Raw genomic sequence first — 576,716 nt, 5'->3', positions numbered from 1 at the left:
GAAAACACCTGAATGAAAGTGTGAGAATGTGTTCAATACAGTCATCTAGAATGCAGACAGAGTTGTTCAAAACATCACCTGTGGGGGAGGAGAGATTGGCTTGTTGGACTGTTGATTAATCTGGCGTTTCATTGTATTTCCTCATTTATTAAGGTTGGAATTCAATAACAACTGAATTGTTGGTATGTTTCACATTGAGGGTATAATGTGAGAATGCACAATGTGTTATGATTGAATTCCAGTCTAGTCTAAATTGTCAGTGTCAACTGTTGTTCCTTACAGCACAGAGGGTTCCTGCTATCCTGTAGAGTATTATCAAAGTACAATTTTCCCTGTTCAACCCTACCCCTGTGTGGAGCAGGGAGAGAGATTGTTACTGTCACCCGCTTTCAGAAACACCAGTCAAAGCTCCTGAAGGGAAGGCCTCTGCTAAGGGGCAGATCACAATTTACTGTGGGGGAGGGGTGGTCCAAAATGGGGGAGGGGTGGTCCAAAATAGGGGAGGGTTGTCCAAAAATGTTTTGCTTTGGGGAGGGTTGTTTGGTTTTTTACTGGGCACAGGGGAGGGCAGTGTGTTTTTTTGCCTGGTTAACGTTCGCTCTTTTGCAGGTTTTACTATATAATTTCTTCCATTCTAGCCAAATTTCCTTATCTGCTTGCATGCGCCTCCCCTATATCAAGGTGTTTTGGTACTTCCCTTATGCACTACGCTTTTCCATATGCTAACTTATACTATACCACAGGTCAGTATAGTCTACCAGTCTAACTGTCTACCCTGCCCAGGTCAGTATAGTCTACCAGTCTAACTGTCTACCCTGCCCAGGTCAGTATAGTCTAACAGTCTAACGGTCTATCCAGCCCTCTATCCACCATTCATAGTGACAATAGTGGCAGGTGGATTGTTTGTCCAGATCTGCAATAGTCTACCTAGCAATCATACCACACATAAAAACATTCAAAGCTGCATACATTTTTTATATGAATCGACAAGAACAACTAGGAATAGCTGATAGGCAGCAGAGAGGCCAGGTGCAGCATTACACATGAAAGAACACTGAAGACATGAGATACACAGCTCACACATCTCCCCTATTGATCTTGTTTAGGGACAAGACAATTGTCCTACCTAGACTAGCCTACAACACCACAATGCAATTAATAATTGCATTATTGTTTTTAAATGAGTACAACATTCTAGCCTACTCTAGACTGCAGTGGAAATGTCATTTGAATAATGACGCAAAAGCCCTCTGACTTGAATGTTTTATTTTATTTGGATCAGTTGTGGGTCTACGCTCAACAGTTTATAAGGTCTCGAAAGGCACAGTAGCAGGTCAGTCTGGCTGTATTTACTTCTGATACTGAATATGCTGTCTGTTTCAGATCATCATTCTCCCAAGTCGTCCTATAATAACTTAGCCACATACAGTGGGGAGAACAAGTATTTGATACACTGCCAATTTTGCAGGTTTTCCTGCTTACAAAGCATGTAGAGGTCTGTAATTTTTATCATAGGTACACTTCAACTGTGAGAGACGGAATCTAAAACAAAAATCCAGAAAATCACATTGTATGATTTTTAAGTAATTCATTTGCATTTTATTGCATGACATAAGTATTTGATACATCAGAAAAGCAGAAAATAAACTTTCGCCCATAATAATCTCATCATGTAGTAGGCTATACCTGCACTGTATCTGCAAGCTGTTGGCCAGCGTGCAAGTGCCAATACCAGAGTGGGCACATTCACTATACCTACGCAACATTTATTGTGACAAAACCATCAGTACGCCTAGAGCTGAAAATGCGATGGAAACCCATTTAAATGTTTTATTCGGAACATGGGAATTTAACCTAAAAATGTATTTTTAATGTGCACTACATATTTATGCACTGACTTTTATCTGCAACAATTCAATTTGATGGAAACACAACTCTGATGGGAAAATGCTCCAGGGTTACCTTAGCTGGTAATTGCCGTCATTTGGCCGATATATTTTTTAAAGCCGATAAATAATATTGTAGCACGCCAAATTGTCCAGGAGAAGCTGTCTATCATAGCCTACACCCCGAATGTGCATGTGCGCCTGCTGCTGAGGAGAGAGAGAGCAACAGAGGAGCCTTGGCCTTTTTCATTGCAGTAAAACAAAAGTTAGAGGAAAAAGAGTATGCCTATAGTGAAAAACCTACAAAAGGAATTTCATGTAAGTTTTAATATTGTAGTGGACTAAGATTAGAAGAATGCAGTCTACTGTGCAACTCCCTATTCAGGTAGGATGCAATTATTTATAATCATTTGTTTTATCATTATTATTATTATTATTATTATTGTATATCATTGTTATAATTGTAAGCCTATTTATTAATCAAAACCAGTTCTTTAAATATGCAAAACCTGTTTTAATTCGGTTGAGACATTTTCATTGGCTAAATCTTTTTAATTGTGTGCTCTATACTTAGTTTAAGATAAGTTATAAGTAGGTCTGTTGTAAAATAAATATAATTAGCCTATTTCTGTAATTTATTGGGTATAGTAGGCACTTGCTTTTTGTTGGTAATTTCTGCAATATAGCCTGTTCAAAACTTTTGTGAAGGTGTGAACCAGTTCGCAAGTTGGACTTGGTGAGGAAGAATGCTTCAGGCCTACCAGAGCTCCTCCTATAATCTAACAATATAATGCTTATCTTTATACAAAATATTCTGATAGAAAATTAACTAATTAGACTCCTTTTGTAAATCTATATATGTATAGCAGATGCAGTAGCGATCTGATATAAAGAATGGACGTCGGTGTTGTAGCATGCAGCTGGCATATCTCTATCTCTCTCTCTGGGGCTAAACCCTCTCTTCCTTTATATATCCTATATTTTTTAAATATATTAATATCATAGAGTGGACCCCTAAGCCTATAGGCCAATGCATGCAATGCCCTGATGCATTTAGTGCTCAAATCTCCAACAGCTGAACCCTGAGGTGGACAATTACTGTTTTAGGAAAGTAGCCTAAAAACCAATAAAGAAAATTGGCTATAAAGTTTTGCATATGCTACACGTCGAAACACAAGGAATAGTGTTTTTGTAATTTGTTATAGGCTGTTTTTAAAGACACGTAAATGTGGCTCATTTGGCCAATATACCTAATTTATTGTTTGCGCTGGCTGCGCCAAATTGGATCTGAATGTATACCAATGTCTAGTAAATTTCTCAAATGTAAATTAAAATGTTCCCATTCACGTTGTCTGGCACAACATTTTCCAAAAGGAAACCCTGAAATCTGCATATTGTTTTCATGCAGATTTTAGAATATTCGCATTAACATCTGTCGCCATTTGGATGGAAACCTATAGACACCCTAAAGACTCTGGCAAGTGCGCTAGTCCAGTGTCACTTTGATTATGCCTGCACATCATGGTTCACCAGCAGCCCCAAAGATCTAAAGAATAAGCTACAGACTAGGGTTGAATATTTTCCCAGTATTTTACAAATGTTCCATCCTGAGAATAATCACTTTTCTCCCGGGTAATCAGGTATTTCCCGCCCTTTTATATGAAGTGTCATATAAAGCATATTAATACTGTATGTCTAGATTTGATTAGAGCTTTGATCGTCATGTCATGACTGTTCACGAGAATCCAATAGGTCAGATCAGGTTTGCAATTAATAACTTCAATCAGACCCCCTCTCACCCGTATAGGGGGAAGGGAAGAACTAGAGGTGATTAACAGCTCACGTCCTGTTGTAAATCAAGGGAGAAGGCCCAGGCTCTCCCTCTGAAGGAATGTATTTGTTTCAACAGACTTCTTCCCACTGAAACTTGAACACGTTCAAAATCGAATGCTGGAACAATATTTCTAAAGTAGAATGTGGGGAATGGTCAGAGGCAATCTATAGAACACTAATATAATTTTGTTTGTTATTTTGTGACATCATTAAAAATGTTATAAAGGAAATACTGTAACTTGGAAAGTATACCCACTACATATTTGACATTGCCATACTATGCGTTGTGCATGTAATATGAAAAATCATGAAAGGGTTTTTGTTAAGAGAGGGATGTGATTTGAGAAGTTAAGAGATAATTGTTTTTCATAACTTTGCACAGTGAGTAATCACCGCCCAAAGTGAGGTCAGAAAGTGTGCCAGCCTGCCGGAACCGCCCCTTTCGACCAGAGTGTATAAAGGAGGGGTTACGAATTAACACATTAGATCAGAAAAACGTGATGCGGCAGGTACACATTTAAAATGGTTGGAACTTTGAATCTCAACACGAGGTGAAGAAAATACTCACCTCCCGAACAATCACTGGTTCGGTTGATTAGCTGTCCTAAGTAAGGTATCTTTGAAAATGAATTTAAGTAGGACCATCTGCTACTCTGCTCCAACTATCGTATTACGCTACTCTCATCACCCCACTGGGGAACCATCGATTCGGCTGGCTAGCCTATCTTCAAAGAAGCAACTTCAAGAGCGAATGGAAGGAAAATCAATTCTGTAGTTCTGTTCAGGACTACATGACAAGTTACCGGACAACTACGAAGAAGGACAACAAGACTGTTGGAACCATTTTGGGGAATCAAAGCCTTACCAGCGTGCCGCAAAAAGGCCCAACCCCCTTTCGAAGGCTGGCATTTTCAGCGAGAGATTCCCGGCAACTATTTAATTTATTAACGTAAATACATTCATGATTTCTTACTCAAAGCGGGCGGCAGTTCGTGTGCAAAGTATATGGATACTGTAGGTGAGCATAGTTTCCAATCTCTCTCTCTCTCTCTCTCAGTTGTTGTCATTCCGCTAGGGACCTGTTTTCTCCAGTCAATAACCGGTTCAGAGTGTGTATGTTTATCCTGTGTTCCCATTTAATTAGCTAGTAAATAAATAATTCAACCAATTTGTGTAGTACTGAATCATAATTAAGGCTCAGGTTTTTGCAGATACAAGGAGGTTACGACTGTTCAAAATGATGATATGATACGAGGTTATGATTAATAAGTTGACTGTTTATAGATGTGATAGGTAAAGTCATTTTAGAGTTTAATTCGGGTTATGGTAACTCTTTAAAGAACTGCTCTTGTGGTGCACCAGATCCTAATGAGTTAATTGTTACATGATAAATTTAAATCGGGTAACAATTAAACATAGTTAGGTAATTAGAGATAACAGTCTTCAGATTAATGTTAAAGTCACGTCACGACAGGCATGACAATTCTAGTCTGATGCTACCTGAGCCTGATGAGCCATACATTAAATATATTTTATGAGCCCTACATTAAAGACATTTTATGATCCCAAGCCCAAAAAAGCCCAAATGATTGTGCCTTTATCCAACACATAGGCTATGATATAGGCTACCGCACATTAAGCACGACAGAAAAAAATAAAAGCCCATAGATGTAGCTATGTTAAAAAAAATAAGGTGACCCCCAAAAGCCAGATGGAGATGTGTAAATTAGACATGCATTCATTACTGTAGCATATGCTGCAGCAAATGTAGGGACCACAATGGAAATAAGTCCCCGACTGTAATGTAATTTTTGTACTGACAAATAAAATCACTCAATCATTCAATCCAAACTGTGCAGAGGCAATTTGATGAATGGAAAGAGACATCTGTTACAAAATAACAAAAAGTTTAATGACATTCAGAGATTGTCAAGCCAAGACTTTGATACTGGGTAAGCCTACAAGGTAGGTAGGGATGTGTTTTCTGTTTGTGGTGTTGAAAACGTAAACCATGTCGGTATATTTTGTTTATTGGTTGTGTGGTGCATTGGTACAGAAGCCTGTTGGTAGAAAATTAATTGCATATATTTTATATAATTATAAATATGGCATCAAAATGTTGAAAATCTGATTCCCCCCTAGCTGATCATTGTCTGCAACCACAAAAGAAAAAGTAGATATCCACGTTAAAAAGACAGTTATTGTTATTTGTTGTCAAAACCATTAGTTTGAGTTAAAAGTAAAAGGGGATGGTCATGTTAAAATATTTTGTACGTTGGGGAGAGGGGTGCATATTTTTTTATGACACCTTGAGCTGGACCAGAGATCTGTCCCTAAACAGGAGTAAAAACAAATAGCTGAGAGAACAGAGCGTCCAATCCACAATCCAGCCCTGGAAGAGACACTGTCTCGCCAGCTTTGATGTTTTGAGGCAGAAGACATGTTGGTATGTCAGCACATAGATATTATGCACTAAGCCTTAGGAAATCCTTCAGTAAAAATCTCTCAGTTTTTTCAGCTGAGGAAATCTTTTCACCTGGGTGTTATCCATGTTTTGACAATACATTCATATCAATAGATCAATGAAATTAGAATAAACTCAACAAATATTACACTGCTCAAAAAAATTAAGGGAACACTTAAACAACACAATGTAACTCCAAGTCAATCACACTTCTGTGAAATCAAACTGTCCACTTAGGAAGCATTATAGGCAATTAGCAAGACACCCCCAATAAAGGACTGGTTTTGCAGGTGGTGACCACAGACCACTTCTCAGTTCCTATGCTTCCTGGCTGATGTTTTGGTCACTTTTGAATGCTGGCGGTGCTTTCACTCTAGTGGTAGCATGAGACGGAGTCTACAACCCACACAAGTGGCTCAGGTAGTGCAGCTCATCCAGGATGGCACATTAATGCGAGCTGTGGCAAGAAGGTTTGCTGTATCTGTCAGCGTAGTGTCCAGAGCATGGAGGCGCTACCAGGAGACAGGCCAGTACATCAGGAGACGTGGAGGAGGCCGTAGGAGGGCAACAACCCAGCAGCAGGACTGCTACCTCCGCCTTTGTGCAAGGAGGAGCACTGCCACAGCCCTGCAAAATGACCTCCAGCAGGCCACAAATGTGCATGTGTCTGCTCAAACGGTCAGAAACAGACTCCATGAGGGTGGTAATCAGGGCCCGACGTCCACAGGTGGGGGTTGTGCTTACAGCCCAACACCGTGCAGGACGTTTGGCATTTGCCAGAGAACACCAAGATTGGCAAATTCGCCACTGGCGCCCTGTGCTCTTCACAGATGAAAGCAGGTTCACACTGAGCACGTGACAGAGTCTGGAGACGCCGTGGAGAACGTTCTGCTGCCTGCAACATCCTCCAGCATGACCGGTTTGGCGGTGGGTCAGTCATGGTGTGGGGTGGCATTTCTTTGGGGGCCGCACAGCCCTCCATGTGCTCGCCAGAGTTTGCCTGACTGTCATTAGGTACCGAGATGAGATTCTCAGACCCCTTGTGAGACCATATGCTGGTGCGGTTGGCCCTGGGTTCCTCCTAATGCAAGACGATGCTAGACCTGGCTGGAGTGTGTCAGCAGTTCCTGCAAGAGGAAGGCATTGATGCTATGGACTGGCCCGCCCGTTCCCCAGACCTGAATCCAATTGAGCACATCTGGGACATCATGTCTCGCTCCATCCACCAATGCCACGTTGCACCACAGACTGTCCAGGAGTTGGCGGATGCTTTAGTCCAGGTCTGGGAGGAGATCCCTCAGGAGACCATCCGCCACCTCATCAGGAGCATGCCCAGGCGTTGTAGGGAGGTCATACAGGCACGTGGAGGCCACACACGCTACTGAGCCTCATTTTGACTTGTTTTAAGGACATTACATCAAAGTTGGATCAGCCTGTAGTGTGGTTTTCCACTTTAATTTTGAGGGTGACTCCAAATCCAGACCTCCATGGGTTGATACATTTGATTTCCATTGATAATTTTTGTGTGATTTTGTTGTCAGCACATTCAACTATGTAAAGAAAAAAGTATTTAATAAGATTATTTCATTCATTCAGATCTAGGATGTGTTATTTTAGTGTTCCCTTAATTTTTTTGAGCAGTGTATATTGTGTAAAGTAAAATGAGAAAACAGACAAACACACCTCAAAGATATCTTTCGGCAGCAGCGAGCGTCATGGTTTGTGAGCAAGAGATGAGAGGGAAAAGCAGTGGGATTGCTATCCAGTCGTCTCAGCACGCCACCAGAAGTTAACCAGGCCATTCCTCCAAACCTCATGTCACCAAAGAGATGAATTGGCTCTGCTATCCTCTGAGTATTACTGATTGGCTCTCACAAAACAGAAGCCTTTATTTATCTCATTGGCTCAGGCGCTGCCTTTGGTGGTTTCAAAGGCTGAGACCTCTGAAGTCCAACTTATTAACTGACAGCCTTTTCACAAGTGCACTTTATCTTTCGTCCCTTTGGTGTGCTTGCCCCTGCACACTGATAGATGCCCCTTGTTTAAAAAATAATAATAAAATAAATATGTTGTGAATCTCCATAATTAATGTCTGTACTATATATATAATATCCCCAGCTGGTACCCTCATATAGTTCTCCCCTTTAACCCATTCCATATTTTGTGTTAGAGAAACTATATTTTATATGTACAAATGGGTAAATCTGAGATCTGAGCGCACCACCATTTCAACGGGCATGCACTTCTGCAGAGCTGTTACAGTATGCTATATATAAATAGAAGTGACCACTGCACTAAGGACCATTAAGCAGTGTTTATTAGTCATGTACTGTATTATGGATAAATACCCTTCAAAGAGTATAATATTATTCTTGCTCTTACAAGAAATCTCATCAGATTAATGTAAAATTAAATTATGCAATTTGCTTTTTATAATTCTTGCACACTTTTTTTTTGCCCTGAAAAGTGAATTGTCCAATTATCCATGTCATCAGGCTGGTCTTTAACTTCAATTTGTGTAACAGTTTATTTACTACTTATGGCTGAAGTTTACTCACATTTGCTTGAGGAATCAAATGTATTTCCTTAATAAGAACAAAAGGCATCAACACATGGAATCTTTTTCTCATTGCTTCCATGCTATATTAAACAGCTTTCTCTACAAGCTAGTAAATAAGTTCAAGTGGATGCCTGTTGGTCCCTTAGATTGCAGGTATTAAGGTAAGGTCGCCTAAATTACAAATAGATTATATGAATCATCGTGTTCAGTCAGTGTCTAGAGTTAAACTAATACATACAGAAAAATACACTTTCTTCAGGAATCCTTCTAAAACCATCACTGTGAGAAGGTCCCTGTTGTCCATGCTTTATTCACAGGGCACATGACCGCCAGAGGCCATGATTATTTCAACCCATGGGGACTGGTAGGGCATATCATTACACGTTTAGATAAGCCTCTCCAACAAGACCTATCCCACTTGGCAGAGACGTCAATTCAATGTCTATTCCACGTTGGTTCAACATCATTTCAAGGTTTACGTACACGTACGCTACGGTCACAAGACGCATGCCTCTTTATTGTCCCTAGAATTTCTAAGGAAACAGCTGGAAGCAGGGCTTTCTCCTATAGAGCTCAATTATTACAGAATGGTCTGCCTATCCATGTGAGACGCAGACTCGGTCTCGACCTTTAAGTCTTCACTGAAGACTCATCTCCTCAGTAGGTCCTATGATTGAGTGTAGTCTGGCCCAGGGGTGCGAGGTTGAACGGCAAGGCACTGGAATGACGAACCGCCCTTGCTGTCTCTGCCTGGCCGGCTCCCCTCTCTCCACTGGGATTCTCTGCCTCTGACCCTATTAAAGGGGCTGAGTCACTGGTTTACTAGTGCTCTTCCATGCCGTCCCTAGGAGGGTGCGTCACTTGAATGGGTTGAGTCACTGATGTGATCTTCCTGTCCGGTTTTGCGCCCCCTCGGGCTCATGCAGTGGAGGACATCTTAATGGGCTATACTCAGCCTTGTCTCAGGGTAGTAAGTTGGTGGTCTGTTGATATCCCTCTAGTGGTGTGGGGGCTGTGCTTTGGCAAAGTGGATGGGGTTATATCCTGCCTGGTTGGCCCTGTCCGGAGGTATTGTCGGACGGTGCCACAGTGTTCGCCGACACCCCTGTCTCAGCCTCCAGTATCTATGCTGCAATAGTCTATGTGCCGGGGGGCTAAGGTCAGTCTGTTAAACAGTGCATTCGGAAAGTGTTCCCCTCATCAATCTACACACAATACCCCATAATGACAAAGCAAAAACAGGTTTTTAGACATTTTTGCAAACTTAAATTTTACATTTACATAAGTATTCAGACCCTTTACTCAGTACTTTGTTGAAGCACCTTTGGCAGTGATTACAGCCTCAAGTATTCTTGGGTATAACACTACAAGCTTGGCACACCTGTATTTGGGGAGTTTCTCCAATTCTTCTCTGCAGATCCTCTCAAACTCTGTCAGGTTGGATGGGGAGCGTCGCTGCACAGCTATTTTCAGGTCTCTCCAGAGATGTTCAATCGGGTTCAAGTTCGGGCTCTGCCTGGGCCACTCAAGGACATTCAGAGACTTGTCCTGAAGCCACTCCTGCGTTGTCTTGGCTGTGTGCTTAGGGTCGTTGTCCTGTTGGAAGGTGAACCATCGCCCCGTCTGAGATTCTGAGTGCTCTGGAGCAGGGTTTCATCAAGGATCTCTATGTACTTTGCTCCTTTCATCTTTCCCTCGATCCTGACTAGTCTCCCAGTCCCTGCCACTGAAAAACATCCCCACAACATGATGATGCCACCACCATGCTTCACGGTAGGGATGGTGCCAGGTTTCATCCAGACGTGACTCTTGGCATTCAGGCCAAAGAGTTCAATCTTGGTTTCATCAGACCAGATAACCTTGTTTCTCATGGTCTGAGAGTCCTTTAGGTGCCTTTTGGCAAACTCCAAGTGGGCTGTCATGTGCCTTTTACTGAGGAGTGGGTCCCGTTTGACAATTCTACCATAAAGGCCTGATTGGTGGAATGCTGCAGAGATGGTTGTCCTTCTAGAAGGTTCACCCATCTCCACAGAGGAACTCTGGAGCTCTGTCAGAGTGACCATCGGGTTCTTGGTCACCTCCCTGACCAAGGCCCATCTCCCCCGATTGCTCAGTTTGGCCGCACGGCCAGCTCTAAGAAGAGTCTTGGTGGTTCCAAACTTCTTCCATTTAAGAATGATGGAGGCCACTGTGTTCTTGGGGACCTTCAATGCTGCAGAAATGTTTTGGTACCCTTCCCCTGATCTGTGCCTCGACATAATCCTGTCTCGGAGCTCAACGGACAATTCCTTCAACCTCATGTCAAATCAAATCAAATTATATTTGCCACACGTGCCATATACAACAGGTGTAGAACTTACAGTGAAATGCTTACTTACAAGCCCTTAACCAACAATGCAGTTCAAGAAAGAGTTACGAAAATAAACTTAAGTAAAAAATTATAAAAAGTAACACAATAAAATAACAATAACGAGGCTATATACAGGGGGTACCGGTACCGAGTCAATGTACGGGGTTACAGGTTAGTCGAGGTCATTTGTACATGTACAGTACCAGTCAAAAGTTTGGACACACCTACTCATTCAAGGGTTTTTCTTTATTTTTACTATTTTCTACATTGTAGAATAATAGTGAAGACATAAAAATTATGAAATAACACATATGGAATCATGTGGTAACCAAATGTTTTTTAAACAAATTAAAAGATAGAGATTTTTCAAATAGCCACCCTTTGCCTTGATGACAGCTTTGCACACTCTTGGCATTCTCTCAACCAGCTTCACTTGGAATGATTTTACTTGTTGGATTCTTTTCCTTCACTCTGCGGTCCGACACGTCCCAAACCATCTCAATTTGGTTCCCACTAAGCCCTAACCAGATGGGATGGCGTATCGCTGCAGAATGCTGTGGTAGCCATGCTGGTTAAGTGTGCCTTGAATTCTAAATAAATCACAGACAGTGTCACCAGCAAAGCACCCCCACACTATAACACCACCTCCTCCACGCTTTACGGTGGGAAATACACATGGGGAGATCATTCGTTCACCCACACCGCATCTCACAAAGACATGGCGGCTGGAACCAAAATCTCAAATTTGGACACATTTCCACCGGTCTAATGTCCATTGCTCGTGTTTCTTGGCCAAAGCAGGTCTCTTCTTCTAATTGGAGTCCTTTAGTAGTGGTTTCATTGCAGCAATTCGACCATGAAGTCCTGATTCACATAGTCCCCTCTGAACAGTTGATGTTGAGATGTGTCTGTGACTTGAACTCTGTGAAGCATTTATTTGGGCTGCAATTTCTGAGGCTGGTAACTCGAATGAACTTATCCTCTGCATCAGAGGTACCTCTGGGTCTACCTTTCATGTGGCGGTCCTCATGAGAGCCAGTTTCATCATAGCGCTTGATGGTTTTTGCGACTGCACTTGAAGAAACTTTAAAGGTTCTTGACATTTTCCAGATTGACTGACCTTCATGTCTTAAAGTAATGATGGACTGTCGTTTCTCTATGCTTATTTGAGCTGTTCTTGCCATAATATGGACATGGTCTTTTACCAAATAGGGCTATCTTCTGTATACACCCTCTGCCTTGTTACAACACAACTGATTGGCTCAAATGCATTAAGAAGGAAATAAATTCCACAAATTAACTTTTAAGATGTTGAAATTGAAATGCATTCCAGGTGACTACCTCATTAAGCTGGTTGAGAGAATGCCAAGAGTGTGCAAATCTGTCATTAAAGCAAAGGGTGGCTATTTGAAGAATCTCAAATAGAAAATATATTTTCATATGTTTAACACATTTTTGGTTACTACGTGATTCCATGCGTTATTTCATAGTTTTGATGTCTTCACTATTATTTTACAATGTAAAAAATAGTAAAAAGAAAGAAAAACCCTAACTATACGTACAGTGGCTTGCGAAAGTATTCACCCCCCTTGGCATTTTTCCTATTTTGTTGCCTTACAACTTGATTTTTGGGGGGTTTGTATCATTTGATTTATACAACATGCCTACCACTTTGAAGATGCAAAATATGTTTCATTGTGAAACAAACAAGAAATAAGACAAAAAAAATGAAAACTTGAGCGTGCATAACTATTCACCCCCCCAAAGTCAATACTTTGTAGAGCCACCTTTTGCAGCAATTACAGCTGCAAGTCTCTTGGGTTATGTCTCTATAAGCTTGGCACGTCTAGCCACGTCTTGCTTCATAGCAAAGGGGGTGAATATATATGCACGCACCACTTTTCCATTATTTATTTTTTTGAATTCTTTGAAACAAGTTATTTATTTCATTTCACTTCACCAATTTGGACTATTTTGTGTATGTCCATTACATGAAATCCAAATAAAAATCAATTTAAATTACAGGTTATACTGCAACAAAATAGGAAAAACACCAAGGGGATGAATACTTTTGCAAGGCACTGTAGATAATAGACAGTGGGTAGTAGCAGTGTAAAAACAAATGGAGGGGGGGGGGGTCAAAGTAAATAGTCCGGGTGGTTAATTGTTCAGCAGTCTTATGGCTTGAGGGTAGAAGATGTTAAGGAGCCTTTTGGTCCTACACTAGGCGATACGGTACCGCTTGCCGTGCAGTAGCAGAAAGAACAGTCTGTGACTTGGGTGACTGAAGTCTTTGACCATTATTTGGGCTATCCTCTGACACCGCTTAGTATATAGGTCCTGGATGGCAGGAAGCTTGGCCCCAGTGATGTACTGGGCCGTACGCACTACCCTCTGTAGAGCCTTACCGTCAGATGCCGAGCAGTTGCCATACCAGTCAGGATGCACTCAATGGTGCAGCTGTAGACCTTTTTGAGGATCTGGGGACCCATGCCAAATCTTTAGAGGTCTATAATTTTTATCATAGGTACACTTCAACTGTGAGAGACGGAATCTAAAACAAAAATCCAGAAAATCACATTGTATGATTTTTAAGTAATTAATTTGCACTTTATTGCATGACATAAGTATTTGATACATCAGAAAAGCAGAACTTAATATTTGGTACAGAAACCTTTGTTTGCAATTACAGAGATCATACATTTCCTGTAGGTCTTGACCAGGTTTGCACACACTGCAGCAGGGATTTTGGCCCACTCCTCCATACAGACCTTCTCCAGATCCTTCAGGTTTCGGGGCTGTCGCTGGGCAATACAGACTTTCAGCTCCCTCCAAAGATTTTCTATTGGGTTCAGGTCTGGAGACTGGCTAGGCCACTCCAGGACCTTGAGATGCTTCTTACGGAGCCACTCCTTAGTTGCCCTGGCTGTGTGTTTTGGGTCGTTGTCATGCTGGAAGACTCAGCCACGACCCATCTTCAATGCTCTTACTGATGGAAGGAGGTTGTTGGCAAAGATCTCGCGATACATGGCCCCATCCATCCTCCCCTCAATACGGTGCAGTCGTCTTGTCCCCTTTGCAGAAAAGCATCCCCAAAGAATGATGTTTCCACCTCCATGCTTCACAGTTGGGATGGTGTTCTTGGGGTTGTACTCATCCTTCTTCTTCCTCCAAACACGGCGAGTGGAGTTTAGACCAAAAAGCTCTATTTTTGTCTCATCAGACCACATGACCTTCTCCCATTCCACCTCTGGATCATCCAGATGGTCATTGGCAAACTTTAGACGGGCCTGGACATGCGCTGGCTTGAGCAGGGGGACCTTGCGTGCGCTGCAGGATTTTAATCCATGACGGCGTAGTGTGTTACTAATGGTTTTCTTTGAGACTGTGGTCCCAGCTCTCTTCAGGTCATTGACCAGGTCCTGCCGTGTAGTTCTGGGCTGATCCCTCACCTTCCTCATGATCATTGATGCCCCACGAGGTGAGATCTTGCATGGAGCCCCAGACCGAGGATGATTGACCGTCATCTTGAACTTCTTCCATTTTCTAATAATTGCGCCAACAGTTGTTGCCTTCTCACCAAGCTGCTTGCCTATTGTCCTGTAGCCCATCCCAGCCTTTGCAGGTCTACAATTTTATCCCTGATGTCCTTACACAGCTCTCTGGTCTTGGCCATTGTGGAGATGTTGGAGTCTGTTTGATTAAGTGTGTGGACAGGTGTCTTGTATACAGGTAACGAGTTCAAACAGGTGCAGTTAATACAGGTAATGAGTGGAGAACAGGAGGGCTTCTTAAAGAAAAACTAACAGGTCTGTGAGAGCCGGAATTCTTACTGGTTGGTAGGTGATCAAATACTTATGTCATGCAATAAAATGCAAATTAATTACTTAAAAATCATACAATGTGATTTTCTTTGATTTTAGATTCCGTCTCTCACAGTTGAAGTGTACCTATGCTAAAAATTACAGACCTCTACATGCTTTGTAAGTAGGAAAACCTGCAAAATCGGCAGTGTATCAAATACTTGTTCTCCCCACTGTATATCCACAGTAAAACGAGTCCTATATCGACATAACCTGAAAGGCCGCTCAGCAAGGAAGAAGCCACTGCTACAAAACCGCCAGCCAGACTACGATTTGCAACTGCACATGGGGACAAAGATCGTACTTTTTGGAGAAATGTCCTCTGGTCTGACGAAACAAAAATATAACTGTTCGGCCATAATGACCATCGTTATGTTTGGAGGAAAAAGGGGGATGGCTTGCAAGCCGAAGAACACCATCCCAACCCGTGAAGACGGGGGTGGCAGCATCATGCTGTGGGGGTGCTTTGCTGCAGGAGGGACTGGTGCACTTCACAATATAGATGGCATCATGAGGAAGGAAAATGATGTGGATATATGGAAGCAACTCAAGACATCAGTCAGGAAGTTAAAGCTTGGTCGCAAATGGGTCTTCCAAATGGACAATGACCCCAAGCATACTTCCAAAGTCGTGGCAAAATGGCTTAAGGACAACAAAGTCAAGGTATTGGAGTGGCCATCACAAAGCCCTGACCTCAATCCTATAGAAAATGTGTGGGCAGAACTGAAAAAGCTCTGTCTGGAGGAATGGGCCAAAATTCACCCAACTTATTGTGGGAAGCTTGTGGAAGGCCAACCGAAACGTTTGACCCAAGTTAAACAATTTAAAGGCAATGCTACCAAATACTAATTGAGTGTATGTAAACTTCTGACCCACTGGGAATGTGATGAAAGAAATAAAAGCTGAAATAAATCACTCTCTACTATTATTCTGACATTTCACATTCTTAAAATAAAGTGGTCATCCTAACTGACCTAAGACAGGGAATTTTTACTAGGATTAAATGTCAGGAAGTGTGAAAACTGAGTTTAAATGTATTTGGCTAAGGTGTATGTAAACTTCCGACTTCAACTGTCCGTATGGTCACTGTGGGGGCGATGTCGTCGATGCACTTATTGATGAAGCCGATGACAGAGGTGGTATACTCCTCAATGCCATTGGATGAATCCTGGAACATATTCCAGTCTGTGCTAGCAAAACAGTCCTGTAGCGTAGCATCCGCATCATCTGACCACTTCCATATTGAGTGAGTCACTGGTACTCCCGAGGGGCGCAGTGGTGTAAGGCACTGCATCGCAGTGCTAGCTGTGCCACTAGAGATCCTGGTTCAAATCCAGGCTCTGTCATAGCCGGCCGCGACCGGGAGACCCATGGGGCGGCGCACAATTGGTCCAGGGTAGGGGAGGGAATGGCCGGCAGGGATGTAGAGCATGGCGTTTGCAACGCCAGGGTTGTGGGTTCGATTCCCACGGGGGGGCCAGTATGAAAAAATAAAAAATAATAATGTATGCACTCACTAACTGTAAGTCGCTCTGGATAAGAGCGTCTGCTAAATGACTAAAAATGTAAATGGTACTGCCTGCTTTAATTTTTGCTTGTTTTTTTGCTCTGACATGGAGTGTCAACTTTGGGACCTTATATAGACAGGTGTGTGCCTTTCCAAATCATGTCCAATCAATTCAATATTTAATCAATTTTAGAATAAGGCTGTAACATAACGTGCAAAAAGGGAAGGGGTCTGAATACTTGCCAAATGCACTGTATAGGGTGTATTTCTCCTGTCTTATCTGGTGTCCTGTGTGAATTTAAGTATGCTCCCTCAAATTCTCTATCTCTCCCGGAGGACCATGCCTCAGGACTACCTGGCCTGGCTGTCCCCAGTTCACCTGGTTGTGCTGCTGCTCAAGTTTCAATTGTTCTGCCTGTGGCTATGGAACCCTGACATCACTCTTACTCTCACACTCACTCTCACAAAGCCAACTGACATTTACTCCTGAGGTGCTGACCTGTTGCACCGTCTACAACCACTGTGGTTATTATTTCACCCTGCTGGTCATCTATGAACGTTTGAACATCTTGAAGAACAATCTGGCCTTAATGGCCATGTACTCTTATAATCTCCACCCGGCACAGCCAAACGAGGACTGGCAACCTCTTAGAGCCTGGTTCCTCTCTAGGTTTATTTTTAGGTTCCTGCCTTTCTAGTGAGTTTTTCCTATTACCGTGCTTCTACATCTGCATTGCTTGCTGTTTGGGGTTTTAGGCTGGGTTTCTGTATAAGCACTTTGTGACATATGCTGATGTAAAAAAACCTAGAAAGGAACCAGGCTCAATTTGATTGATTGATTGATTTAATTGAAATGACGTTGAAACAACGTTGATTCAACCAGCATGTGCCCAGTGGGATGGTGTTCTATTGTGGAATATTGTAGGGGTATTTGCTGCTGACATTCACACACACATCTGTGGTTTAGATAATTACATACAGATACATACAGACTTTTTAATAAACTCATATATTTATACATCATTAATGACAGACCATGGATGCATCTGATTGCATATGAAAAATCCTGCCGATCACACCTGAGACACAGGTGTTCAATATCAAAGATTAACACCAATGACAGTTTGTTATCTCTGATCACTTCTAACTTGCATCTCAAAGACTAAATCTGATACAATCTTACTTTGATTCCACAATGTCAGTTATTTTAAATTGACACCTGGTCATCATTGATAGTCAATCTGTGGAGACCTAAACAGTTGTGATCACCCTGGACTCCCAGGGAAGCCCATGTCACATCAAGCATCAATACCGCTAATGTGTTGCATTAGATTTTCTCTGTGTCTAATCATCTCATTAGAAAACAAGCTTTGACTGTCAACAAACAGGTGCTGTAGTATTTAAAATGTGTTGTGAAGTTTGGCAGGTGTTTGCACACAAAATCTGAAGAACATAGGCACATCCAGGTACTTTTTGCAGGTGCTGGAGTTATAGGTGAATTCATGAAAAATAAAAAGGAAAACGCACACTGCTGCTCATTCTCCCAGGTGATTTTATTATAATAACGTTTGCACACCACATGGCTTTTAATGTTTTCTCTTTGCTTTCCATAGCAACATATTTTGCCTCTTTAATGTCCACAGTGAGTATTAAAGTTAGTACATTTCAGCCAACTGTCTAAGAGGTGTTTTAAGACTGTTCGAAGATTCTCATAACATGTTTTAATTGATATTTGTTTTGGAGGTCACATAGGATGATGTTTGATTCAAAATCCTACACATTCTCTCACTGCTAGATAAGTATATTTGGAGGTTAAGAAATGTACAGTACATAATATGAAAATGCTCACAAAACTTGCTTTGAACTACGTCTTTTTTGAAGTTTATATGTATTCTTATCAATGTTTTATGAGTTTAACATTAACAGTTTTATGTGGTTGAGAAATCCATGAAAGAGGAATAATCATGACTGGAGAAATCTCCCTCCAAGCCTGATCATGACAAGCCAACTTTACATTTGACAGTTTTACAATAGTTCTGAATTTGAAATGACAGATGTAAATTGCCCATGTCTTAATCACTTGACATGTCTAATCTAATCTCTGGCTATGATGACTGTTCCCCTCTGGATTGGAGTTCTAATGTTGTAATTACAGCAGATAGCAGAGTCTGATATTGAGTTCCTCTCTAACCAGCTTGTCAGGCAGATGAGGAAGCAATAAATCAAAAGTGTTCTTATGCAGATTCCTGTGTCAAGAGTTAGTCCACCGTGACTGTCGGAGCCCACTGTCGCTATCCTGGCATCCTCCCTGAGTCCCATCCCAGCAAAACTCGCAACCTGGCCCAAACCTCCATGCTGCTCACTGAAATATCCCCACAAGCCACAACACAATATGGCTGACTGATTGTGAGATGATTTAATATTACGGGAGATGATAGATCTTACTTTGTCTTCTCTATCAGTCATTAAGCTGTTTGAATCTCTAGCTGTAAGAAAGATAAGGGGAAACTGCTATCATGGGAAGCAGCAGATATTCAGTAAGTAATATTTTCCCTGCCTGAGGCCACGGCTCGGCTCCGGGTGTCGACCTCCACATTGTGAATGTCATGATCTGCAGAGCAGGAGCGCGATAACAGTGTACTTTAAATTGAAATGTCAACCCTTGCCATCAGAGCTAGACAATAACCATAATGGAAACTTTGTAACTACAGCTATTAAATGTTCATTAAGTGCCAGAAGCCTGCTGAAATCCCCCAGCTCGCAGAGGAAGAGCTCTGATAAGAGCCTCTCTTTTACAGCCCATTATTGATGATCAGGCCTCTGGATGAGCCTCATCATCTTCACCATCTGACCAAGATCCTCCTCGGCAAGAGAGATGGAGAAACATACAGAGGACATGGGTTCAACTCCAGATTTGTTTTGATATAATTACACACTGCTGTCTTGGTATTATTGAAATGCTATTTTTGTGAAGATTGCACAATCAGTGTTTAGTAGGCCATGATTTCTGCATGCTTGCTCTTGTGATTAAATCTTACTCAATGATACTGTATGGAATGACCCAGTGTCCAACCTCCTCACTATAAGGTCCAGAGTTGATTCAGGGTTGAGAAAAACGTGAATAACTCAGACTTTTGTGTAAATCATTAATTGACGTAAATGGGAGACATACTGTAAGTGTGCAGATCCCAAGTGAGAATACAGCCCTAGTAGCGTTAATTATTGTAAAGTTCCATTAGTTTCCCTGTGGGATAAACCTGACTCGTTGTCATTCACATCAGAGGGAGAATTGGAGATTGCCCTCTACCCTTTTGTTACCGGGACTGGCTGTGTCTGAATGGAAGAAATCCTGCAGGAGCCAGCTAGTATTGATCCAACCAGCAATCTCACAGAAAGCTGTATACATTTACAATAAAAGGGTGACATAAATGGTGACACTGCTCTCATTTGGAGTGGAGGGGTTTATAGGGAGAAACAAGTGGTTGTCATTGGCTGCCTTGTTTCATATTCTGTCCACCCAATTTCCTAAATGCCTCTGTAGAGTATATGCAAAGAACAGTGGATAGATGCTCTGGTTGTTGTAAAATGCTGACATAAGGAGTTCCATATTCATCACTTTGTAGCTGATGGCGTCATGGTGCCACGGTTGGGCTACATCAACATTGGATTAACATTTCATCATGTTTCGAGAAGCAGAGTCAGATTTGAATTAGGATATGTGTCTGGAATAATAGGCCTAGACTGAGACTTTACCCAGTTTAACAGTAGATTGCACTGGATGTCTTGATAAGACAGTGACAGTTACAACCCAGCAGCAATTTTGCCTTCCGTTGGATCAGGTTGATTTAATCTCTGACTGCTGCTTGATTTTGTCTGACTGTTTCCTCAGGCAAAACGTAAGCAAATATAAGCATTTAAGTGAATTGAAAGTCATGTGGGATGTCTAAATTCGGTTTAGTGAGACAGAAACACATGACAGTTTACATTTCTGATACCTAATTTATCATCCTTCACAGACCTGTTGCCTTCAAGCGTCAGTCGGTCCTTAAAACAGTCAGTCAAATGCAATTTTCCCATTCAGTTCAGTTTTACTTTAATATGTCTCACGGTTGCCCCGGCAACAAAGGAATAGGCCCTACCCATGATGCTATTTTAAATTCAGAGATTTCATCAGACTAACCAATCAATCAAAACCCCTCAGGAAGAGTGTAACATTGAAAGGTATTATTTTACCTGACCTTGAGAATAAATCTAATCTACCATTCTTTGTTTTCTAGATGACATTACACAGCTCATAAATATGATTAAGTATTAACTTGCACCATGTGTCAATGATCCTAGGCACATAATACATGTGTGATGTTCTAAAATGATTTAGATCACCTTTGATTTCAATGTGAGGACAATAAAGTATAACTCCTACTCATCTAAGAACTGCCTGTCAGGCAATCATTACTCAGTCTCTCACTATAGGTAGCGTCCCCTTTTAGGGTCGGAATCTAGGAAGATCCAATCACACAACGTCTGTCATAGACAGACAGGAGCAATAAGGGGTCGTAGTCCAATCCCATCTTAAATTATTTCGTCTTCCTCACAGATTCGATTAAGATCCTCTAGTCTCCTCAGCTATCAACTTGGACTTCTGCTTTCCTGTTTACCAGTTCACAGGTGGGCCGTCAATGACTCCGCTGCCAAGAGTATGACAGCAGCTTCTCGTCGAGAGGATTGAGTTCCCACAAAAGCTATTTCTCAGTCTCTGGCTCAGCTAGCTCCACCGAGCTACAGTAGCTCTCGACGTACAAGCCCACCTAGCTCCCTGCTTCGTGCTGCTTATTCCCTCCAGTGTGGAAGAAAGAAATTACTTTTTGTTTGTATGTACTGACATGTACTGAATGTGTAACTGATATATGCACACACACAAACACACACACACACACACACACACACACACACACACACACACACACACACACACACACACACACACACACACACACACACACACACACACACACACACACACACACACACACACACACGTTAACCTCTACTGGATGGGTGTCCCGAAATCAGGACAGTTGTTGCTCAATACAGATAATGTGACTACAATGACATTGTAAACAAAAGCAAATTTTCACAGCCATATACATTTCTTATATGGGCAGAAAGCTTAAATTACTGCAGTGTCAAATTTACAGTAGGTATTACATTTACATCATTTAGCAGACGCTCTTATCCAGAGCGACTTACAAATTGGTGCGTTCAACTTAAGATAGCCAGTGGGACAACCACTTTTTTTTGTTTTTTTTGGGGGGTGGGGGAAGAAGGATTACTTTATACTATTCCAGGTATTCCTTAGAGGTAGGGTTTCAAGTGTCTCCGGAAGGTGGTCAATGACTCCGCTGTCCTGGCGTCGTGGGGGAGCTTGTTCCACCATTGGGGTGCCAGAGCAGTGAATAGCTTTGACTGGGCTGAGCGGGAACTGTGCTTCCGTAGAGGTAGGGGAGATCGCAGGCCAGAGATGGATGAACGTAGTGCCCTCGTTTGGGTGTAGGGTCTGATCAGAGCCTGAGGGTAAGGAGGTGCCGTTCCCCTCACAGCTCCGTAGGCAAGCACCATGGTCTTGTAGTAGATGCGAGCCTCAACTGGAAGCCAGTGGAGTGTGCGGAGGAGCGGGGTGACATGAGAGAACTTGGGAAGGTTGAACACCAGACGGGCTGCAGCGTTCTGGATCAGTTGAAGGGGTTTAATGGCACAGGCAGGGAGCCCGGCCAACAGCGAGTTGCAGTAATCCAGACGGGAGATGACAAGTGCCTGGATTAGGACCTGTGCCGCTTTCTGTGTAAGGTAAGGTCGTACTCTGCGAATGTTGTAGAGCATGAACCTGCAGGATCGGGTCACCGCTTTGATGTTAGCGGAGAACGACAGGGTATTGTCCAGGGTCACGCCAAGGTTCTTTGCACTCTGGGAGGAAGACACAATGGAGTTGTCAACCGTGATGGCGAGATCATGGAGCGGGCAGTCCTTCCCCGGGAGGAAGAGCAGCTCCGTCTTGCCGAGGTTCAGCTTGAGGTGGTGATCCGACATCCACACTGATATGTCTGCAAGACATGCAGAGATGCGATTCGCCACCTGGTTATCAGGAAAGGATACAATTAATTGTGTGTCGTCTGCGTAGCAATGATAGGAGAGACCATGTGAGGATATGACAAAGCCAAGTGACTTGGTGTATAGAGAGTGTTACGAACCCCGTGGCTCTAAACGTCTAGGGTGGATGGACATGAGACCCGTAACATAAATTATGCAAATTATAAGTGTGACATGGAACAGTGAGAACCAAAAATGACACAACAACCATGAACTACCGTCAAACTTAAATGGTTTATTGCTAAACACACGGTAAAGGTTTGGGAAAAGGGCTGAGCAGGACCCAAGAAATGAAACAATAGTGTAAAACCCCCTAAACTGATCTAGCCTGCCTAAAAAACCACTAGGCTACTGCTACCATACAAAAATACAGTGGGTGGTCCGCTCAGGTCTAACTGGTGTTTATAGACAGATTTCTTCCTACGGGTAATGTACGCCCAAGGGCAACTAGCTTAAACTCCCCTTTTCCCAAAAACACACAAAGCTACTAAACAGGGTAATCAGCAAATTAGTGCGTACACAACACACAGGACACCACCGTGTCCATACTCACATATGGCAAAAAGTCTCTCTCTCCTGCAACAAACACAAGTCTGGTTTTTATAAAATGGGATGTGTGATTTAACAAACGAATAACAGGTGGTGCAATTAACAGGAATGTTCACTGATTGGTCCAATCAGCAGACACCTCAACGACCACCAATCAGGAACATACAGGACACCTGTGATTAGGGCAGAAGGAGAGAAACACACAAAAACACAGGATACCTGTATCCGTAACACTCCCACCCTTAAAAGAGCAAACCAAAATGGTTTGCGACACACGTACTATCACAACACCCAAAATTCAATAATCATCCTGCCGGGATAACAAAAAAAAACCTAGATCATTACACACGAGACAAAGCATCTGCCAACACATTATCTAACCCCTTTTTGTGGCGGATCTCCAAATTATAATTTTGCACGACAAGTGCCCAACGCATAAGGCGTTGGTTCTGGTTGTACATCCGGTGGAGAAAAACTAAGGGATTATGGTCAGTATACACTACCACTGGAAATGCACTGGAACCAACATAAACTTCAAAGTACTGCAGAGCTAACAACAAAGCTAGAGCTTCTTGTTCAATGGTGGAATAGTTTGTCTGACATTTGTTAAATTTCCGTGAAAAATAACAGACAGGATGGTCCACTCCACTCTGGTCTTGCTGCAGTAGAACAGCACCAGCACCTCTGGCACTTGCATCTACCTCCAGTTTAAACGGCCGCTCAAAATCTGGCGCAGCAAGAACAGGAGTACTACACAAGAGTGCTTTAGCAGTGTTGAAAGCAGTACAACAATCTTCAGACCATACAAATTTTCTCGCCGGACTGAGCAAATCCGTTAATGGAGCAACTACCGCAGAGAAATTTTTTACAGAAACTACGGTAGTAGCCAACCATCCCTAAAAACGGCGTAGCTCTCTTCTGGTGGTAGGTGCGGGAAATGCGTTTATAGCTGAGACCTTGGCATCTACAGGGCGCACCTGACCATGGCCGACCTGTTTACCAAGATAAGTAACAGTGGCCTTCCCAAACTCGCACTTTGCTAAGTTCAGGGTTAGAGAAGCGGTTGCTAGACGTTCACACACTACCCTTAGAGTGTTAACATGATCAGACCACTCAGTTGAATAAATTACCAGATCATCAAGGTAAGCACTACAATTAGGAACTCCAGCCAATACTGTGTTAACCAGGCGTTGGAAAGTGGCTGGTGCGTTCCGCATCCCAAATGCCATGACAGCATATTGTAGGAAGTGATCTGGGGTCACAAAGGCAGAGATGTCGGAGGCACGTGGGGTTAACGGCACCTGCCAGTAACCTTTAGAAGATCTAATTTGGTTACATAAGTAGCAGCACCAACAGTATCAATACAGTCATCCAGTCTGGGTAACGGGAACGAGTCGGGCACTGTGACAGCATTGACTTTCCGATAGTCCGTACATAATCTGGATGTCCCATCAGGTTTAGGAACCAGAATGCACGGAGAACTCCAAGGACTTGAACTTGGCATAGCCAGGTTATTCTCCAGCAAATAACCGACCTCACCCCTCATTATCTTTCTCTTAGCGACGTTGACACGATAAGGATGTTGCTTGATAGGTGCAGCGTTTCCAACATTAATGTCATGTTCTAACATATTTGTACATGTAGGAACATCATTAAAAAGACATGGAAAGCTGTGTAACAGTCTCACAATATCATCTGACTGTCTGTCCGTTAAATGAATCAGGCTTGCCGGGAGAGACAACAGCATCTCTGAATTGGGCAATCTAGCACACTGCTGCTGAGTATTGCGCAACTCCAAACCATCTCCGTCCACATCATTAACATTACCTCCCACTACAGCCGTAGCAGCAACAGAGACAGCCGACTCGGCCAGTTTCTCTGGACTGTCTACCTGAGTGACGGGTCTGTTGTGGTATGTCTTCAACATGTTAACGTGGCACACACGAGATTGGCGTTTTCTATCAGGAGTCTGTATCACATAGTCAGTTTCAGTTAGTTTCTTTTCAATGACATAAGGACCAGAGAAACGTGCTGACAATGACGCTCCTGGCACAGGCAACAACACAAGAACTCGGTCACCTGGCTGCAGTGAACGAGAAACAGCCTGTGTGTCATAGTGTCGTTTCATCCGTTTCTGTGAGGAAGACAGCGCTTCCTTTGCTAGAGCACAGGCAGCATGTAGGCGCTCACGAAAGCGACTAACGTAGTCCAACACATTTTCTTTCACACACAACTCTTGTGACAAAAACTGATCCTTAAGGACTTTCATAGGTCCTCTCATGGTGTGTCCAAACACCAGTTCAGCTGGGCTGAACCCTAGGGATTCCTGTACTGTCTCACGGACAGCAAACAACACTAGAGGAACTCCCTCATCCCAATCTTTCTCAGATTCCAAGCAATATTTACGGAGCATAGACTTCAGGGTCTGATGCCAACGTTCAAGCGCACCCTGAGACTCTGGGTGATATGCGCTTGACACACGGTGTGTAACTGACAAGGATTTTAACACTTGTTTGAAAAGTTTAGAAAGGAAATTCGTACCCTGATCAGTTTGTATCACCCTAGGTAATCCAAAAGTTGAGAAGAATTTGATCAACGCTTTACTCACCACTGGAGCAGTAATCCTTCGCAGAGGAATGGCCTCTGGGTACCTGGTGGCCACACACATAATTGTCAACATAAACTGGTTACCAGATTTTGTTTTTGGTAATGGTCCAACACAATCAACCATCACATGTTCGAATGGTTCACCTATGGCCGGTATGGGACAAAGAGGCGCGGGGGAAATAACCTGGTTCGGTTTCCCAACTACTTGACAGGTGTGGCAAGTCCGACAGAACTGAGCCACATCTTGTTTTAAGCCAGGCCAAAAGAAATGTCGCAAAACTCGATCATAAGTCTTGGTGACTCCCAGATGTCCGGACCACTGGTGATCATGAGCGAGGATAAAACATTTTGTCGAAAGGCTGTAGGAATCACTATTTGGTAAACAGCATTCCAATCTCCGCCAGCGTCAACATGGGATGTCCATTTACGCATGAGGAGATTACCATCAATGAAGTATGCCATGTTTTTCTTCTTTAGCTCGTCCTCTGAGACAACACTAGAAAAACATTTAGCCAGACTAATGTCAACCTGTTGGTTAGCGATCAGCTGCTCACGAGTAACTGGTAACTGTATTGCTTCAGCAACAAGTTCCACATCCTTCTTCCTTTCTCTGGGCTGTTGGTCAGACTGCACCAGCTTACCAGAGGTAGCACCCGAACTATCCTCTGGGTCACACTCTCTGAATAGAATCGTGTTCGACAAATCTATCACTTCACCCACTTGTCGTGCTTGAGCACGTGTGACAGCACAAGCGGGGAACACATCTGGATAACCCTGTGCCAGCTCCTCGGAGAGAGACTGGTCACTTTTATCCAATACCTCCAATACGGGTATCACCTTTCCTCCGGCAATATCGTTGCCCATTATAAATGTCACACCTTTTACTGGCAACATAGGACGTACGCCCACTCTGAACAATCCACTGACTAACTCAGAGTGTACGTTCACAAAGTGCAATGGCACTGGGACAAATCCCATTTCAATTCCTTGTACTAACACACTGGAACCACAATATGTATTACTGGACAAGGGCAACACATCAGCGAGTATGAACGACTGCGCCGCACCAGTATCTCTGAGGATTCTAACTGGACGCTGAGACGCTTCGTCATTTGATATAGAAACAAACCCCTCAAAAATGAACGGTTCATAACTGTGATCTGGGACAGGGACTTTCAAACCACATTCACTATGAGGCTTCTGTCTTGATTCCGGCTTTACAACCGTACGAATCAGCCCAACACCCGTTGGCGGTCTGGCGTGCTGAGTCATCCCCGGCTTGCGTTTAAGCAAAAAGCAATCACTAACTATATGTCCCACCTTATGACAATAGAAACAGTGACGCACATCTTTTGGGCGTGCTGGATGTACTGCTGGTCGACTAGGACTAAAAGTTAGCAACTCTGCAGCCCTGCTCTCCGTACGAGGCGAAAACACGCTCTTATGCGTCAACACAAACTCGTCTGCCAATACAGACGCTTCCGACAGTGAGGATACTTTCTGTTCGTTCAGATAAACTACAATGCGTTCCGGTAAACAATTTTTAAACTCTTCTAACAAGATTAACTCCCGTAGAGAGTTAAAATCAGTTACCTTACTAGCACTGTGCCATTTGTCAAACAGATTTCCTTTGTCTCTAGCAAACTCCACATAAGTCTGAGTAGGAGACTTTTTATGAGACCTAAATCTCTGTCGATATGCCTCAGGAACAAGCTCATAGGCACGAAGAACAGTAGCTTTGACCACTTCATAATTCAAACTGTCTTCAAGAGGTAGCGCTGCCAGAACCTCTTGGGCTTTACCTGTTAGTTTACACTGAAGTAATAGGCACCATACCTCTTCGGGCCATTTCAATGCTACCGCTATCCGTTCAAACACACTGAAATAGGAATCAACCTCTGACTCCCTGAACACAGGTACCAAGGTGATCTGCCTACTAATATCAAACGTAGTAGACGACCCAGCTGGTGAGGATGGCTCACTAGCAGGCATAGTATGAGCAGAGACTAACCTCGCTGTTTCTGCCTCTAGTTCCATTTCACGCAACTCCAGTTCTTGATCAAGCCTACGCGTCTCCAGTTCCATCTTACGCGTCTCCAGTTCCTGATCAAGCCTACGCGTTTCCAGCTCTGCCTCTAGCTTACGCGTCTCCTGATCAAGCCTACGCGTTTCCAGTTTGTCTAGCCTGATTTGTGCCCGCTCTTCCGCCTCCATTTGGAGCCGTGTCGAGCGGACATCCATCCTGGCATCACTGTCAGTCAGTGGGGAGAGTGGGTCATAACGGGGCAATGTGGCTGGAGCCTTAGTCTCGTCCTCAGACACTGATGGGCTTACAGGAACAGCAACCACATCCCCTACAGGAGCAGCAGACTCAGGCGGCGGTAACTCAAGCACTCGCTCGTTCAACAATATCGCTAGCACTACTTCCCTAACTTCTGCTTTCACTAAACCCCTCGGTATGGGTGCAGAAAAGTGGTCAGCCAAAGCCTGTAGATCCACTCTACGACAATTCTCAAAAATCTCCCACGTAGGGTTTTCCAAGAATGCTTCCAAATCAAAAGTAGCCATCCTACTAGCAACACGAGCCGTCGACTACTGAACACACAAAAAAAACAGGTAGGACAGCTGCCAAGCTCAACACTGAACCAGACACTTACTAATTTGCATGAGTAGCATGGGATAGATCCCCGGACGAGCCGCCACTTCATGTTACGAACCCCGTGGCTCTAAACGTCTAGGGTGGATGGACATGAGACCCGTAACATAAATTATGCAAATTATAAGTGTGACATGGAACAGTGAGAACCAAAAATGACACAACAACCATGAACTACCGTCAAACTTAAATGGTTTATTGCTAAACACACGGTAAAGGTTTGGGAAAAGGGCTGAGCAGGACCCAAGAAATGAAACAATAGTGTAAAACCCCCTAAACTGATCTAGCCTGCCTAAAAAAACCACTAGGCTACTGCTACCATACAAAAATACAGTGGGTGGTCCGCTCAGGTCTAACTGGTGTTTATAGACAGATTTCTTCCCTACGGGTAATGTACGCCCAAGGGCAACTAGCTTAAACTCCCCTTTTTCCCAAAAACACACAAAGCTACTAAACAGGGTAATCAGCAAATTAGTGCGTACACAACACACAGGACACCACCGTGTCCATACTCACATATGGCAAAAAGTCTCTCTCTCCTGCAACAAACACAAGTCTGGTTTTTATAAAATGGGATGTGTGATTTAACAAACGAATAACAGGTGGTGCAATTAACAGGAATGTTCACTGATTGGTCCAATCAGCAGACACCTCAACGACCACCAATCAGGAACATACAGGACACCTGTGATTAGGGCAGAAGGAGAGAAACACACAAAAACACAGGATACCTGTATCCGTAACAGAGAGAATAGGAGAGGGCCTAGAACTGAGCCCTGGGGGACACCAGTGGTGAGAGCACGTGGTGCGGAGACAGATTCTCACCACGCCACCTGGTAGGAGCGACCTGTCAGGTAGGACGCAATCCAAGAGTGAGCAGTGCCAGAGATGCGCAACTCGGAGAGGGTGGAGAGGAGGATCTGATGGTTCACAGTATCAAAGGCAGTGGATAGGTCTAGAATGATAAGAGCAGAGGAGAGAGAGTTAGCTTTAGCAGTGCGGAGAGCCTCCGTGACACAGAGAAGAGCAGTCTTGAAACCTGACTGGTTTGGATCAAGAAGGTCATTCTGAGAGAGATAGCAGGAGAGTTGGCTAGAGACGGCACGCTCAAGAGTTTTGGAGAGAAAAGAAAGAAGGGATACTGGTCTGTAGTTGTTGACATCGGAGGGATCGAGTGTAGGTTTTTTGAGGAGGGGTGCAACTCTCGCTCTCTTGAAGACGGAAGGGACATGGCCAGCGGTCAAGGATGAGTTGATGAGCAAGGTGAGGTAAGGGAGAAGGTCTCCGGAAATGGTCTGGAGAAGAGAGGAGGGGATAGGGTCAAGCGGGCAGGTTGTTGGGCGGCCGGCCGTCACAAGTCGTAAGATTTCATCTGGAGAGAGAGGGGAGAAAGAAGTCAAAGCATAGGGTAGGGCAGTGTGAGCAGGACCAGCGGTGTCATTTGACTTAATAAATGAGGATCGGACGTCATCAACCTTTTCAAAATGGTTGACGAAGTCATCCACAGAGAGGGATGAGGGAGGGGGAGGAGGAGGGGGATTCAGCATGGAGGAGAAGGTGGCAAAGAGCTTCCTAGGGTTAGAGGCAGAGGCTTGATATTTAGAGTGGTAGAAAGTGGCTTTAGCAGCGGAAACAGAGGAAGAGAATATAGATAGGAGGGAGTGAAAAGATGACAGGTCCGCATGGAGTCTAGATTTCCTCCATTTCCGCTCGGCTGCCCGGAGCCCTCTTCTATGAGCTCGCAATGAGTCGTCAAGCCACGGAGCAGGAGGGGAGGACCGAGCCGGTCGAGAGGATAGGGGACATAGAGAGTCAAAAGATGCAGAAAAGGAGGAGAGGAGGGTTGAGGAGGCAGAATCAGGAGATCGGAGGGAGAAGGTTGGGGCAGAGGGAAGAGATGATAGGATGGAAGAGGAGAGAGTAGCGGGAGAGAGAGAGCGAAGGTTGCGACGGCACATTACCATCGGAGTAGGGGCAGAGTGAGTAGTGTTGGAGGAGAGTGAGAGAGAAAAGGATACAAAGTAGTGGTCGGAGACTTGGAGGGGAGTTGCAGTGAGATTAGTAGAAGAACAGCATCTAGTAAAGATGAGGTCAAGCATATTGCCTGCCTTGTGAGTAGGGGGGGACGGTGAGAGGGTGAGGTCAAAAGAGGAAAGGAGTGGAAAGAAGGAGGCAGAGAGAAATTAGTCAAAGGCAGACGTAGGGAGGTTAAAGTCACCCAGAACTGTGAGGGGTGAGCCATCCTCAGGAAAGGAACTTATCAAGGCATCAAGCTCATTGATGAACTCTCCAAGGGAACCTGGAAATGACAAGGATGTTAAGCTTGAATGGGCTAGTGACTGTGACAGCATGGAATTCAAATGAGGAGATAGACAGATGGGTCAGGGGAAAAAGAGAGAATGTCCACTTGGGAGAGATGACGCTGACCAGATGCTCTCGGGGTATGCGAGAACACATAGTCAGACGAGGAAAGAGCAGTAGGAGTAGCAGTGTTTTCTGTTGTAATCCATGTTTCTGTCAGCGCCAAGAAGTCGAGGGACTGGAGGGTAGCATAGGCTGAGATGAACTCTGCCTTGTTGGCCGCAGAACGGCAGTTCCAGAGGCTGCTGGAGACCTGGAACTCCACGTGGGTCGTGTGCGCAGGGACCACCAGATTAGAGTGCCAGCAGCCACGCAGTGTGAAGCATTTGTATGGCCTGTGCAGAGAGGAGAGAACAGGGATAGACAGACACATAGTTGACAGGCTACAGAAAAAGGCTACAATAATGCAAAGGAGATCGGAATGAAATGAACTAAACATCTGGGAAAGCAAGAGAGCGGGGCCTCCCTCACTTACGTTTCACTGAAACACTCAAATACAGTGAGGGAAAAAAGTATTTGATCCCCTGCTGATTTTGTACGTTTGCCCACTGACAAAGAAATGATCAGTCTATCATTTTAATGGTAGGTTTATTTGAACAGTGAGAGACAGAATAACAACAACAAAATCCAGAAAAACGCATGTCAAAAATGTTATAAATTGATTTGCATTTTAATTAGGGAAATAAGTATTTGACCCCCTCTCAATCAGAAAGATTTCTGGCTCCCAGGTGTCTTTTATACAGGTAACGAGCTGAGATTAGGAGCACATTCATAAAAGGAGTGCTCCTAATCTCAGTTTGTTACCTGTATAAAAGACACCTGTCCACAGAAGCAATCAATCAATCAGATTCCAAACTCTCCACCATGGCCAAGACCAAAGAGCTCTACAAGGATGTCAGGGACAAGACTGTAGACCTTCACAAGGCTGGAATGAGCTACAAGACCTCTGATTGAGAGGGGGTCAAATAGTTATTTCCCTAATTAAAATGCAAATCAAATTTATAACAGTTTTTCTGGATTTCTGGATTTTTTTGTTGTTATTCTATCTCTCACTGTTCAAATAAACCTACCATTAAAATGATAGACTGATCATTTCTTTGTCAGTGGGCAAACGTACAAAATCAGCAGGGGATCAAATACTTTTTTCCCTCACTGTACTAAATATGTGTGAAATTTGTTTTGATTTAGAATTGACCATTATCATGCACCTGTCTCGAAACGGGCAGCGGGAAAAAATACATGTCATCAATGCACTTAAATAGCGAATGTAGGATTATTTTCCCATGGTTCATTTTCATGCCAGCCAGGTAGGCTATACTCCTGTTGTAAAGATAAACAATGTGCTTAATATTAGGAAAGTTGAGAAATAAGTATAATAGGCCTAGCCTATAGAAAGCTGATGGGATCCTCCTCTTTTTAGTAGAGGCCATCACTCTGTTTTCTCACGCAATTGCATAGCCTATAGAAATGTTGAGCAACATGAGCTCATGGGCTCTCATGAAGTGCTTGATTAGAGTTTTGAACACATTTGTATTGATGTCAGAGTGATTAGAGGAACAATAGAGTGCTGAGTATCAGGCAGTTAGCAAGTTTGGTAGGCTACTAATGACCATCAGCCGCATCAGAGCTTGGAGAATCCTAATTACCGTGACTAAACGGTCACGTGGAATTTGACTGCCTTCATGACTCATAACCGCAGGTGTGGCGGTAATACGGTCACCGCAACAGCCCTAGACAAGAAGCAGTGCGGCTTAGCAGGGTCATGTTTCGGAGGACGCATGGCTCTCGACCTTCGCCTCTCCCGAGTCCGTAGGGGAGTTTCAGCGATGGGACAAGACCGTAACTACCAATTGGATATCATGAAATTGGGGATAAAAGTAGTTGGTCCTGCACTAAAATGCCCAGTGGGGGTGTTTGGAAGGGCAAAAACAGTCCTTAGCTGCCATGACAGTGAAATTCCCACCTCTCAAGCCCCCTGGTGGCCTGGAGGACCAGAAAGCCTAGGAGTCACTCCCTAGCCTATGAGAGAGGCAGCGCACACAGCACTCAGTGCTCCCTGCCCTACCCTCTCTCCAGTTCAGCGTAGACATCTCTCCCCACCCATTGATACTGAATAATTGCTCTGTCAGTTCTACCTATCCAATATACAGCAGCTCATATTTTTGACCTTGCTACACAGTGGTAGGGTTGGGAGTTGCCCTCCCGCTCATAGCTCTCCCAACGAATACCTTATTCCAGCCGGGGACGGAAGACGACATGTTCAATCTCCCTCCGTGTCGACTGAGGTCAGACGGGAGAGGACGGCAGAACATCAGTTGCCCTTGAAGCACTGCATCTCATAAAAACTTTTCCAGGCATCCCGCCAAGGGCACAGAGCACGTTATTACGTTTTAATAGACTCCTCTCTTCGCCATACAGGACATTCTTGCCTCAGGCATATGAGAGTCTCAGCACCTACACATCGCACCAGCTGGGGAAGATTTGCCGCGCATGCGCAGTCTCCCCATGGATGGTATACTTGCTTTCTTGGGGACCATAGGCTTCAGCCCGAGACCCTAATGGGCTTGTGCGTTTTCGGTTCTTGGGGACTTTCGGCAACCTGAAAGGTTCCATTGCTAAAGGATTGCGTTGCCTCTCTTATCATGTGGTTCTCAAACCTCTCATTGGGGACCCCTAGACGGTTCACAATTTTGCTTTAGTCCTTAACTAGCGCACTTGATCACCTAATCAAGGGCTTGATAATTAGTTGACAAGTTGAATCAGGTGTACTAGCTCCAAAATAGTTAAAATACATGGAAGGCTGGGGTTCCCTGAGGAGAGGTTTGAGAACACTGCCTAGCGAGATTTTAGAGAATTGCGTTCCACACGCGTAGATTCACAGGATTATGGGTCCTGTTGGTCTCTCTGTTACAAAGTACAGTATAGCAATTTTCTAAGAAAGGTGTATTCCGCCTACACCCTGGCATCTACCATTACACAGCGATCGGCCGACCTAAGCAAATGGAGAGATCTTCCGTCCCTGTCAAGGGCATGGTGGCTCTTTGGGCCTGACCCATGAGAGGATGAAGGTTATTGCAACAGATCTAGGCCCCATGTAGCTCAGCTGGCAGAGCATGGCGCTTGCAACGCCAGGGTTGTGGGTTCGATTCCCACGGGGGGCCAGTATGAAAAATGTATGCACTCACTAACTGTAAGTCGCTCTGGATAAGAGCGTCTGCTAAATGACTAAAATGTAAAAATGTTAATCTACCGCTAAAAGTTGTGCAGAGCGCTAGAGCCCCTGCCACAGTTCACTATATGGCAATAAATTGCGTGTGTTTGGGCTGCATGTCATATAGTTTTCAACAATGATACAGTGAGGAAACGGACCCGATCTGTTGTTTTATGCGTGGCACGTATTTGAACTACAATACATGGACAGCTAGTCCCTTCCTGGGATATGTCTGTTATGCTTGAGGCCTTTTTACAGCCACCGTTCGAGCCGCTGCAAAACATGGGAATAAGATTTCTCTCATTTAAAACCACTTTATACTCCATGGAGGAAGATCGTCTCCACCGCTTGTGTCCTAGGCGCGCTTTGTGCATCTACATGTACAGGATGAAAGCCCTACTAGAGCGATCAGATCTTTGTCTTTTTGGGCACCTCGCCACACAGGGTGGCCCTTCTCTCATCAGCGTTCATCCCAATGGATAGTGGAGGCTGTTATAATGGCATATTAGAGCAATGGTTTAACACCTCCGAAGGGCTTGAGGGCTCACTCCACCAGAGGTATGGCTACATCATGGGCATTGTTCAAGGCATGTTCAAGAGATTTGTACTGCGGTATTTTGTTGGGGTGTCCCCCATACCTTCATGAGGTTCTACCGACTGTCACAACGCCCTCGTTAGAGCATATGGTGCTTAGAGTCGGGGCTTCTGAGGGTTTATCCTGTCTAGACTTGGCTTCTTAGAGTATATGAGCACTACAGGAGTTGGCTACTGTATATCCCCATTGTGAGTGACCGAAAGAGTAATTGAATGTTTGCAACGCCAGGGTTGTGGGTTCGATAAAATAATGTATGCGCTAACTGTAAGTCGCTCTGGATAAGAGCGTCTGCTAAATGACTAAAATGTAAATGTAAATAGAACTTAAGGTTACCTAATGTAACCCAGGTTCTATGATATTATGAGTGAGGTCTCTCACCACGTTACCCTTCACACCTTGCTTAAGGAAGATGAACATGTACTTAGAAGTGGGACAATGATGGCAAACTTTGGCACTGGCAGGGATAGCTCAGGGTTTCATGCCCTCTTCCATCTCCTCGGTTTTCAGTTGAGGATTTGGGGTTGGTCAAGGGAAAAGGGTGGGGGGCATTGTACAAACTTTGTTTGGATAAAAAAATGTAAATAATAAAGAAGATAATTAAATAAAAGAGGGGGTAGGGTTGGGTTTAGAATACGAACCAGGTTTAGGGTAAGGGTTTACGTTTAGGGGTAGGGTTGGGAATGGGATTCGTACCCAGGGATCGAATCCCATTCCAAGGGGTTTGGGTTGGGGGAGGGGATAAACAACTTTATAAAAATCGAAAGAAGGGGTATAGAAAACTCTGCTCTTCTAGATTGGCCTCAGGGGAGTGCTTCGTGGCTATGAGTGAGTGATTGCATGAGTGGTTGTGTTTGTTGTTGTAATAAGCTTTGTTTTTCTTTGTTCAACAGGAGCGGGCACAGAAAATTACGCAAAGGTCAGGTCCTTTCCAGAACAGTTACAGTGCCTTCAGAACATATTCATGCCCCTTGACTATTTCCACATTTTGTTGCATTACAGCCTGATTTTTTTTTGTCACTGGCCTAGAGACAATACCCCATTAAGTCAAAGTGGAATTATGTTTTTCAAGAAAATATATACACTACCGGTCAAAGATTTTAGAACACCTACTCATTCAAGGGTTTTTCTTTATTTTTAATATTTTCTACATTGTAGAATAATAGTGAAGACCTCAAAACTATGAAATAACACATATGGAATAATGTAGTAACCAAAAACGTTTAAGATTCTTCAAATAGCCACCATTTGCTTTGATGACAGCTTTGCACTCTCTTGGGATTCTCTCAACCAGCTTTATGAGGTAGTCACCTGGAATGCATTTCAATTCACAGGTGTGCCTTCTTAAAAGTGAATTTGAGGAAATTTTTTCCTTCTTAATGCGTTTGAGCCACTCAGAATTGTTGTGACAAGGTAGGGGGGGGGGGGTATACAGAATATAGCCCTATTTGGTAAAAGACCAAGTCCATATTATGGCAAGAACAGCTCAAATAATCAAAGAGAAATGACAGTCCATCATTACTTTAAGCCATGAAGGTCAGTCAACACGGAACATTTCAACAACTTTGAACGTTTCTTTAAGTGCAGTCGCAAAAACCAAGCGCTATGATGAAACCGGCTCTCATGAGGACCGCCACAGAAATGGAAGAGTTACCTCTGCTGCAGAGGATAAATTCATTAGAGTTAACAGCCTCAGAAATTGCAACCCAAATAAATGCTACAGAGTTCAAGTCACAGACACATCTCAACATCAACTGTTCAGAGGAGACTTTGTGAATCAGGCCTTCATGGTCAAATTGCTGCAAATAAAACACTACTAAAGGACACCAGTAAGAAGAAGAGACTTGCTTGGGCCAAGAAACACAAGGAATAGATAATAGACCGGTGGAAATCTGTCCTTTGGTCTGATGAGTCCAAATTTGAGATTTTTGGTTCCAACCACTGAATCTTTGTGAGCCACAGAGTAGGTGAATGGATTATCCTCTCACGCTCTGTCAGGTTGGATAGGGAGCGTCGCTGCACAGCTATTTTCAGGTCTATCCAGAGATGTTTGATCGGGTTCAAGTCTGGGCTCTGGCTGGGCCACTCAAGGACATTCAGAGATTTGTCCCGAAGCCACTCCTGTGTTGTCTAGGCTGTGTGCTTAGGGTTGTTGTCCTGTTGGAAGGTGAACCTTCGCCCCAGTCTGAGGTCCTGAGCTCTGTGGAGCAGGTTTTCATCAAGGAGCTCTCCGTACTTTGCTCCGTTCATCTTTCCCTCAATCCTGACTAGTCTCCCAGTCCCTGCCGCTGAAAAACATCCCCACAGCATGATTCTGCCACCATCATGCTTCACCATAGGGATGGTGCCAGGTTTCCCCCAGACGTGACGCTTGACATTCAGGCCAAAGAGTTCAATCTTGGTTTTATCAGACCAGAGAATCTTGTTTCTCATGGTCTGAGAGTCCTTTAGGTGCCTTTTGGCAAACTCCAAGCGCCTTTTACTGAAGAGTGGGTTCCGTCTGGCCACCTTACCATAAAGGCCTGATTGGTTAAGTGCTGCACAGATGGTTGTCCTTCTGGAAGGTTCTCCCATCTCCACAAAGGAACTCTGGAGCTCTGTCAGAGTGACCATGGGGTTCTTGGTCACCTCCCTGACCAAGGCCCTTCTCCCTTGATTGCTCAGTTTGGCCAGGCGACCAGCTCTAGGAAGAGTCTTGGTGGTTCCAAACTTCTTCCATTTAAGAACTGTGTTCTTGGGGACCTTCAATGCTGCAGAAATGTTTTGGTAACCTTCCCCAAATCTTTGCCTCGACACAATCCTGTCTCGGAACCCTACGGACAATTTCTTAGACCTCATGGCTTGGTTTTTGCTCTAACATGCACTGTCAACTGTGTGTGCCTTTCCAAATCATGTCCAATCAATTGAACGTACCACAGGTGGACTCCAATGAAGTTGTAGAAACATCAAGGATGATCAATGGAAACAGGATGCACCTGAGTTAAATTTCGAGTCTCATAGCAAATGGTCTGAATACTTATGTAAACAAGGTATTTCAGTTTTTGTATTTTTAGTACATTTGCAAAATTTTTGAAAAAACTGTTTTCGCTTCGTCATAATGGGGTATTGTGTGTAGATTGATGAGGGATTTTAAGGCTGTTACGTAACAAAATGTGGAAAAAGGGAAGGGGTCTGAATACTTTCCGAATGTACTGTACATAAGAAACAGTAACTGAAGAGCTCCACAAGTGCTCCAAAAGGGGGCAGGGCAGTAGTGATGGGAATTTCGGCTCTTTTTACTGACTCTGAACTTTGACTAATTTCGTTCTTTGAGACAGTAATGTCCAGAGAACGCAGTACCCCCTACCGTTGAACGATGAACTGAAAACTCGAAATAGTCATGATTCTACAAACCTCTCGTTCACATGTCGTTCACAATAAGGGGCTTATTGGAGATGTCCTTTGTGATGGAGACTTGTAAAACCGTGCTTTAAACAATGTAAATTTTTTGATTGCTAGGCATAGGCCAACAAATACGTTTATTTCTTGGTACATTTGAAACAAGGTCTAGTTGTGGCCGCAACCGGACTAGATCGTGAATGACTGTTGTCGGATGCATTGCTTGACTGCCGTGGGGGTGGTAAGCACAATATCGTTTGCAAACTGCAGCACCCCAAACTATTCGTTCTCGAGTTCAAGTTTGTTGAGCAGAGGCTGTGTATGTGTTGGTTCTACAAGGCTGTGTTCATCATATTATTCAATAATCAATTAATTGCATTAATTCTAGCACCATGCGATCAATTATCAGTTCTAAACATGTCATTTTCTTCTCTGTTGCCTGCAGCATGATTGATTTTGCCTGCACGCATATATGACATACAGTTGTTGTTCAGATCATGTTTCTGGAGTCACCGGAGGAGTGCATATTAATCCTGCTATATAGAATTAATTCCGGCCAGCAGGTCAAACGAACGACTAAAATGAACCAGAGACTCAGAAAAATGAATCATGACTCTCGAGTCATTAAAAATAATAAATAGTTTGCAAACTGCACATCACTACAGGGCAGGGCAGAGCAGAGCCATGCTAAACAGGCCAAAATAATACACAGGCCATGGTCATGATTAGTCCAGGGCAGCTTCAAAGGATACAACACCAGCTAATATTTCTCTGAAGCCATTATACATTTTTTTACAGCTCTAATAGAAGAATGTAGCTAGCTACATAAACACAATTGAGTATAACGCCATAAAGGTTATGATATTAGTACCTTGCGTGTCCGCGGCTATAGAGGAATACACACCGAATACATTACGCTCCATATACAGTGGGGGAAAAAAGTATTTAGTCAGCCACCAATTGTGCAAGTTCTCCTACTTAAAAAGATGAGAGAGGCCTGTAATTTTCATCATAGGTACACGTCAACTATGACAGACAAAATGAGAAAAAATAATCCAGAAAATCACATTGTAGGATTTCTAATGAATTTATTTGCAAATTATGGTGGAAAATAAGTATTTGGTCAATAACAAAAGTTTTTCAATACTTTGTTATATACCCTTTGTTGGCAATGACACAGGTCAAACGTTTTCTGTAAGTCTTCACAAGGTTTTCACACACTGTTGCTGGTATTTTGGCCCATTCCTCCATGCAGATCTCCTCTAGAGTAGTGATGTTTTGGGGCTGTCGCTGGGCAACACAGACTTTCAACTCCCCTCCAAAGATTTTCTATGGGGTTGAGATCTGGAGACTGGCTAGGCCACTCCAGGACCTTGAAATGCTTCTTACGAAGCCACTCCTTCGTTGCCCGGGCGGTGTGTTTGGGATCATTGTCATGCTGAAAGACCCAGCCACGTTTCATCTTCAATGCCCTTGCTGATGGAAGGAGGTTTTCACTCAAAATCTCACGATACATGGCCCCATTCATTCTTTCCTTTACACGGATCAGTCGTCCTGGTCCCTTTGCAGAAAAACAGCCACAAAGCATTATGTTTCCACCCCCATGCTTCACAGTAGGTATGGTGTTCTTTGGATACAACTCAGTATTCTTTGTCCTCCAAACACGACGAGTTGAGTTTTTACCAAAAAGTTCTGTTTTGGTTTCATCTGACCATATGACATTCTCCCAATCCTCTTCTGGATCATCCAAATGCACTCTAGCAAACTTCAGACGGGCCTGGACATGTACTGGCTTAAGCAGGGGGACACGTCTGGCACTGCAGGATTTGAGTCCCTGGCGGCGTAGTGTGTTACTGATGGTAGGCTTTGTTACTTTGGACCCAGCTCTCTGCAGGTCATTCACTAGGCCCCCCGTGTGGTTCTGGGATTTTTCCTCACCGTTCTTGTGATCATTTTGACCCCACGGGGTGAGATCTTGCGTGGAGCCCCAGATCGAGGGAGATTATCAGTGGTCTTGTATGTCTTCCATTTCCTAATAACTGCTCCCACAGTTGATTTCTTCAAACCAAGCTGCTTACCTATTGCAGATTCAGTCTTCCCAGCCTGGTGCAGGTCTACAATTTTGTTTCTGGTGTCCTTTGACAGCTCTTTGGTCTTGGCCATAGTGGAGTTTGGAGTGTGACTGTTTGAGGTTGTGGACAGGTGTCTTTTATACTGATAACAAGTTCAAACAGGTGCCATTAATACAGGTAACGAGTGGAGGACAGAGGAGCCTCTTAAAGAAGAAGTTACAGGTCTGTGAGAGCCAGAAATCTTGCTTGTTTGTAGGTGACCAAATACTTACTTTCCACCATAATTTGCAAATAAATTCATAAAAAATCCTACAATGTGATTTTCTGGAAAAAAAATTCTCAATTTGTCTGTCATAGTTGACGTGTACCTATGATGAATATTACAGGCCTCTCTCATCTTTGTAAGTGGGAGAACTTGCACAATTGGTGGCTGACTAAATACTTTTTTCCCCCACTGTATATATGAGATGAGTAATGCAAGATATGTAAACATTAATAAATTAACTAGTTTTCCATTTCTTAAAAGTGGCCAGTGATTTCAATAGGCAGCAGCAGCTTCTAATGTGCTAGTGATGGCTATTTTACAGTCTAATGGCCTTGAGATAGATGCTGTTTTTCATTCTCTCGGTCCCAGCTTTGATGCACCTGTTCTGACCTTGCCTTCTGAATGATAGCGGGGTGAACAGGCAGTGGCTCGGGTGGTTCAAATCAAATCACATTTTATTTGCCACATGCGCCGAATACAACAGGTGTAGAGATTACCCTGAAATGCTTACTTACAGCCCTTAACCAACAATGCATTTATTTCTTAATAAAAAAGTAAAATAAAACAACAAAAAAGTGTTGAGAAAAAATAAAATAACAGAAGGGAGGCTATATACAGGGAGGGTACCGGTGCAGAGCCAATGTGTGGGGGCACCGGCTAGTTGAGGTAGTTGAGGTAATATGTACATGTGGGTAGAGTTAAAGTGACTATGCATAAATAATTAACAGAGTAGCAGCAGCGTAAAAAGATGGGGTGGGGGTGCAAATAGTCCGGGTAGCCATGATTAGCTGTTCAGTAGTCAAATGGCTTGGGGGTAGAAGCTGTTGAGAAGCCTTTTGGACCTACACTTGGCGCTCCGGTACCGCTTGCCGTGCGGTAGCAGAGAGAACAGTCTATGACTAGGGTAGCTGGAGTATTTGACAATTTTGAGGGCCTTCCTCTGAAACCGCCTAGTATAGTGGTTCTGGATGGCAGGAAGCTTGGCCCCAGTGATGTACTGGGCCGTACGCACTACCCTCTGTAGTGCCTTGCGGTTGGAGGCTGAGCAGTTGCCATACCAGGCGGTGATGCAACCAGTCAGGATGCTCTCGATGGTGCAGCTGTATAACTTTTTGAGGATCTGAGGACCCATGCCAAATCTTTTCAGTCTCCTGAGGGGGAATAGGCTTTGTCGTGCCCTCTTCACGACTGTCTTGGTTTGTTTGGACCATAATAGTTCATTGGTTGTGTCGTCGGCAAACGTAATGATGGTGTTGGAGTCGTGCATGGCCATGCAGTCATGGGTGAACAGGGAGTACAGGAGGGGACTGAGCACGCACCCCTGAGGGGCCCCCGTGTTGAGGATCAGCGTGGCAGATGTGTTGTTACCTACCGTTACCACCTGGGGGCGGCCCGTCAGGAAGTCCAGGATCCAGTTGCAGAGGGAGGTGTTTAGTCCCAGGATCCTTAGCTTAGTGATGAGCTTTGAGGGCACTATGGTTTTGAACGCTGAGCTGTAGTCAATGAATAGCATTCTCACGTAGGTGTTCCTCTTGTGCAGGTGGGAAAGGGCAGTGTGGAGTGCAATAGAGATTGCATCTGTGGATCTGTTGGGGCGGTATGCAAATTGGAGTGGGTCTAGGGTTTCTGAGATAATGGTGTTGATGTGAGCCATGACCAGCCTTTCAAAGCACTTCATGGCTACAGACGTCAGTGCTACGGGTCGGTAGTCATTTAGGCAGGTAATCTTAGTGTCTTTGGGCACGGGGACTATGGTGGTCTGCTTGAAACATGTTGGTATTACAGACTCAGTCAGGGACATGTTGAAAATGTCAGTGAAGACACTTGCCAGTTGGTCAGCACATGCTCGGAGTACACGTCCTGGTAATCCGTCTGGCCCTGCGGCATTGTGGATGTTGACCTGCTTAAAAAAAGTCTTACTCACATCGGCTACGGAGAGCGTGATCACATAGTCATCCGGAACAGCTGGTGCTCTCATTCATGCTTCAGTGTTGCTTGCCTCGAAGCGAGCATAGAAGTGGTTTAGCTCGTCTGGTAGGCTTGTGTCACTGGGCAGCTCGCGGCTGTGCTTCCCTTTGTAGTCTGTAATAGTTTTCAAGCCCTGCCACATCCGACGAGCGTCAGAGCCGGTGTAGTACGATTCAATCTTAGTCCTGTATTGACTCTTTGCCTGTTTGATTGTTCGTCGGAGGGTATAGCGGGATTTCTTATAAGCGTCCGGGTTAGAGTCCCGCTCCTTGAAAACGGCAGCTCTACCCTTTAGCTCAGTGCGGATGTTGCCTGTAATCCATGGCTTCTGGTTGGGGTATGTACGTACGGTCACTGTGAGGACGACGTCATCGATGCACTTATTGATAATAATAATAATAATAATAATAATAATAATAATAATAATATGCCATTTAGCAGATCCTTTTATCCAAAGCAACTTACAGTCATGCGTGCATGCATTTTTGTGTATGGGTGGTCCCGGGGATCGAACCCACTACCCTGGCGTTACAAGCGCCGTGCTCTACCAGCTGAGCTACAGAGGATAAAGCCAGACTGATGTGGTGTACTCCTCAATGCTATCTGAAGAATCCCGTAACATGTTCCAGTCTGTGCTAGCAAAACAGTCCTGTAGCTTAGCATCTTCATCATCTGACCACTTTTTTTATTAACCGAGTCACTGGTGCTTCCTGCTTTAGTTTTTGCTTATAAGCAGGAATCAGGAGGATAGAGTTATGGTCAGATTTTCCAAATGGAGGGCGAGGGAGAGCTTTGTATGCGTCTCTGTGTGTGGAGTAAAGGTGGTCTAGAGTTTTTTTTCATCTGGTTGAATATTTAACATGCTGGTAGAAATTAGGTAGAACGGATGTAAGTTTCCCTACATTAAAGTCCCCGGCCACTAGGAGCGCTGCCTCTGGATTAGTGTTTTCCTGGTTAGTTGTGGCCTTATACAGCTCATTGAGTGCAATCTTAATGCCAGCATTGGTTTGTGGTGGTAAATAGAGTACCTTATGATAAGCTGTAGACCACACTATCTCAAGCGAGCAAAACCTTGAGACTTCCTTAGTATTTGATTTTGTGCACCAGCTGTTTACAAATATAAACCGACCGCCACCCCTTGTCTTACCGGAGTCAGCCGCTCTATCCTGCCGATGTAGCGTATAGCCCGCTAGCTGTATGTTGTCCATGTCGTCGTTCAGCCACGACTTGGTGAAACATAAGATATTACAGTTTTTAATGTCCTGTTGGTAGGATAAGCGTAATCGTAGGTCATCTAATTTATTTTCCAATGATTGAAGATTGGCTAATAGGATTGATGGAAGAGGCAGTTTACTCACTCGCTGTCTGATCCTTACGAGGCACCTCGACCTACGTCCACGATATCTCAATCTCTTTTTACTGCGAATGACAGGGATTTGGCCCTTGTCGGGTGTCTGTAGGATATACTTCGCGGCCGCCCCGTTGAAGAAAAAATCTTCATCCAATACGAGGTGAGTAATCGCTATCCTGATATCCAGAAGCTATTTTTGGTTATAAGAGACGATGGCAGAAACAATATGTACAGAATAAATAACAAATAATGTGAAAAAACACACATAATAGTACAATTAGTTAGAGGGCTGTAAAACTGCAGCCATCTTCTCCGACCCCATCAAATCAAAAATGATATTTTTGGCCTTCCTGTGACATCGGGTGCTATAGGTGTCCTGGAGGGCGGGTAGTTTGCCCCCAGTAATGTGTTCTGGAGAGCCCTGCGGTTGCGGGCGGTGCAGTTGCCGTACCAGGCAGTGATACAGCCTGACAGGATGCGTTCAATTGCGCATCTGTAAAAGTTGGTGAGGGTTTTAGGTGCCAAGACAAATTTCTTCAGCCTCCTGAGGTTGAAGAGGCTCTGTCGCACCTTCTTCACCACACTGTCTGCGTGGGTGGACCATTTCAGTTTGTCAGTGATGTGTACGCCAAGGAACTTGAAGCTTTCCACCTTCTCCACTGCGGTCCCGTCGATGTGGATGGGGGGTGCACCCTCTGCTGTTTCCTGAAGTCCACGATCATCTCCTTTATTTTGTTGACGTTGAGTGAGAGGATATTTTCCTGGCACCACACTCCCAGAGCTCTCACCTCCTCCCTGTAGGCTGTCTCGTCATTGTTGGTAATCAAGCTTACTACTGTTGTGTCGTCTGCAAACTTCATGATTGAGTTGGAGGCGTGCTTGGCCACGCAGTCATGGGTGAACAGGGAGTACAGTAGGGGGCTGAGCACGCACACATGTGGGGCCCCAGTGTTGAGGATCAATGAAGTGGATATGTTGTTTCCTACCTTCACCACTTGGGGGCGGCCAGTCAGGAAGTCCAGGACCCAGTTGACAGGGCGGGGTTCAAACCCAGGGCCTCGAGTTTATTGATGAGCCTGGAGGGTACTATGGTGTTGAATGCTGAGCTATACTCAATGAACAGCATTCTTACATAGGTATTCCTCTTGTCCAGATGGGATAGGGCAGTGTGCAGTGTGATGGCGATTGCATCGTCTGTGGATCTATTGGGGCGGTAAGCAAATTGAAGTGGGTCTAGGGTGACAGGTAAGGTAGAGGTGATATGATCCTTGACTATTCTCTCAAAGTACTTCATGATGACAGAGGTGAGTGCTACGCAGCGATATAGTATAAAATCTTTGCACTGTAAAGAGTTAACATGGTTGATTATTGTATATATCCCTGCACTGATCAGAGTAACAACTTCATATTTCAATCATATATTTGCATTTTATCTCTTTATTATGGAAATATCTCTTGGCTTTCTTGGTAAAATTCATAAATATCCTCTGATATTCAGCATGTTGGATTCCATGTAAATACAGTGAAGGGAAAAATGTATTTGATCCCCTGCTGATTTTGTATGTTTGCCCACTGACAAAGACATGATCAGTTTATTTGAACAGTGAGACAGAATAACAACAAAAACATCCAGAAAAAAGCATGTCAAAAATGTTATAAATTGATTTCCATTGTAATGAGGGAAATAAGTATTTGACCCCTCTGCAAAACATGACTTAGTACTTGGTGGCAAAACCCGTGTTGGCAATCACAGAGGTCAGACGTTTCTTGTAGTTGGCCACCAGGTTTGCACACATCTCAGGAGGGATTTTGTTCCACTCCTCTTTGCAGATCTTCTCCAAGTCATTAAGGTTTCGAGGCTGACGTTTGGCAACTCGAACCTTCAGCTCCCTCCACAGAATTTCTATGGGATTAAAGTCCAGAGACTGGCTAGGCCACTCCAGGACCTTAATGTGCTTCTTCTTGAGCCACTCCTTTGTTGCCTTGCTCGTGTGTTTTGGGTCATTGTCATGCTGGAATACCCATCCACGACCCATTTTCAATGCCCTGGCTGAGGGAAGGAGGTTCTCACCCAAGATTTGACGGTACATGGCCCCGTCAATCGTCCCTTTAATGCGGTGAAGTTGTCCTGTCCCCTTAGCAGAAAAACACCCCCAATGCATAATGTTTCCACCTCCATGTTTGACGATGGGGATGGTGTTCTTGGGGTCATAGGCAGCATTCCTCCTCCTCCAAACACGGCGAGTTGAGTTGATGCCAAAGAACTCGATTTTGGTCTCATCTGATTACAACACTTTCACCCAGTTCTCCTCTGAATCATTCAGATGTTCATTGGCAAACTTCTCCATGAGGTGAGATCTTGCATGGAGCCCCAGGCCAAGGGAGATTGACAGTTATTTTGTGTTTCTTCCATTTGCGAATAATCGCACCAACTGTTGTCACCTTCTCACCAAGCTGCTTGGCGATGGTGTTGTAGCCCATTCCAGCCTTGTGTAGGTCTACAATCTTGTCCCTGACATCCTTGGAGAGCTCTTTGGTCTTGGCCATGGTGGAGAGTTTGGAATCTGATTGATTGATTGCTTCTGTGGACAGGTGTCTTTTATACAGGTAACAAACTGAGATTAGGAGCACTCCCTTTAAAGATGTGCTCCTAATCTCAGCTCGTTACCTGTATAAAAGACACCTGGGAGCCAGAAATCTTTCTGATTGAGAGGGGGTCAAATACTTATTTCCCTCATTAAAATGCAAATCAATTTATAACATTTTTGACATGCGTTTTTCTGGATTTTTTTGTTGTTATTCTGTCTCTCACTGTTCAAATAAACCTACCATTAAAATGATAGACTGATCATTTCTTTGTCAGTGGGCAAATGTACTAAATCAGCAGGGGATAAAATACTTTTTTCCCTCACTGTAATCAATCATGTATGAAAAAGTGCACATGCTACCTGTGTTAGTGTTAGTAACTAAAGCAAGGGGATGGTACTGTAATAAATAGTTTTTTAAAATATCCTTTCAAGATTTGGTTTTGAAAGTGAGAAATGCAATGGCAGCAGGTATGACCAATATCCTCAATATGCTGAGATCAAGACAGTGGAAAGATGGATCTGCTCTTGAGCTAACAATTTCCAACAGGGGTCATTCTATTTACAGACATACAGTAGAGGAAATGTGCAACAGCGGTTTCAGCACTTCTGTATGATTCATGCCACACATTATGGCCGGCCTCCCCTCTCTGTTATGTACAGTTTTTATTTGCCCCCTTTCTGATTTTCTCTATTTTTGCATATTTTTGATACTGAATGTTTTCAGATCTTCAACCAACACATAATATTAGACAAAAGGAACCTGAGTTTACAAAAAAATATATACTTATTTTGTTTCATTAACAAACACCCAATTTCCCCGTGTGAAAAAGTAATCGACCCTTTACACTCAATAACTGGTTGTACCACCTTGAGCTGCAATGACTGCAACCAAATGCTTCCTGTAGTTGTTGACAGTGTCTGACATCGCTGTGGAGGAATTTCGGCCCACTCTTGCATGCAGAACTGCTTTAACTCAGGCGACATTTGTGGGTTTTCAAGCATGAACTGCTCATCCTTCCACAACATCTCAATTGGGATTAGGTCTGGACTTTGACTAGGCCATTCCAAAACTTCAAAATGGTTTTTTAGCCATTTTCATGTAGACTTGATTGTGTGTTTTGGATCATTGTCTTGCTGTATGACCCAGCTGCGCTTCAGCTTCAGCTCACAGACAGACGGCCTGACATACTCCTGTAGAATTCTCTGATACAGAGCAGAATTCATGGTTCCTTCTATTAAGGCAAGTCGTCCAGATCCTGAGGCAGCAAAGCATCCCCAAAACCATCACACTACCACCACTATGCTTGACCGTTGGTATAAGGTTCTTACTGTGGAATGTAGTGTTTGGTTTTCAGCAGGCAAAATGGGACCCATGTCATCCAAAAAGTTATACTTTTGACTCATCTGTCCATAGATCATTCTTACAAGAGTATTGATGATCACCCAGGTGCTTCCAGGTTATTTTTGGATGAGATGGGTCCCATTATGTCTGGTGAAAACCAAACACTGCATTCATCAGTAAGAACCTCATACCAACGGTCAAGCATAGTGGTGGTAATGTGATGGTTTGGGGATGCTTTGCTGCCTCAGGACCTGGACGACTTGCCTTAATGGAAGGAACCATGAATTCTGCTCTGTATCAGAGAATTCTACAGGAGAATGTCAGGCCATCTGTCAGTGAGCTGAAGCTGAAGCGCAGCTGGGTAATGCAGCAAGACAATGACCCAAAACACACAATCTATATGAAAATGGTTAAAAAGCAACAATTTTGAAGTTTTGGAATGGCCTAGTCAAAGTCCAGACTAATCCCAATTGAAATGTTGTGGCAGGACTTGAAATGAGCAGTTCATGCTTGAAAACCCACCAATGTCACTGAGTTAAAGCAGTTCCTCCACAGTGACTTGAGAGACTGATCAACAACTACAGGAAGCATTTGGTTGGAGTCATTGCATCTTAATGTCAATCATCTGCTGCATGTTTGTTTAGGTGAGTATAGGCCTATCATGTATTGAATAGTACAATTACAGATTATGTTGGATTCTATTGTTATGCTGTAGTCTACAATTCCAAATCAGGCTTAGGAGCTCTTCTGATGGTTTTGATATATAGAACCTTGATTGTGTAGGATTGTGCCTCTGCCTGTCAAAACACAATAGATGACAGATAGACAGCCATTACAGGTAACCTTTATGTTGCCTTGGTAGGACCTATAGAATATAATCTGTATGATTATGTGATGATGGAGTACACCGTGTATCTCTCCACTAGAACATCTAATCAGCCCCTACCGATACTGTGTGTTGCTTTTAGCCATGTCTGCCCTATTCCCTATATAGTGCACTACTTTTGACCAGGGCCCATAGAGCTTTGGTCAAAAGTAGTGCACTACAGTACAGTATATAGGGAATAGGGCGCAATTTGAGACACAGCCCATACTTCACACAGACTCATAGGTAAGACAGGCTGGGTACTGATGTGTTCATTCATAATCAAATTACTTTAATTCACTCAGAAGACAAGGTTATTGATTTCATGGTCAGGCCCAGTGAGTGGGCATATTGATCAAATCAAGGACATTTCTCCCCAAAACACTATTTCATGGTGGCTAGTGAATAGATTATGTTCTGCAGCACGTTTGTCTCAACTGAGGCAAACCAATGTTTTCAGATTATTCTCTTCGATGTCAATGAGCTAAGAAATTACAGTATTATATTCATGAGAGAGAGAGAGAGAGAGAGAGAGAGAGAGAGAGAGAGAGAGAGAGAGAGAGAGAGAGAGAGAGAGAGAGAGAGAGAGAGAGAGAGAGAGAGAGAGAGAGAGAGAGAGAGAGAGAGAGAGAGAGAGAGAGAGAGAGAGAGAGAGAGAGAGAGAGAGAGAGAGAGAGAGAGAGAGAGAGAGAATGATGATAAGGCAATACAGAATACATAGTCAACCTCCTAGACTGCAAAACAGCGGTAGTCCTCCTTATTATCAGCGGTATTGAATACAACAGATAAAGACAACAATTTACTGTGATGTAGGGAAAACGTACAAGGCGATAGTACTAGAGGGATATGGCTTCTGGATGCTGTCAAATTGGGAAATACAACATTGGTTATCATACATCTCAGTAGTAGCCTACTGTGTCCTTGTATTTATGATGTTGATGTACCGTACATCTCAGAATTCCACAATGTTTTGAATTACCAATACATCTCCCTCCATTAGTGCTATACAGTAATCATAATTATGTCATTGTAGCTGCTCAAAGCAATGACTCCAATTCTAACCATGTTATAGTGGGTTAATACAGCTTCTTGTTCCTGCATCATCGGTTCATGACTGTTCTGCATTGATACACTATATATACAAAAGGTATGTGGACACCCCTTCAACTTAGTGGACTCGGCTATTTCAGCCACACCCGTTGCTGACAGCTGTGTAAAATCGAGCACACCGCCATGCAATCTCCATAGACAAACATCAGCAGTAGAATGGCCTTACTGAAGAGCTCAGTGACTTTCATCGTGGCACAGTCATAGGATGCCACCTTTCCAACAAGTCAGTTCGTCAAATTTCTGCCCTGCTAGAGCTATCCCAGTCAACTGTAATTGCTGTTATTGTGAAGTGGAAATATCTAGGAGCAACAACGGCTCAGCCACGAAGTGGTAGGCCACACAAGCTCACAAAACGGGATCGCCAAGTGCTGAACTGCGTAGCGCATTAAAATCACCATTGGACTCTGGAGCAGTGGAAATCCATTCTCTGGAGTGATGAGTCACGATTCATCTGGCAGTCCAACGGACAAATCTGTGTTTGGCGGATGCCAGGATAACAGTACCTGCCCCCATGCATAGTGCCTACTGTAAAAGTTTGGTGGAGGAGGAATAAGGATCAGGGGCTGTTTTTCATGGTTTGGGCTAGGCCCCTTTAGTTCCAGTGAAGGGAAATCTTAACGCTACAGTATACAGTGACATTCTAGACGATTCTGTGCTTCCAAGTTTGTGGCAACAGTTTGGGGAAGGCCCTTTCCTGTTTCAGCATGACAATGCCCCCGTGCACAAAGCGAGGTCCATACAGAAATGGTTGGTCAAGATCGGTGTGGATGAACTTAACTGGCCTGCACAGAGCCCTGACCTCAACCCCATCGAACACTTTTGGGATGAATTGGAACGCCGACTGCGAGCCAGGCCTAATCGCCCAACATCAGTGCCCGACCTCAATAATGCTCGTGGCTGAATGGATCAAGTACCCGCAGCAATGTTCCAACATCTAGTGGAAAGCCTTCCCAGAAGAGTGGAGGCTGTTATAGCATCAAAGGGGGGACCAACTCCATATTAATACCCATGATTTTGGAATGAGATGTTCGACGAGCAGGTGTCCACATACTTTTGGTCATGTAGTGTAAGTGTGAGCAAATTGAACTTCTAAAGAAGCCAGTAAATACATCTAATCCCATTTTAACGTGCCAGTGGGGGAAAGTTGGCTAATATCCACTTCATCCAGCCAGTCCAAAAGCATGGAGTTTTGGGCGCTCTCTGCTTGGCCCTGCAGATTTGGACCAGAGAGACAGAGGGAGGGAGGGAAGTCACAGGCCCTGCATATCTGGACCAGAGGTAGAGAGAGGGAGTGAATGAGGGAGGGAGAGTGATAGAGGGAGACCACAGGAGAGTTGTGGGGGGTACAGTACTTGTCTCTGGGGGTGCATACCACAATTAGGCTTTACTGGAGGCATCAACAGTCAGGTTGTAAATACATTACGTGTGGCTAACACCCTGCGGGCAAGGCTGGGATCAGGGATGGGTTATACTAGGGGAAAATTGCATGATGGAGAAAGAAAATGAGGGCAAAAAAAAAAAAGATCATACATGTCTCTTCGGTACAAATAAAGGACTGATATTTTCTAAATGGGTACTGCAAGTTTCTGAAACTACATCCAGAATGTGTTGCTGTGCGAATCAAACACACTTCTGGAAGCACAGTGCAGAAAATGGCTATCTGCAATGATTGCAACAATTACAGTGCCTTCAGATAGTATTCACATCACTTGACTTTTTTCGCATTTTGTTGTGTTACAGCCTAAATTTAAAATGGATTAAATTAAAATGTTGTGTCACTGGCCTACACACAATACCCCATAAAAAAATTATGAAAAGCTGAAATGTCTTGAGTCAATAAGTATTCAACCCCTTTGTTATCGCAAGCCTAAAAATGTTCAGGAGTAAAAATTTGCATAACAAGTCACATAAGTTTTATGGACTCTGTGTGCAATAATAGTGTTTAACATGATTTTTGAATGACTACCTCATCTCTGTACCCCACACATAAAATTATTTGTAAGGTCCCTCAGTCAAGCAGTGAATTGGTAGGTGGCAAAAAAAATATATATATATATACCGTTGAGCATGGTGACGTCATTAATTACACTTTGGATGGTGTATCAATACCCCCAGTCACAACAAAGATATAGTCGTCCTTCCTAACTCAGTTGCCGGAGAGCAAGGAAACCGCTCACGGATTTCACCATGAGGCCAATGGTGACTTTAAAACAGTTACCGAGTTGAATAGCTGTGATAGGAGAAAACTGAGGATAGATCAAGAACATTGTAGTCACAGAGTGAAAAGAAGGAAGCCTGTACAGAATAAAATATTCCAAAAGAGGATGAAAACAATTTAATTCTGGCTTGTAACAATGTGTACTTTCACTTTAATTACACTGTACCTGCCTACATCACTACCACACAAATACAAAGGTGGTAGGAGGGACAATAATTGTAAAGTGGAACACCACAGTATATCCATAGAACCTACTGCTGACAAAGAATTTCTGGATTGATAGAACACAGATACATTTAACCTACCTTGTCGTACTTTACCTGACACAAAGAATTCAATTTTTGCCCACTCTTATCTTGCAGTGAAGTGGAGCCATAACCAGTAATGATTGTAGATTGTTTGGTTTTAAATGGGGCCCTTATCCTACTGGCAGACTGAGTGGTCTTGATTTTGGAGGAAGATGATTGATTTTCCATCTTTTCTAATGCCTGCTAAAATGCCCCACCCATCGCTAAAGATAGTAGAGGGAAAGAAAGAAGCACTCACATTGAGAGATAACAGAGTGCTGCTCTGATTGCCCCAGCAGATAGTGGCAGGTAACTACATTGTGCATTTTGAACCATACACACAGTCAGCCATGCATAGATATTAGGTCCTTGATGAGCAGGGAAGAAAACTGAAAAAAAATAATGAGGGAAATGTTATTCAGTGTAATGACGGGTATTCACATGAAAGCAAATGTTTATACATTCTGACAACTATCAGAATATAAATATGATAATCAGAATATACGCATGAATAAGACTATCAAGTGGGTACTTAGTATTTCTCAGTTTCTGGAATCATTTTTATTTTCTAACTGTTCTTTAACACTGAGGCACAACGCTAGGACCGAAATGTGTATGATTCAAGGGGTGACAATTACATTTGCATAAATTTAATGAGCCTTTCTGAAAAATGTGGACACCTGCAGAAAAAAAGCTGACATTGTTCAAAGGCTTTTTTACGACTCACAATAATGGCCTTGGCTTCCAGACAAAGCCCAGTTACACAGCTAATCAGTGGATTTGACATCTCTGTCAGTGGGAGGTTGTTTTTTTTGGAGAGAAAATGTGCATGGGAGATGAGATTTCAACACTGCTAAATGGATGACATAGATAGTTAGGCTGATACAGGGCTGAAGACTTGTTTTGGAGGGGAAGCGGTGCACATTGAACTATAGGGCGGCTGTGCTGTGTTGCTGGTTGCTGTGGTGCTACGCCTGCCTCAGCCTGTGGTATGTTGATGAAAGCGGTTCAATTGTCAGCAGCCAAATGGGCAAACTAATTACCAGTGCAGGCTGATTTCCTGGTTCAAGCTCTCCACAGGAGTGCCTCTCCCCAAGCACAGGGGCTGATTGTTAAACTAAGAAAAGGTGCATGTTCTGGGTACATACACCAGAGACTGGCTAAATGAATAGGATTGGGTAGGACGGAATTGAAATAACTGTATGCTGGTGGTTGGTCGCATGGCTCCATGAATTCCAATGTGAAGAAAACCGTCTCGATATGGCATCGACAGACAGTAAAAGACAGACCGTAAAATAAGGATTTTAAAATATTTTCTCTCTTCAGCCTTTGAATGTAGATCTAAGTTACAGGAGACAACACCAGTTAGATCTACTGTCTTCTTGTTATTGGCAAATAAGAAAAACACCTAATGGTTTCATTGTGAGGTCTCTTCTTGCATTTAAAAGTTAGTCTTTGTGAGGATATCTTTTACATGTTTGATGGCTTATTTACTTATTTATGTATAACTTCACTTGGCAGCTTTTGTTATTATTTTTTGCATTGGATTCAGACCCTTAATATTCCAGCTGATGAACAGGTAGGCTAACCATTGCAATGCAAAATATCTATTTTGGTCGAGCTTTAACTTTATTAATGAGCCAACCATGTCTCAGGGCCAGGGGGTTGTAGGTTGTTGATTGAATCGCACCAAAGGCGTCATCCTGTCGTAAATTGAATGAGATCGAGATCTAACGTGTCTTTAACCTGGATCTCTCCATTTGCCCCCCCTTCCCCTCCCCCCACAAACCCGACAACCTGATGGGGAACATTGATGAAGGGATTTATCCAGAGGAGGCTGGAGGACATGTTATCTTTAGCCATGCCATCAGCTCCATTAGCCCCCATGCTGTCTGGGAGATAAAAATAACAGTGGCCTGGCATGACGCCTCAGTTATTCCTCAGAGAAAGAGATGAACAGCACATCAAAGTCTTCAATAATTCATTTCTTCCTGTAGATGTGTTGGTGTAAACAGCCCTATGATTGAGTCTCAAGTGCTCTTATGTTTGAATGTTGTATTGTCCTTTGTCACATTTGTCATAAGCTTCCATCCGTACCATTACCATCAAAAGACATGTCATATATTGATTGTCTTACTTCTATATAGCTTCCATTTGCTTTCAACCTCATCGTGCTAACAGTTTCTCATATAGATTGCAAAATAGTTGGGAAGAGATTTTTGACGTACCGATCCCATGGCATAGTGTTTATGAACTGATACGCAAAACGACACCGGATTCAAAACGTAGAATGTTTCAATTTAAATTATTATACAAAATTCTTGCTGCCAATAGAATGTTATTTATATGGGGGATACAATCTTCCCAGCTCTGCAGATTTTGCTGCGAAGAAACAGAATCATTAGATCATGTGTTTTGGTACTGTCCATTTGTAGCTTGTTTTTGGACACAGGTCCAGGAATGGCTAAAGGATTGCAATATTTACCTGGAGCTAACCTTGCAGATAGCATTACTGGGTGATCTGAAAAGTCATAGTCAATCGATCAATAATATAATAATACTTTAAGCAAAAATGTTTATTTTCAATTTACAATCTGTAGAACCAATGGGAATAGAAAGGTTCAGAACTTTTGTAAAACATCACAGTAAAGTTGAAAGATATATGGCAAATAGAAATCCTATATGGATGGTGTTAAGAGATAGATGGGGGGTGTTGAATGGAGTTTAAGGATGGGACTAATAAAAACTAACAACAACTAATAACAAGATAACTAAAAATGTAAGCATACTGTGTCCATAATAAGTATATAGGCTGTAGGTTGGGAGCTGTAGCATTAGGTTGAATCATTTCATTTTTAAAACTCATTCTCCTAAAACAATTTTAAGTAATTACAGTGGTCTGGAAATATTCCAACTAAGATCATGTTGTGGGTTGTCTATAATAATTCATTATTCCCTTAATGTTTTTAAATATGAGAAGAAAATAAAAACATTTCCCAGAATGCATTAGATCAAACACTGCAGTATAGGAAGGAAAAATCTAACATCTCATGACAAAGAAAAATACAGTTTGAGTTATAATCAAAACTTAGATTTGAAATGGATGTGTATTCTTTGCGTTAATAAGTGGCATATCCTTTTGATAAACGATTTCTAAAATGAATGAGACTTTCATGTCTCAGTTGAATTGGTTTAAATTTGCTTTATCTTGGCCAGGTCGCAGTGTAAATGAGAACTTGTTCTCAACTGGCTTACATGGTTAAATAAAAGGTTAAATAAATAAAATAAAAATTGAATTCAAATACAACTCAAATTCTGCTTCCTGTGGGGTGTGGTCAATTCAAATTCATGGTTCGAATTTAATTAAATTCAGCAATTCCAAATTGACCACAACCCTGCTTATTACAGAGATTATGATTAGACAGTCTGGCCTGGGGGAAAGTGTTCTGTGTCTACTGTAATATATGCATGGAGAGGAATAGCCTTTTGGGTATGACATAGCTTATTAGCATGCTTGAGACTGTTGTGAATTCATAATGTATGCACAAGATGACAGGGGAGGACTGTGCCTCTGTGAGTTGGATATATCATTGATGTTATGTACAATGGCCCTGTTTGTTTGAGATTAATCATCTGCCTTTTCCCATTTATTAGCCGAGTACACACCTACAGTAAGTGATGGACACTGTTAGAAAATACTGATGATGGTTTCCACTGTGATTATTTTAATGAGCGTGAATGCTTTAGCTGAATGTGTTTTTATCATATTATTGTACTCAATGTGTGCTTATTCTCCCATAGGTCCCCTGTTCTGTTCTCCAGCTGGGCTGTATAATCCTCAGCACCATCCTCCCCACAGAGATGCATCAAACTGAATGAGCCCTGATTAAAAAGCCTGCTTGAAACTTCACTGAATATTTTCAAGTGTTTAACCTGGGAGGAAGATGGCGCACAGATAAATTGTCAAACCTTTCCTTTCCTCTGCTGTAATTGTTCACACCAGGGGTAAATGACTTAAGGTAATGGTAACATGGGACACAAACCAAGGGGCCCATTCAATCAAAACTAGTCACCATGTTTCTGGGTATAAATAAATAATTTAGTCTACGACTACTGTTCTTTTACAGTATGAAAGCATGTTTTTAATTTGAGAATACAGTTGAAGTCGGAAGTTTACATACACTTAGGTTGGAGTCAATGAAACTCATTTTTCAACCAGTCCACAAATTTCTTGTTAACAAACTATAGTTTTGGCAAGTCGGTTAGGACATCTACTTTGTGCATGACATAAGTAATTTTTCCAACAATTGTTTACAGACAGATTATTTCACTTATAATTCACTGTATCACAATTCCAGTGGGTCAGAAGTTTACATACACTAAGCTGACTGTGCCTTTAAACAGCTTGAACAATTCCAGAAAATGATGTTATGGCTTTAGAAGCTTCTGATAGGCTAATTGACATAATTTTAGTCAACTGGAGGTGTACCTGTGGATGTATTTCAAGGCCTACCTTCAAACTCAGTGCCTCTTTGCTTGACATCATGGGAAAATCTAAAGAAATCAGCTAGACCTCCACAAGTCTAGTTCATCCTTCAAAGCAATTTCCAAACGCCTGAATGTACCACGTTCATCTGTACAAACAATAGTACAAACTCCATGGGACCACGCAGCCGTCATACCGCTCAGGAAGGAGACGCGTTCTGTCTCCTAGAGATGAACGTACTTTGGTGCGAAAAGTGCAAATCAATCCCAGAACAGCAAAGGACCTTGTGAAGATGCTGGAGGAAACAGGTACAAAAGTATCTATATCCACAGTAAACCGAGTCCTATATCGACATTAACTGAAAGGCCGCTCAGCAAGGAACAAGCCACTGCTCCAAAACCGCCATAAAAAAAGCCATACTACGGTTTGAAACTGCACATGGGGACAAAGATTGTACTTTTTGGAGAATTGTCCTCTGGTCTGATGAAACAAAAATAGAACGGTTTGGCCATAATGACCATCGTTATGTTTGGAGGAAAAAGGGGGTTGCTTGCAAGCCGAAGAACACCATCCCAAACGTGAAGGACGGAGGTGGCAACATCATGCTGTGGGGGTGCTTTGCTGCAGGAGGGACTGGTGCACTTCACAAAATAGATGGCATCATGAGGAAGGAAAATTATCTGGATATATTGAAGCAACATCTCAAGACATCAGTCAGGAAGTTAAAGCTTGTTCGCAAATGGGTCTTCCAAATGGACAATGACCCCAAGCATACTTCCAAAGTTGTGCCAAAATGGCTTAAGGACAACAAAGTGGCCATCACAAAGCCCTGACCTCAATCCTATAAAACATTTGTGGACAGAACTGAAAAAGTGTGTGCGAGCAAGGAGGCCTACAAACCTGACTCAGTTACACCAGATCTGTCAGGAGGAATGGGCCAAAATTCACCCAACTTATTGTGGGAAGCTTGTGGAAGGCTACCCGAAACGTTTGACCCAAGTTAAACAATTTAAAGGCAATGCTACAATAATACTAATTGAGTGTATGTAAACTTCTGACCCACTGGGAATGTGAAATAAATAATTCTCTACTATTATTCTGACATTTCACATTCTTAAAATAAAGTGGTGATCCTAACTGACATAAGACAGGGAATCTTTACTAGGATTAAATGTCAGGAATTGTGAAAATGTATTTGGCTAAAGTTCCGACTTCAACTGTATATGCGTGTTAGTTTCATTTCATTACTACACTCACCTAGCTCTACAAGCATGGAAGCTACATATATCGACATCTGAGGCAGATGAGAAATAGCTTACCAACACTTGTTAATCAACACCTCTAAAAATGTGTACTGACGGAGCATAGCATATATCTCCTTATAAAAGTCAGTGAGTGAGTGGTTAATTGACAGACGGACAGCACACCTCCTCTAAGTCCCCCTCTCTCTACCTCCCTCTCTACCTCCCTCTCTACCTCTCCTCTAAGTGTCATCCCCCCGTCCTTACATGATTCTCCCAGTGCTACAGTTCTCTCCTCTTGGCAACAGGTGAAGAGGCAACCTGAGCCACTGATTACACAAGCAGCAACATATACTGTCATTTCCATGTTTTTATGAGCGAGGCCAGCCGAGAATAAAGCAGATGAAAGCCTTCCAGCTGGATCCTGTCACATGTCAGAAAACTGTTAACATAGTGTGAATGCACACACTAACAAGTGGTGAATAAACACTGACACTCAAAACACGGAGGAACTGTACTGTATTTCAATGAGTACGTTCACATTTATATGTAACTTTTTGGGCGACCCGACCAAATTCACATAGAAATGTAAGCTACAGATCTGTCAGTCTAAGAAGTGTCACATCTGTTCTATGTGCGCTATTTATATGCTTCCCGTTCTTAAGTTTAGTTTCTGAGTCTTATTTTCGGTTTTGTACACCAACTTCAAACAGCTGAAAATACATTAATTTTGCTTATGGAAAATATATTTCACAGCGGTTTAGATGGTACAATGAGTACGGTTACATGCACACAAAAATGCGATTATTCTGGATAGTCAGATTAACATAGTTTGATAAAAAATATTAACATGCTTTGCAAGAAGAACAATTTCCCTAATAATCCTGTTTACATGGACACATCTGAAATCAGGCTACCTGATGGCACTCTGATAAACGTAGAAAAACGGCAATCAAAATAAACGTTCTACCACAACAACCATGTTAGTTTTGGGAAGCATATTTGATTCTGAGTTCGGACATATAAAGTTTGTATGTGAAAACTACTTCTAAGAATCATACATTCAGTTGTTCCGAACTCACTTCACTTGCGCTAAATAGGGAGGCTCGCTCGGCTGGTGCTAGCACATGTGTAGATCAAATAAGCTGTTTACATTTCCTAATAATTCGAAAGACTGCTCAGAAAACCAGATGTTTTAATTGTGTATGCTTACTTAGATTTGGACCTTTACGGGGATTAAGATAAGCAAAGTAAGGTGTTTACGTGAAACTGCCAAAATCAGTTAAATATAAAATTATTACACAATGACTGCTTGTTTTGTCACAAACTGAAATTAGGGTAACTATTCGAATTTTACTAGCCTGGAAATGGCGGAGGTTTTTCTGCATATTGCACCTTTAAACTGATTATGGTAGTAGGCAGAGTATGGAAATAGTCATGTAAACACTTTACTCTGCTTATCTTAATTGGCTAAGGTAAAAATTGAAGTAAGCATACAGTGAGGGTAAAAAGTATTTGATCCCCTGCTGATTTTGTACATTTGCCCACTGACAAAGAAATGATCAGTCTATAATTTTAATGGTAGGTTTATTGGAACAGTGAGAGACAGAATAACAACAAAAAAATCCAGTAAAACACATGTCAAAAATGTTATAAATTGATTTGCATTTTAAATGGGGGAAATAAGTATTTGACCCCTCTGCAAAACATGACTTAGTACTTGGTGGCAAAACCCTTGTTGGCAATCACAGAGGTCAGACGTTTCTTGTAGTTGGCCACCAGGTTTGCACACATCTCAGGAGGGATTTTGTCCCACTCCTCTTTGCAGATCTTCTCCAAGTCATTAAGGTTGAGGCTGACGTTTGGCAACTCAAACATTCAGCTCCCTCCACAGATGTTCTATGGGATTAAGGTCTGGAGACTGGCTAGGCCACTCCAGGACCTTAATGTGCTTCTTCTTGAGCCACTCCTTTGTTGCCTTGGCCGTGTGCTTTGGGTCATTGTCATGCTGGAATACCCATCCACGACCCATTTTCAATGCCCTGGCTGAGGGAAGGAGGTTCTCACCCTAGATTTGATGGTACATGGCCCCGTCCATCGTCCCTTTGATGCGGTGAAGTTGTCCTGTCCCCTTAGCAGAAAAACACCCCCAAAGCATAATGTCTCCACCTCCATGTTTGACGGTGGGGATGGTGTTCTTGGGGTCATAGGCAGCATTCCTCCTCCTCCAAACACGGCGAGTTGAGTTGATGCCAAAGAGCTCCATTTTGGTCTCATCTGACCACAACACTTTCACCCAGTTCTCCTCTGAATCATTCAGATGTTCATTGGCAAACTTCAGACTGGCATGTATATGTGGTTTCTTGAGCAGGGGGACCTTGCGGGCGCTGCAGGATTTCAGTCCTTCACGGCGTAGTGTGTTACCAATTGTTTTCTTGGTAACTATGGTCCCAGCTGCCTTGAGATCATTGACAAGATCCTCCCGTGTAGTTCTGGGCTGATTCCTCACTGTTCTCATGACCATTGCAACGCCATGAGGTGAGATCTTGCATGGAGCACCAGGCCGAGGGAGATTGACAGTTCTTTTGTGTTTCATCCATTTGCAAATATTCGCACCAACTGTTGTCACCTTCTCACCAAGCTGCTTGGCGATGGTCTTGTAGCCCATTCCAGCCTTGTGTACGTCTACAATCTTGTCCCTGACATCTTTGGAGAGCTCTTTGGTCTTGGCCATGGTGGAGAGTTTGGAATCTGATTGATTGCTTCTGTGGACAGGTGTCTTTTATACAGGTAACAAGCTGAGATTAGGAGCACTCCCTTTAAGAGTGTGCTCCTAATCTCAACTCGTTGCCTGTATAAAAGACACCTGGGAGCCAGAAATCTTTCTGATTGAGAGGGGGTCAAATACTTATTTCCCTCATTAAAATGCAAATCAATTTATAACATTTTTGACATGCGTGTTTCTGGATCTTTTTGTTGTTATTCTGTCTCTCACTGTTCAAATAAACCTACCATTAAAATTATGGACTGATCATTTCTTTGTCAGTGGGCAAACGTACAAAATCAGCAGGGGATCAAATACTTTTTTCCCCTCACTGTACACCGATTAAAACACCTGGTTTTCTGAGCAATCTTTCGAATTATTAGGAAATGTAAATAGCTTATTTGATCTGTGCATGTGCTAGCATCCTGTAGCACAAGCCTCACTTTATATGCACCGAAAAACTGAAAGTATGCTTCTTAGAAATAGTTCTCACATACAAACATTACATGTTCGAACTCAGAATCAAATAGGCTTCGCAAAAATTTAATTGTCACTGTGGTAGAACGTTTATTTTCATTGGTGATTTACCATCAGGTAGCCTGATTTCAGATGTGTCCACGTAAACAGGATTATTAGGGAAACCGTGTAAAGCATGTACAATGGGGAAAAAAAGTATTTAGTCAGCCACCAATTGTGCAAGTTCTCCCACTTAAAAAGATGCGAGAGGCCTATAATTTTCATCATAGGTACACGTCAACTATGACAGACAAAATGAGAAAAAAAATCCAGAACATCACATTGTAGGATTTTTTATGAATTTATTTGCAAATTATGGTGGAAAATAAGTATTTGGTCAATAACAAAAGTTTCTCAATACTTTGTTATATACCCTTTGTTGGCAATGACACAGGTCAAACGTTTTCTGTAAGTCTTCACAAGGTTTTCACACACTGTTACTGGTATTTTGGCCCATTCCTCCATGCAGATCTCCTCTAGAGCAGTGATGTTTTGGGGCTGTTGCTGGGCAACACGGACTTTCAACTCCCTCCAAAGATTTTCTATGGGGTTGAGATCTGGAGACTGGCTAGGCCACTCCAGGACCTTGAAATGCTTCTTACGAAGCCACTCCTTCGTTGCCCGGGCGGTGTGTTTGGGATCATTGTCATGCTGAAAGACCCAGCCACGTTTCATCTTCAGTGCCCTTGCTGATGGAAGGAGGTTTTCACTCAAAATCTCACGATACATGGCCCCATTCATTCTTTCCGTTACACGGATCAGTCGTCCTGGTCCCTTTGCAGAAAAACTGCCCCAAAGCATGATGTTTCCACCCCCATTCTTCACAGTAGGTATGGTGTTCTTTGGATGCAACTCAGCATTCTTTGTCCTCCAAACACGACGAGTTGAGTTTTTACCAAAAAGTTCTATTTTGGTTTCATCTGATCATATGACATTCTCCCAATCCTCTTCTGGATCATCCAAATGCACTCTAGCAAACTTCAGACAGGCCTGGACATGTACTGGCTTAAGCAGGGGGACACGTCTGGCACTGCAGGATTTGAGTCCCTGGCGGCGTAGTGTGTTACTGATGGTAGGCTTTGTTACTTTGGTCCCAGCTCTCTGCAGGTCATTCACTAGGTCCCCCCGTGTGGTTCTGGGATTTTTGCTCACCGTTCTAGTGATCATTTTGACCCCACGGGGTGAGATCTTGCGTGGAGCCCCAGATCGAGGGAGATTATCAGTGGTCTTGTAGGTCTTCCATTTCCTAATAATTGCTCCCACAGTTGATTTCTTCAAACCAAGCTGCTTACCTATTGCAGATTCAGTCTTCCCAGCCTGGTGCAGGTCTACAATGTTGTTTCTGGTGTCCTTTGACAGCTCTTTGGTCTTGGCCATAGTGGAGTTTGGAGTGTGACTGTTTGAGGTTGTGGACAGGTGTCTTTTATACTGATAACAAGTTCAAACAGGTGCCATTAATACAGGTAACGAGTGGAGGACAGAGGAGCCTCTTAAAGAAGAAGTTACAGGTCTGTGAGAGCCAGATATCTTGCTTGTTTGTAGGTGACCAAATACTTATTTTCCACCATAATTTGCAAATAAATTCATTAAAAATCCTACAATGTGATTTTCTGGATTCCTTTTTCTAATTTTTCTGTCATAGTTGACGTGTACCAATGATGAAAATTACAGGCCTCTCATCTTTTTAAGTGGGAGAACTTGCACAATTGGTGGGTGACTAAATACTTTTTTTCCCCACTGTAAATGTTTTAAACAAACTATCATATTAATCTGACTATTCATAATAATCATATTATTGTGTGCATGTAACCGTGCTCAATGAGGTGCTGTATGCCATAATTCGCACACATACGGTATAATTTACAGAACCTATACACGTCAGTATTTTCTTATTTGTTCTAGTCCTTACGCAAAATCACACAAACAACCCTTTCAGTCCCATATGAATTTGCGTCTTACTGAGTCTGAGAGAGAGCAAGTACATACTGTATAGAATTCAGTGCCTTTTGCCTTATTCTCATTTCACAAGATCCTTTCAATAAACAACAACAGTGGAGGGGCTCTAAGGTCTTTGATATATGGAGAAAAACATCAAATCAAGATGAAGACCTTTTGGCATGAGGCACAGGCTTGTTAGTGCATCTGAAAAGTTGTTTCATGTCAGTAATAGATCTGAAGCAACTTGTCTTCTGGAGAGGGGAGAATTTCTCTTTTCTCTTTTCAAACCCATCAATTAGTTTTCTATGTGTAAGAGTTTTGTGGGCTGCACTTAGAGATAATATGTGTGTAGGCCTACTCAAGATGAGGAGAGGACAAATAAGGTTAGGTTTGTTTTCAAAGGGTCATGGCACCAGTCTTCTTGCTGTATATAACATGTAACAGTATAGTAAAAACTAGTCTCAAAGTATTTAAAATATAACAATTAGTTCTGTTGTGACTAGGGTGCCAAGAGTGTGCAAAGCTGTCATCAAGGCAAAGGGTGGCTATTTGAAGAATCTCAAATTTAAAATATTTTGATTTGTTTAACACTTTTTTGGTTACTACATGATTCCATGTGTGTTATTTCATAGTTTTGATGTCTTCAGTATTATTCTACAATGTAGAAAATAGTAAAAAAATAAAGAAAAACCCTTGAATGAGTAGGTGTGTCCAAACTTTTGATTGGTGCTGTATATATACACTTTAGATAATCAAATAAGATGATTTTCAAATAAAAAATTGAATGACAAAGCTGTCAAACATTATCCTAAATATAACCCAACAACTTAGTGAATACCATTGGTATTTAATATGAGGGTTTCATCATGAAATATGCTTTATATATTTTTTTACACACTTCTATTTATTTTACTATGTCAATATGTGTTTTTGGTCAATTGTTTTCGTGTCAAACTGGTGGCTGTTGTGAAAAAAGACAATAGTTGTAAGAGTTGCAGAGCTAATTGAAAATAATGCCATTGTTGCTTAGATGCTTTTTTAATAAATTAGGCTATTTTCTCTTGAACCATATGGTCTATACACTAGAAACTCATGGACAATATGGACACAGATATAAAAAAGGAAAACCGTACATGAATACATTTTTTAACCCTCTAGAGTCTAAGCTAAGCTAACATATGGAATTGTTTTAAGATGGCCATACCAAGGATCATTTAGCTATTTGATTTAAAATTTTAAGGCTCCTTAAGAAAAATGATTGGATGAAACATTGAATTTGGCATTACTGCTATTAGCCAATCGAAACGCATTGGATAACAGATTCACTACATGGAACATAAGATAGTTTGTTCTGAGGTGTCTGTTCTATATCTGAGAGAGACAGTGCAATCTTAAAGTATTCAGACCCCTTGACTTTTTCCACATTTTGTTAAGTTACAGCCTTATTCTAAAATTGATTAAATAGTTTTTTTCCCCCTCATCAATCTACACACAATACCCCATAATGACAAAGCAAAAAACATGTTTTTAGATTTTTTTGCAAAGTTATAAAAATAAATAAATGAAATATCACATTTACGTAAGAATTCAGACCCTTTATTCAGTACTTTGTTAAAAGCATCTTTGGCAGCGATTACAGCCTCGAGTCTTCTTGGGTCCTGCCCATATGCCCATAGCTGGCAGCACCCAAGTAATCATCAATTCGGAGCGCAGCTACACGCGACCCGATCGTAATGCCCATTCCATGGTCAATTTGGTTTGACATTCGATATCCCTATGGGGCTAGTTAGGGACAATCAGGTAATTACACAATGTACACGAGACGTCAATAGTAGAGCCCGACAGATTTATCGGTGGACCGTTTACGGATGTATTTGCATCAGCGTTTAATCCACCAAAAAGGACCGATATACAGTGAATTCGGAAAGTATTCAGACCCCCAATCTACACACAATACACCATAATGACAAAGCAAAAACAGGTTTTTAGACCCTTTACTCAGTACTTTGTTGAAGCACCTTTGGCAGCGATTACAGCCTCGAGTCTTCTTGGGTATGACGCTACAAGCTTGGCACACCTGTATTTGGGGATTTTCTCCCATTCTTCTCTGCAGATCCTCTCAAGCTCTGTCAGGTTGGATGAGGAGCATCGCTGCACAGCTATTTTCATGTCTCTCCAGAGATGTTCGATCTTGTTCAAGTCCGGGCTCTGGCTGGGCCACTCAAGGACATTCAGAGACTTGTCCCGAAGCCACTCCTGCGTTGTCTTGGCTGTGTGCTTAGGGTTGTTGTCCTGTTGGAAGGTGAACCTTCACCCCAGTCTGAGGTCCTGAGCTCTCTGGAGCAGGTTTTCATCAAGGAGCTCTCTGTCCTTTGTTCCGTTCATGTTTTCCTCGATCCTGACTAGTCTCTCAGTCCCTGCCGCTGAAAAACATCCCCATAGCATGATACTGCTACCACCATGCTTCATCGTAGGGATAGTGCCAGGTTTCCTCCAGACGTGACGCTTGCCATTCAGGCAAAATAGTTCAATCTTGGTTTCATCAGACCAGAGAATCTTGTTTCTCATGGTCTGAGAGTCCTTTAGGTGACTTTTGGCAAAGTCCAAACGGGCTGTCATGTGCCTTTTACTGAGCAGTGGCTTCCGTCTGGCCACTACCATAAAGGCCTGATTGGTGGAGTGCTGCAGAGATGGTTGTCCTTCTGGAAGGTTATCCCATCTCCACAGAGGACCTCTGGAGCGCTGTCAGAGTGACAATTGGGTTCTTGGTTACCTCCCTGACCAAGGCCCTTCTCCCCCAATTGCTCAGTTTGGCCGGGCGGCCAGCTCTAGGAAGAGTCTTGGTGGTTCCAAACTTCTTCCATTTAAGAATGATGGAGGCCACTGTGTTCTTGGGGACCTTCAATGCTGCAGAAATGTTTTGGTACCCTTCCCCAGATTTGTGCCTCGACACAATCCTGTCTCGGAGCTATACAGACAATTCCTGCGACCCCATGGCTTGGTTTTTGCTCTAACATGCACTGTCAACTGTGGGACCTTATATAGTGTGTGCCTTTCCAAATCATGTCCAATCAAATGAATTTACCACAGGTCGACTCCAATCAAGTTGTATAAACATCTCAAGGATGATCAATGGAAACAGGATGCACCGGAGCCCAATTTTGAGTCTCACAGCAAAGGGTCTGACTACTTTTCTAAATAAGGTATTTCTGTTTGTGAGTTTTATTAAATTTGCAAAAATTTCAAAGAACCTGTTTTCTCTTTGTCATTATGGGGTATTGTGTGTAGATTGATGAAGAAAACAACAATTAATTTTATCCATTTTAGAATAAGGCTGTAACGTAACACAATGTGGAAAAAGTGAAGGGGTCTGAATACTTTCCGAATGCAATGTATACTTCCATTCATTGTTTAAACTGGTACTGGGGACCTTCAGATGAGTCTTGTGAGCATCCTAGAGCAACAAGGATGGTGTTCGTGAGAGTCTCATCTTTCAAAAGAGTGGTAACATTCATATTTTGTAGGCCAAGCCGTTTGGACGCTTGATAAGACCGATTTGCGGGATGTCTCATTGTCTGACAAGCATCGCTCTAGCTGTGCCACCTTTCGGCGGATGCGGTTCATTGAGATGCAGCCCTTGCAAAACAACAGATATCTCTATCTTAAACAGACTGAAATTGTAAACTGAGTTTAAAAAAAAAAGTTATTCAAGTATAAATTACCAAAATTAACACAGATTGCCATAGATTATCTATTAATTACCAAGATTACAGTAACTTTGTAAATTACCAGTAGCTTTGGAACCCTAGTTGTGACTAAGTTGTTGCATGGCCATAAAAAGAAAATAACTTTAACTTCTACTCCACTTTAAAAACATACATTTTCAGCAAGCATAGAGTGACAGTTTGGTGATGCATTACTACAGTAAGCTCCCTGCACATGGCAGTAAGTAAGAAAAGTATGTACATGTATTTTCTTTGCTACTAAATGGAACCGATTTGTCAGTCAAAAGGGAACACTTAAGATACTGTACCTTTTGAGTGAATTAAAATATACAGTGGGGAAAAAAAGTATTTAGTCAGTCACCAATTGTGCAAGTTCTCCCACTTAAAAAGATGAAAGGCCTGTAATTTTCATCATAGGTACACGTCAACTATGACAGACAAAATGAGGGAAAAAATCCAGAAAATCACATTGTAGGATTTTTAATGAATTTATTTGCAAATTATGGTGGAAAATAAGTATTTGGTCACCTACAAACAAGCAAGATCTCTGGCTCTCACAGACCTGTAACTTCTTCTTTAAGAGGCTCCTCTGTCCTCCACTCGTTACCTGTATTAATGGCACCTGTTTGAACTTGTTATCAGTATAAAAGACACCTGTCCACAACCTCAAACAGTCACACTCCAAACTCCACTATGGCCAAGACCAAAGAGCTGTCAAAGGACACCAGAAACAACATTGTAGACCTGCACCAGGCTGGGAAGACTGAATCTGCGATAGGTAAGCAGCTTGGTTTGAAGAAATCAACTGTGGGAGCAATTATTAGGAAATGGAAGACATACAAGACCACTGATAATCTCCCTCGATCTGGGGCTCCACGCAAGATCTCACCCCGTGGGGTCAAAATGATCACAAGAACGGTGAGCAAAAATCCCAGAACCACACGGGGGACCTAGTGAATGACCTGCAGAGAGCTGGGACCAAAGTAACAAAGCCTACCATCAGTAACACACTACGCCGCCAGGGACTCAAATCCTGCAGTGCCAGACGTGTCCCCCTGCTTAAGCCAGTACATGTCCAGGCCCGTCTGAAGTTTGCTAGAGTGCATTTGGATGATCCAGAAGAGGATTGGGAGAATGTCATATGGTCAGATGAAACCAAAATAGAACTTTTTTGGTAAAAACTCAACTCGTCGTGTTTGGAGGACAAAGAATGCTGAGTTGCATCCAAAGAACACCATACCTACTGTGAAGCATGGGGGTGGAAACATTATGCTTTGGGGCTGTTTTTCTGCAAAGGGACCAGGACGACTGATCCGTGTAACGGAAAGAATGAATGGGGCCATGTATCGTGAGATTTTGAGTGAAAACCTCCTTCCATCAGCAAGGGCATTGAAGATGAAACGTGGCTAGGTCTTTCAGCATGACAATGATCCCAAACACACCGCCCGGGCAACGAAGGAGTGGCTTCTTAAGAAGCATTTCAAGGTCCTGGAGTGGCCTAGCCAGTCTCCAGATCTCAACCCCATAGAAAATCTTTGGAGGGAGTTGAAAGTCCGTGTTGCCCAGCGACAGCCCCAAAACATCACTGCTCTAGAGGAGATCTGCATGGAGGAATGGGCCAAAATACCAGCAACAGTGTGTGAAAACCTTGTGAAGACTTACAGAAAACGTTTGACCTGTGTCATTGCCAACAAAGGGTATATAACAAAGTATTGAGAAACTTTTGTTATCGACCAAATACTTATTTTCCACCATAATTTGCAAATAAATTCATAAAAAATCCTACAATGTGATTTTCTGGAAAAAAAATTCTCATTTTGTCTGTCATAGTTGACGTGTACCTATGATGAATATTACAGGCCTCTCTCGTCTTTTTAAGTGGGAGAACTTGCACAATTGGTGGCTGACTAAATACTTTTTTTCCCCACTGTATCCTTTTCCACCCTATCGTCAACTCTTGTGAAAAATGGATAACAGTGCATTCTTACAAAAGTGCTGTCCTTTTCCCAGTTTGTCATAAAATGTATACCATTATATAGAAGTACACATGTATTTACAATAGGCTATCAAATTTCACCCAATGATAGTTATACTGCACTTGTATGTAACATTTCTGTGATTTTGTTTTAGCTGTGTCCGTATCACCTTAATAGGTATAAAAGGTACAAGAATGGGTTGAATTTTATTCAAGAAATGTGTATTTTTTCCCATCATTTATTTTTTATTTTTTTTACAAGTAAAACATTTAGGAGTTTAACATCTAGCGCCCTATCAGTAAAAATTGTATCACAAATTTTTTTTAAATGATCCTGCCACTTATTTGATTTAACATGAACTGAAGTCCTCAACGATCCTCTTCATTAGCAGCATTACGGACAGGGCATCTTGAGCCAACTCACAAGAAGTGTGATTAGCAGGAGGACTTGATATTCCGTAGAAGGGCTAACCTCAGGTTCAAGATTAAACAGACTCTTATTGGACTAAATTAAAACCTCCCACCCCTGAGAGTGTTTCCCAGGGCAGTAATTTGGAACATTTTCAAATTTGCGTCAGATGCCTTGAGTTAATAAATTTTTTACCAGAAATGATTAAATCGACATCCTTTATCAGAGTTACATTAACAGACTTCTATTAGCTTGACTAACAAATGGGCATTTGCTATCAAATTACTGTGGACAAAAAGTGGCATCAATCAAAAGGCAGAATGTAGTTTACTCTAACTTCTCTTTGTTCAAGGTTGACATTGTGGTTTGTACATGACTGCAGCATGTTGAGGCATAGCCTATCACCTTACAGTTTTGCCAACAGTATATTGTCAATGGATCATTTTTATACAAAAACTCTTCAAATTGTTTTAGTTACATTTGCAATTATTGAACACATTTCCTGCACATGCTGACAGAAACCAACATATCAGGTCAATAATGTATTTCATATTTGAACGGTTTAGAGAAGCCGATTGGACAGTGTTTCACAACACAAGCAGCAAATTAAGACAGTGATTGATTCACTTCCTTAGTGCTTCTAATAAGGATCCGTGCTATCAGGGATACTTGGGACGTCCATACCCAATTGAAGTTGACATTTAAAATGGTTAAGGTAGGGGTTAGGGTTAGGTAAGGGTTATGCTTATGATTAAGGTTAAGATAGGGGTTAAGGTTAGGGTTAAGGGTAGTGATGTCCCCAGGATCCCGGATAGCACTAACCTTAAGTCCTAATTTCTATGTCATTATTTTTCAAAAACATTAATTGTGCAGCTTAAATGCACTAATTGAAATTGTTTCAGAGGATACACATCAATGCCTACACCTGCCTTAGCCTTGGTTACTATCTTACTCACTAAGCAAATGAATAAACTGCAATGTCAAACCTTATTTAGGGAGCTTTATTCTCTGTTTTAGTTCAGTTCTTAAGTGGCCTAGCTACTCCTATGCATTCTAAAGGTTCCTACAGGAACTTTAAGTAACACTTTTTTAAACCTGCAGGTATTTTGCATGATGGGGTTGTCATGACATTGTAATACTGGTCATAAGCATTTTAACCCCATTTAATGTTTGATTATCATCTCAAAATGATCCTGCCAAATTACCAGCCATTTTAAGTCAGTTGAAATGTTTGTTCCTTAGAGAGACATAACATAGTATAGCCCTTATTATAATGCTTGTAAAGAGTTATAAAGCATTATACCTGCAAGATTTAAGTGTTACAGAATATTTATTTGAAAATACTGTTAAAGTACATAACAAGGTTTTGTCTCCTGTAGTAGCCTAAATCTTCAAAATATCTGTCAATTATTTCCGTTCAAAACCCATCTGGTGATCTTTCCGCTTCTCGTTCCTGTTGTTGCTGGCTGCACACGCTGGGCTCCTTCAATCAACACCTGTCCTATTAATCCCTGTATGGCAGCAGGGCTAATGTGATGATGGTTACAAACATGTCCCACTAATGGCTGAGACTAAAGAGCTGTAGGAAGGTCTGCCTGGTGGCCCCAATATAGAGTGAGAATCCCAAAAGGAGCCGTCTGTCTGATGTATTACTGCCTCCCTCTCCATGACACTGTCATTTATACAGCAACAACATCTGGAACGCTGGGTTTAATAGGCCACCATCAGTCCCATTTCGTTTGGTTTACTAATCAAACAACTGAATTAAAAACTATGACGAATAAGTATGCAAAGACAGAAACGTAGTTAAAAAGCAACGTTAGAATTCAATATGAATTTGATTCTTTGTCACTTCAGTGATTATGTTGGTTTTGCGGCAAAGGGGACAACTATAGGGCGACTGATTAAAATAAATTGTGAGGCAACTGTGGTGGACTATCTCACAGATATAAATATAAAAGGAAATGAAACAACTGAAACACCCAGGGGGAAGTAGTCTTGTTCAGTTTTCCTCATCCTGTCTGTCCTTCCTGATCCTCCCGTCCCTCTGTAAAAAGATGAGGCCAACTTGGACCTGGGGCTCTAGGAGCTCTTCCAGAGGCCTGCTGATTCATCCACACACACACACACACACACACACACACACACACACTCTGATGCCTGAATGAGGAGGGCATTTCTATACCTCAGCAGCTAGGGTTCATTTGTCATACTGTAATGTATGCTCACTCACATGGTGAAAGCTGCTGCTGCTTGGTGCATACCCTCCCTCTCCATCAACTGAGCCTTCTCTAAGAGGGAGGCGTAGACAGAACTCCAGTCTATACAGACTAGAGAAGAGTAAGCCTACTGCTGGACTGAATCCCCCAGGGACAGGTTTTTCGTAATGGTCTCCGTGCTCCGAGGCAGCCCTCTAGAGCCTATGAAGGCTTTCCATTATCACGAGTTGCACTGTTGCAGCAATCAGATTCCACGCGTCATCTGCCATTGTTCAGAGCAGCGTACTTTGACGTAGACACAACTTTAACTTACAGGCAGTCTCTGGGGATAGGTGTTTCATAATGGTATGTCAGTGCTACAGGGAAAGTCTTTACGTGCTGGGGAGGCTCTCCCATCCATAAACCTCAGTTGTACTGGTACAGTAATTACATTACCTGTCTCAGAGAAGCACCTGTTCTTTTCATCCAAGTACTACACCATTTACTTAACCTTCATTATTAATGCCAATTTACATTCATTTTACATTAATTTCACTATCATTAGGGCAAAGTTTCAGATTTCAGGTGCTTTACATGCAAAGAGAGAAGGCATCTCTTCTCGGCCTTTTGGCTAAGATCAAGTGTAGTATATGTTCTTATCAACAACACAAAAACTAAAACGAGATAGAGAAGGCACTGAACTGCTTTAATAACTTGTAGTAATTTCAAGGTCATATCAGAGTAAGATCCCTGTGGAAGGATGGCACCATCCGAAAATATTGAGTGCACACAATCATATGCAGCCTTTGCCCTGATTAATATTATCCCCCAGTCAGCATGTTCAGTACATGGGCCCAGATAGGTTCGTCAAATAAATTAAATCATTAAGTAGCAGGGGTCCTATAGATGTGGCCTTTCACAAATTATGCTGCACATGCTGTTCAGAGAAAAGCTTTCCAGCTGTGCAACACCACATGAATAACTCTGGAAATTCAGCCTCTGCTTAATTTAGCAGAACCATCCCACCTCTTTCATTTCTTTGTGCATGTGGGTTGTAAATGTAATTATAAAAATGCAATTTTCACCACTGCTTTACTTGATTATATCAACTTGCTGAGATTTTTCTATCTGAATTAATCAATAAATAAATACATACATAGTGTACCCTCTGTATTGTTACTCAGAACAACATAACAGGTAATCATTAGAGGCTTTCATATTTTACACAGTTATTCATATTTATTAGGTCTGTATGTAGTGACGCATCTATAGCGCCTTCAGAAAGTATTCACACCCCTTTTTCCACATTTTGTTTTGTTACAGCCTGGATTTCAAATGGATTAAATAGAGATTTTGTGTCACTGGCCTACACACAATTCACCATAATGTCGAAGTGGAATTTTGTTTTTCAAATGTTTTACAAATTAATAAACATTCAAAAGCTGAAATGTCTTGAGTCAACAAGTAATCAACCTCTTTGTTATGGCAAGCCTAAATAAGTTCAGAAGTAAACATTTGCTTAACAAGTTTAACATGATTTTTGAATGATTACCTCATCTCTGTAACCCACACATACAATTACAAACATAGATTCACCCACAAAGACCAGGGAGGTTTTCTAATGCCTTGCAAAGAAGGGCACCTATTTTTTAAAGCAGACATTGAATATCCCTTTGAGCACGGTGAAGATATGAATTACTCTTTGGATGGTGTATCAATACACCCAGCTCTTACAAAGATACAGTGAGGGAAAAAAGTATTTGATCCCCTGCTGATTTTGTACGTTTGCCCACTGACAAAGAAATGATCAGTCTCTTTAACGGTAGGTTTATTTGAACAGTGAGAGACAGAATCACAACAACAAAAATCCAGAAAAACGCATGTCAAAAATGTTATAAATTGATTTGCATTTTAATTAGGGAAATAAGTATTTGACCCCCTCTCAATCAGAAAGATTTCTGGCTCGCAGGTGTCTTTTATACAGGTAACGAGCTGAGATTAGGAGCACACTCTTAAAGGGAGTGCTCCTAATCTCAGTTTATTACCTGTATAAAAGACACCTGTCCACAGAAGCAATCAATCAATCAGATTCCAAACTCTCCACCATGGCCAAGACCAAAGAGCTCTACAAGGATGTCAGGGACAAGAATGTAGACCTACACAAGGCTGGAATGGGCTACAAGACCATCGCCAAGCAGCTTGGTGAGAAGGTGACAACAGTTGGTGCGATTATTCGCAAATGAAAGAAACACAAAATAACTGTCAATCTCCCTCGGCCTGGGGCTTCATTCAAGATCTCACCTCATGGAGTTGCAATGACCATGAGAACGGTGAGGAATCAGCCCAGAACTACACGGGAGGATCTTGTCAATGATCTCAAGGCAGCTAGGACCATAGTCACCAAGAAAACAATTGGTAACACACTATGCCGTGAAGGACTGAAATCCTGCAGCGCCCGCAAGGTCCCCCTGCTCAAGAAACCACATATACAGTGGGGGAAAAAGGTATTTAGTCAGCCACCAATTGTGCAAGTTCTCCCACTTAAAAAGATGAGAGAGGCCTGTAATTTTCATCATAGGTACACGTCAACTATGACAGACAAAATGAGAAAAAAAAATCCAGAAAATCACGTTGTAGGATTTTTAATGAATCTATTTGCAAATTATGGTGGAAAATAAGTATTTGGTCACCTACAAACAAGCAAGATTTCTGGCTCTCACAGACCTGTAACTTCTTCTTTAAGAGGCTCCTCTGTCCTCCACTCATTACCTGTATTAATGGCACCTGTTTGAACTTGTTATCAGTATAAAAGACACCTGTCCACAACCTCAAACAGTCACACTCCAAACTCCACTATGGCCAAGACCAAAGAGCTGTCAAAGGACACCAGAAACAAAATTGTAGACCTGCACCAGGCTGGGAAGACTGAATCTGCAATAGGTAAGCAGCTTGGTTTGAAGAAATCAACTGTGGGAGCAATTATTAGGAAATGGAAGACATACAAGACCACTGATAATCTCCCTCGATCTGGGGCTCCACGCAAGATCTCACCCCGTGGGGTCAAAATGATCACAAGAACGGTGAGCAAAAATCCCAGAACCACACGGGGGGACCTAGTGAATGACCTGCAGAGAGCTGGGACCAAAGTAACAAAGCCTACCATCAGTAACACACTACGCCGCCAGGGACTCAAATCCTGCACTGCGAGACGTGTCCCCCTGCTTAAGCCAGTACATGTCCAGGCCCGTCTGAAGTTTGCTAGAGTGCATTTGGATGATCCAGAAGAGGATTGGGAGGATGTCATATGGTCAGATGAAACCAAAATATAACTTTTTGGTAAAAACTCAACTCGTCTTGTTTGGAGGACAAAGAATGCTGAGTTGCATCCAAAGAACACCATACCTACTGTGAAGCATGGGGGTGGAAACATCATGCTTTGGGGCTGTTTTTCTGCAAAGGGACCAGGACGACTGATCCGTGTAAAGGAAAGAATGAATGGAGCCATGTATCGTGAGATTTTGAGTGAAAACCTCCTTCCATCAGCAAGGGCATTGAAGATGAAACGTGGCTGGGTCTTTCAGCATGACAATGATCCCAAACACACCGCCCGGGCAACGAAGGAGTGGCTTAGTAAGAAGCATTTCAAGGTCCTGGAGTGGCCTAGCCAGTCTCCAGATCTCAACCCCATAGAACATCTTTGGAGGGAGTTGAAAGTCTGTGTTGCCCAGCGACAGCCCCAAAACATCACTGCTCTAGAGGAGATCTGCATGGAGGAATGAGCCAAAATACCAGCAACAGTGTGTGAAAACCTTGTGAAGACTTACAGAAAACGTTTGACCTGTGTCATTGCCAACAAAGGGTATATAACAAAGTATTGAGAAACTTTTGTTATTGACCAAATACTTATTTTCCACCATAATTTGCAAATAAATTCATAAAAAATCCTACAATGTGATTTTCTGGATATTTTTTTCTCATTTTGTCTGTCATAGTTGACGTGTACCTATGATGAAAATTACAGGCCTCTCTCATCTTTTTAAGTGGGAGAACATGCACAATTGGTGGCTGACTAAATACTTTTTTTCCCCACTGTACATGGCCGTCTGAAGTTTGCCAATGAACATCTGAATGATTCAGAGGAGAACTGGGTGAAAGTGTTGTGGTCAGATGAGACCAAAATGGAGTTCTTTGGCATCAACTCAACTCGCCGTTTTTAAAGGAGGAGGAATGCTGCCTATGACCCCAAGAACACCATCCCCACCGTCAAACATGGAGGTGGAAACGTTATGCTTTGGAGGTGTTTTTCTGCTAAGGGGACAGGACAACTTCACCGCATCAAAGGGACGATGGACGGGGTATGTACCGTCAAATCTTGGGTGAGAACCTCCTTCCCTCAATCAGGGCATTGAAAATGGGTCGTGGATGGGTATTCCAGCATGACAATGACCCAAAACACACGGCCAAGGCAACAAAGAAGTGGCTCAAGAAGAAGCACATTAAGGGCCTGGAGTGGCCTAGCCAGTCTCCAGACCTTAATCCCATAGAAAATATGTAGAGGGAGCTGAATGTTCGAGTTGCCAAACGTCAGCCTCGAAACCTTAATGACTTGGAGAAGATCTGCAAAGAGGAGTGGGACAAAATCCCTCCGGAGATGTGTGCAAACCTGGTGGCCAACTACAAGAAACATCTGACCTCTGTGATTGCCAACAAGGGTTTTGCCACCAAGTACTAAGTCATGTTTTGCAGAGGGGTCAAATACTTATTTCCCTAATTAAAATGCAAATTAATTTATAACATTTTTGACATGCGTTTTTCTGGATTTTGTTGTTTTTATTCTGTCTCTCACTGTTCAAATAAACCTACCATTAAAATTATAGACTGATCATTTCTTTGTCAGTGGGCAAACGTACAAAATCAGCAGGGGATCAAATACTTTTTTCCCTCACTGTAGAAGTGTCCTTCCTCACTCAGTTGCCGGAGAGGAAGGAAACCGCTCAGGGATTTCACCATTAGGCCAATGGTGACTTTAAAACAGAGTTTAATAGCTTTACAGAGTTTGATAGCTGTGATAGGAGATAACTGAGGTTTGATCAACAACATTGTAGTTACTCCACAATACTAACCTAAATGACAGAGTGAAAATAAGTAAGCCTGTACAGAATAAAAATATTCCAAAACATGCATCCTGTTCGCAATAAGGCACTAAAGTAAACCTGCAATGAATGTGGCAAAGAAATTAACTTCATGTCCTAAATGCAAAGTGTTATGTTTGGGGCAAATCCAAGACAACACATCACAGAGTACCAAGCTTCATTTTCAAGCATGGTGGTGGCTGCATCATGTAATGGGTATGCTTGTCATCGGCAAGGACTAGGTCGTTTTTTATGATGAAAATAAACGGAATAGAGCTAAGCACAGGCAAAATCCTAGAGGAAAACTGTATTCAGTCTGCTTTCCAACAGACTCTGGGAGGCAAATTCACCATTCAGCAGGACAATAACCTACAACACAAGGCCAAATATGCACTGGAGTTGCTTATCAAGACGACATTGAATATTCCTGAGTTGCCTAGTAACAGTTTTGACTTAAATTGGCTTGAAAATCTATGGCAAGACTTGAAAATGGCTGTCTAGCAATGATCAACAACCACTTGACAGAAGTTGAAGAATTAAAAAAAGAATAATGTTCAAATATTGTACAAAGTCTTAGAGATTTACCCAGAAAGACTCACAGCTGTAATCCCTGTCGAAGGTGATTCTGACTATTGACTCAGAGGTGTGAATACTTATGTAAATTCAATATTTATGTATTTCATTGTCAATCATTTTGCAGAACTTTCTAAAATCATGTTTCACTTTGCCATTATGGGGTATTGTGTGTAGATGGGTGAAAAAATATATATATTTAATCAATTTTGAATTCAGGCTGTAACAAATGCAAAATAAGTCAAGGGGTATGACTCTTTTCTGAAGGCACTACATTTATAAAACAGGGAATTTACATTACCGTCTAACAAACCACTGTGTACGTAAACAATTGTGTAAAAACCTCTAGCATTTCAACTCAATACATAGGCCAACACTCTATAGCTACCCACTGTATACATGAACAATTTGAGATAAAAACCGCAAGCATTTCAATTCAATATATACTGTAGGCCTACACAATATGTCTCTCTCTATGGCCAAATTATCCCATTCCCAATCATTCGATGTAATCACCTTTTACTGTGTCTTTGTGTAGGTAACGGAACTAAACAACTATCGCCCGAAGCTGTCATCATTAAGTTATTTGAGAGACTAGTCAAGGATCATATCACCTCTACCTTACCTGCCACCCTAGACCCACTTCAATTTGCTTACCACCCCAATTGATCCACAGACAATGCAATCGCCATCACTCTGCACACTGCCTTATCCCAATCTGGACAAGAGGAATACCTATGTAAGAATGATGTTCATTGACTATAGCTCAGCCTTCAACACCATAGTACCCTCCAAGCTCATCATTAAGCTTGAGGCCCTGTGTCTGAATCCTGCCCTGTGCAACTGGGTCCTGGACTTCCTGACGGGCTGCCCCCAGGTGGTGAAGGTTGGAAACAACATATCCACTTCGCTGATCCTAAACACTGGGGCCCCACAAGGGTGCGTGCTCAGCCCACTCCTGTACTCTCTGTTCACCCATGACTGCGTGGCCAAGCATGCCTCCAACTCAATCATTAAGTTTGCAGACGACAACGGTAGTAGGCTTGATTACCAGCAATGACGAGACAGCCTACAGGGAGGAGGTAAGGGCTCTGGGAGTGTGGTGCCAGGAAAAAAAAAAAAAACTCACTCAACAAAACAAATGAGATGATCGTGGACTTCAGGAAACAGCAGAGGGTGCACCCCCCTATTGACGTCGACGGGACCGCAGTGGAGTAGGTGGAAAGCTTCAAGTTCCTTGGCGTACACATCACTGACAAACTGAAATGGACCACCCACGCAGACAGTGTGGTGAAGAAGTCGCAACAGAGCCTCTTCAACCTCAGGAGGCTGAAGAAATTTGGCTTGCACCTACAACCCTCAAACTTTTACAGATGCACAATTGAGAGCATCCTGTCGGGCTGTATCACCGCTTGGTACGGCAACTGCACAGCCCGTAACCGCAAGGCTCTCCAGAGGGTTGTGCGGTCTGCCCAACGCATTACCGGGGGCAAACTACCCGCCCTCCAGGACACTTACAGCACCCGATGTCACAGGAAGGCCAAAAGGATCATCAAGGACATCGACCGCCTGAGCCACTGCCTGTTCACCCAGTTATCATCCAGAAGGCGAGGTCAGTACAGGTGCATCAAAGCTGGGACCGAGAGACTGAAAAACAGCTTCTATCTCAAGGCCATCAGACTGTTAAACAGCCATCACTAGCACATTAGAGGCTGCTGCTGCTGCCTATAGACATAGACTAGAAATCACTGGCCACTTTTATAATGTTTACATATCTTGCATTACTCATCTCATATGTACACTACCGTTCAAAAGTTTGGGGTCACTTAGACATTTCCTTGTTTTCGAAAGAAAAGCAATTTTTTTGTCCATTAAAATAACATAAAATTGATCAGAAATACAGTGTAGACATTGTTAATGTTGTAAATGGCTATTGTAGCTGGAAACAGCTGATTTCTTTATGAAATATCTACAGAGGCCAATTATCAGTAACCATCAGTCCTATGTTCCAATGCCACGTTGTGTTTGCTAATCCAAGTTTATCATTTTAAAAAGGCTAATTGATCATTAGAAAACCCTTTTGCAATTATGTTAGCACAGCTGAAAACTGTTCTGCTGATTAAAGAAGCAATAAACTGGTCTTCTTCTCAATTGTGGGTTTGATTTCAGGCTCAAAATGGCCACAAACAAATAACTTTCTTCTGAAACGTGTCAGTCTATTCTTGTTCTGAGAAATGAAGGCTATTCCATGCGAGAAATTGCCAAGAAACTGAAGATCTCGTACAATGCTGTGTACTACTCCCTTCACAGAACAGCGCAAACTGCCTCTATCTAGAATAGAAAGAGGAGTGGGAGGCCCCGGTGCACAACTGAGCAAGAGGACAAATACATTAGTGTGTCTAGTTTGAGAAACAGACGCCTCACAGGTCTTCAACTGGCAGCTTCATTAAATAGTACCAGCAAAACACCAGTCTCAACGTCAACAGTGAAGAGGCGACTCTGGGATGCTGACCTTCAAGACAGAGTTGCAAAGAAAAAGCCATATCTCAGACTGGCCAATAAAAATAAAAGATTAAGATGGGCAGTCTGAGATATGGCTTTTCTTTGCAACTCTGCCTAGAAGGTCAGCATCCCGGAGTCCCTCTTCACTGTTGACGTTGAGACTGGTGTTTTGCGGGTACTATTTAATGAAGCTGCCAGTTGACCTGTGAGGCATCTGTTTCTCAAACTAGACACTCATGTATATTCCATTAAACATCAGCCGTTTCCAGCTACAATAGCCATTTACAACATTAACAATGTCTACACTGTATTTCTGATAAATTTGATGTTATTTTAATGGACAAAAAAATTGCTTTTCTTTCGAAAACAAGGAAATGTCTAAGTGACCCCAAACTTTTGAACGGTAGTGTATATGCTGTATTCTATACTATTCTTACTTAGATTTGTTTGTATTGGGTATATGTTGTGAAATTGTTAGATATTAATTGTTAGACATTACTGCACTGTCGGAGCTATGAGCACAAGCATTTCGATACACCCACAATAACATCTGCTAAACCCGTGTATGTGATCCTGAGTGGCGCAGTGGTCTAAGGCACTGCATCGCAGTGCTAACTGTGCCACTAGAGATCCTGGTTCGAATCCAGGCTCTGTCGATGTATTCACTAACTGTAAGTCGCTCTGGATAAGAGCGTCTGCTAAATGACTAAAAATGTAAAATGTAAATGTGACCAATAAAATTTGATATAGTGAAACAGTTTAGGAGACAGCTTGATTGGACTTCCCAGGTCTTCCCCTCAGGTGATAGTACAAACAGAACAGGTCCATGCTGTCCAGACCCACTGATGAGCCTGACTTTGCCCTGAGTGAGAGAGGAGTGGAGTCCCCATATACCCTTTAGCCTCGGTCTTTGAAGTCTTGGTGATCTAAACGAGGATGTCAAGCCTGGGTCCTGCTTTCATCTGTACAAAGCTATGGTAGCTTAATGAGAGTACTCTGCAGTGATTATCCACTGACTGGTTTGCTCCAAACACAGTGTGGTTTCACATGAGATGGTTGTTGAGGTAGGTCGCCCATGAGGTTGCTTGCTTTTAGCAAAATAAAATTGGTGGTCTTTGAAGTACTGCTTGTGGTATTGTTTGTTTTGTGAGAAATTACATTTATTGTAGATGGTACAAATTGATGTTTGCAAGTTGTCAAATGTTATCTTATTTCTGGTAAATGTTTCTATTACTAAAAGCATTTTCAGTTGCTTTCATGTCTTACTGAAGGGTCTTCAACTCTGCAAATATTTTTTCCATTTCTATTGTTGCTCAAACATTTTCCATTCTGCCGTTGTGATTGTTAGACTTACTCTCTCACTTCACCATTTAATACCATTCTCAAAAGCCTCTCTTCCCTCTATTGCTTCACCACAACTGACAAAAAAGGGTTTTACACTCAAACATGTTCTCTCTTTCTAATGTTTCCTTGAACTCTGTTGCCATGTCTCTCTTTTACGGTGCATTTTCACTGATACATAGATTTTATTTGCAAACAACAAAACACAGAATCTACTTATTTGCTGGTAGTATTATTTACCTTTCAGGGCACGATAAAGCATTACATACTCTTAAGGTAAGACTTAAGCAGGTGTGCTTGTAGCCTGGAAATTCGATTTAGCTGCATTGCCTGCTGGGGCGTCTTGCTCCCTGTCCTCCTTGTTAGAGGTCTATGCTCATCAGCACTGAGCTTCTGGATGGTGATAGTGGAGCTGGCTCAGCTTCACACATCCGTATTCACCTTCTACACACCCACGCACGCATGCAGGCACACACAGACACAGACACACAGACACAGACACACAGACACAGACACACAGACACAGACACACAGACACAGACACACAGACACACAGACACAGACACACAGACACAGACACACAGACACAGACACACAGACACACAGACACAGACACAGACACACAGACACAGACACACAGACACAGACACACAGACACAGACACACAGACACAGACACACAGACACAGACACACAGACACAGACACACAGACACAGACACACACACAGACACACACACACAGAGTGTTAGGTTCTGATTGACTTGTCAGGACCTAGGTGTGATCAAGTGCTAAGAGGGAAGGTGTACAACTATTACTTCCCATTGCAAAAAATACTTCACGTTTAGCACACAATGTTAGCACACAATGTAACCGGTGACCTAAAGTTTAAAGTGAAACTGACAGCGTTTTAATTACTTTGTAGCTATGAAACAAACAGACAATCATAATATCAGTCAAACATGTCAAATTCCCAGTTTATGCTACAAAAGCAACTTTATAAGAGGTTTTAAAAATAGGTTCTATTTGACTCAACGTTCCATGACATACAGTAAGACATTGTTGGCAGACTAGATGGATGCAGTTCAATGCATGATTAATATAATTCCAATTACATTTCTTGTCCAAAAAATATTGCTATCAGGTTGTAAATCACAGCTGGCCTGGTACATTGTTTGCTGCCTCCATTCGGGATGCACTGTTTCAGTTTCAATTACTTAATATTCTGGACAAAAACTGACAAATGTAACTAAGGCTGGGAATGTCAATACAATCAAACTAGCAAGGGCAATGATCACAATTCAGTCATAACGTGGCTAATAGGCTAGCGTATCTATTTATGTAGCAAGCTAAAAACACGGAGCCTAACGTTAGCTAGCTGCTAGGAGGGTATCATGTCATGCCATTGGAGGAGTGGGTGAGTGACTGACTTTTTCCCCTCATATCGTTTTTTGGTGGCTATACACAGCTAGAAATGCAGGTGTCATTTGGTTAGCTAGCAAGAACTTGAACGACTGTCATCCAGTTAACTCATCTTGCTCTGGCTAGCATTAGTTATTGATCTTGTTGTTGTTGATGTGCATAACTGAGGGAGAGAGAGCCTACCTTTTCAGAGTTGTTTGATCAATAGGACTGTAAAGTTCCCAAATGTAAGAGGACTCCTGTGATGTTTACATATTTGCAGAAATCCATTCAGGTGTATTTTGTGGCTTTTGGCGGATACGTTCTAATGATCCAAGTCGCGCTGTTGCAACTGCCTGTAAACACACAGTCCAGTTCAAAGTGAATGATGGCAGTGTGGCAAATTGCTTTTTTTGTATAAAGGCCTTCTGTAGCTCTGATTGGCTATAGCGCACCGGTCTGTGTAGACTCCGGTCCTGGACAAAACAGATGTTTTTATTCGGTTTTATTTACTGCAGTGTCAATTAATTAATTATCCAAACGCACGGCTGCTTTCCCACTCTATATTGCTATAGAATTTTCACAAATGCCTTAGAATACGTAATTACCAAACATTCTAAGAATTGAAGAAAACATGAAAATGACCATATCTAAGTGCTCGCTTGTCAGAAAATGTTTTTTAAGTGTCATATTCTTCCTAGGGGTGTTTATGAACCGATCTTAATAAGATTATGTTGCTAAAATGCTGTCTGTTCCACTTTAAATGCAACAATATTTCACACACATTAAGTTATTTTCAAAGAGATGGCCAACAACAGCAAGGGCGCTGCAATAAAAAAACACAGTTACACTCACCAGATGATGATCATGTGAAACTTAACTTCTTGTCGAAAGTTGTTCTTGAAAAAAGAGAAGCTCATAAATTAGCAACAATATCCTCTTTGATAACACGTGCTGCTGCAGCTGCTGCAAACTAGCCGACAACAAACTTTAGCTACCTAGACCGTGGGATAACTACTGCTTGCTATTGCGCAGTGACCTGTTGGCCTTCAAGAACGCAGAAGTTTCCATACGTTTTTGTAAAAACGGTCCCACCCATTAATTGAAAGTGTGATTGGTTGATTTCAATGTCACTCGAAAATGTTGCCCTAATACAGCTGAATGGGAGATGCCTTTATCTAGCTTCTGAGGGCCTTGCCAATGGCTGATTTAGCTAGCTAGATTTATCTCCCCAGAGACCAGCAAAGACAAATCCTGATTGGATCTTTTTTTCTCTTCAGTGTTAACCCTTTCCTTTCCAAAGAAAAACTGAAAAGATTAAATCAGAACATAATTGAAAATAATAATAATAATATAATAATAATTATTGTATAAATCCTTAGCCCTTCTCTGAAGACGTACTGTAGAAGGCCCATTGTTCCCCACTGTGTTTGGGTTAGTAATCATTTGTAGAGTGGCTCTATTTTCCCTCAGCATGCATTTTTTCACTATTCTGAATGTCTAAAGAATCCATATGTTGTTCTGAAATATGAACACTGAAATACTGGACATTTTGAACTCTTATTATGATGGTGATTTTACAAAGTTACAATCATGGTCTTTAATTGGACTCGCATTTTTCTGGTCTTGTTCTTGACTTGGTCTCGGACCTCTTGTCCCCCTCCCGGTCTCGGTCTTGACTAAGTCTCACCCCCCTCCAGTCTTGGTCTTGACCTTTGACTCGATTTGCTTCGGTCTTGGTCTTGAGTCGGTCTCGCTTTAGGTGGTCTCAAACCCAACACTGGCAATTATCATGCAATGCCAATCATCATATGTTGTAATGCGATGGAGGCGCAAGCTTCCATGAGGTTAAATCAATTTAATGATTAGTGCCAAATGCATATGAATGTGATTAATGTTGTAGATTATGTACAATAGTACCACCCTAAAAAACTCAAACAGTTTAGCAGCATACTCTGTACTCTGTGGAACATATTGAAACAAAATCCTGTTGTGGGAAGTTGAATGTGCAGCAGTAGCTCATTGCTATGCAGATATTCACACATTCTCTCCCAGCAACATTACTAATTGGTTTCATGTTGATTTAAGTGCAGCCAGCCAAAGGCTACACGACTATGAGGGATTTAAAGATTAATGTAGATGAGTATAGAAGCACAGGGTAGTAGGAGCTACCTCTCCTTCTCTGACACATTTTCAAACGTAGTAGAGGCCAACTGAGTATCACAAGGCACCCAAGGAGAGGAGTGGCATCTTATCGGAAAACACTGCTTGGCCAACACTTGTATGACAATCAGATTGGAGGCGATAGAACAACCACAACATAAATAATAAATGTTTACACAATTGTGTATTTTCACAGGGGTGGATTTTGCAATAGCTTGTTTTCATATCTCTTACAGGCACTCAGGACTACCTGCACTATCATTCATGAATATCTTTGTCAAACCAAATGGGGATGCACTGAAAAGCTTGGGAGTTGAAGGTTTGCATAGAATTTTTCTGGGTAAAATAATCTTTGTTAAATATAAAAAACATATTTCATTCAGAAGACTGATTAGCAAAGTAAATAATTAAAACCAAGCTCTGAGAGCCCAACTTTGAAAGAACATTTTTGAAAGCATTTTTACTGCACCCTCAAGTGTTTTCAAAGAGCAACAGAAAATGTCTCTGTAATAATGTTATGGATTTTTTTATGTACTGTACGTGTGGCAGGGTCTGGGCAGAGCCACTACAATGAACCACAATCTAAACAGGGGCACATCTACAGAGGCTCAGGATGTAAGGCTCAGGTCCACAATCAAGACTTGATTAGAAACGTCTCTGATTAGTATACATCACATTGATATACATTGCCATCGTACGCACAATGCATTAAAAAAGTTCAGAAGTCAGTTAAATACTCTAGCACATCTGAGCACATCAATGTACCGTGTCTAGTGTTTTCATTTCTGATGTGCTTTCAAAGATACAGTAGTTTAAACTGTTCACAGTTTTAGTTAGTTACATTATTTGCATTTCAGAAAATACTGTATATAGTATTAATCAAAGCTCAATATTTCCTGATTGTCTCTCTTTCATAGAGCAAGAAAACATTTGACCTTTGATGTTTTGTCTTTGATTATCTTTCATCTTTGCAGGTTGTCAGAGTAAAACCTTGTACGTTGTATTTCTACTGTAAAAGTATGAACTGCAATTCACTTCTATTTTTGCTCTTTCTCCAACACAGTAGAACTGTATTGAATTACATTAGCTGTGACTGTATATTGTGAAAATCAGTTGTGTATGCTCGTACTATTCAGAAATTGTATATTTTCTTCCATTACTCTTTATTTCCATCCCTGTAGTGCATGGCCTAGTTGTAGGTTGTATACCATTTCTCAAGTGACTCTCCAGGCTTTATAATCTTATCAGACATTTCCATGAGGCCCATGCTATCTGTCATTGAATAAAAAGTAGCCTTGAAATAGCGTCTATAGGTTTTTGGAACTGGGAGCATACATACAGTGGGGAAAAAAAGTATTTAGTCAGCCACCAATTGTGCAAGTTCTCCCACTTAAAAATATGAGAGAGGCCTGTAATTTTCATCATAGGTACACGTCAACTATGACAGACAAAATGAGAAAAAAAATCCAGAAAATCACATTGTAGGATTTTTTATTAACTAATTTGCAAATTATGGTGGAAAATAAGTATTTGGTCAATAACAAAAGTTTCTCAATACTTTGTTATATACCCTTTGTTGGCAATGACACAGGTCAAACGTTTTCTGTAAGTCTTCACAAGGTTTTCACACACTGTTGCTGGTATTTTGGCCCATTCCTCCATGCAGATCTCCTCTAGAGCAGTGATGTTTTGGGGCTGTCGCTGGGCAACACGGACTTTCAACTCCCTCCAAAGATTTTCTATGGGGTTGAGATCTGGAGACTGGCTAGGACTCCAGGACCTTGAAATGCTTCTTACGAAGCCACTCCTTCGTTGCCCGGGCGGTGTGTTTGGGATCATTGTCATGCTGAAAGACCCAGCCACGTTTCATCTTCAATGCCCTTGCTGATGGAAGGAGGTTTTCACTCAAATTCTCATGTTACATGGCCCCATTCATTCTTTCCTTTACACACGGATCAGTCGTCCTGGTCCCTTTGCAGAAAAACAGCCCCAAAGCATGATGTTTCCACCCCCATGCTTCACAGTAGGTATGGTGTTCTTTGGATGCAACCCAGCATTCTTTGTCCTCCAAACACGACGAGTTAAGTTTTTACCAAAAAGTTATATTTTGGTTTCATCTGACCATATGACATTCTCCCAATCCTCTTCTGGATCATCCAAATGCACTCTAGCAAACTTCAGACGGGCCTGGACATGTACTGGCTTAAGCAGGGGGACACGTCTGGCACTGCAGGATTTGAGTCCCTGGCGGCGTAGTGTGATACTGATGGTAGGCTTTGTTACTTTGGTCCCAGCTCTCTGCAGGTCATTCACTAGGTCCCCCCGTGTGGTTCTGGGATTTTTGCTCACCGTTCTTGTGATCATTTTGACCCCACGGGGTGAGATCTTGCGTGGAGCCCCAGATCGAGGGAGATTATCAGTGGTCTTGTATGTCTTCCATTTCCTAATAATTGCTCCCACAGTTGATTTCTTCAAACCAAGCTGCTTACCTATTGCAGATTCAGTCTTCCCAGCCTGGTGCAGGTCTACAATTTTGTTTCTGGTGTCCTTTGACAGCTCTTTGGTCTTGGCCATAGTGGAGTTTGGAGTGTGACTGTTTGAGGTTGTGGACAGGTGTCTTTTATACTGATAACAAGTTCAAACAGGTGCCATTAATACAGGTAACAAGTGGAGGACAGAGGAGCCTCTTAAAGAAGAAGTTACAGGTCTGTGAGAGCCAGAAATCTTGCTTGTTTGTAGGTGACCAAATACTTATTTTCCACCATAATTTGCAAATAAATTCATTAAAAATCCTACAATGTGATTTTCTGGATAATTTTTTCTCATTTTGTCTGTCATAGTTGACGTGTACCTATGATGAAAATTACAGGCCTCTCTCATCTTTTTAAGTGGGAGAACTTGCACAATTGGTGGCTGACTAAATACTTTTTTTCCCCACTGTAACAAGTAGCTCCATGACACATAGCCTAATAAACCTATCTTCCCATTGTCAAGGCATTTAAAAAAAAAAAATTCACCTTTATTTAACCAGGTAAGTCAGTTGAGAACAAGTTCTCATTTACAACTGCGACCTGGCCAAGATAAAGCAAAGCAGTGCGATAAAAACAACACAGAGTTACATATGGGGTAAAACAAAACATAAAGTCAAAAATACAACAGAAAATATATATACAGTGTGCAAAATAATTACAATTAGTATTAACACTGGAATGATAGATGTGCAAGAGACGATGTGCAAATAGAGATACTGGGGTGCAAATGAGCAAAATAAATAATAATATGGGGATGAGGTAGTTGGGTGGGCTAATTTCAGATGGGCTGTGTACAGGTGCAGTGATCGGTAAGGTGCTCTGACAACTGCATTGTGATTGACAGAGCCATCCCTCAAAAGGTGCACATACTCAAGACCTAATAGACTATAAAATAATCAGCCTGCTGTTGGACTGAATCCCCAGGGACAGGTGTTTCATGATGGGTTACTAATCAAGTGAACTCTGAACCTATTGAAGAACCTTTTGAAATAGACAGATCCCAGCCCAGGTGGAATGAAGGATTCAAACAGTAAAATAATGACTCTCTGCTCCATGGTGGGTATGCGTAGGATGATTTGAGGTAAAATCTAATTTTTCCTTCAATACCACTTACTTCTCAATAAATAATTTGTCTAAAAAAGAAGTTGGAAGCCATGAGTCTCAATTATATTAGTGCTTTTTACTACTGCCATACTGTGGATCTGCGAGGGAACCTTACAGGTAGGGTTGTGTATTATTAAGCCAAGTCTTTAGTTATTGATGTATTAAGGGAAGGGAGAGGGAAGTGTCTGAATCAACGCCTTTCCTTTTTTATGTGGAACATTGGACTCTCCACTCTAATCAAGGGCCATATTGATCTGATAAGAACATTTCCATTATTTTGGTTATCTGTCATGATAATTTCTATCTCTAATTCAACCTAAGCTTGAATCATTACCAGGGGTTGTAAGGTTCTGGTTATCATCATAAATGATTCAAGGTCCACAACCAGCAAGAATGATCTGTATTTTTAATCATGGAGAGCTCTGCCGCCAAAAAACATACATACAGCTTTATACCCCTTGACACACAAAGGCACTCTGCTCCGCCCACCTTTAGGAGGCTTTTTCTTAACCAGTTTTCTCAGTCCCCTTCACCCTGGAATGTTTAGTCCCGCCCCCCTCTGTTAGTGGGTTGCCACTACATTATAACTCTAACACCGTTCACACATTTATACTGTATTTGGGGTGAAATCCTTTAGTCATTATTCTTAAAATACAAATTAATCTATCATTATCCCATTTTTGATAATGGATGATGTTATTGCCTGGTCGGTCTGTGCAATCTGAAAGCTACAATGGGTTTTTCTGAATAACCATGGAATATTTGATAGCACTTTATTTGAAGGGGGTATACCTGGCCACCAATAATAATATAAGGACTAATACTATACAGAGCAGCTTACATGAATGTGTCATGACACTTCTTACAACTGAGTGTTTCGCTATCATCCATAACAACATTTGCAACACATTTATTCAACATCAGTGGAGAGATTGGCAAAATAAAAGTGTGTTTCTATCATAGTACAGCGTGTTACAGAGTAAGATATATATTATTGTGTTATTATGACTGCAATCAAATATAAAGTGCAAAGTGGAATAATAATACAAGGCTGGCACCGTCATAGGATTATTGTGTTATTCGAATCCAGGCTCTGTCGCAGCCGGCCGCGACCGGGAGACTCATGGGCGGCGCACAATTGGCCCAGCGTCGTCCAGGGTAGGGGAGGGAATGGCCGGCAGGGATGTAGCTCAGTTGATAGAGCATGGCGTTTGCAACGCCAGGGTTGTGGGTTCGTTTCCCACGGGGGGCCTTTATAAAAAATATATCTGCGAATGGGTGTTAAGAAGCGCGGCTTGTTGGGTCATGTTTCAGAGGACGCATGACTCGACCTTCGCCTCTCCCGATCCCGTTGGGGAGTTGCAGCGATTAAACAAGATTGTAATTGGATCACAATTGGATATCACGAAATTGGGGAGAAAAATAAATAAAATAAATAAATAAATGGTTTGTTGAGATCGGTGTGGAAGAACTTGACTGGCCTGCACAGAGCCCAGACCTCAACCCAATCGAACACCTTTGGGATGATTTGAAACACCGACTGCGAGCCAGGCCTAATCGCCCAACATCAGTGCCCGACCTCACTAATTCTCTTGTGGCTGAATGGAAGCAAGTCCCCCGCAGCAATGTTCCAACATCCAGTGGAAAGCCTTCCTAGAAGAGTGGTCTGCCCTATGTACATAGACATGGAATAACTGGTCACTTTAATAATGGAATACTGGTGACTTTAATAATGTTTACATACTGCTTTACTCATTTCATATGTATGTACTGTATTCTACAGTATTCTAGTCAATGCCACTCCGACATCGCTCATCCTAATATTTATATATTTCTTAATTCCATTCTTTTACTTTGAGATTTGTGTGTATTGCTGTGAATTGTTAGATACTACTGCACTGTTGGAGCTAGCAACACAAGCATTTCGCTACACCCGCAATAACATCTGCTATATATATGTGTATGTGACCAATACAATTTGATTTGATTTGATTTAGTGTGTACAGTTGAAGTCGGACATTTACATACACCTTAGCCAAATACATTTAAACTAAGTTAGGATCACCACTTTATTTTAAGAATGTTAAATGTCAGAATAATAGTAGAGAGAGTGATTTATTTAAGCTTTTATTTATTTCATCACATTGCCAGTGGGTCAGAAGTTTACATACACTCAATTAGTATTTGGTAGCATTGCCTTTCAATTGTTTAACTTGGGTCAAATGTTTCGGGTAGCCTTCCACAAGCTTCCCACAATAAGTTGGGTGAATTTTGGCCCATTCCTCCAGACAGAGCTGGTGTAACTGAGTCAGGTTTGTAGGCCTCCTTGCTCGCACACGCTTTTTCAGTTCTGCCCACACATTTTCTATAGGAATGAGGTCAGGGCTTTGTGATGGCCACTCCAATACCTTGACTTTGTTGTCCTTAAGCCATTTTGGCACAACTGTGGAAGTATGCTTGGGGTCATTGTCCATTTGGAAGACCCATTTGCGACCAAGCTTTAACTTCCTGACTGATGTCTTGAGATGTTGCTTCAATATATCCACATCATTTTCCTTCCTCATGATGCCATCTATTTTGTGAAGTGCACCAGTCCCTCGTGCAGCAAAGCACCCCCACAGCATGATGCTGCCACCCCCGTGCTTCACGGTTGGGATGGTATTCTTCGGCTTGCAAGCAACCCCCTTTTTCCTCCAAATATAACGATGGTCATTATGGCCAAACCGTTCTATTTTTGTTTTATCAGACCAGAGGACATTTCTCCAAAAAGTACAATCTTTGTCCCCATGTGCAGTTGCAAACCGTAGTCTGGCTTTTTCATGGCGGTTTTGGAGCAGTGGCTTCTTCATTGCTGAGCGGCCTTTCAGGTTATGTCGATATAGGACTCGGTTTACTGTGGATATAGATACTTTTGTACCTGTTTCCTTCAGCATCTTCACAAGGTCCTTTGCTGTTGTTCTGGGATTGATTTGCACTTTTCACACCAAAGTACGTTCATCTCTAGGAGACAAAACGCATCTCCTTCCTGAGCAGTATGACGGCTGCGTGGTCCCATGGTGTTTATACTTGCATACTATTGTTTGTACAGATGAACGTGGTACCTTCAGGCGTTTGGAAATTGCTCCCAAGGATGAACCAGACTTGTGGAGGTCTACAATGTTTTTTCTGAGGTCTTGGCTGATTTGTTTTGATTTTCCCATGATGTCAATCAAAGAGGCACTGAGTTTGAAGGTAGGCCTTGAAATACATCCACAGGTACACCTCCAATTGACTCAAATGATGTCAATAAGCCTATCAGAAGCTTCTAAAGCCATGACATAATTTTCTGGAATTTTCCAAGCTTTTTAAAGGCACAGTCAACTTAGTGTATGTAAACTTCTGACCCACTGGAATTGTGATACAGTGAATTATAAGTGAAATAATATGTCTGTAAACAATTATTGGAAAGATTACTTGTGTCATGCACAAAGTAGATGTCCTAACCGACTTGCCAAAACTATAGTTTCTTAACAAGAAATTTGTAGAGTGGTTGAAAAACAAGTTTTAATGACTCCAACCTAAGTGTATGTAAACTTCCGACTTCAACTGTATATATACACTACCGGTCAAAAGTTTTAGAACACCTACTCATTCAAGCATTTTTCTTTATTTTTTACTATTTTCTATATTGTAGAATAATCATGAAGACATCAAAACTATGAAATAACACATATGGAATCATGTAGTAACCAAAAAAGTCTAAAACAAATCAAAATATTTCTTATATTTGAGATTCTTCAAATAGCCAACCTTTGCCTTGATGACAGCTTTGAACACTCTTGACATTCTCTCAACCAACTTCACCTGGAATGCTTTTCCAACAGTCTTGAAGGAGTTCCCACATATGCTGAGCACTTGTTGGCTGCTTTTCCTTCACTCTGTGGTCCGACTCATCCCAAACCATCTCAATTCGGTTGAGGTCGGGGGATTCTGGAGGCCAGGTCATCTGATGCAGCTCTCCATCCCTCTCCTTCTTGGTAAAATAGCCCTTACACAGCCTGGAGGTGTGTTGGGTCATTGTCCTTTTGAAAAACAGATTATAGTCCCACTAAGCCCAAACCAGATGGGATGGCGTATCGCTGCAGAATGCTGTGTTAGCCATGCTGGTTAAGTGTGTTCTAAATAAAATTCTAAATAATAAATAAATAATAACCAGCAGGGCACCCCCACACCATAACACCTCCTCCTCCATGCTTTACGGTGGAAAATACACATGCTGAGATCATCCGTTCACCCACACTGCGTCTCACAAAGACACAGCGGTTAGAACCAAAAATCTCCAGTTTGGACTCCAGACCAAAGGACACATTTCCACCTCTCTAAAGTCCATTGCTCGTGTTTCTTGGCCCAAGCAAGTCTCTTCTTATTATTGGTGTCCTTTAGCAGTGTTTTCTTTGCAGCAATTCAACCATGAAGGCCTGCTTCACACAGTCTCCTCTGAACAGTTGATGTTGAGATGTGTCTGTTACTTCAGCTCTGTGAAGCATTTATTTCGGCTGAAATTTCTGAGGCTGGTAACTCTAATTAACTTATCCTCTGCAGCAGAGGTAACTCTGGGTCTTCCATTCCGTTGGCGGTCCTCATGAGAGCCAGTTTCATCATAGCGCTTGAAGGTTTTTGCGACTGCACTTAAATAAACTTTAAAAGTTCTTGAAATATTCCGTATTGACTGACCTTCATGTCTTAAAGTAATGATGGACTGTCGTTTCTCTTTGCTTATTAGAGCTGTTCTTGCCATAATATGGACTTGGTCTTTTACCAAATAGGGCTATCTTCTGTACACCACCCCTACCTTGTCACAACACAACTGATTGTCTCAAACATATTAAGAAGGAAAGAAATTCCATAAATTAACTTTTAAGAAGGCACACCTGTTAATTGAGACGCATTCCAGGTGACTACATCATGAAGCTGGTTGAGAGAATGCCAAGAGAGTGCAAAGCTGTCAAAGGGTGGCTATTTGAAGAATCTCAAATATAAAATATATTTTGATTTGTGTAATACTTTTTTGGTTACTACATGATTCCATTGTAGTGTCCGAGACAACGATGCTGATCATGCTGTGATGACAAGAAATCCGCTGATACTGTCCTTGATTATAATGGTTTATTACATCAAAGATCACAGTATCAATTTACAGACTCCTGCAGAAGTCCGGAGAACAACTGACCCAATCTCTAATATGTTGTTCCTCCCGTCCTTTGTTCAAAACATGGTATTTATATCCTATGTAACATAAGATGGGTGGTTTTTGATAGACCAATCCCTGGCCTCCCCATATCTCCAAATGTCCTCTATTCCAAGAAGCCTATGTAGTAATGCTTTCCAGATGTTTCAGCAAAGCAGAGTAAAGTTCATCTATTACACCATTTGCAAACATCAGTAAAATCATAGACTTTCAGACACTACACCATATGTGTTATTTCATCGTTTTGATGTCTTCACTATTATTCTACTATGTAGAAAATAGTACAAATTAATAAAAACCCTTGAATGAGTAGGTGTTCTAAAACTTTTGACCGGTAGTGTATATATTGCCATAAACAGCTTACAAGCTGATTTCAAAGCTTTAGAGAGCAAAAAAAGCTTTCTATCAAGGCGATCATTACACTTTTATTTAATTCAGGGTCATTATTTTAATTGCTGAGTGCTTTTATAATTGCAAAACTACTGCTTGCACATGATTTACACATACACGTTGATTACTGCAATTAAAGCTGCTATTTCTGACACATCTGACATATTTACTTCATTTGTTGTTTGATGAGTGAAACTACTGTAATGCTGATTGTTTAATGCAATTATTTTCCAAGGCCGAAAGCTCTCTCTTGAGTCTGCACTGCAGCGTCTTTGCATTTGTGAATGGAATGGAATAATATGTTTCTCAACACTTCTACATTAATGTGGATGCTAGAAGTATTTAGAAATATATTATATTCTTATTTACAATACAAATTACTTAAAAATGACACAATACATTATATTCCATTCATTTCTATTGGGCACAAAATAATCTGAAACACAACCAAAACAAACCGCAAATGCATCCAACAAATACTATACTTTGACTACTTTAATACACATATAAGGGTATTCGTCCCAATACTTTTGGTCCCTTAAAATGGGGGGGCTATGTACAAAAAGTGCTATCATTTCTAAGTGGTTCACCTGATATGGATGAAAATACCCTCATATCAAAGCTGACAGTCGGCACTTTAACCTCATAGTCATTGTATCATTTCAAATCCAAAGTGCTGGAGTACAGAGCCAAAACAACAAAACATTTGTTACTGTCCCAATCCTTTTGGAGCTCAATCAGATTGACATCCACATAGCGTTGTTTTGACGGTGTCGGAGGTCGAACTACATTAGAGCTGTCAAATCCACAAGCAGCTCGTTGCGTTACGTTATCGCGGAAACTACCATTGGTGACACCCAACTATAATCTGACAAATCCCATGCAGCCGCGTTAGAAGTTCATGCAGCCGCTTTACAAGTTCAAACACTCGAATTAGACTTATAGGCATAAATCCCCCATCCAAATTAACACAAAAACATGTGTTCACCTAACATAAATGGTTTGAGATTTGAGAGTCATTATTTCTAACATCGATAGAGCCTACACTTTCTATAGTCGTTTTGAACTTATTTTATTTTTTATTTTTAATTTTTTTATTTCACCTTTATTTAACCAGGTAAACCAGTTGAGAACAAGTTCTCATTTACAACTGCGACCTGGCCAAGATAAAGCAAAGCAGTGCGATAAAAAACAACAACACAGAGTTACATATGGGGTAAACAAAACATAAAGTCAAAAATACAAAAGAAAAATATATACAGTGTGTGCAAATGTAGCAAGTTATGGAGGTAAGGCATTAAATAGGCCATAGTGCAAAATAATTACAATTTAGTATTAACACTGGAATGATAGATGTGCAACAGATGATGTGCAAATATAGATACTGGGGTGCAAATTAGCAAAATAAATAACAATATGGGGATGAGGTAAATGGGTGGGCTAATTTCAGATGGGCTGTGTACAGGTGCAGTGATCGGTAAGGTGCTCTGACAACTGATGCTTAAAGTTAGTGAGGGAGACAAGAGTCTCCAGCTTCAGAGATTTTTGCAGTTCGTTCCAGTCATTGGCAGCAGAGAACTTGAAGGAATGGCGGCCAAAGGAGGTGTTGGCTTTGGGGATGACCAGTGAGATATACTGGAACGCATACTACGGGTGGGTGTTGCTATGGTGACCAATGAGCTAAGATAAGGTGGGGATATGCCTAGCAGTGATTTATAGATGACCTGGAGCCAGTGGGTAATGCAGTAAGGATAATAAGGAAGGGAGTGGTTTGTGACACACAGAGCAGCCGCGCTCACTGATATCAAATCAAATCAAATCAAATTGTATTTGTTACATGCGCCGAATACAACAGGTGTAGTAGACCTTAAAGTGAAATGCTTACTTACAAGCCCTTAACCAACAATGCAGTTTTAAGAAAAATAAGTGTTAAGTAAAAAATATTTAAAGAGCAGCAGTAAAATAACAGTAGCGAGGCTATATACAGGGAGTACCGGCAGAGGTTAGTCGAGGTAATTGAGGTAATATGTACAGTGAGGGAAAACAGTATTTGATCCCCTGCTGATTTTGTATGTTTGCCCACTGACAAAGACATGATCAGTCTATAATTTTAATGGTAGGTTTATTTGAACAGTGAGAGACAGAATAACAACAGAAAAATCCAGAAGAACGCATGTCAAAAATGTTATGAATTGATTTGCATTTTAATGAGGGGAAATAAGTATTTGACCACTCTGAAAAACATGACTTAGTACTTGGTGGCAAAACCCTTGTTGGCAATCACAGAGGTCAGACGTTTCTTGTAGTTGGCCACCAGGTTTGCACACATCTCAGGAGGGATTTTGTCCCACTCCTCTTTGCAGATCTTCTCCAAGTCATTAAGGTTTTGAGCCTGACGTTTGGCAACTCGAACCTTCAGCTCCCTCCACAGATTTTCTATGGGATTAAGGTCTGGAGACTGGCTAGGCCACTCCAGGACCATAATGTGCTTCTTCTTGAGCCACTCCTTTGTTGCCTTGGAAGTGTGTTTTGGGTCATTGTCATGCTGGAATACTCATCCACGACCCATTTTCAATGCCCTGGCTGAGGGAAGGAGGTTCTCACCCAAGATTTGACGGTACATGGCCCCGTCCATCGTCCCTTTGATGCAGTGAAGTTGTCCTGTTGCCTTAGCAGAAAAACACCCCCAAAGCATAATGTTTCCACCTCCATGTTTGACGGTGGGGATGGTGTTCTTGGGGTCATAGGCAGCATTCCTCCTCCTCCAAACACGGCGAGTTGAGTTGATGCCAAAGAGCTCGATTTTGGTCTCATCTGACCACAACACTTTCACCCAGTTCTCCTCTGAATCATTCAGATGTTCATTGGCAAACTTCAGACGGGCCTGTATATGTGCTTTCTTGAGCAGGGGGACCTTGCGGGTGCTGCAGGATTTTAGTCCTTCACGGCGTAGTGTGTTACCAATTGTTTTCTTAGTGACTATGGTCCCAGCTGCCTTGAGATCATTGACAAGATCCCCCTGTGTAGTTCTGGGCTGATTCCTCACCGTTCTCATGATCATTGCAACTCCACGAGGTGAGATCTTGCATGGAGCCCCAGGCCGAGGGAGATTGACAGTTATTTTAGTTTCTTCCATTTGCGAATAATCGCACCAACTGTTGTCACCTTCTCACCAAGCTGCTTGGCGATGGTCTTGTAGCCCATTCCAGCCTTGTGTAGGTCTACAATCTTGTCCTTGACATCCTTGGAGAGCTCTTTGGTCTTGGCCATGGTGGAGAGTTTGGAATCTGATTTATTGATTGCTTCTGTGGACAGGTGTCTTTTATACAGGTAACAAGCTGAGATTAGGAGCACTCCCTTTAAGAGTGTGCTCCTAATCTCAGCTCGTTATATGTATAAAAGACACCTGGGAGCCAGGTGTCTTTTTTTTTGTTATTCTGTGTCTCACTGTTCAAATAAACCTACCATTAAAATGATAGACTGATCATTTCTTTGTCAGTGGGCAAACGTACAAAATCAGCAGGGGATCAAATACTTTTTTCCCTCACTGTACATGTAGGTAGAAATCATCTGAGATCCGCTTTAGCCCTTCAGTATGTTCTCAAGCCTTCCTATAGATACTTTGTATAAGGTATAACACCAGCATAATGTCACATTGTCCTCAGTCATAATCTTGATTGCCATTATGTATAGCTATAGTTTGGTTCCAGCTCACCGTTACTCATTTTACACTATTTTCAGATGTCATATTATGGATAAAAATCAGCCAACTGTAATATTAAATAAATGACAGACATCCTTTGATGTCATCATTGCCGTAGCTTTTATCTCTTGAAAGATGTGTCGGAGTAAATTGTCATCATTTTTCCAACTCTTCTAATATGAGTGGGGATATGTAACTAGTGATCCTCAAAGGGTGCTGGGATAGGATGAGATTGATCTATTTTTACCTATAATTAAATGTTCAGAGTTATTGGCAGATAACATTATGATCCGACTGATTCACTTCAGTGTCTTCAGTTTGGTCTGCTCCATATCGCCTATTATCACCACCCATGCATGCGTACTCTGTGCTTCGTCCTCTGAGCTCTGTCCTTGATGGATAAGTTAGCCTCAGACTCCCATCTCCCAGTTCAAGGTGGGCACACCTGACTATTACCAAGGGATTTTGGGAGAGTGTGATAGCTCAGAAATGATCAACTGGGTTCACTGAGTATATGTGATGGATGGGTTATTTGGGAGGAAGACCTTGTTGTTTGTCGGCGGGCCTTTTTATGAATGTCCCTTTTGACACAAATATCTTTTTGATTTGCTTGATTTGCTAATTTGGGTAGATCCATTTTGCTCACATGGCCTGGGAACTTCTATTGAGGAGTTTTACTCTCTGCCACAATCTTGAATTTAAGACAAGGCAAGGCTTTCCACTTTCACCACTAATCTTCCTATTAGTTCAAACATCTGTACTCACTCTATAACCAAACTGTTTTCTAGTCTACATTGTGGTCTTAACAGTATGTTGAGATTTTCCAACTGAAGTTTGCTAAACCATTCCCCATAGACTCACTTAGGCAGACCTCTAGTGTTGAAATACCATGAAAAATCTGGCTTCAGCATATCCGTCCGGTGAGTTTTGATTTGACGTCTTCAGAAAACTGTTACAAAAAAAATCATTTTCTCCATTAACACTAAGCAGGTGATCCTCTAGCCCACACATGTTTCTGCCAAACTTGTATCATGGTCAGTTAAGCTCAATAGGAGTGTTTTTAGGTATAGTCCAGCCATGCATGCAGAAAGAGCAGGAAAATTGACTGCCAGAGAGATGGTAAAAGGGGAAGGATGCTGCTAAATGTGCTTATTGGCCTATCTATAGAGAGTATTATGTAATACACCTCACCTCACGGTTTAGTGCCTCTACATCAGCTTCCTAATTCCCCTGATCAAACTAGTGCATATTTTATAACCTGTCATCTCTATGACTTCATACTGTATATAGAAGTGGCATCATGATTTGGCTGTATTTATAGTGATACGTACAAAGCAAAACCCTCCATTATTCCTCACCTGCATTACAGAGAAAATATGCATGATATGCATTAATCAGTTTAAGGGAATTAGTTTAAGGTAATCCAAACCCTCGTTCCATTCACACAATTAGGCATGCACACACGCACACATCCCTTATTTTGACCCAGAGGAAATTAGGAGATGTGTGAGCTGAGCTTTATCCTGAAGATGGGATTGTCTCAGTCACCATTCATAATGCAACAATATCTCATTAACAGGATTAGTTTGAATGAACCATAGCAAAGATAATGTCATTCTGAGAGAGGATTTAACGTCTTAGATGCAATAACGCCCATCAGTGAGATACGGTTATTATTGTGCTGCTTTCTGGACCGCTTTTTGGTCATGTTTAAGGAAGTAGTAACATAAAACAGTACTGTAAAAGTAAACACATAGATAGATCAATGTTCAATGTTAAGACCCATCAATACATTTTGTCAAAATGTTTGGTTTAAATACAAATGTATGTATTTGGCACATTTGTGGATGTTTTTTCTTGCTCTCCTCACTAACATTTCCAGACTTCATGTACGTTGTAATTTCCAGACTTTATATTCTTTCTAAGAGGAGTTTTTTCTGACTTCATCACGCCTTAGATTCACCCTAGTTCCAGTTGGGTCAAAATCATCCTTCTCTTTATTTGTTTGGAAGAAAGAACATCAGGGTATCTAATACTAAATGTATTGACTTTCCAGCTTGGGTTTAGGTGTCAATGACCTGCACTGGTCAAGACAGAATTAATTGTACAGTTGAAGTCTGAAGTTTACATACACCTAGGTTGGAGTCATTAAAACTAGTTTTTCAACCACTCCACAAATGTCTTATTAACAAACTATAGTTTTGGCAAGTCGGTTAGGACATCTACTTTGTGCATGACACAAGTAATTTTTCCAACAATTGTTTACAGACAGATTATTTCACTTATAATTCACTGTATCACAATTCCAGTGGGTCAGAAGTTTACATACACTAAGTTGACTGTAACTTTAAAAAGCTTGGAAAATTCCAGAAAATGATGTCATGGCTTTAGAAGCTTCTGATAGGCTAATTGACATCATTTGAGTCAATTGGAGGTGTACCTGTGGATGTATTTCAAGGCCTACCTTCAAACTCAGTGCATCTTTGCTTGACATCATGGGAAAATGAAAAGAAATCAGCCAAGACCTCAAAAAAACATTGAAGACCTCCACAAGTCTGGTTCATCCTTGGGAGCAATTTCCAAACGCCTGAAGGTACAACGTTCATCTGTACAAACAATAGTATGCAAGTATAAACACCACGCAGCCGTCATACCGCTCAGGAAGGAGACGCGTTCTGTCTCCTAAAGATGAACGTACTTTGGTGTGAAAAGTGCAAATCAATCCCAGAACAACAGCAAAGGACCTTGTGAAGATGCTGGAGGAAACAGGTACAAAGTATCTATATCCATAGTAAAACGAGTCCTATATCGACATAACCTGAAAGGCCGCTCAGCACGGAAGAAGCCACTGCTCCAAAACCGGCATAAAAAAGCCAGACTACGGTTTGCAACTGCACATGGGGACAAAGATTGTACTTTTTGGAGAAATGTCCTCTGGTCTGATGAAACAAAAATAGAACTGTTTGGCCATAATGACCATCGTTATGTTTGGAGGAAAAAGGTAGAAGGCTTGCAAGCCGAAGAACACCATCCCAACTGTGAGGCATGGGGGTGGCAGCATCATGCTGTGGGGGTGCTTTGCTGCAGGAGGGACTGGTGCACTTCACAAAATAGATGGCATCATGAGGAAGGAAAATTATGTGGATATATTGAAGCAACATCTCAAGACATCAGTCAGGAAGTTAAAGCTTGGTCGCAAATGGGTCTTCCAAATGGACAATGACCCCAAGCATACTTCCAAAGTCGTGACAAAATGGCTTAAGGACAACAAAGTGAAGGTATTGGAGTGGCCATCACAAAGACCTGACCTCAAGCCTATAGAACATTTGTGGGCAGGACTGAAAAAGCGTGTGCGAGCAAGGAGGCCTACAAACCTGACTCAGTTACACCAGCTCTGTCAGGAGGAATGGGCCAAAATTCACCCAACTTATTGTGGGAAGCTTGTGGAAGGCTACCCGAAATCCTGACCCAAGTTAAACAATTTAAAGGCAACGCTACCAAATACTAATTGAGTGTATGGAAACTTCTGACCCACTTTGAATGTGATGAAAGAAATAAAAGCTGAAATAAATCACTCGCTCTACTATTATTCTGACATTTCACATTCTTAGAATAAAGTGGTGATCCTAACTGACCTAAGGCAGGGAATTATTACTAGGATTAAATGTCAGGAATTGTGAAAAACTGAGTCTAAATGTTTTTGGCTAAGGTGTATGTAAACTTCAGACTTCAACTGTATGTCGATTAGGCCTACCTGGTCCCTTTTCAAGAGGTTGACATACATAACGTGGCTCGCTCAATGGCTGCACCCTACGTGAAATGAATTAAAGACTAGCTGAAATGTACTCATTTGTTTATGTTTTTCCACTATAGAAAAACCCACAAGGGCACTCCTGGAAGAAGTCAAAGACAGTCACTCTGGCTTTATGTACATTGAGGCAAAATTAGCGTAACATTAACAAACACTGTGCCATGTCAGATGAACATGGAATAAATCTAAAAATGATGGTGGGTAACAATCAACTACTTATAAAATTGTCACGGTTTACTACGCCAGAACCCAGAAGCAGACCAGGACAAGGTACTTAGAGAAAAAGGTGAGTGTTTATTAATTGACTCCCGAGTGAGGCTGAATAATCCAGGGACAGAGCGGGTGGCGTGGATGGGTTGTTGAGGGTGCAGTGGTAGGTCCAGACATGGCTCGGCAGCCGCCACCATCAGGCAGAGGTTGGGTGAAGGTTCCGGGTGAGAGACTGCAGACAGAACAAAACGGAGGTGAGTACACAGCAAATCAACAAGGTGCAAAACAACAAAAACTAACGCTAGAACTCAAGGCTGATACGCTGACAAACATACTGTTCATGGCTAACGATCCGGCAGGAACTGGATGTTAGGCCAGAGCCTAAGAAGGGTGATGATCAGGACCAGGTGTGCAGATTGCTGATGGGATGCAGGTGCGGAAAACAAGAGCGCTCCCCGGAGCGTTCCCGAACCCTCGGGAAACTGGAGATTACGAACAGGAACACTAGTCACCAGCCAGGACCCGACTCAGACAGCCGGGATCGTTACAGTACCCCCCTCCGACGAACGCCACCGGGCGGACTCCCGGAGCGCCAGGATGGAGGCGGTAGAAGTCACTGATGAGATCCGCATCTAGGACCTGTCGCCGCGGAATCCAACTCCTCTCTTCAGGGCCATACCCCTCCCAGTCCACGAGATACTGGAAACCCCGGCCCCGCCGTCTGGAATCCATGATGCGACGCACCGTGTAGGCAGGACCACCTCCGATCATCCGAGGAGGAGGAGGAGGAGGCGGAGGAGGCAACAGAGGACTGAGGAAGACAGGCTTGAGGCAGGAGACATGAAAGGTGGGATGGACTCTGAGCGTCCTCGGTAGTTTGAGTCGAACTGCCACTGGATTGATCACCTTCTCCACCACAAACGGACCAATGAACTTCGGTAACAACTTCCTAGACTCAGTCCGTAACGGAAGATCCCGTGTGGCCAACCAAACCCTATCTCCGATGGTATAGGTGGGAGCGGGGATCCGGCGACGATTCGCCTGGAGCTGATACCGGTCCGAAACTCTAAGGAGTGCCTTTCTGGCCCGATGCCAGGTCCGGTGGCAACGACGAATATGGGCCTGAACAGAAGGCACTGAGAGCTCCTTCTCCTGAGAAGGAAACAGGGGAGGTTGGTAGCCATACAGGCACTGGAAGGGAGACATCCCAGTGGCAGATGTAGGAAGAGTATTGTGGGCATACTCAACCCAAGGCAACTGAGAGACCCAGGAGGTGGGGTTGGAAGAGACCAGACAGCGTAGCGTGGATTCCATCTTCTGGTTGGCTCTCTCCGCCTGACCATTGGATTGGGGGTGAAAACCAGATGTGAGACTGACTGTAGCTCCAATGGCCAAACAGAAGGACTTCCAGACAGCAGAGGTAAACTGAGGGCCACGGTCGGAAACGATATCACTGGGCAAACCGTGGACCCTGAAAACCTCCCTAACCAGGATCTCGGACGTCTCCGAGGCAGAGGGAAGCTTGGCAATAGGCACAAAGTGGGCGAACTTGCTGAATCTGTCCACGATCGTCAGAACGACCGTGTTCCCCTCAGAAGCGGGCAACCCAGTGACGAAGTCCAGGGCCAGATGCGACCATGGTCGCCGGGGAATAGGAAGGGGGTGAAGTAGTCCAGAGCTGGGCCGATTGGTACTCTTATTCTGCGCACACACTGGACAGGCAGCAACAAAACCCCGAGTATCCTCGGCCATGGCAGGCCACCAAAAACGTCTGCGAAGAAACGCCATTGTCCGAGCCACGCCAGGGTGACAAGCCATCTTGCTGGCGTGGGACCATTTGAGGACAGCAGGACGAACCGACTCAGGCACAAACAACCGACCGGGTGGACCGTTACCGGGACCGGGCTGAGTCCGAAGGGCCGCCAGCACCTCCTCCTCAATCTTCCACATAACTGCTCCCCACGACGCAGTTCCGGGGGAGGATTGTCTCGGTCTTGGACCCACTCTCCTCCGTCTTGGAGAACATCCGGGACAAGGCGTCCGCCTTGCCGTTCTTAGATCCAGGTCGGAACGTCAGGGGCAAACTTGAATCGTCCGAAAAACAACGCCCACCTGGCCTGACGGGAGTTGAGACGTTTAGCCGATTGCACGTAAGCAAGATTCTTGTGGTCAGTCCAGACAATAAACGGTTGCTCCGCCCCTCCAACCAGTGGCGCCACTCCTCCAAGGCAAGTTTCACCGCGAGAAGCTCCCGGTTACCCACATCGTAATTCCTCTCCGCAGGCGAAAGGCGACGAGAGTAGTAGGCGCAGGGATGGAGTTTACTGTCCGTGGAGCATCGCTGCGACAGGATGGCGCCAACTCCCACATCAGACGCGTCCACTTCAACGACGAACTGACGGGCCGTGTCCGGTTGAGAGAGAATCGGTGCGTTGGTGAATCGCCTCTTCAAATCCAGAAACGCTCGATCCGCCTCCAGATTCCACTTGAAGGTCCTGATACTGGAAGTCAAGGCAGTTAACGGAGCGGCCACACGGCTGTAATCCCGGATGAATCTGCGGTAGAAATTCGCAAACCCCAAAAATCTCTGGAGCTGCAATCTCGTACCGGGCTGGACCCATTCCAGAACCGCTCTAACCTTCTCCTGGTCCATCCTAATCTCTCCCCTGGAGATGATGTACCCGAGAAAGGATGTCGTGTGGGCGTGAAACTCGCACTTCTCGGCCTTCACGAACAGGCGATTCTCCAACAATCGCTGCAGAACCTGCCGGACATGCTGGACGTGGTCGGAAGGTTCCTTCGAGAAGATCAGAATGTCATCCAGGTAAACAAACACAAAGAGACCGATCATATCTCTCAGGACGTCGTTCACCATACTCTGGAATACCGCTGGAGCATTGGTCAGTCCAAACGGCATCACCTGATACTCGAAGTGACCCATCGGTGTATTGAAACCCGTCAACCACTCGTCCCCCTCTCTGATCCGGACCAGGTGATACGCATTGCGTAGGTCTAGCTTGGTGAACACCGTAGCACCCTGTAAGGAGTCGAAGGCAGAACTCATCAAGGGCAGGGGATACTTGTTCTTGACCGTGATGTCATTCAACCCCCGATAATCAATACACGGTCGAAGAGAGCCATCCTTCTTACCCACAAAGAAGAATCCTGCCCCCAGGGGTGATGACGAGGGGCGAACGAGACCAGCAGCTAGGGACTCCTTGATGTAGGTCTCCAACGCCTCACGTTCAGGTCGGGAGATACTGTATAACCTTCCCTTGGGGTAGACAGCTCCAGGGACCAGGTTGATGGCACAATCATATGGTCGGTGGGAGGGAGTGACAGAGCCTTCTGCTTACTGAAAACTTCCCCCAAATCGTGATATGTCTCGGGAACCAGGGACAAATCTGGGGGGTTTAGCCTCAATCACCTGACTGGGAACCGAATGGGGGCAGGCAGTCTTGAGACAGTTAGCATGACAATCAAGGCTCCAACTCGTTACCTTGCCCGTCACCCAATCGAACGTGGGATTGTGTTCCTTCAGCCAGGGGTATCCAAGGACCAGAGGAACATGGGAAGACGGCAGAATGAAGAATGAAATCATCTCAGAATGATTCCCCGACAACCGCATCTTAACCGGTTCAGTCCTCATCGTGATACGTGCCAGACTACTGCCGTTCAGAGTGGTCGCTTCAATGGCTTCCGGCAATTGCTCCTTGGAAAGCCCCAGCTGTTCCACCAACTCGGCATCAAGAAAGCTTCCATCGGCACCTGAATCGATAAAAGCGTTAAGCGCTAAGCTCTGATTCCTGTTCACAAGGGTAGCCGGGAAACGGGGTCTGACAGAGGTACTGAGAGGTTGAAACTGGCTCGCTAAAAGTCCTCCCAACTTTAGCGAGCCGGGCAGTTTGCGACCGCCGGGAACAGGTGGAGATGTAATGTCCCGAGCTACCACAGTAGAGGCAGCAGTTGGTCTGACGTCTATGTTGACGCTCCTCCTTGGTTAACCCGTGCCGCCCCACTTGCATGGGTTCAGAATCGGGAGAGAGGACCTCTCCACTAATCCATTGTGGTGGAGAATGATCGACGTGTTCTGGTCCACCACCCGACCCGACTGGGAACTGAGAAGCTGATCGATTGGACGGACCCCATTGCTTCTCCCTCCTTCGCTCTCGGACTCGATTATCCACCCGAATAGACAAGGCTACCAAGCTGTCCAGGTCACTAGGCTCCGGATAGGAGATCAACTCATCCTTGAGCTGCTCCGACAGACCCTGGTAAAAGGCCGCTTGCAGAGACTCCTCGTTCCACCCACTCTCCACAGCCAACGTCTTGAACTCGATCACGAAGTCGGCCACGCTGCGAGTTCCTTGGTGAAGCGAAAACAGGCGCCTAGCTGCGTCCCTCCCTCGGACGGAATGGTCGAAGAGCTTCCTCATCTCGGCCGTGAACCCCTGGTATGAAGCCATGCAGGGGTCTTGTCGTTCCCAAACGGCTGAAGCCCACTCCAGCGCTCGACCACGCAGCAACGCAATCACAAAGGCTATCCTAGCCTTGTCTGTGGCATAAGAGTAGGGCTGTAGATCGAACACTAATCCACACTGCATAAGGAAGGAACGGCATCTTCCCAGCTCCCCCTCATATCTATCCGGCGTCGGAACCTCGGGCTCACGGAAGGACACAGCTCCCGAAGCGGCAGGCGAGATGGGTGAAACCGGTAGTGGATCCTCCACCGGAAACTTGCGTTGGTTCTGGACCTCCGTCAGACCGGTAGAAAGGTTCCCGAACTGACAACGCGATCTCCTGTAGTACCGTGCTATGATGGCCCAACATCTTCTCCTGATGGGTAATGGCATGGCGAACAGAGTCCAGGTCCGCTGGGTTCATTACTGGCCGGATCGTTCTGTCACGGTTTACTACGCCAGAACCCAGAAGCAGACCAGGACAAGGTACTTAGAGAAAAAGGTGAGTGTTTATTAATTGACTCCCGAGTGAGGCTGAATAATCCAGGGACAGAGCGGGTGGCGTGGATGGGTTGTTGAGGGTGCAGTGGTAGGTCCAGACATGGCTCGGCAGCCGCCGACCATCAGGCAGAGGTTGGGTGAAGGTTCCGGGTGAGAGACTGCAGACAGAACAAAACGGAGGTGAGTACACAGCAAATCAACAAGGTGCAAAACAACAAAAACTAACGCTAGAACTCAAGGCTGATACGCTGACAAACATACTGTTCATGGCTAACGATCCGGCAGGAACTGGATGTTAGGCCAGAGCCTAAGAAGGGTGATGATCAGGACCAGGTGTGCAGATTGCTGATGGGATGCAGGTGCGGAAAACAAGAGCGCTCCCCGGAGCGTTCCCGAACCCTCGGGAAACTGGAGATTACGAACAGGAACACTAGTCACCAGCCAGGACCCGACTCAGACAGCCGGGATCGTTACAAAAATGGGATGTGGGTATTCACACTCACATGCCTGTGTAAGCAGTTATACATGTCATATGCCTACAATGTTACATGATGTGATTAAAATACAATCTACTAGACAGGCAAATCTGCTGCAGCTATAGATGCAGTATTTCCAGACCTGGTGATTATGCTGCTTTGCAGCGAGTGGGAAATGAGCAGTAAAAGGCTTTTGTTTGATTTATTTATGTCCCTGCAGCATTTTATGTTTCATATTTCACAGCTAAATAGAAGCGGGGTTAGATGTGGGTCCAATCCCTTGATGCTTCTAACCAAAATGAGACAGTAAAAGGAAAAGTAGCATACTGAAAACGTCCAAACGCAAAACTTAAATATTTAAAAGACTGATCCATCCTGGGTTTTTTTCTTCTCTCAAGGCGCATAAGAAAGAAGAAGAACATCTGAGAGTCCATATGGTACACGCAGATGTTATGCTTGTGTCAAAAACCCCAAATGAGGAGATTCTTTTTTTTTGCCAGCCACATTCCTTAGTTGATTCTATGACAGTACTGCCACAAATGTCATCATCTGTTTAAGTCTCTGATATGGTCCCATGGGTGGTCTCATGGTATTGATACATGGCCTTAAAATGAATGGAAGTCAGCCGTAATGGTGGGAGAGGAGGGGGGAGAGAACACAACATTAGTTTCAATAAAAGTATTGGACGCATGTCAATCTGGTGGTGTGTGTAGAGTGTGTCAGTCCGCTGTGTTTAAGGTGGTGGTAAATTAGCTTTCATCCTGATTGATTACAGAGCAGAGGGCTAGGTTCAGTAGGAAATCCTCTCTAGGAAAAACATACTTGTCTCCCAACAGGATGTGTTAGGATCACTAAATGCACTACACCCCGTCAACATACATTTCACCCAACATATGTGTTTGGTACGGTGGCACTAAGGGACAAAGTAGCTAGGTTCAATAACTGTGCAACATAGTCAACCGATGTGTTAGGGTCACTGAAAGCACCATCCTCCATCACACCTTCAGATCAGTGTCTCTCTCTCCACACCCGGCTCAACGATGCTAGACTAATAGACTGATCCACAGGTTATATAGCTCAGAGGCGAATGTGTACAATGCAAAAGTATACACTGTACAGCAAAGATCCCATGATTTGACATCAGCTCTAATGTTTCCTAATGCATCTCTATTTTAATATGCATTTAAATAACAGGCACCAAGAACAATAGCTGAAGACAAGGCATATGTATCTTCAATTATCCTTTCTCTCAGTGGTGCTTGCTTCTCATCTCAACCTGTATTTTATAACTCTCTGTGACAGCATCATAGTTTGCTTCTGTGGACAGTGGGTTCCATGACCCTCTGTACCTATTCGTTTTTCTTCCTGGACACAATAAATGGGTTGTGAAAGGGAAAATGACAGCTGAGGCTCTGAGTGTTGTGGCAAGCTTTTAGCCTCTCTCTGCCCAGACCAGAGCCCCACAGTCTATGAGTGCTTTATAACCTGCCCTCCTCTCCTCCCCCTCCCCCCTCTCTGCAGGTCCCTCCAATCCTCGCTCTCATAACAATTTTGCTGCTTCAAAGTGGAAAGAGAGAGAGAGAGAGAGAGAGAGAGAGAGAGAGAGAGAGAGAGAGAGAGAGAGAGAGAGAGAGAGAGAGAGAGAGAGAGAGAGAGAGAGAGAGAGAGAGAGAGAGAGAGAGAGAGAGAGAGAGAGAGAGAGAGAGAGAGAGAGAGAGATTCTGCAGTGGAGTGACTGGCTCATATTGCAGAGGTTCCTGATTACTGAGCAAGGACATAGAAAGCCTCAGGCTGGAGTATAATGTTCCATTGAACATCGAGGAACAAGAAAACAAGTGATTTTTGTGTACTTTCTGATATTAGACTAAATGATTGATATACTATATGTGGACAATAAACATAAAGACAGGAAGAATACATATTGTAACAGCTGTATTCAAGTTAATTTCAAAACAACATTTCCTGATATTATTTTTTCTCCCCGGTAAGGTTTGATAAATATTTCCTTTTTAATTTTTTTAGCGATATCATACCTGTCTTAATATGTCTAATATAATTTATATTTCAACAGGGCTGAGAGCAATGCCACAGGACTCCAAGTAAAGCAATTATTCTACATTCAACAGTCTAATTTAGACCAAAATGTATTGATATTTTGATCTGTGGTTACATCAATAACAATAAGTAGTGCAGATCTTCATTGTAAAGGGTTTAAACACTGTTTCCCATGCTTGTTCAATAAACGCACAATCCCTCCATCAGTGCTCAGACTGTCCGCAGTAGGCTGAGAGAGGCTGGACTGAGGGCTCGTAGGCCTGTTGTGAGGCAGGTCCTCACCAGACATCACAGGCAACAACGTCGCCTTTGGGCACAAACCCACCGTCGCTGGACCAGACAGGACTGGCAAAAAGTGCTCTTCACTGACGAGTCGCGGTTTTGTCTCACCAGGGGTGATGGTCGGTTTCGCGTTTATCGTCGAAGGAATGAGCGTTACACCGAGGCCTATACTCTGGAGCGGGATCGATTTGGAGGTGGAGGGTCCGTCGTGGTCTGGGACGGTGTGTCACAGCATCATCGGACTGAGCTTGTTGTCATTGCAGGCAATCTCAACGCTGTGAGTTACAGGGAAGACATCCTCCTCATCCTGACATGACCCTCCAGCATGACAATGCCATCAGCCATACTGCTCGTTCTGTGCTTGATTTCCTACAAGACAGGAATGTCAGTGTTCTGCCATGGCCAGCGAAGAGCCCGGATCTCAATCCCATTGAGCATGTCTGGGACCTGTTGGATCGGAGGGTGAGTGCTAGGGCCATTCCCCCCAGAAATGTCCAGGAACTTGCAGGTGCCTTGGTGGAAGAGTGGGGTAACATCTCACAGCAAGAACGGGCAAATCTGGTGCAGTCCATGAGGAGGAGATAATAATATAATATAATATGCCATTTAGCAGACGCTTTTATCCAAAGCGACTTACAGTCATGCGTGCATATTTTTTTTTTGGGTGTATGGGTGGTCCCGGGGATCGAACCCACTACCTTGGCGTGCACTGCAGTACTTAATGCAGCTGGTGGCCACACCAGATACTGACTGTTAGTTTTGATTTCGACCCCCCCTTTGTTCAGGGACACATTATTCCATTTATTTTAGTCACATGTCTGTGGAACCTGTTCAGTTTATATCTCAGTTGTTGAATCTTGAGTGGCGCAGCGGTCTAAGGCACTGCATCTCAGTGCTTGAGGCATCACTACAGACCCCCTGGTTCGATTCCAGGCTTTATCACAACCGGCCGTGATTGGGAGTCCCATAGGGTGGCGCACAATTGGCCCAGCGTCGTCTGGTTTTGGCCGGTGTAGGGCGTCATTGTAAATAAGAATTTGTTCTTAACTGACTTGCCTAGTTAAATAAAAAAATAAAAAAATGTTCATACAAATATTTACACATGTTAAGTTTGCTGAAAATAAACGCAGTTGACAGTGAGAGGAAATTTCTTTTTTTGCTGAGTTTATGTATCAATCTGATATGTCACTTCTTTTCCAATCTGACATTGCAAATTGTAGATATCAAGTTTCAAGTTTTAATGTCATGTGCACAAGTACAGTGAAATGCCTTTCTTGCAAGCTCCAAACCCAACAATGTAGTAATCAATATCAATGTAGCACTAAAAATAACATTATAAAATAAGAAATAAGAAGAACACGAGAAAGTAAGAAGCTATATACAGGGTCAGTTCCAATACCATATTTACAATGTGCAGGGATATTGGAGTGTGTAGAGTCCTGTGAGTGTACATAGATAATAATAAATAATAAAATACAAGGGTCAACTCAGATAGTCCATGTAGCCATTCTGTTAGCTTTTTAGCAGTCTTATGGCTAGGGGATAGAAGCTGTTTAGGAGCCTGTTGGTGTCATACTTGATGCACTGGTACCGCTTGCCGTGCTGAAGCAGAGAGAACAGTCAATGACTTGGGTGACTGGATTCTTTAACAATTTTCCGGGCCTTCCTTTCACACCGCCTGATATAGAGGTCCTGGATGGCAGGGAGCTCTGCGTCAGTAATGTACTGGGCTGTCTGCACCACCCTCTGTAGAACCCTGCGATCGATGGTGGTGCTGTTGCCATACCAAGCAGAGATGCAGCCTGTCAAGATTCTTTCAATGGTGCAGCTATATAATTTTTGTAGGATTTGAGGGCCCATGCCAAACCTTTTCAACTTCCTGAGGGGGAAGAGAGGCGCTGTCTGTGAGCGTGTGAGTGGACCATTTTAAGTCCTTAGTGATTTGAACACCAAGGAACTTGAAGCTCTCGATCCGCTCCACTGCAGCCCCATCAATGTGGATGGGGTGTGCTCGTCCCCCCCCCTCCATTTCCTGTAGTCCACAATCAGCTCCTTGGTCTTACTGATGTTGAGGGAGAGGTTGTTGGCACCACACTGCCAGATCACTGACTTCCTCCCTGTAGGCTGTCTCATCGTTGCTGGTAATCAATTGATGATGGTGTTGGAGTTGTGCATGGCAGTCAGTTGTGTGTGAACAGGGAATACAGGAGGGGACTAAGCACAGACCCCTGTGTGGCCCCCTTGTTGAGGGTCAGTGTGGAGGAGGTCATGCTGCCTACCCTCACCACCTGGGGTTGTTCAGTCCCAGGGTCCTAAGCTTAATGACGAGCTTGGAGGGGACAATGGTGTTGAATGCTGAGCTATAGTAAATGAACAGCACTCTCACATATGTATTCCTCTTATCTAGGTGGGTGAGCGCAGTGTGGAGTGCAATTGAGATTGCATTGTCTATGGATCTGTTGGGGCGGTATGCAAATTAGAGTGGGTCTAGGGTGTTTGAGATGATGGAGTTGATTACAGATGATTACAGATGTGACCGCCACAGGGCGGTAGTCATTGTGGCATGAAGCCTTAGAGTTCTTGGGAACAGGAATGATGGTAGTCATCTTAAGACATGTGGGGATTACAGACTGGGACAAGGAGAGGTTGAAAATTACTGCGATTATGCCTGCCAGCTGATCTGCGCATGCTCTGAGAATACGCCCTGGAATACTGTCCAACCCCACGGCCTTGCGAGTGTTGACCTGATTAAAGCGTGATCACCCAGTCCTCTGGGTCGGCGGGGGCCCTCACATGCAGTGCAGTGCAGTGTTGTTATTGTCTAAGCATGCATAAAATGCATTGAGTTCGTCTGGAAGAGAGGCATCGTTGGGCAGATCACGTCTGGGTCTTCCTTTGTAATCCGTAATGGACTGTAGCCCCTGCCACATGCGGCGGGTGTCGGAGCCTGTGTAGATATAATCTATTTTATACTGCTGGGCTGCACACAACTAGCTGCGTTTTAATGAACCAAACAATTATTATAAACCATGCTAGCTAGCTATGGTGGCTAGATCTCTGTCAGGTGTAAAGCAACCAGGATTGTGGCATCTGTCAGAAACAATGCATGTTAGCTAGCTAGCTCATGTTAGATAGAGATCACATTAGCTAGCTAGTGCTAGCTAATGCCTATAGATGTATCTTGGAGGTGATGCCCACTTTCTTAAGTAAGCAATAGACTTCATACTTCTAGAATCATGCCTTTTACCCAACAAATAATGTACACATATTAAAGAGACAATTACATTCAAGCAGATCATTGTGGTTTTATTCTAGTACTTCAGGCCGAGGAGTAATAGCTACAGTACTTGTTTGTAGAAATTGCTTTTTCTCCAGATGATGTCTCCAGTCAGCTCCAGAGTCTTCACCTGGTGCAACGTCAAAGGCAAAATCATGGCCTCCGTCACGCACTTGAGGGGGAGTTGCTTTTTGTGGGGAGAATAAACTTTATTTTGGGGGTATTGCCATCTACAGTGGGGAAAAAAAGTATTTAGTCAGCCACCAATTGTGCAAGTTCTCCCACTTAAAAAGATGAGAGAGGCCTGTAATTTTCATCATAGGTACACGTCAACTATGACAGACAAAATGAGAAAAAAAAATCCTGAAAATCACATTGTAGGATTTCTAATGAATGTATTTGCAAATGATGGAGGAAAATAAGTATTTGGTCAATAACAAAAGTTTCTCAATACTCTGTTAGATACCCTTTGTTGGCAATGACACAGGTCAAACGTTTTCTGTAAGTCTTCACAAGGTTTTCACACACTGTTGCTGTTATTTTGGCCCATTCCTCCATGCAGATCTCCTCTAGAGCAGTGATGTTTTGGGGCTGTCGCTGGGCAACACAGACTTTCAACTCCCTCCAAAGATTTTCTATGGGGTTGAGATCTGGAGACTGGCTAGGCCACTCCAGGACCTTGAAATGCTTCTTACGAAGCCACTCCTTCGTTGCCCGGGCGGTGTGTTTGGGATCATTGTCATGCTGAAAGACCCAGCCACGTTTCATCTTCAATGCCCTTGCTGATGGAAGGAGGTTTTCACTCAAAATCTCACGATACATGGCCCCATTCATTCTTTCCTTTACACGGATCAGTCGTCCTGGTCCCTTTACAGAAAAACAGCCCCAAAGCATGATGTTTCCACCCCCATGCTTCACAGTAGGTATGGTGTTCTTTGGATGCAACTCAGCATTCTTTGTCCTCCAAACACGACGAGTTGAGTTTTTACCAAAAAGTTATATTTTGGTTTCATCTGACCATATGACATTCTCCCCAATCCTCTTCTGGATCATCCAAATGCACTCTAGCAAACTTCAGACGAGCCTGGACATGTACTGGCTTAAGCAGGGGGACACGTCTGGCACTGCAGGATTTGAGTCCCTGGCGGCGTAGTGTGTTACTGATGGTAGGCTTTGTTACTTTGGTCCCAGCTCTCTGCAGGTCATTCACTAGGTCCCCCCGTGTGGTTCTGGGATTTTTGCTCAACGTTCTTGTGATCATTTTGACCCCACGGGGTGAGATCTTGCGTGGAGCCCCAGATCGAGGGAGATTATCAGTGGTCTTGTATGTCTTCCATTTCCAAATAATTGCTCCAACAGTTGATTTCTTCAAACCAAGCTGCTTACCTATTGCAGATTCAGTCTTCCCAGCCTGGTGCAGGTCTACAATTTTGTTTCTGGTGTCCTTTGACAGCTCTTTGGTCTTGGCCATAGTGGAGTTTGGAGTGTGACTGTTTGAGGTTGTGGACAGGTGTCTTTTACACTGCTAACAAGTTCAAACAGGTGCCATTAATACAGGTAACGAGTGGAGGACAGAGGAGCCTCTTAAAGAAGAAGTTACAGGTCTGTGAGAGCCAGAAATCTTGCTTGTTTGTAGGTGACCAAATACTTATTTTCCACCATAATTTGCAAATAAATTCATAAAAAATCCTACAATGTGATTTTCTGGATTTTTTTCTTCTCAATTTGTCTGTCATAGTTGACGTGTATCTATGATGAAAATTACAGGCCTCTCTCATCTTTTTAAGTGGGAGAACTTGCACAATTGGTGGCTGACTAAATACTTTTTTTCCCCACTGTATATTCTATTTTTATTGGAAAATGTAACTTGCAAGATTGGCTTTAAGTACTTCTAGTGTATCCTCTCTCTCATATACACCACTGCTTGAAGATAATAACCCATATTAACACAGCATGTGTTGTCCCCTACGCATGTAAAACAATATTTTACAGGCATCAGAGTGCCCATGTCCAATGGGGATAATAGGTTTGTTTATATGATGTTTTCAGTGATATATTGACAAAGTTAAAAACAACAGTCCACATCAGATATTTGACCAGTGAGAGTAAGAATAAGCAATGTAATTCAATCCATTAACCAGGACGCAGGCAGCTAGCAGCTCAGTTAATGTTCTCTTTCACAAGAGAGCTTGCCAACAGTTCACAAGCCCAAACTATAGGAGAAATAAAATCAATGGTATGGACAAATCCTTTTCAGCCAATCTAGCCTCTGACACAGTGGCCAAGCACAGTCACATAACCATTTACCAGCTGTGTCCCCTAAAACAATGTCGCCAGATAGATACAACTCAGCAATTAGATAATGGCACAAACATGTAGGGATGATTTAAATCAATTAGCTGTGCTTTGACATAGCACTTACATAGATCTGGTACGGTAGGTGTTATTGTGGGATGAGATGCATCTCTGCCTATTGAATATCCGATGTTAGACACCATTTTATAAATAGGGATATGCTCAGTGTATTTTTATATCAGATTCATTATAAAGTCATAGGAAAAAAGGAAACATGCACCTGACAGGATGGACCTGAAGAGTGAAGAGTGGAAAAGATCCACAAGAATTCAAATGTACTTCTCTGTCCATCAAATCGTTCACCCCTCACATCCTTGTTGGCCAGGCAGGTGCAGAGCGTCAGTAATACACAACAAGGATGGGAAAGAGTCTACAGAAACCTCACTTATCATTTCTTCAACATCTGCTGCCGCAGCAGGTCACTGCCTCCATCGGAGCAGGAAGCTGGCAGGAGCCTCCATGTCTGACGGAAGATTTAGACCAACAGTGTGATTATAGCTGCAGCCAGCACCCAGCATGCCAGCAGTGGCAAGGCCACACAGAGCTATGTACTGCAGACTTTCTGTCACACCCTGGCTCTGGGACTCTATATGTTGAGCCAGGGTGTGTGCATTCTATGTGTTCATTTTCTATGTTGGGTGTTCTAGGTTGTCTATGTCTATGTTTGCATGTGTGACTCCCAATCAGAGGCAACGAGTGTCAGCTGTCGGCTGGTTGTCTCTGATTGGGAGCCATATTTAAACTGTGTGTTTTCTCTTGGGTGTTGTGGGTTTTTGTTCCTTTACGGTCAGTGTTAACCGTTGGACTTCACGAGTCGTGTTTTGTTTTGTTTGTTAGTACTTTAATATAATAAAGTCATGTTTCTTTCACACGCTGCGCCTTGGTCTACTTCGCTACTAGACGATCGTGACAGAAAAACCCACCATACAACGACCAAGCAGCGTGTCCAGGAGCAGGCAGACTGGACATGGGAGGAAGCGCCGGGAAAGGAGATGGAGAGGCTGGCGATGGCCCAGGTGGGCAAAGTGTGGTCCTGGGAGGACATGCTCGGGGGCAAGGGACCTTGGGGTAGGATCAAGGCCCTGGCGAGAGAGGAGCAGCGGCGTCAGCAGTGCCATCGTCGGACGGACGAGAGGCACCCCCAATAATTTTTTAGGGGGGGGCACAGGGCATGGACGACGGGGCTGACGGAGGCAGAGAAGGGGCGTATTCAAAAGGCCACCAGGTTACGGGGGCCACTGGTCAAAGTAGGGAAAGGAGGTTTAGAGGCACGGCGAGAGGTACTGGGGTGTGTTACCAGTCCGGTCCGGCCCGTTCCAGTTCCCGGAGTAGAGCCAGTGGTGTGTGTCCCCAGTACGGTCCGGCCTGTTACGGCCCCTTGCACCAAATGGACGGTGCGCGTCTCCAGCCCGGTCCGGCCTGTTCCTGCCTCTCGCACCAAGCCTACGGTGTGCGTCGCCAGTCCTGCCCGGCCTGTTCCTGCTCCACGCACCAAACCTACGGTGTGCGTCGACAGCCCTGCCCGGCCTGTTCCTGCTCCACGCACCAAGTCTACGGTGTGCGTCGACTGTCCTGCCCGGCCTGTTCCTGCTCCACGCACCAAACCTACGGTGTGCGTCGCCAGCCCTGCCCGGCCTGTTCCTGCTCCACGCACCAAACCTACGGTGTGCGTCGACAGCCCTGCCCGGCCTGTTCCTGCTCCACGCACCAAGTCTACGGTGTGCGTCGACTGTCCTGCCCGGCCTGTTCCTGCTCCACGCACCAAACCTACGGTGTGCGTCGCCAGCCCTGCCCGGCCTGTCCCTGCTCCACGCACTAAGCCTACGGGGTGCGTCGCCAGCCCAGCCCGGCCTGTCCCTGCTCCACGCACCAAGCCTACGGGGTGCGTCGCCAGCCCAGCCCGGCCTGTCCCTGCTCCACGCACTAAGCCTACGGGGTGCGTCGCCAGCCCAGCCCGGCCTGTCCCTGCTCCACGCACCAAACCTACGGTGTGCGTCGCCAGCCCAGCCCGGCCTGTCCCTGCTCCACGCACTAAGCCTACGGGGTGCGTCGCCAGCCCAGCCCGGCCTGTCCCTGCTCCACGCACCAAACCTACGGTGTGCGTCGCCAGCCCAGCCCGGCCTGTCCCTGCTCCACGCACCAAACCTACGGTGTGCGTCGCCAGCCCAGCCCGGCCTGTCCCTGCTCCACGCACTAAGCCTACGGGGTGCGTCGCCAGCCCAGCCCGGCCTGTCCCTGCTCCACGCACCAAACCTACGGTGTGCGTCGCCAGCCCAGCCCGGCCTGTCCCTGCTCCACGCACCAAACCTACGGTGTGCGTCGCCAGCCCAGCCCGGCCTGTCCCTGCTCCACGCACTAAGCCTACGGGGTGCGTCGCCAGCCCAGCCCGGCCTGTCCCTGCTCCACGCACCAAGCCAGGGGTGCGAGTCGTCAGCCTGGTCCAGCCCGTTCCTACCACTCGCACCAAGCCAGGGGTGCGAGTCGTCAGCCTGGTTCAGCCCGTTCCTGCTACTCGCACCAAGCCCGGGGTGCGAGTCGTCAGCCTGGTAAGACCGGTCAGCTGCTCCACAACGGAGCGTAAGCAATCCGCTCCGTCAATGTCCAGTCCAGATCCAGCCAGCGGGGTCAGACCGGACCAGGGGCGCTACGGGGGTATTATGGAGGGGTGGTGGTCAAGGCCGGAGCCGGAGCCGCCTCCGAGGAGGAATGCCCACCCAGCCCTCCCCTGTTTGGGGTTTTGTTAAGACGCGGTCGCAGTCCACGCCTTTAGGGGGGGGTACTGTCACACCCTGGCTCTGGGACTCTATATGTTGAGCCAGGGTGTGTGCATTCTATGTGTTCATTTTCTATGTTGGGTGTTCTAGGTTGTCTATGTCTATGTTTGCATGTGTGACTCCCCAATCAGAGGCAACGAGTGTCAGCTGTCGGCTGGTTGTCTCTGATTGGGAGCCATATTTAAACTGTGTGTTTTCTCTTGGGTGTTGTGGGTTTTTGTTCCTTTACGGTCAGTGTTAACCGTTGGACTTCACGAGTCGTGTTTTGTTTTGTTTGTTAGTACTTTAATATAATAAAGTCATGTTTCTTTCACACGCTGCGCCTTGGTCTACTTCGCTACTAGACGATCGTGACACTTTCTCTATCACCCAGAGACTGCAGCAGCAGAGGGAGGAATCCACATGTCCTCCCAGTCTCTCATTTTTACAGGGAGAAATGCCATTCAACAAGCCCCTAGAAGGCCTGGACGATGGACCAACAACGCTGTAAATGGCAGATTCAGATTGGCATGGAGAAGCAGAGAGATAATACTGAGCTCGGGTGGAACTGCTGTCAAGTAGAAAGAGCTTTTGGATTGTGGGATGGATGGAGGATTATGTTAACAGAGAACACAAGCGAACCTGTCCGTCTGGCGCGTGCTGCACAGGCTGTGTATGTACCATGACTAATGGTGCATGGAAATGGCCAGTGCATGACTGATGAGTCAGATGTGTCCACAGATTCCATTGCAGGCACAGTCAGTGCCCCTCCAACCATGCATGCATGAGCACATCTGAACAAACAAGTTACATCAACCTCTCTCACCTCTCCCTGGGTGGCTATCAGATGGAATATTGTTGACAAGGGCCTGTTTTTCATTGGGCTGGGGATTCATTTGGTTAGAATTTATTGACCGGAACTGTTACCCACTCTGCTCAGGATCAGAACAACAAGGCTAGAGACAGCCTTTCTGTGGTGATCAAGGACAGGGATTGAGGGACAAACATATCTAATGAGAGAAGGACCACTGATAAGTGAATCCTCCAGGACTCATTTTTATCAAGCGTTGTAGGGCCCAGCTTTTATCCTGCTGGATTACCATTCAGTCTCTCACATCTGCTCTGTCACTTCAGTAGTTAAGATATGTGCTAGAACTGCACCACATAGCAACCGCTACTGCCTTGAGCCAGATTCTGCATGTCAATGTGATATGTTACAAATAAAGTTTTAATCAAAGGAGATCTGGCTATACAGGGAAGAAGACGTTTAATTCATTGGATTCTTATGGCTTTTTCATGTGTAGTGCATTACAGCTCTTTCTAGGGACAGAGCCCAGGCTTTACAAAGTGCTTATAATAAAACAGATTGATGAACCTTGTCAATGCTGTAATTTGTTAGCCATGATTTCCAGGTCAGTTTAAAACCCATCTGACAATAGCCATATATATGACTGGAGCTGAATAGCAAATAATTCACACCCATGGTTTCCACTAAATATGATAAAACGTGATCCACATTGGATTATAAGATAAGTGCCGATGGCCATGTGTCATGAATCAGTTTGAATACTTTTTTGAGTATTAATGAAGACAGACCATATAGTTCCCATCCTTTCATATTTCATTTTCATCTTGTCCATATCTATCCTGTCCATCTCATCATTTCACTGGGACAATGCCACAAAATCCTAGTTTCATCCATAACATCTATTGGCACCGATTTACACTTCAATAGACTGTCACGATCGTCGATAGAAGTGGACCAATGCGCAGCGTGATGAGTGAACATACTTTAATTATTATTCACCACGAAACAAAACAACAAAACGATACGTTAAGTCCTTGGTTTACAGACACAAACCATACACGGAACAAGATCCCACAAAACACTGTGGAAAACAGGCTGCCTAAGTATGGTTCCCAATTAGAGACAACAAGCTACAGCTGATACTCGTTGCCTCTGATTGAGAACCACCCCGGCCAACACAGAAACACATGAGCTAGATAATCAACCTAGAACACAAAACACATAGAAACAACACACCCTGGCTCAACATAACAGAGTCCCAGAGCCAGGGCGTGACAGTACCCCCCCCCCAAAGGCGCGGACTGCGACCGCGCCAAACATAAACCGAACAGGGGAGGGCCGGGTGGGCATTCCTCCTCGGAGGCGGATCCGGCTCCGGGCGTGACCACCCCTCTCTCTCTCGCCCTCGTGGTCTGGCCCTGCTGACCGGAGCTGGACTGAACACCGGTGGAGCAGATTGCTCTGGCTCTGGCGTGGAGCAGCTGACCGGTGCCGGACCAGGCACAGGTGGAACAGGCACAGACCGTGCCGGACTGACGACGCGCACCACTGGCTTGGTGCGGGGAGCAGGAACGGGCCAGACCGGGCTGACGACGCGCACCACTGGCTTGGTGCGGGGAGCAGGAACGGGCCGGACCGGGCTGGCGACGCGCACCACAGGCTTGGTGCGAGGGACAGGAACAGGCCGGACCGTACTGGGAACACACACCACTGGTCTTGTGCGGGGATCAGGAACGGGCCGGACCGGACTGGTAACACACCCCAGTACCTCTCGCCGTGCCTCTACACTCTCCTTCCCCCTCATGACCAATGGCCCCCGTAACCTGGTGGCCTCCTCTCCTAGTCCGCAAACTCGCCCTGTAGCTGCCTCCAGCAGCCCCGTCGTCCATGCCGTGTGCCCCCCCAAAAAAATTACTTGGGGTTGCCTCTCGCCTGTCCGACGACGGCACGGTTGGCGCCGAACCTCCTCTCTCGCCAGGGCCTTAACTTTTGCCCATGGCCCTCTGCCCGCGAACATGTCCTCCCAAGAACACGCTGCTTGGTCCTTCTTTGGTGGGATCTTCTGTCACGATCGTCGATAGAAGTGGACCAATGCGCAGCGTGATGAGTGAACATACTTTAATTATTATTCACCACGAAACAAAACAACAAAACGATACGTGAAGTCCTTGGTTTACAGACACAAACCATACACGGAACAAGATCCCACAAAACACTGTGGAAAACAGGCTGCCTAAGTATGGTTCCCAATCAGAGACAACAAGCAACAGCTGATACTCGTTGCCTCTGATTGAGAACCACCCCGGCCAACACAGAAAAACATGAGCTAGATAATCAACCTAGAACACAAAACACATAGAAACAACACACCCTGGCTCAACATAACAGAGTCCCAGAGCCAGGGCGTGACATAGACCAATGCACTATAATATTATTCTACATACAGTACATGTGTAGTTGCCATATGGCCAAAACAAAAGTCACAAAATTAAAGGAAAAAACATATAGTTACAATAAACTATGTCTAAACAACTCAAAATGTTATATGGCCAGCTTCAATTTTGAGTTTATATCCAATTTAATGAAGCATTTCCTGCATTAGTGCCTTGAATTTGTCCTTTGGTGTGACATTACAATGAATGTTAATGTAAAGGTTTAATGATTCCCAAATAGACAAGAAAAATATTTTTACTCATTATTTAGTTACTTCTGTCGTTAAATCAGTAATCATATTCTTGCATTTAAAATGAAAAACACATCATTTCCTTGAATAATGATAATAACCAGGTGTCTCGCTATTACATTTGTCACGATCATTATAGGAAGCGGACCAAGGCGCAGCGTGGTAAGCGTACATACTTTATTGTACTGAATACACGATCAAAAACAAAACAACAAACGATACGTGAAGTCCTAGGTTAATACACCAAAACAAACCTTACGGAACAAGATCCCACAACCAACTGTGCAAAACAGGCTGGCTATGTATGGTTCCCAATCAGAGACAACGAGCAACAGCTGCCTCTGATCGGGAACCACCCTGGCCAACATAGATCTAAACGATCTAGACAGAAAACAAGGAACAACTAAACATAGGAACTAACACCCTGGCTCAACATTAAAGAGTCGCCAGAGCCAGGGCGTGACAGTACCCCCCCCCCCCCAAAGGCGCGGACTGCGACCGCGCCAACCAAACACCACAGGGGAGGGGCCGGGTGGGCATTCCGCCTCGGAGGCGGATCCGGCTCCGGGCGTGACCACCACTCTCTCTCTCGCCCTCGTGGTCTGGCCCTGCTGGCCGGAGCTGGACTGAACACCGGTGGAGCGGATTGCTCTGGCTCCGGCGTGGAGCAGCTGACCGGTGCCGGACCAAGCACAGGTGGAACAGGCACGGACCGTGCCGGACTGACGACGCGCACCACTGGCTTGGTGCGGGGAGCGGGAACGGGCCGGACCGGGCTGACGACGCGCACCACTGGCTTGGTGCGGGGAGCTGGAACGGCCCGGACCGGGCTGACGACGCGCACCACTGGCTTGGTGCGGGGAGCAGGAACAGGCCGAACCGGGCTGGAGACGCGCACCACTGGCTTGGTGCGGGGAGCAGGAACGGGCCGGACCGGGCTGGCGACGCGCACCACAGGCTTGGTGCGGGGAGCAGGAACGGGCCGGACCGGGCTGACGACACGCACCACTGGCTTGGTGCGGGAGCAGGAACGGGCCGGACCGGGCTGACGACGCGCACCACTGGCTTGGTGCGGGGAGCAGGAACAGGCCGATCCGGGCTGGCGACGCGCACCACTGGCTTGGTGCGGGGAGCAGGAACAGGCCGGACCGGGCTGTGGAGACGGACTGGAGGTCTGGAGCGAAGAGCTGACACAACCCGTCCTGGCTGAATGCCTATTTCTACACACTCTGTGTGAGGCATCAGCACAGGACGTACAGGGCTGTGCACTCGTACTGGCACTACAGCACGTGGCACTGGCGCAGGATATCCGAGACCGAGGAGGGGTACTGGAGGCCACGAGCCTTGAGCCGGCACACTCCGTCCTGGCTGCATGCCCACCTTAGCACGACACGTGCGTGGTGCTAGCACAGGACGTACAGGACTGTGCCGGACCACTCGCGGCACAGTACGCAGCTCCGCATAACTCGGAACCTGCCCAGTCTCACGCTGCCTAGCCTGATTACGGGGAGTTGGCTCTGCTCTACCTCTAGGCTCCGCCAACCTTTCCAGCCCCCCAAACCTGGTGGCCTCCTCTCCTAATCCGCCGATACGTCCTGTAGCTGCCTCCAGCATCCCCGTCCTCCATGCCGTGTGCCCCCCCCAAAAAAATGTATTGGGGTTGCCTCTCGCCTGTCCGACGACGACCCGGTTGGCACCGCTTCTCCTCTCCTGCCTGGGCATCCTCCCTCATCGCCCTCCGGTAGCGGACGGCCTCCTCCTCTGTGATTCTCCCCCAACCGAGGAGGACATCTACCAGAGTAACCTCCTGTTCCATAACCGGCGTTTGCTCCTGCACACGCTGCTTGGTCCTATTTTGGTGGGATCTTCTGTCACGATCGTTACAGGATGAAGCGGACCAAGGCGCAGCGTGATATGCGTACATTCTTTATTTCTAGTACACACACGAACAAACGGGCCGGACCGGACTGGTGACACACACCACTTGCTTGGTGCGAGGAGCGGGACTGGATTTCCTCATAAACCTCCACTCCCTCTGCTGCCTACTCAGTTCCTCTCGCCGTGCCTCCACACTATCCTTCTCCCTCGTGACCAGTGGCCCCCGTAACCTGGCTGCCTCCTCTGCCAACCTGCTGAACCGCTCTATCGCGGCCTCCCGCTGCCTCGTCGTCCACGGCGTGAGTCCCCCCCTAAGATTTTTTGGGGCTTGTCTCTCCCCAGTGCTCATGGCCTCCATCCCTCTTGCCAGACTCTCACTCATCTCCTCCCAGGTCCATCCTCTCTCCTCGTCATGCTGCTTGATCCAGTCGAGGTGGGATCTTCTGTCACGATCGTTACTGGAAGCGGACCAAGGCGCAGCGTGGTAAGCGTACATACTATTATTGTACTGAATACACGATCAAAAACAAAACAACAAACGATACGTGAAGTCCTAGGTTAATACACCAAAACAAACCTTACGGAACAAGATCCCACAATCAAATGTGCAAAACAGGCTGCCTAAGTATGGTTCCCAATCAGAGACAACGAGCAACAGCTGCCTCTGATTGGGACGAATACTTAGGCAGCCTGTTATCACTAGTCATTGTGGGATCTTGTTCCGTAAGGTTTGTTTTGGTGTTAACCTAGGACTTCACGTATCGTTTGGTTTGTTGTTTTTTGTTCGTGTGTGTACTTAAATAAAATGTACGCATATCACGCTGCGCCTTGGTCCGCTTCATCGTGCAACGATCGTGACAACATTTCGGGTAAGATTCACAGTAATTTCACTAAACCTAGATAAAAAGCAATTATCTTACTTGTGTATTATTATAATATAACTTGCCTCATGCTTCAAATCAAATCAAATCAAAATGTATTTGCCACATGCGCCGAATACAACAAGTGTAGACATTACCGTGAAATGCTTACTTACAGCCCTTAACCAACAATGCATTTATTTCTTAATAAAAAAGTAAAATAAAACAACAACAACAAAAAAGTGTTGAGAAAAAAAGAGCAGAAGTAAAATAAAATAACAGTAGGGAGGCTATATACAGGGGGGTACCGGTGCAGAGTCAATGTGCGGGGGCACCGGCTAGTTGAGGTATTTGAGGTAATATGTACATGTGGGTAGAGTTAAAGTGAGTTAACCATTACTGTTACATTTTGTCCAAAACATTTTGTCCTTTCATTTATTGGCGTCACACCATAAGACATTATGTCACACCGATGGACAATACACAACAGGCAGTCACATTTTGCAGTTAAAACATAATTAATGACACTTTCAGAAGTTTCTGACCACTGTAAAAATGCTTCTTAACATCAGTTCTAAACAACATTAATGGATCATTAAAGAATTTGAAGTGTACTCATTCCAATTACAGGGACTCAAAAGAGTCCTGTATTGTTATTTTGAATCGGAAGTTTGTGTGCCTGCTACCTTTCTTGGATGTGGTAGCTGTTTCTCAGAATCTAACCCTGATTCCCCATTACCCGTGTTTACCATGGTAGGCACAGAAACTACCATTGAAAGTTGATAGGTCAGACATTCGAATGAGACGCCAGTGCCATGAAGGGTCACCAAAAGCAGATGGGGCACCGACAGCACCCCGTATGGGTTTTGGGTCTGACAAATGCACGTTTCCCCGAAGGTCAGCACTTGTTGGCATATCTTAGCACTAGTATTGCCACAGTTATCCAAGTAACATTGGAGCGATAAATTGAACCATAACTGATTTAATGAGCCATTCACAGTTTCACTGTACCGACCATTTGTACTAAGACTTGCATGGCTTAATCTTTGGGACAAGAATATGGCAGGATCAACCAGGCAGAGCAGGGGGGAACAGTATCCAAAAGAGGCACATTTGATGGGGGCCCTCCCAGGGTGTCAAGGGGTGCTGAAGGTGGGTGTGGTGCATGAATCAAGCGCAGGACGCAGAAGCTCAGTCCAAAAGACAAAAGACGAAGCCTGCCCGAACCAGGAGGAGGAGCAGCCTCGGCCGAAACCGTGACACAGGGTGGATCATGTATGCCAATCGGTCAGGAGGAGTAAAACTGTTAGGATAGACAGAAAGGGACCAAGGGGATGGATGGTTTAATGCAGGGAGCGAGAACCAGAAATGGGAGCATCACAGACAGCCCCCAACATCTGCCTAGGGATAGGTAAAAGAACTAGACCCTCCCCAGAGGGCAGAGACAGCTGAAGCAATTTTCACCTGTCGAGAGTGAGAAACCAGGCATGGGAGAATTAATACATACATTTTAGTCATTCAGCAGACGCTCTTATCCAGAGCCACTTACAGTTAGTGAGTGCATACATTTTTCATACTGGCCCCCCGTGGGAATCGAACCCACAACCCTGGCGTTGCAAACGCCACGCTCTACCAACTGAGCTACACGGGGCCTATACTACTACACTCAGAATCACTTAGAAGGATACAAATTGCAGCAGGATACAAATAGGCAGTGGTGTGTCATGGATGCCAAGGGAAGCCTGGCTTCCCCAAAAAAGTGTTGCCGCCCGTAGCATTGAAGGCAAGGGAAGCCAGTGAGCATCTGGCCTCTCTTGACAAAAAAAAGTATAATAAATTAGCCAATCAGCGTTGAGCTAAACTGAGCGAGCTCTTGGTCCTGGCGAAACCAAATAAAAAGTGTCAAGGGAAGCCAGCTTGGTTTTGGCGTCACTCCTATCAAATCCCATTGAGAGCATACATCATTGACAGAACAACTTGAATTGTTGCATCTCGTTGTGTTGTTGTCCTCCAGTGGCTAGCTAGACAGCTAGCTAAAATTGTCCCTTTCCTAAATTAGCCATGGATGGAGATAGGGATTTGGACTGGTGGTTTTACTTAAATCTCCGAACTGGACAATGCTTATAATGGCGATTCTGATCCAACCATTAATTCATTCATTGTGCCCCTGGCTTGAGAGGATGGAAGTTAAATATGTAGCTAGATGTAGAAGGCTAATGTTAACTAGCTAACATTGCCCATGAATGGAAGTTAGGCTAGTGGGGAAGCATTTTAGTCAGGTAGCCTATAACAACAAAAAATAAAAGCGTGTACTGTATGACAGAGTGATAGACCATTTCATCTACTCAGCAAATTGGATGTAGTCTATCACAGTGCCATCCGTTTTGTCTCCAAAGCCCCATACACTACCCACCACTGTGACCTGTACGCTCTTGTTGGCTGGTCCTCACTACATGTTCGTCGTCAAACCCACTGGCTCCAGGCCATCTATAAATCACTGCTAGGCAAATCCCCGCCTTATCTTAGCTCATTGGTCACCATAGCAGCACCCACCCGTAGTCTGCGCTCCAGCAGGTATATCTCACTGGTCATTCCCAAAGCCAACACCTCCTTTGGCCGCCATTCCTTCCAGTTCTCTGCTGCCAATGACTGGAACGAATTGCAAAAATATCTGAAGCTGGAGACTCTTATCTCCCTCACTAACTTTAAGCATCAGTTGTCAGAGCACCTTACCGATCACTGCACCTGTACACAGCCCATCTGAAATTAGCCCACCCAACTACCTCCTCCCTATATTGTTATTTATTTTGCTCTTTTGCACCCCAGTATCTCTATTTGCACATAATCTCTTGCACATCTAGCATTCCAGTGTTAATACTATTGTAATTATTTTGCACTATAGCCTATTTATTGCCTTACCTCCATAACTTGCTACATTTGCACACACTGTATATATATTTTCTGTTGTATTTTTGACTTTATGTTTTTTTACCCCATATGTAACTCTGTGTTGTTTTTATCGCACTGCTTTGCTTTATCTTGGCCAGGTCGCAGTTGTAAATGAGAACCTGTTCTCAACTGGCTTACCTGGTTAAATAAAGGTGAAATGAATGAAAAAAAATAAAAAATCAACAGGAAAGAGAGGAGGTTGGCATTGGCGTTTCTCTACAATTAGGGTGAGTCAACATGTTTTTGTACTTGCACAAAATAATGCACAACTCTTCGTACGTTGACACGAATGGGGTATGGCAGTCGCCAACCTTACAGAGTTCCACTTCTTTCAGCAAAAAACAAGAAACTGTGATTGCAGTGGGCTAAGGAATCAAAACACTGGACACTGGATAATTGGATAAACATTACCTGGTCTGATGAATCCCGGTTCCTGCTGTTTCATGCTGATGGGAGGACTAGGGTATGGAGAAAACCACATGAGTAAATGCATTCATCATGCCGCGTGTCAACATTGCAGGCTGGTGGTGGTGGTGTGATGGTGTGGGGTGTATTTTCATGGCACACATTGGGCCCCTTGATAAAAGTGGAGCAACGTTCGAATGCCACAAGATATCTGAACATCATTGCCAATAAGGTGCATCCCATCATGGCAGCAGTGTATCCATCTGCAAATTGATTGTTTCAGCAGGATAATGCCCCATGCCACAAGGCTAGGATTATCCAGGAATGGTTCCACGAACATGACAGAGAATTCAGCTTATTGCAGTGGCCTGCCAAGTTAATCCAATTGAGGATCTGTGGGATGAGATGGAACAAGCTATTCGGAGTACAGATCCACTACCAGCCAACTTGACACAACTATGGGAAGCATTGGAGTCAACATGGGTCTGCATCCCTGTGGAACGCTTTTGACACCTTGTAGAGTCCATGCCCTGACGAATTGAGGCTGTTCTGTGGGCAAAAGGGGGTGCAACTCAATATTAGGAAGGTGTTCCTAATGTTTTGTGCACTCAGTGTACATCTGCAATGTCAGAAATATAGTATAGTAATGTTTTGACAGTTTGCAGTATTTTGTAGTTACACATTCAGAAACAATTTTCTTATCATGGTTAGTGTCTTGACGGATTTGTCCAAAATCGTATGACATAAAACATTACTTTTCGGTCCTTATATTGATGGCCGTGTAAGTTGTCGTTATATCATATATTAAGCATTAATCAATTAAATTAGACATTGAACTTTGATACTATCATTAACGTGGTTCTTCAATAATTATGCATAATACTTGTTGGATGCGCATTTGGTTTCCAGCTTATTAGTTACAGTGAGGGAAAAAGTATTTGATCCCCTGCTGATTTTGTATGTTTGCCCACTGACAAATAAATGATCAGTCTATAATTTTAATGGTAGGTTTATTTGAACAGTGAGAGACAGAATAACAACAAAAAAATCCAGAAAAACTTATGTCAAAAATGTTATAAATTGATTTGCATTTTAATGAGGGAAATAAGTATTTGACCCCTCTGCAAAACATGACTTAGTACTTGGTGGCAAAACCCCTGTTGGCAATCACAGAGGTCAGACATTTCTTGTAGTTGGCCACCAGGTTTGCACACATCTCAGGAGGGATTTTGTTCCACTCCTCTTTGCAGATCTTCTCCAAGTCATTAAGGTTTCGAGGCTGACGTTTGGCAACTCGAACCTTCAGCTCCCTCCACAGATTTTCTATGGGATTAAGGTCTGGAGACTGGCTAGGCCACTCCAGGACCTTAATGTGCTTCTTCTTGAGCCACTCCTTTGTTGCCTTGGCCGTGTTTTTTGGGTCATTGTCATGCTGCAATACAAATCCATGACCCATTTTCAATGCCCTGGCTGAGGGAAGGAGGTTCTCACCCAAGATTTGACGGTACATGGCCCCGTCCATCGTCCCTTTGATGCTGTGAAGTTGTCTTGTCCCCTTAGCAGAAAAACACCCCCAAAGCATAATGTTTCCACCTCCATGTTTGATGGTGGGGATGGTGTTCTTGGGGTCATAGGCAGCATTCCTCCTCCTCTGTCACACCCTGGCTCTGGGACTGGGACACGCTGCGCCTTGGTCTACTCGATACGACGATCGTGACAGAAGATCCCACCATACAAGGACCAAGCAGCGTGTCCAGGAGCAGGCAGACTGGACATGGGAGGAAGCGCCGGGAAAGGAGATGGAGAGGTTGGCGATGGCCCAGGTGGGCAAAGTGTGGTCCTGGGAGGACATGCTCGGGGGAAAAGGGCCATGGGCTAGGATTAAGGCCCTGGCGAGAGAGGAGCAACGGCGTCAACAGTGTCGTCGTCGGACGGACGAGAGGCAACCCCAAAAAAATTTTTTTGGGGGGGGCACACGGCATGGGCGACTGGGCAGCAGGAGGCTGCCACAGGGAGTTTTGGAGAGGAGGCCACCGGGTTTGGGGGGCCAGAAGGCAGGTTGGCGGAGCCTGGATGGAGAGCGGAACCAACTTCCCGTACTCAAGCATGGCAGCATGGGACGGGGCAGGTTCCGCGGTATGCGGAGCGGCGTACTGTGCCACGAGTGGTCCGGCATAGTCCGGTACGTCCTGTGCGAGCACCCCGCACGTGTCGTGCGAAGGTGGGTATGCAGCCAGGACGGAGTGTGCCGGCTCAACGCTCGTGGTCTCCAATGCCTCTCCGCGGTCCCGGATATCCTGCGCCAGTGTCACGTGCTGTTATGCCAGTACGGGTACACAGCCCTGTGCGTCCTGTGCGGATGCCTCACACCGAGTGTGTGAGGGTAGGCATTCAGCCAGGACGGGTTGTGGCCGCTCTTCACTCCAGGTCTCCTATCCGTCTCCACAGCCCGGTCCGGCCTGTTCCTGCTCCTCGCACCAAGCCTACGGTGTGCGTCGCCAGCCCAGCCCGGGCCTGTTCCTGCCCCTCGCACCAAGCCTACGGTGCGCGTCGCCAGCCCGGCCCGGCCTGTTCCTGCCACTCGCACCAAGCCAGAGGTGCGAGTCGTCAGCCTGGTCCAGCCCGTTCCTGCTACTCGCACCAAGCCAGGGGTGCGAGTCGTCAGCCTGGTAAAGCCTGTTGCTGCTCCACGCACCAAGCCAGGGGTGCGAGTCGTCAGCCTGGTCCAGCCCGTTCCTGCTACTCGCACCAAGCCAGGGGTGCGAGTCGTCCAGCCTGGTCCAGCCCGTTCCTGCTACTCGCACCAAGCCAGGGGTGCGAGTCGTCAGCCTGGTAAAGCCCGTTGCTGCTCCACGCACCAAGCCAGGGGTGCGCATCGTCAGCCCGGTCCGCCCGTTCCGGCTCCACGCACCAAGCCAGGGTGCGCATCGTCAGCCCGGTCCGGCCCGTTGCTGCTCCACGCACCAAGCCAGGGGTGCGATCGTCCAGTCCGGTGAGGCCGTTCGGCTCCACGCACCAAGCCAGGGGTGCGCATCGTCAGCCCGGTCCGGCCCGTTACTGCTCCACGCACCAAGCCAGGGGTGCGCATCGTCAGCCCGGTCCGGTCCTTTCCTGCCTCACGCACTCAAGCCAGGGTTGCGCGTGCGTCAGTCCGGCACAACCCGTGCCTGGGTCACCGGTGCCTAATCAGGTACCGGTCAACTGCTCCACAACGGAGCTGAAGCTAACCGCTCCTGCTACGTCCAGTTCAGCTCCAGCCAGCGGGGCCAGACCGGACCAGGGGCGCTATGGGGGGTTTATTGGAGGGTGGTGGGCAAGCCCGGAGCCAGAACCGCCGCCGAGGAGGAATGCCCACCCAGCCCTCCCCCTGTTTTGTTCTAGTTGAGGCGCGGTCGCAGTCCGCCTTTAGGGGGTACTGTCACACCCTGGCTCTGGGACTCTATATGTTGAGCCAGGGTGTGTTCATTCTATGTGTTGTATTTCTTTGTTGGGAGTTCTAGTTTGTTTATTTCTATGTTGGCCTGAGTGACTCCCGATCAGAGGCAACGAGTGTCAGCTGTGGCTGGTTGTCTCAGATTGGGAGCCATATTTAAACTGTCGGTTTTCCCTTAGTGTTTGTGGGATCTTGTTCCAGTTGGTTGTGTTTAGACTTAGGACGTCACGGTATCGTTTGTTGTTTTGTTATTCGTGTGTGCACTTTAATTAAATAAAGTATGTTCGCTCAACACGCTGCGCCTTGGTCTACTCGATACGACGATCGTGACATCCTCCAAACACGGCGAGTTGAGTTGATGCCAAAGAGCTCCATTTTGGTCTCATCTGACCACAACACTTTCACCCAGTTCTCCTCTGAATCATTCAGATGTTCATTGGCAAACTTCAGACGGCCCTGTATATGTGCTTTCTTGAGCAGGGGGACCTTGCGGGCGTTGCAGGATTTCAGTCCTTCACGGCATAGTGTGTTACCAATTGTTTTCTTGGTGACTATGGTCCCACCTGTCTTGAGATCATTGACAAGATCCTCCTGTGTAGTTCTGGGCTGATTCCTCACCGTTCTCATGATCATTGCAACTCCACGAGGTGAGTTCTTGCATGGAGCCCCAGGCCGAGGGAGACTGACAGTTCTTTTGTGTTTCTTCCATTTGCGAATAATCGCACCAACTGTTGTCACCTTCTCACCAAGCTGCTTGGCGATAGTCTTGTAGCCCATTCCAGCCTTGTGTAGGTCTACAATCTTGTCCCTGACATCCTTGGAGAGCTCTTTGGTCTTGGCCATGGTGGAGAGTTTGGAATCTGATTGATTGATTGCTTCTGTGGACAGGTGACTTTTATACAGGTAACAAACTGAGATTAGGAGCACTCCCTTTAAGAGTGTGCTCCTAATCTCAGCTCGTTACCTGTATAAAAGATACCTGGGAGCCAGAAATCTTTCTGATTGAGAGGGGGTCAAATACTTATTTCCCTCATTAAAATGCAAATCAATTTATAACATTTTTTACATGTGTTTTTCTGGATTTTGTTGTTGTTATTCTGTCTCTCACTGTTCAAATAAACCTACCATTAAAATTACAGACTGATCATTTCTTTGTCAGTGGGCAAACGTACAAAATCAGCAGGGGATCAAATACTTTTTTCCCTCACTGTACACTGTGATATTTTCACACATCATCATCTGATCCAGGAAGGAATTTTCTGAACCACAGTCAAGTGACAAACAGCTGTTGTGATAGCGCATTTGATGCAACAACAGCCCAAGTGCTCGAAAAAAGGTGTTCGCAAGGAATGTCCAGAATATTCTGGTGTCTCATTTGATATGCTGGTGAAGACAGTTGTGCCTGGATCCACGTTGGATCTAATATCCCTAGCGAACTGATGTTGATCATCTGTTGTTGTCTGCCTCAATTTACAGCGGGGTCTCGTTAGATTTAACAGAGAAAGCGTCAATGTTATGAGTTGATGTTTTCATATGTTTTTGTGCCATGAATCAGACACCGAGTCTACCGTGCGCATTTGTGTAGGATAGACTATTGCGCAACACCCAATGCTATTCCTATTAATTATTCTGGATATAAAGACAACAAATTACATAGCCTAGTGGGCTTATTCACAATATGTTCCGGTAATGAAATAAAATGACAAATACATTTTGTTTTCCATGTTAGACCTGCAATTTTCAACAATACAAGGGGCTTGAAGTAGCCTACTTGAACTTCCGTACTGGAATAGGCCTACCTTGCAAATCAGACATTTCCCCAATTTGGTTTTTGAAAAGTTATTGTAATTAATGTAGCCAATTTATAAGTTATCCTGCTCTCTTATAATTATGCATGATTTCATTTTTGATCAGTTTTAGTGAGAGATGTGGCCACTTTCGTATGTTTCCCACCGCTCCAATTGAACGATGTTGCGCTACTCTGTTGCGGTAAAACAACGTGTGGTTATTATGAGGATGACAAATTGGCTTTCCATACAAATCCTTCCATTAAAAAAGGAACCTGGTTTTTGGTCACTTTCTCGTTATAAAAACAGCGATGCTGAGATTCAAATAGTGAGGTTAATGCTATCGCTATTCATGGATTTATTATATGTGCCTGCCAAAAAAGTGTTAAACAAATCAAAATATATTTTATATTTAAGATTCTTCAAATAGCCATCCTTTGCCTTGATGGCAGCTTTGCACACTCTTGGCATTCTCTCAACCAGCTTCACCTGGAATGCTTTTCCAACAGTCTTGAAGGAGTTCTCACATATGCTGAGCACTTGTTGGCTGCTTTTCCTTCACTCTGCGGTCCGACTCATACCAAACCATCTCAATTTGGTTGTGGTCGGGGGATTGTGGAGGCCAGGTCATCTGATGCAGCACTCCATCACTCTCCTTCTTTGTAAAATAGCCCTTACGCAGCCTGGAGGTGTGTTGGGTCATTGTCCTGTTGAAAAACAAATGATAGTCCCACTAAGCCCAAACCAGATGGGATGGCGTATCGCTGTAGAATGATGTGGTAGCCATGCCTTGAATTCTAAATAAATCACAGACAATGTCACCAGCAAAGCACCCCCACACCATAACACGTCCTCCTCCATGCTTTACGGTGGGAAATACACATGCAGAGATAATCCGTTCACCCACACCGCGTCTCACAAAGACATGGCGATTGGAACCAAAAATCTCCAATTTGGACTCCAGACCAAAGGACACATTTCCACCTGTCTAATGTCCATTGCTCGTGTTTCTTGGCCCAAGCAAGTCTCTTCTTCTTATTGGTGTCCTTTAGTAGTGGTTTCTTTGCAGCAATTCGACCGTGAAGGCCTGATTCACACAGTCTCCTCTGAACAGTTGATGTTGAGATGTGTCTGTTACTTGAACACTGTGAAGCATTTATTTGGGCTGCAATTTCTGAGGCTGGTAACTCTAATGAACTTATCCTCTGCAGCAGAGGTAACTCTGGGTCTTCCATTCCTGTGGCAGTCCTCATGAGAGCCAGTTTCATCATAGCGCTTGATGGTTTTTGTGTCTGCACTTTAAGAAAATGTTCCGTATTGACTGACCTTCATGTCTTAAAGTAATGATGGACTGTCGTTCCTCTTATTTGAGCTGTTCTTGCCATAATATGGACTTGGTCTTTTACCAAATAGGGCTATCTTCTGTATACCCCCCTACCTTGTCACTACACAAATGATTGGCTCAAACGCATTAAGAAGGAAAGACATTTCACAAATTAACTTTTAAGAAGGCACACTTGGGAATTGAAATCATTCACCTCATGAAGCTGGTTGAGAGAATGCCAAGAGTGTGCAAAGCTGTCATCAAGGCAAAGGGTGGCTATTTGAAGTATATTTTGATTTGTTTAACACTTTTTTGGTTACTACATGATTCCATATGAGTTATTTCATAGTTTTGATGTCGTCACTATTATTCTACAATGTAGAAAATAGTACAAATAAAGAAAAACCCTTGAATGAGTAGGTGTGTCCAAACTTTTGACTGGTACTGTATAGATATACGTATATATACACTACTGTTCAAAAGTTTGAGGTCACTTAGAAATGTCCTTGTTTTCAGAAGAAAAGCTATTTTTTTGTCCATTAAAATAACATCAAATTGATCAGAAATACAGTGTAGACATTGTTAATATTGTAAATGGCTATTGTAGCTGGAAACGACTGATTTTTAATGGAATATCTACAGAGGCCCATTATCAGCAACCATCAGTCCTGTGTTCCAATGGCACGTTGTGTTTGCTAATCCAAGTTTATCATTTTAAAAGGCTAATTGATCATTAGAAAACCCTTTTGCAATTATGTTAGCACAGCTGAAAACTGTTGTGCTGATTAAAGAAGCAATAAAACTGGCCTTCTTGAGACTAGTTGAGTATCTGGAGCATCAGCAATTATGGGTTCGATTACAGGCTCAAAATGGCCAGAAACAAATAACTTTCTTCTGAAACTCGTCAGTCTATTATTGTTCTGAGAAATGAAGGCTATTCCATGCGAGAAATTGCCAAGAAACTGAAGATCTCGTACAACGCTGTTTTCTACTCCCTTCACAGAACAGCGCAAACTGGTTCTAACTAGAATAGAAAGAGGAGTGGGAGGCCCCGGTGCACAACTGAGCAAGAGGACAAATACATTAGAGTGTCTAGTTTGAGAAACAGACGCCTCACAGGTCTTCTGACCTTCAAGACAGAGTTGCAAAGAAAAAGCCATATCTGAGACTGGCCAATAAAAAGAAAAGATTAAGATGGGCAGTCTGAGATATGGCTTTTTCTTTGCAACTCTGCCTAGAAGGTCAGCATCCCGGAGTCGCCTCTTCACTGTTGACATTGAGACTGGTGTTTTGTGGGTACTATTTAATGAAGCTGCCATCTGCCAGTGAAGGGAGTAGTACACAGTATTGTACGAGATCTTCCGCTTCTTGGCAATTTCTCGCATGGAATAGCTAGCTATAATAGCTGGATATAGCAGATATTCCATACAAAAGCAGCTGTTTCCAGCTACAATAGCCATTTATAACATTAACAATGTCTACACTGTATTTCTGATCAATTTGATGTTATTTTAATGGACAAAAAAATTGCTTTTCTTTCGAAAGAAATTACATTTCTAAGTGAACCCAAACTTTTGAACGGTAGTGTAAGTGATGGGATGTTTAGACATTATGGACAGTATATGAATAGAATATATAGTATATCTGTAGAATACGTAGGATAGAATAGTATATGTACAGCAATAGTTGAATAGGATGGCCTTGACTAAAATACGGTATTATACATATGAAATGAGTAAAACATTATGTAAACATTATTAAAGTGACCAGTGTTCCATTATTAAAGTGACCAGTGTTCCATGTACAGTGAGGGAAAAAAGTATTTGATCCTCTGCTGATTTTGTACGTTTGCCCACTGACAAAGAAATGATCAGTCTATACTTTTAATGGTAGGTTTATTTGAACAGTGAGAGACAGAATAACAAAACAAAAATCCAGATAAAGATTATAAAATGTTATAAATTGATTTGCATTTTAATGAGGGAAATAAGTATTTGACCCCCTCTCAATCAGAAAGATTTCTGGCTCCCAGGTGTCCTTTATACAGGTAACAAGCTGAGATTAGGAGCACACTCTTAAAGGGTGTGCTCCTAATCTCAGCTTGTTACCTGTATAAAAGACACCTGTCCACAGAAGCAATCAATCAATCAGATTCCAAACTCTCCACCATGGCCAAGACCAAAGAGCGCTCCACGGATGTCAGGGACAAGATTGTAGACCTACACAAGGCTGGAATGGGCTACAAGACCATCGCCAAGCAGCTTGGTGAGAAGGTGACAACAGTTGGTGCGATTATTCGCAAATGGAAGAAACACAAAAGAACTGTCAATCTCCCTCGGCCTGGGGCTCCATGCAAGACCTCACCTCGTGGAGTTGCAATGATCATGAGAACGGTGAGGAATCAGCCCAGAGGATCTTGTCAATGATCTCAAGGCAGCTGGGACCATAGTCACCAAGAAAACAATTGGTAACACACTACCCGTGAAGGACTGAACTCCTGCAGCGCCCGCAAGGTCCCCCTGCTCAAGAAAGCACATATACAGGCCCATCTGAAGTTTGCCAATGAACATCTGAATGATTCAGAGGAGAACTTGGTGAAAGTGTTGTGGTCAGATGAGACCAAAATCAAGCTCTTTGGCATTAACTCAACTCGCCGTGTTTGGAGGAGGAGGAATGCTGCCTATGACCCCAAGAACACCATCCCCACCGTCAAACATGGAGGTGGAAACATTATGCTTTGGGGGTGTTTTTCTGCTAAGGGGACAGGACAACTTCACCGCATCAAAGGGACGATGGACAGGGCCATGTACCGTCAAATCTTGGGTGAGAACCTCCTTCCCTCAGCCAGGGCATTGAAAATGGGTCGTGGATGAGTATTCCAGCATGACAATGACCCAAAACACACGGCCAAAGCAAAGGAGTGGCTCAAGAAGAAGCACATTAAAGTTCTGGAGTGGCCTAGCCAGTCTCCAGACCTTAATCCCATAGAAAATCTGTGGAGGGAGCTGAAGGTTCGAGTTGCCAAACGTCAGCCTCGAAACCTTAATGACTTGGAGAAGATCTGCAAAGAGGAGTGGGACAAAATCCTTCCTGAGATGTGTGCAAACCTGGTGGCCAATTACAAGAAACGTCTGACCTCTGTGATTGCCAACAAGGGTTTTGCCACCAAGTACTAAGTCATGTTTTGCAGAGGGGTCAAATATACATTTATTTGCATTTTAATGAGGGAAATAAGTAACATTTTTGACATGTGTTTTTTTTTTTTTTTTTTTGTTATTCTGTCTCTCACTGTTCAAATAAACCTACCATTAAAATTATAGACTGATCATGTCTTTGTCAGTGGGCAAACGTACAAAATCAGCAGGGGATCAAATACTTTTTTCCCTCACTGTATATATACATAGGGCAGCAGCCTCTAAGGTGCAGGGTTGAGTAACCAGGTGGTAGCCAGCTAGTGACTAAGTTCAGGGCAGGGTACTGGGTGGAGGCCGGCTAGTGATGGCTTTTTAACTGTCTGATGGCCTTGAGAAGAAGCTGTTTTTCAGTCTCTCGGCCCCAGCTTTGATGCACCTGTACTGACGTCACCTTCTGGATGATAGCGGAGTGCACAGGCCGTGGCTCGGGTGGCTGATGTCCTTGATTATCTGTTTGGCCTTCCTGTGACATCGGGTGCTGTAGATGTCCTAGAGGGCTGGCAGTGTTCCCCCGTTGATGTGTTGGTGAGACCGCACCACCCTCTGGAGAGCCCTTCGGTTGCCGTACTAGGCGGTGATACAGCTCGACAGGATGCTCTCAATGGTGCATCTGTAAAGGTTTGTGAGGGTCTTACCAAATTTCTTCAGCCTCCTGAGGTTGAAGAGGTGCTGTTGTGCATTCTTCACCACACTGTCTGTGTGGGTGGACCATTTAAGATTGTCAGTGTACTCCGAGGAACTTTAAGCTTTTCACCTTCTCCACTGCTGCCCCGTCGATGTGGATGGAAGCGTGCTTCCTCTGCTGTCTCCTGAAGTCCACGATCAGCTCCTTCATTTTGTTGACGTTCAGAGAGAGGTTATTTTCCTGGCACCACTCCTCCAGGGACCTCCCTGCATTCTGTCTCGTCGTTGTTGGTAATCAGGCCTACCACTGTTGTGTCGTCTGCAAACTTCATGATTGAGTTGGAGGCGTGCGTGGCCACGCAGTCATGGGTGAACAGGGAGTACAGGAGGGGGCTGAGCATCCCCCCTTGTGGGGCCCCTGTGTTGAGGATCAGCGTAGTGGAGGTGTTTTTTCCTACCTTCACCACCTGGGGGCAGCCCGTCAGGACATCCAGGACACAGGGCCCCGAGCTTAATGATGAGCTTGGATGGTACTATGGTGTTGAAGGTTGAGCTGAAGTCAATGAACAGCATTCGTACATAGGTATTCCTCTTGTCCAGATGGGATAGGGCAGTGTGCAGTGCGGTGGCGATTGCATCATCCGTGGATCTATTGGGGCATCCTAGGCCTATGTTGTTGTATTGGTGGAGTTATGGGCCAATTTGCATATATTCACTTTTATTCCTCTAAGTACACGTGTGGAAGTGCATGAAAATCCTTTTAGAAAATGTTATCCCAATTTCACAAATTGGGCCCATTATGTATAGAAATACCCATTTGCATTCAATGTATAGTTCAACATAAATAACATATTGCTGCAGTCCCCTGTCAAGTGGCAACATCATGGTTATTATACACAGGGTTTATGCTTCCTATAGGGAGATGAATCTGATTCTATCCCATGCCTAAAACATTTCCCTATGAAGAGATGAGCAGCCTTCAATGAGACTGATGTAGACAGGCTGTGCTTGCCTACAGTATGTGTATGCAGGTCCTGTTGTTTATAATGTGAATACGACTCCTGCTCTTATTGATTCTGTCCAAGAGATGACTCCTCTGGGTTTATCTGATGTTTATGCAGGTGTATGAGGATGCTTGCTAAATGGAAAAGAGACAACAAATCGATATCCAAGGTGAGGGGAGGGGGATACGATCCTGTGAGCTCGGGGTTTGTTGTTCTGTCTTTCCCTCTTTCCTTTGATGCACTTTATAGACCAACCGAGTAGGACTGTGAGAGATTTCTCCTCAGATTTATAGTACATCATACTCCTGCTGAGTTCGGTATAATTGTAGACAGTAGACCTCTGTTCATACCGCATCTCTGTCTTTCTTTCAGTAACACGGGAGATAGGCCTGCAAATCACTTCAGATGGAGTGTTCCAAGCGGTGTTAAACTACTCTCCTATATTCTCATCACAAATCTGATAGAGAGTAGCCAGACGTGTGGTGGACTATCCACTGTCCAAGTAAATAACTCTAATAAGTAGCACTACTTTTCATCAACTCTATTTCCTTCTCCAGGAGTGTCCAATTCCACAATGAGGATTAGACATGAATGAGATATAGTGAAGGTAATTGCTCATCAGACTGAGCTAGATAAGATGGCTAGATTCACAGTAGTATAATCAGTTTGGTTTCATCAAACACCCTGCTGCATAAATTAATGGATCACTCAGATCCACTCATCACCATCACACCATCATTAAGGATATCACCATTCACTCCTCAAGGTCACAAATACAGACATGTTTTAACAGTTTGTTGCTAAACATTCAACAGTTGTCTTCCTTCTCAGTGGATGTCATGTAATTTAACCCACTTCAGCTACATACAATTGATGTACTTACACTGAGTGTACAAAACACTCTTTCCATGGCATAGACTTACCAGATGAATCCAGGTGAACGCTATGATCCCTTATTGATGTCACTTGTTAAATCCACTTCAATTAGTGTAGATGAAGGGGAGGAGACAGGTTAAATAAGGATTTTTAAGCCTTGAGACAACTGAGACATGGATTGTGTGCCATTCAGAAGGTGAATGGGCAAGACAAACGATTTAAATGCCTTTGAACGGGGAATGGTAGTAGGTGCCAGGTGCACCGGTTTGAGTGCTGTTGGGTTTTTCACACTCAACAGTTTCCCGTGTGTATCCAGAATTGCTCACCACCCAAAGGACATTCTGCCAACTTGACACAACTCTGGGAAGCATTGTAGTCAACATGGGCCAGAATCCCTGTGGAATGCTTTCGACACCTTGTAGAATCCATGCCCCGCCGAATTGAGGCTGTTCTGTGGGAAAAAGGGGGTGCAACTCAATATTGAGAAGGTGTTCCTAATGTTTTATACACTCAGTGTACATCTGCAATGTCAGAAATATAGTAATGTTTTGACAGTTTGCAGTGGTTAAACACTCAGAAACCATTTTCTTTCCTCTTAAAGTAGGTACATGTAATGCAACCCACTTCACCAACATACAATCTAATCGACAGGTAACTTAATCCTCAAGGTAAACACAAAATATTGTCATGTTTGACAGTTTTGTAGCTAAACATTCAACAGTTGGTTTCTCAAGGTGTGACATGAAGACCTCACCACCAATACACAATTGACAGGTAATCAAATCCTCAAGGGCAAAAATATACTAAATGTATTAAAGTATTGACAGTTCTCTAAAGCATTCAACTGTTGTCAACAGACGCTCTCAGTGCATGTAATTTAAACCACATCACAAACATACTGTTGGGGGTGGCAGCATAATGCTGTGGGGATGTTTTCAGCGGCAGGGACTGGGAGACTAGTCAGGATCGAGAGAAAGATGAACGGAGCAAAGTACAGAGAGATCCTTGATGAAAACCTGCTCCAGAGCGCTCAGGACCTCAGACTGGGGTGAAGGTTCATCTTCCAACAGTACAACGACCCTTAGCACACAGCCAAGATAACGCAGGAGTGGCCTCGGGACAAATCTCTGAATGTCCTTGAGTGGCCCAGCCAGAGCCCGGACTTGAACCCAATCGAACATCTCTGGAGAGACCTGGAAATAGCTGTGCAGCTCCCCATCCAACCTGACAGAGCTTGAGAGGATCTGCAGAGAAGAATGGGAGAAACTCCACAAATACAGGTGTGCCAAGCTTGTAGCGTCATACCCAAGAAGACTCGAGGCAGTAATCGCTGCCAAAGCTGCTTCAACAAAGTACTGAGTAAAGGGTCTCAATACTTATGTAAATGTAATATTTCTGTTTTTTTATTTTAATACATTTGCAAAAATTTCTAAAAACCTGTTTTTGCTTTGTTATTATGGAGTATTATGTGTAGATTGATGAGGGAAAAATACAATTTAATCCATTTTAGAATAAGGCTGTAACGTAACAAAATGTGGAAAAAGTCAAAGGGTCTGAATACTTTCCGAATACACTGTATAATTAGTGTACACATACTCAGGGAGACTCAAAACCTGGTACGAATTTGAGATCATATCAGAGCTACGCCACATCAAAGAGCAGCACTTCAGCTGCTCAGATTTATGTTGATGCCAGGGGATGGAGCTGGGAGCAGCACTCTGGACAAAGTGCAATCAGTCAGTCTGTCCTCCCTCGCCATCATACGGTTGCCATGGTGACAGAGCAGGTGAAACACTGAGGGGTGCAGATGATCGCCATTGTGTTGTACAACTCTCAGGGACTGAATTACCATTTAGTGTGCTGTGTGGCGGGCGTTGATGGCGTGTTCATCGTCGGAGGTAATTCATGCACTTGGCCTTCACACACACACACCCTGGTAACCCTCTTGTCCTCTTAGCCTGTTCCATACCACTGATAAGATGTCTCAGCTGTTGATTGACTTGTTAGGTCAGGGACCACGCAAACCCTGGAAATATGACAGGTATGTCACTTAAAGCTAGAATCCTTAGTTGCTACATCCATTTTTGGACTTATAAATGAATGATATATACCCATTGATTCTTGATAAATATAACTTATAAATGCCTCATGAGCTTAGTTCAACTGTCTTACCCCATCAGAACCCAAAATATACAATTTTTTTAAGCCAATGTTTGTAAACAACGTAAATGTAATCGAACACTGTATATCCTCAAAAACTATAATTTTGATATTGTCGATGGTTTGTCCTTGCATCCTTAGCTCTGTCTGTGAATTTGAGAGTAGTTACATTTCTCCAAAACAGAGACTGCTTCGTTATTGTTTCAACTGTGGATTCTAGCTTTAAATCCCTTCATGTGAGGTATTGTTCCAACAGGTGTCTTGCTGGAAAAAATGCCACATGCTCATCTTACCACTTGCATGGGGTAACATTTTATGTGAAATAACTTGCGATGTTGTATCATGTTGAAGTCTGATGTTAGCGCCATTATCAAGCAGAGATCTGAGAAACCCAAATATTTATTTTGAAATGGAAATAAGCCCCCTTTATTTTATATTGATTTACATTTTATATAAAAGTACTTACATTTAATACATTTCTTCAAAATACAAGCAGCCAAACAACATACAAATCAAATACAAAATTATAAAATGTGTTATATCTATCATCTTTCCTTTTCTGAAAGTAACAGAAAGTATTTTTATAATTCTCTAAAGTCACTTTGTAGCCGTAAAGTTGTGTTAAATCCTTTTCTGTGTTTAAATCATTTTGCCATAACGTAGATAGATGTTGGGACAAGAGACCTAAAAAAATATGGACGTCTATGTCTGTGTATATCTGTGACTATTCTCAGAACATTCTTGTTAAGCTTCAATCATCTCTGTGATCCAAACATAATTTCTTAGATGGAGTATACATTTCAGACCCCTCAGTAAAATATCTTCCATTTGTAGCAGAGCAAATATATGTTTGAAATTATTACATGAACATGATGCTATAACACTGTAGAGTATTGAATTAGAAGGTAAACGGAAAAGGACTATCTTAAAACTAACCTTGGCCATTGCTGGATTGTATCCATCATGGCTGAATCAAACGATACAAACACAGACCGAAAACAAGCTTCACTGCTCATGTATGAAGCCATGAAATGATAACATGTTTTTGTGAAGAACAGTTTTTGTTCTGAGGAAAGTAATGACATTGGAAATCATAGCAATCATAACTTGACCAACCTCAAACTATTGTTTTTAAAAGATGAGATATTTGTTCAGAAAGGAAAAATCGAGACCTGCTTTAGTACTGTATACTGCACCAGAATAACAAGTTGTTGGTTCCACTTTAACAAGAGAAAGACATGTACAGGTACAGAAATAAGTAATGTATCGATCTTAACGTTTCTTTACAACAGAAGAGTTCTGGTGTTAATAAGGTATTTTGCAAGTCAGCAGCTTTACTTCAGTGTCATACAGTATATACTATATAGTGCTGTATAACAATTGTTCAAGAAACAAAGTAAACAACGGAAACTAAAAAAATGGAAATAAAAGTGTTCAGCACACAAATGAGGAGGTAATGCTGATGCTAAAAACCAACAAACCTAACCGTCAGGATCGGAGCCTGATAGGAAATAGAAAAATCTTATTTTCCTCTTGTTTTTATACATTTGTACACTGTCTTATAAAAGGAGTAGAAAGTGTAAAGTTAGGCTATGCAGCGGTTTCGCGAATTGTCCCCTCTAGTTTCTTTGGGAGTAGCTCTCTCCTCTCGTCTATGTTGATGACCGGTTTCCGACAGTTCTGTCCGTCAAGGTAGATCTTTGCATACACTGGGTTGGAGTAGTTAATGGGCTGCATTAAGGAAGTAAAAATGCTGTTACATATATGACAAAGACATATCACATCAGCACAGCTGTCAACAATGCATAAGAATATACCTTATGTAATTTGGTGCCCCGTATGAACACGCCCTTAAACATCAGTGCTTTGATTTCTCTTGATACAGAGGAAACAGACAACCTTGATTTTTCTATGTTAAATGTCTCTCATGTTGCACTGCAATAAACACAGTACTAATAGTCAGCTTAGAGGAAACAGTGCTTTGTTATCTCTTGTTACAGAGGCAACAGACAACTTTTTTATGTTAAAGTTAATCAAGAAGGGTAAAGATAAACATATCAGCTAAAACTGTTATTGCAAGGTAACAGGAAAGAAAGAAGATAGCTCATGCACATTAGTCAAAGATACGGTATTAAACATGCATTGTTTACTCCTAATATGCATATAAAATTAGCAAGACTGAGCTTTTCCAATGGGATGTTTGTTCCCAAATTGGTGGTAGCATACATTCAGAAGTGGTCGTCTTTACTAGTGCAACAATACTTTTCATTTTTAAATACTTCAAGATTAATTGAATTATACCTAAAATCACTAAAATGCACTACATCTGTCTGCAGGCTTCCTGCCAAAAGGAGATGTACAAACATTCTACAGCTCACATCTGTTCCTTTTATAGTGAATGGGAAGACATTATGGCTCCCTCTGTATGAGATTGGTTGTCTAAACCAGTGGTTCTCAACTGGTTTTGCCTCGAGACCCAAATTGAAACAGGTTGTCTCATTAGTGATCCAATATTCGCATCAACATTTTTTTGTTGTTGCCATAATGCGATCTGGAAAACTATTTGTAATGCTATATTGATAGTAAATGTACCAATTATATGACAAGGGAACCACAGTCCCACCTTTTTCATTGTCAATTATTTAAATTCTGCCCATATTCCTGACACAACAGTTGAGAATGGCTGGTCTAAACTAAGAGGAAGGACAGGAGAAATCACCTGTCCAGGTATCACCTCCTTGGGCACAGTATGTATGCCCAGGGTGCCAGGGTCACTGGACTTCACACACCAGCCCTGCAACACACAAGTTCTGCCGATGTTCACCATGCCAAGCTGTTGTCAACCAACAAACGCTTTACCACAAGTGTATATGGATAAAATCCAATTGAAAATCCATCATATATCAACATCAGTGAGGAACTCAAAATGATGTGATGACTAGAAAATGAGATTGTCAATCCATTTTTGGTTTTGGAACTTAGATTTTGGTTGCAAACTCAACAAAAAACCATGGCAACTTTCACCTACAGCATCCACTGATAGAGTGGAGGAGTGCGCTAGTTGTGATTCAGTCTGCCTTTACCTTTCTAATGAAAAGGGATCCAGGTGGGACTGACAATAGCAGATGTCAAAGTTGTCATGGCGAGAACTAAACGCATTAAGCTTGAAGTGGTAGCAGGCAAGTTAGATAACAAGATAGATCAGTAAAGCTGTTATGATTTATTTGATATTCGGAGCGTTAGTGCAGTGCTGAGACCTATGAAGAAAATTAATCAACAGCAGATACAATGTTCCCATGGTACAGAGCACCTTAATGTTTCTCTCCATATACCTGAGGTTTATGCGCCATCTGCCAATATAACTACACATCTATTTTAAAACAAACCGTGGATAGACAGTCTGGTGTGCCACAAGAGGAGATTCTTAAGCCTCATTTTGCTATCACACTACTGATTACATGACTAGGATGGATGATGGTTGCATACTGATGTATTAACAGGTGAGACTACAATGTTATGTCTCTGTAAATTATATTATCCCAAATAAATATTGAAACATCAATAACAGTTTTCCTCAACAATACACACTTACAATATTCTACCAATCTGTGTGTTTTTGCATTTACACGACATGTTATTACGCACAAAACAAATGGCTGATTTTGTACATAGTCTGCCAATACAAACCTTATGAGGGTCCAGTGTAAAGTTTGGTCGCAGAAGACTGCCAGCATCTGCATGGTTGTCGTGGTCGACCTCATACATGTTGTAGGAAGGGTTTCCTATCTCCACGTTTATCCCTCCATTCGTCATGGGCTGCCTTGTCACCCGCTTCCCCCTGGGATAAGGAGGACAACCAGCACTCATTATCAAGAGATAATACATGGTATGTTTTACCGGAGATCACCAGCCACACCACAATTTAAATTGAAGTGAATACTTAATTGTCCCATATGGAAATATGTCTGGCAATAATACAGGCATTCCTGGCATACACATAAAACTACAAGACATACAACACATATCACAGGACATACCAGCCAGCATGGTTACTTATTAGGCTTAACCTATTGTACCTCTGCCTTCGTTTGCAGATGAAAACGCCCGCCACCACCGTTGTGATCAAGATCACCAGCAGGACCAGAGGCACGATGATGGCTATGCTCCCTGAAACACAGATAAGATAAAGGATGGAATTGCATTCCTGTTACTGTTATCACAAGCTATGTTTCCATTAACTTGTTCAGTGATTTTTTGTCGACATTTAGAAAGTTTGCATAGAAAATAGATGCCACAATTGCCTGTGACGGTGTTTCCATTTAACCATCGTCTCAATAAAAACAGCTGGACGTAAAGACATCAAACATAAAAAAAAAAAGTGTTTCCATTACCCATTAAGGCAAATTGCGCATTAATACATTGGCGACAGCCTGTATCCCCTTCCTGTTTGTCTCAGGTAGCTCGCCAAAGCCAGCATGGATAGAATGTAATAATTGACTAATATTTGCCATATTCTAATAATTTTCATGTGCCAACGTATCACCACGGTTCGTGCTATGATGAAACTTGTACTCCTGTAGATAATTGGATGGTGAAACTTCCATCCAGCCAACCAGAAAAGCAAAGCGAAGCAATTCAGGCATTATTGAAAGTACAGGAAAAGGAGGGCCGAGCACACCCCCATTCTCACCGACAGAGCTGTAGTGGAGCAGGTTGAGAGCTTCAAGTGCCTTGGCTTCCACATCACCAACAAACTATCATGGTCCAAACACACCAAGAAAGTCGTGAAGAGGGCACGACAACACCTATTCCCCCTCAGGAGACTGAAAAGACTTGGCATGGGTCCTCAGATCCTCAAAAAATTCTACAGTTTCACCATTGAGAGCAAACTGACTGGTTGCATCAACGCCTGGTATGGCAACTGCTTGGCCTCTGACCGCAAGGCGATACAGAGGGTAGTGCGTACGGCCCAGTACATCACTGGGGCCAAGCTTCCTGCCATCCAGGACCTCTATACCAGGCGGTGTCAGAGGAAGGCCCTAAGAATTGACAAAGACTCCAGCCACTCTAGTCATAGCCTGTTCTCTCTGCTACCGCACAGCAAGCAGTACCGGAGCGCCAAGTCTAGGTCCAAAAGGCTTCTTAACAGCTTCTACCCCCAAGCCATAAGACTGCTGAACAGCTAATCAACTGGCTACCCGGACTATTTGAATTGACCCCCCCCTTTTTTAAACGCTGCTGCTACTCGCTGTTTATTATCTATGCATAGTGACTTTACCCATACCTACATGTACATATTACCTCGACTAACCTGCACCCCCGCACATTGACTCGGTACCGGTAGCCCCTGTAAATAGCCTTGTTATTGTTATTTTATTGTTACTTACGTTTTTTATTTTAGTTATTTAGGAAATATTTTCTCAACTCTTATTTTTCTTGAGACTGCATTGTTGGTTAAGGGCTTGTAAGTAAGCATTTCACGGTAAGGTCTACACCGGTTGTATTCGGCGCATGTGACAAATAAAAATGTATTTGAAGTCATGACAATCCTTGTCCTGCAAAGAAACATACGTTTTATAGTTGAAAAAATTGATTTTGCAAGCAGTAGGCATTTAGAATGAAATGTGGAGTGGAGCTTTATAGCAGAGATACTGTATATAAGACGAGATGGTCTCCGCCTAAAAATGGAAGTCGTTGTCCCAATGTTGGGAAGGCAGGCGGTCTGCTTATTGGTCTGCTTTTATTGGCGTATTCCCGCTTGGACAGATTGACGGGAGTGGACCCTCTCACTTCGCCTCTTGCTCTCTGTTTATAGTTAGGCCTACGTGTTGACCATCCACCTAACCATAACCAAAAGACTAACCAGAGGATGGCTATGTATGACACTGGGTGAGTGGTGACTCCTGAACTCACTTCCACTGGTGTTGTCCAATCTGCTGCTTTTGGGGGCGGGCCTTTCACACTGTGTCCCTGCCCAATTGGCTGAGCACCTAGAACAGACCAATCAGAGAGGAGAAAATCAACCATAGTCCTTAGCGCTCTCTACCTTAATCCCCGCATAGGAGGATCACTATGGGAGCAAAGGAGACACTAAACCATGGATTAAAATATTACAGATTTAGTCCAGTAGATTTGATATAAAGCACACAGAAGACATCTACATATAGTGAGGAGTAGATAACATACTGATTAACATGATGAATATTCAGCAAAAAACAGTAAGAAAACAAGGAGTCATCTGGTTTGCTGTTTGGATGGTATCCAATGGGAGTGATGACCCTAGTTAGAGGAGGTGATTTCCGATTGGACTTGATTGACGCTGATGTGTCTGTAAAGCATGAGTGATCTGACGGCTGCAACTGGATGGTGATGGAAGGTATGGAATTACACTAAGTTACATGCACTCCAAGAATCACAACACCAAACAATCAGGAATAAGAATGAGAATAGCATCTCACACATACAAACAATGAATCATTCCCCCATAGAAAGAATGTCACAGCATGGACAATCATTAATTTGAATGGGAAAAATATCAAATACAATGTTGTTAGGGAAAATACTAGGTAAGATCTGATGAACAGAAAATGGTTTGTAATCTAATCTAAAACATAACCATTGACATGCTTTGAATGTACTTATTTCATATCTAGATACTATGCAACTCCTCAAAGTTCCAGGTCCACATTTTCTTGTCTCCCAATTTGCATTGCAAAATGAGTCACCATACATGCAGGTCACAACAGGTCCCCTATAGTCACGTCACATCACAACATCACTTGAATGTTACTCGAAGGGCATGTCAGCTCGGGCTGAATGAGATGCGGATGGTTAGCAGTGAGTTAAAGAGGGAGTAGGTACTGTATTAGAGGGGGAAAAGTGTTATATTGACCATCACACTGACTGAAATGGAGCTGAATGACGAGAGGGCAGAGGGGGGGAGGGTGAGACCTGGAACAGCCACAGGAAGTGAGGTAGGGACCTACTTGCAGCGTGGTTTGTTAAGGGCAGTGATAGTGCACATCCCCTCATTCTGACAGAAGTAATCACATGGGTTGGCCAGCTCATCACAACGTTGGTTCTTGAACCCTGACGTGCAGCTGTAAAACAGTGTAGTGGAGTGGTATTGATCAAAACAACCAGGGTAGGTATTGTATAGGCAAATGGAAACCCTTCAGCATGGCAACAAACAAAATACTTTAATAGATTTGTCCCTTGGTAAACTTTCATGTTTTTATAATTAATGCAAAAGCCTAAAGACAACCACATCCATTGAGGCAAAAAATAAGTTTTCAGTAGTTATGTATTCGCACTATGCTTATTTACAGAACATTTTAAAAGCAGATTATTTATGAACATGTTGATCTTGATAAACAGTCTGTGCCCAGTGAATTCATCAAAACAATTATTATGCCCACTTTATGTTTATATACACTGATTATATTTACTGGCGGAACACATTGATGAGTTTTGAAAATCCCTTAGACCTTTAAGACAGTTATCAGAAAATTACCATCTCAATGAGGATTTTTCTGCCTGTGGAGTTTCTCGGGTGGCTCGGATAAGATATTAATTTACTCTGTTATAGTTTAAGGTCAAACATTATGATTTCTTGACACAGACGTATCCATCATCTAACCTAATCTCTATGCCTCGCAGCCAATGAATAAACCACATTATCAAGATCTGTTAACCTCGTAGAAAACGAGATGGGATCATTTGCATAGAAATTGATTCTATCCCTTGAATCTTGCCAGTCATGGCCACAAATTTCATTTTAACTACAATGGACAATGGGGCAGTAAAAAAGATTGTTCGAGCAACAAGGTTTCCCTTTTCAGAGGGATTTCCAATCATCTCCGTGGGGAGGTCTTTAACATTGATTATAACGGAGCTGAAATTAATCTTTGTGGACCACCAGAACCGCAGAGCATTCTTTCTCCTGGATGACTCCCACAGGTCTCTGGAGCCAACCTATTGTCCTCTACCAGTCATTGCCATGGAGTTGCTGCCACTCATAACTTGTATAACACACTCCTTATCACTGAAGATCAAAATAGTGTATACGCTTTCTCCTGAAACCTACCACAGAGTGGAGACAATGACAAACGAACAGTGTGATACGTTCAGAACAGTAACGTTTCAGTAGTTTGAGTTAATGGTTACTTCCTGTAACTGTACCCCATACAGAGCTTATTTTCTTCTACACTGCCCCAGATGGTTAGCTTTCTAAAGATCTATAGCCACATCAAAGCCCCTCATGTAGAGGCAGGTGTGACTCATCTTATTGAGCCATAACATCCTGTATCTTACTGTGACATGGCCTGCGCCCACTGGTGTCAAACTCTCTCTACTTAGGATCTTAGCCCTGTGTAATTTCTTTTTTTTTACTCCCCTATGCCACCACCACTTTCAAAAATCAATCATTAGAATAAAAGCCCAAGGAGATTTGGTTCCACTTTAGGCTGTTTGGCACAACTGAATGGCAATGAAGAATAAAGTAAGAAAAGAGAAGATAACTTTCCTAGGCTATTGTTATTCCAGGCTATTGCTAATAGCTAATTACTGTACTTACTGACAGAAGGGCAGGTTGGTGTCAGGGTCCAGGTGACAGGTACCTCCGTTGTAACAGTAGCCGTCACATAGCTGACAACTGGGTGCCATCCTGCCATTAGTACAGCTGAAGGAACAAATAGGAAAGCTGCTGTCACTGAGTTGTGTCCCACAATTTCTGTCATTCTTTCATTGTTTGTTTGAGAGTGCAAGAATACTGATTGATAACCTTGTGATTATGACCTATTTGCTGTGTCAACAGCCTTGAAAAATGTGAAGCTATGAAATGTTAATGCATTAGAACCATAGAAAATACTTTGGTAAAACATTACATGGAAGACTGTTCAACTACAGCACATCAAGCATTAGCTCTAAGGCGTTAACCCAACACAGAATATAAAGTAATGTTGTGAGATGCTAACAACTTACTTGCAGACCACATCTCCTGTGTCATCGTTGACGAGGCAAGGTGCTCCGTGGCACCTCAGGCACTTGTCCACCTCACACTTGTTGCCCTCGTATTTGGCCGGACACACACACTCTACATGGCCACTACTGGACAACGTACAGGCCTTGGAGTTCACACAGTAGTGATGGCAGATGTCTGTCAGAGGAGAGAAAGACCAGAAGAGAGAGAAAGAAAGAGCGAGAGAGCGAGAAAGAGAGAGCGAGATAGAGACCAAGTGACAGGAAAAGAAAGACAGAAAGAGAGAATAGACAGAAGGAGAGAAAGAGGTGCATTTCATATTGAGGAAATGGGAGCATAGTTTTAGTTGGTTTGATTACAATTTAACAGGCCTTTAATGAGAATTAATTATCCGCATCAAATGGCATCTTGTCCACAGATGAAAACGTATCACCCCTTGGGCAAGTTACAGTAGAAACGCAGTAATGGCGTCAGTTGAAATTGTTTTCCCCACAATTTATAATGACAAAGCCAACATAAGGGAAGGAAATATTTTATCAGTGAAGCACAGAAACCCCCAAAGGTTGTTTAGAGTGGCATTTACAATGACTCTCTCACCCACACATGGTATTTGTAGCTATGAAATGCCCTTTCTGGTATTTTTTTATATAATATTTTTCATTGTTTGATTTTGTATTTATCGTTGGAGCCTTAAATATGCAAAACTAAAAAGATATATTTCTAGAGAGTGTGACTGAATATAAATGGTCAGCTATTGTTGTTTATTCTTGTTCTTTAGTGATCTTGGGAATGCTACAGGGTAGGTTGATACTGATTGTGTTAAGGTCAAATGTTTATGTGGAGTTTGTTGTTATTGCTGGTGGATTGGCCTATGGTTGGAAATACATGACATGATTTTAAGGGAGGGTTGTGCTCCTCATAACAAATCAGTGGCTCTCCATGGGACTTGAAATATACATTTGGGCCACCCAAAAAATATATTTTGACCACAGGCACCCCCAAGACTCCATATGTAATTGAATCCCTTTACTCACGGTACAGACAGCGGTCTCCAGTATACTCTGCCATGCAGCGGCACACCGGCTGGTTCCCTAGGCTGACATCACAGGTACCACCATTCAGACAGTAGTAATCACACACCCGCTTCTCACAGAACGGACCTGTAAACCCTACAGGGCACCGACATGTCGGCTTCCCTGGAGGGATGGAGGGATGGAGGAGAGGAAAGGAGAGGAGAGATTGAGAGTTTGGCTGACAATTCTGGGCATGTCCCATTTACATTGTTTATTACAAAGACACTATAACTCAAGTGTTTTTGAGGATGTGTGTGTTTGTTCCCAAAGTTGAGTATCAAGTATATGAAAAACCCAAGATAAAAGTTCCTTGATAACACAAGGTCCCTGGAAGTCAGAGAAATAACTGAAATATTTCCTTTAATTGATTACAGTGGGTGTCTCCAGTGAGACCTGTTTTCTTCCATCACTAAACTGGGGTACTTGAGGAAACACATTTGACAATAAGCTCTCCCAAGCTCTGCTTTCATCGCTCATTTTGAACAATACTCCCCAAGCCTGGGGATGTGTGCTCAACACAGCGAAACCTCTTACTTTATGAAACAACTCTCAGTCTTCTAGCATGGATGAACAGCACACAGAACAGTCAGTGACTGTATGCCCAGCAGCGGAACAAATAGGCCATCACTTTGTTTCACTCCTCTTCGACTGCATTGGACATAAATGAGGGTACCATTCATCATATAATACTGACTGGGCTGGTGAACCAAACAAGATTGAGAAACCAAATGAGAAACCCTGCCTCCAAATCTCCAACTAATTTAAAATCCCACTGTGATACTCACTTCTCTTCAATCAAATATTATCTTTGTCTCTTAAAAACAGAATGTTATTACATATCACTGACACAAATATCAGGCATCTGTCTAGCTCATTAACCAAATGCTGCTGTCATAATACAAAGGCAGCCAGCTTGAACTCAATTGACTGAGGACACCAACATGTTCAACATATTATTCCCAAACTATCAAATACCTGGTCTTCATTCCCCCGGGCAAGAGTCTTAGATATTGTGAATAAAATGGCCAGGGAGTGTAGCAAGTTAAAGTATTTTATGGTAGATTACACATTTATTACGAGAGGAGATAGAGAAAATCTGTTTTAAGGGCAAACATTTCACTTCCCAGACTAAACGATTCAAATCAAAAGTTGTAGACCAGTCTCTAAATACTTTATCTATCCCCAGTAATGACTGGAGCATTAAAACTACTCCGACTGTTCAATTACAGTTTTTATGTATGTGTTAGCATTCAACACTCAGCTACTATATTTAGCACACTCTCTAAAATGGACTTTCATCATTTTCAAGGTTTACAAATCCATGAAGCGATTTCACATTTTCACGAATCTTCAAAACAAAAATGTTTTATTTGAGTAACAGTCAGGAAAACCACAGCAATCCAAATGCATCTATCGCTAGGGGTAATTGCTCGTGAGACCACACAGCATCAGTTCTAAGAGACTGATGTTGTGAATAATTGCCCTCTTGCATGCATTATGTAATCGGTTGACTGGTTTTTAGCACGGCGACGTGAAGTAAAACTGAAGTGCTCTGCACTATTCTAGTTTATCCATATTAGTCAGGATGAGTGGCAAACTAACAATTTGAGACAAATTGTCAAGTGTGTGTAGAATGTACATGTAACAAAAAAAGAAAAAGCTGTAAAAACAAAGTTTAGTTTTGTCCTCCGAAGAGCGGGAATAATGGGCCAATAATAATAATAAGACATGATCGGTTCCGTTATTAACATGTCGTCTCTATTATGCTTCATGCTTATTCTACCTATATCAATCAATCAATGTTGTAAGACCGTTGTAGCACATGCGCCTTTAGATACTGACCACTCCCAACAACCCAGAGAGTCCTTAACGACTTAACTACTTATGAGTAAAGACAGCTGAGCACATAATGCCTTATGTCAATCACCCTCTGATCAATCCATCCATCCATTTATCTACCGATCAATATATGGATTTTAACAGCAGACTCACCCAGGGGTGAGCCCATGCAGGTGCCTCCGTTGAGGCAGTAGTCGGTGCAGTGGTTGACCTCACAGCGTTCTCCAGAGAAGTCAGGCCAGCAGTAGCAGCGCCAGTCGCCCTTCTCATTGGCCAGGCAGCGCCCGCCGTTCTCACACGGTGGCCGGCACAGCTCGCCTACAACACAACAATAATGCACAGCATGTTCATTATGCTGAACTAGTGGACAGGTTTTCTGAAGTACCTTCTAAACTATGAATCATCATCAGTGTCATTTAGCTGGGCCAGGAGAAAGAGCATGATACTGTACAAGCATGTAATCTTATGTTATCATTTCAAAACATGCACCTCCACTTTCAAGTCTTATTTTGAAGTACACAAAATCCTGAGCGATTCAGAAAGATTTTACTTCATTAATTTGCATTGGCCAAGTGCCACCTCAGCTGGATTGCCTACTGTAGCAGTTTTAGAGGTGACATTACGTTGGCAGGCAGTAAGTGAAGTTTAGGCAGCGGTCTTGAAGAGCTTACCTGAGATGTTGACATCACTGCAGGAGCCGTTGACCAGTACCTTCCCTTCTGGACAGGTGCAGGTGGCACCCTTTGGGTTCAGTAGACACATGAAGTCACAGTTCATTCTCAGGCATGGGTTCACCGCTGAAAGACAAGAGGCAAACGCCAAGAGGATTCATTATTCCAGCCGAAGCTTCAATACAGCCATCAACAAACAAACACATTCATGCCTTTATTATTATTCTTCAATTAAACTTTATTTTTTATTTTTATTTGAGGCAAAACATGTTATTCTTTGACAACATAGAGAGGGAAGAGGCTAAACCTTATGATTTAGTTCATACTATTCACAAATGTATTGCTATTCAGAATCAACAAGAGACATGATCCACATTCCACTCAATGCCTTGTCCTAGAGGATTACTATGCCCTGTTAGTGAACACTACTTCAATATGCACAACATCAGCAGCATGCTGCCATTTTGCTCCAATAAGTCAATTGAAGTGTTGGGTTTTCAACGAAAAAGAACAAAAACAGTTCTCGAATTACACAGATGTGTTGTGTTCGGGGTTATAGGGATCATTGTGGATCAAAGCTAGCGAAAGAAGAGGGTGTCAGTGTGTTTTGCTGAAGACATCAAACCAACACTCAGGGTCTTTCTGTTCTGCTAGATGTGCAGTAACTTTTGCTGCCCAAAGAGTATGCTACATGGTTGGACTAATGAGTCTTTGGAGAACGGTACAGCTGCCCTTTACTGAAGAAGATATGTCCGACGCTCCATAAATACTAACAATACACAGATAATAAATAGCAACCGAGTAGAGGCTAAGAATGTGAAATATATTGGTCCTATCATGGGAAATGAGATGACTCGCTCATGTCCCACACTTGAGAAAATGAAAAACTAGCTCAAGAAGACTATAAGCTATTCCATTCAGGAGTTAGACCCACATAACCAGCTAGAATATCAATGCTACATTGGTGCATTGTCGTCTTGTTTGTTACTGTAATATCATGGTGCACTGTCGTCTTGTTTGTTACTGTAATATCATGGTGCATTGTCGTCTTATTTGTTACTGTAATATCATGTTAGTTGCCCTTGTTATGCTTGCATTTACACTAGAATGCCGTTCAGCTGGTACTTTCAATATCCACATTACACAACCCTGATCATTTCCATGTATTACCCTTGACCCTCATTAACACTTGTATTCATTAAAATACCCACTGAAACAAAGCAGTAGATTTTTTTTATTTACCATCTTGCTGCTTGTATCGGTGGGAGATCATGACATTGGTCGTTTTCTCGAGACCCAAGTGGAGAAACTCTACAGGCTGTTTGCCATACTTGTGAACTTTGAAGACCTCGTGTTTCAGCCCAGTCCCGTAGATGTAGTCTTCAAATATGTCAATCCTGTATGGCTGGGATATTCCTGGAAACACAGCAGTGGAAACAGAATAAAGGTAGGGTGGAAAGAAGCATATGACCATGAACACTGTTGTAGTTTTAATGAGGGTTTGTAAATCCCAGGACAGTAGTAGTAGCTAGTAGGAAACCTCATATGTGTGGTTAGATAGTAGTACTATACTACACTGGTTAACAGCTTGCTATAGCCACACATGCATGCACGCACACACACTATTATTGTAGCAATCTGTTGATCAAATGTAGAGGAAATTAAACAAATGATCACATCAGTAGCTAGTATGTGCTTGGATAGTCAATCTTTGTTTTGTTCTCAGTGGTGGTGTTACCGTGTCTGTCCCTGATTGCCACCAGAGGGTCCGACCCATCCAATCTCACACTGCCTATCTCGGAGAGCTCAGGATCAGCCCAATACAAACGTTGGTTAAAGTAATCGATGGCCAGACCTGGGGAGGATGAGAGGAAGATATTTATTTTCCTTATGAATTGTGTAAAGATCAATATGGACGCCTTCATTCCGACAGCCCTCAGGTTCTAAACAGCGTTAGGCTGTGGATAGACTGCATAAACAGACAGTTATTTTATTTATCTCCTTTAGATATCTCACTTTCTATGCAGTCGAGAGTCATTAACGTTGAATCATACTACAGGACATATACAGTATATTTGTATTTTCTTTTGATGACAGACATTTTAAGTTATGTCCTACATTTCCCTTTTTATAAAATGTTTTTCTATCATGTGTTTGACTGGATAAATGACTCAAGTTGTCATGGCGATTAAATGGGTGTGTGTTTTTCCACAAATTATAAATTCCCCCTACCTTGGCAGACAGTGCATGTGTCCCTTGCATTAAAGGAGGCCAAACCATATTTTAAAAAGTAGATCAGCACTAAGTGTCTCCCCCAGGACCATCACAGCAGGTTTGGTATGTCAGACACATTCATTTACTTTTTTTCCATGGCCTTATTTTCAAACATATCTATCCTCTAGTCTACAACTAGCCTGGTCCCAGATCGGTTTGTACTGTCTTGCCAACTCCTATGGTTGTTCTCATTGCCAAGACTGCACAAACAGATCTGGGACCAGGCTAGTCTACAACATCACATCTCAATGAAAATATAAAAATGGACTTGGAAAATACAAGCAGATTAATATGATAGTGTACTGTAGATACCTGTAGGTCTCCTGAGGTTCTTCTCCAAGAGGATCCTACGCATGGACCCATCCATAGCCGACTCCTCAATATGAGAATGATCACCTATTACTGTCCAATACATCATCCTGTAGAAGATGCAAAGATAAGCATTTCCTGCTAGGTGTCCATAACATCTGTGGCCTCATTTATCAACCAGCGTACATTTCTTACTAAATTCTGGCATACGTGGAGTTTCAAGGATTTGTGTGCGGCACAAATGATTGGGATTTATCAAAACTGTCGCACGCAACATATACATATTTCATTGATAAATCAGAGCCATATTAAATTTGTGCGGCCATGAACGAGTGTTAAAACCCTGCCTGGAAAATGCCCTCCATTCACCTTTTATGGTAACAAAAATGCCCTCCCTCATTTGCTGTAAGATTTGGAGATGTTGGAACTGGGCCATGATAATTCCTAAAAGAAAGTGCAATTATCACATTTCTGTAGAGGTTTGGGCAGAATGCTGCAGTGACTTTTCCAAACTTAAAATACATGCTGCCTAGCGAGTGCCAAACACTAGCTGCACATTCTGGAAGATTGATTGTCCTTTTGAACAATTTAAGAGTAAACGCTACAGCCCACACTTCTATGCAAAAGACAAATTGTTGTTCAATATTTTGTTTATCAATACATGATTGTGTTTCTATCTCCTGCCTTGGTATAGGCTCTGAGATTAAATAGGTTAGGGTATGATGTCGCACTCCTAATATCGCACAGCAATACTGTTGCCTACCCATCCTGTAAAGGCTACCGGTCTATTTACTTTCGAGCCAAAAGGTCTATTTACTTTCGAGCATGCTTAGCAATTGAATGAGCGATTGATAAATGGTGGCCTACGATTTGTTGTGTAGTGTGAATAATTTAAACCAGTTATGTAAGAAAAGGAGAGATGTCCTGCAATATGATTATGATTTAGGCCTATTTAATAAAAAAAGTTAAATAAACATATTAGACAACATGCTGCTATGCAATCTCCTTACCAATGGCAAATGAATTGGTTTTATCATTAGGCCTATGATTTTTTATTTATTAGCCTACCATTATTATAATTCCTGTGCATCAAACACCTCCCATTTCCCCCAAACGAACAATAAGCCCATTTGCTTGCAATACAGTTGATCAACCTTTTAGAAGTTGTGCGCACGCATGGTCAGAGTTGGGGAAGCTACTCTGAAAATATAACCAAGCTACCAATTACTTCACACTGGAAGCAACCCTTAAGAAAAACATAGTTTACTTAACTAAAGTATCTCACTACATCCAAACTACTACGTGAAAAAATATATCTAAATCTGAAATGTCAGACTACAAATTGCAAGAACAGATCACTCTGGAGTCAAGTGTTAACAGAATGTGTAATATAGCCTATTTTTTACAAGTGAGAATTAGGTGGGTCTGCTGCTGGAAAAATTATTATTATTATTTTATTTTTGCAAAAATAAATAGTGTGTAGGCTTAGTTCAAGTAGTTAGCTACACCGCTACATGGCAAAAAAAAAAAACTTTTGATAACACTACATAAAATGTAGTTAAATTACTAGTTGCACTACATGTAGTTCACTACCCCAACACTGAGCATGGTTTGAGATTTGCGTGGAGACATGCACACTTTCCCATCAAGCTAAAAATGTATAAATACCAACCTTTGCGGGAAAACTGGCACATGCAAGGTTGAGTCTTTCTTGTGCAAAAACACCTTTAATAATGAGACCCCTGGTCTTCATGGATAACAGGGGATTAAACAAATCCCTGTCTATACTTAGAGAATCCCTAGAATCTCTGTCTATACTTATATCTTAAACTCAGTAAGAAAACAAATCTTGGATACAATCTTGGATGAATCTTTAAAAATTGCACAGCTGTCTTTCTCCGGGAGACTGGCAAAATAACGACAAAACAAAACGGTATAAAGTGAAAACATAATGATGAAATTTGACATGGTCTGAAAAGAATGCTCTTACCCTCGGGCTGGGTTGACAGCAATGGCGTACGGCTCTCCTGCAATGTCAGTTATCAGACGGGTGCAATTTGGCCCTCTGAGCTGGCCCACGTTTATAGAGTATCTGAGCTTAGTCCAGTGGGCTGTGTAATAGCTGAACCAGTGCATCCGAGAGTGGTCTGTCCAATAGATATTTCCTGTAATCCAGTCAGCAGACACATCTCTCGGTCTACGGAAGTCTGAACACTGCAAGGAAAATGAGAGCTTATAAACATGACATCGTGAACATGACGAAGACTTCCAAGGTATTTGTATTACACATGGCAAATAAACTTGAAACTTTTAACATTCAGATGTGAAGAATTTTCTTCTATCAAACCTGATAAAAGGTCTGTTTAATGCAATACTTTACGCTAGTAAAGGTTTAGTAGCCTATGCTAAATGTGTAAGAAGTCTTACGTGTGATCCCATAATACTTTATGCAATGTTTCCAACGTGACAACGGCTCAAACTTTAGATCAATGTACATCATGGTCTTAGAATAAGAGTATCTACAAATGACATTGAAAGATGTGTAATTATCTTAAAACATTGTGCTAGCTTTCTCTCCGACTGTCAGCAGGCAAGACATTCATTACGTCCGAGACATTCATTACTTTAGGTCAAACAATAACTGGAAAAAGCGTGGCACCTTGCTAATGTTCTGTTCTCTCGCTCACAGACATTAATAAGATATGTGACTATATGAGTTATACATTTAATCTTCAAACGCTCACTGCTGTATTCAAGCTCTCATTGCTATAATCATTCTATAATTCATTGTCCTCAAATGCAACAACAATGTAGCTTCAATGGCTTTAGAAAAGAAAGAAACATGCATATATTGTAATAGGGCTACTTAATACTGTAGATACCCTGTTGATATTAGCATATGGATATTAAATGTACAAATCATACATTCAATTATACATTGAAAAGTAAAGTACACTTTCCAACCACACCTTTGGAGATACTTACTATGTTTCCGACATGAGTTTTACTTTGACTCTTGTCTAGGATTTCTTTGTAAAAAAGCCCACCAGGGTTAAACTGTGTAGCCCAGATAAACTTTTGTTGGTGTAACAGAGCATCCATCCCAATAATGCGGGCATTGTCCTCGATGCGAGTGAGGAATTTGTGTCCATGGCTCTGGTTAAATGGATACACAAAACTTCGGATTTCAGTGTCATTAGCTATGTAGAGCACTCGATCTTCTGGTCCTGCCCGTTGTTGAGTTATTAATATGCAAAAAAAATGAAAAGTGGCTCAATTCCATTTGGGGTTTTAAACAACAATTTGACAGCATAATTTCATTTACAGAAGCAAAGTATTCTCTAATGTATGTAATCAAGTCATCATTTATAAACATTCTGGGGTAGTTTCCTGGACACAGATTAAGCCTAGTCCTGGACTAAAAGGCAAGTCCAATAGAGAATCTCCATTGAAAGTGCTTTTTATTCCAGAACTAGGCTTAATCTGTGTCCAGGAAACCACCCTATATCACGTTCCTTTATGATCAGGATAATAATAATACATAATCACATAGCAACAAGACCAGTCATTTATTATTACTACTACCCACGGTGCCAATCAGTAGGAATTGTGGGATAGATTAATATGTATCACAGTGAGGTATACACCCGTAATATATCATCCTTATTGGTCACATCAGAAACAGATGCAGACTCAAGTATTATACTCTTTAAAATGGTTAAATGGCTGGTTTTGTATACATTCAGTGTTACTTATACAATCCTGTCATCTTAATGTAAAGTTAATCTGATGACTATGACAGTATATTTACAAGAGTGCTAAGGATACAGTACAGTCTATGAGTACAGTGTTATCTTAATAGCTATTGAATAAAACTCTTCAATTCAAATAAAGGGTATACAATATTCAAGAAAAAGTTGCAGTTTATAGAAATACATACTATACTTAGTTTATACTAAAGTTTTAATTCATTTAGCAAAACATGACATATCTATTGAAACTACAACAGTTAACAATCGTAGTTCAAGATACACAGCAAGGTCTTTGATAGTTCAATGTACTTCAGTTAGCACATACAGTACAGTAATAAAATGGTCCATACCTTTTACTATACAGTTTCCATTGATTTCCTTAAAATTCCTGTCACAAGTACACTTGAAGGATCCTTTAGTGTTTGTACAATAGTGAGCACACATGTCAAACCCAAGACACTCATTGATTTCTGAGGAGAAAAGAAAAAAAAAGAAATCAGTCAGTTACTAAGCTGCCATACCTCTCAAATAAAAATGGAAACAAGCATTTCAGTTCATGTTGACATCGTACCAACCTATCGGATGTGAGGATATCTATTGTATAGTCTAATTGGGTAAAAACAATATATACTGAACAAAAATATAAACGCAACATGCAACAATTTCAAAGACTTCCAGTTCAGATACGGGAATAAGTCAATTTAAATAAATAAATTAGGCCCTAATCTATGGATTTCACATGACTGGGAATACAGATATGCATCTGTTGGTCACATATACCTTTAAAACAGGTAGGGGGGTGGATCAGAAAACGAGTCAGTATCTGGTGTGACCACCATGCCTCATGCCCATACCATAACCCCACCATGAAACACTCTGTTCACAACGTTGACATCAGCAAACCGCTCGACAACACGATGTCATACACTTGGTCTGCGGTTGTGAGGCCGGTTGGACGTACTGCCCAATTATTTAAAACGACGTTGGAGGTGGCTTATGGTAGAGAAATTAACATTCAATTATCTGGCAACAGCTCTGATGGACATTCCTGCAGTCAGCTACTATAAGCACGTACTCAGAGCTATTGATGGAATCTGGGCGTCTTGAAGAAAAACTAGAAAGCCATGTTATGTACAGTTGAAGTCGGAAGTTTACATACACCTTAGCCAAATACATTTAAACTCAGTTTTTCACAATTCCTGACATTTAATCCTAGTAACAAAATCCCTGTCTTAGGTCAGTTAGGATCACCACTTTATTTTTAGAATGTGAAATATTAGAATAATAGTAGAGAGAATGATTTATTTCAGCTTTTATTTCTTTCATTACATTCCCAGTGGGTCAGAAGTTTACATACACTCAATTAGTATTTGGTAGCACTGCCTTTAAATTGTTTCACTTGGGTCAAACGTTTCGGGTAGCCTTCCACAAGCTTCCCACAATAAGTTGGGTGAATTTTGGCCCATTCCTCCTGACAGAGCTGGTGTAACTGAGTCAGGTTTGTAGGCCTCCTTGCTCACACGCTTTTTCAGTTCTGCCCACATATTTTCTATAGGATTGAGGTCAGGCCTTGTGATGGCTACTCCAATACCTTGACTTTGTTGTCCTTAAGCCATTTTGCCACAACTTAGGAAGTATGCTTGGGGTCATTGTCCATTTGGAAGACCCATTTGCGACCAAGCTTTAACTTCCTGACTGATGTCTTGAGATGTTGCTTCAATATATCCACATAATTTTCCTTCCTCATGATGCCATCTATTTTGTGAAGTGCACCAGTCCCTCCTGCAGCAAAGCACCCCCACAGCATGATTCTGCCACCCCCGTGCTTCACGGTTGGGATGGTGTTCTTCGGCTTGCAAGCCCCCCCTTTTTCCTCCAAACATAACGATGGTCATTATGGCCAAACAGTTCTATTTTTGTTTCATCAGACCAGAGGACATTTCTCCAAAAAGTACGACCTTTGTCCCCATGTGCAGTTACAAACCGTAGTCTGGCTTTTTTATGGCGGTTTTGGAGCAGTGGCTTCTTCCTTGCTGAGCGGCTTTTCAGGTTATGTCGATATAGGACTCGTTTTACTGTGGATATAGATACTTTCGTACCGGTTTCCTCCAGCATCTTCACAAGGTCCTTTGCTGTTGTTCTGGGATTGATTTGAACTTTTCGAACCAAAGTACGTTCATCTCTAGGAGACAGAACGCGTCTCCTTCCTGAGCGGTATGACGGCTGCATGGTCCCATGGTGTTTATACTTGCATACTATTGTTTGTACAGATGAACGTGGTACCTTCAGGTGTTTGGAAATTGCTCCCAAGCATGAACCAGACTTGTGGAGGTCTACAATTCTTTTTCTGAGGTCTTGACTGATTTCTTTTGATTTTCCCATGATGTCAAGCAAAGAGGCACTGAGTTTGAAGGTAGGCCTTGAAATACATCCACAGGTACACCTCCAATTGACTAAAATGATGTCAATTAGCTTATCAGAAGCTTCTAAAGCCATGACATCATTTTCTGGAATTTTCCAAGCTGTTTAAAAGGCACAGTCAACTTAGTGTATGTAAACTTCTGACCCACTGGAACTGTGATACAGTGAATTATAAGTGAAATAATCTGTCTGTAAACAATTGTTGGAAAAATTACTTGTGTCATGCACAAAGTAGATGTCCTAACCAACTTACCAAAACTATAGTTTGTTAAGAATAAAATTGTGGAGTTGTTGAAAAACTAATTTTAATGACTCAAATCAAATTGTATAATAATAATAATAATAATAATAATAATAATGCCATTTAGCAGACGCTTTTATCCAAAGCGACTTACAGTCATGCGTGCATACATTTTTGTGTATGGGTGGTCCCGGGGATCGAACCCACTACCTTGGCGTTACAAGCGCCGTGCTCTACCAGCTGAGCTACAGAGGACCACATTGGCCACATGCGCCAAATACAACAGTTGCAGACATTACAGTGAAATGCTTACTTACAGCCCTTAACCAACAGTGCATTTATTTTTAATAAAAAAAGTAAAATAAAACAACAAAAAAGTGTTGAGAAAAAAAAGAGCAGAAGTAAAATAAAATAACAGTAGGGAGGCTATATATACAGGGGGGTACCGGGGCAGAGTCAATGTGTGGGGGCACCGGCTAATTGAGGTAGTTGAAGTAATATGTACATGTGGGTAGAGTTAAAGTGACTATGCATAAATAATTAACAGAGTAGCAGCAGCGTAAAAAGATGGGGTGGGGGGGGGCAGTGCAAATAGTCCGGGTAGCCATGATTAGCTGTTCAGGAGTCTTATGGCTTGGGGGTAGAAGCTGTTGAGAAGTATTTTGGACCTAGACTTGGCACTCCGGTACCGCTTGCCGTGCGGTAGCAGAGAGAACAGTCTATGACTAGGGTGGCTGGAGTCTTTGACAATTTTGAGGGCCTTCCTCTGACACCGCCTGGTATAGAGGACCTGGATGGCAGGAAGCTTGGCCCCAGAGTGATGTACTGGGCCGTACGCACTACCCTCTGTAGTGCCTTGCGGTCGGAGGCCAAGCAATTGCCATACCAGGCGGTGATGCAACCAGTCAGGATGCTCTCGATGGTGCAGCTGTAGAATTTTTTGAGGATCTGAGGACCCATGCCGAATCTTTTCAGTCTCCTGAGGGGGAATAGGCTTTGTCGTGCCCTCTTCACAACTGTCTTGGTGTGTTTGGACCATGATAGTTTGTTGGTGATGTGGACACCAAGGAACTTGAAGCTCTCAACCTGTTCCACTACAGCCCCGTTGATGAGAATGGGGGCGTGCTCAGTCCTAATTTTTTTCCTGTAGTCCACAATCATCTCCTTTGTCTTGGTCACGTTGAGGGAGAGGTTGTTATCCTGGCACCACACGGCCAGGTCTCTGACCTCCTCCCTATAGGCTGTCTCATCGTTGTCGGTGATCAGGCCTACCACTGTTGTGTCGTCGGCAAACTTAATGATGGTGTTGGAGTCGTGCATGGCCATGCAGTCATGGGTGAACAGGGAGTACAGGAGGGGACTGAGCACGCACCCCTGAGGGGCCCCCCGTGTTGAGGATCAGTGTGGCAGATGTGTTGTTACCTACCCTTACCACCTGGGGGCGGCCCGTCAGGAAGTCCAGGATCCAGTTGCAGAGGGAGGTGTTTAGTCCCAGGATCCTTAGCTTAGTGATGAGCTTTGAGGGCACTATGGTGTTGAATGCTGAATGCTGTAGTCAATGAATAGCATTTTCACGTAGGTGTTCCTCTTGTCCAGGTGGGAAAGGGCAGTGTGGAGTGCAATAGAGATTGCATCATCTGTGGATCTGTTGGGGCGGTATGCAAATTGGAGTGGGTCTAGGGTTTCTGGGATAATGGTGTTGATGTGAGCCATGACCAGCCTTTCAAAGCACTTCATGGCTACAGACGTCAGTGCTACGGGTCGGTAGTCATTTAGGCAGGTTCTCTTAGTGTCCATGGGCACGGGGACTATGGTGGTCTGCTTGAAACATGTTGGTATTACAGACTCAGTCAGGGACATGTTGAAAATGTCAGTGAAGACACTTGCCAGTTGGTCAGCACATGCTCGGAGTACACGTCCTGGTAATCTGTCTGGCCCTGCGGTCTTGTAAATATTGACCTGTTTAAAAGTCTTAGTCATATCGGCTACGGAGAGCGTGATCACATAGTCATCCAGGAACAGCTGGTGCTCTCATGCATGCTTCAGTGTTGCTTGCCTCGAAGCGAGCATAGAAGTGGTTTAGCTCGTCTGGTAGGCTTGTGTCACTGGGAAGCTCGCGGCTGTGCTTCCCTTTGTAGTCTGTAATAGTTTTCAAGCCCTGCCACATCCGACGAGCGTCAGAGTCGGTGTAGTACGATTGTCCTGTATTGACTCTTTGCCTGTTTGATGGTTCGTCGGAGGGCATAGCGGGATTTCTTATAAGCGTCCGGGTTAGAGTCCCACTCCTTGAAAGCGGCAGCTCTACCCTTTAGCTCAGTGCGGATGTTTCCTGTAATCCATTGCTTCTGGTTGGGGTATGTATAAAATAATATATAAATAATATGCCATTTAGCAGATGCTTTTTATCCAAAGCGACTTACAGTCATGCGTGCATACATTATTTTTATTTTATTTTATTTTTTAATTTTTTTGTGTATGGGTGGTCCCGGGGATCGAACCCACTACCGTTACAAGCGCCGTGCTCTACCAGCTGAGCTACAGAGGACCACACCATGTATGTACGGTCACTGTGGAGACGACATCATCGATGCACTTATTGATGAAGCCAGTAACTGATGTGGTGTACTCCTCAATGTTATCTGAAGAATCCCGGAACATGTTCCAGTCTGTGCTAGCAAAACAGTCCTGTAGCTTAGCATTCGCGTCATCTGACCAATTTTTTTATTAACCAAGTCACTGGTGCTTCCTGCTTTAGTTTTTGCTTATAAGCAGGAATCAGGAGGATAGAGTTATGGTCAGATTTGCCAAATGGAGGGCGAGGGAGAGCTTTGTATGCATCTCTGTGTGTGGAGTAAAGGTGATCTAGAGTTTTTTTTTCCCTCTGGTTGCACATTTAACATGCTGGTAGAAATTAGGTAGAACGGATTTAAGTTTCCCTGCATTAAAGTCCCCGGCCACTAGGAGCGCTGCCTCTGGATGAGCGTTTTCCTGTTGACTTATGGCCTTATACAGCTCATTCAGTGCGATCTTAATGCCAGCATTGGTTTGTGGTGGTAAATAGACGGCTATGAAAAATATAGATGAAAACTCTCTTGGTAAATAGTGTGGTCTACAGCTTATCATAAGATACTCTACCTCAGGCGAGCAAAACCTAGAGACTTCCTTAGTATTTGATTTTGTGCACCAGCCGTTGTTTACAAATATACACAGACCGCCACCCCTTGTCTTACCGGAGTCAGCCGTTCTATCCTGCCGATGTAGCGTATAGCCCGCTAGCTGAATGTTATCCATGTCGTCGTTCAGCCACGACTCGGTGAAACATAAGATATTACAGTTTTTAATGTCCCGTTGGTAGGATAACCGTCATCTTAGGTCATCCAATTTATTTTCCAATGATTGAAGATTGGCTAATAGGATTGATGGGAGCGGCAGATTACTCGCTCGCCGTCGGATCCTTACAAGGCACCCCGACCTACGTCAACAATATCTCCGTCTCTTCCTCATGCGAATGACGGGGATTTGGGCCTTGTCGGGTGTCTGTAGGATATCCCAACCTAAGTGTAAACTTCCAACTTCAACTGTATATTGTTTATCAACCACGGCTACATTATGTACATGATATCTAACCACATTAGTTACATTATAGAATTCCATTATTAGAGTAAACATTCTGTCCAATTGAATAGTGAGGAGAAAGAGGTCATACTGTACCTTCACACTGGCCAGTCTTTAGATTTCTCCTAAAGCCAGATTTGCAATGACATATTGAACTTGTGTTTGTCTGATTGCAAATTGCATCCTCCCCACATGGGTTTGACTTCTTTCCACATACGTCTCCATGGGAAACTACAATTGAAGACAACACTGATTGCACATGAAAACACATTCCTAAACATTGTACAAAGACATGTTCCATTGATGTGTGGAAGCCAAGAGAACAACTTTCACCAGACAGAAAAACACACAGCAAATATGTTACTACCATAAATGTTCTGACATCATTTAACCCTTGGATCTAGCAGAAGAGCCCTAGATTATCTCACGCATCCAGTTCCTGCCTAGTGACATTTATTACTTCCATCTAAACAGCAGGATATTGATCAGTGTGACACACACACGCACAGGCCTTGCAGTCCTGCTCGTCCGAGCCCCCGTCCCCACAGTCATTGAAGAGGTCACACTGCAGCTGGGCTGGGATGCAGCGCTGGGTACTGCAGGTGAACTCTGCCTTCCCACACGGCCTGGGTCTGCCAGACACCACCTCTGCTTTGGGACGCACACAGGACACAAACACACGTCAGATAGAAAGACCGCATCGGCAACAGAGAAGGCATTTGCATAAAAGCATGGGTGGTGTTTTGAGATGCCTTTATAAAAATGCTGACAGTAGCCTAGATTTAAAGACTAATGTGGCTTTGAGTTTCTAGGGATATTAAAGGAACTTGACTAAGACACCGTTTCTGCTGTTGTCACACTGATACGATTAGGAATAAAGTTAGATTGGAATATACAACCTCCTTAGTTCAACATTCTTGATGAAGAAAAACGTAATGTTTGAACTGGTGTAAACTCACCACATTCCTCCTCATCCGAGTTATCCCCACAGTCATCCACCTTGTTACACACTTGGTCAGGGCGCAGACACACACGGTCATTTCTGCATCGGTGTGGCCGTGTGGAAGGACAAGGAAGTTTGGCTGGAGGGGAGAAGAAACACACAAGTATTCCAGACAGTCAAATACATTTTAGCTCATTCAACACAGTCCACTCTAATCCATTTAACAAATTATATTGTAGTCCATTCATCAGAGTTTATTCAACTCCTTCATAAAAAGGACATTCATTTTCTTTAAGCAATTCACCAATGCATATCACCTTACATTAAATATGTAAGTAATAGCTAATAAAATATCCATCAAACACCTTTGAGAAAACATCTAAGTGAGAGACGTTGTTATTTCAACCCACCACACATCTCTGTGTCCTCATCTGAGTTGTCTCCACAGTCGTCCTTGCCATCACACACCCATGCGTGAAGCTTGCACAAGGTGTTGTTGCAAATGAACTCATCGGGACGGCAGAAGATGATGCCTGCAATTACAGACTGAAGGTGAGCAGCAGTGCCCGTGGGCTTTCTTTCTTTCACAAGGTCGTCTTTTCCATTTCCTTCAAAACGTCAATCAACAGCATTGTGCTAGAAGTATAGTGTCTGTATGAAAGAACTTTCTTGTTAGCAAAATGACCTTTGCTTGGCCAGAATAGGACTAGTGCTGTACACCTTTCACAACAAACACATGGCTAGAATGGTGGTTGCTACGCTACTAGCCATGTGAGTTCGAACCCCCCACTGATCGTGACATTCATTGCACTGTGAAAACTGCAATTGGCTGCAATTGAATCTACCTAGGCTGAGAAGGAAGAAAATATAATGTGTGTACCATATTGGCAGGCATGTGTTCTCTATTACAGTGTTCCAGTGAACATGCTCAACTCTGTCCACAGTTGCAATTTAATCTTTGTTACATTTCTTGTACAGGTAACATGTCCTACTAGAACTTACACTGGCTGCATACGTTTCAGCTTGTGCCTTCCTCACGGTGTGTGTGTGTGTTTTGTAATCCCTGTCCTACCCTGGCTGCAGTTACAGTTTTCTAGCACATTGGCATGTGAAGTGAGTATGTCCAGCCCTGTTGTACCTTGACTGCAGTTCTCCTCGTCACTATGGTCCACACAGTCAAACATGTCGTCACAGCGCCATCTCCGTGGGATACAGTGGGCGTGGTTCAGACACAGGAACTCGTCTTCCTTGCACTCCTTCACACAGCCCACCTGTCAACATGGAAACACAAAACAGCATCATACAGTATTCGATGTCAAAACACAGTCAAGACTTTACTCACATCCTTGTCTATACTGTTAGGAATTCACCTCACACAGGACACCAAATTATGTAGGGACCATCCTTACAAATGTGACGCGTTTCAGAAAACTAGGCGTATGTCACGGGTCACTACTTCACAGGAGAGCCATTTGAACGTAAATGTTTTTAAAAAAACATGTGAACTTTCATGTGCCTTAATAAAAAACGTCTATGCTATCTGTAAATACGAATAAAATGGTGAAATTACGAGCCTAGTTGGTTTAGCCAAAGAAAAAGACAGCAACCTTCCCGCTAGCCATGATTGGCTGAGATAATAAGTGGGCTGGACAATAAAAATAGTAAAGTAAAGTACATATACCAAAAAAAAACTACTTAAGTAGTACTTGAAAGTATTTTTACTTAAGTACTTTAGACCACTGTATATGGGTAAGATAGTCTAGCTAGCTACATTTTCAGATATTACACGTTCCTAATTTTGACAGAAAGAGCCATTTGCTTGGCTAGCTGGTTGGTTAGCTACCTGCAGATTCATGCAGGGTAGTAAAGTCATGAGTTGTGATTATGGTTCATTGTTGACCTAGCTACGTCTTAACAAAATACTCCACTATGCAAATAACCATTTTGGGTGCGTTCATAAATTCAGTCTGTTAGCTTGGGTGCTTGACTGCCGTTGTGAGGTCAGAACGTTCGGATCAACCCTACTCATCGGCCAGAGTGTCTGGTGTGCGCTCTGAACGCTCCGAGAGCGACACGTTTTGAATTTACAAATGGACAATCTGACAGCACAGTTGCAGTCACCAATGCTCTGGATAACATAACAGCCTAACCAGCTCTGCTAGGGCGAGTAATGTTCAGTGAGCTGTTCTGTCATTTGTATCTGGAAGTAGCTAGCAAGATAGCTTGGGTGCTTGACTTCTGTTGTCAGGACAGAACGCTCGGATCAACCCTTAAAGAGATGGGTGGGGCTGAAGCTTAAGAGGGTGTGAATGATGCTGATTGGGTGTAGACGAAGAAGGGCTCTCCAGTAGTAGTACCAAAATATTCAAAGGCCATTTTCTCAAAAATGAGTTTACAAGTTTATCAACTTTCAAATCAAAATTACTTTCCCATTGTTCCTCAACTGTAGTGTATGATATACCATTTTGTAGCTCTGAGTCTCTACTTTTATCCAATGTAATAAACACACTTTCAAATTTTGCTACATAATACCGATTTGAGCCGGTCGGTCACAAATAGGACAATCCCTACAGAAATGCTGCATACCGTGGGTGGAAACCACCTACAACACTAGACAAAATAAATGTGATATTTTTTCTTACATTACTCATCTCTGCCGTATTAAAAAGGTCCAATGCAGTCATTTTTATCTCAATATCAACTAATTTGTGGTTAACAATTAAGTACATTACTGTGATTTTTTTCAATTAAAATGGTCAAAAATAAACAAAAATGTATTCTTAGAAAAGGGCAATTTCTCAAGCAAGAATTTTGCTAGGACTGTCTGGAAGTGGTCTGAGCTCTTTTTGGCAGATAAGTTTTGAACTCTCTTTCTTATTGGTCTATTAACTAATTTCCTGCCTGATGTCGTCACCAGTCAGGCCAGAACTCCATCCCACTAAAACAGGCTGAAATTTCAGGCGGCCTTTTCAAACTGCTCTTACACAATTTTCACAGTATTATTCCAACCTCATAGTGTGGAAATATATATAAAACACAAGAAAAATCACTTTTTGACTGCACTGGACATTACTTACTGTGACTTTTTCTGTAAATAAACAAAAAAAGGTGCAGTAAGCAAGTATAGATTGATTGCTATAGATGAGTACCAAGCAAAGCCACACCCACCTCATCTGACCCGTCCAGACAGTTGTCCTGTCCATCACATCTCAGACTGGCCAAGACACAGCCTCCACTGGCACACACATACTCATTTAGGGAGCAGGAGGGGAGCACTGGAAACACAAAGATCAGAGACAGAGCTTTATGAGTGCACACACTCCACCAAATAATAATATAACAGCCATCATTCACAGCATGAGTGGGGCAGGTTTGTACGTGTTCTGTACACTTATGAACTCATAAAGAAGGTTGCACGCTCCATGTTAGCCTAGTGTATGCGATAAAAAAAAACACTATAACCCATTATTTATTTCCAAACCAGCAGTGCTGGACATTGGACAGATACTAGGTCTAAATATGATGTCTTCCCTCAAGCTATGGCATGCTGTGTGCTGCCTGCTGTTGAATGAAGTGGTCTGAAACACACCCACACAATCATCACCACCGGGGCTCCGGATGAGGTTACACTGGCTAGCTACTGTATTGTAGTGGCTGCACTTCAGTAGAATACAAGGCATTTTCTGATAGAATGGGAATGAGCCAATATCAACCCACTTACTGTGGGTAAAACACATGGCGTACTGATGCAGTAGCTATTTATTAATTGGTTACAGAATTGGAACAGTATTTAATTACATGTCACATAGAAAGTAGTCTTGGCATTTCTCCTGCTTGTACCTATCGTAAGGGGTAAAGCACCCCCCTCCACACCAACATTTCCTGATCTTACACTAAACCCCATTAAAAAGTCCCCCCCCAAAAAACTTTGTCCTGCATTTTAACCAAAGAATACAAACTACAACACTCCATGTTACCACAGGAGCTCTGCAGTGGTTTTCAGCTTTTAAACAACTACTTCAATTTCACATTAAAAACGTTTTGGGGAAACGTTCCCTTCTGAACTTCTCTCGTCTTTCTCGTATACTGTACCTGTTCCCTGGCAGTTCCTCTCATCCTCTCCTGTCTTGCAGTCCTCTTGGCCGTCACAGAGCCACTTGAGGGAGATGCAGAGGTTATTGAGACACTGGAACTGGTCCTCAGCACACCGAGCCTCACAGCCCTTCTGTAGAGAGATATACAGAACAAGAAGCTCAAATTTACGATAGGCTCAGACTTGACACCATAGATGTTCTTATTCTTATACAGTAGGAACATCAGGTAATACTTTATTTGAAGTGTACTTACATAAGGACTTCATAGCTCATTCATTACTCATACATAACACATTAATAGACAATGTTAACTCTTTACAGTGAGTGTTCATTGCCAGTTTAGTAGGTTATTGGTAAGAATTGTGTGTGGGGGGAAGAAAAGTAGTTGTTTACAAGAGAAACCATGCATCGCTGACAAATGTTTACATACTCTGTGAACTAAATATACAGTTTGACCTAAAAAGACAATTGGGACCACACACACAATAATGGATTAACAGAGGTTGCACAGAGGGGATTATTCATATTATATACTGTAATTGCTGTGGGGGTATTTAACAGAGCAATAAATTACAAGGCATAATAAATGGGTAATTCCGTGCCTTTCTCCTTGAATTAGCCATTGCACAATGGAGATTTGAATATTTTCTAACGATAGTCTCATTTTTCATGAATAGCTCACACTTTCAAATAAATTCACATTCCACAAAACAGGTCCACAATTCCCATGCAAGGCTAGTTAATGCAGTATTTTGAGTTAGTGAACCAGTTTGCATAATTATTTACACATTTGCATAAGAACAGAAACATCAAATGTCTCTCTATTAGGACAACGTCAGCCTTAGTAGGTTATTCTCTCATGCGTTCCAATAAAAATTAAAATATTTAACGATTTGAATTTCATAATGCTATTAAATCAAGCCCGTTGTTGCATTTGCAATTCAATAATCATGCCTTTTAGAAAAAACTAAAACACATTGATGTTTATCCCTCAAAAATAAAGAAATAAGCATAGTGTTAATAAGGGTCATTTCACTCAAATCAGATTATTCAAGAGTGGACAGACACAAGGTTGTGATTCACACAGTTTACAGGCTATAACATGCTATTTAAAGCCTGCTGTTAAATGACAACAGGGATCACTGACCTCGTCTGAATTATCAGGGCAATCATAGTCTCCATCGCAACGGAATCGGGCGGAGATGCAGTCCCCGTTAGCACAGGCAAAGTCCTTGTGGTTACAGGTCAATGGCTCTGAGTCAAGGGGAGAACAAGGACATCACCACTTGAAATAGAAATGAAGTAGGAGCCGGCCCCTCAAACATTATACGCTCCACCACATACCAATAATTTGAATTGTTAAAACAATGTTACCCGGATCTTCATCATTTCCTACAAGGCTCTAGCATTCCCTAGCAAGTGATGTCTATTATAGACTATTTACAGTTATAGACTAGGCTATATACACTTGAAATAGTCCTGAAAAAGCAACCAACATCTAAGAAAACACACACACAGGCCTTTATAAGAGGTGTCGTAAGAGAAGGGAATCCCCTAGACCCCATTTACAGGAGATATCTCTTTAGCATTGCATGCTAATCATCTGGCAGTAGACTGTATTTATATTTATTAGGGATCCCCATTAGCTGCTGCCAAGGCAGCTACTCTTCCTGGTGTCCAAACACATTAAAGCACTTACATTACATATAAAACAAAATATAAAAACAGTACATCATATGACATTATTACACCTCTACATATTTACAATACAAATTGTTTAATACCACCATACAACAATATCACAGTCCCCATAAGGTGTATTTTTTACCTGTTAAAAAAAAAATCTGATTCTACTGCTTTCATCAGTTACCTGATGTGGAATAGAGTTCCACGTAGTCATGGCTCTATGTAGTACTGTGCGCCTCCCATAGTCTGTTCTGGACTTGGGGACTGTGAGGAGACCTCTGGTGGCATGTCTTGTGGGGTATGCCTTGTTGATAGTGTTGTTAAGAAGGCAGAGCAGCGCTTTATTATGGACAGACTTCTCCCCATCTTAGCTACTATTGTATCAATGTGTTTTGACCATGACAGTTTACAATCTAAGGTTACTCCAAGCAGTTTAGTCACCTCAACTTGCTAAATTTCCACATTATTCATTACGAGTAGTAGTTGAGGTTTAGTGAATGATTTGTCCCAAATACAATGCTTTTAGTTTTGGAAATATTTAGGACTAACTTATTCCTTGCTACCCATTCTGAAACTAACTGCAGCTCCTTGTTAAGTGTTGCAGTCATTTCAGTTGCTGTAGTAGCTGACGTGTATAGTGTTGAGTCATCCGCATACATAGACACACTGGCTTTACTCAAAGCCAGTGGCATGTCATTAGTAAAGATTGAAAAAAGTAAGGGGCCTAAACAGTTACCCTGGGGAATTCCTGATTCTACCTGGATTATGTTTGAGAGGCTTCTATTAAAAGAACACCCTCTGTGTTCTGTTAGACAAGTAACTCTTTATCCACATTATAGCAAGGTGTGTAAAGCCATAACACATACGTTTTTCCAGCAGCAGACTATGATTGATAATTTCAAAAGCTGCACTGAAGTCTAACAAGACAGCCCCCACAATCATTGTATCAATTTCTCTCAGCCAATCAGTAATTTGTGTAAGTGCTGTGCTTGTTGAGGGTCCTTCCCAACAAGCGTGCTGAAAGTCTGTTGTCAATTTGTTTACTGTGAAATAGCATTGTATCTGGTCAAACACAATTATTTCCAGAAGTTTACTAAGGGTTGGTAACAGGCTGATTTGTGTGCTATTTGAGTCAGTAAAGGGGGCTTTACTATTCTTGTGTAGCGGAATGACTTTAGCTTCCCTCCAGGCCTGATGGCACACACTTTCTAGTAGGCTTAAATTGAAGATGTGGCAAATAGGAGTGGCAATATTGTCCACTATTATCCTCAGTAATTTTCCATCCAGATTGTCAGACCCCGGTGGCTTGTCATTGTTGATAGACAATCATTTTTTCACCTCTTCCACACTTACTTTATGGAATTCAAAAGTACAATTCTTGTCTTCCATAATTTGGTCAGATATACTTGGATGTGTAGTGTTTTATTTTTTTATTTAACATTTATTTAACCAGGTAAGCCAGTTAAGAACAAGTTCTCATTTACAACTGCTACCTGGCCAAGATAAAGCAAAGCAGTGCGGAAAAAACAACAGAGTTACATATGGAATAAACAAAACGTACAGTCAATAACACAATAGAAAATCTATATACAGTGTGTGCAAATGTAAGTTATGGAGGTAAGGCAATAAATAGGCCATAGTGCAAAATAATTACAATTATAATTTAGTATTAACACTGGAGTGATAGATGTGCAGAAGATGATGTGCAAATAGAGATACTGGGGTGCAAATTAGCAAAATAAATAACAATGTAAATAACAATATGGGGATGAGGTAGTTGGGTGGGCTAATTACAGATGGGCTGTGTACAGGTGCAGTGATCGGTAAGCTGCTCTGACAACTGATGCTTAAAGATAGTGAGGGAGATAAGTGTCTCCAGCTTCAGAGATTTTTGCAGTTCGTTCCAGTCATTTGCAGCAGAGAACTGGAAGGAATGGCGACCAAAGGAGGTGTTGGCTTTGGGGATGACCAGTGAGATATACAGTGTCAGTGTTTGTTGCTGGCATGTCATACCTAAGTTTGCTTATCTTGCCAATGAAAAAGTCATTCAAGTAGTTGGCAATATCAGTGGGGTTTGTGAGGAATGAGCTATCTGATTCAATGAACGATGGAGCCGAGTTTGCCTTTTTTCCCAAAATGTCATTTAAGATGCTCCAAAGCTTTTCACCGTCATTCTTTGTCATTTATCTTCGTTTCATAGTGTAGTTTCTTCTTTTTATTTAGTCACGATTTCTTAATTTGCAGTACATTTGCCAATCAGTTGGGCTGTCAGACTTATTTGCCATACCTTTTGCCTCATTCCCTCAACCATACAATTTTTCAATTCCTGATCAATCCAAGGGGATTTAACCGTTTTTACAGTCATTTTCTTAATGGGTGCGTGCTTCCTAGTAACTGGAATAAGCAATTTCATAAATGTGTCAAGTGCAGTGTCTGGTTGCTCCTCATTACACACCACAGACCAGCAAATATTATTTACATCATCAACATATGAATCACTACAAAACTTATTGTATGACCGCTTATACACTATATTAGGCCCAGTCTTTGGAACTTTGGTTTTCCTAGATATGACTACTATATTGTGATCACTTCATCCTATGGATTTGGATACTGCTTTAAAGCAAATTTCTGCAGCATTAGTAAAGATGTGATCAATACATTATTTCATTCCTGTGTTGTTTGTAAATACCCTGGTAGGTTGACTGACAACCTGAACCAGGTTGCATGCACTGGTAACAGTTTGACGTTTTTTCTTGAGAGGGCAGCTTGATGAGAGCCAGTCAATATTTAAAAATCACCCAGAAAATATACTTCTCTGTTGATTTCACATACATTATCAAGCATTTCACACATATTATCCAGATACTGACTGTTAGCGCTTGGTCTATAGCCGCTTCCCACAAGAATGGGCTTTAGGTGAGGCAGATGAACCTGTAGCCATATTATTTCACCATTATTTAACATGAGATTGTCTCTAATCTTTACAGGAATGTGGTTCTGAATATAGACCGCAAAACCGCCCCCGTTGGCATTTGTCTTTTCGGTAGATGTTATAACCATGTATTGATACCACTGTATCATCAAAGGAAGTGAGTTTCAGAGATAGTCAATATGAATGTAATCTGTTACAAGCAAGTTATTGACTTCATGGACCTTGTTTCTCCGGCTGCATATGTTAATATGGGCTATTTTTAGCACTTTTCTGGGTTGCTTGATTGTTTTTATTCCTTTACTGGAAAGCTGATCAGAAATAGACTTGCTCATGTTATTTATATTGGAGCTGATAGTGCAGGGTGCCCTGCACACAGTGGTCTTCCTACTAGGGCACACCGCCTCAGTGCTAACAGTGTAACTCTAGTTCATAGGCTCATGATTACTGCATACAATAGCTGTAGGATCAACAGAGGTATTCAGGGCAATTAGGGGGACATAAATTAAGATACTTACATTGTGTCTGCCAACGCCCCTAGGATAATGTACATTTGATGCAGCATTATGACGACTCATTGTCACAATGGTAGGGATTAACTGAGCTGGTCTTGGGTCATTGATAAATCATTGTTTCAACGCAGCCTTGAAACACGTGGACAGGAGCCAAGATGATTTGGATGGACTCAGGTCATTCCTGTAGAGTATCTTCAGTTTCCAGAAGGTGTCAAAGTTATCTATAAAAGTGATTCCAGCAGAGCTACAGTAATCTTTTAGCCAGATGTGTAATGCCAGTATCCTGCTGAATCTTTCACACCCACGGCCCAACGATGGTACTGGACCTGAAATGATTGGCTGTTTTTTTTCTTTTAAATGTTAAAATCAGTTCTTTAAAATCCATTTTTCAGATGTTCTGAGCTAGCCCTCCTGATGTCGTTTGACCCCACATGTACTACGACAGCGTCAGCTCCCAGCATCTGTCGTAGAACAGTCAGAAGCAGCCTTGTGATGTCCTGTACTGGCTTGTCGGAGACGTTTGTTGGACTTGATAGTTGGCATGCCAGTGGCTTTCAAGATGTTAATACATTTATAGCTATAGTGACAGCTTAGGGGGACAGTATACTCCTGAGCCCTACTACCTGGCAACCTCCACTCTGCACATTAAGGTACACTGTATGTCTAGGTCTCTGAGGACAACATTATGCCATATTTAAGCATCATCAAATTCCAGTGCTGAGGTCCTCCCCTCATCCCCTTGTTATCATGGACTGTTAACTGACTGTAGGGAGTGAAGGTAGTTGTGTTTATGAGCTGATCTGTTATCATGGACTGCTAACGGACTATAGGGAGTGTTATGAGCTGCAGTTAGAGGAAAGGTCCCAGCAGAGCCTGCAGTAGATTGTGATTCGCAGCCTCTCTCTGCTAGCCTAGCTGGCGCACCTGCTTAATTCTTTACCATCCAACACTTGACTGGACTTTATTTGCATTTTAAGTGACATCAATAGGTAAGGGGAATAAGCATATAATAAATCAAATGAACGATGCATACTCAGCATAAAACGTAAATACACACATGGACGCTCGCACACGTACATAGAGCAGAGATGAGATATGGACTACCTGGGTTGACAAAGACCTTTCATAACAAACTTTATTCCAGAAGTTGGTGATGAATATGTAAACAAAAAGTGAGCTTGGGAAAATTACAGAGGAGAGATGGTATCAAAGCTGAGGATTCTGGAGCTCTGAATTTCTTTCAGATCCAACGAGGTTGGAGAGGGAACATGCTCAGAGGGCATAGCCAAGTTATAAACAGCTAGGTATAGCGCTCCACTGAGCTGCCAGCTGCCTAACTTTGATTGTGGGAACACTTTACAAAGTTTAGCAGAGGAATGGTACAGTGTACAAAGACACAAAGCAAGAGGGAAAAAACAGAGTCACACAGTTCATCCTCAAACAGTCCCAAAATACTAACTGAACTGCGCAAGTGCATAAGCAGGGTACATACACATGACTTCTCCATTACTTTTAACCATATTTCCATGACCAACAATTGGTGGCGTCTATCTACGTATACAAAAGTAAGCGTAATGTGGTATCGACACTGGGAGGCTGCTCTCTGATCCCATGTACCATCTCCTGTCGTTGTGCAAGGCACTTAACCCCCCACAAAGTAGAACACCTGTTAGGTAACTGTACAAAACTTGTGGTCAACTCTCAGTCTCGAGAGCTACTGGGTGTGCAGGCTTTTGATCAAGCCCTGCTCAAACACATCAGAGCCAGTTTATCAAGGTCGGTTGAGCAGCTAATTTCTAAAATGTGGTTTGTTAGAGGAGGACTGGAATAAAAGCCTGTACACCCATTATCTCTCCTGGATGATGGGTGACCACCCTTGATGTACTGTATAACATTGCAACCAAATACTTAAGCCTTTTGAAATAATTAGCTCATTATCAAAAGATCAAATGGCTTTGACAGACCACAAATATTTTTATTCAGCTAAAGCGAGCCCACAAATCTTCTTCAGGAAATGTACCTTTTCTAGTTTAGTCATATTTATCTTAGCTAGCTACCTTAGAAGTGTTTACTTTGCAGGCTGACTAGCATCTATTGAGTTGCAATGTCCCATACATTGGATGTCCGAATCAACTGGAAGTATCTACAAAATAAGTGTTGAAGACACATAATCCAAAAGAGAGGCTACATCGAATATTTTCTCCTAAAATTACTGTTCGCGATTCACAAACTGATTCACAGCGTTTGAACTGATTCCAACTAATACAATGGTGAAGTGAATTGTTCGTTTCGTCAAAAAGAATTGTTTAAATGAATCATATGAATAATTCAAAAAAGTAAATCAACTTTGTATGGCCTTATTCGCGAGTGTCGGTGGAAAGTTTTTTGGGACAACAAAAACAATACATGCTAACAATAGCTATTTAACTAGAGGGTACAATATATGTTTTGAATTGGCTACCTAGTTATTAGTCTGTTCTCTATCATATTGTATAGGCTATGCCTACCTGCTGCTGCAATGTCCAACCGTCTCTCTGTCCTTCAGCAACCATCCACTTGTCTCGCACACATGCAGGTGATGCGCGCAAACAAAGGCGCGCTAAAGTGTCATTCAGATCCTGGCTGATATGTTGATTTTTATTTGATTGATAAAATAAATAAACTATGGCTAAATAAATTACATTAATAGAAATCATCAAATGAATTTTCATAACTTTTACAACATTTTGGGGATTTTATCATTTTCTAAAACCTTTCCAGGCCTGGAAAACCCAATTTTAAAACCATTACTTTTCAAGAATTTTCATGACAATACGAACCCTGGTAGGCATGTACGACGTCAAGTGCATATATGTGATTTCACAGGAGAGCCATTTGAACGTAAACATGTTTTAATTTTTTGGCAGAAATGCCTTCTGGAACATGTGAAGTTTCATGTGCCTTATTAAAAAAATAACTTGTATGCCATCTGTAAATACGAAAACAATTGTTACAATTACGAGCCTAGTTCGTTTAGCCATGGAAAAAGACAGCAACCTTCCCGCTAGCCATGATCGGCTGAGATAATAAGTGGACATGCCGAGAGTTCGGATTGGTCCTCTATATAGCACGCTTCTGTCTATAACATGAGCTGGTCAGTATGTGTAGGTAATCCATTCTAACGCTGCTTTTTTGAAAGACACAATTTAAAATTTTGCTACATAAGACCGAATCGAGCCGGTCGGTCACATATAAGTTAGGAGGGAGCTAAGAGAGTAGAGCAGCAGAGATAGGCGTACTCACTGCAGTTCTGCTCATCTGAATTGTCTCCACAGTCGTTCTGGCTGTCACACCTCCAGTGGTCTGGAATGCAGTTGTTATTCTCACAGCGGAATTCATGAGGTCCGCAGGTCTTTTCATCTTTTTTACATCAGGAAACAAACAAACAGACAGATGCAAATGTCTTCAAAGAGCATGAATATTAATGGTGGAGCTATCATATTTCTATGTGTAATCATAATTTCCTTAGGGTTTCCTCGTAGTGCAAGGCTGATACCAAGTTCAAAACATCCCTCGTACTCGAGAGACGCTTAACACAGTAAGATGAAATACCTGACTGTGCTGCCAATGGCTTAGATCTCCTAACAGAATCTATGACAACTTTGCAATATTAAACACTTTCTTATAACCCCAAAAAATATCTGCAAAAAAATAAGATTGGTGATAGAGATGGTGTTACCTCCGCTCCCCGTGAGATTGTTAAGGCAGAGACTAAAATAAGGGTGAGGTAATATTTGATTATGTCATCCAATAGCTCATTGCCTTTAATTGCCTAAATGTTTTGCTATGTTATAGATACACATTTCATTTATTCATCTCAAAAGTTTGATTCAGAGGATTCTGTTTCCTAAAACAAAAGGAGAACAAAAAAACCTTTCAAACTTCAAAAAATATGTATATCTAAATTCCACGTAATGGCTTTCAAAGTCAGTCACGTCTCTTTTATAATCTACATTCATACATAAGTAGCTAAGGCATATGACCAGAGTATAACAGTACTCACGTAGAGGGTGTGGTATCAGAAGGAGATGGTAACAGGTGTGGCAGGATGCTGTCAAAGTCTTTATATTATGATATATGCCTAGAGTATACAAAGCTGTCATCAAGGCAAAGGGTGTAATTTTTTATAGTAAAAATAAAGAAAAACCCTTGAATGAGTAGGTGTCCAAACTTTTGACTAGCACCATACATACAGTGAGGGAAAAAAGTATTTGATCCCCTTCTGATTTTGTACGTTTGCCCACTGACACAGAAATGATCAGTCTATAATTTTAATGGTAGGTTTATTTGAACAGTGAGAGACAGAATAACAACAAAAAAATCCAGAAAAGCGCATGTCAAAAATGTTGTACATTGATTTGCATTTTAATTAGGGAAATAAGTATTTGACCCCCTCTCAATCAGAAAGATTTCTGGCTCCCAGGTGTCTTTTATACAGGTAACAAGCTGAGATTAAGAGTCTGCTCCCAACGGGAGTGCTCCTAATTTCAGTTTGTTACCTGTATAAAAGAGATCTGTCCACAGAAGCAATCAATCAGATTCCAAACTCTCCACCATGGCCAAGACCAAAGAGCTCTCCAAGGATGTCAGGGACAAGATTGTAGACCTACACAAGGCTGGAATGGGCTACAAGACCATCGCCAAGCAGCTTGGTGAGCAGGTGACAACAGTTAGTGTGATTATTCGCAAATGGAAGAAACACAAAATAACTGTCAATCTTCCTTGGCCTGGGGCTCCATGCAAGATCTCACCTCGTGGAGTTGCAATGATCATGAGAACAGTGAGGAATCAGCCCAGAACTACACGGGAGGATCTTGTCAATGATCTCAAGGCAGCTGGGACCATAGTCACCAAGCAAACAATTGGTAACACACTGGCGCCGTGAAGGACTGAAATCCTGCAGCGCCCGCAAGGTCCGCCTGCTCAAGAAAGCACATATACAGGCCTGTCTGAAGTTTGCCAATGAACATCTGAATGATTCAGAGGAGAACTGGGTGAAAGTGTTGTGGTCAGATGAGACCAAAATCGAGCTCTTTGGCATCAACTCAACTCGCCGTGTTTGGAGGAGGAGGAATGCTGCCTATAACCCCAAGAACACCATCCCCACTGTCAAACATGGAGGTGGAAACATTATGCTTTGGGGGTGTTTTTCTGCTAAGGGGACAGGACAACTTCACCGCATCAAAAGGTACGATGGACGGGGCCATGTACCATCAAATCTTGGGTGAGAACCTCCTTCCCTCAGCCAGGGCATTGAAAATGGGTCATGGATGGGTATTCCAGCATGACAATGACCCAAAACACACGGCCAAGGCAACAAAGGAGTGGCTCAAGAAGAAGCACATTAAGGTCCTGGAGTGGCCTAGCCAGTCTCCAGACCTTAATCCCACAGAAAATCTGTGGAGGGAGCTGAAGGTTCGAGTTGCCAAACGTCAGGGTCGAAAACGTAATAACTTAGAGAAGATCTGCAAAGAAGAGTGGGACAAAATCCCTCCTGAGATGTGTGCTAACCAGTTGGCCAACTACAAGAAACGTCTGACCTCTGTGATTGCCAACAAGGGTTTTGCCACCAAGTTGCCACTAGTCATGTTTTGCAGAGGGGTCAAATACTTATTTCCCTCATTAAAATGCAAATCAATTTATAACATTTTTAACATGCGTTTTTCTGGATTTTTTTGTTATTATTCTGTCTCTCACTGTTCAAATAAACCTACCATTAAAATTATAGACTAATCATGTCTTTGTCAGTGGGCAAACGTACAAAATCAGCAGGGGATCAAATACTTTTTCCCCTCACTGTACATACATACATACATACAGTGGCTTGCGAAAGTATTCACCCCCTTGGCATTTTTCCTTACAACCTGGAATTAAAATGGATTTTGGGGGGTTTGTATCATTTGATTTACACACATGCCTACCACTTTGAAGATGCAAAATATTTTTTATTGTGAAACGAACAAGAAATAAGACAAAAAAACAGAAAACTTGAGCATTCATAACTATTCACCCCCACAAAGTCAATACTTTGTAGAGCCAAGTCTCTTGGGGTATGTCTCGATAAGCTTGGCACATCTAGCCATTGGGATTTTTGCCCATTCTTCAAGGCAAAACTGCTCCAGCTCCTTCAAGTTGGATGGGTTCCACTGGTGTACAGCAATCTAAGTCATACCGCAGATTCTCAATTGTATTGAGGTCTGGGCTTTGACTAGGCCATTCCAAGACATTTAAATGTTTCCCCTTAAACCACTCGAGTGTTGCTTTAGCAGTATGCTTAGGGTCATTGTCCTGCTGTAAGGTGAACCTCCATCCCAGTCTCAAATCTCTGGAAGACAAACAGGTTTCCCTCAAGAATTTCCCTGTATTTAGCGCCATCCATCATTCCTTCAATTCTGACCAGTTTCCCAATCCCTGCCGATGAAAAACATCCACACAGCATGATGCTGCCACCACCATGCTTCACTGTGGGGATGGTGTTCTCGGGGTGATGAGAGGTGTTGGGTTTGCGTCAGACATAGCGTTTTCCTTGATGGCCAAAAAGCTCAATTTTAGTCTCATCTGACCAGAGTACCTTCTTCCATATGTTTGGGGAGTCTCCCACATGCCTTTTGGCAAACACCAAACGTGTTTGCTTATTTTTTCCTTAAAGCAATGGCTTTTTTCTGGCCACTCTTCCGTAAAGCCCAGCTCTGTGGAGTGTACGGCTTAAAGTGGTCCTATGGATACATACACCAATCTCCGCTGTGGAGCTTTGCAGCTCCTTCAGGGTTATCTTTGTTCTCTTTGTTGCCTCTCTGATTAATGCCCTCCTTGCCTGGTCCGTGAGCTTTGGTGGGCGGCCCTCTCTTGGCAGGTTTGTTGTGGTGCCATATTCTTTCCATTTTTAATAATGGATTTATTGGTGCTCCTTGGGATGTTCAAAGTTGCTGATATTTTTTTATAACCCAACCCTGATCTGTACTTCTCCACAACTTTGTCCCTGACCTGTTTGGAGAACTCCTTGGTCTTCATTGTGCTACTTGCTTGGTGGTGCCCCTTGCTTAGTGGTGTTGCAGACTCTGGGGCCTTTCAGAACAGGTGTATATATACACTGAGATCATGTGACACTTATATTGCACACAGGTGGACTTTATTTACCTTATTATGTGACTTCTGAAGGTAATTGGTTGCACCAGATCTTATTTAGGGGATTCATAGCAAAGGGGGTGAATACATACTGTATGCACGCACCACTTTTCCGCTATTTATCTTTTAGAATTTTTTGAAATAAGTTATTTTTTTCATTTCACTTCACCAATTTGGACTATTTTGTTTATGTCCATTACATGAAATCCAAATGAAAATCCATTTAAATTATGGGTTGTAATGCAACAAAATAGGACAAACACCAAGGGGGATGAATACTTTTGCAAGGCACTGTACATACATTCATATATAGTATTATTATTATTTAAAAATAAATTATTTCAGTTATTTCAGTGTCATACTCCAATTGGTGCCCAGCCCACATTATAAGATATTATTTATTAGTTGCTGTTCCAATGTGACAACAGGGGCAGGAACTCATTAAGAACCAGCCACTAACAAGATCTAAAGGAAATACTGACACAGCACTATAGATGATATATAAGAACATCTACTTTATATCTTAGCTCATTAGAGCTTCACTATTACAACCAAGATATAAGAATCTTTGAAAATGAAAATTAAATTGTATTAAAAAAGCATAATATTCTCCATATTGTCAATGTTTGACTATTTTGAGTACTGGCACGTGGTATACCTACAACTAAGTTCTCTTTTTTTTTGCAGCACCTTTTCAACTTTGGCATCAGATTGATTTATATCTGAGTGTACTGAAATATCTTGTAAAAAATGCCACCAGATAAAGAGTAACAGAAACTCAGAAGCAGAGATAACAATCACAGGGAAATCAATGTAAGGAGGGGGCTGCAGGGAAGTGACATGCCATTATAAAAAATCCTGATGATAGCTTTTTCAGATGTCACTCAAATGATAATTTCTGCTGAGATTGGCATGCTGATAACACCCACCATACACACCAGGGTTTAATTAATTAAAAACCGATAAATACAATTGTAGCCGGCCAAATTGTCCGTGGCAGCATATCATACATCCCGATTTTGTGCTTCAGCACCATTCTCTCATTCCTTGCGCGCTGCCTTATGCGCCTGATGCTGAGGAGAGAGAGAGCGAGAGAGGAGCCTTGGGATACTGTTGATTGCGAAGATGGAGGCCTTTTTCATTGAAGTAAAATGAATGTTCGAGAGTATGCCTATAGTGAAAAGCCTACCAGGGGAATGTCCTCCATATGGGCAAGTTTTAATATTTTAGTGGACAAATATGGGAAGAACGTTGGCACGGCCAAATGCAGGCTACTGTGCAACAGTTTTTTTTCTCCTCTCGTATTTATAAACATTTGTTTTATCATCACTGTATATAATTGTTATTACTGTAGGCATATTTATTAATCTAAACCAGTTCTTTAAATATGCAAAACATGTTTTGGTTAACTCAGACATTTTCGTTGACTAAATTAAGTTCGATCTGTCTTTTTAATTGTGTGCTCCATATTTAGTTTAAGATACAGTAGGTTATAAGTAGGCCTGTTGTAAAATACTGTACATATCATTAGCCTATTGCTGTACATTTGTTGGGTACAGTAGGCACTAGCCTTTCTTGGTAATTTCTGCAATACAGCCTGTTCAAAACGTTTGTGAAGGTTTAAACCAGTTAGCAAGTGTTTTGTTTAATTCTGAACAATTTTCTTTGGCCTAATTAAGTTCCAACTGTAATGTTGTGTTAGCTGTAATATAATATCCTGCTCGTATTTTCTCTAAGAAATGGCTTAACTTACTTTTGATATTAGCCTAATAAAGTGTGAAGGTTTGGTGTTGTGTGGCTATTAGCCCATTATATTGCAGGCCTATGACATGAAGGCATTGTGCACCGGTGCTCCAACTGACTTCGACAGATGAACTTGGTGAGGAAGAATGTTTGAGGCCTAACAGAGTTACTCCTATAATATTACAATAAAATATTCTGATTGAAAATGAATGAATAAGCCTCCTTCTGTACACCTATATCTGTATAGCAGAGACAGTAGGCTAGCCTATCTGACAAGGATACTGAAATACACGCCGGTGTCATAACATGCCGTCGGTCATATCTCTATCTCTCTGGGGCTAGGCCTAAGCTTCTCACTCATTCTCTCACACACACACAGTGGACGCCTAAGCCTATAGGCCTATGCATGCAATGCCCTGATGCATTAAGTGCTGAAAACTCCAACAGCTGAACCGTGAGGTGGACAATTATTATTTTAGGAAAGTAAAAACCAATAAAACAATAGGCTATAAAGTTTTGTAATGCTACACATCGAAACACAAGCAATAGTGTTTCTGTCATTTGTTCTAGGCTATTTTTAAGGACACGGTAATGTCCCTCGTTTTTTGGTGGCGCTGGCTGCATGGGTTGATGCCCTAATGGGTTACGCACCCGGTGCATATGGATGAGCGGTACATTTGTTAAATAAAAATCCTCCCGGTCACATGTCCGGCACTAACTTTTCTTAACGGGGAAACTAAACGACACACACACACCATTGAAGATAATGTTATTTTCTCAAATTGACCAATTGATTCAATTGGTTCAGCCAAATAACAAAGACAGACAAGGTTGGTTTGGAAGCTGTTGGAGGCCTTTATTATCCGTCCCCATTAAATGATAGGCCATTTTAAACAGTGAACGGCTATCCTAGATTGGTAAAGGCTCATGAGAGGTAAATTGTTTCATACATGTATGAACTAGATGTGCAAGGGATGAAAAACACTGACATCCACACAGGTAAAGTGAACTGGTAATGGAAGTATGTTTTTCTCTCCAGGACAATGGTTTAGGACTATGATTTCACTATCCTATTCTAATTATCCTCTATATCGCACTCAATTGTTAACTGAACAGCATTTAAGAAACGTTAATTAAAATGTCACAACTTCTAAAAGAGATCTCTTTAGTTAGTGGCAATTATTAGCTTACAGCTTGTTTTGAACTTCAGAAGTGTTAGTATCGAACAAAACAACCAATACTTTGAGTGAAGAAACAATTGATCTTGAGCTGATCGATTTTCCCAAAGATTATGGCAGCCTATCTATCCACTCAAATAACCATTGGACTGAGATGAAGAGGAAAACATCCTTAAAAGATAGAAAGTGTTCTAACACTGCACAAAGGCCCAAGAAGGCTATTCATGTGGAACCTTGTTCTCTCTCTTCTAGATCAGAGCAGAGCAGAGCAGAGCTAAAAATCATTTAAAGCCTAATCCAGAGGAAGAAGTCGACTTCAAAGTAGAACACAGCTCAGTGACTTCCTAGATTCACAGTTTCAAGTCATGACCGGTGGTAGAGATGGTTGTAGGAGGTTGGAAAGTATCTCTACCACTGAAAATAATACTCTTTGTTGGGGTCAAAGCACTCAAGAAGAAGGTGCCATAATGCACTAACTATCCAATATGATGTCTGCTGTTTTGGTGCCATATACACTACTGAAAAGTCTGACATCCAGTGCTGATAAACTACCAGTAGACAATCTTTATGGCTGCTTCAACTCACTCAGTACAGAGCAGATTAGAATGAACCCATGCGTACAATTAATTCATTTCCTAATCACAATTTCAACCGAGGAGCAATAAAACTATAGGACTGGTTTGATTTATGATTTGAAAGCTTCCCCACTCACCACAATTAGCCTCGTCTGACCCGTCCGTGCAGTCTGGGTCCTCATCACACACCCACAGCTTGGAGATGCAGTGCATGGAGGCCTTACACTGGAACTGATCCGGGGAACAGGTGCTCTCCGCTGTGGAGAGGAGGGGGTCCAGGTTTACACCAGGTCAAATCAAATTTTATTTGTCACATGCGCCGAATACAACTGATGTAGACTTTACCGTGAAATGCTTGCGGGGAAGGGAGAGAGCGATAGGGGAAGGGAGAGCGTGATAGAGAGAGATAAGGGAGAGAGAGCGAGAGATAAGGGAGATGGAGAAAGGAAATACATTTAGGAGTAAGAGGCGAGCAAACAGCCCTAAAGCCTTGAACACATGGATAATTTACAGAGGCAGGAACAGAGAGAAAACATGCTGTGTTAATAACATGTATTACTATACCTTACAGATGCCTCTGATTTAGAAATAACTGACTTGCAAACAGGTTAACACAATAAACAGCTCAACCCAAATTGCAGCTATCTAGAAACATCCAATTCAGTTTAAAACACTGTTAACCATCCATGTCAATTCACCAGTTAGCGAAACCGTGGTATAGTATCACTGCATACCAAAAGCAGCAGTAGTTGTCTTCTGTTCCTTTCTTAACCTTCCCATTGTTACACGACAGCACCATTATCTGTTGATTGGCACCACCAGATATTGGTGGCACCTTAATTGGGGAGCACGGGCTCATGGTAATGGCTGGAGTGGAATGGTATCAAATACATCAAACACATGGTTTCCACTCTGTTCCAGACATTATTATGAGCTGTGCTCCCCTCAGCAGCATCCTGGGATTGGCACAGTGTTCCTGATAAGATCTACCACATTTACATATGTACATCTACAGTCTGATTAAGAGTGAGAATGCCTATGACTCCTACAGTGTATTGGGATGGCTGAAGTAATTATATACCTCTCCTTAATCAAGGCTTATACTGACTTTCACTCCATAGTGACTCTCACTCCATCTTGAAATCACAGGCAAGCAAAACAAATGTAGCAACCCACATACATTTTGTCAGAGGTATAACCTTACTGCTGATAGCTAGAGTTACCATCAAATAATATAAATATCTATCGCATTCTAATTCAATGATAGCTAATCCTCTCACACAGGGAAAGGGCTGAACAAGCATGCCTTTGGAATACCTAATCACTATCTGACTCCCTATTATTTAAGTCAACACGTAAGGGTAGGCTGTCTGAGCTTCACTATAAATTCACTGGTAAAGACCTTTAGGATTATTTGTCTCAACCTGTCAGATACCACTTTTACACCTTCAAATAATACGTTCCAGCTCACTCTTTGTTGAACTGCTGGCAAACAAATATCAAACAGAAAATAACCCTATAGAAAAAGTATAGCCTAAGTAAAAAAAAAGTAATCCTAAAGATTGTCCTTTAGAAGTCATTTAGAAGGTTCTTCTTACGACAGTCTGTCTCATCCTCTCCGTCGCCACAGTCATCCTGTCCGTTGCAGCGGAGGTTTAGAGGGATACACTTCTGTTTCCGGGTGCATTTGAACTGCCCTGACAGACAGATGTACGTCTCTGAAAGATAAAATAGAGGAGAAGAGGTAGAACCAGTGGTGAAAATCATCCTTCAAAGAAAACATGTAGGACAAAAGGCTGCATCACCTTAATGTAAAGTGAAGTTGTTGACTTAGCAAACAACAACCTAATAAAAAAAAAACAATGCTTTGAAATCAAAGCACATCCACACATGGGCTTGTTATTGTGACAGAAATCTATACTTCTTATTTTTTTATATTGCAGCAACATTTCTTGAAAAGGTATCAAGCAGTAAGAAAGGTATGAAGCTGCTGGCTAACGTATTGTTTGATTTTCCATCTGAACATCAACAGGTTCAGTGTGAAAGACAGTAACAACTACAGTCTTATTCTTTAATGGACATGTTATTGTGGCCAGATACCAGACGTATGTGTTTGTGTTGCAGCAGGTTGTATTGAAAGCTATCATTAAAGGTATGAAGATGCTTGAAGACGTATTGTTTATCTGCTCTTTCCCCTGAACATCAACAGATAACAGACTCTTACAGACAGACTCAGTGTGAAGGACAGTAACCTCCCTATAAATATAATTCCTACAACTGGGAAGCCCCTCAGACCACAGCAATTTGACTTCACCAATCTTCTTGAATGGGGATGCCTGTTCCAGTCTTCCTCCTTACCACAGTTGGCCTCGTCTGAGTTGTCTCCACAGTCGTTCTCCCCATCACAGATGAAGGGAGGTAGAGCACAGAGGCCAGTGCCACACTGGAACCGCCCGGGCTGACATTTGAATTCAGCTGCATGAAAATTAGCAATGTTATCTCAGAGAATGCAAAGCCAGCAAATTACAGTACTTGTACACTGAACATTACATATGCTCACGTATTGTGATAAGATAACATTTGTAATCTAAAAATGTAAAACAGCATTTCTTGCATTTCTGAAAATATTTCTCAAAAGAAATGTGTAACTAAGTAGCATTTGTAAACACGCATTTAATACACATTCTAAAGTTCATTTCAAAACGCAGCATATTTAAAAAATATTCTCAGATCACAGCAAAAATGTCACTTGAGTGTAATAACAAATGTAGTTTCCAAGGCTGGGTTATAGATTAAAACCCCTAAAGTTGCTCAGTGTGAATTTGGCCTACCATACCAGGATCCCCAGTAAGTCCAGTAATGCATAGTTTGTATAAATGGGAAAATATGATACTCACGACAGTCAGCAGGCTCGTCTGATCCATCGCCACAGTCATCCACAGTGTCACACTTCCACCAGAAAGGAATACACTCATCTGTCCCGCAGCGGAACTACAGAACACACAAATTAATCAGACAGAATTCTAACTCAATACAAAAAATTTATTCTAACTTTCCATTCGAGTTGTTCCAAGCATAACAAGCAACACTACAATTTTATTGGGACTTAAGCTACAGAAGCAGGGCAAGAAAGAAGAGACTGTGATAAACAAAGTGAAAAGGCATGAAACAACAGATCTATCTAAAACACAGAATATAATAACAAACTGGAAGAGATTTACCATATTATCTATAAGTGCCGAGGAGAGTGTGAGGGACTAGGCACTGACCTGACTTGCAGTGCAGTTGGAGAGGCAGGTCTTATTGTCAGCTGCGAGGTAGAAATTAGTTGGACAAGCACACTTGTGTTCCCCGCTGGGGGAGAGGAGACACAAGTGGCTGCATCCTCCATTGGCCACCTGACACTGGTGCTTGGGCACTGCACAAGAGGGGGGGGTTCAACATAATTAAATTGAACATTAGCCACATTCTTAATACCATACCCTATATAATCACATCCTACATAATAATAGCATAACCTATGTAATCATAAAGAATATGACAGTCGCTATGGGTTGGCAGGTGAGGGGACTGCTTTGCTGGGTGGGTTACCTTCAGGTTGGCGTAGTGAATGGTAAATCTTGACAGACTTGATGGCTTGCCAGGAGTTGAGCAGCTCTATCCCCTGGGCCCCAGTTGTTTTATGTGCCCTTCGGAGTGACTTGGATTTCCCATCCGTCCAGTAGACAAAGTCCTCAAACAGTGTCAGACCCATCACCCCTTGGATGTGGTCGTAGGACACTGGGAAGAGACACAATACAGGTAAAAGAGACTCTCCATTAGTGGAGGAGCATGCAGCATGACAGCATATCTGTCTTACCAAATACAACTATTATGACTGCAGAAGCCAACAAATGATCAGCAGTGTGTTCTAATCAGACCTGTTTAAATGTATTAGTTTTCTTTAAAATACTTGTAATACTTCAAATATTTCCATTATTCTCCAATTTGTTTTGAGGAGGTGAGGAGAGAGGATGCAAGGAAATGTACCCATTGTATTCTGCCTCACCTTTGTGTCTCTGTGAGCCGTCCATGTTGGCAAACAGAATGTGGTTGTCGTCAGCCCAGTACAGCCTCTTGTTGGTGTAATCTATAGTGAGGGCAGTGGGGCTGTAGATCTCCTTGTCGATGATAACGACCTGCCCACGGCCATCCATGCCCACACGACCAATATAAGGGGACTCACAGCAGTCCACCCAGAACACATATCTAAACAGGGAGGAATGTGGAGAGTTCTTTGAAGATGTCACTAACAAAACATAGTAGGTTAGCATAATCTAAGTTAATGGTCCTAATTGGAAAAACCCTGAGAAGTAAAAGTAGGCTCAGTATTGTCACCACCTTGCTTCTGGATTGAGCTGTAACATAAATGTTTGAGTCAAAGGTTAGAGGATATACACGTACAGTTGAAGTTGGAAGTTTACATACACTTCGGTTGGAGTCATTAAAACTTGTTTTTCAACCACTCCACAAATCTACTTTGTGCATGACACAAGTAATTTTTCCAACAATTGTTTACAAACAAGATTATTTCACTTATAATTCACTGTTTCACAATTCCAGTGGGTCAGAAGTTTACATACACTAAGTTGACGGTGCCTTTAAACAGCTTGGAAAAATTCCAGAAAATGATGTCATGGCTTTAGAAGCTTCTGATAGGCTTATTGACATCATTTGAGTATATTGGAGGTGTACCTGTGGATGTATTTCAAAGCCTACCTTCAAACTCAGTACCTCTTTGCTTGACATCGTGGGAAAATCAAAAGAAATCAGCCAAGACCTCAGAAGAAATGTGTAGACCTCCACAGGTCTAGTTCATCCTTTGGAGCAATTTCCAAATGCCTGAAGGTACCACGTTCATCTGTACAAACAATAGTACGCAAGTATAAACACCATGGGACCGCGCAGCCGTCATACCGCTCAGGAAGGAGACGCGTTCTGTCTCCTAGAGATTAACATACTTTGGTGCGAAAAGTGCAAATCAATCCCAGAACAACAGCAAAGGACCTTGTAAAGATGCTGGAGGAAACAGGTACAAAAGTATCTATATCCACAGTAAAACGTGTCCTATATCGACATAACCTGAAAGGCCGCTCAGCAAGGAAGAAGCCACTGCTCCAAAACCACCATAAAAAAAAGCCAGACTACGGTTTGCAACTGCACATGGGGACAAAGATCATACTTTTGGATAAATTTCCTCTGGTCTGATGAAACAAAAATAGAACTGTTGGGCCATAATGACCATCGTTATGTTTGGAGGAAAAAGGGGGGCCTTGCAAGCCGAAGAACACCATCTCAACCGTGAAGCACGGGGGTGGCAGCATCATGCTGTTGGGGTGCTTTGCTGCAGGAGGGACTGGTGCACTTCACAAAATAGATGGCATCATGAGGAAGGAAAATTATGTGGATATATTGAAGCAACATCTCAAGACATCAGTCAGGAAGTTAAAGCTTGGTCGCAAATGGGTCTTCCAAATGGACAATGACCCCAAAGTTGTGGCAAAATGGCTTAAGGACAACAAAGTCAAGGTATTGGAGTGGCCATCACAAAACCCTGACCTCAATCCTATAGAAAATGTGTGGGCAGAACTGAAAAAGCGTGTGCGAGCAGGGAGGCCTACAAACCTGACTCAGTTACACGAGCTCTGTCAAGAGGTATGGGCCAAAATTCACCGAACTTATTGTGGGAAGCTTGTGGAAGGCTACCTGAAACGTTTGACCCAGGTTAAACACCCATGACTGTGTGGCCAAGCACGCCTCCAACTCAATCATCAAGTTTGCAGACGACACAACAGTAGTAGGCTTGATTACCAACAATGACGAGACCGCCTACAGGGAGGAGGTGAGGGCTCTGGGAGTGCGGTGCCAGGAAAATAACCCCTCACTCAACGTCAACCAAACAAAGGAGATGATCATGGACTTCAGGAAACAGCAGAGGGTGCACCCCCCTATCCACATCGACGGGACCGCAGTGGAGAAGGTGGAAAGCTTCAAGTTCCTTGGCATACACATCAGTGTGGTGAAGAAGGTGCAACAGAGCCTCTTCAACCTCAGGAGGCTGAATAAATTTGGCTTGGCACCTAAAACCCTCAAACTTTTACAGATGCACAAGTGAGAGCATCCTGTTGGGCTGTATCACCGCCTGTTACGGCAACTGCCCCGCCCGCAACCGCATGGCTCTCCAGAGGGTGGTGCGGTCTGCCGAACGCATTACCGGGGGCAAACTACCCGCCCTCCAAGACACCACTTTAAGAAATGGAACACTAGTCACTTTAATAATGTTTACATATCTTACACTACTCATCTCATATGTACAGTGAGGGGGAAAAGTATTTGATCTCCTGCTGATTTTGTACGTTTGCCCACTGACAAAGACATGATCAGTCTATAATTGTAATGGTAGGTTTATTTGAACAGTGAGAGACAGAATAACAACAACACAATCCAGAAAAACGCATGTCAAAAATGTTATAAATTGAGTTGCATGTTAATGAGGGACATAAGTATTTGACCCCTCTGCAAAACATGACTTAGTACTTGGTGGCAAAACCCTTGTTGGCAATCACAGAGGTCAGACGTTTCTTGTAGTTGGCCACCTGGTTAGCACACATCTCAGGAGGGATTTTGTCCCACTCCTCTTTTGCAGATCTTCTCTAAGTCATTAAGGTTTTGAGCCTGACATTTGGCAACTCGAACCTTCAGCTCCCTCCACAGATTTTCTATGGGATTAAGGTCTGGAGACTGGCTAGGCCACTCCAGAAACTTAATGTGCTTCTTCTTGAGCCACTCCTTTGTTGCCTTGGCCATGTGTTTTGGGTCATTGTCATGCTGGAATACTCATCCACGACCCATTTTCAATGCCCTGGCTGAGGGAAGGAGGTTCTCACCCAAGATTTGACGGTACATGGCCCCATCCATCGTCCCTTTGATGCGGTGAAGTTGTCCTGTACCCTTAGCAGAAAAACACCCCCAAAGCATAATGTTTTCACCTCCATGTTTGACGGTGGGGATGGTGTTCTTGGGGTCATAGGCAGCATTCCTCCTCCAAACACGACGAGTTGATGCCAAAGACCTCGATTTTGGTCTCATCTGACCACAACACTTACACCCAGTTCTCCTCTGAATCATTCAGATGTTCATTGGCATACTTCAGACGGGCCTGCATATGTGCTTTCTTGAGCAGGGGGACCTTGCGGGCGCTGCAGGATTTCAGTCCTTCACGGCGTAGTGTGTTACCAATTGTTTTCTTGGTGACTATGGTCCCAGCTGCCATGAGATCATTGACAAGATCCTCCCGTGTAGTTCTGGGCTGATTCATCACCGTTCTCATGATCATTGCAACTCGACGAGGTGAGATCTTGTATGGAGCCAAGGCCGAGGGAGATTGACAGTTATTTTGTGTTTCTTCCATTTGCGAATAATCGCACCAACTGTTGTCACCTTCTCACCAAGCTGCTTGGCGATGGTTTTGTAGCCCATTCCAGCCTTGTGTAGGTCTACAATCTTGTCCCTGACATCCTTGTAGAGCTCTTTGGTCTTGGCCATGGTGGAGAGTTTGGAATCTGATTGATTGATTGCTTCTGTGGACAGGTGTCTTTTATACAGGTAACAAACTGAGATTAGGAGCACTCCCTTATGCAAATCAATTTATAACATTTTTTACATGTGTTTTTCTGGATTTTTTTGTTGTTATTCTGTCTCTCTGTTCAAATACTTTTTTCCCCTCACTGTATATACTGTATTCTATTCTATAATATTCTACTGTATCTTAGTCCATGCCGCTCTGTCATTGCTTGTCCATATATGTATATATTCTTAAATTCCTTCCTTACTAGATTTGTGTTTATTGGGTATATGTTGTGAAATTGTTAGATATTACTTGTTAGATATTACTGCACTGTCGGGGCTAGAAGCCCAAGCATTTCGCTACACCCGCAATAACATCTGCTAAACACATGTATGTGACAAATAACATTTGATTTGAAATACTAATTGAGTGTATGTAAACTTCTGACCCACTGGGAATGTGATGAAAGAAATAAAAGCTGAAATAAATCACTCTATTATTATTCTGACATTTCACATTCTTAAAATAAAGTGGTGATCCTAACTGACCTAAGACAGGGAATTCTTACTAGGATTAAATGTCATGAATTGTGAAAAACTGAGTTTAAATGTATTTGGCTAAAGTGTATGTAAACTTCCGACTTCAACTGTAGGTCATTGTGTCTGATACAGTGACCAGACTGTGGATCGAGGTCCAGGTCAGTGGGTTTAGCGTTAGAGGTCAGAGGATGGAGGTCAATGTGTCTGATAGAGTACCCTGACTGTGGATCCAAGGCCAGGTCAGTGGGGTTCCTGATACCAGTGCTGACCAGGACAGAGGGGTACAGTCCATTAGCCTTAGACACCTCCAGGCTCTTCCTCTCGATGTCACACCAGTACAGGTTCTTCCCTATCCAGTCCAGGGCCAGCGCACTGGGGACGGCCGTCCGATGGACTATCTGGTGAAAAAGAGAGGGGGGAAGGGGGGTATAAACATCTAGCAGAGACAATGTCAACAACAAACGAAACACTCATTATATGATTAATGCCTGAAACAAGTAAAAGATTGTTATAAAAAGTGAAAAACCTCATCTTAATGAAGGTAGAATCATACAGTAACTCTCATTCAATGTCTCTCATTTCATGCAGCTTTTGAATTAGCAAACCAGTTGTTGTGAATAAACAATGATAGTGCCAGCTGGCACATGAAACTGGTGCTTTGAAACACTATTTTAAACCCAACAACACCCATGCAATCTGCCATTAAAGGACATGATGCACTTTGAGGTCTTCTCTATCCTCATTTGCAAGAGATATATAGCCTTGCCAAGTCAACTGGGCTGTCCCCTAAGCAGTAATTTAGACGAAACTGGAGCTTAAACAGTCTCCAAAATGTCACAAATTGAGGAGTGTTTTCTATCAGAAAAAGGCGCTCCTGAGAAGGTAAAAAGACAGAGGGAGAAAGTGTTTAATATTCAACACGTTAAGTAGAGCCTGTGGTATTCTGCTAGCCCCTCTCTTCTTGTTGCATTGATTTAAAGGTCATGAACAGTCAAAATCATGTTTTTCATGAAATTGGATGATATTTAAAGGAAACCAGATCAAAGGATGATGACCAAAGTCTGAAAAATGACTGTTACTTCTACATTGATAAAGTTTGATCATAAAGTTAATGGTCCCCTCCCCCATGTCAAACACTTGGATTTATTATTAAGGGAACAAGGTAACATCATGTTAACTCTCATTTTAATACACCAATGGCAACGTGATATTCTCTTACCTAATTTAAATAAGTACCACCTTGTAACCAACATCGGAGAAGGCGTGTTTGCAGAGGGGCGTGGTTTATATAGATACAGTGCCTTGCAAAAGTATTAATCCCCCCCCTGGCGTTTTTCCAATTTTTTTGCATTACAACCTGTAATTTAAATTGATTTTTATTTGGATTTCATGTAATGGACATACACAAAATAGTCCAAATTGGTGAAGTGAAATTAAAAACATAACTTGGTTCAAAAAATTCAAAAAAATAAATAATGGAAAAGTGGTGCATGCATATGTATTCACCCCATTTGCTATGAAGGCCGTAAATAAGAACTGGTGCAACTAATCACCTTTAGAAGTCACATAATTAGTTAAATAAAGTCCACCTGTGTGCAATCTAAGTGTCACATGATCTCAGTATATATACACCTGTTCTGAAAGGCCTCACAGCAAGCGGCACCATGAAGAACAAGGAGCTCTCCAAACAGGTCAGGGACAAAGTTGTGGAGAAGTACAGATCAGGGTTGGGTTATAAAAACATCAAGGAGCACCATTAAATCCATTATTATATTGATTTGCACTTTTCACACCAAAGTACGTTCATCATCTCTAGGAGACAGAACGCTCCTTCCTGAGCGGTATGACGGCTACGTCGTCCCATAGTGTTTATACTTGCGTGCTATTGTTTGTACAGATGAACGTGGTACCTTCAGATGTTTGGAAATTGCTCCCAAGGATGAACCAGACTTGTGGAGGTCTCTAATTTTTTTTCTGAGGTCTTGGCTGATTTCTTTTGATTTTCCCATGATGTCAAGCAAAGAGGCACTGAGTTTGAAGGTAGGCCTTGAAATACATCCACAGGTACCCCTCCAATTGACTCAAATGATGTCAATTAGCCTATCAGAAGCTTCTAAAGCCATGACATAATTTTCTGGAATTTACCAAGCTGTTTAAAGGCACCGTCAACTTAGTGTATGTAAACTTCTGACCCACTGGAATTGTAATACAGTGAATTATAAGTGAAATAATCTGTCTGTAAACAATTGTTGGAAAAATTACTTGTGTCATGCACAAAGTAGATGTCCTAACCGACTTGCCAAAACTATAGTTTGTTAACAAGAAATTTGTGGAGTGGTTGAAAAACTAGTTTTAATGACTCCAACCTAATTGTATGTAAACTTCCGACTTCAACTGTAATTTACTATATACATTGCATTTGGAAAGTATTCAGACCCCTTGACTGTTCTACATTTTGCTACGTTACAGCCTTATTCTAAAATGGATTAAATTAATTTTTTTCCCCTCATCAATCTACACACAATACCCCATAATGACAAAGCAAAAATAGGTTTTTAGAAATTTTTGCATTTTAATAAAAAAATAAAACAGAAATATCTTATTTATATACGTATTCAGATCCTTTGCTATGAGACTCGAAATTGAGCGCAGGTGCATCCTGTTTCCATTGATCATCCTTGAGATGTTTCTATAACTTGATTGGAGTCCACCTGTGGTAAATTCAATTGATTGGACATGATTTGGAAAGGACACACCTGTCTACATAAGGTCCCACAGTTGACAGTGCATGTCAGAGCAAAAACCAAGCCATGAGGTTGAAGGAATTGTCCGTAGAGCTCCGAGACAGGACTGTGTCGAGGTACAGATCTGGGGAAGAGTACCAAAAAATTTCTGCAGCATTGAACATCCCCAAGAACACAGTGGCCTCCATCATTCTTAAATGGAAGAAGTTTGGAACCACCAAGACTCTTCCTAGAGCTGGCCACCCGGCCAAACTGAGCAATAGGGGGAGAAGGGCCTTGGTCAGTGAGGTGACCAAGAACCCGATGGTCACTCTGACAGAGCTCCAAAGTTCCTCTGTGGAGATGGGAGAACCTACAAGAACAACAACCATCTCTGCAGCACTCCACCAATCAGGCCTTTTATGGTAGTTGTCAGATGGAAGCCACTCCTCAGTAAAAGGCACATGACAGCCTGATTGGAGTTTGCCAAAAGGCACCTAGAGGACTCTCAGACCATGAGAAACAAGATTCTCTGGTCTGATGAAACCAAGATTGAACTATTTGGCCTGAATGCAAAGTGTCATGTCTGGAGGAAACCTGGCACCATCCCTATGGTGAAGCATGGTGGTGGCAGCATCATGCTGTGGGGATGTTTTCAGCGGCAGGGACTGGGAGACTAGTCAGGATCGAGGGAAAGATGAACGGAGCGTACAGAGAGATCCTTGATGAAAACCTTCAGACTGGGGCAAATGTTCACCTTCCAACAAGACACGATTCTCTGGTCTGATGAAACCAAGATTGAACTCTTTGGCCTGAATGTCAAGCGTCACGTCTGGAGGAAACCAGGCACCGCTCATCACCTGGCCAATACCATCCCTACGGTCAAGCATGGTGATGGCAGCATCATGCTGTGGGGATGTTTTCAGCGGCAGGAAATGGGAAACTAGTCAGTATCGAGGGAAAGATGAACTGAGCAAAGTGCAGAGAGATCGTTGATGAAAACCTGCTCCCAGGACCTATATCTGGGGCAAAGGTTCACCTTCCAACAAGACAACGACCCTAAGCACAAAGCCAAGACCATTTAGGAGTGGCTTCGGGACAAATCTATGAATGTCCTTGAGTGGCCCAGCCAGAGCCCGGACTTGAACCCGACCGAACATCTCTGGAGAGACCTGAAAATATCTGTGCAGCAACGCTCCCCATCCAACCTGACAGAGCTTGAGAGGATCTGCAGAGAAGAATGGGAGAAACTCCCCAAACACAGGCATGCCAAGCTTGTAGCGTCATACCCAAGAAGACTCGAGGCTGTAATCGCTGCCAAAGGTGCTTCAAGAAAGTACTGAGTAAAGGGTCTGAATACTTAAGTAAATGATTTTTTTATGCATTTACAAACATTTGAAAAACCCTGTTTTTGCTTTGTCATTATGGGGTATTGTGTGTAGATTGATGAATATGGCTGTAACGTAACAAAATGTGGAAAAAGTGAAGGGGTCTGAATACCTTCCGAATGCATTGTATATAAAAAAAAGACATATCATTGATGCAATTTCAATGTTGTTTCTTTGTGTATCACCAAATTAGCTTGAGATGATTTTACTGCAACATTGGTCACTGCATCCAAGTTGCTTGACATTTCAAAGAGCTGTCAATCAAGGCGAGCTCATGAATATAAGCTCTGCACCCACTCAGCCTGTCTTTTCAAACTTCCTGGTAGTTAGCCATGAGAGAAAAAGTACTTTTCAGAATGACTGTTCAGCACCATTTAAAAGATCAGGTTTAATATTGCAGATAGATTGTAGCTTCCATCAATGTAATTGTCTGCATCATTTCCAATATATTATTGATCGATGGACTATGACTTTTTAAATCACCCAGCAGTGCTATTTGCAATTCTTCAGCCATTCCTAAACCTGCGACCAAAAACAAGCTACATATGGATAGTACCAAAACAAATGATCTAATGAGTCTGTCTCTTCACAGCAAACTCTGCAGAGCTGGGATGGTTGTATTCCCCAATATTTATAACATTATATTGGTTGCAAGAACTCGAAGTTTTGAATCCAGCGTCGTTTTGTGGATCAGTTCATAAACCATGTACAATGGAATCGGTACATAAAAATCTCTTCCCAACTATTTTGCAATCTATATGTCACAGCTGTCAATTTTTTGGTCCTTAAAATAAACTGGTATACTTTTTTATTTATCACAATGTTCTTTTTATTCTTTAATGCAGGGCCAACAAACAAGTTCCATACTTTCTCCCCCTTCCACTTGTCTCTTCCATTTTTGCAGTAATGCTGCAATTAGTTGGTTGTAACTATGAGTAGAGCAGACATTTCCATATATTTTTGTTAGCTGCATGTGTGACATAACTCCACTATTTATGATATAATTTACAAAGACTATACCGTTTTTAAACATTTTTTCCTAAATATATATTTTTAAATCAATTAGTATATTTGAGTTTAACCATAATATGTTGTAATATTTGTTCTGTCTTTTCTGGTGGATTAAACTGAAATTGCAACCGACAATCTCTGGCTTGCTTTAAAAATAGTGATATTTTGGAGATGAATTCATTTTCAAATAACTGAAAGTGAGCGGTTGTAATCTGAATAAAGGGAAAAAGACCATTCTTGAACATGGGGTGAGACATTCTTACCAATCTGCTAGAGAACCAGTTTGGATTGAAGTATAACTTTTGTATGACTGAAGCCTTTAGTGAGAGGTCTAATGCTTTCATAGTTTATCATTTCTGCCCTCCGAATTCATATTCATTAAATAAATAGGCCCGTTTAATTTTGTCGGGCTTGCCGTTCCAAATCATTTTTATTTTTAACTTATATAATTTAAAAAACAAGTTGCTAGGTGTAGGCAAAGCCTTAAGCAAATAGGTAAACTGGGACATGACTAAAGAGTTAAATCAGGGTGATTTTCCACAAATAGACTAATTCCGCTCCAGTCATTGCCACGAGCCTGTTCTCCCCAATTAAGGTGACACCAACCTCCTGTGTATAGTACACATAATTTGATTGTAATCCAGAGAGGTTTGAAAAATTATCTAGATCCTCTATGAGGCTGAGGGATCCAAATTGTGGATTTAAAAGAAAAGATGAATCATCAGCGTACAATGACACCTTTGTTTTTGAGCCCTGGATTTCTAGCCCCTTGATATTATTATTGGATCAGATTTGAATAGCTAACATTTCGATGGCCATAATAAACAGATATGTCAATAGTGGACAACCTTATTTTACTCCTCTTGACAGTTTAATACTTTCTGAGAAGTAGCCATTATTTACTATTTTACACCTAGGGTTACTATACATAACTTTAACCCATTGTATCAGAGATTCCTCAAAATTGAAATATTCCAGGCATTTATATATAAATTCCAGTTGTACTTTATCAAAAGCCTTTTCAAAGTCAGCTATGAATACCAGGCCCATTTTTCATAGTGTTCTATTGTTTCCAGTACTTCTCTTATATTTTATCTCCAATGGATCGTCCATGTAAAAAACCTGTCTGATTAGGAGGAATAATATCCGACAATAGCTTTTTAATTCTATGCGCTATGCATTTTGCTATAATTGTTGCATCACAACACTGAAGTGTAAGGGGCCTCCAATTTTTTTAATGGGCTGGATCTTTATATTTACCACTTGGGTCCTGTTTCAGTAATTATGAAATCAGACCTTGTTGACTATCTGATAATCTACCATTTTTATAGGAGTGGTTAAAACATGCTAATAACCTCAACTGGTATGCCATCCAGCCCTGGAGTTTTCCCAGACTTAAAGGCTTTGATTGCATCAAGACATTTGTAATTTGGCCTTCACATGAGTCTTTCTGTACAGCTGTTAATTTTACATTATTAATAGAAAAGAAATCCTTACAATTAACTTTGGTTAGTGGAAATGGAGAGACTGAAATGAAAACATATGCTTAAAGTACTTTGCTTCCTCTTTCAAAATATAGTTGGGTTAATCATGGGTGACTTTCAGAAAATGATTTTCTATGTTGCATTTCTATGTTGAAGATTGAAAAGGAATTTGATGCATTTTTCCCAATATTCCATCCAGTTCGCTTTATTTTTTAAATATATTACACTTAATCTTTCTTAAATAAGTTCCTCCATTTCTTTTTGCTTTTCCTCTAAACTATTCTGTGCCTCTATGATGCAGATTTTATTGCCATCTACTGTACTTAGTCCCTCTATTTCCTTTGTTAATATGAATTATTTTGACCTAAATTGCTTTTGTTTTAAAGATGAGTATTGAATTGCATGGCCTTTAAAGGCACATTTAAAAGTGTCCAATACAATAAGGGGATCTGCTGTACCTACTGTATATTACATCGGGAAAAAGTCAGTTATAAATTGTTGTCCTGGTTAAAAAACAAGTTGTCATCCTATAGGCTTTGATTACATTTACAAATATGTTTATGGTCCAATAACATATTTAAAAGAATACATCTACCTTGCAGATCTGTTTGAACAATTTGCTCATTTGGATCAAAATTACTGTTAATTAATATCATCACCCCTTTTGATTTTCTTTTCCCAAGGGAGAAGTATATTTTGCCCACCCCAAACCTTATTCCACAACTTCATCTAAAGTTGTTGAATGAGTTTCCTGTAAACAATAGATATTATATTCCTTCTCTTTTAGCCAGATAAATACTGATCGTCTTTTCTTATTATCTGCTAAGCCATTACAATTACAACTGGATATACTAATTTCACCATTTACCATAATGAGATACAAGTTTCAATTCTATTTATCATAATATATGTTTGTAAACTTACAATAAAAAATTACCATAATGATTGAGTGTCCATATACTGTAGCTGTACTATGGTATTTGCACTGCTACTGAGTAAACCTCCAATTGTTCTCCACTATTCCACCCGCTAAAACCTCACTCCAACCCAAGGCCTTTGAGAGATTGGGACCCATCTTTTAAAAAGAGCACACAGTGCCACCCACACAACAGAAGCAGATTAACTGCCAAAAGCATTTCCAATGTCCTCACCTCGATTGTATTGTATACAGTTATTTAAAATATATATGCAATTAAGATATATATACAGGTAAAAGTCAGTAAATTAGAATATTTTGAAAAACTTGATTTATTTCAGTAATTGCATTCAAAAGGTGTAACTTGTACATTATATTTATTCATTGCACACAGACTGATGCATTCAAATGTTTATTTCATTTAATTTTGATGATTTGAAGTGGCAACAAATGAAAATCCAAAATTCCGTGTGTCACAAAATTAGAATATTGTGTAAGGGTTACATTTTGAAGACACCTGGTGCCACAAACTAATCAGCTGATTAACTCAAAACACCTGCAAAGGGCTTTAAATGGTCTCTCAGTCCAGTTCTGAAGCCTACACAAACATGGGGAAGACTTCAGATTTGACAGCTGTCCAAAAGGCGACCATCGACACATTGCACAAGGAGGGAAAGACACAAAAGGTTATTGCAGAAGAGGCTGGCTGTTCTCAGAGCTCTGTGTCCAAACACATTAATAGAGAGGCAAAGGGAAGGAAAAACTGTGGTCAGAAAAAAGTGTACAAGCGATAGGGATCACCGCGCCTAGTCAAGATTGTGAAAAAAACCCCATTCAAAAATGTGGGGGAGATTCACAAGGAGTGGACAGCTGCTGGAGTCAGGGCTTCAAGATCCACCACCAAGAGACGCTTGAAAGACATGGGTTTCAACTGCCGCATACCTCGTGTCAAGCCACTGTTGACCAAGAAACAAGCGCGAAAAGCGTCTCACCTGGGCTAAGGAAAAAAAGAGCTGGACTGCTGCTGAGTGGTCTAAAGTCATGTTTTCTGACGAAAGCAAATGTTGCATTTCCTTTGGAAATCGAGGTCCCAGAGTCTGGAGGAAGACAGGAGAGGCACAGGATCCACGTTGCCTGAAGTCTAGTGTAAAGTTTCCACCATCAGTGATGGTTTGGGGTGCCATGTCATCTGCTGGTGTCGGTCCACTCTGTTTCCTGAGATCCAGGGTCAACGCAGCCGTCTACCAGCAAGTTTTAGAGCACTTCATGCTTCCTGCTGCTGACCTGCTCTATGGAGATGGAGATTTCAGGTTCCAACAGGACTTGGCGCCTGCACACAGCGCAAAATCTACCCGTGCCTGGTTTACGGACCATGGTATTTCTGTTCCTAAATTGGCCAGCCAACTCCCTGACCTTAGCCCCATAGAAAATCTGTGGGGTATTGTGAAAAGGAAGATGCAGAATGCCAGACCCAACAACGCAGAAGAGTTGAAGGCCACTATCAGAGCAACCTGGGCTCTCATAACACCTGAGCAGTGCCAGAAACTCATCGACTCCATGCCACGCCGCATTAATGCAGTAATTGAGGCAAAAGGAGCTCCAACCAAGTATTGAGTATTGTACATGCTCATATTTTTCATTTTCATACTTTTCAGTTGGCCAACATTTCTAAAAAATCCCTTTTTGTATTAGCCTTAAGTAATATTCTAATTTTGTGACACACGGAATTTTGGATTTTCATTTGTTGCCACTTCAAATCATCAAAATTAAATGAAATAAACATTTGAATGCATCAGTCTGTGTGCAATGAATAAATATAATGTACAAGTTACACCTTTTGAATGCAATTACTGAAATAAATCAAGTTTTTCAAAATATTCTAATTTACTGACTTTTACCTGTATATATATATATATATATAAACACTTGCATATCTTAATTTATTTCCACAATTAACAAATAATATGCGTAATAATGTAGGTAGTTCATACAAAGGATTGTTACCTATAACCAGGATAATTACATTTTTGGCAAGCAATTATTGGGATTCATCCTGTATTGTCCCTAACATCCTTACCCCATAGCAACAGATGTATCTACTTCTTACTTAAAACGTTATTGTAGGTTAGGGTTAGTTATAACATTACCTATAACCCAGGGGTCTATTTATAACATCAGTCTAAATTGTATTGCCAAACAAAAAACATTGTAATGTATGTAGAAAAACTCATCCATTCATGTAAGTCTAAATATGGTAAAAAATCCCAAAGAAATTCCCATTATTTTCCTTGCCTGAAAAGAGACTAAACATACAGTGAGGGAAAAAAGTATTTGATCCCCTGCTGATTTTGTACGTTTGCCCACTGACAAAGAAATGATCAGTCTATAATTTTAATGGCAGGTTTATTTGAACAGTGAGAGACAGAATAACAACAAAAATCCAGAAAAACACATGTCAAAAATTTTATAAATTGATTAGCATTTTAATGAGGGAAATAAGTATTTGACCCCCTCTCAATCAGAAAGATTTCTGGCTCCCAGGTGTCTTTTATACAGGTAACGAGCTGAGATTAGGAGCACACTCTTAAAGGGAGTGCTCCTAATCTCAGCTTGTTACCTGTATAAAAGACACCTGTCCACAGAAGCAATCAATCCGATTCCAAACTCCACCATGGCCAAGACCAAAGAGCTCTCCAAGGATGTCAAGGACAAGATTGTATACCTACACAAGGCTGGAATGGGCTACAAGACCATCGCCAAGCAGCTTGGTGAGAAGGTGACAACAGTTGGTGCGATTATTCGCAAATGGAAGAAACACAAGAACTGTCAATCTCCCTCGGCCTTGGCTCCATGCAACAATTAATTAATTAATTACTATGCCATTTAGCAGACGATTTTATCAAAAGCGATTTACAGTCATGTGTGCATACATTTTTACGTATGGGTGGTCCCGGGGATCGAACCCACTACCCTGGCGTTACAAGCGCCATGCTCTATCAAATGAGCTACAGAGCACCACGATCTCACCTCGTGGAGTTGCAATGATCATGAGAACGGTGAGGAATCAGCCCAGAACTACACGGGAGGATCTTGTCAATGATCTCAAGGCAGCTGGGACCATAGTCACCAAGAAAATAATTGGTAACACACTACGCTGTGAAGGACTGAAATCCTGCAGCGCCCGCAAGGTTCCCCTGCTCAAGAAAGCACATACAGGGCCGTCTGAAGTTTGCCAATGAACATCTGAATGATTCAGAGGAGAACTGGGTGAAAGTGTTGTGGTCAGATGAGACCAAAATCGAGCTCTTTGGCATCAACTCAACTCGCCGTGTTTGGAGGAGGAGGAATGCTGCCTATGACCCCAAGAACACCATCCCCACCGTCAAACATGGAGGTGGAAACATTATGCTTTGGGGGTGTTTTTCTGCTAAGGCAACAGGACAACTTCACCGCATCAAAGGGACGATGGACGGGGCCATGTACCGTCAAATCTTGGGTCCTTTCCTCAGCCAGAGCATTGAAAATGGGTCGTGGATGGGTATTCCAGCATGACAATGACCCAAAACACACGGCCAAGGCAACAAATGAGTGGCTCAAGAAGAAGCACATTAAGATCCTGGAGTGGCCTAGCCAGTCTCCAGACCTTAATCCCATAGAAAATCTGTAGAGGGAGCTGAAGGTTCGAGTTGCCAAATGTCAGGCTCGAAACCTTAATGACTTGGAGAAGATCTGCAAAGAGGAGTGGGATAAAATCCCTCTTGAGATGTGTGCAAACCTGGTGGCCAACTACAAGAAACATCTGACCTCTGTGATTGCCAACAAGGGTTTTGCCACCAAGTACTATGTCATGTTTTGCAGAGGGGTCAAATACTTATTTCCCTCATTAACATGCAAATCAATTTATAACATTTTTGACATGCATTCTTCTGGATTTTTTTGTTGTTACTCTGTCTCTCACTGTTCAAATAAACCTACCATTTAAAATTATAGACTGATCATGTCTTTGTCAGTGGGCAAACGTACAAAATCAGCAGGGGATCAAATACTTTTTTCCCTCACTGTATGCTGTTCATTTAACTGGGATTAACTTGCCTCTGCCTTGTAGTACACAAGCACAAATCCCCAGCTTTAGTCACTGTTGTCAAAATTAACCCCCATGCTAAAACTACAGATCTATCTCAAACACTTTAGCTGGTGCTGAGCCGTGGCAGGGTGGCATGGTGGTGGTGATAGTGTGGTTGAGGCTCAAACAGGGACTACGGGGTTGGTATCCAAAATGGCACCCTATTTCCCTATACAGTGCACTACTTTTGACCAGACCCCTAGTACACTACATAGGGAATAGGTGTGCCATTTGGGACACAACCTGGGTGTAATTGAGCTGAATGAGCCTCCTGCCCCCCACACACTAATTCTAATGAGTTGAGAGAACGGGGAGTGATGAAGCGGTCAGCAGGTGTTCCTGTGACATCTGCGTGTTCTGGGCTCCAATTCCATGACCCGAACGGACCTCCATGATTAATCCAGAGAAAAGCTGTTATGTTACGGACCTGTTGCGTTCAGCTAATTGCTGTATTGTTAATAGGCATTGATTACAGTGTTGCCTCACTGTTTAATGTCTCAGTGAATGATACAAGTCCATTATGATGCCTGCCTATAAACAGGATGGAAGGAATCAATTATCAACTGGAAGTAATGACATTTTCAACCTCTACGTCCATTGAATGATGCATCCCAAATGGCACTCTATTCCCTTTATAGTGCAGTAATTTATAGGCCCATAATTTTGACGAGGGTACTATATAAGGTGTAGGGTACCATTGGGACACAGCCGAAGAGTGAACTAAGTTCATTCACACTGCAGTGTGTACTGCAGGATGATCCTCATCTACATAAGAGAAGCCAGCTGGGCAGGAGAGGATGGTGAGAAGGAAATGGGGCATGGTGCATGGGAGCAAGCTCTCAGGGGTAAAATGGCATAAGGTAGGTACATATGGTAGGGGCATCCAGGGGCATTCACTCCACTCACAGTACCTTAAGGTCACTCCCATTGAGTCTCATTCTGTTGATCCTCCGTCCGCTGGGTCTGGAAGAGTCTATCCAATAGATGAACTCCTTCTTGTAGTCAAAGTCTATGTGGATGATGTTGTTCAGGCCCTGTGGATACACAAGATAAATTATTAGATTGACATTTATTGTCCTAGAAAAGGAAAATCTTACTGCAGTTTAGACATTACATACACAAACCACATAGAAACCCATGCAGGAAACAAACAGAAATTAGTCAGACATGAACAGTACACCAACGAACAAACCTGCACATATAAGAAGAAGCTACATGAAATTGTACATAAAGGGTAAATGCTACCTGAAGCCCTCTTTTCAGAAGTTTAAATAGCTTTTTGAATTGCAATTGAGTGTTAAAAGCAGAAGAAATAGTAACTAAATGCTGTGATTAAGTGGTATGTCATCATAACCTTTCATAAATTGCTTCAGTAATGCAAAGAGCAGAAAGAAAGTACAGTACATTCGGAAAGTATTCAGACCCCTTGACTTTTTCCACATTTTGTTATGTTACAGCCTTATTCTAAAATTGATTAAATAAAACAAAATGTCCTCATCAATCTACACACAATACCCCATAATGACAAAGTGAAAAAAGGTTTTTAGAAATTTTAGCAAATGTATTAAAAATATATAACTTATTTACATTGCTCATCCTTGAGATGTTTCTACAACTTGATTGGAGTCCACCTGTGGTAAATTCAATTGATTCGACATGATTTGGAAAGGCACACACCTGTCTATATAAGGTGCCACAGTTGGCCGTGCATGTCAGAGCAGAAACCAAGCCATGAGGTCGAAGGAATTGTCCTAGAACTCTGAGACAGGATTGTGTCGAGGCACAGATCTGGGGAAGAGTACCAAAACATTTCTGCATTGAAGGTCCCCAAGAACACAGTGACCTCCATCATTCTTAAATGGAAGAAGTTTGGAACCACCAAGACTCTTCCTAGAGCTGGCCGCCCGGCCAAACTGAGCAAATCGGGGGAGAAGGGCCTTGGTAAGGGAGGTGACCAAGAACCCGATGGTCACTCTGACAGAGCTCCAGAGTTCCTCTGTGGAGATGGGAGAACCTTCCAGAAGGACAACCATCTCTGCAGCACTCCACCAGTCAGGTCTTTATGGTAGAGTTGCCAGACGGACGCCACTCCTCAGTAAAAGGCACATGACAGCCTGATTGGAGTTTGCCAAAAGGCACCTAGAGGACTCTCAGACCATGAAACAAGATTCTCTGGTCTGATGAAACCAAGATTGAACTATTTGGCCTGAATGCAAAGTGTCATGTCTGGAGGAAACCTGGCACCATCCCTATGGTGAAGCATGGTGGTGGCAGCATCATGCTGTGGGGATGTTTTCAGCGGCAGGGACTGGGAGACTAGTCAGGATCGAGGGAAAGATGAACGGAGCGTACAGAGAGATCCTTGATGAAAACCTTCAGACTGGGGCAAATGTTCACCTTCCAACAAGACAACGACCCTAAGCACAAAGCTAAGACAATGCAGGAGTGGCTTCGGGACAAGTCTCTGAATGTCCTTGAGTGGCCCAGCCAGAGCTCGGACTTGAACCCAATCAAACATCTCTGGAGAGACCTGAAAATAGCTGTGCAGCAACGCTCCCCATCCAACCTGATAGAGCTTGAGAGGATCTGCAGAGAAGAATGGGAGGAACTCCCCAAACACAGGTGTGCCAAGCCTGTAGCGTCATACCCAAGAAGACTCGAGGCTGTAATCGCTGCCAAAGGTGCTTCAACAAAGTACTGAGTAAAGTGTCTGAATACTTACATAAATGTGATATTTCATTTTTTTTTTAATGCATTTACAAAAATTCTAAAAACCTGTTTTTGCTTTGTCATTATGGGGTAGTGTGTGTAGATTGAGGGAAAAAAACATTTAATCTATTATAGAATAAGGCTGTAACAAAACAAAATGTGGAAAAAGTCAAGGTGTCTGAATACTTTCCGAAAGCACTGTATTTATACTGTAAGTGAGGGCATCTTCTTCAGTGAGACTTTGGAACTGGGTGATTCACAGATGTAAGTAATCCACACATATTGGCCGGTAAACTCATTTAGACTTAGTTAGGGTTCCAAGCAGCGAAGCTGGTTGACACCCTTCTGTATTTGTTGATGTTCATTATTCCAGTTCTCCACAGATTTGGTGGAAAATACAAATTCCTGTGAGATGGTAAGGCCTAGGAGGGTGCAAATTGGCATGATAGTAAAGGCCCATGGGCCACACCCTCTCATGCAATGCCATGCCAATTGGCCAGATGGTGGCGCTACAACAAGCAATTGATTGTGCAAACTTTGAAAGGTCACGCCCCTCACCATGTTTGATCTAGAGTTATGAAATTTGGTACATAGGTCTCTCTACTCACAAGGAACAGATTTGCCTCAAGGACGACATTTAGAATTTTGTGAAAAACACTTAAAACACTAATCCTCTGGCACCGAATGACTGATCTGCACAAAACGTTATAGATAGCGTCTATGGCCCAAGGTCTCTCAACTCAATATTTCCCAAGCTAGCTTCTCACAGAACATGGCCTCTACTCTCACAGAACATGGCCTCTACTCTCACAGAACATGGCCTCTACTGACCAATAAACAATCACCTGGTCGTGGTCTGGCACATAAATGCGTTTAAATCACACACAGATATTCATAATGTAACAAAACTTGATACACATGTTCCAAACAATGTCAAGACTCAACATATGCTTTGGCTCCAACAATAAGTACCTCGGTCTTGTCTTGATTTAACCGGAGGAAGTTGTGACCCATCCAAGTATTTAAATCACTAATACATTCTAAAATCCTCTGTTGACACAGAAATTTAAAGTTGTGTATCGTCTGCGTAGCAGTAAATATCTATGCTGTGCTTTCTGATAATGCTGCCAAGGGGTTACATATATAAACTGAACAGTACCGAACCCAAAATCGAACCTTGTGGCTCGATGTGATATTCAGTAACAATATTGATTTTGGACAATTTTCCCCACGAGATGCAGTGACTGCCTTCAGCTATTTTCTTAAACCCAGTGAAAACTGAAGTACAACCAAGAGAAGCCCTATCCTATCAAAGAAATAAGAGTGAGGCACATCTCTTGCGGTCATGTTCAGAAGACCCCCTGTCAGGGGTAGGAACCACTCCCTAAACAATTGCACCTCCTCTGCTGAGCTGCACGGTAGGTGCCAGGATAAGGTGTCGGAGAATCTGACAGGCTGTACCAGACATCTTCATCAGATCATCAACACCCTCAAAGACAGCCTGCGCCAGTGTCCTTAGGGACCTCTCTGGGGGAGCACTCTCTTTCCTCTCACTCTCAGACAGAGCAGCTCTTAAGGCCAAACAGCTCATTGGAGGAAAGCACTGCACATGGGCGGACTCAATCTCTTACATTTAATAATACAAAGGGGGAGAAAGACAGAGGTCCAAAGTAGGCCTATCATCAGGCATAATAAAGTCTATTGTAGGCCTAATTGTATGAAAATGATGGATATGGTAAGATGACTCGACTGCATTTGTAGTGCGATTAAGCCCAGATACAGTATTAACCCTTTTCATTACATGGAATGTAACTCTAACATGCTAATTGGATCATCATCTCAGATTTACATAAAATCATTAGTGGCATGACCTACATTGAACATGTAATGGTTTGATACACTGACACGAGGTCAGTGGAGTGTCAGCCAGACAGTAATGCAGCGGTGCTACTTAGTAGAGACGGCCATATGCAGATCCCCCCCACTTCAGCTTCCATTAATGCTAACATAGTGATTAAAGTGAATGATTGTTGCTGAGGCCAGCCAGGCCTCTCAACAGAGTCAGGAGGAGGAGATGATTCTCAATAGGCCCCTATAGAATTCCCCTAGGTTAAACTCTATTCTCAGAGTGTGTGATTCAAATAATGAACCTGGGATTCAAGTGGCTAACATGACAGTGGTGATGAGGCCTAACCGTGATTGAAATAGATTCTCTGTAGGGACCTCGCTAACACTATTTCCCACTGCCAATCAACACGAGCAGGTCGACTCCCCCACAGGGAGGGCGAGTGAAGAATCACATTGAAATTGGAAGGTTGACAAGCTGGAGAATGACAAAATGATGTAATGTAATGCCTCAAGGTAAGCAGCTGTGGCTCTTCTGACACAACATCTCAACTATCATCTCCTCTTCATAACGAGGTCAGGCAAGGCTACCTAGACCAAGTATATCTCTGCTAAAGATGCTTCTGATATTTCCCATGAAATGGGAATGTGAAGTACTGGGGTCATACTGAACATTTTGCTGTAAAAAAGTCCATTATGAAAAAAAAATATATGTATTCACAAACTGTAAGTCGCTCTGGATAAGAGCGTCTGCTAAATGACAAATGTTTAAAAAAAAATCACTATACCTGTATCTAAGTAACCTGGAGCACTTTGAAATGAATATAAAGAAACACAAACAAGATACCGTACATGTATCAATTATCTTAGGCAATGATCCACGAAAAGGTGTCAGTATTTTGCACAAAGACACTAAATGTAATATACCATACATTTATCAGTTTCCATTTTAGTCAATTAGCAGATGGTTTTATCCAGAGCAATTAGGGTTGAGTGGTAAGTCGCTCAAGGACACATCAACAGATTATTCACCTAGTTGGCTCAGGGATTCGAACCAGCAACCTCTCAGTTACTGGCCCAACACTCTTAACCGCTAGGCTACCTGCTAGGCTACCAGTTAGGCAATGATATACGAAAAAGTGTCAGTACTTAGTACAAAGACACTAAATAGACTACATTTAACTGATTTACGTAATGACTCACTTTGCAGGCAGAGAGTATTAATAGGGCTAAATGAGGGTGTTTTCAAAGGGCCAGGATTGTGGGCCACTTGTTATAACAGAGGCGTCACTATACGGATCTTAATTGTTGCACCATTAGGGTTTCACGGTTCCATTTCATGATCCTGTTTGACTCATTACAGGATTTAATCTCTCTCTCACACACACACACACACACTAACAGTGTGTTATTAACAGTCAAACTCAGCAGATGAATAAGGGACATGTGAAACAAGACAACGACAACTAGCTATCTTAAGATGAATGCACTAATTGTAAGTCGCTCTGGATAAGAGCATCTGCTAAATGACTAAAATGTAAAATCTTAACTAAATGCAACATGGCAGAGTAGTAGCAAGGTAATCTGACTGACAGGGACAAATATATGCAAACCAGATACGGTTACAGATCTAATTGTGTGCACTTGATTTTCTGGTTTCTGTCATTTTACCCTGAGACGGTCTTATCTTTCCAAAACAGAGTGACAGACAGACTAAGATTTGTATGCATATTTTGGCATCAGTTTAAAACAAATACTTTCACTTGTGTAGATATATGGTTTCTATATCTTGTAGATATATGGTTTCCTCTTACCTGTTTCAAAATGGTGTAGTTTGATCCATCCACACTTAGTTTCCTGATTTCATGATGATCTGCCAGTATGAGAAAAGGTTCCTCCACTGAAAGGAAGAGAACATAATCATAAATGTCCTTTAGAATAAGGTCAACAACAAAAAACACTGGAATCCAATGTGTCACTGGAACCATTCCATCAGACTACAGTACCGGTATTCTACAGTACTAAGCTTGATATTTCTGAAAATAGGTAAACATCCTTTAGAACATCTCTTGTGAAATACTGTACATCACTAGAGAACCATTCCAACAGACAGCAGTTTAATACACTACAAGCTAGTTACCAAGACGTGAATAGCCTTACCTGAGAGAGCCTTGCAGGTGTTGGGGCTGCGCTCCAGGGCTTCGTAGCCGTCCACACACAGACACTTGAATGATCCATAGGTGTTGATGCAACGCTGGCTGCAGGGCAGGCTGGAGGAACATTCATCAACGTCCACACAGGTTTTCCCATCATCCTTCAGCTGGAATCCAGTCCAACACTTGCACTGATCATCACACGAACAGAGAAGTAATGGAGCATATTTTAGTTGAGACAAATTTAACAAGTTGTAGTCTATTTATTCAAGATATTGCACCAGCTGGTTGATACAGTAAATGCTTTGCAGAGAGAGGGACATTCAGCTACAATTTTCAATTGCACCATCATTTTCTTTTAACAACACTCACTTAACTCTAACTTCTCAATTTGCCATTACATCTACTCACAAAATAACACAAGACCAATAAAAAACACTGGCATCAGTATGATGACATAAACGTCATGGCGCAAGAACAACAAAAAATAAAATAAAACTGCTGCCATTCTGCAACTCCAGCCCAAAATAACTCAAAGTGCTTGTATCAGCTGTTACTGGCCCCTGCTTAAATCCCTCTCTGATCTACAGTTCTAACCTTGCAGGCCTTTCTGCTGATCTATCTGTTCAGGCCGGATGAATGAGCTAGGGGTGTCTGTTGATGTGCTCTCTGGTCATCCAGCTCTGTTATGCTTCAGTCTCTAGACAGCCAGGTCAGTGAATACTTTTTTACTCTGTCCTTGTTGGTCACTTTGTAATGCAGAGAGCAGTGGGCAAGGAGGAGGCAAGAGGAGGGCAAGGAGGAGGCAAGAGGGGGGCAAGAGGGGGAGGCAGGAGGGGGGCAAGGGGAGAACCCAAAGTGAGGGTCAGGGTGTGTTATTCTGACATCTCTGATGGCTGTGGGGTCACCCCGGAGCGATGACCGTGCCCTGCATCCAGGCCAGACAGCAGAATAGCATAGTCACCCCTCAGAACACTCAGCAGAACTGTCCTTCTCTCTGGCTGTGGCTCAAATGTCACCATATTCCCTATCTAGGGTCCATAGGACTTTGGTGAAAAGTAGTGCACTAGGGAATAGGGTGCCATTTGAGACACAGCCTTTCTCTTTGACCAGCAAACAAACATGCCCCTGAACAGCTGGCACGGAAGCCTCCCCAAAACCATTTACTAATCTTTCATCACTTGTATCCATAGCATAGGTGTGTGTACAATATGATGATAGGATACTACTGTACTGTGTGTATAACCTTACTCTGTGTTGGATTGATTGTGCTTGCTTGCTTGACTGTGTTTGTGTGTTTTTAGCTTGTGTGGGTAAGCCTAATATAGCCTTAGGCACAACATAATCAATCATTTAAATAATCAAAACAAGGACAAAATAATGTTGGCACTTTACCAGTGCTGTGTTATAGGCTTATTCATACAAAACATTTCAGAAACAATAAAGTTTCCTTGATTAAACTCAGGTTCTGTACTTATTTAAAATGTTTATTGTTTTGGCTACATTATTATTGGTAATACCTGTAAACCCTCCAGTGTGTTACAACTGTCCACCTATCAATCTGTCTATGACAGAACTAAGGACGGGATATCTAGAACTTATAAAACCTGAGGAAAGGAAACCTAATCTTGATTATGATTCTGAGTATACTGGCCCATGTGCAGTTGTACAAGTTACATATCAAAGCCCGAGAGTGGTGATTCCTACCTTGTATCCAACAGGAAGTTCCTGACAGTCCTGTGTGCAGCCACTGACTCTGCGATTCAGACACTCGTTCACGTTGCAGTTCTTCTCATCGGACATGTCTCCACAGTCGTCTTTCTTGTCACACAGACTCCCTTCAGAGATGCAGCGTCCATTGGAACACATGAAGAAGGAACCGTTGCACAGACTCCCTGGAAGGTAATTTATAACTCAATGGTGAAGTAAAAAGCATTTCCTATAGTTATCATTTAATCTGCGTCTTGGTAAATTAGCTTAACTTTATTCAAGATTCCAAGATCCACAGATTAATGCTATTCGGAAAATGTTACTCGTACTGTCTTTATATCTTTGGTTTCTATCCTGTCTTAGTTAGACTGCTGACAGTAATGGATAGATTGGTAGAGAGAACCAAACAGCAGGAGACAGTACCTGCGGCTAGGCAAACAGCAGTAGACTATACTACCTGCAGCCAGAAAGTACTAACAACAGTAGACTACATTACCTGCAGCCAGGCATTTGAGGTTCAGGGGCAGCTCGTCAGATCCGTCAGGACAGTCTGGGTAGCTGTCACACTCCCACTGAGCACTGAGCAGGCAGCGGCCGTCCCCACAGCGAAACTCCTCAGGTCCACAGGACCGGTACACTGCAGAGATAGAGAGACAAAGAGAGCGCTGCAGCCTCACTAACTGACACTCACACGGGCCAACACATCACAGATCCTAGTTAGATTACTGTAAAGGCATTCTACTTCCAACTCATTTCTAACTGTTACAGTAAGGTCTTAATGAGTTTAAACTCTATTATAATGCAATGTTATTACTCAGTTATTCCTCTATGTGAGGTAATGAAGACAAAGCAACAAATCAACTTGCCACATTCAAGTGACTCGTCAGATCCATCACCACAGTCGTCGTCATGATCACAGACAAAACGCGGGGGGACGCAGGCTTTGTTGTGGCAACGGAAGGAGTTGTCATCACATGTGTTGTTGGGTGCTAGTGGGGTGAGAAGCATGGTTAAAGGGTTACACTATGAGTCAACAATAACATGGCACTCTAGAGATGTGGCATCACAAAGCATATGCTCAACAATATGGAGTCGGCACTGGAGGAGGTGGAGTGAGGGTGGTGGAGGTATTTGCGCTTCACTATATTAATTTAATTCCTGGTGAACTCTAACTTCTACAAAATCGTAAAAACAACAACTAATGAAGGTGCCACTACCGTCAAATCCACATGTTATACCAGGATTGATAAATAGGCTAGGACCTGGTAACAACAATTGTAACAAGGCACTCCCTGTCATTAACTACTGGTAATTTTCAATTAGTTTATTTCTATGTTATGACCTGGCTCAAATCTATATGAAGTGTAATGTAAAACAATGTAGTTACATAGGATATACTTGTAATTATCATGAAGGGTTACACTATGAGTCAACATCATCAGTCTAGAGATGTGGCATCACAATGCATATGCTCAACAATATGGAGTCGGCACTGGAGGAAGTGGGGTGGGGGTGGAGGAGGTATTTTAATTTCACTTTAATTTAATTCCTGGTGAACTCGAACTTCTACAAAATCGTAAAAAACAACAACTCATGAAACATTTAGTTAACCTTTTTTGTTCACTATTTAGTGACTGACATTGTATGTTTGCACATTCAAAAGAAGAAAATCAAGCCGTCAGAGGAATGCTGGGGTGTCACCAGGAAGTGACATCACACCGACCTCTCACGCTCTCCTCTGCAGCCAAAATGGAAGCCACATGCCATTTCGGTCTCTTAATTTGTCGTGTTTTCATAGGTTTGTAATGTGCAAAGGTGAAATGTAAGTGTAAAAAATTTAAAAATGTTTTCCTGTCTCCTTATTTTCTCCTGGTTAGCCTATTGTTTGCAAAGATTGTTACATTGTAACTACAAAGTAATAAAAAAATGTCACTTCACTTTACATTAAAGCCCGACCAAATCCGCATAGAAATGTGAGTTATAGATTTGTCATTCTCATTGAAAGCAAGTCTAAGAAGCGGTAGATCTGTTCTATGTGTGCTATTTCTATGCTTCCCGGTCTCAACTTTCGTTTTTGCGTCTTTTACTTTCGGTTTAGTACACCAGCTTCAAACAGCTGAAAATACAATATTTACAATATAAATAAACTAATTGAAAATGACCAGTAGTTAATGACAGGGTGTGCCTTGTTACAATTGTTGTTACCAGGTCCTAGCCTATTTATTAATCGTGGTATTACATGTGAATTTGATGGTAGTGGCACCTTGTAGTTACATGTAACAAAGTCAGATTTTGGTTTGAGTTATTAACATGGTAATTCACAGGTAACTTTCAAACGTGTAATTACAAAACATTACTTAAATAGTAGAACAAGAAAATGTGTAATAACATCAGTAATCAAACATGGGGGCGGCAGGTAGCTTAGTGGTTAAGAGCGTTGTGCCAGTAACCGAAAGGTCGCTGGTTCTAATCCCCGAGCCAACTAGGTGAAAAATCTGTCGTTGTGCCCTTGAGCAAGGCACTTAACCCTAATTGCTCCTGTAAGTCGCTCTGGATAAGAGCGTCTGCTAAATGACTAAAAAAATAAAAAATAAATAAAAGAATGACCTTCAGCAAGTGGATGTGTAATTACACATTCCTTGTTCCAATTGTGTAATAACTGATAGCGCTACAACCGTATTGCCATGTAATAACATAGAAGCACCTATTTAACTAGTATGTTTTTACTACAGTTATTACTGTGTAGCTACATAGTAATAGGGGCAACAATGTAAAGTGTTACCCAATCAGCATTGACATAAATGACAACAAAAGATCACACCAACAGATAGAGCCACAGACAACACTATCTTTACTATTTAACATTAATATGGAGGGCCATTGCAAACTTACCACATCCAGCTGCAGCCAGTTCGTCGCTGCCATCAGGACAGTCTCTCTCCCCGTCACAGAGCCAGCGTTTGGGGACACAGGCGTAGGACCCAGGGCAGCTGAATAGCCCTGGAGCACACGTCACCAAACCTGATGGGGCAAATAGGGTGAAAAAGGGGACAGGTCAAGCAAACTGCATAATGGACTGAGCTGAACTATAACCTAAGACCACTATGAGTTACAATGTAGGATGCAAAAATTATAATATCAATTCCCTTCTTGCCACTTACATTCAAGCATAGGCATATATTGTATAAGATCTGTTACATTTTATGTGGCCTCAGAGACAATACAATGAAATTAATCAAAATCCTAATTTTGCTCAATAATGCTTGTCTGGTTAAAATGCACTTTCTTGCTTTCAATGGCAATAGTGCAGGGAAAGGCTTAGGGCTATTTCATTAATATTGCCTTGACATTTCCATTACAATCCAATTATACCACTGTTCCCAGCAAACATGTTCTATTTATTGTTGTATGGTTATTTCTGTTTATTGGGAAATTCATTATTGTAACATCTCATTTATGTGGTGAAATTGCTCTGCCTCTTGGCTATAATGATGAAAAATCAATTTTCCCTCACCACCTCGTCGAAGTATTTTTAATCTGTCTCTAATTTCATTTCTGTGTTATCATAATTTCAATAGTCTAGTCTAAAACTCAAAGGTCTACAACTGATCTCAAAACAATGTTGTACAATGTTGTAATCAGGTTGTCAGACTGGTATCAAACTGCATGTTTGAGATACATGTTACCTTCACCCAAAGTATTGCCACATGACCGTGGGTACTTACCACAGATCTGCACACTCTCATCCAGTCCGTCCTCACAGTCGTTCTCTCCATCACACAGCCACTGCTTCGCGATGCACTTGTTCTTAGAGCAGGCAAACTGGTTCCACAGGCAAGAGGAGTCTAGGGGAGAAACAGCACATTCCCAAAGCCATAAATCAAAACACGTAAGTGAAAGAAAAACAGGACAAAAACAACACACTGTAGTAGAAGTCGCCTAGTTCTTTTCAATCAAAGCACAACAGGTGACTGTTCTCATTTGCCCCTTAGCCTTTCTATTTTCAGAGAGGGTGACTGGCCTTGGAGCCAAATAGAAGACCTTGTGAGTTTTCTATTCTTCAGTTTTTAGTATAAAAAAATCTGTAGGGGTTTTAAGGGGAGCTGACTGGTTACAAATATGAAAGGAAAAAAACATTTACAGTTACGTTTTTATTTTCTAAATCAAATGACTGGAGCTTTGCATAATGCAAAAATGTGAAGAATAACAAATGTTGCCCAAGGGGTATATGATTGAAATAATGTCATTACATTTGACATTTTAGTCATTTAGCAGATGCTCTCATCCAGAGCGAATTCCTAACAAATTCGTAACATATTGTACGAATTGGAATTCGTAACATACTGAATCATACATTCTAATTACTTCCAAAGACATTTTGAAGTACTGTAAGTATTTGGATATTTTTTCTTTGAAAATACAAGCAGTTGAATATTGCGATGTATTTGGAAATACACTTGGAAAGTATGGGCATGTATTTGAAAATACACAGACAGATACACATATTTAAATACTCCATGCATTTGAACCCAGGTCTGTTTCGTCCTAGAGGTATATTAAATAATGTATTTTGAAATATGTATTTGAAAATACTTCAAATAGAAGTAGCTGATATGCCCACATTATTTGAAAATACACAGAAAATAAGTATTTAAATATTCATGTATTTGAACCCAGGTCTGGTGTCTATTCATAGATCATATATGCTTTTCCTATCAAGGTCACACTGTTTTGCACGCTGTAAATCAAAAATAAGTCTTATACTGTTGAACTGGACATAATCACAGATGATGGAGATACAAATAGGAACAAATATCTTCACATCGGGATTCATTTAAATTCACAGAACCACCCTCCCTTGGGGGCCTAGATCCAGTGCCTCTGTCTCTTTCAGATAGTCTCGCAAAGGCCCATTCAGTTTTGAATAGATGCTAATAGTTCATATCTTAGGCTTCCATGGTATTTCACTGTACAGGGAAAGCTCATCAGACGTTTTACAATGACAAGTATTTCATCTAATCAGTTGTGAGATTTTGGATTTCCAGTGAAATAATGACATTTTCTTCAAACAGTTTTCCTTTACTGTAGTTTATCAATAGCGCTGGCTTTTTATATGGTAATTAACACAGAGAGATTTGAATATATTCTATTTGTCCTGAGAATGCCAATTCTAAACATTAACAGACTGAATGCCATTCAGACAGCAGCATCATTCTGCTCAGCTTTGAAATGAGCTACAGTATGTTTTTTATTCTCAATACCATGATTTCTAATTCAAATAAATTCAAACAATGATGAAGCACTTAGCTAAATGAATGGGAAAGTATTCTTCACTCCTTTGATGGTACACATAATGTTAGATGAAATGAAAACGGTCTCCTATGAGTCACCCTGTTAACATGTAATTCCTTAAATATGATTACCAAACCTCATTCGTCCCTTGATTTAGACAATTTACTGTAATTTATTTCACTTCAATAAACAAGTATGATCTTACTCTTCAAGACAGTTAACACATGACAGTTATTTGTGTGGGCCATTGTATCAAAACGAAATAATTCCTCAGTAGTTCAGTGCATTTATTAAATCTGAAGCCTAACTGTGACAGAGGTGAGGTGAGGATACGTCTTAACACCTCAGTGGCACTCAAATGCTCTTGGAAGATTCTTCTTCTTCACTTTGATGACAGAAGCAATGACATGTATGGTATACAGTGGGGGGAAAAAGTATTTTGTCAGCCACCAATTGTGCAAGTTCTCCCACTTAAAAAGATGAGAGGCCTGTAATTTTCATCATTGGTACACGTCAACTATGACAGACAAATTGAGAAGAAAAAAAATCCAGAAAATCACGTAGGATTTTTCATGAATTTATTTGCAAATTATGGTGGAAAATAAGTATTTGGTCACCTACAAACAAGCAAGATCTCTGGCTCTCACAGACCTGTAACTTCTTCTTTAAGGAGGCTCCTCTGTCCTCCACTCCTTACCTGTATTAATGGCACCTGTTTGAACTTGTTATCAGTATAAAAGACACCTGTCCACAACCTCAACAGTCACACTCCAAACTCCACTATGGCCAAGACCAATGAGCTGTCAAAGGACACCAGAAACAAAATTGTAGACCTGCACCAGGCTGGGAAGACTGAATCTGCAATAGGTAAGCAGCTTGGTTTGAAGAAAACTGTGGGAGCAATTATTAGGAAATGGAAGACATACAAGACCACTGATAATCTCAAAAATCCCAGAACCACACGGGGGGACCTAGTGAATGACCTGCAGAGAGCTGGGACCAAAGTAACAAAGCCTACCATCAGTAACACACTACGCCGCCAGGGACTCAAATCCTGCAGTGCCAGACGTGTCCCCCTGCTTAAGCCAGTACATGTCCAGGCCCGTCTGAAGTTTGCTAGAGTGCATTTGGATGATCCAGAAGAGGATTGGGAGAATGTCATATGGTCAGATGAAACCAAAATAGAACTTTTTGGTAAAAACTCAACTTGTCGTGTTTGGAGGACAAAGAATGCTGAGTTGCATCCAAAGAACACCATACCTACTGTGAAGCATGGGGGTGGAAACATCATGCTTTGGGGCTGTTTTTTCTGCAAAGGGACCAGGACGACTGATCCGTGTAAAGGAAAGAATGAATGGGGCCATGTATCGTGAGATTTTGAGTGAAAACCTCCTTCCATCAGCAAAGGCAGTGAAGATGAAACGTGGCTGGGTCTTTCAGCATGACAATGATCCCAAACACACCGCCCGGGCAACGAAGGAGTGGCTTCGTAAGAAGCATTTCAAGGTCCTGGAGTGGCCTAGCCAGTCTCCAGATCTCAACCCCATAGAAAATCTTTGGAGGGAGTTGAAAGTCCGTGTTGCCCAACGACAGCCCCAAAACATCACTGCTCTAGAGGAGATCTGCATGGAGGAATGGGCCAAAATACCAGCAACAGTGTGTGAAAACCTTGTGAAGACTTACAGAAAACGTTTGACCTGTGTCATTGCCAACAAAGGGTATATAGCAAAGTATTGAGAAACTTTTGTTATTGACCAAATACTTATTTTCCACCATAATTTGCAAATAAAGTCATAGAAAATCCTACAATGTGATTTTCTGGATTTTTTTTCTCATTTTGTCTGTCATAGTTGAGGTGTACCTTTGATGAAAATTACAGGGCTCTCATCTTTTTAAGTGGGAGAACTTGCACAATTGGTGGCTGACTAAATACTTTTTTCCCCCACTGTACATTAATAAGTCATTGGTTTGATAGCAAATGATATTTACCCAGACCATGACTCAATTATGCTCTAGCTATCTAATTGGAAAGTCCTTTACTTTGTCATGGTAAGTTAGCAAACATTAAAGAGGATCAAAGAGGTGGGCTAGAACTGTTCTTGTCTTCCCTGGTGAGAGTGGGTAAGAGGGTTCCATGTGAAAGCAACATTCCATGTGATCCTTTTAGATGTCAGTCACTTTTCAGTGAACCCACATGTTTCCATCTCTGGTAACAACTCACAATGACTGATGGCTAATTAATTAATTGTTACACACAAAGGTAGAATATGCTAATTCAAAGCCAGGAAAAAAACAGTGTCCTTTTTAAGTGGCTATATTTGAATATCTGGGCTGGAGAGAGACTCTCTCTACAACACCCACAAGTAGGTTAGCAGACAGCTTCGAAATGCAATTAAACCCACAATGAGGATGAACAATAGAACTTGTAGTAGAGACATGGCTCTGTGACGTACCGTACAATTAACTCTAATCATTACTGATTTGTCATGACTAACACTGGATTTGTGGCTTCCTGTGGTTGTCTAGAAGTCATTCAAACAAACCCAATAATAAATGGTCTCTTTGTAGTGGAATGTAATGTCGCTACCCACATGGTCTTATAAACATAGCAACCCCTTACTACACTGAACTTCATCGGCCAAGTTATCACAGTCTTTCTGTCCATATAAATACACTGGATTTGTGGCTTCCTATAGATGTCTTTAAGTCATTCGGACAAGCTGTCTTATAAATAGTATATTTGTAATGTAATGGACCATCAACCTAGCAAAGCCTTACCACACTGAAATTCATCTGCTCCGTCCTCACAGTCCTTCTGTCCATCACACAGCCAAACACTGGAGATGCAGTTACCGCTGGGGCAGGCGAAGTGGCCATCTTCACACTTCTGCCCATGGGAAACTAGGGCAGACAACAATGGAAGGGAAGAGTCATCTGGGTGTTAGAGGTGATTCTCTCAGAATCCCTAAATCTGGCTTGCCTAATCACTTCAGGAAATCAAATGTATGTTTTATGATTTTCTCTAACTCTTCTCTAGTTGAAGCTGACTTCCTCAATCTGTCTTCCCTAAGCAGAGAGCATGGGGAGAGGAGGAGAGGTGACGAGAGGAGAGGAGAGGAGACTCACCCTGGCAGTTGGTCTCATCTGCGTAATCTCCACAGTCGTTGGCTCCATCACAGATCCAGGAGGGGTGGATACACAGTGAGGTGGAGTTACAGCTAATGAAGACTCTCTCTTTTACTCCCAGTTTGTAGAAGTCAGAGCAGTCTGTGTGGTCTACACAAAAACATTAGCTAGCTAAACATTAGCTACTACAAATAGTCACTAACACTTCTCCTGCATTTGGATGGATAAGGTATAAACAGGTAAAAGTCACGTGAACACTGAACATTTAGTTGCTCTTTTACCTGTGTAATAAGACTGTAAATATAATCTGGATAATGCTGGATGACTGAACCCAAGTGATCCATCAATGGTGATAACAGGCTACCATGTTTGCAAACTAACACTTTTTTGGATCATCACACACCACACCTTGAAAAGGCTTAACTTACTGCAGTTCTTTTCATCTGAGGCATCAGCACAGTCAATGACCTGGTTACACCAGGCTGAGCTGGTGATACAGCTCCCATCCTGGCAGCATGATTCAGACGACACACACGTGACATCTGAGAGAGGGAAGGGGAAATTAACACTTCAAAAAGGCCCGATGCTAAATCATCAGGGAGAGAGAGAGCGCTTAATAGTGTGAAACAGGTAGATGACTCCGTAGTGTTTAGCATCAGGTTCAGGGAGAATATCTAGGATAGGGAGGATGTCAGGGGTGTGTGTGTGCGCGTGCGAATCAGTTCAAAGCAAACAAAAAAACATATGAGTAATCTAAAAACATGATAATTTCAGGACTTATTTATGATAATTTAGTTTATGGGAAAGCCATTTATGGTCTGTTATTATGAGCCCTACTAATAAACCACTACACATTAAGACCCTACAGAGACATTATATTTGATAGCTCTAGTGAAGAGAAGGGGTTTTCTTGCTCAATTTACTTTGGTCTTTTCATTTAGATGCATATAATTAAACGTTTTAACAGGGGTTCTGTTGATTATTTACCATTAAAAACCGGACCGACTGCATGCTTTGAGACACATTACAGCTAGATGTGCCTGATATCACAGTCCTGGAAAGCTTCATCCATCTTTAGAGAACTGCAGCCTCACAGCCTCTCTTAATTGTCTTGTTTCAGGTTTAAAGCACATTAAGTTCCTGTTAAACAGTGCTAGATTTGTTTTCCTCTAGACCAACTGCATGCAGCTGAATCACAGCCCCAGAAACAAAATAAAAAAAATAGCAAATTGGATTTTGAATACCATTTGATTTGAATAGAAAATACAAACACTGGCGATTAGGGGCCATCTTTGCATGATTACTTATCATTTTGTAGAAAATGATGACAAATGACAACGTGAAGAGTGAGCCAATCTAATGATAATTTTCTGAACATTTTGTGCCTAACATCCTCCCCTTCTGTCTCTGAGGAGTGGTCCTTGGTATTTGAGTACAAGGAGCTATGTGATGTTGGGGCTCATTAAAGAGATGGGCTTAGCCCAGTGTGGAGCCTGCAAGGCCGCACACACACACGCACCCACCCACCCACACAGTGAGAGAGCGTAAGCAGAGAGGGACCTGCCTTCTGAGGCGTCAGGATTGACTGGGAGATTAAGCGTTCTATCCATACTCACTGTTACAGAAGGCCTCGTCTGAGTTATCCCCACAGTCATCGACCCCGTCGCAAAAACGACTGTTGGCCACACAGCGCTGGTTGTAGCACGCCCTGAAGCCTCTCCTACAGTTCCTGTTGTCTGACAAAATGACAAAACAAAATATGTTCACTTCCAAACAAAATGCTAATGGTAGTCCTTAGGCTACTGTCACTTTCTTCACATGTCGTCCTCTAGATTACAACTGGCGTAGCCCCACACTATGTGCTCTTCTACACTCTTAAAAAAAAAAAAAAAAAAAAAAAAAGGGGCTATCTAGAACCTAAAATGGTTATTTGGCTGTCCCCATAGGAGAACCTTTTGAAGAACCCTTTTTATTTGCCACATGCGCCGTATACAACAGGGGTAGACATTACAGTGAAATGCTTACTTACAAGCCCTTAACCAACAATGCAGTTTTTAAGAAACACATTTAAAATAGCAAATAATTAAAGAGCAGCAGTGAAATAAAATAACAGTAGGGAGGTTATATACAGGGGGTACCGGTACAGAGTCAATGTGCGGGGGCACCGGTTAGTCGAGGTAATATGTACATGTGGGTAGAGTTAAAGTGACTATGCATAAATAATAAACAGAGTAGTTGCAGCGTAAAAGAGGGGGTTGTGGTGGGGTTGGGTGGGGTGGTGGGGCAATGCAAATAGTCCGGGTAGCCATGATTAGCTGTTCAGGAGTCTTATGGCTTGAGGGTAGAAGCTGCTAAGAAGCCTTTTGGACCTAGACTTGGTGCTCCGGTACCGTTTGCCATGCGGTAGCAGAGAGAACAGTCTATGACTAGGGTGGCTGGAGTCTTTGATAATTTTTAGGGGCTTCCTCTGACACCGCCTGGTATAGAGGTCCTGGATGGCAGGAAGCTTGGCCCCAGTGATGTACTGGGCCGTACGCACTACGCTCTGTAGTGCCTTGCGGTCGGAGGCCGAGCAGTTGCCATACCAGGCGGTGATGCAACCAGTCAGGATGCTCTCAATGGTGCAGTTGTAGAACTTTTTGAGGATCTGAGGACCCATGCCAAATCTTTTCAGTCTCCTGAGGGGGAATAGGCTTTGTCATGCCCTCTTCACGACTGTCTTGGTGTGTTTGGACCATGATAGTTTGTTGGTAATGTGGACACCAAGGAACTTGAAGCTCTCAACCTGTTCCACTACAGCCCTGTCGATGAGAATGGGGGCGTGCCATTTTGTTTCCAGGTAGAACCCTTTTGGGTTCCATGTAGGACCCTTTCCACAGATGGTTCTAAATGGAACCCAAAAGGGTTCTACGTGGAACCTAAAAGGGTTCTCCCTGGAACCAAAAAGGTTTCTCCTATGGGGACAGACGAAGAACCCTTTTTTCTAAGAGTGTATGGTTGTCATATGTGCTGTAGCCAACCCTGCTATCGTTGTCATGCCATATGGATGGTTACAGCACATAAGATGTGACCAGGCTATCTTGCTAGCATGTAGTTAAGTGATAATTCCAGAGAAGCCGGTGTTTGGAGGATATATTGTCACAGGAGTTGTTAGGCCCAAGATGAAGTCGAGGGCCGGCAAACCTTGCCAATATATCCGCCAAACACCGGCTTTGAGGGCATTATCACTTTTATACAAGCAAGGGATAAGAACAATGTTAACGACCCAGTCGTTCGTTCTAAATGTTCTATTGCTATACTGGCTGACAACGTTCTTATCCCTTGCTTGCTAGCTAGCCAACTACGGCTAACTTACAGTCACGTGAAATAGTGCAGCCAGAATACCAACAAAGTAGCTGTGTTTGCATTTGTTTAAGCTGTTTTCTAGTGACATTTATTTGGATACATCCATAATGAGCTAACAATGCGCAATTTTACCTTGCATAGAACATTTGCTCTTTCGTCAGGACACTGTTGTTCAGAGGAGCTAGCCAACAACACACCTAACACAATCACGTCAAACTGAAGCTGGAAAGACTGCAAACTAGCTGCACTTCATTTCGTTTGACCTCTTTTCTATTGACATTTCTTTGTATATATCCATAAAAATTATGCTGATTCATGATTTCGACTGGCTGTGAAAAGCTGCCTTCCTGTCCGTCTCATCCCAACTCCCGACCCCTACACGTTCATTACTATGGGTCAGCTGGAGATCTAATTTTAATACTGAAACAATGTTGCAAATGTCAGAGAGACAGACAGCAAGGTTTATACAAATCGCCACTATTGAAAACCAATTGCTAGTATAAATGAAATGGGAGATAATGTCTAGATGCTTTTTACAGTGGAGATCAAGTTTATAAATTGACTGACTGGGCTGATGAGACAGTGGATTGCGCAGTGAGATGTAACAGAGTAAATAGGCATTTCAACGTCATAGCTTTAGCCGGTAGTAACTTGCTGGAATTAGGTTTTAACCAATCAGTGTCCAGGATTAGACACACCCGTTGTATAATTGTAGATAGTGAATTATATTTTTGTTCACTGGGAGAGATTTCCAAAGGCAGATTTTGAAGTACAAAAATGCTGATATACAGTAAGATAAATTGCTTACCACAGTATTGCATTTTCTCATCTGACTTGTCTTTGCAGTTAGCTACTCCATCACACGTGAACTTATAGTTGATGCACTCGCCATTTCCGCATTCAAACTCTGTGTGGATGTTGCAGGAGGAATTCTCGGCTGCAAAAGTAGATGACTTGTTTAATTAGCTTAGTCAAGTCAAATGTTGATTTATTCTCTTACCATAATGACTTTAGCTGTGGTCTCAAAGTTAGCAGAAGCTGCACTAAGCTTAGCTGTAACCGTGCCAGTATGACCTTGATGTCAGAAGTACATACACTGAGTATACAAAACATGACCGACTGAATCCAGGTGAAAGCTAATTTATGATCCCTTATTGATGCCACTTGTTAAATCCAATCAGTGTAGATGAAGGGGAGGAGATAGGTTAAAGAAGGATGTCTAAGCATGGAGACAATTGAGACATGGATTGTGTATGTGTGCCATTCAAATGGTGAATGGGGAAGACAATAGATTTAAGTGCTTTTGAACAGGGTATGGTAGTAGGTTCCAGGGTCACCGGTTTGTGTCAAGAACTGCAACTCTGCTTAGTTTTTCACTCTCAACAGTTTCCCTTGTGTATCAAGAATGGTCCACCACCCAAAGGAGATCCAGTCAACTTGACACAACTGTGGGAAGCATTGGAGTCAACATGGGCCAGCATCCCTGTGGAACGCTTTCAACACCTTGTAGACTCCATGCCCTGACGAATTGAGGCTGTTCTGAGGGCAAAAAGGGGGGGGGGGGTTCAACTCAATATTAGGAAGGTGTTCCTAATGTTTGGTATACTCATTGTATATTCTCCACTGAAACTAAGTTAATCAGTTGTTAATGTAGAGCAATCAACTACATTATATTTTTTGTGAGAATTGCAAGATTATTTACTGTATGGTCGTTTAAAAAGGCAAAACGTCATGGCTTACAAATGCATTTGTTGTCATCTAATAAGACACGTGCTCCCCGACAACTACAGTTGACTCTTCCATCTGGGGTCAACAGACACAGGTCACCACAGCCACCGTTATTGACTCTACATGGGGACAGCTCACCTGCAAAACACACAGCCAACCAGAGATATTATAGACATAACAAGAGACCAACAACAGATGCTATAGACATAACAGAAGGCAAAAAGACAAAGTGAGGTGGCAATTATTACAGTATATTGTAACGTCAAAGCCATTCCGAATGTTGAATATCAACAATAAACACTTGAAGTCAGAAGTTTACATACACTTAGGTTGGAGTCATTAAAACTCATTTTTCAACCACTCCACAAATTTCTTGTTAACAAACTATAGTTTTGGCAAGTCAGTTAGGACATCTACTTTGTGCATGACAAGTAATTATTCCAACAATTGTTTACAGACAGATTATTTCACTTATAATTCACTGTATCACAATTCCAGTGGGTCAGAAGTTTACATACACTAAGTTGACTGTGCCTTTAAACAGCTTGGAAAATTCCAGAAAATGATGTCATGGCTTTAGAAGCTTCTGATAGGCTAATTGACATCATTTGAGTCAATTGGAGGTGTACCTGTGGATGTATTTCAAGGCCTACCTTCAAACTCAGTGCCTCTTTGCTTGACATCATGGGAAAATCAAAATAAATCAGCCAAGACCTCAGAAAAAAATATTGTAGAACTCCACAAGTCTGGTTGATCCTTGGGAGCAATTTCCAAACGCCTGAAGGTACCACGTTCATCTGTACAAACAATAGTACGCAAGTACAAACACCATGGGACCACACAGCCGTCATACCGCTCAGGAAGGAGACGCGTTCTGTCTCCTAGAGATGAACGTACTTTGGTGCGAAAAGTGCAAATCAATCCCAGAACAACAGCAAAGAACCTTGTAAAACTGCTGGAGGAAACAGGTACAAAAGTATCTATATCCACAGTAAAACAAGTCCTATGTCGACATAACCTGAAAGGCCGCTCAGCAAGGAAGAAGCCACTGCTCCAAAACCGCCATAAAAAGCCAGACTACGGTTTGCAACTGCACATGGGGACAAAGATCGTACTTTTGTTGAAATGTCCTCTGGTCTGATGAAACAAAAATAGAGCTGTTTGGCCATAATGACCATTGTTATGTTTGGAGGCAAAAGGGGGTCCCAAACCGAAGAACACCATCCCAACCATGAAGCACGGGGGTGGCAGCATCATGCTGTGGGGGTGCTTTGCTGCAGGAGGGACTGGTGCACTTCACAAAATAGATGGCATCATGAGGAAGGAAAATTATGTGGATATATTGAAGCAACATCTCAAGACATCAGTCAGGAAGTTAAAGCTTGGTCGCAAATGGGTCTTCCAAATGGACAATGACCCCAAGCATCCTTCCAAAGTTGTGGCAAAATGGCTTAAGGACAACAAAGTCAAGGTATTGGAGTGGCCATCACAAAGCCCTGACCTCAATCCTATAGAAAATGTGTGGGCAGAACTGAAAAAGTGTGTGCGAGCAAGGACACCTACAAACCTGACTCAGTTACACCAGCTCTGTCAGGAGGAATGGGCCAAAATTCATCCAACTTATTGTGGGAAGCTTGTGGAAGGCTACCTGAAACGTTTGACCCGGTCAGGGTGACGTGTATGCTGTGAGCGAAGTCACGCGCAGGACACCGAGCTACTGGCAGACGAACTTTACTTGCACAGTAATCAACATTACAAACAAAACCTCCAAACAGGGAGGAACAAAATACGCATACACCCGAACACTGCCGACCTCACGGAAAACAATCACACACAATAACCAATGAGAGACAGGGGGTTATAAAGGGAATACAATGTAACATAATGGGAAACAGGTGAAAACAATCAAGACAAACTAGACAAACACCGAAACATCGATCGGTGGCAGCTAGTACTCCGGGGACGACGAACGCCGAAGCCTGCCCGAGCAAGGAGGAGGAGCAACCTCGGCTGATTCCGTGACAGACCCAAGTTAAACAATTTAAAGGCAAAGCTACCAAATACTAATTGAGTGTATGTAAACTTCTGACCCACTGGGAATGTGATGAAAGAAAGAAAAACTGAAAAATCATTCTCTCTACTATTATTCTGACATATGACATTCTTAAAATAAAGTGGTGATCCTAACTGACCTAAGACAGGGAATTTTTACTAGGATTAAATGTCAGGAATTGTGAAAAACTGAGTTTAAATGTATTTGGCTAAGGTGTATGTAAACTTCCGACTTCAACTGTAGGAACATTTAGTAATGCTGAAAGACCAATAAACTAAACGTCACTAGTTTATTAAGGGATAAACCTCAATTAGCATAGTTTATTTCAAGGCCAACGGTCACAACCCCCAGCTCCCAGCTCCCACCAATCCACCATAAAAGATGCATTAGCTCAGTCAGTGTGACAGGAACAAGCAGGTATGGTCCCATCCACCCTGATAACGAAAGAGCAAGGGATGCAGAGAGAAGGGAAACGATAAAGTGCCAGCATCACAAGCGCTCACCGGAGAGATACATGACAAATGAACCATAGTTTTCCTTCCCTTCCCTCAAACCCATTCACGCATCAGTGTCTGTGTTAGGGATGTGTGTGTGTGTGAGGATGGATGACTCAGCAGGCCCCTGGAAGAGCTCCTAGAGCCTCCAGGTTCAGGTTGGCCTCATCTGATTACAGAGGGACAGGAGGACAGACAGACAGGAAGACTAATGAAGATAAGGAGACATTGGGAGAATCTCAATTGCATACTCCTCGCGTCCTCTCTCTTCGCCTCCTTCTCAAAACCCATTGGATGAGAAAGCCAGAGGTCCCTCCCCTCCAATGGTTTTTGAGAAAGAGGCAAGGAGAGAGGACGCAAGGACTATGCAATTGAGATTCTCCCATTCACTTCACATTTCACAACCAGGAGGAAGTGAAAACTATGGTGAGAAGAACAGTGGTCAGTTGGTACATGTAAGAGCGTGACTTGTAGGTACAATCCCCACAGGGATCCCATACATGTACAACAAATGCATGCATTAACTGTACTGTAAAATCGCTTTGGATAAAAGTATCTGCTAAGTGGCATATGAAATAAGAGCAGTATTTTTTCCTTCAACGTTGCAGGTTGTTACTCATCCCTTTGGCAAGACGCAGAGGTCAGAGGGTGATGTCTGCAATCATTTGCGATGATGAAATAAATGAGAAGGAAAAGTCCCACTCAGCATCCTCACAGAGGGAGTCAAGCCGTTGGGACGCCCTTAAGTCCTTCTCCCAATGTCCTAGTTCTTACATATGCAACACTTCAGAGCCCTCCTCTTCAACTCAGGGATACCTTTTTATTCATTATGTTGCCAGCTTTAGTTTCTTCCCAGCTAAATAAGACCATCCTAATTCATCATGCTTTTTTCTTCATATCAAGAGAAGGAGCCCTGGTAGATAAATAAAGTGATGTGACTTGTTTAAGTGGAGAACTATAGCAAAGAGAAGACCCCCAAATTAAATTAAACAAACGCAGGCAAATCTATCTAGTCCACAGATCTATCAATGACAGCTGAAAACCACCAACAAACATTGTTCACAGTAATACATATATTCTTATCTCACACATTTCCTATTATACAGCAATTATATGTGTTTATATGTGTATGCACAGGACATGCTTCCACACACTCACACATACAAATAAAACATTCACAAGCAGTCTCTTTCTCTTTGACATAAGTGATTCTAGGGAGAATACTCACAGCTGTTGGTGTCGTTTGCTACAGCGATGATTCCCATGGGCTGGTGGGGGATGTCTGATCGCAGTACCTTTGTGTCTCCACCTGTGTACTTGTTGGATCGCAGCACGGCCCTGCGAGCCCAGTCTGACCAAAAGATAAACTCCCCATAAATAGCCAGGCCAAAGAACGTTCCTGGTCCTGACTTCACAATGACCTGTAAGTTACAAAGAACTACCTCAGTTAAAGCATTCAGAACTTGGCAGGTATCAAATGCAATGTTACAGTATGTCTACAGTGCCAATATAAAGCCATAGCTAAATCCTTGTACTCTACTTAAACACAATATGATTTTCAAAGACTTCATATGTGTCACTTCTAAACATAAAATGCTTTTGTTTGAAAAACAACAGATTGCACTTGGAAATGAATCACTGCATCATCAATCCCTGTACAGAAAAGCCCACACACCCACCCCTCCCCGAGGTTAGTGCTTAACCCAGATGCTGGCAGAGAAAATGACAGTCTCATGGATAGGGAGGCAGGAATACATCAGACAGACGGCTCCTTTCGGGAGTCTCACTCTGCCTTCCTACAGCTCTGTAGTCTCAGCCATTAGTGGGACACGCTTGTAACCATCATCACATTAGCCCTGCTGCCATACAGGGATTAATAGGACAGGTGTTGATTAAAAGGAGCCCAGCGTGTTACAGGGAAAACAACTGGCCAGCAGAGAGAGAGAGAGAGAGCGAGAGACGACAAGGCCGCCAGATGGATTTTGACTGAATTTATTGACAATAAATTAGATTAGGGAGGAAGCTAGTTTTGTACACAGGGTCTAATTACTACCGCGTTCCAAATCTCTTATAGTCTACTTAAAGTATATGCATGTTCTGAGTATATTGAACAGAACATCATAAGTATTTTATTACTTGCATAACTTTCAATAATGTGCATGAATATGTCAATGTATATGAAACTTCACACAATTTAGTCATGTCTGATCAAATTCATGTTCGAAACATCACATATAAAGTGTCATGTTTTATTAAATCCCAAGAAGACTCTTGAAAAGCTATTTAATTCTGAAGATTATTGTCACTTTTATTTTGGGATTTGGGATGGTCATAAATCTTGAAAATCATATTCAGTGATCATATAGCCACATGCTTACCACCCTTGAGTACCAGTTCTTAATTAGTATTCAGTCTCTTCACACCTAAGAGGTTGTCTTTTCACTGCCTGAATGTGTTAACACCTTATCCCCATCACATACTCAAGCGGGCTCTCGTCAGCATGGGTAATGACACAACGGCTTCACTTAAAATGCCACAGTGGAGTGTGGAGGGCAAGTGGGCCTTAAGAGCTTTCTGCTGTACTCTGTGTTCATCTCATGTCTGTCAGAGCAGAAGGGGGAGGGGGTTTCACACAGTCACAGGCTGTAATGACACTCCCAGATTCCTGGGATGGAGGTGTGTGTGTCTCTCTCTCTCTCATTATAATTGGGACAGTGACGGGCACGCCCCCACAGGTCTCGTCTGTGTGAGCCTTCATTAGCAGGAGAAAGACTGCAGGCGGGGAATGCGGGAACCCAAAGGGTGCAACTTTTGAGATGCACAACCCTGTTTTGGCAAACATATGGGTAACAAATTGAGATGGGTCAAGGTCCTCAGTCACATAGATTGTGTCAAGCACAAATGTTAAACCGTCGGCAAAGAGGAGAGCCAAATTGTAATGTAATCCCTTACATGCTGGGGATACAGAGGGATACATATCCTGGATTTTCACCACTATGAATATATACTATGCATGGAACCTCTCACGGATAAAATTAGACCGACCCTCTTTCTGAGCTCCTTTACTTTTGAAGGGAAATTACTTCTATAATTAAGTAAACCATTCACTCTGTCTTTTGAGATATAATATATGAAAAGAATGCTGAGAGGTATTACAGAAGCTATCCATTGTATTACGGCTAAAATGCCATCAGGCTCAATAGGAATGGGAGATAATGTAACGGGTAGAAAATGAGTCCCATCTCAGCTTAAGGGGACATAATACTTTGACATTTCAGCAGAGAATCATTACCTTTGTGTCTACCATGTTTCAAATATAATTTCTCTCCTCCATAGAAAGCTACGGACCGTGACAACGTCAGAACACATGTTGGTTCAACAAGAAGTAATTGCCTTTTTGTACTGCCTATCCTTTTGGTCCTTAGTGAGATTGAATCAATACGTCCAAATTCCGTGGTCTTTTCTACAGCCCAAGTCAAACAAGCTGCAGCATGTCATGCATGATAAGAGGGGACATTCATTAGAATGTGTTAATGAAATGCCATGATGTCATTCATTCTATGACTTAAATTGAGCCCTTATGGCTGCTTTCCAGGACACAGATTAAACCTAGTCCTAGACTAAAAAGCATGCTTAATCTCCATTAAAAGTGCTTCGTAATCCAGCCCATGGTGTAAAAGAGTAACATAGTGTAACTGTGATAGCATTAAGAGCGGCATACATATGGAATCCTCATGTTGGCCATACTCACATATCTGTGTGAGCCGTCGTAATCACACCTCTCTATCTTCCCCAGACTTCCATCAGAGAAGTAGATCTTCTCAGCCTTGTGGTCGATGGTGAGTCCGTTAGGAGTGAGGATGTCTGTGCTGACGATCACCTTCATGTTGTTTCCAGCCAGGGTGGACCTCATAATACTGGGACGCTGCTCGTTCCAGTTAGTCCAAAACATCAGGCTGAAATAAACATTCAAAAACGTACTATTAACTAGATGGAGATTTGAGAAACCACCTCAAAGAAGTTAGTTGACTGGGAACAGGAAAGATGGATAATAACAGTATGTTTTTTCTTTTCTTTTACTAGTCTTTTATCTCAAGTCTTAAAAGTAATTTCCACCTTCACTGCAAACAGATGTAACCCAGATTCGATATCTCTTTATGCACATTTCCCTTCAGACATCTTTACACCCCCTCAGTGAGGAGGACAAAACAAATGTTCTCTGAAATTGAATCAGGGGAGTGTATGATGGCTTAAATAGGACTGCAATTGTAACTTGTCAAGCTCCTTGGCTTTCTTTGTAGGGTAAAATAAACAATAATCGCTGTAAGAATTATTCATAGGCAGCCATTCTAAATTGCCTGTTGCTCTATCTGGTTGTGTCACTCCTGTTATCTAGTGATTCCATAACTCACGATGGCCTGCATGACCTGTCATCTGCTCCTCATGTTGTGTCGGCTGTGTTAGCGTCGCCTTGCAGGAGCTACTGCAGCTCCCATCTCTGATAAGGCGCTGCCTCAGTTTTGCTACTCAATGAATGCTAGATAGAATGTGTATTCACATTTCTTTGCGCTAACTACTAAGAATATTACAAATTATAATCGTGTGGGAGTGTAAATAAATGGAAGCTCTATCTGAAGTAGGTTTTGCTAAATAAAAGAAATCTCTGAATTGTATTACAGTGTACAGCAGTTATAGATACGCTACTGAACACTGAAAGTAGAGGGCTTATATCCTCATTCAAACTACCAGAGATTGTTTCAAAGTTAAACAATCAATACTTTTGAAGTTCTTCGCAAAGGTTGAACTTGGATATAGGCCTAGGTATGGTTATGCTGGATCCTCCCTACAGTAGAAAATGTTTACAGCATTGAAAGTCTGTATTGATTCATAGGGGCTAGTAAGAATATGTCAAAGAGTGCTAATTTATCATAGCAGGTGAAATTCAAATTATCAGCAGTCTGGAGTTTGTTTGAAACGTGCCAAATTACGAACTGCACGCATACACACTGAGGTCAAGAGTTTAATTAGTTAGTGAACTCCAGGTTAGCATTCTGCGATAACCTTCTTGACAGGTGTAATTACCGTAGTTTGAGACATGCTTTTATTTCTTAATGGATATAACAGGAACATTAGTTTGTTATTGTGAAAGCACTGCAGGCAGTATTTCTTCAAATGTGAGTGTGTCAAACCAATTAGAGCTCTCCTTCACTACACCGTGGATATACAATCTTCTCTACAGAACTGAATACATACAGTATGTGCCATATAACATTATACTTATTGCTCTAACTAAAAAAGTCCACTGAGGTCTGTTTAAGAAGTGAACTTAGTTAGATGGAATTGTCTTAAGACAGCAATACATTTCACTCTGTCCAAGGAGGCATGTCTTGTGTTGTAATGCACCCAATATGATTGTGAGCTTATATATCTGATAAGCAAAGGAATACAACCATAGCCTCAGGCATAGAATGACATACTGCATCTGAAGTAGTAGCTACGGAACTACAGTTGTGTTGCATACAAATTCAGACATCATTTAGCAACAAACTATTAAAAGATCAGCCTGTTCCTAGATGTGGTTGTGCTGTCTTGCCAACTCCTATGTTGTGACAATGACCATTGCAATTGGCAAGACCAGGCTATTGGGAGACTGAGTAGAACCAGAACCACATACTTTTGGCACTCATCCAGGGAGAGGACATGGGGGTGGTCATCTTCAGAGAGTGTGACCACAGCCTCTCTGCTGAAGGAACCGGGACGGCTTTGGTCCACGCTGTGCCTGGTGATGCTGGAGGTGGTAGAGCTGGTCCAGTACAGAGTGTCCCAGGCACGATGGTACGCCAACCCCTCCACTGAACCCACATCTTGGGGGACACAGACAAGGACGTCACCATTATCATCCAACCATCCAGCCTCCACCAGTTCATTGTAAATACTTACATGTAATGGACATGGCATTAATCAACTGGTAATACATGCAGTGTGTTTGATTCCACTGATAAAGGTGGACAGAACTGAACCCACTTCAGGGTGAACAAAGCCAATTATTTTTTTAGATGAAATGTTAACATGCACATACCACCATGCTTCTCTCATTTGTAGTGTAGGGCAGTGTTTCCCTACTCCGGTTCTCGAGTACCCCCAACAGCACAATTTTGTTGAAGCCCCGGACAAGCACACCTGATTCAACTTGTCAAATAATTATCAAGCCCTTAATGAGTTGAATCAGGTGAGTTTGTCTGGGGCTACAACAAAAATGTGTGTTGTTGGGGGTACTCAAGGACTGGAGTTGGGAAACACTGGTGTAGGCAATTACAGCCACAAAGTTGAATTCATTGTAACTCCTGCTCACACACAATATAAACTCTGCACATTGTGTAATATAATAACAAATCCAACAATGTCACATCCACCTGTTCATTGGAAATACTTAAAGCTGCAATATGTACGTTTTTGGGTGACCTGACCAAATTCACATAGAAATGGGAGTTACAGATCTGTAATTTGCATTGAAAGCAAGCTAAGACACGGTAGATATGTTCTATGTGTGCTATTTCTATGCTTCCCTTAGTTTTGGTTTTGCGTCTTTTACTTTCGGTTTTGTACACAAGTTTCAAACAGCTGAAAATACAATAATTTTGGTTACTGAAAATATATTTTACAGCAGTTTAGATGGTACAATTATTCTCTACACTCTAAGTGCTTGTTTTGTCACATAAACTGAAATTAGGCGAACTATTAGAATTTTTGCAACCAGGAAATGGTTGATCGATTTCTGCATATTGCACCTTTAAATGGATATATGAGGCATTAATCAACCCGTAATACATGCAGTGCATCTGATGCCACTCGCACAGTTGATAAGACATTGACAAGTCCAAACAAACATAATTCCAGGAAAATATGAAGTAAACTGAAATCCATGTATCCATATAGGGCACGGGGTAGTCTCTGCCGCAAACCATTGTTGTTCATACATCGACTGGTAATACAGGTCAATTAAAAAATATTGAGTTGGCATATTCCAGGTATCTCATTCATTGAGTGAATTTCTACTGTTCTCTTAGTGAGCAGGGACATATGAATGGCAATTCAATAGTGACCAAAAATACTAAATGAAATCAAATAGATACAGCTAACTGTATGTGCTTGGCATGAAAATAGGGTTTCATCAGAGTACTAGGACAAACATAAAGAACATGTTTGTCCTAATAGGACAAAGCACAGATATTTCTGTCCTTGCTTTGCACTAAAACATCTGGCATTTTTACTGAACCATTGGTAAGGTGCTTGGATAAAACATGAACACCTTAATTCTATCCTAGAACTCCAACTCAATGGCACATGTACTCCTGTGGATTGAGTGCTTAATTGATCAATTCTGGAGATCTAGGATGAATCCAGTGCTTTCTAGAAGCCATAAACCAAACATACAGAATACTCAAGGCACTATCTGAGTCAGCTTGATTGCTAATTAATTGTTTGCAATAAAAGGCAACTGACAGCTTGGTTTTCTGGAAATCGTTGGAGAGGCCAGGGAGTAATTAATGGGGGAAATATGGATGATTAACATCTTCACCCTTCTTCAATGATAGGGTACGCAGTAAAACTTTGTGGAGAAGAAGGAGAGAAGGGGGAGAGGAGGGATAGGAGACGAGGGTAGAGGAGGGGAGGGCAGAGAATAGGGTAGAGGAGAGGGAGGAGAGGAGGGTAGAGAAGACAGTGAAGGAGACGCTTTTAAAAACGATCATAGCTCCTCTTGGTCAAAGCCTAAATAAAAAGTCTCTCTCCAGTCACCCCGTCCGTCTGTGTCAGTTTTGCCAACAGTAGAACATGGTGGGGACGTGGATCAGTGGACTCCCACTGTTCTCCCAGAATGTGAAGGGTGAGTGAGTGACTTGAGCTCCCATCTCAGAGGAGACTTCAGAGGGTGGCAGAAGATGCTAAGCGTGCAGAACAGAGGAATTCCCTGCTCATCTGCCTCCACTCAGCCTTATCAAGCCCAGATTGAGTGGGTTCGAGAGGGAGGACAGACACAACGGCTCTGCTGCCTCTTCTCCTGCCATCCAGAATGATTGACTGACTGGCAGGCTAAAAAAAGGTCCATGTGTTATGAAATGCATTATTTCACATTCTATATGCATTTATTTATTCAAGCCAAATAAATATATTTTGAATTTATCTGTGGGAGATGCCATTTTCACAAGCCCCCATGTGTCCTATAAATGCCCTTAATCCCCAAATACCCTAAATACTCAGGCTTATTTTATGCAGTCGCTGTTCCTTGCAATACTTCTAACCTTAGCTAGCTAATCTTGTAGTGAATGCTGCAAATGCTGCTCTGCTAGGCAGAGTGGTCAATATACCTTGTATCACTCTCTCTGGCCACTTATTTATGTTTTGGTCTGAATGTGGTGAAAATGAGAGCAGGGTAATTTTCTCCATTAATAGTAAGACCTAAAAAACATCCCCCATTGTAACCATCTTATTTGACAGTTAAATGGGTCCCATTTAGGACAAGAAGAATAGACGTGGCCATTACAATACTCTATACTTGATGGAGTATGCATTAAAGCCACACAATACATCAAGGACGCGGACACTTTATTCTCCACAAATGGCTTTTCACAAATGGCTGCTAAGAGCCAGGAGAGGCTGGCTGCAGACCCTAATTTTACATCATACAGTAGGACCCTCATATCACATCATTGACTTAGCACCCTGCCCAACATTCCCAGAAAATTAGCTAAGATTCCGATTAAGTTGTAGATAGTGTTTTATCTAACATTAGAATGATATCCCAAAAACATTCAAATAATGTTTTTAATAACACCTTTTTTATGTTTTAAATTAAATATCCTTGTAATGTTCTCATAACATTCCCAAAAATGTTGTGCACAACATCTGTAACAACCACCAAAGTACATTCCCCAAAACGACCATATCAAGCGTCTTAAAGTAGGAATTATATTGGGTGAGTCTTTTAAAGTTTAACAGTCAATTCTTACACAATGTTTATTTTTTACATTTAGTCTGAATTCCTCATTTCAGACTGGAGTGGCACAGCGGGAGGCACTGCATCTCAGTGCTAGAGGCGTCACTACAGACCCCGGTTCGATTCCAGGCTGTATCACAATCCGGCCGTGGTTGGGAGTCCCATGGGGCAGTGCACAATTGGCCAAGCATCAACAGGGTAGGCCGTCATTGTAAATAAAATGTTGTTCTTAACTGATTTTCCTAGTTAAATAAAGGTTAAAAAATTATAATAAAAAAAAGTTACCCTCTGCACCAGGGGTTTTTCTCAGTCCAATCAAGAAATGTTTTAGCTAGGACTCCGGTACATAGGCGGGAGGCGGGGATGCTCCAGTACAGCAGGTGGCGGTAATGCAACATAACGTTGGATGCCAACCGGAAATAAACCCCACAGAAAAAGAGGCGACAACGGTAGCCAGCTAGCTAGGACAACAGTGGACAGTGTTCTTCACCCCGCCTGTCAGGCACTGTTTTCCCGCAGTTCTGTTAACGACGGCAAGGGCAGGTGTTCGGCAGGCATTTAGGACACTGGGTGCTAGCTAGTTAGGACTCCGGTACACAGCAGGCGGGATAGCTAGCTAGCTAGCTAATGATAGCTAGGACATCGGTAGATAGTGTCCTTCGCCCCCGCCTGTTGGCACTGTTTTCCCACAGTTCTGTTAACGGCAGCGAGGGCAGGTGTTCGGCAGTCGTTAGCGAAGTACACTGGGTGCTAGCTAGCTAGGACACTGGTAGACAGTGTCCTTTGCCTCTGAAAAGCTCAGATAATACATTTTTTCCCTTTTGACCCACATTTTAATCGCATAGACAATCAGGGTAAATGTAGAGTATCAAAATAGTCACACAAGCATGAAGATGGCGTGCTCAATGGGGGGGCGTTTATGCAGGAACCAATGGGATGCTCGAGGAGGGGCGTTCATGCAGGAACCAATGGGATGCTCGAGGGGGGGTTCCTGCCAACATGCAGGAACACCCCGAATTGCGGGCCGCAATCACAGACTATTGGCATGACTGGACAGTGTTTGTGTCATAAAGTAAACAGCACTCACTTTCGGCTATGATCATTCGTCCTGTCCAGTCGTCATTAATCTTCTGGATATTCCCAAAATGGATGTCGCTGAAGAAGATGCGATTGGTCCCTCCAGCGGTTTTCTGGCGGTAATCAAAGGTCAGCGCTATAACGTTCTTGAAGTAGGCGGGCCTCTCAAAGGCCTGGACGGGTGAGTTGAGGTCGCTCTCGTCTGAGAGGTGGATACTCTTCAGTATGGTTCTCTCAGAGTACAGCAGGTAGCCCTCGTAGCGCTCGCAGGCAAAGCCGTCTTCTGCCAGGTGGCCATGGGCACAGGAACAAGTCCTACGCCCGCTGCCCAGGTGAAAGCAGAGCTGCTGACAACCCCCGTTGCTCCTGGCACATGGGTTGGTACCTGTTGTGGCAGAGACAAACACTGTGTTCAAGACTTATTCTACCTCAGATGACTTTCCCCTCATTAGTTTCATGGTTATAAAGTTGTCATTGTTATGATCATTTTTATTGTAGTGCCAAAATTAGAAGTGCTAGTGTGAGATAGATAGATAGATAGATAGATAGATAGATAGATAGATAGATAGATAGATAGATAGATAGATAGATAGATAGATAGATAGATAGATAGATAGATAGATAGATAGATAGATAGATAGATAGATAGATAGATAGATAGATAGATAGATAGATAGATAGGTCACTTGTGTATAGTACTGTACATGAACTGTAGTTTTGTATTTCCCTTGTGCTAGATGTCTCCGAATTGATTTTGACCAATACATACTGTAGATTAGGAAATTAAACAATGCTGCTGATGATGGTGATGGGTGAGAATCAAAAAGGAGCATTAAGTTGAAACCTTAACCTTTCTCCCGGCCTCTATTGAAGACTGTCACATCCTTCAGGTTGACCCCGAGACCACTTCTCATGGTGACTGCCTCGCTGGCTTCACTTTTGAAGCCTCGCCGGATGGAACCGTTGGAGTGAGCTCTGAGGACAGAGAGAAAAGTTTTAAAAAGTAATCAATGACACTTTCTTTTTAATTATTATTTGATTCTTAAAAGTACTTATCAATTGCACTTTATCATACAGAAAATAATCAAGCAAGCATGAAATAACTCAAGATAACTCGTTGGACAAAAGGCAAAGGGATCTGCCCTTGATAATGACATTGAGGTATGCTAGTACATTTACATAAATATGGTACCCCTCATGTGAAAATACTCAGCTGAGGTTCTCCACACTGAGACCTCTGAGATGAAGGGTTAATACCAGGTTAGATTATCAGACTTTACAGCCCACTCTGTGTGCATATAAGGAAATAATAAATTACCTGTCAGACCAGTAGATGTAAGCTCCGAACACGGCCACGGAGAAGAGGTCTACGTTGGCCTCTGACAGTACAATCTCCCTGCTCTCACCCGTCTCAAGGTTGATCCTCTCTATCTTGTCGGTGCGGGCGTCACACCAGTATAATCTATTTTCCTGGAAAGTAATTTGAAAATGCACATCACCATACTATCCCCCTATCCTCTTATGGGGGTACATTGGGTACATTATATCCACACAAAGAAGGATGAGGATAGGATGCTGGTATGAAACTGCTTTAGGATGAGGTGGATGGATCAGAGCTAATAGGACATGAATGATCAGGAGGTGTCTGGTACTGTACCTCATAGTCTATGGAGATCCCGTTGGGCCAGGCAATGCCAGAGTTGACCAGGGTGACCTGATCTGAGCCGTCTAGACGGGCTCGACCTATGCAGGGGCTCTGGCCCCATTCTGTCCAGAACAGATACCTGAGATAGATGGGGGGGGAAGAAAGAAAGAAAGAAAGAAAGAAAGAAAGAAAGAAAGAAAGAAAGAAAGAAAGAAAGAAAGAAAGAAAGAAAGGAAGAAAGAAAGAAAGAAAGAAAGAAAGGCAAACCCAGCAATATTATTGACATCCAACTGGTTGGACAACTGGAACAGATCTGAAAGGACAAATTGTGTGATATAATGTGATACCAAAGTTATCAGAGGCTATGCAAGTGAAATCATATATTGTTTCACTTTAGTTCACCACAAAGCTCTTCTTACAGTAGGCATTTCACGCCGTGTCAACACCAGATCATGAAAGTTTAGTGGCATACTCAAAATGAATCATACTGCACTGCACACAATACCTACAACTGCTAAACAACTTCACATAGGTCAGTCATGACAACAAACATCACTGCAAGGGGACATGTTCCTACTAGTAAGCCTAATGACATGATCTATTTCCAGTCCAGAAACAGCAGTATGTCCCCAGTGATTATTATCGAGCAACATCTTGATCTCTTTCTGGAGGTGGTCAAGGCTGTCTGAGTCATTTCACTCCCTGCTGGTCAAATACACTTATATTTCCTCTGTCCATTTTCAACTTTATCTCTTCTTAGTGACTGTCTGTCTGTTACCCATTCATCTTTCATACACACATGCAGGCGTGCACGCACGCACACACACACACACACATACCCTTTCTGTGGATGAACAGCAATGGCTCTGGGTTGGTCGAGTCCCTCGGAGATGACTACAGAACGGTAGGCACCACTAAGACGGGCAATCTCTATGAGGTTGAAACCATGGTCTGTCCAGTAAAGGTTACCTGTGGGAGGAACACAAAGATACCGGTATTAGAGTTGTACAAAGAACAGTTGTATAACGGACAGTGTTACTCTTACTAATCAGTAACTAAGGAGATTATTCACAACATGAGAAATGTCATTTGAAGACTTGTGTAATTTATCAATTTGACTCAATAGTTTTAATGCATACCTTTATTTATACAGGTTAGTCTCATCGAGATAAAATCTCAGGAAATGTTTGATGGGGGTACTGTATATCCACATAGGACCACTTAAAGTAAGAAGACATTTTGTACATTTTACAGAAGACGATACTGACCAGCAATCCAGTCCACTGCGATGCCCTCTACCCTGCTGATGCCCGTGGTAATGATGTCCTCCCTCCAGGTCTGATCCCTCTTGGCTCTGGAGATTGTGTTCAGGCCCATGTCTGTCCAGTACACTGTGTCATTACCTGTGGAAAGGTAAGAAACAAAGTAAGGAAAATAACTGCACACTCGTAATATTCTACAGTATATTAGTTGGTGCGTAGACTGCAAACTTTTGGTATTCTTTAGTAGTCGTGCGTAGACTTGAGCTCGTCAGTAATAATTTTCACCTAAATTCCAAGAGTGTGGACCTGATCTTTTTGTACTATTGTGGAAAAGGTAGGCACATAACATAGCCTCCTTCTTAATATAACTGTTTTTTTAAGGAAGTCATCTTCTTAATATTACAACTACATGCTCCATTTCACAAAATGGGGATATAAATTATGAGTATTGTTCACATATCCATTCAGACCTTATTTCCTTGTTGACACCGGGACATTAAAAGGCTATTGTATTCCAGGTTTTATTGGAAAATAAATTGCATATGCAAAACATAGCATCTAAAATGTTATGATCCTTTCAGATTATAACTCTATTTCATATACGACAGGATGAAATACGAAGTCATTCTTTTCCGAGTCCAGCCTTAAAGCCTTAAGTACATTTGGTTATTTGCCTGTCAGTTCAGTGGGCCCAGGTTGTCGGGAGGATAGGCAGCATTATGTGTTTATTTGCACCCTCCTGTTTATACAGAATTCACACTCCGTTAACACATATCTTACATGTGACAGGATCCAGCTGGAAGGCTTTCATCTTTTTTATGCACCAACGACCTGCCTCATAATTATATGCAAATTGTATGTGTGAGCTATCCACCGCTGCTGCTGTTGCTGGCTGACTCTGTGCTTAGCTGGATGTTTGCATCTTCACCTGTTTAACAGCAACAAAGGGGAGGGCAACTAAGACCTTATGCATACATAAGACTAAAACCAATTTTAGCTAAAGTTAAGTTTTTAGTTTCATAATTTCCTAAAATGCAAGCTGTCGCATATCAAGATTACCATTGACATGCAGGGTCTCTGAGACATTTCTGACATTAATTGTCTTTGAGCTTTCCATACTGTGGGAAGTGCTGCCTTGCAACACTTATTTTCTGCCATACCTTCATCCCACTGGGCACACCACATCATTTCAATGTGGATAATTGGGTAATATTTGGTTGAGACGTTGATCAATGAGGTTACAACCTATATTCACCCACTCAAAAAGAAAGCCAAAAGTTTGTTGAATTTCCTATGTGTTATCACTAGGCTTTCAACCATCTAAAAGCACAACCAAATTCCAATGGAAAAACAATGTCAGATTTTGGGTTTAGTTGTCACCCAAATGTCTATCACTGAGCTTTCATGTCAACCATTTAAAAGCACAGCAAAAAGTTCAAATGGGACTACAATGTCAGATATATTGTTTATTTATACAACAGATGAATGTGTTCTCAATGTGCTTCATGTAATAGCACAACCAAATGACCTGGATTGCAGTTGAGATTACATTAAAAGTACATGGTGCAAGTGATCAATGCCGATTATTATTACAGCAATTGTGAAGATCTCCACAGACCTGCAACGACCTATGCATGCTATCTTGAACATGCACGCTTTATATGATTACATAAAAATACATTTTATAGTTACAGTAACCTCAATGTGGCCATGTTACTCATTTTAAGATTGAATATTATATTAGTTTGGAAGATGGCCTTAACTTTAGGCTATAAGTAATATTGGATTGTGTTTGGTCGACAACACAACCAAATATCAACATTTAAAGGAGAAGTAACCTGATTTTAATTCCAGTTTGTCTACAAATTAATAATTGATTTGTTGGATTCATGTCTCCATCTCAACCAAAAATATAAGTCAAAGAATAGGACTAAATAAAATAAAACTTTAATTCACTTTAAATAAAGTTTAATTTAGTACTATTTTTTTACTTCGATTTTGGTTGAGATGGAGACGTGAATCCAACATATCAATTCTTAATTGAATTAAAGCCAGGTTATGTCAGTGGCACAGATGGAACTATCCAAGCAGAAGATACAACTCCTTCAAATGTTGATATTTGGTTGCGTTGACAACCAAACACAATATCACTAAATATCAATTCATTTGAAATTAATCAGAGCTTGAAACACTAGGCCTATTGTATTGTCTATTTTTAGTAGAATTCTGGGTTAAATCATAATAATAGCTGTTGATGACTTTGCAAATGCTATATAGGCCTAAATAACATAATTTATTATTAATATATGAGTGATAAAGTATAGTCACATTTCATTTGCTCTGGTAACAGTGAATCTGCACTATTTAGTTTTTAAGTGGGGATCTCTCAACAATCATTCTCATGATAGCACATTGGTAATATTTAGTGACAAATATCATAGCTAACTAAGCAGGGTAGCTGTAGATAAATAAATTATCCAGTAGGAGGTGCTGCCCAGCCTATAGTTTTTTTTTCTGATAGTGGATATAACATTGAAGATCTGACAATGTTTTAAAGGTACAAATTCAACATATTTTATACAAAGTTTGTCTATGTTGAAATGTGGTTAACATGATGACACTATCCTGTGGTTGAAATTGCACCCTCAAAACAACAGTTGATTACTTTTTTCAAATCCAATGTATTTTCCACGTTGATTCCACGTCACAATATTTTGACAAACTGCATTGAAACAACGTTGATTCAACCAGTTTTTGACCAGTGGGATCCTATTCTATCATATTTGGGCAGGTAACATCTTTCCCCTCCACTCTTATCTCTAAATCATGTGATGTTTTTGTAAACAAAGGTTTTATGCAACACTTACAGTGCTACTGTGCGTGCATGCTAGATAAAGCTTCTCTTTCCCAGTAGGCCTATATGATTGTTGTCATCAAGGAGCCTCGTGGCAACATACAGTATATGAAGCATAACTATCCCTTAGTTTATTCATTCGACAGTGCACGTTCAAGCACTTGTCAGTGTAATAAATCCACCATATTTAGAACATGAATTATGCAAGCGAAAACCCCATTATATGACAAATGCCAGCACAAGCCATTGGGTTAATGCATTACCATTTCCTTGTTACCTTCATTTGATACAATATCTTGGGAATTGCTTTGTGTCATGCCTGGTTCAGGGGCATGTAGAGAAATGGTTGGTGTTTCTCATGAATCTCTACTAACATGGACTTATTACTCTTTCATCTGTGCAGCCCTCAACAGCACCACTAACCATTATTCAACCGGGTTGGAGAGAATACTACAATAAAGGTCGCTCTAATTTTTTTTGCCTCTCTCTATCTTTCTATAATTCTCCCTCTCTCTCGCCATTTTTCTCTTGATTACAAACTGCCATTTGGAGTAAGTTTCATGTATAATGCGGAAGACGTCATGCAGGGAACAATATAAAGGGGTCATAAAATCAATTAAACTGTAGGTTTAATTGTTGACTGAGGAGATGTATTTAATGACTGTGTCCCCACTCTTATTTATTATGATCTTAGATCAGCAGTCCTACTCTGAGACGCTTTGTGAATACGGGCCCTGGTGGTACCTACCTGCATGGAAGTCCACCCCCACAGCGAACAGGGTCCCAGTGATGGGCATCAGAGCCTCCATGTTGTCATTGGGGTCCAAGGCGATCCCTCTGATCCCCTCATGGATGGAGTACATCAGAAATGACTCAATGCCTACAGAGTAGGAGAGGAATTATTACATTACTGTAACATACTGTTAGTCTCTTGTGACAGACCTAACATAAATATGTTAATGGTGTGTACGCAATATGTGGTTCTGGATTCCAAGATTAACATACCGTAAATAAATATGCATAGAGTATATTTATCACAGTAATATTGAGTATGTTTTTTCGTATGATTACAGAGGTTTATATAGTATTTCATTAGCAACAGCGAATTCATGTCACAGACCTTGTGGTTACTCTGATGCTAGGGAGTCTGAACTGCTCAATGCATTTGTTGCATGGCCACTTAGGTTGTGTTCCAAACAGCCCATAGAGCCAATAGGGCTCTGGTCCAAAGTAGTGCACTATATTAGGATTAAGGTGCTATTTGGGATGCACACTTAGTTAGAGCAGACTTGCTGTCTTACCCTCACAGGACATGCGGTCGGTGCGCAGGCTGTAGCCCACAGTACAGGAGCAGCTACGGGTGTTCTCTGACGTGGGGAAGCAGAGCTGGGAGCAGCCTCCATTGTTCACCTGACACGGGTTCCTTCCTGGAAAGGCCATGGTGAATAGTGTATTAATAAGGAGATAGGACACCATTGTTAGCTTCATGGACATCTTTACTAAGATAACATTTGAAATGTTATTCAGAGCACTATAGGTACTGTAGTACATCATGGTGTCACATTTCTGGATGTCAGTAGATGGAACTGAAAAGTACATAAATAAATGTGCGTGTGTTCCTTACCTCTCTGTCCCTCCCTGTCGTAGACCTTCATGTGAACCACTCCGCTAGTCTTATTCCTCAGAACCACAGGATTCCGTCCGTCTCTCTTGTTCACTGTCCCCAGATGGGCTGAATCATCGTCGGCCCACCACAGTTTGTTACCTGAAACAAGGAAATGTCCTTAGAAACCACATTATCACCATATCAACTTATCTGTCTGAATTGTTATTGTGTTATTTAACCTTTATTTATTCAGGAAGTCCCATTGAGATCAACAGACCTCTTTTACAAGGGAGACCTAGATATATTGCATGCATGAAACCTGGAATATATGAGTTCTGACAATGTAATAGGCTACTGATGATGTAACATTTCATGTAGTGAAATCCCCAAAAATAAACCAGTAGTGTTGTTGACCCAAAATACTCTATCCTGAGCCTCTACTACACACAGGTACGTGTTTGTTGATCTCCATGTTTGAGTGGACCTACTCCACTGTTGTAGACTGTAGAGTACCTGCCTGGTATTGTTCATTGCTAAGTGCTTCTGAGCAGGAGAAGTGGTTAAGGAGAGGAGACTTGTGTCATGAGTTTGGAGAGTGATGTGTCCATGTTTGGAGTGTGTGTCTGTGTGTGTATCACAGGAGGTTGGTGCCAACTTAATTGGGGAGAACGGGCTCGTGGTAATGACTGGAGTGGAATCAGTGGAATGGTACCAAATACAGCAAACACATGGTTTGCAGGTGTGTGATGCCATTCCATTTGCTCCGTTCTGGCTATTATTATGAGTTGTTCTCCCCTCAGCAGCCTCCTGTGGTGTGTATGCATCCCATTTAGGAGTGGAGCTATCCCAGCACCCGCTGGTGAAATCTAGTGACGCTCACTATTGGCCTCAGACTGGACTAGAGCAGTTGCCTTGCCTCAGACGTGACAAGGGTTTTCCATTCAAAAACCCAGTGGAGTGCAATGAACCTCACTGAACAGCTGCAACCAAGCTCACCTAACACTGTGAACTGCTGAAAGGGCCACAGTGGTGTACCTAGAATAAATATTGGCCAACTTTCCCAATCTGAAAAGTGATCTATGAACGAAATGTGTTCTGAAGTTAGCAGAGGGACTATACTTTTATATTTATTATAACTGCCATTATCAACAAAGATTCAGTACATCTTTCTCAATGTATGAGAATTGAAGTGGTTATACACAGATGTGGTATTGCATTTTGCAGTCGCAGACAGTGGAGGTGCTCCAACAGAAAAATTACTTTCAAAAATATATGTTTCTTTTATTTACAATTATTTCTTATAATTGTGTATTTTTATAATAAATTGCAGAGCTGTGACAATTGATTGTCTGCTTTAAATCTATTGGTGCTATTTTTTGTGTTTATTGCTCAGTTCTGCAAATGAATAACTATTGTCAGCAGGGAAACTGCTAGATGACTATGATTGCACCCTAGCAGTGTCTAAAAGGCAGATTTGCCCATAAAGCAGTTAAGCCTTCAAATTGAGGAAGAATCGAAAAATTTGTCTTTTTATCAACATCATCCACTCCTCCAAAACCTCCTCATCAAAAACAGATGGAAATGTTGTGTTTATCCTTTATCATATCTGACCACAGACTATAATGAAGTAAGATGTTACCTATTTACAATCACTTTCTAAATGTAGCCTAAATCTCAGTTGTTGTAAAGCAGAGAAGGAAGGAACCCACTACAGTGCAGTGTAATAGCTTTGGGACGAAAGTCAACATTAAAAAGGAAAGTAAAACTCATTTTCTGGAATCAGCCAAATTGCTTTGAGTGAGACTGACAGCCTACATGCTGCTTCCCAAACAGTTGACCCTCTGGATCACCTAGTCCAGATTAGCTGTGCTTTCTGCATTCATTTGTTGCCACTGGGGCCAGTGGGTAGTGGTGATTGCTTGGTTGTTGCTCATCGTATTTAATTTAAACCTCAACCACTGGGTTGAGGCTGATGGATGGATCACCCACACCGTCTAAACACCTTACGTAACACATACACAACTTCTAAACACAGTCCCTCACATCTCAGTCTAGCCCAGCGAAAAACAGTAGCACGTATCTTCAGGAGTTGAATGGATCAACCTGTCACGACTTCGGCCGAGGCTGCCTCCCCTCCTTGTTCGGGCAGGCTTCGGCGTTCGTCGTGACCGGAGTACTAACCACTGCCGCCCCAATCATCATCACAATTGTCTTTTCTCGTTATCACACACACCTGGTTCTAATCCCCTAATTAGTCTGTGTATAAGTGTTCCCTCTGCCCCCTTGTCCTTGTGGGTGATTGTTTATTGTGAAGGTTAGTGAAGCTCGGTGGAGCTCGTGAATTTTGTTAGACGGGAGTATTTTCCTGTGTGCCTTGTATTTTCCAGTGCACCTGTTTTGTGCCCTGGAGTGTGTTTGACGCAGTTCTGCGTAAACCTGTATTTTGTGGATTAAAGCCTGTTATTCTGTGATTTACCCTTCTGCGCCTGACTCCTTCAACACCACCTCGTCACACAACCTGGTGTCACACACACTGCTTTCATTACCTCCATTCACAACTGTTCTTGGCAATCATCAGGATGCATCAGTGATTGGGCAAAAAACATGCAATTGTTGACATTTTGGGGGAATTGCCATTTGTTGTGATTAAGCTCTTCAAAACACCCGATAGCTCCATCGACGACTAGAATAATTTTGCTACTCATTCTGACACTTTTAGTTTCGAGTCTCAACATGCTGTTTTAATACTTCAACTGAACATTCTCATAATGGCGTTTGTCATGCAGCAGCAGCAGCACACACACACACGGGGGGCAATAGATCCAGGTCAGCTCCCTGTTATATCTCAATCTCTCTTAATTGACACAGGCTGACGGTTGAGAACAAGCCTAACCACTACAAATACAGCCTTTCATTGATTAACACAAGGCAGACCAAAGGCCTCCGCTACAGGAAGGAACTGTTGTTTAATCAGCGTTCAATAACTTTGATTAGCTAATTCACAATGGAGCAGAGACTATGGAAAGCAGTTTTCACATATATTAATTGTATTTTTGTATATCAATAATTACATTTTTGATACTAATAATTCAACAACAAAAAATATTAAAATAAAATATGAATCGATATCAATAATTCCAGTTTTTGATATCTATAATTAAAATGTGCACATTATAATGACCTTCATGGGGGCGGGATTACATTTGCATGCTCCTACATACAGTCGCTAGTGAAAGTCTACACACCCTTTGCACAGTCTTCACATTTTGCTGCCTTAAAATAATTTTTTTAAGTAGTCAATTTTCTTCTTCACGATTGGCTGATCCCTCCTAATGACATGGTTGGACATGACTCCAACAGGGTCATCAGGAGGGATCAGCCAATGAAGTTGGAAATCCCACCCAGTTGACTATATTAAAATGGTGGAAGTCCTCAATGGTGCTGCCCATGCTAAAATGGCCTTTTGGTCACTAGAGGCCTCTATCATTCTCTATGGGCACAATGTACAAAGCAGAATGTGCGCTCTCCACTCTCCTCTGGTATTTATTTAGCAACCGTGATAAAACATCACTCCAGACACAAGCAAAAACTCATTCATAAATGTAGCCGCCTATACACCTAAACATGAATGATCTGACATGCTGTACTGCATGGAAACAAGACTATGTTTCAGTCTGATCAACTGTAGGCTACTAACAGCAGTTGCATAGTCTAGCCTAATATGCGGCCTGTCCCTCTGGCCAGGGTAAATGAAGCGGTAACATTGTGCATTTATAGCCCATTTGTTTGTGAGAAAATGTGAATCGGATCAGATTTGGTTTATATTCAAACCTATACTTTTAAATACAAAATGATTAACTGGAATGAATCAATAAACACAGTAGCTGAAATACTAATTTTAATTAGTCCAACAGTTGCATAGGGCAGGACTATGATGCAAAGCAGCAAAAGCAAGCTCAGCCCTGTGAGTTTTATTGTCCAATCATGTTGCTTTCTCTGTGTATAGGAAACCCCCTAGTTCTTTTTTAACATGTAATTCATATGAACAAGTAAAAGGTTGCTGCAGTTTGACAGGGTTTTCATCTAGGAGTTTTTTTATACCATGTGACCTGATTAGAAAAACTCTGGTCCCATCATAATCCATATTAAACGTTTTTACAACAGATTACTCACGTCATACCATATAAGGTCCAGAGTTTTACCCGGTCAGGTTACCAGATCAGGAAATATGATGGGCCCCAGAATTCCACCACACCACTCTGGGACCTGTGGTACCACCTCTGAACTATGGGGTGTGAAGACATACAATACGCAAACAATATATTTTTGTTGATTTATTTGTATTAATTTGTACAAATTTATGCAATTTTTCTTTCACTGTAGAAATATGGAGTAGCGTGTGTATATCGGTAGGATTTTTAAAAAATTGAATAAATTATTTAATTTAATTTTCAGGCAACAAAATATAAAGACTCTCTCAGTGCTCTCTCCACCCTCCTCTTCATTGGCATTCATTGCACTAGAAGCTGACTGGTTTACATCTTAATAATGCTAAATATTCGACATTTATAATATAATTATTGATATAAAAATAATAATTATCGATATTAAAAATGTGTTTCTCCATTGAATCCTATGGGGAATTATTGATATAATTTTGGGGGGGGATTTTATTATATTGTGCAAAAAATATATTAAAAAATGACATCTAAATTAAATTATTGATATAAAACAATTACATAAATATACAGCTTTCCATACTAAAACACACAAGCCCATAACACTAGCAAGCAAATAAAGCTAACAGTATCTAATAAGAAATGTGCCTTCGGAACAGATGGTGTACAGTATATAATCAAGAACATATGAAAAAGCAAACAATATTACTGAAACTGATGGATACCACAGCGTCAATTTAATTATAGATCTCAACAGATTATTCTACATTCAATAAATGTGGGTCCTTTCCAAGAGGAAACTGGGTATGGATTTTTAAATGAAAGCTTTGGAGTTGAGAGTTGGCTGGAGAATAAATCCAAACATTCATTCCACACCATGGACTGAACTACAGATGAAGAGCAGACATCTGTCATTCACCTTTAAAGATGATTCACTGGGGAAAAAGTTGATATGCTTTTCACTAGGAAATGTCATCAACAGATCATATTTGGACACAATGTAATTTTCTTGAAATAACATCACAGCCTTTCTTCAATCCCACAGCTGTAAATAACCTATACTGTATGTACTTGATGCAAAAACATTCTCAGCAGGATATGTTTATAGTTTACAGCTAAAACCTCGCCTAAGTACTGAACATTATTTCAATATCAAAGCAAATATCCATTAGGCTTACATAGCGATAAAAAGACATACACCTTAACTCATATTTACTCTTTATTTTTTATTAGTTTTATTGATCATGGGTTGGATCTCTTTATATGACCCTACTGTATTTGGTTTTGACTATGTTTGTTGTGTCTGTTCGGTTTGTTGGTTATTTTGGGTTGATTTTAAATTTGAACGAATAGCTTTAAATTGGACAGGAAAATATATTCAAACACAATATTTGCAATTCCATGGTCATGGGTTATAATTTGAAAAGTCACAAAGCTACTGTGTAAGATATTCTTCATGCATCTACGTTTTGTATTGCCATTGCAAAACATTAGTCTGACCTGTTTGGCCACTCTTCTCATTAGTAAGCTCATAAATATCATACCTTGACATTTTTATGATAATTGGTATTATGAACTAAGAGTTATGAACAGAGGTTAGTGACAGTTTTACAAACACGTTTCACGCACGCACACACACACTCTTCCCTAAAGCCCCTAGAAATAGCATTTGACCTTGTGGGGACTAACAAAATGTCCCCAGTTGGTTACATTTTTATTTGTTTACTATTCTTCTGGCGACTTCTGGTCCCCACAAGTATAGTTAAACACATCCACACACACACACACACACACACACACACACACACACACACACACACACACACACACACACACACACACACACACACACACACACACACACACACACACACATACTTCCTTTCCAATATCCAACATAAATACAAAACCACTGCACAATCGTTCTCTATCTTTGGCAGAATATAAATATGCCACTCAAAGCAATGAAAATAATTTCCACAATACAACCAAACTTTCATTAAGTATGATAGATGGTTTGTTGTGAACACATCATTCCACTGTTCTACTGTAACCTTCTACTGCTTTCAAACTTAGTCATTAGTCTTTGTCGCCTTGCATTCCGGCTCACATTTTGTGGAATGCGATAAAGTCTCAATTTTAACAGCAAGAACATTTTACTTTACTGTGCTTCCTCCATAAAATAAAACAAAAAAATGGTCGTAAGTTGCGAACTTAAAAAGATATATACTGAAGTAAATGCATTGTCACAGTCGTTCCAACCTCCATACCTCCGGACTCTAAGTAGACACTATAAAGTAGCTAACTTCAATAGTTGTTTCTTTACTTTCTGACCGCCTAATTAGTCTTTATAAACTTGCAGCGAGAGAGAGGCACGCTTGTTCGTTTGCTGAGAAATCAAAGGTGCATCAAAGGACAGCAAATCTTTCTTTGACAATGTTTCTGACCGTCAACACCAAGTTAAAACAGCAACCTTCTGTCACTGCTTCTCATTACCACTCCTGGCAAACAGACATGTATCTTCGTACAGCAAGAAGCTTCCTCCCAATTGTCCAGATTGTAACTGTTAGGACGTGTAGTTATTTAAAATGTGTATCCTGAATCCAAAATGGTGTAGTGAGAGTAATGCAATTTTGAAGCCAGATGCTGTGCGCTGAATTAAATGTCTTATGCACTGTGGTCTTACTTTTCCCTTTCCATCTGGTCTTAAATCAATTACATTAACAACCTCTACTTTGACGTTTGGCATATATCTTTTTTCATCCTCTGAGGCCAAACTTAACGTTCCTCTTCGTTTTAAGCCCTACCATGAGGCTGACTAGTTACCAGTGGAGGGAAAAGAATAGAGAATGATAACTTTATATTGTTTCTACTCCCACTATGTATTTATTGAAAAAGTTTCATTCACAGATTTCAAACGTTTCACCTTAGACTCGACTGTGACCTACATAGGCTTTTGCATTAAAGTGTGACCAAGTGTTAGAATCAGTTCAGTCATGTGTGAGTCTTTGTATTATGTATGGTGCAATGGCACAAACAAACAAATAGTCTTGAGAAAGAAATGCCATCTTATTGAAAAGAAGCACCATGTCGGAGTAATAATGTCCAACATATTAGATCCAGCACTGATACAAAGCAACAACACTCCACTATGGGCATCCACATCCATTTTCATTACAAAAAGAATCAATCATCAATCAACATGCAGCTCCAGCCAGTGGTTTAATTATCTAATGCCCAGACAATTTCACACAGAGTGAAGCAGAACTGTCACAGTCATTCCACAGCACTGGTTAAATGGCCTCATCCAGGAGCCACTTAACTAGCAACATGTACAGACCTAGGCCCTAATCCTCCCTTTCTCCCTTAATCCATGATGGGAATCTGATGCACTCGCTGACATGCTCCACTATTCAAGCCTGATGAAGACCTTCAGGTCCAAACGTTTTACAATACAACAGAGGGAGCATTCATCAGTGTATCTACTCTTTATGTCAATAGTTTTTTGTACCCAGCACCTGCAAGTCATTGGATGTGGGTACAATACGTTTTAAACTAGCCACAACTCACCCATAACAGCCAGGGCCGAGGCTTTGGTTAGCTCCCTCTTCATGCTCTCCAGCACCTCCAGTGCACTACCGTCCACATTGCACCTGTTGATAGTGCCATTACCAGAGCTGATCCAGTACAGCTTGTTGGCTGTGTAGTCTATAGAGAGACCTGGCGGAGAAGAATGACAGGGGGTTAATAATAGGTGTAAAACCTATATGTGACTATATGATGCATTTTCTTTTTTAAGCCAGATCATTGTGTCAGATATGGTAAAGCCCACCCAAGTGGGAAAAACTGGTTGCAATAACGTCATCACATGTCAAATATTTAATGACTTAGTCCGCATGATGGCAATCAGTCAAATGTACACATATACTAGATGCATCTAGTATTAGAGGTACTATGGTTGTTTGAATGTACAGTTTGTATAATACAGTGCTATGAAAAAGTATTTGCCCCCTTTCTAATTTTCTCTACTTTTGCATATTTGTGATACTGAATGTTATCAGATCTTCAACCAAAACCTAATATTAGATAAAGGGAACATAAGTGAACAAATAACACAACAATTACATATTTATTTCATAAACAAAGTTATGCAACACCCAATTCCCCTGTGTGAAAAAGTAATTGCCCCCTTACACTCAATAACTGGTTGTGCCACCTTTAGCTGCAATGACTCCAACCAAATGCTTCCTGTAGTTGTTGATCAGTCTCTCACGTCGCTGTGGAGGAATTTTGGCCCACTCTTCCATGCAGAACTGCTTTAACTCAGTGATGTGTGGGTTTTCAAGCATGAACTGCTTGTTTCAAGTCCTGCCACAACATCTGAATTGGGATTAGGTCTGGACTTTGACTAGGCCATTCCAAAACTTCAAATGTGTTGCTTTTTAGCAATTTTCATGTAGACTTTATAGTGTGTTTTGGATCATTGTCTTGCTGCATGACCCAGCTGCGCTTCAGCTTCAGCTCACAGATGGATGGTCTGACATTCTCCTGTAGAATTCTCTGATACAGAGCAGAATTCATGGTTCCCTCTATTAAGGCAAGTCATCAAGGTCCTGAGGCAGCAAAGCATCCCCAAACCATCACACCACCACCACCATGCTTGACCTTTGGTATGATGTTCTTACTGTGGAATGCAGTGTTTGGTTTTCGCCAGGCATAATGGGACCCATCTCGTCCAAAAAGTTGACTAAAGCTTGCCAAAAAGCACCTGGATGATCATCAAGACTCTTGGAAGAACGTTCTATGGACAGATGATTCAAAATTATTTTTTTGGACGACATGGTTCCAGTTATGCCTGGCGACTTACAGTTAGTGAGTGTTTACATTCTTTGTATTTTATTTTTTATGATTTTATTTTTCATGCTGGCCCCCCGTGGGAATCGAACCCACAACCCTGGCGTTGCAAACGCCATGCTCTACCAACTGAGCTACATCCCTGCCGGCCATTCCATCCCCTACCCTGGACGACGCTGGGCCAATTGTGCGCCGCCCCATGGGTCTCCCGGTCGCGGCCGGCTACGACAGACCCTGGATTCCTAGTGGCACAGCTTGCACTGCGATGCAGTGCCTTAGACCACTGCGCCACTCGGGAGGACAAAGCAGTTAAAGCAGTTCTGCATGGAAGAGTGGGCAAAAATTCATTTGGTTGGAGTCATTGCAGCTAAAGGTGGCACAACCAGTTATTGAGTGTAAGGGGGCAATTACTTTTTCACACAGGGGAATTGGGTGTTGCATAACTTTGTTTATGAAATAAATATGTAATTGTTGTGTTATTTGTTCACTTATGTTCCCTTTATCTAATATTAGGTTTTGGTTGAAGATCTGATAACATTCAGTATCACAAATATGCAAAAGTAGAGAAAATTAGAAAGGGGGCAAATACTTTTTCATAGCACTGTATGTGTCTGTTGGGGTGAGTGTGAGATTGTTGCAATCTTTTTTGTAGCCTGGGATGTGACTCCATATGTGAAAGTATGGATGTAGGACTATGTGTGTATCTATAGGAGTGAGTGTAAGTGTGAGCGTGCACATGTGTGTGTTTGCGAGTGTGTGTGTGCCTGCGTGTGTGTGTGCATGTGTCATGGGTGCATGTGCGCGCACGTGTGTTTGTTTGTGTGTGTGCCTGCGTGTATGTGCATGTGTCATGTGTCCACGTGCACGCACGTGTGTTTGTTTGTGTGTGTGCCTGTGTGTGTGTGCATGTGTCATGGGCGCATGTGTCTGTGAGGTTGTTGGAATGATTCATTGCAGCCTGCCTGGGATATCTCTATGACCTCCACTTGACATTATAAATCATTTGACCAGAGAGTGACTCCTTCCTTTTTAAATCCATTCTCTAGCAGACATGATGGGATTTGACAGAATGGCACTATTGATGGTGGCAACTGGGGGCTACTTCAATTGTGTTTGTGGACAGCTCTCGGTCTCCCACGGTGTGTGTTTGTGTGTGTGTGTGCGCGCCTGGTGTAGATTATGGATGGCAGATTCACATTCACAACACATCATTAATTTACCACCGTCCCCAGGTCCGGCCCATCATCATCAATGAAGTCATGTGATGTATATAGCACGCTGGCAATTTATATTTCTGACAGGGCCTACCAACCCTACCTGACTGAGACACAGTGAAGACAACGGTACTGTGTTTATCTGAGAAAGTGAAGACTTGACCTTGTAGGTCTGCCTGTGCTGTGAGAACACGCTGCTTGAGGCGTGAACCTGCAGATGAACAATTGTGCACTGAAGCTTGTATCATCTGAGTATACGGTAGAAGTTCAGGTTGAACAACTGTGTATGGCAGCAGAAGAGGTTTTCAGTTAGGTCAAGTGTAGCAAATGACTTCAACCCCTACCATTTGGAAAGATGCTATCTTTGTATCTTTGGAAATACACAACAAATGCACCTAGTGCTCATTATGAGGAGACGTGACTGAACGGTGTTCATTTTAGGACATCCCTACTCCCTACGACATACAAAGTAGCCCTGGCCTCCTCATAGGGAATAGGGATGTCCTAAAATGAACACCATACAGTGGACAGGGTAGATACCGCCAGCTGGTTGTTGGACTGCTCCTCTGAATCTGTCCCATGATATAGAATGTTGGAATCATATAGTGTTGGAACAGGCAGTAGTGTTCCACAGTCTGAACAAACAGAGCTATAATGTTCAACTGACCGACTGGTTCCCGTTGGTTCTGGTGAAGGACCTTGCTGTTGCTCCCATCCATGTTGGCTATGTTTATTGTGTTGCCATCTGTCCAGTAGATTTTCCTAATGTGAAATAACAAAATTACACAGACATTACATTACATTTTTACAGTTATACTTTATAATAATTTCCTTATTCTATAGTTCTTAATGAATTTGTTCAATTTAGTTGTAGTTCGTGAGAGCTGCTCACTTTATTCATGTTGATACTGTGCAACTAAATTGTATACAAGCTATATATTTCCACTGAATAATTGCTACAAATTCTATGAACAAGTTTTCTTTTCATGAGAGAAGCATGGGAATTCACTGTTATAAAAACATGTCAAAGTGTCTTGTCTACCTTGGAAGGTTTTTGTTTTTCTTCCAACAAAATGAAGATTTCCTAATACCACGTTGATGTTGAGTCCCGGAAGATAGTAGTGAAATACACAGATGCCGTGGTGTTTAATCTACTTACCCCTTGGCGGGGTGCACGACAAGGCACCTTGGTTTATCAATCCCATGAATGACAGAAGTCTTCAGGGACCCATCCAGGCGGGCGACATTGATTTGAGACTCGTCATTCTCTGAGCTGAGCCAGTATAAGTTCCTAGAGAGCCAATCTAGAGCCAGCCCACGGCAGTTTAGTATATCTGAGGGAAAATAACGAGAGGAAGGCTGTCAATCAGGCATCCAACGATGTGTTTTACATGGAGTCACAGGGGTCATGAGTTAGACAGATACTTCTGCAGACCTTGGGACAGCAAACATGTACGAAAACATTGGTATAAAACACTATTTGAAAAATACAGCGATAGTAAACATAATAGAATGTGTCAAAAAGCTTATGCAGGCAGGTTTTTGTTCTGTTCTTTATCAGGGGTCATTAATTATATCTCCGGCACAAATTTCAAGAACGGGAATTAGGATGACAGGAGAGAGGAGACACTTCTTGAAAAACAGCAATTGTCGTTCTTGCTTTGACGACGTGCTTTCATGTGATACAATTAGGCAAAACAGAGATTCCAATCAAAGTCTTTCAGACACAACAAAACAAACAATAATTGCAGAAGTTAGTTCCGGATGTGCCGTTGTCTTCACTGAGTCTTTCATCCCTTTTCAACGCCAATCAGAAAATGTAAATGTCCATCATGTTAATGAAATGAGTGGCAGACACTGGCACTACGTTATTGAAAGGTCTATAAAGTATTGTAGCCGTAGTTTCTGCATACCACAAGACTGTGTTAGCCAACTGAGCTAAAGCCTGGGAATTAGCTTGGGAGAGCTTACACGAGTCATCACGGTTAGTCATCATGACTCATCCACCTCTGTTACATTATTATCTCTCTGAGTTACACACTTATAAAGAACAGACAGTGGGTGCGTCCCTAGTGGCACCCTATTCCCTACATAGTGCACTACCTTTGACCAGAGCCATATGGACCCTGGTCAAAATGTGGGATTGAGCCAGTATCTACCTCCAGAGATGACAGTCTCCAGCCGGGTGCCGTTGATGAAGGCCCGTTTGATGGTCTGTGTTTTCACATCCGCCCAGTAGATCCTCTCCTCCTGGGCATTGTAATCCACAACTGTGACGTCATCGATGTCTGGGATGGTCAGTGCTGTCATGACGTTCATGTAAGGGTTGTCAATATCCACCCCACGGATCTCTGACCGCCTGACGTACAGGAGGAATCTTTTCAACACTATGGAAAAATCAGATGGGGAGAGAAATATCAATGGCTACCACTGATTTGTGAAGTGGTTGACCTTTAAAATCAGATATTGTTATGGATGTAACATATGACATGCAAATGCTGATATTTATCCCAAATCATAATCCCAAGTGCCAATTAAATAATGGTTATTTTTTATGTGATTGTGCACAAAGTCCCTTTTTTGTGACTTTGATAATGAAAAGGATAGATACAGGTGTGTTAAAAGATTGAAGACGGCCGTCCCACTCACCGAAGCAAGATTGTTTGTTGGGGGAAAGCTTCATGAGGTGTGGACAGGTGCAGGACGCAGTACGGTTGTAATTGATGAGACACATGTGTGAGCACGGGCCACGCCCATCATTCTCTTCACATGGGTTAGACGCTGAAGGAGTGCGAGAGAGAGAGAGAGAGAGAGAGAGAGAGAGAGAGAGAGAGAGAGAATTGTCAGCAGAAAGAACTAAAAATATGGAAAAGAAGGAGAAACACTTGGCCCATGACAAATACATGAATGTGCACTTAAAGCTTTCACCACATATACGATTCAACAGGAAACCTCACATTTCTGTCAATTGAAACAAAAAGCCTCCCAAGAGTCCCATTTCTGTGGGAATCCTTTGTAGGCAGTCCACTCTATATATCGCAAAGGAAGTGGTAGTGCTGAAGTACAAGAACATGATCTGCTTTTGGGCATATGATCAAAATGTCTGCTCACCTTCCTGACAGGGTAAACAGTAAAAGGCACCAAAGCTTATAAAAACAGAAAATACAGGTGCTTAGTTCTGTAGTTTTCAGCAGACCAATATGATTAAAGGGCTATTCTGGAACGTTAACACCTATCGAAAAGGTCAAGAGCAGGAAATAAAGGAACAGCTGCCAACCTGGGTGTAATGTTTTTCAATGGCCAGTTGGCCATCTGTACTGCTCAACCATATCACTGACTCCCTCAGTTACAGTTGTGCTGACCAGATGGCACTCCACCTTATCCACACATACCACTACCCAACTCTACATCCACCTTGGCTCTCTTGTTTTAACACTGCTTTCAAGTGGTTTAAACCACTGGCATACATCAGGAGAAATGGGTGGGGTAGGTGGGACATCTTTGGGGCAGTTGCATTTGTAACGGATGCTGACCCATCAAACCTAATTATACAAACTAAAGAGTAATCAAGAAATTGTAAAATAACTCCCTATTCCTGGTAAGGCTTGGCTGACAGACAGGCCTCTTGGAACTCATTTGTCTGACTCTTAAGGAGTTCACAGCCTCAGTGTACTTCCTCTCCCATCTGCTCCCCCCCGCTCTCTCTCTCCCTCTGTCTCACTCTCTGTATGTACTTCCTCTCCCTCCTTTCTCTATCACTTTCTCTCCATTGCGCTCTCTCACCCTCTCTTCTGAGTTTACATTGACTTTTCCTCTTCCATCAAGTCTGTTATTGTAGGACCAAAACCGCTGCCCAAAACTGCCTACTCTTAAATCCCAACATAAACCTGTAAGTGCTGACAATTCCTCCAGACTGATTTCATTGCACAAGTCTGGTGGGATATTGCTAAGGTTTAACCCCACAGTGATCCAGCAGTATTTCAGTATATAAGCAGCATACGAACAGACACTAGAGTTCCTCCTTCTTTGTCAACACCAAGTCACTACAGATAAATAAATGCACAGCTTCTTTAGATTGGACAGTTATTTCCCTTTGGTACACTTTCATACCAGATACAAAGATACATTTTTGCAGCGATTTACCCAAAACAAGCTCGACAAATTAATTTCCAAACTAATTTCCACTATGTCTCGCTGAATCCATTATACATTCAGATGGTTTATTAGAGATAAATGGCTCTGTCTACGTGAGTTGAAAACATACCCGACAACACATGACACAAAATAAAAGCCTGAATACAGTTCAGCAGTCAGCTGAATCATTGCCATGAGAAATTACAATAACAGGGGAAAGACTGTGCTCATTTCTAGACTGGCAGATGTCGCATAAATAAATAACCCCCATGCTTAGCTGACGCAGAGAGCAGAGACAGGGTGGTGCCCAAAGAGTGATATATTTTCAATCCAAACCGTAAAGTCTACTGGGTATACTACGTAATGTCCAGTCCTGTGTGGCTCAGTTGGTAGAGCATGGTGCTTGCAACGCCATGGTTGTGGATTTGATTCTCAAGGAGGACCAGTACGAAAAAGTACAAACATGTATGCACGCACTACTGTACGTTGCTCTGGATAAGTCTGATAAATTACTAAAATGTAATGTAAACTGGGGCTAGTGCACTTCGCTGTTGTAAAATGTATCTAAACTCTCAGGAGGTGCTAGAATATTCATAAAAGGCCTCAGGTAGTCATAGTAACTGTTACAGTAAAATATGTGAAGTGTATTATGTTGCTGTTGTTTAAAGTCACTGTTTTGAAAGCTACATTTTCTTTTTAATGTGACTGCATAGATATTCAGCGGAAAATAGCGGTGTATTCTCTAAATCTGATTATTAATTCAACGTGTTTGTGTTTATCTAACGCAGGGAGTAGTGGCTCTGTCAAGCCCGAGGTGTTATAATCAGGTTGTATTATCATCAACACTCCTTTCTTTCTCTGTCACTCACAAGCAAATGAGACAAGGGGGCTGTGTAGGAAAGACACATATTTACCTTGTAAATGTGCGGTGCCCGTTATCTGAATACAAAATGTTAATTATAGTTTCCAATAGTATCACCCTGCTTGTATTTGAAGCAGCTGCTTACTTCCATGCAGTGATTCAATGCATAATGCATGCTGATCAGATGTATTAATTCCTATTCTCAGCAAGCATAGTGCAAAGATGTGGAGATACATTCAGAGGTCCTTTTGTTTAATAACATTTTAGGCACAATCAGTAGATTTGATTGCATTAATGCAGCCATGAATATTACTCAACTACTGGTACTTACTACACTGTATTGTGTCTTTGTAAATAGAATAGAATATGAGTATGATGGTTATATCTTGAGACATCATTATACAAATGTATTGATACTATTCATTTCATTTCGAATATGATCATATGAGCCTGCTGCCGATCACCAGTGCCTGGAGGGGAGAGTGTTAGGATCTGTTTGATGTGTTATCGCAGCTATAACTAACCAATTACAGTTCCTCACTGCGAGGCCTTGGGACCTGCATTCCCCTTAACTAATCATTGGCACCTCCTCCCTGTTTTCGAACCTCATGTTACCCATCCTAAAACCCTGCCCCCCCACCCCACCCCTCGTCACACATAATGTATTTACAACCAGACTGTTGACGCCCCCAGACAAGCTCCAGTTTTGGCACCCACCAAACACCCCCAGAGACAAGTACTGTAGCCCCCACAGCTCTCCAGTGGTCTACCTCTATCTTTCACTACCTCCCTCCCTCAGTCTCTCTGGTCCAGATCTGCAAGGCCAAGCAGAGACCACCAGCATCTTCAGGCTTTGGGACTGGCTGGCTGGATTGGATATTAGCCAAGTTTCGCCCACGGGGCTCTTTAAAATGGGATTAGACATACTTACTGGCTTCTTCGGAAATGCAGTTCAATTTCCTCACACTTATCTATGCAGAACAGTCACGAGCAGGCAGATACAGAGGACGAAACAGCCAAATTAACTCCTACCACATTGGCATCATTCTGAGATTGCTAAATAGATGCAAACCAGATTACTAGAGTACTAACACACATTCATGGATGGCGCCTTACATTCATAGAAAGCTAAAAGGGGAGATATTTGTTGCTCAGCTGTGTAAATTACATTTTTAAGGGTGTGAGAGTAAACCAGGTGGCCGGTATACGAAAGACAATACCAGCATCCAAGATATTATTATTTATTTGACTAGCAGCTCTGTTTACAGATCAATTTCTGCAAATCCTTTTAGAAACAAAGAGCAATGAATGAACACCCAATCAATGCTATAATCTAAGCCTGGAAATTAACAGTGAGCTCCAAAACTATTGGAACAGTGACAACTTTTTTTGTGGTTTTGGCTCTCTACTCCAACACTTTGGATTTGGAACGAGGTGAAAGTGCAGACTGTCAGCTTTAATTTGAGGACATCATCCATATCAGGTGAACCGTTTAGAAATTACAGCACTTTTTGTACCTAGTCCCCCAATTTCAGGGGACCAAAAGTATTGGGACAAATTCACTTATGTGTATTAAAGTAGTCAAAAGTTTAGTATTTGGTCCCATATTCCTATCACGCAATGATTACATCAAGCTTGTGACTACAAACTTGTTGGATGCATTTGCTATTTATTTTGGATGTGTTTCAGATGATTGAGTGCCCAATATAAATGAATGGTAAATAATGTATTGTGTCATTTTGGAGTAATTATTTTTGTAAATAAGAATACAATGTTTCTAAACACTTCTACATGAATGTGGATGCTACCATGATTATGGATAATCCTGAATGAATTATGAATAACGATGACTGAGAAAGTTACAGATGCACAAATATCATTCCCCCAAAATGCTAACATCTCATGTTATTGTAATGGTGAGAGGTTAGCATGTCTTATATTTGTGTGTCTGTAACGTTCTCACTCATCATTATTCACGATTCATTCAGGATTATCCGTGATCATGGTAGCATTCACATTCATGTAGACGTTTTTAGAAACATATTTGATTATTATTTACAATAAACGTGACTTCAAAATGACACAATACATTATTAACAATACATTTCTATTGGGCACAAAATAATCTGAAACACAACCAAAACAAACAGCAAATGCATCCAACAAGTTTGTAGAGTCACAAGCTTGATGTAATCATTGCGTGCTAGGAATATGGGACCAAATTGGTGAAGTGAAATGAAAAAAATCACTTGTTTCAAAAAATTCTAAAAAATAAATAACGGAAAAGTGGTGCGTGCATATGTATTCACCCCCTTTGCTATGACGCCCCTAAATAAGATCTGGTGCAACCAATTACCTTCAGAAGTTAGTTAAATAAAGTTCACCTGTGTGCAATGTAAGTGTCACATGATCTCAGTAATAAATATATATATTGAGGTGTGGACAGGTGCAGGACGCAGTACGGTTGTAATTGATGAGACACATGTGTGAGCACGGGCCACGCCCATCATTCTCTTCACATGGGTTAGACGCTGAAGGAGTGCGAGAGAGAGAGAGAGAGAGAGAGAGAGAGAGAGAGAGAATTGTCAGCAGAAAGAACTAAAAATATGGAAAAGAAGGAGAAACACTTGGCCCATGACAAATACATGAATGTGCACTTAAAGCTTTCACCACATATACGATTCAACAGGAAACCTCACATTTCTGTCAATTGAAACAAAAAGCCTCCCAAGAGTCCCATTTCTGTGGGAATCCTTTGTAGGCAGTCCACTCTATATATCGCAAAGGAAGTGGTAGTGCTGAAGTACAAGAACATGATCTGCTTTTGGGCATATGATCAAAATGTCTGCTCACCTTCCTGACAGGGTAAACAGTAAAAGGCACCAAAGCTTATAAAAACAGAAAATACAGGTGCTTAGTTCTGTAGTTTTCAGCAGACCAATATGATTAAAGGGCTATTCTGGAACGTTAACACCTATCGAAAAGGTCAAGAGCAGGAAATAAAGGAACAGCTGCCAACCTGGGTGTAATGTTTTTCAATGGCCAGTTGGCCATCTGTACTGCTCAACCATATCACTGACTCCCTCAGTTACAGTTGTGCTGACCAGATGGCACTCCACCTTATCCACACATACCACTACCCAACTCTACATCCACCTTGGCTCTCTTGTTTTAACACTGCTTTCAAGTGGTTTAAACCACTGGCATACATCAGGAGAAATGGGTGGGGTAGGTGGGACATCTTTGGGGCAGTTGCATTTGTAACGGATGCTGACCCATCAAACCTAATTATACAAACTAAAGAGTAATCAAGAAATTGTAAAATAACTCCCTATTCCTGGTAAGGCTTGGCTGACAGACAGGCCTCTTGGAACTCATTTGTCTGACTCTTAAGGAGTTCACAGCCTCAGTGTACTTCCTCTCCCATCTGCTCCCCCCCGCTCTCTCTCTCCCTCTGTCTCACTCTCTGTATGTACTTCCTCTCCCTCCTTTCTCTATCACTTTCTCTCCATTGCGCTCTCTCACCCTCTCTTCTGAGTTTACATTGACTTTTCCTCTTCCATCAAGTCTGTTATTGTAGGACCAAAACCGCTGCCCAAAACTGCCTACTCTTAAATCCCAACATAAACCTGTAAGTGCTGACAATTCCTCCAGACTGATTTCATTGCACAAGTCTGGTGGGATATTGCTAAGGTTTAACCCCACAGTGATCCAGCAGTATTTCAGTATATAAGCAGCATACGAACAGACACTAGAGTTCCTCCTTCTTTGTCAACACCAAGTCACTACAGATAAATAAATGCACAGCTTCTTTAGATTGGACAGTTATTTCCCTTTGGTACACTTTCATACCAGATACAAAGATACATTTTTGCAGCGATTTACCCAAAACAAGCTCGACAAATTAATTTCCAAACTAATTTCCACTATGTCTCGCTGAATCCATTATACATTCAGATGGTTTATTAGAGATAAATGGCTCTGTCTACGTGAGTTGAAAACATACCCGACAACACATGACACAAAATAAAAGCCTGAATACAGTTCAGCAGTCAGCTGAATCATTGCCATGAGAAATTACAATAACAGGGGGAAAGACTGTGCTCATTTCTAGACTGGCAGATGTCGCATAAATAAATAACCCCCATGCTTAGCTGACGCAGAGAGCAGAGACAGGGTGGTGCCCAAAGAGTGATATATTTTCAATCCAAACCGTAAAGTCTACTGGGTATACTACGTAATGTCCAGTCCTGTGTGGCTCAGTTGGTAGAGCATGGTGCTTGCAACGCCATGGTTGTGGATTTGATTCTCAAGGAGGACCAGTACGAAAAAGTACAAACATGTATGCACGCACTACTGTACGTTGCTCTGGATAAGTCTGATAAATTACTAAAATGTAATGTAAACTGGGGCTAGTGCACTTCGCTGTTGTAAAATGTATCTAAACTCTCAGGAGGTGCTAGAATATTCATAAAAGGCCTCAGGTAGTCATAGTAACTGTTACAGTAAAATATGTGAAGTGTATTATGTTGCTGTTGTTTAAAGTCACTGTTTTGAAAGCTACATTTTCTTTTTAATGTGACTGCATAGATATTCAGCGGAAAATAGCGGTGTATTCTCTAAATCTGATTATTAATTCAACGTGTTTGTGTTTATCTAACGCAGGGAGTAGTGGCTCTGTCAAGCCCGAGGTGTTATAATCAGGTTGTATTATCATCAACACTCCTTTCTTTCTCTGTCACTCACAAGCAAATGAGACAAGGGGGGCTGTGTAGGAAAGACACATATTTACCTTGTAAATGTGCGGTGCCCGTTATCTGAATACAAAATGTTAATTATAGTTTCCAATAGTATCACCCTGCTTGTATTTGAAGCAGCTGCTTACTTCCATGCAGTGATTCAATGCATAATGCATGCTGATCAGATGTATTAATTCCTATTCTCAGCAAGCATAGTGCAAAGATGTGGAGATACATTCAGAGGTCCTTTTGTTTAATAACATTTTAGGCACAATCAGTAGATTTGATTGCATTAATGCAGCCATGAATATTACTCAACTACTGGTACTTACTACACTGTATTGTGTCTTTGTAAATAGAATAGAATATGAGTATGATGGTTATATCTTGAGACATCATTATACAAATGTATTGATACTATTCATTTCATTTCGAATATGATCATATGAGCCTGCTGCCGATCACCAGTGCCTGGAGGGGAGAGTGTTAGGATCTGTTTGATGTGTTATCGCAGCTATAACTAACCAATTACAGTTCCTCACTGCGAGGCCTTGGGACCTGCATTCCCCTTAACTAATCATTGGCACCTCCTCCCTGTTTTCGAACCTCATGTTACCCATCCTAAAACCCTGCCCCCCCCCCCCCCCCCCCTCGTCACACATAATGTATTTACAACCAGACTGTTGACGCCCCCAGACAAGCTCCAGTTTTGGCACCCACCAAACACCCCCAGAGACAAGTACTGTAGCCCCCACAGCTCTCCAGTGGTCTACCTCTATCTTTCACTACCTCCCTCCCTCAGTCTCTCTGGTCCAGATCTGCAAGGCCAAGCAGAGACCACCAGCATCTTCAGGCTTTGGGACTGGCTGGCTGGATTGGATATTAGCTAAGTTTCGCCCACGGGGGCTCTTTAAAATGGGATTAGACATACTTACTGGCTTCTTCGGAAATGCAGTTCAATTTCCTCACACTTATCTATGCAGAACAGTCACGAGCAGGCAGATACAGAGGACGAAACAGCCAAATTAACTCCTACCACATTGGCATCATTCTGAGATTGCTAAATAGATGCAAACCAGATTACTAGAGTACTAACACACATTCATGGATGGCGCCTTACATTCATAGAAAGCTAAAAGGGGAGATATTTGTTGCTCAGCTGTGTAAATTACATTTTTAAGGGTGTGAGAGTAAACCAGGTGGCCGGTATACGAAAGACAATACCAGCATCCAAGATATTATTATTTATTTGACTAGCAGCTCTGTTTACAGATCAATTTCTGCAAATCCTTTTAGAAACAAAGAGCAATGAATGAACACCCAATCAATGCTATAATCTAAGCCTGGGAAATTAACAGTGAGCTCCAAAACTATTGGAACAGTGACAACTTTTTTTGTGGTTTTGGCTCTCTACTCCAACACTTTGGATTTGGAACGAGGTGAAAGTGCAGACTGTCAGCTTTAATTTGAGGACATCATCCATATCAGGTGAACCGTTTAGAAATTACAGCACTTTTTGTACCTAGTCCCCCAATTTTAGGGGACCAAAAGTATTGGGACAAATTCACTTATGTGTATTAAAGTAGTCAAAAGTTTAGTATTTGGTCCCATATTCCTATCACGCAATGATTACATCAAGCTTGTGACTACAAACTTGTTGGATGCATTTGCTATTTATTTTGGATGTGTTTCAGATGATTGAGTGCCCAATAGAAATGAATGGTAAATAATGTATTGTGTCATTTTGGAGTAATTATTTTTGTAAATAAGAATACAATGTTTCTAAACACTTCTACATGAATGTGGATGCTACCATGATTATGGATAATCCTGAATGAATTATGAATAACGATGACTGAGAAAGTTACAGATGCACAAATATCATTCCCCCCCAAAATGCTAACATCTCATGTTATTGTAATGGTGAGAGGTTAGCATGTCTTATATTTGTGTGTCTGTAACGTTCTCACTCATCATTATTCACGATTCATTCAGGATTATCCGTGATCATGGTAGCATTCACATTCATGTAGACGTTTTTAGAAACATATTTGATTATTATTTACAATAAACGTGACTTCAAAATGACACAATACATTATTAACAATACATTTCTATTGGGCACAAAATAATCTGAAACACAACCAAAACAAACAGCAAATGCATCCAACAAGTTTGTAGAGTCACAAGCTTGATGTAATCATTGCGTGCTAGGAATATGGGACCAAATTGGTGAAGTGAAATGAAAAAAATCACTTGTTTCAAAAAAATTCTAAAAAAATAAATAACGGAAAAGTGGTGCGTGCATATGTATTCACCCCCTTTTGCTATGACGCCCCTAAATAAGATCTGGTGCAACCAATTACCTTCAGAAGTTAGTTAAATAAAGTTCACCTGTGTGCAATGTAAGTGTCACATGATCTCAGTAATAAATATATATATATATATATATATATATATATATATATATATATATATATATATATATATATATTTTAGGGCTGTCAAATGATTAAAATTTTTAATCAAATTAATCAGAATTTTCAGTGGATTAATCATGATTAATCACTATTTGCAATTACACCTGAATCCTAACCATTTTTTTTCTGAAATGCATACCAAAAGATAAATAACAGGACACAGATACATAATTTTCATATTATGTCTGTTTATTAACACAGCCAAATAATGGTGTTTTAAATCAAGCTGAAACATACTACACACCATAATATTTGTCTTTGGCTGTGGCTCTTGACGGTGGCTTATAGAATGAGTCTTGAGACGCCACTTGCAAAACATCAAGGAAACCTGAGTCTTCTACAATGCTAATGGGTCTACAATCCTTTGCAATCCATTTTGCTATTGTGTTGGTCAAATTATCTGAGGTTGATTTTGTTAATTGCCTGCAAACATTCAGCGTGGTCTGGCGCAAACCACTTGCTGAATCTGACGGCCCAGCAAACGCATGTTTGGCGTTGACATGGTACTTCAAGCTTGAACAGCTCCGGTGAAATTGAAACTCCTTCTTACAAATCTTGCAAATAACCTTGTACTTGTTAACTGTACCATCATCATTCTTTTTATATTTGAATCCGGTCAATAGGCCCACTTTGCTCACCTTGCTCCATCTCGCCTCTAGCTCCCAACCACTTTCCTGACCTGAATAATTTGTCACACTGCGCATGCGTGGAATGCGTTAAAAAAATTGACGTAATTAACAGCAAACAACTAATTAACGTCGTTAACGCGCTATTTTTGACAGCCCTAATATATATATATATATATATATATATATACACACACACACACACACACCTGTTCTAAAAGGCCCCAGAGTCTGCAACACCACTAAGCAAGGGGCACCACCAAGCAAGCGGCACCATGAAGACCAAGTAGCTCTCCAAACAGGTCAAGGAAAAAGTTGTGGAGAAGTACAGATTAGGGTTGGGTTATAAAAAAATATCAGAAACTTTGAACATCCCACGGATCACCAATAAATCCATTATTTAAAAAATTGAAAGAATATGGCACCACAACAAACCTGCCAAGAGAGGGCCGCCCACCGAAACTCAAGGACCAGGCAAGGAGCGCATTAATCAGAGAGGCAACAAAGAGACCAAAGACAACGCTGAAGGAGCTGTAACCCTCCACAGCGGAGATTGGAGTATCTGTCCATAAGACCACTTCAAGCCGTACGCTCCACAGAGCTGGGCTTTACGGAAGAATGGCCAGAAAAAAGGCATTGCTTACAGAAAAATAATAAGCAAACAAGGCATGTGGAAGAAGGTACTCTGGTCAGATGAGACTAAAATTGAGCTTTTTTGGCCATCAAGGAAAACGCTTTGTCTCGCGCAAACCCAACACCTCTCATCACCCCGAGAACACCATCCCTGTGGGGATGTTTTTCCATCTGCAGTGACTGAGAAACTGGTCAGAATTGAAGGAATGATGGATGGCGCTAAATACAGGGAAATCCTTGAGGGAAACCTGTTTCAGTCTTCCAGAGACTTGAGACTGAGACGGAGGTTCACCTTCCAGCAGGACAATGACCCTAAGCATACTGCTAAAGCAACACTCTAGTGGTTTAAGGGGAAACATTTAAATGTCTTGGAATGGCCTAGTCAAAGCCCAGACCTCAATCCAATTGAGAATCTGTGGTATGACTTAAAGATTACTGTACACCAGCGGAACCCATCCAACTTGAAGGAGTTGGAGCAGTTTTGCCTTGAAGAATGGGCAAAAATCCCAGTGGCTAGATGAGCCAAGTTGGGGGTGAATAGTTATGCACGCTCAAGTTCTGTTTTTTTGTCTTATTTCTTGTTTGTTTCACAATAAAATATAATTTGCATCTTCAAAGTGGTAGGCATGTTGTGTAAATCAAATGATACAAACCCCCCAAAAATCAAATTTAAGGCAACAAAATAGGAAAAATGCCAAGGGGGGTGAATACTTTCGCAAGCCACTGTACATTTGGTCCACTAAAATGGGGGGACTATGTACATAAAGTGCTGTAATTTCTAAGCGGTTCTCCCGATATGGATAAAAAATACCCTCAAATTAAAGCTGACAGTCTGCACTTTGACCTAATAGTCATTATATCATTTCAAATCCAAAGTGTTGGAGTACAGAGCAGAAACTTCAAAAAATGTGTCAATGTCCCAATACTGTTATGCATATTACATCAGGCTAAAATATTCATACATTGTTTTATGACATCTGAACTGAACCTATAGTCAAAGAGGAAAAAAAAAAAATCTATTGAAAATACACTATATATACAAAAGTATGTGGACACCCCTTCAAAATTGTGGATTCAGCTATTTCAGCCATACCCATTGCTGACAGGTGTATAAAATCTAGTACACAGCCATGCAATCTCCATAGACAAACATTGGCAGCAGAATGGCCTTACTGATGAGCTCAGTGACTTTCAATTTGGCACCGTCATAGGATCCCACCTTTCCAACAAGGCAGTTCGTCAAATATCTGCCCTGCTAGAGCTGCCTCGGTCAACTGTAAGTGATGTTATTGTGAAGTGGAAACGTCTAGGCGCAACAACGGCTCAGCCGCAAAGTGGTAGGCCACACAAGCTCAGAGAATGGGACCGCAGAGTGCTGAAGTGCGTATCACGTAGAAATGGTCTATCCCACTCACTACAGAGTTCCAAATTGCCTCTGGAAGCATCATCAGCAAAATAACTGTTTAGTCGGGAGCTTCATGAAATGGGTTTCCACGGCCGAGCAGCCGCACACAAGCCTAAGATCACCATGTGCAATGCCAAGCGTCGGCTGGAGTTGTGTAAAGCTCGCCACCTTCGGACTCTGGAGCAGTGGAATCGCGTTCTCTGGAGTGATGAATCCCGCTTCACCATCTGGCAGTCCTACGGAAGAATCCGGTTTTGGCGGATGCCAGGAGAACTGCCCCAATGCATAGTGCCAACTGTAAAGTTTGGTAGAGGAGGAACGATGGTCTGCGGCTGTTTTTCATGTTTCGGGCTAGGCCCCCTAGTTCCAGTGAAGGGAAATCTTAACGCTACAGCACACAATGACATTCTAGACGATTCTGTGCTTCCAACTTGGCAACAGTTTGGGGAAGACCCTTTCCTGTTTCAGCATGACAATGCCCCTGTGCACAAAACGAGGTCCATACAGAAATGGTTTGTCGAGATCGGTGTGGAAGAACTTGACTGGCCTGCACAGAGCCCTGGCCTCAACCCCATTGAACACCTTTGGGATGAATTGGAACACCGACTGCGAGCCAGGCCTAATCGGCCAACATCAGTGCCCGACCTCACAAATAGTCTTGTGGCTAAATGGAAGCAAGTCCTCGCAGGAATGTTCTAACTTTCTAGTGGAAAGCCTTCCCAAAACAGTGGAGGCTGTTGGGGGGCCAACTCCATATTAATGCCCATGATTTTGGAATGAGATGTTTGACGAGCAGGTGTCCACATATTTTGGGTCATGTAGTGTATCAGTACATTGATGAGCCAAATGGATTAAGAAATTAAACAGGGTGGCAACTGGTACGCCTATTATACTTTCTATACACCTATATGCATAATCTATTTCATTTGTGCCTTTAATTTGACTTCCAATGGGCATATACAGAGAAAGGCTATCATCTGTGTTGACAGGATTAATTGTAGCCCGCTCTCATTCTGCAGTTCCTTTCATTAATTCTGGTTCAATTCATTTTAAAAACAGCTTGACACTGTAGCATGAACCAATTAGCCTAATTTGGGCGGAGGGAGAAAACACATTCTGAGGTACCATTAATGCAAGCTAATTCTCTGCATGACCACCTTTTTCAATCATTCAGCCCCTTTCTTATTGTAGGCATGCTGAGAAGCCCCATGATTGGCAGGCCCAATGAGGGCAGAGAAGCAGCTAAAATGAATACCATTATACTCTCTCTCGCTCTTCTTCTCTATATGCAAGAGGGGATTCACCTTTTTAGAAATGCTTCTTAGTCAATACACTCTTCGAAAAAAGGGTTCCAAAAGTGTTCTTCGGCTGTCCCCATATGAGAACCCTTTTTGGTTCCAGGTAGAACCATTTTTGGTTCCAGATAGAACCATTTTGGGTTCCATGTAGAACCCTCTGTGGAAAGAGTTCTGGAAAGGGTTCAAATAAAATACAATTGTATTTTTCATATGCTTCATAAACAACAGGTGTAGACTATCTTTAAAACGTTAAAATGGACCATGATAGATCCTTAGTGATGTGGACACCGAGGAACCTGAAGCTCTCAACCCGCTCCACTAAAGCCCATCGATGTGGATGGGGGCGTGCTCGGCCCTCCGTTTCCTGTAGTCCACGATTAGCTCCTTTGTCTTGCTGACTTTGAGGGAGAGGATGTTGTCTCTAACCTCCTCCCTATAGCTGTCTCATCGTCGTTGGTGATCAGGCCTACCACCGTTGTGTCATTGGCAAACTTAATGATGGTGTTGGAGTCGTGTGCGGTACGCAGTCGTGGGTGAAGAGGGAGTAGAGGAGGGGACAAAGCACACACCCCTGAGGGGCCCCCGTGTTGAGGGTCAGCGTGGCGGATGTGTTGTTGCCTACCCTCACTACCTGGGGGTGGCCCGTCAGGAAGTCCAGGATCCAGTTGCAGGGGGAGGTCTTCAGTTCCAGGGTCCTTAGCTTAGTGATGAGCTTGGAAGGCACCATGGTATTTTTATTTGTATTTATTATCACAGCAGCTACTCTTCCTGGGTCCAGCAATACAGTTATACATTTTAAAAACATTACAATACATTCAAAACAGATTTCACAACATGTTAAGTGTGTGCCCTCAGGCCTCTACTCTACTACCACATATCTATAACACAGGCTGATTGGTCGGCTATTTGAGCCAGTTAAGGGGGCTTTACTATTCTTAGGTAGGGGAATAACTTTTGCTTCCCTTCAGGCCTGAGGGCACACACTTTCTAATAGGCTTAAATTGAAGATATGGCAAATAGGAGTGGCAATATCGTCCGCTATTATCCTCAGTAATTTTCCATCCAAGTTGTCAGACCCCGGTGGCTTGTCATTGCTGATCGACAATAATACTTTTTTCACCTCTTCCACACTTACTTTTCTGAATTCAAAATTACAATGCTTGTTTTTCATAATTTGGTCTGATATACACTACCGTTCAAAAGTTTGGGGTTACTTAGAAATGTCATTGTTTTCGAAAAAATACAAAAAAACAATGTCCATTAAAATAACATCAAATTGATCAGAAATGCAGTGTAGACATTGCTGATGTTGTAAATGGCTATTGTTGCTGGAAACTGCATATTTTTTATGGAATATCTACATAGGCATACAGAGGCCCATTATCAGCAACCATCAGTCCTGTGTTCCAATGGCACGTTGTGTTTGCTAATCCAGTGGGAGGCCCCGGTGCACAACTGAGCAAGAGGACAAATATATTAGAGTGTCTAGTTTGAGAAACAGGCGCCTCACAGGTCCTCAACTGGCAGCTTCATTAAATAGTACCCACAAAACACCAGTCTCAACATCAACAGTGAAGAGGCGACTCCGGGATACTAACCTTCTAGGCAGAGTTGCAAAGAAAAAGCCATATCTCAGACTGGCCAATAAAAATAAAAGATTAAGATGGGCAGTCTGAGATATGGCTTTTTCTTTGCAACTCTGCCTAGATGGTTAGCACCCCGGAGTCGCCACTTCACTGTTGATGGTGAGACTGGTGTTTTGCGGGTACTATTTAATGAAGCTGCCAGTTGAGGACCTGTGAGACGCCTGTTTATCAAACTAGACACTCTAATATGTATTTATCCTCTTGCTCAGTTGTGCACCGGGGCCTCCCACTCCTCTTTCTATTCTGGTTAGAGCCAGTTTGCGCTGTTCTGTGAAGGGAGTAGAACACAGCGTTGTACGAGATCTTCAGTTTCTTGGCAATTTCTCACATAAAATAGCCTTCATTTCTCAGAACAAGAATAGATTGATGAGTTTCAGAAGAAAGTTATTTGTTTCTGGCCATTTTGAGCCTGTAATGGAACCCACAATTGCTGATGCTCCAGATACTCAACTAGTCTCAAGAAGGCCAGTTTTATTGCTTCCTTAATCAGCACAACAGTTTTCAGCTGTGCTAACATAATTGCAAAAGGGTTTTCTAATGATCAATTAGCCTTTAAAATAATAAACTTGGATTAGCAAACACAATGTGCCATTGGAACACAGGACTGATGTTTGCTGATAATGGGCCTCTGTACGCCTATGTAGATATTCCATTAAAAAAAACAGCCATTTCCAGCTACAATAGCCATTTATAACATTAACAATATCTACACATCTTCTGATCAATATTATGTTATTTTAATGGACAAAAATTTGCTTTTCTTTCGAAAATAAGGACATTTCTAAGTGACCCCAAACTTTTGAACGGTAGTGTACTTGGATGTGTAGTGTCAGCGTTTGTTGCTGGCATGTCATGCCTAAGTTTGCTAATCTTGCCAATTATAAAATCCTTAAAGTAGTTGGCAATATCAGTGGGTTTTGTGTTGAATAAGCCATCTGATTCAATGAATGATGGAGCGGAGTTTGCCTTTTTGCCCAAAATCGGTGCTCCAAAGCTTTTTACTATCATTCTTTATGTCATTTGCCTTTGTTTCATAGTGTAGTTTCTTCTTCTTTTTATTCAGTTTAGTCACATGATTTCTCAATTTGCAGTACATTTGCCAATCGGTTGTACAGCCATACCTATTTGCCATCTCTTTTGCCTCATCCCTCTCAACCATCAATTGTTCAATTCCTCATCAAGCCACAAGGATTTAAGAGTTTTTACAGTCATTTTCTTAATGGGTGCATGCTTATTAGTAACTGGGATCTGGTTGCTCGTCATTACACACCACGGACCAACAAATATTCTTCACATCAACAACATAGGAATCACTACAAAACGTATTGTATGACCTCTTATACACAATATTAGGCCCAGCCTTTGGAACGTTGGTTTTCCTAGATATGGCTACCATATTGTGATCACTACATCCGATGGATTTGGATACTGCTTTCAAACAAATTTCTGCAGCATTACTAAAGATATGATCAATATATGTTGATGATTTCATTCCTATTCTGTTTCTAAGTATCCTGGTAGGTTGATTGATAACCGGAACCAAGTTGCAGGCACTAGTTACAGTTTGAAGCTTTCTCTTGAGTGGGCAGCCTCATGAAAGACAGTCAATATTTAAATCACCCAGAAAGTATACCTCTCTATTGATATCACATATATTATCAAGCATTTCACACGTGTTAACCAGATGCTGACTGTTAGCACTTGGTGGTCTACAGCAGCTTCCCACCAGAATGGGCTTTAGGTGAGGCAGGTGAACCTGTAGCAATATTACTTCAACAGTATTTAACATGAGATCCTCTCTAAGCTTTACAGGAATGTGGTTCTGAATATAGACCACAACGCCGCCCCCGTTGGCATTTCTGTATTTTCTGTAAATGTTATAACTTTGTATTGCTAACACTGTATCATCAAAGGTATTATCTAAGTACATTTCAGAGATTGCCAGAATATGAATGTAATCTGTTACTAGCAAATTATTGATTTCATGAACCTTGTTTCTTAAGCTACATATGTTAACATGGGCTATTTTTAGCACTTTTCTGGGATGCTTGATTATTTTTCTTGCTTTACTGGGAAGCGTAGCAGAGGTAGACATACTCAGGTTATTTTTATTAGTACAAGGTGAGCTGCACACAGTGGACTTCCTACTAGGGCACACCACCTCAGTGCTAACAGTATTACTCTGGTTCATAGGCATATGATTACTACATACAATAGCTGTAGGATCAGCAGAGGCATTCCGGGCAGTAAGTGGGACATAAATTAGGTTATTTACATTGTGTCTTCCAACGCCCCTAGGATAAAGTACATTTGCTGAAACATTATGACAACTCAGCGGAACAATGGTAGGGATTAAATGAGCTGGACTTGGGTCATTGAACGCTGAACTTTAGTCAATGAACAGCATTCTCACATAGGTGTTCCTCTTGTCCAGGTGGGAAAGGGCAGTGTGGAGCGCAATAGAGATTGCGTCATCTGTGGATCTGTTGGGGCGGTATGCAAACTGGACGTAGAACCAAAAGGGTTCTACCTGGAACCAAAAAGGGTTCTTCAAAGGGTTCTCCTATGGGGACAGCTGAACAACCTTTTTAGGTTCTAGATAGCCCCTTTTTTTCTAAGAGTTTATGCATAGGCAAATTGACTAGCATCAGTTCAACTAGAAAATAATGGGCCAAATCTGATACATTATTATGAGAATTTGGCTAACAGTTATATGCAACCAGTTTTCAGGATACAACAGGGAAGTGAGGGAACTAGTTCATATGGATAATCTCCATTAGGAATGCTTTTGAGTCCAGGACTAAGCTTAATTTGTGTGCTAAAAACCACCCCATAGAGTACAGTGACAGCACTCTCAGGGGAGTAGTTGATGTGCATTACCAAAGGTTAGAGTTGCTTGACTATAGGTCTAGGCTGTTTACCTTGTGGCTGTCTGCTAGGGTGGAAGATCTGCAGGTCAAAGGGCTGAGCGCTGGTCTTCTGGATCACTGTGACGTTACGGCCCGTCCACTTGTTGGCACTGGCCAGCGTGTTGGTCCTCCAGTCTGTCCAGTAGACACTGCCTCCAAACAGGGACACGGCGAAGGGGTGTGACAGGTACTCATGTCCCCTTAGGATCTCTATGACCCCACTGCCATCGTACAGTGCAGAGTAGATGGCATCAGAGCTGTGAGAGGCAGAAGATATGATAGGTGACTATACAGTATCCAGCCAGAGTAAATAACATACAGCTCAGATAAGATGGCATCAGAGCTGTTAGAGGGAGAAAACATGATCGGGATGTCATTAGATTGTCTCTTTCCAGTATAAAGACAGAGATACAGTATATGCAGACTAGCCAGGTAGAGTAACCATGGAAGTACAATACATTGCAGCGTAGATGGCATCCGAGCTGTTATAGGGAAGAGACATGGCGGTATGAATGTCATCATGAGTTGCCATGGTAGCCTAAATACATTACAGCTGCTTATTTACTTGGTACATGAACAGCATTCTCACAATTTAAAGCACAGTTCCCAACTCCACCGTTATAAGGTAAAATAGCAAGGAAGGTGTGTTATCAAATCAAATCAAATCCAATTTTATTGGCCACATGCGCCGAATACAACAGGTGCAGACATTACAGTGAAATGCTTACTTACAGCCCTTAACCAACAGTGCATTTATTTTTAATAAAAAAGTAAAATAAAACAACAACAAAAAAGTGTTGAGAAAAAAAGAGCAGAAGTAAAATAAAATAACAGTAGGGAGGTTATATATACAGGGGGGTACCGGTGCAGAGTCAATGTGCGGGGGCACCGGCTAGTTGAGGTAGTTGAAGTAATATGTACATGTGGGTAGAGTTAAAGTGACTATGCATAAATAATTAACAGAGTAGCAGCAGCGTAAAAAGATGAGGTGGGGGGGCAGTGCAAATAGTCCGGGTAGCCATGATTAGCTGTTCAGGAGTCTTATGGCTTGGGAGTAGAAGCTGTTGAGAAGTCTTTTGGACCTAGACTCTGCGGTAGCAGAGAGAACAGTCTATGACTAGGGTGGCTGGAGTCTTTGACAATTTTGAGGGCATTCCTCTGACACCGCCTGGTATAGAGGTCCTGGATGGCAAGAAGCTTGGCCCCAATGATGTACTGGGCCGTACTCACTACCCTCTGTAGTGCCTTGCGGTCGGAGGCCAAGCAGTTGCCATACCAGGCGGTGATGCAACCAGTCAGGATGCTCTCGATGGTGCAGCTGTAGAGTTTATTGAGGATCTGAGGACCCATGCCGAATCTTTTCAGTCTCCTGAGGGGGAATAGGCTTTGTCGTGCCCTCTTCACGACTGTCTGGGTGTGTTTGGACCATGATAGTTCGTTGGTGATGTGGACACCAAGGAACTTGAAGCTCTCAACCTGTTCCACTACAGCCCCGTCGATGAGAATGGGGGCGTGCTCAGTCCTCTTTTTTTTCCTGTAGTCCACAATCATCTCCTTTGTCTTGGTCACGTTGAGGGAGAGGTTGTTATCCTGGCACCACACGGCCAGGTCTCTGACCTCCTCCCTATAGGCTGTCTCATCGTTGTCGGTGATCAGGCCTACCACTGTTGTGTCGTCGGCAAACATAATGATGGTGTTGGAGTCGTGCCTGGCCATGCAGTCATGGGTGAACAGGGAGTACAGGAGGGGACTGAGCACGCACCCCTGAGGGGCCCCCGTGTTGAGGATCAGTGTGGCAGATGTGTTGTTACCTACCCTTACCACCTGGGGGTGGCCCGTCAGGAAGTCCAGGATCCAGTTGCAGAGGGAGGTGTTTAGTCCCAGGATCCTTAGCTTAGTGATGAGCTTTGAGGGCACTATGGTGTTGAATGCTGAGCTGTAGTCAATGAATAGCATTCTCACGTAGGTGTTCCTCTTGTCCAGGTGGGAAAGGGCAGTGTGGAGTGCAATAGAGATTGCATCATCTGTGGATCTGTTGGAGCGGTATGCAAATTGGAGTGGGTCTAGGGTTTCTGGGATAATGGTGTTGATGTGAGCCATGACCAGCCTTTCAAAGCACTTCATGGCTACAGACGTCAGTGCTACGGGTCGGTAGTCATTTAGGCAGGTTATCTTAGTGTCCTTGGGCACGGGGACTATGGTGGTCTGCTTGAAACATGTTGGTATTACAGACTCAGTCAGGGACATGTTGAAAATGTCAGTGAAGACACTTGCCAGTTGGTCAGCACATGCTCGGAGTACACGTCCTGGTAATCCGTCTGGCCCTGCGGCCTTGTGAATGTTGACCTGCTTAAAAGTCTTACTCACATCGGCTACGGAGAGCGTGATCACATAGTCATCCGGAACAGCTGGTGCTCTCATGCATGTTTCAGTGTTGCTTGCCTCGAAGTGAGCATAGAAGTTGTTTAGCTCGTCTGGTAGGCTTGTATCACTGGGAAGCTCGCGGCTGTGCTTCCCTTTGTAGTCTGTAATAGTTTTCAAGCCCTGCCACATCCGACGAGCGTCAGAGCCGGTGTAGTACGATTCAATCTTAGTCCTGTATTGACTCTTTGCCTGTTTGATGGTTCATCGGAGGGCATAGCGGGATTTCTTATAAGCGTCCGGGTTAGAGTCCCGCTCCTTGAAAGCGGCAGCTCTACCCTTTAGCTCAGTGCGGATGTTTCCTGTAATCCATGGCTTCTGGTTGGGGTATGTACGTACGGTCACTGTGGGGACGACATCATCGATGCACTTATTGATGAAGCCAGTGACTGATGTGGTGTACTCCTCAATGCTATCTGAAGAATCCCGGAACATGTTCCAGTCTGTGCTAGCAAAACAGTCCTGTAGCTTAGCATCTGCGTCGTCTGACCACTTTTTTATTAACCGAGTCACTGGTGCTTCCTGCTTTAGTTTTTACTTATAAGCAGGAATCAGGAGGATAGAGTTATGGTCAGATTTGCCAAATGGAGGGCGAGGGAGAGCTTTGTATGCGTCTCTGTGTGTGGAGTAAAGGTGGTCTAGTGTTTTTTTTCCTCTGGTTGCACATTTAACATGCTGGTAGAAATTAGGTAGAACGGATTTAAGTTTCCCTGCATTAAAGTCCTCGGCCACTAGGAGCGCTGCCTCTGTATGAGCGTTTTCCTGTTGACTTATGGCCTTATACAGCTCATTCAGTGCAATCTTAATGCCAGCATTGGTTTGTGGTGGTAAATAGACAGCTATGAAAAATATAGATGAAAACTCTCTTGGTAAATAGTGTGGTCTACAGTTTATCATGAGATACTCTACCTCAGGCGAGCAAAACCTTGAGACTTCCTTAGTATTTGATTTTGTGCACCAGCTGTTGTTTACAAATATACACAGACCGCCACCCCTTGTCTTACTGGAGTCAGCCGTTCTACCCTGCCGATGTAGCGTATTGCCCGCTAGCTGTATGTTATCCATGTCGTCGTTCAGCCACGACTCGGTGAAACATAAGATATTACAGTTTTTAATGTCCCGTTGGTAGGATAACCGTAATCTTAGGTCATCCAATTTATTTTCCAATGATTGAAGATTGGCTAATAGGATTGATGGGAGCGGCAGTTTACTCGCTCGCCGTCGGATCCTTACAAGGCACCCCAACCTACGTCCACGATATCTCCGTCTCTTCCTCATGCGAATGACGGGGATTTGGGCCTTGTCGGGTGTCTGTAGGATATCCTTCACGGCCGCCTCGTTGAAGAAAAATTATTTGTCCAATACGAGGTGAGTAATCGCTGTCCTGATATCCAGAAGCTCTTTTTGGTTATAAGAGACGATGGCAGAAACATTATGTACAAAATAAATTACAAATAACGCGGAAAAACACACATAATAGTACAATTGGTTAGAGGGCTGTAAAACGGCAGCCATCTTCTCCGGCGCCATTCATATGTAAGGATATCAAGGATGTGTGATTGTCAGTAATATGTTTTGGAAATGCTGTAGAATGTAGATCTTGAAAGCTTATTGTCACAATAGAAGGGGAGTTTTACATGTGATGTATTCTCATCATGTCTTTCTGTGGTTACAGCACATTTAGATAAATTGGCCTTCTGTTTGCTGTAACTGAACTACTGTGTACAATCAACCAACTTGTCCCTATAGGAGATGAGGCAAAGTAGATAACATGCCATTCATACTGATGACATATGTGCATCCAAATAGGCATCAGTGCAGCCCAATTAATGTTCATCACAGCTGTGCTCCCATCTTGATAGGTTGTCAATGTAAGTACGAATCTGTTCTTAATTTACCTGCAAAGGTTATAAGTAAATAAAGGTTACATAAAATATTGTTTTGTGTGTGCGACCTACCGAGCGTCCGTCCACACGATTCTCTTCTCCAGATGATCCAGAGTTAGTCCATTGGGCCAGGCTCCTAGCTCCATGTCCTTGAACACTATGTGTCGTCCTCCGCCGCTCATTGAAGCAGCCTCGATACGGGGGAAGGTAGCGTCCCAGTCTGTCCAGAACAGGATTCTAAAGACATTAAATCAATCAATCAATCAATCAAGAAAAGGAATGTAGAAATATCTTTTTACATCAACAAAGTGCTCTACAGTAACCAGCCCTAGACCACAGAGAGCAAGCAGAAAACCCAAAACAATAAAACCCATTCAGATGATCCACCGAAGACTGAGACTGAGACAGGAATACCTGGGATAGGATAAAGTAATCCATCTACCACCCCCTTACACCACCCCCCCAAAAAAGAAAAAAAAAAACAGATTGTAAAGTGGTTATCCCACTGGCTATAAGATGAATGCACCAATTTGTAAGTCGCTCTGGATAAGAGCATCTGCTAAATTACGTAAATGTAAATGTAAATGTCTACTTATGCAAGGACATTAATAAAGAGGACTTGAAGAAAAAGCCTCCATGGAAGAAAAAAATTCATGATTAAGATAATTTGAAAACAGAACGGAACTAGGCGACATAAACTAGCCTAGATACTCAAACCATGTGTTGAATACAAAAGCAAACATTGAAGATTCCGTTTATTATTTGTCACAGCCTGATCTGTTTCACCTGTCTTTGTGATTGTCTCCACCCCCCTCTAGGTGTCGCCCATCTTCCCCATTATCCCCAGTGTATTTATACTTGTGTTCTCTGTTTGTCTGTTGCCAGTTCGTTTTGTTTCATCAAGCCTACCAGCGGTTTTCCCCTTTTTCCTGTCTTTCTCAAGTTCCTGGTTTCCCGGTTTTGACCATTCTGCCTGCCCTGACCCTGAGCCTCCCTGCCGTTCTGTACCTTGTCACACCACCCTGGATTATTGACCTCTGCCTGCCCTGACCTTGAGACTGCCTGCCGTTCTGTACCTTTTGGACTATGATCTGGATTACTGACCTCTGTCTGCCCTTGACCTGTTGTTTGCCTGCCCCTTGTTTTTGTAATAAACTTTAGTTACTTCGACACTGTCTGCATCTGGGTCTTCTCCTGAAACGTGATATTATTCCTATGGAAAACCAAGTCTAAAGTCCTTAATCAATTTAGTAACGGTTTTCAGTGTCCATTTTTCAGCCCTTTTTCATTGGTTTATCAATGTAATAGCACTGCAAACTAGAATAATTACATACAGTGTGTATAGCAGGAAGTGGGACTCGTAAACACACACATTGGCAGCAGTCTGTGGATCCTAGAACAGCACCAAACAGACCAGTGTTTCACAGCATCTGTGATGTTGGCTGGAACAGGAAGCCATCTGGTTTTTATGACCTTCTACAGCTCAATGAAGCCTGTAAATGAACACTGGTGATTACTTTGACCATCAACAGAGTCATGTCTCCCAAACACGGCTACTATCCTGCTTTTGTCCACCAAACCAGGCAAGAGACCCGACCCTGTAGGAGCGCAGGCTTAAATTAGGCACTGATGACAATGAAACGTCCTTGTACAGATCAATAGCCTTATTCATTGGATCAGGCCCCTTAGATCAATGGCTTACTCTTTTGAGTGGATTCAAGTAATTATGTTAGAATTATTGCTCTGGTGAGGAACTTTGCCTGTAGGCACCGACATCATCCATTAATCCTAATGTGTTCTCCTCTGAAACGCAGTCATCCCTCCAAAATGTGCCGTGCAGGAGAGAATATACGATCAGATTATTAATTTCTTATGACTACTTAATTGATTTTTATGAATGTCTGGAAGTTGTTTTAAAACAAAATAAACCAAATTAATTTTACGATCAAATAAAAGTAATTCATCACTATGTATAAATAGAAGAACTAGGCAAACACACTATAATAAAAACCATTTTATTTTTGTCTTTTTCATCCAACATTGTGCCTGTCAGATTGTTCAGAGATGAATTGAAGGCTTGAAGCAATGTATTAAAAGAGAAAAAGTAAGAGTGGTAAAGTGCATGAGTCAGGGAAGAGGAAAAGATCACTTGTCATCACTAGAATGGAGTCCACAGTATTATTATCGATGTATTCTATATTTGTATCCTTAATGGACCCTAACATAGCAGACATCGTCACACATCAAGGGAGAAGGAAGTAGAAGAATATGAAGGGTGTTGTTTTTTCTTATTATGATCTCAACCCTGATTGATTGTGTACAGTATGTGAGTCAGACCTGTATTCAAATAGTATTTGTTTTCTTTAAAATAGTTTACCTGTGCTTTATTGAGCTTGTCTGGCCCAACAGAACCAATTGAATAATCCCCAAAGTGTAAAATATGCCCATTTGGCACTCCAGGCAGGCTGAATCAAACATTCAAAGAATTTGAAAGAAAACAAAGACTATTTGAACAAAGGTCTGATGTGCGTAAGCACTCACCCTTGTCCTGGGTCCAGAGCGATGGCCCGTGGATGCTCCATCCCTCCAGCTATCAGTGTGGTCCTCATCTCTCCATTCAGCCTGGCCACCTCAATCTGGTCCAGGTTACTGTCGATCCAGTACAGGTTCCCTGCTATCCAGTCCACCGCCAACCCCTCTGGAGTGGCCAGCCCATGCTGCACAACCACCTCAATCCCTGTCACACCTGATGGAATACCAACCACAGGACCATGATCACCACTACACCACCCGGTTAGACCACAACCCTTTAGCACCATGACCACCACCACACCACCCTTTAGACCAGGTGAGACAGACCAACCCACAGCACCATGGTCATCAATACACACACTAGGTGAGAGAAGACGGGATAAGGGATGTATTCAACACAGCCTGATCATTTTCCCCCTATTGAGGGGATGTGTTTGTTGGTCTGCCAACAAAATTACATTTTCTGGGGAGAAAACCCTAGCTAGAGAAACTCTTGAGGAAGATAACATTGACATAAAAGAAGAATGTTTCCAACAGTGTTCCATTAAAAATAAAAGGTTTTCCCAGTATGTCTATAATCCAGCTGTTTACAATTCTCCTCGGCTGCTGGAGCCTTTGTGGAAGGATGACAAAAGGGAGAAATAGGTGAAGCAGTGGGACACATTCTATGGCCCCATGGAGAAGATGAGAGAAAGAGAGAAAGAGTCATATTGCAGCAGACACACAGAATATAACGCAGCACAAAACACCAACCCAATGAGAAGTTCTAAATCACCAAAGGCTTCAGAGATGCACTATGACAGTGGGAAGACGACTGAGGGGCCTAGAGTATACCCACAGTAATACTTGGCATTACCCTGCTGATATAACTCTTCAATGAAGGGACAGTATCAGCTCACAGTTTCAGAGAGGTGCTAAGTAGAACTAAACTGAGAACCTTATTGAACTAAACTGTATAATTTAAAGGTCTTTCAGTTGAAGATTGGGAGGGAAGGAAGCCATGTTTATCCTCCTCAGCCAATAGATCCCAGCATTTAGATCTAATGTTTAGCCTAGCCAAGGTACATAAAGAGCCTGAAAGCCTCAGTACATCACAGCCTTTAGGATCTATTGTGTAGCTTAAACCTATATACCTCCAGAGTCTGAAAGCCCAATAGATCACACCATTTAGATCTAACTTATAGGACCTACATACCTCCAGAGTCTGAGAGGCGTCCTCTGTAGATCTTATCCTCTACCACATCTGTCCAGTAAAGCAGGCTGCGATTAAAGTGGAAGTCAAGCGCAATGGTGTTCCGGAGCCCTGGCACCAGCAGGCTGTAGTCCCGCTTGTGAAGGTCTATCCGTCTTATCTCATGCCGGATAGAGAAGATGATGAAAGCCTCAAAGGGATCTGGCCAAAGGGAGGAAAGGAAGAGGAACAAGTTAAAACGGAAGCAACGGATGCCACAACAATACCAACATGAGCGGCAGGAGCCAGGGAAGTGATTTGAACCGGTGCCATTAGTTGAGGAAACACACAGGTGGGCATGACTGCACACACACACAATCACACACGCACGTTTGCGCCCATGCACACACACTGGATCATGCTCTTTCATGACTGGGCACTGGCACTAGTCTGTGTTATGCACAGAACAGAAACCCTATGGTCACTATGGAGACACATACAGTATGAGAACAATGAGAAAGAGTAGTGATGTTAGATACTTGCTATGATGATAAGTCACTCATTCTTTATTATTCAGTTATACCTGAAATTCTCTGTACAAAAGCTAGAGCCTTGCATGCATGAAACATCACCACAGACTCAATAGCACATTTGTCAAAATTAAATGAGGTTGTTTCTCAGTTTTCTATTGTGCACAGAACATTTGATTTGATTTGACAATTTAAAATACATAAAGAAGTCACACCTGGCAACCAATGCATTTACCAAAATTGACGAGGATTATATACACAAAAAGTCAAAGACTTGTTTCCATTGTGGTCCTTATTGGTAGGCATGTGGCTGCAGGGCAAAACAAGATACATGGGCCTTCTGTGCCATACATTCAATCATACACAATGTCCACATATGTAGATATACACTGTACAAAACATTAGGAACACCTTCATAATATTGAGTTGCGCGTTCTTGATACAAACCGCCTAGCACCTACTACCATACCCCGTTCAAAGGCACTTAAATCTTTTGTCTTGCCCATTCACCCTCTGAATGGCACACATACACAATCCATGTATCAACTGTCTCAAGGCTTAAACATCTTTCTTTAACCTGTCTCCTCCCTTTAATCTACACTGATTGAAGTGGATTTAACAAGTGACATCAATAAGGGATCATAGCTTTCACCTGGATTCACCTGGTCAGTCTATGTCATGGAAAGAGCAGGTGTCCATAATGTTTTGTACACTCAGTGTATATATAAAAATGAAAATGAAAGTTAAAAAAATTTACATACATACACATCTAACAAATCACTCCACCAGTGCAGAGTGGCTTTGCATATGGCTAGGAGGCTATCTCAACATTAACCAAGCCTTGCATGAGTGTTTTAACCTAAGACTGGCAGTTTTTATCTCAGCCGGGAGTTTGTTTCACTCTACCACAGCCATATATATAAACGTGTTCTGGCCAGCACCGCTCTTGAATCAACATGGCACAAAAATCTGTGGCATAGGAATGAGAATCCCTAACAGTAGTAAGATAGTTCTTTAGATATTGGGGGACTGTACCATACACAATTTTATGGGCCAATTCCAGCTTCAGCTGAATGACCCTTTTATCAACTGATAGCCACTGTTGTTTACTGAGCTGAGAAGGGCCAACATGAGCCTGAGGGCTAAGATTCAGAATGACCCTTGCCATTTTATTCTGAGCAGTCTGTAGCTTGTTCTTGATGAACATAGGGGAGCTCCTATACCAGGTAGTGCACACAGAGTCAAAGTGAGGCTGCACTAATGCTGCAGCAAGTGTTTTCAAGGTCACTATTTATGTAAGAAACAATAAAATGTTAATGTGTTTCTTCAGTAAATTGCCCGTTCTTTCCCTATTTTAACATACAATTAGCACTGCAATTGCCATCAATCTCTGAGGGAAATAGAGAGGCGAGTAGTAAAATTAGCTTCATAAATCTGAATGTGACACATCAAGGCTGCATGTTCTACCATGTTCTCCTCGTTTACGAGCAGCAACACAGAAGCAAAAAACTGCCAAAACATCAATCTAATCACACACATTACAACATACATAGACGGTTTGCTCTGATTATGTAAAGCTGCATTAATAAATTAATTGATTGTATGTAATTACACAGGACTTACAGTGCCATGAAAAAGTATTGCCCCCTTTCTGATTTTCTTTTCTATTTTTTACACTGAATGTTATCAGATCTTCAACCAAAACCTATTACATATTACATTTATTTAATAAACAAAGATATGCAACACCCAATGCCTCTGTGTGAAAAAGTAATTGCCTCCTTACAGTCAATAACTGGTTGTTCCACCTTTAGCTGCAGTGACTGCAACCAAACACGTCCTGTAGTTGTTGATCAGTCTCTCCCATCGTTGTGGAGGAATTCTGGCCCACTCTACCATGCAGAACTGCTTTAACTCAGCGACATTTGTGGGTTTCGAAGCATGAACTGCTTGTTTCAGGTTCTGCCACAACATCTCAATCGGGTTTAGGTCTGGACTTTGACTAGGTCATTCCAAAACATCAAATGTGTTGCTTTTGAGCCATTCTGATGTAGACTTGCTTGTGTGTTTTGGATCATTGTCTTGCTGCATGACCGAGGTACGCCTCAGCTTCAGCTGACAGATGGATGGTCTGACATTCTCCTGTAGAATTCTCTGATACAGAGCAGAATTCATGGTTCCTTCAATGATTCCAAGTCATGAGGCAGCAAAGCATCCCCAAACTATCACACTACTGACACCATGCTTGACCGTTGGTATTTTTAGCAAATTCCTCCACAGCGATGTGAGAGACTGATCAACAACTACAGGGAGTGTTTGGTTGTACATTGCATCTAAAGGTGGCGCAACCAGTTAACGAGTGTAAGGGGACAATTACTTTTTCACACAGGGGCATAGATACACACAGCGAGGCGTGGCTTAATGTGACCACGTCCTCGAGTAGGCTACAGCAGTAGGGTACTCCCGTTACTCCCATGTAATTAGCCTAATGTTGGCGTCATCCTAAGCTAACTACTGAAACTTTTTTGTCTTTTCAATATACAGCAGCCTCACTTGTCGTTATTAACATACTTGGCGGTCAAAACAACACATTATTTGCATGATATTTATTCTACCATTCCAACACTGACAGTTAAGCTAGTAAAACTGTAGCATTATACTTACGTCACTGTTTGTTTACCCCTAGCTTTTTTGCTGGTTAGCTGACTGGCTAGCTACAAAAGTTCATCACAACCTAATTTGCTAGTCTTAGATATGTCGCGTGCGGTGTAACTACTTCCAGTCGTTGCCTACCCTTGAACGTTCTAGGTATTTAAAAAAGTTAATTATTGTTGGCTTGCCTATATGTCCTTTCAACTTGTCGGAGACCAGCTGGGGATACAACCCTACAAAATGGCCCAAACCAAAGTAGCCTATGGTGATATCTACATCTACTTGGTGGAATCTCCAGGTTTGCATAAATATCCAAATGCAGAAGAATATTATAGCTGTTATTTGGATGGAAACAGCTCACTAGTCCTTACTACAAGCTAACTAGCAAGCTTTATGTAAAGCGACTTACCGGTGATTACTTACTTGAACACACATAAATGTATTGTAACCGGAGCCCACAGCTTTCCATCATCATTTCCATCATCATCCCGGCGTAATAGCCTGAAACAATGAGGTTTGTCTAACCTGGTCCTTGGGTAGTTGATTAAACTTAATTTGGTGGTCTTTTCTCCTACTATTGTTCAAATAATACGGTACGTAACAGCTTTTCGGCATCTTAAAAGCAGGGTTAGTTAGCCTATTTAAGAAACTAAAGTCTGTTGGAATTGTCTCTTTGGCTGATAATCGTGACGTACATTCCATTTTACTTTCTCTGTTCATGCTAACATTTTTATGTTTAGAATGAAAGTGTTTTATAATGTAGTTTGTTTATTAAAATGACATGGAAGTATGTTAAAATGACCAACCAAGCATATGCAAAAGGTTTATAGAATAAAATAAAATAAAAGAATACAGCTGTTGTCGGGTTATGAGTAAAGTAGGCAATTTAACATGGGCGTAAAGGGCGTAACCTATGGCTGTACCCTACTCAGGGTCGTGGTCACGTTAAGCCATGCCACGCCATGTGTATCTATTGGGTGTTGCATAACTTTGTTTATTAAATAAATATCAACATTTTGTGTCATTTGTTCACTCAGACAGTGCAACTAAAGGTTCTGTGCTGTTTTTGTTTGTGAAAAGCAACACTATCTTAGTAATATTTGACCTAATGGGAGCTACTGTAAGACATCTAATTTAGCTAATTTAATATTTAAAAACGTATTCCAATTCACTTTGATCAAATTCTCACCAGCATATTATAAGACAGCACATGAGTCTACACTTCTACAATCAATATACCTCCTGACACACACACACACCCACACACCCACACAACGCTACACACACTTCGTCACCTCACCTGTGCTGTGGCAGCTGTCCCCATCGGGGCCCAGCCTCCAGCCTGGGTAGCAGGAGCACTTGACGGTGGTCTTGTACTGCTCACACACCTGGCTGCACTTCAGATGTCTACTGCAGTAGTCCACTGCCTCACACGTCCTGTTGTTAGAGTCCAGTTGGAGCCCTGCCGGGCAGGAGCAGACCACACCTGTCCCTGGTACCACTGTGCACTGATGGCTGCAGCCACCCTTGGCCACCAAACACTTATCTAGGAGCAGAGAGAGAGGGCACAGGAAGTAAGAGCCAACTCTGATTTGGGAGTAGAGTGCGAGAGGACAGGATGTAAGTACCAAACACTAATATGAGAGCAGAGAGAGAGAGGCCAGGGACTAAGCGCCTTAATAGCCTACTAGAGAGGATGAGATTGGAGACTAGAGAGAATGAGAGAGGGACAGGGAACTAAGAGTCTTAATACTAGAGAGGATGAGATTGGAGACTAGAGAGAATGAGAGAGGGACAGGGAACTAAGAGTCTTAATACTAGAGAGGATGAGATTGGAGACTAGAGAGAATGAGAGAGGGACAGGGAACTAAGAGTCTTAATACTAGAGAGGATGAGATTGGAGACTAGAGAGAATGAGAGAGGGACAGGGAACTAAGAGTCTTAATACTAGAGAGGATGAGATTGGAGACTAGAGAGAATGAGAGAGGGACAGGGAACTAAGAGTCTTAATACTAGAGAGGATGAGATTGGAGACTAGAGAGAATGAGAGAGGGACAGGGAACTAAGAGTCTTAATACTAGAGAGGATGAGATTGGAGACTAGAGAGAATGAGAGAGGGACAGGGAACTAAGAGTCTTAATACTAGAGAGGATGAGATTGGAGACTAGAGAGAATGAGAGAGGGACAGGGAACTAAGAGTCTTAATACTAGAGAGGATGAGATTGGAGACTAGAGAGAATGAGAGAGGGACAGGGAACTAAGAGTCTTAATACTAGAGAGGATGAGATTGGAGACTAGAGAGAATGAGAGAGGGACAGGGAACTAAGAGTCTTAATACTAGAGAGGATGAGATTGGAGACTAGAGAGAATGAGAGAGGGACAGGGAACTAAGAGTCTTAATACTAGAGAGGATGAGATTGGAGACTAGAGAGAATGAGAGAGGGACAGGGAACTAAGAGTCTTAATACTAGAGAGGATGAGATTGGAGACTAGAGAGAATGAGAGAGGGACAGGGAACTAAGAGTCTTAATACTAGAGAGGATGAGATTGGAGACTAGAGAGAATGAGAGAGGGACAGGAAACTAAGAGTCTTAATACTAGAGAGGATGAGGTGGTTTTCAGCATCAGATAGTCATCCACAGGGTCTAAAAGGAGGTTAGAGAAATAATACATTTTACATTTACATTTTAGTAATTTAGCAGATGCTCTTATCCAGAGCGACTTACAGTTAGTGAGTGCATATATATATATATTTTTCATACTTTTTATTTTTTTCAACGAACCCACAACCCTGGCGTTGCAAGCGCCATGCTCTACCAACTGAGCTACACGGGACTGTTGGGCCATATGCTGCACGGTAAAAAAATATGCAGAATTAAAAGGGGTTGTTTTTGAGAGCTAGCTGGCACAAGAATAACACTACCACTTTTTGCTCTGAGCTAGAGATTGCTAGTCGACCATGATGATGGAATATTTCCGCTGCATATACAACACAAGGAAATGCTATTGCATAATGAAAGAGGCTCCACAGTTCAGTTGGTCCTCAACGGTATGACCTGAGGGATGATGCCTTTATTACTGTCAAGGCTTCAACACAACATGACATCTGAAAGTTGTGCAGTTGTGTACTATTCCTTTCACAAAACTGATATGGAGAGGGAAAAAAATAAGAATGACTTGTCTTTCTGTAATGGAATGCTTTTCTCTGAAGCAGCTAGGTATCTGATTATTTTAGGGAGCCAGACAGGTCCAGAAGATGAAAAGGCATTTTGGTGCGACAATCACACTACAGGTCCGAAGTCTCCTTTCTAGCTAGCCATGATTAAGATGATCTTCTTGGCACAGACCAGAAAGGGTTGAATTTTCTCTGTGGGGGTCTCCTAGCTGCAGAGGAGGGTAGAGGAGAGCTGTGCTCCCATAGGTTACAGCTGGAGGAATGACTCCTGCTGATTTGGCTCAAATCAATCAGGCCCCTTAAGGTATGTATGACCTAATTGGCTATGAAACTGGCAGTGCAGTGTGGGCCTTTTCTCAACGGTTGTGTCCCAAATGGCACCCTTTTCCCTATACCCTTTTCCATATACCATTTTCCCCATAGGGCTATGTTCAAAAGTAGTGCACTATGTAGGGAATAGTGTGCTATTTGGGAGGAAGATAAGACGTGATAACACACACTGAGCTACGGCGTCTAACTATGGTCCCCCATGAGGTTTCTGTTAGCAATTCTGAAATGAACCTATACGTTTAGGTTGTTCAGTCAAATGGATTAGATGTGTACTATTCACATGAGATTCACATATTTTCCCTCCGATGGGCCTTGGACAAACAGATCTGTGTTGGTAATCATTGGAGAAATCTGGTAGCAATTCTTTACGTTCGGTCCCCTTGGTGTCTGAATCGAATCAACAGCATGTTGACGCGTCATCGTGCTGCTCTCAAGGCTATGGGAATTAATAGATATAATACCACTCCTTAGGGGCAGACAGTGTTTAACACATCTGACTCTGGGATCTGTGTGTGTTATATGAGATGGGAAATTAAAACTCACACAGTTTATACTGTATACTCTGTCTGAGGTGTGTGGCCCAGTACTTGTAAAAATGTAATATACTGTAGAAAAATAATCTCTTAACACATCTCTTCCACTTAAACACATGAAATGATTCATCATAACTCACACACTAATTAGCCTTGACGGTCTCAAGCAATATGATGTACTACAGATAATAGTTATCTTTCCTACCACAGAAAGGCCCTTCGTCAGACTGGTCGGCACAGTCCGGCTTGCTGTTGCAGATCTTCTCTGGTGGTAGGCAAGTGGAGGTGTCATTGGCACAGGGGTATTTTGGAGGCTTACAGACAGCTGCCTCACAGGACTCCTCATCGGAACGATCCTCACAGTCGATATCTCCATCACACACCCAGCTCTTGGTGATGCACTTTCCTGTTGGTGTGACACACGTATACAGACACATACAGACATTTATGGATACACACTCACACACCACACATGGACATGCACACGCAGACACACACATACAAACACACACATTCACGATCCATATCATATCACTATATTTTTGATGGTATGGCGGTATTTGAGGTTTTTGAATAATACAAGTTCTAAATATGCTTTATGAGTAGTGTATGACCTTAGGGTGGCAACAAATATATTCTAAGTGTTTTTAATTAAGCTTTGTCCATTCTGATTGTTTTATACTGTTCAATAAAACTTGTTGAAAAGTTGGAATATAGTGGGGACTTTGAATACAGTGTTGTTTGACATGACAATGAATGAAAAAGCCAGGGAAGGGTTATTGTGACAGGGTAGGAACCAAAGTATTGGTCATTGTTTCCCAGTGGACCCTAATTAATGTTACATTAAATGTTTCCTCTTACTGTAGCTTTGATGTACTGTACGTATAGTAAAATATTCATGCTTCACCTACTCCTCTCTGATTTAGAATGTACTGTTGCAGAAACAACAAGCCGATCTAGGCCTACACCAGCACTGGTAGCAGGCTGTATTAGCTATCTAGCTATATTTGCTCTGACTAAGTACAACTAGCGATTAGCATTACTGGCTAATAACTTGCGAAGAAAATAAAAACTAGCTGTTTGCAGACCGTATAAGATACACAAACTAATAGTGTGATTATAGAACACTTGTGGATGTATAGTAGGAAGCAAAGTGGAAAGCTGCATCATTGTCACCAACATCTGCAGCATTGACCATGCAGACCGTCACTGCTAGTGGTTGTTGTGACTTGTTGTAGCACAAAAACTGCTCTCCTTGAGTGACAGGGGGAGGGTTTGGTGTGTGTGAAAGGAGAGAGGGAGAGAGACGACTCAAGTAGCAAACGGAGTAAACTACAAAAACTGATATTATTACATGCTGCGGAGTGGCATAACACATTTAACAAACAAAAACATTGAAATACCGTTACACAAGGTAAAGGAAAAACCCAAACCGGTCCTTGCATCAATACCGGTATATAGTAAAATACGGTTTACCGCCCAGCCCTAGAATAATCCCTCAGACGCTTTGAAGAAAAGCTCTAAATCACAAATAAAGAATTCATATAAACAGCCCAAAAAGTTATTTAATGCATAGCGTGATCCATATTTTAATCTGTTCCACATAATGGGGTGCTTGCAGTCTACAAAGACTAAGATAAGTACAGTATATTGAATCATGAGTTTAGATTAGAATATACTACACTGAACAAAAATATAAACGCAACATGTAAAGCTTTGGTCCCATGTTTCATGAGCTGAAATAAAAGATCCCAGAAATGTTCCATATGCACAAAAAGCGTATTTCTCTCTAATGTTTTGCACAAATGTGTTTACATCCCTGTTAGTGAGCATTTCTCCTTTGCCAAGATAATCCATTCACCTGACAGGTGTGGCATATCAAGAAGCTGATTAAACAGCTTGATCATTACACAGGTGCAACTTGTGCTGGGGACAATAAAAGGCCACTCTAAAATGTGCCGTTTTGTCACACAACACAATGCAACAGATGTCTCAAGTTTTGAGGGAGCATGCAATTGGCATGCTGACTGCAGGAATGTCCACCAGAGCTGTTGCCAGAGAATTTTACGTTCATTTCTCTACCATAAGCCGCCTCCAACGTCGTTTTAGAGAATGTGGCAGTATGTCCAACCGGCGTTGTGTGGGCAAGCGGTTAGCTGATGTCAACGTTGTGAACAGAGTGCCCCATTGTGGCGATGGGGTTATGGTATGGGCAGGCATAAGCTACGGAAAATGAACACAATTGCATTTTATCAATAGCAATTTGAATGCACCAAAATACCATGACGAGATCCTGAGGCCATTGTGAGGCCCATTTTTTTAAAAGGTATCTGTGACCAACAGATGCATATCTGTATTCCCAGTCATGTGAAATCCATAGATTAGGGCCTAATGAATTGATTTAAATGAACAGATTTCCTTATATGAACTGTAACTCAGTAAAATCAATGCAATTGTTCCATTGCGTTTATATTTTTGTTGCACAAGGTAATGTCAAAAATCTATCTTCTTCCTTGCGTGAGTGCATCAACAGAAAGGCGCAGCCCCAGTGGTGAGTTAAAGGCTTTCCTTCATGTGAAAATCCACAGCTAGATCAATACAGCCTCCTGATACCTGCTACCAGGGGTAATCTTAAATTCCCCTTTCTCGCCATTTTGAATTACAAACAGGCAGTGAAAGCAGGTGGGACCACTGCAGGGGGTAGAATTAGCCACACACAGATATCGAGAACTTGGTTCTATAATTCTGAGATAATTGGCTTTAAAATTCCGAACCCTCATATGATTGAATGGTGTCATACATTTTTATATTGTATTATTTTGAACTTAACAACATGAACTGGGGTATTTAGAGTACTATACACTGTATTAAACATTAGGAATACCTTCCTAATATTGAGTTGCACCCCACCCCCTTTTGCCCTAAGAACAGCCTCAATTCGTCGGCGCATGAACTCTACAAGGTGTCGAAAGCGTTCCACATGGATGCTGGCCCATGTTGATTCCAATGCTTCCCACAGTTGTGTCAAGTTGGCTGGATGTCCTTTGGGTGGTGGACCATTCTTGATACACACGGGAAACTGTTGAGTGAAAATCCCAGCAGCGTTGCAGTTCTTGACATACTCAAACTGGTGCGCCTGGCACCTATACCATACCCTGTTCAAAGGCACTTAAATATTTTGTCTTGCCCATTCACTCTCTGAATGGCTCACGTACACAATCCATGTCTCAATTGCCTCAAGGATTAAAAATCCTTCTTTAACTTCATCTACACTGATTAAAGTGTATTTAACAAGTGACATCAATAAGGGATCATAGCTTTAACCTGGATTCACCTGGTCAGTCTATGTCATGGACAGAGCAGGTGTCCTTAATGCTTTGTATATTAATTGTATAGGTAGAGAAGATTTAACAGAACAAGGCTATGTCAATAACTCAATTTTGACAAAAATAAAACCAAGCTCTCGATATGCCAGAATGTATCATTGCTAATACAGCTATGCCTGTAACTGTGTGAAGCCTGGAAAGCAGAGCATCCCATGGAGAATTGATTCGCTATTACACTTTGCAGGAGGAAAGAGATGGTATTATAAAATCTATGCTGTATCCATGACATACTACATGGAGAGTTAGGGAGGGTAGAGTTTATATGTGTATTAAACATGTTTCCAATTTTGCTATTTGATGTTGGTCAACTGCATCCTTTTAACTTTGTAATGGTCAAAGATCGCACAATATGGTCAGACATAATTTTCTGTTAAGCAAACCGAGTATCTAGCAAGTTTCGGTTCTGGGTTCCGTTACTGATGGAGTAGTCTCTTAGCTACAGTATATCCTACCTGTGTCTTTGCAGGTGAACTTGGCCTTGGGGTCGCACATCCTCTTGGTGCCCTCACAGGCCACCTCGTCACTCCCGTCCTCGCAGTCTTTGTCCCCATCACATCTCCAGCGCTCTGGGATACATGTCCCGTCTGCCGTACAGTGGAACTCATCCCTACTGCACTCCATCACAGGAGGCAACGCTGCAAGGGGAAAATATATAAGTCACAAGACCAACTGTGTTAAACCTAACCACTTCCACATTTCCAAGAATTTCTTTTTCATTTCCAGGGTTTTTTCTGGATCAAAATGGGGCTTAGGTGGTGGGCGTGGCGGGGGCATGGCTGTGGGTGTGGCCAATGGTGCAGTTTTAAAGCAAATTTACTGCAATTCTACACATATTGCCATGAGACTGAGAGAAAAATTTGCAGTTTAAAAGCAGATTTCCTTCAATTCTACACATTTTGCCATGGCTTATGCTATGCTAACAACATCAATGAGGGCCCCATGCCATGACAAGAATACTCCTCAATGCATAATGTTTTGAATTTTTAATTCTCCCTGACTGTCTAGTCTTTATTTTGGTGATTATTAGTTGTCAAAAATTATCTTATTTAAAAATATACTGTATAGGTCCATTATCTTTTATGCATACTTTATATCTAGTTTTAATTGTTTAAATTTACTGTTTGGACATAGGCGACCCGACAAAACAGTTAGGCAGCCCACCCAATACTTTTCTATGCAAAAAACCCTGACTTCCAAAAAGAAAACACGTTTGATGCTTGGATGTCAGAAATCAGAAGGATTTCCATAACAGTCAGGGCCTGCTGAGCCAGAGCTGTTACCCCTGGGTGGCCCAAAACACAGCAATACTACACTGTGTTAGAGTAGAGAGGAAAAGGCTGGAGCTGGGGCTGAGGCTTGACATCAGGACACGGTTTGATGAATAGCTTCCTCATTCTAGTGACAAGCTAGTGAGCTGTGAGTATTCCAGCCGGCCGGGCCCGGCTCAGCCTTCTGAGGAAATTATAACAGATTAAAAGATTCTTGATGGTTGTACTCTTGTGAAGAGTAGATTAGATTATTTGTAAGTCGCTCTGGATAAGAGCGTCTGCTAAATGATGTAAATGTAAAAATGTAAATTATCAGCCGAGCGAGAGCCGAGTGAGGAGGATAAGACTTAAGGACATTAGACCAGGCCAATGAATAGTTACTTTGAACTCATCTTTTTTTTGTTTTTTTGTTTATCTTTCTACTGCTTTAAATGGCAATTGAATAATTGATAGTTACACTCATTGATACGTGTAGTAATGAGGAGTAGTAAGCCTGACTTGAAACATCTACTCACTATATTGACATAGATAATGTGATACCTAGTGCAAAATTAATTTGACAAAATGAGGGATAGCACTATCACTTATAGAGTTGAATTTGCATTATGGATTCATGATAGTAGTAGCATGGTTTTTCTTAACTGTGGGTACATAATCTTGTAATTGCTAACAAAAAGTGCTACAATACTGGTATTAGAAATAACAGCATTGTTTCTCTCACCAGCTCCATCTCCTCCACAAGTATTGTTCTCGTCGCTGAAGTCCCCACAGTCGTTGTCCCCATCGCAGGCCCAGTGGTCTGGGATACACCTCCCACTGGAGCACTGGAACTGGGTGTTGGAACAGGAGTGGACACAACCCACCTCGTCACTACCATCTCCACAGTCATCATCTGGGGACACAGAAGAATAAGAGCAAGTGTAACTGACTCGGTTTGATTCCTGCATGTCATAAGACTGTGCTAGCACGCTGAACTAAAGCCTATGCATTAGCTTGGGGAGGTAACAGAAGTCTTCACTTTCAGGCGAGGTTATAGTACTCATCACATGAGTGTGGTTCTCCAAACCACTTTAGTTACATAATGAGACAGTGGTTGATTTCAAGGTTATGGGTTATACAAGGTGCATGAAATGTACAGTAGCTCAGTGTTTCTCAACTCCTGTCCTTGAGAATTCTGACCTCAAAAGTTGCTCATCTTTATTGAAGCCCTGTACAATCATACCAGATTTTCAAGGATGGTCATTGAGGGAAAAACTGCTATAGGTTTTCAGTAAAAAAGTACCTGAATCACAATGCCACTTAACACTGATGCATCTCCCATTGGAACAGCTGAACTGGGTGAGGGGCTCACAGGTCGGGAATGCTGCAGACACAAAGGCAAAGAGACAGTCAACTATAGTTATCTAAACCCCAAACCCATAGGGCCACAATCATTCTGAAAATACTTTATGTCTGAAACTCCTTACAAACACTCCTTTCCAAATCAAATCAAAATGTATTTATCACATGCGCCGAATACAACTGGTGTAGACTTTACAATGAAATGCTTGCTTACAAACCTTTTCTAAAATAATCATACAAAATAAAATAGTAACTAAGTATGGAGCTACAACGCTTTGCAAAAGTATTCATCGCCTTGGGGTTTTGCCTATTTTTTTGCATTACAACCTGTAATTTAAATGGATTTTTATTAGGATTTCATGTAATGGACATACAAAAAATAGTCCAAATTGGTGAAGTGAAACGAAAAAAATCAGTTGTTTCAAAAAATGCTAAAAAATAAATAACGGAAAAGTGGTGCGTGCATATGTATTCACCCCCTTTGCTATGAAGGCCCTAAATAATATCTGGTGCAACCAATTACCTTCAGAAGTCACATAATTAGTTAAATAAAGTCCACCCGTGTGCAATCTAAGTGTCACATGATCTGTCACATGATCTCAACATATATATACACCTGTTCTGAAAGGAAAGGGGCACCCCCAAGCAAGCGGCACCATGAAGACCAAGGAGCTCTCCAAACAGCTCAGGGACAAGGTTGTGGAGAAGTACAGATCAGGGTTGGGTTATAACAAAATATCAGAAACTTTGAACATCCCACAGAGCACCATTAAATCCATTATTAAATAATGGAAAGAATATGGCACCACAACAAACCTGCCAAGAGAGGGCCGCCCACCAAAGCTCACGGACCAGGCAAGGAGGGCATTAATCAGAGAGGCAAAAAAGAGACCAAAGATAACCCTGAAGGAGCTGCAAAGCTCCATAGAGGAGATTGGAGCATGTCCATACGACCACGTTAAGCCGTACACTCCACAGAGCTGGGCTTTATGAAGAGTGGCCAGAAAAAAGCCATTGCTTAAAGAAAAAAAGAAGTAAACACATTTGGTGTTCGCCAAAAGGCATGTGGGAGACTCCCCAAACATATGGAAGAAGGTACTCTGGTCAGATGAGACTAAAATTGAGCTTTTTGGCCATCAAGGGAAACACTATGTCAGGCACAAACCCAACACCTCTCATCACCCCGAGAACACCATCCCCACAGTGAAGCATGGTGGTGGCAGCATCATGCTGTGGGGATGTTTTTCATCGGCAGGGACTGGGAAACTGGTCAGAATTGAAGGAATGATGTATGGCACTAAATACAGGGAAATCCTTGAGGGAAACCTGTTTCATTCTTCCAGAGATTTGAGACTGGGACGGAGGTTCACCTTCCAGCAGGACAATGACCCTAAGCATACTGCTAAAGCAACACTCAAGTGGTTTAAGGGGAAACATTTAAATGTCTTGGAATGGCCTAGTCAATGCCCAGACCTCAATCCAATTGAGAATCTGTGGTATGACTTAAAGATTGCTGGACACCAGTGGAACCCATCCAACTTGAAGGAGCTGGAGCAGTTTTGCCTTGAAGAATGGGCAAAAATCCCAGTGGCTAGATGTGCCAAGCTTATAGAGACATACCCCAAGAGACTTGCAGGTGTAATTGCTGCAAAAGGTGGCTCTACAAAGTATTGACTTTGGGGGGGTGAATAGTTACGCACGCTCAAGTTTTCTGTTTTTTTGTCTTATTTCTAGTTTGTTTCACAAGAAAAAATATTTTGCATCTTCAAAGTGGTAGGCATGTTGTGTAAATCAAATGATACAAACCCCCAAAAAATCTATTTTAATTCCAGGTTGTAATGCAACAAAGTAGACAAAATGCCAAGGGGTTGAATACTTTCGCAAGCCACTGTATATACAGGGAGTACCAGATCAATGTGCAGGGGTACAATATATTTGAGGTAGATATGTACATGAAGGCAGGGTAAAGTGACTAGGCATCCGAATAGATAATAACAAGAGTAAAATAAATAACAGAGTAGCAGCAGCAAATGAAGAGTGTAAAAGTGTGTGTATGTGTTTTTTGTGTTGTGTCGGTATGTGTGTGTGTGTTATGTGTGTGTGTGCACACATGTAGTGTATGTGAATGTGTGAGGGTTTTGTGTGGGAGTGACAGTGTAGTGTGTGTGAGTGAGTGTGTATATGGAGTGTATATAAAGTATAGTGAGTGTGCATAGGGTCAGTGCAAGACTGAGTCAGTGCAGATAGTTTGGATCCCATTAATTGACTATTTAGCAGTCTGGGTGTTTAGCAGGCTTGGAGTTAGAAGCTGTCTCGAAGCCTGTTGGTCCGAGAACCAATGCTCCAGTACCGTTCGCTGGATGGTAGCAGAGTGAACAGTCTATGGCTTGGGTGGCTGGATTCTTTGGCCATTTTCAGGCCTTCCTCTGGTCCTCGATGGCAGGGAACTCAGGCCCCAGTGATGTACTGGGCTGTCCGCACCACCCTCTGTAGCACTTTGCGGTCAAGGGCGGTGCAATTGCCATACCAAGCGGTGATGCAGCCAGTCAAGATGCTCTCGATAGTGCAGCTGTATAACCTTTTGAGGATCTGAGGACCCCCATGCCAAGTATTTTCAGCCTCCTGAGGGGGAAGAGGTGGTGCTGTGCCCTCTTCACGACTGTGCGGGTGTATGTGGACCATGTTAAGTCCTTAGTTATGTGGACGCCAAGGAACTTGAAGCTCTTGACCTGCTCCACAACAGCCCTGTCGATGTGGATGGGGGCGTGCACTCCCCTCTTTCTCCTATAGTCCTTCTCCTATAGTCCACAACGTTGAGGGAAAGGTTGTTGTCCTGGCACCACACTGCTAAGTCTCTGACCTCCTCCCGGTAGGCTGATTCATCACCGTCGGTGATCAGGCCAACCACCGTCGTGTGGTCAGCAAACTTGATGATGGTGTTGGAGTCGTGAGCGGCCACGCAGTCATGGGTGAACAAGGAGTACAGGAGGTGACTAAGCACACACCCCTGAGGGGCCCCCGTGTTGAAGGTCAGTGTGACGGAGGTGTTGTTGCCTACCCTCACCACCTGGGGCCGGCCTGTCAGGATGTCCAGGATCCAGTTGCAGAGGGAGGGGTTCAGTCCCAGGGTTCCTTGGAGGGGACAATGGTGTTGAACGCTGAGCTGTAGTCTATTAACAGCATTCTCACATAGTTATTTCCCCTCTTGTCCAGGTGGGAGACGGCAGTGTGAAGTGCAATTGAGATTGTGTCATCTGTGGATCTGTTGGGGCATTATGCGAATTGAGGTTGGTTTAGGGTGTCTGGGATGATGGTGTTGATGTGTGTCATGACCAGCCTTTCAAAGCACTTCATAATTACAGATGTGAGTGCTACAGGGCGATAGTTATTAAGGCAGGTTACCTTAGAGCTCTTGGGAACATGGACAATGGTGGTCAGCTTGAAACATGTTGGGATTACAGACTGAGACAAGGAGAGATTGAAAATGTCTGTGAAAACACCTGCCAGCTGGTCTGCGCATGTTTTGAGAACGCGCCCTGGTATTCCGTGATTGTTAACCTGTTTAAAATGTTTGCTTACAATCGGCCACTCGCATTTCAACAGTACAGTGGCTTGCGAAAGTATTCACACGCCCTTGGCATTTTTCCTATTTTGTTGCCTTACAACCTGGAATTAAAATTGATCTTTTGGGGGTTTCTGTCATTTGATTTACACACCATGCCTACCACTTTGAAGATGCAAAATATTTTTTTTGGTGAAACAAACAAGAAATAAGACAAAAAAACAGAAAACTTGAGTGTGCATAACTATACACCCCCCCCAAAGTCAATACTTTGTAGAGCCATCATTTGCAGCAATTACAGCAGCAAGTCTCTTGGCACATCTAGCCACTGGGATTTTTGCCCATTCTTCAAGGCAAAACTGCTCCAGCTCCTTCAAGTTGGATGGGTTCTGCTGGTGTACAGCAATCATTAAGTCATACCACAGATTCTCAATTGGATTGAGGTCTGGGCTTTGACTAGGCCATTCCAAGACACCATTGTCCTGCTGGAAGGTGAACATCCGTCCTAGTCTCAAATCTCTGGAAGAGTGAAACAGTTTTCTCTCAAGAATTTCCCTGTATTTAGCGCCATCCATCATTCCTTCAATTCTGACCAGTTTCCCAGTCCCTGCCGATGAAAAACATCCCATCAGCATGATGCTGCCACCACCATGCTTCACTGTGGGGATGGTGTTCTCGGGGTGATGAGAGGTGTTGGATTTGCGACAGACATAGTGTTTTCCTTGATGTCCAAAAAGCTCAATTTTAGTCTCCTCTGACCAGAATACCTTATTCTATATGTTGGGGAGTCTCCCACATGCATTTTGGCAAACACCAAATGTGTTTGCTTATTTTTTTCTTAAAGCAATGGTTTTTTTCTGTCCACTCTTCCATAAAGCCCAGCTCTTAAAGTGGTCGTATGGACATATTGTCACGGTTCAGACAGACGACAAGAGGACCACAATTGCGTCACACCAGAAAGTTTATTTAAACTTAAGGGGAAAGGGATGTAGGGAGTGAGTGAAGGCTCCAGGGGTTATCCCGTCCGATGTGCTGGGTCTGTGCCTCCCCCCAGTGGCAGCGATGCGTCCGATGACGCCGGTGGTTGGTGGTCCAGAAGTCCTGGGGGGGGGAGGAAACACAGACACAACGAGGCGGAATGAAACCAGGCAGCAGTACAGTTCAAGGGAAATCCAAAAACGTAGTAGCAAGGCAGAAGGCTGGTCAGAGTTACCGGGATTGAAGAGTAGTCAGGAGTCGTAATGGCAGAAGCAGGTCTGGATCTCCTGAGGCAGAAGAGTATCCAAAAACCAGGCAGGTCCGGGGTCACAAAACCAGGGTGAGCCAGAAGCGCGAGCAAACAGGTTCCGGGTGTGAGCTTTGCAGACGATCTGACACAGGAGAGCTGAAAGACAGGGCTATAAATACTGGGAGAGGTTAGTGGGTAATGCAGCGCAGCTGGCAGAGTAATTAGAGCCGAGCAGAGCAGGGACAGGTGGAGCTAGTTAGGCTGAGTAGAGAGAGAGTGGTGAGCAGAGTGGAAACAACTTAAGGTGGTAACCCAGTGGAGTGAGAGGGCTCATGACACATATACTCCAATCTCCGCTGTGGAGCTTTGCAGCTCCTTCAGGGTTATCTTTGGTCTCTTTGTTGCCTCTGATTAATGCCCTCCTTGCCTGGTCCGTGAGTTTTGGTGGTCGGCCCTCTCTTGGCAGGTTTGTTGTGGTGCCATATTCTTTCCATTTTTTAATAATGGATTTAATGGTGCTCCGTGGGATGTTCAAATTTTCTGATATTTTTTTATAACCCAACCTTGATCTGTACTTCACCACAACTTTGTCCCTGACCTGTTTGGAGAGCTCCTTGGTCTTCATGGTGCCGCTTGCTTGGTTGTGCCCCTTGCTTAGTGGTGTTGCAGACTCTGGGGCCTTTCAGAACAGGTGTATATATACTGAGATCATGTGACAGATCATGTGACACTTAGATTGCACACAGGTGGACTTTATGTAACTAATTATGTAACTTCTGATGGTAATTGGTTGCACCAGATCTTATTTAGGGGCTTCATAGCAAAGGGGGTGAATACATATGCACGCACCACTTTTCCGTTATTTATTTTTTTGAATTTTTTGAAACAAGTGATTTTTTTCACTTCACTTCACCAATTGGGACTATTTTGTGTATGTCCATTACATGAAATCCAAATAAAAATCCATTTAAATTACAGGTTGTAATGCAACAAAATATGAAAAACGCCAAGTGGGATGAATACTTTTGCAAGGCACTGTATATCTTGCTTTTTGTGTAGTCAATACCACACCCTTAAGAGGAAACCCTGTATTAACCACCATAATGTACCTTCGGAAAGTTATCAGACTCCTTGACTTTTTCCACATTTTGTTATGTTACAGTCTTATTCTAAAATGGATTAAAACAAATAATAATCAGCAATCTACACACAATATCCCAAAATGACTAAGCATAAATAGTTTAATTTTTTATTTTGGCAAATGTATTACAAATAAAAAACAGAAATTCCTTATTTACATAAGAATTCAGAACCTTTGCTATGAGACTCAAAATTGAGCTCAGGTGCATCCTGTTTCCATTGATCATCCTTGAGATGTTTCTACAACTTGATTGGAGTCCACCTGTGGTAAATTCAATTGATTGGACATGATTTGGAAAGGCACACACCTGTCTATTTAAGGTCCCACAGTTGACAATGCATGTCAGAGCAAAAACTAAGCCATGAGGTCGAAGGAATTGTCCGTAGAGCACCGAGACAAGATTGTTTTGAGGCACAGATCTGGAAAAGGGTACCAAAACATTCCTGCAGCATTGAAGGTCCCCAAGAACACAGTGGCCTCCATCATTCTTAAATGGAAGAAGTTTAGAACCACCAAGACTCTTCCTAGAGCTGGCCGCCCGGCCAAATTGAGCATTCGAGGGAGAATGGCCTTGGTCAGGGAGGTGACTAAGAACCCAATGGTCACTCTGACAGAGCTCTGGATTTCCTCTGTGGAGATGGAAGAACCTTCCAACCATCTCTGCAGCAATCCACCAATCAGGCCTTTATGGTAGAGTGGCCAGACGGAAGCCACTCCTCAGTAAAAGGCACATGACAGCTGACTTGGAGTTTGCCAAAAAGCACTTAAAGACTCTCAGACCATGAGAAACAAGATTCTCTGGTCTGATGAAACCAAGATTGAACTCTGTGGCCTGAATGCCAAGCGTCACATCTGGAGGAAACCTGGCACCATCCGTATGGTGAAGCATGGTGGTGGCAGCATCATGCTGTGGGGATGTTTTTCAGCGGCAGGGACTGGGGGACTAGTCAGGATCGAGGGAAAGATGAACGGAGTAAAGCACAGAGAGATCCTTGATGAAAACCTGCTGCAGAGCTCTCAGGACCTCAGACTGGGGCGAAGGTTCACCTTCCAACAGGACAACGACCCTAAGCACACAGTCAAGACAACGCAGGAGTGGCTTCGGGACAAGTCTCTAAATGTCTTTGAGTGGCCCAGCCAGAACCCAGACTTGAACTTGATCGAACATCTCTGGAGAGACCTGAAAATAACTGTGCAGCAACGCTCCCCATCCAACCTGACAGAGCTTGAGAGGATCTGCAGAGAAGGATGGGAGAAACTCCCCAAATACAGGTGTGCCAAGCTTGTAGCGTCATACCCAAGACTCAAATCAAATCAAACTTTATTTGTCACATACGCCAAATACAACAGGTATTACCGAGAAATGCTTACTTACAAGCCCTTAACCAACAATGCATTTCAAGAAAGAGTTAAGAAAATATTTACCAAATACAGTTAAAAAGAATCAAAAGTATCTTAATAAAATAACAATAACGAGGCTATATACAGGGGTTACCGTAACCGAGTCAATATGAGGGGGTACAGGTTAGTTGAGGTATTTTGTACATGTAGGTAGGGGTAAAGTGACTACAGATAGATAATAGACAGTGGGTAGCAGCAGTGTAAAAGCAAATGGGGGGGGTCAATGTAAATAGTCCGGGTGTCCATTTGATTATTTGTTCAACAGTCTTATGGCTTGGGGGTAGAAACTTTTAAGGAGACTTTTGGTCCTAGACTTGGCGCTCCGGCACCGCTTGCCATGTGGTAGCAGAGAGAACCGTCTATGACTTGGGTGACTGGAGTCTTTGACCATTTTTGGGGCTTTCCTCTGACACCGCCTAGTATAAAGGTCCTGGATGGCAGGAAGCTTAGCCCCAGTGATGTACTGGGCCGTACGCACTACCCGAGCAGTTGCCATACCAGGTGAGGATGCAACCGGTCAGGATGCTCTCGATGGTGCAGCTGTATAACTTCTTAAGGATCTGGGGACCGATGCCAAATCTTTTCAGTCTCCTGAGGGGGAAAAGGTGTTGTCGTGCCCACGACTGTCTTGGTGTGTTTGGACCATGATAGTTCATTGGTGATGTGGACACCAAGGAACATGAAACTCTCGACCCGCTCCACTACAGCCCCGTCGATGTTAATGGGGGCCTGTTCGGTCCGCCTTTTCCTGTAGTCCACGATCAGCTCCTTTGTCTTGCTCACATTGAGGGAGAGGTTGTTGTCCTGGCACCACACTGCCAGGTCTCTGACCTCCTCCCTATAGGCTGTCTCATCGTTGTCGGTGATCAGGCCTACCACTGTTGTGTCATCAGCAAACATAATGATGGTGTTGGAGTCGTGTTTGGCCATGCAGTCGTAGGTGAACAGGGAGTACAGGAGGGGACTAAGCAAGCTCCCCTGAGGGGCCCCAGTGTTGAGGATCAGTGTGGCAGACGTGTTGTTGCCTACCCTTACCATTTGGGGCGGCCCTTCAGGAAGTCCAGGATCCAGTTGCAGAGGGAGGTGTTTAGTCCCAGGGTCCTTAGCTTAGTGATGAGCTTTGTGGGCACTATCGTGTTGAACGCTGAGCTGTAGTCAATGAACAACATTCTCACATATGTGTTCCTTTTGTCCAGGTGGGAAAGGGCAGTGTGGAGTGTGATTGAGATTGCATCATCTGTGGATCTGTTGGGGCGGTATGCAAATTGGAGTGGGTCTAGGGTATCCGGGATCATGCTGTTGATGTGAGCCATGACCAGCCTTTCAAAGCACTTCATGGCTACTGACGTTAGTGCTACGGAACCTTTGCTTCCTTGGGCACAGAGACTATGGTGGTCTGCTTGAAACATGTAAGTATTACAGACTTGGTCAAGGAGAGGTTGAAAATGTTAGTGAAGACACTTGCCAGTTGTTCCGTGCATGCTTTGAGTACACATTTTGGTAATCAGTCTGGCCCTGCGGCTTTGTGATTGTTGACCTGTTTAAAGGTCTTGCTCACATCGGCTACGGAGAGCGTGATTACATAGTCATCCGGAACAGCTGGTGCTCTCATGCATGCTTCAATGTTGCTTGCCTCGAAGTGAGCATAAAAGGCATTTAGCTCATCTGGTAGGCTCGTGTCACTGGGCAGCTCGCGGCTAGGTTTCCCTTTGTAGTCCGTAATAGTTTTCAAGTCCTGCCACATCCGACGAGCGTTAGAGCCAGTGTAGTAGGATTCAATCTTAATCCTGTATTTAATCTTTGCCTGTTTGATGGTTCATCTGAGAGCGTAGCGGGATTTCTTATAAGCGTCCGGATTAGTTTCCCGCTAAGCGGCAGCTCTAGCCTTTAGCTCGATGCGTATGTTGCCTGTAATCCATGGCTTCTGTTTGGGATATGTACGTACGGTCACTGTGGGGACATCGTCGTCAATGCACTTATTGATGAATCCGATGACTGAGGTGGTATACTCTTCAATGCCATTGGATGAATCCTGGAACATATTACAGTCTGTGCTAGCAAAACAGTCCTGTAGCGTAGCATCCGCGTCATCTGACCACTTCCATATTGAGCGAGTCACTGGTACTTCCTGGTTTAGTTTTTGCTTGTAAGCAGAAATCAGGAGGATAGAATTATGGTCAGATTTGCCAAATGGAGGGCGAGGGAGAGATTTGTATGCATCTCTGTGTGTGGAGTAAATGTGATCTAGAGTTCTTTTTCCCTCTGGTTGCACATGTGACATGCTGGTAGAAATTAGGTAAAATTGATTTGAGTTTGCCTGCATTAAAGTCCCCGGCCACTAGGAGCGCCGCTTCTGGATGAGCATTTTCTTGTTTGCTTATGGCCTTATACAGCTCGTTGAGTGCGGTCTTAGTGCCAGCATTGGTTTGTGGTGGTAAATAGACGGCTACGAATCTGTAATCGCTGCCAAAGGTGCTTCAACAAAGTAGATTAATACATTTTAGAATAAGGCTGTAACCTAACAAAATGTGGAAAAAGTCAACGGGTCTGAATACTTTCCGAAGGCACTGTAGGTCCTACTAGGGTTGCAAAATTCCGGGAACTTTCGATAAATTCACTGGTTTTCCAGAAATCCTGGTTGGAGGATTCCGGATTTCCTGCTTATTCCCCTCCTGACTCCGGGATCCTCCAACTGGGATTTAGGGAAAAACAGGGAATGTATTGAAAGTTCCAGGAATTTTGCAACCCTAGTCCTCACTACTCATCTTTTTGACTATATGTGTATTGCAGGCTGAAATAAATTCACACGCAAGTTAATAAGAGCTACCATAACAATGAATGTTATGATAAACACATGGAAATTCATGGAAATATGCCTAATGAATATGCTAATACTGGAGGTGTTGCATGCAAGTGTGGCTGTTGTAAATGGAAACCTTAATTTGCATGCACCTTTTGGACAGGCATTATGTATACTGTATGTGCTAGTGATGCTTGTTTTCAGGTAGAAAAGCTAATCTAGGACTCAATTGATCATAACTCATCATTAAGTCTGATCAATGAGACCTGCAAAAAATACATATTCAGGTTTTAAGACAAAAACATGAAACATCTAATTAAATCGGAGACGGAAAGAACATGATTCGTCCCCAGATGTGTTGGGTTAATCCAAAGTGATGTAGAGAAATAACGCCTCTGCGTTAGAAACACTGCTTTAATCAATGACAGAGAGTGGCAGTGGTGGCAGCACAACAACAGCACAAACAGTTTTCCCATTGGGAGTTTAGCGTAGCTCACCGCTCGGTGGAAAAACACCCCACCTAAACACACCAGCTAGTGCTGCTTTGACAGACAGTGGCTCTGCTAGCAGCCTGCTGAAAACCAATTAACGCCTTGGTAATTAAACAACATCTGCTCCTTACTTCTTCTAGTGTGGTCAAGGAGATACCATAACTCACTTTCTCTAACTGCTGCTGATGGTGCTGGTGGCTAAATATTCCACCCACTCAGAGTGCCAATTTGAATTTGGGCATATGGATGTGTCCTACTCCTAAATACTTGTGATCTGCATTTGTATTCCCGTCACATTCAACCTAGTTTCTATTTCTGATAACACACTTTTTGAGATATTTCCATTACAGGCCAGGAGCTTTATTGACTTCAGTTTGAACTCAGAGACTTAATTTTAATTGATTATTTGGAATCTCTATTGCTACAGACACCTAGGGCGTTAGCTAGGACACAGTGTATGTTTATCACTCACATACACTATACATACAAAAGTATGTGGAAACCCCTTCAAATTAGTGGATTCAGATATTTCGGCCACACCCGTTGCTGACAGGTGTATAAAATCGAGCACACAGCCATGCAATCTCCATAGACAAACATTGGCAGTAGAATGGCCTTACAGAAGAGTTCAGTTACTTTCAATGTGGCACCGTCATAGGATGCCACCTTTCCAACAAGTCAGTTCGTCAAATTTCTGCCCTGCTAGAGCTGCCACAGTCAACTGTAAGTGATGTTATTGTGAAGTGGAAACCTCTAGGAGCAACAATGGCTCAACCGTGAAGTGGTAGGCCACACAAGCTCACAGAACGGGATCGCCGAGTGCTGAAGCGCGCAGCGTGTAAAAATAATCTGTCCTAGGTTGCAACACTCACTACCGAGTTCCAAACTGCCTCTGGAAGCAACGTCACCACAATAACTGTTCGTCAGGAGTTTCATGAAATGAGTTTCTATGGCCGAGCAGCCGCACACAAGCCTAAGATCACCATGCACAATGCCAGGCGTAGGCTAGAGTGGTGTAAAGCTCGGCGCCATTGGACTCTGGAGCAGTATAAACGCATTCTCTGGAGTGATGAATCCCCATCTGGCAGTCCAACGGACTAATCTGGGTTTGGCGGATGCCAAGAAAACGCTCCCTGCCCCAATGCATAGTGCCAACTGTATGTTTGGTGGAGGAGGAATAATGGTCTGGGGCTGTTTTTCATGGTTCGGGCTAGGCCCCTTAGTTCCAGTGAAGCGAAATCTTAATGCTACAATGACATTCTAGAAGAATCTGTGCTTCTAACTTTGTGGCAACAGTTTGGGGAAGGCCCTTTCCTGTTTCAGCATGAAAATGCCCACGTGCACAAAGCGTGGTCCATACAGAAATGGTTTGTTGAGATCGGTGTGGAAGAACTTGACTAGCCTGCACAGATGCTTATTTATAAAACCCTCTTAGGCCTCACTCCCCCCTATCTGAGATACCTACTGCAGCCCTCATCCTCCACATACAACACCCATTCTGCCAGTAACATTCTGTTAAAGGTCCCCAAAGTACACACGTCCCTGGGTCGCTCCTCTTTTCAATTCGCTGCAGCAAACGACTGGAACAAGCTGCAAAAAACACTCAAACTGGACAGTTTCATCTCCATCTCTATGTTCATAGACTCAATCATGGACACTCTTACTGACACTTGTGGCTGCTTCGTGTGATGTATTGCTGTCTCTACCTGTTTGCCCTGTGTGCTGTTGTCTGTGCCCAACAATGTTTGTACCATGCTGTATTGCTGTCTTTGGTCTCTCTTTATGTAGTGTTGTTGTGTCTCTCTTGTCGTGAAGTGTGTTTGGTCCTACATTTTTTTGTTTTATCCCAGCCCCCATCCACGAAGGAGGCCTTTTGCCTCTTGATAGGCCATCATTGTAAATAAGAATTTGTTCTTAACTGACTTGCCTTGTTAAATAAAGGTTAAATAAAAATAAAATAAAAGATCCCTGACCTCAACCCCATCGAACACCGCCCGACCTCACTAATGCTCTTGTGGCTGAATGGAATCAAGTCCCCGCAGCAATATTCCAACATCTAGTGGAAAGCCTTCCCAGAAGAGTGTAGGCTGTTATAGCAGCAAACGGGGGACCAACTCCATATGAATGCCCATGATTTTAGAATGAGATGTTCGACGAGCAGGTGTCCACATACCTTTGGTCATGTAGATATCTTCTACATTTTCGCTCAAAGTATTTTAGTTATCTCCGACAGCAACTATCTGATTGAGGTTTAACACTCATTCAAAATTCATATCAACATTCATAAATAATGTCTGGTTGGTTTCTCAGTCTAATTGACGGAGGGGAAATTATGGGTTTAACATACAGTGAGACAACTACAAAACTTTTGACAAAATTCAAATGAGCATCTATCTCAAATGGCAGTGGCACCACGACGTGTGGAGCTTCAGGTGTTTAAAACACACCGTCGCTGCAGTGGAGCAAATTGAGCTTCCAGAGACTCTGTGGGAACTCCTACAGCGCAGTAATGCCTGAGGAACCTCAGACAACACTATGAGAGAGAATATGTTTTGCAGCGCAGCTTGATTATGACTGAATGAAGTCGAGCATGAACTTTAATTACAGCTTACACCCTGGCTGTTTGTGACTGTGTATTAAAGCAGCTTAGTAAGCACACAAAGGAGTCGGAGACGATACAACACTATGCAGGGCCTGGCACTGATCATCAGTGACTGCTATGTGCCATCTTTACCACATACAGTGAAGGGACAGGAGGTTTTAAAAACCTTTTAAATGTGTTCTCCCAGTTTTTTTACGATTCGTAAGTAATTCAACTATTTCCATCTCACATCACTAAATACGTAACTTACGGCCTGGAAAGCTCCCTCTGCATGAAAGTCACACAAAAGTATAGTTACGAGATTAGACTAGTGTACCAGAAAGATAACAAGTTACAGTGTAGCCAGTTGAAATCAGGTACTGTAATAAGAAATAAAGTATACCGTATGAAAACAAAATAAACTCTTGGGTCATATAAATGGCAAGCACTACAACATACTTTGATATCAGTTTTGATACACTGTGTAATTCTGCAATAATAAAATGTTAAAAAAATAATGCTACAAGTGTTATTTCGTAACATCGTTCTAACTTTCCTTAATCAGTGAGTAAGAAGTGAATGCTCAGCTCCTGGCCCAGAGGACTCAGGGCTATTTAATAATGTAACTGCTAAAACTCACATGAATGAAGCAAGCAATGTAAGAGAGACAACAAAGTATTCAAGGAACTAGTAAATTAAGAAATAGCTCTAAGGGACATTCTTGTCAGCAAATGAGATTTAGGGGAAACAGCTTGAAAACAGTGTCAGATAGATGCCAAAGACATCACAATAAATACATTCTTATTCTTATTTCTCCAAATAATAAGCAAACTGGTACACTCATGCATCCCCTTCACAACCAAGACTATGCCAATTAAAATGTAACCCAATAGCCTGCTCAGTAATCTTATTCAACAACCTGTGTTTGTTCAATTGGATATTGTATTTTAGTTCTCAGAAACTAGGAGCTAAGAACAAGACTTTTTACTCCTTAAAAAATGAGGAAAGCACTATATTTTAAGAGAAATATAACCAACCGGCTGCTGTGCACTAGACAAGAACACACACTAAGAGTTCAAACAGCCATGCTAGCATTCAGTTGTCTCACCAGGAGGCATATTTTGCAATACTTTTAAGGCTTCTCTGGTGTAGTTAGGTCACTAAAAGATGAGCTGTCTTTTCCACTGAACCATTTCCTCTGAGCTACACCTCACAGCGGTATGTCCTTTTGGTTTCCTCTCAAGGTTGGGGATGAGGTCAGTAGAATCTTCAGAACTGACAGTGTCATCGTAAAAGTGGTCACATCTTCTTCTTTGAAAGCCTCTCTTACTGTTTAAAAACCCTGCACTTTCCTTTCCAAAAATATAAACCGCAGAGAGTGTGTGTTCTGACGTGGTCTACTAGGTCTACAAGGTCGTTTTAGTGTGAATAATCTTACAGGACCGAAACCTAACTTGAGATGCTCACCCTTAACCCACTTAACAATCATATATCATTCATAATCAAAAACTGAGTTTATTGCCAGGATTCAGGGCCATAGAATGCAGATTGAGAGTCTGACTCACCACAGGAGTAAGTCTCATCGGACATGTCCCCGCAGTCGTCGTCCCGGTCGCAGCGCCAAGCCTGGGGGATACAGCGTCCATTCCGACAGGAGAACTGGTTGGGCTGACAGGCCTGGGCTAGGAAAGAGAGAGAAATGGAAGACAACAGTAATCATGGTAGCATCCACATTAATGTAGAAATGTTTAGAAACATTCTATTCTTATTTACAATAAAAGTGACTCTGAAATAACACAATACATTATTTAACATTTCATTTCTAATGGGCATAAAATAATCTGAAACACAACCAAAACAAACAGCAAATGCATCCAACAAGTTTGTAGAGACACAAGCTTGATGTAATCATTGCATGCTAGGAATATGGGACCAAATATTAAACTACTTTAATACACATAAGTGAATTTGTCCCAATACTTTTTGTCCCCCAAAATGGGGGACTATGTACAAAAAGTGCTGTAATTTCTAAACGATTTACCCAATATGGATGAAAAAAACCTCAAATAAAGCTGACAGTCTGCACTTTAACCTCATTTAACCATTGTATCATTTCAAATCCAAAGTGCTGGAGTACAGAGCAAAAACAACAACATATTGGTCACTGTCCCAATACTTTTGGAGCTCACTGTCTACTCTATGTCCATGAACAGAGACAGACATAGAAGGACAGCACAGCACGAGGACAGCACACGAGGCAGCGTTCTCTTGGTGGTGCTGTGTGTGTAACATGCATGTCATTCTGATGACTAGGCAACATTTATCACCCATTGATTGATCCTGGAAGCCTAAGAACTCTTAAGAGGCAAAGCTGGCAACTTGGCTGTTAGGTGTGAAGGGAAAAAAACAATATGGTAGGCACAATAACTCAGTAGCAGGAAAAGTTACCTTATGAGAGTGCTAAACTTCTCTGATTATGAGCTTTCACATGAGATTGATCACACTGTGGCTGCTGGCTTGTATAGTGTCGTAAGACACGACTAGGAATGTTTGACTACCCTGCTATTTGATGCTTTGATGTGCAGAAACCTTTCTGCAGAGGACGTCGAAGTTGCTAGGGGGTAGAGGTTTGCATTCCTTAACTTTACACAGTCCAACTGACTAACTGAAATGTACCACATCAATTTATTTTCATATCTTAGAAAATGCCTGTGAGATATACTACATAACACAATGCAATTGCCGGACTGCAGATCTGAGAAAAAGCTGAGATATTGTATCAGTTACCTGAACATGTGGTGTTGGACTCATCCTCATTGTTCCCACAGTCATTAGTTCCATCACATAGCCATCTCTTAGGGATGCAGCGATTGTTGAGGCACTTGAATTGGTCTATGGGACAACTGTGGTTGGCTGAAATACACAGACAGAGACACTCATATCACCTTAGCACCATTTCATGTTTTAAAAATGTCCAAGTTGAGCTGCTTTGTGGGATGGAATTTGCCTTGTAAAGGACTTACAAATCTGACATTTACCATTTCTAACTTTAAGAGTTCAGTACAAATGACAGACAGCAATGCGAAGCAGGAATGTCTCAAATATTGTTAGATAGAAGGCATGCAGACATTCCAGCAGAGCAGATAATAGATTTAGCAAATCTGATAATTCTGGCAGAAGATTACATTATAGTATTTTTCATAGTGAGAAATGACTCAGCACCCAAGCGTCTAACATGGTGTTTATCTTATCGATTCACTTCTGAGGCAAATAGATGGGGAAGGAGGGGAGGACAGGAGAGGAGGGGGTAGTATTCACCAGCATTGAATCATACAGTATCAATGATGTTTAGCGAGATAAAAGTTGATAGCAAGAAAAGATCAACGTATGCAACGTTGTATGGTAAGTGGTGTGTGTGAGTGTGTGTGAATGTTGGTGTGTGTGTGTGCGTACGTGTGTGTGTGCGGGACAGAGACAACAGACAGATAAATACACACAGCAGTTATGGGGCTCCTCGTCACTTCCATCCAGACAGTCATCATCTCCGTCACACTTCCATGACACACGGATACAGCGATGGTTACGACACTGAAACTCATCGCTCTTACAGAGCTGTGGCTCCACCACCCCTGATGACACTTAATTAACAGACATAACAGAGAAACTTACATTAATAACAGAGAAACAGACATGAGCCAAATTAAACCATAGAGGAATTAATTTCATTGAAAAGTCAAGCATACTAAATAATCACACAAAATATCACAAAATATTTGTGACAGAAAACCATGTTAATTTCTTAGTTTGTCTACAGTGCAATTGTACTGCTCTGGCTAATTCACTTCATGGTTCTACTGTACCTAAGCAGGTGACATTGTTCTTCTCCAGGAGCTGGTTGTCAGCACAGGCACACACTCGGCCCCCTGGGATAGCAAGGCAGAGGGTACCGCATCCCCCATAATTCACTCTGCATGCGTTGTCACCTGGAAATACAGAGTAGTACCATTATTTAGTAGAAAGAGGAGGAAGGGAAGCGCTACTAAGGTACACAATAGTAAATGTTGGTAGACAGAAGGTGCTCTTTGGTCAAAGGGGTGAATTGGTCATTAAAAAAAGGAGGACCAAGGCACTCTTCATATAATTAATTAAAATGCCTTTATTAGTATGGCATGTTCAATAGAAACAAGAAATCAGACCATTATTTTACTGAAATCATATTCTTCTAAAGCATTATTATTGTATTTTGTCATGTGTCTCTTTTGTTGTTCTGTCTGTCGTCGTCTCTCTCTATGAACAACGGAACAACGAGGTCAATGTGAACTGTGAAGAAATGCACATAAAATATCTCCTTAATACAAAAGCCATTTCCTGTTTGAGAAGGATGTGCCAGGTGGGTGCCACATCATCTATAACCACACGTCAAATGAATTATTGGGGACATTGTGGAGAGGAGCTATTTGACATTTTATCATTTCAGGGAAATAATTTGTCTTTTAGGACAAACCGTTCTCAAGAGTGAGAGAGAAGAAACTGTCACTTATAAAGTTGAGGCATGGAGACCATTGTTGGTTTTGTTTATTGTAAGGTCCAAAGGCAATGCCTGAGCCAATGAGATAAAGGTTTCTGTTTTGTGAGAGCCAATCAGTAATACTCAGAGGACAGCAGAGCCAATTAATCTCTTTGGGGACATGAGCTTTGGAGGAATGGCCAGCGAAATTCTTCTTTCCCGCATGCTGAGAATTAGAACTCATATACAGCCAGCTATATTGTCCCTCTCACTCTTTCTCTGCATCACATCATTACATACGTGGCATACCACACTCCTACACCACTCTAACAAACTGTATTATTTTGATGTGAAATGATAGAAATTATTACACAAATGAAAAGCACACAAGCAGTGAATCATCTCAAAATGCCCCTTATCTTAATCCATTGATTACCAAGGAGATAATTAGTGTTGGTACTTCTCTCTGTTTCTGAGAGGAGCTGACAGTAATCACGCTTCCCCCTGCTCCACACGTACACAGTCTAAACTCTAAACAGTGATTCACCGACGCTTCGCCAGGATAACAAGAGTTGTACCTGCTGTGAGCAGGGCTGGCCCACCCATTAGACAGGCGGCAGATTGGCGAGGGTGGCATTTTCCGAGCTAAACTGACCAAGACGCACCTCCAACAACACATAAAACCTCACATAACTTTGCCCAAAAACAATTACAATTTCTCTCACCCAGTGGTACAGTATATGGGCTATTTTGGGCTATTATTTAGGTGAGTGCTGATGCCGCCCCGTGATAAACAGTGCCCACTTGTCAAAGGCAGGGGTACAAAATATTTATCTTGTCCGTGCTCAGCGCACCTCTCCAGGATGCTGTTGGAGAGACACACCCTACCAAAGTTCCATAAAAAAATAATCGAACAGAAATCATGTAGCCTGTGGTAAAAAGAGTATGTGCCATTTTCTGTAGCGTATTATGAAATTGTCACTTTTTACATCATACACGTTTCTCCGATCAAATAGCCTAACCTAAATGGCGCCTAATCAAATAAAAAAATTATTTGAATATGACACCATACCCTAAAAACAGATCAAAGTAAAATGGACAATATGAAATGGAAAATCAGGCTACTCTCAACTGCTGTCCAAGAGTTTCACCACGTAGGCTAAATTGTCATGATAATCAGTGGTTTCAAATCAATTCAAATTATTTATAAAGCCCTTTTTATATCAGCAGATGTCACAAAGTGCTTATACAGAAAGCCAGCCTAAAACCCCAAACAGCAAGCAATGGTTTCAAGTTTGTATTCGTAAATATTTGACGATCAAAGTGAAAAATAATATACTTCTGCATTTCCCACTGTGTACACACATTGATTCTCATTGCAAATAGGTTCAGGATAACTCCTGATAAAGTTGGGTAACTGATATTCAGAGCTTAAATAGCCAAAATGATTAGTCACAGGAATCAGGACTAATAAAGCCAATGCAACTGCCTGTTTTACAAACAGTAGGTCTACCACATGGATGGGCTGACACTGTAGGCCAGGGTTGCCCAAATTCAGTCCTGGCCTACAAATCTGAACCAATCACAAATGTATTTTATCATCTCAACCAATGCCATTTAGTAAAATGATCATGTGGTTTTCATTATTGGACATTATTTAAACCCACATTCAAAGATGATTGAAAACCAGGAAGTGAACGTTAGCAAAACCAAACCTCATTAATCACACATTTTCAGTACTAATTGTGTGTAAAATGGGAAATTACAACACTGTAAAATGTTGTTGACCTCTAAATAATCATTTTGGAATGATACAATTATGAAAATGTTATTATTTTATCATTTTAGGAACTCTTGAAAAATATGCTCTACCAGGCGGTTGAGTTGTCATTAAACGAATGCAATTGAGTCAAAGCTAGCTATTATCAACAATGGAGAATAATATTGTTATTGGATTTTTTTGTCTGTTCAAATTTGATTTTTTTTTTCATATTCATATCAGTATTTACTGTCTGCCTGTTATCTTTAATATGTTTCATACCATTATTCAGTACATGTCATTTTACAGGCATTATGTAAGGGATAATCAACGTCAACAAGAGGCTATGCGTTCTATGGAAAATTATGAACGACGTGGAAGGTGTGTGCACTAGCGGAGTGGAACTAACCTTCCATGGAGTTGCATTATTTTTGAGAACGCATGGAGCCCTGAGTTGATTATCACTTTTATACCATCGCTATAATTGAACACATTTGCCACTAGAAATATGTTCGACATCTACTGAAGTAGCTAGCAAGTTTACTAGATAGCTACAGTAGTTGCCTTGGTAACCACACAAACAGACTTGGTAGTTTAAAACAAATCAAATTGTATTGGTTACATACACATTTTTAGTAGATGTTATTACGGGTGTAGCGAAATGCTTGTGTTCCTAGCTCCAACAGTGCAGTAGTATCTAACAATTCACAACAATACACACAAATCTAAAAGTAAAAGTTATGTTACAGCCTTATTCTAAAATTGATTAAATAGTTTTTTCCCCTCATCAATCTACACACAATACCCTATAATGACGAAGCAAAAACAGGTTTTTAGAAATGTTTGCACATGTATATATATTTTTTAAATGGGAATATCACATTTACAAAAGTATTCAGACCCTTTACTCAGTACTTTGTTGAAGCACCTTTGGCATCGATTACAGCCTCGAGTCTTCTTGGGTATGACGCTACAAGCTTGGCACACCTGTATTTGGGAAGTTTCTCCCATTCTTCTCTGCAGATCCACTCAAGCTCTGTCAGGTTGGATAGGGAGCGTCGCTGCACAGGTATTTTCAGGTCTCTCCAGAGATGTTAGATCGGGTTCAAGTCCAGGCTCTGGCTGGGCCACTCAAGGACATTCAGAGACTTGTCCCGAAGACACTCCTGCATTGTCTTGGTTGTGTGCTTAGGGTCGTTGTGCTGTTGGAAGGTGAACCTTCGCCCCAGTCTGAGGTCCTGAGCAGGTTTTCATCAAGGATCTCTCTGTACTTTGCTCCGTTAATCTTTCCCTCGATCCTGACTAGTCTCCCAGTCCCTGCCGCTGAAAAACATCCCCAAGGCATTATGCTGCCACCACCATGCTTCACCGTAGGAATGGTGCCAGGTTTCCTCCAGACGTGACGCTTGGCATTCAGGCCAAAGAGTTCAATCTTGGTTTCATCAGACCAGAGAATCTGGTTTGTCATGGTCTGAGAGTCCTTAGATGCCTTTTGGCAAACTCCAAGTGGGCTGTCATGTGCCTTTTACTGAGGAGTGACTTCCGTCTGGCCACTCTAACATAAAGACCTGATTGGTGGAGCGCTGCAGAGATATGGTTGTCCTTCTGGAAGGTTCTCCCATCTCCACAGAAGAACTCTGGAGCACTGTCGGAGTGACCATCGGGTTCTTGGCCCCTTCCCTGACCAAGACCCTTCTCCCCCGATTGCTCAGTTTGGCCGGGCGGCCAGCTCTAGGAAGAGTCTTGATGGTTCCAAACTTCTTCCATTTAAGAATGATGGAGGCCACTGTGTTCTTGAGGACCTTCAATGCAGCAGAAATTTTTTGGTACCTTTCTCCAGATCTGTGCCTCGACACAATCCTGTCTCGGAGCTCTACGGACAATGCCTTCGACCTCAACGCTTGGTTTTGCTCTGGCATGCACTGTCAACTGTGGGACCTTACATAGACAGGTGTGTGCCTTTCCAAATCATGTCCAATCAATTGAATTTACCACAGGTGGACTCCAATCAAGTTGTAAAAACATCTCAAGGATGATTAATGGAAACAGCTCCATTTCGAGTCTCATAGCAAAGGGTCTGACTATTTATGTAAATAAGGTATTTCTGTTTATTTGCACAAATTTATAAAAACCTGTTTTCGCTTTGTCATTATGGGGTATTGTGTGTAGATTGAGGAGGAACACTTTTTATATAATCCATTTTAGAATAAGGCTGTAATGTAACAAAATGTGGCAAAAGTCAAGGGTTCTGAACACTTTCCGAATGCACGGTACATATGAGATGAGTAAAGCAGTATGTAAACATTATTAAAGTGACTAGTGTTCCATTATTAAAGTGGCCAGTTATTCCATGTCTATGTATATAGGGCAGCAGCCTCTAAGGTGCAGGTTTGAGTAACCGGATGGTAGCCGACAAGTGATGGCTATTTAACAGTCTGATGGCCTTGAGATAGAAGCTGTTTTTCAATCTCTCGGTCCCACAATGGTGGACATTTTGAAGCAAGTGGGGATAACAGACTGGGGTAGGGAGAGATTGAATATGTCCGTAAACACTCCAACCAGCTGGTCTACGCATGTTCCAGGACGCGGCTAGGGATGCCGTCTGGGATGGCAGCCTTGTGAGGGTTAACACGCTTAAATGTCTTAATCACGTCAGCCACGGAGAATGAGAGCACACAGTCCTTGGGAGTGGGCCGCATCAGTGGCACTGTGCTATCCTCAAAGCGGGCGAAGAAAGTGTTTAGCTTGTCCTGGAACAAGACGTTGGTGTCCGCGACGTGGCTGGTTTTCACTTTGTAATCCGTGATTGTCTGTAGACCCTGCCACATAGACCCTGTAGCTAACCAAACCATCAGTCCTAGCTTGCTATTATGAAAATCGAATTCAACAATGCCAATAATGTTTTCAATTCAACTTTTGCGTTCAAAAGCAGCTCAAACATAGAACATGTAAGGATGAACTATAGCCATTGAATTATACCGTGCTGATATACTGTGCATTATAGGGAAATAATGCACGCTCTAGAATGCCCTTCAAGCCAATCAGAAACGAGTATTCAACAATGCCATGGTATAATTAAGCAATAAGGCCCGAGGGTGTGTGGTATACGGCCAATATACCCACGGCAAAGGGATATTCTTACGCACGGCGCAACGCGGAGTGCCTGGATACCGCCCTTAGCCATGGTATATTGGCCATATACCACAAACCCCCAAGGTGCCTTATTGCTATCATCAGCTGGTTACCAACGTAATTTGAGCAGTAAAAATACATGTTTAGTCATACCCTTGGTATACAGTCTGATATACCACGGCTGTCAGCCAATCAGCATTCTGGGCTCAAACCACCCAGTTTATAAGATCATATAAACAGTAAACACATTCATTTACATATATTTGAATATTCATGTTTTTGACACACAAATGTATCATATTTTATATCAGTCCTCATTTAACTAGGCCTGTCTTCCATTATACGTAACTGAAGCAGACATTCATGCTAATGAATGTATAATTTGTTTTAGGTTTTAAAAAGTCTATGCAAATTCCAATACAAAATGAGTTTACCCGTATTGGGCAACTCAACCAGCTGGTTGAGATGTTTGTGATGAGTTATCTATCTAATTTTAAGTTATGCAAATAAAGACAGTTAATTTATGCCTATACTGTTAGTTAGCTAGCAAACGTAAGCTTGCTGACTCGCTAGCTAATGTTACATGTATGATCTGTGTAGTAATATTATCAGAATACCATTTGCATTGCTAGTTATAGCCTAATGTTAGATAGCTAACATTGAACCTAGTTTGTTATCTTTAGCTACCTTCAGATTTATAGACAGCTATGACAATGTTTGTATTGGTAGTAGTAAGAGTTGGGATTATGCCGATTCATTGTTTAGCTAGCTAGCTAGCTACCTAGCTAGCTACATGTCTAAACAAAAGACTCCACTTTGGCCGGATTATTACATGACCCATCAAGTTAGCCAGGTGTGTCTGGGGGTGATTGTGGCCATCTATTGTATTTCATGAACATGTGTACATGTCTAGACAATAGTGACCCATCCATTTAGCTAGATGGGGCTGGAGGGTGGTTATAGCATTTCCTTCACATGACCAATTAATTTAGACAAGTGTGTCGGGTAAGCGTAATCTAATAATGATACAATTTTCTACAATATTTTTATCTGGACACTTTCTGTTTTTTATATTGCTACTACGCAAGTAACCACTCACTATCCCGTTTACACCTTCTGTATCCTGTGCATGTGACAAATAAACTTAGATTTTATTTGATATAGTGTGTGTTTACCACATGGCCTCACATGTGACTCCTTAAAGAGATGGGTGGGGCTAAGGATTAAGAGGGTGTGAACGATGCTGAATGGGTGTAGACAAAGAAGAGCTCTCCAGTAGGTGTACCAAAACATTCAAGGGTCATTTTCTCAAAAGTGGGGTTACAAGTTTATCAACTTTCAAAGCAAAATTACTATCCCATTGTTCCTCAACTGCAGTGTATAAATGTACCATTTTCTAGCTCTGAATCTACTTTTATCCAATGTAAAAAACAACATTTCAAATTGAGGCGGTCGGTCACATATCGTGTTGTCGTTTCTACTGTAGCACACCATATGTCTGTATGTATGGAGCATAATGTATTTACTGTTTTATTCACATGTTTTCAAGTACTGATGACAAATCATGCATTCCGATTCTTGCAAAGATTGTACTGGACACATATGATGTGTGTAAAATAATGATACGTTATTAATTACACTTTGGATGGTGTATCAATACACCCAGTCACTACAAAGATACAGGCTTCCTTCCTAACTCAGTTGCCGGAGAGGAAGGAAACCGCTCAGGGATTTCACCATGAGGCCAATGTTGACTTTAAAACAGTTAAAGAGTTTAATGACTGTGATAGGAGAAAACTGAGGATGGATCAACAACATTGTAGTTACTCCACGATACTAACCTAATTGACAGAGTGGAAAGAAGGAAGCCTGTACAGAATACAAATGTTCCAAAACATGCACCCTATTTGCAACAAGGCACTAAAGTAATACTGCAAAAAATGTGGCAAAGCAATTAAGTTTATGTCCTGAATACAAATCCAATACAACACCTTACTGAGTACCAAGCTCCATATTTTTAAGCATAGTGGTGGATACATTATCTTATGGGTATGCTTGTAATCATTAAGGACTGGGGAATTTTTCAGGATAAAAAGGAAACGGAATGGAGCTAAGCACATTCAAAATCCTAGAGGGAAACCTGGTTCAGTCTGCTTTCCACCAAACACTGGGAGATGAATTCACCTTTGAGCAGGACAATAACCTAAAACACAAGGCCAAATCGACACTGTAGTTTCTTAACAAGAAGACAGTGAATGTTCCAGAGTGGCCGAATTAGTTTTTACATAAATCTACTTAAAAATCTATATTAAGACCTGAAAATTGTGTCTAGCAATGATCAACAACCAATTTGACAGAGCTTGAAGAATTTTGAAAAGAATATCAGGCAAATGTTACACAATCCAGGTGTGGAAAGCTCTTACAGACTTACCAAGAAAGTCTCACTGCTGTAATTACTGCCAATGGTTCTTCTACAATTGATTCAGGGGTGACTCACCAGTGCGTCATTCTAAGTTACATAACAAAAGAATCCCCATCAAAATCTGTTAGTTTATACTAGAGATATCTGTTCTTTTGCATTTGATGCGACTCAATCCACCACATCCGTCAGTGTCGCACTTCCACATCTGTGGTGAAAGGTGGCAGAGCTAGAGCAGTGTTTGTCAGACCATGAGATCTCGAAAATGGGTAATCTCACATAAACGTCTGTAGCGTCTGAATGGGTTGACCACTCAATGGAAAGGGGAGACTCGTACGAACACAATGGAGTTCTCAGTTTTGCTCTAGAACCCCCACAAGTGTCACAGTACTCGTCTGAAGGTAACCGGTACCGGTAAAAAAATGACAATGGAAGTATTTAGCTAGTTTTGTGACTACCCAAAAAAAGGGTTAAATATGTGTAAAAACAAAAAAACAAAAAAAAACAGAAATACAATACACATTTACATCTCCTAGATTCAGGACAGACACTTCAAAACCTTGTTTCTTATGATAAATTGTTTTACTGTCCTTTTGAATGTGTTATTCAATGCATTTCTATGGGCTTTAGCAGTAAAGGCCAAAATCTATATTTTATCAAAACAATTGTATTTATTTTTAAAAATTCCTAATGGGGTCCTAAAATTCAAAATCAAATAGCTAAATTATCCATAGTTTGACCATCTTAAGACAATTACAGCCTTGAGTCTTCTTGGGTATGATACTACAAGCTTGGCACACCTGTATTTGGGGAGTTTCTCCCATTCTTCTCTGCAGATCCTCTCAAGCTCTGTCAGGTTGAACGGGGAGTGTCGCTGCACAGCTATTTTCAGGTCTCTCCAGAGATGTTCGATCGGGTTCAAGTCCGGGCTCTGGCTGGGCAACTCAAGGACATTCAGAGACTTGTCCCGAAGCCACTCCTGTGTTGTCTTGGCTGTGTGCTTAGGGTCGTTGTCCTGTTGGAAGGTGAACCTTCGCCCCAGTCTGAGGTCCTGAGCGCACTGGAGCAGGGATCTCACTGTACTTTGCGCCGTTCATCTTTCCCTCGATGCTGACTAGTCTCCCAGTCCCTCCCGCTGAAAAACATCCCACAGCATGATGATGCCATCACCATGCTTCACTGTAGGGATGGTGCCAGGTTTCCTCCAGACGTGAGTTCAATCTTGGTTTCATCAGATCAGAGAATCTTGTTTCTCATGGTCTGAGAGTCCTTTAGGTGCTTTTTTGGCAACTCCACGCGGGTTGTCATGTGCCTTTTACTGAGGAGTAGCTTCCATATGGCCACTCTACCATAAAGGCCTGATTGGTGGATTGCTGCAGAGATGATTGTCCTTCTGGAGCTCTGTCAGAGTGACCATTGGGTTCTTGGTCACCTCCCTGACCAAGGTCCTTCTCCCACGATTGCTCAGTTTGGATGGCAGCCAGGTCTAGGAAGAGTCTTGGTGGTTCAGAATTTCTTCCATTTAAGAATGATGGAGGCCACTGTGTTCTTGGGGACCTTCAATGCAGCAGAACTTTTTTGGTACCCTTCCCCAGATCTGTGCCTCGACACAATCCTGTCTCGGAGCTCTACGGACAATTCCGTTGAGCTCATGGTTTGGTTTTTGCTCTGACATGCACTGTCAACTGTGGGAACTTATATATACAGGTGTGTGCCTTTCCAAATCATGTCCAATCAATTGAATTTACCACATGTAGACTCCAATCAAGTTGTAGAAACATCTCAAGGATGATCAGTGGAAACAGGATGCACATGAGCTCAATTTCGAGTCTCATAGCAAAGTGTCTGAATACTTATGTAAATAAGGCATTTCAGAAACATTTCAGAAAACCTGTTTTCACTTCGTCATTATGGGGTATTGTGTGTAGATTTATGAGGGAAAAATAAAATGTAATCAATTTTAGAATAAGGCTGTAAGGTAACAAAATGTGGAAAAGGGTAAGGGGTCTGAAAAATTTCCGAATGCACTGTACATGTAAGATACCATAGTAGATAGATGGTAAGACTTTAATTTAATGTTACATACAGCATATAAGCATTCATAACTTGTTGCATAAAGCTACACATCCCCAATCAGTAGCCATGGATTACAGGCAACATCCGCACTGAGCTAAAGGGTAGAGCTGACGCTTTCAAGGAGTGGGACTCTAACCCGGACGCTTATAAGAAATCCCGCTATGCCCTCCGACAAACCATCAAACAGGCAAAGAGTCAATACAGGACTAAGATTGAATCGTACTACACCGGCTCCGACGCTCGTCGGATGTGGCAGGGCTTGAAAACTATTACAGACTACAAAGGGAAGCACAGCCGTGAGCTGCCCAGTGACACAAGCCTACCAGACGAGCTAAATCACTTATTTGCCCACTTCGAGGCAAGCAACACTGAAGCATGCATGAGAGCATCAGCTGTTCCGGATGACTATGTGATCACGCTCTCTGTAGCCGATGTGAGTAAGACTTTTAAGCAGGTCAACATTCACAAGAACGCAGGTCCAGACGGATTACCAGGACGTGTACTCTGAGCATGCGCTGACCAACTGGCAAGTGTCTTCACTGACATTTTCAACATGTCCCTGACTGAGTCTGTAATACCAACATGTTTCAAGCAGACCACCATAGTCCCTGTGCCCAAGAACACTAAGATAACCTGCCTAAATGACTACCGACCCGTAGCACTCACGTCTGTAGACATGAAGTGCTATGAAAGGCTGGTCATGGCTCACATCAACACCATTATCCCAGAAACCCTAGACCCACTCCAATTTGCATACTGCCCCAACAGATCCACAGATTATGCAATCTCTATTGCACTCCACACTGCCCTTTCCCACCTGACAAGAGGAACACCTACGTGAGAATGCTATTCATTGACCACAGCTCAGTGTTCAACACCATAGTGCCCTCAAAGGTCATCACTAAGCTAAGGACCCTGGGACTAAACACCTCCCTCTGCAACTGGATCCTGGTCTTCCTGACGGGCCGCCCCCAGGTGGTAAGGGTAGGTAACAACACATCTGCCACGCTGATCTTCAACACGGGGGCCCCTCAGGGGTGCGTGCTCAGTCCCCTCCTGTACTCCCTGTTCACCCATGACTGCATGGCCAGGCACAACTCCAACACAATCATTAGTTTGCCGACGACAAAACAGTGGTAGGCCTGATCACCGACAACGATGAGACAGCCTATAGGGAAGCAGTCAGAGACATGCCCGTGTGGTGCCAGGATAACAACCTCTCCCTCAACATGATCAAGACAAAGGAGATGATTGTGGACTACAGGAAAAAAAAGAGGACTGAGCACGGCCCCATTCTCATCGACGGGGCTGTAGTGGAACAGGTTGAGAGCTTCAAGTTCCTTGGTGTCCACATCACCAACGAACTATCATGGTCCAAACACACCAAGACAGTCGTGAAGAGGGCACGACAAAGCCTATTCCCCCTCAGGAGACTGAAAAGATTTGGCATGTGTCCTCAGATCCTCAAATAGTTCTACAGCTGCACCATCGAGAGCATCCTGACTGGTTGCATCACCGCCTGGTATGGCAACTGCTCGGCCTCCGACCGCAAGGCACTACAGAGGGTAGTGCGTACGGCCCAGTACATCACTGGGGCCAAGCTTCCTGCCATCCAGGACCTCTATACCAGGCGGTGTCAGAGGAAGGCCCTCAAAATTATCAAAGACTCCAGCCACCCTAGTCATAGACTGTTCTCTCTGCTACCGCACGGCAAGCGGTACCGGAGCGCCAAGTCTAGGTCCAAAAGGCTTCTTAACAGCTTCTACCCCCAACCCATAAGATTCCTGAACAGCTAATCATAGCTACCCAGACTATTTGAATTGTCCCCCCACCCCACCCCACCCCAACCCCCTTTTCTATGCTGCTGCTACTCTGTTTATTATTTATGCATAGTCACTTTAACTCTACCCACATGTAGATATTACCTAAATTACCTCGACTAATTGGTGCCCCCGCACATTGACTCTCTACCGGTACCAACTGTATATAGCCTCCCTACTGTTATTTTATTTTACTGCTGCTCTTTAATTTAATTTATTTTTTATTTTTTACTTATCAATTTTTTACTTAACAGTTTTTATTTTCTTAAAAACTGCATTGTTGGTTAAGGGCTTGTAAGTAAGCATTTCACTGTAATGTCTACACCTGTTGTATTCGGTGCATGTGGCAAATAACATTTGATTTGATTTGATTTGAACTATATAAGATTCCATAGGTCATCTTTATTGATTGGGGATGGTAGGAGGGGAAGTAAAAGTAGACAAACCTTGCTGACTCTGAGCATCGTAAACACGCAGGCCAAAGAGAGGAGGCCTCTCGCTTCTCAGTAGAGTAACGTCCCCAGAGGTTAGATCCAGCTGGAAGACAGAAGCGTTCATGTACTCCGTCCAGAAGATGGAGTTCCGGTAGTGAGAAATCCCAAATGGATGGTTCAACTGTTTGCCGTTGTACACAACCTGGATGAGAAATCAGACACACCAGTAGTCAAAGACCTGAGAGAGCAGAAGGAAGGAAAACTACAGAAATGGCAGAGATAACTATGGCAATTTTAGTTTACTATAATGGTGATATCCCAGCGGGCAAACCTGCTTGAAATGACGTCATTATCTGTCTGTAATGACGTCATTTCAAACAGTTTTGCCCGCTGGAACACAGCTTCACTCACCTGTCTGCCAGTGCCATTGAGGTGAATCTTCTCTATGTGATCATAGTAGGCATCACACCAGTACATGGTGCTGGTCCCATGGTCCAGGGTGAGGCCATTGGGCCACAGCATGTTAGACGTGACAAATATCCGTCTGTTAGATCCATCCATCCACGCTTTTTCTATCCTTCCTATGCTGTCATTGACCTCATCTTCCTCCCAGTCAGTCCAGTACATCCAACTGAAAGAAAGAAACAAAATACATTTCTTACAATTGAGTAACAATAAAAACCCACAACAAACCATACCAATCGGGGACTAAATCTGTTTTGCAAACATACAGTGCCTTCAGAAAGTATACATACCCCTTAACTTATTGCACATTTTGTGGTGTTTCAGCCTGAATACATTTTTTATTAAATATATATATTTTTCTCACCCACCTAAACATAATACCCCATAACGATGAAGTGAAAACATGTTTTAGAAATGTTAGCACATTTTTTGAAAATGAAATACAGAAATATCTCAGTTACCTAAGTATTCACACCCCTGAGTCAATACATGTTAAAATTACATTTGGCAGCGATTACAGCTGTGAGTCTTTCTGGGTAAGTCTCTAAGAACTTTGCACAGCTGGATTGTATAATATTCGCACATTATAATTTTTTTAAATTCTTCAAGCTCTGTCAAGTTGGTTGTTGATCACTCAGTGGAGTAACTACAATGTTGTTGATCCATCCTCAGTTTCTTCTCCTGTCGTCACAGCCATTAAACTCTGTAACTGTTTTATAGTCACAATTGGCCTCATGGTGAAACTGAGTTAGGAAGGACACTTGTATCTTTGTAGTGACTGGGTGATGTTATACCCCATCCAGAGTGTAATTAATAACTTCCCCAAAAAGGGATATTCAATGTATTTTTTATTTATTTTTACCCATCTACCAATAGGTGCCCTTCTTTGCGAGGCATTGGAAAACCTCCCTGGTCTTTGTGGTTGAATCTGCTCGAATTCACTGCTCAACTGAGGGACCTTACAGATAATTGTATGTGTGGGGTACAGAGATGAGGTAGTCATTCAAAAACCATGTTAAACACTATTATTGCACACAGAGGGAATCCATGCAACTTATTAACATAACATGCAACTTAATAACATAACAAAGGGGTTGGATACTTACTAAATCAAGACATTTCAGTTTTTTGATTGTTAATTAATTTGTAAAAAATCTACAAACATAATTCCACTTTGACATTATGGGGGTATTGAGTGTAGGCCAGTGACACAAAATCTCAAATTCAGGCTGTAACACAACAAATTTTGGAAAAAGTCAAGTGGTGTGAATACTTTCTGAAGGCACTGTACATACAAAATTGAAAACACACCACATAAACATTGATCCAAACAGACACAATTCAACATACACCATTTAATCATTGAGTCCATCTTCTGGCCCCACATCAGAAACCAGGTCCTACTGTGCATCATTATCTTTTCAGGGGTTTACTCAGCTATTCCCAATGGACTTGTGATATTTGAAAAGCGGTTAGGTCAATAATTTGACATGATCTAGTCTCTAGTAACCATGCTTAAGAGATTTGTATCCTCTGAGTGTTACTGCTGGGCTGCACAGCCTTTTCTGTCTCATCAATGATGGAGTTGCCTGCTACATGTGCGGTACATAAAACAGAATGTGATAGAGGGCGAATCAAGCTCTCTCTGTCTCTGCAAGTCATCTCCATGATCCAATGAATAATTCAACACACACACCACATTCTTCACTCCTTGGCTAAAGCTCTGTAAAGCAATAACCAAAGCAAAAGTGTGTGTGTGTGTGTGAGTGTGTGTGTGTGTGTGTGTGTGTGTGTGTGTGTGTGTGTGTGTGTGTGTGTGTGTGTGTGTGTGTGTGTTTTGTGTGCGTGTTCATTAGTGTGCAGACGCGCGCGAGAGAGACCCGTGATAGGGAAAGAAAAATAAAAATAAAGAAAAATACAGTAAGTGATTGAGATAGTAAGTCGGCAAAGTTAATCCCTATCATGTTAACAAAGACTGGAGTTGACATTCAGGGAGAGAAATATAGCTCTGAAGAACAGAGCAGGATCTGAAAAACGACCTATTTCACCTGAGGAGACATCCTGCAGGTCAGATAACAATATCTGGTTCTGCTGATGGATGGGCCAATGCTCACTGACAACCAAAAACCACATTTTAATAAAGATGTGCCAACCCGTCAGCGAGAAGGTCAGTGGTTAAAGCGATTATTCCTCCGTTATGATAACAAAATAAATGAAACCCCCTGGTGTGGGAGGAATCATGTTATTGCAATAACGTAATGTGTGGTAGAGGTCTTCACAGGTCCAACAGACCTGAAATTCCAAGATCCTAAATTCTGTCTTTTGTCTCGGATCTGGGTTGGATCTGATATAATTGCCACAAGTCTCGGGTATGTGCAATTCAAATGTATTTACTGACTGGACCCGATTGCACCCTTCCTCTGTTAAATTAATGTGTGTGAGTTGATGAGAACTGTGTGAGCTTGTTATCTGTGTCAGCCAATTGTGACACAATAAAACCTATAGTTTATGTCCAGATGAAACTGGTTCCGGCTGCACACGTCACGTGCACCTGCTGCCGAGGTGAGAGAGAGAGCGAGTGAAAGGAGCCTTGGCCTAGGCTACTCTTGATTGCGAAGATGGAGGCCTTTTTCATTGAAGTAAAATGAAAGTTAGAGGATAAATAGTATAGTGAAAAGAAGCCTACAAGGGGAATGTCCTCGGGGACAAGTTTTAGTGGACAAAGATGAGAAGAACGTTGGCACGGCCAATTGGACTGGGTGTGCAACTCGCTATTCAGGTTTGATGCAATTTTCTAAGTTGTATTTACTTATTTTCCTATTTATTATCATTTGATTTATCATTATTATTATTGTAGGCCTATTTAAGAATCTAAACCAGTTCTTTATATACGCAAAAAGTATTTTGTTTCATTTTGTTGATAGCCTATATTTTCGTTGGCTAAATGAAGTTCGAACTGTCTTTTTAATTTTGTGCTATATTTAGTTAGAGATGGGCAAAAAATAGGCCTGTTGTAAAATAAATAGCATTAGCCTATTGCTGTCATTTGTTGGGTTCTGTTAAGTCATTTTCTTTGGCCAAAATAAGTTCATCTTGTGTTTGTCGCAATATAATAGAATTATCTGACAAGTAACCTACAAATAAATGCATGTCGGTGTCAGGAACATGGCACCGGCATATCTCTATCTTTCTCTCGGTCGCTCTAGGGCTAGGCCTAAGCTTCTCTTCCTTTATATTTATATTTTAAATATTAATATCATACAGTGGACGCCTAGGCCTATAGGTCAATAAAGTATGCATGCAATGGACCTGATGCATTTAGTGCTCAAATCTCCGACAGCTGAACCGTGAGGTGGACAATTATTGTTTTAGGAAAGTAAAAACCAATAAAACAATAGGCTATAAAGTTTTGAATATGCTACACATCGAAACACATAAAATATATTTTTGTTATTTGTTATAGGCAGTTTCTAAGGCCATGTAACTGTGGATAATTTGGCCAATATCATTTGTTTATTGAGGGCGTTGGCAGCGCCCGGTCTGTGGTTTCTTTCTCTTTCTACTCTCGGATCTGAACAGGTCTCTCGGGTCGGAACCGGCACGGGTCTGTTTGGGTCTTTTTTTCCACGGGCCTTTTCGAACGGGTCTGACTGTCCTCGGGTCCATTCAGAACAGTTCTCTGTTTTAAAAAGAAAATAATTTATGCATATTGGGTCAGGTGGGAAAGCCACGTATCCATTTCAGAACGGGTCCAACTTTTTGGACCTGTGAAGCCCGCTAATGTGCTGTAGCTAGCTATTTCTGAGAAGGAAATATTACAGTGAGGGAAAAAAGTATTTGATCCCCTGCTGATTTTGTACGTTTGCCCACTGGCAAAGATGATCAGTCTATAATTTTAATGGTAGGTTTATTTGAAGAGTGAGAGACAGACTAACAACAAAAAAATCCAGAAAAATGCATGTCAAAAATGTTATAAATTGATTTGCATTTTAGTGAGGGAAATACGTATTTGACCCCTCTGCAAAACATGACTTAGTACTTGGTGGCAAAACCCTTGCTGGCAATCACAGATGTCAGACGTTTCTTGTAGTTGGCCACCAGGTTTGCACACATCTCAGGAGGGATTTTGTCCCACTCCTCTTTGCAGATCTTCTCCAAGTCATTAAGGTTTCGAGCCTGACGTTTGGCAACTCGAACCTTCAGCTCCCTCCACAGATTTTCTATGGGATTAAGGTCTGGAGACTGGCTAGGCCACTCCAGGACCTTAATGTGCTTCTTCTTGAGCCACTCCTTTGTTGCCTTGGCCGTGTGTTTTGGGTCATTGTCATGCTGGAATACCCATCCACGACCCATTTTCAATGCCCTGGCTGAGGGAAGGAGGTTCTCACCCAAGATTTGATGGTACATGGCGCCGTCCATCGTCCCTTTGATACGGTGAAGTTGTCCTGTCCCCTTAGCAGAAAAACACCCCCAAAGCATAATGTTTCCACCTCCAGGTTTGACGGTGGGAATGGTGTTCTTGGGGTCATAGGCAGCATTCCTCCTCCTCCAAACACGGCGAGTTGAGTTAATGCTAAACAGCTCGATTTTGGTCTCATCTGACCACAACACTTTCACCCAGTTCTCCTCTGAATCATTCAGATGTTAATTGGCAAACTTCAGACGGCCCTGTATATGTGCTTTCTTGAGCAGGGGGACCTTGCGGGCACTGCAGGATTTCAGTCCTTCACGGCGTAGTGTGTTACCAATTGTTTTCTTTGCGACTATGGTCCCAGCTGCCTTGAGATCATTGACAAGATCCTCCCGTGTAGTTCTGGGCTGATTCCTCACCGTTCTCATGATCATTGCAACTCCACGAGGTGAGATCTTGCATGGAGCCCCAGGCCGAGGGAGATTGACAGTTATTTTGTGTTTCTTCCATTTGCGAATAATCGCACCAACTGTTGTAACCTTCTCACCAAGCTGCTTGGCGATGGTCTTGTAGCCCATTCCAGCCTTGTGTAGGTCTACAATCTTGTCCCTGACATCCTTGGAGAGCTCTTTGGTCTTGGCCACGGTGGAGAGTTTGGAATCTGATTGATTGATTGCTTCTGTGGACAGGTGTCTTTTATACAGGTAACAAACTGAGATTAGGAGCACTCCCTTTAAGAGTGTGCTCCTAATCTCAGCTCGTTACCTGTATAAAAGACACCTGGGAGCCAGAAATCTTTCTGATTGAGAGGGGGTCAAATACCTCATTAAAATGCAAATCAATTTACAACATTTTTGACATGTGTTTTTCTGGATTATTTTGTTGTTATTCTGTCTGTCACTGTTCAAATAAACCTACCATTAAAATTATAGACTGATAATTTCTTTGTCAAAGGGCAAACGTACAAAATCAGCAGGGGATCAAATACTTTTTTCCCTCACTGTATGTCAAGGCCACCTAACTTAAAACATTTTAAATGTAAACTTCATTGGGGTAACGCCAGAGTTGGGACGTCCCAAGGATCCCGGATAGCATGGACCCTCCCAGAATGGGTCGAGATAGCTCCTGTGCTTTATGTGCTTTTCTACTGTAACACCCAAAGACACTAATATACCTGACCCTTTTCTTGTGTGTTTGTTTCTTTGTTTAAAAGCAGCATCACATAGGCTTAGTGAGCTGTGCATATTCTCTTTTCTGTGAACATTTTGCAGTGGGTCACTCCCTGAATAGATATGTGAACACACAACTCATAATTCAACCACATCGTTCTTTGACATCAGTGCATTGGTAAAACTGATGTTGTATTATACAGGTATTGTATGATTTGGCCCAGTCTTCAGTGAGCTTACCTGTTGAGTGGATCCACTACGATGGCTCGGGGGTGAGACATGTCCCCCTCCAGAAGAGTCTTCCTGGTTTGAGAGGCCCTCTCCAGTCTGGCCACACTAATAGTCTTCCTGTACCCATCATTGGTCCAGTAGAGGTTATTACCAATCCAGTCCACAGAGATCCCCTCAACATTGTCCAGGTCTGCAAGGTGATGGAACCCCAATGTTATTGTTATCTGCCCCTGACATGACGTTCTTTTTTTTCCCAACTGTAAACGGATCATTTAGAAAGTCTATTAACTGATGCATACAGACAGCGCAATGTTGTTATCATTTTAATGATTAATACCATTCACAGAGATATATAGCCAAGCAAAATCCATCAAAGTGTTCGTTTAGTCAAGGAGACAGGAGTAAAGATGTTTCATATAAAGCAGGGATGGGCAACTTTGATAGGGGTGGGGGCCACAACAAATCTGAACTCATCATGAGGGGCCGCAGTGGCTCGCGGGTCTGCGTAACCACATCCATACCCACACATGCAGTAAGAGTCGGCCCTTGCCTTTTGGGGGCCCTAAGTTAAATTTTGCAAACAGCGGAGAGTTTTAGAGTTAATTTCCTGCGATTCTACACATTTTGCCATGGAGCGTAGAGACAATTTTACAGTTTTACAGCTAATTTCCTACAATTCTACACATTTTGCCATAGGATGGAGAGAAATGTTTAGATAGCTGGCTAGACTGACTTACCAATCTAAAAAATTTTAGCTGACATGGGCTAATTGAGTGATTGAAACTGACTGACATAACAAGAGAAAATCTGCTGATGCCTAACCACATTTCGAAATTCCACCTTGTGTATTATACTATTCCTAATAGATCCTTGGGCCTACAAAAGGGTAGCCCATCCCTGATATAAATTATAATAACAAATAAACCCACCATCTTTGAGTATCGTTTCCCGGCTGTTCCCATCTATTTTCTGCCGGCCTATGAGGAAACTGGTTGTGTCAGCGAAGTAGATGTGTCCTGACTCTGTGTGGTAGTCGATGGCTCTGGGGTTGACCAGGTCCTCGATCGGGACCATGTGCTCATCACTGGACTTCACATTCATGTCCAGGCCTCGGATGACCCCTGGCCGACCTTTACCATAGAACAGGAAGAGGTCGTTTTTGGGTTCTAGAATGCAAAAACAGAGAAGGGTTCTTTACTCTTTATTCTACTTATTGTCAGTTAATTGGTGTAATTCTTCAATGCTGCTGATCCCAGAATTAAAGCCTCTAACATTCCATGTTGTCCTAATCTGAGACGGCCAGGCTCATCTATTCTCCTTGAAGGGAGAAGTGATCAGCGCTGAGAAAGCAGTAGTCTTGTGAGCCATACTCAGTGTTCTTGCGCTAGCTAGCTTGGCCTTCTGAAATAACTATATGAAAGTCAGGCGAGAGACTAAAAAGCGACTGTTAACTTCTAATGCACAGACATGAACATTATCTCATTTGAAAGGCAAAGCTGAGGTAGCTCCACTGTGGCCCAACACCAGTCACTCTGGGGGTTCTGGGTGGGACCCTAGGGATCCTCCAGGGCTACAAAGAAAGAACCAGACCTCTCCTCACTCTGCCAGAAGCCCCTCTACCCAGGAGACCATACTGCCGTGTGTGAGACAGACCACACAGGCATCACTTCAATTTATCATCCTGTGAGGGAGAGTCAGGCTACCCCAGGAGACAATTAAGCATTGTATGAGACCCAGTTCACAAACCCCACCATGACTGGCTGCGATGCGGCAAGAAGAAGCACAAACATTTAGCACTGAATCTCATTAGGCTAAGGGAAGAGAGAGCTGGTGTCATCAGAATATCTAGTAAGGAGGTATAAATCAAATGTGTCATGGAGGGTGAACGTGGCAAGGCGCTCTGCTACGCCCAATCGAAATGCGGTGGACCTCTGATTGTGTGATCAATTTGATCTTCTGCTTTTATTGTCAACTACACAATGTTCGTGGATTGATCATCAAGCTAACAAATGCAGATGATCTTAAAACTCCATTATGGCAATAATGAATCACGGCTCCTGACAGGTCAATAGTGGGACATCATTTTCAAATGGGCCAGTCTCAACCAGCGTTCGTCTTCATCACTGTCTATTTGACTATCTGAGGCAGGGCGATATATATGGTCCATGTAGAAGAGATCCTCACTAGTGTCAACAGACAGACCTATACAGTATGCAAGGCACACATCTCGATATATCTGAGATACTGTATGTGGACAGAAATACTGATAGGTGTTAAAGTGATAGGACACACTTTCTTAGTCTGAGGGAACTAAATTGCATCTTTTGTACCTTGTTTTCTACAGTGCTTTCAGGAATATAGGCTATGATTAGATTACATGTTTATAGCATAATGGGATGAGGGATAGATGTGACACTGACTTTTGCAGGATTGTCCGTCGCTCCCCATACTGAAGCCTGTCCGACATCGACAGGTCCTAGACTTGTAGCTACCGCTCAGCAGACAGATGTGGGAGCATCCACCTGGCTTTCCATATGGGTCCTTCTCACACACGTGACTCCTTACTAGAGGATAGGAGGAGTAGGAAAGTCCATTAGCTACTCATCAAATATAACTGCAACACAATCATTTGACCGTACATTAAGTGAAGCAGAAAACTCTCAGATTCACAAAACATTTGTCACATGTAGGCTACACATGCATTTGACACCAGCATGCAATGTAGCACCCTGACTGGATCAAGTCACAGTGATGCAGAAATCTCTGAGCTTGTGCGTCACAAGTACTGCATATTCGACTCCAGCAAGCAAGCACATGTAGTACCCTGACACAAATGTCCTTTACCTTTTGGCTGAGTGAGTCTGTGGTAAACACGTATTGCTCCTCTGGAACTCCCCAGGCTGGTTAGTGTCCTGGGTTCTGTGGTGTTAAACCGATGGATCTTGAAGATGTCCATGGTATTCCCAATGGAGGGGTCAGAATGAGTGGCATACAGGTAGTTCTCAAAGACAGCTAATCCATGGATGTAGGACACCTGAAACAGAGCAGAACAATGCATTGACATGCAACAGAACAAAGATGAAACCCCACAAAATAAAAATGTTTATTCTATAAAACAACTCTGTGAGCTCCAGGATCTAAGACATGAGAGAAAACGTGTGTGTGTGTGTGTATTCCCCAACCTAGACAGGGTTATGGAGTGGGCATAATCCTCTGGGAACATACTACTAATAATAATAATAATAGGGTGGGTGCTTATACACTGAGTGTTCAAAACATTAGGAACACCTTCCTAATATTGAGTTGTATAGTTGGGGCATGGACTATACAAGGTGTCGAAAGCGTTCCACAGGGATGCTGGCCCATGCTGACTCCAATGCCTCCCACAGTTGTGTCAAGTTGGCTGGATGTCCTTTGGGTGGTGGACCATTCTTGATACACACGGGAAACTGTTGAGCGTGAAAAACCCAGCAGCTTTGCAGCTCTTGACACATTCAAACCGATGCGTCTGGCACCTACTACCATACCCCGTTCAAAGGCACTTAAATATTTTGTCTTGCCCATCATCAACAACGACCATCAAGCAATTAGGGTGAAATGCCTTGCTCACCTTGTCGGCTTGCCCTCCACGCTACATTTACTATGCCAACACCGTCCATGTACACACACACACACACACACACACACACACACACACACACACACACACACACACACACACACACACACACACACACACACACACACACACACAGGACAGGGTTGGGTGAGTAGTGTTCACAGGAAGTGTGCCTAAACCTACTGGGCCTCACCTCAACCCTGGGGCGGAAAAATATGTGGCAGGAGAAAAAAAACAACCAGGAAACCATTGAACCATCATGTTTTTTAGGAACACAGTTTGCTTCTAATAATAATATCAGCCAGTCTATTTCAAGGCTGTGTAATTTTTGGTAATACCAATGGTATTCACTAAGTTTATGGTTTATAATTTATTTAGGATAATGGTTTACAGCTTTGTCATGCTATTTGTTATTTTAAAATCATCTTATTTAATAATTTAATATATTTTAGATTTGAAGGCCACACAGAGGGCCAGAGATAATTACAGACATCTGTGATAATCTGAAATACCCAAAAGGGCCACTAGATGTCTTGTGATAGATTACATAAAATCCTTCAAAATTCTGGTAGTTTACTGGTAAACTTAGAACGTTTCCAGTAATATACCCTCCCTTTGCAATCCTATTTATGACTCAACCTGCATATTGTATTGTCTTTTTTGTATTGGTTTGAACCCTGTGGTGTATGAGCTGAATTGTAAGTGGAATAAAAAAATGGACACTACATCGTCTGCCAGTAGAAAAAGTTAAATCTGTCTTTCATATGTCATGGAGATGATATGCAGAGGTCTGCTGAGGCCACATACTTATGAACAGAAAGAGGCATCATTATGCTAAGAACACCTGCACACACAATAAGGTGTATTTCATATGCCTTGGCCTCTTTCTTTCCCTCCACCATCATAGCCTACAATATGAATCTCCCTCACACTACAGTAGGTCACTTTCAAGGGGCCTTTTGAATAATAATATTCCCTAATTAGACCTATCTGTCTCCAAAGTGTAGTAAAGTATGAAGGACTAAGGACATGGGTCATTTGTAAGCGGCCTCATCTCGGGGCAGCAGGTAGCTTATTGGTTAAGAGCGTTGTGCCAGTAACCGAAAGGTCGCTGGTTCTAATCCCCGAGCTGACTAGGTGAAAAATCTGTCGATGTGCCCTTGAGCAAGGCACTTAACCCTAATTGCTCCTGTAAGTCGCTCTGGATAAGAGCGTCTGCTAAATGACTAAAATGTAAATCTCACATCCTCTCACTCATCCACACTAATGAATCAACATGCAGTATCCCAGTGAAATCCATATTCAAGAGATATCAAATCCTTTGTCTGCATCCCAAATGGCACCCTATTCCTTATATAGTGCACTACTTTTGACCAGGGTCCATAGGGTTCTGGTCAAAAGTAGTGCACTATATAGGGAATATGGTGCCATTTGGGATGCATACCTTGTCTCTACTCTACAGCAACATGGGCAAGAGTCATACAGTAGCTAGAAGAAAGGAATAATCAGTTGCCCTGAACTGCCCTCCCAACCAAGTCTGGTTTTGGAAAGATGTTACTGTAGTTGTCAGTCTGTAAGGAGGAAGGTTTGATATCTGTAATGTGTTAGTATGTGTATGTAATGCTTGCAGGAATTGAACCCACAACCTTGGCTTTGCACACTCTTCACCACTGAGACACAAAATGGACAAACACATTTCAGATTGTCTCACATTATCCATATAAACATCCACAGACTAATGTCTGTGGTATGTAAACTGTAAACTCAAGAAGGCAATCATCAGAAGCAGAGCCCAGCTCAGGCCCCACAAAAACAGAATGAGGCTTGACACTCACTTGACTCTGCTGGATAACCGCATGCCTGTTCTTCCCGTTGTAATCCACTACTTCAATGTAATCCAGGTAGGCGTCTGCCCAGTACACCAGCTTCTTGACCAAGTCCAGGGCCACGGCTGTGGGTTGCTCTGTCTTGTAATCCACCAGTCTGGTTCGGTTGGTGCCGTCCATGTGGCACCGCTCCACCTTGGCTACGTTCCCATAGTCAGTGAAGAACAGCATCCTATTTGGAGATGATATAGACATTTCTATAAATATGCCACATAGCAGATGCTTATATTCAAAGCGACTTACTGTACAGTGAGTGAATACATAGTAGGCATAGTAGGGGTATGTGATGCCAGCAGGACTTGAACCCGTAACCTTTGCAATGCTAGCGCCACACTCTAACCAATTGAACAGGTTCCAGGAAGAGAAATAACAGTACATATATGCTTAACATAAGCCCATTAGGTAGCCCTTGAATGTAAATAATTGTTGAGGATTTCCAAATACTGTAGTCTTCCTTTTACTGTCATCATTAGGGTTGCAAAAATCCAGGAACTTTCAATAAATTCTCTGGTTTTCCCGAAATCCCAGATGGAAGATTCCCAGAAACAGGAGGGAATAAGCAGGAAATCCGGAGTTTTATTGAAAGTTCCCAGAGTTTTGCAACTCTAGTCATCCTCATATCCACCAACACAATGATAGCCCATGGTTATTCATGCCTGGTGCCTTATTCATTCATGGTTATTATTCAGGCATATCCACACAACTTTTTGAAACCAATTACTGCACAATTACTGCATTTTAGCGCCAACTACCAAGGAAAGTTATAAATGAACTTGAGTGACTGTATAGAGCCTACAGGTATACAAATTGAAGGAGATGACATTAAGAAAAAGTTATACAGTACTGAAAACAGACAGAACTTCAAGAAGAATCATGACAAAACAAATTCCCCAAATAGCAGCTATAGTATGAAAAGAAAGAAAGCACATTGAACCTTATCATTGTAAGTCTTATCAATTAAACTATTAATTTCCTGATTTTATCTACATGTACCGAAAAGGAAATGGTGTATCAGGGCCAGCATGGTATTGTAGTTTTGTATGGCCGTCTAAACAGACCTCCCACAAATACCCACTGTTAAGTTAGCAGTCTAAAGCCAGCTCGTTCCAGGAATCACCTCTTATACAGTATCTAATTGGAAATGCTTTTGCTTTAAACCAACCATTCAATGTGCAATGCCATATACAGTTGAAGTCGGAAGTTTACATACACCTTAGCCAAATACATTTAAACTCAGTTTTTCACAATTCCTGACATTTAATCCTAGTAAAAATTCCCTGTCTTAGGTCAGTTAGGATCACCACTTTATTTGAAGAATGTGAAATGTCAAAATAATAGTAGAGAGAATGATTTATTTCAGTTTTTATTTCTTTCATCACATTCCCAGTGGGTCAGAAGTTTACATATACTCAATTAGTATTTGGTAGCATTGCCTTTAAATTGTTTAACTTGGGTAAAACTTTTCGGGTAGCCTTCCACAAGCTTCCCACAATAAGTTGGGTGAATTTTTGCCCATTCCTCCTGACAGAGCTGGTGTAACTGAGTCAGGTTTGTAGGCCTCCTTGCTCGCACACGCTTTTTCAATTCTGCCCACAAATGTTCTATAAGATTGAGGTCAGGGTTTTGTGATGGCCACTCCAATACCTTGACTTTGTTGTCCTTAAGCCATTTTGCCATACATTGGAAGTATGCTTGGGGTCATTGTCCATTTGGAAGACCCATTTGCGACCAAGCTTTAACTTCCTGACTGATGTCTTGAGATGTTGCTTCAATATATCCACATAATTTTCCTTCCTCATGATGCCATCTATTTTCTGAAGTGCACCAGTCCCTCCTGCAGCAAAGCACCCCCACAGCATGATGCTGCCACCCCCGTGCTTCACGGCTGGGATGGTGTTCTTCAGCTTGCTAGCAGCCCCCTTTTTCCTCCAAACATAATGATGGCCATTATGGCCAAACAGTTCTATTTTTGTTTCATCAGACCAGAGGACATTTCTCCAAAAAGTACGATCTTTGTCCCCATGTGCAGTTGCAAACCGCAGTCTGGCTTTTTTATGGCGGTTTTGGCGCTGTGGCTTCTTCCTTGCTGAGCGGCATTTCAGGTTATGTCGATATAGGACTCATTTTACTGTAGATACTTTTGTACCTGTTTCCTCCAGCATCTTCACAGGGTCATTTGCTGTTGTTCTGGGATTGATTTGCACTTTTCGCACCAAAGTACGTTCATCTCTAGGAGACAGAACACGTCTCCTTCCTGAGCGGTATGACGGCTGCGTGGTCCCATGGTGTTTATACTTGCGTACTATTGTTTGTACAGATGAACGTGGTACCTTCAGGCATTTCGAAATTGCTCCCAAGGATGAACCAGACTTGTGGAGGTCAACCATTTCTTTTCTGAGGTCTTGGCTGATTTCTTTTGATTTTCCCATGATGTCAAGCAAAAAGGCACTAAGTTTGAAGGTAGGCCTTGAAATACATCCACAGGTACACCTCCAATTGACTCAAATTATGTCAATTAGCCTATCAGAAGCTTCTAAAGCCATTACATCGTTTTCAGGAATTTTACAAGCTGTTTAAAGGCACATTCAACTTAGTGTATGTAAACTTCTGACCCACTGGAATTGTGATACAGCGAATTATAAGTGAAATAATCTGTCTGTAAACAATTGTTGGAAAAATGACTTGTGTCATGCACAAAGTAGATGTCCTAACCGACTTGCCAAAACTATAGTTTGTTAACAAGAAATTTGTGGAGTGGTTGAAAAATGAGTTTTAATGACTCCAACCTATGTGTATGTAAACTTCCGACTTCAACTGTACCTAATAAAATAAAGGCAAAATGTATTCACAAATCTGATTTTGAAAAGAGATGGAAAGAAAGCAAGAGAGGCGACAATACAAACTTCAGACGCGGGGCACTGAGAGTCTCAGCAGGAAGAGCTGCCTTGCTCATGGTTAGGGTTGATAAGTAATTTCCCCCAAATTCCCAGGTTTTCCAGAAATCCCGGTTGGAAGATTCCCAGAATCAGGCCGGAATAAGCAGGAAATTCAGAACCCTCCAATCAGGATTTCTGGGAAAACCAGGGAATTTTGCAACCTCTAAACTAATGTGGAAGCATCAGGGTTGCCATGCTCATGGTTTCATTGTGGCTCTCTGAGACATACAGCACCAGGCCAGAGCAGACGATAACGGGAGAGAGAGACAGTCAGGGAGCTGAGGGGAGCTGGAGCCAGAGAGCCCACTTAATCCATACAAGTCAAGTCAGGAGAGATATAGATGTGACCTTTGAACCCCGAGATACATGCTGGGCTAAAAAATTACCTCCTTCAGCGAGAAACACAACTCCCTGAACAGGTGAGCCTCTACGTGGCATACCAATGACGGGTTTCTGGGATTAGGATTGTTGCTGATACAGTACAGTTAGGAATTCAGGAGACAAAACAAAGTATGTAGCTTACATTAAAATAAAAAACTGTATGAAAATAATAATTGGTCATGATGGTCTTTGCAAGTCTTATCTGAAGTCTTTCTTTCGCCTTTGTAAATGTATTTTGTGAACGTTTACAGTAGTCTTTTAGAACCACAAGAAGCAGGTTTCTCTTTCAAAACGTCTAAGTTCATGCATAGTGGGGTTCATGTACAGTGGCCTCCCGAGTGGCGCAGTGGTCTAAGGCACTGCATCGCAGTGCAAGCTGTGCCACTAGTGATCCTTGTTCGAATCCAGTCTCTGTCGTAGCCGGCTGTGACCGGGAGATCCACGGGGCGGCGCACAATTGGCCTGGCGTATGGGAGGGAATGGCCGGCAGGGATGTAGCTCAGTTGGTAGAGCATGGCGTTTGCAACGCCAGGGTTGTGGGTTTGATTCCCACGGGGGGCCAGTATAAAAATAAATAAATAATGTATGCACTCACTAACTGTAAGTTGCTCTGGATAAGAGTGTCTGCTAAATGACGTAAATGTAAAAAAAATGGGTGACATTTAGGTTGTACCATGACATCCATCAAACAGACAAAGATTACCGGCACATAATTGCAAAAGGTTTTTCTAATGATCAATTAGCCTTTTAAAATGATAAACTTGGATTAGCAAACACAACATGCCATTGGAACACAGGACTGATGGTTGCTGATAATGGGCCTCTGTACGCCTATGTAGATATTCCATTAAAAATCATCAGTTTCCAGCTACAACAGCCATTTACAACATTAACAATGTCTACAATGTATTTCTGATCTATTTTATTTAATTTTAATGGACAAGAAATTGCTTTTCAATCGAAAACAAGGACATTTCTAAGTGACCCCAAACTTTTGAACGGTAGTCTAAGCATTCAGACCCTTTACTCAGTACTTTGTTGAAGCACCTTTGGCAGTGACTACAGCCTTGAGTCTTCTTGGGAATGATGCTACAAGCTTGGCACCCCTGTATTTGAGGAGCTTCTTCTATTCTTCTCTGAAGATCCTCTTAAACTCTGTCAGGTTGGATGGGGAGCGTCACTGCACAGTTATTTTCAGGTCTCTCCAGATATGTTAGATCGGGTTCAAGTCCGGGCTCTGTCTGGACCACTCAAGGACATTCAGAGACTTGTCCCGAAGCCACTCCTGCATTGTCTTCGCTGTGTGCTTAGGGTCGTTGTCCTGTTGGAAGGTGAACCTTCGCCCCAGTCTGAGGTCCTGAGTGCTCTGGAGCAGGTTTTCATCAAGGATCTCTGTACTTTGCGCCGTTCATCTTTCCCTCAATCCTAACTAGTCTCCAGTCCCTGCTGCTGAAAAACATCCCCACAGCATGATGCTGCCACCACCATGTTTCACCGTAGGGATGGTGCAAGGTTTACTCCAGACGTGATGCTTAGCATTCAGGCTAAAGACTTCAATCTTGGTTTAATCAGACCAGAGAATCTTGTTTCTCATGGTCTGAGAGTCATTTGGGTGCCTTTTGGCAAACTCCAAGCGGGCTGTCATGTGCCATTTATGGAGGAGTGGCTTCTGTCTGGCCACTCTACCATAAAAGCCTAATTGGTGGAGTGCTGCAGAGATGGTTGTCCTTCTGGAAGGTTCTTCCATCTCCACAGAAGAACTCTGGAGCTCAGTCGGAGTGACCATCAGGTTCTTGGTCACCTCCCTGACCAAGGCCCATCTCCACCGATTGCTCAGTTTGTCCGGGCGGCCAGCTCTAGGAAGAGTCTGAGTGTTTCCAAACTTCTTCCATTTACGAATGACGGAGGCCACTGTGTTCTTGGGGACCTTCAATGCTGCAGACCTTTTTGGTTACCCTTCAGATCTGTGCCTCAACACAATCCTGTCTCGGAGCTCTACAGACAATTTCTTCAACCTCATGGCTTGGTTTTTGCTCTGACATGCGCTGTCTTCTGAGGGACCTTATATAGACAGGTGTGTGCCTTTCCAAATCATGTCCAATCAATTGAATTTACCACAGGTGGACTCCAATTAAGTTGTAGAAACACCTCAAGGATGATCAATGGAAACAGAATGCACCTAAGCTCAATTTTGAGTCTTATAGCAAAAGGTCTGAATACTTATGTAAATAAGGTTTTTCTGTTTAAAAATCTAAAAATCTGTTTTTGCTTTGTCATTATGGGGTATTGTGTGTAGATTGATGAAGATGTTTTATTTATTTAATCCATTTTAGAATAAGGCTGTAACTTAACAAAATGTGGAAAAAGGGAAGGGATCGGAATAGTTTCCAAATGCACTGTATGTTCCACAATCGAATGGAAAAGGAACTCTAGGCCTCACTATACTAATAAACATAATTGTTTTTTAGTTTTTGCTTTCGCATAATAAAAACCCATTCTCCCATCAAAATATGATGATGGAAAAATATGCCCCCTCAGTCAGTATTATTTGTTTGGGAAGTTAGAGCTTAACTAAAACTACCACAGGCAAGATTGAACAAGGTTGACACTCATTTCAATTCCTTTTCAGAGATCCTCTTAACAGTGGGAAGAGTTGACCATATCCATCAAACCTTTCCAGAAGCGAAAAATAAAAGAATAGCATTCCTTTTCATGAAAGAAAGAAGAAAATCTAAACAGCAAAATAAAATGGAGGGTGGTGTCAGAACATATTCCATAAACATTGCGCCTCATGCTGTGCTGCTATCAGCTATCATCAAACTCCTCAATTTATTTTTGTTTCCACACCACTGCCACGGCTGACAGACCCTCTGCTCTCTCCCTCACCAGAAACAGCTGTAGCCATGTCTCACCAATTAAAGAGAGAGGAGCCCAGAGAAATGCTTGCTCCTGATAACCAATCATGCCCAGCTCCCTGCTCCCCTGACGGACTTGCACACACACTCTCCTCCTACACCATCATCCCTCAAAACACATGCAACATCAACAGCAACATCATGGCGTGCATGAGTGCACGCATGCATGTATGTGTACAGTGCCTTCATAAAGTATTCACACCCCTTGACTTTTTCTACATTTTGTTGTGTGAATTTTTTATTTAGATTTTTTGTCACTGTTCTATACACAATACCTAATAATGTCAAATTAATTAAAAATGAAAACCTGAAATGTCTTGTCAGTAACTATTCAACCCCTTTGTTATGGCAAGCATAAATAAGTTCAGAAGTAAACATTTGCTTAACAAGTCACATAATAAGTTGCATACACTCTGTGTGCAATAATAGTGTTTAACATGATTTTTGAATGACTACCTCATCTCTGTACCCCACACATACAATTATCTGTAAGGTCCCTCAGTCGAGTAGTGCATTTCAAACAATGATTCAACCATAAAGACCAGGGAGATTTTCCAATGCTTCGCAAAGAAGGGCACCTATTGGTAGATGGGTAAAAAAAAAGCAGACATTGAATATCCATTTGAGCATGGTGAAGTTATTAATTACACTTTGGATGGATGGTGTATCAATACACCCAGTACTACAGAGATACACGCGTTCTTCCTAACTCAGTTGCCGGAGAGGAAGGGATTTTACCATGAGGTCAATGGTGACTTTAAAACAGTTACAGAGTTTAATGGCTGTGATAGGAGAAAACTGAGAATGGATCAACAACATTGTAGTTACTCCACAATACTAACCTAAATGACAGAGTGAAAAGAAGGAAGCCTGTACAGAATATAAATATTCCAAAACATGCACTAAAGTAAAACTGCAAAAAGATCTGGCAAAGAAATTAACTTTATGTCCTGAATACAAAGAGTTATGTTCGGGGCAAATCCAACACAACACATCACTGAGTACCACTCTTCATATTTTCAAGCATGGTGGTGGCTGTATCAAGTTATGGGTATAATTGTTATCGGAAAGGACTAGGGAGTCACTTGTTTCAAAAAATTCTAAAAAATAAATAACGGAAATGTGATGCGTGCATATGTATTTACCCCCTTTACTATGAAGGCCCTAAATAAGATCTGGTGCAATTACCTTCAGAAGTCACATAATTAGTTAAATAAAGTCCACCTGTGTGCAATTAAAGTGTCACATGATCTGTCACATGATCTCAGTATATATACACCTGTTCTGAAAGGCCCCAGAGTCTGCAACACCACTAAGCAAGGGGCACCACTAAGCAATTTTTTATTTTAATTGCTTTCACCTTTATTTAACCAGGTAAGCCAGTTGAGAACAAGTTCTCATTTACAACTGTGACCTGGCCAAGATAAAGCAAAGCAGTGCGATAAAAACAACAACAACACAGAGTTACATATGGGATAAACAAAACGTACAGTCAAAAACACAATAGAAAATATATATACAGTGTGTGCAAATGTAGTAAGTTATGGAGGTAAGGCAATAAATAGGCCATAGTGCAAAATAATTACAATTTAGTATTAACACTGGAGTGATAGATGTGCAGAACATGATGTGCAAATAGAGATACTGGGGTGCAAATGAGCAAAATAAATAACAATATGGGGATGAGGTAGTTGGGTGGGCTAATTACAGATGGGCTGTGTACAGGTGCAGTGATCGGTAAGCTGCTCTGACAACTGATGCTTAAAGTTAGTGGGTGTTGCTACGGTGACCAATGAGCTAAGATAAGGCGGGGATTTGCCTAGCAGTGATTTATAGATGACCTGGAGCCAGTGGGTTTGGCGACGAATATGTAGTGAGGGCTAGCCAACGAGATCGTACAGGTCACAATGTTGGGTAGTATATGGGGCTTCGTTGACAAAACGGATGGCACTGTGACTACATCCAATTTGCTGAGTAGAGTGTTGGAGGCTATTTTGTAAATGACATCGCCGAAGTCAAGGATCGGTAGTATAGTCAGTTTTACGAGGGCATGTTTGGCAGCATGAGCGAAGGAGGCTTTGTTGCGAAATAGGAAGCCGATTCTAGATTTCACTTTGGATTGGAGATGCTTAATGTGAGTCTGGAAGGAGAGTTTACGGTCTAACCAGACACCTAGGTATTTGTAGTTGTCCACATATTCTAAGTCAGACCTGCCGAGAGTAGTGATTCTAGTCGGGCAGGCGGGTGCAAGCAGCATTCGATTGAAGAGCATGCATTTAGTTTTATTAGCGTTTAAGAGCAGTTGGAGTCTACGGTAGGAGTGTTGTAAACCATTGAAGCTCGTTTGGAGGTTTGTTAACACAGTGTCCAATGAAGGGCCAGATGTATACAAAATGGTGTCGTCTGCGTAGAGGTGGATCTGAGAGTCACCAGCAGCAAGAGCGACATCATTGATATACACAGAGAATAGAGTCGGCCCGAGAATTGAACCCTGTGGCACCCCCATAGAGACTGCCAGAGGTCCAGACAACAGGCCCTCCGATTTACATTTACATTTACATTTTAGTCATTTAGCAGACGCTCTTATCCAGAGCGACTTACAGTTAGTGAGTGCATACATTTCTTTCCTTTTTTAAAATGTTTTTTAAAATGTTTTTTACTTTTATCATTATTATTATTATTATTATTATTTTATTTTTTTTGACACATTGAACTCTATCTGAGCAGTAGTTGGTGAACCAGGCGAGATAGTCATTTGAGAAGGCTATTTAGTCTGCCAATAAGAATGCAGTGATTGACAGAGTCGAAAGCCTTGGCCAGGTCGATGAAGACGGCTGCACAGTACTGTCTTTTATCGATCGCGGCACCATGAAGACCAAGGAGCTCTCCAAACAGGTCAGGGACAAAGTTGTGGAGAAGTACAGATCAGGGTTGGGTTATAAAAAAATATCAGAAACTTTGAACATCCCACGGAGCACCATTAAATCCATTATTAAATAATGGAAAGAATATGGCACCACAACAAACCTGCCAAGAGAGGGCCGCCCACCAAAACTCACGGACCAGGCAAGGAGCTGCAAAGCTCCACAGCGGAGATTGGTGTATGTCCATAGGACCACTTTAAGCCGTACTCTCCACAGAGCTGGGCTTTACTGAAGAGTGGCCAGATAAAAGCCATTGCATAAAGAAAAAAATAAGCAACACACATTTGGTGTTCGCCAAAAGGCATGTGGGAGACTCTCCAAACATATGGAAGAAGGTACTCTGGTCATATGAGACTAAAATTTAGCTTTTTGGCCATCAAGGAAAATGCTATGTCAGGCGAAAACCCAACACCTCTCATCACCCCGAGAACATGCTGTGGGGAAGTTTTTCATCGGCAGGGACTTGGAAACTGGTCAGAATTGAAGGAATGATGGATGGCGCTAAATACAGGGAAATTCTTGAGGGAAACCTGTTTCAGTCTTCCAGAGATTTGAGACTGGGACGGAGGTTCACCTTCCAGCAGGACAATGACCCTAAGCATACTGCTAAAGCAACACTTCAGTGGTTTAAGGGGAAACATTTAAATTTCTTGGAATGGCCTAGTCAAAGCCCAGACCTCAATCCAATTGAGAATCTGTGGTATGACTTAAAGATTGCTGTACAACAGCGGAAACCATCCAACTTGAAGGAGCTGGAGCAGTTTTGCCTTGAAGAATGGGCAAATATCCCAGTGGCTAGATGTGCCAAGCTTATAGAAACATACCCCAAGAGACTTGCAGCTGTAATTGCTGCAAAAGGTGGCTCTACAAAGTATTGACTTTGGGTAGTTACGCACGCTCAAGCTTTCTGTTTTTTTGTGTTATTTCTTGTTTGTTTCACCCCCAAAAATATTTTGCATCTTCAAAATGGTAGGCATGTTGTGTAAATGAAATGATACAAACCCCCCAAAAAATCAATTTTAATTCAAGGTTGTAAGGCAACAAAATAGGATAAATGCCAAGGGGGGGTGAATACTTTCGCAAGCCACTGTATGTCAAGGGTTATGTATACTTTCTGAAGGCATTCAGACCCCTTGACTTTTTCCACATTTTGTTACATTACAGCCTTATTCTAAAATTGATTAAATAAATAAAAATCTTCATCATTCCACGCACAATACCCCATAATTAAATGTTGCACATATATTACAGATAAAAAACAGAAATAAGTCATTTACATAAGTATCCAGACCGTTTGCTATGAGACTCGAAATTGAGCTCATGAGGTCGAAGGAATTGCCCATAGTCAGGATCGAGGGAACGATGAACGGAGCAAAGTACAGAGAGATCCTTGATGAAAACCTGCTCCAGAGCACTCAGGACCTCAGACTGGGGTGAAGGTTCACCTTCCAACAGGACACTGACCCTAAGCACACAGCCAAGACAACACAGGAGTGGCTTCGGGACAAGTCTCTGAATGTCCTTGAGTGGGCCAGCCAGAGCCCGGACTTGAACCTGAACAAACATCTCTGGAGAGACCTGAAAATAGCTGTGCAGCAACGCTCCCAATCCAACCTGACAGAGATTGAGAGGATCTGCAGAGAAGAATGGGAGAAACTCCCCAAATAAAGGTGTGCCAAGTTTGTAGTGTCATACCCAAGAAGGCTCAAGGCTGTAATCGCTGCCAAAGGTGCTTCAACAAAGTACTGAGTAAAGGGTCTGAATACTTATGTAAATGTGATATTTCCGTTCCTTATCTTTAATACATTTGCAAAAACGTATACAAATCAGTTTTTGCTTTGTCATTATGGGGTATTGTGTGTAGATTGATGAGGGGGAAAAAAACTATTTAATCCATTTTAGAATGAGGCTGTAATGTAACAATGTGGAAAAAGTCAAGGGGTCTGAATACTTTCCGAATGCACTGTGTGTGACTAACGTTCTCACAACTAATGCTTGCCATGTCAAGTAAACAGGCATGTTCGTCCTAGGCAGTAATTGCATTATATTTTCATGAAGTTAAAAGGGATTGTTTGTCATTCTCCATGTAACCACAGTCACTTCAACACACTGCATAGATTCACAGTCAATCATAACAGACAAGCCGCATTGCTTTAGCAAAACAACACAGAGCCATTTCTTCTGAAGTTTCAACGTTTAATGTCACATGCACACGTACAGTGAAATGCCTTTCTTTCAAGCTCTAAACCCAACAATGCAGTAATCAATAACAATGTAATGCAAAAAAATAAGGAAAGGTAGAAAAAAAACACATGAGAAATAAAAAATAAGAAATAAGAAGAACACAAGAAAGTAAGTAAGCATACTATATACAGGGTCAGTTCCAGTACCATATTTACAATGTGCAGGGATACTGGAGTGATAGAGGTAGATATGTTTAGGCGTAAGGTGACTATGCATCAGGATATAATACGAAGTAGGACAGGGCGATATATACAATTAAATAGATTAATTAAAATGTATGATTTAGCGCGATGTTCCAAACGCCTGTATTGCAAGAATCAAGGTTTTTATTTTTTGTTTGTTTTTATGAGCGTTCTTTTTGGTCTCGTCTCCTTTGCGCCTTCTGTGCTGTGTGCACTGTGCACAGACATCATGCCCCTCCCTCCCCCTGCCACTCACAACAAATACGAAGATAAGTTCTTCCTCTCTAACAGCAGTTTAAACTCGCTATTTGCATTTGAGGGTTGGTCCATCAGAATCGATCATATGGACACCAAAACGCTTAGAAACATTAAATCAAATCAAATCAAATTGTATTTGTCACATGCGCCGAATACAAGAGGTGTAGACATTACAGTGAAATGCTTACTTACAAGCCCTTAACCAACAATGCAGTTTTAAGAAAAATAAGTGTTAAGTAAAAACTAGATAAGTAAAAATAAAATAAAAAAGAAGAAAAATAGAAAAGTAACAAATAATTAAAGAGCAGCAGTAAAATAACAGTAGCGAGGGGATTATTTTATTGTCATTTAGCAGACGCACTTATCCAGAGCGACTTACACGAGCAATTAGGGTTAAGTGCCTTGCTCAAGGGCACATCGACAGATTTTTCACCTAGTCGGCTCGGGGATTAGAACCAGCGACCTTTCGGTTACTGGCACAACGCTCTTAACCACTAAGCTACCTGCCTCCCTATATACAGGGGGTACCGGTACAGAGAAGCTGTTAAGAAGCCTTTTGGACCTAGACTTGGCGCTCTGGTACTGCTTGCCGTGCGGTAGCAGAGAGAACAGTCTATGACTAGGGTGGCTGGAATCTTCGGCAATTTTTAGGGCCTTCCTCTGACAGCGCCTGGTATAGAGGTCCTGGATGGCAGGAAGCTTGGCACCAGTGATGTACTGGGCTGTACGCACCACCCTCTGTAGTGCCTTGCGGTCGGAGGCCGAGCAGTTGCCATACCAGGCAGTGATGCAACCAGTCAGAATGCTCTCGATGGTGCAGATGTATAATTTTTTGAGGATCTGAGGACCCGTGCCAAATCTTTTCAGTCTCCTGAGGGAGAATAGACTTGTGCCCTCTTCACGACTGTCTTGGTGTGTTTGGACCATGGTAGTTTGTTGGTGATGTGGACACCAAGGAACCTGAAGCTCTCAACCTGCTCCACTACAGCCCCGTTGATGAGAATGGGGGCGTGCTTGGTCCTCCTTTTCCTGTAGTCCACAATCATCTCCTTTGTCTTGATCACGTTGAGGGAGAGGTTGTTATCCTGGCACCACATGGCAAGGTCTCTGACCTCCTCCCTATAGGCTTTCTCATCGTTGTCGGTGATCAGGCCTACCACTGTTGTGTCGTCGGCAAACTTAATGATGGTGTTGGAGTCGTGCTTGGCCATGCAGTCATGGGTGAACAGGGAGTACAGGAGGGGACTGAGCACGCACCCCTGAGGGGCCCCCGTGTTGAGGATCAGTGTGGCAGATGTGTTGTTACCTACCCTTACCACCTGGGGGCGGCCCATCAGGAAGTCCAGGATCCAGTTGCAGAGGAAGGTGTTTAGTCCCAGGGTCCTTAGCTTAGTGATGAGCTTTGAGGGCACTATGGTGTTGAACGCTGAGCTGTAGTCAATGAATACCATTCTCACATAGGTGTTCCTCTTGTCCAGGTGGGAAAGGGCAGTTTGGAGTGTAATAGAGATTGCATAATCTGTGGATCTGTCGGGGCGGTATGCAAATTGGAATGGGTCTAGGGTTTCTGGGATAATGGTGTTGATGTGACGAGAACTTAACATTTCTAACGTTACCTTTTTTATGTCTCAACTCCCAAAATGTAGAACAGAGCAGACCCTATTACACTGAACAAAAATATAAATGCAACATGTAAAGTGTTGATCCCATGTTTTATGAGCTGAAATAAAATATCCCAGAAATGTTCCATATGCACAAATAGCTTATTTCTCTCAGATTTTGTGCACAAATTTGTTTACATCCATGTCAGTGAGCATTTCTCCTTTGTCAAGATAATCCATCCACCTGACAGGTGTGGCATATCAAGAAGCTGATTAAACAGCATGATCATTACACAGGTGCACCTTGTGCTGAGGACAATAAAAGGCCACTTTAAAATGTCACACAACACAATGCCACAGATGCCACAGCGTGCAGTTGGCATGTTGACTGCAGGAATGTCCACCAGAGCTGTTGCCAGAGAATTTAAGGTTAATTTCTCTACCATAAGCCGCCTCCAACGTTGTTTTAGGGAATTTGGCAGTACGTTGAACAGCCCTCACAACTGCAGACCACGTGTAACCATGCCTTCCCAGGACCTCCATATCCGGCTTCTTCACCTGCGGGATCGTCTGAGAGGGTAGAGGGGGTGTTCTGAGGAGTATTTCTGTCTGTAATAAAGCCCTTTTGTGGGGAAAAACTAATTCTGATTGGCTGGGCCTTTCTCCCCAGTGGGTGGGCCTGGCTCCCAAGTGGGTAGGCCTATGCCCTCCCAGGCCCACCCATGGTTGCGCCCCGGCCCAGTCATGTGAAATCCATAGATTAGGGCCTAATGAATTTATTTCAATTGACTGATTTCCTTATATGAACTGTAACTAAGTAAAATCTTTGAAATTGTTGCATGTTGCGTTTATAATTTTGTTCAGTTTAAAAGGAGAGTATCAATGAACATGTTGTGGAAAATTAATGCTCAGTGTCTGTCGTGCGCGGCATTGCGGTACCACGTACCGCTAGCAGCATTTTAGCCACAGACTGTTATACTAGCTGTCTAGTCTGTTTTTATAAACGTGCAATGAGTATAAAAATACACATTTATATAAGGAATTGGCAACACGTTCTCATTCTGAGAAATAAGCATCTTCTTATCCTGGTAGGCCACTTGATTTCAATATCTAAACAAAGTGAACAGGATATGTTGTTCAAACAGTTGGAGACTGACAGGAAGGTCCATTCATAACAGTTCAACTGTTCTACCTTGTTAACAAGCAAATAGATCCAAGTTGGCTAGACTTGAAATAAAGATTACCTGACTACTCATTACTCGGCCTTGTCTCAGGGTAGTAAGTTAGTGGCCTGTTGATCCCTTTAGTGGTGTGGGGGCTGTGCTTTGCCAAAGTGGGTGAGGTTATATCCTGCCTGGTTGTCCCTGTCCGGGAGTAAATTTGGATGGGGCCACAGTGTCCCCCGAACCCCCCATTTCAGTCTCCTGTATCTATGCTGCAATAGTCTATGTACCGGGGGCTAGGGTCAGTATGTTATATCTGGTGTAATTATCCTGTCTTATCTGGTGTCCTGTGTGATCTTAGATATGCTCCCTCTAATTATCCTATCTCTCCTGCTCTCTCCCCTCTCGGAGGACCTGAGCCCTAGGACCATGCCTCAGGACTACCTGGACTGACGACTCCTGGCTGTCCCCATCCCTAGTCTATCTGGTCGTGCTGCTGACCCAGTTTCTGCTGTTCTGCTGCTGTCTCGATCTCTAAATGCTCGGCACTTGGGCTCCTGAGTGGCGCAGTGGTCTAAGGCACTGCACCTCAGTGCTTGAGGCGTCACTACAGACCCCTGGTTTGATTCCAGGCTGTATCACAAATGGCCGTGATTGGGAGTCCCATAGGGCGGCGCACAATTGGCCCAGTGTTGTCCGGGTTTGGCCGGTGTAGGCCGTCATTGTAAATAATCTTAACTGACTTGCCTAGTTAAATAAAGGTAAAATAAAAAAAAATATGAAAAGCCAACTGATATTAAATCCCAAGGTGCTGATCTCTGTGATTATTATTTGACTCTGCTGGTCTTCTATGAACGTTTGAACATCTTGAAGAACTATCTGGCCTTAATGGCTTTGTACTTATAATCTCCACCCAGCACAGCCAAAAAAGGACTGGCAACCCCTCAGAGTCTGGTCCCTCTCTAGATTTCTTTCTTCCTAGGTTCCTGCCTTTCTAGGGAGTTTTTACTAGCCACCGTGCCTCTACATCGGCATTGCTTGCTGTCTGGGGTTTTAGGCTCCGTTTCTGTATGAGCACTTTGTGACAACTGCTGTTGTAAAATGGCTCTATAAATACATTTGATTGATTGATTGACTAGCACATGAGCTTGTCCTTGAGAGATTGTTTATGAGACCTGTGTTCATTTTCTATGATGCCTGCTACAAGAAGTTGGTCATTATTAGTGAATGTGCATTGTGCATGGTTCTGGTAAAATTAGTTACAAAAATGGCATTTTCATAGACAGACTTGAAAGTGATTATTGCAGTGATAATCTTTTTAAAGCAGGTTAAACTATTTTGATAAAATAATTCAATTATTAGTGGGTCTTATTGTTGTGGAAGGCTTATATTTAGTCTAGGTATAATTTTACATGCCCTGAATTCATTAGATTATTCTTGACTGTTTCAAATACAGTGTATTGACCTTTAACTGTGGAACAAAGCTTATTTAGAGAAAACGTTAAAACATCTATATATATACAGTGGGGAAAAAAAGTATTTAGTCAGCCACCAATTGTGCAAGTTCTCCCACTTAAAAAGATGAGAGAGGCCTGTAATTTTCATCATATGTACACGTCAACTATGACAGACAAAATGAGAATTTTTTTTCCAGAAAATCACATTGTAGGATTTTTAATGAATTTATTTGCAAATTATGGTGGAAAATAAGTATTTGGTCAATAACAAAAGTTTCTCAATACTTTGTTATATAACCTTTGTTGGCAATGACACAGGTCAAACGTTTTCTGTAAGTCTTCACAAGGTTTTCACACACTGTTGCTGGTATTTTGGCCCATTCCTCCATGCAGATCTCCTCTAGAGCAGTGATGTTTTGGGGCTGTCGCTGGGCAACACAGACTTTCAACTCCCCTCCAAAGATTTTCTATGGGGTTGAGATCTGGAGACTGGCTAGGCCACTCCAGGACCTTGAAATGCTTCTTACGAAGCCACTCCTTCGTTGCCCGGGCGGTGTGTTTGGGATCATTGTTATGCTGAAAGACCCAGCCACGTTTCATCTTCAATGCCCTTGCTGATGGAAGGAGGTTTTCACTCAAAATCTCACGATACATGGCCCCATTCATTCTTTCCTTTACACGGATCAGTCGTCCTGGTCCCTTTGCAGAAAAACAGCCCCAAAGCATGATGTTTCCACCCCCATGCTTCACAGTAGGTATGGTGTTCTTTGGATGCAACTCAGCATTCTTTGTCCTCCAAACACGACAAGTTGAGTTTTTACCAAAAAGTTATATTTTGGTTTCATCTGACCATATGACATTCTCCCAATCCTCTTCTGGATCATCCAAATGCACTCTAGCAAACTTCAGATGGGCCTGGACATGTACTGGCTTAAGCAGGGGGACACGTCTGGCACTGCAGGATTTGAGTCCCTGGCGGCGTAGTGTGTTACTGATGGTAGGCTTTGTTACTTTGGTCCCAGCTCTCTGCAGGTCATTCACTAGGACCCCGTGTGGTTCTGGGATTTTTGCTCACCGTTCTTGTGATCATTTTGACCCCACGGGGTGAGATCTTGCGTGGAGCCCCAGATCGAGGGAGATTATCAGTGGTCTTGTATGTCTTCCATTTCCTAATAATTGCTCCCACAGTTGATTTCTTCAAACCAAGCTGCTTACCTATTGCAGATTCAGTCTTCCCAGCCTGGTGCAGGTCTACAATTTTGTTTCTGGTGTCCTTTGACAGCTCTTTGGTCTTGGCCATAGTGAAGTTTGGAGTGTGACTGTTTGAGGTTGTGGACAGGTGTCTTTTATACTGATAACAAGTTCAAACAGGTGCCATTAATACAGGTAGAGAGTGGAGGACAGAGGAGCCTCTTAAATAAGAAGTTACAGGTCTGTGAGAGCCAGAAATCTTGCTTGTTTGTAGGTGACCAAATACTTATTTTCCACCATAATTTGCAAATAAATTCATTAAAAATCCTACAATGTGACTTTCTGGATTTTTTTCTTCTCAATTTGTCTGTCATAGTTGATGAAAATGATGAAAATTACAGGCCTCTCTCATCTTTTTAAGTGGGAGAACTTGCACAATTGGTGGCTGACTAAATACTTTTCACCCCCACTGTATATATATATATATATATATATATATATATATATATATCGTGAATCGCCCATAAATTAAAAAATATAGAGATATGATTTTTAGGCCATGATGCCCAGCCCTAATATGAAGGAAACGTTTTGGGGAATGAGGAGGGTTAATACATTGCGAGGATGTGAGAAACCAATCTAACATCCTTGTATCAATAAACATTTTCACTTCACAGGAATCATTTTGCTGTGCAGAGTAGACGCTGCATTATTTAGAGATAGAGGAGCTATACTGAGAACCAGTGGCATGCATCTAAAGTTAGGTTGAATCATCTAGATGCTGAGGTTAGCTGAGGGAAAGTACTGTAAATGTTTTATCCATCAAATTAGTTCAGAGTACATATTAGCTTTAAGGGGACAGGTATAATTGAGGCTCGTATATAACCGCCAAGTAACACACATCGAGATGAGAAGCTCCGACGCTCTCATTCTAATATTGTTTGCATTGTGAATGGTCTTTGCTCTGCTAAGAGCCCTGGTGCTAAGATACAGCATCTCTCAGAGAAAGGCTTCTCATTAAAAAGCTGCTCTGAATGCATGCCCATTGCCTGTCCTTGTACCCTCATGAATATAATGGGGCTGACTCTCTCTGTTGAGCTCCTGGGTTCCTTCTCCATGGGAATATTACAACAGAACAGAAGCCCTTTTAGCTGCTGAAAACTCCATAATCAGGCCTCCATTCTCTCCTTGGAGGACTCTTTGTATTGCTTCACTCTTCACTTCTTCTCTCCCTCCTCCATACATTTCAGGATTTACAGTTTGAAGCAAGAGTTTCAGAGATCCATTTAGTTTCCCCCACAGTGGCTTGGGTACTTTGTGGTGGTGACAGAAACAAAAATGCTCAAACAGAGAGAGGGTCCTGCAGGGGAGTTTTATACTGGGGGATGTGAGGGGAAATCAGTGAATACTAATACAATCTAGTGACAGTGGGAGCTGTCTGGAGCACTGGCTCCCCAGCAAATTACACCACTAGACATGCTCCGAAAGTAAAGCAAATATCTGCATGGCGTAAGGACAGGCAATCATGCATATTGTTATACGGTGTGGTAGGCTACAGGTTTTAAAGCCTTAACATTTTGAGAAAGGCTTTCATTCAATCAATTGAAGATACTGTAGTGGGTTTCTGGAATGCTTTTTCAGAACTGCCAGTTTTTAAGTGTTTACTACCCCGATCTGTGATGCGCTACAGTGGAAAAGAAACACACTTCTGGAAGTGCTATCTGGAAAACCACTATATGCAGTTGATTGAATAACAGCCAACTGGTTTCTATGTCATTTAAAATGGACACTCAAAAATGCATACAATGGGTATGTGACAAGATCAGTGACAATAGATGGATCCAATGGAAGTTAGGGATACTATAGGTTGCACTTGTAATTGTCAGTCAAAGTCAAAAAAAGTGTATAAAGCTAACTCACCCCATAAGTGGATCCACAGCGATTCCTTTAGGATTGGTCAGATCTAAATCTATAATGGTGACGCAGGTGTCCCCAACACGATTGCAAACAAATATCCTGTCGCTTACACGGTCCACAAAGTAGAAGTTGCCAGTGAGCCAATCGATGGTCATGTGCTCTACATCTATGGAGAAAAACAAAGAATGTCATTAAATTCTTGACATTAAACCTTTCTTTGATTAAATATATTTGTATCAAATTAGATATTGTGAGGATAAACCTGTTAATCTTCCATTATGTTAGATAACATTGTCTCATGTACATTCACTAAAGGTACAGGCACATAACTGAATGTAAGGTATGTGTAGTAAGTTAGGAATCTGACATTGATGGAATACTGAGGGTGAGCAGCATTCCTTAAATTCTTGAATAAACAGGATAGAATAGCTAGGTTGTCTTATATATAGGATTCTAAAGCATTCCAAACCGAATTGTTAACAGCACTACAATGACCCTGAAGTAGAAAGTGACCATGGGAAGTTCATTGGGTAAGCAGTTCCTATCTAGAACCTAAAAGAGTTCTTCGGCTGACCACATAGGAGAACCATTTGAAGAACCCTTTTTGGATCCAGGTAGAACCTTTTTGGTTCCAGGTAGAACCCTTTTGTGTTCCATGTAGAACCCTCTGTAAAAAAGGTTATACATGGAACCCAAAAGAGTTCTACCAAAAAGGGTTCTATCTGGAACCAAAAAGGATTCTCTTATGGGGACAGCCGAAGAACCCTTTTGGAATCCTTTTTACAAGTGTACATTGTGCAAGTAAGTGGGAAAAATAGAGGCATAGAGGGAGGCAGAGGTAGAAAAAGAGTGAGACGGAGCGTTTTAAGGCTTTCTGAAGGGGCATGTCTGCGTGTGCTTGATAAATTAATAGTTGCCAAACATTGTAAGCGAGAGAATTTCCTTGACAATCTGACACACTGCAAGACGTACTTTGTAAACTTTGTACTGTTTTGATATCCTTTTCCATTGTAAATCCATTCATATTCTTCATCTTAGCACAGCGTAGCCTTCCAGTGGAGTCTGAGGATATAAGCCAACACACTTCCTCTTCCTGGTAATAGTAATCCAATGAAAGGGATCCATGTTTATCCAACAGTCTCAAAGTCTGTAGATTAGATCCGTTTAGTCTTGTGGTTGCTATGTGATCTGACCTTCCAATCAGCAGAGCTGGAGGACTGTCGCCAGGGTCTGGAACACAAAAAGAAGAAATAGTGGGGGAAAAAAACAACATGGTGGAAATTCTTCACATAGAATGTAAAAGGCCTGTATCAACCCAGGAGGACTCCAATGTGGAAGATATATTAAACAAAACATGGATTTTCTTCAGTTAATTTCTGTAATTTATAACTGAACAGAACAATATCCTTAAAGAACCAGCAACACATCACAGCTACATAAGATTCAATAAAAAAAATGCAATTACAATGTTCTCTACAGCTGTTATCTCCTCCTCCACCCAATACACCCATCTGTCCATCATTATCGTAGATGAGCTGGGAAAGTATATCTAAATTACATTTTTACATGAAACAAACTTTGTTTTACAAGGAAAAGTGGAGGATGATGAACAAAAATGGTTGTTCCACAGTCCATTCTCTTTCGTCAGCTTTGCGTCAGAAGGGAGATTTAACCTAGTGACTGCTAAGCTAACACAACCCACGTCTGAGGCCTAATTGACCATGTACTTTCTCTGCCACTGAGCTCACCCCAAAAAGCCCTGCTTTATCCCGATCCCCCACACAAGTTCAAGTCAGGGCTGGCTCTCCTAATATGGGCAATAAATCAGTGTGTCCACTGTGAAAAACACTTATCTTTACCCTGATCCCTCTAAGCCAACCTTTAGGAGCTGCCTATAACTCCGTGAGATACCACTGTAGCATGGATGGGGCTTTGGTTCTCTCATGGAAGCACATTGTCTGCATCCAGAATGGCGCTCTATTCCCTATGTAACGCGCTACTTTTGACCAGGGCCCATATGAGAATAGGGTGCCATTTGTGGCACAGTCAAGCTCTCTGATAAAGACATTGTTCTCTTAAATGCAAAACTGTTGCTTTCATTCAACAAAATACGAACTCTACATTTCTATACTGTACAACAAGTATCAAACAAGTCCTGCATGAAAAACATCGCCATCTACAGTGAGGGAAAAAAGTATTTGATCCCCTGTTGATTTTGTACGTTTGCCCACTGACAAAGAAATGATCAGTCTATAATTTTAATGGTAGGTGTATTTGAACAGTGAGAGACAGAATAACCACAAAAAAATCCAGAAAAACGCATGTCAAAAATGTTATAAATTGATTTGCATTTTAATGAGGGAAATAAGTATTTGACCCCCTCTCAATCAGAAAGATTTCTGCCTCCCAGGTGTCTTTTATACAGGTAACGAGCTGAGATTAGGAGCACACTCTTAAAGGGAGTGCTCCTAATCTCAGCTTGTTACCTGTATAATAGACACCTGTCCACAGAAGCAATCAATCAATCAGATTCCAAACTCTCCACCATGGCCAAGACCAAAGAGCTCTCCAAGGATGTCAGGGACAAGATTGTAGACCTACACAAGGCTGGAATGTGCTACAAGACCATCGCCAAGCAGCTTGGTGAGAAGGTGACAACAGTTGGTGCGATTATTCGCAAATGGAAGAAACACAAAATAACTGTCAATCTCCCTCGGCCTGGGGCTCCATGCAAGATCTCACCTCGTGGAGTTGCAATGATCATGAGAACGGTGAGGAATCTGCCCAGAACTACACGGGAGGATCTTGTCAATGATCTCAAGGCAGCTGGGACCATAGTCACCAAGAAAACAATTGGTAACACACTACGCCGTGAAGGACTGAAATCCTGCAGCGCCCGCAAGGTCCCCCTGCTCAAGAAAGCACATATACAGGCACGTCTGAAGTTTGCCAATGTACATCTGAATGATTCAGAGGAGAACTGGGTGACAGTGTTGTGGTCAGATGAGACCAAAATCGAGCTCTTTGGCCTCAACTCGCCGTGTTTGGAGGAGGAGGAATGCTGCCTATGACCCCAAGAACACCATCCCCACCGTCAAACATGGAGGTGGAAACATTATGCTTTGGGGGTGTTTTTCTGCTAAGGGGACAGGACAACTTCACCGCATCAAAGGGACGATGGACGGCGCCATGTACCGTCAAATCTTGGGTGAGAACCTCCTTCCCTCAGCCAGGGCATTGAAAATGGGTCGTGGATGGGTATTCCAGCATGACAATGACCCAAAACACACGGCCAAGGCAACAAAGGAGTGGCTCAAGAAGAAGCACATTAAGATCCTGGATTGGCCTAGCCAGTCTCCAGACCTTAATTCCATAGAAAATCTGTGGAGGGAGCTGAAGGTTCGAGTTGCCAAACGACAGCCTCAAAACCTTAATGACTTGGAGAAGATCTGCAAAGAGGAGTGGGACAAAATCCCTCCTGAGATGTGTGCAAACCTGGTGGCCAACTACAAGAAACGTCTGATCTCTGTGATTGCCAACAAGGGTTTTGCCACCACGTACTAAGTCATGTTTTGCAGAGGGGTCAAATACTTATTTCCCTCATTAAAATGCGAATCAATTTATAACATTTTTGACATGCATTTTTCTGGATTTTGTTGTTGTTATTCTGTCTCTCACTGTTCAAATAAACCTACCATTAAAATTATAGACTGATCATGTCTTTGTCAGTGGGCAAACGTACAAAATCAGCAGGGGATCAAATACTTTTTTCCCTCACTGTACCATCAACATAATTTCTAAAATTGCAATTACCTAAAAGAGTTTGAGAGAGACAGGAATATGTTTTTGATTCATGAAAATGTAATCAGGTCAATGGAAAATGTCACAGAATGTTGGACCTGGTGGTTTTTGGAGAGTGCAAGGGGAAAGTATTGTATTATATAATCATAACCTTGTAACATTCTGATGAAAACTGAATGATTCAAATGTGGAAGAAGAAAAAACTAGTTTCTGCTGTATATTTAAAAAACTTGAACTAGGGATCATTAACTAGATTCAGCCGCAGGCCGATTCTTTCTTGAGTGGATGTTTGGGGGGCCGGAACATAATTACAAATAATTTGTAGACTGCAGATTGACCAAAAGAAGCCCAAACAGATATATTTGACTAAAACATAATAATTTCAAACCTTGCTTACATTTGTATATGATCAAGTCTATTATGCATGGGAATACTTGGGAAAATATTTCCAAAATTAAAACCACTTGGAGCTGATTTCCTGGTGTTTTAATGTTTATATATTTTAAAATATATATTTATTTTTTGCTCAGAAAACTTGGGGGGCCAACTAAAACCCACGGGCCGCCAGTTGGGGAACCCTGTCTTAATGGGTTTTTTATCCTCTACTGCTTACCATCTCATGGCCTCTGAGAGAATATGCTCCTGACATTTATATTCATGAGCTTTTACAACTAACGGTAACCCCATAGTTAACCCTGGACTGAAATCTTTCTCTGCTAAATTAATATTAACGTGTGTGAGCATTGGGTTCAGTTAAGTTTATGGGTAATCATATTCAGTTTATTCCTGGTAGGAAACCAGTCACATTGATTAAAAGCCGCAACAGTGTGACTCTCCCTAGCTAGGTGTGCTGCTTTGCTTTAGGCTATTTTCACACAGTAGAGTATGTATCATCACCACAGCCTAAAAATGTCTCATACATTACAATGGACGATACAGAAAGACAGTACATGGCACAAGGATAAATGTTTGTCTGTGTAGACTGGAACACTACTGCATATTGTATTACACCAAACAAATAAAGTGAGTTATTTTATTCTCCAGCAACAACATGTTGCCAGCTATCGGACCATAACATAAATCAAGGCAACCCCGGGTATTGTCTCACCACAAAACACTCCCAGGGTGTTGAGATGGCTCCCAGTTAAAATCTCGGGATCATTAATTTCGTCATTATCCTAACCTGCCCATGTCTACTACCGCATTCCCATTCCCTGGTGGAAGATAGATGTGGTCAGTGGTGGAACAAATTAATCGTTCCTATACTGAAGCTACCCAACACTGAAAAACAAGGTTAAGAGGAACTAGGCCTATTCCTATACCCAAGCCTCCAGGATGGTTGAACATAGAACATTGTACCTTCTATCTTCTAAGTTATTCATAGAAATAAAGACTATATGGCATATATGCAGATTATGTTGTTTTATAATACAGTGTTGTTAGTCTCACCTTGTTTGGCTGTGCAGGACGTTCTGTCATTATGTAGGATGTATCCTTCTGTACAGCTGCATCTATATGACCCGTAGGTGTTAAGGCAGGTTTGGCTACATGCTCCGTACACAGCACATTCATCATGATCTGGGGAGAGTGGGGGAACCATTTGTAACAAATTAGGTTTGCTCAAACATGACCCAAATACATAAAGCATACTTAATGTGGCCCTCACTGTACCACCTTAGAAATGATTACCACACAACCAAGTAACCTACGTTGGAAAGTCATTGGATCCTGTAGTGTGAAAATAATCATGGTGCTTTATTGTAGTGTACTGTTATGTATTTTACTGTATGTTATGAAGCAGAGTTACTGTACATAATTTGAACCATACCTAGGGTACAGAACTGAGTCTAAACCCCACCAAAGATCCCTCTAACCCCTGACCTTTGATAGAAGTCTCATGTCACAGTATGTCCCAGCAGCTGTCAGACTGGACTTGGCTGCTATTGACGGGGTCAGGGGAGAACAACCCTGCCTCCAGACAGATGGTTCTAATTTCCAACAGGCCTCCTGCCTATTCAGTTAATTTGATAAGTTTGGCCTAGGGTGAAGGACACAGGAGAGGAGAGAGAGAGAGAGAGAGAGAGAGAGAGAGAGAAGAGAAGAGACGAGAGAGAGAGGAGAGAGGCAGCCCGCTGCCCGGGCTGGAGTCCCACCCGACAGCGTTAACGATGCCTACCTCTGCAGCTTGTACCGTCCTCGCCGACCTCAAAGCCGTCAGCGCAGAAACAGAAGGTTCCATTTCTCGTCATGACGCAGCCATAGCGGCAACGCAGCTCATGGCAGGCTGACAGCAGCTCTGTGGAGAGAGAGAGAGAGAGAGAGAGAGAGAGAGAGAGAGAGAGAGAGAGAGAGAGAGAGAGAGAGAGAGAGGGAACACATGTAAATTGCTTTTTGATTTTCTACTTGCTCCTCAAAGCCCTTCTTTCCCCATCAGTGGAGGAGTTTGACAGTCCTGAGCTCACGGCAGGGATCATTAGGTGTTGCGCAACAGTACAGTCAGTATCTAGGAAATGCCACACAGATATACAAAATGTGTGGGAAGACAGCCTCTCATGTAGCTGCTGACTCAATTTTTTTTTGTATGACAGAAGTAGATGTGCTCTCTACAGACAGACTTAGAATCTTAGAAAAATTATGGAAATTAAGTGGATGAAAAAAAGGCTCTCTGTATAGTACTTTTCCATTTGCAGATTTAATTGGCGTTCTGTGCTGCACACAATTGGGCTAAAGTATTATTGAAGTACTTCGCTGTACACAATAGGGCTAAAGTATTATTGAAGCAGAGAACCCTACGTTTATTTTAGCTGTCAAGGATGACAATGGATGACAGTCCAGAAAAGTTTTTTGTAAAAGCAATTTTTAAAGCATTACAGAAACTTTCTTAGCCTTCATATCTTGTAAAGACTCTATAATACACAACACAATGAGACAATCAAAGCAAAAATAAATAAAAGACACTGTGAATCTTTCTCATGAAGACTCGAAATGATGGGAGTGAACACCTGCCTATCTATGTAGCGATCTATATGTAAACAGATGTGCTCATTTAATATATTTACTCTGTACTCTTAACCTAAACCGTGCAATACTGTGCTATGAACATTAAGGTAAGCCTCACAGTACAATACAGATACTAGATGCAAGCAAGTAAGTAGCCATGTCCGAGGCAGAACGGCCTATCTCTTGTTTCTGTAGCGTGAGGCAGCTTGATGTAAAAGTACACCCCCTGGACAGGGCAGAACCAAAGTTCCCTCTAATTGTTTTCATCACTGAGCAAATTTTAGGTCTGCTGAGCACAAACTTGAGTGTTGTAAAAAATGATGTGCAACTTCTGGCGCACATTTACTGTGAACACTGAGGCTGTACCCGCTACTATACTGTGGCTATTTGATCATAATGTAGGCCTACCAGAGTGGCCTACCATAGAAAACAATGGAGAAAATGCATCCCATAACATTTTAACATGGAAATAGCTGTTCTATCGTTCAGCCTACAGTAGCAGCCAATGTGTGGTGTTCAATGTAGGCCTGCATTCCATGAGACTTCTGAAAAAAACAAGCAGGGCTTGACATTAACCTGTTTATCCATTTATCCTTCAAACAAGGAGGTGACTGAAAATGTTGTTGTGTTGTTTGATTCAAGATACCACTTTACAAAATGAAATGCATAATTTTCCCATACCATTATTACAGAAAAGCAGACAAATTATGCTATTGTCTATTTGGCTTATTCAAGCCTGTCGCAAAATACAATACTGCCGCTTTAAGACAAAAAAAAAATCTTTACCTGACTCGCTTTTCAAAGATGTCTAGAAAGATGTCTAGAAAATGCACACGTTTTGTGATCTTGTAGGAAGCAATCACTCCCCCAATGCTGACTACAAATGATCTATAACTGGGCTAATAACAATAACTAACAAAGGATATGAACAAATGTACAAATGTGCACGTGTCGCTACATGTCGCTCTCGCTTTGATCTCAAAACAAGTGCATCTACTCAGGACCGCTCATGCTGTAAAAACAGTCCAGTTCAAAGTGAATGGCACACATTCATATATGGCAATGGTCTATTTGCATTTAGGCCTACTGCAGCTCTGATTGGTTATGGCACACTGGTCTGTGTAGAGTACGGGCCTGAGTCGTGCCTGTCAATGCAATAGAATCCTACTCCGATGCATTCTGCCTACAACAAAATCTCTTACACAGTTCATTTTGTTTCGGTATGTTGCATTGAAAGTGACTAATATTGCATCGATTCGATCTCAATTCCCACAGTAAAGGGAAACGTATAGTGTTAACTAATGGAGAAAACTCTATAAAATTGAGTGAAGTTCAATCTCGTGCTTCTCTGCAAACGCTAGTCTATTGCAAGCAAAGCATTCTAAAATTACTTTGTGGGACTTAGAACAACGGAGACATGTGTTCCATTCTTGAAACACTTGTCTACTTGGAATATAAAATGACTGACAGCAGTTCTGAGAGAGGGCCAACTTCTTATGTCCCTAGCTAGCGTTCATTCTATTGTTCTGATGTTCTCTGTGTAACACCATTCTCTTTACAGACCGGAACAAAAGACTGGCAATTTAAGACTTGATAGACATTCAATGGAATAAGTGACAGATAGAAAATAATAAGCTTAAAAAACAGAGAAAGTTTTAATTGCTGAAAAGATAGATTTGCCACCGCCGAACATTAATTACTGTCAAATAGAAACCCTTAGGATAAAGGCTGTTCAGGCTGCTCATTGATTTGACTTGTTTTCTTCTATTTCCAACAACAGAGCATTTAAAACAATCGGAGAATGTCTCAGCAGAAACAAGCAAACTCCTGACAACATATACTTAGACATCAAGACATCAGTGAGCTCAGCCAATAATCAAAATCTCAGAACATCACTATATGTGTGGAGAATATTGGTCTTGTTTTTAGGAATTAAAATGCATCTATGCTGAGGAAGATGACAGTTTTAAAAGTGTAGGAGGATTTATAGAGGTGTCTTTCCTGTTAGCTTGCTGACACATGAAGATGCATTGGTCGGGTGGAGAGATGGCAGGTGCAATAGACAAGTTGTCTGGGTGGCTGTTGGAACCCAGTACATTAACTGGTAATGATAAAGACATCTCAGTTGGATTATTTAATTTTGAAGGCATCTTTGAAATCATACTGTATGAATGCCAATGCAATACTGTACTGTAAATGAAAATATAAACACAGCAAAATGCACGCACACATTCAAACAAGTATGCACACACTGTGCACAAATGCACGCACGCACACACAGTAAGGTAATTAACTGTCTAAATAAATCATATTTAACTGGCAAGAGCTGTATGATACACAGATAATATAATGTTGGTAACAACTGAAAGACATACTTTGTTGAAATAGCTCAAATGCACCATTTTGTCTATGTATTTTGTGGTGCGTACTCTCTAAAGGCCCCCCTCTCGTATTGTTTCTCTTGATCCTTTCATCTAGTAAGACTCAGGCTTTATCTTTCATGACATGATAACTGGCATGCTTTCCTGTTCTGTGGGAAGAGAACATGCAAAGTGACTCGACGCTAGGACTAAAGATATCCAAACCAAAGCTAATCCGCATATCTAATAACAGACATCATCTATTTCACTCAGACACAGCAAGGTAGGAAGAGATGCCTGCCTTCTGCTCTGTTGTTAAAGCAACAGCAAAACTTTGGGTAACACCTTACTTAGAATGGTGATAATAGCATTCATAAAGCCTTTAGTCATAATGACCTACATATGGTTTTATATATTCTGAGTGTGTCATTAAGCAGTCACCTCTAATCACAATGTTTAATGTCCAACTGGAAGTTTGTTTGCTAAGTATCAGGTAAAATCTTTTGAAAATATAGCATGTGTCTCAATGCCACTTATGCATCAGGGATGAACGACTGTAGAGGAGCGGGTACAAAGATGCAAAGCATTGAGATAGACTATGTACTTGGTCAACTCGAAGGACATGCTTTCAGGTTTTTCGTTTTATCTTGGAAAACATTTAGAGAAATTGTATAAGGCATCATCACCTCCTAACCCGTGATTGGATCTTTTATTTCCGAGGCTCCGCATCTGTGAGTGCGCAAATTCTCGCAGTATCTCGCGGGAATTTGGGACTTCAGTCATTTTCTCATGCCGAAACCGGATTAGATACTGGTAATTAAATCAGAGTTAAATGCCAAAAATATGAGATTTGCAAAGTCACTAAGCAAAACACTAAAAGAATAAGCATCAATAGCCACTACAATGTCAAAACATAATTGTGTTATGATTTCAGTACCTTTTACTTGATTTTGAGGACCCAAGACTATGGGGGTGTATCGACATTAGCTAGCTAGCAAACGTTAGCATGCTAATGACGCTAGTCAGCATAGGCTGCTACATGATAATCAGCTTGCACTAGCTAGGGTTAGCTACCTAGCTTGCTAGCCTAGCTAGCCCTAGTTCAATGGAAACCGATGCAACCCTGCTGGCTACGTGGCTAGCTAGAGCAGTGGTGACAGCGAGGTCCCTATGAGATTTAGGGCTTTAATAAGTGCCATTGTGCAGAAATTAGGGCTGTCCCTGACCAAAAAATATATTAGTCGACAAAGAGTTGTCTGTTCTTTCGACCAATCGATTTTAAAACGTGTATTTTTCCATATATTGACACATCCTATGTGTTTTAATCAAATCAACTATATTCACTGAACTTGTCTGATGCATTAAGCACACTGGTTGATTAAATAAAAAATGACTAGAGGGAGTCCGACCAGCAATTGATTTGATTGTGCTGGACCGGGCTCAGACTTGCTGTGCTGTGTTAAAAAAAAAAAAAAGACAGCGAGTGACTGTGTGACTAGCACCCATTGTCTCTCTCTCCTCCCTGCTGCAGCGACCGCCACAGAACATCAAAGTGTTTATCTGAAGTTATCTTACAGAAATCCCTAATTTGTTTAGGAAAAACATTCCCTATTCCCTCAACCCTTGTTCTCTTTACGGTACACATGTATGCATCACATGCACGTGACCAAAGACCTATTCGCACGGGACTAGTATTACTAGAGAACGTTGATTATGTCATTATTACTCCAGAATGTCCATTATTCCAGAGGACGATTCGGACAGGATGACTTTTTTCCAAACTGCCCCCTGTAATTATTATTTAATTTTTTATAAATTGACAGTTATGACGGAAACCTGGAGGTTTTTATTCTAGGCGTGAAGATACAGTATTTCAACATGTCCAGGTGATAGGGCCACACTGATAACTCCAGCTTGGTTCCCAAGTTTGTAAACCATACCAAACCATCTTTGTCACCATAATATTTTAATTGAGGAAGTGCGATCATAATTATTCTGATATTTTAGCGATCCGCAGTACATCCTATAATGCCCCCCAGCCTTCAGTTGTGAGCTAAACAGTGCAATTGCACTTGAGATGCGTTTTAAGACTATGGATGAGAAAGTTAACTTATCATTTCCAAATGTTTAGGTCAGTTGTATGCTGCTCTGCGATCTATTAACAGCAAGGGTTGCATTAAACATATAAACAAAAGCATTCACTGTGAAATTTGATAGGCTACATGTAGGCCATTCATATATAGCTTATGCACAGCACTAAAGTTCAATTTATCAAATCAGTTATTGTTTTCTTCCGCAAACCGCAAGCAACACCTGGCACACTCAGACATTTCTCTCAAAACACAGGGATGTTATCCATTTTAGAATAAGGCGTAACAAAATGTGGGAAAAGTCAAGGGGTCTGAATAATTTCCAAATGCACTGTAGATTTACATTAGAATTGCTCATCCAAGAAGGCTCAAGGTCATTGGCCACAGATAAAATTATGTCAAATCACGTTATATCTACTGTAGCTTTGATTGGACTGATCACTCACTATACTCCTGAGTGGCGCAGTGGTCTAAGGCACTGCATCGCAGTGCTAACTGTGCCACTAGAGATCCTGGTTCGTATCCAGGCTCTGTCGCAGCCGGCCGCGACCGGGAGACTCATGGGCGGCGCACAATTGGCCCAGCGTCGTCCAGGGTAGGGGAGGGAATGGCCGGCAGGGATGTAGCTCAGTTGATAGAGCATGGCGTTTGCAACGCCAGGGGTGTGGGTTCGTTTCCCACGGGGGGCCAGTAAAAAAAATATATATATATATATATATATGTATTCACTAACTGTAAGTCGCTCTGGATAAGAGCGTCTGCTAAATGACTAAAATGTAAATGTAATCACGTCAACATCATAAAATCTTAGCTAGCAAGCTAGAAAGCAGTCATCATCATGAATCAAGTCGACAATATACAGGCAAATCCTTTTCAATCAATCAATTTTCAATCAATTTTATTTTATATAGCCCTTCTTACATCAGCTAATATCTCGAAGTGCTGTACAGAAACCCAGCCTAAAACCCCAAACAGCTAGTAATGCAGGTGTAGAAGCACGGTGGCTAGGAAAAACTCCCTAGAAAGGCGAAAACCTAGGAAGAAACCTAGAGAGGAACCAGGCTATGAGGGGTGGCCAGTCCTCTTCTGGCTGTGCCGGGTGAAGATTATAACAGAACCATGCCAAGATGTTCAAAAATGTTCATAAGTGACAAGCATGGTCAAATAATAATCAGGAATAAATCTCAGTTGGCTTTTCATAGCCGATCATTAAGAGTTGAAAACAGCAGGTCTGGGACAGGTAGGGGTTCCATAACCGCAGGCAGAACAGTTGAAACTGGAATAGCAGCAAGGCCAGGCGGACTGGGGACAGCAAGGAGTCACCACGGCCGGTAGTCCCGACGTATGGTCCTAGGTGCTCAGGTCTCTCAGTTGGCTTTTCATAGCCGATCATTAAGAGTTGAAAACAGCAGGTCTGGGACAGGTAGGGGTTTCGTAACCGCAGGCAGAACAGTTGAAACTGGAATAGCAGCAAGGCCAGGCGGACTGGGGACAGCAAGGTGTCATCATGCCCGGTAGTCCTGACGTATGGTCCTAGGGCTCAGGTTCTCAGAGAGAAAGAGAGAACGAGAGAATTAGAGAGAGCATACTTAAATTCACACAGGACACTGGATAAGACAGGAGAAGTACTCCAGGTATAACCAACTAACCCCAGCCCCCCGACACATAAACTACTGCAGCATAAATACTGGAGGCTGAGACAGGAGCGGTCCGGAGACACTGTGGCCCCATCCGAAGAAACCCCGGACAGGGCCAAACAGGAAGGATATAACCCCACCCACTCTGCCAAAGCACAGCCCCCGCACCACTAGAGGGATATCCTCAACCACCAACTTACAATCCTGAGACAAGGCCGAGTATAGCCCACAGAGGTCTCCACCACAGCACAAACCAAGGGGGGCGCCAACCCAGACAGGAAGATCACGTCAGTAACTCAACCCACTCAAGTGACGCACCCCTCCCAGGGACGGCATGAAAGAGCACCAGCAAGCCAGTGACTCAGCCCCTGCAACAGGGTTAGAGGCAGAGAACCCCAGTGGAGAGGGGAACCGGCCCGGCAGAGACAGCAAGGGCTGTTCGTTGCTCCAGAGCCTTTCCGTTCACCTTCACACTCCTGGGCCAGACTACACTCAATCATATGATCTACTGAAGAGATAAGTCTTCAGTAAAGACTTAAAGGTTGAGACCGAGTCTGCGTCTCTCACATGGGTAGGCAGACTGTTCCATAAAAATGGAGATCTATAGGAGAAAGCCCTGCCTCCCGCTGTTTGCTTAGAAATTCTAGGGACAATTAGGAGGCCTGCGTCTTGTGACCGTAGCGTACGTATTGGTATGTACGGCAGGACCAACTCGGAAAGATAGGTAGGAGCAAGCCCATGTAACGCTTTATAGGTTAACAGTAAAACCTTGAAATCAGCCCTTGCCTTAACAGGAAGCCAGTGTAGGGAAGCTAGCACTGGAGTAATATGATCAAATTTCTTGGTTCTAGTCAGGATTCTAGCAGCCGTATTTAGCACTAACTGAAGTTTATTTAGTGCTTTATCCGGTGCCGGAAAATAGAGCATTGCAGTAGTCTAACCTAGAAGTAACAAATGCATGGATTAATTTTTCTGCATCATTTTTGGACAGAAAATGTCTGATTTTTGCAATGTTACGTAGATGGAAAAAAGCTGTCCTTGAAACAGTCTTGATATGTTCGTCAAAAGAGAGATCAGGGTCAAGAGTAACGCCGAGGTCCTTCACAGTTTTATTTGAGACGACTTTACAACCATCAAGATGAATTGTCAGATTTAACAGAAGATCTCTTTGTTTCTTGGGACCTAGAACAAGCATCTCTGTTTTGTCCGAGTTTAAAAGTAAAAAGTTTTCAGCCATCCACTTCCTTATGTCTGAAACACAGGCTTCTAGCGAGGGCAATTTTGGGGCTTCACCATGTTTCATTGAAATGAAACCATGCTTCAATCATATGAAGATAAATAATAGATAAAACGTATCGGTGCTCATCGGCCATTGGACATAAACATTACACAACAAGTTGGAAATCGCAAATTCAACAATGAGTGGTTTGGAAAGAATCAGTGGCTAACTGCAAGCTTTGCAAAGCAATCACTAGCCTGCTATTCAGTGGAGAGGGTGTGTGGTCCAAATCTGGGTTTAAGGGTGTCTTTTCCCAGCTTAATTGATAAACATTCACTCGCAACACACCATGGGCCAGAAAAGGTTGACTACATTGGCCATGCTGTCAATCCAGCATGACTTCTGCCGCGTTCAAAACAACTGGAAACGCGGAACTGGGAAATCTCTGACTTCAGTGAGTTCAAGACAAATAATAATATGCCATTTAGCAGACGCTTTTATCCAAAGCGACTTACAGTTATGCGTGCATACATATTTTTTTTTGTTTATGGGTGGTCCCGGGGATCGAACCCACTACCTTAGCGTTACAAGTGCCGTGCTCTACCAGCTGAGCTACAGAGGACCACACAACTGGTAACTCAGAGAAAAACTAGCTCCAACTGGGAAAATACATTTTGAACAGTCATCCAACTCGGTTTCCAAGTCGGATACTCAGCCTCTTTCTAGTGCTCCGACCTGAAGATCACTGACGTCATGATTCAAACTTGTTTTTTTCGAGTTCCCAGTTGTCTTGAAAGCACCATAAATCCAGAGAATGTAAGACTTTGATGACAAAGTTTGATGACAAAATTTGCCCACAAGAAGGACCGCCGTGCCACCTTCCTGTTCAAGTGAGCAAAGCACAACAAGGTGAGTCCAAAAATGTATTGTATGCTGCTGCATAAATTATGTAATATGTATGTTGTGTAGTAAGCTGTTAGTAGCCCATGTGCCTCACCCTAATAATTTGGTCCCTTTCCCACTCTTAACTTAGCCTAATGTTCTGACTTGGTGGTGCACATGTTGCCTATAGCCTGTTTTAGAGAAATGGAATCATCAAAAATTGTAAGAGCTTCATTGTCTGCTTATATGCCCCCTTTATGTATCCTACGGTTCTGACTTGGTGTACAGGGAGAATACTGTAAGAACAGACCATATTCTGAATTCTGTCGCTGTACATTTCAAAAGTGCTGAACAAATAGTTATATTGACTACATCCGTCCTAGCTCGCTCATTAATGTCATAATCAAATTTACGGATTGCCTCTTATCCGCTCATCGTTCCCTTATGCCATAGTTTGTACATCTCAATTGTCAGTAGAAACCACATTTGTTTAAGCAAGTCAGCCATATTAGCTACAGTGGGGAGAACAAGTATTTGATACACTGCCGATTTTGCAGGTTTTCCTACTTACAAAGCATGTAGAGGTCTGTAATTTTTATCATAGGTACACTTCAACTGTGAGGGACGGAATCTAAATGTTTAGGTCAGTTGTATGCTGCTCTGCGATCTATTAACAGCAAGGGTTGCATTAAACATATAAACAAAAGCATTCACTGTGAAATTTGATAGGCTACATGTAGGCCATTCATATATAGCTTATGCACAGCACTAAAGTTCAATTTATCAAATCAGTTATTGTTTTCTTCCGCAAACCGCAAGCAACACCTGGCACACTCAGACATTTCTCTCAAAACACAGGGATGTTATCCATTTTAGAATAAGGCGTAACAAAATGTGGGAAAAGTCAAGGGGTCTGAATAATTTCCAAATGCACTGTAGATTTACATTAGAATTGCTCATCCAAGAAGGCTCAAGGTCATTGGCCACAGATAAAATTATGTCAAATCACGTTATATCTACTGTAGCTTTGATTGGACTGATCACGTCAACATCATAAAATCTTAGCTAGCAAGCTAGAAAGCAGTCATCATCATGAATCAAGTCGACAATATACAGGCAAATCCTTTTCAATCCTTATCATATGAAGATAAATAATAGATAAAACGTATCGGTGCTCATCGGCCATTGGACATAAACATTACACAACAAGTTGGAAATCGCAAATTCAACAATGAGTGGTTTGGAAAGAATCAGTGGCTAACTGCAAGCTTTGCAAAGCAATCACTAGCCTGCTATTCAGTGGAGAGGGTGTGTGGTCCAAATCTGGGTTTAAGGGTGTCTTTTCCCAGCTTAATTGATAAACATTCACTCGCAACACACCATGGGCCAGAAAAGGTTGACTACATTGGCCATGCTGTCAATCCAGCATGACTTCTGCCGCGTTCAAAACAACTGGAAACGCGGAACTGGGAAATCTCTGACTTCAGTGAGTTCAAGACAAATAATAATATGCCATTTAGCAGACGCTTTTATCCAAAGCGACTTACAGTTATGCGTGCATACATATTTTTTTTTGTTTATGGGTGGTCCCGGGGATCGAACCCACTACCTTAGCGTTACAAGTGCCGTGCTCTACCAGCTGAGCTACAGAGGACCACACAACTGGTAACTCAGAGAAAAACTAGCTCCAACTGGGAAAATACATTTTGAACGGTCATCCAACTCGGTTTCCAAGTCGGATACTCAGCCTCTTTCTAGTGCTCCGACCTGAAGATCACTGACGTCATGATTCAAACTTGTTTTTTTCGAGTTCCCAGTTGTCTTGAAAGCACCATAAATCCAGAGAATGTAAGACTTTGATGACAAAGTTTGATGACAAAATTTGCCCACAAGAAGGACCGCCGTGCCACCTTCCTGTTCAAGTGAGCAAAGCACAACAAGGTGAGTCCAAAAATGTATTGTATGCTGCTGCATAAATTATGTAATATGTATGTTGTGTAGTAAGCTGTTAGTAGCCCATGTGCCTCACCCTAATAATTTGGTCCCTTTCCCACTCTTAACTTAGCCTAATGTTCTGACTTGGTGGTGCACATGTTGCCTATAGCCTGTTTTAGAGAAATGGAATCATCAAAAATTGTAAGAGCTTCATTGTCTGCTTATATGCCCCTTTATGTATCCTACGGTTCTGACTTGGTGTACAGGGAGAATACTGTAAGAACAGACCATATTCTGAATTCTGTCGCTGTACATTTCAAAAGTGCTGAACAAATAGTTATATTGACTACATCCGTCCTAGCTCGCTCATTAATGTCATAATCAAATTTACGGATTGCCTCTTATCCGCTCATCGTTCCCTTATGCCATAGTTTGTACATCTCAATTGTCAGTAGAAACCACATTTGTTTAAGCAAGTCAGCCATATTAGCTACAGTGGGGAGAACAAGTATTTGATACACTGCCGATTTTGCAGGTTTTCCTACTTACAAAGCATGTAGAGGTCTGTAATTTTTATCATAGGTACACTTCAACTGTGAGGGACGGAATCTAAATGTTTAGGTCAGTTGTATGCTGCTCTGCGATCTATTAACAGCAAGGGTTGCATTAAACATATAAACAAAAGCATTCACTGTGAAATTTGATAGGCTACATGTAGGCCATTCATATATAGCTTATGCACAGCACTAAAGTTCAATTTATCAAATCAGTTATTGTTTTCTTCCGCAAACCGCATAAGCAACACCTGGCACACTCAGACATTTCTCTCAAAACACAGGGATGTTATCCATTTTAGAATAAGGCGTAACAAAATGTGGGAAAAGTCAAGGGGTCTGAATAATTTCCAAATGCACTGTAGATTTACATTAGAATTGCTCATCCAAGAAGGCTCAAGGTCATTGGCCACAGATAAAATTATGTCAAATCACGTTATATCTACTGTAGCTTTGATTGGACTGATCACGTCAACATCATAAAATCTTAGCTAGCAAGCTAGAAAGCAGTCATCATCATGAATCAAGTCGACAATATACAGGCAAATCCTTTTCAATCCTTATCATATGAAGATAAATAATAGATAAAACGTATCGGTGCTCATCGGCCATTGGACATAAACATTACACAACAAGTTGGAAATCGCAAATTCAACAATGAGTGGTTTGGAAAGAATCAGTGGCTAACTGCAAGCTTTGCAAAGCAATCACTAGCCTGCTATTCAGTGGAGAGGGTGTGTGGTCCAAATCTGGGTTTAAGGGTGTCTTTTCCCAGCTTAATTGATAAACATTCACTCGCAACACACCATGGGCCAGAAAAGGTTGACTACATTGGCCATGCTGTCAATCCAGCATGACTTCTGCCGCGTTCAAAACAACTGGAAACGCGGAACTGGGAAATCTCTGACTTCAGTGAGTTCAAGACAAATAATAATATGCCATTTAGCAGACGCTTTTATCCAAAGCGACTTACAGTTATGCGTGCATACATATTTTTTTTGTTTATGGGTGGTCCCGGGATCGAACCCACTACCTTAGCGTTACAAGTGCCGTGCTCTACCAGCTGAGCTACAGAGGACCACACAACTGGTAACTCAGAGAAAAACTAGCTCCAACTGGGAAAATACATTTTGAACGGTCATCCAACTCGGTTTCCAAGTCGGATACTCAGCCTCTTTCTAGTGCTCCGACCTGAAGATCACTGACGTCATGATTCAAACTTGTTTTTTTCGAGTTCCCAGTTGTCTTGAAAGCACCATAAATCCAGAGAATGTAAGACTTTGATGACAAAGTTTGATGACAAAATTTGCCCACAAGAAGGACCGCCGTGCCACCTTCCTGTTCAAGTGAGCAAAGCACAACAAGGTGAGTCCAAAAATGTATTGTATGCTGCTGCATAAATTATGTAATATGTATGTTGTGTAGTAAGCTGTTAGTAGCCCATGTGCCTCACCCTAATAATTTGGTCCCTTTCCCACTCTTAACTTAGCCTAATGTTCTGACTTGGTGGTGCACATGTTGCCTATAGCCTGTTTTAGAGAAATGGAATCATCAAAAATTGTAAGAGCTTCATTGTCTGCTTATATGCCCCCTTTATGTATCCTACGGTTCTGACTTGGTGTACAGGGAGAATACTGTAAGAACAGACCATATTCTGAATTCTGTCGCTGTACATTTCAAAAGTGCTGAACAAATAGTTATATTGACTACATCCGTCCTAGCTCGCTCATTAATGTCATAATCAAATTTACGGATTGCCTCTTATCCGCTCATCGTTCCCTTATGCCATAGTTTGTACATCTCAATTGTCAGTAGAAACCACATTTGTTTAAGCAAGTCAGCCATATTAGCTACAGTGGGGAGAACAAGTATTTGATACACTGCCGATTTTGCAGGTTTTCCTACTTACAAAGCATGTAGAGGTCTGTAATTTTTATCATAGGTACACTTCAACTGTGAGGGACGGAATCTAAATGTTTAGGTCAGTTGTATGCTGCTCTGCGATCTATTAACAGCAAGGGTTGCATTAAACATATAAACAAAAGCATTCACTGTGAAATTTGATAGGCTACATGTAGGCCATTCATATATAGCTTATGCACAGCACTAAAGTTCAATTTATCAAATCAGTTATTGTTTTCTTCCGCAAACCGCAAGCAACACCTGGCACACTCAGACATTTCTCTCAAAACACAGGGATGTTATCCATTTTAGAATAAGGCGTAACAAAATGTGGGAAAAGTCAAGGGGTCTGAATAATTTCCAAATGCACTGTAGATTTACATTAGAATTGCTCATCCAAGAAGGCTCAAGGTCATTGGCCACAGATAAAATTATGTCAAATCACGTTATATCTACTGTAGCTTTGATTGGACTGATCACGTCAACATCATAAAATCTTAGCTAGCAAGCTAGAAAGCAGTCATCATCATGAATCAAGTCGACAATATACAGGCAAATCCTTTTCAATCCTTATCATATGAAGATAAATAATAGATAAAACGTATCGGTGCTCATCGGCCATTGGACATAAACATTACACAACAAGTTGGAAATCGCAAATTCAACAATGAGTGGTTTGGAAAGAATCAGTGGCTAACTGCAAGCTTTGCAAAGCAATCACTAGCCTGCTATTCAGTGGAGAGGGTGTGTGGTCCAAATCTGGGTTTAAGGGTGTCTTTTCCCAGCTTAATTGATAAACATTCACTCGCAACACACCATGGGCCAGAAAAGGTTGACTACATTGGCCATGCTGTCAATCCAGCATGACTTCTGCCGCGTTCAAAACAACTGGAAACGCGGAACTGGGAAATCTCTGACTTCAGTGAGTTCAAGACAAATAATAATATGCCATTTAGCAGACGCTTTTATCCAAAGCGACTTACAGTCATGCGTGCATACATTTTTTTTTGTGTATGGGTGGTCCCGGGGATCGAACCCACTACCTTAGCGTTACAAGTGCCGTGCTCTACCAGCTGAGCTACAGAGGACCACACAACTGGTAACTCAGAGAAAAACTAGCTCCAACTGGGAAAATACATTTTGAACGGTCATCCAACTCGGTTTCCAAGTCGGATACTCAGCCTCTTTCTAGTGCTCCGACCTGAAGATCACTGACGTCATGATTCAAACTTGTTTTTTCGAGTTCCCAGTTGTCTTGAAAGCACCATAAATCCAGAGAATGTAAGACTTTGATGACAAAGTTTGATGACAAAATTTGCCCACAAGAAGGACCGCCGTGCCACCTTCCTGTTCAAGTGAGCAAAGCACAACAAGGTGAGTCCAAAATGTATTGTATGCTGCTGCATAAATTATGTAATATGTATGTTGTGTAGTAAGCTGTTAGTAGCCCATGTGCCTCACCCTAATAATTTGGTCCCTTTCCCACTCTTAACTTAGCCTAATGTTCTGACTTGGTGGTGCACATGTTGCCTATAGCCTGTTTTAGAGAAATGGAATCATCAAAAATTGTAAGAGCTTCATTGTCTGCTTATATGCCCCCTTTATGTATCCTACGGTTCTGACTTGGTGTACAGGGAGAATACTGTAAGAACAGACCATATTCTGAATTCTGTCGCTGTACATTTCAAAAGTGCTGAACAAATAGTTATATTGACTACATCCGTCCTAGCTCGCTCATTAATGTCATAATCAAATTTACGGATTGCCTCTTATCCGCTCATCGTTCCCTTATGCCATAGTTTGTACATCTCAATTGTCAGTAGAAACCACATTTGTTTAAGCAAGTCAGCCATATTAGCTACAGTGGGGAGAACAAGTATTTGATACACTGCCGATTTTGCAGGTTTTCCTACTTACAAAGCATGTAGAGGTCTGTAATTTTTATCATAGGTACACTTCAACTGTGAGGGACGGAATCTAAAACAAAAAATCCAGAAAATCACATTGTATGATTTTTAAGTAATTAATTTGCATTTTATTACATGACATAAGTATTTGATACATCAGAAAAGCAGAACTTAATATTTAGTACAGAAACCTTTGTTTGCAATTACAGAGATCATACGTTTCCTGTAGGTCTTGACCAGGTTTGCACACACTGCAGCAGGGATTTTGGCCCACTCCTCCATACAGACCTTCTCCAGATCCTTCAGGTTTCGGGGCTGTCGCTGGGCAATACGGACTTTCAGCTCCCTCCAAAGATGTTCTATTGGGTTCAGGTCTGGAGACTGGCTAGGCCACTCCAGGACCTTGAGATGCTTCTTACGAAGCCACTCCTTAGTTGCCCTGGCTGTGTGTTTCGGGTCGTTGTCATGCTGGAAGACCCAGCCATGACCCATCTTCAATGCTCTTACTGAGGGAAGGAGGTTGTTGGCCAAGATCTCGCGATACATGGCCCCATCCATCCTCCCCTCAATACGGTGCAGTCGTCCTGTCCCCTTTGCAGAAAAGCATCCCCAAAGAATGATGTTTCCACCTCCATGCTTCATGGTTGGGATGGTGTTATTGGGGTTGTACTCATCCTTCTTCTTCCTCCAAACACTGTCTCATCAGACCACATGACCTTCTCCCATTCCTCCTCTGGATCATCCAGATGGTCATTGGCAAACTTCAGACGGGCCTGGACATGCGCTGGCTTGAGCAGGGGGACCTTGCCTGCGCTGCAGGATTTTAAACCATGACGGCGTAGTGTGTTACTAATGGTTTTCTTTGAGACTGTGGTCCCAGCTCTCTTCAGGTCATTGACCAGGTCCTGCCGTGTAGTTCTGGGCTGATCCCTCACCTTCCTCATGATCATTGATGCCCCATGAGGTGAGATCTTGCATGGAGCCCCAGACCGAGGGTGATTGACCGTCATCTTGAACTTCTTCCATTTTCTAATAATTGCGCCAACAGTTGTTGCCTTCTCACCAAGCTGCTTGCCTATTGTCCTGTAGCCCATCCCAGCCTTGTGCAGGTCTACAATTTTATCCCTGATGTCCTTACACATCTCTCTGGTCTTGGCCATTGTGGAGAGGTTGGAGTCTGTTTGATTGAGTGTGTAGACAGGTGTCTTTTATACAGGTAACGAGTTCAAACAGGTGCAGTTAATACAGGTCATGAGTGGAGAACAGGAGGGCTTTTTAAAGAAAAACTAACAGGTCTGTGAGAGCCGGAATTCTTACTGGTTGGTAGGTGATCAAATACTTATGTCATGCAATAAAATGCAAATGAATTATTTAAAAATCATACAATGTGATTTTCTGGATTTTTGTTTTAGATTCCGTCAGACCTTTCCGCCAGAAATTACAGACCTCTACATGCTTTGTAAGTAGGAAAACCTGCAAAATCAGCAGCGTATCAAATACTTGTTCTCCCCACTGTATGTTTTTTAAAAAGGCAGTAAATGAGGCTGAATTAACTGTTTCGCTGCAGGACAAGGCTCCGCTGATAGCCAGGTGTAGCGGTGGTAAGGATTCAGTCCATGGTGCTGAAAAGAAAGCTCTGCTGTTGGGACAGCTTTACGTAGGCCCTAACAGTTTGTGGGCACCGTTTGTCACCGTTACAGTGCAATTAATGTATTGTTTAGTGTTGTGTGGTGGCTTTGCTGGCATGCATCTAAATATATATTTTTTTTTGTTTGCCCCACCAAGATTTACATGCTAAAACCGCCTCTGATTCAGTTTCATAACTTCCATTTCAAATTTCCACTCACGCATAATGACAAGTTAAATAGCGTACCGATAACTGGTAAAAGGTTGTCACGACATGCGTGTGTGCTGCTCTGTCTCCTCTCACTCACGTGACTCAGCCAATAGTGGACTAAGCTGCATGCTGCAGTGCTCTCTCAACATACACACACCCCTCCGGCCCTCCCAACCACTCACTCACTCAGCAACAGCCTGCCGCACTGCCTGATAGTCAGTAGCAGGTCGCAGTGAAATATATGTACTTTTTTTGAGAGGGAGAGAAATGCCATGGGAGCAGCGGCGCAACTTAGAAGTAGCCCAAAAACCCTATTGTTAGTCCAGTCCACTAGGGACCTGTTTTCATTGTATTACGTTAGTAATCAATAACCTATGTTTGTATTGTGTTATTATTTAGTTAGTTAGTAAATAAATAATTAAGCCAATTTGTGAATTGCTGATTCATCAATAAGGATTATAGGACGTTCAGAATGAGACTGAAAATAGGTAATTATTTAATAAGTGACTGTTATCGAAATATAACATATATATATATATATATATATATATATATATATATATTCTAAGAGTTTAATTCGGGAGATGGTAACTCGTTAAACAACTTCTTCCATGGTACCCCAAATTCCTAATGAGTTAATTGTTACATGATTAATTTAATAGAGTGACAATTAAACATAGTTAATTATTTAATAAATAACAGTCACGACAATACCCATATTTGTCTCCATCTGAAAATCGCCCCACACCTAAAAGATAGGCTATAAAACGTAGGAGCAACTCTCTTCAAACTACTTCTAGCCTATTGGCTGATATAGCCCAGTAATACAGATAGCCTAATATAATGGGCCACCTGAGAATCTCTGGTAATTTAACCTATTTCTTAGGTTATTTTTTGCACATTTTGATTTTGCCTATTGGGCGCAAAATTGTTGGGACCATGGCTGGCAAGTGAGTTGGGCCACATACACCTAAAATAACATTGCAGTTGGGTTAGGGCTTGCGGTAGTGGGTGGGAGTTGGACAGAAAGCCAGTGGTTGCAGGCCGTTTTATATGAAAAGATGCAGGTGCGGGTGGGAGGGAGATGAAGAAATCAGTACCACACAGACCTATACCGTGAATGTCATATGGACCTCACTGTCACCACTGGTCCACCAAGATATAATGGCGCCGGAGGGTGATGGCTGCCGTTTTACGGGCTCCTAACGAACTGTGCTATTTTGTTAGTTTTTTTGCATTGTTTGTAACTTATTTTGTACATAAAGTTGCTGCTACCGTCTCTTTTGACCGAAAAGAGCTTCTGGACATCAGAACAGTGATTACTCACCTTGAACTGGACAAAGATTTTTTCTTTAATGAGTCCGATGTGAAGAAAAGGCAGAGATACAGAGGGAGAAGGTCAGGGTGCCTTGTGAGGATTCGGAGGCGAGTGAGTAAATCGCCACTACTATCGGTTCTATTGGCCAACGTGCAATCACTGGAAAACAAACACGATGATCTACGGTTGAGACTATCCTACCAATGGGACATTAAAAACTGTAATACCTTATGTTTCACCGAGTCGTGGCTGAACGACGACACAGATAATATAGAGCTGGCTGGTTTTCCGTGCATCGGCAGGACAGAGCAGCTACGTCTGGTAAGACGAGGGGTGGGGGTGTGTGTCTATTTGTCAATAACTGCTGGTGCGCAATGTCTAATATTAAAGAAGTCTTGCGGTATTGCTCGCCTGAGGTAGAGTACCTCATGATAAGCTGTAGACCACTCTATCTTAGTAGCCATCTATTTACCACCACAAACTGATGCTGGCACTACGACCACACTCAACGAGCTGTATAAGGCCATAAGCAAAAAAGAAAATGCTCATCCAGAAGCAGCGCTCCTAGTGGCCAGGGACCTTAATGCAGGCAAACTTAAATCCGTTTCACCTAATTTCTACCAGCATGTCAGATGTGCAACCAGAGGGAAAAAAACTCCATACCACCTTTACTCCACAGACAGAGGCGCATACAAAGCTCTCCCTCACCTTCCATTTGGCAAATCTGACCATAATTATATTCTCCTGATTCCTGCTTACAAGCAAAAACTAAAGCAGGAAGTACATGAGCTGAAATAAAAGATCACAGAAATGTTCCATAAGCACAAAAAGCTTATTTCTCTCAAATATTGTGCGCAGATTTGTTTACATCCCTGTTAGTGAGCATTTCTCCTTTGCCAAGATAATCCATCCACCTGACAAGTGTGGCATATCAAGAAGCTGATTAAACTGCATGATCATTACACAGGTGGCAGTACATCTAACCGGCCTCACAACCGCAGACCACGTGTAACCACGCCAGCCCAGGACATCCATATCTGTCTTCTTCACCTGTGGGATTGTCTGAGACCAGCCACCTGGACAGCTGATGAAACTGTATGTTTTCACAACCGAATAATTTCTTCACAAACTGTCAGAAACCGTCTCAGAGAAGCTAATCTGCGAGCTCTTCGTCTTCACCAGGGTCTTGACCTGACTGCAGTTCGGTGTCGTAACCGACTTCAGCGGGCAAATGCTCATTTTCGAGGGCCACCTTTGTGTGCTCTTCGCGAACGAATCCCGGTTTCAATTGTACCGGGCAGATGGTAGACAGTGTGTGTATGTTGTCATGTGGGCGAGCGGTTTGCTAATGTCAACATTGTGAACAGAGTGCCCCATGGTGGCGGTGGGGTTATGGTATGGGCAGGCATAATCTATGGACAATAAACACAATTGCATTTTATCGATGGCAATTTGAATACACAGAGATCCCGTGACGAGATCCTGACGCCTATTGTCTTGCCATTCATCCACTGCCATCACCTCATGTTTCAGCATGATAATGCACGGCCCTATGTCGCAAGGATCTGTACACAATTCCTGGAAGCTGAAAATGTTCCAGTTCTTGCACGCTACATACTCGCCAGACATGTCACCCATTGAGCATGTTTGGGTTGCTCTTAGTCGACGTGTACAACAGCGTGTTCCAGTTCCCGCCAATATCCAGCCACTTTGCACAGCCATTGAAGAGGACTTGGACAATATTCCACAGTCCACAATCAACAGCCTGATCAACTCTATGCGAAGGAGATGTGTCCCGCTGCATGAGGCAAATGGTGGTCACACCAGATACTGACTGGTTTTCTGATCCACACCCCTACTTTTTCTTAAACGTTGTCTGTGACCAACAGATGCATATCTGTATTCCCAGTCATGTGAAAACCATAGATTATGGTCTAATCAATTTCTTTAAATTGATTGATTTCCTTGCATGTTGTGTTTATATTTTTGTTTTTGTCCACATATTTGTATGTTTAGTGTTAGAGAAAATATGCATATTTTCTAAAGGTCTCTCTTGATCAAAACATCTGCCCCCACTGCTGTGAACATCACACAGAGCTCTAGGAGCTCACCTTTCACCTCATACTAATCCTGTCCATATGATTAATCGAAAGTGTGTTTTGTTTAAAATCTATGAATTATTTTAGATGAATGTCTATAAATCAATCTCTGAATGTGCTATTATGATGAAACCACTCTCTCCTGTTGCGCTATGTTGTAAGGATTGCAGGCATGCGCTTTGTCCGTGGCTGTGGCGTATTGTTCAGCCAGGAGTTGATGGACAGTTGGAAGAGCGAATGAAATGGCAGGAGGGACATCCCAGCTTCAAGTGGTTTCAAATTTCCCATCCTAAGTCACACAGGCTCAACAAAATATACAATAGTGTCAGTGGGAACCAGGACTATAGCTCAATGAAAGCCATTTTGATCTATGGTGTCCACAGATTGATGTGTAACGTTGGTCGGAACCGGTACCAGAACAACGCAAGTCCCGTAAATGTCTAAGAGGTATTAAAATGTAGGATAACCATGGAAACAAGATTAATTGTTAAACATTTTAATTCATCACATAGAAACCTATATTGGAGATACAGTATTTAACTAATGTCATATAGCATGATTATCAGTGTGCATCACTATCCTGCAGGTAAAATCAATTGAATATTAATTCAAATGAACATTATCATCTTATACTGTCCAACGTTGCACAAGCATTTGGTTTGTAAAGTTAGAGAGAGTGAGGGTACATAATAACATCCTGATCTCAAAATGGTAGCTCAAAATCCACTGAATTCTATTTATCTACGGAGAGATATAGCCATCATCCACCTGAAAACACAGTGACTGAGCTAACCTGGCTTTGAGCTAACCCCACAGGAGGCCACACAGATGGCCAGGCATGGCCTGCATAGTGATCATGGTGGCACTAGTTCCTGTGCCAACACAAACATGGCTGGCATTACTTCACCATAAAGCTACAAAAGGGGTAGGCCAGGCTAACACCCCCCGGCCAGCCTCATGTGCTTTCCTTCTGGGACCTGCGTGGCCTTTGTCTCTGGGAAGGCCAGCCCTTTACTCAACCTCTCTGTTCCTTTACCCAGCCTCCCTGTTAGCTCTCAAGGCCTCCAATTAATGTGTGACCAAATTAAGATGCTGACCCAACACAGAAGCCAGGGCCGTTTCCAGCTTGGAGAAGCTTTAATAAGCATGGCATGGCATTCGATCTCCCCTGCTCTCGTATTAAAACACTAACCCATCCTGCTCTCTAATTACTGTGGGTGTCCTCTGAGTGGGTACGCAGAGTAAGAGGGTCAAACATTCAAATGGACCAAAAGTTGGAGTAAATTGTCTCCCCTGGTATGGGTAGGGCCGGAGAAGATTGTGATAACACACTATGCAATTGTCTGTAGAATAAAATAACTACACTTTTTCTTGAAGCGATCTAAAAATTATCAAGTTATTCAAGTACACACTAGGCAATTGTCTATAGAAGATAATAAAAATGTGTTTTATTGAAGCGATCTAAAAAGTTATCAAGTTATTCAAGTAGCTTCAAGTGTGTCAGCTTTGATGTGACATACAGTAGAACTGTCCAGACCCAGACAGTGTAAATAGTTATAAGAATTTATGCAATACATGAACATGTACATGTTAGTTTGAAGACATGTAATCCCACAGCTCAGGAACAAGGCTCAATTGTGATAGTAAATGTTGCTAATCCCTCAAAGCACAATTTGTCGAGGGATTTCAGAAACTGGTGCACTGCCAAATCTTATGACACGCCCTTAAATATTGGAAGAAATCTCCTGGGTTTGTGAGTGTCTGAATGTGAATCTAACACCACACATTGTTAATTGAGCCTCCACTCCTGAGGAGGAAAAGTATCCATAATAGGATTTGATCTAACCAGATTGTCTAAGCCATTAGGGAGAGTAATGATATGACTGACAATATCTCACCAGACTGCGAATCAACAAAGTGAGATGCATCAAATATTGATTGTGAGAGCCTGTCATTGTTGATATGGTGTGTGTGTGTGTGTGTGTGTGTGTGTGTGTGTGTGTGTGTGTGTGTGTGTGTGTGTGTGTGTGTGTGTGTGTGTGTGTGTGTGTGTGTGTGTGTGTGTGTGCATCTGGCATGCAGCTAAACCAGCAAAAACACAAAACAATATTCAAGAGTGAAACTTGTGTAACAACCAAACTTGTCAAAGAGTTGGACTTTGGTGTCTTGTGAGCTATGAGTTTACAGTGTGAATACAAATCCACATCTACAGTCAAATAAACATTATTGGCCTTATTCCTTTATCATATGCCTTCAAATGTGTTATTGCAACAAGAAGCAGTATATTGAATATCTATAGTAAGTAAGTAAGCCTAGGGCTGTGACGATTTTTATATAACCGTGTAATCGACGATTATGGATGAAGAACCTCTTGAAAATAAAATAACCTAATACCGTTTTAAATCAACTCCATATTCAATTCGACAAACTTAACCCAAAAGCAGGAAAGTCAAAGTAATCCTGGTTTACATCTAATAGCCAATATATGGAGAGACAAGAGGAGGTACAATTTTAAAACTTTGACTGAAGACTGGATGCCGGGGCATTGAGTCTGTTTCCACAGAGACCAGGGAGGTTTTTCAATGCCTCACAAAGAAGGGCACCGATTGGTAGATTAAGAAAGCAGATGCTGAATATTCCTTTGAGCATGGTGAAGTTATTAATTAGGCTTTGGATGGTGTATCAATAATCCCAGACATTACAACGATACAGGTGTCCTTCCTAACTCAGTTGCCGGAGAGGAAGGAAACTGCTCAGGGATTTCACAATGAGGCAAATTATGATTTTAAAACAGTTACAGAGTTGAATGGTTGTGATATGAGAAAACTGAGGATGGATCAACAACATTGTAGCTACTCCACAATACTAACCTAAATGGCAGAGTGAAAAGAAAGAACCCTGTACAGAATAAAAATATTCCAAAACATGCATCATGTTTGCAACAAGGCACTTAAGTAATACTGCAAAAAACTTTGCAAAGAAATTAACTTCATGTCCTGAGTACAATGTGTTATGTTGGGGGAAAATCCAACAAAACGCATCACTGAGTACCATTCTTGATATTTTCAAGCATGGTGGTGGCTACACCATGTTATGGGTATGCTTGTCATCGGTAAGGACTAGGGAGTTTTTTAGGATAAAAAGAAACGGAATACAGCACAGGCAAAATACTAGAAGAAAACCTGGTTCAGTTTGCTTTCCAACAGACACTGGGAGATTAATTCATCTTTCAGCAAGACAATAACCTAAAATACAAGGCCAAATCTACACTTGAGTTGCTTACCAAGACGACATTGAATGTTCCTGAGCAACCCAAAACATCTCACAGCTGTAATTGCTGGCAATGGTGTTTCTACAAAGTATTGACTCAGGGGTGCTAATACTTATGTAAATTAGATATTTCTGTATTTCATTTTCAATACATTTGCTAAGACATGTTTTCACTTTGTCGTTATGGGATATTGTGTGTAGATGGGTGAGAAAAAAACATCTATTTAATTTTGTATTTAGGCTGTAACACAACAAAATGTGGAATAAGTCAAGGGATATGAATACTTTCTGAAGGCACTGTATCTTCTACCATTTATCATACAATTATTTATTATGGGTTCCAGAGCTTACAGAGAAGATTTAACAGCTAAGCTGAGGTAAAAAAAACATAATGCAACCCTTGACTTTGAAAAGTCTTGGACCGCTTTAGACAGGGCAAAAACATTACTTCCCATCAAAACAACACAACAAAACGTTTAACTGAATGGAATAACTGAATTTCTTACTTACGACATGTCGATTGCCTACAGTTGAAGTTGGAAGTTTACATACACTTAGGTTGGAGTCATTAAAACTCGTTTTTCAACCACTCCACAAATGTCTTGTTAACAAACTATAGTTTTGGCAAGTCGGTTAGGACATCTACTTTGTGCATGACACAAGTACATTTTTCCAACAATTGTTTACAGACAGATTATTTCACTTATAATTCACTGTATCACAATTCCAGTGGGTCAGAAGTTTACATACACTAAATGGACTGTGCATTTAAACAGCTTGGAAATTTTCAGAAAATGATGTAATGGCTTTAGAAGCTTCTGATAGGCTAATTGAAATAATTTGAGTCAATTGGAGGAGTACCTGTGGATGTATTTCAAGGCCTACCTTCAAACTCAGTGCATCTTTGCTTGACATCATGGGAAAATGAAAAGAAATCAGCCAAGACCTCAGAAAAAAATGTGTAGACCTCCACAACTCTGGTTCATCCTTGAGAGCAATTTCCAAATGCCTGAAGGTACCACGTTTATCTGTACAAACAATAGTATGTAAGTATGAACACCATGGGACAACGCAGCCGTCATACCGCTCAGGAAGGAGACGCGTTCTGTCTCCTAGAGATGAACGTACTTTGGTGCGAAAAGTGCAAATCAATCCCAGAACAACAGCAAAGGACCTTGTGAAGATGCTGGAGGAAACAGGTACAAAAGTATCTATATCCACAGTAAAACGAGTCCTATATCGACATAACCTGAAAGGCCGCTCAGCAAGGAAGAAGCCACTGCTCCAGAACCGCCATAAAAAAGCCAGACTACGGTTTGCAACTGCACATGGGGACAAAGATCGTACTTTTTGGAGAAATATCCTCTGGTCTGATGAAACAAAAATAGAACTGTTTGGCCATAATGACCATCGTTATGTTTGGAGGAAAAAGGGGGTACTTGCAAGCCAAAGAACACCATCCCAACCGTGAAGCACGGGGGTGGCAGCATCATGCTGTGGAGGTGCTTTGCTGCAGGAGGGACTGGTGCACTTCACAATATAGATGGCATCATGAGGAAGGAATATTATGTGGATATATTGAAGCAACATCTCAAGACATCAGTCAGGAAGTTAAAGCTTGGTCGCAAATGGGTCTTCCAAATGGACAATGACCCCAAGCATACTTCCAAAGTTGTGGCAAAATGGCTTAAGGACAACAAAGTTAAGGTATTGGAGTAGCCATCACAAAGCCCTGACCTCAATCCTATAGAACATTTGTGGGCAGAACTGAAAAAGTGTGTGCGAGCAAGGAGGCCTACAAACCTGACTCAGTTACACCAGCTCTGTCAGGAGGAATAGGCCAGAATTCACCCAATTTATTGTGGGAAGCTTGTGGAAGGCTACCTGAAACGTTTGACCCAAGTTAAACAATTTAAAGGCAATGCTACAATAATACTAATTGAGTGTATGTAAACTTCTGACCCACTGGGAATGTGATGAAAGAAATAAAAGCTGAAATAAATCATTCTCTCTACTATTATTCTGACATTTCACATTCTTAAAATAAAGTGGTGATCCTAACTGACCTAAGACAGGGAAGTTTTATTAGGATTAAATGTCAGGAATTGTGAAAGACTGAGTTTAAATGTATTTGGCTAAGGTGTATGTAAACTTCCGACTTCAACTGTACATGGACATTTACATTTTAGTCATTTAGCAGACGCTCTTATCCAGAGCGACTTACAGTTAGTGAGTGCATACATTATTTTTTTATTTTTCACACTGGCCCCACGTGGAAATTGAACCCACAACCCTGGCGTTGCAAACGCCATGCTCTACCAACTGAGATACATCCCTGCCGGCCATTCCCTCCCCATACCCTGGACGACACTGGGCCAATTGTGCGCCGCCCCATGGGTCTCCCGGTCACGGCCGGCTACGACAGAGCCTGGATTCAAACCAGGATCTCTAGTGGCACAGCTAACACTGCGTTGCAGTGCCTTAGACCACTGGACCACTGCACTACTGATAACCAGTGTAATATAAAGTGTAATCAAAATCAAATAAACCCTTGGCGACAACCCAATCAGTGTCTTACAAAATAGCCATATGAACCATAATTATAAGAATGAAACAAGCCATTTTACCATAAAGCCATAGTAAGAGTATAACACTGAGTTTATTTTGTAAGCAATTTGCCCCTTTTTCTGTAAATATATTCCATTTCATTAGACAACTATGAATTCAATAAATATGCTAATAGTTGCCTCTATAAGGATGGTTTGTTGGCAATATTTTACTTTTTAAGCTGCAAAGGAAGGGTGGAGGAAATTAGTTGTACTGTATTCATGGCTAGTCATTTTAGTAACGGGGACGTTGTCTCTTATCACAGCCTCCCCCACCCCGGAGGACACTGTTTGTTTGATGGAATTGTTAGTAATGAAAAGTTAATCAAGTGAGATAATTGAATGCTGTTGAAAGGCAGAGAGAGGGAGGGGAGAAGACTTGTGTGACATGGTTTTTCATTACACTGTAAGGGGGGATTTATCTATTAATAAATGTATCGTTTCTGTAAAAAAATGGAGGGAGAGAAAAAAGGAATGTAATTTGTATCACTTACAGCCTGTCTAGGTCCACTGATTTGGTGTCTACACAAGATGATGAAAGGTGTTTTATACCTATAGGAGAGGTGAACTGAAACACAATAAATACAGTTTGCCTTGTGAAGAGTCTCCAAAGTGAGAGTGGCTCTCATCATTTAGACATACTGTATAATGCTGACTATGCTTGGGCAGTATACCGTATAATGGGGTATTTGGAAATAATCATGGGATGGTTATTCAATACTGTCAATAATGTTGAAACCCTTTCTTTGAAGTTTTTCAATACATTTTAATATTTGTAGCTACTGTACATTTTAAGTAAATACCTACAGTCAACTTTTGCAATACGTTAGGAGATAAAGCAGATTACGTTCTTAATTTCACCTGTCACATTATTTTACATTATGAACCTTACCATAGTTCCCCAGAACAGTTGAGCCAGCCAGTTTGTTTGTAAATAGCACAATGGGAGAAAGCGGGAGCAGGTGAGTCCAGCTGTGTATTGACAGGGGTCACGTTTTATATTGAAAGTCAACTGTGTTTTTTTGCTTCAATAGAATGAACAGGGATGTGCAAATATACTTTTCCTTAACAGAAAATACATGATGGCAACACATTCGGCAGAAAATATGTTAAATTTCATCAGATGACAACAGAAGTGAAACGCTATTTGGCTGGCAGCCACACGAGTAAATGAGTTTCCAATGAAAAAGCAAGGTATTTTTTGCATAAACATATATTTACAGTGGGGGAAAAAAGTATTTAGTCAGCCACCAATTGTGCAAGTTCTCCCACTTAAAAAGATGAGAGAGGCCTGTAATTTTCATCATAGGTACACGTCAACTATGACAGACAAATTGAGAAAAAAAAATCCAGAAAATCACATTGTAGGATTTTTAATGAATTTATTTGCAAATTATGGTGGAAAATAAGTATTTGGTCACCTACAAACAAGCAAGATTTCTGGCTCTCACAGACCTGTAACTTCTTCTTTAAGAGGCTCCTCTGTCCTCCACTCGTTACCTGTATTAATGGCACCTGTTTGAACTTGTTATCAGTATAAAAGACACCTGTCCACAACCTGAAACAGTCACACTCCAAACTCCACTATGGCCAAGACCAAAGAGCTGTCAAAGGACACCAGAAACAAAATTGTAGACCTGCACCAGGCTGGGAAGACTGAATCTGCAATAGGTAAGCAGCTTGGTTTGAATAAATCAACTGTGGGAGCAATTATTAGGAAATGGAAGACATACAAGACCACTGATAATCTCCCTCGATCTGGGGCTCCACTCAAGATCTCACCCCGTGGGGTCAAAATGATCACAAGAACGGTGAGCAAAAATCCCAGAACCACACAGGGGGACCTAGTGAATGACCTGCAGAGAGCTGGGACCAAAGTAACAAAGCCTACCATCAGTAACACACTACGCCACCAGGGACTCAAATCCTGCAGTGCCAGACGTGTCCCCCTGCTTAAGCCAGTACATGTCCAGGCCCGTCTGAAGTTTGCTAGAGTGCATTTGGATGATCCAGAAGAGGATTGGGAGAATGTCATATGGTCAGATGAAACCAAAATATAACTTTTTGGTAAAAACTCAACTCGTCGTGTTTGGAGGACAAAGAATGCTGAGTTGCATCCAAAGAACACCATACCTACTGTGAAGCATGGGGTGGAAACATCATGCTTTGGGGCTGTTTTTCTGCAAAGGACCAGGACGACTGATCCGTGTAAAGGAAAGAATGAATGGGGCCATGTATCGTGAGATTTTGAGTGAAAACCTCTTTCCATCAGAAAGGGCATTGAAGATGAAACGTGGCTGGGTCTTTCAGCATGACAATGATCCCAAACACACCGCCGGGCAACGAAGAAGTGGCTTCGTAAGAAGCATTTCAAGGTCCTGGAGTGGCCTAGCCAGTCTCCAGATCTCAACCCCATAGACAATCTTTGGAGGGAGTTGAAAGTCTGTGTTGCCCAGCGACAGCCCCAAAACATCACTGCTCTTGAGGAGATCTGCATGGAGGAATGGGCCAAAATACCAGCAACAGTGTGTGAAAACCTTGTGAAGACTTACAGAAAACGTTTGACCTGTGTCATTGCCAACAAAGGGTATATAACAAAGTATTGAGAAACTTTTGTTATTGACCAAATACGTATTTTCCACCATAATTTGCAAATAAATTCATAAAAAATCCTGCAATGTGATTTTCTGGATATTTTTTTCTCATTTTGTCTGTCATAGTTGACGTGTACCTATGATGAAAATTACAGGCCTCTCTCATCTTTTTAAGTGGGAGAACTTGCACAATTGGTGGCTGACTAAATACTTTTTTCCCCACTGTATATTTCTAATGTTTATCATAGAAAGAATGCCAGCTACATTTCCTAATGTTTTGCTTAAAGTTAATCTTTCATTTTACTGGAGAAAAGTAGGCTGGCTACACCGAGAAAATTACCGGAGAAAAGTAGCTACATATCAGTCAGAGTCTGTCTGTAGATACAGTGGGGAGAACAAGTATTTGATACACTGCCGATTTTGCAGGTTTTCCTACTTACAAAGCATGTAGAGGTCTGTAATTTTTATCATAGGTACACTTCAACTGTGAAAGACGGAATCTAAAACAAAAATCCAGAAAATCACATTGTATGATTTTTAAGTAATTAATTTGCATTTTATGCATGACATAAGTATTTGATACATCAGAAAAGCAGAACTTAATATTTGGTACAGAAACCTTTGTTTGCAATTACAGAGATTATACGTTTCCTGTAGGTCTTGACCAGGTTTGCACACACTGCAGCAGGGATTTTGGCCAACTCCTCCATACAGACCTTCTCAAGATCCTTCAGGTTTCGGGGCTGTCGCTGGGCAATACGGACTTTCAGCTCCCTCCAAAGATGTTCTATTGGGTTCAGGTCTGGAGACTGGCTAGGCCACTCCAGGACCTTGAGATGCTTCTTACGGAGCCACTCCTTAGGTGCCCTGGCTGTGTGTTTCGGGTCGTTGTCATGCTGGAAGACCCAGCCACGACCCATCTTCAATGCTCTTACTGAAGGAAGGAGGTTGTTGGCCAAGATCGCGCGGTACATGGCCCCATCCATCCTCCCCTCAATACGGTGCAGTCATCCTGTCCCCTTTGCAGAAAAGCACCCCTAAAGAATGATGTTTCCACCTCCATGCTTCACGGTTGGGATGGTGTTCTTGGGGTTGTACTCATCCTTCTTCTTCCTTCAAACACGGCGAGTGGAGTTTAGGCCAAAAAGCTCTATTTTTGTCTCATCAGACCACATGACCTTCTCCCATTCCTCCTCTGGATCATCCAGATGGTCATTGGCAAACTTCAGACGGGCCTGGACATGCGCTGGCTTGAGCAGGGGGACCTTGCGTGCGCTGCAGGATTTTAATCCATGACGGCATAGTGTGTTACTAATGGTTTTCTTTGAGACTGTGGTCCCAGCTCTCTTCAGGTCATTGACCAGGTCCTGCCGTGTAGTTCTGGGCTGATCCCTCACCTTCCTCATGATCATTGATGCCCCACGAGGTGAGATCTTGCATGGAGCCCCAGACCGAGGATGGTTGACCGTCATCTTGATCTTCTTCCATTTTCTAATAATTGCACCAACAGTTGTTGCCTATTGTCCTGTAGCCCATCCCAGGCTTGTGCAGGTCTACAATTGTATCCCTGATGTCCTTACACAGCTCTCTGGTCTTGGCCATTGTGGAGAGGTTGGAGTCTGTTTGATTGAGTGTGTGGACAGGTGTCTTTTATACAGGTAACGAGTTCAAACAGGTGCAGTTAATACAGGTAATGAGTGGAGAACAGGAGGGCTTCTTAAAGAAAAACGAACAGGTCTGTGAGAGCCGGAATTCTTACTGGTTGGTAGGTGATCAAATACTTATGTCATGCAATAAAATGCAAAAGAATTACTTAAAAATCATACAATGTGATTTTCTGGATTTTTGTTTTAGATTCATGTTTTTTTGCCAGCATCGGTTTGTGTTGGTAAATTGACAGCTACGAAAAATATAGATAAAAACTATCTTGGTAAATAGTATGGTCTACAGCTTATTGTGAGGTATTCTAACTCAGGCGAGCAGAACCTCAAGACTTCCTCAATATTAGCGATTGTGCACCAAGAGACATTCCCCCCCTCCCGTCAGCTTACTGGACGCAGCTGTTCTGTCCTGCCGATGTATAGAAAAACCAGCTAGATTTATATTTTCCATGTCCTTGTTCAGCCACGACTCTGTGAAACATTGGATATTACAGTTCTTCAGATCACGTTGATAGGATGGTCTCGAACGGATCTCTTCCAGTTTATTTTCCAGTGATTGCACAATCGCCAATAGAATGGAGGGTAATGGCGACTCACCGTCGCAGTCTCCTTAAATATCCCGCATGCCGACCTCTGACAGGGATTCGGGCCTGTTCTGGGATGAGCATTATATCCTTCGACTCTGATTAGTTGAAATAGAAGTCCTCATCCAAATCGAGGTTAGTAATCACTGTTTTGATGTCCAGAAGCTATTTTCGGTCATATGAAACAATGGCCGACACATTATGAACAAACACAGTTAGGATCAGCGCAAAAAAAACACACAATACAACAAATTATCTATTACCAGTGTGATCATATACCTACTTTTTAAAATATAATTTCAAAATGGTCTAAGAAGAACAACATTGGCAGGGCAATTCAAGCATAGCCAATATGTGGTGGTAATGTATTGGGCCTATAGTCTACTGCACAAACCTCATTGCTACAGAACTGTTTTTAATTGGGTTAATAATGTTGCATAGGCTTACGTTTTTTAAGTCATGTTTAAAAAGAAATCTGTGTGGTAGATCTCGGCTTGCATTTTGACTCCGAAAGTGATCTTGACTCAGAAAAGGTTGGTGACCACTGCTCGAAAGTATTACTATTGAACACTATATGCTGTCAAGACAAATCACTAATAAAAGGAAGTGAAGATTATTAAAATGAATAGAGGTACAAAATGCCTACACTGACGTAGGTCTATTCACCTCAGCTTCATGACTGTTTTCAAATGCTTAGTGGGGCTTAACATGGTTCAAGACAGTCATTATAGAAGATTTGCATTCCTTAGTATGTTATTCGTGAATCATTCCTTTAATTGTATTGTCAAACAAAAAAAACACAATTTTACTGACCAATTAGAAATAAATGAAGGATTTAGAAATATACGGATAATTACGCACTAGTAACCTTAATGAAACAATAAATAGTGAGTTTAATAGTCATGCACTTTTAAAATGTCAACACAACTAAATTAATTCATGAATCACGTAATGCCATACACATTGATATTCATTTATGTGTCTGTTCAATTATATACATTTGTGGGTGTATACCATGCACTGTTGAATTTTTACAGCATCTCACTCAGGCATTCTTAAATATTAATATAACCACATGCTATTCTGAATATTCCTAAATACATTTGCTTGTAAATGTCCCAACTCAACCAAAATGACATTCGGTAGCTCCTACCTATATATGTATAACTTTATGAGCTGGATTGCCTGTCTTAGCAATTCGTTTATTTTCGTTAGCATATTTAGCCAACAGCCTCAATGGAAATTCGCTATTACTTGTGCTAACTTTGTTAGCATTCTGGTAATAGACGCCCAATGGCCTTGTTTGCGTTTCTTTGGCGCCCCCTTGTGTACTAAGCCGGTAATACCCTAAATCCTGGGATGAGAGAAGAACGGCATGACAATGTGAAAATCTTGATACCCCCCAAAACCTATAAGACTAAAAGTTCAGGATAGGGGAATGTCATGAAATGTGTTAGAAAGCGACTGAACATCTCAACATTTATCTAACAAGGCTGAGCAGTGCAGACAGACAGACAGATTTTGACAGGTGGCGGTTTGACATCAGCAGTGCAGTGTTTCTTTTAGGATAAAGCACAGTTTACCCCCACACTCCAGAGAGAGGTCCATATTTCTGTGGATCAAATGGAGATGCGCCTGTCATAACAGAGCAGTGTTGAAGGCAGCAGGCAACTACGCCTCATCACTGTAATGTTTTAAGGCATCTGGAGTCTTATTATTGCAGTCGTATTTCTCTAATAAGAGGCCAGTCAGGATGTTTCCATAAATGTGACTGGCTCAGGATAACATTGGACATCCAATGGAATCTGTTTAGGTTCAGCGTTAATTATTAGTGCTCTCATCAGTCTGTATAGTGCAGTCTGTATGGTATGCCTCTCTCATTTGCCTTGTACAGTAGTACAAGCTTACTGTACCTTAACGTCACATTACAATTATTTACATTTCTTCAGAGACAATAATCCTGTGGCTGAAATATCCGCTTTTTTTAAAGCAGTGGTCACCAACTGCTCGATCGCGATTGACTGGTCGAGCTCCCAAGGCATTCCTAGTTGATCACCAAATATTTATGTAAAAAACCCAACGATAAAGCCATGCGTTTCAATAATTTTTTATCGCTTCACGCTGTTGGCGGTAAGTGTACCTGATTCAGCAGCCCTATCGCTGGGAAGGCAAAGTGTTCCCATTTTGAACCATTTCATGTGTCTGAAGGTAGAACTCCGCCTACCCGGCAGGCCCAGAGAGCAAATCAAGTGCACCTATAGGTCTACCGCTGGCCAGTCAGATCGCTCAGATCACCACGTTTACGCAGTTTCCTCGAGCCATAGACTGTAAAAAGAAGCCTTGAACGCACAGCAAAGTTGATACAGACAGATTTAAAAACGTTTAAACCCATGCTACAACCAGCACTGCTGCTGCAGTGAATGAGTATAGCAAAGTGTTCCGATAAGCTTGCGTTGTTATTATTAGCGGCTTGTGACTTGTTTAAAATCGAGGAATATTTCACTTTCTCTGGTCATAGGAGTAACAACATGAATTGGTGCATGAGGCAGAAATAATGCAGTGAGACTTGAGTTTCACCATGGAATCAAATCAAATGTATTTATAAAGCCCTTTTTACATCAGCAGATGTCATGAAATGCTTATAAAGAAACCCAGCCTAAAACCCCATCAGCTGGAAGGCTGTCAAATAAAATTGTATTTGTCACATGCGCCGAATACAACAAGTGTAGACTTTACCGTGAAACGCTTACTTACAATGCAGTTAAAAAGTAAGAAAATTAACAATAAAATAAAAATAAAATAGTAACACAATAAAATAACAATAATGAGGCTATATACAAGGAGTACCGGTACCGAGTGAATGTACTGGGGTACGAGTTAGTTGGGGTGATTGATTGAGGTAATATGTACATGTAGGTTTGGTTAGGTGATTGATTGATGTACTCTGTACATGTAGGTAGAGGGTGAAAAGCAGAAAGTCAGGATAGCCATTTAATTAACTATTCAGCAGTCTTATGGCTTTGGGGTAGAAGCTGTTCAGGAGCCATTTGGTCCCAGACTTGGTGCTCCGGTACAGCTTGCCATGTGGTAGCAGAGAGAACAGACTGTGACTTGGGTGGCTGGAGTATTTGAAAATGTTTAGGGCCTTTCTCTGACACCGCCTGGTATAGAGATCCTGGATGACAGGGAGCTCAGCCCCAGTGATGTACTGGGCCGTACACACTACCCTCTGTAGTGCCTTGTGGTTGGATGCTGAGCAGTTGCCATACCAAGCTTCTACATCTGCATTGCTTGCTGTTTGGGGTTTTAGGCTGGGTTTCTGTATAAGCAGTTTGTGACATCTGTTGATGTAAAAAGGTCTTTATAAATACATTTGGTGACATTGAGGGAGAGGTTGTTGACCTGGCACCATACTGCCAGGTCTGACCTCCTCCCTGTAGGCTGTCTCATCGTTGTCGGTGATCAGGCCTACCATCGTCATGTCGTCAGCAAACTTAATGATGGTGTTGGAGTTGTGTGCCACCACTTAGTCATGGGTGAACAGGGAGTACAGGAGGGAGCTAAGCACGCACCCCTGAGAGGCCCCCGTGTTGAGGATCAGCATGGTGGATGTGTTGTTGCCTACCCTGACCACCTGGGGCCAGCCCATCAGAAAGTCCAGTATCCAACTGCAGAGGGAGGTGTTTAATCCCAGGGTTTTTATCTTAGTGATGAGCTTGGAGGAAACTCCGGTGTCAAACTCTAAGCTGTAGTCAATGAACAGCATTCTCACGTAGGTGTTTATTTTGTCCAGGTGGGAAAGGGCAGTGTGGAGTGTAATAGACATTGCGTCATCTGTGGATCTGTTGGGGTGGTATGCGAATTGGAGTGGGTCCAGGGTGTCTGGGATGATGGTGTTGATGTGAGCCATGACCAGCCTTTCAAAGCATTTCATGGCTACAGATGTGAGTGCTAAGGGGCAATAGTCATTTAGACAGGTTACATTCACGTTCCTAGGCACGGAGACTATGGTGGTCTGCTTGAAACATGTGGGTATTACAGACTGGGTCAGGGAGAGGTTGAAAATATCAGTGATGACACTTGCTAGCTGGTCAACGCACGCTCTAAGTACGCGTCTTGGCAATCCATCTGGCCCTGCAGCCTTGTGAATTTTAACCTGTTTAAAGGTCATACTCACATCGGCTACGGAGAACGTGATCACACTGCCGTCCGGAACAGCTGGTGTTCTCATGCATGGTTCAGTGTTGTTTGCCTCAAAGAGAGCATAGAAGGTATTTAGCTCGTATGGTAGGCTCGCGTCACTGGGAAGCTCGTGGCTGGGTTTCCCTTTGTAATACGTGATAGTTTGCAAGCCCTGCCACATCCGACGAGCGTCAGAGCTGGTGTAGTGGGATTCAATCTTAGTCCTGTATTGCCACTTTGCCTGTTTGATGGTTCGTCGAAGGGCGTAGCAGGATTTCTTATAAGTGTCCGGATTTATGTCCCACCCCTTGAAAGCGGAAACTCTAGCCTTTAGCTCAGTGCAGATGTTGCCTGTAATCCATGGTTTCTGGTTAGGATACAGTGCCTTGCAAAAGTATTCATCCCCCTTGGAGTTTTTCCTATTTTTATGCATTACAACCTGTAATTTAAATTGATTTTTATTTGGATTTCATGTAATGGACATACACAAAATAGTCCAAATTGGTGAAGTGAAATTCTAAAAAATAACTTGTTTCAAAAAATTCAAAACAATGAATAACAGAAAAGCGGTGCGTGCATATGTATTCACCCCATTTGCTATGAAGCCCCTAAATAAGATCTGGTGCAACCAATTACCTTCAGAAGTCACATAATTAGTTAAATAAAGTCCACCTGTGTGCAATCTAAGTGTCACATGATCCGTCACATGATCTCAGTATATATACACCTGTTCTGAAAGGCCCCAGAATGGGCAAAAATCACAGTGGCTAGATGTGCCAAGCTTGTAGAGACATACCCCAAGAGACTTGCAGCTGTAATTGCTGCAAAAGGTGGCTCTACAAAGTATTGACTTTGGGGGGGTGAATAGTTATGAATGTTCATTTTTTCTGTTTTATTTTTATTTTGCATCTTCATTTTGTGTAAATCAAATGATACAACCCCCCCAAAAATCAATTAATTAAATCCAGGTTGTAAGGCAACAAAATAGGAAAAATGCCAAGGGGGATGAATACTTTCGCAAGCCACTGTATGTACATACAGTCACTGTGGGGAATACAGTGCATTCGGTATTCAGACACCTTTACTTTTTCCACATTTTGTTACGTTACAGCCATATTCTAAAATTTATTAAACCGTTTCTTTCCCCCATCAATCTACACAAAATACCCCATAATGACAAAGCAAAAACATATTTTTAGACATTTTTGCAAATGTATATATATACAAAAAACTGAAATATTACATTTACATAAGTATTCAGACCCTTTACTCAGTATTTTGTTGACGCACCTTTGGCAGCGATTACAGCCTTGAGTCTTCTTGGGTATGACGCTACAAGCTTGGCACACCTGTATTTGGGGAGTTTCTCCTATTTTTCTCTGCAGATCAACTCAAGCTCTGTCAGGTTGGATGGGGAGAGTCGCTGCACTGCTATTTTCAGGTCTCTCCAGAGATGTATGATTGGGTTCAAGTCCAGGCTCTGGCTGGGCCATTTAAGGACATTCAGAGACTTGTCCCGAAGCCACACCTGCGTTGTCTTAGCTGTGTGCTTAGGGTCATTGTTCTGTTGCAAGGTGAACCTTCGCCCCAGTCTGAGGTCCTGAGTGCTCTGGAGCAGGTTTTCATTAAGGATCTCTCTGTACTTTGCTCCGTTCATCTTTCCCTCGATCCTGACTAGTCTCCCAGTCCCTGCCGCTGAAAAACATCCCCACAGCATGATGCTGCCGCCACCATGCTTCACCGTAGGGATGGTGCCAGGTTTCCTCCAGACGTGACACTTGGCATTCAGGCCAAAGAGTTCAATCTTGGTTTCATCAGACCAGAGAATCTTGTTTCTCATGGTCTTAGAGTCCCTTAGGTGCCTTTTGGCAAACTCCAAGCGGGCTGTCATGTGCCTTTTACTGAGGAGTGGCTTCCGTCTGGCCACTCTACCATAAATCCTGATTGGTGGAGTGCTGCAGAGATGGTTGTCCTTCTGGAAGGTTCTCCCATCTCTACAGAGGAACTCTGGAGCTCTGTCAGAGTGACCATCGAGTTCTTGGTCACCTCCCTGACCAAGGCCCTTCTCTCCCGATTTCTCAGTCTGGCCGGGCGGCCAGCTCTTGGAAGAGTCTTGGTGGTTCCAAACTTCTTCCATTTAAGAATGATGGAGGCCACTGTGTTCTTGGGGACCTTCAATGCTGCAGAACTTTTTTGGTACCCTTCCCCAGATCTGTGCCTCGACACAACCCTGTCTGGGAGCTCGACGGGCAATTCCTTCGAACTCATGGCTTGGTTTCTGCGCTGACATGCATTATCAACTGTGGGACCTTATATAGACAGGTGTGTGCCTTTCCAAATAATGTCCAATCAATTGAATTTACCACAAGGGGACTCCAATCAAGTTGTAGAAACATCTCAAGGATGATCAATGGAAACAAGATGCACCTGAGCTCAATTTCGAGTCTCATAGCAAAAGGTCTGAATACTTATTTAAATAAGGTATTTCTGGTTTTTATTTTTAATACATTTGCAAAAAAATTAAAAAACCTGTTTTCGCTTTGTCATTATGGGGTATTGTGTGTAGGAAAAAATGTGTTTTAATATATTTTAGAATAAGTCTGTAATGTAACAAAGTGTGGGAAAAGGGAAGGGGTCTGAATACTTTCCGAATGCACTGTACGTCATCGATGCACTTATTAATGAAACTGTTGCCTGATGTAGTGAACTCCTCAATGTCATCGGATGAATCCCGGAACATATACCAATCTGTGCTAGCAAAACAGTCCTTTAGATTAGCGTCCGCTTCATCTCCACTTCCGTATTGAAAATGTATGCACTCACTAACTGTAAGTTGCTCTGGATAAGAGCGTCTGCTAAATGACTAAAATGTAAATGTAAAAATGTATTGAGCACATCACTGGTACTTCCTGTTTGAGTTTTTGCTTGTAAAATGGATTTAAGCAGACGGAGTTATGGTCAGATTTGCTATATGGGGGGCGAGGGAGAGCTTTGTGTGTGTCTCTGTGTGTAGGGTAAAGGTGACCTAGAGTTTTTTCGCCTCTAGTTGCACAGGAGACATGCTGGTAGAAATGAGGTAAAATGGATTTCAGTTTCCCTGCATTAAAATCCCCGGCAACTAGGAGCGCCGCTTCTGGGTGAGCATATTTTCTTGTTTGTTTATGGCCTTATACAGCTCGTTGAGTGCGGTTTTTTGCCAGCATCGGTTTGTGTTGGTAAATTGACAGCTACGAAAAATATAGATAAAAACTCTCTTGGTAAATAGTATGGTCTACAGCTTATTGTGAGGTATTCTAACTCAGGCGAGCAGAACCTCAAGACTTCCTCAATATTACCGATTGTGCATCAAGAGACATTCCCCCCCTCCCGTCAGCTTACTGGACGCAGCTGTTCTGTCCTGCCGATGTATAGAAAAACCAGCTAGATTTATATTTTCCATGTCCTTGTTCAGCCACGACTCTGTTAAACATTGGATATTACAGTTCTTCAGATCACGTTGATAGGATGGTCTCGAACGGAGCTCTTCCAGTTTATTTTCCAGTGATTGCACAATCGCCAATAGAATGGAGGGTAATGGCGACTCACCGTCGCAGTCTCCTTAAATATCCCGCATGCCGACCTCTGACAGGGATTCGGGCCTGTTCTGGGATGAGCATTATATCCTTCGACTCTGATTAGTTGAAATAGAAGTCCTCATCCAAATCGAGGTTAGTAATCACTGTTTTGATGTCCAGAAGCTCTTTTCGGTCATATGAAACAATGGCCGAAACATTATGAACAAACAAAGTTAGGATCAGCGCAAAAAAAACACACAATACAACAAATTATCTATTACCAGTGTGATCATATACCTACTTTTTAAAATATAATTTCAAAATGGTCTAAGAAGAACAACATTGGCAGGGCAATTCAAGCATAGCCAATATGTGGTGGTAATGTATTGGGCCTATAGTCTACTGCACAAACCTCATTGCTACAGAACTGTTTTTAATTGGGTTAATAATGTTGCATAGGCTTACGTTTTTTAAGTAATGTTTAAAAAGAAATCTGTGTGGTAGATCTCGGCTTGCATTTTGACTCCGAAAGTGATCTTGACTCAGAAAAGGTTGGTGACCACTGCTCGAAAGTATTACTATTGAACACTATATGCTGTCAAGACAAATCACTAATAAAAGGAAGTGAAGATTATTAAAATGAATAGAGGTACAAAATGCCTACACTGACGTAGGTCTATTCACCTCAGCTTCATGACTGTTTTCAAATGCTTAGTGGGGCTTAACATGGTTCAAGACAGTCATTATAGAAGATTTGCATTCCTTAGTATGTTATTCGTGAATCATTCCTTTAATTGAGATTGTATTGTCAAACAAAAAAAACACAATTTTACTGACCAATTAGAAATAAATGAAGGATTTAGAAATATACGGATAATTACGCACTAATAACCTTAATGAAACTATAAATAGTGAGTTTAATAGTCATGCACTTTTAAAATGTCAACACAACTAAATTAATTCATGAATCACGTAATGCCATACACATTGATATTCATTTATGTGTCTGTTCAATTATATACATTTGTGGGTGTATACCATGCACTGTTGAATTTTTACAGCATCTCACTCAGGCATTCTTAAATATTAATATAACCACATGCTATTCTGAATATTCCTAAATACATTCGCTTGTAAATGTCCCAACTCAACCAAAATTACATTCGGTAGCTCCTACCTATATATGTATAACTTTATGAGCTGGATTGCCTGTCTTAGCAATTCGTTTATTTTCGTTAGCATATTTAGCCAACAGCCTCAATGGAAATTCGCTATTACTTGTGCTAACTTTGTTAGCATTCTGGTAATAGACGCCCAATGGCCTTGTTTGCGTTTCTTTGGCGCCCCCTTGTGTACTAAGCCGGTAATACCCTAAATCCTGGGATGAGAGAAGAACGGCATGACAATGTGAAAATCTGGATACCCCCCAAACCCTATAAGACTAAAGACTAAAAGTTCAGGATAGGGGAATGTCATGAAATGTGTTAGAAAGCGATTGAACATCTCAACATTTATCTAACAAGGCTGAGCAGTGCAGACAGAGAGACATATTTTGACAGGTGGCGGTTTGACATCAGCAGTGCAGTGTTTCTTTTAGGATAAAGCACAGTTTACCCCCACACTCCAGAGAGAGGTCCATATTTCTGTGGATCAAATGGAGATGCGCCTGTCATAACAGAGCAGTGTTGAAGGCAGCAGGCAGCTACGCCTCATCACTGTAATGTTTTAAGGCATCTGGAGTCTTATTATTGCAGTCGTATTTCTCTAATAAGAGGCCAGTCAGGATGTTTCCATAAATGTGACTGGCTCAGGATAACATTGGACATCCAATGGAATCTGTTTAGGTTCAGCGGTAATTATTAGTGCTCTCATCAGTCTGTATAGTGCAGTCTGTATGGTATGCCTCTCTCATTTGCCTTGTACAGTACTACAAGCTTACTGTACCTTAACGTCACATTACAATTATTTACATTTCTTCAGAGACAATAATCCTGTGGCTGAAATATCTGCTTTTTTTAAAGCAGTGGTCACCAACTGGTCGATCGCGATTGGCTGGTCGAGCTCCAAGGCATTCCTAGTTGATCACCAAATATTTATGTAAAAAACCCAACGATAAAGCCATGCGTTTCAATAATTTTTTATCGCTTCACGCTGTTGGCGGTAAGTGTACCTGATTCAGCAGCCCTATCGCTGGGAAGGCAAAGTGTTCCCATTTTGAACCATTTCATGTGTCTGAAGGTAGAACTCCGCCTACCCGGCAGGCCCAGAGAGCAAATCAAGTGCACCTATAGGTCTACCGCTGGCCAGTCAGATCGCTCAGATCACCACGTCTACGCAGTTTCCTCGAGCCATAGACTGTAAAAAGAAGCCTTGAACGCAAAGCAAAGTTGATACAGACAGATTTAAAAACGTTTAAACCCATGCTACAACCAGCACTGCTGCTGCAGTGAATGAGTATAGCAAAGTGTTACGATAAGCTTGCGTTGTTATTATTAGCGGCTTGTTGTCACGCCCTGGCTCTGGGGACTCTAATATGTTGAGCCAGGGTGTGTAAAGTCTATGTGTTTTGTTCTAGGTTTCACATTCTAGTATTGTTGTTCTATGTTGGCCAGTGTGGTTCTCAATCAGAGGCAACGTGATTCAGCTGTTGCTTGTTGTCTCTGATTGAGAACCATACTTTAGCAGCCTGTTTCCCCACAGAGTTTGTGGGATCTTGTTTCTAGTCTGTTGTGTTAGACCGTGAACTGTCACGTTATCGTTTTGATCGTGTCTCTAATAAAGAGTATGTTTGCCTGCAACGCTGCGCCTTGGTCCTCATCTCTGTTAGACGATCGTGACAGAAGATCCCACCAGAACTGGACCAAGCAGCCTAGTGAGGAGCAGAGAGGGTGGACTTGGGAACAGTGGAGGAAGAGCTTCGACTGGGTCAAGCCGAATGAGGAGCTGAATGGCGGGAATTGGAAGCAGAAGAGCGAGAGTTGGGCGAGAACTATAGAGGCCTGGCCCACGGGAAGAGAGAGACTCCCAGAAATTTTTTAGGGGGGGGCTCACGACGTCGGGGCAGCAGGAGGCCGCGATAGAGCGGCCCAGCGGGTTGGCAGAGGAGGCCGCCAGGTTACGGGGGCCACTGGTCGAAGAGGGGATGGAAGGTGTAGAGGCACGGCGAGAGGTACTGGGGTGTGTTGCCAGTCCGGTCCGGCCTGTTCCTGATCCCCACGTAGGGCCAGTGGTGTGTGTTCCCAGTACGGTCCGGCCTGTTCCTGCCACTCGCACCAAGTCTACGGTGCGCGTCGCCAGCCTCGGCCCGGCCTGTTCCTGCTCCCCGCACCAAGCCTGTGGTGCGGCGTCGCCAGCCCAGTCCGGCCCATTCCTGCTCCCCGCACCAAGTCAGTGGTGCGTTTGCGCAGCCCAGCTCGGCCCGTTCCTGCTCCCCGCACCAAGTCAGTGGTGCGCTCCGTCAGCCCGGCTCGGCCCGTTCCTGCTCCCCGCACCAAGTCAGTGGTGCGCTCGTCAGCCCGCACGCCCGTTCCTGCTCCCCGCACCAAGTCAGTGGTGCGCCCGTCAGCCCGGTCCGGCCCGCTCCTGCTCCCCGCACCAAGTCAGTGGTGCGTTTCGTCAGCCCGGCTCGGCCCGCTCCTGCTCCCCACACCAAGCCAGTGGTGTGCGTCGTCAGTCCGGCACGGCCCGTGGTCCGGCACCGGTCAGATGCTTCACGCCGGAGCTAGAGCAATCCGCTCCACCAGTGTGCAGTCCAGCTCCGGCCAGCGGGGCCAGACCGGACCAGGGGTACTTTGGGGGGTTGGAGACGGAGCGGGGATCAGGCCCGGAGCCGGATCCGCCGCCTAAGCGGAGTGCCCACCCGGTCCCTCCCCTGTGGTATTTGGTGGGCGCGGTCGGAGTCCGCGCCTTTAGGGGGGGGACTGTCACGCCCCTGGCTCTGGGGACTCTAATATGTTGAGCCAGGGTGTGTAAAGTCTATGTGTTTTGTTCTAGGTTTCACATTCTAGTATTGTTGTTCTATGTTGGCCAGTGTGGTTCTCAATCAGAGGCAACGTGATTCTCAGGTAAGTGTACCTGATTCAGCAGCCCTATCGCTGGGAAGGCAAAGTGTTCCCATTTTGAACCATTTCATGTGTCTGAAGGTAGAACTCCGCCTACCCGGCAGGCCCAGAGAGCAAATCAAGTGCACCTATAGGTCTACCGCTGGCCAGTCAGATCGCTCAGATCACCACGTCTACGCAGTTTCCTCGAGCCATAGACTGTAAAAAGAAGCCTTGAACGCAAAGCAAAGTTGATACAGACAGATTTAAAAACGTTTAAACCCATGCTACAACCAGCACTGCTGCTGCAGTGAATGAGTATAGCAAAGTGTTACGATAAGCTTGCGTTGTTATTATTAGCGGCTTGTTGTCACGCCCTGGCTCTGGGGACTCTAATATGTTGAGCCAGGGTGTGTAAAGTCTATGTGTTTTGTTCTAGGTTTCACATTCTAGTATTGTTGTTCTATGTTGGCCAGTGTGGTTCTCAATCAGAGGCAACGTGATTCAGCTGTTGCTTGTTGTCTCTGATTGAGAACCATACTTTAGCAGCCTGTTTCCCCACAGAGTTTGTGGGATCTTGTTTCTAGTCTGTTGTGTTAGACCGTGAACTGTCACGTTATCGTTTTGATCGTGTCTCTAATAAAGAGTATGTTTGCCTGCAATGCTGCGCCTTGGTCCTCATCTCTGTTAGACGATCGTGACAGAAGATCCCACCAGAACTGGACCAAGCAGCCTAGTGAGGAGCAGAGAGGGTGGACTTGGGAACAGTGGAGGAAGAGCTTCGACTGGGTCAAGCCGAATGAGGAGCTGAATGGCGGGAATTGGAAGCAGAAGAGCGAGAGTTGGGCGAGAACTATAGAGGCCTGGCCCACGGGGAAGAGAGACTCCCAGAAATTTTTTTAGGGGGGCTCACGGCGTCGGGGCAGCAGGAGGCCGCGATAGAGCGGCCCAGCGGGTTGGCAGAGGAGGCCGCCAGGTTACGGGGCCACTGGTCGAAGAGGGGATGGAAGGTGTAGAGGCACGGCGAGAGGTACTGGGGTGTGTTGCCAGTCCGGTCCGGCCTGTTCCTGATCCCCACGTAGGGCCAGTGGTGTGTGTTCCCAGTACGGTCCGGCCTGTTCCTGCCACTCGCACCAAGTCTACGGTGCGCGTCGCCAGCTCGGCCCGGCCTGTTCCTGCTCCCCGCACCAAGTCTGTGGTGCGCGTCGCCAGCCCAGTCCGGCCCATTTGATCGTGTCTCTAATAAAGAGTATGTTTGCCTGCAACGCTGCGCCTTGGTCCTCATCTCTGTTAGACGATCGTGACACTTGTGACTTGTTTAAAATCGAGGAATATTTCACTTTCTCTGGTCATAGGAGTAACAACATGAATTGGTGCATGAGGCAGAAATAATGCAGTGAGACTTGAGTTTCACCATGAAATCAAATCAAATGTATTTATAAAGCCCTTTTTACATCAGCAGATGTCACGAAGTGCCTATAAAGAAACCCAGCCTAAAACCCCATCAGCTGGAAGGCTGTCAAATAAAATAGTATTTGTCACATGCGCCGAATACAACAAGTGTAGACTTTACCGTGAAACGCTTACTTACAATGCAGTTAAAAAGTAAGAAAATTAACAATAAAATAAAAATAAAATAGTAACACAATAAAATAACAATAATGAGGCTATATACAAGGAGTACCGGTACCGAGTGAATGTACTGGGGTACGAGTTAGTTGGGGTGATTGATTGAGTTAATATGTACATGTAGGTTTGGTTAGGTGATTGATTGATGTACTCTGTACATGTAGGTAGAGGGTGAAAAGCAGAAAGTCAGGATAGCCATTTAATTAACTATTCAGCAGTCTTATGGCTTTGGGGTAGAAGCTGTTCAGGAGCCATTTGGTCCCAGACTTGGTGCTCCGGTACAGCTTGCCATGTGGTAGCAGAGAGAACAGACTGTGACTTGGGTGGCTGGAGTATTTGAAAATGTTTAGGGCCTTCCTCTGACACCGCCTGGTATAGAGGTCCTGGATGACAGGGAGCTCAGCCCCAGTGATGTACTGGGCCGTACACACGACCCTCTGTAGCGCCTTGTGGTTGGATGCTGAGCAGTTGCCATACCAAGCTTCTACATCTGCATTGCTTGCTGTTTGGGGTTTTAGGCTGGGTTTCTGTATAAGCAGTTTGTGACATCTGTTGATGTAAAAAGGTCTTTATAAATACATTTGGTGACATTGAGGGAGAGGTTGTTGACCTGGCACCACACTGCCAGGTCTGACCTCCTCCCTGTAGGCTGTCTCATCGTTGTCGGTGATCAGGCCTACCATCGTCATGTCGTCAGCAAACTTAATGATGGTGTTGGAGTTGTGTGCCACCACTTAGTCATGGGTGAACAGGGAGTACAGGAGGGGGCTAAGCACGCGCCCCTGAGAGGCCCCCGTGTTGAGGATCAGCATGGCGGATGTGTTGTTGCCTACCCTCACCACCTGGGGCCGGCCCATCAGAAAGTCCAGTATCCAACTGCAGAGGGAGGTGTTTAATCCCAGGGTCTTTAGCTTAGTGATGAGCTTGGAGGGCACTCCGGTGTCAAACTCTGAGCTGTAGTCAATGAACAGCATTCTCACGTAGGTGTTTATTTTGTCCAGGTGGGAAAGGGCAGTGTGGAGTGTAATAGACATTGCGTCATCTGTGGATCTGTTGGGGTGGTATGCGAATTGGAGTGGGTCCAGGGTGTCTGGGATGATGGTGTTGATGTGAGCCATGACCAGCCTTTCAAAGCATTTCATGGCTACAGATGTGAGTGCTAAGGGGCAATAGTCATTTAGACAGGTTACATTCACGTTCCTAGGCACGGAGACTATGGTGGTCTGCTTGAAACATGTGGGTATTACAGACTGGGTCAGGGAGAGGTTGAAAATGTCAGTGATGACACTTGCTAGCTGGTCAACGCACGCTCTAAGTACGCGTCTTGGCAATCCATCTGGCCCTGCAGCCTTGTGAATTTTAACCTGTTTAAAGGTCATACTCACATCGGCTACGGAGAACGTGATCACACTGCCGTCCGGAACAGCTGGTGTTCTCATGCATGGTTCAGTGTTGTTTGCCTCAAAGAGAGCATAGAAGGTATTTAGGTCGTATATGTAGGCTCGCGTCACTGGGAAGCTCGTGGCTGGGTTTCACTTTGTAATACGTGATAGTTTGCAAGCCCTGCCACATCCGACGAGCGTCAGAGCTGGTGTAGTGGGATTCAATCTTAGTCCTGTATTGCCACTTTGCCTGTTTGATGGTTCGTCGAAGGGCGTAGCAGGATTTCTTATAAGTGTCCGGATTTATGTCCCACCCCTTGAAAGCGGAAACTCTAGCCTTTAGCTCAGTGCAGATGTTGCCTGTAAGTGAAATTCTAAAAAAATAACTTGTTTCAAAAAAGTCAAGAAAATTAATAACGGAAAAGTGGTGCGTGCATATGTATTCACCCCATTTGCTATGAAGCCCCTAAATAAGATCTGGTGCAACCAATTACCTTCAGAAGTCACATAATTAGTTAAATAAAGTCCACCTGTGTGCAATCTAAGTGTCACATGATCTGTCACATGATCTCAGTATATATACACCTGTTCTGAAAGGCCCCAGAATGGGCAAAAATCCCAGTGGCTAGATGTGCCAAGCTTGTAGAGACATACCCCAAGAGACTTGCAGCTGTAATTGCTGCAAAAGGTGGCTCTACGAAGTATTGACTTTTGGGGGGGGTGAATAGTTATGAATGTTCAATTTTTCTGTTTTATTTTTATTTTGCATTTTCATTTTGTGTAAATCAAATGATACAACCCCCCCCAAAATCAATTAATTAATTCCAGGTTGTAAGGCAACAAAATAGGAAAAATACCAAGGGGGATGAATACTTTCGCAAGCCACTGTATATACATACAGTCACTGTGGGGAATACAGTGCATTCGGTATTCAGACAACTTTATTTTTTCCACATTTTGTTACGTTACAGCCTTATTCTAAAATTGATTAAACCGTTTCTTTCCCTCATCAATCTACACAAAATACCCCATAATGACAAACCAAAAACATATTTTTAGACATTTTTGCAAATGTATATATATACAAAAAACTGAAATATCACATTTACATAAGTATTCAGACCCTTTACTCAGTATTTTGTTGACGCACCTTTGGCAGCGATTACAGCCTTGAGTCTTCTTGGGTATGACGCTACAAGCTTGGCACACCTGTATTTGGGGAGTTTCTCCTATTTTTCTCTGCAGATCAACTCAAGCTCTGTCAGGTTGGATGGCGAGAGTCGCTGCACTGCTATTTTCAGGTCTCTCCAGAGATGTTCGATTGGGTTCAAGTCCAGGCTCTGGCTGGGCCATTTAAGGACATTCAGAGACTTGTCCCGAAGCCACACCTGCGTTGTCTTAGCTGTGTGCTTAGGGTCGTTGTCCTGTTGCAAGGTGAACCTTCGCCCCAGTCTGAGGTCCTGAGTGCTCTGGAGCAGGTTTTCATCAAGGATCTCTCTGTACTTTGCTCCGTTCATCTTTCCCTCAATCCTGACTAGTCTCCCAGTCCCTGCCGCTGAAAAACATCCCCACAGCATGATGCTGCCGCCACCATGCTTCACCGTAGGGATGGTGCCAGGTTTCCTCCAGACGTGACACTTGGCATTCAGGCCAAATAGTTCAATCTTGGTTTCATCAGACCAGAGAATCTTGTTTAGGTGCCTTTTGGCAAACTCCAAGCGGGCTGTCATGTGCCTTTTACTGAGGAGTGGCTTCCGTCTGGCCACTCTACCATACATCCTGATTGGTGGAGTGCTGCAGAGATGGTTGTCCTTCTGGAAGGTTCTCCCATCTCTACAGAAGAACTCTGGAGCTCTGTCAGAGTGACCATCGAGTTCTTGGTCACCTCCCTGACCAAGGCCCTTCTCTCCCGAATTTCTCAGTCTGGCCGGACGGCCAGCTCTAGGAAGAGTCTTGGTGGTTCCAAACTTCTTCCATTTAAGAATGATGGAGGCCACTGTGTTCTTGGGGACCTTCAATGATGCAGAACTTTTTTGGTACCCTTCCCCAGATCTGTGCCTCGACACAACTCTGTCTGGGAGTTAGACGGGCAATTCCTTCGAACTCATGGCTTGGTTTTTGAGCTGACATGCATTATCAACTGTTGGACCTTATATAGACAGGTGCGTGCCTTTCCAAATAATGTCCAATCAATTGAATTTACCACATGTGGACTCCAATCAAGTTGTAGAAACATCTCAAGGATGATCAATGGAAACAAGATGCACCTGAGCTCAATTTCGAGTCTCATAGCAAAAGGTCTGAATACTTATTTAAATAAGGTATTTCTGGTTTTTATTTTTAATACATTTGGAAAAAAATAAAAAAACCTGTTTTCGCTTTGTCATTATGGGGTATTGTGTGTAGGAAAAAATTTGTTTTAATACATTTTAGAATAAGTCTGTAATGTAACAAAGTGTGGGAAAAGGGAAGGGGTCTGAATACTTTCCGAATGCACTGTACGTCATCGATGCACTTATTTATGAAACTGTTGCCTGATGTAGTGAACTCCTCAATGTCATCGGATGAATCCCGGAACATATACCAATCTGTGCTAGCAAAACAGTCCTTTAGATTAGCGTCCACTTCATCTCCACTTCCGTATTGAAAATGTATGCACTCACTAACTGTAAGTTGCTCTGGATAAGAGCGTCTGCTAAATGACTAAAATGTAAATGTAAAAATGTATTGAGCACATCACTAGTACTTCCTGTTTGAGTATTTGCTTGTAAAATGGATTTAAGCAGACAGAGTTATGGTCAGATTTGCCATATGGGGGGCGAGTGAGAGCTTTGTGTGTGTCTCTGTGTGTAGGGTAAAGGTGACCTAGAGTTTTTTCGCCTCTAGTTGCACAGGAGACATGCTGGTAGAAATGAGGTAAAATGGATTTCAGTTTCCCTGCATTAAACTCTCCGGCCACTAGGAGCGCCGCATCAGGAAGAGCATATTTTCTTGTTTGTTTATGGCCTTATACAGCTCGTTGTATGCGTTTTTTTGCCAGCATCGGTTTGTGTTGGTAAATTGACAGCTACGAAAAATATAGATAAAAACTATCTTGGTAAATAGTATGGTCTACAGCTTATTGTGAGGTATTCTAACTCAGGCGAGCAGAACCTCAAGACTTCCTCAATATTAGCGATTGTGCACCAAGAGACATTCCCCCCCTCCCGTCAGCTTACTGGACGCAGCTGTTCTGTCCTGCCGATGTATAGAAAAACCAGCTAGATTTATATTTTCCATGTCCTTGTTCAGCCACGACTCTGTGAAACATTGGATATTACAGTTCTTCAGATCACGTTGATAGGATGGTCTCGAACGGATCTCTTCCAGTTTATTTTCCAGTGATTGCACAATCGCCAATAGAATGGAGGGTAATGGCGACTCACCGTCGCAGTCTCCTTAAATATCCCGCATGCCGACCTCTGACAGGGATTCGGGCCTGTTCTGGGATGAGCATAATATCCTTCGACTCTGATTAGTTGAAATAGAAGTCCTCATCCAAATCGAGGTTAGTAATCACTGTTTTGATGTCCAGAAGCTATTTTCGGTCATATGAAACAATGGCCGACACATTATGAACAAACACAGTTAGGATCAGCGCAAAAAAAACACAATACAACAAATTATCTATTACCAGTGTGATCATATACCTACTTTTAAATATAATTTCAAAATGGTCTAAGAAGAACAACATTGGCAGGGCAATTCAAGCATAGCCAATATGTGGTGGTAATGTATTGGGCCTATAGTCTACTGCACAAACCTCATTGCTACAGAACTGTTTTTAATTGGGTTAATAATGTTGCATAGGCTTACGTTTTTAAGTCATGTTTAAAAAGAAATCTGTGTGGTAGATCTCGGCTTGCATTTTGACTCCGAAAGTGATCTTGACTCAGAAAAGGTTGGTGACCACTGCTCGAAAGTATTACTATTGAACACTATATGCTGTCAAGACAAATCACTAATAAAAGGAAGTGAAGATTATTAAAATGAATAGAGGTACAAAATGCCTACACTGACGTAGGTCTATTCACCTCAGCTTCATGACTGTTTTCAAATGCTTAGTGGGGCTTAACATGGTTCAAGACAGTCATTATAGAAGATTTGCATTCCTTAGTATGTTATTCGTGAATCATTCCTTTAATTGAGATTGTATTGTCAAACAAAAAAAACACAATTTTACTGACCAATTAGAAATAAATGAAGGATTTAGAAATATACGGATAATTATGCACTAATAACCTTAATGAAACTATAAATAGTGAGTTTAATAGTCATGCACTTTTAAAATGTCAACACAACTAAATGAATTCATGAATCACGTAATGCCATACACATTGATATTCATTTATGTGTCTGTTCAATTATATACATTTGTGGGTGTATACCATGCACTGTTGAATTTTTACAGCATCTCACTCAGGCATTCTTAAATATTAATATAACCACATGCTATTCTGAATATTCCTAAATACACTGTATAGCTATTGCACTGTACTATATGTCTCTAATACATTTTTATATTATGAAATAAGAAGCAGATTGGATCGATAAGAGGAACTGTATAAATGAAACATGCATATTTATTATTATTAGTGGTATTAGTAGTAGTAGTAGTAGCAGTAGCAGTAGCAGTAGTAGTAGTAGTAGTAGTAGTAGTAGTAGTAGTAGTAGTAGTAGTAGTAGTAGTAGTTGCAGAGATGGAAGAGGAAGTGAGACATCCCACTCTCTAATTTTTTATGGTTCATGTACAGTCAATGAACTAAGCAGACCAGACCCAGCTGCTAATGCATTGATGGGAGAGCCACCCTGTGAACCAGACCACCATCTTTGGAAGTAGTAGTAGTAGTAGTATTAGTAGTAGTAGTAGTAGTAGTAGTAGTAGTAGTAGTAGTAGTAGTAGTAGTAGTAGTAGTAGTAAAATCATCACTGCTATCATTATCATTGGTCTTCTGTATAAGTGTGTGAATTTTGCTGTTGTGATATTGTGGTTACAGTGTGTGTATACTGTATGTGCAGTATATATGAGTACAGTTGCCAGTTTGCTCTATGTTCCCTCCACTGCACCTGTAGACTTCAGGGAGGTTAGTTACATCAGGCAATTTTACAGACTGTACTAAGCAAACAGAGCCAGGTGGCTCAGTGGAAAAAGTTCATCATGGCATGCGGTCCTGTGAGAAGAAGTTCCAGCGTGCACTGCCCCGAGTGGAGTATGTGATTAAAAATAAACACGTTTTCTGAAGGTGAGAGAGAAGGGTTTAGTACTTTTCCATATGGGTACCTTGGTATTATGCCCTCCTGGGATTTAGACATGTATATTCATAAGAGGAGAGAGGAAGGAAGAGGCAGCAGGAAAAGTTTTGTCATAGACCCAGCTGGTTCTCTCTCTAACTTCTCTTGGTGACCTCAATTCCTCCTCCGTTTGTTCTGCCTCCCAACGAGTCTGCTCTGCTCTCAGTGCTCTCTATGTGCATAATGGTGAAGTAGAACATATGTGTCCCAACCTGAGCTGAGCCTAACAGGTCATTGCCACTCCCAATCCAGCCAAATGAGATGTGTTTGTAATATTCCATCCCATGGAATCACTAAAAAGGCCAAGAATCTGATATACTTCCACAGCCAGATATGAGTAACTTGAGGAGGAGTATGACAGTTAAAACAAGAGCCAGTACCACGGTTACAATTATTGATTGCATTGATTTTTAGTTTGTAAAAATTCTTAAAACAGGGCTTCAAACAACTTCTTAGCGAATGGATTAGGTAAATGCTGGTTGACAGGACGTGGCTAGATTGCACTATTGCATTAAGGCCTGCATGGAGTTTAGATCAAACAGGCCAATGACAGCCCTGTAGCGGTCTGTAGGCTATATACAGTACAGCAGTTAAACTGTACACTCAACAAATACTGTATGAAATAACTTTGGGAGGTAATAGTAATTCAAAATCATAACTTTTAAGAGGGTTTTAGAAAACAAACACACTTACGCAGTTGCTCTATTACAATATCAACCACTTTGAGATCGATATTAATGTAATTCATTTCTGTGTCTTACTCTCAGCCAACACACCAAGCCAATTCATCAGAGCAAGCGGAAAATTGCATTGAACAGAACAGCCAATGCAATGTCCAGTGGCATCCCAGTGAATGGGATGCGTTTGGAATGTTTTCAGCAATTGCTTGAATCAAAAGCCAAGATCATTACCTTGAACCGACACACAGTGTGACTTGTATGTCTTCCAGGTCAGAAAAGGTCAGAGTATTGTCTGAACCGGCCAAGCTGACCGCAGCTAACGGGCATTTAATCAGCACTGCCCGCTGGGTGGGCTTTGTCAGTATCCCAGTAAGCCAGGTGTCTATAGCAGCTTGGTGTTGCGGCTTTAGGATGTTGTGAGCAACAACAACCTGTGTACAACACAACACTTGGTGCTAGTGACCTGCTGGGCCAGCCAATCACCGGCTCTGTTACTGACAACCTACCTGGGTGATAGGAAGTAACCTTGGCACGCTCACAGTGTTTGACTACAGAGAGCAAATTATAAAAGACCAGCTGCACTACCAAAATGAAACCATACCACACTAGAAAAGGAAACTGGTCTGCTGCACTATTATAGTAATAAGACAAGAGTTTGATATTGCTAAAAGACATACTGCCGTCTAAAAATGCCTATACCACATGCTACATCTAATACCAGTGCTGTTGATGTGGTCCATTCACTGCTCATTGACGTGAACGAGATACAACCAGCTCTTACCTCTACAGTGAACTCCTTCATCGAAACCATCCTCACAGTCTATGGCTCCATTACAGAGCTTGTTGAAGTGAATGCACTTCCTCGTCCCTATGCACTGTATGTGATTAAGGGGACATCTCACCACCACGTCCCCCGCACCTGGAACAGAGAAGACAGTCACTGTTAGCAAGCCTTGTATGGTATGATATGTCATAATAGTCTATGTTCATTAGTAATGGGGGAAGAAATCTATATAGTTACATATTGCAATCACATTTATGGACGATATTTAATCGATATTTGACTAATTTGTATTATTTCTTACTGAAGGTAGCGTCAGCTAGCACTAGTCGGCTGTACCTGCACCAAAACTCTGGTATTTTTCATCATATAGCTTGTTCTCCTAGCTATAAATAGTAAGCCAACATGTTTTCAGCACTTTTATTTCCATGACTGATCAAAACTCATTTTCTCATGCTCTCTCTTGTCTCTCTGCAGCAGACATAGAGAGTAATATGTTTGGAACATCAAATCGCAATAAGATTGCAGTATCGAATCGCAATACATATAGAATCATGAAAATCGTGATACATATCGTATTGTGAGGTCCCCCTGGCAATTCCCAGTCCTAATGTTCATTACCTAATTCTAGGTGTTAGATTCTGAGGAACACCCAAAGGTGATTAACTGAATTGCCATACTGTGCCTTTTATAATAAACCCTCAGAATGCACGGTCGAAACCTTGAGCTATAAGCAGACAATCAACAATAAATGACACAACATTATCACTATACCTAATTACTCATAAAAGCATTTATTTTTATGATCATTGTTTGTATTCTATGTTTGGAGACATAAATTATTATTTTTATACTCTATAAATCTTTTCCCACAGTGCTGTTCCTCTACAGAAAACACGATTACCATTCACAGAAGCACATCAGAGTAAAATATATTGGAGGCATATGCAAATTCTGTTTACACTTGACGGCATTGTCTTTATACACAACAGATGTTCAGTGAGCTACAATGGGAAACCCACGCTACTGAACCACACACGGAAACCTATAACAGAGTTTAACCACGCACGCACGCAAACACACACACACACACAAACACACACACACACACACACACACACACACACAGAGCAGAGCAGAGAGAAAGCAGCTGTTTAAGGATTCATGAGGCATATAGGTGACCCTCATCTGCGTGGCAGCAGCCCACGAGAGCACATAAAACACATCTGACCCAAGCAGCCAGCACTGTCAATTTGTCACATTGCACCTTAACTACATTGGTATCAATTACCATAACGGCAACACTAGCCACTTAACAAGGAGATTTATTGTTACACGAGACAGGATCTCTTACCGATCCCCATAGTTCCTCCATGTATCTCTATACGAACTCATATCCAACCAAGAGCACTTGAACCATCATCGCTGAGCCATTACTTATTCACAGCTTTCATTTATACTTCATAAGGCAGGATTATGCCACAATTAAGGTGGCCATTACAAAAGGGGCTGTCATTCCCAAGAGATTTAAAGGATTGATTTGTGGGAGCAATAGAAGTGAGACCATAATGATTCCCTGTAACCATGCCATGGTCTCTCCTCTCAGGCCTAAATTATTACATGTAATGCATATGAGATTTGTTTTAGTCTCTTTTATTTCTTAGACACCTCACACCAGCCCTGAGGATATGCTAGATTTAGGAAAAGTCAAATATAAGTGACCTCTACTCTGATAGTAAATATTTCATACATGAGCAAAATGGCAGCCCAATCAACTGGGCTCTTTTCACATTGTTCCTCTGAGACCTCAGTGTTAGGAGTAAATCCTATTCGTTTCAGAATGAAGCCAGCATTGCACACAATAGGTTGCACTCTTTGCCCTAGTATATAACGCTTCAACCAACATGAGAAAAAGAGATGCAGCAAAAATCACAAGAACATTCGAAGAGAAAAAGGTGTGACCACTTCCGGTATATTCACTTGAAAAATGTTTTAAAAAGTAAATACCATACAGGGAAAATGTGCACTCACTGCTCATCCATAGAGACATTTTCTTAATGCTTCCAAATAATCTACAAACAAATGACATTGTTAATGCATCCACAAAATCTATTTACGGTAGTTAACATAGGAATGTGTAGGTCTCTGACAACATCTCCCAAACCTCTTACTGCATGTGCACTGATCTAATGCAATGAGAGAAAGGCATGAATATTCAGTGATTCTGATCCACCATGCAGGAACACACAGATGGTCTCTCTACAGCCGAGAGATGATGACAATAACTCTACTTAGCCCAGCGCAAAACTACCAACCATATTCTGCTCATTATGGTGCTGTAAGGTCTGTGGAAAAGTTAACAAAACTTAGATTTCAACATTTTACATTTTACATTTTAGTCATTTAGCAGACGCTCTTATCCAGAGCGACTTACAGTTAGTGAGTGCATACATTTTTCATACTTTTTCAACACATCAAACAGCCAGGGAAGATAAAGTTTTAGATAATTAAGTATGGCATGTCTTCAGTGGGTAGATTGATGCCAAATGCAGGTAGCTGTAGCTCCTATAACTGATGTCTTTGTTTACCAAGTCGTGATATTTAAGTCTCTCCAATTACTGTAGATCAGAGTGGCACATCTCCAGCCTCACAATAATTGATTCATAAATGAATCAGGTCCAGGCATAAACGCAGGAAGATGTTTTGAGTTGGGGGTGCTGGGGGAGCATAGTGCGTAGTGGCATACAGTTGAGCAGACACGTTTTTAGGATTTCACCCCCCAAAAAATGCGGGGTCTGGGAAAAAGAATCGCATTTCATAAATGAATTTTATGCAATTCTATGTAATTTACATGATCGAAGACATAAGCAGAATATTTGTTAATACCACACAACTGGCCAAATGCAGGTAGGGTGACCACATTTAAAATACCCAAATGCTGGACAACAGGATGATTTTGCGGGACATTAACGGGACAGTGTAGCCTACATTTTTGCGGGACAGTGTAGCCTACATTAATAAAAACATTTGCCCCCCCCACATACACACACACACAAATCTCCCTCCCTCATGGTGTAGTAAAAAAAATGTAGGTGCCGGAGAGTAATAAAATGTTATACATATTGTCTCAATAAATGTTTTGATTTTTAATAGCCTTTCAAAATAGACCATGGCATCATCACTGTCAATCGTGAATTACAATTATTTGCGTATTACCAGTGAAACGTCAAAACTGCGTCCGCAAGCCAATCATTTGAACTCAATTAGTTTCATGGGAATGTGCATTTACAGTAGATCTTCTTGAATTACTGTTTTGTGAGAAAATTAGAGTAGATGGTTAACAAACTATATAGCCTTCCTGTATTTTGTTTAAATCAAGGCACATTCTGCCGAGGGATGCACTGTTGAGTTTGGCCGATTAGATATGTTTTTCCTATTCAGCTACCATCCCAAAATCATATAAGAAATTAGGTGGTGTTTTTGGTATGACAGTAACGTTATATTGTGGTATTATATTTGGTTATGTTTTGTATATTGAACAAAAATATAAACACAACATGTAAAGTGTTGGTCCCATGTTTCATGAGCTGAAATAAATGATCCCAGAAATGTCCATACGCACAAAAAGCGTATTTCTCTCAGATTTTGTGCACAAATTAGTTTACCTCCCTGTTAGTGAGCATTTCTCCTTTGCCAAGATAATCCATCCACCTGACAGGTGTGGCATATCAAGAAGCTGATTAAACAGCATGATCATTACACAGGTGCAACTCTAAAATCTGCTGTTTTCTCAAACAACACAATGCCACAGATGTCTCAAGTTTTGAAGGAGTGTACAATTGGCATGCTGACTGCAGGAATATCCACCAAAGCTGTTGCCAGATAATTGAATGTCGTTTTTAAGAATTTGGCAGTATGTCCAACCGGCCTCACAACCGCAGACCACATGTATGGCGTTGTGTGGGCGAGCAGTTTGCTGATGTCAACGTTGTGAACAGAGTGCCCCATGGTGGCGGTGGGGTTATGGTATGGGCAGGCATAAGCTATGGACAACAAACACAATTACATTTTATCAATGGCAATTTACGACAGTGTGTTCCAGTTCCCGCCAACATCCAGCAACTTCACACAGCCATTGAAGAGGAGTGGGACAACATTCCAGATGCCACAAGTGTTGCGCTGCATGAGGCAAATGGTGGTCACACCGAATACTGACTGACTGGTGTTCTGATCCACGCCCCTAGCTTATTTTTTATTTTTTAAGGTATCTGTGACCAACAGATGCATATCTGTATTCCCAGTCATGTGAAATCCATAGATTAGGGCCTAATGCGTTTATTTCAACTGACTGATTTCCTTATATGAACTGTAACTCAGAAAAGAAAAAAGAAATTGTTGCATGTTGCGTTTATATTTTTGTTAAGTATAGAATACTAATTAATCATTATGTGATCTTTCAAGACATTGATTCAGCTTTTATCTAAACTTTACTAAACTGTCACACCCTGATCTGTTTCACCTGTCTTGTGCTTGTCTCCGCCCCCCACCAGGTGTCTCCCATTTGTCCCCATTATCTCCTGTGTATTTATACCTGCGTTTTCTGTTTGGCTGTTGCCAGTTCGTCTTGTTCCGTCAAGTCCTACCAGCGTGTTCCTGTGTTTCCTGTGCGCTAGTTTTTGGTTTTCCTAGCCTTCCCAGTTCTGACCTTTCTGCCTGTCCTGATCCTGATCCTGCCTGCCGTCCTGTACCTGCCTGACTCTGATTGGACTCTTTGCCTGCCTTGACTTACCTTTTGCCTGCCCCTTGTACTATAATAAACTCTGAGACTCGTACAATCCGCCTCCTGTGCCTGCATCTGGGTCTTAGCCTGAGCCGTGATATTAAACAAGCACCATTGTGAGAAGTGGCGGCGTGTGTCCGTGTACCGAACGAGCCATTGCAGCACACCTAGCCTACTCTTTTGCCTGCGCATAATTTGGTGATGCAGAAATGAGAGACCACAAAATCTGGGAATATTTGGCCAACAAAACATTTCTGGTTGGTCTCAGGGAGTGTAAAACCGTTAAGAAATGAGACTTTTTCAAACGGGATTGAGTGAAGTAACAGAAAATATGTATGTTGCTATGTTGAATTAACAAATAATGAGCATGGAGAGCCTCACAAGTTTGCTGAAATTACCTTATCTTTCAGTCTAATACCGCTTTTTACTTACTATTGTAGCTCTTCATCAGAAGCACGCTTTTTGTAAGTAGTTAGGCATAACTGTCCTCTCCAAGTTTAGCTGGAATGTAGCCCGAAAGGATTTGAGAAATATGATTGGTTGACAATAGGCCTATGACATTGGCCTATGTTTTGTCTTGCGCTGTGCAGAATATCAGATATCAACAACGATTGGAGAAGTGTTTTAACATCACCAGTAGGCTTAGGCTAACACATCCTTATGATATAAAAACAAAACACTACGTTTTAAGTGAGAAGTAGGAATTGGTCTGAAGCCGAAAAAGAAAGCAAATTCATGACCCCCACAATGCTTATACCACCGATGCTCTACCAAGGTTTTTATGATATACAGTGCTTTCAGAAAGTATTCACACCCATTGACTTCTTCCACATTTTGTTGTGTTACAACCCGAATTTCAAATGGATTCAATTGAGATGTTGTGTCACTGGCCTTCACACAATACCCCATAATGTCAAAGTGGAATTATGTTGTGCTATTCTTTTTCAATAAACCCAGTCACTACAAAGATACAGGCATCCTTCCTAACTCAGTTGCCAGAGAAGAAGGAAACAGCGCAGGGATTTCACCATGAGGCCAATGGTGACTTTAAAACAGTTACAGAGTTTAATGGCTGTGATAGGGGAAAACTGAGGATGGAGCAACAACACTGTAGTTACTCCACAATACTAATCTAAATGACAGAGTGAAAAGAATGAAGCCTGTACAGAATAAATATATTCCAAAACACGCATCCTGTTTGCAACAAGGCACTAAAGTAAAACTGGCAACGAAATGAACTTCATGTCCTGAATACAAAGTGTTACGTTTGGGCCAAATCCAAAACAACACATCACTGAGTACCACTCTTCATATTTTCAAGCATGGTGGTGGCTGCATCATGTTATGGGTATGCTTGTCATCGGCAAGGACTACAGAGTTTTTTTTCGGATAAAAAGTAATGGAATAGAGCACAGGCAAAATACTAAAGGAAAGCCTGGTTCAGTCTGCTTTCCAAGAAACTGGGAGACAATTGTACCTTTCAGCAGGACAATAACCTAAAACACAAGGCCAAATATACACTGGAGTTGCTTACCAAGACGACATTGAATGTTCCTGAGTGGCCTAGTTACAGTTTTGTAAATGGCTGTCTACCAATGATCAACAACCAACTTGACATTGATTGAAGAATTTTATACCAGTGGAGGCTCCTCAGAAGAAGAAGGGGAGGACCATCCTTTTCAGTGAATTTCCTAAAAATTAAAATGGTAAAACATTTAAAAAGTAATCATGTTTAGATAAAACTACATTGAATATAATCACGTCACCAAACAATTGATTAAAACACACTATTTTGCAAAGAAGGTCTACAGTAGCCTCAACAGCACTAGGGTAGCGCCATGGTGTAGCCGGAGGACAGCTAGCTTCTGTCCTCTACTGGGTACATTGACTTCAATACAAAACCTAGGAGGCTCATGGTTCTCACCCCCTTCCATACACTTACACAGTAATTATGACATCTTCCGGAGGACGTCCTCCAGCCTATCAGAGCTCTTGCAGCATGAACTGACATGTTGTCCACCCAATCAAAGGATCAGAGAATGAATCTAGTAATGAAAGCATAAGCTACAGCTAGCTAGCACTGCAGTGTATAAAATGTGGTGAGTAGTTGACTCAAAGAGAGAGGAAGACAACAGTTGAACAGTTTTGAACAAATTAATTTATTCCAAAATGAAGGAGAAGACAGAGAAATAGAGTGTCATTTTTTTTCAGTTTCACTTACTTAGCTAGCAAATGCAGCAAGCTAGTTTAGCCTACTGAAACACCCTGCTCAAACAGAGGGATGCTATGTTAGCTAGCTGGCTATGACTATCCAACACACCACTGGAACTCTTACAAGTCAAGGTAAGCTTTTGGTATGACTAATTTATTGCCACTGGGGCCTGCCGGTGCAACTGCTTACTGACTGTACACTAACGTTACTGCATGATTGTAACAGGTTTACTAAAACGGAGATAAACATACCTGAATTTGTCCAATAGAAACTCTCGTTTGCAACTGTTGGACTAATGATTACGCCCTATATCAGATAGATGCAGGCAAGAGTGTGCAAGGTGGTATTGAATGTCACAGTCTGTCCATGTGTCACTGTCTGTCGCCTCAAATTTGTCTCTCGACCTGTGTGCCCCCACATTGTAAACTTTCATTCATTGGCTAGGTTGTAGCAACCTCATGATGGGTATAGGGAACATTTGAGTATCATGTAGTAGCCTAAACCTATCACTGTTACATTGAACTGGGTGAATGGAATATGAATGAGTCATCCAATATGCTGCAATAGAAATAATGCCATGCTCATGAAGAAAAAATGGTCCTCCCTCATCTTAAACGGCACTGACCGCCACTGGTGAATACTTATGTAATCATGACATATTAGTGTTTTATTTGTCATTAATGTTCTACAAGTGTTAGAATTGTTCACTTTGACATGTCCGAGTATTTTGTGTAGATTGTTGACAAAAAATACAAAAAAATCAATTTTAATCCCACTTTGTATCAACAAAATATAGAAAAAGTCAAAGGTGGTGAATGTATATCTTTTCATTAGTGCAATGTGACTGCAAGAGACAGGTCGGAATGTCTGACTGAAATACTGGACAAATCTACCTTTTTTTCTAAATTAGTGGTGTTTGAATTTGTTGATAATATGTGGGACATGATTGTTTGGTTGCGGGATGCGGGACAACGTGCCAAATGCGGGACTGTCCCACACAATCCAGACATGTGTTCACCCTAAATGCAGGCCACTATGCAACTTGCTATTCAGGTAAGATGCCATTTTGGAACTGTATTCATTTATTTTTTATTTAGCCAAATTAAGTTCCAACTGTAATGTTGTTTTCGCCGGGATGTAATATCCTGCTCGTATTTTCCCTATAACAATGGCTTGACTTACTTTTGATATTACCCTAATAAAGTTGAGAAACTTTTGTGAAGGTTTGGTGTGGCAATTAGCCTATTATACTGCAGGCCTATGATTTGAAGGCAGTGCGCACCGGCGCTCCAACTGACTCCGACAGTTGCACTTCAGGTGACGAAGAATGTTTTAGGCCTACCAGAGTTACTCCTATAATCTAACAATATAATGCTTATATTTCTAAAAAATATTCTAATTGAAAATGTGTCTCCTTCTGTATGCCTATATAAAGCTCTGGAAAAAAGTAAGAGACCACTGCAAAATTATCAGTTTCTCTGGTTTTACTATTTATATGTACAGTGGGGAAAAAAGTTGATTTAGTCAGCCACCAATTGTGCAAGTTCTCCCACTTAAAAAGATGAGAGAGGCCTGTAATTTTCATCATAGGTACACGTCAACTATGACAGACAAATTGAGGAAAAAAAATCCAGAAAATCACATTGTAGGACTTTTTATGAATTTATTTGCAAATTATGGTGGAAAATAAGTATTTGGTCACCTACAAACAAGCAAGATTTCTGGCTCTCACAGACCTATAACTTCTTCTTTAAGAGGCTCCTCTGTCCTCCACTCGTTACCTGTATTAATGGCACCTGTTTGAACTTGTTATCAGTATAAAAGACACCTGTCCACAACCTCAAACAGTCACACTCCAAACTCCACTATGGCCAAGACCAAAGAGCTGTCAAAGGACACCAGAAACAAAATTGTAGACCTGCACCAGGCTGGGAAGACTGAATCTGCAATAGGTAAGCAGCTTGGTTTGAAGAAATCAACTGTGGGAGCAATTATTAGGAAATGGAAGACATACAAGACCACTGATAATCTCCCTCGATCTGGGGCTCCACGCAAGATCTCACCCTGTGGGGTCAAAATGATCACAAGAACGGTGAGCAAAAATCCCAGAACCACACGGGGGGACCTAGTGAATGACCTGCAGAGAGCTGGGACCAAAGTAACAAAGCCTACCATCAGTAACACACTACGCCGCAAGGGACTCAAATCCTGCAGTGCCAGACGTGTCCCCCTGCTTAAGCCAGTACATGTCCAGGTCCGTCTGAAGTTTGCTAGAGTGCATTTGGATGATCCAGAAGAGGATTGGGAGAATGTCATATGGTCAGATGAAACCAAAATATAACCTTTGGGTAAAAACTCAACTCGTCGTGTTTGGAGGACAAAGAATGCTGAGTTGCATCCAAAGAACACCATACCTACTGTGAAGCATGGGGGTGGAAACATCATGCTTTGGGGCTGTTTTTCTGCAAAGGGACCAGGACGACTGATCCGTGTAAAGGAAAGAATGAATGGGGCCATGTATCGTGAGATTTTGAGTGAAAACCTCCTTCCATCAGCAAGGGCATTGAAGATGAAACGTGGCTGGGTCTTTCAGCATGACAATGATCCCAAACACACCGCCCGGGCAACGAAGGAGTGGCTTCGTAAGAAGCATTTCAAGGTCCTGGAGTGGCCTAGCCAGTCTCCAGATCTCAACCCCATAGAAAATCTTTGGAGGGAGTTGAAAGTCCGTGTTGCCCAGCGACAGCCCCAAAACATCACTGCTCTAGAGGAGATCTGCATGGAGGAATGGGCCAAAATACCAGCAACAGTGTGTGAAAACCTTGTGAAGACTTACAGAAAATGTTTGACCTGTGTCATTGCCAACAAAGGGTATATAACAAAGTATTGAGAAACTTTTGTTATTGACCAAATACTTATTTTCCACCATAATTTGCAAATAAATTCATTAAAAATCCTACAATGTGATTTTCTGGATCTTTCAAAAATTTTCTCATTTTGTCTGTCATAGTTGACGTGTACCTATGATGAAAATTACAGGCCTCTCTCATCTTTTTAAGTGGGAGAACTTGCACAATTGGTGGCTGACTAAATACTTTTTTTTCCCCACTGTATATAGAAGATAGCCCTATTTGATAAAAGACCAAGTCCATATTATGGCAAGAACAGCTCAAATAAGCAAAGAGTAATGACAGTCCATCATTACTTTAAGACATGAAGGTCAGTTAATATGGAACATTTCAAGAACTTTGAAAGTTTCTTCAAGTGCAGTCGCAAAAACCATCAAGCGGTATGATGAAACCTGCACTCATTAGGACCACCACAGGAATGGAAGACCCAGAGTTACCTCTGCTGCAGAGGATAAGTTCATTAGAGTTACCAGCCTCAGAAATTGCTGCTCAAATACATTTTTCAGAGAGTTCAAGACACAGACACATCTCAACATCAACTGTTCAGAGGGGACTGTGTGAATCAGGCATTCATGGTCGAATTGCTGCAAAGAAACCACTACTAAATGACACCAATAAGAAGAAGAGACCTGCTTGGGCCAAGAAACACAAGCAATGGACATTAGACCGGTGGAAATGTGTCCTTTGGTCTGGAGTCCAAATTTTAGATTTTTGGTTCCAACCGCTGTGTAATTGTGAGACGCTGTGTGGGTGAACGGATGATCTCTGCATGTGTAGTTCCCACCGTAAAGCATGAAGGAGGAGGTGTGATGGTGTGGGGGTGCTTTGCTGGTGACACGGTCTGTGATTTATTTAGAATTCAAGGCACACTTAACCAGCATGGCTACCACAGCATTCTACAGCGATACGCCATCCCATCTGGTTTGGGCTTAGTGGGACTATCATTTGTTTTTCAATATCACAATGTCCCAACACACCTCCAGGCTGTGTAAGGGCTATTATACCAAGAAGGAGAGTGATGGAGTGCTGCATCAGATGACCTGGCCTCCAGAATCCGCCAACCTCAACCCAATTGAGATGGTTTGGGATGAATCCAATTGAGATGGTTTGGGGTGAGTCGGACGGCAGAGTGAAGGAAAAGCAGCCAACAAGTGCTAAGCATACAGTTGAAGTCGGAGGTTTACATACACCTTAGCCAAATACATTTAAACTCAGTTTTTCACAATTCCTGACATTTAATCCTAGTAAAAAGTCCCTGTCTTAAGTCAGTTAGGATCACCACTTTATTTTAAGAATGTGAAATGTCAGAATAATAGTAGAGAGAATGATTTATTTCAGCTTTTATTTATTTCATCACATTCCCAGTGGGTCAGAAGTTTACATACACTCAATTAGTATTTGGTAGCATTGCCTTTAAATTGTTTAACTTGGGTCAAACATTTCGGGTAGCCTTCCACAAGCTTCCCACAATAAGTTGGGTGAATTTTGACCCATTCCTCCTGACAGAGCTGGTGTAACTGAGTCAGGATTGTAGGCCTCCTTGCTCGCACACGCTTTTTCAGTTCTGCCCACAAATGTTCTATAGGATTGAGGTCAGGGCTTTGTGATGGCCACTCCTGTGACACTCTGGCTCCAGGACTTTTGTATTTGAGCCAGGGTGTATTGTGTTTTGTTGGGTTTTGGGTGATTTTCTATGGTTGCATTTCTGTTACGTTTATTTCTAGGTTTGGTCATTGACTCCCAATCGGAGGTAACGAGTGTCAGCTGTCGGCTCGTTATCTCTGATTGGGAGCCATATTTATACTGTGTGTTTTCTCTTGGGTGTTGTGGGTTTTTGTTCCAGGTTCAGTATTTTGTCACTGTTGGACTTCACTTTCGTCTTTTGTTTTGTATTGACGTGCTTGTCTAATATAAAGTCATCATGTTCACTCCACGCGCTGCGTATTGGTCCGTTTCCTCAGACGATCGTGACAGAAAAACCCACCATAGAAGGACCAAGCAGCGTGTCCAGGAGCAAGACAGCTGGACATGGGAGGAAGCGCCTGGTAAAGAGATCGAGAGGCTGGCGATGGCCCAGGTGGGCAAATCGTGGTCCTGGGAGGACATGCTCGGGGGCAAGGGACCTTGGGGGAAGATCAAGGCCCTGGCGAGAGAGGAGCAACGGCGTCAGCAGGGCCATCATCGTTGGAAGGACGAGAGGCAACCCCAAAAAAGTTTTTGGGGTGGGCACATGGCTTGGACGACGGGGCTAACGGAGGCAGAGAAGGGGCGAATTCAAGAGGCCACCAGGTTACGGGGGCTACTGGTTAAAGGAGGGAAAGGAGATGTAGAGGCACGGCGTGAGAGACTGAGGTGTGTATCCAGTCCGGTCCGGCCCTTTCCAGTTCCCGGGGTAGAGCCAGTGGTGTGTGTCCCCAGTACGGTCCGGCCTGGTACGGCCCCTCGCACCAAAGGGACGGTGCGCGTCTCCAGCCCGGTCCGACCTGTTCCTGCCTCTCGCACAAGGCCTATGGTGTGCGTTGCCAGCCCAGCCCGGCCTGTTCCTGCTCCACGCACAGAACCTACGGTGTGCGTCGCCAGCCCAGCCCGGCCAGTTCCTGCTCCACGTACTAAGCCTACGGTGTACGTCGCCAGCCCGACCCGGCCTGTTCCTGCCACTCGCACCAGGCCTACAGTGCGCGTCGCCAGCCCGGTCCGGCCTGTTCCTGCCACCCGCACCAAGTCTACGGTGCGCGTCGCCAGCCCGACCCGGCCTGTTCCTGCCACTTGCACCAAACTGACGGGGCGCGTCGCCAGCCCGGTCCGGCCTGTTGCTTCTCCCCGCACTAGCCCTGAGATGCGTGTCCTCAGCCCGGTACCTCCAGTTCCGGCACCACGCATCAGGCCTACGGTGCGTCCCCAGGGCCAAGCATGCCCTGTTGCTTCTCCCCGCACTAGCCCTGAGATGCGTGTCCTCAGCCCGGTACCTCCAGTTCCGGCACCACGCACCAGGCCTACGGTGCGCCTCAGACGGCCAGAGTCTGCCGTCTGCCCAACGGGGCCTGAACTGTCCGTCTGCCCAACGCCGTCTGAACTGCCCGTCTGCCCAACGGCGCCTGAACTGTCCGTCTGCCCAACGCCGTCTGAACTGCCCGTCTGCCCAACGGCGCCTGAACTGCCCGTCTGCCCAACGCCGTCTGAACTGTCCGTCTGCCCAACGCCGTCTGAACTGCCCGTCTGTACTGAGCCTGCAAAGCCGCCCGTCTGCCATGAGCCTTCAGAGCCGTCCGCCAGACCGGAGCCGCTGAGAGCTCTCCGCCAGACAGGATCAGCCAGAGCCTTCCGCCAGACAGGATCAGCCAGAGCCTTCCGCCAGACAGGATCAGCCAGAGCCTTCCGCCAGACAGGATCAGCCAGAGCCTTCCGCCAGACAGGATCAGCCAGAGCCTTCCGCCAGACAGGATCAGCCAGAGCCTTCCGCCAGACAGGATCAGCCAGAGCCTTCCGCCAGACAGGATCAGCCAGAGCCTTCCGCCAGACAGGATCCGCCAGAGCCGTCCAGCCAGGATCCGCCAGAGCCGTCCAGCCAGGATCCGCCAGAGCCAGCTAGTCAGGTACTGTCCCTTAGTCCGGTGCTGCCCCTTAGTCCGGTGCTGCCCCTTAGTCCGGTGCCGCCCCTTAATCCAGTGGGGTTTAGTTGGGGGGTGGTCATGTGGAGGGGCTACGAAGCGGATAGTGACTAAGGTGGGGTGGGGACCACGACCTGGGCCAGAGCCGCCACCATGGACAGACGCCCACCCAGACCCTCCCCTAGACTGTATGCGGGTGCGCCCGGAGTTCGCACCTTTAGGGGGGGGTACTGTGACACTCTGGCTCCAGGACTTTTGTATTTGAGCCAGGGTGTATTGTGTTTTGTTGGGTTTTGGGTGATTTTCTATGGTTGCATTTCTGTTACGTTTATTTCTAGGTTTGGTCATTGACTCCCAATCGGAGGTAACGAGTGTCAGCTGTCGGCTCGTTATCTCTGATTGGGAGCCATATTTATACTGTGTGTTTTCTCTTGGGTGTTGTGGGTTTTTGTTCCAGGTTCAGTATTTTGTCACTGTTGGACTTCACTTTCGTCTTTTGTTTTGTATTGACGTGCTTGTCTAATATAAAGTCATCATGTTCACTCCACGCGCTGCGTATTGGTCCGTTTCCTCAGACGATCGTGACAACTCCAATACCTTGACTTTGTTGTCCTTAAGCCATTTTGCCACAACTTTGGAATTATGCTTGGGGTCATTGTCCATTTGGAAGACCCATTTGCGACCATGCTTTAACTTCCTGACTGATGTCTTTCGATGCTTTGCTTCAATATATCCACATAATTTTCCTTCCTCATGATGCCATCTATTTTGTGAAGTGCACCAGTCCCTCCTGCAGCAAAGCACCCCCACAGCATGATGCTGCCACCCCCGTGCTTAACGGTTGGGATGGTGTTCTTCGGCTTGCAAGTCCCTCCTTTTTCCTCCAAACATAACGATGGTCATTATGGCCAAACAGTTCTATTTTTGTTTCATCAGACCAGAGGACAATTCTCCAAAAAGTACGGTCTTTCTCCTCATGTGCAGTTGCAAACCGTAGTCTGGCTTTTTTCTGGCGGTTTTGGAGCAGTGGCTTCTTCCTTGCTGAGCGGCCTTTCAGGTAATGTCGATATAGGACTTGTTTTACTGTGGATATAGATACTTTTGTACCTGTTTCCTCCAGCATCTTCACAAGGTCCTTTGCTGTTGTTCTGGGATAGATTTGCACTTTTCGCACCAAAGTACGTTCATCTCTAGGAGACAGAACACGTCTCCTTCCTGAGCGGTATGATGGCTGCGTGGTCCCATGGTGTTTATACTTGCGTACTATTGTTTGTACAGATGAGCGTGGTACCTTCAGGCGTTTGGAAATTGCTCCCAAGGATGAACCAGACTTGTGGAGGTCTACAATTTATCTTCTGAGGTCTTGGCTGATTTCTTTTGATTTTCCCATGATGTCAAGCAAAGAGGCACTGAGTTTGAAGGTAGGCCTTGAAATACATCCACAGGCACACCTCCAATTGACTCAAATGATGTAAATTAGCCTATCAGCTGTTTAAAGGCACAGTAAACTTAGTGTATGTGAACTTCTGACCCACTGGAATTGTGATACAGTGAATTATAAGTGAAATATTCTGTCTGTATACAATTGTTGGAAAAATTACTTGTGTCATGCACAAAGTAGATGTCCTATCCGACTTGCCAAAACGATAGTTTGTTAACAAGAAATGTGTGGAGTGGTTGAAAAACAGGTTTTAATGACTCCAACCTAAGTGTATGTAAACTTCCGACTTGAACTGTATATGGCAGTTCCCATTCAAGTCAGGGCTAGCAGCCATTGCTAGTGTACCCATGAGTTTAACCGTCAAAGAACCAGGGTGTCAAAATCTATTGATTATTATCTAATATATCTATGGCAACAACACAACAAGCTATGTTTGGCGCACTTACTGCCCAAATTGCAGCCTTCCCGAATGTAAGTGGTTGTGATAAAACTTAATCCACAACAATGTTTTAGAAGCTATTGATCTTCTGTAGCTAAATTATGCTTTTTAGTGTAGAATTTTGAATTATTTTATTCATGTCTGTTCAGACAGAAGTAATATAATTTTGGGGAGAACAAATGTTATAGCTTAATTTTGGCAAAATTATTATATTTATCAGGGGGTGCTGTAGCAACTCCAGCACCCCTACTTCCAGCAGCTACAGTATGTGTTCGGAGATGAAACAGCCATGCAGACTTAAATACCAGTTTAGTCAAAATACCTAGGGCTATAGACAGATGTTTCTTACAATTACATGAAAAATAATGTATGTACCCTGCTACATACATTACAGCGAGATAACTTAAGCTACACATAAGCCCTATCAATAAAAGTTCCTCTGCAGAATGATAAAAAAAATGCATATCAGTAGGCATACTGCTCATAGCATAACACTGAATTTTTAACACCATGTGTGTTTGTGTGTGTGACCACAGGAAATGAGGGATCACCCAGGTATGAAGTACACTGAGTTGCAGTTCATATAAGGAAATCAGTCAACTGAAAAAATGTGGCCCTAATCTATGGATTTCACATGACTGGGAATACAGATATACATCTGTTGGTCACAGATACCTTTAAAAAAAAAAGTAGGGGCGTAGAATCAGAAAACAGTCAGCATCTGGTGTGACCACCATTTGCCTCATGCAACGCAACACATCTCCTTCGCATAGACTTGATCAGGTTGTTGCTTGTGGCCTGTGGAATATTGTCCCACTCCTCTACAATGGCTGTGCGAAGTTGCCGGATATTGACGGGAACTGGAACACGCTGTCATACATGTCGATCCAGAGCATCCCAAACATGCTCAATGGGTGACATGTCTGGTGAGTATGCAGGCATTGGAAGAACTGGGACATTTTCAGCTTCCAGGAATTGTGTACAGATCCTTGCGACATGGGGCTGTGCATTATCACGCTGAAACATGAGGTGATGGCCTCCTGTAGCTCAGTTGGTAGAGCATGGCGCTTGCAACACCAGGGTTGTAGGTTCGATTCCCACGGGGGGCAAGTATGAAAAATGTATGCACTCACTAACTGTAAGTCGCTCTGGATAAGAGCGTCTGCTAAATGACTAAAATGTAAAATGTAATGGCGGCGGATGACTGGCACGACAATGGGCCTCAGGATCTCGTCACGGTATCTATGTGCTTTCAAATTGCCATTGATAAAACGTTGTCCATAGATTATGCCTGCCCATACCATAACCCCACCTCCACCATGGGGCACTCTGTTCACAACCTTGCCATCAGCGAACCGCTCGCCCACACGACACCATACACGCTGTCTGCCATCTACCCGGTACAGTTGAAGCCGGGATTCATCCGTGAAGAGCACACTTCTCCAGCGTGCAAGTAGCCATTGAAGGTGAGCATTTGCACACTGAAGTCGGTTACGACGCCGAACTGTAGTCAGGTCAAGACCCTGGTAAGGACGACGAGCATGCAGATGAGCTTCCCTGAGATGGTTTCTGACAGTTTGTGCAGAAATTCTTCGGTTGTGCAAACCCACAGTTTCATCAGCTGTCCAGGTGGCTGGTCTCAGACAATCCCACAAGTGAAGAAGCTGGATGTGGAGGTCCTGGGCTGGCGTGGTTACACGTTGTGCAGTTGTGAGGCCAGTTGGACATACTGCCAAATTCTCTAAAACGACGTTGGAGGCGGCTTATGGTAGAGAAATTAACATTAAATTCTCTGGCAACAGCTCTGGTGGACATTCCTGCAGTCAGCATGCCAATTGCATGCGCCCTCAAAACTATGGCATTGTGTTGTGTGACTAAACTGCACATTTTAGAGTGGCCTTTTATTGTCCCAAGCACAAGGTGCACCTGTGTAATGATCATGCTGTTTAATCAGCTTCTTGATATGATATTATCTTGGCAAAGGAGAAATGCTCACTAACGTCAGCTCATGAAACATGGGACCAACACTTTATATGTTGCGTTTATATTTTTGTTCAGTATAGTTTAATAACCATCGAGGGACATAACCCAACCTATTTGTTGCTGTGAAGAAAAAAATGTAATATCCTTCTTAGTTACAGTGGGTGCAGTGAGAGAGACTACTGCTGCACAAGAGGCTCAGGATATCAAATGTTTTCCTATGATCAAGGAGCTAAGTAGGTCCACTCTATTCAAAACCGCCGAAATTCATCAGCTTTTTTTTCTTCGTCCTTTCAATTAACTTAACATAATAAATGCAGTGTACTTTTCTGGTGTGAGTCCACTCACAGCCAAAATAAATCTTCAATCTCCGCTATCCTTTTCCACATAGTATTTTTAATTAAAAACCACTGTGATATTTACCTTCTCTGGAGAAGTAAATGTGGAGAAATCATCTGGGACTGGGCGAGCTATTCTGTGTTTTTAATGTGCAATGAAAAGCCTTTCATCGGCTATGTCTATTATGATTATCGCTTTAATCAGAGCTCCACCACCGGTATGCCGAATGATAAATTCTTTGAAAACAATCATTGAAAATATATTAGTAGGGAAGCTCATTGAACTGCTCTGTTTTAGATTTGTAACGCTCATGCCTTGTAATTGCATGTGTGCCAATGGATTCCTTGTCCAGCCATGTTGATGATCAAGGTGTCACACATACAGTAGCTAGCTTCTCCTTGGCCCATAATGTGTATTTTGACTCTGACTTTAAAAAACACCAGATTCAACAGTACAAGTTAGACTTAACTGAATCCTAATTTTAGACAGACATATGCCAATGTAAGACATACCTGCATAACACCACACCAACTATCCTGCTAGCTATTGTCTGAGAATTAAGCAGTTGGGCCTGGTCCATTCATGGAAGGGAGACCAGTGGTGTTGCTGCTAGAAGAGGTGTTAGATGGGGCAGTAGAGGGCAATCATCCCTCTGGTCAAAACAGACACCAATGCCCCAGGCCAGGGCAGTGATTAGGCACTACCCTGCAAAGGGTACAATCCTGTGGTCATTAATAGCCCATGACACGTGTAGTAAGAGTAGGAATGACAACCTCAGTGTCCCGGATGAATTCTAAACCTAGTCGCCTTACCATGGCCACCTAATCAGCCTCCTCTCCTCTCCCCTGCAACTCCCTACGCTGATGATGTGAATTAAAATATTATCTCGGCAAACCTACAAGGTAAAATTAAGGTCCCAAACTTAAGATGCTAGTTTGTGTAGGGGTGTGTGTCTGAACAATGAGACATGAATGAGAAAGTGTACTGTCCCTTAGGGAATAGTCAGCTCCTCACTTCACTACTAATTCATAGCACTATCACTGTTGTCAATCTTTTAGAAACCCTGCTGAGTTATTTAATGCTAGAAGACGTGTTTGAGCTACATTATGTCATGTTGGGTCTCTGACAGTGGAGGAATGGCTGAGTAGCACTTTGGATGGGAATAAATGGTATGAGCAATATTTATAAGGTCCGTCTGAAAGAGTGCTATAATTGCCAGTTCATTTGTTTGAAGAACAGCGCTAGGAAAACAACGGGAGGGGGTGTATTCAAGTTTGGAAAAAAGCCATCAAGCTTACATAAATACATAGGAGAACACTGCGCCAAGAGTAGGAGTAAGCTGAACTCACAACGCTAACCTCAATAGCATCAACAACCTCTAAAAGTACTCTCTTCTAGTGTTGTCACGATACCAGAAGTTTGACTTTGATACCGATACCAGGTTTAGTTAAGTGATAATGCCAGAGTGATCTGAAAAGTCATAGTCAATCGATCAATAATATAATAATAATTTTAGCAAAAATGTTTATTTTCAATTTACAATCTGTAGAAACAATGAGAATAGAAGGGTTCAGAACTTTTGTAAAACATCACAGTACAGTTGAAAAATATATGGCAAATAGAAATCCAATATGGATGGTGTTAAGAGATAGATGGGGGGTGTTGAATGGAGTTGAAGGATGGGACTAATAACAACTAACAACAACTAATAACAACAAGATAACTAATAATGTAAGCATACTGTGTCCATAATAAGTCAATAGGTTATAGGTTGAGAGCTTTTATGAAAGAGCACAGTTAGAAAGATATGGCATATAGAAGCAAACCGGATGGACATCATGAAAATGATCTGAGAGGTTGAGGGTAGAGGAAGTTCATGAGTAAAAACAAACTAAATAGAATTATTGTAAAACTGACTGTGTCCATAAAATGTATATAGTATGTATACGCTGGAAGTAGAGGCCTAAGCATTGTTGTTCACTAGTTTACTCCAATTAGGGAAGGGGTGGTGGGGTTGGAAAGTAATAAAGGGAAATATATTTTTAAAAAGGATATGAATATATATGTATGCATATGTATTTATATGTATGTATGTGTATATGTATGTGTGTGTATGTATGTATGTGTATATATATATATATATATATATATATATATATATAGTGAGAAAATAACATATGGGGGATTGGAAGTGATGCAGACAATTACATTGATGGAAGTTATAATCTATCTGCAATTTTAAAGCTGATCTACCCACAAAAAAAAAGATAGGAAAAACAAGTGATAATGCCAGAGAAGCCGGTGTTTCGAGGATACAGGGCATTCGGAAAGTATTCAGACCCCTTGACTTTCTCCACATTTTGTTACATTACAGCCTTATTCAAAAATTGATTAAATAAATAAAAAGTCACACAATAACCCATAATGACAAAGCAAAAACAGGTTTTTAGACATTTTTTCAAATTTATAAAATATTAAAAACAGAAATACCTTATTTACATAAGTATTCAGACTGTCACGGTTTCGGCCGAGACTGCTCCTCCTCCTGGTTCGGGCAGGCTTCGGCGAGCGCCGTCCCCGGAGTACTAGCTGCCACCGCTCTATGTTTCTGCAGTCCATTGCTTTTGTCTGTCTGTACCACCTGTGGCCAATTGTGTGTTGATTGCGTCAAGTTCCTTGTTTTGTGTTAGTATTATTGTGTGTTGTTTTTCCCTGTCATGTTGTTCGGAGCTACGTGTTTGCACTCTGTTTGTTTTATGTTTAGTGTTTACGCGTGTTTGCGTAATTCTCCCTCGCCTCTTGTTTTTGTCGAGGTCGTGTTATTTGACTTTGGATTATTAAAATCTGTTGGACTTAACCTCTGTGTCCTGCACCTGACTCCTCCACCACATCCACATCGGTTCCCTTCTGACACAGACCCTTTGCTATGAGACTCAAAATTGAGCTCAGGTGCATCCTATTTCCATTGATCATCCTTGAGCTGTTTCTACAACTTGATTGAAGTCCACCTGTGGTAAATTCAATTGATTTGACATGATTTGGAAAGGCAAACACCTGTCTATATATGGTCCCACAGTTGAACAGTGTATGTCAGAGCAAAAACCAAGCCATGAGGTTGAAGGAATTGTCCGTAGAGCTCCGAGACATGATTGTGTCGAGGTACAGATCTGGGGAAGGGTACCAAAAAATGTCTGCTGCATTGAAGGTCCCCAAGAACACATGGCCTTCAACATTCTTAAATGGAAGAAGTTTGGATCCACCAAGACTCTTCCTAGAGCCGGCCGCCCGGAGATGGGAGAACCTTCCAGAAGGACAACCAGCTCTGAAGCACTCAGGCCTTTATGGTAGAGTGGCCAGACGGAAGCCACTCCTCATTAAAAGGCACATGACAGCCTGATTTGAATTTGACAAACGGCACCAAAAGAACTCTCAGACCATGAGAAACAAGATTCTCTGATCTGATGAAACCAAGATTGAACTCTTTGGCCTGAATGCCAAGTGTCACGTCTGGAGGAAACCTAGCACTAAATCTACGGTAAGCATGGTGGTGGCAGCATCATGCTGTGGGGATGTTTTTCAGGGGCAGGGACTGGGAGACTAGGCAGGATCGAGGGAAAGATGAACGGAGTAAAGTGCAGAAAACCTGCTCCAGAGCGCTCAGGACCTCAGACTTGGGCGAAGGTTCACCTTCCAACAGGACAACAACCCTAAGCACACAGCCAAGACAGCGCAGGAGTGGCTTCGGGACAAGTCTCTGAATGTCCTTGAGTGGCCCAGCCAGAGCCCGGACTTGAACCCGATCTAACATCTCTGGAGAGACCTTAAAATAGCTGTGCAGCGACGTTCCCCATCCAACCTGACAGAGCTTGAGATGATATGCAGAGGAAAATAGGAGAAACTCCCCAAATACAGGTGTGCCAAGCTTGTAGCGTAATACCCAAGAAGACTCAAGGCTGTAATCGCTGCCAAAGGTGCGTTAACAAAGTACTGAGTAAAGTGTCTGAATACTTATGTAAATCTGATATTTCATATTATTTTTTTTATAAATTTGCAACAATTCTAAAAACCTGTATATTGACATAGGTGTTCTTTGGCCTGTGACAATATATCCTCCAAACATTATCACTGTTATACAACGGATTATCAACATATTCAAAAAATGATTTACATATTTTCATAAAAAATGTTATTTGGATGAATTTATTCATGCTATTTCATAATTCCACAAAATATAGTCCGACACAAATATACCCAAGCCGGCTGGCCGTTCGTTCTATCGGTTCGGTTGCCAGAGACGTGACTCAGTCTTTTTGTTCTATATCTATGGATGCGACCCAGTCGTTTATTTCTAAATGTTCCATTGATATACTGGCTGGCAACGTTCTTATCCCTTGCTTGCTAGCTACCCAACAACAAAGTTGCTGCATTTGCATTTGGTTTAAGCTGTTTTCTAGTGTAAAACCATATCTGAGACTCAGCGCATACTAAATTATTTTACAATTACATCTAAACTGTTTTATAATGTAAATTGATACATATCAGGATTAATTTGCTCATCTATGGCCCTAATATTGGGTCAAATTACATTTATTAGACCTAAGATTTATTATTCATTACAGCTAAATAATGTAATGTATTAAATGAATAGTTTAGTTCCAAAACAACATAAAAAAACACTTTGGAGCTCATTTCTGAAGTTCCCAGAGTGCATTTCTACTCTGCAATGTTATGCCCAGAGCTGCTGGCTACTGCTAGCAAGCCCAGACAAATGCGAAGTTGTCTAAATATATTGCTGTCATAGGGAAGTTATGTGCGCATTTCACATTACTTTTGGGTTGTATTCATATTATAATGGTCACATGAATGTCATGCTGAATATATGTTCATGTCATTGTCACTCAAAAATAATTTGAATTTCGTTGCTAGTAGAATAACGTTAAAATGCAAATGTCATGTGTAAAATAGTTTTCATGTTGTAAAATAGTTTTTATGTCCCTTGCACTGCACTGCTTTGTAACACCTTTTGCTTAGTTGTTTCGGTGGGCTGGCCCTCTTAATCTGCTCTGTAAGCAAAGGATTTCAATAGTTCGCTTCTGGAGCCAGTTTTGTTAATAAGCTGCAGGTTTGGAGGTATGATGTTTTCGTTATAAGAAGCCATGCTTTCTGCATTTTCTCTCTTTTGCTTGCTTCTCAAAAGTGGCTTTTGCTTAGTCAGCAGCATGCACAAGCGCAAGTAGGCTGGCTAGTTTACTACTGCCCCCTTGAGAAGATTCAGACAATTTTTCTAGACAGACTCCATCTTCTCAATCCGTATGACGTGAGACTCATTTGACAGAAGTACCGAAAGTAACAGAAATTCTAGTACCGAACTGTTTATCATGTTCTAGTATTGAAAAATTACGAAGGTTTCGGTATACCGTGCATCACTACTCTCTTCTCAAGTAACCTTTTCTCCCCCAGTGAACTTCAGGTCATTGACATTTAAAATGTTGCTCTCAGCCAGAAGGATGTTCTGCTCTGTATTTTCCTGACCTTGTGACAGCGGAGACAAATTGTTCCGATGACATATAAGAGCCGAGGTTCCATTTCATGGTTTTGTGGTTACCCATGCGCCTAGACACTACACATCCCAGTATCATTTCATTTTCTCTACTTGACTCATCAGAGAATACCTGACACAGGCTTTAGAGCAGTGGCAGGTTTCTTCTCCATAATAACAACTGGAGCACCAATGCCTGATTCACACCATAGGTCTGACCCGAACAATACTGTGCTGGCTTGGATGTTTTCTTTCCAATTTGGTCCTATGGTGTGAATCAGGCACTAGTGTGTTTGGGCAGAATATGTGGGTATACAGAGTTGTATCCTGCCCTGGCCTCACTTTGGAGATCCCCTGGATGGTAACTACATGTCATTAGTTGTTTGTTTAGTTGTTCTTTGTGTTTAGTCTCTTTGTGAATGTCCCCTTATTCTCCCACACTGTGCTCCTGGTTTAAGGGCAGAAGACCGTTCAGAGTGTGGGTGGGCCAGTGATTCACTTTTGCTCACTTCTCTGAAAAATATCATATTTTGTACTGTAAAAGTTTGGGTTTGGATCAGGACTAGTCAGTTTGTATTCTCTCTGAGAGACAGTGGCATTCATATTGATGTCCCTGTGAATGTATCTTTAAATGTCAACCAAATTAGCTGCAAGCCTTTTGGTCCATATGTCATCTCCTCGAGTCTCCTCAACATTACTATAAATGTAGAGATTATTTTTTTTCCATTGGACGTAAACAAAAATCTAGGATTAATAGTATCTATATAATAACTATCAAATGTGTTGATAGTTTGGATATCTGTTGATAGTTTGAGCATAGTTTGACTATCCAAATAGTGTGATGGAAAACTGAGATGTTTCAGAAGCAGCCAAGCCCACTGAGCACTCTTCTGCATTGACCACACACCCATTGTAAATCACATAGAGAATTGAATTATGCACATTTGTGAGAGAGAGTAGAGTAATGTCATCAACATGCAATGAAATGGAGGCTATTACTTCAGTAGACAAACACTATACTCAACTTGCGAGTGTTAATATATCAAATTCAAAACCACTCACTGTACAATAGAATATCCATACATCAGCCTCCAGCAGTGATGACTGGGGCTGGGGGCAATTCATAACAACTTGCCTTTAGAAAAAAACACACAAAAAACATAGCACAGTAACCAGAAAAAAAGCCAAATAAATGGAATGTGAGAAATAGTAGCATAATTCATGTTTAGGGATGTTTTTTAGCTGGACTATCACTAACATTTCAAATAATACATTCTTGTCCGAATGGCAACAACCAATCTTGTCTGCAAACAATTTGTGTGGGGGGGATTACAGAATGTGCAGTCTATCAATGTTCCGTTAATCAATACTATTGGCACAATCATGTACTGTACTGTGTTTGTGCGACTTATAAACAGAACACGTTACAGCACTGTGTGGGGTGGGGTATACATTTCAACATAAACATTAGGCTACAGTTGAACTCAATAACAGCTGGCTACAATCCAGCTTCCTGGAAGATAATTATCTGATTCTGACCAGTGTTTTTATGTTGCCTATAATGAATGGTGTAGTAGTGGCACTACTTGCATAATCTAACTGTGCTTACATTAATGAAAAACAAACCAGAATGGGAATTATTGATTTACGTTTATTACAATTTATTTAAAAGCCCAGAAGCTCAAACTGCATTTAACCATATTGTATTACTGAATAGAATATTCTTACAGGGTATCATTTCATTCTCTTTGTGACATTTTAGGTGGCATAGCCCTTATGTGTCGTCTGTGTTTGTTCTGACTCAAAGCACACTGGTGCGCTGCGACACTAACTCCTCTGTTGAAACAGCAGGGGGCTAATGTAGGCTTTAGTACTTTGATGTCACTCCGTGGTTCCATGATAGCCACCCTGACAGGTTATAAAATATGCTCCTTTTTAAGGTCTCCAGGTAACAAGCTAGAGATGTTGTCCTATATAATATGAATAGAGGGAGAAAGAAAAGAGAGAAAAATAGTAACTGTTGAAGCAGATGTTGGGAGAGAGGAGCCGAGGAGACGCAATACAGAACAGTAATATCCTACATTAGCCATGGTTGAAACACAATGGGAACTGGAGTGACAGTTGGAATAGGACTCAAACCATTTTAAATGCTCTAAACATAACTGGCCAAGTTGCTGAGCTAGCTGCAATGCAGCATGGTAAAGGCTATTTCAAGGGCAGAGTGGTCAGTTGAGTTCTCATCAGGGAAAATCAAGGAAAATGATCACCAAGAGTAACTCTAATATAATATACCTTTTGTCAAACTGTGTGGTTGTTATTCCTCTATTTGTTGAGTCTTTGGGGTGAGATATGTCACCTCTAGAGGCCACCATGAACACACACACAAACACACACACTGTTTTGAAAACCTCATTGTTGGTGTGTCTGTTTCTGTGCTCCCTATAAGCAGATGGCAGCAGCCTCAGGAAGTATATGAGCCCTGCTCCAAATGGGGAGAGACTGCCACTAAATTAAAGGCTATTTCCAAAGCCCTCTGCCTCACAACACAACACAACCCTCTCCTCTGGATTGGAAATTATGAGTTTAGATCATAAACGAACAGGATGCACATGACAGGATAAAGACAAGACACTGACGGCAGCAGTGTGAACATTATGAACAGCACCTGGGTACTAATGAGGGGTAAATGACTGTGGGCTATGTTTGATCTGTATCACACAGGCTTCCTGATGTAGGGACAACAATCTAAACACCAGATCAATTTACTTATGGCTTAACCGATGACACTCCAATCACACACAAAATAATGAAGTGACAGATCTGTCAGAATAAATTCCTGGAACAGCTTTAATACCTGAGACACGTCTTCCTCCTCCCCTCATTGAAGGGAAATATAAGATGAGAAAGCAGCTTAAGAATGCACATTACAAGGACATATGTATACTCAATTAAAACAGCATATCCTTGAAAAGTGCTGTCCATTTTCACTGCAGATGGAGACTGTACATGTTAGAATACAGAACACAAAAGAGCTGATGGGTAGACTATGTCTTTGTCCAAAATGGCACCCTATTCCCTATGGGACCTTGTCAAAAGTAGTGCACTACATAGGGAATAGGGTGCCATTTGGGATGCACCCTATGTGTTTCAGATTTTCCAATGAGTCAACAGGGTCTTTGTGTCTAGGCTGCAGGACAGCCAGGGGAGGTAAACATTACATAATGCAGAGGTCCTGGTCTGTCCTTCAGCTCAATAACAAGGTGCTACGCTACATTACCCCCTAAACCTCCGTCCTACTGCTGCCAACACTCTCAGGGAATGGACACATTTACAATACATTTATTTCAATATGGCCAGAGACAGAAAAAAACACCCTGATACATTACAGGCTCAGACTTCTATCGCGACTTTACCTGCCATTCCCCTATTTCCGTTAAAAAATTAATAATTCTAAGCCCATGCCTGAATGTTTTTTAACCTGAAACTGAGGCTACTTTCATCATCAGAGAGGATTATTGCTAGTTCAACAGTGTTGTATGCAATTATTAGTACATCCACAAAATACAATAATTACTAGCAAAGTACAGCTAAGATGATTTGACAGAAATGTGGCCAGGGCCATTCGTTCTGAGTGGACTGCAGCACAAATGAACCAAAAGTCAATTATTACAAGTCATGACCTTATCAAAAGTACCATAGTGCAATAAGCAAACTGCAATCATCTCCAAATTGCAGACCTTCCCTTTTGCTACTGTCACGAATTCCGCCGAAGTTGGTGCCTCTCCTTGTTCGGGCGGCGTTCGGCGGTCGTCGTCACCGGCTTTCTAGCTGCCACCGATCTACGTTTCTTTTTCCATTTGTTTTGTCTTGATGTACACACCTGGTTCCCATTACATTATAGTATTTCCCTATTTAACCCTCTGGTTCCCTCATAGTTTTGTCCGTGTTTGTTCTTTGTTTTGTGTCTAAGACTTATGTGAGCTGGTGTGTTTTCCCTGCGTGGAAATTAGTGTTGTTTATTTTTCGAGTAAAGTACGTTGTTTACTCAGTGCTGTGTCCTGCGCCTGACTCCGTCCTACCGCTGCACATTGACACTTGACAGCTACCACAATGGATTTCTATGATGTTTTAGAGGATGCTGATGAAAATAGACAAATGTACACTGTAAATGGAGCTGTGATACCCCTCTCACCCTGAAAGCTTTGTAGTGCACTAACTTCGACCAGGACCCATAGGGCTCTACTCAAAAGTAGAACTATTTAGGGAATAGGGTGCCATTTGGGACACAACCCCAGTCATCAAACACAAGCTCAGCAGTCCTCCATGACCACGTTTAAGGCAGCTACTGACCCTTTTCATGCTCATCTGATCTTCTGGGCATGAAAATTCAATCAGATGATTCACTAGAGACTGATTCCATCTCTCTCTCTCAACATCAAAACAACAAATCTGTCTGTCGCGGTGGCACCAGGACAAGTCGAACAAGTGATTGAAAGTGAAATTAATTGCTGTGTGCTTTATTTCAGTTCATACATTACACAGCAGTGTCACGACTTCCTCCGAAACTGCCTCCTCTCCTGGTTCGGGCAGGCTTCGGCGTTCGTCGTCACCGGTCTTCTAGCCAAAGCCACTCCTCATCTCATCATTCCATTTGTTTTGTCTTGTTTACTACACACCCAGTTCATATCCCCTCATCAGTACTTGTATGAGTGTTCCCTCTGCCCCCTTGTCTTTGTGTGTGATTGTTTATTGTGAGGAGAGTGTAGCTCGGTTGAGCTCCGTGTATTTTGTATTGCCGGGGTATTTTCCCCGTGTGCCTTGTTGGTTCCAGTGCGCCTGTTTTGCGCACTGGACTGTTTTGACGCATTACTGCGTAACTCTGTTTTCCGGAATAAATTCTGTTATTCTGTGAATTACCCTCCTGCGCCTGACTCCTTCAAATCACCCATCACAAGCAGTACCTTTTGTACACTAATGGCCTAGGCTTTTTATTCAATTCAGAGGGAGCATTTTATGCAAAATAGTTTTAAATTAGAGGACACTGGAAGACATTATAATTGCACTCCCACTCATTAATAATATCTGTATATATGCAGTAAACAACAATGTATATCATTTCAGACAGACAGACTTGGCACTCAGATATACCTACGTGTCTGCTATTCAGACCCATAACCATTCAATCTTTGTGAAGAGAAGTGAAAGCCTTCTGCATCTAACTCTAGTCCTGTATTATTCAAGGATGTCATTAGAATGATTAAGATAAGGACAACAAAACGTATTTCATTTAACTGTTGAAAGCGAGGAAGGAATGAAGCAACAATAGAGAGAGAAAGAGGAGGTAGGCTAATAACATTACGGGAAATATTATGAAAGGTATATATGTGTCAGCCTACTAATTATACAAATAAACCCTATTATATTTCAAAATGTAATTAAAATTTGCTAGCCTATACTTGTAACTTTGTAGGTCATGTGCTGTACCAAAATTGCATGTTCTCTTCTGCTTTATCAAGGTTTGAACGATGTGCATAATTCCAGTCCATATAATACAGTATAATACAATACAGTACAGTAATACAGTTCACACTAAAAAAGATTAGCCTACTGGAGCTACAGTAGTTTCATTTATTTACCCTAGAGAACATATAGCTAGCTACATCTATGGGCTTTTATGTTTTTCTGTCGTGCGTAATGTGCAGTAGCCAATCATATATAAGTACAATCATTTGGGCTTTTTTAGGCTTGGGCTCATTAAATGTTGTTAATGTCGTGCTTATAACATGTATTTAATCAGGCTCAGGTAGCATCAGGTTTGAATTTTCATGCTGATCAAAGCTCTAATCAAATCCAGACATGTATATGCTTTATAATGCTTTTGAATGACACTTCCGGTTTTGGGAGAAAAGTGATTTATTCTCAGGATGGAACATTTGTAAAATACAGGGAAAATATTCAACCCTAATCTACACTGATTGAAGTGTATTTAATAAGTGGCATCAATAAGGGATAATAGCTTTCACCTGGATTCACTTGGTCAGTCTATGTCATGGAAAGAGCAGGTGTTCATAATGTTTTGTATACTCAGTGTATACAGTCATTAACCAGTAGTCAGCATATACACACTTAAATGGTTCTAGAACTGTAGCCCTAGCAACCACATAATGATGTGTTTTAGTCTTTATTACCTCTGTCGAGACTGTCTGCTTAGCTCTGCGACTCCCAGAATTGCCACTTTACAATTCACTGGCGTTCAGCCATCTCAGGAGAGTGTCCTGTTTCCCAGTTCCCCCTGTGCAGTATGGTAACGGTAGCGAGCGTCAGCTGTCTGGTCCCTGCAGGGTAAGCCATGCCGTAGCTGAGCATCTGAACCAGTGGCCTACTACAGTCTTAGGTTAATGGAATGCAAGGTGTGTGCGTGCGTGTGTGTGTATGTGTGTGCGTTTGTGTCTCAGGGTAATGGAATGCAAGGCTGCCCTCCCCTCTCTCCCATCTCGGGCTTTACATGTGGTGATTACACTCCACTGAGGCAGAGCCAGGGACAAGTAAATGGTACCATGACATGACCGTTCCCTGGAAGATGCAGGGAGGGACACAACTACTGCATGGAGAGTGCAACTGGGAAAACTCAGGTCCCAAGAAACACATCCTGAAACATATCCTAAAACACAGAGCCTCGTCTTCGGTTGGATAAGAAACATCCATCAATTATACTGCATTCAACACAAAGCACTAATAAAGTATTGCATGGTGCCTTCACTGATAACACATACAATATCTCCTTGCAAAGGCTGTACTTTGTCTAAGAGACCACACACCGCACCAAATGTCTGTCTGCCGTTCATCTGCCGTCAGGTATTAGAACCAGATCACTAGGTTATTGGAGCCAGAGTGCTGGTAGCCTATAAACAAGGAGGTATAATTTCACAGTCCTTCTCTTTGCGGGGCTCAAAGCTGATCTAATTCCTTTTTCTATCAATACATAATCTATGATAATAAGCTGCGTCAAATTCCCATGATGAATATTCAGGGCTTCTCTCCACAGGCTTAGTAAATAAAATGGAGCCAACACGGTTAATCTAAATGATAATGGAATACCTGGTGAGGGGAGACTTGGCCAATGGGAAAGGTCTTTGCTATCAATATTGTCATGAGCACTCTCTCTCCCTGGTAGCAACATTAATTGCATTCAATTATCTTCCACTCTGCTCACCTCCCTCTCTCTACTCAGCCTAACTAGCTCCACCTGCCCTGCTCTGCTCTTGTTACCTGGCCAGCTGCACTGCATTTCCCACTCACCATCCTCACCTTGCCTCACTCTGTTCTAATTACTCTGCCAGCTGAACTGCATTTCCCCACTACCTCTCCCAGTATATCAAGCCCTGTTTTTCAGCCAAGCCCTGTCAGATCGTCTTCAAACCCGGACCAGTAACCTGCCTGTCTGCGCTCTGACTCCTGTTTGTGATACCCGATCCTTTCTTGACTGCCTCCTTGTTCTACTGCCCCGTCTATCCCAACCTGCCTTCTGGACCTCGACTACTCTCCGATCTTCAGCCCCTCCGGTAACTCGTTTCTGCCTTCTGTCTCTCACCACGATATTTGCCCAGCCCTGATCTGTACTTCTGCCTGCCATTCATATTGCTGTTGTGTGTGTGTGTTCCCCAGGTCTCCGACCACCAGATGAGCGTGCCCAGACGTTTCACCACCCTCAGCCCGATACGCCGCTCCATCACTGGGGAACACACACACTAAGCACTTGGACTGGACACCCCCGGACATTTGGTGACCCCGGAGCACAGGTACCCACAGGAGGACCCTGAAAGACCCCTGACACCCCTGGGACTCCTTTTTCCCGCCTGTAACCTTGAATAAAGAACTCTGAATTTGAACTTGCGCTCTTGGGTCCTCTTCTGTTCGTGACAGAACGATCTGACCACGATGGAGGAAGAGCCAGAGAGGACTGCCCTACAGCGACTGGAACGCTCTGAGGGAGACATAAATCGGATGGCTGGCGACATCGCTTCCCCTTCTCCAGCTATTCAACCAGCAGCAACAACAGTTCCAACTGCAGCAACAACAGCTAGCCCAAGCCCTGCAACTACTCTCAAGCCCGGCTACTCCACCTGCACCCCCCTGGTCCTTTTGTTCCTGTACCACCGATACTCCTTCATCCCTCCGCTGGAGGTCCCAATGCTGCAGGCCCGGCAGTGCTGCCACCAGATCCCCACGCTCCTGAACCAAGGATTGGGAACCCGGAACGTTTTGATGGCAACCAGAAGCAAGTAAGACCATTCTTGAGCAGCTGCCGAATCCAGTTTGCACTACAGCCCAGGACTTTCTCAACAGAGGGAGCCAAGGTGGGGTATGTCATCACACATCTCACCGGTCGAGCTCGGTTGTGGGAGAACGGCGGAATTCGACCGCAAACCCCAGCCTGTGCCTCCTTCAGTGCCTTTGAGGAGGAGATGTTAAAGGTCTTTGACCTAGGCTCGCCCACAGCCGAAGCGTCACAAGCTCTGCTCACCATCCGTCAGGGCAATCGGACAGTGGCAGACTTCTCCATTGACTTTCGTACCCTGGCCAGTCAAAGCTCGTTTAACCCAGAGGCACTGGTGCAAGCCTTCCTCCATAGCCTGGCGGACTATATCAAGGACGAGCTTGTTTCCCATGACCCGCCCTCAACGCTTGATGCCGCCATTGACCTTGCCGTTCGCATTGACCGCCGTATACAGACCCGGAGGAGGGAGAAGGGCCGTCTCAGTCAACCTGCCATCCGTACTCGGGTCGATACCGCTTCTGTCCAGCCCCTGCCTGTCAAGTCCCATAGCCAACTCAATCAGCCTGAGCCCATGGAGATTGGCCGTGCCTCTCTGACTCCCGAGGAGCGTCGGCGCCCGTCTAAGCTCCAACCTTTGCCTCTACTGTGGTGGCGAGAATCACCGTGTCGCTACTTGTCCGGCAAAAGCCGCAGCTCACCAGGTGTAGGGGAGATCCGGGTGAGCTCAACAAGCCTTCAGTCTCCCTCCATCCGAAAGACCCTGCTTCATCTCCGCCTTCAGCTTTCTGACAAGACTCATACATTGGCCGCCCTTGTGGATTCCGGAGCCGAAGCAAACATCATGGACCCTGAGCTTGCACAGCAACTGGGCGTGAACCATCATCAACTGACACAACCCATTCCTGCACGAGCCCTGGATGGGCATCATCTTGGCACTGTCACTCATATCTCCGCCCCTGTGACAATCCTGCTGTCAGGAAACCACCAGGAGTCCATCCAGTTTCACCTCCTACACTCACCTGGCCAACCACTCATTCTTGGATACCCGTGGCTCCGTCAGCACAACCCCCACATCGACTGGGAGACAGGAACAGTCCGTGAGTGGGGAAGGAGTTGTCACCAGACCTGTTTAAGGGGGGCCACCCTGCCCGTTCACCGGGAAGGATCTAGCGCTACCTCCGACATATCCAATGTTCCGGCCTGTTACCACAGCCTGAAAGAGGTGTTCAACAAATCCAAGGCGACATCTCTACCCCCCACACAGACCCTATGACTGCGCGATTGATCTCCTGCCTGGCACAGCACCTCCCAAGGGTCGTCTGTATTCACTGTCAGCCCCGGAAAGAAAGGCCATGGAGGACTACATTAATGACTCTCTTGCCTCCGGGATAATTAGGACCGTCGTCTTCCCCGCAGGAGCCGGATTCTTCTTTGTCGGCAAGAAGGACGGTTCTCTTCGTCCATGCATAGATTACCGGGGTCTGAACGACATCACGGTTAAGAATCGCTACCCACTGCCCTTACTTTCGTCTGCCTTCGAACTGCTGCAGGGAGCCACTGTATTCACTAAGCTGGACCTTCGCAATGCCTACCATCTGGTGCGGATGAGGGAGGGAGACGAATGGAAGACAGCGTTCAACACACCAACCGGCCACTATGAATATCTCGTCATGCCCTTCGGCCTCACCAATGCCCCAGCAGTTTTTCAAGCCCTAGTGAATGATATCCTCAGGGACATGCTAAATACGTTCGTATTTGTGTACCTTGACGATATTTTAATATTCTCAAAGACTCTGTCAGAACACACGCACCACGTCCGGTTGGTCCTGCGCCGCCTGCTGGAGAACTCTCTTTTCGTGAAGGCAGAGAAGTGCGAGTTCCATGCCAAGACCGTTTCATTCCTGGGGTATGTGGTGACCGAGGGCAGCATTCAGATGGATCTCACGAAGGTGTCGGCTGTCACTTCCTGGCCAGTTCCTGAGTCTCGGAAGAAGTTGCAACAGTTCCTGGGCTTTGCCAACTTTTTATAGGAGATTCATCAGAAACTATAGCACAGTGGCTGCACCCCTCACGGCGCTAACCAGCACTAAACAACCGTACCAATGGACATCAGCTGCTGATAAGGCCTTCAATATCCTCAAGACATGTTTCACTTCTGCTCCCATCCTCCAGATGCCAGATGCAGCAAGGCAGTTTGTGGTGGAGGTAGATGCTTCGGACGTGGGAGTGGGTGCAGTGCTTTCTCAAAGAGCAGCTGAGGATGGCAAGATGCACCCCTGTGCCTTCTACTCCCGTCGGCTAACCCCCTGCCGAATGCAACTACGACATTGGGAACCGCGAGCTGTTGGCTGTCAAGCTCGCCCTTGAAGAATGGCGGCACTGGTTAGAGGGGTCAAAGGAACCATTCAGTAGTGTGGACAGACCACAAGAACCTGGAGTATATCCAAACAGCCAGGAGGCTGAACTCCCGTCAACAGCGGTGGTCTCTGTTCTTTACGCGCTTCAATTTCACGCTCTCCTACCGCCCGGGATCTCGCAACATCAAACCTGATGCTCTTTCCCGGATGTTTCAGAAGGACGAGACCACCGCCATGACAGCTCCCATTCTTCCCAGCCACTTGGTCGTAGCGGCCCTCACCTGGGAGATCGAGAAGCAGGTCATGGAGGCTCTTCGGGACCAGCCAGGTCCAAGCACCAGCGCCCCCAACCGTCTGTTTGTTCCAGCAAATCTCAGGTCACCTGTGATTCAGTGGGGGCACGAATCCCGTCTGGCCTGTCATCCCGGCATCACTCGCACCCTTCATCTGGTCCGCCAGCGGTTCTGGTGGCGGGGGATGAGACGGGATGTCCGAGAATTCATCCGAGCTTGTCCCACTTGTAACCGAAACAAGACTCCCAACCAGCCTCCTGCTGGGTTGCTGCAACCCCTACTCATACCCAAGAGGCCCTGGTCCCACGTTTCACTGGACTTTGTTACGGGCCTTCCGCCCTCTGACGGACACACAGTCATCCTTACCATTGTTGACCGCTTTAGTAAGATGACCCACTTCGTGCCCCTTCCCAAACTACCCTCTGCTAAAGAGACCTCCCAGGTGGTCCTGGAACATGTGTTTCGTATCCATGGCCTACCCCAGGATATAGTGTCAGACCGGGGCCCGCAATTCTCAGCAACCTTTTGGAAGGAGTTCTGTCATCTCCTTGGGGCCACCGCCAGCCTATCGTCTGGATTCCACCCGCAGTCAAACGGCCAGACTGAACGCATGAACCAGGAGCTGGAGAAGGCACTGAGGTGTGTGGCTTCCCAAAATCCCCGGGCTTGGGCTCAACACCTGCTCTGGGTGGAATATGCCCATAATTCACTCACCAGTTCCTCCACCGGGCTCTCCCCCTTTCAGTGTGTCTACGGGTATCAACCTCCACTGTTTGCCAGCCAGGAGGCGGATGCCACCTGTCCGTCTGCTCTTGCGTATGCCCGCCGCTGCCGCCGCACTTGGGCCCAGGCTCGCACTGTGCTCCTGAAGTCTGGAACCAGCTACGCCCGTCGGTGCCAACCGACGGAGGACCCCAGCACCTACTTACCGGGTTGGTCAGAAGGTCTGGCTGTCTGCCCGGGATCTGCCGCTGCGGGTTGTATCACGAAAGCTGGCCCCTCGCTTCATTGGTCCTTTTCCTGTGCAGAAAGTCATCAGTCCAACGGCGGTCCGACTTCAGTTGCCCGCTTCCATGCGGGTCCACCCCACCTTCCACGTCTCCAAGGTCAAGCCGGTCCATGAAAGTCCCCTGGTCCCTGCAGCTCCGGCGCCACCTCCTCCGCGCCTCGTAGATGGCGGTCCTGTCTTCACCGTCCGGCGGCTGCTCCGCTCTAGGCGAAGGGGTAGGGGTCTCCAGTACCTCGTTGATTGGGAGGGATATGGTCCAGAGGAGAGGACCTGGATCCCGGCCAGGAGGATAGTGGACCGGACCCTTATCACTGACTTCCACCGACTACATCCTGATCAGCCTGCAATCCGTAGGGGCCGTCCAAGAGGGGTTCCTAGCCGTCCGGCCCGCCCTGCTCCTGTCTCAGTGCCTGTCCTGTCTCCCCGACCGTGACCCTCCAGCTCCTTCTGAGGATGAGGAGATTCACTCGGACCGCTCGGAGGAGTTCTGACCCGCCGCCTGCTCCCCTCCACCCTCCCGGCATGATGTTGTTCTTGGGACTTCTGGGGCCGTCCCTTGGAGGGGGGTCCTGTCATGAGCACTCTCTCTCCCTGGTAGCAACATTAATTGCATTCAATTATCTTCCACTCTGCTCACCTCCCTCTCTCTACTCAGCCTAACTAGCTCCACCTGCCCTGCTCTGCTCTTGTTACCTGGCCAGCTGCACTGCATTTCCCACTCACCATCCTCACCTTGCCTCACTCTGTTCTAATTACTCTGCCAGCTGAACTGCATTTCCCCACTACCTCTCCCAGTATATCAAGCCCTGTTTTTCAGCCAAGCCCTGTCAGATCGTCTTCAAACCCGGACCAGTAACCTGCCTGTCTGCGCTCTGACTCCTGTTTGTGATACCGATCCTTTCTTGACTGCCTCCCTTGTTCTACTGCCCCGTCTATCCCAACCTGCCTTCTGGACCTCGACTACTCTCCGATCTTCAGCCCCTCCGGTAACTCGTTTCTGCCTTCTGTCTCTCACCACGATATTTGCCCAGCCCTGATCTGTACTTCTGCCTGCCATTCATATTGCTGTTGTGTGTGTGTGTTCCCCCAGGTCTCCGACCACCAGATGAGCGTGCCCAGACGTTTCACCACCCTCAGCCCGATACGCCGCTCCATCACTGGGGAACACACACACTAAGCACTTGGACTGGACACCCCCGGACATTTGGTGACCCCCGGAGCACAGGTACCCACAGGAGGACCCTGAAAGACCCCTGACACCCCTGGGACTCCTTTTCCCGCCTGTAACCTTGAATAAAGAACTCTGAATTTGAACTTGCGCTCTTGGGTCCTCTTCTGTTCGTGACAAATATATAAGATTGTGGAGGGAATTGTAAACGTGGCTACAGTGATTTCTTAGCTGGTCACATTTGATAATATCATGAAATGAGCACTAGTATCAGTTTAAAGATCTATAATTGATATTAGGATGATGCGATAGCCATTTCAGAATTTACAGAAAGAATACAGTTAGAGGAAGGATAAAGTATGGAATAAGAGATCACAGAATGTGAAATAATATGGTGACCTTGTAGGCGGAAATGAACTGTATAGTGAATGGGTGAATAAATGTATGAGTAAACGTGTGAATTAGTGACTTACATCTGTCCGGGGTTTCGTCCGAGGTGTCTGGACAGTCAGGCTCCCCATCACAGAGCCAGCCCTCGGGGACGCAGGTCACCTGGTCATGGCAGTGAAACTCCCCCACATCACACAGTATGGGCTCTGGATGGAGGAGAGAGAATGGAGAGAGGAGATAGAGATGTCATGGATGGGATGGATGGTTTGCATGTTTCAATCAAAACATGTACCTGTAGTAGTCAACTGGTTTAGATGCCTAGAGGTTGCAGTGACTGTGTATATATCTTGAGGCAGTTACAAAATAGTTTGGAATGAAATGAGTTGATGGAATGAATGAGTTGATCATATGTATGATAATTGCATTATTCATGTTATGCTGATGTATCCTAGCTTTATGAACCAGAAAAAAGACGATGGATATTGTCTTCTTTACCCAATGCCCCTCTCTGTGGATCAATAAAGTTTGTTCAATTCAATTCAATCACTGTCACAAAAAGTAGACAATTCTTGTGAGTAAGCCATTTCCTGGGTATGCTTATCTATACAAACTCTTCTCTCTGTAGACCCACACTTGTGTCACACCCTGGCTCTGGGACTCTATATGTTGAGCCAGGGTGTGTATATTCTATGTGTTGTGTTTCTATGTCGATATTCTATGTATTGTATTTCTGTGTTGGCCAGAGTGGTTCCCAATCAGAGGCAACGAGTGTCAGCTGTTGCTGGTTGTCTCTGATTGGGAGCCATATTTATACAGGCTGTTTTCCCACAATAGTTGTGGGATCTTGTTCCTATCGGTGTGTTCCGTGTTTGTTGTGTTCAACATAGGACGTCACGGTATCGTTTATTGTTTTGTTCAAGTGTTTACTCTCTTTAAATAAAGAAGTATGTTCGTTCATCACGCTGCGCCTTGGTCTACTCCGTCTAACGATCGTGACAACTTGTTTAAACTTGATAGATATAAAAGCCCACTAATTTGTGGTGGTGATGACTCTATATTATGTAGATCACAAGGTTCCATAGTAAAAAAAATAATGTAACACTGTCTGCAGTACAGAGCTTTTTCATAATGTATCATTATGACACGACGAGACAATTATCAATTACTTGTTTGCCAAAAAGCCTATGTCAACAAGACGAGACAGACACACAAGTGGTCTTGGCATTGTCTGTGACACAACCTCTTTCTCGCGACAGAGACGTAACACCCTTCACCTTTTGGCAAGCCACTACAAAACCGTCTCTACAAGTTTGTTTTCTTATCTGTCAACTTCCTTACGTTTTGTACTTTTTACTTCACCAAGGTGAAAGCCTGGTCAACTAAAAAGTCATCCCAACCTTCCAATAGCAGGGCATCTGTCAGCATGTTGACATGTTTCCCTGCCGGGAGCTGTCAGCCGCTGTGTGATCTTTCAGCGGAATGACACATGCTCTGCTAAAGACTTGACACCACCTTGTTGCCCACCACTAGCTCCTCTCCTCCTCCTCTCCATCCTGAAGAGAACCAATCATTTGTTTCAAAGCCTTAATCCTCAAACACTCAGGCATACAGGCAGACTCTCTCTCTCTCATACACACTGTATTCCTAACCCAATTATGGAATGTGTGTGTGTGTGTGTAAGGGGAGGATGGGGGAACAGGTTTGCAGCACATGAGTGGTGGTGATAATTCAATGCACCACTGCACTATGCCCTATAGTGTCCTCAGGCAAATTCACTACTGGGGGACGAATATGAAAAGGTCAACCATCTCATTTTCCCCCCTTTTTCTTCAATCTAATTCCACCGCTGCCATCTATCTGAAAACCTCCCAGTTTGATTCAGGGTATTTTTTTGAAATATTGAAAGCTTTTATGTTTGAAAAGGTGGTTATTTTAAAGATGGAGCATGTTGATGATATTGCAAACCACTGAGTTCCTCTTGACTGAAATCCATGTAGGTAGGGAATGAAGATTATCATTACAAAGAAATCTAATTGGACTATTGCAAGACCTAGATCTTCATATACAAAGACGAATGCTAAGAGAGCTATTCCTATTCCCAGTGAGTATGATAAAACAAAATGTTAATAAGAGACATTTATAGTAGTAGTCCTTCCTTGCAATAAAAATAAGGCACAGAGCCATAAAACAAAGTGGCATAGCACTCAACTTTATAACAAATAGTAACATTTGTGTCATTATAATAAGATACATTCTAACAAGAGGTTCTAGTTAGAGCCATAGTAACCTTTCCTGAGGGAGTTGTATATTGCTATTAAGTAGATCATTCCCTCTTAGTACTCTGGCCTGACATTGACCTCCTCAACACATGCCCATTAAATCTTGATTCTGATAGGAAGCATTTGATATTGGTAGCTTAGAAAGATACTCTGTGTGCGGGTGCGTGTGCGTGTGTGTGTGTGTGTGTGTGTGTGTGTGTGTGTGTGTGTGTGTGTGTGTGTGTGTGTGTGCGTGCGTGTCAATGACTGTGTGGTGTGTCCTATACTGGGAGACTAGGTTGTTTATGTAAATACATTTTAAAACACTAACAAGGTGTTATACATAATCTTATAAAATGTGAGATAAGCGTATAAAATATTAGCCTGGTCTTCACTAGAGAATACTCTGAGTCATATTGCTAGGTAGCTAGATGGGAGAAAACAATGTATTGTATTTAACTCATTACTGTGCAATGGTTTCTGTTGCCAGAGGCTAATTAAAAGTGTCCCCTCAAGGGTGACAGTATGGAATAGCTCATTGTCATGGCTTTGGTTCATTTTACAGGAGAGAGGAAATGGGGTAATGTTTCACAGCTGGTACCTATTTTAGCCATTTCCTGCCATTTGTCCACACGCAAAAGGATGAATTGTTTGCTTCAAACAATCTGAGGGGTTCACATAATTTGGTTTCAGCCGTTTTAGGGGGGCTTTCAAAGTTTATTGTAAACGCAAATGTTTACGCTAATAATGACTTTGTTTTCACAAATGTGTGAATTATTGGCCATTGCTATGTAAATTGTGTAATAGTATTGCCTTTCAAGCGTGATCATCAGTGTTCATTAAGAATTTAGGCCTACTGTTTGAAGGTGTAAATGGTTCTTGCCAGGTTAAGGCAGGTCTTTTTTTTCTTCAGTAAAATGTATGAGCTTGTTCAACATGAGCTTCAGCATAGTGGTTGCACATCAGGTAATGATAATCCACAAAATACAGGTGAATAGTATATGTGTGATGACAGCTGCTTTTACAAAGAGTATTGTCTTGTACATACACATTTGTCAGCACAAAAATGTTTTGCATTTGCCTAATCAGTGCTCTGTGACTTGCTAAAAAATCCTTGCTTTTTTGAGAGGGAAAATTATGTTGAGTGAGTAAACAAAAAGGGTTATCCACCTTTACTGACAACATAAGAACATAAGGGTTATAAGATATCAATAAGAGAGCTAAGGGTTATAAGATATCAATAGCTTGGGTGTATGGGGTTGGACCAGGTGTGCCTTTTTTTTCTCCAGAATTCTCTATGGATGTGTCTAGTACCTTTGAAGCTGAAATGATTACCATTGAAGGCAGGGAGGGAGCTGGTGGTGACCGAGTGGCCATTTACTCTCCTGGTAGGCAGAAGGAGCTATGAAAGAGAGAGAGGGCCTCTGGACCTCAGAGCAGCCAGAGTTTCCATTGATGTGTCTACCTGCTTTCATGCTGGCCTGCCTGCCTGCCTGCCTGCCTTGAAAGGCAAAGGGCCACATTTGAGTCATTTGGATGACCTCTCATGTCAATTTATCTCCCCTCTCAGATTCAATAGCCTTTACTCCTTGTCTGTCAATGTTTGCTGCCATTGCAGCTTTGCAGCCCGGATCGTTTCAAAATGAAATAGAAAGCGAAAAATATATATATTGTAGGAGGGAAAAAAACACACTGTGTCGTCGATCCCCAGTAAAATAAATAGGACTATGACTGCATTTGCATTAAAAAGAAACATACAGAGTCCGACCACCAACACAGACCTTGTATCACTAAACGGTATGGTTATTTGAAGATAATTTCGAACAAACATGAGTGGTGATGGATAACAGAACAAACAGCATAACAAAATGGCAGCGTAGCAGGCTTTGGTCGGTCGGCGAGTGAGGTTGAAAAACAAGGGCCATTACCATAACAGTGGGAAACGTTCAGTGGAGCCTGGTCGGGCACATTATCACAAGCTTCGTTCCTGACACCCTTTCTCTGTTACAACAGGCGGAACACCACTGCTCATTAAAGACATTGAGCCCTTTGAAACACGGCAGATTTCAGAGAGCAGAACAGAAAATATCATTTTGGAGACAGGAAGAGAGAAAGGAAAGATGGCTTTCAGAATAGCTTGGAACTGCAGGATACTGATGTTCTAACACGGAATAAAATATATATATAGGTTCAGTATGATGATTCATTGCTAGATACCGTACTGTACATTCACCATATAGATACATAACTGTGCATCATTAATTGTAATCCTACCATTATTCATTACAGAGCAGAGTGGACTTCATAATAACTTGGTGCTGTATCGCAAACCAATAAGATGACAATTATGGTGAAATTCCTGTCCAGTTTCGTTCAATCTCAAAACGCAATAAAGGCCTACTACTGTACATGGAAAGGGCTGAGAAAAGGTCTAACCGCTTGACATGTGAACATCCAACAATTGGCTGGTCAAGAGCAGGCCCTCTAATACAACACACATCACTTGACCCTCATTGCCCTTATTAAACCGTTCCTCTGCCATTCAGTGTTCACTCCCTGCATTCTTCCTCCATCCTAACCGACCATGGACAAACCTCCACCATAATATATCCCTACGCAGGGACTAAAGATACTGTAATGTCACGGTGACACCCGCCATGTGGTATTTAGAACATAAATGCCATCTACGTCGACTCTGATCAGGAATATGAAGACGTGAGAGCACCATTACTTTGCTCTTTGTAATAAATGACTTTAGAATGTCAGTCATCACTCTGGCTTCCACCCGGAACTATATGAATGTCATCCGCATTGAAACAAGAATTTGTCCATTTCCCTCAGTCCAAGAAATAATGGATATAAGGGTATTTAAGGTGACTGCATGGCATAGCCAACTCCAGTTAGCATACTGTTTTGGGTGAGATAAAATAATGACGTACAAAGGAGAGAAGGAAATGACAAATTACAAATTCCATCAAGCTCTCTAGCCGGAGGCCAGTCAGACTGCCAGGAGGCCTTACCCCCATGGCAACATGGAGCAGCAGCATCTCTGCATCCTAATGGAACTTGGCCAGAAATCAATGGGAAAGGACAACAGGGCCTTCATTAGACACAGCCTGACCTTCAACGCTGAGAAGGGTCACTCTTATTTTTTCTGTAACAGCAGGGCATGTCACACATTATCACAGGGAACAACCAGTAGAAAATGTTTCAGAACAGAAAGGCAATGCTGGAATAGCGTCCTTGCTCCTCCTTGCTCCTTGGTGTAATTCCACAGAGTAAATGTTGAATGATTCATGAGAATTATCTTAAACCGTGTGGTCCTTTGCTGCCCTTTCGGCTCCACATGCAAGACAAAGCATTATAGCACAATGCGCCTCACAGCGGAAGTACAGGATCTCATGGGTTATTGAATCATAGCGGTAGTAATTGTTATTTGGCAAGTGAAAGCTCAATGCTCGTATTATCTGGCAAACGCTTAACATCGGCGAAGTAAAAACGACGTTTAGCAAATGTTACTTCAGGTTGAGCTCCCTGAACAAGATTCAAATCTCTGTAAACCAGATCATTGTCCCCCAACACTAAATGCAATGAAAGCCTTTATAAGCCAGGTCACCGCCCCCAATTCATTCATAACAATTATTTAGATGCAACACAACACATAAAACATTATAAGTACCTATTCTGTATAGAGGCAGCACAGCCTAAATGCGTATGCATGACAATGTGCAGTTAGTTACATACAGTATATGTGGTGGTCAATAATCATATGGCTCTATACCAATCACTGTGTCCATTTTACCTGCGTCCTGTAGAGGATTTATGTCCCTAACTACGTCACGATGACCAATCAGAGAGACTAATGTAATGGGTGATTAAGGAGACCGGATCTTTGTCAAGCCGGGGGTGAACTGCCAGTCAAGGTTCTATTGGGGCTCATCTTGTTATAATGGGGCGGGGGGTTGGTGGTGTGTGTGTGTGTGTGTGTGTGTGTGTCAGGGTCCTGGGCTCTGTATCCTAGATTAAGAGCATCCATCGTCTGTGTTGTAGAGTGAGAGCTGTTACTGTGAAGGATGGGATGGATCACCTCTGCCGTGGCCCTGCCAATGCACTGTCTGCACAGAGCTATCCATTACCCATCAACTCCACTTTGCTAGGCAACATGTCTCTGTGTAGATGACAAAGAAAACATAACGACGCGACTCAGATATAGTGCTTAGATAGAGAAGGATAAGAACGTGGAGAAACTGAGCTACCTTTGAAAATCTATGTATCTTATATTCAAGATGTATGAATATTGTGGTAAGGCTACACTGTCAAATTGAAATACTCTTCCTGGGGTCTAGCAAAATTAAGGCAGTTATACATTCAAAAAACATGACAATACATTCATAACGGATTTCACAGCACACTAACTGAAATACTACACTCTACCACGTAGTAAATAAATAGTCCATCAAAATAGGTAAGTTCATTTTTGTAAATTATATGTTTATGACTGGGAAGTGCATCAAATAGTAATTGATGCCCTGTGAGTAATGTGCATAACACTACATTTATATGGTGTGTTCAAAGCCCAGGAAGATATACAGATGTAGGATCGTAATTTGATCTCCCTTTTGCAGTATAACTTTCCTGCAATACAGGAAATGTAAAACATGTAGTGTATTTGAGGTTTAAAAAGACTTCAGAAGTTAGTAAGTTCCACTTTGAAATTTCATATTTGATTATCCCTTACGAAAAATTCACATTTCCTGTTGTAACAAATTGGCTCAAATTAAGATCCTACATCTGTACACAGCACCTGTATGGATGTGAAGATGTCTAGATGACAAACTGTACAGCAGAGGAGAGGTAGGTTGTTACTCTTATTACTGAGAACGGTATAACAGCAAGCTGAAACCAGGTGGATTTCTCATGCTCACAGGATTGCCAGAATAGAAACGTTTTCTTGAGACATGGATTCCTGATCCAAAATAAATACTGTATGTACAAAACTAAAACATATTGATTTGATTGATTGATCAGTCAGTTTTGTTGCTGATTGGATTTCTATAGATATGCATTTTGGGCTGATTATCGACTCCCAACAGAGAAACAGCAGCCAGGAAATCAGTATGCAAACAAAGGATAAAACAAACATAAACATCTTCCTACTAAACCCCTTCCTTCTCACTAATGTGATATAGCTGTGTATCGTTGCTGCTGGCTGGCTGGCTACAGTACCACCACAGATACCTCTGATTAAGATATATTTGCTCTACAAAAATGAAATGTAAAGTTTCCAGTGTCTCCCTCAGTGAGCAGAGCCCAGGCTCACAGCTGGAAGGCAGCTTTAGCAGATCTGATTAGTTTCATTTTATTAGAAAACGGGGAGCACGTCTCATCTAATGTTTCTCAAAACATAACCCTGTCCTATTACACTTCAGTATGAGCCTCATAATTGTGGCAAATTGAGATTTGAACATAACATAGAAAAAATACAGCCACCAGCGCATTTAATATATAACCACTAGAAGAGAAGAGAAGCAGCCTGCTTTATTTGATAATATGCCATTTAGCAGACACTTTTATCCAAAGCGACTTACAGTCATGTGTGCATACATTTTACGTATGGGTGGCACTGGGAATCAAACCCACAACTCTGGCGGAGCAAGTGCCACGCTCTACCAATTGAGCCACACAGTACCACGTGTGGGAAAAGATGATCATGGGTGAATACAAAGCGCCAATTCATTGTTACATCTGCATTTCAAATAGCCTAGTTACAAAAGATCACACAGCTTGTGGTTTTATACCTTGCATTCTGAAAACTGTTGATACATAAATAAATAAATCCTGTATAAATCCTATTACAGAGAATGGTAGGCTTGGGCTCGGCGGGATGCTAATCTGGTCAAAGACAAGCCTGCTGTGGTTTCACTGTTTAATTGGGAGATTGGACTCATTATTAGGAAAGCTAGTTGCTGATTGAAAGACAAGAGTCTTTGATTAATCAATACACCACTGAGATGCTAGAAAAAAACAGCAGATCACATTGTCCTCATGGACCAGCACTGAGTAGCTTGTCTGAGAGTTTACAATCAACAAGTCATTATTTAAGACTACCACAGTATTACACCTTGATGCATTATACAAATAAAATCAGGAAACTTCTTCTTCCAACAGACAACAGGTTTAACAGCTATGACTCTAAAAATGGACTCATACCAATATTTCAAAATTAGACTATGCCATTTGTGGAAAAGTGCTATATAACTCCTATGTAATTGCTAATAGAAGGTTAAAGACAGGGCTTTCGTCGAGATATGTGTTTAAAGCTGGAGAACCTTGACTCTGTAAAGGTCTTGGTAAAGGCTTTATATTGAAGCAGAGTTCTCTCACTATGCTATAGTACTGTAATTATAGCTCAAACCCTACCCATTAAATAAACTGTAATATTGTGTTTGTGTGTGTGTGTGTGAGTGTGTGTGTGTGCGTGCGTGCATTCATAACCATGTGTGTGTGTATGTGTGTGTGCATGAGCAGCCTCCGCACCAACCTCTACCCTCCAGCTATAGCCAGATAAGGAAATGATAGGCAAAACTTGAGACTTGTTAAACAAGACTGATACAGTACAAAATTATTTTTACTTTCTGAGCCTGAAGCTAAACTAATTTGGCTCCATTAGCACTTCCTGTAACATATTTCTGGGTTTCTGTTTATAAGGCTTTTTAAAGAACAGGAAGAGGGTCCTATGAGCCCTGTAGACGCAAACCAGGGGATAAGATTTGGGTATTAGATGAGATGTGGGTAACGAGGCCTGGTATGTGTACAGATGTCAGATCTTAATATGACCCAATCCAGCAGCAGGGGGCAGCTGGAAGCGGTGTTTGTAGGCTATACAATACAGTACCGTACCTAGGGGGCTATGGTTTGGGGAAGGCTCTGCAAACCAACCGACCTCATACCATCAAGTATCATCAACTATTATTACGGCTTGCTAGAGCATTTTCAAACTGCCGTAGCGCAGTGGTCTGAGCAGCAAGCTTAGACTCAGAGCATCAAGAAGTTTAATTCCCAGTGCTGGGCACTCATTTTGACACTTTGTAGGAATGGTGGTCACTGTGAAGCTAATATTTCATTACAGCTTTTTTCTAATGAGCAGGCTTGCATTGTGATTCATTCATACAAGTATCACACCTGTGCATATTATTAAATGACACCGATGTTCAAGATAACATGGTTTTATATTTTTGGATACCTAATATTGAAAGGTGATATGATACAATCTAACTAGATTAGAAGGCCTAGGGTACTTCATCCTAATGTAAGCTAAATGTATTGGATACAAAACAAATATTGGCATTCAGAAAGTATTCAAACTCCTTGACTTTTTCCACATTTTGTTACGTTACAGCCTTATTCTAAAATGGATTAAATTGTTTTTTTTCCCCCTCATCAATCTACACACAATACCCCATGATGACAAAGCAAAAACTGGTTTAAAAAAAAATGGAATTAGTACATTTACATAAGCATTTAGACCCTTTACTCAGTACTTTGTTGAAGCACCTTTGGCAGCGATTACAGCCTCGAGTCTTCTTGCGTGTATTACGCTAGAAGTTTCTCCCATTCTTCTCTGCAGATCCTCTCAAGCTCTGTCAGGTTGGATGGGGAGCATTGCTGCACAGCTATTTTCATGTCTCTCCAGAGATGTTCGATCGGGTTCAAGTCCAGGCTCTGGCTGGGCCACTCAAGGACATTCAGAGACTTGTCCTGAAGCCACTCCTGCGTTGACTTGACTTGCTTAGAGTCGTTGTCCTGTTGGAAGGTGAACCTTCGACCCAGTCTGAGGTCCTGAGTGCACTGGAGCAGGTTTTCATCAAGGATCTCTCTGCACTTTGCGCCGTTCATCTTTCCCTCGATTCTGACTAGTCTCCCAGTCCCTGCCGCTGAAAACATCCCCACAGCATGATGCTGCCACCACCATGCTTCACCGTAGGGATGGTGCCAGGTTTCCTCCAGACGTGACGCTTGGCATTCAGGCCAAAGTGTTCAATCTTGGTTTCATCAGACCAGAGAATAATGATTCTCATGGTCTGAGAGTCCTTTAGGTGCCTTTTGGCAAACTCCAGGAAAATATGTATCTAATTCAACAAATGACTCAATCAACTGTATCCATCGGTAAAAAGAACAGAATGGAAAATGTCTGGCTGTGGCGGGGCTTCTCTCCCTATGTTTCACAGCTAAAAGATGAGAAGATTAGAGAGTGGGTACGCTACACACAACACAATATGCCATTTAGCAGACGCTTTTATCCAAAGTGACTTACAGTCATGCGTGTATACATTTTTTTTTTGTGTATGGGTGGCCCTGGGGATTGAACCTAGTACCTTGGCGTTGCAAGCACCGTGCTCTACCAGCTGAGCTACAGAGGACCACCCCATGTTTGTGTGTAATGACTGTACAAACATGTAGCACTAAAAGGTCATACAGAACACCAATGAGCTATATTACTTTAACCATAAGCGGTTGAGCCTAGTTATATTGACCACTATGTCATCAATCACTTCCATTAAGTTTCCTAACATCCATTCAATTGGGTGTCCATCAGAACTTGATCCATCCATCCATCAAAAGCTGCAAAAAGTAATCCACTTGGTTGACTTCTGGGATCGGTTCTATAATATAATATATTGTTTCTCTCTTAAAGTAGTGTAAATAATGGCAGAAAGTGTTAAAATAGCAGAGTAACATTACTTTTGATAATGTGTGGCCGTGTGGCTTGGTTCATTACTTGGCATCTGACCTTTCTACAGCTAATTAACATGGCTGTCAGCTACTTCTGGACTTCGTTGAGATGCTGAACACCATAGATGCTCACTGCCCACTATTAATTCTAACTATATAGATTGTAATTTTACAAGAACTAAAATTGTGGGACTTGCTTTACCTGTTTAAAATATTTTTTTGTGATACTTGAAGAAGTTTTAAAAGTTTTACTTAAACAAAGCAAACAAAGCAGTTAAATATAGTCAAAGTTAAATGTAGTAAAATAATCGGTCTGATTACTTTGATATATAACTATATCAAACATTGGATTGTGGGCCAGTTAGATTACACATTTCATAAAAAATAACTACACTCGGACTACTACACTTTTATACACTCTCCTAGAATACCACAGTATATGGCAACTGTAATGATAGAGCACAGAAGACGAGGCATTGTTGAAGTTTTATATAAATAAAACACTTTATTTTTTACAATGTATTTGGAAGACAGCAGGATGTTCATAAAGTCATCTAGGGGCTGGATGGGGATCAGTGGGAAGAGAGACCCACTGGCCGGAAAGGGGAAACCCCTTCCCTCGGAGTACCTCTGCCTCCAGGGGGGACATACAAGTTAACTGAGCATAGAATACATAGGGCCCAAAAAACTGTATTTTTTTGCCTGATTACCGTTTATTTCTTTGCAAATTCCGTTTTCTCGGTTTTGTTTTTCCAGGTTTGTTTTTCCCCGTTTTTTTATGTTTTCGCTCTCAAAATGACACTTTTTTTTATATGGAAAACAACACAATTGGTTGTTCTAAGTCCACAACCATGCTTAAACCACATCAGGAGACCACTTTGAGGTCTGGGAAAAATAGAATAAATTTGGATTTTTGGATGTAATTACCCTTTTATGCAAGTGAGCACCAGCAAGAGATTGTTGTTTGGTTAGCAATGTTTCTGTAGCACTCATGTGATTGCAGAGTTTGCACTGGATTGATGCAAATAATCATATCATTCTGCCAGGTAGGCATAGGCTATATACTGTGTATATACACTATACAGTATATACAAAAGTATGTGGACACCCCTTCAAATTAGTGGATTCGGCTATTTCAGCAACGCCAGTTGTGTAAAGTACTTAAGTAAAAATACTTTAAAGTACTACTTAAGTAGTTTCTTGGGGTATCTGTACATTACTTTACTATTTATATTTTTGACAACTTTTACTTTTACTCCAATACATTCCTAATGAAAATAATGTACTTTTTACTCCATACATTTTCCCTGAGACCCAAAAGTACTTGTTACATTTTGAATGCTTAGCAGGACAGGAAAAGGGTCCAATTCACACACATCAAGAGAACATTCCTGGTCAACCCTACTGCCTCTTATCTGGCAGACTCACTAAACACAAATGCTTTGTTTGTAAATAATGTCTGAGTGTTGGAGTGTGCCCCTGGTTATCCGTAAATTTAAAAAACAAGAAATGTTTGCTTAATATAAGGAATGTGAAATGACTTATACTTTCACTTTGATACTTAAGTATATTTAAAACCAAATACTTTTAGACTTTTACTCAAGTAATATTTTACTGGGTGACTTTCACTTTTACTTGAGTAATTTTCTATTAAGGTATCTTTACTCAAGCATGACAATTGGGTACTTTTTCCACCACTGCCCATTGCTGACAGGCACTGTCATAGAATGCCACCTTTCCAACAAGTCAGTTTGTTACATTTCTGCCCTGCTAGAGCTGCCACGGTCAGCTATAAGTGCTGTTATTGTGAAGCAGAAATGTCTAGGAGCAACAACGGGTCAGCCTGGAAGTGTTAGGCCACACAAGCTCACAGAATGGGACCGGCGAGTGCTGAAGCGCGTAGGGCGTAAAAATAATCTGTCCTTGGTTGCAACATTCACTACCGAGTTCCAAACTGCCTCTGGAAGTAACGTCAGCACAATAACTGTTAGCCGGGAGCTTCACAAAATGGGTTTGGTTTCCATGGCCGAGCAGCCGCACACAAGTCTCAGATCACCATGTGCAATGCTAAGCGTCAGCTAGAGTTGTGTAAAGCTCGCCGCCATTGGACTCTGGAGCAGTGGAAACGCGTTCTCTGGAGTGATGAATCACGCTTCACCATCTGGCAGTCCATCGGATGAATCTGGGTTTGGCGAATGCCCAGAGAACGCTACCTGCCCGAATGCATAGTGCCAACTGTAAAGTTTGGTGGAGGAGGAATAATGGTCTGAGGCTCTTTTTCTTGATCTGGGCTAGGCCCCTTAGTTCCAGTGAAGGGAAATCTTAACGCTACAGCATACAATGACATTCTAGACGATTCTGTGCTTCCAACTTTGTGGCAACAGTTTGGGGAAGGCCCCTGACCTCAACCCCATCGAACAACTTTGGGATGAATTGGAATGTCGACTGCGAGTCAGGCCTAATTGCTCAACATCAGTGCCTGACCTCACTAATGATCTTGTGGCTGAATGGAAGCATGTGCCCGTAGCAATGTTCCAACATCTAGTGGAAAACCTTCCCAGAAGAGTGGAGAATGTTATAGCAGCAAAGGGGGGACCAACTCCATATTAATGCCCATGATTTTGGAATGAGATGTTCGACAAGCAGGTGTCCACATACTTTTGATCATGTAGTGTATATATAGTTGCCATGGCGCCTAGTGGCAGCTTAGGCAGAGAGTTCATGTAAATTCTGTACATATTTAATCATATTTAATCGTCTTTATGTAAATATTTTTTACTAACTTTGTATTTTTCAATAGCTAAATGAGTGCAGGTCAAGTCTTGATATCATGAATTGGATTTATGTCATTACTGGTGAAAATCAGCATTGTCAACAAGCGTGCTAATGCTAGCTAGCAGGTGTGATTTTATTTGGGTTGTTTTTCACCAACGGTGACCCAAGAGGAAGCTATACATGCAGAGTTGGCCAGCTTTTTCATTGCTCAGGAGAATACTTCTGAAGTAGGGAGTGGGTTGTACTCTGTGGGGAGCTCAAACGTCATCACAGAATCCCAATACAGAGAAGCTGCAGACGGCGGAGACGCATTGATTACATTGAGCTGCCTTCCTGCCTGCCTGCCTGCCCTTGGACATGCTGACCTGACTTGACCACCACCTCCGCTGACCATCTAGCTATGAGCTTCCAGATCCTTTCATGACCGTGGCTGCCCATCTGCTGGAGGATTCAAGAAGCACTCAGACGTTGTCTCCCTCCGAGGCACGCTTTGCTAGGAAACCCCCTGCAGTTGCCTGGGTAAGTCCTGCTCACTCCGTGGCTAAAGCCAGTGTGAGAAACGTGCAATCAAACGTTTGTGCTGTGAAACTAAATAAATACTGCACTCTGACCCACGAAACGTATTTACTAAATTCATGATAGGAAACGTTTTGTCTCATTTGTTGGCAAAGTGGTCAAGGTAGCTGATTTGTGTCAAATGTTACATTGCTTACAGTTAATAGAATAGAATGTTGAAAGTCATGATGCCACAATGGCCCTTTAGAATGCTGAGGAAATCCCATGAAAGTGGATGACGACAAAAAGGACAAAAAGCTTAATAGTTTAAAAAGTATAAAATATATAAAAAAAAGTTGTATACAAGCAAACTATTCCAGACCGATCTGCACATTTTAAAGTTTGAATGACGTTTCTAGCTTAAACGCTGTAAGAGGAGTAGCGTTCCAAAGAAAATAAATAAATAATAATAATAGGATTTAGAATGACCCGATTGCTTTCCAAGTCCCATTCATAAAGTATGGGGCAAAGAATGTAGCAAACACATATAGTCATACGCACCAGAGCAATGGAGCAGCTGCATCTCCACTTTCAAAATAGGGGTGCAAACATATGTTTTTGCACCCCCACTTTTTTAGCAGAAAAGTATCATGATCCAATGGGTATTTTGTAATTATCAAATATTTGTAATGTTTTTACCTAGTCTGTAAAATATATATGTCCCCGGTCGCCTCAAGAGGAATGGTTTTGCCAACTGGAAAGTTTTGCTTTCCTCCTGTGCGCCACATTTTGGTTTAGTGCAGTTAGAAAGCACTAGTTGCACCACTGGCGTTTAAAATGAAAAGCCACCTGCAAAAGACAATTGTTTATTTTGTTGTGCTGTTACATTTGTATTATTGTTTCAGTCTCCCGAGTGGCGCAGTGGTCTAAGGCACTGCATAGCAGTGCTAGCTGTGCCACTAGAGATCCTGGTTCGTATCCAGGCTCTGTCGTAGCCGGCCGCAACCGGGAGACCCATGGGGCGGCGCGCAATTGGCCCAGGGTAGGGGAGGGAATGGCCGGCCGGGATGTAGCTCAGTTGATAGAGCATGGCGTTTGCAACGCCAGGGTTGTGGGTTCGATTCCTACAGGGGGTATGACATTTTTTTTAAATAATGTATGCGCTAACTGTAAGTCGCTCTGGATAAGAGCGTCTGCTAAATGACTAAAATGTAAAATGTTTCATGTCCGATGCAATCAGGGTGTTGTTACATATCATTTGAGCTGCGTGCACCACAAGCTAAATGTGTCATTTCACTTTGCCTGTAAGAACCATGATGAGCACGGGCATGTCAGATTAGGCTTCGCTGTATCGCAGTCCCTGACTCAGAGTAGCCATCCATCAGCCTACCAAAGGTTGCAACTTAGCAGAAAACTGTATGTCTGGTAGCTCGCGGGCTGTCAATGAGTAGCTCGCAAGTAGATAGTGAGAAGTAATCAGTGGGCCTAATATTACATGATTAAATCTGTAAAATAATTATGCCCCCCAAGCTGTTTACAGGCATTTAACACCTTTCTGCATTTTTGCCATCTATTTTCCCAACATCAATCGGTTAAATTACATTGTTAAAATGTTTTCATTCAGTTACAATCTAATGGCACAGCCTAATCTGTGCCATTAAACCCCTACAGAATGCCGCAGCCCGTCTGGTGTTCAACCTTCCCAAGTTCTCTCACGTCACCCCGCTCCTCCGCACACTCCACTGGCTTCCAGTTGAAGCTCGCATCTGTTACAAGACCATGGTGCTTGCCTATGGAGCTGTGAGGGGAACGGCACCTCTGTACCTTCAGGCTCTGATCAGTCCCTACACCCAAACGAGGGCATTGCGTTCATCCACCTCTGGCCTGCTGGCTCCCCTTCCTCTGCGGAAGCATAGTTCCCGCTCAGCCCAGTCCAAACTGTTCGCTGCTCTGGCACCCCAATGGTGGAACAAGCTCCCTCACGACGCCAGGACAGCGGAGTCACTCACCACCTTCCGGAGACATTTGAAACCCCACCTCTTTAAGGAATACCTGGGATAGGATAAAGTAATCCTTCTACCCCCCCCCCCCCTAAAAAATAAATAATAATAATAATAATTGTAAAGTGGTTATCCCACTGGCTATAGGGTGAATCCACCAATTTGTAAGTCGCTCTGGATAAGAGCGTCTGCTAAATGACCGTGGCCACTTCGCGGTTACAATGTAGCCAAGCTGTGTCTGTATGCGCAAAATGAAAAAGCACAGGATATTTGTACCTCGATAAAAACAGCTATTACAGTAAGTAATTTCAACCAAATAACCAATTTCTTCCCTTGTTGCATCAAATATGTATGTTGCTGAGACAAGTTTTAAACATTTTCATGGTGACACTGTGACAGCGCTTAAAAAAAAAATCCATTTCGAAGGTAGGGATGACCATGAGTCTCAACGGACGTCAAAACTCAATCTTTAACCAGAGATCAAATTTTTTTCAAATACTATAAAACTATTTGGTGAAATATGATTTGTGGCTACCCGAATGGGCAAGTTAACTTCCCCCCCAATTTTTTTTTTCATTTTGTCTTGAAGACAACGTAAATATGTTTTGACTCTAGTGTTACATTTGTAGGCCTATGTGTGCATTTACGGGGCACAACAAAACATTTACCAAGCCAAGTGTCATGCAATTCTTCTCCCTAAATTCCCTTTCCCCTCCATGTCTCACTCACTGAATGTGCACACAAGCTCCCGTTAGGCCTACATAAATAAATGCCTACAAACATCTATCTTACTGACGGGATACACAAGCTACATACCTTGCCAAATGATGAGTTTTATCACAAATTCAAAATGGACTGGTTGATTGAAGAAAGGCATAATGTCTGCCAACGATGAGCTGCAGTTTTGTAATAATTGCCTCCCGTCTATTTTCCACAAGAATACAGTGGCCTCCATCATTTAAATGGAAGAAGTTTGGAACACCAAGACTCTTCCAGGAGCTGGCCGCCCGGCAAAATTTAGTAGTCGGGGGAGAAGGGCCTTGGTCAAATCTCTGAATGTTCTTGAGTGGCCCAGCCAGAGCCCAGACTTGAACTCGATCTAACATCTATGGAGAGTCCTGAAAATAGCTGTGCAGCGATGCTTCCCATCTAACCTGACAGAGCTTGAGAGGATCTGCAGAGAAGAATGGGAGAAACTCCCCAAATACAGGTGTGTCAAGCTTGTAGCGTCATACCCAAGACGACTCGAGGCTGTAATCGCTGCCAAAGGTGCTTCAACAAAGTACTGAATAAAGGGTTGGAATACTTACGTAAATGTCATATTTCAGTTTTTGATATTTAATACATTTGCAAAAATTTATAGAAACCTGTTTTTGCTTTGTCATTATGGGGTATTGTGTGTAGATTGATGAGGGAAAAAAAACAATTTCATCAATTTTAGAATAAGGCTGTAAAGTAACAAAATGTAGAAAAAGTCAAGGGGTCTGAATACTTTCCGAATGCACTGTATATACACACTACATGACCAAAAGTATGTGGACACCTGCACGTCGAACATCTCATTCCAAAATCATAGGCATTAATAAGGAGTTGGCCACAAGAGCATTAGTGAGGTCGGGCACTGATGTTGGGCGATGAGGCCTGGCTCGCAGTCGACATTCCAATTCATCCCAAAGGTGTTTGATGGGGTTGAGGTCAGGGCTCTGTGCAGGCCAGTCAAATTCTTCCACACCGATCTCGACAAATCATTTCTGTATGGACCTCGCTTTGTGCACAGGGGCAGTGTCATGCTGAAACAGGAAAGGGCCTTCCCCAAACTGTTGCCACAAAGTTGGAAGCACAGAATCGTCTAGAATGTCATTGTATGGTGTAGCTTTAAGATTTCCCTTCACTGGAACTAAGGGGCCTAGCCTGAACCATGAAGAACAGCCCCAGACCATTATTCCTCCTCCACCAAACTTACAGTTGGCACTATGCATTGGGGCAGGTAGCGTTCTCCTGTCATCTGCCAAACCCAAATTCGTCCGTCGGACTGCCAGATGGTGAAGCGTGATTCATCACTCCAGAGAACGTGTTTCCACTGCTCCAGAGTCCAATGGTGGTGAGCTTTACTCCACTCCAGCCGACGCTTGGCATGCGCATGGTGGCTTGTGTGCGGCTGCTCGGCCATGGAAACCCATTTCATTAAGCTCCCAACGAACAGTTATTGTGCTGACGTTGCTTCCAGAGGTAGTTGATTTTTACGTGCTACGCACTTCAGCACTGGGTGGTCCCGTTCTGTGAGCTTGTCTGGCCTACCACTTCATGGCTGAGCCATTGTTGTTCCTAGACATTTCCACCTGACAATAACAGCACTTACAGTTGACTGGAGCAGCTCTAGCAGTGTAGAAATTTGACGAACTGACTTGTTGGAGAGGTGGCATCCTATGATGGTGCCATGTTGAAAGTCACTGAGTTCTTCAGTAAGGCCATTTTACTGCCAATGTTTGTCTATGGAGATTGCATGGATGTGTGCTTGATTTTATACATCTGCCAGCAATGGGTGTGGCTGAAATCCAATAATTTGAAGTATATATGTACAGTACCAGTCAAAAGTTTGGACACACCTACTCATTCAAGGGCTTTTCTTTATTTTTACTATTTTTTACATTGTAGAATAATAGTGAAGACATCAAAACTATGAAATAACACATATGGAATCATGTAGTAACCAAAAAAGTGTTAAACAAATCAAAATATATTTTATATTTGATATTCTTCAAATAGCCACCCTTTAACTTGATGAAAGCTTTGCACACTCTTGGCATTCTCTCAACCATCTTCACCTGGAATGCTTTTCCAACAGTCTTGAAGGAGTTCCCACATATGCTGAGCACTTGTTGGCTGCTTTTCCTTCACTCTGCCGTCCGACTCATCCCAAACCATCTCAATTGGGTTGAGGTCGGGGGATTGTGGAGGCCAGGTCATCTGCTGCAGCACTCCATCACTCTCCTTCTTGGTAAAATAGCCCTTACACAGCCTGGAGATGTGTTGGGTCATTGTCCTGTTGAAAAACAAATGATAGTCCCACTAAGCCCAAGCTAGATTGGATGGTGTATCGCTGCAGAATGCTGTGGTAGCCATGCTGGTTAAGTGTGCCTTGAATAACTAAATAAATCACAGACCGTGTCACCAGCAAAGCACCCCAACACCATAATATCTCCTCCTCCATGCTTTACGGTGGGAACTACACATGCTGAGATCATCCGTTCACCCACACCGCGTCTCACAAAGACACGGTGCTTTGAATCAAAAATCTCCAATTTGGACTCCAGACCAAAGGACAAAGCAAGGAAAACAGACCCTGTAGTGGACTGGCAATCTTTCAGACAATTGAGAGTCAGATGTACTATCTCGATTAAGAAAAGCTAAACCAAGCAATTTTGTACTCTCCCTTCACAAAGGTGGTGACCCTTGTGACCTAAATAATTAGCACCCTATTTCTACATTTTCTTGCCTAGCAAAAATATTAGAATCTTTGTTTAATTCTCAGCTAAAATCTTTCTTATCTTTGAAATGTATTCTAAATGTACATCAGTCGGGTTTTAGACCAGGTCATAGCACTATCTCTGCTGCATCCCTAGTTATAAATGACGTGGTCAACTGTATGGATAAAAGGCAACATTGTGCTGCCCTCTTCATTGACCTGTCAAAGGCTTTCGATACTGTTGATCACTCATTGCTAATTCAGAGGCTTTCCTAAATTGGCCTAGACCAGGCTGCATGTAACTGGTCTAAAAGTTACTTGGCAGACAGAACTCAATGTGTATCTACTGATGGTGTTAAATCAGGTTTCCTGGATACTACGAAAGGTGTCCCGCAGGGGTCGATTCTGGGTCCTGTACTTTTAACTGTTTACATTAACAATAATCGACTTGCCTGTAAAAAACTGTAACCTGCACTTGTATGCCGATGATACTGTTGTGTATGCTATTGCCCCCACGGTTGACGAGGCTCTATCTGAACTACAGTCTGCCTTCATTGTATTACAGAAAAACTTTATTGACCTGAAAATTAAGTATATGTTGTTCTCTAGAGCGCGTAAAAATAACTCTGATGATTTAAGCATATGTACTTTGGATGGTGTCCATATTGATCGTGTCCCTGCTTACAAATATCTGGGTATCTGGATAGATGAAAAGCTGTCTTCTTGAAAGCATATTGATGAGTTAGTTAAGAAGCTGAGAATAAAAATGGGCTTCTTCTATAGAAATAGGTCCTGCCTCTCGCTAAATAATAGAAAGCAGATTATTCAGTCGACATACAGTTGAAGTCGGAAGTTTACATACACCTCAGCCAAATACATTTAATCTAAGTTTTTCACAATACCTGACATTCAATCCTAGTAAAAATTCCCTGTCTTAAGCCAGTTAGGATCACTACTTTATTTTAAGAATGTGAAATGTCAGAATAATAGTAGAGAGAATGATTTATTTCAGCTTTTATTTCTTTCATCACATTCCCAGTGGGTCAGAAGTTTACATACACTCAATTAGTATTTGGTAGCATTGCCTTTAAATTGTTTAACTTGGGTCAAACGTTTCGGGTAGCCTTCCACAAGCTTCCGACAATAAGTAGGGTGAATTTTTGCCCATTCCTCCTGACAGAGCTGGTGTAACTGAGTCAGGTTTGTAGGCCTCCTTGCTCGCACACGCTCTTTCAGTTCTGCCCACAAATGTTCTATAGGATTGAGGTCAGGGCTTTGTGATGGCCACTCCAATACCTTGACTTTGTTGTCCTTAAGCCATTTTGCCACAACTTTGGAAGTATGCTTGGGGTCGTTGTCCATTTGGAAGACCCATTTGTGACCAAGCTTTAACTTCCTGACTGATGTCTTGAGATGTTGCTTCAATATATCCACATAATTTTCCTTCCTCATGATGCCATCTATTTTGTGAAGTGCACCAATCCCTCCTGCAGCAAAGCAACCCCACAGAATGATGCTGCCACCCCCGTGCTTCACGGTTGGGATGGTGTTCTTCGGCTTGCAAGCCACCCCCTTATCCTCCAAACATAACGATGGTCATTATGGCCAAACAGTTCTATTTTTGTTTCATCAGACCAGAGGACATTTTTCAAAAAAGTAAGATCCCCATGTGCAGTTGCAAACCGTAGTCTGGCTTTTTTATGGCGGTTTTGGAGCAGTGGCTTCTTCCTTGTTGAGCGGCCTTTCAGGTTATGTCGATATAGGACTCGTTTTACTGTGGATATAGATACTTTTGTACCTGTTTCCTCCAGCATCTTCACAAGGTCCTTTGCTGTTGTTCTGAGATTGATTTGCACTTTTCGCACCAAAGTAGGTTGATCTCTAGGAGACAGAACGCGTCTCCTTCCTGAGCGGTATGACGGCTGCGTGGTCCCATGGTGTTTATACTTGCCTACTATTGTTTGTACAGATGAACGTGGTACCTTCAGACGTTTGGAAATTGCTCCCAAGGATGAACCAGACTTGTGGAGGTCTACAATTTTGTCTCTGAGGTCTTGGCTGATTTCTTTTGATTTTCCCATGATGTCAAGCAAAGAAGCACTGAGTTTGAAGGTAGGCCTTGAAATACATCAACAGGTACACCTCCAATTGTCTCAAATGATGTCAATTAGCCTATCAGAAGCTTCTAAAGCCATGACATCATTTTCTGGAATTTACCAAGCTGTTTAAAGGCACCGTCAACTTAGTGTATGTAAACTTCTGACCCACTGGAATTGTAATACAGTGAATTATAAGTGAAATAATCTGTCTGTAAACAATTGTTGGAAAAATGACTTGTGTCATGCACAAAGTAGATGTCCTAACCGACTTGCCAAAACTATAGTTTGTTAACAAGACATTTGTGGAGTGGTTGAAAAGCGAGTTTTAATGACTTCAACCTAATTGTATGTAAGTTTACGACTTCAACTGTACCTATCGGTCCTAGACTATGGCATCATCATCTATATGAATACAGCTGCCACTTCATTAAAGCCGTTAGATGCAGTTTATCATAGCGCACTTTTACAAAAAGTCCCACTGTACCTAACATCTTCACTAAACTTTGACATACGAGTTACCAAACCCGGTCTCAGGGATGGTTAACTCTGGAAATTTCTTTGGTTAGTTAGGTAAATGAGTTTTTAGTTTATTGTAGTTATTTTTGGAACAATCTTCAAAATGTTCTTAAATTTGATGTTTTGTTTCCTCTAAGGCAATTCAGAAAGCTGATTGAGGTCCTTATTTCTGATGAACGTGTTTTGTAATTTTATGACAATGTTTTTCCTTTTACTTACATTTTGTATTTATATTGATGTGTGTATTTTCTGTAATTTATGTAATTCAGGGCTTATCTGTAAAAGAGACCTTGGTCTCAGTATGACTCCCTGATAAAATAAAGGTTAAATCAAAAAAAGCTTTAGTTTGTAAACAGGAAGCAAGAGAATGGAGTCATGGTCAGATTTGCCAAAGGGAGGACGAGGGAGGGCCTTGTATGCATTTCTGTGGGTAGAATAAAAGTGGTCTAGAGTTTTAGCACTCCTAGTAGTGCAGGAGACGTGTTTGTAGAAGTGAGGTAGGATGGTTTTACGTTTCCCTGCATTAAAGTCTCTGCCCACCAGAAACGCTGCCTCTGGGTGAGCGGTTTCTTGTTTGTTTATGGCCCCATACAGATTGTTGAGTGCCAGAGTGGTGTTGGCTTGTGAAGGAATGTAGATAGCCATGATAATTATGGATGAGAACGCTCTTGGTAGATAAAAAGGTCTGCAGTTTACCATGAGGTATTCTATATCAGGTGAGCAAAAGCTCGAGATTTCCTTCACACTTGAAGCAGCACACCAGTTCTTATTTATGAAAAAACACACTTCACCTCCTTTCGACTTCCCCGAAGTCGCCGTCCGATCCTGTCGCTGCATGGAGAATCCACAGAGTACTAGGTGCATAGCGTCGTCATCCAGCCACATTTCAGCAAGACTTATAATATTGCAGCTTTTCAAGTCTCTCTGATAGGAGACTCTCGAACAAAGCTCATCCATCTTATTCTCGAGTGACTGGACATTAGCCAATAGAACGGAGAGGAGCGCCGCTCGGTTATCTCTTCGCCTCAATTTCACCAGGCCACCTCGTTTCTCGCGTCTACACCTGCAGCATTTTGGGAGCCCATGGACAAAGGAATAGGGTCCGGTATGAACAACGCAACAGCTGAGTCAGAGTTGAAGTCATATTTGAAGTCAAAATTGAGGTTAGTAACTGTCGATCTGATGACCAGAAGTGCTTGGCAGTCAAATCTGATGATAGTACGAACTTTCTGTACAAAAGATAAACACGATAAAAGTTAGTATATAGTAAAGTTGAGTTGGAACTCGGAAAGATGTCGCCCTTCTCCGTCGGCGCCATCTTTGCCACTTACAAAGATGGACAAATTAATTCCCTCCTTTCCTGTTTGTTTTCTTATAGAGACAAAGGTTAGCCAAACACTGGCTTAATGGAAGCACACACACAGGCACGCACACACACGCATGCACACACAGGACATCAGCACACTCAAACACCGAGACTACAGCCTACCACTCAGGTCTTGGGAATCTGCTGTACTAGATCCTCTCAGCACAAGGCAACCTGAACAACAATGACGCTGGATGTACTGTATGTTGATGGCTATAGACTATGTTTGGAAGATATACAGTATAACCATACATGCGTTATTGTCATTTGAACACTTGTTCACCAAGAACGTTCCTACTCTTCAAGCAGTGTTTTGGTTTATCATTGCTTAGCTGTTTCGAAGCCATACCTATTGGCTGGCTTTTTCTTCAGCAGCAAACTCACTTCATTCATATTAAGTGCAACAATTCAAAGTTCCTGCTTGATGTTTTGAGAATACATACAGTGTTGTAAAAAAGTATTTGCCACCTTTCTGATTTTCTCAATTTTTGAATGTTATCAGATCTTCCATAAGGTTTTTGTTGAAGATCTGATAACATTCAGTACAAAAATATGCAAAAATAGAGAAAATCAGAAAGGAGGCAAATACTTTTTCACGGCACTGTAGTTCTGCAGCGTTCCAGTTGTTTTCAAAGTCCTCATTAATGACACATGAAACGGTTTTGCAATACAAGTGAATTCTCTTTTAGTAACGCTACTCTGATCTAAGTCAAATTAATAGATATTCAGCATATTACCTTCTAAAGTTGCCCGAGGAAGAAAACATAAGGGCTTCCACACATTTATTGCGAAAATAAACTCCCAGGTTGTCATGGCAACAAAGTGCAAAGATTTGTGGTGCTAAGAAATGGCTGCAGTCAATATGCCCAACCTCTCTTCCATGTGGCCAACATTTGAGAGGTAGAAGATTAATCAGCCGCCATGCTATAATTACAGCAACAATGCCTTCTACACAATAAATATATTTAGACAGAATGTATGGCCATGGAAAAAGAAATTGCATTGCTATTATTTATATGACTGACAGGTTTACAAAACCGACACAACATGTAACAGACATGCTGATTTTACTTATGGTAAAATCAGACTACTTATGGTAATATTATTATTGAGCAAGTCAACAACTGATCCATTAGTTTCACAGCTAACTTCAAATAATATTAATTGCTGTTTTGATATTGGATGATAAGAGTAGGCTACTTTTGTCTGCCGAGTTTGTGTTATGTCTGTCTGTCGAATCAAATCAAATCAAATCAAATGTTATTTGTCACATACACGTGTTTAGCAGATGTTATAGCGGGTGTAGTGAAATGCTTGTGCTTCTAGCTCCGACAGTGCAGTAATATCTAACAAGTAATATCTAGCAATTTCACAACATATACCTAATACACACAAATCTAGTAAGGAATGGAATTTAAGAATATATACATATATGGACAAGCAATGACAGAGCGGCATGGACTAAGATACAGTAGAATATTATAGAATAGAATACATATGAGATTAGTAGTGCAAGATATGTAAACATTATTAAAGTGACTAGCGTTCCATTTCTTAAAGTGGCCAGTGATTTCAATAGGCAGCAGCAGCCTCTAATGTGCTAGAGATGGCTATTTAACTGTCTGATGGCCTTCAGATAGAAGCTGTTTTTCATTCTCTCGGTCCCAGCTTTGATGCACCTGTACTGACCTCGCCTTCTGGATGATAGCGGGGTGAACAGGCAGTGGCTCGGGTGGTTGATGTCCTTGATGATCTTTTTGGCCTTCCTATGACATTGGGTGCTGTAGGTGTCTTGGAGGGCGGGTAGTTTGCCCCCGGTAATGCGTTCGGCAGACCGCACCACCCTGTGGAGAGCCCTGAGGTTGCGGGCGGTGCAGTTGCCGTACCAGGCGGTGATACAGCCCAACAGGAAGCTCTCAATTGTACATCTGTAAAAGTTTGTGAGGGTTTTAGGTGCCAAGCTGAATTTCTTCAGCCTCCTGAGGTTGAAGAGGCTCTGTTGCGACTTCTTCACCACACTGTCTGCGTGGGTGGACCATTTCAGTTTGTCGGTGATGTGTACGCCAAGGAACTTGAAGCTTTCCACCTTCTCCACTGCGGTACTGTCGATGTGGATAGGGGGGTGCACCCTCTGCTGTTTCCTGAAGTCCACGATCATCTCCTTTGTTTTGTTGACATTGAGTGAAAGGTTATTTTCTTGGCACCACACTCCCAGAGCCCTCACCTCCTCCCTGTAGGCGGTCTCGTCATTGTTGGTAATCAAGCCTACTACTGTTGTGTCGTCTGCAAACTTGATGATTGAGTTGGAGGCGTGCTTGGCCACACAGTCATGGGTGAACAGGGAGTACAGGAGGGGGCTGAGCACGCACCCTTGTGGGGCCCCAGTGTTGAGGATCAGAGAAGTGGAGATGTTGTTTCCTACCTTCACTACCTGGGGTGGCCCGTCAGGAAGTCCAGGACCCAGTTGCACAGGGCGGGGTCCAGACCCAGGGCCTCAAGCTTAATGATGAGCTTGGAGGGTACGGGGCGGCAGGTAGCTTAGTGGTTAAGAGCGTTGTGCCAGTAACCGAAAGGTTGCTGGTTCTAATCCCCCAGCCGACTAGGTGAAAAATCAGTCGATGTGCCCTTGAGCAAGGCACTTAACCCTAATTGCTCCTGTAAGTCGCTCTGGATAAGAGCGTCTGCTAAATGAATAAAATGTAATGTAAATGTGTTGAATGCTGAGCTATAGTCAATGAACAGCATTCTTACATAGGTATTCCTCTTGTCCAGATGGGATAGGGCAGTGTGCAGTGTGATGGCGATTGCATCGTCTGTGGATCTATTGGGGTGGTAAGCAAATTGAAGTGGGTCTAGGGTGACAGGTAAGGTAGAGGTGATATGATCCTTGACTAGTCTCTCAAATCACTTCATGATGACAGAGGTGAGTGCTACGGGACGATAGTCATTTAGTTCAGTTACCTTTGCTTTATGTCCGTAAACCCACCAGCCAGCTGGTCTGCGCATGCTCTGAGGACGCGGCTAGGGATGCCGTCTGGGCCGGCAGCCTTGCGGGGGTTAACATGCTTAAATGTCTTACTCACATCGGCCACGGAGAAGGAGAGGCCACAGTCCTTGGTAGTGGGCCTCATCGGTGGCACTGTGTTATCCTCAAAGTGGGCGAAGAAGGTGTTTAGCTTGTCTGGAAGCGAGACGGTGTTGGCGACGTGGCAGGTTTTCCTTTTAAAGTCCGTGATTGTCTGTAGACCCTGCCACATACATCTCGTGTCTGAGCCGTTGAATTGCGACTTCACTTTGTCTCTATACTGATGTTTTGCCAGTTTAATTGCCTTGCGGAGTGAGTAGCAACACTGTTTGTATTCTGCCATATTCCCAGTCACCTTGCCATGGTTAAATGCGGTGGTTCGAGCTTTCAGTTTTGCACAAATGCTGCCATCTATCCACGGTTCCTGGTTAGGGTAAGTTTTAATAGTCACTGTGGGCACAACATCACCTATACACTTCCTGATAAACTCAGTCTCCGTTTCAGTGTATTAGTCTAAATTATTTTCGCAAGCTACCCGGAACATATCCCAGTCCGTGTGATCAAAACAATCTTGAAGCGTGGATTCCGATTGGTCAGACCAGCGTTGAATAGTCCTTAGCACGGGTACTTCCTGTTTGAGTTTCTGCCTATAGGAAGGGAGGAGCAAAATGGAGTCGTGGTCAGATTTGCCGAAAGGAGGGCGGGGGAGGGCCTTATAACCAGCCCGGAAGTTCGAATAGCAATGGTCAGGATTTTAGCAGCGCGAGTACAACAGTCGATATGTTGATAGAACTTAGGCAGCCTAGTCCTCAAATTTGCTTTGTTAAAATCCCCAGCTACAATAAATGCAGTCCTAGGATATGTGGTTTCCAGTTTGCATAAAGTCCAGTGAAGTTCTTTGAGGGCCGTCGTGGTATCGGCTTGAGGGGGGATATACATGGCCGTGACTATAACCGAAGAAAATTCTCTTGGGAGATAATATGGTCGGCATTTGATTGTGAGGTATTCTAGGTTGGGTGAACAAAAGGACTTGAGTTCCTGTATGTTACTACAATTACACCAAGAGTCGTTAATCATGAAACACACACCTCCGCCCTTCTGCTTCCCGGACAGATATTTAATCCTGTCTGCGCGATGAACTGAGAACCCATCTGGCTGGACTGATTTCGACAGAATATCCCAAGAGAGCCATGTTTCCATGAAACAAAGTATGTTACAGGCCTTGATGTCTCTCTGGAAAGAAATCCTTGCCCGGAGCTCGTCGACCTTGTTAATCAGAGACTGAACATTAGCGAGTAGTATACTTGGAAGCGGTGGGTGGTGTGCGCGACTCCTAAGTCGAACCAGCAGGCCGCTCCGAGTGCCTCTCCTCCGCCGGCGATGTTTTGGGTGAGCTGCTGGAATCAGTTCAGTTGCCCTGGGGAGAGCAAACAAAGAAAGAAATCTTCTTCGGGAAAGTCGTATTCCTGGTCGTAATGCTGGTGAGTTACCGCCGCTCTGATACCCAATAGTTTTCCCCGGCTGTATGTAATGATACAAAACACTTTCTTAGCTGATTCATCTGAATAGCAACCAGAAAACTATAATGGCACTTTGATTTGAAGATTTGAGGACAGGGTTGGTTGTGTGGGGGAGTTTTTTAGAAAAGGCTCCCTAATCACCACTTTCTCCTTTTAAGTGGTGTCAGGGAAGGCTAGAACAACAGAATTGAGGGCTGAAAGTGCTTGTTTGAAGGAGCTTTAGCGCTGGTTTGTTAGACTGTAGAAATGTAACAGTGTTAATTATGCTTTTTGGCATTATCTCTGGGCATCCATTTAATTTTGATTGCCTCTGCCAAATTCCCTGCCACGGTAAATCTGTCTAATGAGATGAACATGTATCTCTAATACAGGAAATAATGCCAGACAATACCACAGCTAATGTGTGTCATAATAACCTTGAAAGACAATGAAATACTTTTTGTTAAAATAAGCATCTACAGTCACGTTCAACTCAGTGCTGTTATCCCCGCAAGGTGAAGTATTGGAAAGTATTGAAAACAGGTGAGCCAATAATTGTGACCATTATCTTTTTTAGAGAAAAAGTATTACTTGTTAAACAAAGATTTCTCTGAACAATTGTAGTAGTATAAAATATTATAATTTTCAAAAAAATAGCATACAATATAGCTCAGCATTTGTATCTTTATCAAGGGTGCCAATATTGTTGGACATGACTGTACGCATGTTCCTTACTTAAACTTAACCCGTGAAAACTATGCTGTACATTGCTGTATCTTTTCAGGCCGCATACTTTTAAGTCTTCTTTATTTTGGAGTCAGCGTTATCAAAACCAAGGGCTAAGGGCTGTTTCACAGAAGAAGTACAACATTTCCAGTAGCTATTGTAGAGGGCTGGATGGATAAGGGCTGGCATTTTGTGATGCTATTCCTCCCAGACCCAAGGAGACGCCAACGCAGAGCCTAGCACAGTGGGGTGTTGCAGGGAGACATGAAAAGATCATTCAAAATTCTAGTTCTTCTTCAAAATGTAAAATGGAGTGCTTCAGTGACTGGATATACTGCACACTATGTGGGCGACATAAATAAGACTAACATGATGAGGTAAGATTTTGAGATCCATTGATATAAGTCAAGCTATCGTAGGGAAGTACTACCTAGTACAGCGGTTCCCAAACTAGGGGTCGCGATCCCACATATATTATAATATCGTCTTTGTATCGCAAAATCTTTTTATTGTGGTTAACATCTAAATGAAAATTATTCAAATCTAAAAGACAAAATTCAACCAGAGAGCGCCCTTAGATCATGGGAACAGGCCGCACTTGACCGTTACGCTTGAATCATTCCCACAGTGAATGGCTAGGCCCGCTGCGCTATGAAACCACACACTATTGCAGAGACTTTGATATTACCGGCTGCAATTGATATGGTGAAAACAATGTGTGGGGAGGCAGAGGCACAGAAACTCACATCAATACCTTTGTCAGAAAACACTGTTAAATGAATAATTTATGCTATTGCTAGCAATCAAGAGGAAACTGACTGAACGACTCAAAAACTCCCCAGTTTATGCTCTTCAAATGGACGTTAGCTGTGACGGCCGAGATGCCCATGCATTGACTTTTGTTCACTATACATGTCGGGGAATCCTATTCATGAGGACATAGTGTTCTGTCTCACGATTCCCCATCATGAAACGGCACAGGGGATGTTCAGTGCGCTACGTGACTATATTGACGAAAAACAGATTCAATGGGATCGAATGGTGGGTTTTGCACAGATGGGGCTCCATGGCGGGACAGCGGGCAGGCCTCTGCACTCTAGTTAGGAATGTGTCTCCCTCATCTCATCCCATCTCTCCACACACGCATTGTATGATACACCAAGAGAAACTGGCGGCAAAAGAGCTGAGCACAGAACTCTGAGATATTCTGCAGCAGGTAATTTTCATTGTAAACTACATCAAACCACATCCACTGCGTGCACGTCTGTTCACAAAACTATGTGGAGATATGGGATCAGAGCATGACAAAATTCTATTTCACACCGAGGCTTGGTGGTTATCGAGGGGGAGTGTTGGAAAGATTTTTCGCATTGAGAGAGGAACTGTTGTCGTTCACAATGGATATAAATAAAAATAAATGGACTTGGTTAACTTTCTGTGTAATGAAAATAAAATGTGTCTCCTTGCCTATGTAACAGACATATTTGTGACCGACCGCCTCAATTTCGGTCTTATGTAGCAACATTTGAAATTGTGTTTTTTACATTGGATAAAAGTAAAGACTCAGAGCTACAAAATGGTACAGTGAGGGAAAAAAGTATTTGATCCCCTGCTGATTTTATAAGTTTACCCACTGACAAAGAAATGATCAGTCTATAATTTTAATGGTAGGTTTATTTGAACAGCGAGAGACAGAATAACAACAAAAAAATCAAGAAAATCACATGTCAAAAATGTTATAAATTGATTTGCATTTTAATGAGGGAAATAAGTATTTGACCCCCTCTCAATCAGAAAGATTTCTGGCTCCCAGGTGTCTTTTAGACAGGTAACGTGCTGAGATTAGGAGCACACTCTTAAAGGGAGTGCTCCTAATCTCAGCTTGTTACCTGTATAAAAGACACCTGTCCACAGAAGCAATCAATCAATCAGATTCCAAACTCTCCACCATGGCCAAGACCAAAGAGCTTTCCAAGGATGTCAGGAACAAGATTGTAGACCTAAACAAGGCTGGAATGGGCTACAAGACCATCTCCAAGCAGCTTGGTGAGAAGGTGACAACAGTTGGTGCGATTATTCGCAAATGGAAGAAACACAAAAGAACTGTCAATCTCCCTCGGCCTGGGGCTCCATGCAAGATCTCACCTCGTGGAGTTGCAATGATCATGAGAACGGTGAGGAGTGAGGAATCAGCCCAGAACTACACGGGAGGATCTTGTCAATGATCTCAAGGCAGCTGGGACCATAGTCACCAAGAAAATAATTGGTAACACACTACGCCGTGAAGGACTGAAATCCTGCAGCGCCCGCAAGGTCCCCCTGCTCAAGAAAGCACATATACATGCCCGTCTGAAGTTTGCCAATGAACATCTGAATGATTCAGAGGAGAACTGGGTGTGGTGGTCAGATGAGACCAAAATCGAGGTTTTTGGCATCAACTCAACTCGCCGTGTTTGGAGGAGGAGGAATGCTGCCTATGACCCCAAGAACACCATCCCCACCATCAAACGTGGAGGTGGAAACATTATGCTTTGGGGGTGTTTTTCTGCTAAGGGGACAGGACAACTTCGCCGCATCAAAGGGACGATGGACGGGGCCATGTACTGTCAAATCTTGGGTGAGAACCTCCTTCCCTCAGCCAGGGCATTGAAAATGGGTTGTGGATGGGTATTCCAGCATGACAATGACCCAAAACACATGGCCAAAGCAACAAAGGAGTGCTCAAGAAGAAGCACATTAAGGTCCTGGAGTGGCCTAGCCAGTCTCCAGACCTTAATCCCATAGAAAATCTGTGGAGGTAGCTGAAGGTTCGAGTTGCCAAACGTCAGCCTCGAAACCTTAATGACTTGGAGAAGATCTGCAAAGAGGAGTGGGACAAAATCCCTCCTGAGATGTGTGCAAACCTGGTGGCCAACTACAAGAAACGTCTGACCTCTGTGATTGCCAACAAGGGTTATAAATATATACTTATTTCCCTCATTAAAATGCAAATCAATTTATAACATTTTTGACATGCGTTTTTCTAGATTTTGTTGTTGTTATTCTGTCTCTCACTGTTCAAATAAACCTACCATTAAAATTATAGACTGATCATGTCTTTGTCAGTGGGCAAATGTACAAAATCAGCAGGGGATCAAATACTTTTTTCCCTCACTGTAGATAGCTAGCTCAACAATGAACCATAATCCCAAACCATAGCTACTGTACAAACAGATTGTCATAGCTAGCCACCATGCAGTATGAATCTGCAGGTAGCTAAAGCTAACCAACTATGTTCAGTGTTAGCTAGCTAGCTAACATTAGGCTATAACTAGCAATGCAAATGGATTTCTGAGATACGAATTTTATTACTACACAAATCATACACGTAACGTTAGCTAGCGAGCTAGCCAGCAAGCTAACGTTCGCTAGCTAGCAAACAGTACGCTTTAACTTGCAATGAAAATGACTTTCTGAAAAAATTATACACGTTTAATATCTGAAATTGTAGCTAGACTCTTACCAGTATACATGGATGCACGCTTCACGGCAGAATGTATTTTCCGTTTGGTTTGTAGCTAGCTACAGCTTGTTTGGCCCGTTGTTGTGTCAAGTCACTCTGTTTCACCCTGACCGTGTGCAGAAAGTAGTCCATCACAACTTTTCCCCACTGATCATTGTCAATAGCACCTGCTAAATTCTGGGCAGCAATGTTGTTGAGAGCAGTAGCAGCGCTTTCAATAAAGCTGCGGCAGCAAGGATTATCTACACAGCAAGGATGATCATGTTATAGACCGAAGCATGCTACATGGAAGACCAATCCGAACTCATCTCTCGGCATGTCCAGCCCATCCATTATCTCAGCCAATCATGGCTAGCGGGAAGGTTCCTGTCTTTGTCCGTGGCTAACCCAACTAGGCTCGTAATTTAACAATTGTATTCATATTTACAGATGGTATACACATTTGTTATTAAGGCACATGACAGTTCACATGTTCCAGAAGGCATTTCTGCCAAAAAACGCATTTTGATAAAAATAAATATTCAGATGCCTCTCCTGTGAAGTAGTGACGTGCGACATACGCCTAGCTTCTTGTAACGGGTCACATTTGGTAAACTGAACAAACTGAACGCAAGCATGCAGGGGAAATACAAAAACATTCTACAGATGAGTGACCGAATCAGTGGAATCAGAGGAAATAATTGTTATTGGAGAGAGAGTCTTTCAAAAGCTAACCATGCCCCCTTCCCTCGGCTGTGCATGTTTCTAACAGAAAACAGCATCAGTAAGTGTCCCACATGAGTGATGAATGCTCACCTCCAACACTTGGAAGAGCACTTTGGGACCTACTTCCCAATCTGTTTGACTGTGATCCTGGCTCAGTTGACATGCCGGTAAGTGAAATCGAACAGCTGATCGGTCACAACGGAGGAGTTTTGGTTCCTGACACAAAGTGAATACCCTGCCGTCTCCCTCTGAGCATTAATGTCGCGTAAAAAAAAAAAAACTGGGAACTCTGAACTGGGAACTCGAAATTCTCAGACTTCCGACTTCAGTGCGTTCAAGACAACTGGGAAATCAGAAAAAAACTCTGACTGGGAGCTCTGACTGGGTAAAATCTTTTGAACGGTCTTCCAACTCGGAATACCAACTCGGGAACTCGGGCCTCTTTCTAGAGCTCCGACTTTCCGACCTGAAGATCACTGACGTCATGATTTGACCTTGTATTTTTCTGAGTTCTCAGTTGTCTTGAAACACCATATGTCAGACTAATTTGCAATTGACTGTCATAGCCCCACATTAAAAGTACACTACAGTGGGGAGAACAAGTATTTGATACACTGCCAATTTTGCAGGTTTTCCTACTTACAAAGCATGTAGACGTCTGTAATTTTTATAATAGGTACACTTCAACTGTGAGAGACGGAATCTAAAACAAAAATCCAGAAAATCACATTGTATGATTTTTAAGTAATTCATTAGTATTTTATTGCATGACATAAGTATTTGATACATCAGAAAAGCAGAACTTAATATTTGGTACAGAAACCTTTGTTTGCAATTACAGAGATCATACGTTTCCTGTAGGTCTTGACCAGGCTTGCACACACTGCAGCAGGGATTTTGGCCCACTCCTCCATACAGACCTTCTCCAGATCCTTCAAGTTTCGGGGCTGTCGCTGGGCAATACAGACTTTCAGCTTCCTCCAAAGATGTTCTATTGGGTTCAGGTCTGGAGACTGGCTAGGCCACTCCAGGACCTTGAGATGCTTCTTATGGAGCCACTCCTTAGTTGCCCTGGCTGTGTGTTTCGGGTCGTTGTCATGCTGGAAGACCCAGCCACGACCACACTTCAATGCTCTTACTGAGGGAAGGAGGTTGTTGGCCAAGATCTCGCGATACATGGCCCCATCCATCCTCCCCTCAATACGGTGCAGTCGTCCTGTCCCCTTTGCAGAAAAGCATCCCCAAAGAATGATGTTTCCACCTCCATACTTCACGGTTGGGGTGGTGTTCTTGGGGTTGTACTCATCCTTCTTCTTCCTCCAAACACGGCGAGTGGAGTTTAGACCAAAAAGCTCTATTTTTGACTCATCAGACCACATGACCTTCTCCCATTCCTCCTCTGGATCATCCAGATGGTCATTGGCAAACTTCAGACGGGCCTGGACATGCACTGGCTTGAGCAGGGGGACCTTGCGTGCGCTGCAGGATTTTAATCCATGACGGCGTAGTGTGTTACTAATGGTTTTCTTTGATACTGTGGTCCCAGCTCTCTTCAGGTCATTAACCAGGTCCTGCCGTGTAGTTCTGGGCTGATCCCTCACCTTCCTCATGATCATTGATGCCCCACGAGGTGAGATCTTGCATGGAGCCCCAGACCGAGGGTGATTGACCGTCATCTTGAACTTCTTCCATTTTCTAATAATTGCGCCAACAGTTGTTGCCTTCTCACCAAGCTGCTTGCCTATTGTCCTGTAGCCCATCCCAGCCTTGTGCAGGTCTACAATTTTATCCCTGATGTCCTTACACAGCTCTCTGGTCTTGGCCATTGTGGAGAGGTTGGAGTCTGTTTGATTGAGAGTGTGGACAGGTGTCTTTTATACAGGTAACGAGTTCAAACAGGTGCAGTTAATACAGGTAATGAGTGGAGAACAGGAGGGTTTCTTAAAGAAAAGCTAACAGGTCTGTGAGAGCCGGAATTCTTACTGGTTGGTAGGTGATCAAATACTTATGTCATGCAATAAAATGCAAATTAATTACTTAAAAATCATACAATGTGATTTTCTGGATTTTTGTTTTAGATTCCGTCTCTCACAGTTGAAGTGTACCTATGATAAAAATTACAGACCTCTACATGCTTTGTAAGTAGGAAAACCTGCAAAATCGGCAGTGTATCAAATACTTGTTCTCCCCACTGTATATATACAAAGTATGTGGACACCCCTCCAAATTAGTGGATTTGGCTATTTCAGCCACACCCATTGCTGACAGGTGTACAAAATCGAGCACACAGCCATGTCCATAGACAAACATTGGCAGTAGAATGGATGCCACCTTTCCAACAAGTCAGTTTGTCAAATTTCTGCCCTGCTGGAGCTGCCCCAGTCAACTGTAAGTGCTGTTATTGTGAAGTGGAAACGTCTAGGAGCAACAACGGCTCAGCCACAAAGTGGTAGGCAACACAAGCTCACAGAACTGGATGGCCGAGTGCTGAGTTCCAAACTGCCTCTGGAAGCAACGTCAGCACAAGAACTGTTCGGCGGGAGCTTCATGAAATGGGTTTCCATGGCCGAACAGCCACACACAAGCCTAAGATCACCATGGGCAATGCCAAGTGTCGGCTTTAGTGGTGTAAAGTGTGCTGCCATTGGACTCTGGAGCAGTGGAAACACGTTCTCTGGAGTGATGAATCACACTCCACCATCTGGCAGTCCGACGGACGAATCTGGGTTTGGCGGATGTCAGGAGAAGGCTACCTGCTCGAATGCATAGTGCCAACTGTAAAGTTTGGTGGAGGAGGAATAATGGACTGGGGCTGTTTTTCATGGTTCGGGGCTAGGCCCCATAGTTCCAGTGAAGGGAAATCTTAACGCTTCAGTGTCCGACATTCTAGACGATTCTGTGCTTCCAACTTTGTGGCAACAGTTTGGGGAAGGCCCTTTTCTGTTTCAGCATGACAATGCCCCTGTGCTCAAAGCGAGGTCCTTACAGAAATGGTTTATCAAGATTGGTGTGGAAGAACTTGACTGGCCTGCACAGAGCCCTGACCTCAACCCCATCAAACACCTTTGGGATGAATTGGAATGCCGACTGCGAGCCAGGCCTAATCGCCCAACATCAGTGCCCAACCTCACTAATGCTCTTGTGGCTGAATAGAAGCAAGTCCCTGCAGCAATGTTCCAACATCTAGTGGAAAGCCTTCCCAGAAGAGTTACAGCAGCAAAGGGGAGACCAACTCCACATTAATGGCCATGATTTTGGAATGAGATGTTCAACGAGCAGATGTCCACATACTTTTGATGGGTTGAGAAGACTATCAGAAAGACTGTTTTAATATTTTTAAATTGATTGCCATAGCCACAAATAAAAAAGTAAACATTTACTTTTAATTACATATTTTGTTTGCGAAATTTTTCAGATATCATAAATGGGTCGTGTGCCAAAAAAGTTTGGGAACCCCTGACCTAGTACCTTCTACTTATTCTAATCAATTGTGTGTCTATGATTGATTTTAGTTGCACAGTCTGGCAAAGTCAGCATTCAGTCTGGTTTAACCAGGCTATATGACTATGGGGCTGGGTCAGTCTGGTTTAACCAGGCTATATGACTATGGGGCTGGGTCAGTCTGTTTTAACCAGGCTATATCACTATGGGGCTGGGTCAGTCTGTTTTAACCAGGCTATATCACTATGGGCCTGGGAGGCTGCTGTGCTGTCTTGACAGAGATCAGCTGAGTTGTGGAGTGGAACTCTAAAAACAGATGACCTCATCCGTGTACTGCAGCCTACCCTTAAATCATCCACCTTAAAAGCATTCAACAAATCTCCACCACTAGCAGTGATATGTACACACACCCATCCTGCCACATAAATATAAACATAACACCACATTAAAAATTACTTTTTCCCACTCTAACTCCGACCAAACGGCTGTTGCATGCACCGTCTGAACAGGAAACAGGTGTGGCACAGACAGAGACTCAACATATGATCTCATTCAACATCTTAATGTAAGAACACCTTGGAAGGATTCAAAAACTGGCCAAGCCTTAACCCAAATCCAAATGAACACCAGGTTACTCAGAAATATTCTCTACTACTGCAGGTAAATGTCTGTATATCGCACAACAGGTCATATGACTTTTAACATTGAGGATTATGTTCAGCCAAGCATTAAAGAGGTGTGATCACTGATCTTTTGCTAGTACCCATCGTTCTATAAGCCTACCACTGTGGTATGCCTCTTGTTCCATATCAAGTTACGATTCCTTTCATGTGAGTGTAGTCTCACCCAACATGATCTTATTACGTGCAACAATATAAAAAAGTGACAGAGAGAGAGAGAGCCCTGATACCTGATTGGATTTGTCACCCTGTACACATGACCACAGGCAGAAACATGCTGTAGTAATTTCACACTAACGTGTGGCCCGTGTTATGGCACTTTGTCACTTTGGTGAGGTAGGGGCGATTTGTACTGCCAGTGCAGCAAGCCAATCTGTCTGTTCTCTGCTCACTATGGCAGGGCCAAAGCTGTCCCCATTTTCTCCTGCCTTGCTCCACTGCCTGCTGTGGCCTCAGATGATGAATGCTCTTCTCAACAGAGAGAACAGAGCCTGTTGTTATTGATGTTCTCAATTAATAACCTTACCCCAGCCCAGACCAGACCACTGCAGGACCCATACCTGGACCATATACAGACCACTCACTATCCTACTGCAGCATCCCAGGCGGCTAACAATTTTTGGTTACCAGAATACTTTCTTCTAACCTCTTTTCAGATATCTGATATTTTGAGGTCCAGGTGCTTGTACATTTAGTATTGAAGTTTCACAATACTAAATGTATTGTGAAATGTGACTAGAAAGTATCATATTATCTTAATTTTCTTCAATATCTTGTAACATTTGCTCACTGCTGAATGCGAACCACACCAAAACATGGTCCTGTTCTGTTCTGTGATTCGATTTGGCAGGAATGGTATTAGGCAGCCCCTAAAGGATGGACCATGATACAGTATCTATCAATATGACAAGCATTATTGATGAAAAGAGCACTGTATCTCCAGCCTCGACTACATCATGTCAAACCTGTCAATCAAAACAAAATCTGTGTGATTAATTATCACTTCAGTGAATGACCCTTATCCGATTACCGCTATTCTGATAAGATTTTCATTGTCTTCTGTTTCAGGATGTCTGCAAAAAAAAAATCCCCTTTTGGCAGCGTGTTCTCACAACCTGCCCCCCTGTGTTAGGCTAGGGAGAGCCGGCGGTGACCACAGGCAGTCCAAGTGTCACTCCCCAATGGGCAAAGTGCTGTCTGAAGGTGATAGACTCCTGTGGCCGCAGGCCAGCGTGACTCACTGGGCCCCATGGATGTCCTCAGCAACAACACCAGGTTACTCTCTCTCCAAATTGCATGTGCCTACCTGCCTGCCTGTCTCCGTGCCTGCATGTGTGCCTGTCTGTCTGTGTGCCTGCCTTCCTGTCTCCCTGCCTGCCCCACAAGCAAGGTGACTCCGACTCAGCCCACTATCCCCTCTTGGAAACGTTTTTCCACCTGGAGCCTTGAAAACATGTTGGCTCTATTTGTGCAAGACATGCCATAACAGGCCATATTACCCAAAATACAACATGTCACACCTACTAAATGACCTTCGCTTACCCTCTTTGAATGATAGAGGGCTGCAGGACTGTGAAAAAATATAATGTTTACAGACAACATGCAACCCCTTTTTTATCTCAATTAATTCAATATTAGGATTTTCAACAACCAACTACACATGACTTTACACTCCAGGAACTGCTGTGAGGATTATCAAACTGCTCATATTGATTAGGAGAGGTTTTATTAAATGCTTGTCACACCATTTATTGAATGCCTGTGCCTATCGTCTTAAAGAGGAAATACATTTAAGATAAAATGTGATAAAAATCTATGGGGCGTTTAGGTATAATTTGATGATTGAGTGAGATCAAATCAAATCAAAGTGTATTGGTCGGTTACATAGATTTGGAGGTGTTATAGCAGGTGCAGCTAAATGTTTATGTTACTAGCTCCAACAGTGCAGTAGAATGTCTAGCAAATACAATACATATGCACAAATAATGACCAAATCAGTCCCGCTTTAAATGACGTGCAGCATATAAAGGCTTCATAAAGCCTTCATAAAGCCTTCATGAACACTACATAAATGTGTCACAAATCATCTATAACCGTATGTCATGCTCTATAAATGGTTCATTAATGTGGCATAACTGTGTGACATAACCCCCAATGTCAAATGTGACATAACCTGCTATGTAAAATATGACATAAAGGGCGGTATAAGCACAGCTTAATAAAGGTTTTAAAATAATATTAAATTGAGGCTTCACAAAGCGTTTATAATCTTGGTAGAAAATTGCAATGCCAGGATAGTGGGTTCGATTGCCAGGACCACCCATACGTAAAAATGTATGCACGCATGACTGTAAGTCGCTTAGGATAAAAGTGTCTGCTAAATTGTATATGTTATATTACTATTTCACACTTTTAAAATAAAAACAACAACATCTGTGTTCACAACCATGCTTAAACCACATCAGGGGATGACATTTGAGTTCTGGGAAAAATCTAAGAAACTTCGATTTTTTGTGTAGTTGTCCTTTAATTCAGTGGGCATGTCTCTGTAGCGCAGTAAGTGCACATGTGATGAGTTTGCAAATCAAATGCCCACTTGTTGTGCCACTGGACAATGAAATATTGTTAAGTTAACCTTTATTTATTATTTTAATTAATTTGTAGTAAAGTGTTGAGTTAGATTACATAGCTACCGCAATTGCTAGCTAGCTAACTAACGAAATTTAGCTAGCTAGCAGTCTCAGCTAAATAAAAATCCCCCTAGATACAGCCTCGTCTCATAGTCACGTCATTAGATTTGTAAATGAAAGAGGAATATAATAATATTAATTGAATGGAGTTTCCCATCTCCCCATTTCTGGCACAGCACAGACATACCCTTATCCAGATGGTGTGACAAAGGCATTTCCTAACAGACCTGCTAACTTTCTTTGCTGTTACTTTTAAGGTTGGAACCAACATGCAGTACCTCCAACAGGCAGAGAGGCATTCTACACTATTCACAGCCCTGTGCAATGTTCAAGAATGTAATTGCATTGCTGGACTTTTTGAAACTTAATGTAGGCCAAGTTTGATGCGTTGGTCCACCAGACCTTCCGCGCATTTGGACGGAAGTTTCTGGGAATGAGATTAGGTGCAATGTGACTAACATGACTTCACTTTAGAGCGTGTGCCATCCTTTCACACAACATGTCACCCGTTATAAACCACATGTTTATATCATATTCGACCTAGTGGGTTATGTCACATTTGGCATTGGTGATTATGTCACACAGTTATGCCACATTTATGAACCCTTTATAAAGCATCACATATGGTTATAGATGCTTTGTAACAAATGTATGTAGTGCTTATGAAGGCATTATGAAGGCTTTATGAAGCCTTTATAAACTGAACGTCATTTAAAGCGGGACCAAAAAACTAAACATGAAGTCAAGAAATGTCAGAAGAGTCCAATTAAAATCCAAAGTACTCTAGATACAGATGTAGGATGTTCATTTGAGCCCGATTGCTACAGCAGGAAAATAATCTTGCAGCAACAGGAAATGTGAATTATTATGTGGATTATAACTAATTTACATTTTTGTAGGGGTTGATAAAACATTTTTGTAAGGGAAAATCAAGTCTGAAATGTCAAAGAAGAAATTACAAACCTCAGAAGCCTTTTTAAACCTCAAATACACTACAAGTTTAAAATGTCCTGCATTGCAGGAAAGTTCTCCTGCAACAGGGTGATCAAATTAAGATCCCACATCTGTATATTAGAGTGAGCAGTGTCAGAACCCAGAATATAAATACATAGTGTGTATAGACAGTATATAATTTGGAAAAGAAAATGGTATGTACAGTAGTAGGTATATTAGGATGAGCTATGTTGCGATTACAGGATATACACACACAGAGAGTAAGCAATATTAGTCTCAAGGTACAGGGCAGAGTACCGGGCAGTCAATCATTTTGCCCACGCTATAGTGAGCTACATCGGTCAGCTAATACAGGACAATTAAAGGCACAGTGCATTACTTAAGTATTTGTATTTATTTATTATTATTATTTGTATTAAGATTTGTTTTTATTCCGATTTTTCAGGGGGTGCTGCAGCACCCTCAACACCCCTTCTTCCCACGGCTATGCCCCCGGATACACAATAATACGTTCCTGCTTCCTCATAAATATGACAGTAACGTCCCACTTCTGCCTCCCCTCTGCTCCATTTGGCCTTTCACAGAACGTACATCTTGCAAAGTCTAAATGTGCTGTATGGGGACTGACTAGATGAAAGAAAAGCCCTCCAGTCTTAACAGAGAAAATGTAGCTTCAAGCGTAAATTGGCTGCGAGCATTCTCAGAGGGATGGATGGGGAATGGAATGGAATGGAATGGAATGATAGGGCTCTAGAATTAATGGATTCTGTGTTTGCCTCTTCATTAATTTGTAACTGTACATCCTGCGAGGATCCTTAACGCGCCTGAAAATAACAAAGTGGGAAACTTGAGAGTATTTGTATTGGCATCTCACACAGGAATTTGTTGTGATGTTTTTCCAAAAAGGTCAAAAGTACATCCATCCTCCTCTACAGCACGGTTTCCCGGTCCTGTGCACGTTTAGTTTTTTGCCCTATCACTACACAGCTGATTCAAACAATCAAAGCTTGATGAGGAGTTGGTTATTTGAATCAGCTGTGTAGTGATAGGGAAAAAACAAAACAAATTCACCTGTGGGAGCTCCAGCACCGAGTTTGGGAAACCCTGCTCTACAGTACAATAAGTGAGTCATCCCGACAATTTACTGTAGCATAAATTATGGTTTCATTTAAAGTGTTGTTTGGTTGGCAAGTTGAAATGCAGTATTATTAAAAAAAAATCACACAATCCATTTCAGCTTTACCCAAGTCATCCTCCTATACTTCTCAGAGAGAGAGAGAGAAAGCGATAAATTATTAATGGATGTAATGAAGTGATGTCCCTCCACTCCACTGGTCCCTGGGACACCTTCCCTAATTACAGCAAACAACTCAAAATCACAAATGCCACTTTTATAGACTCAACAACATGGTTATATTTGGCTCATATTTCTGTCCGATTTGTTTGATGGACATGGATTGGAGTCATGTTCTAGCCACAGAATATGAACATCGAATAGGCAATGGTAACAATGTGTTAGATGTGCAGTATATACTGTGTACAACAGTGGAGGCTCCTCAGAGGAGGAAGGGGAGGACCATCCTCCTCAGTGAATTTAATAGAAAATCAAATTGTAAAACATCTAAAAAGTTTTCCTTTTTAGATAAAACTATACTAAATATAATCACATCACCAAATAATTGATTAAAATACACTATTTTGCAAAGAAGGTCTACAGTAGCCTCAACAGCACTCTGTAGGGTAGCACCATGGTGTAGCCGGAAGACAGCTAGATTCCGTCCTCCTCTGGGTACATTGACTTCAATACACAACCTAGGAGGCTCATGGTTCTCACCCCCTTCCATAGACTTACACAGTAATTATGACAACTTCCAGAGGACGTCCTCCAGCCTATCAGAGCTCTTGCAGCATGAACTAACATGTTGTCTACCCAATCAAAGGATCAGAGAATTAATCTAGTACTGAAAGCATAAGCTACAGCTAGCTAGCACTGCAGTGTATAACATGTGGTGAGTAGTTGACTCAAGGAGAGAGAAAGACAATAGCTGAACAGTTTTGAACAATTAAGGAGAAGCAAGAGAGAAATAGAGCGAGAGAGAGATTGTCTTATTTTTTTTCACTTTCAGTTTTAGCTAGCTTGTTTAGCCTACTCAAACGCCCTGCTCAAACCGAGGGATGCTATGTTAGCTAGCTGGCTATGACTTTCCAACACAACACTGGAACTCGTCCAAGTCAAGGTAATCTTTTGGTATTACTAATTTATTGCCACCAGGGACCGCCAGTGTCACTGCTTACTGACTGTACACTGTAATGTAGGGGGTTTACTAATGCGTTAGTTCTATTAGCTATGCTGACTATGATGTTACTTTAGCTAATATGGTGACAACGATGTAGGCTGTGTGTTTGGCTTGGGAATGTTTCGTTGCCTGGTCACATTAAGCTGATGTGTTGTGCATTGAAGTCCACAAGGGAAGGGAAGAGGTGAGAGGAGGAGAGTGCATAGATGCGATAAGGAATACAACGTGGCTGCTATGAAAGTGAATTGTGTTTGCGCGTGATCAGGGGTGTATTTATTCCGCCGATTCTGTTGAAAAACATTTCTTAAACGGAGCAAACGGAACAAAACGGGGATAAACATAACTGAATTTGTCCTATAGAAACTCTCGTTTGCAAGTGTTGGACTAATGATTACACCCTATATCAGCTAGATGCAGGCAAGAGTGTGCAAGGCGGTATTGAATGTCACTGTCTGTCCATGTGTCCCTGTCTGTCACCTCAGATTTGTTTCTCGACCTGTGTGCACCTATGTTGTAAACTTTCATTCATAGGATAGGTTGTAGTAACCACATGATGGGTATAGGGAAAATTTGAGTATCATGTAGTAGCCTAAACCTATCACCGTTACATTGAACTGGGTGAATGGAATATGAATGAGAGTCATCCAATATGCTGTAATAGAAATAAGGCCATGCTCATGAAAAGAAAATCATCCTCCCTCATTTTAAACGGCACTGACCGCCACTGGTGTACAATGTATATGTAAGGTAAAGGTAAACAATAAGGTAAAGGTTAGGGTGGGATCAACAGGAGGATGCTCAGAACAACACATCTCAAAAAGTGCTTGAGAGCGTAAAAGTGCATGTTTTGTGACAGATACAAGCTTTGTGGGTATCATCACTGATTATAACAATAGCATAAATTACTCTTTGCGTTACGTATCTATTTATGGGAGTCGGTTATAAATAGATTTGAACCCACGATGTGCTTGACTGGTTTCCTCTTTTCCACGGGAGTGTAACATGTTTGGCTGACAAACATAGATCACATAGATCATCTCCCCAATGGGAACCAGGACAGTCCATCTGTCCAAAAGACTCTACAACATCTGTGGCAGTTTACAAACAATATTCTCTCTGATTTACCTGATATCCTATGGATAATATCTGGATACTATTTTGAAGAAAAGTAATATTGTAAACCTACGGACTATCCAAACCTAGGTTAGTACAGGGCCAGTATTCAAAAAGTGTCTTAGAGTAGAAGTGCTGATCTAGGATCAGCTCCCACACTGTCTGTATAATCTTATATAAAGCCAAGATTAAGAGAAGGGAGTAGCTTCAAATACTCCTCCTTCCAGCAGTATGGCACTGTTCCTCTCTACTAGTATCCTCCATCTGGTGGCCACGCCCCTAATACCTTCCCATCTGGACCATTGAGACGCCTCGTTGGCAAAGCTCCTATTGTCCTCTATTAATTTCCATCAATTTATGGGTCATTCCACCAATTTGGTGCCTTTTGAGAAGTGTAACTTGGTATAAAACAAAAAAACATTTGATTTCACCTAATTTTAACATTCAGTCAGAGCACATGTTCAACTTCATAAAAAACATGTTTTCCCATCTCAAGAGGTTACATAAAAAAAGTACTATAGTAAGTGCCTATTAAGTGTCAAATAAAGTAACAGGGTTGACCGTAACAGTGTTGACGATTTCTTCTTAAATCAGCCATGAATCCCCTGGAAGCTTGTTGTGTGAACAGGGAGTGGCAATTGAATGCAAGCTTCACAAAAAAATGTGAATTGTTAAAACATTTTAACCCTGTCTATCTATGGGTAACTGGGTTGATGTGTTATGCTCGACCCACTCAGTTTTCCATCACAAAACACTAGAAAATGTCCAAAAAGAGTAAAACCAGCTCACCTGCTTTTACTCTATGATTTGACTATTACAGTGGGGGAAAAAAGTATTTAGTCAGCCACCAATTGTGCAAGTTCTCCCACTTAAAAAGATGAGAGAGGCCTGTAATTTTCATCATAGGTACACGTCAACTATGACAGACAAATTGAGAGAAAAAGAAATCCAGAAAATCACATTGTAGGATTTTTAATGAATTTATTTGCAAATTATGGTAGAAAATAAGTATTTGGTCACCTACAAACAAGCAAGATTTCTGGCTCTCACAGACCTGTAACTTCTTCTTTAAGAGGCTCCACTGTCCTCCACTCGTTACCTGTATTAATGGCACCTGTTTGAACTTGTTATCAGTATAAAAGACACCTGTCCACAACCTCAAACAGTCACACTCCAAACTCCACTGTGGCCAAGACCAAAGAGCTGTCAAAGGACACCAGAAACAAAATTGTAGACCTGCACCAGGCTGGGAAGACTGAATCTGCAATAGGTAAGCAGCTTGGTTTGAAGAAATCAACTGTGGGAGCAATTATTAGGAAATGGAAGACATACAAGACCACTGATAATCTCCCTCGATCTGGGGCTCCACGCAAGATCTCACCCTGTGGGGTCAAAATGATCACAAGAACGGTGAGCAAAAATCCCAGAACCACACGGGGGAACCTAGTGAATGACCTGCAGAGAGCTGGGACCAAAGTAACAAAGCCTACCATCAGTAACACACTACGCCGCCAGGGACTCAAATCCTGCAGTGCCAGACGTGTCCCCCTGCTTAAGCCAGTACATGTCCAGGCCCATCTGAAGTTTGCTAAAGTGCATTTGGATGATCCAGAAGAGGATTGGGAGAATGTCATATGGTCAGATGAAACCAAAATATAACTTTTTGGTAAAAACTCAACTTGTCGTGTTTGGAGGACAAAGAATGCTGAGTTGCATCCAAAGAACACCATACCTACTGTGAAGCATGGGGGTGGAAACATCATGCTTTGGGACTGTTTTTCTGCAAAGGGACCAGGACGACTGATCCGTGTGTAAAGGAAAGAATGAATGGGGCCATGTATCGTGAGATTTTGAGTGAAAACCTCCTTCCATCAGCAAGGGCATTGAAGATGAAACGTGGCTGGGTCTTTCAGCATGACAATGATCCCAAACACACCGCCCGGGCAACGAAGGAGTGGCTTCGTAAGAAGCATTTCAAGGTCCTGGAGTGGCCTAGCCAGTCTCCAGATCTCAACCCCATAGAAAATCTTTGGAGGGAGTTGAAAGTCCGTGTTGCCCAGCGACAGCCCCAAAACATCACTGCTCTAGAGGAGATCTGCATGGAGGAATGGGCCAAAATACCAGCAACAGTGTATGAAAACCTTGTGAAGACTTACAGAAAACGTTTGACCTGTGTCATTGCCAACAAAGGGTATATAACAAAGTATTGAGAAACTTTTGTTATTGACCAAATACTTATTTTCCACCATAATTTGCAAATAAATTCATAAAAAATCCTACAATGTGATTTTCTGGATTTTTGTTCTCATTTTGTCTGACATAGTTGACGTGTACCTATGATGAAAATTACAGGCCTCTCTCATCTTTTTAAGTGGGAGAACTTGCACAATTGGTGGCTGACTAAATACTTTTTTCCCCACTGTAGATGTCCAATGTTAAAAAGGAATAGTTTCACCATATTAAAATGAGGGTTCAGTTCATGTAACAGAGTAGACCTTAAAATGAGGGACAGACGTAAATGAATCATTAATCACATTAAATCAATAATAATCTTTAGAAATTGCTTTGTCAAAGCAACAACTAACTATGGTGAAACATGGAGACATTTTTGGATTAAGTGGATTAATATCTTCCTAGAAGTGACACAGGGTTGATGGAGGGACATGTCAAAATGCTGCATTTTTGCATTTTAGCAAGCCTTTATTTAAATTAAAAATCAGATTTATTGAATTCTCCATATGGTCTATATTAAACGGCACTTCATTTAACAGTCTTTTAAAATTGAATATTGGTGCACAATTTCTAGTCAAAATATTAGTGGGAAAAAAGGCAGTCTTTTCGTGGAATGACCCTTATGATGACAACTAACATCATTTGGTGACAATATTAAACACTGCAGTTTAATTGATATGAGTCTGATTCATGTACGTTTCACTCCATCTACTTGTTAATGATGACAATACAAAGAGCATTACCATTCAGTGTTAACTGTATTTAACTTGAGAGTCATGTTTACATTCAGCACTATGCATTTCTAAAATGAACAAGTGACAAACTACAAATGCCACCAGAGGGGAGAATATGGGAATTCTAACGTCTAACATGTAACAGTCTTGACGAGACCTTTACCAACCTTAATTATCTTAGCATTTAATTGTCTTTTACTAAGTCAAACAAAGTGACAACATGCTCCGAAGATCCCCCGGGAAGCAAATGTTGCTGATTAACATGTCCTCTAGAAATATAAACACAGATAATGAATGCTGTGTGACATACAAAATATGTCTGTCCATTCTATAGAAACACCAGTCATTTCATACTTCAATTAATGTTATCTTTTTAATTGCAACTATCTACCGGTGGGTGAGCAATAATGATTAATGTTTGGAGTTCAATCGGGGGAAAAACACAATGTTTACTCTGGTAGACTGTGGTAATTAGCCAGCAATGATTAGAATTACCTGAAGGTCATAAGAGCTCCAGAATGGGAACGCTAAAGAACACAAATAACTAATGGAATTAGTCATTAACAGTTCCACTGTTTATTCTACTATCATGAGAGGGGCATAAAAAACAACTAGCAATGCTGCATACGGTTAAAATCTCACCTTTCTTGTAAAAAATATTATAAATAGGTGTATTCACTTTTGAGGACACAAGCTCAAGTACAAATAAAAGTATAAAGTATTTCCTATTCAATAGAATTGTATGAATAAGGCTTGAAATGACTTACATGCTTTCTAAACATAGTATAACTAAATTATAAAACAGCTACCTATAAGATGTCACCTTCCTTATAACTGTAAAATACATTTTTGCATGTTTAGTGTTAGAGAAAATGTGCATATAATTTTTTTCGCTTGTTTAAAATCTATTAATTATTTTCGATTACTTTGATAAAGTTGGCTATAAATCGATCTCTGAATGTGCTGGAGTGACAAAACCACTCTCCCTTTACTGCACTGCGTAAAGATTGCAGGCATGTGCTTTGTCAGTGGCTGTGACATAGGGTTCAGCCAGGAGTTGATGGACAGTCGGAAGAGCGAATGAAATGGTAGGAGGGACATCCCAGCACTCATATCTACAGTAGTATGTAATCTACCATTTACATTTACATCATTTAGCAGACGCTCTTATCCAGAGTGATTTACAAATTGTTGCATTCGACTTATGATAGCCAGTGGGACAACCACCTTTTTTTTAATGGGGGGTGGGGGAAGAAGGATTACTTTATACTATTCCAGGTATTCCTTAAAGAGGTAGGGTTTCAAGTGTCTCCGGAAGGTGGTCAGTGACTCCGCTGTCCTGGCGTCGTGGGGGAGCTTGTTCCACCATTGGGGTGCCAGAGCAGCGAATAGCTTTGACTGGGCTGAGCGGGAACTGTGCTTCCGTAGAGGTAGGGGAGCTAGCAGGCCAGAGGTGGATGAATGTAGTGCCCTCGTTTGGGTGTAGGGTCTGATCAGAGCCTGAAGGTAAGGAGGTGCCGTTCCCCTCACAGCTCTGTAGGCAAGCACCATGGTCTTGTAGTAGATGCGAGCCTCAACTGGAAGCCAGTGGAGTGTGCGGAGGAGCGGGGTGACATGAGAGAACTTGGGAAGGTTGAACACCAGACGGGCTGCAGCGTTCTGGATAAGTTGAAGGGGTTTAATGGCACAGGCAGGGAGCCCAGCCAACAGCGAGTTGCAGTAATCCAGACAGGAGATGACAAGTGCCTGGATTAGGACCTGTGCCGCTTTCTGTGTAAAGTAGGGTCGTACTCTGCGAATGTTGTAGAGCATGAACCTGCAGGATCGGGTCACCGTTTTGATGTTAGCGGAGAACGACAGGGTGTTGTCCAGGGTCACGCCAAGGTTCTTTGCACTCTGGGAGGAGGACACAATGGAGTTGTCAACCGTGATGGCGAGATCATGGAGCGGGCAGTCCTTCCCCAGGAGGAAGAGCAGCTCCGTCTTGCCGAGGTTCAGCTTGAGGTGGTGATCCGACATCCACACTGATATGTCTGCCAGACATGCAGAGATGCGATTTGCCACCTGGTTATCAGACATCTTCCACACAATTCAACCAGAAGCATCAAAAACTCATCAGATCTGGGCAGGGCACTGATGTCACTGTGCACTCTCCTATTTCAAGTCTCAACTGCTTGCTGCATAACCTACAAGTCTAGCAGTGCTGCCTGAATCACACTCTGTGTCCCAGTCTCTATACTAGCATAGCTCTTAGAATACATACCAAATATATTGCTTAATTGTGGTAGGCTAGTTTAGATAATGGAACAAAGCCCATGGTCTTTAAACAGGTCTCTCACAAGCTCGCTTCCCAAGACAATGCCATTTGGAATGTATTTTAATTAATGTATTTTACGCTATGTTCCTCTTGAGTACCTCCAATGTACCATTCTTCGAGCACATTTCTTTCTTTGGTACTGCCAGTAAATGTATGGAAGGAAAGGGATATTCCTGTTTGAACCACAATGAAATGCTTTCAATTCTATTCTTTCTATTCCATGTTAGAATTGGAGCAGGTTGGTGCAGACTTCCATTTAGATTGGCAGGTTTTCAAGTATAGAAGGCTCATAAGGTTAGGTGTTGTTCTAACGCTTGACTAATGTGCTTGTAATTTGACTCCTAAATAATTGAATGGTGGTCTCTGTAGACACATTGGAAATACAGCCTAAATCATGAAGCATTTTGGCATACCCAGTGGAGTCTTAGGGACCGGGAAGAACGGAACAGAACAGCAATCGATTGCAGGCAGCCACAGCATTGTGAGATGGAAATGACAGCAATACTTTGCCTTTGAGGCTTTGGACCGCCAGTGGTACAGGTTCCATTACTCAAAAATGTCTGTGGACATTTCACTCTTGATTTTTTAAGGAGGAAACATAGAAAAGGCCAGATGGGAGACTGCTGGGAGTTAGTATGCAACAATCAGAAGCAGCAAGGACAAGACAGAATTCCTGATCAATTCTGTTCAGAATTAATCTGCCTGGTTGGTACATGATCAACATAGCAATGATGTGAAACATGGAAAACCTAACAGTGTTTTGTATCCTGCAAATCTATTGTGTCACAATTATTCAAGGATCATCATTAGACTAGTCTACTTATTTATCATCCTATTTTGCTAGTATTAGTAACTACAATTGACTTTGTTGTGCCAAATGATATGGAAATTATGCGTTGTGGCTTTTTGAGGTGCACAGTGAGGGAGACATTTAAGATGAAATCACTTGGTTCCAATCAGTACCCTCTATATTTCTGAAAGTCACAACATGATTTGAAGCAACACAACATAGGCACAGATACATGCATACAAACACACGATAACATACGCACTATACACACACGTACACATCAGTGGAGGCTGCTGAGGGAAGGATGTCTCATAATAATGGCTGGAACGGAGCAAATGGGATCGTATCAAACACGGAAACCATTGTTTGATGTATTTGATACCATTCCACTGATTCTGCTTCAGCCATTACCACGAGCCCATCCTACCCAATTAAGGTGTCACCAACCTCCTGTGGTACACATGGATTTTGTGTTGTAGATATGTGGTAGTAGAGTAGGGGCCTGAGGGCACACACTTAATATTTTGTGAAATCTGTTGTGAATGTATTGTAATGTTTTAAAAAATGTATAACTGCCTTAATTTTGCTGGACCCCAGGAAGAATAGCTGCTCCCTTGGCAGCAGCTAATGGGGATCCATAATAAATACAAATACACATTTGATAGTATTAGCTGAAATAAAATGGATCGTGTAAGTGGAATGAAGTAAGTGGAATTATCACGTTTCTCAGCAGCAAGTCTCCCCAGGTGTTTTTGGAGCGCTGCACCAAAGAGAACGAGAAAGCATGTCTCTGTGCCTTCTGGCCGTGGCCTCAGGCTTTCCTTGCTGGGTCTGGGAGGTTGCTCTGGGCACCATTGTTTCATCCAGAGACTGACGCTATAGGCTGGCAGTTTCATCCTCACCTACCCTTGTTTCTAATCTCCTAATATGCTTTTCACACAGGCACGAACACACCCACACACACCTACATATCTTCATTCCAATGTGATATTACTTTAGCGCTAGCAGAATATTTGTGGGAGTGGTTGGGTTGGAATAGTAGCTGTATCTGTTGCTGTATCTCTACTACTCTGACATATTTGCCATTTCAAACCTCAATATGCAACTCTGAGGCAATATACTGTACCTAAACACAAGACAGGGAGTATGAGCAGTTCCATTCTATAGCTGTGGTTTTGGGATTGGTTAGGGTATTTACTGTATATACACTGAGTATACCAAACATTAGGAACACCTTCCTAACATTGAGTTGCACCCCCCCACCCCCGTTTTGCCCTCAGAACAGCCTCAATTCGTCAGGGCATGGACTCTAAACGGTGTCAAAAGCGTTCCACACGGATGCTGGCCCATGTTGACTCCAATGCTTCCCACAGTTGTGTCAAGTTGACTGAATGTCCTTTGAGTGGTGGACTATTCTTGATAACACGTGAAACGGTTGATCATGAAAAACCCAGCAGCGTTGCAGTTCTTGACACACTAAAACTGGTGTGCCTGGCATCTACCACCATACCCTGTTCAAAGACACTTACATTTTCTGTCTTGCCCATTCACCCTCTGAATTGCACACATACACAATCCATGTCTCAGTTGTCTCAAGGCTTAAAAATCATTCTTTAACCTGTCTCCTCCCCTTCATCTACACTGCTTGAAGTGGATTTAACAAGTTATATCAATAAGGGATAATATCTTTCACCTGGATTTAGCTGGTCAGTCTATGTCAGGGAAAGAGCAGATGTTCCTAATGTTTTGTACACTCAGTGTATATATATCATCTTTCCCATCTCTCAAATAACCATGACACAATCAACAAAAGTATGGTAACAGCATAACAAGTTGTAGCTAACACCCCACCAAATGGCATTAGGATTCTAGTCACCCCTGTGTGCCAGTCAGCCAGCCTACATCGAAAGTAAAACCCTAGATTCAAGTACCCGAGCCAAACACTGGCAAGAGGTACTACATAATTTGCTTAGATTCTGAGCTTTAGCAAATGAAAATGTAACATATGGACATCATCCAAATCGCTTCACGGCACTCCTCTCTCAATATTATTTGGCAGCAGAGAATCACTGACTTACAGCTACAGAGGATTTTCAGATGTATTGGGGGAAGAGAGATGGACCGATTGCATTATCACCTGATATTACAGTGGCAGACAGGAGAAGGAGAGTGGATGTCTGACTGGAAGAAAAAACCCACAGCATCAAATTGATGTTTCAGTCCCCAGATGACTTGCAGAGGGGCAGATGGCATTACAATATGAGGACAGCACTATTAACAGATCCCTCTCTACTTTTTCTGTGTGTGTGTTTATGTGTGTGTGTGTGTGTGTGTGTGTGTGTGTGTGTGTGTGTGTGTGTGTGTACGTGCGTGCGTGTGTGGTGGGGAGTTTGACTGAGGAGGATGTAGGATTGTTAGACAACAGAGCCAGAATCGTCAGATGGCCATCCCATCATGCATTGCCTGAAGACAGGGAAGGGACCTGTGTGACACTGGCAGGTGGGACGGCAGCCACACTGGCACCTTGGCAGCACATCTTTCGAGTCCGCCGTTTAAAGTTGGAACGTTGGGCAGGCCATGTGTTGGCTTTTAAGGAAAGCTTCATTAGTACTGGAAGAATCACTAGAGAGAGGGGTTAAGGATGTTTCTACAGGAAAACCTGTAAAATGATGCCGATAATTTAATTGGTTGACACTAAAAGCCATAGGGGAAGAACAAGCAGAGATGACATTAAATGAAGCTCCAACTTAGACCAAGAAAGCATTAAAAAAACAAATATAGAAAGCTGTTTAGATTTCTTCTCTTTTACTTTTTAATTTAGGCACTGATGTTGATCGGGAGCAGTCTGACACCCTGCTGCTAATTGCTATCAAACTCAAAACTTCTAAAACGGAATACGACACATTTGAACAGGAAATGCAATCTAATGTATTGCCTTTTCAAATATCCAAGAAATTAAGACAAAAACACTTAAGTCAGACAGTCACTGTTGTTGTGCCTTTGATGAATAGGTATAGCTGATGGTTTCCGTGGAGAATTTCAAGGCCGCCCCCAGAGAGTGTATTTTACCCTGGATTTTAGAGGTGGCTAATGCTGGACCCATGACACATTATGTAGTTAGAGAAGCTAATGGATCATTAGCAGATAGAGAGAAGTCATTTTGATAAGCGTGTCAACTGCATCCATCCAAGCTCGCTCTGTGCATTCAATAGCTTTTAGAATGGTTTATGTAGGCTTGATGTGGTCATTCATCACATAACAAATCTCAGTAATCATTGTATCCTTTCTGTGGCTCCCTCTGGGAGTTGACAATTATACTCTCTCTCTTTGTGGATGTCAATGTTGACAGATGACAGCTAACGTATGGTCTGCCTGTAAGCTGATATAATGGTAGGAAAGTTAGCGGAAGGTCGTCACAAAAGAACACAAAATGCCATGCCAGAAAACCCTTTCACTCTGACTGAACTGAAATAGCTTTAGTAACAAATCCTAAAGATCACGCCATCATGATGACATGAGAGGTCGTCAAGCTTAAAATAAAACACACACAAATCTTGCCGCAACTACGTTTTCCAATGTTTGCAGTTTTCTTGTTAGGTGGACTCATTAGGGTCATGACTGTGCTGTGTCCTTCTCTGACACTAATTTTAAAGAGGGCACCTATTTTTATACAGGGCCCAATGTACACAGTACTGTAGTGATGACCAATACAAGGCTGACCATGGTACAGTTCTGTAGATTGGCCAGAGGCTAAATTAGAGGCTACCAGGTGGAGGGCTTGGGTGAAAGGAACGTGACATACAGAGAGGCAGAGGAGAGTGAGCGAGTGAGAAAGACAGAGTGAGGGAGAGAGAGAATGAACAAGAGTGCGTGAGAGAGAGAGGGGAGAAGAGAGGAGGGAGACAGCAGCACAGCATGGAGGAGACCCCCTACTGCTGCGCTAGGTAACCTCTGGAACAGATCCAGGGCTGCTGCCTGCCACCGCCAGACTCAACACGGCCTCACCTTTCACATCACATATTCACAAAACAAATCCCACATCCACTATGAGCGTAGCCAATTAAAAAGTTATGCATAATTTAGCAAGTCAATTGTCAGAATGATCAAATTGAATTTGATTTTCAGTTAGTTCTTGGGAATTTCCTCAGGCAAGGAAACTTAAAAAAATAATTTAAAAAAACTGTAACCTGATTCTATCGTCCATCACCTAAAATCTAAATTGTATCCTTGCTTCCTTCTTTTACGGCACACATCGTTGGACTTAATAGCCTTAATACTGATATAGAAAATGAAGATACAAACCCCCGTAGAAATCTGATATCAAGTTTTAACTACCACACAATTAATGACACGAATGGCTAAATCTCAAGTCCCGAATGTGCAAGGCCAGCAAAAAGACAGTCTGTGTCTTGCATTTGAAATGAAAGCTTACCTCGACGGGGAGGAAGGGAAAGCTATCCCTAACTATTAAAAATGTGGCCTGGGGAGGAAATCACATTACAGATAAGCACCATAGAGAGATTCCAGAATCCATTCCATTCCATTATTTTCTATTCTATTTTAAGAACAGGTAGAACACATCTCCTTCATCCTCTATGAAATGACTCCACGGCTCCTCCAATTAAAAGATAGAGGTAAAGTATAGCAGACTTAGAGCAACGACAGCATAATTGCCCTGTGTGTAATTGCAAGCTGCCATTGGGGAGCCAGGCAGAGTGGAGGGTGGATGGAGTGAGGGAAGCTTGTCTTTAAAGGGCCAATCAGCAATTGAAACAATAACAAAGTTACTACCCCACTGCTGTTTTGGTAAAAAGCTGAGGGATGGGCTTGGAGAAATGTAACCACTCTCAAATTCATACAATGAGCTATGGATGCAAGGACAGACCATCCATGATATCAAAATTATAGTTTTATCCATGTTTTGAGGCTATACAGTGTTTGTTTACATTTATAATGTTTACAAACATTGGGAGTAAAACAAGCTTATATATTGGGCTCTGAAAATGTGTGACAGTTTATCTATGCTCATGAAGTATTTATAAGTTATATTCTTCAAGAATCAACAGGTATATCATTGATTTATTAGTCCAAAAATGTATGTAGCAACTGCAGATTGTTCCTTTAAGCCTGAGGGCATAGGAGAAATAGAGAGGACTGAAGCTATGCTATACACGGACACACAGGGACATTAACGGACACCTCTGTAAGACCAAAATCCCCTCTTTTGCTTAACAGGTCTATTTTAATTGTCACTAGCCCTGCCAATCATTTCCTGTCAAGGTTCTTTCCTTTCAGCTCCACACCTGCAGAGTTAACTATAGGGCAATTCCATGGTAACGGAATTACGCTGAGATTCAGATTTTTCACTTTAAAATGTATACCGAACAACCATTGATTTCAAAGTTTAACAAACCATACAACTCTATGCACAAGGACAATTTAACCATTTTCACTGAACATTTTACAAAAACACATTGATATACAGTTCGGTAACAGAATAAAACTGAGGTAGATTTGACTGTAATTCTGTTACTGTGTAAATTGTTCAAAGTAGTCATTGTGCATAGAGTTGAGTCTCAGCGTAATTTCGTTACCGTAGAATTGCCCTATATGTCACGATCGTCAGGGAGAGAAGTAGACCAATGCGCAGCGTGATGAACGAACATGTTACTTTATTATATTAAAGCACAAAACAATAAACGACTCGTGAAGTCCACGGTGACAATGACCGAACACGGAACAAAAACCCACAAACACCAAGGGAAAACAGACAGTATAAATATGGCTCCCAATCAGAGACAACCAGCCAACAGCTGACACTCGTTGCCTCTGATTGGGAGTCACTCAGGCAAACATAGAATACACAACCTAGAACACCCAACATAGAAACAGAACACATAGAATGAACACACCCTGGCTCAACATATAGAGTCCCAGAGCCAGGGTGTGACAGTACCCCTAAAGGCGCGGACTGCGACCGCGCCTCAACAAGAGCAAAACAGGGGAGGGCTGGGTGGGCACACCTCCTCGGCGGCGGCTCCGGCCCCGGCCTTGCCCACCACCCTCCAATAAACCCCCCATAGCGCCCCTGGTCCGGTCTGGCCCCGCTGGCTGGAGCTGACCTGGGCCGTAGCAGGAGCGGCTAGCTTCAGCTCCGTTGTGGAGCAGTTGAGCGGTACCTGATTTGGCACCGATGACCCAGGCACGGGTTGTGCCAGACTGACGATGCGCACCCCTGGCTTGGTGCGTGAGGCAGGAACTGACCGGACCGGGCTGACGATGCGCACCCCTGGCTTGGGTGCGTGGAGCAGCAACGGGCCGGACCGGGCTGACGATGCGCACCCCTAGCTTGGTGCGTGGAGCCGAACGGGCCTCACCGGACTGACGACTCGCACCCCTGGCTTGGTGCGTGGAGCCGAACGGGCCTCACCGACTGGACGACTCGCACCCCTGGCTTGGTGCGTGGAGCCGAACGGGCCTCACCGGACGACGCACTCGCACCCCTGGCCTGGTGCGTGGAGCCGAACGGGCCTCACCGGACTGACGACTCGCACCCCTGGCTTGGTGCGTGGAGCCGAACGGGCCTCACCGACTGACGACTCGCACCCCTGGCTTGGTGCGAGTAGCAGGAACGGGCCTCACCGACTGACGACTCGCACCCCTGGCTTGGTGCGAGTAGCAGGAACGGGCTGGACCAGGCTGACGACTCGCACCCCTGGCTTGGTGCGAGTAGCAGGAACGGGCTGGACCAGGCTGACGACGCACACCGTAGGCTTGGTGCGTGGAGCAGGGACTGGCCGGACTGGGCTGGGGACGCACACCGTAGGCTTGGTGCGTGGAGCAGGGACAGGCCGGACTGGGCTGGCGACGCACACCGTAGGCTTGGGGCGTGGAGCAGGGACAGGCCGGACTGGGCTGGCGACGCACACCGTAGGCTTGGGGCATGGAGCAGGGACAGGCCGAACCGGGCTGTGGAGACGGATAGGAGACCTGGAGTGAAGAGCGGCCACAACCCGTCCTGGCTGAATGCCTACCCTCACACACTCTGTGTGAGGCATCCGCACAGGACGTACAGGGCTGTGTACCCGTACTGGCATAACAGCACGTGACACTGGAGCAGGATATCCGGGACCGCGGAGAGGCATTGGAGACCACGAGCGTTGAGCCGGCACACTCCGTCCTGGCTGCATACCCGCCTTCGCACGACACGTGCGGGGCGCTCGCACAGGACGTACAGGACTATGCCGGACCACTCGTGGCACAGAACGCCGCTCCGCATACCGCGGAACCTGCCCCGTCCCATGCTGCCATGCCTGAGTACGGGACGTTGGTTCCGCTCTCCTTCCAGGCTCCGCCAACCTGCCTTCTGGCCCCCCAAACCCGGTGGCCTCCTCTCCAAATCGCCCTGTGGCAGCCTCCTGCTGCCCAGCCGCCCATGCAGTGTGCCCCCCCCTAAAAATGTTTTGGGGTTGCCTCTCGTCCTTCCGACGATGACACTGCTGACGCCGCTGCTCCTCTCTCGCCAGGGCCTTAATCCTTGCCCATGGCCCTTTGCCCCCGAGCATGTCCTCCCAGGACCACGATTTGCCCACCTGGGCCATCGCCAGCCTCTCCATCTCCTTTCCTGGCGCTTCCTCCCATGTCCAGTCTGCCTGCTCCTGGACACGCTGCTTGGTCCTGGTATGGTGGGTTTTTCTGTCACGATCGTCAGGGAGAGAAGTAGACCAATGCGCAGCGTGATGAACGAACATGTTACTTTATTATATTAAAGCACAAAACAATAAACGACTCGTGAAGTCCACGGTGACAATGACCGAACACGGAACAAAAACCCACAAACACCAAGGGAAAACAGACAGTATAAATATGGCTCCCAATCAGAGACAACCAGCCAACAGCTGACACTCGTTGCCTCTGATTGGGAGTCACTCAGGCAAACATAGAATACACAACCTAGAACACCCAACATAGAAACAGAACACATAGAATGAACACACCCTGGCTCAACATATAGAGTCCCAGAGCCAGGGTGTGACACTATATCATTACACCATGGAACAGTCCTGTAATGTTTTATAATGCAGTAGCCAAAGAGCAAATTACAGAGGTGTCTTATATAGCCTAGCTGATAGATACATGCAGGACAGTGCCATTAAATAGCGTTTTCCTATGTTATGTCAGTGTGGTTTCAGCACTAATGTGAAATACAGAGGTAGCCTAGTTTTAAAAAAGGAAACAGACTATTCACTTGTCAGTCACTAATGTGAATACAAGTAGTTTAAAAAGCTAATTAGAAACACATTGCTCTTGTCTGTTATCAAGAGTCTTCGTTTGTTTGCAGGCAAATTATCTGTAGATTAAATGTTGCTTCAGGATTACTGGGATCAGAAGATCACTGTGTGTGGTATCAACTGGAGGGATGAGACATGACAACATGAGTGATGAGGGTCAGCAGGACAGGAATGGATGGAGAGAAGGAAGAATCCATCCCTCCATCCCTCTAATTTCTATGGTTGTGTCCCAAATGACACCCTGTTCCCTATTTAGTGCACAACTTTTGACAGGGCACATAGGGCTCTGGACAAAAGTAGTGCTCTTCATAATGGATAGGGTGACATTTGGTACGCAGTCGCCTATGTGAGATTATAGGAGGCTAGAGCCCAATACAGTGCCTTCAGAAAGTATTCACACACCTTTTTCCACATTTTGTTGTGTTACAGCCTGAATAAAAAATGTACAGTGGCTTGCGAAAGTATTCACCCACCTTGGCATTTTTCCTATTTTGTTGGAATTCAAATGGATTTTGGTGGGGTTTGTATCATTTGATTAACACAACATGCCTACCACTTTGAAGATGCAACATATTAACAAACAAGAAATAAGACAAAAAAAACAGAAAATAACTATGCCCCCCCCCCCTCACTCCTGCATCACAACTTAAGTGAGGTGATCAAGTTACACTTGTATGAAATTCACTTCTAATGTTTGCCAGCTATATATCTTATAACTATTAAGTTAACTTTCTAAGATGTGCCAAATAAATTCTCTCCAGTTGGGTTTTGCTAAATTGCTAACGTTAGATAAGTGGCTAACATTAGCTTGCAAGATCAAGCTTATTGGTAACATTAGCAGAGACAATCCTCTCCTGGATTAAGATCCCTGCTGTTTTGTGCGTGCTGCAAACTGCGTTTTGAGATACTTGCATAACTTTATGAGCTGGGTTGTCTGTCTTAGTAGTTAAAGTTTGCATGCACTCATTAGCTTTTACCTAGCATCTGCTATGGGAATTCTTTAGTAACTGACGTTCTGATAACTGACGTTTGGAATTCTGGTAACTGACGTTTTTGGGGCTTTTTTTACGTTTGAAAACAAATTGTGCCCCTTGTGTGCACTGCCGGTAATACCGTAATTCCCTGGATGGCACAGGCACGGTATGAGCGTATGGAAATCTGGATACCGCCCAACCCTAGGCAGTAGGGCCTAAGTGATTTCTTCAGTTGAAGAGGGACGTATGGTGCAAAGTAAACTGGAGATAGGAAGAGTTGTGTGGGAGTAATAATGAACACTTTTTTCACTGTTTTGCTCTCTCACTCTCTTCATCACTCTTTCTTTTCTCTCTCTCGTACTGAAAGGGGAGACAATCACCCAGTGGGTAATTGAGCTGACCGCCTGACCATTGCTATCTCGTACCCCCCCCCCCCCCACACACACACACACTCATCTGCCCTGCCTCAACTACCCAAGAAACAAACCATTTACTATCAAAGACTCACACTATGATTTTTGTCCAAATGTGTGGTAATGATGTTGAAAGTACACAGGGAGAGTGAAAGAGAAAGGGCCAGAATGAGAGCTGCACAAAGAAACATCAGAGCAGAGCGACAGCCTCTATCTGAAAAAGGGCCTATGCTATGGAATACAACAGAGCTATTCTCTAATGAGCAGGGTTGCCCATGCTACACAACGTTCAAGAACAGCCGGCTATAAAATCTCTCTTTTGGTAAATGTTGACTCTCTTCCCACTTTATTCCAATATGGAGTCGGGTAAAGTACAGCTCTGCTACTGAGACAAAAGCTCTCTTTGAGAGACTGAATGAACAGAATGGTTATTTGAAGAAAAAAAGACAAAGCTAGGCCTTTTACCACTCTTCATCACTGTCAGCTTTCAGTTGAATTTGTGATGGAGAAAGTAAAAAGATTCCCATAAGGGATGAATAGAGAACAAATGGACACAGAACAAAGAATATATAACTTTAGACCAAGGCAGTAATGGACTGATAGGGACACAGAGAGAGAGAGAGAGCTAATGTAGTATAATGGAGTATAGTCCACACAGTACTCTGACTCTGTCCTTATTGTGCAGCGCCCAAGTCTACGAGACCTTGTCTAAATGTCAAAATACCACAATGTCAGAAAGTCACAGTCAAAGGATTTCAATGGGTTATTTGCAATATACAGTGGGGAAAAAAAGTATTTAGTCAGCCACCAATTGTGCAAGTTCTCCCACTTAAAAAGATGAGAGAGGCCTGTAATTTTCATCATAGATACACGTCAACTATGTCAGACAAATTAAGAAAAAAATATCCAGAAAATTACATTGTAGGATTTTTAATGAATTTATTTGCAAATTATGGTGGAAAATAAGTATTTGGTCACCTACAAACAAGCAAGATTTCTGGCTCTCACAGACCTGTAACTTCTTCTTTAAGAGGCTCCTCTGTCCTCCACTCGTCACCTGTATTAATGGCACCTGTTTGAACTTGTTATCAGTATTAAAGACACCTGTCCACAACCTCAAACAGTCACAATCCAAACTCCACTATGGCCAAGACCAAAGAGCTGTCAAAGGACACCAGAAACAAAATTGTAGACCTGCACCAGGCTGGGAAGACTGCATCTGCAATAGGTAAGCAGCTTGGTTTGAAGAAATCAACTGTGGGAGCAATTATTAGGAAATGGAAGACATACAAGACCACTGATAATCTCCCTCGATCTGGGGCTCCACGCAAGATCTCACCCCGTGGGGTCAAAATGATCACAAGAACGGTGAGCAAAAATCCCAGAACCACACGGGGGGACCTAGTGAATGACCTGCAGAGAGCTGGGACCAAAGTAACAAAGCCTACCATCAGTAACACACTACGCCGCCAGGGACTCAAATCCTGCAGTGCGAGACGTGTCCCCCTGCTTAAGCCAGTACATGTCCAGGCCCGTCTGAAGTTTGCTAGAGTGCATTTGGATGATCCAGAAGAGGATTGGGAGAATGTCATATGGTCAGATGAAACCAAAATATAACTTTTTGGTAAAAACACAACTCGTCGTGTTTGGAGGACAAAGAATGCTGAGCTGCATCCAAAGAACACCATAACTACTGTGAAGCATGGGGGTGGAAACATCATGCTTTAGGGCTGTTTTTCTGCAAATGGACCAGGACAACTGATCCGTGTAAAGGAAAGAATGAATGGGGCCATGTATCGTGAGATTTTGAGTGAAAACCTCCTTCCATCAGCAAGGGCATTGAAGATGAAACGTGGCTGGGTCTTTCAGCATGACAATGATCCCAAACACTCCGCCCGGGCAACGAAGGAGTGGCTTCGTAAGAATCATTTCAAGGTCCTGGAGTGGCCTAGCCAGTCTCCAGATCTCAACCCCATAGAAAATCTTTGGAGGGAGTTGAATGTCCGTGTTGCCCAGCGACAGCTCCAAAACATCACTACTCTAGAGGAGATCTGCATGGAGGAATGGGCCAAAATACCAGCAACAGTGTGTGAAAACCTTGTGAAGACTTACAGAAAACATTTGACCTGTGTCATTGCCAACAAAGGGTATATAACAAAGTATTGAAAAACTTTTGTTATTGACCAAATACTTATTTTCCACCATAATTTGCAAATAAATTCATTAAAAATCCTACAATGTGATTTTCTGGATTTTTTTTCTCATTTTGTCTGTCATAGTTGACGTGTACCTATGATGAAAATTACAGGCCTCTCTCATCTTTTTAAGTTGGAGAACTTGCACAATTGGTGGCTGACTAAATACTTTTTTTCCCCACTGTACATAGAGATAGAACCTCTATGGCTATACAGTATATATCCAAACTAAACATCAGAATCAAGAGGGTATTCATTATAGTGGGAATATAGGGAGCCAGGCTGATGTTTGCAAAGAGGAATGGTCAAAATGCCAAGGCAACCAGATCAATATAATGAGGACCATGAGTTGAGTCTTCCCCACAGTATCTTCTCCCACAAAACATATAAACATGTCTAATGTCCATCTTTCAGACGAATGAGAGAATGTAAGTAATTTGTTCCTATGCAGTGTGGAATGGAATGGTAGGAAGACAGATGGAATTGTAACAATGGGAATGTATTTTTATTTGTCAGTTGTACCTGCCTCCCTCTTTCCTCAAAGTCACAATCTAGCTCACTTTGTGCCAAGCTAATGATGTCTGACAGAATGACAAGGCTTCTCCTCAGAGACTTCTCATAAAAACAGACCAAGATATTGATCAACAGCTCTAAATAGCATTGCGGCCGACCGATGCATTTGTTATTATATCGTTTTCACAAAACAAAACAGATGCAAAACAACGTAATTTCCGAGCGCTTACCCTCCAGCCGGAATTGAAATGTCTCTCAGCAGAGATTACACTAGTGTTGCAAAAAGACAGGGGAGAAAACATAATGTGACAGTAAAACTCTCTACAGTGTGTGTGTGTGTGTGTGGTGCATGCGTGCATATTCATGCATGTGTGAGAGAGAGTGTGTGTGTGTATGGCTTTAGAGAAAAAGACAAAGAAGACACTGCTGTTTAGATACAGGTTTAATTACCCAGCACACACTGGGTCTCAATGATCGAGAAATTATTTGGAGCCCAGCTAGACAGAAAAAAATAAAAAACAATATCGGGTCAATCTTTGCAAGCTAATGCCCTGATTATGACAATGATATGAGAAATCTGTAAGCTAGAGTCTAGACATACAGTATATATAGGATAGAGAAGAAAAAACAACAAAAACAATATCAGGCCCATCTTTGGGTTTGGCTGTCTGTACTCTTCCCGTTTGTGGAAGGCTTAGTATTTCAGAATTTTCCCAGACAAGCATTCCCATAGCAACCTCCAGTAGCGCCGGCATACCTTTTTTACTGTATCTAAAAAACAATACCGCTTTGTTCTGAGTTTAGGAAAGCTGACCACATCACTAACAGTAGACATGTATTACCTTCTGGAATTCAATACGTCAATACCTGAGGAAAGTCACTTCAAGGTGATTTCTGGGAGAATGGGACACTGGCTGCCTATTGACTCTGTTCATTCTGAATTCAATTTCAAGCTCACAGGAGCTGCAGCATCATTTCAGAAGCAGATATGAGAAATGGTGGAAGCTGGAGGAGTAATAATCCTTGCTGTCAATATCCACAGTAAAAATATGGAGGTCACAGTCACACTCATACAGGGTCAGAGCACTAAAGGACCCTGGGATCCACATGCTCAAATTGTCTCCATGGACAAAATACCCTCAAAATAGTTTTTAAAAGTTGAAAGTAATAAGCAATTTCACTCAAATTCCCATAGGTATTAGCATTTCAAAAGGGGTCGAGAACAGTCTGATACTAGAATGTATTAAATAAATTGGCTGCCCTTGCGCCTGTGGACATCAGGCATCTCAACGGACAGCTACCTGAGTTCTCAATTATGCATGAAGTTTTAACTACCACTGTCAATCAACAATGTCTCCCAAGACAACAAAGAATAAGCGTTCTAATTATCCGGTGAGGGGGTCATCAGTTCAACAGATCGTTCTTTCACAGCAGTATGAGAACCCCATGCTGTAGCTAGCCAGAAAACACACCCTGAAACAATATGAAACAATAACTTTAGACAATAAAATACATTGCAAGCCAATTTTCAAAGGGCTATTGTGTTTTGATCGGGTGAGTTTCCATTTTAGGAGTAATGAAATAAAAACATTTTCAACCATTATGAGGTTCCATCTCTTAATCTTGCACATTGGAAGGCTTCATATACATTACATGATCAAAAGTATGTAGACACCTGCTCGTAGAACATCTCATTCCAAAATCATGGGCATTAATATGGAGTTGGTCCCCCCTTTGCTGCTATAACAGACTCCACTCTTCTGGAAAGGCTTTCCACTAGATGTTTGAACATTGCTACGGGGACTTGCTTCCATTTAGCCACAAGAGCATTAGTGAGGTCAGGCACTGATGTTGGGTGATTAGGCCTGGCTCACAGTCTGCGTTCCAATTCATCCCAAAGGTGTTCGATGGGGTTGAGGTCAGGGCTCTGGGCAGGCCATTTAAGTACTTCCACACCGATCTCGACAAACCATTTATGTATGGCCCTCGCTTTGTGCACGGGGGCATGGTCATGTACTCCTGAGTGGCGCAGTGGTCTAAGGCACTGCATCACAGTGCTAACTGTGCCACTAGAGATCCTGGTTCGAATCCAGGCTCTGTCGCCGCCGGCCGCGACCGGGAGACTCATGGGCGGCGCACAATTGGCCCAGCGTCGTCCAGGGTAGGGGAGGGAATGGCCGGCAGGGATGTAGCTCAGTTGATAGAGCATGGCGTTTGCAACGCCAGGGTTGTGGGTTCGATTCCCACGGGGGGCCAGTATAAAAAAAAAATGTATTCACTAACTGTAAGTCGCTCTGGATAAGAGCGTCTGCTAAATGACTAAAAATGTAAAAATGTCATGCTGAAACAGGAAAGGGCCTTCCCCAAATTGTTGCCACAAAGTTGGAAGCACAGAATCGTCTAGAATGTCATTGTATGCTGTTAAGATTTCCCTTCCTGGAACTAAGGGGCCTAGCTCGAACCATGAAAAACTTCCCCAGACCATTATTCCTCCTCTGCCAAAACTTTACAGTTGGCACTATGCATTGGGGCAGGTAGCGTTCTCCTGGCATCCGCCAAACCCAGATTTGTCCATCGGACTGCCAGATGGTGAAGCGTGAGAATGCTTTTTCACTGCTCCAGAGCCCAATGGAGGCAAGCTTTACACCATTCCAGCCGACGCTTGGCATTGCGCATGGCGATCTTAGGCTTGTGTGCGGCTGCTCGACCATGGAAACCCATTTCATGAAGCTCCCGACTAACAGTTCTTGTGCTGACGTTGCTTCCAGAGGCAGTTTGGAACTCGGTAGTGAGTGTTGCAACCGAGGACAGATGGTTTTTACGTGCTACACACTTCAGCACTCATCGGTCCTGTTCTGTGAGCTTGTGTGGCCTACCACTTTGCGGCTGAGCCGTTGTTGCTCCTAGACGTTTCCACTTCACAATAACAGCACTTACAATTGACTGGGGCAGCTCTAGCAGGGCAGAAATTTGACAAACTAACTTGTTGGAAAGGTGGCATCCTATGACGGTGCCACGTTCAAAGTCACTGAGCTCTTCAGTAAGGCCATTCTACCTCCAATGTTTGTCTATGGAGATTGCATGGCTGTGTGCTCGAACGTATACATCTGTCGGCAACAGGTGTGGCTGAAATATCTTAAATCCACTAATTTAAAGGGGTGTCCACATACTTTTGTATATATAGGTTATGATACGACTCATGAGGTAATTAAAAGTTTAGATATCAACATTACATTACATTTTAATCAATACATTGAGGACACATTTGATGAGTATTTTTGTTCGTCAGTGAAATAATGTGTCACTGTTTTGGAATGAATCACACCACACTACACCACACAGTAAAACATAATAAAGTAGCGAGAGAGAGCAAACGAGCAGAGAGAAACAGAGAGAGTGAGACTGGCACGCCCTGACATTGAGATCTCTAGTTGGGTTGGTCAGGGTGTGAAATCTAATTTATATATTTCTATGTTGGCCGGGTGGGGTTCCCAATCAGAGGCAGCTGTCGGTCGTTGTCTCTGATTGGGGACCATACTTAGGCAGCCATGTTGCCTACCTTAGTTGTGGGATCTTGTTTCTGTTTGGCTTGTTTGATGTTTAGCCTCTTGAACGTCATGTTCTGTTGGATTTTGTTATTTTGTCAGTGTTTCTTAAAATAAAGACTATGTACGCATACCACGCTGCACCTTGGTCCGATCCTTTACACAACGAACGTGACAGAGACAGAGAGAGACAGAGAGAGTGAGAGAGAGAGAGTGAACGAGCAGAGAGACAGAGAGACAGAGAGACAGAGAGAGAGACAGAGAGAGACAGAGAACGAGCAGAGAGAGAGAGCGAGAGAGAGAGAGAGTGAACGAGCAGAGAAAGAGAGAGAGAGAGAGAGTAAACGAGCAGAGAGAGAGAGAGAGAATGAACAGAGAGACAGAGAGAGAGAGATAACACAACGATGCACAATTCAAAACTGTCCTCATATCGAGGTTGCTGTGTGTTTTTTTAGGGTCTGTTTAAAATGTTGCCAGGGTAGTTGGTACCACTATATTGTAAAAGACCAACCGTGGCAATAGCAACAGCTGCCTCCACAAAAATAAATGTTCCATGCAAAGGCACAGCTTTGACATTGGGGATTGCAGTGTTCCAGTGGCCCGCATTGATTTCACAATTCATCAGGAAAATATATCACCAGGAATCGCAGAGCGAGTGGCTCACAGAGGTCTTTGTCCATAATGCGCAGTGAACAGAAAACAAACATTAACGCAATGTCGCCCCCATTGTGATAAGAGAGGAGAGAGGCGAACCAGCATGTAACGTTTGTCTTGGCTCTGTTCGTCAACAGATCCATAAAGTGTTATTACATTATGATAAAATAACACTGTTAACACAAAGGGACAGGGTCATCACTGTAAATATCCTGTCGCTTTGTGCAAGGCCCTGGTTTAGTGAGTAACCTTTTACTCCCAATATACTGCACCAGCAAACAGACCTGACAGACTAAACCTGGGGTTCCAGGTAGGCTACAGCGGTTCATTGTTCTTGCAGGAGATAATAAATCAATGATAGTCTCCCATTACAGAAGCCCGGAGGGAAATCATGGGAGAAAGACAACATCAACTATCTTGAATATTGTATTGCATATGTGAATTGGTTAGAATAGAGAAACAGTCCCACATTATTAATGCGTAGGAATAATCCCTAAAAGTAATAGCTAAACACACATTGCGGTTCTATTGTTTCCAAAACTGTTGAGAGAGTCATGTTCCATTGTGTTGCCGGGTGGAAAATTTTTCAAATTTCTTCACTTAAAACAATGATTACAATGTTCATCTCATGGTACATAAAGACAGGGGATGACATTCTGACAGCACAAAAAGCAACACTGTTTGTTGTCAGATCACCGGGAATAGTCAGTGTAGCATGCTTTATGTGTCTGCACTGTTTTCATTTCAGAAGCACATTAATCATCGTGGACACAAAAAAGCAGTTTGGAAGTAAATGCTGCTAAAAGCATACACAGTATTAGGAAAAAATACTGTCTTTTGTCACTAGAGACTCTCTTTCTTGTTGTGAAAATGCCGCCCAAATCCCAAACACTGATGCTACCACATAGCGACTACATAGCAAAAATGACAACCAAACAACCAACCGAAGCAGTGATGTCCTGCAGTCTTTCCTGAGCTGATTAAATTACAGCTGAACCTCCCACCTTGACGCTGCCGACAACTACAGGGTTAAATGACCTCTGTGCCACACAGAAAGTGGTGTGACACGAGCACAATGTAACCTGGGAGAGGTACTCCATCACTTTACGTGTGTCTAGAGATTAATGGCTGAAAATGTCATTGTGAATAAGGTCACGCGCCAAGAGACCTGGGCTAAGAAGAGACTGAGACGTCTGTCACCCACTGTCTCAGAGTGTTCTGCAATTGTTTATGTAGTTAGAAACCGATAAGATTGGCATTCCTGAAACATTAAATTTTATCTCAGAGACATTAAGCTAATTGACTGCATCCAAATAGGCCATTTAAATGTATAGGATTCATATACAATTTAGTAAAAGAAGGACAAACTGAATTGCTTTCATGGAGGACTGGCTTGAATTGTGAGGATGACCACACAAATATTTTTCATCATCAACCAAATCCATTGGTTTTCTACCCAGTTGTAAAGGAAATGTTGTAATCTATTTAATAAACACAAGAGACCAGCAAAATGGCTAAAAGAATGTGGCAGTATAGCATCTTGTGGTCAAAACCTGGTACTTTCGCACCACTTTATGGTAAATAATGCAAGCTATTCAATTACTATTTTCTTCTGAACATGGGGAAAAAACTTCACCAGATTGACAGGGAATACATTACATAGTATTCAGAAGTAATACTCCAAGCCACAGCTTCATACAACTTGCCAAACATAGAGAAATGATACTGTATATTGGTTGTTGGGGTGGGTTTGGCATGGAGTGTGGGGTGTGGGGGGGTCCATGGGTGGGTTTTGACAATTTTTCCGGGGATTCCTCATGTCTTACTCATTGGTAGGAATACATTTGGTCTAAATTGGATGTTGGGTACTATATTTATTGAATATTATCTGTATTATTCTATAAATTAAAATGGCCAATTTGGGCGCAATCAACTCGCTTAACTTCTCAGAGATCAAATGATACTTAAACAAAATCATGTTTCAGGAATGCTAACTGTTTGTTTACTAACTACAGAAAGAATTTCAGAACAATCTAAGATGGTGGGTGTCGAAATCCTCTTTATTGCGCTTTTGAGGTGGAACGACCCATAAAGCATAGGAGAGAGAAGAGGTATATGGAAGCTGCTTCTCCACTATAGCAGAGCAGACATGCTGCTTTGTAGCCATGCCTTGCATTCAGCACAGGGAGCCAAACATAGTCTGACAAATGTATTTCAAAAACTCACAGTTTGAGAGAGATTTCATTGTTCTTCTAAGTATATACACTACCGGTCAAAAGTTTTAGAACACCTACTCATTCAAGGGTTTTTCTTTATTTTTTTAAACTATTTTCTACATTTTAGAATAATAGTGAAGATATCAAAACTATGAAATAACACATATGGAATCATGTAGTAACCAAAAAAGTGTTAAACAAATAAAAATATATTTGAGATTCTTCAAATACCCACCCTTTGCCTTTATGACAGCTTTGCACACTCTTGGCATTCTCTCAACCAGCTTCATGAGGTAGTCACCTGGAATGCATTTCAATGCTTTCTTAAAAGTTAATTTGGGGAATTTCTTTCCTTCTTAATGCGTTTGAGCCAATCAGTTGTGTTGTGATAGGTGGGGGGGGGGAGGGAGGGGGGGTGTACAGAAGATAGCCCTATTTGGTAAAAGACCAAGTCCAAGAACCACTCAAATAAGCAAAGAGAAACAACAGTCCATAATTTCTCTCTCTCGCTCTCTCTCTCTCTCTCTCTCTCTCTCTCTCTCTCTCTCTCTACTGAGCTGTTGGGCACACCCTGCAACCTCATAGGATAATGCTGGGCAGGCCTCTTGCTAGCTGTCTCTCAAATGCGATGTGCTGAACCTCATTGGCTAGAACTTGAATTGCTAGGTGGCTGGTACACGTGGGGGGAAATGTAGGGAAAATGGAGCGGCACAGCTTCAAGGAGACGTCACTTTCAAATCAGGGATTTTGTGGCTAATTGAGGTAAACCAGTAATTCTGCTCATAGACTATGCATGTATGAACTACACATTGACCCATCCAGCCCAAAGCGGGAGGTTTAATAAATACCAGAGCATGTCTTTAACACCAACACATCAGCATGAAGGAGAGAGGAACAGCTTGGCACTTTGCTGTCCCTGTAAATATACTGCCTGATGCCACAAGGATGGTCTGCAATGCATACATTGATTAGATGGTTAATAGTGTAGGCTACTACCATTAATTGATTCCACAGCTACCTCCGGTTTCACTCTTAAAGGGCCACTCCTTAAAGGGCCACTCCTGAAGCATCCCCAATCACTGATTTTGCAGCCTGATATACAGTGGGGAAAAAAAGTATTTAGTCAGCCACCAATTGTGCAAGTTCTCCCACTTAAAAAGATGAGAGAGGCCTGTAATTTTCATCATAGGTACACGTCAACTATGACAGACAAATTGAGAATTTTTTTTCCAGAAAATCACATTGTAGGATTTTTTATGAATTTATTTGCAAATTATGGTGGAAAATAAGTATTTGGTCACCTACAAACAAGCACGATTTCTGGCTCTCACAGACCTGTAACTTCTTCTTTAAGAGGCTCCTCTGTCCTCCACTAGCTACCTGTATTAATGGCACCTGTTTTAACTTGTTATCAGTATAAAAGACACCTGTCCACAACCTCAAACAGTCACACTCCAAACTCCACTATGGCCAAGACCAAAGAGCTGTCAAAGGACACCAGAAACAAAATTGTAGACCTGCACCAGGCTGGGAAGACTGAATCTGCAATAGGTAAGCAGCTTGGTTTGAAGAAATCAACTGTGGGAGCAATTATTAGGAAATGGAAGACATACAAGACCACTGATAATCTCCCTTGATCTGGGGCTCCACGCAAGATCTCACCCTGTGGGGTCAAAATTATCACAAGAACGGTGAGCAAAAATCCCAGAACCACACGGGGGGGACCTAGTGAATGACCTGCAGAGAGCTGGGACCAAAGTAACAAAGCCTATCATCAGTAACACACTACGCCGCCAGGGACTTAAATCCTGCAATGCCAGACGTGTCCCTCTGCTTAAGCCAGTACATGTCCAGGCCCGTCTGAAGTTTGCTAGAGTGCATTTGGATGATCCAGAAGAGGATTGGGAGAATGTCATATGGTCAGATGAAACCAAAATAGAACTTTTTGGTAAAAACTCAACTCGTCGTGTTTGGAGGACAAAGAATGCTGAGTTGCATCCAAAGAACACCATACCTACTGTGAAGCATGGGGGTGGAAACATCATGCTTTGGGACTGTTTTTCTGCAAAGGGACCAGGACGACTGATCCGTGTAAAGGAAAGAATGAATGGGGCCATGTATCGTGAGATTTTGAGTGAAAACCTCCTTCCATCAGCAAGGGCATTGAAGATGAAACCTGGCTGGGTCTTTCAGCATGACAATGATCCCAAACACACCGCCCGGGCAACGAAGGAGTGGCTTCGTAAGAAGCATTTCAAGGTCCTGGAGTGGCCTAGCCAGTCTCCAGATCTCAACCCCATAGAAAATCTTTGGAGGGAGTTGAAAGTCTGTGTTGCCCAGCGACAGCCCCAAAACATCACTGCTCTAGAGGAGATCTGCATGGAGGAATGGGCCAAAATACCAGCAACAGTGTGTGAAAACCTTGTGAAGACTTACAGAAAACGTTTGACCTGTGTCATTGCCAACAAAGGGTATATAACAAAGTATTGAGAAACTTTTGTTATTGACCAAATACTTATTTTCCACCATAATCTGCAAATAAATTCATAAAAAATCCTACAATGTGATTTTCTGGAATTTTCTTTCTCATTTTGTCTGTCATAGTTGACGTGTACCTATGATGAAAATTACAGGCCTCTCTCATCTTTTTAAGTGGGAGAACTTGCACAATTGGTGGCTGACTAAATACTTTTTTTCCCCACTGTAGCTGCTTGTGAACCTCACAATCGCTGCGTGCATACCTGCTCCTTCATGCATACAGATTTTCAATATCATACTCAGGCCGAATGACTGATGACTAGCTACCATAAACATAACTAACATCCTTTAAAACAGCTGCAACAAGATTCAACCAAACTTGCACTGTGGGGAAACAGGCACTGGAGAAAAATCAGTTATTCATAGAATTACATTAAATTACACAACTAAATTAACATTTGATTGATGTTAATTTGTTGAGATTGAAAACAAAGAAAAACATATTGATTGTCATCTAAACATTTCCCTTACACAGGAGCAGTACAGTATTTATTTATCGTACCATAGTGATGGTTAGGTTGAATTCCCACCTCAACAACCTGCAACAAATCAGCAATAGCAGACATCCACTAAGCCACAGCATAATCATGTTTTGAAAATTCAATTCTCTGTCAATTATCTTGGCCTCAATATAATTGATAACTGTTGCTCTTAAGCAGTAAATTGGCACAGTCAGAATGTAAACACACACTTTCACACCGAATGTGTTGGCTCAGTGTATCAGCTCACAGCATTGTCTGGTCGAGGACTGCTTTTCCTGTTTCATCAGGGGAGCTATTGGACCACATTACCAGATTATCAGTAAATCTGATCACAGTGGAGGTTTCTGCGGCCAACTCCGACTGCTACAGAGACCCAGCCAGAGCTCTCCAACAGCATGTCCCTGTGCCAAAATATGATTTGACAGACTCACTAAGAAGAGCCAGGATTGGAGGCAATGTGTTGTCTTCCAGTCAATGCGACAGTGATAATGGAATAAAACCCGGGCGGCCGTTTTTAAACAAACGCGCCGCTGTCAGGTCTTACCTACAAATCTGACTATCCAGGCAGTCGCTGTTAGAGATAGTCGTCACTTCACTACAATACAATATGCAAGTGTAATGCTGTTGTCAGAGGGCTATAGCTACATACAGTCAGGTCCAAAATTATTGCCACCCTTGATAAAGTTGAGAAAAAAAGACTGTATAAAATTAATAATTCAAATACTGATCTATATTGTGTGCAAAAATATATATATTATTTTATACTAATGCCATTGATAAGAGAAATATATTTTATTTAACAAGTAATAAAATACATTCTCATAAAGATAGGTTTCAATTATTGGCACCCCTAAAGATTCTTATGTAATCTGCATTAACATTCTACTTTTAAAAAATTATTCTAATCTTAAGGAACTGTATTGTGGCCTTCCATGGCTTCTTGCTTCACTAGATATAAATATGAGGTAACACGCATGTAAAATCCCTTTGTCATCCATCACCATTGGAAAAGGCAAAGAGCTCACAAAAGAAAAGAGACAAATGGTTTCGACCTTCATAAATCAGGCAATTGGTTAAAAAAAAAAGTAAAAAAATGAAATATACCACTTACCACTTTGGGGGCAACAATTAAGATGTTTAAAACCACTGGAACAGTGGTAAACGTGTCTAGTATTGGAAGCAACTGTATCTATTTTACCTTTATTTAACTAGGCAAGTCAGTTAAGAACAAATTCTTATTTACAATGACGGCCTACACGGGCAAACACGGACAACGCTGGGCCAATTGTGCGCAGACCTTGGTCGCATCTTCAGGTCACCAAGTCTCCAAATCTACAATTAGACGCCACCTCCATGCCAATAGGCTCTTTGGAAGGGTTGCCAGAAAAAAAGCCTTCATTGAGAGCAAACAACAAATGTAAACACCTGGAGTTTGCTTAACGGCATTGGCACTTGGATTGGAACCGGAGCTATGGTCAGATGACATGAAAATAGAGCTCTTTGGCCATGCACACCAGTGGTGGGTTTGGCGTCAAAAAAAGGATGCATATCAAATCAAATTTTATTGGTCACATGCAACAGGTGGAGACTTTCCGGTGAAATGCTTACTTACGAGCCCATTCCCAACAACGCAGAGTTAAAAAGTAAGACAAATATATGCTAAATAAAAAAGGAAATAGTAACACAATAAAAACAATAACGAGGCTATAACAAAAGTAGTACCGAGTCAATGTGCAGGGGTACGAGGTAGTTGAGGTGATTGAGGTAATACAGTATGTACATGTGGGTAGGGGTAAAAGTGACTAGGCAATCTGGATATATAATAAACAGAGTAGCAGCAGCGTATGTGAAGTGTGAAAGTGTGTATATGTGTGAGTGTGTGTATGTGTGACGTCAATATGCATGTGTGTGTGTTTTGTGTGAGTGAGCGTATGTAGTGTTTGTGTGTTCATACAACGGGTGAGTCTAATACTGGATGCTGATTGGTTAAAACCGCAATCCGGACAGTGTCTATTCCACAAGTTACCACCGGCTAAAGCTATGACGTTGAAATGCCTATTTACTCTGTTCCATCTCACTGCGCAATCCACTGTCTCATCAGCCCAGCCAGACAATTTATAAACTTTATAGACATTATCTCCCATTTTTTTTAGACTAGCAATAGCGGAGATTTATATAAACCTTGCTGTCTGACATTTGAAATGTTGTTTCTGTATTGAAATTCGATCTCCAGCTGTCCAGTAATGAACGTGTAGGAGTTGGGAGTCGGGATTAGACTGACAGGCAGGCAGCTTGCCTCAGCCAGTCGAAATCATGAATCAGCATCATTTTTATGAATATATACAAAGAAATGTCAATAGAAAACAGGTAAAATGAAACGAAGTGCAGCTAGTTTGCAGTCTTTCCAGCTTCAGTTTGAAGTGATTGTGTTAGCTGTGTTCTTGGCTAGCTCCTCTCAACAACATACCTGATGAGAGAACACTTTTTCTATGCCAGGTGAAATCGCGCATCATTAGCTCATTGTTATGGATGTATCCAAATAAATGTCACTAGAAAACAGCTTAAACAAATGCAAATGCAGCTACTTTGTTGTTATTCTGACAGCACTGTTTGACGTGACTGTAAGTTAGCTGTAGTTGGCTAGCTAGCAAGTAAGGGATAAGAACGTTGCCAGCCAGTATGGCAATAGAACACTTAGGTCGCTTCTCTGGCAACCGAACCGATAGAATGAACGACCAGCCGGCTTGGGTAGCAACCCTAGATTTGTGTCGGGACTATATCTTGTGGAAGGATGAAATAGTATGAATAAATAAATAACGTTTTTAATGAAAATATGTAAATCATTATTTGAATATGCTGGTAACCCGTTATATAAAAGTGACAATGCCCTCGAAGCCGGTGTTTGGAGGATATATTGTCAAGGTTAACAACACCCGTGCCAATATATCCTCCAAACATTATCACTTAAGTGTGTGTGTGAGTGTGTGTGTGTGTGTGTGTGTGTGTGTACGTGTGTGTGTGTTGGCGTGTCAGTGTAGTATGTGTGAGTGTGTGCGTAGAGCCTAATGAGTGTGCATAGCCAGTGCAAGGGAGTCAGTGCAAAACAATTAAGTTAAAGAAAAAAGTAATAAAGGGGGTCAATGTAAATTGTGTGGGTAGACGGTTGATTAACTGTTCAGCAGTCTTATGGCTTGGGGGTAGAAGTGGTTCAGGTGCCTTTTGGTCCCAGACTTGGTGCTTCGGTACCGCTTGCCATGCGGTAGCAGAGAGAACAGTCTATGACTTGGGTGCCTGGAGTCTTTGACAATTCTTCTGACACCGCCTAGTATAGAGGTCCTACACACTACCCTCTGTAGCACCTTGCGGTCGAATGCCAAGCAGTTGCTATACCAAGTGGTGATGCAGCCAGTCAAGATGCTCTCAATAGTGCAGCTGTATAACTTTTTTAGGATCTGAGGGCCCATGCCAAATCTTCTCAGCCTCCTGAGGGGAAAGAGGTGTTGTCGTGCCCTCTTCATGACTTTGCTGGTGTGTTTGGTCCATGACAGGTCCTTAGTGATGTGGACACCGAGAAACTTGAAGACCTCGACCCGCTCCACTACAGCCCCGTCGATGTGAATGGGGGCGTTTGGCCCTCTGATTCCTGTAGTCCACAATAAACTCCTTTGTCTTACCCACGTTGAGGGAGAGGTTGTTGTCCTGGCACCACACTGCCAGGTCTCTGACCTCCTCCCTATAGGCTGTCTCATCGTCGTCAGTGATCAGGCCTAGCACTGTCATGTTGTCGGCCAACTTAATGATGGTGTTGGAGTTGTGGGCAGCTACACAGCCATAGGTGAAAAATGAGTACAGGAGGGGACTAAGCACGCACCCCTGAGGGGTGTTGAGGGTCAGCGTGGCGGATGTGTTGTTGCCTACCCTCCACCTGGCGGCGGCCCGTCAAGAAGTCCAGGTGCCAGTTGCAGAGGGAGGTGTTTAGTCCCAGGTTCATTAGCTTAGAGGGCACTATGGTGTGGAACGCTGAGCTGTAGTCAATTAACAGCATTCTCATGTAGGTGTTCCTTTTGTCCAGGTGGGAAAGCGCAGTGTGGAGTGCAATAGAGATTGTGTCATCTGTTGAGGCGGTATGCGAATTGGAGTGGGTCCAGGGTTTCTGGGATTATGGTGTTGATGTGAGCCATGACCAGCCTTTCAAAGCATTTCATGGCTACAGATGTGAGTGCTACGGGGCGGTAGTCATTTAGATAGGTTACCTTGGCATTCTTAGGCACAGGGACTATGGTTGTTCGTCTGAAACATGTAGGTATTACAGACTGGGTCAGAGAGAGGTTGAAAACGTCAGTGAAGACACATGCCAGCTGGTCAGCACATGCTCTGACAACGCGTCCTGGTAATCCGTCTGGCCCTGCGGCCTTGTAAATGTTAACCTGTTTAAAGGTCTTACTCCATCGGCTTGAAGTGGCGCCGGAGAAGATGGCTGCCATTTTACAGCCCTCTAACCAATTGTACTATTCTGTGTGTTTTTTCACATTATTTGTAATTTATTCTGTACATAAGGTTTCTGCCACTGTCTCTTATGACCAAAAATAGCTTCTGGATATCAGGACAGCGATTACTCACCTCGTATTGAACGAAGAGTTTTTCTTCAATGAGTCGGACGCGAAGGATATCCTACAGACACCCGACAAGGCCCAAATCCCCGTCATTCGCATGAGAAAGAGACAGAGATATCGTGGAAGTAGGTCGGGGTGCCTTGTAAGGATCCGACGGCGAGCAAGTAAACTGCCTCTTCCATCAATCCTATTAGCCAATGTTCAACTATTTGAAAATAAATTAGACGACCTAAGATTAAGGTTATCCTACCAATGGGACATTAAAAACTGTAATATCTTATGTTTCACCAAGTTGTGGCTGAACGACGACATGGACAACATACAGCTGACGGGATATACGCTACATCGGCAAGATAGAACGGCTGACTCCAGTAAGACAAGGGGTGGCGGTCTGTGTATATTTGTAAACAACAGCTGGTGCATAAAATCTAATACTAAGGAAGTCTTGAGGTTTTGCTCGCCTGAGGTAGAGTATCTCATGATAAACTGTAGACCACACTATTTACCAAGAGACTTTTCATCTATATGTTTCGTAGCTGTCTATTTACCACCACAAACCAATGCTGGCATTAAGATTGCACTGAATGAGCTGTATAAGGCCATAAGTAAACAGGAAAACGCTCATCCAGAGGCAGTGCTCCTAGTGGCTGGGGACTTTAATGCAGGGAAACTTAAATCCGTTCTACCTAATTTCTACCAGCATGTTAAATGTGCAACCAGAGGAAAAAAAACTCTAGACCACCTTTACTCCACACACAGAGACGCATACAAAGCTCTCCCTCGCCCTCCATTTGGCAAATCTGACCATAACTCTATCCTCCTGATTCCTGCTTAGAAGCAAAAACTAAAGCAGGAAGCACGAGTGACTCGGTTAATAAAAAAGTGGTCAGATGACGCAGATGCTAGCACAGACTGGAATATGTTCCAGGATTCTTCAGATAGCATTGAGGAGTACACCACATCAGTCACTGGCTTCATCAATAAGTGCATCGATGATGTCTTCCCCACAGTGACCGTACGTACATACCCCAACCAGAAGACATGGATCACAGGCAACATCTGCACTGAGCTAAAGGGTAGAGCTGCTGCTTTCAAGGAGCGGGACTCTAACCCGGACGCGTATAAGAAATCCCGCTATGCCCTCCGACGAACCATCAAACAGGCAAAGAGTTAATACAGGACTAAGGTTGAATCATACTACACCGGCTCTGACGCTCGTCGGATGTGGCAGGGCTTGAAAACTATTACAGACTACAAAAGGAAGCACAGCCTCGAGCTGCCCAGTGACACAAGCTACCAGATGAGCTAAATCACTTCTATGCTCGCATCGAGGCAAGCAACACTGAAGCATGCATGAGAGCACCAGCTGTTCCGGATGACTATGTGATCACGCTCTCCGTAGCCGATATGACTAAGACTTTTAAACAGGTCAACATTTACAAGACCGCAGGGCCAGACAGATTACCAGGACGTGTACTCCGAGCATGTGCTGACCAACTGGCAAGTGTCTTCACTGACATTTTCAACATGTCCCTGACTAAGTCTGTAATACCAACATGTTTCAAGCAGACCACCATAGTCCCTGTGCCCAAGGACACTAAGATAACCTGCCTAAATGACTACCGACCCGTAGCACTCACGTCTGTAGCCATGAAGTGCTTTGAAAGGCTGGTCATGGCTCACATCAACAACATTATCTCAGAAACCCTAGACCCACTCCAATTTGCATACCGCCCCAACAGATCCACAGATGATGCAATCTCTATTGCACTCCACACTGCCCTTTCCCACCTGGACAAGAGGAACACCTACTTGAGAATGCTATTCATTGACTACAGCTCAGCGTTCAACACCATAGTGCCCTCAAAGCTCATCACTAAGCTAAGGATCATCGACGGGGCTGTAGTGGAACAGGTTGAGAGCTTCAAGTTCCTTGGTGTCCACATCACCAACAAACTATCATGGTCCAAACACACCAAGACAGTCATGAAGAGGGCACGACAAAGCCTATTCCCCCTCAGGAGACTGAAAAGATTTGGCATGGGTCCTCAGATCCTCAAAAAGTTCTACAGCTGCACCATCGAGAGCATCCTGACTGGTTGCATCACCGCCTGGTATGGCAACTGCTTGGCCTCCGACCACAAGGCACTACAGAGGGTAGTGCGTACGGCCCAGTACATTACTGGGGCCAAGCTTCCTGCCATCCAGGACCTCTATACCAGGCAGTGTCAGAGGAAGGCCCTCAAAATTGTCAAAGACTCCAGCCACCCTAGTCATAGACTGTTCTCTCTGCTACCGCACGGCAAGCGGTACAGGAGCGCCAAGTCTAGGTCCAAAAAGCTTCTCAACAGCTTCTACCCCCAAGCCATAAGACTCCTGAACAGCTAATCATGGCTACCCGGACTATTTGCACTGCCCCCCCACCCCCACCCCATGCTACACTGTTTATTATTTATGCATAGCCGGTGCCCCCGCACATTGACTCTGCACCGGTACCCCCCGTATATAGCCTCCCTACTGTCCCTACTATTTTACTGCTGCTCTTTCTTATTTGATTTAATTTTTTTACTTAACACTTTTTTTATTTTACTTTTTTATGAATAAAAAAAATAATTGTTGGTTAAGGGCTTGTAAGTAAGCATTTCACTGTAATGTCTACACCTGTTGTATTCGCGCACGTGGCAAATAACATCTGATTTGATTTGATTTGATCATACAGTTGTCCAGAACAGCTGGTGCTCTCACGCATGATTCAGTGTTGCTTGCCTCGAAGTGAGCATAAAAGGCATTTAGCTCGTCTGGTAGGCTTGCATCACTGGGCAGCTCTCGGCTGGGTTTCCCTTTGTAATCCGTGATAGTTTGCAAGCCCTGCCATATCCGATGAGTGTCAGAGCCGGTGTAGTAAGATTCAATCTTACTCCTGTATTGACGCTTTACCTGTTTGATGGTTTGTCGGAAGGCATAGCGGGATTTCTTATAAGCGTCCGGAATAGTATCCTGCTCTTCTAGCCTTCAGCTCTGTGCCGATGTTGATTGTAATCCATGGCTTCTGATTGGGATATGCATGTATGGTCACTGTGGGGTCAACGTTGACGATGCACTTATTAATGAAGCCGGTGACTGACGTGGTAAACTCCTCAATGTCATCGGATGAATCCCGTAACATATTCCAGTCTGTGCTAGCAAAAAGTCCTGTAGTTTAGCATAATTAAAATGAATAACTGAATGGGTATTCCATTTACAGTATGTCTAGGAATGTAACTGATACTGTAACAAACCATCAACTTATACTGAACAAAAATATAAACGCAACATGTAAAGTGCTGGTCTCCCTGTTTCATGAGCTGAAATAAAATATCCCCGACTTTTTCCATGAGCACAAAAAGCTTATTTCTCTCAAATTGTGTGCACAAATTTGTTTACATCCCTGTTAGTGAACATTTATCCTTTGCCAATATAATCCATCCACCTGACAGGTGTGGCATATCAAGAATAAACAGCATGATCATTACACAGGTGCACCTTGTGCCGGGGACAATAAAAGGCCACTCTAAAATGTGCAGTTATGTCACACAACACAAAGCCACAGATGTCTCAGGTTTTGAGGGAGCGTGCAATTGGCATGCTGACTGCAGGAATGTCCACCAGAGCTGTTGCCAGAGAATGTAATTTTAATTTCTCGACCATAAGCCGCCTCCAACATCGTTTTAGAGAATTTGGCAGTACATCCAACTGGCCTCACAACCACAGACCACGTGTAACAACGCCAGCCCAGGAACTCCACATCCGGATTCTTCACCTGTGGGATCGTCTGAGACCAGCCACCCGGACAGCTGATGAAACTGAGGAGTATGTCTGTCTGTAATAAAGCCCTTCTGTGGGGAAAACTCATTCTGATTGGCTGGGCCTGGCTCCCAAGTGGGTGGGCCTATGCCCTCCCAGGCCCACCCATGGCTGTGCCCCTGCCCAGTTATTTGAAATCCATAGATTAGGGCCTAAATTATTTATTTCAATTGACTGATTTCCTTTTATGAACTGTAACTCAGTAAAATCGTTGAAATTGTTGCATTTTGCGTTTATATTTTTGTTCAGTATAGTTACTACTGTACCCTATATGTGGCTACCTTATCCTTATTGTTGATTCACATATTCCATCTCCCAGCTCCACAATTATTATATAAAGTGAGTTCAGAAGATAAAGTCTGAGAGTAGATAGTGGAGTAGAGACGGTTTTGCCTGATGTTTTTGTTTCCACTGCTGCCTATCTGTCGGCCATATTGTGCAGAACTAACGATTTTGTTCATGGAAGACACTGCAGTCTCCTGCTGTTCTGGGCTGATTTAAATGCTCCACATGACTTTCTCAGAGATGCTCTCCTCAGGGAGATTTCTACCCTCTATTTACCCATTTTACAGCTTGATTCCAGCTTTTCTACTCTATTTCCCTCTAAATTAGTGGTGTGTCTTCCTTTGTGAGCCAAGATCATAACTAGAAGAGGATTCTGGCTGTTACTGGTGTCCCAAATGGTACTGCTGGGTGGACAGACAGTAGGGGTTAAAAACAAATATACGTAAACACACACACCTACACACGTAAATACACCCACACATGTAAACACACCCACATGATCGATATCGGTGTGGAAGAACTTGACTGTCCTTTGGGATGAATTGGAACGCCGACTGCGAGCCAGGCCTAATCGCCCAACATCAGTGCCCGACCTCACTAATGCTCTTGTGGCTGAATTGAAGCAAGTCCCCGCAGCAATGTTCCAACATCTAGTGAAAAGCCTTCCCAGGAGAGTGGAGGCTGTTATAGCAGCAAACAGCAACTCCATATTAATGCCCATGATTTTGGAATGAGATGTTCGACGAGCAGTTGTGTATAACTCACATTTCATGTGAATTTGGTCGGGTCGCCCAAAAAGTTACATATTGCAGCTTTAATTAGGCTATACCACTATACGGAAGTAGAAAATTACTGTGTGCTGTTAAAAAAAGCAAACAGCTCAGACGAACCCAGAGAGAGAGAGAGAGAGAGAGAGAGAGAGAGAGAGAGAGAGAGATTCTTCCTCGTGCATTCTAATCTACCCAGATAAAGCCCAGTATAATATAAAAGGGTGAATATTCAATTTTCTCAGCAGAGGGAAATGATGGGTGTCTATGATCAGGCAGCAGAAGAGGTGCCAGGCAGGTGAAGGTTCTGTTAGCAGAAATACACCAGCTATAAAAACGGAATATGAAATTCTTTATCTCCCCATAGGACACAGCCCCATTATATCCCATATTTCTACTTAATTAAAAGAGCAGGAAGACAATGATTGGCAGCCAGTAGGTTCTTTCCTTCCTGAAACGAATCTCTTCAGCCCAATATAAATCTTTCCTTTAACACGCTGTCAGCACGGTGAGATGTAGTCTAGTCTACTTTGATGACTACCAGCAGCAGCTGCTCTCAGGTCTATGGCCACGAGAAGAGGAGGTAATCTAGCAGACAGCAGAAGATGTCTGATGGTGCACTTACATGACGTTTAAGTGCCTGTTCTGGAGGCACATGCCAAGGACATGCAGGATGAACATTGAAATGGTTGTTGCAGACTTGGATACTAGCTAAATCTACAGTAGGCCTATGCTCTACATTGCGATCTTGCTTTCAAAAATATTCTGAGATGATATTGCCCGCATATTCTCACTGAAAATGTTATCTCCATGAAAACATATAGTAAGTGTGGCACCGTGAGAGGCATGGGCATGGGTGTGGCTGAAGGACTCCCAGTGCAGCACCATGGACAGAGCCACCCACCTCAGCACAGGAGACAGGTGGGCTCTCTTCAGCACCATGGACAGCGGCACTGGCTGCAGCACAGTGGACAGCGGCACTCGGTCCAGCACTGTGGAAGGCTGCATTACCTTCAGCACCAGGCCAGCCGAAGACAGCACCACAGCTCTGCTCACCCAACACACCTGTGCAGGATAACTAATCAGCACACCTTCAAGGCATTCTCTAATCAACTGACTGGCACTCAAGTGGAGCAGTTAGGAAGACACAGCGCACCTACTCTCCCACTTACACTGTTTCTCTCTACTTCCACAGACTCCTCAGAAGGAGAGTTACGGACTGTGCCAGTGAGACCACGCTGACGCAAGACACTACAGGTGGTCGCCATCTTTAACCACCATCTTGCCTGTACAGCTTGTGGACTAGAGAGCCAGAGACACTAAAAGCTAAAGTTAAAGCATCTGAAACGTGAAACTTTTGTTGTGTGTTTACTCATTGCTGCTTGTGTAGTCAGGCACACCCCACTCTTCCCAACAGTAAGTATAAAAGCAGTTACCTTGCTGCTATAGAGGTTATTGCACTTACTGTAAGTGAATATCTGAAGCATGGTGTAGATCCAGCATCCCCCATACATTTCGACGCCAGGCCTAGGCTATAGCTTATTCGCATTAAGTGCTGAGATGCAGGGAGATCATACACAAGTATGATAAGAATCCTTCTGTGTACATAAAGTCTCCACATCTGCATCTAATCAGTTAGAGAAGCATTTGGGTGGAGTCTCCTGGGGTAATTTATGACATTTATTTTCAAATTGATTTGAAGCACTGTACCTGAACGTGGAACATAGAACACATAGAACATGTTCTATGCACCTGAAAGTGGAATAATTTACCCACTTACTGCCTATACCTACAGGAACCTATCCTCCTCGGGCACTACTTGAAAATACCCCAAAACAATTTCAGAATGACACGATAAGGGGGACAAAAAAAAGACATAACTATTTTCTTAGCAGTTATTGTTTTTGATGTGGGCACTGTGGCAGCTGAGTTTTACCATGGCTGGCTGAGTATGGGCTGACACGGGCTTATGAGCAACAAGCATCCAATCAATATGCATCTGGATGCCTTCCTTTTTAATCACTGCAGCTACCACAAGTCATTCAAATAAATCCTCAAAATACTCTGGTGACATGAAGTGTTGCCTTCAACAGCCAAGCGAGGCATCACACAACTCTGACATAACAATGTGCATTTGTTTTTCTATTTCAACATTTAATAAGCTTCTAAAGCAATCTCATACTGCCTATTTCAGTTAATCTGCCATCAATAACACATTTTGGTTCCTGTAGTAGTTAGCATGCAGTGCATGTCCTGGGAGCTAGTTAGAATGCATGGCTTACCAGTAGTTTTACAATTCAAAATACACACTGCACCATGCACTAATAGTCTTAGACTACACTGAATATTACTTGCTGATACCACTCCTCTTGATCTGTACAATTCTTACCACCATCTATTGACGTGTTAATAATTATAAGATGGGGAAAGAATCATTGTGCTTGACAGTTGCAAATCGTTTGCTGCTAGAATGACAGAGACATATTCGTTCACACACCCCTAATCAACACGACTTTAACAAATAGCAGAGTCCCATCGTTCACTTTCATGAACCATATACAATCCACTCAAATAAGGTATTGGAAATCATATTAAACATGTTGGTTATGAAAGATCCTGAGATCCATCGTTCTTAGGATCTGTTCTTGACCTGTTTTTAATAAGCTCTAGCTGGATCTGTGGACCCAATGCCCATACTTATAACCCTAACCATTTTCACACACTCAAACCTCTAATGAAAGTCTACTCATAGAAAGGCTACTCAACAGGTGGTCTGAGGGCCAAGAGCAGCCCTTGATTAACCTTCAATCTCCCTTAAACTACTGTAATCAGAAACATGGTGAAAAATCGAATCAACCTTACTGTATTTCTAGAAATCTATGTAAAATCAACTTTCCTCCTATATAATATGATTATACTGGCTACTTCTTTTTAATTACAACATGATTTAGCCAATTAGATACAGTATGTAGGTACACAAATAGGGTTGCAAAATTCTGGTAACTTTCTCAAAATTCCATAGTTTTCCAGAAAACCTGGTTGAAAGATTCCCAGAATCAGGAAGGAATAGGCAAGAAATTCAGAATCCTCCAACCAGGATTTTTGGAAAACGTATGTGATCTGAAAAGGAAATAGACAATAGCGTATTCTTCTTCTTATAACATATGTGATTAGTCTATATGTTATCTATCTTACATATGTTGTTTTTGCTGTCCACATGAACATGTAGTTAAACAACCAGGATTGCTTTAGAACAGAGACAGGGTCTTCTGTTTGCTTCATTAAATGAATCCCTTAGCACCACCACCTCCCCCATCATAATGCTGATACTGTATACTCACTAAAAAGCCACTTACTGTCTAGCTGTAAATTACATGTGGATTAGCTGGCCTCTATCTACATAACATAAGCTTTAAGTCCTAAAATAGGGAGCATTACTTCCATGCCTGTGTTGTGTAAATGAACATCAATTCAATGCTGCAAAGGGCAATGCCATTTTCATGTTCTCTTCCTACCAATAAATCTAAAAGCAAGGCTGCAAGTTACTACGGCTTTGACTGCATCTCCTCTCCTGAGAAAGAAAGGAAAGAGGAAAAGGAAAATAAGGAGGATGAGCTTTAGAGCTTTAATCCGTGGCTATGCTGTGTAGAAAGCCATTAGGTCACAGTAGAGCGGAGGATGGTCGGTAAGGGGCCTCACTATAATGAAGCACCTCATGTGTCCTCTGGGAAACACTAGCTGCCGGGAGGAGACGAGGCGATTGCATTGAAGCATATATAAAAATTAGGGAGGTTATCTGCAGAAAGGTCCACCAGGGGGGCAACTGGCTGGCTGCCATACCTAGAGACCATCCAAGGTGTTGGAATCTGTTGACAGTCATTTTAATCTGTGACAGACTGTCACTCCAAAATAAATCATACTTTACCAAAGCTTCTCTGTCTGAAAATCCTGAACAATGCAGACTTGATGTGTTCGATACATCTGTCAGATTGACCGACCGTCCCTGAGAAACTCATTACTACAGACCCTGAGAGCAGCACGCAGACAGACAAATTCACAGAATTTAAATGGAATGCAATTTCATTCACTCAAGAAGATATTGTTGATTTAACTGCAAAGGATTTGTTCAAGTATCACAAACTAACTGTGTGGTCAGATTCATATCAGATTGATATCTGCGAAAGTAGTTGTAAAGTGGCTATTCCAAAGGAACAGAGATTGAGTAGCCTAACTAGCAAGTGACATATATGTCACTCCTGCACAGGGGAGTAGCTGTCAGTCATTGTTATAACATTGGCATAGCAACACAAGGCATTCTAAAGGCACAGCACTCCTGTATGTTCAAATTAATTGATAGCCATGAAGGAATGACAGACATTTTCCAGAAGCTCAATGCACCAGTCACATCAAATTATGGACTAGCCTAGTTAGAACAGCCATAGAACAGTACATAATCTAAATAGGCCAAAAAATCGCTTTGAAGACCACAACAGTGAAATGATGGCGCCCTCTCTCTATCACCCAGTTTTTAATTTCTTGTTCGGAAACATTACAGTGAGATGAATTGGGCACATCAACATACTGTAGTAGGGTGAGACAAATCCCCTTAGAGAGGCTCCTAAGCTTTGAATGAAGCCTCAAATTCAAGCTCTTTCTGGAGATTTATGCTGTGAGGCTAGCTGCTTCACTGATTTAAGAGGAGGAGCATATTGGAATTCTCAAATAGGTCTTCGTCTTGGACATGTCTTTAGAATTGTTTGGCCATGGAGGCTGGTTCTAGGTTGACACTTTGATGGTCAAAAATATTCAAACTACATTGCTCATTCCCTATACAGAGGACCTGTGGAATATATTAAATGGTATTTTATTGGCTTATACTTTATAGGCTACTTCTTATTTCAGCTACTGTATGATGTGGTCAATGAAATGCAGTCAGTGCTGCTTCTAGAATCATGTCACATACTATACTGGTCTGGACAGATGGACTGTGCCCTGATCTGACCTCAAACGACTGACTGTCAGAGGGGCTGGCTGGCATGACGGCTGAGCTATCTAAAACATCAGTACACCAGAGTCAGCATCTGATCTCTACCAGACTGTACTGTAGGAAGCCACTACGTCACTAATCTCATCGGGGTGATATTGCACTGCCTTGTCTGTCTATCTTCCTTGAGTCCGAGTATAATGTCTTCAGTGAGTCAGTCAATCTTATAAAGGCATGTTCAAAATCAAGTTCGCCATTTTCACAGTGTGAAATGTCAGTGGTGTAGTGTACTTGGTGGCAGTATTCTAAAGGACTGGTTTTAGGCCGTGTGGTGCCAGGACAACAACCTCTCCCTCAACGTGACCAAGACAAAGGAGATGATTGTGGACTACAGGAAAAAAAAGAGGACTGAGCATGCCCCCATTCTCATCAACGGGGCTGTAGTGGAACAGGTTGAGAGCTTCAAGTTCCTTGGTGTCAACATCACCAACGAACTATCATGGTCCAAACACACCAAGACAGTCGTGAAGAGGGCACGACAAAGCCTATTCCCCCTCAGGAGACTGAAAAGATTTGGCATGGGGTCCTCAGATCCTCAAAAAATTCTACAGCTGCACCATCGAGAGCATCCTGACTGGTTGCATCACCGGCTGGTATGGCAACTGCTTGGCCTCCGACCGCAAGGCACTACAGAGGGTAGTGCGTACGGCCCAGTACATCACTGGGGCCAAGCTTCCTGCCATCCAGGACCTCTATACCAGGCGGTGTCAGAGGAAGGCCCTCAAAATTGTCAAAGACTCCAGCCACCCTAGTCATAGACTGTTCTCTCTGCTACCGCACGGCAAGCGGTACCGGAGTGCCAAGTCTAGGTTCAAAAGACTTCTCAACAGCTTCTACCCCCAAGCCATTAGACTCCTGAACAGCTAATCATGGCTACCCAGACTATTTGCACTGCCCCCCCACCCCATCCTTTTACGCTGCTGCTACTCTGTTAATTATTTATGCATAGTCACTTTAACTCTACCCACATGTACATATTACTTCAACTACCTCAACTAGCCGGTGCCCCCGCACATTGACTCTGCACCGGTACCCCCCTGTATATATAGCCTCCCTACTGTTATTATATTTTACTTCTGCTCTTTTTTTTCTCAACACTTTTTTTGTTGTTGTTTTATTTTTATAAATAAATGCACTGTTGGTTAAGGGCTGTAAGTAAGCATTTCACTGTAATGTCTGCACCTGTTGTATTCGGCGCATGTGGCCAATAAAATTTTATTTTATTTTATTTGATTAGTTGTATGCATAATCAGTATGAGTGGGTAGGGTTTGGCCACAGAGTAAACAAAGTTAATGGTCCAGGATCAGATGGCAATCTTTAAAGAGATGTTTGGAGGTTCTGAATTTCTGAAAAGCTTGTTCAATGTAAACTGATCCCATCAATATACTATGGCAGAAGTTCAAGTATCACTGAATCAAGCATTCATATTCATAACACACACAAGTCATGAATGTACAACACCGTACCAAGAAGCAATAAGCATGAATTGTTTGTAGTGCGTTTGATGTTTTGGATTACATAGAAGAATGGAATCTCTCAAAGCATCAGTGTATTATTATCAGTGTTCGTATTATCAGATAATTAGGTCTGATCCATAGGTGATGAGTCTCTCTCTCTCTCTCTACTAATGAGAGCAGGGTGATTCTCCAGTGATGTGAACAGAACAGGGACCACGTCAGTGAAGTGATAAGCCATCGGTTGATTACGAGAAACAAGTCAGTTTGCTTCAGGTGATATCAGAACAATCAGGTGATATCAGAACATAAAAAACTGTTGACTAAAAGCTCTAATGATGGTTAGTGGTTGCACAATGCACATTAACATTCGAAATTCAAAAGCCTTTACAAGTATCAAATCAAAACGTGAGAAAGGCCCATTTTCATAGCCGCAGGACAGTGACTGAGTCACCACTCCAAAAATATAATTTACGTAACGATCTGTTGCTGTGAACAATGGTGTGTAATTGCCAATGAAGGTAAAACATCAGCTCTGAGCAGAGCGATTGATTGTGAGGGTTTCTGTCAACTTGACAATAATTATTAATCAGCAGAAGAGGCGCTCGTCGTTCTCATCTCCTGACAAAATAAACGAATAAACAGATGATTTCATCTCCTCCATACTGAGAGCTTGTTCAGAGCTGATATATAATCACTTGTGGAGGAGGTGTCGTTTTTCCCTCTCAGTTGGCTCCTCAGCTCCTACCCCTCACCTGTGATTGCATTACTTGCGTCATGCCTTGATTTCACAAAAAATAAGTGTGTGATCAGAGAGAGAGTGAGAGACATTCCCCTCCTACCCCTCTGACCATACCCCTCTGTCTAGCAAGGAGCTGAAGGTCAAATCTAGGACACACCTGACCTAAAGATACTTCAACTAACTTAGCAGACATCAGCGGAAAGATACAACACCAAGCCACTGGTGTACTGGACACCCCTGCAGCTCTGCAGAGCGTGGGAGCCCATGAGCTCTGGTGGCCCATGCGCCTGTCATCAATGTCTATTTTTATTTACTTAATAAATCATTTTGACAGTAACCCTCCAAAAAGTAATTCACAAACATTTTTAATGTCCACATGTACTAGGAAACTAAGTGTTTGTTTCTTGGGCTTCAGGAATGTGACTAAAAAAGCGCCTCAGGCCTTGAAAAAGAAAAAAATTAAACTGATTGAAAGTATAAGGGGATATCGGTGAACACATGCTGTGGTCAAGGCTACAACAGCACTAGTGCAATGAGTGGAGCTTGCTCAGGTGTTCAAAAGCACATATCAGACCGAGAGCCTAATGCTTCTTAGGTACTGTAGTTCTTTATGAGTTTTAGTTTGGAAAACAATCTCGCCGCAGAAGCAACAGTTACAGGAATGGTAAAAACATCTTGATTGCCGTAGCAACATCAGGGAAACTGGGCGGTAGGGAGTGGTGCTTCAAATACAGCAGTTCTGCAACATCTTTAATTGAGCCTCTCATTCTCCTTAATTGCTGGCCTCAACACGTTACGAAAAGAGATTAACTGTAAAGGAAGCTCTGGGGAGAGGTCGCCTGGACTGTGGACAGCCAATAAATTGGCAGACGCAAACAGATTATGGACAACAGTTCTTGAGGGCTTGAACAAAAAAAGCGGTTTGCGATTTAGTTCATACAGGTGAACCGGAGTTGTGTGGTTGTAATATCAACAGTCCCTTATCTCTGGTATATCTTGGCATGTATCATTCAAGACTAAGTTTAGATTGTGTGCAGAGCAATGCTGACTCTGGTGTACTGTATAATGCAGGTCTCAGGAAAATCCGCAATCTGGACCTACAGGCCTTGGTGAAAACATTTGCACACAAAAAAGGATGACTTCAGGAGACCAGGGGAGTCTCTCAAGTTTGATTTAATTTTATTAAATTGAATGTACCTTGACTATTGCTGCCCATTTGTGTAGGCTATTAGCCAGACAAAACCCACTGAGTTCAACAATAAATAGTGGCTGAATGTATCCTCAAGCAGACTACTTTTTTCCTCATTGTTAGGCTATTTGTTGTGTCATTTTAATAAAACTTTTATAAATAGCAGCTAAATAGCAGCTAAATACGGTATCTACAGTGCCTTCAGAAAGTATTCACATCCCTTGACTTTTTCCACATTTTGTTGTGTTAAAGTCTGAATTTAAAATTGATTAAACTGAGATTGTGTGTCACTGGCCTACACACAATACCCCATAATGTGAAAGTGGAATTATGTTTTTAGAAATTGTTACTAATTAATAGAAAATGAAAAGCTGAAATCTCTTGAGTCAATAAGTATTCAACCCCTTTGTTATGCCTTGCCTAAATAAGTTCAGGAGTAAAAATTAGCCTAACAAGTCACATAATAAGTTGCCTGGACATACTCTGTGTGCAATAATAGTGTTTAACATGATTTTTGAATGACTACCTCATCCCCGTACCCCACACATACAATTATCTGTCGAGCAGTGAATTTCAAACACCGATTCAACCACAAAGACCAGGGAGGTTTCGAATGCCTCACAAAGAAGGGCACCTACTGGTAGATGGGTAAAAAAATTAAAAAGCAGACATTGAATACCCGTTTGAGAATGTTGAAGTTATTAATTACACTTTGGATGGTATATCAATATACCCAGTCACTACAAAGATACAGGCGTCCTTCCTAACTCAGTTGCCGGAGAGGAAGGAAGGGTTGCTATGGACAACCCTAATTTTTCAACCCAACATGTCAGTGTACCTGTCGATTAACTGGCCACAGATTTGACTGAGCTTATCATTCCTGAGAGGACTGGGATGGACATGAATGCCAGTAATTCTCTCTTCCATCCTTCCCGTAGCCCTCCGAAGCCCTGGACGACAATGTACACAGCCAAAGCCCCTCTACATTTGCAGCAGCTCAGGCATCCACTTAAAGCTGCCAGCCTCTGCGAGTTTAAGTGTGTGTGCGTGTGTGTAGTGTGTGTGTGTGTGTGTGTGCATGCGTCAAGCGTGCGTGTGTTTGTGTGTTTAATGCCCATAGACAGTAGTGCCTATGCATTCCCTATACATACTGTATCTTATGGCAATGCCTTGCACCTATCAAAATATTTTACTCCGATGGATCCCTCTCCTAGCAGTGACCCTAGAAGACTAATAATTTAACTCAGAACCTCTTAAAAGGTAATGTCTTATGACTATTCAAAAGATATATACAGTGATTGCCCAGTTTACCATTGTTGCTTAAGCATTCATATGATCAAGTCCATAAGGAAGATTACAGACAATTAAATTATGTAGATTATTTACAACGCCAATTTTGTATTTTTCTTATCACCCTGATTTAATGAAGGTGGCATCAACAACTGGTCCTGGGTGTCTCTCTCTCTGCTGATCTTGAATGAGGATTGTTGGGTGTTGGATGAATCCCTGGCCTGTTCTCATTTCTGGGCCACTGCTGCAACCATCGACCCCTGAGCCCTCTGCTCTGCCTGTGTCCTGTGCCAGGTGGCAGCTGGGAGGGAGAGAGTCTCTCCATCCAGGCTTAGCAGCCCTGGTCCCTACTCCACACTACAACCTGGTCTCTGGGCCACAGACACAACACTGCTACGGCACAGGGGCATGACATGATCATGACTGACCCACAGACCTCGATGTGTGTGTGTGTGTGTGTGTGTGGGGGTGGGTGCGTCTCTTGCTCTCTCTCTCTCTATCTATCTATCTATCTCTCTTTATCTCTTTCTACAGGTGTCTATGGCCAGTATGGTGCAACAGGAGGCTATCCCCATGGTAACAACCTCTGGGGCAACAACAACTCTAACCCCTCTGCTACCGCAGTGACCCTACGAGGCAGTTAAAGGAGAAGGCCTAAGGTCAACTACACAAACTAGCTCAAGGTTAGAGAAAAGGGCAACCTGCAGTGGTATTTCCTAAAGGTTAAAGCTTCATGTCCAGTCTGAAAAAAGTGGGAAACAAGATAAGAGAGAGAGCAGCATTTCACTCAGCCTCAGTGAGACCTGGCTGGCTCCTATAAGGTATGATGAGCACACAGTCACTAGCAGGCCTGCTCCTTGGGGTGCTGCCTCTCCGTGATCGCCGTTTTACCCTGTCAAACTGACGGACTGAGGGAGAGTACAGACTTAAGCCCCCTGAATGAGACACTTTCCCCAGCCGCAGCCAAGAAGAGCTCTCTCTCTCAGGCCAGAAGCTAGCTGAGACTACTGAAGCAACACTTCACATTCAGACAGACGCCACTTTTAAACCATTTTAGTCCTGATTGTGTTTAGTCTTTTTGTTGTACCACAGATGATTATTACATGATCAGTACATGATTCTGTATGTCTTCCGTGTTCTGTCTCTAGTCTCTACTAGCTGCTGTCATTCTGTTTGCTTTGTATGTATTTGTATATGTGTGTTTTGTTTTGGGAAGGCAACAGTCAATGTACAATGTGTTATGCAGTTTGTTCTGTTTACACATACAGTGCAGTAAATATACTATTCTATCTCATCTACCATTCTATGACCTTATCTTCAAATGAACTGATTCTGGTCATATTAGGGTTATTCCGTCATGGCTCTTTTCCTGCCCCCCCCATCAGCATATTTGGCAGTAAAGCAGTTATTACTTTATCACATCAATAATTTAATTGTGCTTATTTTCCAAGGCAGCAGCCATCTCAGTAGTACTATCTAGCTTAGCCGGCACTTTGATACAAGTCCTTAGAGACAGGCCCATTTTCAGTAGGAAACACTCATTGATTCATTAATCACATAACCAATTCTGTAACATTTCAGAGAAATCGAACATTAAACCCCTCACCAATGAATAATTGAGTCAAATGAGTAGAATCAACACAAACAGATAATGCGGGTCGAACACAAAGGCTCCTCCTCCTGCGGACTCAAATCAATCCAGTCAAGTCAATTTGCCAGCGGACTGCTGGAGATCTTCCACCATGCCAGCCAATCTACAGCTGATTGAATTGTCATCTATTAAGACTATGCAGGGTGATACTGAGTTATCACAATCAAAATCCAATGGCTACAGAACCTCAATAGAACACTGTTATCGAACGTGATTTTTCACACTTCTGAGCTGAACTGAACCAAGCCAAGCTGAGCAGTACAGTGCTGGCCTTTTTGCTGCAACTGTGCTGAAAATAACAATGTGAAAATACAATATCCAAGCCAGCAAAGCACTGTTCAGGTCATCAGTCGGATCTATAGTGTGAAGAGTGATGGGAGAAACCACTGTGGATATTGGTCAGCTGATTCCCCTTATACTTGAACCCTCTTGAAACCAGGGTGAAATAGAGCTTGTAGTCTCAGAACAGTGAGTGCTGAAAGCTAGTCTGATTTATGTACATTTACATTTTTTGTCATTTAGCAGACGCTCTTATCCAGAGCGACTTACAGTTAGTGAGTGCATACATTATTTTATTTTTTTCATACTGGCCCCCCGTGGGAAACAAACCCACAACCCTGCTCTACCAACATCCCTGCCGGCCATTCCCTCCCATACCCTGGACGATGCTGGGCCAATTGTGCGCCGCCCCAATTTATAGAGGAAGAGATGAGGTAGTGGTTGGTCTAGCACTACTGCATGAGAAGTGATTCATACAACACCTGTATGGTCAACTCTGTGTATTTTAGTTGGCATCATTTATCCCCATGTCTCATGTTTATTGAATTTTACCCTCAAGCTTTAAGTTGGCTAGAAAACTTGGGAGAAGTTTACTAACAGCTTGACTGTTAGGAAAAGGTGCAGAGGTGAGATAATGGCTTTGTTTCGCAGATGTTGAGACTTTGTTGAACCACAGCAGATATATGAAGGTAGATGAAATATAGCCTTGGAGTAAACTTTGGAACTTATTCAATTAAGCTGACACTGCGGAAACCCATTTTATGTAAAAATCAAATATTTTTCATGAAAGTCGAAAATCTGTTTAATTTGTTTAGTCAGTAAACATTCTCATCATATCCAAAAATTAGATTTTATAGGCAAAGCCCACTGCAGTGCAAATATGTTATTAAGATAATTTAAATGACCAAGACAAGACATTCTATCCAATTCTATCAGCATCCAGTAACCACATCCAGACCATAACTAGCCATCTGGGAGCACCTGACTGTCAATGCCTGCTCACATACCCTGGGGCCATGGGCTACTCTGTCTATCCTAATCCTGTGTAGAACTGAGAAGTCCACTGACAATAGCACTTAACTGATAGAATTGGATAGAATGTCTTGTCTGGGTCATTTAAGTTATCTTCATAACAGATTTGCACTGCAGTGGGCTTTGCCTATAAAATTGAATTTGTTCCATTGACATGTATATGATAAGAATGTTTACTGAGTAAACAAATTAAACTGAGATCACCTGATGTGGAGGCCTTGACTTGACCATTTTGGAACAGGATAGGGTTAGGTTGGTTCTCCTAGAAAGCCATAACAACCAGCACATTTTACAGTAATGCTTTCCATCCATCCAGACAAATATGTAAACCAGCTATGAAAACAGATGTGGATCCAGCCTGAGAGCCTCAGAGGGTCAAGAGTAAAACACAGCCGTTTCCTTGGAAAGTCTCCTTGCAGATCATGTAACGCAACCAGACAGTAGGGTGACATTGATAATCTCTAGGAGACCCTTTCGGTCATAAACAAAACAGATTTTTTCTGGGCTACTGTTAACAAAACGAATTTATTTACATAATCTGTCTAAATGTAAGACAATTTAATGTGTGTCCTACATTGCAATTCCATCACCAAAAATATACTGTATACTGTACAGTAAAATGCAAGATATTCAACAACATAATACCTGCAATATATAAACTATTATGAAGGTATTTCATACTTCAGATCTCATCAATTATGACTAGGAAAACAATAAGTAGAAATATATTGCAGAAACATACTGGCTATACACTGAGTGTACAAAACATTATTTGTATCAGTGTAGTCATAGATATTTGCTGTTAAGACTTATCTCACTATATTCAATATTTTACATTACAATATACACTGAGTGTACAAAACATTAGGAACACCTGCTCTTTCCATAACATAGACTACTGACCAGGTGAATCCAAGTGAAAGCTATGATCCATTATTGATGTCACCTGTTAAATCCACTTCAATCAATGTAGATGAAGGGGAGGAGACAGGTTAAAGAAGGATTTTTAAGCCTTTAGATAATTGAGACATGGATTGTGTATGTATGCCATTCAGAGGGTGAATGGGCAAGACAAGAGATTTAAGTGCCTTTGAACGGGGTATGGTAGTAGGTGCCAGGCACACTGGTTTGAGTGTGTCAAGAACTCCAACGCTGCTGGGTTTTTCATGCTCAAATGTTTCCAGTGTGTATCAAGAATGGTCCACCACCCAAAGGACATTCAGCCAACTTGACACAACTGTGGGAAGCATTGGAGTCAACATGGGCCAGCATCCCTGTGGAACGCTTTCGACACCTTGTAGAGTCCATGCCCCAACGAATTGAGGCTGTTCTGAGGACAAAAGGGGGGTGCAACTCAATATTAGGAAGGTGTTCCTAATATTTTGTACACTCAGTGTATAAGGCTGTATGGCTATATATATGCATGTAGACTACTGATTTACTGATTTATATCCATCAACAGGAACACCTCCCATCCTATTGGACGATAGTCCAGCACAGAAGCATGATGCTCAGATAGATAGCATCTCATCTAATTAGCCCCCGAAGGCAACATTCCTGATCTCATTAGATGTAATTAGGGAAACATTGCATCCAACCTGTGTCTTCAACCATACAACCATAGCTATGGTAAAAGGGCCTATACATTTCAAACAACATTGAGCTGTTTGTATGTGGTGATGGTTATCTACTGTGGCAGTCACCACAGGAGATCAGTGGTACTGTGATAAAATAAAGGCAGGTTGGTTTGGACTATACTGTAGCTACCTCCTCTCCTCAACCCTCATCATGTCATTGTGTCTTCTCAGCATTGTACTGCTAGTCCCTGGCCGCTCTGCTCAATGTTAGATGGCAGGGACTGATTTAGGATCAAGTACATAATGGCATAAAAAAAAGTATCATACATTTCCCAAGACGAACACCCACAGGAAAATACTTGGTATTCTTCTGAGTAAAACCATTAGCCTACAGTAATTTAAAATCAAAACGTTACCCCCAAATGACTTTACCTATCTGGTATTGGGCACAGGCATGCTGAAGGTCTATCCAATCCAACATAGCATTTTATCTTTACTTCTTTATGGATAACTTCCTCCATCTCTCCCATGAATAATTCATTCTACAGAAGTATTAACCAGGGGGATACCAGACCAGTTCACAGTTTCTTTGTATGAAACTACTTGGATTTCACTCAAGCTATTCTAATAGCCATATCCAGATATGTCTGATATCCTCAGTGAGGCAGGTATAAGACTATTTGATGTGCAGACCTGAACTAAATGAATCTGTGGAAAGGTGGTCAATAGACATTTCGCAATTGTACAAAGCACTCAATAATATGGTGAAATAGATTAAATCTCAGCAACAACATTTTAGATGGTGTGTGTGTGTGTGTGTGTGTGTGTGTGTGTGTGTGTGTGTGTGTGTGTGTGTGTGTGTGTGTGTGTGTGTGTGTGTGTGTGTGTGTGTGTGTGTGTGTGTGTGTGTGTGTGTGTGTGTGTGTGTGTGTGTGTGTGTGTGTGCAAAGTGAGATTGTATGTTTTTTATTGAATTGTAAAGAAATCCATGCTGAAGTTTAGTCGCACTCGAAACACCTTGCAAAGCCTATAACACCGATTCCTTCACTTTGAGATGCCTTAGTCGTAGCAGCGGCGCAATGCTGACAAACACAAACCCCACGCTTTCTTTTTCTGAGCAGTAGGGCGTCCACGGGGAGTTGGAGCTTCAAATTAATATTTTCATTTCAAAGACTAAAGTAAACATTGTTTCGTTCACCTGCTGTTATTACCTGCCGTAGGCTTTATTCTAGTTCCATCGTTTCCACGCTCTGTTGGGGGTATTGATGACATTTTCTATATTTCTATTGCCTGCCCCTCAACATATCTACTAGACTATCTATAGCAACAAAGTAAAACAAAAGATGAGCTGAAAAGTAGAATATTAATCTTAGAGAGCATTACAAACACCTAATTGATCAGTTGACAGATGGAGGAGGGGCATATTCCAATTTCATTCTTCAATTCACTCACTTTCTACATTAATTTCCCAGTTTTTGTCATTGTTGCGCACAACACATTTGAACAACCCATTTAAACGCAACATCCATGTATAGGCTACTTTATGTCAATAAACTAGACTACAAGTCAAGGCTCCTGCCAAAATCACCCGTTTTTGGACGAGATTTCTGGAAAGGTATCACATATTTTGCACCGTGCCGGTGTCACTGCATCGCATGTCGAGGTTGTCACCTGCTGCATTCTACAACAACCTAGGCTACAGCCTACCCTACAGCATACGTCTCCACGGACAATATTCCACGAACTATGATTTAGGCTAGGCTACTTATGATGCTCAACTTCCGCATTTAGTTATAGCCTATTACATCATCATTCTGTATAGAAATAGACCATCCACAAATGTCAACCCATCATTTTGACTAAATTATTCCGATGGCATGGGGATGAATGGCATTCGCATTTGCACCACCTTCGCCAGAATCATAGTGGCCAATTTTGAGAACATTTAATTTACGATGCTGACTAGCAAAGGGTGAGTAAAACTAACATTATGTTGAAACATAATGTTAGTAAACTGAAATATCCCGTTATCCCGGCCATGCACCGGTATGGTAAAGAGTGAACCAGCGAAGTTTGATCGGACTGTGCATCTCCTATACGGCCCAGCTGCTACCATGCTTCTCTTACCTTGTTCTGCATCCACGGCTGTCAGGGTCTTCACGCACGAAAATAATCCCGATATGGTAAAAAAGGCGATTAGAAATGTGGACATCGTTGCGGAGTGAGGGCTGAAGAGCCACAGCACTTCTCTCACGCGAGTACAGGAGAGCCCCCCTAATCGAGCGCCGTTCTTAAGGGATGCCAAGAGGAATCTGTTTGCGGAACAGACCAGCAACACTCCCTCACTCCATACATTCACGTTGATCAGTAGTTCTCTGCTAGGTGTTCAGCTAAACGGACGTACGGGAGACAGTAAGAGAGGGAGAGAGCGATGAGAGAGGGGAGGAAAAGAATGGAAGGCGGGGTGGGAGTGTGGGAGGATACAGAATTTGCGCGTCTTGGCTTTTTAAAACGCATAGAAATGTGTCTAATATTACTTAGCATCAGACCGTTGTGTCACAAGATGGAAATCCGTCAATGGCTCATGGTTAGTGTTAGTGCTTGCACCACCATGTGTCTATAGTTTTGGATACGTTTTGATCACCCATTCCCCAGAAAACAATATTATTGATTGGCTATTTTATAAATTGCATATGATCATTAGCCCGGGTACCATAATAGAGGCGACCCACCCAAGCCTTATTTCAATGAGCAAAATATGATTTTCCCATAATTTGAAGAGGCCATTTAATACATGCAAACATGACTAAATAATTACTTATAGTTGCATATTACACGTGGATACATATTTGACTTGTAGAATTAAGGTAGCATTAGGCAGAGATGGAGTCATGGGAATAAAGTAGCCTACATATCTCCTAGGTTTGACATTGATAAAACTTTCCAGGGCTTTAGATTTCACCTGGATTACCTTTTGGATCTTCCCCTTCTCTCCTGTGGTTGGTCTCCTCTTCTCCATACCTCTCAGGGATTCTGTAAAAGGTAATCTCGCCCACCACCAGTAGGCCCACATATCCATGGGCTCAGGGTTTCATGGACTCAAACCATATGCTTTAGTGGTTCTACCAGAATTTTCCTGAATGGGTAAATAAGACATATGCACTATTTTACACTCAAATGAAATGTTGAAATGTAATACAATTTAGAAAATTACTAGTGGGTTAACTAGAGCTAACTCCAACAGTGCAGTGTAGGCCCTACCAATCAACCTCCTGTGGGGTTGGTCTCTTCTCCATATTCCTCTCTGATGCTGTAGAAAGGTAATCTCCACCACCCAACCAGTAGATCCACATATCCATGGGTTCATATGATGAATGCACTGTTGAAATGTTTAAGTGTAATACAATTGTAAAAATTACTAGTGGGTAGTGTTAACTCTAATGGTGCAGTGTAGGCCCTATACCAGTCTTTATCTTACAAAATCTAAAGCAAACATACATCATTTTTCAGCTGTAGAATTGTTTAGACCTCATCTGACATGTTTTTCTGAGTTTTCTAGAAGAGAGACAGGTGTCTGAGACAAATCTGTAACACATGGAGGTAGCCATTGTAAACTGGGAGTGCTCATTGTCTATTGAAGTCTGCCCGCACACTGTACTAAACAGCCCACGGCTAGCCCAACGGACATGTTTCTCTGTTCTGCTACATCCCTTCCAATGCACTGACTTGCAGCTTTGAAGCTTAAACCATGATCCTTCACATTCAGTATTCACTAGGGGAAAGAGAGCGGAGAGCAGAGAGCTCTACTGCTCTTTCAACCACAACAATACAGTATTTTTTATAGGTTGGATATTATGAAGTGAAGCCGGACCTCATGTCTTACATCTGTAAACCGAATAACTTGAAAGCATGTTTACTAAATGTAAATTCAACAATAGAGTGTCTGTAAACCAATTGACAGTTGCTGGAAATGTTATGAAAGTTATAACACATTTAATATCCCAGTTGTTACTTATAATTCAAACATTATTGTCAACTTATTTAGCAATTTGCTGATGAAATATACATAATTCAACATGTATCATACATCACATAGAATTATATTTCTGTGCATTTCATTAGTTTCCCTAAAATAAATGTTCTAAAGACATATTATAATTGAAGTACTTTTTTCCCACATTGACACTGGTGACCACCATTGAGAGACCCTCATTATTTCAGAGAACACCTCATGTGTATTAATATTTTCCCTGCTAGAAATAATATATACGCAACCAACTCTGTCTATCTGCATGTCATGTCAGCCTCAGCTCCTAATTAGTAACACAAACACCTATAGAATCATGTCAGATTTGACATAAAGCCCTTACGCTAATAATGATGACAGCCATGTACTGGGAGGGCTTGCTCTGGGCCTGGCTGCCTTGCTACAGAGTACATCTGTCAGAGAGGATCTCAACACCCAATGGCACGTGGTGTGTCGTGAGCATCATGGCTTTTCGAACTAGACTTCTAGAAGGGCACACTTATCTTCCTGTCATGTATCACGTCACTCACTTGTTCTCCACCGACACACACAGGGAGCTTCTCTTCTGTCTGCCATGCACTCAAACATGCAAACAACAAACAAGGTCATACATGATGGAGTCATGGGTTCACATGGAGATGAGTTATGTGTGGTTTCCAGTGCCATGCCCTTTGAGCCACCTTCCGTAGGTGACTTGAGGGATGTAGTCTGCAGTATACATTATTGCCATTCCAAGACTAGCTACCTTCTCAGGTGTATTGTGCATAACCTCTGACATCTTATGCTTACCCTGTATAGTGAATATTATTTAAGATCTTAAGGTAACTTCAAAATGAGTAGCTGGTTACCTTTGGCCCCTCCATTCCTGGCTATCTCCTTTTATTGTCAGACTCCTCTTCAGCTCAATACTGCTCTAATATGCATGTTCACCCGCTTCATGTAAAATGCTGCTCAATGGCTGAACATTAGTGTCTTCCAGAAGAACTGCGGATAATAAAAGAGCATTTGTGTTTGCAGAACAAAAATGAACAGAATAACTTTAAATTGTCAACTGTTTATATTGACACACATTGGTTGGAAGAGCATAGCATTACTGTAAATGGATGGGCTATTAGGGTTACACCGAGGCCAGTGTTGTTGTGTTGTGCACAGCAGTCCTGCTGAAAATTACAAAACGCCAATGAAACATCACACAGACAGAGAGAGAGAGAGAGAGAGAGAGAGAGAGAGAGAGAGAGAGAGAGAGAGAGAGAGAGAGAGAGAGAGAGAGAGAGAGAGAGAGAGAGAGAGAGAGAGAGAGAGAGAGAGAGAGAGAAAGACAGCACTTATATGACATCAACCACTTAGATGACAGCAATTTGGTGGATGAATCACCTCACTCATGTGTCAGATTGAAATGAATTGGGCTTTTCACTAGATGTGGATAATACACAGCAACGAAATGTTGAGAACAAAATCAACGTCTCCATTGCTTCTTCAGTCATGTTATGAACTGCTTGTGTTTGTGTGTGTGTGTGTGTGTGTGTGTGTGTGTGTGTGTGTGTGTGTGTGTGTGTGTGTGTGTGTGTGTGTGTGTGTGTGTGTGTGTGTGTGTGTGTGTGTGTGTGTGTGTGTGCGCACGATGGGGATAAACCACTATCAAAATGATTTAAGGGTCTACACCCACAGTCAGTCAGTCATAAATAAAACTCGGACATGTTTTCATGTTCTCTCCACCATAGAAACGCTGTTAAGGTGTCTTTGAATTTACAGTTTGGAAAGCCATCCACAGCACTCCATTTTTATTCAATCAACATATTCAACAAACAACACACAGACATCGACTTATTGTGTCAATTCATTTATTTGGCAATAGCGTGACATTTTCGTAAATATTGTCACCAAGGAATGACATATAATTGTATTTGATTACAAAAAATGTATTTGCGCAATTTATTAAAACGGTGATATCTCTGAGCCTGGTGCAGTTGTTTTAATACACAAAGCAATCTCAAGTTAATTACTTTGGTTATAACGGCAAAAAGATGAGATGTGACAACCTCTCAATTTATTCAAGGAATATACAATATTATGTTTTTGGCAGGCAGAGCATAGTGACATCAAACTACTGGAGCGCTACAGTACAACCAAACACTGTCTCTCTATTCTGAGTTAAGCCTACACCTTTGAATTTCCAATCAATTCATTAATGCCATGGCACATGCACTCAATAGAAGATGCACACCGCACGCATGCACGAACACACACACACACGAACACACACATACATGCACTCCCACACATGCACACATACGGACGCACCCACACACGCACGCACACACACAAGCACGTTTGTTGCATGGTTGAAAATGCTCTGTGATATGTTTAACTTACTACTGCCATCTAGAGAACAAGAGACTCTTGCTTATTTGCAGCTCCTTACAATTAGTTTGAAGAATAAATAATTGTGGTCACAGTAACCCTCCCCCCAAAATTATTATCACTTCGTATTTGTTATATTGTGAAAATATATCCCCCAAAATAGATTAACGGATTGTATTATTCTGTGATATACTGTATGAAGTTTGGTTGACCATGAAAAGACAACGACACATCATTATACTTACTACCTACAATATTTCCACATGTCATGACAATAAAACAAATCACTGTCTCCCTGCCTGTCTGCCTGGCTCAGTTTTAGGTCCCTCTCCAATAAGCTGCCTTGGTCCCAGAGGAGCAGAGAACCAGAAGAGCAGAGCTCTCACAGATGCAGCCTCAATTACTCAGTTCACTATAGGGACCCACTCTGACCAAATAATGAACACCATCTTAGCTCTGCCCTGCGGGGGGTGGAGGAGAGGGGGGATGTAGGGAGGAGTGGAAGCGAGGGAGTGGATGGTTTGCCCAGAAATACACATACAGGGATGGACGTGCGCACACACGCACACACACACGCACACACATGCACACAAACACACAGAGGCACACACATGCACACACGGACTCACACACACGTCAGCCGTCAAAAACCTGGGCTTCAGAGACCCTGCTGATTGACTTAAGAGAAGGGAAAAGGAGCTGTGCCTGTGGCTGAGAGAAGCAGGTTGCTGGAGTGATATCCTGGTAGGCAGGTTGCTCTGTAACCTCAGGAGGCCATTGTGTGTGCGTGTGTGTCTACATGCATGCATGCTTGTGTGTGTGTGTGTGTGTATACATGCGTGCCTGCATGTGTGTGTGTGTCTGTGTGTGTGCATCTGTCTACTGGGTGGGGACCAGAGGAGCAGACAGAAGAGAAGTAGAAACTAGCTGCTGGATACCTGACTAATGTGTCTCCACTGATTGAGATTAAGAGCTATTGGATGGTTTAGCTGGAGGGGTCACAATCAGCATTGTCAGTGAGTCAGCCAGCCAACCAACCCTCCTCAGACCACAACCCTCTACAACCCCTCCAACACAATACACATAATATGACTCCCTAAATTAATAGGATGTGAACTGAGGCAGGTTAAAACATGAAAATAATCAGTATCACGTTAATTTACAGTATGTAAAATACCAGGTATTTACTCAGGAAGTAAATGGTAAAAAGATCATTGTACAATAATTTCTTTAGGAAAAATTAAGTATTAGTGCATGTTTGTTCAGAAGGAGAGTAAACATATGTGTCCATCAATGTATAGTATACTGACACATCTACTCAATGTTTGTATCGTGTTGTTGTGCCCTGACCTGATTAGTTTTAGTGTCCTTTGTTTCTTTTCTCCAGTTAGGAGGCATCCCCTGTCTCTAACACACACACACACACACACACACACACACACACACACACACACACACACACACACACACACACACACACACACACACACATACCATCTCTAACTCATACTGACAGACCTCCTTCATGGAGCTCCCTTTCAGGGGCTGTGGCAGACGGCCCAGGCCTACACAACACACACATACACACACATACATACATACATACATACATACACACACATCGGGCTCTTCACCAGCAGTGAGGCTAGCTGTCTGGTTGAGATCTAAATAGGTAATTATCTGACTTGTGTGAGCCGGAGAGAGTCAGGGAGGCCCACGTGACCAGCCTTAAACTCTCCTCTCTGCACAGGAATATTAATTGACTTTCCAAGTCAACAGACGTTTTGAGAGAGTAACATTTGTCCTCATTTTACATTCAACAAGCCGCAATTCTTTCTAGCAAGGTTAATATTGGATAGATACTTCCTGCAGTCGTTGTCGTAGAGAACGTGGTCACCAATTCCTGAATGAAAATGCACATTCACCGTCTGTGTCTCTTTGGAAAGAGATTATGTGTTTGAAGCACTTGTAATTTTGCCAATATGAGAGAAAGAGAGAGAGAGCGAGCGAGAGAGAGAGAGAGAGCGAGCGAGAGAGAGAGAGAGGGGGGAGGGAGAGAGAGAGAGAGAGAGAGGGAGGAAGAGGAAGGATGAAAGAGAGTGAGAGAGATAGATAAAGAGAGAGCTAGAGAGAAATAGAGCCAGGGAGAGAGAAAGAGAGAGCTAGAGAGAGAGAAAGAGAGAGCTAGAGAGAGAGAGGAGAGAGCTAGAGAGAGAGAAAGAGAGAGCTAGAGAGAGAAGGAGAGATCTAGAGAGAGAGAAAGAGAGAGCTAGAGAGATAGAAAGAGAGCTAGAGAGAGAGAAAGAGAGAGCTAGAGAGAGAGAAAGATAGAGCTAGAGAGAGAGAAAGATAGAGCTAGAGAGAGAGAAAGATAGAGAGTTGGAGAGATAAGAAAGGGTTAGGAAAAGAGTCACATCATTTCAGTGGAGATAATTAATCACACGGCTGGTTTTATCATGCATTGTGTGAAAGGTCAGAAATTGTTTTCCGTAATCACTAAGGGAAATCAAATGCAAACGTTAGATACAGATCTGGCCATTTCTACTACCACAAAGCTTAAGTTACAGATATTCAAACACAAGAACCACACAGTTTCAAATAATATACATTTTGTTTTGCTGCCTGCAAGCAGTGGATGTTAAACTATTTTGATCCGGATGTCTCTGTATTAATATGCAATGAGGGTTTACATTGATGACTGCCTGTAGCTAGCGATCAATTCTGCAATCAACTCTACCTATCTATTGTAGGATGTTGGAGGTGGCAGGGGGAGTTCGTATGTTTGTGTGTTTGTGTGCGTGTGCGAGCGTTTGCGTACGTACATGAGCATTCATGCGCACTGCATGCATGTGTGTGATCAAACCAATGATAGCTGGAAAACAAGGTGAAAAGAAGGGTAGAGGATACATGAATAAAGACTATTTCCTTATTTTCCTCATTGCAGGTCCTTCATCCAGGTGCTTTCACCTGGTTTCTGAGAAATCCATCTTTTGAATTCACAGAACCCAGTTTTGAGTATGATAGGATGTGAAAATACTCAAAAAAAAAGCATGACCTCACACTGGAGATACCACAATTCTGGCATAAAGAGTCAGTATTAGTACCACAGCATGCAGTGTGAGTAAGGGAGAGTCAATGTTTGTATAGGGCATGGCCACTAATTCTGCTTCTCAAATTGAGCTTGTCCATCAACTACTGTACTTTAACACCGGTCCAGCCTTCCCAGCCTGCTCAGTGTTCATCTCCCTGTCTCTTCTATCCACAGTTTATGCAGTAGCAGTGCGTGGGTAAAATCACTGGGGAAGAAAATCCAGAAAGAAAAGCCATATTACAACCTATGTGATGTGATAATTGCATTGTTTGCTCTATAACTTGTCAGTTCATATGCCTTGACACCGTGATATATAGGCCTAAGGTCGAGACAATAAGAAGACACAGTGGCAGAATAAATGTAACCACACATTTGTTTCATTACAAAACCAGAGAGCAATATCTGTCCAGTGAAGTCTACAAAACATATTGCATGTGACAAACAGTTACATGACCTACAGCAGGGTCAAGTAAGGTAATGTTTCCAACATTTTCGGACTACTAAACAACTATTGATTTAGAACCACAGAGAGTTACCGCAAGTCGCAAAGAAAACAGGAGCTGCCTCCACTATTCCAGCACCATTTCAACTTCAACATTTCAACATCATCTAATCACCTATGCTTAGTCTAATACATTGACAACTAAAAGATACCAAAAACGATTTAGTCCAATCGACGTAAGCTAAATATGATGCGGCTGTCCATTGTACTGATTTCTGTGTGTGTGTGCATGCATGCAAGTAGAAAAAACATGTTGACTCACCCTACTTATAGAGAAACACCAATGCCATCTTCCTCTTTCATGTTGCCTAAACGGTCTATGACTGTCATGCAGTACACGCTTTTAGTTTTTGTTGTCCTAGGCTACCTGGCTAAAATACTTGCTCGTTGGCCTAACTTCATTCATGGGCAACGATACGCCAGGCCAGCTAGTTAACATTAGCATACTACATCTAGCTACAAGTTGAACTTCCATCCTCTCAGGCCAAGGGTACAATGTATGAATTTATTGTTTGATCAGAATCGCCATTACAATCACTGGCTAATATGAAGAATTAAGTGAAACCACAAGTCCAAATCCCTATCTCCATCCATGGCTAATTTAGGAAAGGGCCGATTTTAGCTAGCTAGCCAGCCACCGGAGGACAATAACACAACGAGGTGCAATCGTTTTTAATAAATTCTGTCAATAATGACATTTGGCTTGTGATGTGATTGGTCTGAAGCCAAATCCAAACTGACCAGGACCATTCACAGCTGAGCTCACTCAGTTTAGCTCAACACTGATTGGCTACTATTTTATAATTTTTTTATCAAGGGAGAACAAATGCTCGCTTGCTTCCCTTGCACTCAATGCTATGGGCATCAACAATGTCATACTCTTTCTGACCAGACAGCATCAGATAGATACGCTACACTTATGAATGAATGGCGCCGAAGAAGATGGCCCTCTAACCAATTGTACAATTATGTGTGAACGCCGAAGCCTGCCCGAACAAGGAGGGGAGGCAGCCTCGGCGGAAGTCGTAACACCGACAAGGCCCAAATCCCGTCATTCGCATGAGAAAGAGACGGAGATATCGTAGGCGTAGGTTGGGGTGCCTTGTAAGGATCCGACGGCGAGTGAGTAAACTGCCACTTCCATAAATCCTATTAGCCAATGTTCAATCATTTCAAAATAAATTAGACGACCTAAGATTACGGTTATCCTACCAACGGGACATTAAAAACGAATATCTTATGTTTCACAGAGTCGTGGCTGAACGCCGACATGGATAACATACAGCTGGCGGGATATACGCTACATCAGCACGATAGAACGGCTGACTCCGGTAAGACAAGGGGTGGCAGTCTGTGTATATTTGTAAACAACAGCTGGTGCATAAAATCTAATACTAAGGACGTCTCGAGGTTTTGCTCGCCTGAGGTAGAGTATCTCATGATAAGCTGTAGACCACACTATTTACCAAGAGAGTTTTCATCTATATTTTTCGTAGCTGTATATATTTACCACCACAAACCGATGCAGGCACTAAGATTGCACTCAATGAGCTGTATAAGGCCATAAGTAAACAGGAAAACGCTCATCCAGAGGCAGCGCTCCTAGTGGTTGGGGACTTTAATGCAGGGAAACTTAAATCCGTTCTACCTAATTTCTACCAGCATGTTAAATGTGCAACCAGAGGGGAAAAAAACTCTAGACCACCGTTACTCCACACATAGAGACGCGTACAAAGCTCTCCCTCGCCCTCCATTTCGCAAATCTGACCATAACTCTATCCTGCTGATTACTGCTTATAAGCAAAAACGAAAGCAGGAAGCACCAGTGACTCGGTTAATAAGTGGTCAGATGATGCAGATGCTAAGCTACAGGACTGTTTTGCTAGCACAGACTAGAATATGTTCCGGAGAAGATGGCAGCCGTTTTACAGCCCTCTAACCAATTGTACTATTATGTGTTTTTTTTCACGTTATTTGTAATTTATTCTGTACAAATGACCAAAAAGAGCTTCTGGATATCAGGACAGCGATTACTCACATCATATTGGTCAAAGATTATTTATTCAATGAGTCAAACGCAAAGGATATCCCACAGACACCCGACTGTGATGAGTGTGATAGAAGGAGTCAGGCGCAGGAGGGTAATCACCGAATGCAGAGTTTATTTCAAATAGCGCTGGATAGCGACAAATGAAACAGGCACAGGGGAAGATCTACCCTGGCAAATACAAGGTACGAGTAGCTCCACCGAGCTACACTACTCTCACAAATAAACAATCACACACAAGGACAAGGGGGGCAGAGGGAACACTTATACACAGACTAATGAGGGGATAAGAACCAGGTGTGTGTGATTGACAAGACAAGACAAATGGAATGATGAATAATGGAGCGGCAGTGGCTAGTAAGCCGGGGACGACGAACGCCGAAGCCTGCCCGAACAAGGAGGGGAGGCAGCCTCGGCGGAAGCCGTAACAGTATCCCCCCTTGACGCGCAGCTCCAGCAGCGCGCCGACCCCAGCCTCGGGGACGGCCAGGAGGACGTGGAGCAGGGCGAGCCGGATGGCGACGGTGGAAATCCCGCAACAGGGAGGGATCGAGGATATCCCTCACCGGGCCCAGCACCGTTCCTCCGGACCGTACCCCTCCCACTCCACGAGGTACTGAAGGCCCCCCACCCGACCCCTCGAATCCAGGATGGAACGGACAGAGTACGCCGGGGCCCCCTCGATGTCTAGAGGAGGTGGAGGAACCTCCCGCACCTCAGACTCCTGGAGCAGACCAACCACCACCGGCCTGAAGAGAGACACATGAAATGAGGGGTTAGTACGGTAATCAGGGGGAAGTAATAACCTATAAGTGACCTCGTTGATTCTCCTCAGGACTTTGAACGGCCCCACAAACCGCGGGCTCAGCTTCTGGCAGGGCAGGCGGAGGGGCAGATTCCAGTTCGAGAGCCAGTCCCGATCCCCCGGTACGAAGACCGCGCCTCACTGCGGTGACGGTCAACGTTGGCCTTCTGACGATGCACGGCGTGCTGGAGGTGATCGTGGGCAGCGTCCCACGTCTCCTCTGCGCGCAGAAACCAGTCATCCACCGCAGGAGCCTCGGTCTGGCTCTGGTGCCATGGTGCCAGAACCGGTCGGTAACCTAAAACACATTGGAATGGTGTTAGGTTAGTAGAGGAGTGGCGGAGAGAGTTCTGGGCATATTCTGCCCATGGCAAGAACACCGACCACTCCCCCGGCCGGTCCTGGCAGTAGGACCGCAGGAACCTACCCACATCCTGATTTACCCGTTCCACCTGCCCATTTGACTCGGGGTGGAACCCAGAGGTCAGGCTGACCGAGACCCCCAGACGTTCCATGAATGCCTTCAAAACCTTGGACGTGAACTGGGAACCTCGGTCGGACACTATATCCTCTGGCACCCCGTAGTGCCGGAAGACGTGAGTAAACAGGGCCGCTGCAGTCTGCAGGGCCGTGGGAAGACCGGGCAGAGGAAGGAGAGGTGGCAGGACTTGGAAAAGCGGTCCACAATGACCAGGATGGTGGTGTTACCTTGGGAGAGGGGAAGATCAGTCAAGAAATCAACACTAAGGTGAGACCATGGTCATTGTGGAACTGGTAAAGGTTGTAACTTACCCGCTGGGAGGTGCCTAGGTGCCTTACTCTGGGCGCACACCGAGCAGGAGGAGACTTCACCCTCACGGAAAAGAGCAGGCATGTACCGCAGCCCAGCTGGACACTGAGGTGGAGATGGATCTGTGCGTAATGCCTGCTATATATAAGGGTCCTTCGCCCATACTATGCAGGATGCAATGCCACAATGCAGGAGGCCGGGAGTATGGGGGTGTTATCTCTGGGCCTCTCCTCTGTGTCATACAGCCGGGACAGTGCGTCTGCCTCAACGCCTGTGGTCGGGATATCTGGATCCCTCCGGGTGCTGGGGTGTAGGTGGCTGGATCCGGTTGGCCAGCTGGTCTCGACAGATTGGGTCCTCTCCTCTCCAGGCGTTGGACGACCTGAAGAACCCGATCCATTGCTTCCCCCAAGCTGGCCAGCATCGTGGAATGCTACTGGACCCATGCCACAACTCCAGGCATGCGCTCTTCTCCCGCTGACTCCATAGCGGGTGGGTGATTCTGTGATGAGTGTGATAGAAGGAGTCAGGCGCAGGAGGGTAATCACCGAATGCAGAGTTATAATAAGAAGGTACGAGTAGCTCCACCGAGCTACACTACTCTCACAAATAAACAATCACCCACAAGGACAAGGGGAGCAGAGGGAACACTTATACATGGACTAATGAGGGGATAAGAACCAGGTGTGTGTGATTGACAAGACAAGACAAATGGAATGATGAATAATGGAGCGGCAGTGGCTAGTAAGCCGGTGACGACGAACGCTGAAGCCTCGGCGGAAGTCGTGACACCGACAAGGCCCAAATCCCGTCATTCGCATGAGAAAGAGCGGAGATATTGTGGACATAGGTCGGGGTGCCTTGTAAGGATCCGACGGCGAGTGAGTAAACTGCCTCTTTCATCAATCCTATTAGCCAATGTTCAATCATTTCAAAATAATTTAGACGACCTAAGATTACGGTTATCCTACCAACGGGACATTAAAAATGGTAGTATCTTATGTTTCACCGAGTCGTGGCTGAACGCCGACATGGATAACATACAGCTGGCGGGATATACGCTACATCGGCAGGATAGAACAGCTGACTCCGGTAAGACAAGGGGTGGCAGTCTGTGTATATTTGTAAACAACAGCTGGTGCATAAAATCTAATACTAAGGACGTCTCGAGGTTTTGCTCGCCTGAGGTAGAGTATCTCATGATAAGCTGTAGACCACACTATTTACCAAGAGAGTTTTCATCTATATTTTTCGTAGCTGTATATATTTACCACCACAAACTGATGCAGGCCCTAAGATTGCACTCAATGAGCTGTATAAGGCCATAAGTAAACAGGAAACTTAAATCCGTTCTACCTAATTTCTACCAGCATGTTAAATGTGCAACCAGAGGGGGAAAAAACTCTAGACCACCTTTACTCCACACACAGAGACGCGTACAAAGCTCTCCCTCGCCCTCCATTTCGCAAAAACTATATCCTGCTGATTCCTGCTTATAAGCAAAAATGAAAGCAGGAAGCACCAGTGACTCGGTTAATAAGGAAGTGGTCAGATGACGCAGATGCTAATCTACAGGACTGTTTTGCTAGCACAGACTGGAATATGTTCCTGGATTCTTCCGATAGCATTGAGGAGTACACCACATCAGTCACTAGCTTCTTCAGTGCATCGATGACGTCGTCCCCACAGTGACCGTACGTACATACCCCAACCAGAAGCCATGGATTACAGGCAACATCCGCACTGAGCTAAAGGGTAGAGCTGCCGCCTTCAAGGAGCGGGACTCTAACCCGCTATGCCCTCCGACAGGCAAAGAGTCAATACAGGACTAAGATTGAATCGTACTACACCGGCTTCGACGCTCGTCGGATGTGGCAGGGCTTGAAAACTATTACAGACTACAAAGGAAAGCACAGCCGCGAGCTTCCCAGTGACACAAGCCTACCAGACGAGCTAAATCACTTCTATGCTCGCTTCGAGGCAAGCAACACTGAAGCATGCATGAGAGCATCAGCTGTTCCGGATGAGTATGTGATCAAGCTCTCTGTAGCCGATGTGAGTAAGACCATTAAACAGGTCAACATTCACAAGGCCGCAGGGCCAGACGGATTACAAGGACATGTACTCCGAGCATGCGCTGACCAACTGGCAAGTGTCTTCACTGACATTTTCAACATGACCCTGACTGAGTCTGTAATACCAACATGTTTCAAGCAGACCACAATAGTCCCTGATATGATGTTTTTATGGTATAATGATGTCAGTGTTGTGAGGACAGAGGAAGAGTTAAGATATGAGTGGTTTGGGGCCATGAAGTCTACATTCCATTATGTCAAGGTAGATTAGTGATGTTTAGGATGGCATGAGTGATGTTTAGGATACTGACTTGGGGTAAAAAGTGATGAACATCAAAGACAGGGAGTGCCCATGGAGACTTGCCAGATGTATGCCAGCAGAAGGGTAATAAAGGCTATATAAGGTAGAGTGTCTTCTTGGTTAACTTAGTTCAACTGCCGAAGGGCAAAGCCATGTCCGTTTGTTAGATGAACCCACGAGCTCGTGATTCAATACATACTTGGTATGAAATCTCCACAGAATGTCTAAGTAAATTCTTGCATCCTTGATTCTTTGATACCTGAGAAACTCATCATAACAGTCCCTGTGCCCAAGAACACTAAGATAACCTGCCTAAATGACTACCAACCCGTAGCACTCACGTCTGTAGCCATGAAGTGCTTTGAAAGGTTGGTCATGGCTCACATCAACACCATTATCCCAGAAACCCTAGACCCACTCCAATTTGCATACCGCCCCAACGGATAACAACCTCTCCCTCAACGTGCTCAAGACAAAGGAGATGTTTGTGGACTACAGGAAAAAAATAGGACTGAGCACGCCCCCATTCTCATCGACAGAGCTGTAGTGGAACAGGTTGAGAGCTTCAACTTCCTTGGTGTCCACATCACCAACAAACTATCATGGTCCAAAAGGCTTCTTAACAGCTTCTACCCCAAAGCCATAAGACTCCTGAACAGCTAATCATGGCTACCCGGACTATTTGCATTGTTTATGGGCTTGTAAGTAAACATTTCACTGTAATGTCTACACCTGTTGTATTCGGCGCATGTGGTAAATAACATTTGATTTGATTTGATTTGATTTACTGAGACAGAGGGGCGCTGTTTCGTTCGCTCAGATTCTTTCTTCGGTGAGATACATTCAACCTCATACGAATTGAAGGCAATTTGTTGGGGAAGCCTGGCTTCCTTCCCTTGGCATCCATGAAGACACACTACTAAGTTTATGTTCTGAACATGAATAGGACAGAGGTTTATGGAACCTGACACTTTGTGGTCATGGCGTGTCACCCCTCTCATCTCAATGGCCTGTTATGACAGATGGAGGGAAATTACAGAGTGGACTGTTTTTCTTCTCCTCTATCCCAGTCTCACTGTGAGCAGCAATAACTCTCCTATCGACAGTTTGCAATGTTGTTGGATCCAAAACAGTATTTGATGAATAATGTATCCCGGTATATGTGCAATTTCACAGCCCAATCAGACATCAATGTTGCAGGAGAGGTTGGTTGGTTGTGTGTTACAGTATGTGTGGTTCAAACACACTCCATAATCCCTCATGTAGCATAACTGTAGGTTAGAATGATGACCTGCAAGAATATAACTTTTCCTCAAAGATATTGCTCCCTTATCTGTTTCTGTTATCAGCTAGTAAATCCAGAGTCCATAAACGTGTTACTCTCCCTCCATCAGACTGTCCAGGTAGGTAAACACACACACACACGTACGCACGCACAGACACACGCACACTGGCCCAGAGTTTCATTTCCCCACCTCTTCTTTCTGTCTCTGTGTGGTCTAGAGACACTGACTGACTGGTAACAAATGATCCTCCTGCAGGCAGCTCAGCTCACTGCAGCAGCCGCACAGCTGAAATAGCCTGCAGACACTCAGTGTCAGAATGGCTACTATTCAAATAGATGACTGTTCTTTAATAGTGGAGGAAGACAACTTTAAGATAGATTTACTCTGTCATTCTCCACTCGGTCATATTGTTCCCACTTCCAGCTTTCAGTAGAAATGGCAGGTTTCACTGTAACTATAAGTCAGCTAACTAAGCACGTATGCTGCTGTTGTCCAAGATGCTAGTGAGCTATAACCATCTGTCTAACGGCTCACTGTGAATCACTCCTTAGGTGTTGTTTTGAAAAGCATAATTAGTCATCTAGAGTAAACTGTTGTGGTGTATGAAGTAGGAAGCCTGCTGACAGGTGTGTGTGTGTGTGTGGGGGGGACTTCGGGTTTTAGAAAAGCACTATCATAAATCCTATGTGTTACTATTATTATCACTGTAAAACGGCACCTATTGTTGTCACACTTCTGGTCACACAGTCCTTCATGAAAGAGGGATGTGTTGGGAGTCAGAGGTACACATGCATGGAGTGTCCCCACAATGAGAGAAATGCCAGAGAAGTGGGTCCCTGATGATTAAGAGCTGCATCTTTCCCCAGGCGACTCTTTCTCCCTGTCTCCAGAGATACATCCTCTTGATCGTTTCCAGGGCCTTTCTAACGCTGCTGCTGCCAATATTACAATCCTTTCCTCAGCAGAAAGAGAGAGAGGGAGAGACAGACAGAGAGAAAGAGAGAGAGAGACAGGATGGATCTGGGCTTTATTTATCATGTCTAACTGTGGAGTAGTGAAGCGTGGGGGGGGCATGAGAGGCCGATTCAGCTTCATAGCCCTGTATTCTGTCGTGCATTCATGAGACTGTATCATATTTGTTCCCAAAGATAGAACCTCTACTGTCTACATCTCAAAGGACACTGTTATAATCGAAGTTCACCCCCCTATGATTTAAACACCCCTTCTGTTTCCCTCTTGGCAATATATTCAGGTTCACACCACTATGATGTATGATATAGAGCGAGCCGTACTGTGGGGTTTGCAGCGGAATATGAAACGTTCAAACATTTCCGAGCTCTCCGGTGAACCACCTGTGCATTGTTTCATAATTAATTAGCTAATAAAAGGTTTGAAAACAGAAAGAGAACCACAGGCTTCCTGTGAATCCACCAACGTAATTAGCACCTTTCTTTCCAACCCAACAACATCACAGGTTTCTCACAGTAATTGCTTCTCTTCAGAGTCGCACCCACAGGATTTCCTATGGCCTCCTAAACCGTATGTTTGCCTGCCTCTACTGTGTGTACGTGAAGAGTCGGGAAGGTAAGGGTGTGAGCTATAACAAACAAAAAAGAACGGGGGAAAAGTCAGACGTGATTTCAAAGTTACTCAAATATCAGTTTGATTTTCTTTTGGGGGGAAAGAGGTGTTCATGGAGGGAAGTGTAATTCTGTATTTCTGGGCTGTTGTCCTTGAATGTCCCAGGCAAACCTGGGAACCACTGGACGTAATTAAGAATGCATTAGGTATTTGCACGCTGTTCAAAAAACTGTTTCCATTGGCAAAAACAGCATTTTGTGCAAATATTACAATCCTTTCCTTATCTTTTTCATCTGAGGTTGTTCTTGGGCTTTCCTCTGGGCCTGTAAAATGCAGATCTGTCAGTATAGCCCAGGGAGAGTTTTTAGAACGAAATGGTTTAATGCAAAATAGATGCATCCCCCATAGTTTTGTTTAAAATAGAGGAGAAGCCATTACCACAGCAGCTAGGGTTCAGTCCAGGAGCCAAGCCAACCTAAGATCAAGGGAGTTAGCGAAGTTATCATCCATGCACAAACTGTCTGCACTCTCTCTACATTAGAAAACATGCACTAGCACTACCCTGTTCCATTAAAATACAGCATAACAACAAATCTGATCTAAAAATATGAGATCTAAAGGCAATTTGATGAGTTTAATATCCCAGCGTGTTCTGTAATTTCCTTTCCTCTAACTCTGTAAATAAATCAACCATATTTAACATATTTACTGATTTCTGATGGCTGCTGAAAGATTAATCTGAAGAGATTAGAAAGCCCATGCATAGCAGATTTAATCATTATCAGGGTTGCTGTCCTTAGACACTGTTGGCTGAGACTGCAAAATATGCTGTGCTAACATTAGACATTGTCCTGATTTTTATCCTGATTTTCAAGGAATACAAATAGGTAGCAGGTTGGCATTTATTGTCATGAATCTTGCCCCGGAGGCAGCTCTGCAATTGTCACTAGCTGGCACAGCCACAAAGTCATAAAATCAGATTTTAAACCTAACCCTAACCCTAACCACACTGCTATCCCTAATGCCTAAACCTAACCCTAACCCTAACCCTAACCACACTGCTATCCCTAATGCCTAACCATAACCCTAACCCTAACCACACTGCTAAACCTAATACCTAACCCTCCCCTTAAATGAACACCAAAAAGCTCATTTTTGTTTTCATGAATTTTTACAATATAACCAATTTAGATTTTGCATCTGGCCCATCTAGAAGAAATCGCTCAGTTCTGCCTCCAGGGCAAGATTCATGACAATAAACGTCAACCTGCAAATAGGTATGGCATTGGACCAGCCTCATATAGCACATTGCAGGTAATTTATTCTATAAACAATATTTAACTTTCAATTACAGATTTGCATCAAGGGTCTTATAAAGCAGTTGTGTGGGATGTTGTCAACTTATATAATTAACATACTAGAAGCACTGCCTTGCTGGAGTTGAAAACATCAGGCACTTATTTCCACCAATTATGACTACTGTAGCCTACCACTTGAAAATAAGTAATAAAATAGCTATTGAGTTCATCTGATTTGCTTATTTGTACATACAGTATACCAAGCATGGTGACCACACCATGTACTCTATGGATGTCAGACTTCCACACTACCCACACTGCCTCACTGCTGTGCAACCTTTGCCATGTGTATGAAACGGTACCTTCAAGGTCAGCAGCCTATATCACTTCTAACCCCAGAGTGACCTCTATAGCTACCCATAAAGCACTTAAGGGGTTTCACTACGGTGGAAGCAATTTGTCATGTTCACAAAGTAACTCAGCAATTACGATGGTTACATATAGGTATCATGCATCATTGACTTCAAGAAGCCCATCTGAGAACGGACTCCAAGCAGTGCCAAACTGGGACTAGAGAAACAACATGGGGAATATGACCTCAAATATGTCAAAACAAATTAGAATGGAAAGCCAATGAGGAATCGGGTGAGAATTACACAGCTCAGGCAGATGTACTCTCATTAGATATCTGGGCATCTTGCCTCATACCTAAACCATGTCCTTCATTAAATGAAATAGTGCTCAGCATCTTTATAATTATTCACTACATGTACAATGTATTTTGATCCATTATTTGGTCATTCTGTAAGGTCAACAGAGAGCCTATATATAGTTTAGAGTGAGAAGTCTGGTTGGCTGTTAACAGAAGTTAGGATTGTGGCAGTCACAGTCGGCAAACACAGCTAACAACGCCAGCCCAGCATGGCTGCTTACTGAAACTATAAACTGGTAGCTTAGAAACTGAGAAAAGGAATGAGAAAGAGAGAATGATGTGCTCTACATGTTAATTATCCTTTGACAATAAACTGTAGCAAGTAAACGATAAGAAGAAAAATCCCCAGAAGCTTCATTTCTTGCCCTCTCCCACTCTCTCCCAGTTTCTCGCTCTTTGGCTCAGACCTGGGTTCAGATACAATTTGAAATCTTTAAAATGCATTAAGCGTTTGCTTTAGTCTGCCTGGAGTACCAGATGGACAAGCTTTGCAGTTTTGTGACTATTCTATTGGTTCCATTGAGCCAGGCAAGCTCATTCAAGCCCTGGTAAAGTATTTGAAATGATTGTAAACAGTGTTTGAACCCAGTTCTCCTTTGGCTCTCCAACATTTTCCATACATCACCTTGAGATGTGTCTGAAGTGGGTCAGCCCCCACTTCCCTTGTTCCCACGTTGCTCAATGAAAACAGTCTCCACATTCATCATTGTGTTCTAAACTCTTTGTTTTCCAGACACAATTATCTCCCAAACAATGGCATTTCGACAAAAATGTCCACTGGTTGCGACTAGCGGGCGGATGTCTGCATTTGCATGGATTGGATATAATACCTGGCTGAAAACACAGGTTTAGCATCTGTGCTATTTCACAAGTTGGCTTGTAAGTCAAGATGTGTTGTCTTTTGTTGATTCAGAACATCCTGAAATCACAGAACCGTTTTCGGGTTTTGGGGGAGAATTATATGTTATTGAATCCAAGGTCTTGCACATTTTAAGCACTTTTCTGAACATTTTACTAACAAGCAAGCTTTTTGTGACAGGTATACTTAGTGCAACTGAGCCATATACCTTCCCTCCATTTCCAGACCCCAGAAACCCCCAATGACTATGCACTTCCTTTCTGCATTGACAATGGTTATGCTGAACTTTAGTCTACTTTAAAGAAGAAGCTGACTTGATTTGAATTGCAAATGTTCAACAGATGGTTCTACATGTATTCACTACAAATCACTGAAAAGGAAGAAAAGGAATACGTATTTATTGCAAAGTTATAGTAGTTGTATTAAAACTGTGTCTTCTGAGGACAAACTCACCCAATAATCTGACATCCTGTCCACTAAAATAATAATAATATTTAATTTGTAAATCGCATTTCCCACGCTCAATGCGCATAAGGTAGAAAACAAAACACAAACAAAATTCAGCAACAATACATCTGAAAGTAGAAAAAACTATCACAATTCATCATTAAAGTAATACATAAAGTATACTGAACAAAAATATAAATGCAACATGTAAACTGTTGGTCCCATGTGTCGTGACGTGACTTTGATGAGCTGAAATAAAAGATCCCCGAAATGTTCCATACGCACAAAATGCTTATTTCTCGCATATGTTGTGCACAAATTTGTTTACATCCCTGTTAGTGAGTATTTGTCAAATCAAATCAAATCAAATCAAATTTTATTGGTCACATGCGCCGAATACAACAGGTGCAGACATTACAGTGAAATGCTTACTTACAGCCCTTAACCAACAGTGCATTTATTTTAAACAAAAAAGTAAGAATAAAACAACAACAAAAAAGTGTTGAGAAAAAAAGAGCAGAAGTAAAAATAAAGTGACAGTAGGGAGGCTATATATACAATAGAATAAAGTGACAGTAGGGAGGCTATATATACAGGGGGGTACCGTTGCATAGTCAATGTGCGGGGGCACCGGCTAGTTGAGGTAGTTGAGGTAATATGTACATGTGGGTAGAGTTAAAGTGACTATGCATAAATACTTAGAGTAGCAGCAGCGTAAAAAGTATGGGGTGGGGGGCAGTGCAAATAGTCCGGGTAGCCATGATTAGCTGTTCAGGAGTCTTATGGCTTGGGGGTAGAAGCTGTTGAGAAGTCTTTTGGACCTAGACTTGGCACTCCGGTACCGCTTGCCGTGCGGTAGCAGAGAGAACAGTCTATGACTAGGGTGACTGGAGTCTTTGACAATTTTGAGGGCCTTCCTCTGACACCGCCTGGTATAGAGGTCCTGGATGGCAGGGAGCTTTGCCCCTGTGATGTACTGGGCCGTACGCACTACCCTCTGTAGTGCCTTGCAGTCAGAGGCCAAGCAGTTGCCATACCAGGCGGTGATGCAACCAGTCAGGATGCTCTCGATGGTGCAGCTGTAGAATTTTTTGAGGATCTGAGGACCCATGCCAAATCTTTTTAGTCTCCTGAGGGGGAATAGGCTTTGTCGTGCCCTCTTCACGACTGTCTTGGTGTGTTTGGACCATGATAGTTCGTTGGTGATGTGGACACCAAGGAACTTGAAGCTCTCAACCTGTTCCACTACAG

At 42.6% G+C, this 576,716-nt stretch overlaps 2 protein-coding genes and 1 pseudogene across 2 annotated transcripts; 1 reads left to right on the top strand and 2 right to left on the bottom strand.

The window, feature by feature from the left end:
• The first annotated feature begins 71,893 nt into the window (after positions 1-71,893).
• Positions 71,894-72,035, top strand: LOC121537124 (annotated as a pseudogene).
• Positions 72,036-141,937: 69,902 nt separating this feature from the next.
• Positions 141,938-330,951, bottom strand: LOC121536153 (low-density lipoprotein receptor-related protein 1B). The gene is made up of 78 exons (XM_045206691.1): positions 330,768-330,951; positions 318,469-318,591; positions 318,106-318,246; positions 317,396-317,521; positions 316,174-316,290; positions 301,346-301,426; positions 300,785-300,955; positions 299,248-299,430; positions 295,615-295,815; positions 292,672-292,917; positions 288,214-288,411; positions 287,028-287,232; positions 284,559-284,723; positions 280,192-280,436; positions 262,097-262,228; positions 261,607-261,834; positions 260,607-260,781; positions 260,115-260,209; positions 256,950-257,099; positions 249,220-249,360; positions 248,897-249,022; positions 248,344-248,475; positions 244,748-244,882; positions 244,319-244,448; positions 243,492-243,618; positions 243,153-243,304; positions 242,685-242,809; positions 241,845-242,219; positions 237,437-237,626; positions 235,514-235,718; positions 232,991-233,183; positions 229,228-229,353; positions 228,296-228,424; positions 225,759-225,878; positions 224,571-224,684; positions 224,143-224,292; positions 223,795-223,917; positions 219,450-219,569; positions 218,617-218,745; positions 216,587-216,713; positions 215,722-215,905; positions 214,022-214,205; positions 213,676-213,761; positions 208,219-208,341; positions 195,879-196,060; positions 191,566-191,765; positions 191,109-191,297; positions 190,787-190,935; positions 190,415-190,508; positions 189,876-189,992; positions 189,116-189,235; positions 187,655-187,774; positions 180,140-180,256; positions 172,872-172,978; positions 171,723-171,855; positions 170,799-170,905; positions 168,769-168,901; positions 168,041-168,163; positions 167,647-167,769; positions 167,189-167,338; positions 166,784-166,918; positions 160,761-160,880; positions 159,644-159,885; positions 158,649-158,872; positions 156,662-156,768; positions 155,814-155,930; positions 155,318-155,491; positions 154,076-154,201; positions 153,558-153,722; positions 151,527-151,688; positions 150,495-150,669; positions 150,088-150,192; positions 148,499-148,612; positions 147,426-147,502; positions 145,589-145,679; positions 145,200-145,350; positions 144,232-144,306; positions 141,938-143,243 (listed from the first exon to the last, which is right to left on the bottom strand). The coding sequence occupies exons 1-78, from the start codon at positions 330,877-330,879 to the stop codon at positions 143,103-143,105; spliced, it is 11,505 nt and encodes a 3,834-aa protein (XP_045062626.1). The 5' UTR covers positions 330,880-330,951; the 3' UTR covers positions 141,938-143,102.
• An 18-nt stretch (positions 330,952-330,969) lies between these two features.
• On the bottom strand, positions 330,970-540,292 carry LOC123481710 (low-density lipoprotein receptor-related protein 1B-like). The gene is made up of 12 exons (XM_045206460.1): positions 540,197-540,292; positions 539,861-540,089; positions 457,366-457,488; positions 362,678-362,935; positions 361,709-361,871; positions 342,486-342,708; positions 339,876-340,065; positions 339,452-339,595; positions 337,961-338,197; positions 337,041-337,221; positions 331,167-331,386; positions 330,970-330,993 (listed from the first exon to the last, which is right to left on the bottom strand). The coding sequence occupies exons 1-12, from the start codon at positions 540,290-540,292 to the stop codon at positions 330,970-330,972; spliced, it is 2,088 nt and encodes a 695-aa protein (XP_045062395.1).
• Between the last annotated feature and the right edge of the window lie 36,424 nt (positions 540,293-576,716).

This window comes from Coregonus clupeaformis, chromosome 23, assembly GCF_020615455.1.
Source record: "Coregonus clupeaformis isolate EN_2021a chromosome 23, ASM2061545v1, whole genome shotgun sequence".
Taxonomy (NCBI): domain Eukaryota; kingdom Metazoa; phylum Chordata; class Actinopteri; order Salmoniformes; family Salmonidae; genus Coregonus; species Coregonus clupeaformis.
Note: the sequence above shows the minus strand (reverse complement) of the source record. Positions and strands in the feature narration are given on the sequence as shown.

Bases quoted from the DNA above. Each gene is read 5' to 3' on its own strand.
- LOC121536153 (XM_045206691.1), bottom strand. From the start codon at position 330,879: ATGAACGCTTCTGTCTTCCAGCTGGATCTAACCTCTGGGGACGTTACT. The intron at 301,427-316,173 runs GTGAGTCAGACT...TTGTGTCTGCAG, and splicing joins CGATGAGACTTACTCCTGTG to CATTCCCGACCTGTGAGCCC. The intron at 145,351-145,588 runs GTACAATAGGTT...TCCTTATCCCAG, and splicing joins ATCTGCAAACGAAGGCAGAG to GGGGAAGCGGGTGACAAGGC.
- LOC123481710 (XM_045206460.1), bottom strand. From the start codon at position 540,292: ATGGCGACCACCTGTAGTGTCTTGCGTCAGCGTGGTCTCACTGGCACA. The intron at 342,709-361,708 runs GTGAGTTAGCTT...ATCTCCAAATAG, and splicing joins GCTGTGGATCCACTTATGGG to GATGCTGTTCTTCACTGACT. The intron at 331,387-337,040 runs GTAAGCTCACTG...TCTTTCTTTCAG, and splicing joins GTAGTGGATCCACTCAACAG to TTGGATGTACTGGACTGACT.